A 576,716-nucleotide genomic window follows, 5' to 3' on the forward strand; every position below is an offset into this window, starting at 1 on the left:
TTTTCTATGTATAGTATGTCATCTGCCAATAATGACAGTTTAACTTCTTCTTTTCCAATTTGGATTCCTTTTATTTTATTTCTTTTTCTTCTTTGGTTGCCACGGCTAGGACTTCCAAAACTATGTTGAATAGAAGTGGCGAGAGTAGACATCTTTGTCTTGTTCCTGATCTTAGAGGAAATGCTTTCAGCTTTTCACCATTGAGTATGATGTTAGCTGTGTGTTTGTCATAATGGCTTTTATTATGTTGAGGTATGTTCCCTCTATGCCCATTTTCTGGAGTTTTTTTTTTTATCATAAATGGATGTTGAATTTTTTCAAAAGCTTTTTCTGCATCTATTGAGATGATCATATGGTTTTTATTCTTCAATTTGTTAATGTGGTGTATCACTCTGATTGATTTGCAGATACTGAAAAATCCTTGCATCCCTGGGATAAATCCCACTTGATCATGGTGTATGATCCTTTTAATATGTTGTTGGATTCAGTTTGCTAGTACTTTGTTGAGGATTTCTTCATGTATGTTCATCAGTGATATTGGCCTGTAATTTTCTTTTGTTGTGGTATCTTTGTCTGGTTTTGGTATCAGGGTGATGGTGGCCTTGTAGAATGAGTTTGGAAGTGTTCCTTCCTCTGCAATTTTATGGAATAGTTTCAGAATAGGTATTAATTCTTCTCTAAATGTTTGATAGAATTCACCTGTGAAGCCATCTGGTCCTGGACTTTTGTTTGTTGGGAGTTTTTAAATCACAGATTCAAATTTCAGTACTTGTAATTGGTCTGTTCACATTTTCTATTTCTTCCTGGTTCAGTCTTGGGAGATTGTAACTTTCTAAGAATTTGCCCATTTCTTCTAGGTTGTCCATTTTATTGGCATATAGTTGCTTGTAGTAATCTCTCATGATCCTATGTATTTCTGTGGTGTTGGTTGTAAATTTTTCATTTCTAATTTTATTGATTTGGGCCTTCTCCCCCTTTTTTAAAATAAATTTATTTATTTTATTTATTTATTTTTGGCTGCATTGGGTCTTCACTGCTGTACATGGGCTTTCTCTACTTGTGGCGAGTGGGGGCTACTCTTTGCTGTGATGCGCAGGCTTCTTATTGTGGTGGCTTCTCTTGTTGCAGAGCACAGGCTCTAGGCACACAGGCTTCAGTAGTTGTGGCACGTGGGCTCAGTAGTTGTGGCTCACAGGCTCTAGAGCGCAGGCTCAGTAGTTGTGGAGCACGGGCTTAGTTGCTCCATGGCATGTGGGATCTTCCCAGACCAGGGCTTGAACCCGTGTCCCCTGCATTGGCAGGCAGATTCTTAACCACTGTGCCACCAGGGCAGTCCCCCCTCTCCCTTTTTTACGTGATGAGTCTGGCTAAAAGTTTATCACTTTTGTTTTTCTTTTCAAAGAACCAGCTTTAATTTCATTGATCTTTTCTATTGTTTTATTAGTCTCTATTTCATTTATTTCTGCTCTGACCTTTATGATTTCTTTCCTTCTACTAACTTTGGGTTTTGTTTGTTCTTTCTCTAGTTGCTTTATTTGTAAGGTTAGGTTGTTTGTTTGAGGTTTTTCTTGTTTCCTGAGGTTAGCTTGTATCACTCTAAACTTCCCTCTTTTATAAAAATTATTTATTTATTTATTTGGCTGCACCAGGGTCTTAGTTGCAGTATGCGGGATCTTTTAGTTGCAGGATCTTTTAGTTGTGGCATGTGGACTCTTAGTTGTGGCATGCGGGATCTAGTTCCCTGACCAGGGATCAAACCCGGGCCCCCTGCATTGGGAGCATGGAGTCTTAACCCTGGATCACCAGGGATGTCCCAAACTTCCCTCTTAGAACTGCTTTTGCTGTGTCCCATAGGTTTTAGATCATTGTGTTTTCATTTGTCTCTAGGTATTTTTTGATTTCCTCTTTGATTTCTTCAGTGATCCATTGGTTGTTTAGTAGCATATTGTTTAGCCTCCATGTGTTTGTGTTTTTTGCAGTTTTTTCCTTGTAGTTGATTTCTAATCTCATAGCATTGTGGTCAGAAAAAATGCTTTATATGATTTCAATTTTCTTAAATTTACCGAGGCTTGCTTTATGGCCCAGCATATTATCTGTCCTGGAGAATGTTCCATGTGCACTTGAAAAGAATGTGTATTCTGCTACTTTTGGATGGAATGCTCTATAAATATCAATTAAGTTGATCTGATCTAATATGTCATTTAAGGCCTGTGTTTCCTTATTGATTTTCTGTCTGGATGATCTGTCGATTGATGTAAGTGTGGTGTTAAATGAGGTATCACCTCACACTGGTCAGAATGGCTATCATCAAAAAGTCTACAAATAATAAATACTGGAGAGGGTGTGGAGAAAAGGGAAGCCTTCTACACTTCTGGTGGTAATGTAAATTGGTACAACCACTATGGAGAACAGTATTGAGGTTCCTTAAACTAAAAATAGAGCTACCATATGATCCTGCAATCACACTCCTGGGCACATATCTGGAGAAAACCATAATTCGAAAAGATACATGCACCCAAGTGTTCATTGCAGCACTATTTACAATAGCCAAGGCATGGAAGCAACCTAAATAGTCATCAACAGATGAATGGATAAAGAAGATGTGGTATGTTTAAACAGTGGAGTATTACTCAGCCATAAAAAAATAAACTAATGCCATTTGCAGCAACATGGACAGACCTAGAGATTATCATACTAAGTAAGCCAGACAGAGAAAGACAAATATCATACGCTATTGCTTATAAGTAGAATCTAAAAGAAAATGATACAAATGAACTTATATACAAAACAGAAATAGACCCACAGCCATAGAAAACAAACTTATGGTTACCAAAGGGGAAAGGGGGGGAGGGATTAATTAGGAGTTTGGGATTAACATATACACACTACTGTATATAAAATAGGACCTGCTGTATAGCATAGGGAACTATACTCAATATTTTGTAATAACCTCTAAGGGAAAAGAATCTGAAAAAAATAGATATATATGTATGTATAACTGAATCACTTTGCTGTACACCTGAAACTAACACATTGTAAATCAATTATACTTCAATTTAAAAAAAAAGAAAAGGAAAAAAAAGAGAATGTACTTCAAAAAAAAAAAAGCAGAAATGTGGATACTTCTATTGCCTTTTCAGTCCTAGTAGGGAAAGCTCTTATCCACCCTGTAATGCTGTCTGTGAATATCAATAGGTATTTCCATCCCCTATATGGGGGCATATGGGTGAAGTCCATTTGCCAGTCTTCCCCTGGATATGTTCCCCAGTGTTGCATGGGCTGAGTTAAGGGTGGAGGTATGGGGTGTCTTCCTGGGTCATTGCAGCCACAAAGCTCACAAACCTTGGTGACATTTTTAAACAGTTTTGGACAGTCCTTTACCCAGGAACACCTGCGTAACCAGTCTGAATAGAGAGTTCCGCCCCAAGTAGGAGAATTCGTGGAATTGCTTAATTCTTTTCCATTGCTTGGCCCCAGGAATGAGAAGCTTGTTATCTTCGCTCAGCCACCCTGAGAGGTCTCTTTCCAGTCCCCTATATTTAGCCCACTCAGTTTCTTCAGGTGTGTAAGATGGCAGCTTGTAGGACCGGCTGTTCTTTGGCTGCAGTCTTAGTCACCTTGTCGGTCAGGGCCTTTCCCCTTATAAGGGAAGTGTTGCCCCTTTGGTGACCCCTGCAATGACAGTAACCTCCTTTGGAAGCTGAACTGTTCTAGGAGTTCTAGAATTTCTGCCCGGTGTTTCATAGGGGACCCTTTGGCTGTTAGTAGTCCCCTTTCTTTCTACAAGGTGGCGTGGGCATGTAGCGCTAGGAATCCATACTTGGAAGAAGTATATGTATTGATTCTTAATCTCTTTCCTAGCTGGAGTGCTCTGATTAAGGCAATCGACTCGGCCTTTAGGGTGGAAGTGTGAGAGGGTAGAGTTCTAGACTCAACAGTTATCTGCAGGCTGACTATGACATAGCTGGCATTTCTTACCCCTTCATGTGTGAAACTGCTTCCCTCAGTAAACCATTCCACACCAGGATTGGTCAGGGGCTCATCCTTGAGGTCAGGTCTACTGGAGTAAACTTGTTCAATAGCCTCCACACAGGAGTGAACGAGGGACCCTTGAGGTGGCAGTCCAGCATCAGAGTAGCTGGGTTCAGGACTTGGCAAACCTTAAGAGTTACGTCTGGCGTGTCAAGTAGGAGGGCTTGGTACTTAAGTCATCATCCACCCATCAGACATTGGTGTCCCTTTGCTTCTAGGACTCCTTGTACCTGGGGAGGAGCTAGGGCTTCCAGTGATTGTCCCAGGGTGAACTTCTTGGCCTCTTCTACTAGCAGAGCAGTGGCAGCCACTGCCCTAAGCCATCCTGGCCATCCAGTGGCCACCTGATCAAGTTGTTTTGAGAAATAAGCTCTTGGTCCAGGGAGGTCCCCGAGTTTTTGGGTGAGGACACCCAGGGCTACCCCTTGTCTCTCAACCGCATAGAGGGTAAAGGGTTTTTCTAAGTTAGGGAGACCTAATGCAGGGCTGGTCCCTCATTTTTGTTTTAGAGCTAGGAATGCCTGCTGGCAATCTTCATCCCTGTTGAGGGGTTTGTGGTCACCTCCTTTTAGGGCCTCATAGAGAGGCTTTGATATGAATCCGAATCCAGGTATCCAGATCCTGCAAAATGCTGCCATCCCCAGAAAGGCCCTCAGTTGCCTCTTAGTCTGGAGGAGTTGAAGGGTTATAATGGCTTCTTTTAGGTTCTGAGCTAGAGTCCTCGTCCCATGGGTGAGTACATATCCCAGATGCTTAACCTGTCGGGTGGAAATCTGGGCCTTCTGAGGAGAGACTTGATATCCTCGTTCCCCTAGGAAGTTGAGGAGCTGAATGGTGTTTTTATCTGAGTCCTCCCTACTGGGACTGGAAATTAGGAGGTTGTCCACGTACTGTAAGAGAGACCCATTAACCAACTGTAATTCTCTGAATTCCTTTGCTAATGTGTTCCCAAACAGGTAGGGGCTATCCCCGGAGCCTTGGGGCAGCACCATCCAGGTTAGCTGGGAAGTGTTATGAGTGTCTGGATCTGTCCACTCAAAGGCAAAGAGATATTAAGAGCCTGAGTGCAGGGGAATGCAAAAGAAGGCATCCTTTAGGTCTAGCACTGTGAACCAGTTCGAATTTTCTGGAACTTGTGTCAGTATGTTGTATGGATTAGGGACTATAGGGTGAACTGGGACCACTGCCTCATTAACTGACCTCAGGTCTTGAACAAACTTGTATTCTCCACTTTGCTTTTTTTTATGGGCAGAATGGGATTATTACATGGAGATTGGCAGGTTCGTAACAGCCCATATTTTAAGAACTTTGTTATTAAAGGCTGGATACCTCGTTGGGCCTTGGACCTCAAGGGATACTGTTTATTCCACAGGTAATCAGCATTGGGTTTTAATGAAATCTGAACTGAGGGCACATTAGTAGCTCTGCCAGGAACCTCAGTGTCCCAGAAAGAGGGGCTTACTTGAGAAACAATATGGGGTGGAAGGGAGATCTCCTCTGATGTGTGACTGAGGCAAGCTCCCGTGGCCAAGAGCAGTCGTTTCTCCTGGTGGGTGCCTTCTCTGAGGGGATCTCCGAATTGAACTAATGTCTGGAATTTAGTGAGCAAATCCCTTCCCAACAACGGGACTGGGCACTCAGGCATGAGTAGGAACTGGTGTGCAAAGGTAAAACTTCCTAGTAAGCAACTGGGGGTGGTAGTGAATCATTTGGCTTTGGGCCATCCATCGATCCCCGTTATTATACAGGATTGGGAGAACAAGGGTCCAGGGAAATCAGTCAGCACAGAGTAGGTGGCCCCCGTATCTAATAAAAAAATAACTTTCCTACCTGCCTCATCAAGGGTTACCTGAGGTTCCTCCAGGGAAATGACCAGGTGTCCTTTGGGAGCCAAGGAGTGTCCTGGGTCCCATCCGTCCTCTCGGCCACCATCGGTCTGGGAGCCCCAAGTCCCCTTCGGGACTGGGGGCAGTCCCTTTTCCACTGGCCCTCTTGTTTGTATATCGGGCAGGGTCCTGGTGGACTTTTCCCATACAGGGAGCATTTGTCCTCCTGGCTGCATTTAAAACAGGTCCCTTCTCGGTAGGGCAGATCCTGCCTTTGTTACGGGCTTTCCCAAGGGAGGGTAACCCTGAGATGGTGCAGGGGCTAGGGCTGCCGCCAATGGTTGTGCCTTTCCTTGTTGTCCCTGAATCCTTTTTGCTTCCTCAACCCTATTTCTATTGTTAAATACTCCAAAGGCCAAGCCCATTACCTGACTCAGGAGGGTTTGGGGTCCCATAGCTGCCTTCTATAATTTTCTCCTAATGTCTGGGGCAGATAGAGTGATAAAATGGGTATTTACTAGGACTTGCCCTTTGGGGATGTTCGGATTAATATTGGTATACTTTCTAAAGGCTTCCACCAGGCAGCCCTGGAAGAGGGCCCGATTCTCATCTTTTCCCTGTGTTACTTCTCTGACTTTGTCATAACTAACAGGATTAACAACACATGTTTTCATCCCTTCTATGAGGCAAGTTGTCATGTGGTTCTTGTGTTCAAGCGCTCTACCTCCCTGTTGGTAGTCCCAGTGGGGATCTTGGTGGGGGATTGCATCCCCTCCAGTAAGGTAGATTATTTGTCCTTGATTTCAGGCTGCCAGTTCATCAGCATATGCCTGGGCTACACCAAGATTCAGCTTTTATCTTCAAAGGTGCAGCAGGTAGAAAGGAGGGCTTTAGGTTGCCCCAAGTAAGTTCATAGCACATTGTCAGCTTGGTGAATTCCTCTATGAACCGAATAGAGTCCTTGGAAAAATGTCCACATTTCTCTTTGCAAGTAGCTAGGTCAGCCATAGGAGAAGGGATGTGGACTCTGATTGTTCCTCTGTCACCAGCCAGCACTTTCCTTAAGAGACAGAGTTTGGTATTGGGAGGTTGGTAGGGAGCCCTGCTTTGTGTAGTATTGGCAGGACTTGCCTCTGGTAACGAAGGATACAGGACAGGGCTGGAGGAATAAGGTGGTGGGATTTCCAGCGGCCTAAGTGGGATGCTAGGGGTGGATGGTCCCTGTCCTCCCTCAGAATTGGGGAAGGGGGTAGGAGTTCCTGGTTGTGGACCTCAAGGAGGTGGACTCATAAGGGGATTATCAAAAACATCGGGCTCCTGTGGGGGAAGAAGGCATTTTGAAGGGGTGTGAGCCAGGCACACGCAGCAGGAGTTTATTTTTATTTATTTATTTATTTATTTGGTTGTGTTGGGTCTTAGTTGCGGCAGGAGGGCTCCTCAGTTGTGGCACATGGGCTCCTTAGTTGTGGCATGTGGGCTCCTTAGTTGCAGCAGGTGGGCTCCTTAGTTGCAGCTTGAGAGCTCCCTAGTTGTGGCTTACCGGCTCCTTAGTTGTGGCATGTGAACTCCTAGCTGTGGCATGCATGTGGGATCTAGTTCCTGGACCAGGTATTGAACCCAGGCCCCTGCTTTGGGAGCGTGGGGTCTCAACCACTGCACCACCAGGGAAGTCCCCAGCAGTTTTTTAGATCTGGATCTTGGAATAGGGTCATGAACATTTGGACATATGGGACTTCCCCCCATTTACCTTCCCTTTTACAAAATAGGTCCAGGTGCAAGATGGTATTGTAATTCAATGACCCATTTTCTGGCCAGATCTCTTGGTCCCCTGGTTTGTATTGGGGTCATGCAGTATTGGAAAAGAAAATTAATTTCTTTTTTCTTAAGCCATACTGTCTAAATTTACCCCAATTAGTTAATATGCATCCTGATGGGGAGTTCTTCGGGGTGTTTGTAGTTGCCCCCATTTTTGGTTAGGATGTTATGACAAGACAGGGATCTGATGAATCCTGGCCAAATGGTAGTTATCTGTCCTGGTGCTTTCCCAGTGTCCCTGATATCCCAAAAATGTAAGAAGGAAGTGCACAGCTAAGGACTTCAGTGGATGGACCCTCTCAAGTGGGTGTTGTAGAATCAAGTTCTGATGGCAGATAAAGAGGTAGTATAATTGGCCTGATCCATGATGGCCCCTGACTCCAGGGTAAGGAATTTAGCAGAAATAGTGTTTAATTAAGCAGGGAGAACTGGGCTGGTGGCCATCCAGCCTTAAGAAAGAGCTTGTTTGGCAAAGGCAGTAGTGAGATCCCTGTGAGCACCCAAAGTCTGCCTGTTCAGTGAGCCTGAGGAGGCCCCCCAGCTTAGTTAAGGAGAGGAATAAGAGCCAGCAGGAGGAAAAGCAACCTGAGTGCTAAGGCCTAAACCCTTCAGAGAGGGAGGGAGACCTAGGCCCTGAATCTGTTAAATGAATAATCTTTATCATCCTGTGAAAGAAGAAAAGAAGCATACTTTTATTTTTAATTTTATTTAAATTTTTTGGCCACATAGCTTGTGGGATCTTAGTTCCCCAAACAGGGATCGAAACCGGGTCCATGGCAGTGAAAGCCCAAGTCTTAACCACTGGACCACCAGGGAATTCCCTAGAAGAAAAGAAGCAGATAGAGTTGAAGGGTAGGGCTGGAGCACCACAAGGTGATATGATGATAGTAATACAAGGAAAAAGTTCTCTTCAGGATGTGACCCTTATGATGACTAGCATAACAATGTGGGATCAAACATCCAACAGGCGAAAATCAGCTGGGGACTCAGGGTAATAGTAGGTCTTGACCTGAGGGGAGGCTAAAGAGGGATACCTCTGTACTCCCATGGAACAGAGGCAACACCTGAGCTGTTGGCAAAATCATCAAGGGTGCTCAAGGACCAGTAGACAGTCTAAGAAGTTAGGAGGGGTTGAGAGGAGTAGGAGGAGGGGAAAATCCAGGGTGACAGATTTTGCAAATGCAAACCAGGCTAGGGAATATAAGTCTGCAACTCCCACGTGAAAAGTGCCTGCCAATGACTTCTGCTCAGGGGCGCAATGAGGCCGTGAGCCCCAAGAAGCACTCAGGGAGGGCCAAGCCACAAAGGTAGCAGAGGATTCTTATAGTACTCCTATTTGGGCCCCTGATGTAGTTCCAGGTCCCAGAATTGGACTGAGACTGGGAATGAGTAGGGAGGGGGAATTGGGCTCAAGGAGCCATGGAGGGGGAAACTCACCCAGTCAAGTCACCAATTATTTGCTGTGGTCTTAATTTGGAAGTCCGGGTGGTTTTCTTGTGGATCTTCTCAGGTCCAAAGAGATATAACCAGAAGGTGGGAAAGGAGGAGAGACAGCTAGCAGAAAAAAGCCTCAAGCTCAGTGGGCTCCTTCATGGCCAGAGAGCTAGTCTCTGCCAGATCCTGTGGGTAGTGTCAGCCACCACCTAAGGAGCTACTTGGTCTTCATGGCTCAGGATGAGCCCCAGCCACATTCAGTGGAGGAAGGGAGCTGTAGCCTGATAGGCAGATCAAGATTATGCCCAAGTGAGGGTCCTGGGCTTCGTGCAGGAAAGAATTCAAGAGCAAGCCAAAGAAAAAGTGAAAGTGAGTTTATTTAGAGAAATACATACTCCACAGGAAGAATGATGAATGTAGATGCAAAAATACATACTCCACAGGAAGAATGATGAATGTAGATGCAAAAATTCTTAACAAAATATTAGCAAGCTGAACACAACAACACATAAAAAAGATCATACACCATGATCAAGTTGTATTCATCCCAGGGTCACAAGGATGTTCAACATATGCAAATCAATCAATGTGATACACCATATCAACAAAAGGAAAGACAAAAGCCATGTGATCATTTCAATAGATGCAGAAAAAACATTTAATAAAATTCAACATCCATTCATGATAAAAACCCTTACAAAAGTGGGTATAGAGGGAACATATCTCAACATAATAAAAGCTATTTATGACAAACCCACAGCCAACATAATACTCAATGGTGAAAAGCTGAGAGCCTTCCCACTAAAATCTGGAACAAGACAAGGATGCCCACTATCACCACTTCTATTCAACATAGTATTGGAAGTCCTAGACATAGCAATCAGACAAGAAAAAGAAATAAAAGGTATCCAAATTGGAAGGGAAGAGGTAAAATTGTCATTATATGCAGATGACATGATACTATATATAGAAAACCCTAAAGACTCTACACACAAACTACTAGAACTGATAAATTCATCAAGGTAGCAGGATACAAGATTAACATACAGAAATTTGTTGCATTTCTATACACTAAAAATGAAATCTCAGAAAGGGAAAGTAAAAAAAAATCATTTAAAAATTGCATCAAAAAATAAAATATTTAGGAATAAACCTGACCAAAGAGGTGAAAGACTTATACACTGAGAAGTATAAAACATTGATAAAGGAAACTGAAGATGATTCAAAGAAATAGAAAGATATCCCATGCTCTTGGATTGGAAGAATTAATATTGTTAAAATGGCCATACTACCCAAAGCAATCTACAGATTTAATGTGATCTGTATCAAATTACCCATGACATTTTTCACAGAACTAGAACAAATAATCCTAAAATTTATATGGAACCATAAAAGACCCAGAATTGCCAAAGCAATCTTGAGGAAAAAGAAAAAGCTGGAGGCATAACCCTTCCAGACTTCAGACAATAGTACAAAGCTACAGTAATCAAAACAGTGTGGTATATGGCTCAATGGAACAGAATAGAGAGCCCAGAAATAAACCCACACACCTATGGTCAATTAATCTTAGACAAAGGTGGCAAGAATATACAATGGAGAAAAGACAGTCTCTTCAGCAAGTGGTGCTGGGAAAGCTGGACAGCTACATGTAACTCAATGAAGTTAGAACACTCCCTCACACCGTATACAAAAATAAACTCAAAATGGCTTAAAGACTTAAATATAAGACATGATACCATAAAACTCCTAGAAGAGAACATAAGCAAAACATTCTCTGCCATAAATCATACCAATGTTTTCTTAGGTCAGTTTCCCAAGGCAATAGAAATGAAAGCAAAAACAAACAAATGGGACCTAATCAAACTTATAAGCTTTTGCATAGCAAAGGAAACCATCAACAAAATGAAAAGACAACCTACGGAATGGGAGAAAATATTTGCAAACAAGGCAACCGACAAGGGCTTAATTTCCAAAATATGCAAACAGCTCATACAACCCAATAACAAAAAAACAACCCAATCAAAAAACGGGCAGAAGACCTAAATAGACATTTCTCCAAAGAAGACATACAGGTGGCCAACAGGCACATGAAAAGATGCTCAACATCGCTAATTATTAGAGAAATGCAAATCAAAACTACAATGAGGTATCACCTCACATCAGTCAGAATGGCCATCATCAAAAAGTCTACAAATAATAAACACTGGAGAGGATGTGGAGAAAAGGGAACCCTCCTATACTGTTAGTGGGAATGTAAATTGGTACAGCTGCTATGGAAAACAATATGGAGGTTCCTTAAAATACTAAAAATAGAGTTGCCATATGATTCAGCAATCCCACTCCTGGGTATATATCCAGACAAAACTGTAATTCAAAAAGATACATGCACCCCAACGTTCATAGCAGCACTATTTACAATAGCCAAGACATGGAAGCAACCTAAATGTCCATTGACAGATGAATGGATAAAGAAGATGTGGAATATATAATATATACAAAGGAATATTACTCAGCCATAAAAAAAGAATGGAATAATGCCATTGACAGAAGCATGGATGGACCTAGAGATTATCATACTAAGTGAAGTAAGTCAAAGAGAAAGACAAATATATGATATCACTTATATGTGGAATCTAAAATATGACACAAATGAACTTATTTACAAAACAGAAGCAGTCGTAGAAAACAAACTTATGGTGACCAAAGGGGAGAGGGTGGGAAGGGCTAAATTAGGAGTTTGGGATTAGCAGATACAAACTAGATAAACAACAAAAAGTCCTACCGTATAACACAGAGAACTATATTCAATGTCCTATAATAAACCATAATGGAAAAGAATATGAAAAAGAATATATAAATATATATATATGTATAACTAATCACTTTGCTGTACACCTGAGACTAACACAACATTGTATACCAACTGTACTTCAATAATAAAAATAAAAAAATAAGAAAGTCAGAGTGGCCCCAGGGCATGGGGCTGTTGGTTTTTATGGGCTGAGTAATTTCACATGCTAACAAGTGGAAGGAATATTCTTGCTATTTTGAGGAAGAGTGGGGACTTCCCAGGACTTGGGCCACTGCCCACGTTTTGGCCTTGTATGGCCCACCTTGGAACTGTCATGACGTGAGGGGAGTGATTTTGAGTATTACAATGAAGGTATAATGAGCTAAAGGTCAATGACCGGACTCTTCTCAAAGCCACCCTGGTTTCAGCTGGTTCCAGCAGGTCGTTATCACATCCTAACAGCTGCGCCCCTTCTTCATTTATCTAGTGGTTGTGTCCTGCCCCTTTCCCTCCTATCTCAAAACCGTTGATGTCTCTGTTGCTGACTTTGGGCTCTTGCTTCGGTCTCAAGGATGGGCAAGTACAGGGATTGTAGATCTGTGGGGTGCAGCCCAACAACTATTTAGAAAGAGTTTTAGTGAAAGAACCTTGGCAAACTCTGGCTGGGTTTTGGGCTGTGCTGACTCCATCCAGCCAGGTCCCAGGCCCTAAGGGGCTTGCCTGGGCTGGACAAGAGTGGGTCCAAGGCAAAGGGTTAGGGTCTTTGCCCACCCTTCAGTCTCTCTGCCCCCTGCCCTGAGGTGGTGCCTCCTGCTGCCTGCCTGCTTTCAGCCTGCCCCGCTCCCCCAGTCTCTGCAGGGAAGGACTGCTCTCTTGGCCACAACTTCTCCCATTCCTCCCGCCCCCTCCAGTCCCATCTAGAGGCCACCAAGCAGTTTCTGCAAACACACAGGGGATGGGAGTTGGCCTTTCTTCTCTCTAGAATTCGGTGGCTCAACATCTGGATGAAGGATCCACATATGAGAAATCAAGTGACCTTGAAAAAAACTACTTAATCTCTTCAGGCCTCAGTTTCTGCATCTATAAAGTGGGCATAATGATACCTCCCTCCAGGGTGGTTTTGTGGACTACACGTCAAAACCAGGCCTGGCACACATTAGGTGCTGCACAACAAATGTGGCTTTCCCTCCTGCCTGCTCCTGTCACCACCCACATGTGGCACAAAAGCTGGGCAAGTTTTCTTAAGGCCGACCTGGCAAATTTCTATAATGACAGGAGGGCTCTTCAGTGGGGTCACAGGTCATAGCTGATTCTCCCTTTGCCCAAGGGAACGTGCAAAAAAGACCTAATAAGACTGATCCTTATAAAATATCAGTTGTGAAAGGGTGAGGGGCTGTTTCAGATTAAAGGGGTCTGAGGAATATCTGATGCTGGATTGGCAAGAGCCTTGCTATATGAGACAGTATTGGGGCATGTGGTGAAATTTGAAAATGGACTATGGATAAGAGGGTCGTGTTAAGTTAAATTTTCTGAATTTGATCATCGCGTGGAGGTTATGTCCTTGTTCTTAGGACACATATGCAGAGGTGTTTAGGAGTGAAATATCAGGATGTGGGTAGTTTATTACCAACTGGTTCAGCAAAAACAAATCACACTGAGAATAATAGTGCATATGTTTTATATCTATCTATCTATATATATCTATATATATGTGTGTGTACATAGAGAAAGTATGGCAAAATGTTACAAGTAAGTGAATCTAGGAGAAGGGTTTCTATAAGACTTATTGTAATATTCTCATAATTTTCTTGTGGGTTTGAAATTTTTTCAAAATAAACTTAATTTAAAAAAAAGAAAGAAACTAAACAACAGAACATTCTTAAAGGCTTGACGTCCCCTGGGGTAGTTCACACCTGTGTGAACACATTCCAGTAGGTGGTTTGCAATGTTTCAGCATTTCAGGCCAGTCCCAAACATCGGTTTATATCCAGGCAACTGTTACCTTGGACATCGAGAGGGTGCCTGGCCTGGGCTGAGGTGTTGAGGGCAGCAGGAGCACGTGGCAGCAGTAGGCAAGGGGCTGGGGAGGGGAGGGCAAACCTGGCCCAGGGTCCCCCCAAGGGAGGGCAGGAGAGCCTACAGCTGGGGCCAGAAGTGAAGGTCAGAGAGGTCTGGGGGAGCAGGAGGCCTGGGGGTGTTGCCTCAGGGCCTTGGGATGGCCCTGTCCTCAACCTCTTTGAAACATTTCCAAATTCTAGTTCAGAAATTAGCTGCCCACTGTACAGTGCTTTTCAAAGGAAAGGTCAAGCTCAAAGCCATGGCCAAATCCAGGGCCGTGGAGGGAAGGAAATGGCTCCTGTCAATGTCAGATACCTTCGTTCACTCTTCAACCAGTTCCCATTTACGAAGTGCTTATTCTGTGCTGAGCACTGAGCTAGGTTGCTGCTGAGGGTGAAAAGTAAGGCACAGTGGCCTAGTATAGGAGGTGGATGTGTACACCAAGCGTGGCAGTTCAGGGAGACTGACTTCATGAATTCATGAAAGCATGAATTCAGCACAGGGCAGATGTCGGAGAAGGCTGTACAGAGGAAATGGTTCTTGAGCTAGGTTCTGAAGTGAGCAGGGGTCCCCAGCTGGAGAAGGGGAAGGGCATTCCCAGCTGAGGGAACAGCACCAGCAAAGCCACAGAAACTTGGAAGAACATGGCCCAGTGCAGGCAATGGCAAAATGGCTGGGGCTACTGGTGTGTGGTGGGGGAATGATGGGAAATAAGGCTGGGGAGGAGGCAAAAGAAGATTGGAAACATTTAGCAAGCACCTACTATGCCCATGGTACTGTGCTAAGTACTTTATGGACATTGGTTGAATTTTTGCAACCATGTGGTGAGGTAGGTGTAGATATTATATTATCCCCATTTTACAGATGAGTAAACTGAGACTCAGAGAGTTTAGGCATATTGACAAAGACACACAAGGACTCAGTAGGGCTGAGATTTGAATTAAATCTGTTTGATCCCAGGGCCTATTCTCTCAAACAATAAGACTTTTTCCTGGCAGTGTTAGAGGATGCCCCAGAAGCTTGCTCTTATCTACCTGTCTGTCTATCTATCTATCTATCTATCTATGGCTTCAATGAGATATAACTCATATGACATACAATTCTTCCATTTAACCATTCAGTGGTTTTTTAGTATATTCACAGGGTTGTATAACCATCACCATGATCAATTTAGAACATTTTTATCACCTCCAAAAGAAACCCTATATCCATTAGCAGTCACTCCCCATTTCCCCCTGGCCCTTGGAAACCACTAATCTATTTTTCTGTCTCTATAGATTTGCCTGTTCTGGATGTGGGCTTTTCTGTCTGGCTTCTTTCACTTAGCATAATGCTTTCAAGGTTCATGCATGTTGTAGCAGGTGTCAGAACTTTGTTCCTTTTTATGGTTGAATCATATACCATTGTATGGATCAACCCTATTTTCTTTATCAATTCATCAGTTGATGGCACTTACAGGCTTACAGGCTTTTAAGCCAAAGAGAAGCAGGGAGTGTTGTGATTTAGAAACATTATTTTGATGAGTCAGGAAGTGAGATGAGATGAGGCTAGAGGCAGGGAAACAGGGTGCCATTTCTTTTCTTTTTTTTTTTCCCTTTAAGATTTATTATTTATTTATTTATTTAATTTATTTTTGGCTGCGTTGGGTCTTAGTTGTGGCATGTGGGATCTTCGCTGAGGCATGTGGGATCTTTCGTTGTGGTGCGCGGTCTTCTCTCTAGTTGTGGTGTGCGGGTTTTCTCTTCTCTAGTTGTGGCACGCAGGCTCCAGGGCACGTGGGCTCTGTAGTTGTGGTGCACAGGTTCTAGAGTGCGTGGGCTCTGTAGTTTGTGGCACATGGGCTCTGTAGTTTGCAGCACGTGGGCTCTAGTTGAGGCGCGCAAGCTCAGTAGTTGTGGTGCGCGGGCTTAGTTGCCCCATGGCATGTGGGATCTTAGTTCCCTGACCAGGGATCGAACCCACGTCCCCTGCATTGTAAGGCGGATTCTTTACCACTGGACCACCAGGGAAGTTCCCAGGGTGCCATTTCAGTGGGCTCTGTAAGAAAGGATGAAGGCGTCCCAAGTGAGAATCAGGGTTTGGCCTCTCCCCCATCTTGGAATGCCCCCACATAGGAAGGGGAGTAAGACAATACTAAATGACCACTGTAGTGCAGTTAAGAAACACATTGTTCTCCATTCAAAAGAATCCCCTGAAGATCAGAGGACCAAAGACTGGCAGTGGAGATGAGGAGGCACATTGGAGAGAGGCTTAGAAGGTGAAAGTATGATAAACTTCTACTGAAGGAAACTAGAAGCTTCATACAGGATTTCTACTAGACATCCACAGCAAATGTCATGCTAATAGTGAAACATTAAGAATATTTGTCATTAGGACTTCGCTGGTGGCACAGTGGTTAAGAATTCGCCTGCCAGTGCAGGGGACATGGGTCCGATCCCTGCTCCGGGAAGATCCCACATGCCGTGGAGCAACTAAGCTCATGCACCACAACTACTGAGCCTGCACTCTAGAGCCCACGAGCCACAACTACTGAGCCCGCACACCAAAACTACTGAAGCCTGCGTGCCCTAGAGCCCACGTGCTGCAATTACTGAGCCCACACGCCACAACTACTGAAGCCCACATGCTCTAGGGCCCACATGCTGCAACTACTGAAGCCCGTGTGCCTAGAGCCCATGCTCTGCAACAAGAGAAGCCACTGCAATGAGAAGCCCGTGCACTGCAACAAAGAGTAGCCCCCGCTTGCCATAACTAGAGAAAGCCCACACGTGCCAACAAAGACCCAATGCAGCCAAAAATAAATAAAATTAAAAAAAAAAAGAGGGACTTCCCTGGTAGTCCAGTGGTTAAGACTTCTCCTTCCAATGCAGGGGGTGTGGATGTGATCCCTGGTTGGGGAGCTGAGATCCCACACGCCTTGCAGCCAAAAAACCAAAACATAAAACAGAAGCAATATTGTAACAAATTCAATAAAGACTTTAAAAAATGGACCACATCAAAAAAAAATCTTTAAAAAAAAGTATTTCTCATTAAAGTCAGGAAAAGGTAAGAGTGACTACTGTCATTGGTGATAAATATTAGGCTGGTGGTCCTTTGCCAATACAACAAGACAAGAAAAATAAATGAGACATATTAAATCTTGGAAAGGATGAGGAAAATTTGTTATTATTTGAAGACAATACAGAAAAATTTGAGCAAATAAGCTGATAAATTACTGAAAGTAATAAGAAAGTTCAGCAAGGTGGGCAGATAAAAAAATCAACTTACAGAAATCAGTAACATTCTTTTTTTTTTAAATAAATTTATTGATTTTATTTATTTATTTTTGGCTGCGTTGGGTCTTCGTTGCTGCATTTGGGCTTTCTCTAGTTGCGGCGAGCGGGGGCTACTCTTCGTTGCAGTGCGTGGGCTTCTCATTGCGGTGGCTTCTCTTGTTGCAGAGCACGAGCTCTAGATGTGTGGGCTTCAGTAGTTGTGGCATGCAGGCTCAGTAGTTGTGGCTCAGGGGCTCTAGAGCGCAGGCTCAGTAGTTGTGGCACACGGGCTTAGTTGCTCCGCGGCATGTGGGATCTTCCCGGACCAGGGATTGAACCCGTGTCTCCTGCATTGGCAGGTGGATTCTCAACCACTGCGCCACCAGGGAAGCCCTGAAATCAGTAACATTCTTATTCATCATCTGTTTTTATTATCTGTTGCTTCATGATAAACCATTCCAAAAGTCACTGGCTTAAACAACCATCATCTTATTACCACTCATGTTTCTGTAAGTTGACTGGACTCATATTGAGAGTTGTGCTCCATGTGATGTTGGCTTTGCACTGATTCTGAGGTTTAAATTTTTTTCATTTTTTTAGTTGAAGTATAGTTGATATACAATATGATGCCAGTTGATGGTGTACAGCATAGTTATTCACAATTTTTAAAGGTTATATTCCATTTATAGTTACTGCAAAATACTGGCTATATTCCCTGTTTTGTACAATACATCCTTGTAGCTTTTTTTGTACATAGTAGTTTGTACCTCTTAGTTCCCTACCCCTATCTTGTCCCTCCACCCTTCCCTCTCCCAACTGGTAACCACTAGTTTGTTCTCTATATCTGTGAGTCTGTTTCTTTTTTTTCAGTAGTTTGTTGTATTTTTTAGATTCCACATATAACTGATATCATAGAGTATTTGTCTTTCTCTGTCTGTCTTATTTCACTTAGCATAATGCCCTCCAAGTCCATCCATGTTGTTGCAAATGGCAAAATTTCATTCTTTGTTATAGCTGAGTAGTATTCCATTCCCACCCACCCCCCACCTCATTCTCTCCATATCTTTATCCATTCTTCTGTTGATGGACACTTAGGTTGCTTCCATATCTTGGCAATTGTAAATAATGCTATGAACATTGATGTGCATGTATCTTTCTGAATTAGTGGGGGGTTTTGTTGTTGTTGTTGGTGGTGGTGTTTTTTTTTTTTTTTGGACATATACCCAGGAGTGGAGTTGCTGGGTCATACGGTAGCTTTATTTTTAGTTTTTTAAGGAACCTCCATACTGTTTTCGCAGTGGCTGCACCAATGTACATTCCCACAAACGGTGTAGGAGGGTGCCCTTTTTTCCACATCCTTGCCACCATTTGTTATTTGTGGTCTTTTTGATGATAGCCATTCTGACAGGTGTGAGGTGATATCTCGTTGTGGTTTTTTTTTTTTTTTTAAAAGCATTTATTTATTTATTTATGGCTGTGTTGGGTCTTCGTTTCTGTGCGAGGGCTTTCTCTAGTTGTGGCAAGCGGGGGCCACTCTTCATCACGGTGCGCAGGCCTCTCACTATCGCGGCCTCTCTTGCTGCGGAGCACAGGCTCCAGACGCGCAGGCTCAGTAATTGTGGCTCACGGGCCCAGTTGCTCCGCGGCATGTGGGATCCTCCCAGACCAGGGCTCGAACCCGTGTCCCCTGCATTGGCAGGCAGATTCTCAACCACTGCGCCACCAGGGAAGCCCTCTCATTGTGGTTTTAATTTGCATTTCTCTGATGATTAACAATGTTGAGCATCTTTTCATGTGTCTGTTGGCCATCTGAATGTCCTCTTTGGAAAAATGTCTCTTCAGGTCTTCTGCCCATTTTTTAATCAGGTTGTTTGTTTTTTGATGTTGAGTTGTATGAGTTTGTTTATTTGTTTGTTTTGTTTGTTTGTTTATTTATTTGGCTGCACTGGGTCTTAGTTGCTGCACGTGGGATCTTTGTTGCCATGTGCAAGGTCTTTGTTGCAGCATGCGGAATCTTCAGTCACGGCATGTGGGCTCTTAGTTGCGGCATGCAGGATCTAGTTCCCTGACTAGGGATTGTACCCAGGCCCCCTGCATTGGGAGCATGGAGTCTTAACCACTGGACCACCAGGGAAGTCCCTGATTATATATTTTGAATATAAAGCCCTTATCGGTCATGTCATTTGCAAATATTTTCTCCCATTCAGTAGGCTGTCTTTTCGTTTTGTTGATGGTTTCCTTTGCTGTGCAAAATCTTTACAATTTTTTGTAAGTTAAAGTATGACAGGGACTTCCTTGGTGGTGCAGTGGTTAAGAATCTGCCTGCCAATGCAGGGGGCATGGGTTTGATCCCTGGTCTGGGAAGATCCCACATGCCACGGAGCAGCTAAGCCCGTGCGCCACAACTACTGAGCCAGCGCTCTAGAGCCCACGAGCCACAACTACTGAGCCTGCCATAACTACTGAAGCCCACGCGCCTAGAGCCTGTGCTCTGCAACAAGAGAAGCCACTGCAATGAGAAGCCCGCGCACCGCAATGAAGAGTAGCCCCTGGTTGCCGCAACTAGAGAAAGCCCGCGCAGCAACAAAAACCCAAAGCGGCCAAAAATAAATAAATAAATAAATTTATTAAAAAGAAAAGTATGACACACATTCAGAAGAGGGCACAAATCCTAAGTGTACAGCTCACTGAAATTTTACAAAGTGAACCTATCTGTGTATTTTGTATCCAGATCAAGAAACAGAATGGGGGACTTCCCTGGTGATCCAGTGGTTAAGACTGCACTTCCATTGCAGGGGGCATGAGTTTGATGCCTGGTCGGGGAACTAAGATCCCGCATGCTGCACAGCGTGGCAAAAAGAAAAAAAAAAAAAAAGAATGGGACCAGCACTCCCCAAAGTCCTCCTTCAGGCTACTACTCCCCAGAAGGGTAGCTATTGTCTTGAATTCTAACACTATAGATTAGTTTCCTTTGTTCTGTGCATTAAATAAATTGAGTCATACCATGAGTTTTCAATTTTTTCTCCTACGTTTAATTCCCTGGAGCTATCCTTAACTTGTTAAGTATTTGGAGTAATAGTGGCACAACTCTGTGCTGGTGTTTGGGACAGAAACCGGTGCTTGGCCCTTTTTTTCCAACCTGACTTAACTACTGAGGCCACAAGCAAAATACTTTTGCAAACTCACTGAGGCTAAGAGTGGGTAAGTGACTTATTGAAGTATAGTTGATTTACAGTGTTTCAGGTGTACAGCAAAGTGATTCAGTTACACACATGCACACATATATATATTCTTTTTCAGATTCTTTTCCATTATAGTTTATTACAGGATATTGAATATAGTTCCCTGTGCTATACAGTAGGACCTTGTTGTTTATCTATTTTATATATAGTAGTGTGTGTCTGCTAATCCCAAACTCCTAATTTATCCACCCCACCGCCCTGACCTTCCCGTTTGGTATCCATAAGTTTGTTTTCCATGTCTGTGAGTCTGTTTCTTTTTAACTTTTTATTTTATATTGGAGTATAGCCGCTTAACAATATTATGATAGTTTCAGGTGCACAGCAAAGCGACTCAGCCATACATATACATGTATCCATTCTCCCCCAAACTCCCCTCCCATCCAGGCTGCCACATAACATTGAGCAGAGTTCCCTGTGCTGTACAGTAGGTCCTTGTTGGTTATCCATTTTAAATATAGCAGTGTGTACATGTTGATCCCAAACTCCCTAACTATCCCTTCTCCCTACCCTTCCCCCTGGGTAACCATAAGTTCGTTCTCTAAGTCTGTGAGTCTGTTTCTGTTTTGTAAGTAAGTTCATTTGTATCGTTTCTTTTTAGATTCCACACATAAGGGATATCACATGATATTTCTCTTTCTCTGTCTGACTTACTTCACTCAGTATGACAATCTCTGGGTCCATCCATGTTGCTGCAAATGGCATTATTTCATTCTTTTTAATGCCTGAGTAATATTCCTTTGTATATATGTATCACATCTTCATTATCCATTCATCTGTCTGCGGACATTTAGGTTGCTTCCATGTCTTGGCTATTGTAAACAGTGCTGCAATGAACATTATGGTGCATGTATCCTTTCGGACCATGTTTTTCTCTGGATATATGCCCAGGAGTGGGATTGCAGGGTCATATGGTAGCTCTATTTTTAGTTTTTTAAGGAACCTCCATACTGTTCTCCATAGTGGCTGCACCAATTTACATTTCCAACAGTGTAGGAGGGTTCCCTTCTCTCCACACCCTATCCAGCATTTATTGTTTGTGGATTTTTTGATGATAGCCATTTTGACTGATGTGAGGTGATACCTCATTGTAGTTTTGATTTTCATTTTTCTAATAATTAGTGATGTTGAACATCTTTTCATGTGCCTCTTGGCCATCTGTATATCTTCTTTGAAGAAATGTCTATTTAGGTCTTATGCCCATTCTTTGATTGGGTCGTTTGTTTTGATGATATTAAGCCTCATGAGCTGTTTGTAAATTTTGGAGACTAATCCCTTGTTGGTCACATCATTTGCAAATATTTTCTCCCAATCTGTAGGTTGTCTTTTCGTTTTGTTTATGTTTTCCTTTTTTTTTTCTTTTTTAACTTGGAATCTTTATTCTTGATGATTTTGTAATAGGCTTATCCTTAGTTCGGTTAAGCAAACTCTCATTTGGCTATGAGAACTCATTCAAATTTGCTAAAGGAACTATGATGATAAAATTATACAGCAAGTTGGGAAAAATACCCATGAAATAACACAACTTTTTATAAAATTGTCAGGTTTCAGTTCCAGTAACCCATAAGACAGGGCCTAAAGCCTATTCATAATCACATCATTCCAGAATGAGGAGCTATTGCCAGAAACTTTTTATGGGGTAGGAAAAGGAATAAAAGATGGTCAGTGCCGATAAATACAGGTTTAATGATACAGTGCTCTTCACAGATGGCTCCAGAGACCGTAAACTATTATCCAGAAACATACAAACATACAACACAGGCCACTTAGCCAGATCTAAAATAAACTGGCTTCTTGTAACTACCCTGTAAACACTACAGCCCTTCTTCCATCCAAAAATGACCCTAATCTCACATGAAAACAGTTATTGTAGGGGAATCAGAAACCCAGCTTTGTGGCCAAAAGTAAAAACCAAAGGAAAAGTAGCAATTCAGTGGTTAGCTGGTGAAAGCGGGAAATCTGGTGCCCTTCACTGCCCTGCTTTGCTCTTCTTACTCTGGCTCTTTTTGTCCCTCTTCTTCAGCCCGTCCATGTTAGCTCTCAATAGGTTTGAATAAGCCATCTGAAACTTACTTCTTTGGAGCTCACCACAGTGCTGATCTTCTTTTTCCCATCAGTAGCTCTTAACAGACACTTGTTATCTGAGGGCTCAAAGCCCTCCGCAGAACCCTTCCTTGGAATGGGTTTAGTTCGACCATCATACTTTTTCAGGGTGATGAACACGCTGCCCGACAACCAGCACTTCTGGAGGAGCCTGGTCAGCTCTGCCAGGAACTGCTCACTCTCCAGCAGCACCATCCTGGTGCTGCTGGCTCCGCTCCATCAGCATAAGCCCTTATAGTTTCCTTTGCTGTGCAAAAACTTTTGAGTTTAATTAGGTCCCATTTGTTTATTTTTGTTTTCATTTCCATTATTCTGGGAGGTGGATTGAAAAAGATATTGCTGTGTTTTATGTCAGAGAGTGTTCTGCCTATGTTTTCCTCTAGGAGTTTTATAGTGTCCGGTCTCACATTTAGGTCTTTAATCCATTTTGAGCTTATTTTTATATATGGTGTTAAAGAATGATCTAATTTCATTTTTTTACATGTAGCTGTCCAGTTTTCCCAGCACCATTTGTTGAAGAGCCTCTTTCCTCCATTCTGTAGTCTTGCCTCCTTTGTCATAGATTAATTGACCATAGGTGCATGGGTTTATTTCTGGGCTTTCTATCCTATTCCATTGATCTATATTTCTATTTTTGTGCCAGTACCATACTGTTTTGATGACTGTAGCTTTGTAGTATAGTCTGAAGTCAGGGACCCTGATTCCTCTAGCTCCATTTTTCTTTCTCAAGATTGCTTTGGTTATTCAGGGTCTTTTGTGTCTCCATACAAATTTTAAGACTTTTTGTACCAGTTCTGTGAAAAATGCCATTGGTAGTTTGATAGGGCTTGCATTGAAGCTGTAGATTGCCTTGGGTAGTATAGTCATTTTGACAGTATTGATTCTTCCAATCCACGAACATGGTATATCTTTCCATTTGTTTGTGTCTTCTTTGATTTCTTTCATCAGTGTCTTATAGTTTTTTAAAGTACAGGTTTTGTCTCCTTAGATAGGTTTATTCCTAGGCATTTTATTCTTTTTGTTGCAATGGTAAATGGGATTGTTTCCTTAATTTCTCCTTCTGATCTTTCGTTGTTAGTGTATAGAAATGCAACAGATTTCTTTGTATTAATTTTGTAACCTGCAACTTTACCAAATTCATTGATGAGCTCTAGTAGTTTTCTGGTAGCGTCTGTAGGATTTTCTATGTATAGTATCATATCATCTGCAAACAGTGACAGTTTAACTTCTTCTTTTCCAATTTGGATTCCTTTTATTTCTTTTTCTTCTCTGATTGCTGTAGCTAGGACTTCCAGAACTATGTTGAAAGTGGCGAGAGTGGGTGGACATCCTTGACTTGTTCCTGATCTTAGAGGAAATGTTTTCAGTTTTCACCATTGAGTATGATGTTAGCTGTAGGTTTGTTGTATATGGCCTTTATTATGTTGAGGTATGTTTCCTCTATGCCCACTTTCTGGAGAGTTTTTATCATAAATGGGTGCTGACAAGAGCTTTTTCTGCATCTATTGAGATGATCATATGGTTTTTTTCCTTCAGTTTGTTGATGTGGTGTATCACACTGATTGACTTGCCAATATTGAAAAATCATTGCATCCCTGGGATAAATCCCACTTGATTATGGTGTATGATCCTTTTAATGTACTGTTGGATTTGGATTGCTAGTATTTTGTTGAGGATTTTTGCATCTATGTTCATCAGTGATATTGGCCTGTAGTTTTCTTTTTTTGTGGTATTTTTGTCTGGGTTTGGTATCAGGGTTATGGTAGCCTCATAGAATGGGTTTGGGAGTTTTCCTTCCTCTGCAATTTTTTGGAACAGTTTCAGAAGGATAGGTGTTAGCTCTTCTCTAAATGTTTGATAGAATTTGCCTATGAAACCATCAGGTCCTGGGCTTTTGTTTGTTGGAAGATTTTTTTTTTTAAAGAAGGATATTTATTTTACTTTTTTTTTTAAAAGGAATTCCTTTATTTTTATTATTTATTTATTTATTTATTTTTGGCTGTGTTGGGTCTTCGTTTCTGTGCAAGGGCTTTCTCTAGTTGCGGCAAGCGGGGGCCACTCTTCATCGCGGTGCGCGGGCCTCTCACTATCGCGGCCTCTCTTGTTGCAGAGCACAGGCTCCAGATGCGCAGGCTCAGTAGTTGTGGCTCACGGGCCTAGTTGCTCCGCGGCATGTGGGATCTTCCCAGACCAGGGCTCGAACCCGTGTCCCCTGCATTGGCAGGCAGATTCTCAACCACTGCGCCACCAGGGAAGCCCTGTTGGAAGATTTTTAATCACAGTTTCAACTTCAGTGCTTGTGATTGGTCTGTTCATATATTCTATTTCTTCCTGGTTCAGTCTTTGGAGACTGTACCTTTCTAAGAATTTGTCCTTTTCTTCCAAGTTGTCCATTTTATTGGCATATAGTTGCTTGTAGTAGTCTCTTATGATCTTTTGTATTTCTGTGGTGTCAGTTGCAACTTCTCCTTTTTCATTTCTAATTTTATTGATTTGAGTCCTCTCCCTTTCTTGATGAGTATGGCTAAAGGTTTTTTTTTTGGCTGCATTGGGTCTTCATTGCTGTGTGCGGGCTTTCTCTAGTTGTGGCGAGCGGGGGCTACTCTTCGTTGCAGTGCGCGGGCTTCTCATTGTGGTGGCTTCTCTTGTTGCAGAGCATGGGCTCTTAGGCTCATGGCTTCAGTAGTTGTGGCATGTGGGCTCAGTAGTTGTGGCTCGTGGGCTCTAGAGTGCAGTCTCAGTAGTTGTGGCACATGGGCTTAGTTGCTCCACGGCAACTGGGATCTTCCCGGACCAGAGCTCGAACCTGTGTCCCCTGCATTGGCAGGCGGATTCTTAATCACTGTGCCACCAGGGAAGTCCATGGCTTAAGGTTTATCAGTTTTGTTTATCTTTTCAAAGAACCAGCTTTTAGTTTCATTGATCTTTGTTATTGTTTTCTTTGTCTCTATTTATTTCTGCTCTGATCTTTATGATTTCTTTCCTTCTACTAACTTTGAGTTTTGTTTGTTCTTCTTTCTCTAGTTGCTTTAGGTGTAAGGTTAGGTTGTTTATTTGAGACTTTTCTTGTTTCCTGAGGTAAGATTTTATTGCTATAAACTTGCCTCTTAGAACTGCTTTTGCTGCATCCCATAGGTTTTGGATCATTGTGCTTTCGTTTTCATTTGTCTCTAGGTATTTTTTTGATTTCCTCTTTGATTTCTTCAGTGATCCATTGGTTGTTTAATAGCATATTGTTTATCCTACACGTGTTCATTTTTTTTATAGTTTTTTCTTGTAGTTTATTTCTTTTTTAAAAAAATTGTATTTATTATTTATTTATTTTTGGCCACATTGGGTCTTTGTTGCTGCGCACAGGCTTTCTCTAGTTGTGGCAAGTGGGGTCTGCTCTTCATTGTGGTGTGCGGTCTTCTCACTGTGGTGGCTTCTCTTGTTGTGGAGCATGGGCTCTAGGCATGCGGGCTTTAGTAGTTGTGGCTCATGGGCTCTAGAGCACAGGCTCAGTAGTTGTGGCCATGGGCTTAGTTGCTCCACAGCATGTGAGATCTTCCCAGACCAGGGGTTGAACCCGTGTCCCCTGCATTGGCAGGCAAATTCTTAACCAGTGCACCACCAGGGAAGTCCCTTGTGTAGTTTATTTCTAATTTCATAGTGTTGTGAACGGAAAAGATGCTTGATATGATTTCAGTTTTCTTAAATTTACTGAGGCTCACCTTGTGGCACAGGATGTGGTCAATCCTGGAGAATGTTCCCTGTGCACTTGAGAAGAATGTGTATTCTGCTACTTTTGGATGGAATGCTCTATAAATATCAATTAAGTTCATCTGGTCTATTGTGTCATTTCAGACATGTGTTACCTTATTGATTTTCTGTCTGGATGATCTGTCCATTGATGAAAGTGGGGTGTTAAAGTCCCCCACTATTATTATGTTACTGTCGATTTTTCCCTTTATGGCTGTTAGTATTTGCCTTATATATTGAGGTGCTCCTATGTTGGGTGCACCCATATATCTTCTTCTTGGATTGATCCCTTGATCATTATGTAGTGTCCTTCATTGTCTCTTATAACAGTCTTTATTTTAAAGTCTATTTTGTCTGATATGAGTATTGCTACTCCAGCTTTCTTTTGATTTCCATTTGTGTGGAATACCTTCTTCCATCCCCTCACTTTCAGTCCGTATGTGTCCCTAGGTCTGAGTTGGATCTCTTGTAGACAGCATATATACAGTCTTGTTTTTGTATCTACTCAGCCATTCTGTGTCTTTTGGTTGGCACATTTAATCTATTTACATTTAAGGTGATTATCGATATTCCTATTGCCATTTTCTTAATTGTTTTGGGTTTGTTTTTGTAGGTCTTTTTTCTTCCCTTCCTCTTTTATTCTCTTCTCTTGTGGTTTGATGACCATCTTTAGTGTTGTGTTTGGGTTGCTTTTTCTTTTGTGTGTGTGTATCTATTGTAGGTTTTGGTTTTGCTGTTCCCATTTTTTTTTTTTAAGTTGCTAGTCTCTTTCACACCTAGAGGAGTCCCTTTAGCATTGGCTGCAAAGCTGGTCTGGTGGTGCTGAATTCTCTTAGCTTTTGCTTTTCTGTAAAGCTTTTGATTTCTCCATCAAATCTGAATGAGGGCCTTGCTGGGTAGAGTATTTTTGGTTGTAGGTTCTTCCCTTTCATCACTTTAAATATATCATGCCACTTCCTTCTGACTTGCAGAGTTTCTGCTGAGAAATCAGCTGATAACCTTATGGGAGTTCCCTTGTATGTTATTTGTCTTTTTTCCCTTGTTGCTTTTAATATTTTTTCTTTGTCTTTAATTTTTGTCAATCTGATTACTGTGTGTCTCGGCATGTTCCTCCTTTGGTTTATCCTGCCTGGGACTCTCTGTGCTTCCTGGACTTGGTTGACTGTTTCCTTTCCCATGTTAGGGAAGTTTTCAGCTATTATGTCTTCAAATATTTTCTCAGGTCCTTTCTCTCTCTCTTCTCCTTTTGGGACCCCTATAATGTGAATGTTGGTGTGTTTCATGTTGTCCCAGAAGTCTCTTAGTCTGTCTTCATTTTTTTTCTTTTTTTTTTCTTTGTTCTGTTCTGTGGCAGTGATTTCCACCATTCTGTCTTCCAGGTCACTTATCCGTTCTTCTGCCTCAGTTATTCTACTATTGATTCCTTCTAGTGTATTTTTCATTTTAGTTATTGTATTGTTCATCTCTGTTTGTTCTTTAGTTCTTCTAGGTCTTTGTTAAACATTTCTTGCATCTTCTCAATCTTTGCCTCCATTCTTTTCCCGAGATCCTGGATCATCTTCACTATCATTATTCTGAATTCTTTTTCTGGAAGGTTATCTATCTCTACTTCATTTGGTTGTTTTTCTGGGGTTTTGTTCCTTCATCTGGGACATAATCCTTTGCCTTTTCATTTTGTCTAAGTTTCTGTGAATGTGGTTTTTGTTCCACAGGCTGCAGGATTGTAGTTCTTCTTGCTTCTGCTGTCTGCCCTCTGGTAGATGAGGCTATCTAAGAGGCTTGTGCAAGTTTCCTGATGGGAGGGACTGGTGGTGGGTAGAGCTTAGTCTTGCTCTGGTGGGCAGGGTCAGTGCTCAGTAAACTTTAATCTGCTTGTCTGCTGATGGGTGGGGCTGTGTTCCCTCCCTGTTAGTTTTTTGGCCTGAGGCGACCCAGCACTGGAGCCTACAGGCTGTATGGTGGGGCTGCTGGTGGCCTCCAGGAGAGCTCATGCTGATGAGTACTTCCCAGAACTGCTGCTGCCAGTGCCCTTGTCCCTGTGGTGTGCCACAGCCACCCCCTACCCCGCCTCTGCAGGAGACCCTTCAACACTAGGAGTTAGGTTTGGTTCAGTCTCCTATGGGGTCACTGCTCCTTTCCCCTGGGTCCTGGTGCACACAAGACTTTTTGTGTGCCCTCCACGAATGGAGTCTCTGTTTCCCCCAGTCCTGTGGAAGTCCTGCAATCAGATCCCTCTGGCGTTCAAAGTCAGATTCTCTGGAGATTCCTACTCCCATTGCTGGACCCCAGGCTGGGAAGCCTGACGGGGGGCTCAGTACCTTCAATCAAATGGGAGAACTTCTGTGGTATAATTGTTTTCCAGTTTGTGGGTCGCCCACTGGCCGGTTATGGGATTCGATTTTATCATGATTGCACCCTTCCTACCATCTCATTGTGACTTCCCCTTTGTCTTTGGATCTGGGTTATCTTTTTTGGTGGGTTCCAGTGTCTTCCTGTCAATGGTTGTTCAGCAATTAGTTGTGATTTCGATGCTCTTGCAAGAAGAGGTGAGTGCACGTCTTTCTACGACATCATCTTGAACCAGTCTGTTTCTGTTTTGTAAATAAGTTCACATGTATCATTTGTTTTTAGATTCCACATATAAGTGATATCATATGATATTTGTCTTTCGCTGTCTGACTTCACTTAGTGTTATAATCTGTAGGTCCATCCACATTGCTGCAAATGGCATTATTTCATTCTTTTTTATGGGTGGCTAATATTCCATTGTATATATGTGCCACATCTTCTTTATCCATTCATCTGTTGATGGACATTTAGGTTGCTTCCATGTCTTGGCTATTGTAAATAGTGCTCCTTTGAATGTTGGGGTGGATGTATCTTTTTGAATTAGAGTTTTCTCTGGATATATGTCCATGAGTGGGATTACTGGAGCATATGGTAACTCTATTTTTATGTTTTAAGGAACCTCCCTACTGTTCTCCATAGTGGCTGTACCAATTTACCTTCCCACCAACAGTGTAGGAGGGTTCACTTTTCTCCACACCCTCTCTAGCATTTATTATTTGTGGACATTTTGATGAAGGCCATTCTGACTGGTGTGATGTGATACCTCATTGTAGTTTTGATTGGCATTCCTCTAATAATTAGTGATGTTGAGCATCTTTTCATGTGCTTATTGGCCATCTGATGCCTTTGGATTAACATCTGTTTAGGTCTTCTGCCCATTTTTTGATTCGGTTTGTTTTTTTGATATTGAGCTGTATGAGCGGTTTGTATATTTGGAAATTAATCCGTTGTTGGCCACAGCATTTGCTGGGAGAAAAATATTTTCTCCCATTGTGTAGGCTGTCTTTTCGTTTTGTTTATGGTTGGGCCTTGGTGAGTTTAAGATGCCTATTCGACATCCAAGTGGAGGGATGAAGTAGGCAGGTGGATGGATTAACTGATGTAACTGAGGGAGCTGGTGCACTTTAGAGTAACATCATCTCCTGACTTAAGAGGGGAACTGGGCCATAACTCGTCCACTAGGCTGTCTTTTTTTGTTTGGTTTTTTAAATTTAACTATAGTGATTTACAATGTTGTGTTAGTTTCAGGTGTACAGCACAATGATTCAGTTATATATATGTTCTTTTTCAGATTCTTTTCCCTTATAGGTTATTACAAAATACTACAAAATAGAGTTCCCTGTGCTCTACAGTAAATCCTTGTTGGTTATCTATTGTATATATAGGAGTGTGTATATGTTAATCTCAAATTCCTAATTTATCCCACCCCCACCCCCTTTCCCCTTTCCCCTTTCCCCTTTTGTAACCGTAAGTTTGTTTTCTATATCTGTGGGTCTATTTCTGTTTTGTAAATAAGCTTATTTGTATTTTTTTTAAATTTAGATTCTACATATAAGTGATATCATATGATATTTGTCTTTCTCTGTCTTACTTCACTTAGTATGATAATGTCTAGGTCTATCCATGTTGTTGCAAATGGCAATATTTCATTCTTTTTTATGGCTGAGTAATATTCCGTTATGTATATATACCCCATCTTCTTCATCCATTCACCCATCAATGGACATTTAGGTTGCCTGCACATCTTGGCTATTGTAAATAGTGCTGCTAGTTCTAAACGTTGGGGTGCATGTACCTTTTCTTTTCTTTTTTTAAAATTAATTAATTTATTTTTTAAATTTTTATTTATTTTTGGCTGCGTTGGATCTTTGTTGCTGAGTGCGGGCTTTCTCTAGTTGCGGTGAGCGGGGGCTACTCTTTGTTGCGGTGCGTGGGCTTCTCATTGCGGTGGCTTCTCTTGTTGTGGAGCATGGGCTCTAGGCGTGTGGGCTTCAGTAGTTGTGGCTCGTGGGCTCTAGAGCACAGACTCAGTAGTTGTGGTGCACGGGCTTAGTTGCTACGCAGCATGTGGGATCTTCCTGGACCAGGGCTCGAACCTGTGTCCCCTACATTGGCAGGCGGATTCTTAACCACTGTGCCACCAGGGAAGCCCGCATGTACCTTTTCAAATTAGAGTTTTTGTCTTTTCTGGATATATGCCCAGGAGTGGGATTGCTGGGTCATATGGTAGTTCTTTTTTTAGTTTTTTTAAGGAAACGCCATACTGTTCTCCATAGTGGCTGTACCAATTTACATTCCCACCAACAGTGTAGGAGGGTTCCCTTTTCTCCACACCCTCTCCAGCATTTATTATTTGTAGACTTTTTGATGATGGCCATTTTGACTGGTATGAGGTGATATCTCATTATAGTTTTGATTTGCATTTCTCTAATAATTAGCGATGTTGAGCATCTTTTCATGTGCCTGTTGGCCATCTGTATAGCAAGTATCTTTCAACACTACAATTTTGCTTGTTTTCAACGTTTATGTAAATGGAATCATACTCTATGTATTCCTTTGTGTGTAGCTTCTTTTTATTTGACATTATATTTGTGAGTTTTATCCATGTTGTTTTGTGTGGCTATTGTTTGCCCATCTTCCTTGCTATGTAGTATCTCATTGCATGACTATACTACAATTTATATACTTATTTATTTATTCTACTGCTGCTGGATATCTGGATTATTTCCACTTTGGGGTTCTTAAGAATAATGCTACTATTAATATTCTTGTACATATTAATATTCTGTACAAGTATGTGCATTTCCATTGTATATATACTAAGGAGTGGAATAACTGGGTCATGGGTTATTCATATCTTCAACTTTAGTTGATAACACCAAACTATTTGCTGATTTACATTCCCTTCCATGGTGTATGAAGTCCCCATTCCTTGACATCATTACCAGTACTTGCTACTGTTTGACACCACCAGTGTGTTGAGTGTATAGTGATATCTTGATGTTTTACTGTACACTCCCCTGATTACTACTGATGTTGAGAATATATTTATTGGTTAGTTGGATATCCACTCTTGTGAGGTACATGTTGAAGTCTCATACATTTTTCCACTGGGTTGTCTGTCTTATTTGTAGGAAATCACCCGTTGCCATATATATTTTGTAATATTTTTCTCCCATTCTATGGCTTGCCTTTTCAGCTTCTTAATCCTGTCTTTTGATAAATAGTCTTAATTCATTCTTAAGATCCTAAATTTAATAGTCTAATTAATCAGTCTCTTTCTTTATGGTTTATGCTTTTTGTGTCCTGTTTAAATCATCTTTTCCTATCCTACATTATAAGGATATTCTAGAATACTACTTTGTAGAAGCTTTATTGTTTTGCCTTTCACATTTAGATCTGTATTCTGTCCAGAGTTGATTTGTATGTCTGATGTAAAGTAGGGATCAAGAATTATTTTTTTTCACATGTTTATCCAATCGTCCTCACATTATTTATTGAAAAGACTGTCCTTCCCTCACTGCCCACCGCTCTGCCAATGTCCAAATATGCTGGGACTCTTTCTGAGCTATTCAATTCCATTGGTTTATATATCTGTCCTTGTGCTAATATCACACTTGTTTACTTACTATAGCTTTATGGTAAATCTTAAAAGTCTTCAGAGTCACAGACATAGAAAACAAACTTATGGCTACCAAAGGGAAGAGGGAGGCAGGGAGGGACAAATTATGAGTATGGGATTAACAGATACAAATTACTACACATAAAATAAAGAAGCAACAAGTGTTTACTGTATAGCATAGGGAATTATACCCAATATCTTGTAATAACCTATAATGGAACATAATTTGCCAAAAAACCCCAAAAAAACCTGAATCACTATACTGTACACCTGAAACTAACTCAATATTATAAATCAACTATATTTCAGTGAAAAAAGAGTCTTTAGAGGAAGTTCTCATACCTTGTTCTTCTCCTTCAATATTGCTTTGACTATTCTAGATCCTTGGAATTTTCATGCAAATTTTATGATCAGTTTGTCAAGTTCCACAAATAAAACAACCAAAAAAACCCCAAAAACACAGCCCTCGAAATTTTAAATTTGATTGTGTTGAATCTGTAGACCATTTTGAGGAAAATTAACATCTTTATGATGTTGCATATTCCCAGCCATGACTATTGTGTATTTCTCCCTTTATTTAGGTCCTCTTTCAAGTTTTCCAATAACATTTTATAAACTATAACCTACATAAGGAGTCTTGCACGTCTTTTGTTAGACTTATTCCTAGGTGTTTGATGTTGTTCAAATCTTTTTTTTTTTTTTTGGCCGCGCCATGCAGCACGTGGGATCATAGTTCCCTGACCGAGGATGGAACCCATGCCCCCTGCATTGGAAGCATGGAGTCTTAACCACTGGACTGCCAGGGAAGTCCCTGTTGTTCAAATCTTCTATATCCCTACTAATTTTTTGTCTGCTTGCATATCATTACCGAGAGAGGTATGTTAAAATAGCCCACTATTACACTGATTTGTCTATTACTCCTTGAAGTTCTGTCACTTTTTCCCTTTACTTTGAGGCTGGGTTATTAGGTGATTACCAGTATAGAACTGTTATATTTTCCTAGTGGATTGAACTTTTTTATCATGATGAAATGATCTCTAGTAATGCTTTTTGCCTTAAAAGTCTATTTTCTTTAAAATTAATATAGCTACACCGGCTTCTTTTGGCTAGTGTTTTAACAATATATCTTTTCTGTCCTTTTTATTGTAAACCTTTACCTAATGCTTAAGATGTGTCTCGTAAGTCTAGAGACTAAAATTTTTAAAAGTACAGTCTGACCATCTTTTTCTTTTAATTAGAGCATTTAGTGTATTTCCATTTAATGAAGACTTTAAAATATATTCGGGTTTACATTTACTTCCTTACTAAGGGCCTTCAATTTGTCCCTTCTATACTATTATTATTGTTTCTCTTCTTTCTTGCCTTCTTTTGGATTGATCATTTTTTATTTTTGTACATTTGATCACCTTGGAAGTTACACACTCATTCGTTCATTCATTCATTCATTCATTCATTTATTTATGGCTGCTTCGGGTCTTAGTTGCAGCATGCAGGATCTTCGTTGAGGCATGCGGGATCTTTTGGTGTGGCATGCGGTCTTCTCTAGTTGTGGTGCGTGGGTTTTCTCTTCTCTAGTTGTGGCACAGAGGCTCTAGGGCACATGGGCTCTGTAGTTGTGGTGCGCAGGCTCCAGAGCGCGTGGGCTTTGTAGTTATTTGTAGTTTGCAGCACATGGGCTCTCTTGTTGAGGCATGTGGGCTCAGTAGTTGTGGTGTACAGGCTTAGTTGCCCCACGGCATGTGGGATCTTAGATCCCCGACCAGGGATCAAACCTGCATCCCCTGAATTGGAAGGCAGATTCTTTACCACTGGACCACCAGGGAGGTCCCTCTTTTATTTTTCTTTTAGTGGTTACTGTAAACTTGCATCCCTGACTCACAAAAATTTAACATTAATTAATGCTCATACCCTCTCCCTTGACAATGTAAAGCCCTTAAGACATATTGAATTTTTTTCCTCCTTCCCAACTTATATGTCAGAGTTAGCATGTATTTTAATTCTGTGTATATTTAAAATCCAACCAAACATTAGTGTTATTTATTTATACAGATGTATCCATCTATTTGCCTATTTTCTCCTCATGTTGTTCGTCAGACATTGTATCTGCTAAATATTTGTGGAAAATAATTGAGGCCTAGGATGATGATCTCTTCCTCCGGAGAGGAATGACATTTTCTTCTGTGAGGCACCTGGCACAAGCAATCTGGGATTACTTCCACTGAATGTCAGGGCTTGAGAAGGTTTGAAGCTGAGCAGTCACTGTGAGGGTCTGTCTACTGATGGGTCACCATTACTCCTAGGAGGCAGACTTTCAGGGTACCCACTGAAAGTGAGGGAAGTTCACTAGTCCCTCCTCAATCCCCCCCTGCCCCAATATGCCCTGGCTCTCATCCCTTCCCCCCACCCCTGGGAAGCTGTCCCAAGTGCTACTGGGTCTATTAGCCGCCTCCTCTGGAGTGGGCAAATATCCCCAGAGGAAAGTGGCCCTAAATGCTCACTCCCTCCCTTGGGCATCAGTTTCCTCCTAATCCTGACCCTGTAATTCTTCACTATCTTGTTAGTTTACTAACGTCTCTAAGCAGATGTTTTAAATATTTCAATCAACTGTTTCAGTTGTCTTAAGTATGAGGGTTGGTCCAAATCACATAGTCTGCTGTTAGTGGAATGTGAAATCCGTTATTAAGACTTTAATTTCTAATTTTCCTGATTATTTGTGAGTTTCAAGAAAGGCCATTTAGATTTTATCTTCTGTGAGTTGCCTGTTTATATATTTGCTCATTTTTTTCTTTTTTTTTTAAAATTAATTTATTTTTATTTTATTTTTGGTTGCGTTGGGTCTTCACTGCTGCATGCAGGCTTTCTCTAGTTGCGGTGAGCGGGAGCTACTCTTCGTTGCGGTGCGCGGGCTTCTCATTGTGGTGGCTTCTCTTGTTGTGGAGCACGGGCTCTAGGCTCATGGGCTTCAGTAGTTGCAGCATGTGGTCTCAGTAGTTGTGGCACGCAGGCTCTAGAGCACAGGCTCAGTAGTTGTGGTGCACGGGCTTAGTTGCTCCGCAGCATGTGGGATCTTCCTGGACCAGGGCTCGAACCCGTGCCCCCTGCATTGGCAGGCAGATTCTTAACCACTGCGCCACCAGGGAAGTCCATTTTTTTCTCTTTAAAAGTGATTTTTTTGGGCTTCCCTGGTGGCACAGTGCTTAAGAATCCGCCTGCCAATGCAGGGGACACGGGTTCAATCCCTGGTCTGGGAAGATCCCACATGCCATGGAGCAACTAAGCCCGTGCGCCACAACTACTGAGCCTGTGCTCTAGAGCCCGTGAGCCACAACTACTGAAGCCCGCACGCCTAGAGCCCGTGCTCCACAACAAGAGAAGCCACCGCAATGAGAAGCCCGCTCACCACAATGAAGAGTAGCCCCTGCTCGCTGCAACTAGAGAAAGCCCGTGTGCAGCAACGAAGACTCCATGCAGCCAAAAATAAAATAAATAATTTTTTTTTAAAAAGTGATTTTTTGAAGTTCTTTACAAATTACTGATGATAATTCTTTGTCATTTAGATGTGCCACTAGCATCATCTCCAGGTTTGTGGCTTATCTTTTTGGTTTGTTTATGGTGTCTTCTGTAAACAGAACTTTTTAGTTTTTAATTTAATTCAACTTTATCGATCCTTTTCTTTCATGGTTTATACATTTTATTGTCTGTTAAATGTTCCTGTCCTTAGTTCATATATTGGGATGTTAGTATTTTTACCCAGTTTATATATAATAAGTTCATTGTATAATAAATATAGCAACTCTTTGTATATCATATTTGCTGCAAAATGTCTTTCCAAGTTTGTGGTCTATAACATTTTCATGTAAAAGTTTATATTTTTAAGGGATCAGATCTTTCAGTCGCTTTGTGACTTCTTCTGCATAAACTTAAAAAGTTACTGTCTTCCAGAGTTTTACTGACTAGTTAATTCTGTATTCTTTTCATTTTCTATCATTTCATCAAAGAGTTCTTTGTCTAAAACTACTTTTGGTGTATGGTGTCTTAATTGTCTTAGCTTTGGAACAGATTAAAATCTGGAAGAGCTACTCATCCCTCCTTGACTCTTTTCCCTAGTATTTCCTTTAATTAAAATTAAAATTAGAAAAAAACCCCCACTGTTTATTCTTCTAGATGAATAGTCATTTTGTAAAGGTCCAACATTTTTGTTTGGATTTTGATTTGGTGCTGTATTAAACTTCCACATTAATTTGGAAAAAATTGATGCCATTAAAATACTTAGTTTTTTCACCCAGAAACATTTCTCTCTGTTTATCCAAGTCTTTTCCATTCTCAGTGCATCTTTGAGGTCTTTTCATATAAATCCCATGGATTTTGTTGGTTTTTAAAAACTTTTTGCAATGGAGAATGGCATCTACTTTTACCATTAAAATTTTCTAACTTTATTGCTAATATATAAGAATAGCATTGAGTGATTTTGTACCTGCTCCTTATTAACTTGAATGGATCGCCAGTTGTTCTCATTGGTACTTCAAGATATAGGACGATATTATTAGCAAATATGCACAATTTTGTCTCATCTTTTCCAACGTTGATACTTCTTTGCTCTGTTTCTGGGTGGTGCTTTAAAAGCAATATTAAATAATCATGGCAGGAAGAGAATATTTTAGTATGTGTGGTTAGTATGTGTTTCGTATGCCCCCCCCAACTGCATTAAAAATACAGATATATAGAGGTATATTTCCCTGGAAAAATACTAGCCTGGCAGAGATACACAGAAGTGTTTATAGCAGTTATCTCCAAGTGGCAGAATCTGCTTGAATGTCTCCTTTTTGTTGTATCCATATTTTCTAATCATTCTATGAAGATCATGTGTTATTTAGATAATTTAAAAGATAATGGCAATTGTAATGCCTTTGTTGTGTCACCTTTAGGTGGATTATGTTGGCTGTGGGTTGAAATTGCTATGTATCTGCTGAGGATATTTTCTATCTTATTTGTAAGAGTTTTTGTTTGTTTTTAAACTAGAAGTGGGGGCTGAATTTTGTGAAATGTTTTTTTGGTAGCTGTGAAGACGATCATATGATTTTTCTCTTTTCTTTTTTGTAACTGAGGTATATTTTACATACAGTAGAATGCACAGATCTTAGGTTCGATGTGTCTGGCACATACCCATGTAACCACCACCCCAAGTAAGAAATAGAACATTTCCACCACCCTAGAAAGTTCTAGGGGAAATGCTATGGTAAGCTGTTGATTTGTGTGGGACCAGCCCACAAATGGGCTGTGAGTGGGCTCGATTTCCCCATCTCCAGCCTCAGTTTAACATCTCGAGGGCCTGGAGCTTTGTCTCCCCCTCTCCTGAGACGTGAAGAGGGAACAGCAGACGCTTGAAGCGTTTAATGATCTAGCCTAAGAATGAGTCTCTGGCCAAACCGTTTCTGGGCACCACTCACTGAAATGTGAGGATGGGGGAGGAGCGTGGAGAGCAGGCCAGCGGGTGCAGGATGCTCGACACCGCCTTGACCATGGGGTTTCACAGCAGGCCCTGTGGCCTGGGTGTTCAGTCCTGGAGAAAGTCAGACGCTACCTTGGGTTACTAGCTGCACTATTGCATTGTCCTTTAAGGGGGCTTGGTACTCTCAGGGTACTCAAGGTCACTACTCTCGGTGACCTTGAACTCATGGTCACTGTCTACTACCCTGTACCAATATCGCTGCGTTCTTGTTGCAGATTCCCAGGCTCTGCTGCAGCAGGTCACGGAATGATACCCAGTGTTATTATTCAGCTTATCATATTACTGTAAACTGGGCAAAATATAGAAATACATGTTTCTAGTCATTTCCAATGACACGTTGAATGTGTCTTCAATGCCCTCAAGTGCAGAAAATAAGCTTAATGGTAGCATTATGCTTTCGGTTGTCTGTACATCTAGGGTAAGAAGTCTGCAGAAAGATGACTTGGGATTGCCTGAATCAGAAGGCCAGAGGCTCAATTTCTTGTGTCTGAATGTGACCTAGACTCTTCTATGTATTTTTGATAGGGTGAGGTTTACTTGACTAAAGTAAATAATCGCTCCTGTTTATGTTTCCTTAATATGCGTCTTCTTAAAGTGAGCAGTTAGAGAAAAAAAAATGGGGTGAGCCGTGCGAGTACATTCAGGCCGGGGTATTTCTGGGGGTGTCGGCACTGGACACATGCAACTGTGGGTTTCTGAAGCCACCATGGTTCTGTACTTGGGCAGAGCACGGGCCCAGGGCCGGGAAGGAAGTGTGTAAACTAGGTCACTGAGGCACGCGAGGGGCGACGTCTCAGACCAAACACCAGAGGCCAAAGCCAACCACCCAACACTAAGGGCAGCAGACTTCCTCCTGAGGCTTTCTATGCAAATGTCAAGCAAGGGACAGCCTTTCCATGCTGGGTGCCTACACCACTCAAACCAATTTGGACGTCTCTTCCCAGGAGCTGTCAAACTTGGATTTTTTTTTTAAACTGAAGCTATTTAAAATCTGCATCCAAATGCGAGTAGTTGAGCTTGAACCGCTTTCAGAATGCAATCTGGACAGCCAGGCTGACGACCCAGGCTGCCAGGGTGGACACTGGAGCCGGGAAGTGATCCTTCGGTGGTTTGTCCCCAAGCTGTTTGGCCTGCAATCTGAGGAGACAACTACCTTTTCGTGTTTTATACATTTTATTCATACATTTCTCCAACTTTGAAATGACAAAAGCCCAATTCTATGGTTTCCCATTACACAGCATCCTACAGGTATGTATATTCTACAAAGAATACTATGGAGTTTCTCTTCCTCCCCTGGCACACGAGAGATAACTGATTAGGGTTCTGTCGACTTGTCCTGTACTGGCAGTGCACCAGAGTTCTGGTTGTTCTGGCGACAGGGCAAAGGGATCAGGGTGGGAGGGCGTGTGCTAAGGCATGTAAATATACACACAGAGAGAAAGAAAAGCGGGGCATTTACAAAGAATCCGAAACTTTCCGATCCCCTCACCTCCTGGGTGTCAGAGGACACCTCCTGCACAAACGCTCTTGCACGCTAAGGCTTCGCTGTACCCTTCAAATACTTACAATTGGATACGGTGAAATATACAACAACCGTTAACATCGCTCTCTTTTTATCACTGAGACAATACTTCAAAACCTTTTATAAAAAGGCAATTATACATACAGAAAAAAAAAACAAACAAAAACACATTGGCAAAACTTTATGCAAAACAACCCCAGAACTGAGCTTGAACGGCGACGCATCTGCCTGGCAATTAAACATGATGCTGTGGCCTCCGCACATGAGGATCGTGTGGCCTTCGCATCAGCCCCCGGGCCTGCTGCCCCCATAGCCTCCCACCGCCTGCACAGGCGCCATCCAGGGACACAGCAGAGACCGGAAATCGATTCCTCCAATTCTTGGTCTCTTGAAAATGAAAATAATAGCTGGGGCCACGCACTGTGGAGGAACACCTATTTCTACCCCCAAGCAGAACTCCTTTGAAGAGACTGCATGGCCTCTGGGTCCCAAGATGGTCACCCCCAGGGCTCTGTTGGTGAGACCACTGGCACTTTCCTTTGGTCACATGCGGGAGAGAAGGGAAGGAACACAGAAATGGCAGTGAAGCTCCAAGTTTCTGCGCATACATAAGATAGCAAGTTGTGCTTGGGGCCAGAAACGAAATCTCCTGTGCCAGACACCTCTTCCCAGTTTCTTTTGCTCGGTCCATTTGCACAGGGTCAAGAGAGTTGATGGTTAGTGAGGGGTGGTGGGAGCTCTGGATTTTCTATCCTCCCCCATGAAGAGATAAGACTTGGCAATGCCTGGCCTAGAGATGGTGTGGCCCTCCTCCTTCTGTGGGCCAGGTCTGCCCACCTTCTGCAGCCCAAGAGTAGCAGAGAAAAGACCAGATAAAGGGATGTGGACTGGTGAACATACTCTTTTTCTCCCTTTCTCCCACTTCCTGGATGCATGTCACACCTAAACTTCACTCACTAAGCTGGAAGACCTGAGACTCCCAATAGCTCCAAGTTTAAGGCAAACTGATAACTGGGTGTGGGCAAAGCCAATCAAGCCTTGAGCCTTACAGGCAATGTCCTGTAACTGAAGACACCAAATGGAGAGGAAGACCTTACTTCTAAAGGGGTAAAAACTGGAAAATTTCTACCAAATGAAACGATTCATGAGTAAAGCTTGTAGCCCCTCTGCAAGCTGTAGTGAGAAGCAAAAGAGCTTTCTAAGAGGAGAATTAATCAGAGGCGCAGAACAAGAGAAAGAATGCTCGGGGACCTTGGTACCATAACCCCTTGTAAAGAGGATGGAATTAGGAGGCTGTGTCCAGTTCTGGAAAAACAAGCCCTTCCCCCCCAACACACAGACACGCACGCACGCACACACACATGCACGCACGCACGCACACACACACCAGTTTGATGATAGGAAATAAGCAGGAGGGATGAGGATGAGAAGGGGCTTGTTTGGAATGCTGATTGCAAGTTGCCTTCTCCCCTTTCCAAGGAGACAGCGTGGGAGGTGTTAAAATTAAGAATTTATTAATCAAGAAATGTTCTTGCTAGCTTTAGTGGCATGTTCTCTTTGCCCCAAGAGATTGACCTGAAATGAAGAAAAGCGTATCAGTGGGAGACAAGAGCGTTTGTTTTGGGCTGCCTGTCCTTAAGGGGCAGTGTCCACGCCGGGCATCTCCACCTCTGTTTCCCCAAGGGTGGCTCAACTGACTACACTTTTTCAAGGAATGAACTCAAAGCCTTAATGAACAGATTAACTACAAGTGATTTAAAAACAAACCAAAAAACCTCGTCTGCAATAATGAGATCAAAGGTTTTTAAAAAATAACTGTAGCATGGAGTCCAGGCCCGGCGGGCTGGCCCCAGCGGTGGGAGATGGAATGGGCCCCGGGGAAAGGAGCATGTGCTGACCCTTTGTGCGGTGAGGGCTTTGCAGCATCTTCTGACATCCCACCACCAATGGGACGGGCTCAGAAGATGCCTTCTGAATGCAAATTGCAAGAAGTAGGTCACCCATTTCTTCTCTCTGAGCAAATATTTTAAACCATCTCACTTGACAGGAGTTACACTTAATTGCATTTAAAAAAGCTACCATATTATCTTGACACTGGGAAGCTTCCTGAATTAAACTGACATTTTCCTTTTTAGTGTTAGAATGGAACATGCTGCGTGTGCAAAGTAATTACTGTTTTATGATTAGAAAATCAGGACATTCTTTTTAACAGATAATTTGACATATAAAAAACACCCCATTTCTTGCTGTGGGCAATGGGGTTGGAAAGAGAGCCCTCAGAATATGGCTCAGTTGATCAGTGCTAAGATTTAATAATCTAATCATTCGCTCTGTTCTTTTAAAGGAAAAAAAATGATTTTGTTGATGGAATGGAAACAGTAAAGCAGCTTTTTAGCAATTTTCTGATTGCTTAGTGGACAACTGTAATGGAGGTGCAGCAGCAATGTACTGAAATTACTCTGGATTCAGAAATTTAAGTATTTTCTGCTAGGTCAAAAAGACACTGCTTGAGAGAAGACGTGTATTAGTGGAAGGGAACAGACGACCTCTGAGAAGTTAGACAGAATGAGTTCTGGGTGCAGGAATTTTGCCACCCGCGCAATGGTGAGAATGCCGCCTGCCTGTGTGCTTCTCTGAGGACGCATAAAGCGGTGGAGGAGAGAGGATGAGCGCTACAGTGCTTCTCAATCCTGGGGCCAGACATTTACACTGGCATTGCTTTTCTCTTCCTCTGCATGACCCACCTTTATCAGCATGGTGGGTGGCTTAAGATAGGCATCGTCGAGCATCTCTGGAGATTTGGTCTTAGAGGACAAGTGGGGTTTCTACCAGAGGGAGGGAGCTTCTGTTCTCAGGTGTTAGTTGTATTCTTCTTTGTGCTTCATTGGAAAAGAGGTAGAGCGGGCAGTTTCACACTGAGAAGAGCCCGGATTGTGACCAGTACCATCATGGGAATGACTGCCTGGCCTTGGCATCAGGTAGATTTAAATCAGTCCTAACACAGCCCTAATCAGCTCTTGGGGTTTCTCCCTCCATCCACGGTGTCTCTGGTTTGGTGGTTTGGTCACCCTGCTGTGGGTCCCAACAGAAGCAGTTTACTCAGCACTTTGTAAGTTGTATACTCATCTGGTTACCCACAAAGGACAACAGCAGAGGAAAAATCAGCATTGTTTAATAAGAGTAGGTGGGAGGGGAGGGTGACACCCTAAAAAGAGTATCCAAATGCCTTCTCGGTGTGGTCCTTCACAGAGGAGCTGTTCCGCTCAGAACACATCCTGCACATCCTGCCAGGGCACAAAGCAATGAGGCCATCTAACTGAAAAGAAGCAAACTCGATGGTATTTTTTCAAGGATCTCAGGTTAATAGAACCACTTCACACCCTGACAGACACTCTAATGAAAAACCTTCCACTGACCTCTGGCAAAGAGTCAGAAGACCCACCCCCCCCAGCCTGAATCTCCTGTATTGGAAGAATGTGACCTTGCGGAAGGGTGATGAGATGGTTAATGTCTCTAAAGCAACAAGGACATGATTCTCCTGTGCCAAGGGATATAGCAAGAGGAAGGAGAAAGCACAGGTGCACATTAGTGGCCCTTGGGTGCAGAGTATTTTGTTGTCCTGCTAACTGATAGTCGTCATTCCTGGGCCTTTGATGTTTCAGTGAGCATCTAATGGATTATAAAATCTAAAAGATCATCACCTTGTAAACCTGAACAAATCTATAATGAAATGAAGGACCCAAAGGCATTTAATTATTGAACACATAAAAGGAAGTATATTTTTAAAAAAATTGGTCAAACTGTCCTGTTAGTTATCATTTTAAAGGAATTTACAGGGCTGTTATAGATTATTCTTTTGGAATAATTCAGTTTATAGCAAATGCCTAAACTGGTTTCTTCATTGCACAGTATATTCTCTTAAAATGGGTGCTTTAAAACAATTACATACATATTAAAAATCCTCATTTCTTTGCTTAATTAAAACGTTAATACTCTCAGACAACACAGATCTGAAATGGTGAAACCAGCAATTCCCCCTCCCACCTTACAACAAATTAAATTGAGACAAAATTACAAACACATTTCACTACATGATTGATTATTATTAATAAAAATCAGTTTCTTTTTGTTTGTTTTTTATAAAGTTGCCCGAAATGCAAGGGATGTGCATAGGTTTACAACTTAGTCATAATAGCATTTTATTCTTATTCCCCTGGGTGTGCCCCGTGAACGGAATGTACTTTGCTGTAGATTACAGATTGTTTTGTCCAACACAGACACACCGACAGCATAAACGCTCGCGACTGTCCACATGCATTAAGAGTCAAGACCCAACTTCAAATCTCTAAAAGGTTTACAGGGTGCTTCAAAGAGACAGTATCACATTATCTGGATGTTACATAAAGGACTTAAAAAAAATACTGTTCTAAAAAAAAAAAAGAGGAAAAAAAAGGCCTTTAAAAATTTATGAGTTTTGTAATCACTAGACTGATTATTTCAAATAAATAAAGGAAAGAAAGATATTCCAATCCATAAAATCAGACTCTAAAAAGAATGTAGTGTTCCAACCCCAGTCAAGGTAACAGAATCATTGTTTATTATTATTAAAATAGATTATAGAAAGCAGCATCTATTTTGTGCAGTTTTTAGGGGCCTTGGAAATAAAAAGCTATGATTTCCAAAAATATAACATTCCAAAGGATTGAATAATACATACATTTAAAGATACATTTTATTAAAGTTTAGGAGAACTGATTAAAAAAGATACTGTCTCTTTAAATTAGTGTGTAATTGTTTTTCTCCTCCTATCTATTCGGACATGACAATAATATAAATGTAGGTCACACTACAACTAGGTAGTCTCTAGGGACCACGACCTGCTGACACAAGGCTGATAACAGAGGCTTTTCCATGTATGAGGTGGCTCCCAGTTATGCGGCAGATATCTGGGGAGAGGCCTAATAGACCCAGGAGACTGGGACCCACTGCGGGGCTGTGCACACGAGCTCCACGGCTTCCTCCAGATGTCTGATTGTCTCATCGATTTCATTGTTGATAATTGTGAGATCGAAGTAGTGTGCATATGTTCTCTGTAAGATGTCAGACTCCTTCTGCAGACGCTGAAGAGATTCATCCTAAATGGTGATGGGATGGAGGTAGGGATGGGTGTGGGAGGAGGGAAGAGCAAAGAGAAAAGTCAGCCGGATTTTTTTCTCGTGTCACATTTCTGTCCGTCCCAATGTCAGAAACAGTCAAGGCCAGACCTTGATGTGCCACATCTGGGCGTGACAGAGGAGATGACGGTCCCCGGGATGGCAGGGTCACAGAACTACGGCTTGCAACCATGACTGCTCACCATGCAACAGGGGGCTCCACGCCAAACCGGACGGACCAGAGGAAACAGACACTCTTCAGCAAACACATCACCCCACCCCAGCCAAGCAGTGTCTGCCCCGGGGTCAGTGGGGACTGACTATCAGAGTCGAACCACTCTGCCCTCATTCCTCTGACCCAGGCCCGCCTCATCTCAAGCCACTCTCCCGTTTGGTGGGGGGACTTCAGGGGACAGACGAGGTCAGAGCCCTGCATCCCCTTCCCTTGGTCCTCTGCACTTGCTTGCACCAGGCCCCAGAGCCCAGCTGTGTTTGCGCCAAGAAGCCCCTGCCTCTGGACAACAAGTTAAGTTGTATTTTTCTCTATTCTACTTAGAGGTTCAATATGTTCCAGGAATTCAGTTACATATAATGGCCCTCACTCAACAGCAGTGGATGCCAGAGGCAAAGCTTTTTGGATGTTACAAATAATGGATGAAATAAGGCCATTTCCCAGATACAGCGGCAGCTGGCATCTGATGAATCCCCTCACACTGGTCTGCATTGGAAATGGCCAAATATCACTGTTCATAAGTACTTACATCTCTTATGGAAACAACTCTGAAGGAAAAGCAGCTACTGAACTCTTCGCGGCAGTAAAGGCTTTCCCTCAACTCCTGCAGCGCACTACAAAGAGCCTCAGGATGGCAGTTCTTTCAAGATGGGGATCTCTTAAGGGCCACCAGAAAGTCTGCCTCTGCATCTTCACGGGTCAGATCTTGTTATGCTGAACTTTTAATGGGCAAGTTCAAATTTGAAACCAGGAAACTTTGTAAGTCAAAGTAACCGACTAGATAGCTGAGCTGTTGGGTGGAGTCTGAAATATATATAGATACAATTAAATACCTGTTTATTTGATTAGTATCTCTCTCCCCAACTAGAGCTCAAACTTGCCTTGCTGTGCCCAGCACTTGGCATTGTGCCTTATACATAGTAAGTGCTTAATAAATGTTACCGAAAGAACAAGCACTTGGCTGACTAATACTGGCCATTATACGATTTGATGAGTGTTAAATCTATAGTCAAGAGACAGAGAAAGTCTACTAGGAAATGGGGGCCCATGATGACAGAGACATATCTCCAGACAAACTAAAAGGTGCGGTGCCTTCAGGGACTTGGGAGCTGTTGGCACCCACTGCTGGCTTAGGAGCCCTCCTCTTCTCTGAGGCCCATCTGTTTGTAAGAGACTCTTCCTGATGAACCTCGGCCTGTGGGTGCAGCCCTCTGGCAAGGGGATTCGAGGTGAAATAATAACACTCGATTCCATCACAGCACCACAGTGGGGATGACAGACACCAGAAAAGTTGGGGACTCAATCTTTTCTATCAGGACACTCTGAAATGAGAGTGTCCTAACCTGCTTTGTCATCTACCGGAATTTCAAAGCAGGACGTGACATGCTTTGGATGTTAGGTGTTAACTACTTCAGTGTAGATAAGACCTCAGTTAATCATCACCTTCTAAGGTCATATCAACACACTTTCTGCTTGCACTTAAAAAGCATAGTATTTTCACTGTGGCTTTACAATAAACACAAAGCAAAAGCCCCATTTTAGGAAACATGCATTCACCCAAAGACAGGAGTGCTTCCTACCAGTACGAGAAGGAGCAATTCCTACCACGTCACTCTCCGGGCTAGGGGATTCTATTGGAATATACAGTCCTGGGTGGGCTTCAAGAACCACTAGCAGAGCTTATAATTTGCTCAGAAAGCTGGGCTGATGAAAACATTCAAGAAAATTTATGGCTGAGAGCATCAAATTTTTAATGCAGTTCTCGTCACACAAAAAAAATAAAGCTCCCTCTTAAGGATCTTATAAGATGAAGCCATGTTTGTCAATTTCTTCCTCTACAACAGCTTGTCTGCAGGCTTGACTTACACGTGAGCAGGGTTTAACTCAGTGAAAACAAAATGCCTTTATTCTAACAGCAAAAGCAAGGATTTGTGGGAACAAAATGTCTACATTCTAAATCTATGAAAGGAGACGAGGCTGTATTTCATCACCTCCTAGCTGGTACTTACAGGCAATTTTCTGCACCATTTTGGCAGCTATGGAAAATTAGTAAAAGGGCAGGAAAATAGGCAAAAACAAAAACAAAGCAAAGATGATAATTCAAGAAAAATACATGGTAACCAAAGGATAAGAGCTAACCACAATGTGGAGTTTCAAACATGTTTGTGTATTAGATAAGATGGAAAAGTAGAATTTACCAAGGACTACATCTTTTGCAAATGAAATGACAAAAAATGACTGAAAAATATGAGTGACATAGAAATCTAGTTCTTTAATCTTCCTTAAATCTAGATATTTAATTTTCCTTAAAGTGAAAATCTCCAAGCCTTGATTTTACTGTCATAAGCTTGGGTGAGTCTAGGCCACTGTTAACTGGACAGTGCCAAGAGCGTCCTGGTGATTTCTAGACTCTGCAGAAGTGATGGCCTTCAGGAAAACTTTGTGTAGAGTTTCCTCTTAAGAATGACCCTACAGCAGATAAGCAGCAATATACTCACCAGACACTCCATAACTACCTTCTTATCTGCCCAGCAATAGAAGGCTGTGTAAGCCAGCCTGGTTCTAGATGGTGCTGCCGACCCTCGCGGGCACCATCTCCGTGGCGGCTGCTGACTTGAGTAGGCCTGAGAGGGGACAGAGCTCATTTCCAGGTTTGGTAGTCTCCAGGGCCCTGGGTAGAGATTCTGCACGGGTTCCACTCCGGAGGCTGCCTAGGGGTGTCCGGGCAGCCCAGCCAAGGAGGTGGATGCCTTATAGTTCTCCCCAGGCAAGGCAATTCTTGGCCCAGAGCTCTCAGCGCAGTCGCTATCAGGAGAGGAGGGGTTGGCAGCCCCTCAGGGCGGGAGCAGACCCATGGATAAGGCCCCAGGCGGACTGCACTGGAGACTAAAGCTTGCATTTGCCTAATGATTCTGATCTCAGAAGAACCACACCTCTCTGTGGTGTGTAATTCCTACTCCTGAAAGAGGACCTCAAGCTCTGGAAATCTTACTGGCCAGCATGGAAAACAAAGCAGAGCTTCATTTAGTTGTCTTAATGAGATGGGGCTTTGCTCTGGAATGCACAACACAAATGCATCCTTACTCGGGGGAGTGCTGATTAGAGGAAAAACTGATTAATTCTTACCTCATTCAAACCTGGAGTGATAGTTGGTGCGGCAATAAAAACAACAAAAGGAGCAAACTCTGCAGTTCTCAGGACCTTCAGTGCCTGTGTAAAAAAAAAAGAAAAGAAAACTGAGACTTAAAAGGAGAAATAACTAATGCAAACATTCAGATGAGTTCATAGAAAATTATACAACTGGAAAAGCCCTTGATTCAAATTTTTGGCAAGATATTATTAAATTTACCAACTTTATAAATAACTTATATTACTTCTTTTCATCCAAAGGATGGACAATAGCCATTGGCAAATAAAAGCTGACAAACTGGACGTTTTTCTTATGAATCTCATGAATCAATCCGACTTATTTTTCTTCAGAAAAGTGAACACTGATTATGTTGGTTAATGTTCATTTAAACCTGGTTATTAATTGTAGCCTGAATTTTAATTCCTAGGAAATGCATTTTGGGGTAGACTCGGACCAGCAGGGTGGCTTCAGCACTCATCCAGAGCGCACTACACCACATTTCAGATTGCTCATGAGGAGAGCAAATCACGGCCACTGTGACCATGAGGGCTGTGTTCGCACTGACATAGGCCTTCTGAGTTGTCCTGAGGAAAGCCCTCTCCTCTGTGGGACTCATAGGGAAGGGACACCCTGTCCAGGGATGGAGCCGTATGTCTGTGGGCAATTTGTAGGCCCATGAGAAGATGCCACATTCAAGGGAGAGGGACCTCTGAGGCCCCTTTCGGTTCCATTCCAAGGTATCAGAAACCACTAACTGCAAGCTACTAGTTTGCACAGACATACTGCAAAGCCAGCATCTGATGCTGTGGGAGTTGATTCTGGTAAGGGGTTGCTGCTTCTGCTGCTGCCCTAGGACAGGACACCCCCCAACCCCACAACAAAACCCAACATAGGCACACAGTTCACAAGTCACTGACATGTAATTAATGCATATGCGTCAGGGGTAAATATCTTGCTGTCCTTTATGTAAGAATTTAACATGTCTATTCTGTTAGCCACATAGTTTGCTTTGTAAATAGCCTTGCAATTGTTTGCTTTGCCCTATTCCTATTCCTCCCTCTTGTGTCTGGTTTGCTGTAGTAGCAATTTGGGTGCCCTGCCTCCAGTTTTGCTGCTTTCCAATCCTACTAAACCCTGCCACTAGAACAATCTTTCGGAAATGCAAATCCCATTCCATCACTCCTCCACTCCAAGCCCTTCAAGAGCTCCTTCTTGGCCTTGGGGTAAAATGTACCCTCCTGAGCATAAATGTCAGATCCCTGCCTCATGAGCTGGCCCATGCTTACCTTTCTGTCCCTTCCCTTCCATGGACTGGCCTTGCTGAACTACTTTCAGTTCCAGAAAGGGCCAGCCTTTCTCTTCCTACTCCCTCCGCCTGGACATTCCATCCCCTCGTCCCCCTCCCCACTTTCCCTATTGCTTGGCTGAGTGTTCTTTCTTCTGGGAAGTCCTTTATGAGCTCTGAGCTGAGTCAGGCGCCCCGCCGGTATGCTCCTGACACACCCACACTTAGGCACCTGTAGTGCCTGCCACCCTGGAAATGCAAGTGCCTGGATGCTGGCGGCTAAGCTTCCTGAGGGCAGGGGCTGCGTCTCGTTCAGTTGTCCTCCTCATGCCCCAGATGGCACCTGGCAGAAATAGTCTTTTGATCAAACAAAAATGTAAAAGCAGTACATATAATTCACAAAGTCTATTTTGCCTTTTGAGGCAGGTTTGACTAGAGGGCATTGTGCTTTCATGGCTGAAGAGAATCTCTTGGCCTCTATGAATATAAAGGCATGTAAGAGGCAAGTTGGTTGGTAAAGGTTTTGACTTTCCTGTTTAGTGCAAGGTTCACTTTTCCTAGGATTATGTTTCTGAATTTTATTTTTTTACTTATTTATTTTTATTGGACTATAATTGCTTTACAATGTTGTGTCAGTTTCTGCCACACAGCGAAGTGAATCAGCTCTGTGTATACACACATCCCCTCCCCCTTCCCACATCCCACCCAACTAGGCCATCACAGAGCACCGAGCTGAGATCCCTGTGCTATACAGCAGGTTCCCACTAGCTACCTATTCTACACATGGTAGTGTATTTATGTCAAACCTAATCGCCCAGTTCATCCCACCCTCACCACCCCCACCGTGTCCACACGTCTGTTCTCTACGTCTGCCTTTCTATTCCTGCCCTGCAAATAGGTTCATCTGTACCATTTTTCTAGATTCCACATATATGCATTAATATACGATATTTGTTTTTCTCTTTCTGACTTACTTCACTCTGTGTGACAGACTCTAGGTCCCTCCACATCTCTACGAATGACCCAATTTCGTTTCTTTTTATGGCTGAGTAATATTCCATTGTATATATGTGCCACATCTTCTTTATCCATTCCTCTGTCGATGGACACTTAGGTTGCTTCCATGTCCTGGCTATTGTAAATAGAGCTGCAATGAACATTGTGCTACATGACTCTTTTTTTTTTTTTTTTTAGAAATTCACGTTCTTTTATTTATTTATTTATGACTGTGTTGAGTGTTCGTTTCTGTGCGAGGGCTTTCTCTAGTTGCAGCAAGTGGGGACCACTCTTCATCACGGTGCGCGGACCTCTCACCATCGTGGCCTCTCTTGTTGCGGAGCACAGGCTCCAGACGCGCAGGCTCAGTAATTGTGGCTCACGGGCCCAGTTGCTCCGTGCCATGTGGGATCTTCCCAGACCAGGGCTCGAACCCGTGTCCCCTGCATTAGCAGGCAGACTCTCAACCACTGCGCCACCAGGGAAGCCCCATGACTCTTTTGAATTATGGTTTTCTCTGGGTATATGCCCAGTAGTGGGATTGCTGGGTCATATGGTAGTTCTATTTTTAGTTTTTTAAGGAACCTCCATACTGTTCTCCATAGTGGCTGTATCCATTTACATTCCCACCAACAGTGCAAGAGGGTTCCCTCTTCTCCACACCCTCTCCAGCATTTGTTTGTAGATTTTTTGATGATGGCCATTCTGACTGGTGTGAGATGATACCTCATTGTAGTTTTGATTTGCATTTCTCTAATGATTAGTGATGTTGAGCATCCTTTCATGTGTTTGTTGGCAATCCATATGTCTTCTTTGGAGAAATGTCTGTTTAGGTCTTCTGCCCATTTTTGGATTGGGTTGTTTGATTTTTTGATATTGAGCTGCATGAGCTGCTTGTAAATTTTGGAGATTAATCCTTTGTCAGTTGCTTCGTTTGCAAATATTTTCTCCCATTCTGAGGGTTGTCTTTTTTTTTTTCTTTTCTTTTTTTTTTTTTAAGTTTATTTATTATTTATGGCTGTGTTGGGTCTCCGTTTCTGTGCGAGGGCTTTCTCCAGCTGCGGCAAGTGGGGGCCACTCTTCAACGCGGTGCGCGGGCCTCTCACTATCGCGACCTCTCTTGCTGCGGAGCACAGGCTCCAGACGCGCAGGCTCAGCAATTGTGGCTCATGGGCCTAGTTGCTCCACGGCATATGGGATCTTCCCAGACCAGGGCTCGAACCCGTGTCCCCTGCATTGGCAGGCAGACTCTCAACCACTGCGCCACCAGGGAAGCCCTGAGGGTTGTCTTTTCTTCTTTAGTTACAGTTTCTCCTTGTGGGGTAAGGGAGCCTGGCACATTGTTTTACTTGCCCTCAAACTGCTTTAATTGTGAAAGTCACAGGCTCAGATTCCCCATGGGAGAAAGCTCTTCAAGCTTCTATATGTTCATTTTTGAAAGAGGTAATTGGCATTTCCTTGCAAATCCTTTTGTGACTGAAGATTTTAGCAAGGAACAACCATCATGAAAAAGTCTGTATATAGCTCAATCGAGCTTAACAGTGATTATCACTTAGAACTGTCCTTTTTGTGAATATTATTTTGGGACTTTTTCTATCCTTCCTGTGCTCATAAATCAGGTGACTCCAGGGTCAGTTGAGACATAAGGTTTCCTCATCATCCCACATCCACCCAGAGCCACCTTCTGGGCAACTCAGATGGGGAAAAAAAATCCTAAGGCACAGTCCCTACCCTTGCTTCCATCCCTGAAGCTACTCTGAGTGCCAGATGGAAGTCCACACAGCCACAACCCACGGATGAAGTCGAGAATGCCACCCCAGGCGTGAAATGGCCTTTTCTCCACTCAATGACTGCAGCCTGTTGGCCACCCAATTGTCTGAGTATTTTCAGTTCTAGCCTGCTATTCTATTCTGCACCAGAAAACGCACGACTCGGCAACCGTTAGCTCCCTGCGGATTACCCTCCTCTGCACGGCATTCACGCCCTTAGCTTTTATCCACGAAGACATGAAGGTCATTCTGCACCTACTGCATGAGACTGTCCGGGAAGACTGTACTCACCACACCACCAAATGCCTCTTATGTCTAACAATCAGGTTATATTCTTTTAGTAATTAACTCCAAGGAAATAACTGACATACTTCTATTAGATGAGAATTATGTGATCCGTGACATTCTCCTTTTTGTCCTGGTTGCCAGGAAGTTCAGAGCCAAATTTCATGTTTATCACAGTAACTACAGTAGTCTCTGTGGTTAGTACTGAATATATTTGCTTCCTCCTCCTCTTCACGGCTTTGAGCTTCTCTCCTATATTATTGTACTTTCAAAGATTATAAGATGCCTAGAATCCTGACTGAGATTTTCTTGCCTAGTCTCCCTCTTATCTTCAGCAGAGTCACCACACATGTCCTCATTTTTTCTCGAAGGCCTCTGTCCCCATACTCTGCTCTACTTATGGGTCTCAAGTGGGGGCCAGTTTTTTTTGTGTGTGTGTGTGCAGACTCAGCTTGCCTGAAGTTCAGGAACAGGAAATGGAATTGCTTCACAAGAATTCCCCTCCCTCAGGCCACTAATAGGTGGCTTTAAGATGATCTCTAAAACCTCTTCCTTTTTGACTTTTAAGATGAGACACAAATTTGTTAATATTTACAGGCAAATATCTCTTTCTGAATCCCAGAGAGGGGAGAGAGAGTCTAGAAAGATCACTGAAAATACACTGGCTTCAAACAGCCAAAGAAGCATTAATTTAGCATTTAAAGTTCTCTTTTGGAGATAAATTGATTTAATGGCTCATCTATGGCCAATAATTGTCAGGTTACTACCCTCAAGGAATAAAAACTCATTTGACCAAGTATCTAAGAAGCAGACATCTTTAAGACTTAACTGTTTTTTTGCAAAATTAAAAAGGGCAAGCATCTGAGTCATTTTGCACAAAGATCTAAGGGTTTAAGGAAGAACACAGTGACCCCAGAAACAATCTTAAGAGGGCCAACTGAATTCACAAAACAGCCTCTAGTTCAAAACATGGCTGTTGTTTCCAAGCACAGATTCCTAACAAGACTGTACCTACCCCTTGATGACAACCTTTCCCTGGGGGCAGAAGCAAAGCCACAAATATTCTGCTACTGTCAACTCTTTAATGCTGCAAATGGACAAATCAGAATAAAATTAAAATCTAAAATTGTTTTGATTACACACTGGAGCTATTATAGTTCCAGCTTTAGGGACATAGATTATTTTCTGAGCCATGGCTTTATGAGAAGTCAGCTCTATAGCTTTCCTCAGGTTTGACCGCCTTACAGATTTTTCTAAATGTTAAAATAAAGATTTAAATTGTACTACCACATACATACAAGGTGCACCAGCTTAAGGATTAAACAGGGTTAACTCTTCTAGGATGGTACAGTGAAAGGAGTCTAAGATTTACTGTAAAAACAAAACAAAACAAAAAAACCCCCCAAATCCAAACCAAGACTGTTCAAGTGAAAATTACATTAAGGCTTGGTTTCTTCATCCTCAAAAGTAGATACTGATGTCTCTATCTTGGTGTTACAAGAATTAGGTAAGGAGTACTAATGCTTGGCAAAATATAGAGGAACACAATCTATTCTCATTATTTTAAAAGAAGCCAGGTTACTCATTTTCTTCTGGTTTAAAGTCTTTTGGATAGTCTCTTAGGTTTAAAGTTGAACCACAACATCTTATATAGTATCATTAGACATGTGTTTGGTTTGGCCTCAACTATCTAAAATTAATTAAGATGGCACAGACTAAATGAGCTGGCCCTGCCCGGCGCCGCCCGCCCCACGCCTATCCCCAGCCTGAGGCTCGGCCCCCTTTGCTCATGTCCATCACTCTGTGCAGAAACGCCGCCAGCATGTCAGACAAGCTGCCTTACAAAGTGGCTGACATCAGCCTGGCTGCCTGGGGACGCAAGGCCCTGGATCTTGCAGAGAATGAGATGCCGGGCCTGATGCACATGTGGGAGATGTACTCAGCCTCCAAACCACTGAAGGGCGACCTCACTGCCGGCTGCCTGCACATGACCGTGGAGACAGCTGTCCTCATTGAGACCCTCGTTGCCCTGGGTGCTGAGGTGCGGTGGTCCAGCTGCAATATCTTCTCCACCCAGGACCATGCAGCAGCTGCCATTGCCAAGGCTGGCGTTCCAGTGTACGCCTGGAAGGGTGAAACGGACGAGGAGTATCTGTGGTGCACTGAGCAGACACTGTACTTCAAGGACGGGCCCCTCAACATGATTCTGGACGATGGTGGTGACCTCACCAACCTCATCCACACCAAGTACCCACAGCTCCTGTCAGGCATCCGAGGCATCTCCGAAGAGATCACAACGGGGGTCCACAATCTGTATAAGATGATGGTCAATGGGATCCTGAAGGTGCCTGCCATCAATGTCAACGACTCTGTCACCAAGAGCAAGTTGGCTGCAAGTTGGCTCCTCTACGGCTGCCGGGAGTCCCTCATAGATGGCATCAAGCAGGCCACAGACGTGATGATTGCAGGCAAGGTGGCGGTGGTAGCGGGCTATGGCGATGTGGGCAAGGGCTGTGCCCAGGCCCTGAGGGGCTTCGGGGCCCATGTCATCATCATGGAGATCGACCCCATCAACGCGCTTCAGGCTGCCATGGAGGGCTATGAGGTGACCATCATGGATGAGGCCTGTCAGGAGGGCAACATCTTTGTCACCACCATGGGCTGTGTCAACATCCTCCTCGGCCGGCACTTTGAACAGATGAAAGATGACGTCATTGTGTGGAACATCGGACACTTTGACGTGGAGATTGACGTCAAGTGGCTGAATGAGAACGCTGTGGAGAAGGTGAACATCAAGCCCCAGGTGGACCGCTACTTGTTGAAGAACGGGCGCCGCATCATCCTTCTGGCCAAGGGCCGGCTGGTCAACCTGGGCTGTGCCATGGGCCACCCCAGCTTCGTGATGAGCAACTCCTTCACCAACCAGGTGCTGGCGCAGATTGAGCTGTGGACCCACCCAGACAAGTACCCTGTTGGGGTCCACTTCCTGCCCAAGAAGCTGGATGAAGCAGCGGCTGAAGCCCACCTGGGCAAGCTGAATGTGAAGCTGACCAAGCTGATTGAGAAGCAGGCCCAGTACTTGGGCATGTACTGTGACGGCCCCTTCAAACCTGATCACCACCGCTACTGAGAACCAGGCCTGCCCTTTGCCTTCCAGCTGCTGTCCTTGCCTGGGTCCCGCCTCTCCTCCCCAAGAGCACATGGCACCACCTTTGAGACTGGTTTGATAATGGTCCCCATCAACTCCCTGGGACTAGTCACTCAGTCTTTGGCCTCTGCTGCATCCCTCATACTGTTGCAAGTGTGGCAGGGGGAATTGAGAAGTCCCTCCTCAAGCCCTGGTCACGATGGAGGTACACAGGAGTTACCCACAGGGAGCCATGAGCTCAGGGGTTTTGGAACTGCTCACTTAGTCAGTCCTTCCTTAGGCTGGAAGTTGGCGGTGGTGATCACAAAGCCCATGCACTTTACCATCCAGGCCCTCACTTGGCCCATGGACTTTATGCCCATGTTCTTGGTTTACAGGTTCATTGGTTCCTTAGTCCATGACAGATGAGAAGGAGCTATGTCAAAGGGTGTAGAGGAACTGTTGGCGTTTGAATGCTCCTGAGAGCCCAGCTTAGTGCCTGGCATTCTCTTAAACCTCAGAACAATGAGGTTGGTACTTTTAGTCCCTATTTTACAGGGGTTGGAATATATTGTTAAGGGATAGCCAAGAAAGGACAAGAGAAGTGATAGCCAGAGGTTGAGAGAGGCCAAAGAAACATAAAAGCGCATTGTAACTTGATGGTTCCCATCACAACTCTGGGTCAAAAAGAGATTAATTTGGTTTATAATGTTAAAAGAGAGCAAGAAGGTGGGTTAATAAAAATTTTGGTGCCTAAAAAAAAAAAAGAGCTGAACCCCAGTGTTAGGTGGGGCTTTCTGTGGTCCACACAGAGTGGGAGTGGTGTCAGCAGTTAGAGGGTTTTTAAAAATGCCACATGGCACTTCTGTTATAGACAGTTTTTGATGAACACTGAGGAAGGAATTTCACCCTTACCAGCTTGCCTTATTTGTATTCTTAGCTCATGCCACAATGCTTAGAATATAGCAAGTACTTAATACATGCTGGTTGAGTCGAACTGTCCGTGAGGTACAGTACAGCAGGTAATCAAATGGGCCGGGGTGGGAAAAGGGCATGGAGACAAGGTCCTAAGGAGAGAGGCTCCCTGAAGCAACGAGGATCTGCCTGACAGCAAGTCGGTCATGGCCACGGGCATCCTGAAGGCAGGGCGCGGGCCTTGTCCAGCCTGGGGAGAGAGTGGGCTGAAGGCAGAGAAGCCCAAGGGGGAAGCCCAGGTGGTGCAGAGTCTGTGGGCACCTGCAGCTGGACCGCTGGACGCAGTGGTCGGTGTGAGAGCAGGACTAGGCCTGGGAGCACTGGGCAGGAGAGCCTGGGACCAGAGTGGTCAAGCAGACCAACCAGAGGAGCAGGATCTGGGTGATACCGGACCCCAGGGCCACGGGCCCTAAGAGGCTCAGGCAGAGAACAGGATCCCTATCTCTCCCAAGAGATCACGGTTCTGAGGAGGGGACAAAGGAAGCAGGAGAGAAGAATGCAGTGAGCCCCTCCAGCAGACAGGGAGCAGGGAAAATGCCCAGGCCGGGCCGAGGGGTGTTCTGGTGCCCAGTGCCACACGTGAAAGTGACTGCTGTGGGCAGCCTGATAAGGCCGAGAGAAGTATCTCCCGCTCAGCAGTGCAGAGCAATGCATGGCTGGGCTGGGCTGGGCAAGGGCATGGGGAGAGCTGGACGCCAGGGGTGGGGCAGCAGCAGCAATAGCGGCAGTGGTGGCGGCGGCAGCAGGTGAGGCAGAAAGCCCTGGAAAGTGGACTGAGGTAATGCAGAGGTGGTCTGAGGAGCCCTGCAGCCAGCATACTGCTAGAGACATTACTACCAGCAGAAAACGACGTTCAGGTGAAGACCAGTGTGGAACCCAAGGAGAGGATGTCGAAGACCAGGACCAGGATTGAGACTTTTCCTCTAGCCACCCCTGGCCAGAAGATTTTTCCAATCCCTAGTAAGGAGGGATTAGTAGTTAAACAAAAATCAATCTGCATTACACATCATATATTTAGTTCTATAAAGATCCAAGTTCATTGTTAAGTAAACTGTATAGTGTTCACCCTAATGTTGCTTTCCTCCCCAGCCCCTTAACCAGATTCCAAGTTCAAGAACCCCATCAGGTGCTGTGACATGGAAATGGGTGAAGCCACTGGCCCTGATGTTAAGATCTTGGAGCCAAGTAACTGAGCCATCAGGCCCCAAGTCACACAGACCCTGGCTAAGCCGGTTCCATCCTCCCTTTGGGGATGGCTAGGGGACCAAGTTTCATACAGTGGCCCTTGAACAGGGATCTTCCCTGCCTGGGGTAGCCACGTAAGCCCCCTGATGAAACGGAGCCTGCTTGAGGGGAGCTGGTCTACCATTTCAACAGGTGTTGTACTGATTCTATTTGTAAGTGATAAGGGATTTTTGGTACAGGTTGGTCTTAGAAACGGCAGGCCTGGGAGTCACACAGGCATCCACAAGCCTCTCCGGTAACCTGCCCTGATGTCTACAACTCCCAAATCCTTCCTACTGGGCTTTGAGTCCCACTTCTTCTTAGTTTGTCCTCAGAGATGAAAAATAGCTTGTTAGCATTTTTGATGTAAGGCCTTTGGCTTTCTCCTTTTCAAGTTTAAAAATTTCTATTGCTTCTAGTGTAGGACGTATCTGCAGATCATCTAATCGTCTCTGCGTCTAGCTCTGAGTCCTCTCCAAGTTCTCCATATGCCTCCTAGTTTTAGCTCAGGGTCAGGCATCGTCCCTCAGTAAAGAGATGGCAGAGGCTAAGAACCACCACGGGTCTCTACCCCTGCTCTGCCTGACATCCCCTGGGGCTCGCTCATGCTTGCATTCATAAAGCTGGTGCTGTATTTCGGACCCAGGCCCCAGGATCGGAATTTCTTGCTGGCGATTAACATAAGATGCTGGCAGAGACTCTGATGGTCTAGTGTGAGCTGTACCAAGAGAGGAAAGGTGGCTGCTGTGTTAAAGTGCCAGAGTTTCATCCTGAGTCAGATTACTGTAGGATTTCTGGCGGGCACAGACCCGATTGGGCACTTTATTGAGCTTCTGAGTATAACGAATCTCTTAAGAGAACAGTCTCTACTTCTTAAATACACTGTGCGTGCCCTGAGTGCAACGATTAGTCAGCTTGCATTCTAGACGGTTAACTCATGGTGCCTTCATTGCCGATACTTTCCCGTAGCTTACTATTAAATTATTATGTGACCTGTGATGTTCTGATGCCATTTTTTATTTCAGAACCTGAGCTTAGCATGCAGGCAGGACGACAGGGTGCCAGGGTTGGCTAGGCATTACCTGAGGCTCCACGTCCAGTATTGCGATCAGCCCTTGCTCATGGATCTTCCGGATGGTCTCCAGTTTCGTCCCGTACATTGCATCCTCGTGGCTGCCATACTCCAGGTACTCGTTATTAGAGATGTCTTGCATCATTTGGTCATGAGATACAAAGTAATAATTCTTTCCATTTTCTTCATCTTTCTTTGGAGGTCTGGTGGTGTCTGCAAAGTTACATGTCAAGAGAGGTTTAAAAGGCTGAGCTTATGAGCTGATGCTCCCAATGGACCTATCCAAACTCAATCTCCTCTTAAAAGCTATGGATTCTGTAGTATGTCTCATGCCCTGTTCCCACCCCCAGTAGCTTTGTAGAACTAAATTCTAGAAGTCATATTTGTTTATGTGACATCAGACCACAGTAGTTGGTTAGTTGTTTGGTTTGGTGAATCTTTCTGTGTTTAGATGAGATCTATTTCATCCCTTCATGGGTCACCACAGGGGAAAGACACTAAATGACCCAGGATTAACATAACTCACTCTATGCCTTAATGCAGTTAGGTCTTAAGAGAAGGAAACAAGAAGAATTAAAAAAAATGGAAAACCACATATGGCTATTTAAATTTAAGTAAATTAAAATTAAATAAATTAAAAAATTCAGTTCCTCAGTCTCACTAGCCACATTTCAGGGGTTCAATACCCACATGTGGCTAATGGCTACTGTACTGGACAGTGCAGATATCTAATGCTGTCATTATGAGAGAACGTTCTATTGAACAGTGCTGGTATACAGCACCATGCAAAAGGAGAATGTCAGGATACAGCAAAAGGGATACCATATTGAAAACATAATGACCGTAGCCAGATATGGCCATAATAGTTAGGAAAGACCTAAAGCAGGAATTGGCAAACTAGGGCCTGTAGGCCAAATACGGCCCACTGTCTGTTCTTGTAAATAAAGTTTTATTGGAAAAGAGCCATGCTCATTTGTTTACATATTGTCTGTGGCTGCTTTCACAATGGCAGAGTTGAGCAGTTGTGTCAGAGACCATATGGCCTTCAAAGCCTCAAATATTTGCTGTTTAGTCCTTTACAGAAAAGGTTTGCTGACCCCTGACCTAAGCGAGTATATACTAAAATATCTGCCAATAAGTCCTAGTTCTGTGGGATACTAATAGGACCAGGATTCTGCAAAACACACTTTAGGAAATGTTTTTCTAGACAAGCCAGGAACAGCAGTTTTAGTTTTCTTTCTCCCTTTGCTTCTTTCCTTTTTTGAGCAAGAACAAATTCGTGCTATTCTTTGTTGTACATGAGTCCAAACCCTGGGGGAATTTCCCCTCTCCTGCCCCAACTAGACTGTAGAACTGCCAAGTGCTCATGGACATCAAAATGTGGATGTTTTAAAGAAGAACCCTTTCTCCAGGCACATGAAAAGCTGAAGAAACAGCATACTGTGTTGATGCTGTCCTATCTTCAGTCATTTCGGTAGGTAAACATATGCTATGTATACACCCAGGGTCAAATATTACAGCGAGTAGACATGATTGGGGTCAGCAATGACACACTTTAAAACCAAGCTAGTTAATTGGCCGTTTAATAACATGGAAGTTCAATTGCTTATGTGATCAAGAAGCTTGCTGTACTCATGATCTAGACATAAGGAGAATTAAAAGAACATTTTAAAGCGTTTTACTAGAAAACTCCAGTGGTACCAACTGAAAGAATATTTGATGAATTTCTTTTTTTGAGTAAATCAGACAGGGTTCTGGGATGAGACTGGTCTTATGAACCCTCACAGCTCTCTGGGATGTAGAGAAAACAGTAAATGGTGCTGACATGGCATTGGAAGGCCCTACAGGATGGAGCCAATCTTCCCATTTTTTCCTATTGCTCTTTTTTCCGACCAGGGATTGAACCCGGGCCCTCGGCAGTTGAAAGTGCAGAGTCCTAACCACTGGACCGCCAGGGAATTCACTCTCCTGTTGCTCTTAAAAATCATTCTCCTTTAGCTCTTCCCACCCCGAACAAAGCTCTAACTGCTAAAAAGCTTTTGGGATTCAAATTTTAAACTTTGGAATAATAATAATAATAATAATAAATAAAATAAAATGATGGTAGCAAGATGGCTATTATCTATCCGGTATCTGCTAAGTGTTCATATGATCTCAAATCCTCTATATTTTCCTGGAATTACTTCATTTTGTACTTGAGGAAACAAAGAGGACAAGAGGTTAAGGATAAGATATAGAAAATAAGGGGAATAAAAATATTACAGATTTAAAATTCTTTACAGTAAACAATGGATAGCACATTGGGTTTTAAAAGTGATAAAAGTCAACAATTTAGGTACAGATTAAGGAAAATATTGTTATATCAAAGAAAATTATACTATCATTAAAACCTATTTTTCTGAAGAATAATTCATCTGGGTAACATTGATGGCATATTGTTGGAAAAATTAGATTACAAATAGACTGAACGAGCCCAGTCTTGTTAAACAACAATGATAACAACACACACACGCACACACAGACACAGACACACACACACACACACAGACACACACACGACGTGTTTGCACCAAGAGAAGCCTGGAAGGGTATACAATAAAATATTGAGAGTGGGGTTGGGATTAACTGTTAACTCATTTTCTTCTTTGTTCTTTTCTGGACTTTCCAAATTTCCTATAATGAACAGTTATTACTTATGTAATCAGAAAAAATATGTAAATTACAAGATTAGAAAAGTACAAGGAAAAATACACTTAAAGGAGAGTGAAACATTGCTTACGTGGAATAGGGTACGCAAACCGGTCTGGGTGCTTTGTGATTAGGGTGTTTTTTATGTGTCTTCTCCCGACACCATGTGCACCTATGGCATTTTTTAAAAAGGAAGTTAAAAATTGATAATTGTTAATAATATTCATAAGATGTCTTGAAGATGAAAATAAGAAAGCCACTTACTGCAGTTAAACTTACCTAATAAGACTAGTGTTTTCCTTTTGAATGCTGTCAGTTTTACTACTTCTTCATATGTAACAAGATCTAATTGATCAAACACTAAAATGCAAAGATTTAGAAAGAATATAAATTTACAGAAGGAATATTTCATGTATGTAAATTATAATTTTACTGGCAAAACCAAAATTATAGTAAAGCCATGTCTTAAAAAATATGAATCCAACTTATGATATATAGCTTACATGTAATTTAAGTCATATAACCTTTTGGGAGAAAATTTCATTTTTAAGCCCATGAAAATGCACTTTAGAACCAGGGTCATCCAAAGATATGTTGAGCACATGCATAAAAGTCCAGTTGTAAAAGATACTGCATATCTTTTCATGCAGTATCCAACAAATCATATGAATTCATTCAAAACAACATGCTGTTCATATTTTTGCAATTCTAAGAAATCAGCAATACTAAAAAGAAAAAGTCTGCAGACAGTGACCAACATGAATGCAACTAAAGTTAACCAAGAAAGAGGCCAGCTAGATTATTTCTAGGGGTGGATGAGAGATGCATGGACAGCTGGTCTTCAACTTGATGGTTCTTTCTTTCAACAGAGTTGCTGAAGGTAGCATGCTAGATTTCCTTCAAAGTCAAGTTTTGCAACTATGATTTCACACGCTTTGGAAATGAGCATCTCACAAGTTTTATTGTAACCCAGCTATCCATTCAGTGGAAAGTCTTGGGTATGTAAGTAGGGGAACATGCTTCCCTGGGCCCCAAACTTTGTCAGCCTGTGTGTGGTAAGTAAGTTAGGACGGACAGAATGGGAAGAAGCATGAAGCAGAGTCTGAGCTTGGAAACTTTTGCAAAAGGGGAGTTCTCTGATCATTACAGACTGAGAAGAAACGCTTTAAAAAATATTTTTTGGAAACCTGCCTCTTCACAAAACTATTGCAAAAACTTTCCCAAGAGGATGACCGTTCCTGTTGAAGTTTAAGGTAGTCCAATTCTCACAACACATTTGAAAATTCTCACAAGAAGGCTAAAATCACGTCTATGTTTCCCATAATATTTTTCTGTGTGGTACTACCCATATGTTGTCAGGCACACACTGAAATTTCTTTTTTTTAAAGAATATTGAATAAGCTCTGGATTTTAGAGGGGTTGAAATAAATTCCATGAAATTGATTCCATGGTGTAATAGAGGAATCTAAGATGCTTCAGTCAATCATTAAGAGAAGCTTCTACTCCCTGAAACAATATGGCCAAATGCTTTTGAATATCAGCTCAGTCCTTAACATTTGTGTTCTTCCCAGTAGCAAAGAACCTTAAAATGCAAAATAGGATACTCTGGAATGCAACAGATCAGAAACAAACAAACGAACAAAAGTATCATTCCCAAAATACTAAAAAAAAAAGAAATACAATATGTTAAAATAAGGGTTAGTGCATGTTAATGGGTATTTGTGCATTTCTTTTGGATAACTTGATTGCATAAAGGTTGACTAAAAGACTTAAAAGCATATTCTCTAGCAACAGCTAAAAACCACAAAATGCTTTCTGTGTTTAGAATGGCAGATTCACAAAATCAAAATGAACATGAGGTTGTCTGCGTGGCGGAGCTAGCTAGTCATGCTGCAGTGGTAATGGAGCGACGAAGAGTTGCAAAAATAAAAGCAGGAGAGCTTACAGCATTGCTTTTTATACCTATTGCCCTCTGAGTGATATTTTCATCAAGAAAAGTATGCTTATGAAAGAGGTCCATCAACAAGCTGATATATTTTATTATATAGAAATAATCAAGCATCTCACAAAAGAGCAAGATGATGACACAAGTTTTCTGAATGGTATACACATCTCTTTCCCTCTACAGAGCCCTGACTCCAATCCTACTGAATTAAGTCATTTTTTCAAACACATAAGAATGAGTTAGATATCAACAATCAACATGACAAATGAACAGATATGTTACACATCAGTATCTTAACCATATACAAGTAGCATGAAGAGGGGACTCCGGTCTAAATGAAATCATCACGTAGTCATAGGGTGGAGAAACAATAAAAAAGGATATTTTAAAATACGACATACAAAGAATATAAGGAGAACACTTAGAGACTGAACTTTTAAAGGTTCTAAGTTGTTTGCTGATTTAAAAAAAGGGACTTAATGAAAGGAAACCGTCAAAAACAAAGAGGCACAGTCACTCAACAGGTTACTTACATGCACAGAGGCCATTGGGAGTAAGACAGCATGAAAAATGTACAGGGGTCATTGAAATATGGCTTTTAATATATTAGTAAAATAAAAGTATAATATGCACAAAAGAAACTTTACCATGCAATATTCTAAACATGAGGCAAATAAATCACATTAAGAAACAAACTCATTTTAATAAAAATTCAACAATATCCTTATATAAAAGCCAGGGGGTTTTATATACTAGCATATGCATACAAATTTTGTCTGGGAATAGTTACAAGAAACCTTCTTCAGGGAGTGTAGGTGTGGAAGCCTTTTGCTTTTCCTTCTGTATCTTTTCTAATCACGTGTGCCTATTACTTATACTATTAAAAAATGTCAACAGGGCAGTGAGATTATGGGCCACTTTTTGTCGTCTTTAGAGTTCTCTGTATTAAAGAAAACAAAAATAATAGCTTTTTAACGTCAACAGTACTAATTTGTGGTATTAAACATAATTTAAACACACCTATGAATGGTATTGTAGAAATCCTCTATGTTTGTATGTATGTATGTAAATGGGGTTTCTCAGGATATTTAAATACCACTTCTCAGGCCTCTAACATTAAAAAAAAATGAATTAATGAAGAGTTTTAAAAAAAGTTTACATTAATAACTTGATCTTAAATTGATTTTGGAAGTCCTAGGGTGGAGGAATCTCAGCGCCTCAAAGAGTATAGTTCTTCTAGAAGCATGACAATGCTTTTTGCATCAAGTTTATGTGGCTAAAAGTCTTTCATGCGTTGCAGAAAATGTATTTGCTGTAAACGCTATACATACCATAATCAAATCTATTCCCAAGGCTTCAGAAATACTGTCTGGCATATTGTCCTGACTTCCTGGTAAGCTACTCAATGTTCATGACACTTGAGTATTTAGGTACCTGTTCTTCAGTAGAATCTTTGCCATAAATAAACCTTTAACATTGATTCCATATCTCAGTTGGAAAAGCTATCTTCAAAGCAGCTTTGAAGTATACTAGTATCTTCAAATACTGTACAAACCTCCACTTAGATAAGCCATTGTACACTGGTAACACTGGGCCGAGTAAAGTGGGCCTAATGTTACCACACCCTCTGTTCTTTCAAGGAAAGGCAGAAACCCAGATTTTATGTTAAATATTTGATTTTCAAAGGTGATAACTAATTAAGATTAAACACTGTGTGTATATGGGGAAAATAAAATTTATTTATGGGTCACATTCAGCTAATAGACTGCCACTGTATATTGTGAGAGGTAGGCAACAGTTTGAACAGAATTCTGCTTTAATCAGACATGTAGAATTTCCTGGTGACATAAATGGAAATAATTAATTCTAGTATTTTATCATTTCCATCAGTTCTAGATATTGATGAAGTTCTCATCCTTTATTTTTACTACAAATGTAAACAACTTCAGAATTTAATGATAAGGTTTGGATCTTGCCAACAACAGCTGCTGAATTCTCAAAGATTTGAAGCAAGAAACAAAACGTATGCCCTTATTTTATTTTTTAAAAATTACTTATTTTTCAATGTATAAAAATCAGTTGCATTTTTAAAAAATTGAAGTACAGTTGATTTACAATGTTGTGTTAGTTTCAGGTAGGTGTACAGCAAAGTGATTCAGTTATATATATATTCTTTTTCAGATTCTTTTCCCTTATAGGTTATTACAAAATATTGAGTGTAGTTCCCTGCGCTCCACAGTAGGTCCTTGTTGGTTATCTGTTTTATATATAGTAGTGTGTATATGTTAATCCCAATGGCCCTTATTTTAATTTATTGAGGACTACGGGAAGATTCCCCCACTGTATTTTACAATCGACTTTTGAATAAGTCAGAAAACACCTTTCAGAAATATAGTTGGATTTGTGGCCTATGAACCCATTTGGCTAGTTCTTGGTATTAAAGAATATGATATTTCAAAGTTCTCAAAGCATTTGCCTTCCCAGTGGAGGTCAACAGTATGTGTTTCTCTCTTTTAGAGCAATTCTTTATGTAGGCAATGCCACATATTAGGATAAACTTTCATCATAGCTAAAAGCAGAACAGCTGATAAAATACTTGACTTTCCTTCCTGACAATTTCATCTCTTGTAAAGGCAAGGTAATCAGTAAGTAAATGGTTCTTCTGGTCTTTATAATTAACAAAATGTAAGAGTTGGTTGGTGATGGAGAAGAATGCTGAAGAGATGGTGGCAGAAAGGACATGCCAGGCAGCATATTCTAGAAAGTCCAGGGAAAAAGCCAGGCATCTTCTCCAGACCAGAAAAACTAATAGGAGAGCTCATGAGTGATGATTTTGTGCGGGTGGGAATCCTAACGATGACATTCTGACTAGACAATCACAAATGAGCCTAAACACAAGTTCTGTACAGAAACTTGAGTGGCCCTGCAAGGACCTTATAAAAAGCTCAGATTTTCTATCAAGGGAGGCTCTCAGGCAGTGACAAATACTGACATGTAGAAGGAACTGTGAGCATGAGGAAGGCTCCGAGGCCTGGAAGACGACTGCTTAGGCAGATGCTGTGGAGAACAAAAAAGTGGTGGGGCTCCTCTACTCCTCTTAGTTTTAAGTTTACAAGAACTTAGATAGATCCATGATTTTGGATAGGAGGTGTTGTGTTTAAAGACGACAGAGAAAAAGCAATTCTATTCCATTTCTACGAGGTTCCTGCCTTCTCTAGCAAGGGTGATATAGCCTTCAAACATAATGGGCAGTGTTTACCAGAGCTAAAGCTTAAGATAAGGGACAGCAAATGAGTACTTGGCTTCATTAAATGATATCCATTTATCAGGCCCAGTGATGAAATAACCTGAGATCCACTGAATTTTAGAATTAGAAAAGATATCCTTTATTGACTAACCCAATTCCCTCGTTTTGAGGCCCACAGGAGCCAAGTGATTTGCCAAAGGTGCATGGATACACAGGTGTGCTAATTTCCGGTCCTAGCTTGGGCTGGCTATTAAGCTTACAGGTGCGTTTGCAGGACTACCAAGCACCACTTGTGATGAATCAGAGAGAACAGGAATAATGGAAGATCAGTGGTGCCCCAGTGGTCAAAGAATGGAAAAAGTTAACTGTGGAAAACACTGGCCACCAGATAGGATGCTGATTCTCTGGCAAAATTCTTAAGTGAACGATTCAACGGACTATTTGTCAGAATTTAGAGAGTCTAGTTTTTCAATTAACTGGCTTCTTATTTTTCCTCAGAGCTAAATTAAAGAGTGTTGGCAAATTGAATACTCATGTCTACATGCCTTCCATCAGTAGAATATAAAAAGCTAAGGATGAATTGACAGCCTTATCGGCCATTTCTTTGCTTTTCTAGGTTTAAATTAATTTTAATGCCATCTATGTATCATTTAAAATTATTGTAAAAATTACAAGGTTATACATATATATGTAATGTCAACAGACCTTTTGAGCCTGTTAGAAGCTGATGGAAATAAAGGTGATTATGGAGACTTGGCAATAACCACTGACATTTTATGTTAAACAACATTCTGCTGCTACTACAGTGAATTTCTTCAAATAGTACTACTGGAGCATTTACAATTAGTTTTAACTAATTATATTTAACTAATCTACTTTGAATATTTCTTCCCTTTATAAAACAAAAAAAGCCATTATCAGACTAGTGCTCTGTAGTGGTATATAACCAGAAATGATACCTTTTATTGGAAATAAAAATGTGGCACACTGTAGCTATCATGATGGGAAAGATTTCCTTATTTAACTGAACCATTTAAAATTAAGCCATGTGGTCACTCACATTCATTCCACATTATACAGTACTTCAAAATGTTTACTTTTACTCTCTGATCAAGAAATGAATCATTCAGAGTTTCAAAATAATTTTTCCTAGTGAATGCTAATAAAATATAACATTCTACAGAGGGAAATGCATTTCCTATTTGTCAGAAATATTATACTGTCAAACTGGGTATGCATGATTGCATTCACTTGATTTTCTTTGCCATATGTTTGAAGTTTGGAGTTATTTCTGAAACCTTGGGAACTAATCTAATGCCAATGTTGGGGCTTGCACCTCCTCAGAAAAGTTCCTTATAAAAGGAGTCATATTAAGAAGTTACTGAAAATAAGTAAATCCCACTCTACATCATCATGCCTTTTCGTTAACTTAAGTTACATCCTGTGAGTCTTCTGGGAATTCTACTGCAATGACAGAGCATGCTTTTTTGGTATTCATTTCAGTTCTTAGCAAATGAGTGAATATTTTGACTTAAGTTGAATGCAAGCTTCCATATAGACAAACATACCATGAAGGGTAGGCCAAGATAATGTTCTTGGTCTTTTATGGGCTAAGAAATACCATGAAGGAAGAAGACTAGTGACAGGAACTGACCAAATTAAGTTAGTATCTATCTAATGTCATTTGTACTCTTTCAAATCAATCACTGAACCATTTGCAGCACAGCTCTCTGTTAAGAGTGCACCTTTGCCCTTAGAAATGTGGCACAGGGCCATGTCCAAGGGCCAGAGAGGAGTCAGGAGTGAGGGTATTTGCTCAAGACCAATCTCAGCAAGGAGGCAAGAATTCTGGCAATTCAGCAAACTCTCAATCTCTCATTTCTCAGGGGAGGACTTAATGTACTGGGTTCTTTGAGTTCCAGAGAGTACTGTTTCCAAATAGCATTTTCTTCCTATAAAGTATAGCTCTGTAAAATATTTGGCAAATAACCAACATAATAATTGAAGGTAAGGGATTCTTAAAGTTTTTGCAAGCTGATGATCTCATATGGTGAAATTTTTTTGATAGAGAACTCTGAAGACGGAATTGAGATGTTACATCTACTTCAGTCTCTTTGAGATGTTTAACCGGTCTCAGTAAGTCGTACTTTTCCCTACCTGCATTGTGCTTTGCCAAATATTTATCTTTGTACTGCTTCTTTTTCTTGCCAAACCAAGTACAGCTGGCTTGCTGCTCCTGTTTGGTCTTCTCCATGGCAATGCAAGCAACTCGCCTAGCACACAAAGAAAAGAAAAAAACTAATGTATAGTTTTATGCTGATAAAAGAGGAAAACCAGTCATTTGAAGAGTTTACACGAACCTGCATGAACAAACTCCTCACAAACTTTTCAAATCATTCAGATAAAGGTTGCTCCTTGACAATTTCCTAGAAAGGTTTTAAAAATGCAGACTTATACGAAAATAACATTGTATCACTTGAACATATACTAACTGATAACACAGATGAAAAGTCTAAACATACAGTCATGAAATACAGTGGAGTGAGTGTGGGATTTTGAGTTGAGACAGGTCTGATTTGAATCCTGGCTCTATCACTTATTAGCTTTTATCAATTTAGTGTTAGGTGCTTTTCTAGGAAATTTACATATATTAACTCATTTAATCTTTCTAACAACACGTGAAATCGTGTCACTGTTTTACAGATGAGGGGATCAAAGGACTGACAGGTTAATTAATTTGTCCCAATCACACAGCTAATAAAGTGGGAGAGTGAGGACAGTCTGGCACCAGAGCCCATGCTCTTAGGCGGTACATTCTATTGGCAAGTTCCTTAATCTCTTGAAGCCTCTTGGATGGGTGTTGTAAAGAATTATAACAAAAAATGTAAATAATATCCCTAGCACAGTGGCAGGCACAGTAGATGCCTAATAAATGGTACTACTACTACTTGAAGATTCTAGATAGGAAAAAAAAACTATGATTAAATCCATAGTTAGCATTACATTCAGAAAAATCATAATTTTGTTCTACATAATTACAGTATTCAGCATTAGTAACATATACATAAATGTTGTTAAAAAGTTGCTCTCTTAGGACTTCCCTGGTGGCGCAGTGGTTAAGAATCTGCCTGCCAATGCAGGGGACATGGGTTTGAGCCCTGGTCCAGGAAGATCCCACATGCCGCGGAGCAACTAAGCCCATGCACCACAACTACTGAGCCTGCGTTCTAGAGCCCGCGAGCCACAACTACTGAGCCCACGTGCCACAACTACTGAAGCCCACACGCCTAGAACCCACACTCCACAACAAGAGAAGCCACCGCAATGAGAAGCCCGTGTACCACAACGAAGGGTAGCCCCCGCTCGCCACAACTAGAGAAAGCCCGTGCGCAGCAACGAAGACCCAACGCAGCCAAAAATAAAAAAAAATAATAATTAAAAAAAAAGTTGCTCTCTTAGGTTTAGGCTAAGCAAGTACTTGCCTTTCAAGATATTACCACAGAAGGTTTTGCTTACTTAATGACTTTGCTTGTGGGCCAATGTGGGGTGCCTGAGTGAGCCACATATAAGGAGAATCCAAAATCACTATCAGAATGCCATACAATGCTATTGAAAATGACGAGTTGTTTTCCAATGAGATTGTACTGATTTGCATTCCCACCAGCAGTATAGAGTTCCTACTGTTCCACTTCCACGTTAACACTTGTTATTATCAGTCTATAATTTTAGCCATCATGGTGGACGAGTAATGAAGTAACACTGTGTTTTGAGTTTGCATTTCACTGATTATTAATGAGATTAAGCACCTTTTCATATGCTTATTGGCTATTGGATTTCCTCTTTTGTAAAGTGCCTGTTCAAATCTTTTGACCACTTTCCTATCCAGTTGTCTTTTTCTCATTGATTTGTAGGAATTCTTTATATGGTCTGAATATTACACTTTTGTTAGTTATATATGTTGGAGGTATCTTCTTCCACTCTGTGGCTTGCCTTTTTAATCTTTTCATGGTATTTGATGAATGTAACTTATTAGTTTTAATTTAGTCAAATCTAGCAATGTTTTCTTTTATGGGAAATATTTTTGATATCTTTTTTAGGAAATCCTTCCTTGTCCCTAAAGATATTCTCCAATATTATCTTCTCAAGGGTTTATAGTTTTGTCTTTCATGTTTTGGTTTTTAATACACTGGAACTGATTTTTGTATGTGGTGTGAAGTTAGGGGTCCAGTTTCTCTCATTTTTTTCCCTAATGGATAACCAATTGTCCCAGCACAACTTATGGAAAAGTCTATTTATTCCTCACTAGTGACTATTTATGTATGAGAGTGTTCAGGGGTTCTCTTCAATTGGTCTATTTGAGCATCTCTAAGCCCATACTTTATTGTCTTAATTACTACAGCTTTATAATAAATCTTGGCATCAGTGGGGCAAGGCCTCCCTCCTTATTCTTCTAGAAGAGCATCTTGACTATTCCTGATTCTGTGCATTTCCTTGAAAACTTTAAAATTAGCTTGTCAATTTCAAAATGGTTGGGATTGAATTGAATCTATGAATCAATCTGGGAGGAATAGACATCTTTACAATATTTACAATATTGAGTCTTCTAGTCCCTGAATACAGTATGTCTTTCCATTTATCTAGGTCTTCTTTAATGTCTCAATAAGTTTTATAATTTATCCTCTAAATGTCTTGAACAACTTTATTAGATTTGTTGCTAGGTTGTTGATTAAAAAACTTATAAATGGTATTTTAAGAAATTTGTAATATTGAAAAATTCAAACATATACAAGAGTAGAGAATAGTGTAATGAACCCCAAATATCTACAACCCAGCTTCAACATTTATTAACTCATGGCTTATTTTGTTTTATTTACAACCTACCCACCCTAAGATTACTTTGAAAAAAATCCAAGTTTGTATCATTTCTTCCTTAAATATTCTTAAATTCCCTTTAAACCTATAGGTTCCCCCTCCTTCCCTCTCTCCCTTTTCTTCTTGCAAATTATTTGTTGCAGAAACTGGTTGTTTGTCCTACAGTTTCTGATCTCACCCCTGTGGTGTCTTCAGTAAGTCCCTTTGTCTTTTGCATTTCCTGCAAATAGCTAATTAGATCTAGAAGCCTAATCAAACTTAAGTTCTATTTTTTTTTTGCAAGAGTACTTTATAGTATTATGATGTTGCAGGTGGTATTATGTAGGGTATTTAAAAAATTATTTTCCATTTTTTACTGTAAATAGAAATATAATTGATTTTTGTACACTGATTTTACATCAGCCATCTTGCTAAACTCTCATATTAATTCTAATTGTTTATCTATAGATGATTCCTTTGAATTTTTACACAGAATCATATCACCTGTTATATATTTTTTCCCTTCCAATAATGTTTGCTGTAGGTTTATTGTAGATACTCTCAATCAGGTTTAAGGAAGTTCCCTTCAATTCACAGTTTGTGAGAGTTTTAATCATGAATGGATGTTGAATTTTAAAATCCACACCTATTGCTATGACCATGTGGATTTTTCTTCTTTAGTCTGTTAATATGGTGAATCAGGTTGATTGGTTTTCCAATGTTGAACCAGCTGTGCATTCCCAGTACAAACTCTACTGGGTCAAGATGTATATCCTTTTTATATATTGCTAGATTCAATTTGCTAATATTTTGCTACGGATTTTTACATCTGTGCTCATGAGGGATATGGGTCTGTAGTTTTCTTTTGCCTTTACTGAACTTTGGTATCAGGGTAATGCTGGCATCATGAAATGAGTCGGGAAGTGTTCTCTTCTACTTTCTTAGAGTCTTTCCTCCATGTCTCTTTCTCTCTCTTGCTCTTTGAGGGCTTTATTTATATTTATTTCTTTATTTTTGGTTAGGAGAAAGACATTTATTGGGAACTACTGTGAACTCTCAGCAACAGCACCAAAGTCAATCTCCATATATTACCTAAGTGGCATACAGAGGAGGCTGATGAAACCTTTGCTTTGGGAATTCTTCCAGTTCAAGCCAATATGTGCTGTCAGTCATAACTACAGCTTCTGTGAGGCACAGGATCTTTGGAAACATAAACAGAACTGAGGAATTTTTGACAGGTTAAAAGAGATGAAATCCTGACCTCGTGAAGCTTACGTTATAGTGTACAGAGTATCTTATAATAAATGTTTTTCAGCTTAAAAAATTTAAGAAAAAGTTCCCAGTAAAAATTTGTGGTGTGGCCATATGTGGTATAATGACAGAGGAATGATACTGATTTTTACTAGGCACTCAGGAAATGAATGTTATTTCTTTTAGCTCAGTATGTGCAAGGAAACTGTGTTAGAATTTAGGTCAACCTGGAAGGAAATTTCAAACACATGTTTAACATTTTATTGCTGACTTGGATGAGGATCTAGTAGGCAAGGGAAGGGATGACAGATTCAGGGACTCAAATCATATCAGAGGATTAGACTGATGGGCCTTGTCAAGCAAGATGAGATTTAGCAAGGATAAATAAGGTAAGGTATTTGGGTCCAAAAAATTTGATTTCTCAAGAGGATGTGAAAAATATGACTTGGTAGCAACACATCTGAACAAAGCTTCTGGGTCTGGCTGATAGTATTGTTTCAAATCTTTCTCATTAGTATTACATGTCCATCGACATTCTAGAGACCAATTCACTTTTCCAACAAGGGACTCTGCTTTTTCCCCTCAGCTGGGAATGCCTTCCTATACCTCCAGAGTCCTACTGTGGTCTCAAGGAACATACTGCCCAGTGGGCCTCTTCCTCTTCATCCTAGTTAGAACCCCTGTCTCCCTCTACGGTCACTGCAACTTTATTGAGTTCAGTTTTTCTGCAATAAACCGAATATAACATATAAAGTGTAAAATTTCATCAGTTTTGAAACATTATACATCCCATGAAACCATCACTACAATCAAGATAACAAACATTTTCATCACCCCAGGAATTTTCTTATGCCCCTCTGTAATCCCTCCCTCCCTCCTCCAGATCCCCAGGAAACCACTGTCACTGTAGATTAGTTTTGCATTTTCTGGAATTTTATATAATGGAATTATACAGTATGTTCTCTTTTTTGCCTGGAAACCCAGCCTAATGATTTTGAGTTTCACCCATATTGTTGTATGTTATCAATAGTTCATTTCTTTTTATTGCTTAAGAGCATCCTATTGTATGCATATGCCATCATTTGTTTATCCATTTACCTGCTGACGAAAACTTTAAAAATTTTTAGCCATTCTAATAGGCGTGTGGCCACTGAGTTTTAGTTAGTGCATTTTTTGTCCTTGGAAATTCATTTTGGTTCTTTTTCAAATCTGCTATGCCATTAAATTTTTTCCCCTCTTCTCTGAAGATATTTTTTAAGCTTTTACTGATTTTTAAAAGCCTGCTAATAAGCACAGTTGTTTAAAAACCTTTGTCTCCTAATTCCAATATATGAAGTAGGTTTGAGTTTGTTCCTGGCGTCTTTCATTTCTGTCAGGTCTCACTGGTTTCCATGTGTGCTTGCTCATTTTGACTTGCTGGTAACTGCCCTCAAGAAAGTTTATGTGGGAGGTCAGGAGGAGCTCTAGGATGAGGCCTAGGATAAAAGTGTTCTCCTTCAGAGACTTTCATTTGTTTATAACAGATATTTGGAACTATTTGTAAAGGGGAAACCACATCAAGCACATAGCTGGAGTTTCCCTGGCTGTCCCAGGCTATGTGTACCTGGGTGCAAATCCATTCAGGGTGGACCGGTGGCCACAATTTTTTCAGGGGAACTTTGCTTTCCTTTTGCTCTGCTCACCGACAAGGCAGCCTTCTCTACAGTCCCCTGGTGTGGAAGGGCAGTGAGGGGATGCTTATCTATCTATCTGTTTGCTCTTAACCTGGGGGTATAGCCTTTTGCAGATCCTGACAATGCGGGATGAGTCTCCTAACAGATTCTCCTACTTGTACAGGCCTTATTAGGTCTTAACCTTGGTCCTCTGGCAGAGAAGTTTTTAGTAATAGAAATGCCCTCCTGGCAAAATGGACCAATTTGGTACTCTAATTTTTACTGCTCTGATTAATGCCTTTCATATAAAAATTGGTCCCTGAGTTCCCCAATACCTTTTCAGCTACTCAGTGCTCTTAAGGTCATTTTCAAAAACATATTTTCTGTAGCACTTTTCGTTTTTTTTCTCCCAGTGGGAGGATTGATCCAAATAACCTAGTCTACCATTATAGGAAACAGGAAGCAAATCTGCTTTTCCCCCTGCCATTTCTCAGGCTTCCTCCAGAGGACTCAGAGTTCTAGGTATTGGTGAGACATGATTTATACAAATGAGCTGACCAGGGAGAAGAGGTCTGGATTCTACATAATTCTTTTCAACAAATGCTCATTAATATATGGCAACATTCAAGAACACATTTTGTAAAACATAAATATCAGTGATAACATAGTAACATCACCATCAAAATGACTTAGAAATCACTTTCCTCTCACTAATGCTTAAACTGTTTTCTGAAGATCAGACTGAAAGACAGCATCAGATGGAAGGCTGCTACTTCCTCTAACTAGGCCTATGTTTCCTCGTGTAAAATGATGGCATCTGAAGTTCTTACCAGCTCTGACATTCTAAATTTAAGAGTATAGCTGAAAGAAGTGATCAAGCAAAAGAGATTAGCTGAGGAGAAATCCCTTTAATTAGTGAAAAAAATGGATGAAAAGTTGTACGTGTCTATGAACTCTATGCCTTTGGTCTCTTTCAGCTAGGTTCAAGTATTTTGGACATGACGTTATCTTTTTTGCACTAGGTTTCTGATATATATTGCCAAAGTACTGACAAAGGTAAAACTATTGACATTTTTCAAAAAATAGCAAATTGTAACATTAGTAACAGAAATAGATTTTACCAAAACACACAGTAATCCGTGACTCCTCTCAGTTAAAAACATGTCTAAAAACTGTCTGACTTTAACCTGCTTTCAAAGCCTAAACTGTCTAACAGACACACATTTTTAAAGACCTGGCAAGGGGGACTTCCCTGGTGGCGCAGTGGTTATGAATCCGCCTGCCAATGCAGGGGACACGGGTTCGAACCCTGGTCCGGGAAGATCCCACATGACTCGGAGCAACTAAGCCCATGCGCCACAACTACTGAGCCTGTGCTCTAGAGCCCGCGAGCCACAACTACTGAGCCCATGTGCCACAACTACTGAAGCCCGCGCACCTAGAGCCTGTGCTCCACAACAAGAGAAGCCACCGCAATGAGAAGCCCGCGCACCACAACGAAGAGCAGCCCCCGCTTGCCACAACTAGAGAAAGCCCGCGCACAGCAACGAAGACCCAACGCAGCCAAAAATAAATAAATAAATACATTTATTTAAAAAAAAGACCTGGAAAGGTAAAGAACGAAGCTTCTGACCATCTTACCCTTCTAATAGTGAAACATTTTCTCTTTAAATACCTGGAATGACCGTGAATCCTGGCATTTGAATTTTTCGCTGGTGGTGGAGTGGAATGGGGGTGGTGAGAGCATGTGGAGGGGCAAGGAGAGGGTACATTTAAAAAAATGCAATTCTAAAAGGATGGAAACAGCATGTAGGAATAGAGGGCTCTGCTAAGAGACCACGATGTGACCATGACCTGAGGCTAGTCGCTCAGCCTCTCTACAGACCTTCCTCTCCTTATGTGTGAAACAAAGACCTGACTCTATACGCAGGAGCTTACTTGGTGCTGACAGTTTAGAATTCTTGGATGACTAATTTGAACTGTGTTTGGCTAATAGAGCAAGGAATATATTAAACAGGTTTTACCCTGTAAAAGAATAAAATGTAAAGTTGAAAAATGGATGGCCAGGCTTCATTTTTATTGTAAACTAAAAGAAAACAACAAAAACATACCATTCCTGAAGTTCTGGAGAAGGAATGAGACCCGCAGTTCCATTTTTGGAGTTTTCCAGTTTACCCTGCCACCAATTGTGATCATCCTTACTGATAATCTGGATAATGTCACCAACTCTGAATCGAATGCCAGCTTCTTTGCAGGGGATGAGGTCATCCTTGGCTGGATCATATTCAAATTGTGCTCTTACATAGATCTATAAAACAGGAGTTTGTAAGAAAAAATGCCATGGTGATGTGAAAGTAAACAGTCAGCTCTAACTTAATAACCACACACTAACACTTACTACAATACAAACAGGACATTAGATGGTGAAAGCAAATATGATGCATGGAAATACAACACAAAAAAACTGCTACCACTAGAAACAATGTACTACTTTTGGTGTGTACAGGTTCAAGTCTTTGCTCTTTTTATTTGGAGGGAACACTTAAGATACTTGCTTAGTAAAAATAGACTTAATTTCTGCTTTTACTATAATAGGATAGGCTTAAAATTATAGAGAAGTATGCTTACCATTTTAAAATCTGAATATATTTAGTTGCTATTATGCATAAGTTGTCATGATCACATGGCAGCCTTTAAACCATGACCACAAGCATTCAGGACAGGCTTTAACCCTAAAGCAGTACATGATACAAAACTAGCAAGAACTCCGTGTTGGTATCTTGCTGTAAAATGCCTACATGACAACTGGCAGTGTGTCTACACACTGCTGATAAGCTTAAATGTAATTCAAACAATTTTTTAAAGCATTTAAAAATAGTTTTATTTTTTAAACAGGATTTAGACTTTGTATTTTACTCTTTTTAGAGAAGAAGAATGAGTTTGAATCCTGGCTTTGCCAGTGTAACACTTGAAATCTGCACAGAGCTTCAAGATATGCATGGTTTAAGGCTCTGAGTTTTATGATATGTAAATATAACTAGTAAATATTATAAAAGGAAACGGGGTTATATGGCACCATTTTATGAATCACTGGATTTCTAAATGATTTAAAATAAGGTGCTAGATATTCAACGTTGCATCACTTATGGGTGAGTTCTATTAGGTGCTAGTTTATGCACATCTTAACTCACAATTTGATATTTTTTAATAGCACATTTCACAAAAAATACCATAAAAATTCTATCTCTTGAAATTAAATTTGAATATTAATGTTTAAGTCACTGTAAAACCAACCTGAAGGCCTTGGAACTATTGTGTGATTATTCTGTTTAAGTTCCTTTTCAGAAATCCAGCCTATAAAATAACAAGTCTCTGCATTTGCACCTAAAATTCATACTCAAAGTGCCAGCAAATTGAAAGTTACTTGCTTGTGTTTGTTAGGCAGCACTTAACTTTTCATGTTTGATTAGGCTGTAAAGCCAGGAATTTTCTATTCTTTTTTTTTTTTTTTCATTGTATATGGCTTTTAGAAATACACATGCAGATACAAATTAAGAAAAAGCCTTCGAACTTCAGATAATTATTGCTTAAAAATGTTCACTGGCATGTACGTTTTAGTTATTCTTAGAATTCTAAGAATTTTATAACCTTTAAAAATTTTTTTCCACCCCAGAGGCAGGCCCATAAGATCCCCAAAGGCTGAATTCTCAACCATCAACACAAAATGATCAGGTTGAAATTACAATAACCATCACAGCTACAAAGATGTTAGGAAAAAAATCTTTATAGAGAATTAGTCATGTGTAATGTGTTAAAATGAAATGGTACAAGCTCTCAATGCTCAAATGTTATGGTCCAAAATGCAGACATTATGGGATGAAAAGGGTTAATAAAGGATTGGCTATTAGCAGCTCAGTTTAGAGAAGTTTCTATAGAGGGTATCTATTCACCTGTCGTCCTTTTGGTTGGGTAGTTGATGGCAAGTCCTGTAGAATAAAGCCAACCCAGGAGAAAAATTTTCATTTACTTTTCAAAGAGTACAAGGTAATTTGTGTGTTCTGTTACAATATGGTTAAAAAATGAGCTAGATTTAAGTTGTAAAGAGATAATATACATTATTCCATTTCTCAGAAATGTTGAGTTATCAAAAAAAAAAAAAAATCAAACCCAGGCCATTTAGCAGCAAGCTGAAGAAAGCAGGTAAGTTTAAGCAGAGAGAAAATGTGTTCTTAAGAAACAACTCAGCATCTTCAACACAAAAGCCACTGCAAGTGAAATAGCCTATTTAAAAAACCCCCCAAAACTCAAAAGAGCTGTTGCCCTTTTCAACTTAGTCACTGCAACCATTTAGATTTCGAAAAATTCAATGGTTGTACGGATTTTCACCATCTTAAAGTTATTAAATGTTATAAATGAATTCCTTTGGTAGCCTGTTTTGAAGCTGCAAATAAAAGTCTTAGGAAATTTTCTTCCATAATTTCTCTTATATCATTCCATTTGAGGTGATCTCTAAATTATTTAAAAATTTATCTGATAAAAATGTTGATATATTTTTAAAGGGCAAGTTAATAGTCAGGAAAAAAGTGATACTGCTGTATTATTAGAACTCTCAATATTTTTAACAGCAATATCAGCAACTTAGAGATTTTGTTACCCCAAATATTGCACACCTGCACGTATAAGTGCTCCCATTTGTTTAAATTAAAAACAATTCTTTTTACTTTCCAAAATGGATAGTTCTGAAAAAAAAAGTAAAATTCCAAGTTCAAGTCAAAATATAAAGTACTTTGTGTTAAAGATGTGATAATAGCGTGGCTTAAGTGCAGTTTGAAGCCAGTTCCTTTTGCTGTTTATATCCAGGCAAGGCTTATAATTCACAAAAGTATGTGCACGTACCACAATAACAGAGGGCACACCAATTCGTAAACTTAGATAGCGGAAACTAAAACATGTTGCTGATATCACTCAGAATAGACAACTACAAAGCCCGAGAATACCCAAATGCCTACTCTGCAAAATCCTTACATTTCTTTATCTTTCTCAAATTAAAAAAAAAATGTTGAGAAATTTCAAGAAACTTCCATTTACATCCTTTGCATAACTTTGAGCAAAGTCATAAATAGTAGATGGGTGACATAGAAATACTTTGAGAATGACCAAAGCAGTCTTGAACTACATTTCTTCAAATTTAACTAATGAAAGGCATTTTTAATGAGAAGAAAATGTTGAAAAAGATTTTCCAGGAGTAAACTGCATTGTAGCTGTAGTAGCCTTGTATATCGGCAGAAGACAATATTTCCACTGAACACATGTAACTAGAACACTCATGGCAGGTGGCACCAACAAAATTGTCACACTTTGCTGTGTGGAGCTAGAGTTCTTACCGAAACAGAATTGTTAGTGCTGCTATGACCATTAGCTGGGGACTGTCTGGAAGTGGAGGGGGAATCTCTCTGAAATAAGACACAAGGTTCATTAACACAGAACACCAGCACAGAAACAGAGATATTCACATCAACAGTTACAACCACAGTCTGACAACCATTTCCTTTGAGGTTTTAGCTATAAAGGTGTCATACTGACTGACTTGCATGATTTCACAGAAGTATGAAAAAAATTTTTTACAGTTTGAAGATTCACATATTGTAAGTGATGACCGTGTCATTCATTAACCATTTATTTCCTGTCTTTAACATTCTATAACCTTTGCTTTCTTTAAATAAGACCCCGAAGGGTGACTTGATATTAAAATCCTATCAAGTACTGTAAAATGACAGATATTACTATACAATTATTGTGCTGAAGATCCCAACTGCCTAATTTTCATTGAAAATTAGGTTTGAAAAGTATTTAATAATCCTTAGGTACTTCGGTATCAAAAATTACTGAATGATGCAATTTGAAGTGAAGTGAATCTCAAAAAAAGACTTCTCATGTTGTAATCACCTTAGAATCTTTCTAGGATAGATATTACTAATAAGGGTAAAAGATAGATATACACCAGAGAAGAAACCTTTATTCTTTTAGATTATTTTAGCGGATTAATTAAAACAATAATCTTGAGCCTCTAAAGATTCTGGCAAAGATCCCAGCAGCCACAGCCACTATACTATGTGACATGCTCAAAATCCTTTCCAGGCTCCACTCCCTTATTGTCCAAATCAACTTTAATGTTAGAAAAAGGAGGGGATGAAATAAGTATTTAAAAATTTTTGGTTTAGTAGAGTTCTTTGAAACCTTTGAAATGTGCATGTCTGCTCAGAAGACATTTGCTTTTTCTAGAAGACTTAAAGAAAACCTCCGGAACCTGTTAGCCTTTAAATAACGGGATCCCTTAGATGAGTATTGTCAGATGTTAGTGAGCAGAATGATGTCTAGGCGCCACCCCCAGAGACTCATGTCAGTAGGGCCAGGGTGTGGGGCAGCGGTCCCCTCTTTTACCAACGGCCAGGGGGATGCTGATGAAGGTGGCCAGAGAGCTTTTCTTTGGGAAGTACTGCTGTAGCTGGGAAGAGTCCAACCACAGGCTTGAATTCTGCCAGAGCACAGGAGAGTCAAACAGATTGGGGGTAGGGCTAGGAGGGGAATACATTTTTTCCTATTCTTCAGAGGTAAAGAAGGTAAGAGAGGGCTCTTCTTACTCGAGAGCATAGCATTTATATGTGTAATACTGGTCCCACTGCAAAACTAGTTCAACCACTCAAAAACACAAGAGAAACTTCTTAATAACTAACATTATTTTCTGGTTAGTGAGCCAAAAAGACAAAAATCAATCGTGTTTACTAAATTTCTTCCAAGATGAGAAATGGTATGAGGACCACCTGTGATTTTTAGACTATCAAAATGCTTTACATAAAAATGCATGTGACAGTCTCTCTTTTCCAGTAAGGTCTGTGTACTAGGTAACAAATTTCAAAACTATAAATCCTGGAGCAGAAGTAGTTCCATATTTTGTTTTGAAATATAGTACTAATTGAAGTTCCATAAAAAGCCACCGAGAGGAGCTCAAGAACTGATATAACAGAAACCCCAATTGTCACGGCTCACTAAAAATATACTTGACAAAACTACAAATTCTTATACATATCTTCAATAGGTTTACAAAAAAACATGAAGCCTCTGATTTTTCTTGTGAAATTTACATCACTACTGGAGACTGGAAGAAACATTATAATTTCTCCTAAGTACAAATTCAATTTTCTAGGTGAAATAAGTTGTCTGCCAGTCTTAAATATTAACTGGAGGAAATGTGTACTTCATATTGATGTACACATACTTGGAAGATGCACAAGAAAGAACAAGCTTCAGAAAAAAATATTCAAACTGAATGTGCAATGACCAAAGGATGACACCATTTAGGCCGGCTCATATTTCCAAATATAAAAAGAATAGATTTTTGAATCTCACTTACTAACCAATAGCAAACTGAATAATATAGGTTGGGAAAGCTACAATTTCTAAAGGATAAGCCTAATGTAAGAAAGGAGCTTTGGGTTTGTATTACTCTAGAAAACTTACTTGTTTACAAATCAGATAACATTCCAATTTAAACAATTTCACAGAAGGTTGCAAAAGCCTATATTCCTCTAATAACGTCAGTTATCAATTTCTCATAGACTTAACATCCATCTAGAGACCTGTCACAATTATTTGAACTACTCTATCTTAACAGAAATAGACCACTTCTCACATCCTTGGAAAGAAGAACTATCTATGTGATTTCTTAACAAGGGAAGTGAATGTACTTCCTGGAAATATTATTGCAATTATGATCTTTTTTTTTCCCCAGAGACTCTATTTGTTCTTTATTAAGCCTTTGTCATTATTTGGAGCTTCTCTATATGTATTTTGTTTTGATTCCAGCCTGCAGAAAGTTAAAGTGCTGAGGACATCCCCATGGAAGCAGGGCTGAGTAGGTGGATGGGACCTACTCTGTTCCGTTATCTTTGTTGTAAAATTGGTGTGCAGTGATCAACAGCACAGGCAGAAACAATTTCCCAGAAAGCCAAAACATTCAGCCATCAGCAGACAGTTAGTTAAGAACCCAGAGGAGACGGGGTGTTTCGTTAGAGCTATTACCTCACAGGACGATGACTGAGTGCGGTAACTTGGCACGATCTTGAAGGTGATACTCCCCCGCATTTCCCGCTGGGGGGGAAAAAAAGGAGAGCTCTTTTAACAAACAAATGTTGCACACAAAAACGCGCAAGAAACCACTGAAAATGTGGGGGTGTATTTAATGCAAGTCAGCTGAGAGTGCACGGGCCTAAAATGAAACCGAGTTATAAAAGCAGGAACTGCTCACACTAACGGTGGAGGTTGTTCCTGGGAAAAGCCCTGCAAAGTCAAGGCTGACTGTCCTGGTCATACAGCAATGGTATAACAGACCTCTGATGGTTACCTTTTCATAGACACGAATACAACTCTAAGTGACATGTCTTTCAAGAGTGAATGTAAGTTGAACTGTACAATAGAACAAGTAATTAATTACGTAAGAATTAAATTTGGTAGGCTACATTATGATGGTGTACTCCATAAAAATCTGCTCTTTATTTCATAATTTTGACATTAGTTTTGACTGTAGTGAGTCTGTGGTGCTTATTTCACCTTTAATAGATATAAGTAACATGGGAGGCTGCTACATTGTGGTGGGAAGAAGGTCCAGGACAAGAGGTCCAAAACATCTCCCTCTGCTCGCCAGGGCCTGTCACTCTGCACCCCCCACCCCGCCCCAATCCAAAGCCTACTTTGAACACAGATTTTGAATATACACGGTAAAAAATGGCCTGGTCTACTATGACTTTCCTTTCCCCTGTGCTGTAGAGAAATCCAATACAGCTGGCTATGACTCAGCTACACAGGAAAGAGGCTTCTGATACTGCTGATGTCAGCAGAGTTGAGGTCAGTGAGAAACTAGTTCACAAGCATGCACAACTGCAAAGGTTTTCTTTAAACATCTGCTCTATAAGAACAGGAGACAAAGGATTGAAAGGAGAATGTTCAAGCCCATACTGCTAAAGATGGGCAAAATGTTTCTAAGCTCTGCTGCATGTGAACATTTTCCTAGCTCTCAGTTTTTATGAATGTTGTGTAAGTTCAAGTCCACACAAATGATGGTACCAGATATATTCTGATTATAAAAGAATACCCTTTATTTGTGCATTAATAAATAAGTTAATGAACTGAAAGCCAATCTTAGAAAAAGAGACTTTCATTTACTCACAAGCATTTTTTGCAGCTGTTCCACTGTTTGGTTAGCTACACTGATGCCATTGATTTCTCGAATTTCATCTCCGACATGAAGTGTACCTAAGAAATTACACAAAATTATAAACATGAAATGATATATACTTTTATAATAATAAAATCCAAAGGCAGCAACGTAAGTAATTAAAAAAAATTAAGCTAAATACAGAAGGCCAATATTTCAGAACCAGGTACAAGTTAGGCTCACATAGTAAACTCACCAAAACAGATACACATAACTTATGGAAGACACAGTTTTGAAAGATGGCTGTAGAAATCTGCTTATTTTTCTGAGAGAGGCAGTGTGTATATAGTGGTTTAAAACTACAACTTCTAGATGCAGCCTGTCTGGGTTCATATCTCTGCTTCATCACTTATACTAGCTTTAAGATCTTGGGTAACTTACTGAAACTTTCCATGTCTTGGTTTTCACATTTGTAAAATGGAGGTGAAAACAGTATCTATCTCATAGGATTGTTATGAGGATTAAATGAGTTTAATACATGTAGAGGGCTTAGAACTGTTCTTGGCACACAGTCAGTACCATTTAAGTGTTTGCTGTTATTATCATTATTATCTACCAAATATGATACAAAGGCTGTTGATTTTCAAAGAATTATGATATGATAATATCTGTGTAACAACAAATTTATATTAGACATACTGCAACCTTTTAATAATAACTTGGTAGGCATTTCAGGGTCCTGTGATACTTCAACTAGAAAAAGTGACCGAGAACCAATGGTTAAATAGTGTTATGTAAAATTTTGCTTTCTTATTTATGAATTGTGCACGGTTACTTATTGACCTGACTTCATCATGAAAAGCTCATTGTATCTTTAAGAGGTACACACTAAAATGCATATAAATAAAATAAGGCGCCTGGTATTTGCTTCAAAGTAATCCAGGGGGGTGGGCAGTAGGGCAAATACAGATGAAACCAGTGTGCCCATGAATTAACAATAATTCTACCTGGCTTATGGGTATGTGGGCGATCACTTCACTATTCTTTCCACTTTTCTCTACTTCAACTGACTGCACTGTTTTCTCTACTCATGTTTGAAAGTTAACATAATAAAACATAAAAATTTGGGGACTTTTGTTTCAAATATGGTTGATTAGGCACTCATAGACTTTCTTACAACTACATATCCCGTCTAGGGCACACCTCTTGAAGTGTTACTGGCCTCACAAAAGGAATGCAAGTTCCCAAGAACACTTCCCACTTTCATCCCCACTCTCCCCTCCACACAAAAGAACCCTGTGAGCTGCATCCAGAGTGGTGGCAAAGTAAGGATGGAATGAAATAGTGGGAGGGGTAAATGCCATTGCTGCAATGCCTGCTGGCCGGATTCTGAGCCTTGGGCCAATAGCAAGTTAGAGAAGCTGAGCCTAGGATTCTGTAGGGAGCCAAGACCCAGATCAGTGGTACTCCATGGCAGCTGGTAGAACAAGGAACAAACCCTTTCTGGAGGAAAGTGTTTCCATTTTAGGCCCCCAAGACTTCCACTGATTTGAACAAGCAATAGGCTTACAATCAAAGATCACCAAACATACAATAAGGCAAACTACTATGCGAGTCATCAGAAAGAGAAAAAACAGATTTAGATCCTCGAGGAGGACAGATATTGGAATGGTCAGATATAGAATACAAGAATACCTTGTTTTCTTGTGCCCTGCTTTACTGTGCCTCAAAGATACTGCATTTTTTATAAATTGAAGGTTTGTGGCAACCCTGTGTTAAGCAAGTCTATCTGTGCCATTTTTCCAACAGCATTTGCTCACTTCATGTCTCTGCATCATGTTTTGCTAATTCTCTCAATACTTCAAACTTTTTCATCATTATTATATTTGTTATGGTGATCTGTGATGAGTGATCTTTGCTGTTACTATTGTAATTGTTTTGGGGGTGTCATGAACTGTGCTCATATAAGATGGCAAACTTACCTGATTGTTGAAATGACAACAAAGGATTTAGAATATTACATAAAGTTAGTTGATAAAGCAGTGGCAGGGTTTGAGAGAACTGACTACAATTTTAAAACAGGTTCTACCATGGGTAAAATGCTATCAAACAGCACTGCATGCTACAGAGAAATCATTTGTGAAAGGAAGAGTCAATCAATGAGGCAAACTTCATTGTTGTCTTCTTTTAAGAAATTGCCAGAGCCACCTCAAGCTTCAGCAACCACCACCCTGATCGATCAGCAGCCATCAACATCTAGACAGTACCCTCCACCAGGAGCAAAGATTATGATTTGCTGAAGGCTTAGATGATGGTTAGCATTTTTTAGCAATAAAGTAATTTTTAATTAAAGTATGTATATTTTTTAGACATAATGCTATTGCACGCTTAATAGATGAAAGCATAGTGCAAACATAACTTTTATATGCACTGGGAAACAAAAAAATTCATGTGACTCACTTTATTGTGGTGGTCTGAAACCAAACCTGTAATATCTCCAAGGTATGCCTATGTAAAATAGCTATATGTTAAATATTAGGGGAAAGAAAGGGACCTATTTACAAGGATGAACATGCAACAAGAGATTATCAGCTGTGAACAGACAGATCCGAAAATAAAAAGAAGAACAAGTGACTAGTACCTCTAGAAAGGAAAAATATAATTGGTAGCATAAGCCAATGAACGGATGAGCTGAACAGGAGTTCATATATGGCTGAAGAGAGTTTCAGTGAACTGGAAGACATAACCAAATAAATTGTCTAGAATGCAGTTCAGAGAAATAAGGAGATAAGGAAAATAGGAAACAAGAAATAGAGAATGGAGAAGAGGCAATATTTGAAGAAACATGGTTGTAAATTTTCTTGAACTGATGAAAACATGATTACACAGCTCCAGGAAGAATAATGTATCCCAAGTAGGATAAATAAAAAGAAATCCATGCTGGGAGGTAGTAAAACTACAGAACATCAAAGACAAAGACCTTAAAAAGTCCAGGGAGAAAGGAGAGATCACCTACAAAGCAAGGACAGTTATAGTGACACCAGACTTCTTGATATCAAACAACAGATGCCAAAAGAAAACAGAATGGTAACCATTAATTTAAAACTGTGCTCTCAGCAAAAGTAATAAAGATTGAGGCTGACATAAAAGGGGAAATTGACAGTAACACAATAATAGTAGGGGACTTTAACATCCCACTTTCACCAATGGACAGATCATCCAAAATGAAAAAAGGAAACACAAGCTTTAAATGACACATTAAACAAGATGGGCTTAATTGATATTTATAGGACATTCCATCCAAAAACAACAGAATACACTTTCTTCTCAACTGCTCATGGAACATTCTCCAGAATAGATCATATCTTGGGTCACAAATCAAGCCTTGGTAAATTTAAGAAAACTGAAATGGTATCAAGTATCTTTTCCGACCACAGCGCTAAGAGACTAGATATCAATTACAGGAAAAAAACTGTAAAAAATACAAACACATGGAGGCTAAACAATATGCTTAAATAACCAAGAGATCACTGAAGAAATCAAAGAGAAAATCAAAAAATACCTAGAAACAAATGACAATGAAAACATGATGACCCAAAACCTATGGGATGCAGCAAAAGCAGTTCTAAGAGGGAAGCTTATAGCAATACAATCCTACCTCAAGAAACAAGAAACATCTCAAATAAACAACCTAACTTTACACCTAAAGCAATTAGAGAAAGAAGACAAAAAAACCCCCAAAGTTAGCAGAAGGAAAGAAATCATAAAGATCAGATCAGAAACAAATGAAAAAGAAATGAAGGAAACGATAGCAAAGATCAATAAAACTAAAAGCTGGTTCTTTGAGAAGATAAACAAGATTGATAAACCACTAGACAGACTCATAAAGATAAAAAGGGAGAAAACTCAAATCAACAGAATTAGAAATGAAAAAAGGAGAAGTAACAACTGACACTGCAGAAATAAAAGGATCATGAGGGATTACTACAAGTAACTATATGCCAATAAAATGGACAACCTGGAAGAAATGGACAAATTCTTAGAAAAGCACAACCTTCTGAGACTGAACCAGGAAGAAATAGAAAATATAAACAGATCAATCACAAACACTGAAATTGAGACTGTGATTAAAAATCTTCCAACAAACAAAAGTCCAGGACCAGATGGCCTCACAGGCGAATTCTATCAATCATTTAGAGAAGAGCTAACACCTATCCTTCTCAAACTCTTCCAAAATATTGCAGAGGGAGGAACACTCCCAAACTCATTCTACGAGGCCACCATCACCCTGATACCAAAACCAGACAAAGCTGTCACAAAAAAAGAAAACTACAGGCCAATATCACTGAACAGAGATGCAAAAATCCTCAACAAAATACTAGCAAACAGAATCCAACAGCACATTAAAAGGATCATACACCATGATCAAGTGGGGTTTATCCCAGGAATGCAAGGATTCTTCAATATATGCAAATCAATCAATGTGATACACCATATTAACAAATTGAAGGAGAAAAACCATATGATAATCTCAATAGATGCAGAAAAAGCTTTCGACAAAATTCAACACCCATTTATGATAAAAACTCTCCACAAAGTAGGCATAGAGGGAACTTACCTCAACATAATAAAGGTCATATATGACAAACCCACAGTAAACATTCTCAATGGTGAAAAACTGAAACCATTTCAGCTAAAATCAGGAACAAGATAAGGATGCCCACTCTCTCCACTATTATTCAACATAGTTCTGGAAGTTTTAGCCACAGTGATCAGAGAAGAAAAAGAAATAAAAGGAATCTAAATCAGAAAAGAAGTAAAGCTGTCACTCTTTGCAGATGACATGATACTATACATAGAGAATCCTAAAGATGCCACCAGAAAACTACTAGAGCTAATCAATGAATTTGGTAAAGTTGCAGGATACAAAATTAATGCACAGAAATCTCTTGCATTCCTATACACTAATGATGAAAACTCTGAAAGAGAAATTAAGGAAACACTCCCATTAACCACTGCAACAAAAAGAATAAAATACCTAGGAATAAACCTACCTAAGGAGACAAAAGACCTGTATGCAGAAAACTGTAAGACACTGATGAAAGAAATTAAAGATGATACCAACAGATGGAGAGATATACCATGTTCTTGGATTGGGAGAATCAACATTGTAAACATGATTCTACTACCCAAAGCAATCTACAGATTCAATGCAATCCCTATCAAATTACCAGTGGCATTTTTTACGGAACTAGAACAAAAAATCTTAAAATTTGTATGGAGACACAAAAGACCCCGAATAGCCAAAGCAGTCTTGAGGGAAAAAAACGGAGCTGGAGGAATCAGACTCCCTGACTTCAGACTATACTACAAAGCTACAGTAATCAAGACAGTATGGTACTGGCATTAAAACAGAAATATAGATCAATGGAACAGGATAGAGAGCCCAGAGATAAACCCACACACATATGGTCACCTTATCTTTGATAAAGGAGGCAAGAATATACAATGGAGAAAAGACAGCCTCTTCAATAAGTGGTGCTGGGAAAACTGGACAGCTACATGAAAAAGAATGAAATTAGAACACTGCCTAACACCATACACAAAAATAAACTCAAAATGGATTAAAGACCTAAGTGTAAGGTCAGACACTATAAAACTCTTAGAGGAAAACATAGGAAGAACACTCTTTGACATAAATCACAGCAATATCCTTTTAGACCCACCTCCTAGAGAAATGGAAATAAAAACAAAAATAAACAAATGGGACCTAATGAAACTTAAAAGCTTTTGCACAGCAAAGGAAAACATAAACAAGACAAAAAGACAACCCTCAGAATGGGAGAAAATATTTGCAAATGAAGCAACTGAGAAAGGATTCATCTCCAAAATATACAAGCAGCTCATGCAGCTCAATATCAAAAAAACAAACAACCCAATCCAAAAATGGGCAGAAGACCTAAACAGACATTTCTCCAAAGAAGATATACAGATTGCCAACAAACACATGAAAGGATGCTCAACATCACTAATCATTAGAGAAATGCAAATCAAAACTACAATGAGGTATCACCTCACACCAGTCAGAATGGCCATCATCAAAATATCTACAAACCGTAAATGCTGGAGAGGGTGTGGTGAAAAGGGGACTCTCTTGCACTGTTGGTGGGAATGTAAATTGATACAGCCACTATGGAGAACAGCATGGAGGTTCCTTAAAAAACTAAAAATAGAACTACCATATGACCCAGCAATCCCACTACTGAGCATATACCCTGAGAAAACCATAATTCAAAAAGAGTCATGTACCATAATGCTCACTGCAGCTGTATTTACAATAGCCAGGACATGGAAGCAACCTAAGTGTCCATCGACAGATGAATGGATAAAGAAGATGTGGCACATATATACAATGGAATATTACTCAGCCATAAAAGGAAACGAAATTGAGTTATTTGTAATGAAGTAGGTGGACATAGAGTCTGTCATACTGAGTAAAGTAAGTCAGAAAGAGAAAAATGAATACCGTATGCTAACATATATATGGAATCTAAAAAAAAAAACCAACAAAAAAGGTTCTGAAGAACCTAGGGGCAGGACAGGAATAAAGACACAGACGTAGAGAATGGACTTGCGGACATGGGGAGGGGGAAGGGTAAGCTGGGATGAAGTGAGAGAGTAGCATTGACATATATACACTACCAAATGTAAAAAAATAGCTAGTGGGAAGCAGCTGCATCATACCGCACGGGGAGATCAGCTTGGTGCTTTGTGACCACCTAGAGGGGTGGGATAGGGAAAGTGGAAGGGAGATGCAAGAGGGAGGGGATATGGGGATATATGTATACATATAGCTGATTCACTTTGTTATACAGCACAAACTAACACAACATTGTAAAGCAATTATACTCCTATAAAGATGTTCAAAAAAAAAAAAGATTGAGGCTGAAATGAAATATTTACAGATAAACACCACCTGAGGGAGTTTATCAACAAGAGACTATCACTAAAGGAACTTTAAAGGATGTAGTTTAGGAAGAAAGAAAAATGCTCCCCAAAGGATGGTCTGCAATGCAAAAAGGAATGATGAGCAAATAAAATTGTAAACATTTATGTAAATCCAAACAAAAATGGCCATGTATTTTAAGAGTAATTTCAAATTTGTGGATTTAAAACAGGACAGAACGAAAGTGCTGGGCAAGAATAATATGCAAGTCAAGACTGGGATCTAACTTGATGTTCCAGTGTCTTTGTATTCTTTGGGAGTGGGAATAACATACTGTTTCACTTTAGTATATGTCAAGTTAAATACGCATGACAAAATTTCAAGGTAACCATAAACAAGACCAAAAGACAACCCTCAGAATGGGAGAAAATATTTGCAAATGAAGCAACTGACAAAGGATTAATCTCCAAGATTTACAAGCAGCTCATGCAGCTCAATAACAAAAAAACGAACAACCCAATCCAAAAATGGGCAGAAGATCTAAATAGACATTTCTCCAAAGAAGATATACAGATGGCCTACAGACACATGAAAGAATGCTCAACATCATTAATCATTAGAGAAATGCAAATCAAAACTACAATGAGATATCATCTCACACCGGTCAGAATGGCCATCATCAAAAAATCTAGAAACAATAAATGCTGGAGAGGGTGTGGAGGAAAGGGAACACTCTTGCACTGCTGGTGGGAATGTAAATTGATACAGCCACTATGGAGAACAGTATGGAGGTTCCTTAAACAACTACAAATAGAACTACCATACGACCCAACAATCCCACTACTGGGCATATACCCTGAGAAAACCATAGGTCAAAAAGAGTCATGTACCAAAATGTTCATTGCAGCTCTATTTACAATAGCCAGGACATGGAAGCAACCTAAATGTCCATCGACAGATGAATGGATAAAGAAGATGTGACACATATATACAATGGAATATTACTCAGCCATAAAAAGAAATGAAATGGAGGTATTTGTAATGAGGTGGATGGAGTTAGAGTCTGTCATACAGAGTGAAGTAAGTCAGAAAGAGAAAAACAAATACAGTATGCTAACACATATATACGGAATCTAAGGGGAAAAAAAAAAAAGGCCATGAAGAACCTAGTGGCAAGACGGGAATAAAGACACAGACCTACTAGAGAATGGACTTGAGGATATGGGGAGGGGGTGGGGTGAGATTTGACAGGGTAAGAGAGTGTCATGGACATATATACACTACCAAATGTAAAATAGATAACTAGTGGGAAGCAGCCGCATAGCACAGGGAGATCAGCTCGGTGCTTTGTGACCACCTAGAGGGGTGGGATGGGGAGGGCGGGAGGGAGGGAGATGCAAGAGGGAAGAGAAATGGGAACATATTGTATATGTATAACTGATTCACTTTGTTATAAAGCAGAAGCTAACACACCATTGTAAGGCAATTATACTTCAATAAAGATGTTTAAAAAAAAAAATTTCAAGGTAACCACCTAAAAAATAGAAATAGAGTGCTGAAATTCTAATTTACCTGGGGGTGGGGGGATGGAACAAAAATGAAGGAAAAATATCAATTAAAATATGGAATAAATATTAAAAAAAGCAAGATGATAGAAATCATCAAAATAAATATTAATGGACGAACCTTGCCCATTAAAAGATAGCAATCATCAGAGTGCATTACAAAATGAAAAACCCAAATTTGGAAATGTTTGTAAGACACACTCTACAGCATACAGGCACAGAATGGTTAGAAATAAAAGGAGGGAAGAAGACATGCTAGGAAATACTAAAATTAAGCTGGAATAACTATATTAATATTAAATAGGTTTTAAGTAGAAAGTATATTAAGGATAGACATGGTTACCAGGCACTTCTATGCTCCTAATAAAACAGCTTTGAATATATAAAACCAAAAGTGAGAGATCTATAAGTAGAAATAGAGAAACTCTACCATGATAAATGGAATATTTCAACAATTATTGATAGGTCAAACAGATAAAAAATTAGTCAATATATAGAATATTTGAACAAAAAAATTAACCTCAAGCAATCATATAGAGAACTCTGCATGCAACAATTAAAGAATAGTCAAAAAAAAAGAATAGTCTTCTTAAGTACACATGGACCATTTACAAAAATGATTAAAGTGCTATGCCATAAAGCAAGTCTGAACAAACCTCAAAGAAATGGTGTCATACAGACCACATTCTCTGACCCCAATGCAATTAAGTTAGAAGTAAAACATAAAAAGATATACAGGAAATCCTCTTAAATGTGGTACATAAAAATATTTCTAAATAACTTGTGGTTCAATGAAAAATATAACACTAGAAATTCAAAAATACTTAGAACTGAATCACAATAAAAATGCTTCATATCGTAACTGGTGGGATACTGATAAAACAGTACTTAGACAGGTAGAGTTTAACCTTAAATGCATATATTAGAGATGAAGAAAGACTGGAATAAATGAACTAAGTGTTGAATTTTAAAAGTTAGATAAAACAAAGAGAAAGTAGAAGGAAGGAGAAAATAAAAATTCGGTCGTAAAACAATAAAATAGAAGATAAATATACAATGGAGAGAATTAACAGAACCCAAAGTGGGTTTTTGAACAAACCTCTGGTAAGTTGATCAAGAGAAAAAAGACAAGGCACAAATAAATATTAGGAATAAAGGCTACATAATTACAGAGACAGCAGAAAATAAAAAGGTAAGTGGACACTAAGAAGAAGCTTACTAGAATAATTTTAAAAACTTAAGATTTTTTCAGAAAAATGTAATTTACCAGAGCTCACTCAAGATATAGAAAGGCTGAATAGCCTTATGAATGTTAAAGAAATTGAAACAGTGGTAAAAAAAAAAAAAAACTTCCTTGAAAGAAACCAAACACAAAACACCAGCCCCTGATAGTTTTATAGGCAAGTTCTACTAAACTTACAGGCTACAAATCATTCCAATATTATACAATATTCAGAGAACTCATGAAGAGAGGTTCTCCAAGTCATTTTATGAGGCCAATGTAACTTTGAAACTAACATCAGACAGAGAAACACAGGAAAGGAAAATTAACTACAGGCCAGTCTCACTCCTAATTACAATCACAAAAATCTTAAACAAAATAGTAGCACATAGAATCAAGCAGTACATACCAAAAGATAATACACAATGACTAAGCTGGGTTTATCTGAAAAATGCCAGGAGCGGGGTGGTTATCATTAGGATGTCTTTAAAAAGTTATTCACCACATTAATAGGTAAAAAGAAGAAAAATCATCTCAGCAGATGCAGAAGAAGCATTTGATAAAATTCAAAACCCAATCATAATTAAAATGTCCAGCAACTAAGGATATAAGAGAACTTCTTCAGCTCTAATAAAAGGTATCTACTAAAAATCTATAGTAAATATTCTTCTTCATGGGGAAACTTTGGAAAGCTACCTTTTAGAAACAAGAATAGGACAAGGATGTTCACTATACCACTTCTATTAAAGACAGCAGGTTTTTGCCAGTGTGGTAATATAAGAAAAAGAGATTAAAGAAATAATGGTGTTGTGACTTTACTGAATTTATAGCAAGTTATTGAAAATAATAAACAAAAAATTCATACAGGAATTTAAAACCAAACATCCTCCTGTGTGAGTGCTATCCACTCACGAAACCTAGATTCCTCTGAAGGCAGCAGTAACGCCAGACACAGCAGTCATCTCTAAAGAGGACAAGAAGGCACTAAAAGGCTTATGGTGTTACCTCTTGCTCTCCAGGGTTAAGGAAAGAAGTGTTAAGTACAAAAATAACACGATCTCAAAGAAAGGAAGTCTAATTTTTGGACAGGAGAATCATTTTTGGATCAGGCTCTAAATACTAATGCATATAACTCAGTCCTTTCAAAGAGGAGCCTAAACCTACATGTCTAAATCCCGTCCACCTGAGGGTTAACAATAGTTCCTCTTTCTCAAAAAATCATTCTTTGTCTACTTCAGTCCTTAGTGTATTCCCTTCTCAGAATGACTGCACTTATTGTAGCAGGTATTAAGAACTTAATCACAGGTTTGATATCTCTTATTTTACCATTTAAATTTTATATTGTTATTTATCAAATTCTAATTTCCTAATTTACAAATAGTGTATCTCATTCCTGAATGAATGAGAGAGCAATTCTTCAACTGTCATTTAACTTTGCAAATATCTATCTATCTATCTTATATCCCAGTACAGATGTCTTCCACATATCCTGAGGCCTGATATGATAATGCTTTAGTTTGTCTCCCATGGCCTCTAATAAGTCAGGATCTAAAGAGTGACTCAGAGATGCTCCTGCAACAAAACTATAATATACCCTCCCTTGAGTATCTACAGATTGGAGCATGTGGAGATGAATAAAAGCGAATGGAGGCCAACAGTGATTAAAACCAAAGACAGATAACTTAAATAAATCATTTATATAAAACATAAATGAAACTGATCTTTTATATGGATCATAAAACACTAGGCTACAGGAAAAAAATTAAGGAAGGAAAGAAGGAATTATATATGGAACTTACCTTGCCTATGAATCATGCCCCCATGCATGATTCTTGCAACAATACAGTGATTTAGCTCATTCATTTTTAAAGTGATTCCCTGTAAAAAGTTAAACAAAAACAGAATTACTGTAAGAGGGCACTTCTTTTTATATTTGTGATTTTGCTGTAGATAACCTTAATTACAAAAGTTAGGAAAACATTAAAGAAAATATAGAAAATGGAGGAGAAAACTCCATTATGCCACAACAGAAATATTAATTTTGATATTTTGATTACTATAATAATAGTACACATACATTTTGTATAATGCTTTTTAATCCTATAATTATTTTCCATGTTGCTAATAATTTAAAACATTTTTATCGATGTAGAATTGACATATGCTTATGTAAAGTGTACAATTTGACAAGTTTGATATATGTATACATGTGTGAAACCATCACCACAATCAGGATAATGAATATATCCATCACTCCCAAAAGTTTCCTCATGCCCACTGGTAATCTACTCACATCCCTCCATGCCCTGCTCCTCCACCTCAACATCCCTAAGCAACCATTGATATGTTTTCACTGGCTATAGATTAGTTCGCACTTTCTATAAATGAACTCATACAGTATGAACTCTTTTATGTTGCTTTTTTTTCACTCACAACGTGAGATTCAACTACATCATTGCATCATGTATCAATAGTTCATACTTTGTTCTTGCTGAATATTCCACTGTATGGATATACCATTTTGTTTATCCATTCACCCACTGAATTGCTTCTAGCTTTTGTCTCTTATAAATAAAGCTGTATTAATGGATTAGTCTCCGCTTGGCCATGATGTATTTTTCCTTTTTTAAGATATGGATTTGTTTAGAATTTTTGCATCTATATTCATGAGGATTACTGGTCTGCAGTTTTCTTTTCTTGCAAACTGTCTGTTTTTGGTATCAGGGTAATGCTAGATGCCTCTTCCTCCTTCTCCTTCTCATCAAAAATAGTAAGTTGGGGGGCTTCCCTGGTGGCATAGTGGTTGAGGGTCTGCCTGCCAATGCAGGGGACATGGGTTCGAGCCCTGGTCTGGGAGGATCCCACATGCCGCGGAGCGGCTGGGCCCGTGAGCCACAATTGCTGAGCCTGCGCGTCTGGAGCCTGTGCTCCGCAACAAGAGAGGCCGCGATAGTGAGAGGCCCGCGCACCATGAGAAGAGTGGCTCCCACTCACCGCAACTGGAGAAAGCCCTCGCACAGAAACGAAGACCCAACACAGCCAAAAATAAATAAATAAATAAATAAATAAATAAGCTTTAAAAAAAATAGTAAGTTGGTAAGAATTCCTTCCTTTTCAATGTTTTGGGAAGAGTTTGTATACAATTGGTACTGTTTCTTTATTACATGTTTGGTAGAATTTACCAGTAAAGCCATCTTGGCCTGGAGTTTTCTTTGAGGGATGTTTTTTTTTTTTAACCTAAATTCAATTTTTAAATAGTATATTTAATATACTATAGGGCAATTCAGTTTTTTCCTTTTTAAGTAAACTTTGGTAGTTTCTGTCTCCCAGTGAATTTGTCTATTTCATTTAGGTTGTTGAATTGATTGACATAAAGTTGTTTACCATATTTCCTTATTATTCTTTTTATATCTGTAGAATCTGTAGTAATGTCACTTTTCTTATGAATGATACTGGTAATTAGTGTGTTTTTTTCCCTTGACTGATCCGATCTTGTCAAAGGAAAAGTTTTATTGATTTTTCTATTGTTTTTATTTTCTATTTCATTGATTTCCACTTTGATCTTTATTATTTCTTTTCTTTTACTCACTTTGGGTTTAATTTGCTCTTTTTGTTCTAGTTTCTTAAAGTAGAAGCTGAGGTCATTGTTTTAAGATATTTCTTCTTTTTAACATTGGTGTTTAGTGCTACACATTTCTCCCTAAGTACTGCTTTAGCAGTATCCCACAAGTTCTGGTATGTTGTGGTTTCATTTTCATTCACTTCAAAATACTTTAAAATTTCCCTTTTGATTTCTTCTTTCATCCATGGGTTATTTAGAATTGGATAATTTAGTTTTCAAGTGCTTGGGGATTTTCCCAGACATCTTTCTGTTATCCATTTCTAATTTAATTCCACTGTGGTCTGAGAATATAATTTGATATTAATAGAGTCACTCTGGCTTCCTATTGATTAATGTCATCATCAAAGTATATCTTTTTCCATCCTTTTCCTTTGAAAAGATTTGTCTTCATGTATAAAGCATTTCTTGCAGGCAATATATAATTTGGTTTTGCTTTCTCCCCACACCCTAACCTGACAACCTCTGCTTTTTAATTTGGGGAATTTAGACTATTTACATTTAATATGATTACTGATACAGTCAGGTATAAATATATCTTCTTGCTATTTGATTTCTATTTGTCCCATCTGTCATATGTTCCCTTTTTCCTCTTTTTCTGCCTTCCTTTGGATTTATTTTCAAACTATTTTCTCTCCTGTTTTCTTATTAGCTACAATTGTTTTGTTGTTTTAGTGGTTGCTTTAGGGTTTATAGCATACATCTTTAACTTATCAGTCTACCTTCAAGTGATATTATACCATGTCATGTACAATATAAGAACCTTATAACATTATACTTCCACTTCCTTCCTCCTGACCTTTGTGCTGTTATACATTTTACTTTTACATGTTAAAAAACCCCAAACAGGGCTTCCCTGGTGGCCCAGTGGTTGAGAATCCGCCTGCCAATGCAGGGGACACGGGTTCGAGCCCTGGTCTGGGAGGACCCCACATGCCGCGGAACAACTAAGCCCGTGAGCCACAGCTACTGAGCCTGCGTGTCTGGAGCCCGTGCTCCGCAACAGGAGAGGCCGTGACAGTGAGAGGCTCGCACACCGCGATGAAGAGTGGCCCCCGCTCGCTGCAACTGGAGAAAGCCCTCGCACAGAAACGAAGACCCAACACAGCCAAAAATAAATAAATAAATAATTAAAAAAAAAAAAAAGATTAGGAGACTGACCACCTGAGAGGAGATTAAGGGAGTGCAGCCCCCCCCTTCACACCCTGATCTTGTCAAAGACCCCACCCTTGAACCATTGTTAAAAAAAAAACCCAAACACATTGCTATTATTTTTGTTTAGACTTCCATTTATCTTTTAGAGAGATTTAAATGATAAGGATGTCCTTTAACATTTCTTATACTGTAAGTCTACTGAATTATTTCAGTTTTGGTATGTCTGAAAATGTTTTTATTTTACCTTTATTTTTGGATCGATACCTTTGCTGGGTTTAGAATTCTAACCTGAGAGGTTTTTTTTTTCCCCTTTCAGTACTTTAAAGTCATTGTTCTTCTTAATTGTACTGTTTCTCATAAGAAATCTGATATCATTCTTATCTTTGTTCCCCTGTATGCAACATTTCTTTTTTATCTCTGTTTTTAAGACCTATTTATTACAGGTTCTAAGCAGTTTGATTATGATGTACCTTGGTGTTGTTTTCCTCATGTTTCTTGTGCTTGGGGTTCATTGTGATTCTTGCATCTGTGGATTTATAGTTTTCATCAAGTTTGGAATGTTTTCAGTCATTATTTCTTCAAATATATTTCCTGTTTCTTCTTCACTGTCTTCTCCTTCATAGACTCCAATTAACCAAATATTAGGCTGCTTGAAGTTGTCCCACAGCTCAGTGATATTCTTTTCATTTTTAAAAATTCTTTTCCTTTCTGTGTTTTGTTTTGGATAGTTTCTATTGCTGTGTCCTTTGAGTTCACTAATCTAGTCTTCTGAAATGTCTAATCTGCCATTTATCCCATAGTGCAATTTTTCTGCTAATTCTAATATCTTTGTCAGTTGCATGTCAGTTTTGATTGATTATTCTCCACATTATAGGTCACATTTTTCTGCCTCTTTACATGCTTAGTAATGTTTGATTAGATTGAAGACATTGTGAATTTTATCTTATTGCATGCTAGATTTTTTTTTTATTCCTGTAAATATTCTTAAGCTTTGTCCTGGGATGTAGTTCAGTTACTTGGAAATAGTTTGATCCTTTGGGTCTTGCTTTCATGATTTGTTAAGGCAGGTCTGGGGCAATTCTCTATCTAGGGCTACTTATTCCTCATTACTGAGGCAAGACCTTCCTAAGCACTCTATACAATGCCCCTTGAATTGGTTTTTCTAGTCTGGGTGGTGGGAACAGGCAGTGAGTGTTGGGCACTGTTCCCTCTCATCCTTTTGGATGGTCTTTCCTTGGCTCCGGGTAGGTTCCTTTCATAAATGTGCTGATCATTATTCAGATGAATACCTGAGGGGGACCCTCTATAGATCTCTAGGGTTCTCTCTCTGTGCAGCGCTCTCCTCTTCAGTACTCTGTCCTATGAACTTTAGTTCTTTGGTCTTCCCAGGCCCTCAGCTGTGTCTCTTCAGGGAGTCTGCCTGCTCTGCCTCAGTTCCCCCTCACTGTACTCTGACTTGGAAACTCTCTCATGTCAGTAAGGTGGGGCAACCATAGTGCTCACCTTATTTGCTTCCTGTTTCTTAGGGATCACTGTCCTTTGCTGCCTGATGTCCAGTGTCTTGAAAACTGTTACTTCATTTTGTGTGTTTAAAATTTTTTTTGGTTGTTTCAGGTGAGAGGGTAAATCTGTTCCTGTTACTCCACCTTGGTTGGAAGTGGAAGCTCTATATACTTAATGCCAGAATACTATTCTATGGAATAGATTACTTTTACTTTCCAATTATTCACCATTATATGAGAAGCTTTCATAAACATATTTTTGTACTAGACTTGGTTGATTCTAAGAGTCACATGAGGACCTTTTTTTTTTTTTTTGGCTGTGTTGGGTCTTCATTTCTGTGCGAGGGCTCTCTCTAGTTGCGGCAAGCAGGGGCCACTCTTCATCGCAGTGCGCGGGCCTCTCACTATCGCGGCCTCTCTTGTTGCGGAGCACAGGCTCCAGATGCACAGGCTCAGTAGTTGTGGCTCACGGGCCCAGTTGCTCCGTGGCATGTGGGATCCTCCCAGACCAGGGCTCGAACCCGTGTCCCCTGCATTGGCAGGCAGATTCTCAACCACTGCGCCACCAGGGAAGCCTGGACCTTTTAAATAATATTAACTTTATTTATTTATTTTATATTTTATTTATTTATTTTTGGCTACATTGGGTCTTTGTTGTTGCACGTGGGCTTTCTCTAGTTGCTGCAAGCAGGGGCTACTCTTCGTTGTGGTGCACGTGCTTCTCATTGAGGTGGCTTCTCTTGTTGTGGAGCACGGGCTCTAGGCACGTGGGCTTCAGTAGTTGTGGCATGCGGGCTCAGTAGTTGTGGCTCACAGGCTCTAGAGCGCAGGCTCAGTAGTTGCAGTGCATGGGCTTAGTTGCTCCATGGCATGTGGGCTCTTCTCGGACCAGGGCTTGAATCCATGTCCCCTGCATTGGCAGGCAGATTCTTAACCACTGTGCCACAAGGGAAGTCCAATATTGAGTTTTAAACTCACTCTTTGGATTTAGATTCAGGAAGTGTGGAATAGAGCCCAGATCTGTATTTTTAACAAGCTCCCTTGGTGAAAACTGGTCTTAAATTTGAGATGATTAGGGGTAGGGGGACTCTGTCTTATCTTCTTCATTGGAAAATAACATTCTGTTAGAAAGTTCTGTGAAAATATTTGAGACGTTATAATCTAGACCCTGTCTGAATTTGTACAATTCTATAAAATATAACTTTGTATGGTTCCTATTTTGTGGTTCTTAGAAGTGGTAGGCAAGCAATTTAAAAAACTGGTTTATCAAATGTTTCTAGTCCCACATTCAACTGTATTGTTCAAGTATCATTTCCAACTTGTACATTCAATCAGCATCTATGGTTACCAAGAGAAGGTGTTCCTGGAAAAATGTTGTAAGTTAATGTGTAAGTCAAATCTAACTGCAGAAGGGAAATGATAGTATGATGGGGGTTCCATCCTTGAAATTCATAAATTAATGTATTCATTCAACCAATATTACTGTGAACCTGTTATATGGCAGACACTCTGCTAGACACAGTAGTGAACGTGATAGACAGGGTCTCTCATGGCTAGGGAAAGTTCACCTCAAACCAACTGGAGTTAATATTTATTACTTTGTCTACTTCAAACATTTCTCTGCAGAGAGGAATTGATTCATGTTTTCTCTGTTCATAAGTTCCCAAGTTCCAGGGAAAGGATTTGGCCCAGCTACCACTGAACCTACCCCAGCTTGGGGTAAACTCCTGGCCTTTCCTTGTTTACATAAGCCTCTCCCCTGTTGTCTAAGCTATTTTAAGTTTGGTCTTTAACACTTGCAACTATGGGAGTACCAATCAATAGAGAAATAATTATAGGTGAGATGTTAAAAATGGGAAAACAAGGGTGTAACAGGAGTACAACACCCTTGGGAGATGGACCCAGCATACATAGTTGGATACATTGTAGAAGGTCCAAAAAGCAAAAGAGATCATACAGGTATATCCTGCATGGTAATATAATGTTTTTAATAGGACAAATAAGCAAGCAAATGAAGCTGTATTAAATGTAATAGAAAACTATATTATTGAAAATATATTTCATATAAAAATAATTTGTTTTTATGGCAACCAATTAAAAGAAGAAATACACACCTTCACTAGGATCACAGAAGATGGAAGACAGGAGGGCTTCTTTAAGGAGACTTTTAGGGAAGATTCAAGGCCATTTTGTACTTTCTGAAAAATGTAACTCAGGGGTGCAGTTTTACGCTTTTACTCAGTCTATGTTTCTATGTAGTTAACTATACAGAAGATCAAGCAACTGTCATTGGGTTGCTTTAGAATATGACGATCACAAGACATTTCTGGGCCTCCTTCTTGTGGTCACTTCCACTTTCCTGTCTGCTCTGATTGGATGAACATCACCCCCTCTCCTGCTTCTCTGACGCAGCCTTCTCTCCGCTATAGCTCTGTCATAACTGTACCCGTTAAACAAACTGTGCTAAAGTGCATATTTACTTGTTTAATGTAGGTAGCCCTGGGACTTCCCTGGCGGTCCAATGGTTAAGACTCCACACCTCCAGTGCAGGGGGCACAGGTTCGATCGCTGGTCAGGGAACTAAGATCCCGCATGCCCTGCAGTGTGGCCCCCACTCCAAAAAAAAAAAGAAAAAAAGGAAAAAAAGTAGGTAGCCCTGTGGAAACTGAGTTCCATGAAGGGGCCATGTCTTATCTGCCACTACATCATTGGTGTACAGTGATCTGCACATAGTATAGGCACTTAAAAAATTTGCTAAATGAGTGAATGAATATATAAAATGAATGAGGGGAATATTAGACTTTCAGAGCTGGGTGGAATTTTGGGGATCGTGTAGTCAAGCACACTTTTGGTAATACTTGCTAAGCAAAGTATGAGCAAAATGAGGCCCACTGACATGAAGTGATTTGCCCGAGGTACCCAAAAGTTGCTACTGCCCGCACTCTTTTAAGTCAAAGAGTTGCCTGGAGAGCACCAGGTGGGTGAGGTGATTTGCATGTCCCCTGTCTGCTGTAAGTCCTGAGATAATATAGTGTAACTGGCAAAGAACAGTAAATGAGAATTACAACCCGAATATCTAGAGTTGAGGGCTTTCTGGAAATTGCAGTCATAGGATCACTGCTCTGTAACTCTTCCTATAACTTGGAAAGCAACTGGGCAACTTTCTTAAGTAATTTGTTTTCCTATATCCCAATATCCCTTTTCTGTGCTCTGAGGAAAACATATGAATGCATACGTTTGAATGTTTTCCTTTTCCCTAAAGAAATGATTTCTCCTAGAACTTGGGACTTTCCCAATACTCCCTGTCTCAGCGGGTAGCATCATTGTCCATCTGGCTGTGAAAAGCCTAAAGCTTAGGGTCATCCTCGATACTTGCTTCTCCCTCAGTCCCCAATGTCAATCCATTATCAAGGTCTTTTGTTAAATCTATTCACTTCTTTCCATTTGACATCCATCCCTCTAGTTCAGAGTTCCATCACCTCTCCCCTGTATTACTGCAATAACAGTCTCTTAACTGCTCTCCCTATATCCACTCTTGTCCCCCTCTAATCCATTCTCCAGAGTAATTATTTCTAAAATGAAAATCTGATCTTATCTCCCTGCTTAAAACTCTTTAATAGCCTCCCACTGTTTTTAAGATAAAAAACAGAATCAGTACTTGTGAGGTCCTGTTCCTGCCGTACACCTTGTTTTCTGCAGTCCAGCTGTGGTGCCTTCTTTCCATTTTAAAAACTATGCTAAGAGCCTTTTCACTAGCAGGTTTCTGCATATGCTACTTGGTTTGCCTGGATGGTCTCTACTCTCCCTGCCCCCTCTGTTCAGTTAACATCAAGGAGCCTTTCCTTGATCTTCCCAACCTATGAAAATTCTACGAGGATGAGGCAGGGTTCAGCATCATTCTATTCCAATGCTACACCTAAGTACTGAGAAAACGAATTCACATCAAATAGGTAGACATGAATGGAAGGAATTTTATTTTAGCAATGGCACTCAATTCTTTGAATGTCTTCCGAATTAGTCTTCCTCTAATTTTGTTGAAGGCAAAAGATCTGGAAACCACTAGACTTGTAAAAGGAATTTTAGACGTTCACTTTTTCAACACCAATTCCAATATTTCAAACTGTACCTTTCTTTGCTGCCCCAGAGGTTTTTACACTCTAGACTAATATATCAGGTCTGTCCTTTTTTGTTGTTGTTGAAGAGCAACTATGAAAGGAGAGGTGGGAAGGAAAGCCAACATACCTTAGGCATGGTGTCAGGCAGAACGATTTTAGGTGGGGGGGGGGTATGGTGGTGGCCTGTTTAGGATCTGGAAACTGATTTCTTTAAAACTATCCATGCCCTCCTTTCCTCCCCACCTCCTAGTAGTATAGGTGGAAGGTAGCTGCTCTAATTCATGCTGGGATTTTATGAGAATACAGAAAACTTTCTTTTCCTACTTACCATTGGTTCATCTGTGTTCTTTTGGAACTGGACCAGGCGAACTCTGGTCACGTTCTCCATATCCATGTCTCCATTTGCGCTTTCTGGAGAATCACCATTTAAATACGGAGAAGTGGGAGGAGGTGTAACCCTCAATGCTTCATCACTGTAAACTTCATGTGCCACTACATCGTGAGTCTGAAGTAAGGCCTGATATTTTACGAAGGAAATAAAATATTAATAATAGAACTATTACAGCAGAAGTCTATTATATAAACATATATAAAATTATTCTTTGCCTCTCAAAGGTATCTCTCATCTAAAGAGAACTCAAAGCACATTACACCTAGATATAGCCATGCCATAATTTCTTTGTGATAAATAATCATGATAGATGCATTTTGAAAAATGAAGGAACAAATGAAAGAATGAGTGAGGCAATCAATGAATGGATGTGTTTGTTGACTATCTGGGTAAGAGGTGTTGTCCGATGCTATGAAAAAGTGCCCAACTAACTTGTTCAATTAAAGGCTGACATAATGCAATTTCAAATAATTTAGCAGAAAGAATCATCTGTACGTAGAGCTGGCAAATTTGTGCTGGGGCTTAAAATGGAAACAAATTTAAAAAGAAACAGTGCAATAATTGGTGCATTGAGCAAATGTCTTTCATCAATGGTATTAACAATAACTCTGCTATATAACGCAAAGGGTAATTTATAACATACATCTTAGTAAAAGAAATAAAAACACACAAATGTACCTGAAGAAATGTAATTTCCCAAAATATCACATGATATGGAGCTCAAAATCTAAACCTATTTAATGTTTTTGTTCATTTCTACTTTTTGGAGCACTTGCATAAATAAAAAGTAAGTTGACAGTTATTATTATGACTTCTTTTTGCAGAGCCCATTAACAAAGAAAAAGTGATTTCTTTGTATCGATATCTCCATATGTCATCTTGGTGAAACTGGGTAATAAATATCCCTTGTTTCCCTAAAAAAGGCTATTCTTCCACTTACTGTACATTTTCTGCCATCATAAGAAAGTTTTTAATAAGCATGAATATTTGAACATTTCTACTTCAAAGAGAATTTTACAGCTGAGTATCAGTATGTTTGGTGCTTTATGCATTATATTTTCTTGTGTACTAACTATAAATTCAGTTTTATTTTAATCTGTGATCTGTCTGGTAATGAAATATCTAGAGATAATGAAACATAATTAAAATCACCTTAAAAGTATAGCTTGTAGCATCTCAAATTAAGTTATTTAATTAAAAGATTTACCAAAGTCATGACTTGGCTATTTTCGCTTTAAAGGTACGCATACGACGCAAAAATAAGGTAACAATGTGGTAAAATCATAAAGAAGATGATGTTGATTAGACATCAACAGAGCATATGCTTGGAGCAATATACCCTTTTTTTTAAAACATCTTTATTGGAGTATAATTGCTTTACAATGTTTTGAATTTGTAATGGAAATGCCGGATATTTCCAAGATCTCAGAGGGCTGGTCTAAACTGGGGTCTAGGTGAGGGGCACCGAGGGGCACTAAGCAGCGCAGCTTGAAATCAGGGCTCCACAATGGTCCTGGGGACCTTGGCTTCCTGACCAGTGCCCTGACTACACCCTGCACTAGTACCCCAGGCCAAAGTGGTGGTGGTTATGGTATGTGGGGAAATCCCTCTTTTTCCCGTTTAACTGTAGCCACTTAAGAGACTAAGATTTAGGGCAGAAAGTAAAAATCAATAATAGACAAACTGAAAAACTTCATCTGTTAAAATTAGGTTCATTGTATTAATTATACATGTGTCTTCTATAAACAGTGAATTTTAAAACAATTTTTAAAAAACATGCTTTGTATGACTGGAGGATATATACCCAGGTAAACAGAGAACCAAACTTCATTAGGATAATGCCAGTTACATGGGTTGGAGAAAGTGTTTGTACTGCTTTTTGCAAATGATTTCTATCCATCCTTTTAAATTATATAAGCAAACACTTGTATTTAATGTATTATTTATAAGGAAGGATAAGCCCACAGTCACAAAAATAATACCAAAATTGAACTTTAAGAGAAAAATCCTTAAATTATATCACCAAATGAGGTCATACTTGATATTAACCGCTATTTGCCACTGTAAAAGACTGCTACCACAAAATGAAACTTAATCCAACGCATATGCAAACCAAAAAAAAGGGGTCACTTACAGATTGTTAAAAAAAAAAGCCATTAAAAAAGAGTATGCCAAATAAAAAATAGGGAAATCAGAGTTTGAATATTTTTCTTCAAGTATGTCATGAGGTATGATTCAGCAATTGTTACTAAGCTGAAATAGCTATTATTTTTAATTACATAAGAAGAATCATGTAATAGGAAACACTTCCATATGTATGTAAAAAGGACGTGGACAAGACAACTAAGAACTTCAGACCAAAGTGGGAAAAATTCATTTAAAATTTATAGGAAAGGGACTTCCCTGGTGGCGTAGTGGTTGAGAATCCACCTGCCAATGTAGGGGACATGGGTTCGATTCCTGGTCCGGGAGGATCCCACATGCCGCGGAGCAACTAAGCCCGTGCACCACAACTACTGAGCCTGAGCTCTAGAGCCTGCACCCCACAACTACTGAGCCTGTGTGCTGCAACTACTGAAGCCCATGTGCCTAGAGCCCGTGCTCTGCAACAACAGAAGCCACCACAATGAGAAGCCCGCGCACCATGACGAAGAGTAGCCCCCGCTCGCTGCAACTAGAGAAAGTCCGCGCGCAGCAACGAAGACCCAATGCAGCCAAAAAACCAAAAACCAAAAAATAAAATTTATAGGAAAAAATATGGATTTTAGGTTTGAAAGTGGTTCCTCTGGCTTCTGAATTACAATTACAAATCATAAAATTAATCACTTAATAATGAAGCTTTCATATCAACCTAAGGTGATTTTTAACCATCTTGTTTTTTGAGAAAGTAGGATACAAATTTGCTTTTAAAAAATAGGATCTAGAAGAGAAAATTTTAAAGGAAAAAATTAAAGCACTGACATTCTATTCTGTTTATATTGTCTTTACCCTTAATGTTTTATATTTTACAATTGCAATAAGCAAAGGATCTGTTCTTTTTTAAAAAATAAGTCTTTCAAATGGAATAACTGAAAGATAGTGTAATAATATTTTTTATCATGACCTCTAGAGTACAGATTAAAAAAAAACATTTAAATCTATACTTTTTTACTCTTAATTACTGTAAATATTTATAAGTATCTGTATTTTTAAGTAAAAGGTAATCTAATATTAAATCCTCATTTTAATGATCAGAAAGCAAAGAAAAAGTCAGATAATTGAAGAAATAAGTATAAAATTATAAATACGCTAAGAATAACTCCCAAACCTTGGTATAATAAAAATTATAAGCATTAAAATATTTTCCTTTAGCTATTAATATTTCTTTAAAAATGCCAGATTTTGAAACCATGATCTTTCTTTTAAATTTTTTTTTTTGAAAAGTTCTGCATTTTTTTTTTAATGAAATCTGCAGGTTTTTTTAAAAATTTATTTATTTATTTATTTATGGCTGTGTTGGGTCTTCGTTTCTGTGCGAGGGCTTTCTCTAGTTGTGGCAAGCGGGGGCCACTCTTCATCGCAGTGCGCGGGCCTCTCACTATCGCGGCCTCTCTTGTTGCGGAGCACAGGCTCCAGATGCGCAGGCTCAGTAATTGTGGCTCACGGGCCCAGTTGCTCCGCGGCATGTGGGATCTTCCCAGACCAGGGCTCGAACCCGTGTCCCCTGCATTGGCAGGCAGATTCTCAACCACTGCGCCACCAGGGAAGCCCTAAACTTTTTTTTTTTTACTGGAGTATAATTGCTTTCCAATGTTGTGTTAGCTTCTGCTGTACAATGAAGTGAATCAGCTATATGTATACCTATATCCCCTCCCTCTTGGACCTCCTTCCCCACCAATCCCACCCATCTAGGTCGTCACAGAGCACGGAGCTGAACTTCCTGGGCTTTATAGCATGTTCCCACTAGCTATCTATTTTATGCATGGTAGTGTAGTGTATATATGTCAATCCTAATCTCCCAATTCATCTCACTCTCTCCTTCCCCCACTGTGTCCACATGATCTTAAAATGCTTATAAGATAGAAACCTCCAGCATTTAAAAGTTTAACACAGTATATATAGCTTGGAATTATATTTGCCATATAGGACATTATCCAAACATACGCTTATTTGGGAATGACCAATGAGTTCAAATTAAGTTTGTAGGAAAATCGATACTCATTACAAGTCAACCCACATTTAAGAGCACAGGCTTTGGAGCCAGCAAGATCTGGGTTTTCAACCTCAGTGAGGCCACTTACTAGGTGGGTGACCTAAAGCAAGCCTCTTTGCCTTTCTAGGGTGCGGTTTCCTCTCTGAACTGTAAAATGGAGTTAATCACATCACTTCACATCCCAGCCATCAGCAAGTCCTGTCATGTCCAACCATCTCTAAAGTAGAATCCCAATTTGCTCATTTTCCACCAGCCCCGTCCTTCTTCAAGCCACTACCACCTCACAACAGCCTCCTAATTGGTCTCCCTTTTTAAACTCTTAACCCCACTATAGTCCATTCTCTACACAACAGCCCCAGCAATCTCTAAAGCACAGGTCTAACAATATTTTCCTGCTTGCAATCACTCAGTGTCATCCTACTGCAATCAGGAGAAAATCCAGACTCCTTACCATGGCCTGGAAGGCCCTACGTGGTCTGGCCTCTGCCACCCTCTCCAGCTCTTCTTGTACCACCCTTTCCCTTGTTTACTATATCGAAGCCACAATGGCCTTACTTCTGTACTTTGACCCTACAAAACTCTTTCCTGCCTCTGGGCCTTTGCATTTGCTCTTCCCCATGCTTGGACATTCAGAAAGCTGGTTCTTTCATATAACAAGTCTCAGCCCACATGTTGGCTCCTCAGAGGGGCTTTCCCCTGACCATCTGAAGTAGCTTCCACTTTACTATCATCTCTGCCCCATTATCCTTTTTTTTTCATAGTTATTATCACTATATGAAGTTATATTGTTTGTTTACTTGCTCACTGTCTGTCTCTAGCTCACCTATCCACGTCTCACCTAGAATGGAAGTTTGTTTGTCCTATTCACCACTATCCTTAGTGCCCAGCACAGTGCCTGGCATATAGTAGGCATTTACATATTTGATGAGTAAATGAAAATGTCTTTTAAGTACTTAGCTGGGTGTTCAGAAATTACAAGAACTATTTATTATTTCTGAAAATGTTTACTAATAGCAGTGCACATATTAATTTCTCTCTGATGTCAGAAAAGCAAAATAAACCAAGGCTTCGAAGGTAGGTAAGTTGTGAGAGATGGGGCTGTCTGAGCTTTAATGGTTTTGAAAAAAACCTTAACTTTAAAAAAAGGATTTTATTTGGGTATATATTAATTTCTTTATTTAGCTTACTTCAAATCTGAAAGATCTATTGGTCTCAAATGGTCCTACATCATTCTTGGAATTGAGCTGAGGTTACTTATCAGTTTATAGACAGACATGTCTGTCCAAAACATACAGGCTTCTGTCTACGGAAAACACACTGCACAGAACAGTCAGTTGAGGCGGGGCTAACCTACCTGCAAACGGGCAAGTTCCTAATCTACTCAGTGTTTTACTGAGAACTTACTATGTGCCCTACACATGACAGATACTATGGAGTAACTAATAATATTCATTAGCTAACATTTATTAGGCATCAAGCATATATCAGGCACTGTGCTAAGCACAGTAGATGTATCATCTACTTAATTCTTATTCCAACTCCATGAGGCTGGCAAACAGCATCTTTACAACTATGACACAAAGTAAACAACAACAAAAAATTTTAGTATATCTGGTATTATCTGGTATTGTAATCTTAACTGTCTGATATTATACGGCTAAAAGCACATTTGATGAAGATAGCTGTATTTCATAAGGATTAGTAAAAACTTCTTTTGAAAGTGAGGTTTTATTTCTATGGAAGTTTAATTGTTACTTACCATGAAATGAGGTTGTGTTAAAATACGCTTTAGTTCCTTTGCATCGTTATTCTCAGGGTAACATGAAATTTCTTCCAATACCTAAAAAATAAGCAAGATATTTAATAGTATAATGAGGATGCTAGATTTAGAAAATATAGAATTCTTTTAAATTAAAAATTATGAATGGATTTTTATGGCAGGCAAAATAATTATTTTGGAAAAAATTCATCATTTTATTCAAAGGTTATTAATATATAAAAGAGCTACATTGGTGGTAATAAAAAATAAAACAAATTGCTGTAATAGTCTCTGCCTTCATTACCCAACTATAACTCAAAAGATTATTGAAAAATACAAAACAAAATGACAAGTCTGTAATACATATTTATTACAGGTATAAGTAACTTAATTAAACTTAATGGGAAAATATCTCTGCAAATCTTTTTCCAAACTCACCATCAAGATGAATCTGTAATAAAAGTTGGTAACAGCTTTCTTTTATATTAACTGTCAATTCCTTTCAGAAAGATTAAAATGACAAAGGCTCAAATAAAAACAATTTAAAGAAGAGAAAACACTTAAGTACTTTTCCTTGTAGTCTGAGAGAATCAATGTGATTCTCCACACTCATCTCCTCACATAGAGAAAGCCACTGCTCGGCAATGGTTCCTAGAATTAATTGCCAGGGAATCCAAGAGAATAATTTAAAAATAAGACACACAATCAAAAACTTTTCTCTTTTCACTCACATTTTCTTCACGAATTAGTTGTTAACATTTTCTCTGTATAGGTTTAAATGGTTGTTTTCAAATGAAATTGTTCCTCAAAAGTTATCCCTTACCACTAGGATGGAGTTTACCCATTTAAAATTTGATTATGTGACATGAGCCCAGGGGAAGGCCTCTGTTCCTTTTCAGAGTAAACATACTACTGCAGTTCCAAGTGTACATAGTTGGACTCAGAGTGGTTATACACATTGCACTCAATCCTAAAAGTTGAGCCAATCGAGGATTGCTTCAGCAGGATTGGATGTCAGGGGCACACAAGTCATGTCCCAAGTAGGAATCTCTTGACTCGCCTTTGAGAATCTTAATTCTGGAGCAGGAAGGAATGTTTTGAGGTCACTTAGCCTAAGGCTTAGATCTCAGCCAGTGCTACTCAACCACCTCCTCAGAGAAGAACAAACAAACAAACAAACAAAAACTATAAGGTTTCCTTCTTATCTAAATGTACTCTTGTAAAACAACTATACCCCAATTAGAAAAATGTACTCTTAACAAGTGCTGGTTATGCTGTTAATTCATATTGTTTAATGATGATAAGCCAATTCTCCTTTGGTGTATTTTCTGCTTTGAGTTTCTAAACCAGTGAAACAAAAGATGAAACAATATACTCTCTCTGGTCCCCTGCTACTCTCACAGCCTATGATTTTAAACACTGAGGTGTGGTCTCCTAATGCAGACAGAACCTCTCCTGACTGCTGCCCTGACCAGGTGGGCAGGCCTAGCGGCTTCCACAACCTTGGACTTGGTTCTCAGTGAATATATATTTTCCAGTACAGGTCTTGTGTTTAAAATCTGATAGGGAAGGAATTATGTCTTTCACATTCTTTCACTTAGTAATTTCACTTTATAAAATATTTTTCTGGGCTTTGCTGGTGGCTCAGTGGTTAAGAATCCGTCTGCTAATGCAGGGAACACAGGTTCGAGCCGTGGGCCGGGAAGATCCCACATGCCGTGGAGCAACTAAGCCCGTGCGCTACAACTACTGAGCCTGTACTCTAGAGCCTGCGAGCCACAACTACTGAAGCCCGCGAGCCACAACTACTGAAGCCTGTGAGCCACAACTACTGAAGCTCATCCGCCTAGAGCCCGTGGTCCGCAACAAGAGAAGCCACTGCAATGAGAAGCTCGCGCACTGCAACGAAGAGTAGCCCCTGCTCACTGCAACTAGAGAAAGCCCGCACAGCAACGAAGACCCAACACAGCCAAAAATAAATAAATGAATAAATAAATTTAAAAAATATTTTTTCAAAGGAAAATATTTATTTGTATAAAGACTTTTATGACATCAAAAAGTGAAAAAAAAACCCCAAAAGGTATCTAACAGTGGAGGCATTTATAATTCATTATAATTTAGTAACAGCAGAGAAAAATTATGCCATCATTAGAACTTATTTACGAAGACCTAGCAGAAACATGGAAAAATGCTTATTATATTATGTTAGGTTAAAAGAAAGATATATTTTGATTGTAACTACATAAAAATTTATATGCAAATGGATAGTGATTAGAAAAGGACATGCAGGGGGCTTCCCTGGTGGCACAGTGGTTGAGAATCTGCCTGCCAATGCAGGAGACACGGGTTCGAGCCCTGGTCTGGGAAGATCCCACATGCCGCGGAGGAACTGGGCCTGTGAGCCACAACTACTGAGCCTGCGCATCTGGAGCCTGTGCTCCGCAACAAGAGAGGCCGCGATAGTGAGAGGCTCGCGCACCGCAATGAAGAGTGGCCCCCGCTCGCCGCAACTAGAGAAAGCCCTCGCACAGAAACGAAGACCCAACACAGCTAAAAATAAATAAATAAATTTATTTTTTAAAAAAAAGGATATGCAAAAATGAAAATTACTGTGTTAGGGTGATGGGGTTATAGATGACTTTTTACTTTCCAAACTTTCTGTAGTGTGGTTTCTATAATAAAAAAAGTTAAAATTTTGTGAAAGATGTACACTAACCAGTAATTTATAAAAATGACTTCTCTCTGAACTTAGTTGTTATAAACATTCAATTAACTTTCAAAAATTACCACCTTAAAAAAGCAACTCAAACTTTCATAGCATGTCGATTTCCACCAAGAGCGGTAAAATAACTTTTTCTTTTTTTTAAAAAAGAGAAGTAAAATTGGTATGTTAACATGTTCAAGTTTACATACCAGAACTAGAAATCTAGGCAATGTTGCTGCCGAGATTTTTTTTTTCTTTTCTGTATGTAAATTCTCAGTGATAAACTTAGAAATACTAAATCTGAGTATAATGGTCTAACTGTGACTTCAAGGAAACTGCCTCTTACTGTGCAGCAGAAACGTTTTCATACCAAATATGACACCCAAATACATCTACAAAATATATATCACTTACCTCTTTGGCTCTCTGTACTGCATCACTCGGAGGATTCCTGATTTGCGGTGAAGATTTTGTGTTAATTTTGTCATATAGCTAAAAGCAAAGGAGAAAATCCAATCAACATTCATAATTCTTTGCTAAAATTCAGAGCTTCATATTTATTATTTCACTAAACAATATTTTCCCCTTAAAAAGGCAGGCTGATGATTTTAGTGGGATCTTCTTGTTAATGTCTTATTCATTCAAATGAAACTTGTTGGGATGAGTGCTACGCATATCTTTTTAAAAATCATCAATATTTCAGTAATCACAGCATTTTTTCCCTCTGATAGAAGCAACATTTAATAAGATGAATACAGAGTAAAATGAAAGAATGCTTTCTGGCCAAGACACGTCTGAAGGAGTTTTCACAGAAATCTAAATCTTGGGAAAGGGCAAACCCAACTCCTTCTAGGAAGGAATGCTCTCGCGAAAGGTTTATACTTGTTTTACTAGGGCTGTTCATTAACAGTATCAGTGCTGGCACCCTTCCGCAAGAAATCAAGGACATAAACCTTTTTCCTTTTTAATTTGTAAATTCACAGAGTATGGGAAGAAACCGAAAAGAATCTATACTTTAAAAACTCCGCAAATCTAAATGATCCAAAATTTAACTTTCTGAAGAAAATTCTTTAGAGAAGAATCCCTGTAGTGTAGAAGTGCAATTAAAATATTAATTTTTACTTCAGACGAAACGTCTCATTCAGCAGTCTGCTTTGAAAAGTGAAAAGTTTAAAATGGTCTTGGCTAGACGGCCACTTCTATTTCCTAACTTCTCTAAAATAAGTGGGGGGTTTTTGGGGTTGGTTTTGGTTCTGTTCTTTTTTCCTTCCCTACTATGCACAGCAGTGCTAGTGGAGAGGTCACATACCATAATATTCTTCAGATTACAGTTACACTTGTTTATACTGATGCAGGATAAAGCTTTATGACTTGTAAATGTTTGGGCCACACCATACACAAAGATTCCTAATGATTGATAGGCAGACAGACAGATAAATAAATAAAGCCTAATGATAGCAATGTGAAGATAGAGCAGTGACCATTTTAAAATGGCGGCATTAAGAAAGTACTACTAAATTAGAGGTTAAGTAAATAGTATAAGTAGGCTAGTAAAATATGCTCTATTTAAAATATTATATTAACATTTAGGGAACTAGTGATATGTGGCTTGTTTATAAAAGTTTGCTCAAATCCCTGTAGAATACACATGGGCAGTCTCCATCCTCTGAATGACTTCCATCTCTAAAGATTGTAAATTTTGAAACTTGGAACCACCGAATATATTTTTCCATAGAAATAATGGTATATGCAGTGTAGGTTCCCAGACTAGTCTATAGAGATAAATGAAACACTGTACATATGCAATAAAAAGTAGGAGGGGAAAAAAACCCAATCCCCCCAAAATAAGGAATCATAAGTTAAAAAAACACATTTAAAATACCTAACACTTAAAAAATAGATATAGCCATCACCTGACATGTCATAATATTAATAATCAAACAAAATAAAAAACCTACATGGATAATTAAAAAGATTTTTAAAACTCTTAAATGCTGTTTGGGAAAAAAAAAGCAAATTTAATTTAAGGCTTTACAAGTTTACGGCACTATCATTTATAATGTCTTTATAATGCCTAATTTCACCACAAAAAGTTTTGCCTTTTTCTTGAACAAGGACTATTACTAATGCTACTTTCAAAATTTTCAACCATGGTTAGGATTAGTTTCTATTTAAACATTTAATAAATGCACATTAGTTTTAACTCACAAAGCAACAAAAATTCCAAGCTCCCAGAATTGCTCTCACTCTATCACTGGAGACCTTTTATTTTTGGCTTGGTCTTATGATGCGAAGTACAGTTCCCTAGGTCTTATATCAGTGTGGTTTCTTGAGGACTTGTAGCAGAATCAGCTGGAGTAGTTACTTAAACGCACAGATTTCTGGGCCCCACTGCAGATCTACTGAATCAGAATTTGAAATGGGGATCCAGAAATCTGTGCTTTAATAAACTCCTTAGATATTTGTAAATCTTATGCCCAGTGCTAACTTTTGAGAATAGTTGTAGTAGTACAAATACTAACAACAATGATAATTGTTACTTTTATTGAGCACTTAGTAGATGCTAGTTACTAGTCAGAGTTCTTAATATATATTCCCTCATTTAACCTCAGACAACCTTGTAATGTTGATATCCCTACTACTCCCACTTTACAGATGAGGAGACTAAGGCAGAGAGTAGCAAAGTGAGAACCAATGTTCTAGCTTTACAACAACTTCACAGGTGGCATGCAGATAAGGCCCTGATCCAAGGAAAGTGCTCAGACCAAATTTCCCCCTCCTCCTTTGGTTTTGCCTGATCCAATTAATCACACATTCACCCAAAGTTCAGTGGAACTAGTGGTGGGATGAGGGGGAGGTGAGATGCTTAATATGAAAGGCAGATAAAGTAGGAAGGAATTAAATGATGGGACCTTCTGCTTGAGGTGGGGGCACTGGGCTCTGCCCCTCCAACTCCTAGGAAAGCACAGGACTGGAGCAGTCAAGGCAGGCATTGGATGGAGTGGGTGGTGTCCATGTGGTTAAGAATAGATGGTGAATTTCAACTGCCTGCTCATTAACCAAAAGAGTAATTAAGAACTGAGGCAGGAAGGGATAGGGAAGGGGCTTACTTTCACCATCAGTGGGAAGAAGTGACCCCTTGTTAATCCATCTATCCATCTAATATTTACTGAGGTCCTACCATGTACTAGGCAGTGGGTTCTATTCACTGGGGTTATGGAGAGGAAAAAGATGATAGTTGCTATGCTCACAGAAGTCACAAATTCCAAAGACATGTATAACCAAAGGCCCAGGAACAAATGCCAGCTTGATCCCCCTGAGGACCTGAGAGTACTTTGGTCCCCAGCAATATTAACTAGGAAATATCTCAGCGAGCAGTCCCAAGTTGGGGACTATCTGGATGTGTATGCATGACATGCCAACCTTCATTCCCCTGCCCCCTATTTCTGTGACTCTATCTTTGCCTTAGGGATTCAAAATATTTTAGGGATACCCATAACAAATACAAACTGTTTGAGAGATATGGCAAAGTACGTAAATAAAAAGTCATCAACAGAGAAAAGTTTGAATGCAATGTAACATTACATTGTTTTAAAACAGTCGTCAGGAGTATGCAGCTTTTCAACTTCTCATTCTTATGGGTCATCTTCATATTCTATGCTGCCTAGGAGATGCTATTCAGGACTCAAAGTTCAAATTCAGGTGGAGTTTTCCCAAGGTCTGGAGCCAAGTGAGAGGTGGTTGAGTTTTGAGAACAAAGGAAGGCTGCAGTTTCTCTTCCTTTATCACCCTTTATTGCCCGTCCCCCTTCTATCATATACAAAGAATTCTTAGAATGATGTGGCTTTGGGACTTGGCCTGCTGTCTTGGACTTTCAGCTAAGGCCAATAGGAAGTAAGTGGTCTGCTAGGAAGCTGCCAGACCATCCTTCCAGGGCTTGCTGAAAGGTAGCTAAAATGGTCCTTCCATGCTCATCCTAGCACCCTATTCTGCCTATAGTGACAGATGCTTGGAATCTGTGGAAGCTAAAGGACTGAGGCAAGGAAGCATTTGATTTTCCCTTCTCCTTCCTGTTGGGGAGGAAAGGAAAGGGAGTTGCTTCTTCCCTCATGCAAAGTGAAGGATGGTAGATGCTCCAAAAGACCCATGTACACAAACTAGAGGTGCCAGCAAGGAGAGCTCACTATCTCATGCTCTGCAGGGATGCTTCCTGAGTTGCAGCAATTTACAAGGTCCATCTTGGTGCACCCAGAAGAGCGCTGTGTGAGAGTCTTCAGAGTGGCTTGACATGTGGTGTTTGGGGTCTCAAGTGAAAAGAGCCTCTTTCCTGGTTGATGGCAGGGTGGGAGGCCAACAGCAGGGCAGCCCACACTTGGAGTGTATTTTATGGCAAGACTGTGTGTTTCCCATGAGTCAAGGAGCTGCCTCAGAATGTAATCTGGCTGGAGCCATCTTGGCAGAACCCTGACCAAGAGGGTTGTCTGCACAGAGCAAGGGGACCCAGGAGTGGCCGTGGGGTCACAGCTGAAGGCAGGAGCTGAGAGTGCTGCTGAGGCCAGCTGCAGAGTACATGATGATGCAGAAGCAACCCAGGACAGAGACAACATCTGGATACCTGCCACACCCCGGGCATTAACAGCCAAGAGGGCACTGGCTGCCTGAGGGACACGAGTACAGAACATGCTGTTTAAGTGGTTCTTTCTCTTTTCCATGATCAGACTCTTGAGTCCTTTGACATTCAGTAACAGCATGTAGCATGAGGCTGAGTACACAGTAGATGTTTAATAAATGTTTCTTAAAAAAATAAATGAGTATTTAACTGGTGCACAGGAACTGTAGATAATTTTTTAAAAAATCAGAGTAATATAAAAATAAACAGAGTAGGTACACTTATTTTACCTTGTTTCTTTAGGAACCAGGTATCACAGTATCTTCTGTCCTGCTTGCACAATTAAAAACTTTCCCTCAAAATTAAGAAATACAGGGGGCTTCCCTGGTGGCGCAGTGGTTGAGAGTCTGCCTGCCGATGCACAGGTCGCGGGTTCGAGCCCTGGTCCGGGAGGATCCCACATGCCGCGGAGCAATTGGGCCCGTGAGCCGCAACTACTGAGCCTGCGCGTCTGGAGCCTGTGCTCCGCAACAAGAGAGGCCGCGACAGTGAGAGGCCCGCGCACAGTGATGAAGAGTGGCCCCCGCTTGCCGCAACTGGAGAGAGCCCGCGCACAGAAATGAAGACCCAACATAGCCAAAAATAAATAAATAAATAAATTTAAGAAGTTGGCTTTTATAAAAAAAATTAAGAAATACAGTTTGACATTTAATTCTTTTTTTGCTATGTTTCAAGTCTGACTTCAAAAAATTTTCAAGGTAAAAGAGATCTTAGATATCAACATGATTCAATTCCTCCACTTTGAGAAGGAGAGAGCTGATGACCAGTGACATGAAGGGATGCACTCAGGGTCCTACAGCCAGAGTAGCAGGGACTAGACTGGCTTCCTGACGCGTGCTGTCCTTTCTCTCATACCAGAGTGCCTTGGCTTGTATTAGAATTCAGTAACATGGTCTCATGCCAGGGAGACACCTTCAGCAAATATTCTGGAAAAGAACTGTAGAAAATGCCATTTATAGGCTGTAGGGAAAAAAAGTAACTAAATGTGATTTTAAAAAAATTAATTAAGTAATTTATTTTTGGCTGCGTTGGGTCTTCATTGCTGTGTGTGGGCTTTTCTCTAGTTGTGGCGAGCGGGGGCTACTCCGTTGCGGTGTGCGGGCTTCTCACTGCAGTGGCTTCTCTTGTTGCGGAGCACGGGCTCTAGGCACGCAGTCTTCAGAAGTCATGGCACGCGGGCTATAGTAGTTGTGGTACGTGGGCTCAGTAATTGTGGCTCGCGGGCTCTAGAGCGCAGGCTCAGTAGTTGCAGCGCACGGGCTTAGTTGCTCCGCGGCATGTGGGATCTTCCCGGACCAGGGCTCGAACCCGTGTCCCCTGCATCCGCAGGCGGATTCTTAACCACTGCGCCACCAGGGAAGTCCCTAAATGTGATTTGAAAGACATGAGGCAATCAACTACAAGCCTTGCCCTATTAAAGAATGTTAGAATCCTAATCCTTGCCTGGCCAGATGATAAACATTTCAGGCTCTGTGGGCCATATGGACTCTGTCACGACCACTCAACCTTGCTATGTATGTGAAGGCAGCCATTAATAGTCCATAAATGAATGGGCATGGCTGGGTTCCAATAAAACTTTATTTACAAAAGCAAGCAGCTGGCTGGATTTGACCTGACAGCTGTAGTTGCCAACACTTGGTCTAGAAGCTCAAATTCAAGGCAAACTGAAATGACAAAATATATTTCCGTTTGTTGTTTGCTTTCCTGCCATCTGAAGATTTCAAGTGTATTTGTAAAGCTGAGGTGTAGAGGGTGAGGCAGAGGGAGGGAAGACTTAATAAATTATTCCTAGAGAGAAAACAAGAATGACTGTATTACTGTTTGTTTTCTCTTTCTAATGAAATTATAGTTACCCAAGTTCAGCACTTTTTATTAAAACACACACACACACACACACACACACACACACACAGCCCAAGGCAAAACGAGGAAATGTGAACAGCTGCAAGGGGAACAGACTCTTTCACGCTGTCTCACTCACAGACAGGCCTGCTCACTGCCAGTCTCTGGCACTGGGTCAGATATGACCCCACACGGCTACATGGACATGCTTCATCTTTCTGTCTTAAGGAGTAGAAAAGCACAGTTCTGTTAAAAGGCCACATTCTATATTTGGGATGGGTTGTTTTAAATAAAGCAGAATAAAGTTGGTGGTAATATTAAACTGAACTCTCCTGAGATTGTACTTTCAAGCATAAGTTAACAAGTTAATGTCATTTTTTATTTACATTCAAAACACTAAATCAAGTTTCTTTTTTTTTTTTTACCATACTCCATGGTACCTCACTTTCTTCTGATTTTTATCCTCAAATAGAAATCTTTGTTTTGCTCATAGTTTATCTGCAGCACTTAGCGATATCAACATTTAAAATGGAGTGGTTGGTGGAGAAACTATAAAATTACTATCACCGGGTTATGTGTCCCACTAACTTTCTAGCACAGAGAAAACCAAATCTAAGGACCAGAATGTACTTAGTTGAGAAAGATTATAACTTTTGCAACTAGGCTACAGACATGAGCCAAATAATGAATGGGTTTGTAGAGTTGCTGGGAACACAGAAGTATATTAGCAACCATCATCTTACCACCTGAATCAAAGATACCAAAGAAGCTCCCTGCTGGAAAAGAATTAAAGTTTTCAAATATTTAGCTGCAAAGTACGTAATGAAATGTGTCTGTGATCCTAGTAAAAGATAATAACAGTGTTCACAAGTTTATATTCCACAACAATAATGGGAATTGAAATGACTCGCTCTGGAAACAGACTATCATATTAAGAATTTCCTTACAGTTGCTCTGAAGAAGCTGGGTGATTAGGAACAAAGTTCCAGTGTCACATCTTTTCAGTGAACCCAGCAGATCAGCTATTGATATCCAATTGTAGTTTAAAAAATACATTTGAAATCTGGAAAAATGTTAGGGAAAGGTGATTTAATACTAAAATATACGGAACTGATATTCAACTACTGCACTGGAGCCAGTTTTCTGAAGCTAGAGATCAGAGAAAATCTTCTGAGATCTAAAAATCTATCTTTCCTGCTCAAGTTTATATATAAACTTACTGTCTTTAGGTTAAAAATATGGAAATGCCCTTTCAACAATCTTTAGTGTCATTAAACATGACATAGTCACAAAACGAAAAGACAACCTACTGAATGGGATAAAATATTTGCAAATGATATGACTGATAAGGGGCTAATATCCAACATTTATAAATAGCTCACACAATTCAACATCTAAAGCAAGCAAACAAAAACACAACTCAATTAAAAAATGGGCAGAAGAACTGAATAGACATTTCATTTTTCCAAAGAGGAAATGCAGATGACCAATGGGCACACAAAAAGATACTCAGAATCACTAATCATCAGGGAAATGCAAATAAAAACCACAATGAGGTATCACCTCACACCTGTCAGAATGGCTGTCATCAAAAAGATAAGAAATAACAAGTGTTGGCGAGGATGTGGAGAAAAGGGAACCCTCATATACCATTGGTGGGGATGTAAATTGGTGCAGCCACTGTGGAAAACAGTATGGAGGTTTCTCAAAAAACTAAAAATACAACTACCATATGATATGACCCAGCAATTCCATTCCTGGGTATATATCTAAAAAAAACAAAAACACTAATTGGAAAAGCTACATGCACCCCAATATTCATAGCAGCAACATGGATGGAATTGGAGGGCATTATGCTAAGTGAAATAAGTCAGAGAAAGACAAATACTGTATGATATCACTTATAGGTGGAATCTAAAAAATAAAACGGGCTTGCCAGGTGGCGCAGTGGTTAAGAATCCACCTGCAAATGCAAGAGACACGGGTTCGAGCCCTGGTCCGGGAAGATCCCACATGCTGAGAAGCAACTAAGCCCGTGCGCCACAACTACTGAGCCTGTGCTCTAGAGCCTGTGAGCCACAACTACTGAAGCCTGCGCGCCTAGAGCCCCTGCTCCACAACAAGAGAAGCCACCGCAATGAGAAGCCTGCGCACTGCAACAAAGAGTAGCCCACACTCGCCGCAACTAGAGAAAGCCCGCAGGCAGCAACAAAGACCCGATGCAGCCAAAAATAAATAAATAAATTTTAAAAAATAAAATAAAAAGTAAAACAAACTAGTGAATATAACAAAAAAGAAATAGACACACAGATACAGAGGACAAACTGGTGATTACCAGTGGGGAGAGGGAAGGCGGGGAGGGGCAATATAGGGGAAGATGATTAAGAGGTACAAATTATTAGGTTTAAAATAAGCTACAAGGATATATTGTACAACACAGGGAATATAGGCAGTACTTTATAATAACTATGGAGTATAACCTTTAAAAATTGTGAATCACTAATTGTATACCTATAACATATAATATTATATGGCAACTATACTTCAATTAAAAAGAATGACATACTCCAAACTTGGAAAAGAGCAGTATATTTAACAGTGGTTTAAAGATTGTGTGATGGGAAACATTAAGTGTGAAAGAAACACACTACAAAATTTAAAATGGCATTTTTAAATATTTAAGGAACTACAATTATACTTTGGGAAGAACTTATATAACCTGTCCATCTTACAAATCTAAGAATGATTATGCACCATTGGGATATTATGATTTAGAAAAAGAAATTAAATCACCTAGGGCATTATTCTCTTACAGGATAAAAAATGCCTATTCCATCAGTGCTAAAAATTGTTTTGCCTAAAAATTTATATTCTGTAAAATTTCTAAAAATCAATTCAATTAAAATAATTGAAGAAAGCACTCAAACATCAGTCATGCAGATGGCTCTCCATCTGAATGGAGATAATGTACTCCATTCATTTGAAGAGTGTACTTTCATTATTTGTACATTATCCTTCACAATTTGTACTATGTGCTAACTTTCCCTCTAAAAGTTCAGAAAACATGGAAGTAGCTAAATTTTATAAATCTTAAACTAAATTTGTTTCTCACCTAAAAAAGAAGTGTATCAAATCCACAAATCTAGTGATGGTAATAAAGTAGCAGGAGTCCCAACTTGGAATTTCAATTTTTCCTAGAGAAAAAGGTTCAGGGCTGCTACCAATACTATGGCCCAGTTCATACTGGGTAACGCGAGTTAGAAATGGATATCCGATGGACTGTATACTGTACTTAATGGCCAATAAGAATGTTGCTGGAAGCCGTTGGGTTAGATGTCCCAGGAAAGCTTTAACCTAAGAGTATAGCAGTGAAATGCTAGCTTAGATCAAGTTTTCGAAAATCATGATGGGGTATATATCCTTTCAAGTCTTAAGAAGGGGCTCAGCTGGCCTAGTAATATACTACTCTACCTAAATCCATTATGAAAGTTTTCTTCTGACAGCAAATAGGAAATTAAAAATCAGTATATCCGGGCCATTTTAAGATTTCCTGAAAGGGTTGCAAAATACGTTGGATCTTGACAGCAAAAGTAACCCTAAGGAGGCCTTTGTTTGGTTTAGGTTTTACTTCTCTGTGTACAGAGCTGCTTTTGTTTCAATCCCATTAGAACATAGCTCTTACAGGGATTTATTTTTGAATCCAAGAAATTAAGACCTGCTTGACCTCCTAGTTCAATCTAAAAAGACTGTCGGTGGCCTAACAACATAGGCCACTGTGGTGGATTTCTGCTCAGTTGGCAGCTCTTTCTGAGAAACTCAAACACTGGCCTCAGATGACCTGACTTGACTGTTCTCTAGGCCTTTTTCAGTTGGCAAATAACTCTAAAATGAAGCCTTGTAAGAAACAAATCATAATGCCTATTCTTGAGCAAGCAAAAGAAAGCATGAGGAAAAACAACCAGTTAGATGATACAGGCAAGCTTTATTTTGCTTTTAATTAAATCTTATGAAATAGGGCACATTTGAATACTAGATCTAAGAGTTTGCCCAAATGTGAGAAATCTCACTATGATATAAATTTCTTTTCCATTTAAAAAAACCACTAAAAATTTTAAAAAGTGTTAAAACCTCATTTCTTAAGGTGCTCTTCTGAAGCATCTACATTAATAGTTAAATAATATTTACAGTAAATGAATATCCTATTATTAATTTGCCGCTTTAAAAGAAAACATTTACATTAGGTGTGTCGTATGATATGCAATTACTGAGGCAATTCAATAAGTTTTGACTTAGGGTATGAATTATTTTGTATAAATAAACACCAAGCATTTGTACAAGTAGCTGTAGCAAAAATGAATTTCTGTTGTGGAAAGTTAAAAGAGAACAGAAAAGACAGTTTGGCAGAAGTGGTTTTATGAAATAATGTTTGAAGGACCACAAAGAGAAGAAGGCAACTATGTTCTTGGATGTGAATGCTGCAAGCCAACCCCATCGAACATTCTTCAACTGAGCATATCACATTCCTTTCTGGGGGGAGCCCCCCCTTTCCTTGAGAATAGCATGAAGAAGAATCAGAGCTTGCTGCACTTGGAAGGCTTTTTGAACATTCCTCTGCCTTCCGGTAAAGTTGACTATGGTGCTATAAAAAGAGAAGGGCACTCAGTGGGAAACACTGGTATTGGGGAGAAGCTGATTCTTGGTATTTTAGAGTAAACTCCAATCACTGTTTTAAGAAGTAATCCACCTGAACAAATAAGGGAATGAGAGGGAATGCTGAAGTTAATAATAGTTTCAGTGAAAACCACACATTCCTTTCACAAAGATGTTATACATCTTTGTGAAAGGAGACCAGATAGAGCAATTGCCTGGGGATGAAACTAAGGCTGAATTCCCTACTACTGGATAGTTTTATTTGGAGAATTTGGCTTTTCCTAGTATATAACTGTCTACCATAAAACACTGATATTGGATGAATGGATAAACAAAATGTGGTACATACATAAGATGGATTATTTTTCAGTTTTTAAAAGGAAGGAAATTCTGATACATACCACAACATGGATGAACCTTTGAGGACATTATGTTAGGTGAAATAAGCTAGTCACAAAAGAACAAATAAGGTATGATCCCACTTATATGAGGAACCTACAGTTGTCAAATTCCTTGAGACAGAAAGTAGAATGGTGGCTGCCAGGGGCTAAGGAGAGGAGGAAATGGTGAGTTGCTGTTTAGTGGGTGCAGTTTCAGTTGGGGAAGCTGAAAAAAGTTCTGGAGAGGGATGGTGGTAATGGTAGCACAACAACGTGAATGTACTTAATTCCACCAAACGGTACACTTAAAAATGCTTAAAGTGGTATATTTTATGTTATGTATATTTTACCACAGTAAAGAGACCAAAAAAGTGGAAATTATGTCACATAAAATCTGCCATGAAGGTGTGAATTTGGGGAAATGACTATGCATTTGAATACAGAAGAAATGAACTAAAAGAATAAACTAAAACATGTGGCTTTGCAAAGGTGCCCCCTCCCTTACTGAAAAATACGTACAATTATGTAACTCATAATGTTTTTAAACAAAAAAAAGACAATTTGGACTTCTTTCACAAGTCACAACCACACATTGGTTAATAAAACAGTTCTTGGGAGAGAAAAACAAATTTAGCATTTTAAAGTCAATGAACTTTAAAATGTTAAATTTTAGGGGCTTCCCTGGTGGCGCAGTGGTTGAGGGTCTGCCTGCCGATGCGGGGGACACGGGTTCGAGCCCTGGTCTGGGAGGATCCCACGTGCCGCGGAGCAGCTGGGCCCGTGAGCCACAACTACTGAGCCTGAGCGTCTGGAGCCTGTGCTCCGCAACAAGAGAGGCCGCGATAGTGAGAGGCCCGCGCACCGCGATGAAGAGTGGCCCCCCACTCGCCACAGCTGGAGAAAGCCCTCGCACAGAAACGAAGACCCAACACAGCCAAAAATAAAAATAATAAATAAATAATAAATAAAAAAAATTTTTTTAAAAAATGTTAAATTTTAAAGGTAAATTCTTAGCAATAAAGCTAAATGTTGAGATGGGGAAATCAGTGTAATGATGCTGTGAAATCTACTGGGATGATCCCTTCAGTGGGCTTTGGGCACTGCAGAGAGTAGGCAGCTTGGCTTTGCTAGATTGGTGTTAGGACACAGGGACAATGCTAGGAGACACTGGAAACTGCTGTCATAGTGTCATACAAATGATATTTTGGGATGATCCACAGTATACTATAACCCATAGCACATGGAAGGAACTTCCAACAGTGCTTTACCTTAAAATAATGCAAAAAGGGTAAAATAGATTTTTAAAAATAAAAATACTTCTCATTTTTTAACTTTTAAAAGCTTTACTATCATTTATAAACTGTACAGTCTGCACATTGTAAGTGTCCAGTTTGATGACTTTCAGTAAATTCATACAGCTGTACAACCATCATCTCAATCCAGTTTTAGAATATTTTCTTCACCCTCAAGCGTTCTCTTGTGTTGCATCTTAGAACGCTTTGCTTAACCCAAGGTAATGAAGATTTACTCCTTATATTTTCTTCTAAAAATTTTATAGTTTTAAGCTTACAATTTCCATCTTGTGGAAATCTTTGTGTAATGGTGTGAGGTAAGGGTCTAAGTTTATTTCTTTGCATATGGATAACCAATTGTTCCTGCACCACGTTTAAAAAAGGCACTATCCCCTCCCCACTGAATTGCCCTGGCACCTTTGTTGAAAATCAGTTGGCCATGAATGAGGGTTTATTTCTGAATGCTATGATCCTTATGTCTATCCTTACACCAATACCATACTATTTTCATTACTGTAGCTTTATAACAAGCTTTGAAGTCAGTTCTCTAGCTTTGTTCTTTTTACAAAATTGTTTATGGCATTTCCATATAAATTGTAGGATCAGATTGTCAACTTCTGTTAAAAAAAATTCTGCTGGGATGCTGATAAGGACTGCATTGAATCTATAGCTCAATATGAAGAAAACTTCCATCTTAACAATACTGAATCCTCCAATCCAACATTTTATCTCTCTCCATTTATTCAGATCTTCCTTACTTTCTTTCAGCAACAGCTGTAGTTTTCAATGTGAGTCCTATACTTCTTTTGTTTAATTAACTAAGTATTTTATCCTTTTCAATGGTATTGTGAATATTTTTAAAATTTTATTTTCACATTATTCGTTGCTTATATATAAAAGTACAGTTAATTTTTGTATGTTGATCTTGTATCCTGCAATCTTGCTAAACTTGCCTATTAGTTCTAGTAGATTTTTTTGCAGTTTCCTTAGGATTTTTTACATGCAAGACTATATCTCTGTGAGAATATGGTTTTACTTCTTCTTTTCCAATCTGCATGCCTTGAATTTCTTTTTCTTGCTTTACTGCACTGGCCAGAACCTCCATAACAATGTTGAATAGAAGTGGTAATAGTGGACAATCCTTGCTTTGTTTCTAGTTATATTAGTTTTCTATTGCTGAGTAACAAATGACCATATTCTTAGTAGCTTTTTTTTCCCTTTAAGTTTATTGATATTTACATTAAGAATGGAGAAAAACTACTTTGAAAATATTTAGGACATATAATATTTCTAGCTCTATTTCAGGAATTTTGTTTCATGTGATACTTTCCTATTGACACTAATACTTTGATACTCTGATGGAAACAGACATGGGAGTTTTGCCCATCCAGTTAGAAACAGTGGAATGAGAGACCCCCATATCCAAAGCAAGCTTCAGGGTACTTCAATCTCCAGCCCCAGGAGGCAGGTAGCACAAAGGCCACCACCACTGCCCTACTACCCAGATGGTTTCATATTTGCTGAAGTTCACTCTTTAAGACTACATGGTCAACAGATGCAGAGAAAGCTTTTGACAAAATTCAACACCCATTTATGATAAAAACCCTCCAGAAAGTAGGCACAGAGGGAACTTTCCTCAACATAATAAAGGCCATATATAACAAACCCACAGCCAATATCATCCTCAATGGTGAAAAACTGAAACCATTTCTACTAAGATCAGGAACAAGACAAGGTTGCCCACTCTCACCACTATTATTCAACATAGTTTTGGAAGTTTTAGCCACAGCAATCAGAGAAGAAAAAGAAATAAAAGGAAGCCAAATCGGAAAAGAAGAAGTAAAGCTGTCACTGTTTGCAGATGACATGATACTATACATAGAGAATCCTAAAGATGCTACCAGAAAACTGCTAGAGCTAATCAATGAATTTGGTAAAGTAGCAGGATACAAAATTAATGCACAGAAATCTCTTGCATTCCTATACACTAATGATGAAAAATCTGAAAGTGAAATTAAGAAAACACTCTCATTTACCACTGCAACAAAAAGAATAAAATATCTAGGAATAAACCTACCTAAGGAGACAAAAGATCTGTATGCAGAAAATTATACGAAACTGATGAAAGAAATTAAAGATGATACAAATAGATGGAGAGATATACCATGTTCTTGGATTGGAAGCATCAACATTGTGAAAATGACTCTACTACCCAAAGCAATCTACAGATTCAATGCAATCCCTACCAAACTACCACTGGCATTTTTCACAGAACTAGAACAAAAAATTTCACAATTTGTATGGAAACACAAAAGACCCCGAATAGCCAAAGCAATCTTGAGAAAGAAAAACAGAGCTGGAGGAATCAGGCTCCCTGACTTCAGACTATACTACAAAGCTACAGTAATCAAGACAGTATGGTACTGGCACAAAAACAGAAATACAGATCAATGGAACAGGATAGAAAGCCCAGAGATAAACCCATGCACATATGGTCACCTTAGTTTTGATCAAGGAGGCAAGAATATACAGTGGAGAAAAGACAGCCTCTTCAATAAGTGGTGCTGGGAAAACTGGACAGGTACATGTAAAAGTATGAAATTAGAACACTCCCTAACACCATACACAAAAATAAACTCAAAATGGATTAAAGACCTAAATGTAAGGCCAGACACTATCAAACTCTTAGAGGAAAACATAGGCAGAACACTCTATGACATAAATCACAGCAAGATCCTTTTTGACCCAGCTCCTAGAGAAATGGAAATAAAAACAAAAATAAACAAATGGGACCTAATGAAACTTCACAGCTTTTGCACAGCAAAGGAAACCATAAACAAGACCAAAAGACAACCCTCAGAATGGGAGAAAATATTTGCAAATGAAGCAACTGACAAAGGATTAATCTCCAAAATTTACAAGCAGCTCATGCAGCTCAATAACAAAAAAACAAACAACCCAATCCAAAAATGGGCAGAAGACCTAAATAGACATTTCTCCAAAGATGATATACAGATTGCCAACAAACACATGAAAGAATGCTCAACATCATTAATCGTTAGAGAAATGCAAATCAAAGCTACAATGAGATATCATCTCACACAGGTCAGAATGGCCATCATCAAAAAATCTACAAACAATAAATGCTGGAGAGGGTGTGGAGAAAAGGGAACCCTCTTGCACTGTTGGTGGGAATGTAAATGGATACAGCCACTATGGAGAACAGTATGGAGGTTCCTTAAAAAACTAAAAATAGAACTACCATACGACCTAGCAATCCCACTACTGGGCATATACCCTGAGGAAACCGTAATTCAAAAAGAGTCATGTACCAAAATGTTCATTGCAGCTCTATTTACAATAGGCAGGACATGGAAGAAACCTAAGTGTCCATCAACAGATGAATGGATAAAGAAGATGTGGCACATATATACAATGGAATATTACTCATCCATAAAAAGAGACGAAAGTGAGTTATTTGTAGTGAGGTGGATGGACCTAGAGTCTGTCATACAGAGTGAAGTAAGTCAGAAAGAGAAAAACAAATACCGTATGCTAACCCATATATATGGAATCTAAGAAAAAAAATGGTCATGAAGAACCTAGGGGCAAGACGGGAATAAAGACACAGACCTACTAGAGAATGGATTTGAGGATATGGGGAGGGGGAAGGGTAAGCTGTGATAAAGTGAGAGACTGGAATGGACATATATACACTACCAAACGTAAAATAGATAGCTAGTGGGAAGCAGCCACATAGCACAGGGAGATCAGCTCGGTGCTTTGTGACCACCTAGAGGGGTGGGATAGGGAGGGTGGGAGGGAGGGAGATGCAAGAGGGAAGAGATATGGGAACATATGTATATGTATAACTGATTCACTTTGTTATAAAGCAGAAACTAACACACCATTGTAAAGCAATTATACTCCAATAAAGATGTTAAAAAAAAAGAAAGTAATTGAGTTGAAGATATGACTTAATTTTCTTTCTCAAATCCTCAGATCTAAAATTTCTCTTCTGATGAAGTTCCAACGGATATGTTAGAATTTTTCTTCAGAGTTGTTTGTGGGGGGAGTTGTTCTTAGAATTTAATTTTATATTCACAGATCAAGTACCTACCCACTCCTAGCTATGCAAAGAAACACATATATTGCAAAGTTTCATTCTGCACATCTCTGAGAATGGCAGCATATTCCGTAAGGAGGTGAGGGGTGGGTCCCAGATGGAAGATAATGCCATGGATGGAAAACATGACACTTCATAAGCAAAAGTGGTAGGACTCAGCATATGATGTGAGGTTAGCCTTTTGAATGAACTTATTTTAAAAGTACAACTGAGGACTTCCCTGGTGGCCCAGTGGTTAAGAATCCGCCTGCCAATGCAGGGGACACGGGTTCAAGCCCTGGTCCGAGAAGATTCCACATGTCGTGGAGCAACTAAGCCTGTGCTCCACAACTACTGAGCCTGCGAGCCACAACTACTGAGCCCACGCACCTAGAGCCTTTGCTCCGTGGCAAGAGAAGCCACCGCAGTGAGAATCCCACGCACTGCAACAAAGTGTAGCCCCTGCTCGCCGTAACTAGAGGAAGCCTGTGCACAGCAATGAAGACCCAATGCAGCCAAAAATAAATAAATAAATAAATAAATTTTTTAAAAAAAAAAGTGCAACTGAAAGAAGTAGCACAAGGGAATTGTGGAAAGGGGGTGTAGGTGATAGATGTGTTTTCTATCTTGATTGGGGTAACAGTAACATGACTCTTATGCATTTGTAAACACTCATAGAACTGTACACCAGAGAGTGAACTGTACTGTATATAAATTTCAAAATGTAATCAGCACCATCCCCCATAAAAGTAACATACGCTCATTGTCAAATATTTGGAAAACAGAAATACAATGTTATATACCATTCAAGATACTGGATGTTAATGTACCAGAGTACAAAAGGCTTATTGATATGGTTTCAGATTCCACATTGGAAATAACCTTTAAGAAACTACCATGCTACAAGGTTTGGTGTAGTGACAAAAAAGAATACCCACTATTAATGGAAAAGGCTATTAAAATACTCCTATCTTTTCCAGCCTCAAAAAAAAAAAAAAGGACTACATGGGACCCTGAGAAGGTACCAGTAGCTCAGCCTCTGAAGGTCCTCAAATATGCCTTATTATTCCAGACATATAAGTGCAAATCGACCAGACTACAAATTCATGGGTAACTTAGCTTTGGCATTTCCTGACTGGTAACCTATTTAAACATCCAAACTTAACACTGTATCAGCTTACTTCTCAGACCCCAAATTGCTCAAAAACATCAAATTATTGCAGAAGTTTCATTTTTTCCCTTTTAGGAAGCTTCTGAGTTCTAAAAATAAGCTATTCCCAAATATGACTACTAATTTAATATCATCTTAAAAAAAGCAAAATAGTAAATCAAGAGTTGTAGTTTTCCAGTGTTAACTCCAAGTCAGATAGAAAAACTCTCTAACTCTCCCTAAAAAGCAGAAAAGTCATAATAAAGATGTCAATAATATAAAATATGGAGATTAAGGACATCAATTTATTTCTAATGCACTATTTTAAAATATTATTCTATTATAAAAATTGCTTATAAATTAACATAAAAACTGCTAAATTAAGTTGCTATTGCAGTTAGTTTTTGCTTTATTAATCTAATCACTGATTAGTTTTTAGGACTTGTCAGAAAAATGATCTTAATTAAGTGGGGCATCACATTTACCATGGAAACAGCAGTCTGTAACAAATGCTAACAGCTGCTCAGAGGTATGACAGATGGTGGGTGAATGTTTAAAACTTAGTTGTCAAAGTTTGGCAGAGAGAAATAAATGTGTAATTTAACAATGTTTTGTAACATTGTTGACTTACAAAATAAACATTAATTCTGTAATAAGAAAATTTCTACAAAAACTTAATAAGACTGAGAATCACCACCAAATAACATTTGCAAGATACTTTTTATCTGGAAAAAAACTCTTGATTTTTCAGCCCATCAAAAACACCTCTATCATCTCACCATCCAACGTTATCACACAGAAGTTCCAAAACTGATTCAAAATATTAGTAAAAGACATAATTACACTTTAACACCAATTCCCAAGAAAGCCTAATTAATGAACGACAGGGTAACATTTCATTATTTTAGATTTGATTTTTGTAATCTGCACTCATACTTGAAAAATCAATTCTGGGCAAAATTAGTTTTCCATGCTGTACTGGGCTGAATATTGTCCCCTCAAAATTCATGTCGATCCGGAATCTCGGAATGTGACCTTATTTGGAAATCAGGTCTTTGCAGATGTAATTAATTAAGAGGAGGTCATACTGGATTAGAGTGGGTCCTAAATCCAATGACTGAAGACATATTGAATAGAATCACACACATACAGAGGAGAACGCCATGTGAAGATGGAGTCAGAGACTGGAGTAATGAAGCCAAAGAACACCAAGGATTGCAGGCAACTACCAGAGCTGGAAGAGGCAAGGAAGGATTCTTCCCTGGAGACTTGGAGGGAGCATGGCTCTGCTGACACCTGATTTAAGACTTCTAGCCTCCAGAACTGTAAGAGAATAATTTGCTATCTTAAGCCACCCCGTTTGTGGCAGCTTCAGTAAACACACTCCAAATTGTATTTTATTAAAATTGAGCTATATATTTCATATACAGACCACCACTGTACCACTGCTTTTAATTTTTGAAACTAGACATATTGGAACAAGCTGGACCAAGCACACTTCTTCCTCAAGCCTCTTTATTTCTCCCCACAAAATGAGAAGCAGCATATGTGTGCCAGGTAGAACTGGTTGAATAGAAAATATTTAGACATTCTAGAACTATTTCTAACTACAGATTATACTAGATGTGTTTTACTAGAAAATTCAAATCAGAAAGCATTTCCTCCCTCAGTGGAACCACAGTATTTCTCCTTTTGTTTTAATGTAAATTCTTTCAATGTGACAGACGTTTTGTTTCCTCCAAACCAATTCTAATAACATTTCTTTGAATTCTGAGCTTGTTACTATTTTAAAGGCATGACTAGAAAAAATAAAGTACTACATAATCTTTTATCTTCCTCAGGAACTTAATCTTGTTTCTTTTTGTCAGCTGAAAAATGATGGCTGCAAACTTAACGATTTTTAGTGTTATTGAATTAATAGGAATTATTTAAATATAATAAAGATATTTCATGAAATGGCTCAGTGGGATTAAGTAGCAATCAAGCCACGGTCCACAAAACTAGGCCACTAGGTGTCACTACTTGGAATTCTTGAAAAGGAACCAACAATGATTCTGTAAAACAATACAATCCAAATCCAAGCATGGGATATGGAATACTAGAAGAAAGAAGAATGAATGGTCAAAGTTTGAAAAGCTTCTTCTCAAGTGTTGGTCATACCATGATCCTTTTTTTTTATGCATACCATAAGTACTGAAGTATTGAAACATTTTTTTTAAAGATTGATTGATTGATTGCTATGTTGGGTCTTCGTTTCTGTGCTAGGGCTTTCTCTAGTTGCGGCAAGCGGGGGCCACTCCTCATCGCGGTGCGCGGGCCTCTCACTATCGCGGCCTCTCTTGTTGTGGAGCACAGGCTCCAGACGCGCAGGCTCAGTAGTTGTGGCTCACGGGCCTAGTTGCTCCACGGCATGTGGGATCTTCCCAGACCAGGGCTCGAACCCGTGTCCCCTGCATTAGCAGGCAGATTCTCAACAACTGCGCCACCAGGGAAGCCCGAAACATTTTTTTAATAGTTAGGTTTCTCTACATGGCAGCCATTTGAACACTTCACTGATCACATTATTGAAATGTAGCCTGTTAACTCTGAAACAAGAGCTTACTGAGACATATTTAAGGGCTGTAGATCATGAGGGCATTATCTCATTCATGACGATTAAGCTTTCATTGAAGGATGGCTCAGTTTGGATCTTCAGAACCAAACGCATCCCAACACTGCCCAGGGTCGGCCTTATAGTCAGTCATTTCAGGAGAGTTCTGGGCTTCACATGTAGTGCTTGTCTGCAAAATTCTGTAAACACGGTGTCTTTTTATTGGGCACAACTCATTTTCAGCCCACCAACTCCTTTTCAAATCAAGATGCATTGGCAGGGCACATACTGATACTACAGACACTTCTTTAAGTGTAATTAATAAAAATTACAAAGGAATATAAATATAATTAATAAAAATCCAAAGGAACTTTAAACATGTTCTTCCTCACTAAAATCTATGAATCTCTTCTGAAGTTGTAACAATGTCTACCCAAGAATGCAGCAGTTATTCAAAATAATTATTTTCAGTGAGGTCTGGCAGCCTGGCTCAGTTCCAAAGTCCAGTCTGTGTCTGAATATCTGCCCCTCCTTGTAGAAACTAGCAATGTTCTTGCATTTCCCCTGCAGTCTCAAGCTTGGTATGCTCAGATACCTTGTTACATTAAGTAAGAAAAACACAACTTTGAAAACTAATTTGGGCTACTCTTAGCCTTTAAATGACAAAAAGTCCTTGATCTAAAGGCCAGTAAATCTTAGCAATGACAACCACTGACTGCACTGAAATAAACCAAATTTCCATGCTCTGCTGCAGCTTCTTTCAAATATCCCACTTACTAGTTCTAGTAAAGGCTGTGACTTCTGCAGAAAATTCACAATTGTCAAAACTTTCTGCATCTGGGACTTCCCTGGCAGTCCAGTGGTTAAGACTATGCACTTCCACTGCAGAGGGCGCAGGTTCGAACCCTGGTTGGGGAACTCCCGCATGCCGTGCTGTGGTGCGGCCAAACAAACAAACAAAAACAAAAAACAAAAAAAACCTTTCTGCATCATATGAAACAATGATAAAGAAGAGTAGATATTTAAATAGCCAATGAAAAGAGGTCAAACTCTAATTCAAATAACACATTAACAATAATAATGATGACAACGAAGGAGGAGAAAATGGAAGGCTAGGAGCTATCCACAAAACAGAACGAATTTCAAGGGCTTTTTGGTGTCCAAGGAAAGTAACAAGTTACTTGAAATAAGCTTAATCTGAAACGTCCTCAAATTACTTAGGATAAATTACACTAAAGAGAAAACCCATTTCCTTATCTTCCTGAGCACATTTTTTATCTTTACTGAAGTATAACTGACAAATACAATTGTAATATATTTAAAGTATACAACATGATGATTTGATAAATGTATACATTGTGAAAGGATTCTCACAATCAAGTTAATTAGCACATCCATAACTTCACATATTTATCTTTTTTTGATGAGAATGCTTAAGTTCTATTCTCTTGGCAAATTTCAATTATAAAATGCGATGTTAACTATAGTCACCACGCTATACATTAGATCCTCTGACCTTATTTATCTTATAACTGAAAGTCTGTACCCTTTTACCAACTTCTCCCCAATTTCCCCCACCTCCCAGCCTGGGCAACCATCATTCCACTTTGTTTCTATGAGTTTGACTTTTTTTTAAGATTACGCACATAACTGATATCATGCAGTATTTGTCTTTCTCTATCTGGCTTATTTCACTTAGTACATTTTAAAACTATTTCCCAGTTCTCTTGCATCTAGGTAAGCATGTAACTAGTACTTGTCAATGGAATATGGACAACTGTAATACAGGCCACTTCCAACCTTGACCCTGCAAAGTTCTCCATTTTTTCTCATCTGCTGGCTGGGTGCAAAGGATGCAGTGGAAGATTCCAAAACCTTGAGAGATGGCAGAATCACAAAGTGGAAGAAGCCTGGATCCCTGAATGCCTCTGTGGAAGAGACTCTTCCTGCTCCTCCCCTCCTCATCTACCTGCATTGGACTGTGATGTGAGAAAGAAATAAACTTCTATTCCGGTAAGCCACTCAAATTTTAGGATTGCATGCTGTAGCAGTTAGTCCTGAATTAATACATACACTATTTAAAAAGCCTAACTAATTAAAAAATAATAATTAATTTGATTTGACCAAATCTATGGATAGAAGCAACTGTTAGATACCTACGACTGCACTTAGTGTGAAGTTGAAACATACTGTGACACTCTTAGCTTAGCTTTTCCCAAACTGGTCCTTACCAATTCGACAGGATTGTGAATAAAAGTTCTCTGCCCAAATTAGTTTGAGAAATGCTATTAGAGTTAATCAGGTTTCTTTGCTATAGGACATCTTAGAGCTGCTATATACTAACACACATTGTGAATCCGTATAAAAGGAATAAAGAATGCAGCATTTTCCAAACTTATATAGTCAATAAATAATTTAACCAATAAACTTAAGATCTACTCCCTGCTCTCGAATGGCAAGACCCACCACTATCTCCCAGAGCAATGCTCTGTAGAATACATTCTGGGAAATTTTGCTTTAGTTTAATCCATGTCATATGGTTGATTAATCAGAGTGAGCACCAAAAAGTTCTAGACATCCCAAAGCAAAATAATTCTCTTATTAAGGGAAGATTTTTCTTGTAAAAAGACTTATATGTACTAGTAGACTAACATGTACACTAAGAAAGTTTTCACTGCTGAAGTTAAGCAAGTTCTATAAGAAAGGTATTTTACTTAAAATGTGACTGAAATGAAGGCAGATGTGAACTGTCAGCTCCTGACTTTTCCTTGTATCTGTCAGTGGAGCCTGCCATATTTAATGATGGAATATATTCTTATGTTTTAAGGAGAAGACACTGAGTTTATGAAAACCAGCAACGTTAAGTATGAAATGTGTATGTGAATACAGTCCATTGCACAATATCTTACTTTTCTTTCTCCTATATTCATGTTTGAGGTGCAATGTTTGAAAACAATGTTTAAAAGCAATAAAAGGTAATCACAGCTAAGATCAATGGATTCTTCTAATAGAAACACATATATAAAATATATAACTTTTTCCACTGTGACTTGTTAGGCTATACTGCATCTGTACCATATATAAGATACTATATTTCAGTTATGAATCTATGATGGATGACTTCCCACTTTTCTCACAGACTCAAGGCAACTGAAAAAGGACTGTTATGATGGACATTTGGATATTCATGTAAAGTAAAACGGTATGGTAAATATTCAATTTACCCAAAAAAATTAATAAAAAGAAAGACTTACATCTAGTAGTGTGTGAAGATGCTGATCCTGGAAAACACTGTGTAGGAAATCTAAGTCCTTTTCACTGCAGTCTGTAAGTGCATGAATTTCTTCCAGGCTGTCCAGCACCTGTGAGACTGCTCCTAAGGGGAACAAACAGAAACAGCCAGTAGAGAAAGTCAGTGTCAAACTAACCTTCATAAGCTAAATGTTACACCTCAGAACTGTGGGCTAACAGACAGAATTTCAAAGGCTCAGGTCTTTACTGAAAAACAGACTTAAATGCGTTTCATATCACTTAAGGATAGAGTATTTGCAGTGAGTTTATGTTCTTAACAATGTATTTGTGTGTTCCTCATTTCTCAAAGTAAATTGAATCTTGTCTTACTTGAATTAAGGAAATTCATCAACTATAACTGAGCTACTAGAAGATCTGGGTGCAGAACGTTTTATCAATACATCAGAAACAGAGTGTGGGTTCCAATGACCCCATGATGTTTTGAAATATTACAGAAGTAACATAGGTGGCCATTTCACACAGGTGCATTCCATCAAGAACGGAAGGCAAAGTCGGCTGTAGATCTGAGGGACAAACCTTCAACTGGGAGCTCCTGCTGTGTAAAATAGGCTTCTTAGGATTTTTAAGGCTCAAACTTAAGTTAAAAATCCCACTCCACTCTTTCTCCTTCCTTTACATACAAAGTCAAGGGAACCAAGTTGTTCTTAGTCTATTGGGCCCCTTTTTATTCAGAGGACAAAGACAAAGGGTAGGTATACTGACTGACACTTTCAAATACCATATTAGATACTAGGGGAAATCATTTTTGCAGGGCAGTGTGGTCACTTTCTTTAAATTTCCTCTAATAACCAGGAATCCAGAGAGGTAGCAGCAGGGAGAAATACACACAGAGTAGTAACAAAGTCACTTAGCCTTAAAGAAATGATTAGCCAATTTTACTTTGCAGACAACATGCACATACACACTTCAGAGAAAGAAAAGCACCCTGAGAGGCTACGCTTCAGAACGTTAGTGTACACAGTGTCAGGGACATTCTAACAATAACTGCCTCACTGCACATGTAACTCTTAGATTCATAGTTTTCAACCAGAAGCAATTTTGCCCCTCAGGGGGACATTTGGCAATGTCTGGAGACACTTTTGGTTGTCACAACTGTGGTGGTGGTCGGAGTGAGGAGATAGGTTGTGCTACTGTCATCTAGTGGGTAGAGGCCTGGGATGCTATTAAACATCCTCCAATGCCCAAGATGGCTCCCCAACAAGAATGAATTATGTAGCCCAAAATATCAATAGTGCTGAAGTAGAGAAACTCTGCTTTACATAAAGATAAAAATCTTGAATCTTTCTGTTCTGGAACTCTATGCTGTTTCTAGTTACTTTTGGTCTTGGACCTCATCCATTCACATGCACTTATTGGTGAGAATGTAAATTAGTACCACTTTTCCAGAAAGCAATCTGGTAATTTATATCAAAGAGCCTTAAAAATGCTCATGCACTTTGATTCAGTAATTCCATTTACAAAAACCTACATTAAGGAAAAAATAGGAAATGTAGAAAAAGCTTTATGTGTAAGGATATCTATCATATAAAATGGATAAATATCTAATAATTAGGGAATGATTACATAAATTATAGAACATCCATATAACGGAATATATAGCCACATGAAAATTGTTTTTGAAGAATTTTAAAGACAGAGAAATCTGCATGATAGATAATTCAAGAAAGCAGAATGCAAAACCTCATAAACTATATATCCCCAATTATAAGTGAAAAAAATATATTTACAAATTCAGAAAAAAACCCCAACAGAATGAAAAATACCAAAAAGGTAATAGTAGTTATGTTTATTTTCCTATTAATACTTCATTCTGTTTTTGTCCATATGTTCCAAGGTTTCTACAATGGACAAAAAAAAAGCTGCTATATAAGCAACTGCTTTTTGCAGTATTTAATTACGTTAAAAATCTGGGGCTTAAGACACACATCAAGTGGTTATCCACATGGAAATTACTGTAGCTAACTTTTTAAAAATTTGACTTTTTATTTTGAGATAATTTTAGATTAACATGCAGTTGTAAGAAATAGTACAGAAAGAGCTCATGTAACCTTCACCCAGGTTCCCCCAATGGTAACATCTTATAAAATTGTCATATATCATAACCAGGATATTGACATTGATATAGTCAAGCTACAGAATATTTCCATCACCACAAGGATCCTTCATGTTACCCTTTTATAACTGCAATAATTTCCCTCCTGCCCTTCCCCCTCCTAACCCCTGGCAACTACTAACCTGTTCTCCATTTCTATAAATTTGTCATTTCAAGGATGCTATATAAATGCAACAATACAGTATGTAACCTTTGGGGACTGGCTTTTTTGACTCAGCATAATTCTCTGGAGATTCATCCAGGTTGTTGCATATATCAATAGTTTAATCCTTTTTATTCTTGGGTAGTATTCCATGGCAGGGAGGTACCACAATTTCTTTTTCCCCCCACCATGGTCACCCACCCTTTGGAAAAGGGTATTTTATTTTATTTATTTTTTAAAGATCTTTATTGGAGTATAATTGCTTTACAATGGTGTGTTAGTTTCTGCTGTATAACAAAGTGAATCAGCAATACGTATACATATATCCCTATAACCCCTCCCTCTTGCGTCTCCCTCCCACCCTCCCTATCCCACCCCTCTAGGTGATCACAAAGCACCGAGCTGATCTCCTTGTGCTATGCGGCTGCTTCCCACTAGCTATCTATTTTACATTTGATAGTGTATATATGTCCATGCCACTCTCTCACTTCGTCCCAGCTTACCCTTGCCCCTCCCCATGTCCTCAAGTCCATTCTCTACATTTGCGTCTTTATTCCTGTCCTGCCCCTAGGTTCTTCAGAACCTTTTTTTTTTTCTGATTCCATATATATGTGTTAGCATACGGTATTTGTTTTTCTCTTTCTGACTTACTTCACTCTGTATAACAGACTCTAGGTCCATCCACCTCACTACAAGTAACTCAATTTCGTTTCTTTTTATGGCTGAGTAATATTCCATTGTATATATGTGCCACATCTTCTTTATCCATTCATCTGTCGATGGACACTTAGGTTGCTTCCATGTCCTGGCTATTGTAAATAGAGCTGCAATGAACATTGTGGGGATGTACCACAATTTGATCATTCATCTGTTGATGGGGCTGTGGATACTTTTAAATTTTGAATAATTACACATACCAGGCTATTGGTATTCTTTCATTGAAAATATTAAGTGGATACTAAGTGGAATAAAAAAGGTACAAGGCAGAAACCAGTCCTCATTTCCCCTGCTATTCCTGAAAATGTATTAACCTAATCCACTTCCTTCTACCTGCTCTTCTCAGGACTTTTACTTTGTTCTGAGTAGGAAAAAAAAATCTGGAAATTAGTTAAAAGTCAGCTCTCTTGTCCCTTATTAAAAGCCTTGGAAAGCAAGATATGATGTAAAGATATTAGTCCCAAATATCCCACTGAGCCCCTGACCCCAGCACATCATCAACAGGAGAATTAAATGATGCCAGGTTTATAAAGTTACTAAAGCTAGTTCTAAGCTTCTGGATTAACTGCAACAACAAAAATATTAATGAAATGTGGGGTTTTTTTGTATATTAAAAAAATTCAACAGATAGCACAGAAAGCTAATGATCATTTTCACTTAGTTACCTTAGTGGAATCTTATCTAGTTTTTATTGTCTCTATCCAGCACTGCTTATGCTGATATATAATCTAGGTAGTAGTTTATTAATACTATAAGATTAAAATAAAACAACCTTGTATCTAGCGAATACTAAGATGGAAAGTCTAACCACTGGGAAGCAATTTTGGCTGTACCCGATCAGGGACGTATCATTTGTTGGTCTGTGAATTCCCAAAGCTCTGCAATTCCTGTCCTACCAGCACTACCCTACGTTTGCATTTGCTCACTCTTCGTTTCTGTGCTGTGAGGTCCTCAAGGCAGGTGGATATTTGATCCATTTTATTACATCCACAAAGTATGCCTTGAATTAATTAAGTACCAAAGAAACAATAATAGCAGCTCCCAATTAGTAAGTGTTTGTTATGGGTCAGGCATATCCCCAGGACAACACAGTAAAGTAAATATAGTACCTGACCTTTCCAGATGATAGGGAACTGAGGTTCAGAGAGGTCAAGGAAGGCCACAGCTGAAGTGGTACAGCCAGGAATCAACCCCAGTGTGTCTGGATCCAAAGTGTATGCTCTTCTTGACTTACTACAGTAACTGGCCGTACTAGGAAACATAGGGGGGAACCTTCAACAAGAAGTGACGTGTGGTTTATGCATGGTTATGGAGGTTAGAAAAGAACTTGAACCCTACTGGGCCAGACAATAACCAAAACCTTTACCAAATGTTCCTGCTTTTTGCCAGGTGTGAGGCAGGGGCTTCAGGGAAAACAGGTATGATCCCTGGTCTCAAGGAAGGGGCTCTCAGGCTGGTGTGTGAAGTAGGCATACTATGCCCTGAAGCAAACAATAGAGGAGAGATAAAAAATAAAGTGGTACAGAAATAGGGCTGCCCAGGGAGGAGCTGGGACAGTCTCAGAGAAGAGGTGGATTAGCAGGAATTCAACACCTCCACCTAGGTTTCCAATCTGCTCTGGCAGACCCAGTGGATGCTTTGCTGGAAAGCACAAAGGCATCTATTGCCTGTGTCTCTAGTAGGCAAGACCCACCAGGTCAACAGGTCTATTTAATTTCCTTGGATCTGTCACCTTTTCTGAACTGATTTATAGTCTTATCTTGTACCCAAATGTGATTAACTTTGTAGGTTTTCAATCATGAAGGGAAGCATTTCCACAGGTGTACTCAAGTTGCCTATTTCAAGCTCTGAAAAGTGCCCCTAATTTAAAGTTTCTGGAATTAGCTAGGAAAATTACAGTTTTTATTCAATTTCTCCTTTGTCTTTTCATATTGAATAAACATATATATTTGGTCTAACCTCAAAATCTTTCTTTACCCTTGATCGTTTTAACACTTCCTACTGACACCTCTTCTAGGTTTCGTTATTTCCTTGAGTATGACCAGCAGAACCATATCTCACAGATGCGTACGATTGATATCCGCAGTTCAACACCAAGCCCATGTAAAAATCTCATAATTTTTCAATTCATTATAAAATATAAATGTACACAAAGACATTTCTGGGGCTTTTCCATTGCTATTGTTTTAAACACAGAGGCAGTAGTAATAATTAATACAACACAACACAACACACACAAGCTCTTAAGCTGTTACTAGTATTTATTTTGCTGATCAATACTGTCATATATGAAAGAGCTATTGACTTTCCTCAAAAACTGAAAAGGATGTTTTTCTCTATAAAACCGCTGAATAAACTTGTAACTGTCTTAAAAAAAAACCACAGTAGTACATAAGTTCACCTCAGAGGGCAATTTATCTAATGGCAGGACTGTAGGTATTCTATTCACTTTTGTATTCCAGGCTGCATTTTGCAGCATGCTTTGTACAAAAAGACACAATAAAATAGGTTCGATTAAAATGATTGATTGTTTTCTGAGCAAATTCTAAAGAATTGCAAATAAAATATTATAATGAGAAATATGTAACCACTGAAAACAGTTTATTTTACAGCAGTTTCCTCAAAGTCACAATGAAAATTATTTTAATACTTATATTTGTGTAACAGCTTATAATTTCCAAAGTGCTTTTCACACTTATTATCTTATGTGATTCCACAATAACCCTGTCCTGTAGACACGTGTATTTATATTTGAAACATCAGACGCTCATTGGGGTTAAATGACTGTGGAGCCACAGCAGTGAGTGCGAGAGTGAGTCTTAGAACCCAGGTCTCTAACACCGAGTCCTTCCACTACAGACTGGTCCCTCCTGAAACCATGTTTTACCCTCAGCAACACACCTGAATAATGTGCATTTGGTAATGAGATGATATCCAATTTCTATTTTCTTTTTGATCTGAATTTTGTTTACCATATAAGGTTTATTTTCTTAGGCTTTGGTCCAAACTTTCACAATGATAAAGTTATTAGAAAGTAATCAAGCCCTGTCTTCAGAATAGTATTTTGCTTTAACTTTTGCATAATTCATTTGGTAATCAAGTTTGTATCTAAAAATTAGGTGGATAATCATACATTTTAACTTTGAACATTTCTACTTTTTCCAAGAATCTCACTGATACTTTCTAAAAAGTTTTCTACTACTGTTATGAAGTAATAATCAAAAGAAGCATAAATACGTCACCTGTTTTAAAAATGTTTTCTGAGTCTATTTCTTTAAAGAGAAATATGCTTTAAAGGTCAATAAAACTTTGAGTCTAGAACAGTTTCATTACAAGAGTGGAAAAGTCTCATAAAAAAGTTGACTGAGTAAAAATAACCTGAAAGGAGGACAGAAAAATAAATAGTAGAATGTTTAAAACGTTCTCAGTGTCAAAGTAGGTTGAGTCTGTCTTAAAACTATTTCCCCCTAGCTTTACTATGAAAAGTTTCAAACATATGGAAAGTTGAGAGAACTGTACTCACCACCTAGATTCTACAATTAACAGTTTGTGATATTTGCTTTATCACATATCTATCCACACATCAATTCATCTTATTTTTCATTCATCTCAAAATAAGTGGCAGATGGTCAACATCAGTACACTTCACCTCTAAGTACATCAGCATAGATTTTAATACTTCTCTCCCTCTCTCTCTCACGTAAAATTTACATAGAGTGAAATGCACAAATCTTAAGTGTACCATTCAATGAGTTTTGATAAATGTATACACTGCATACATCTGATAAACCGCATATACACCCATGTATGCAGTTATTTCAGCAACAAAGATTTGTATGTGTATATTTAAAAAATTATATGTATAGCTATAAAACCTAATATTACTGAGCAAATTCAGCATCTCAATCTAGTCTAGTTTCTCCTGAAGAGTTATCAATAACCTCTCTTTCCTATTACATTAGCAGTCCTATTTATATAACACTGAATCAGTACACATACATTCATATCACCCACTCAATCAAAGCCCTTCCTTGCAAGCACAGTAGCATTAAAAAAAAATATGCTTACTAAGGTAGAATTAAGTTAAAATTCATCAATTTAGGTGTACATTTTCATCACTCCACAAAAGTTCCTTCTTGTCCCTTTACAGTCAATCTCTTCCCCCTACCCCTACCCCGGGACAACAGGTTTTATTCCCACTGTACAAAGCAAATCCTGGTTATCAGTCAAGTTATAAGCAATAGTGAATCCTGTAATGAAAATTGTATTTTGGACTTAAGCATCTGTGCTATATCCAATTCAAGTTATGAAAACTTACACATGGTGATAAATGCTTTAGATTCTTTATGTATAGATTATAGTGCAGATGCCTTAAAATTTATTAGTTAAAAGAAGTAAAAACTCTGCAAATGTATTCTGTCAGAGTACAGATACCATAATTCTAATGCCATTTTACTTGTTAAAACAATCTGTATTTCCAAATAGCAACATCGTTGGGCACAAATTTGTCAAAGTACTTTAAATAACATTCTGCTGGTTGTTAAGTGCCCATTCATATAAGGCCTTACAACTAAGGAAAAGCACTACTTGATACCTCCAAGATGCTTTCATTCCCAAATGACACAATAGGTCTGCTGATTGAAAAAAAAAAAAAAAGGAGAGGGGTACTAAATCTGGAGAAACAAAAACAGTTACAAATGGGAAGTGTCTTACATTCCAATGGTCATTAACTTGTACATAGTGGGCAGCCTCTGAGATGGCCCCCAAGATCCCTGACTCCTGATATTCACGCCCTTATATAATCAATTCTTTCCCTGGAGTGTAGGCTGGACTTATTAACTCACTTGTAACAAGCACAAGAGGGCAGAAGTGATAGGATGTCACTTCTGAGATCAGGTTATAAGGACTGTGGCTTCTGTCTTGGGTGCTCTCTCTTACTTTTGCCCTCTCTCTTTGATCATCTGTGCCAGGGTTAGCAAGCTTCTAGGTTGTGAGCAGCCTTATGGAGAGGCCCAACAGTCCGTGAGGAACTGAAGCCTGTCAACCCCCATGTGAGTGAGCATGGAAGAGGATTTCCCCTACAGTTGGGCCTTCAAATGAGATCACAGCTCTGGACGACATCTTGACTGCAGTGTCATGAGAGATCTTGAGCCAGAGGTACTCAGCTAAGCCATGCTCAGATTCCTGACCAATAGAAACTGTTAGATGATAAATGCTGTTTTGAGCTTATTCATTAGAGAGCAACAGATAACTAACATACTATGAGATTTTTATATTAAATTGGCTGCAATTTGAGGTACAAGTAATTAATGCAAGAAAGTGTGGCAATGAATTTAATTAGTAGCACCCAGATTTTCTATTTATCTTTGTCTCTTATATACTTTCCCCCCAGTAAGCACAATGTTGAGGTAAAGATTTATTCTGTTATTTTAATTGAAATTATTATTGCGATAATTGGAGATTTATATGCAGTTGTAAGAAATAATACAGAGATCCCTTGCATACTTTGCTCGGTTTCCTCACTGGTAACTTTTTACAAAACATAGTGTAATATCACAACCAGAATACTGACATTGATACAATCCACCCATCTCATTTAGATTGCCTTAGTTTTACTAATACTCATTAGTGTGTATGTAATTTCTTACATACTTTTTACTTTACTATTCTCACATACTCAAATTATATCCCTTTGTAATGAAAATCTAGCCATTACATTATTCTTTATAAATGTTCTTTCTGATGGTAGAAGTTGTTATGAGACATGAATCCAGGAGTTTATTTCACAGCTCCATGTCAATAAGCTAAAAATAGAGTCAGTAACAGAGTAAAAAAAACTGCTTATAGATTATATAACTGTTAAAGGAACGTTCACTTACCCTGAAAGTTTTCTTGAAAGCAAACTATAAAATAAATTGTTAGCCTTTCCCTGGAATTAATGTATTTGTGCTTGAAATTCAGATGTGAAATAATATTAAGTGCACTGAAAATTTTAACACTGCCTCTTTTTCCTCTTGTGAAAGAAGTAAGAAGTTAGTATTATTTGTGTAACAATGCTTCAGGAAATCAATATATCCAAGTTTTTATTGTACGGTCAAGCAGTGTTAAAATTCATAAATAAACATCTAAGCAGAAACAGCCAAGGAAAAAGTCAAGCTGATTATGAACCATGCAAAGCCAAACACTTTTGCATAAAAGATAAACCTTAGAGGAAAGCAAAGGGATACCTACTTTCTGCTGCTAGAAGTCCTAGGAGGAAGGCAGCATATGGACAAACAACAAACAGTATGATTTTAGAGCAAGCGGGTTATCAAGCCACAGTTGGGCCCAGTAGATGAGCCACAAGAAGCATGGTCTCTTAGCTGAGCCCAAAGTGAGCCCTTGTGTTCCATGAGAACATCCCCTGTGTTCTGATTCTGACTTCTTTGATTTGAAAGACAAGAACAGAATATTTCCACTTTGTTAAGTAACAAAGCAACAATACACTGTTTATCTTAAGATTAAACCTAACAAATTCTAGAGAATGTATAATGGACTAATTTCAATAATCAAAATAGGAAAAAAATCTCTTATATAAACATTATTTTACAATGTAAACAGCATACCTAAATATGTTAAACTCTTCTTTAGATGACAAACTGATTCATTTTAAATTATTTTTTCCACTGTTAATGAAAGGCTCTGTTAAATTATTTTTTAAAAATTAAAATTATGATTTTGAATAGAATTTGCGGGGAGGAAAATAGGATTGCCAGCTTTTAATTTTGTCAAGCAAGGTCATTAAGAAAAAAAATTTAACAAACTACCATTTACTATCATTTCACAGAAAGAATAGAAAAGGCATTATCTAAAGATGAAAAACAGTCCATCTCAAGAAAGGACAGTTGGTGACCTTATACTGTTCTCTCTCTAACTCCTCCTTCCCCACTCCCTCACCCCTGCCCTACAAGCACATGCTTTATGATCACTTCTTTCTTTTTGACATGGGCTTTCTGGAAGAACATTCAGGTAAAGATGAAAAGTGCTTTATGTTTTGTACTGTAAAACAAACCCATGCAAATTTGAACAGAAAGGCAGTGGAAAGGATAACATTGGGAACTTAAAATAAATGATGGAGGATTAAAGGGCTAGGATTAAACAGAGAAGAATTTAGGCTTAAAATTAATGAAAATATTAAAAATAAAAATGCATTGAAAAATGAAAATATAGATGTGTTAACTTATGTAAGTATAAAGCCCTTATATGAGTCTAGATAAAACATCATAGTCTTTCTGCAACTAACCATACAACCATTGCTGTTAGTTGCAGTAAAGGAAATTTGCAAAGACAGATATTTGATAAATAATGCTGACAATAATAGATAATGCCTCCCTTTAAATGGCCTAGTATTAAAAGTTAATTTTAGGAACATATGATAATTCCTGATAGCCATGTGAAGTTTAGGAAAACATTACAATTTTCTTCAAAAATTTCCTTTGTCTTTGACATCTGACTATATAAAAATTTCCTCTTCATTTAGGGTAGGTAATCAGACACTTACACCACATAACAATTTTATCTTTTATTGATAGCAGCTGGACAGTGCCCTCAAAAATATTTTAGAGACATTTAGCACATCGAATGAAGATACAGACTGCTTGCAGGATCGTTAAGATCCAGAAACTTAAAAAAAAAAAAAAAAAGGCATAGGGTGAGACTACAGGAAAGGGAAGCAATATATGCAAAATTGTGAACAACTCATTTGAGGGTTTGCAGGCTACCCACAAGACAGTGTGAGAAATTTCTTTTTTTAAAAAGCAAGTACTGTAATCAGAAACTATTTCAACCATATCGTTTAGAGATTGTACTAAAAAAAAACAGAAAAAAATTGGGCAATAAAAATGTATTTAGCAGAAAATAAGCATAACTATAGACAATTCCTTTTCCTAAAAGAAAAATCCAGCTCTTCACAGAAAGGAATACTTAAGAGCTCATTAAAGTCTTGCTAAGCAGAGGTAAATATTAAGGGGCAACATTAAAGATTAGGTCTATGAAGCTGTTGCAAGGCCCATCCTGCTCTCTTCCCATTTCTAAAGATGAAAATGGCATTAGAGATATTGACCCAAAATCTCTAAATATATTCCAAGCATGTGACTATATCATGTAGCCACAGTACAACATAAAACTGTTACTAGAGTCACTCCCCCTAGAAAGGGTTAACTGTAATCTGAGTGTGAGGAAGGAAGAAGGAGGTTTGAGCTAACAATAACAGAAAGCTACAAAATGGAGGGAACAAAATGGACCGGAAGAAAAAAAGACAGATGTGAAACAATAGGGAGCGGTGGGGAATATACCTATAACACAACTACGGCCTTGCCTTTCCTGTGGGAAGGACTCTGGATAATGACCAAGTCAGCACAAGAGGAAAAGAGCAAGTCCTCCTCAGAGTCTCTTCTCTAAGATTCCCATTTATGAATGCTTTTGGAAATCACCTTCACTCAAAAGAGGAAGATTCACATCCCAATTGGTAAAGGTCAAAATAAGGAACTATATAGCTGCTGGAATGGGAAATTTGATCCTGTTATTTTGCATAAGGTATAAGCACATACCAATTGGTAAGAAACTCTCTGTGTGTATATGCGTATGTGAGCAGGTATGTGCACATACGTGTATAACAGAGGAAGGAAGAAGCATAAATACTGACAAATGCTCATGGTTCCAACATGTAAGAAGCTTAGCACATCCATTCTTCCTATATGGCTACCGGTGAAGGACAAACAACTCATGCTTTAGGAAGGGCCCTGGGCCTTGATTCCAATGCTGATGCACGAATATTGAATGAGCCAGTCCGAGAGTACAAAAATCAAATCACTAGCGCAAAGTCAACCACATGACAAATACTGAGTAATTCTAATGAAAGAAAGAAAAGTTGAGGCCAGAGGACATATGATATAGGAGTTAAGTAAATAAATACGCAAATAAAAATTTAAAACTGTAACACATATACATGCATTTACATATACATATAAATGGGTCCTATGTATTTTTAGTAAATAATCCTTGAGAATACCTCACTGGTAAGATGGAAATCTGAGCATTTTATAAAATAATTTTGTGAACATTAGTGGGTTTTTTCAGTAGTACCTATATACATTTCATCAAAATAGGCAATTCTTCTTCTATGTTCCTCTCCCTTGAATGCTTGTGTAGACTTGCTATAGACTTTATAAAAAGAGATGAACCTGTAAATTGTTTCTAGAGATAATTCACAAGACAGCTTTACATTGAAAGATTCAATTAAAAGCAGCGTTGTTCCAAAGTCTGATCTGCTACAGTTGACATGGGGAAAATCTTACATCGGAAATTTTTGTTGAGGTAGAAGGTAATCACAAAGATTCAGAAAGACTGACTACAAATGTTGGATTGGATGAAGTGCAGTGTTGGGTCTGGAGGGGGGAAAGGGGAAGAAGTATTTCCGAGATTAAAAAAAAAAGTGAAATGTCGGTTTGGAGCAGTAGGGGAAAGCAATTTCAGTATTAAAATGAAAAGGAATCAGACACATGTGGATGGAATTTGGCTGCTGACAAACTTCCTTAGAATCCCATGGAGGATCTGACTAGATTCACAGAAAAAGTTTATTCATAATGGAAGAGAAAGGATGTAGACACTAAATGATTCACACTGGTGAATGAATGAATGATTCAATTACCTGAGGAGGTAGGGTCTTCGGAGAAATCTGGCAACTCTTCAGGGGGATCCCCATAGAATGAGTTGAATTTGTGACTTGACACAGCTGCTAGTACTGCACCCTAAAGCAAAGAGATGAAAAAATATATATATTTTTTTAAAAATTTTGTTTTTGTTTTTGTTTTTGGCCATGCTGCGCAGCTTGTGGGATCTTAGTTCCCTGACCAGGTATTGAACCCAGGCCCTTGTCAGTGAAAAGTGTGGAGTCCTAACCAATGGACTGCCAGGGAAGTCCTGAAAAATATATATTGATATTATTAAAAGAAATACAATAAACAACAAGGTCCTACTGTATAGCACAGAGAACTATATTCAATATCCTAAGATAAACCATAATGGAAAAGAATATAAAAAAAGAGAATGTATATATGTATAACTGAATCACTTTGCTGTACAGTAGAAATTAACACATTGTAAATCACCTATACTTCAATAAAAAATATTGATAAAAAAGAAATACATAAATACAAAAAAGTTAATTACCAAATATTTATTTAAGAATTATTCAGAAGGTCAAATATATAGGAGATGATAGCTAGAAAAGAGGTGGTTTTAAATAATTTTGGATTCCTTTAGATAAATCACACACGCACATACCAGACAAACACTGTTGGGGATTGTAAAAGTATATGAAACCATTTACATCTTGAACTTAAACATATACTAGACAATGAAATATTCTGCAGTCACTATAAAATGATGCTGCAGAAGAGTGTTTACTGAAATAATAAGGTGTCTGTGATGAATTACACAAAAAAAGGTTTTAAAAAATCTGTAGTAGTATGATCTTATTTTTGAAAAAAAAGTTAATAAAGATATAAAAGACCGAATATATACGAAAATGTTAATAGTATTAATTATCCCTGGGTAGTAGGAATGTGAGTCATTTTTCTTTTTTTAAATTTTTTTTCCTTTCTTTTTGATATTAATAATGACTATGTGTTACTCTTGTACAGTATTCTCACTCAGGCCACCCAGCAGAATCAACTACATGTTGACTCTTCTAAACCACATGCACAGCCTCCCTTGATTCCTAGTTGAGAAACACTGTCATGTTGAGTCCATGATATCCCTTAAGATTATTGGGTAGAAAAATGTTGGGAATTATTGTTTCAGTAACAATAAGAACGATAAAAGTTATTTTGTATGTGTTGAATCACGTGAGTGTTAGGTGTAGGTTAGAATCACGTGAGTGTTAGGTGTAGGTCAGAATATCCAGGTGTGTTCCTGGGCTCTGCCACTTTCCATCTGCATGACCTTACTTGATTTAATCATTTAACCTCTTAAGGTTTTCTCATTTGTAAAGTGAGGATATTAAAACTGACATAGCTTACCTTACGTGATTGTCAAAAGTCGTAATGTTTATGAAAGTGCTTTGCAAAGCATAAAGCATTTTGTAAGTGCAAATTATTACTAACCCTACTAATATGTAGCTAGAACCTGAGTAGAGCCTTTGCTGCTTTAGGGAGAATTGCTCACTTACGTAGTCTAAGTATCATATCACCCTAGTAGTCTAAGTGTAAAGAAGCTTAAGTCTAAATTTTAAATATTGAACTCTTAGATTTTTCTGAAAAGAAAGATCAATCTTTTGTGTATACAGGTATTTATTAAATTTCATTAATAATCACAATAATAATAAAATTATTAATAATTACTAATAATTCTAATAACATTATTAATGGAAACACATTTCTACAAGGTTCATTTTTTTGGGGGTGGTTATGTTAGGGTTTCTTTCTACAAATATAAACTGAAAAAGAGCAAATATAAACAGAAAGGGAAGAGCAAAAAGTCGAGAAGTGATCTTGATGATACCATTCCAGGCAACTTTTTTAGATTTCCAATAGTCCGGGGTTAATGCATGAGAGGTTCTTATGCAGAATTTTATGGTCAGCTACCATGATGAAAAAAATAGTACTGAATGTTGAGTTCTTCTTTCTGTAGTAGAAGCTTATTTCACTTTACATATTATACATGTTCCCTAAAAGCTGGATGAAAATGGAATTTTTATAGATCAAAGCACATGTTTCCCATACACTGAAACTAAAATTTTAGAGATGCTTTATTTTTATTTCCAAATGAAGTTCAGCTGAGTTTCTTAATATGTTAGTTTTATGTTTCAAGGCCTGTTCTAGTTACCACTATAGTCAAAGATCTAGAAATACTTATACTGGGAAAGCACTATTTAAAAGAGCCCTGAGAGGTAAATTCTTTTGAAACAATAGTAGCAAGTTCCTAATTTATCTGTCTTATGGTTAGCAGTTTTGTTTATTTAGCTCTCTAAACTCAGTGACTGCGTGTGGTTCAAAAATTCAATACAAAGCTATTATGTAAAACAGCAAAATGGTTTCAAAACAGTTTATGGATTTATAGAATTTTATTGGAGTTGGAGAGTCAACCTGCAAGATGATTCATTCTAGGAGACTCATTTTGCAGATGAAGAAACTGAGGTCTAGAGAGGCTTAGTAACCTATTAAGGTTGCTGCCAACTTAGAATCAAGAGTAGACAGAATGGAGGTCTTCTGACTACTCTCCCCAGTTCAAGGGTTTTTACTGTACTAGGGGTCAAAAATATTTTCCTGTAAAGGGCCAGAGAGTGAATATTTTAGGCTTGCAGGGCATATGGTCTCTGTTGTAACTATTCAACTCTGCCATTTAGCGTGAAAGCAGCTATAGACTATATGTACATGAATTTCCATCACTGTGTTCCAATAAAACTTTATATATAAAAATAGAAATATAGATGTATTAATTTGTGAAAGCGTAAAGCTCTTATGTGAGTGCTTTGGTCCCCAGATTGTAGTTTGCCAACCCCTCTACTACACTGTCGCTATTGAAGAGCCTGTGGATATAACAACATAAAACCAGATCTTATACAAGTAGTTCTTCAAACTTTCCAGTTTATTAAATCCTTCGTAAAGAAGTTTTCTATCTACTTTAGTTTAGAAGATATACTTCAGTATATCTTACTTATACTTCAGTAAGTTTTGAGAGTAAAACATAACGATTTTGAGTTAAGAAGACCATTCACGGGCTTCCCTGGTGGCGCAGTGGTTAAGAATCTGCCTGCCAATGCAGGGGACACAGGTTTGATCCCTGGCCTGGAAAGATCCCACTTGCCACGGAGCAGCTAAGCCCGTGCGCCACAACTACTGAGCCTGCACTCTAGAGCCTGTGCTCTGCAACAAGAGAAGCCATGACAATGAGAAGCCTGCGCATCGCAACGAAGAGTAGCCACTGCTTGCCTCAACTAGAGAAAGCCCATGTGCAGCACCAAAGAACCAGCACAGCCAAAGATAAAAACAAATAAATAAATAAATTTATTTTTTAAAAAAAGAAGACCATTCACAATCGGATTACTAATATTAATGATGCAATTTTCTACTAAGCAAATTAACCTAGAAAGGAGAAGGCAGATTTTAAATTCAAAGAAAAAGAGAACTACAAGTAATTAAGCTCAATCATAATTGTAGTTAATATGTCAAACATCAAAATGGAACACTCCCCACTAGATGATTCTGTGTCTCATTTAAGGAAGTGGAAAACAAACAAAGAAAATGGTTAGCTCAGACTTCTGCTAAGTTAAACTACTGTACATGCACTTAGGGAAACAACAAAGTTATTAAGTAAGGAACAGGAGAGTTGAACACAGATGAATTACTGACTTGAAGACACAGTCAAAAGCCAATACCCCCTTTCTGGTGCCCCCTAACTGAGCTCAGAAACAAGTACCATGAAGTCTGATAGGCACAAGGGCAGGGAGGTATATTTTTAAAAGTCTAAATACAAAACACACAAGTATGAGATATAGAATACTGGCTTTGCACCCAAGTGGCAAGGTCACACAATCATTCTGTGATATACTGAGGGGGCAAAACGCATCACAGGGACATACAAATTCAAGTGTGACTTAAGAATCTGAGAGAGGATCATCTTACTAAGATTCAGAACACAACTCAAAACCCTAAAAAGGGTGGAGAATTTGGAGTGGTTGAGGCTGACCAAAAGGCTAGAAAATCATTTCGAGGCAGAAATGTTAAAGGATTTATGTTGACTACATGTAAGAATTAGGTCCTAGATGATAATGAGGTAAGATCATTAATTAAATCAGAACTTCCCATCTCTCTCCATATAGTCACAACCAAAGTTATCATTCAGTTTAGTCAGCATGGCCTATATGTATTTGATACTTAAGCATAATCTAAACAAAAGTCTAAAAGCTAGAGTTTCAAAATTAAGTCAGGGCATATGATTAAAGGAGGCTGTGCTATCTTCTCTGAAGAAGATTAAAAATGAGACTTGTTAGTGTAGTAGATATGGCTATATTTCAGAGCAACTGCATGGAATAGATATCTTAGGAATCCTTTTGGGTCTGTGTAAAAGTATTTCATAAAGATGGTCTTTTAATGTATATAATAACTTTCAAAAGCTAGACTGTCTAACTTTGGGAGTAATAAACTTTGTATTTCAGAATCAGCAACTAATAGAATTGCTTTATAAAATATAAGGTCAAACTCACGTCAATTATTATTTATGTAACTGTTCATACCAGAATAACCGTTTTCAGGTTTAGAATCAAAGGTGCCTTCTGGATACCAGATTTACTGCTCTGAGGAGCTGGAGCCTGCAACCTCTCTGCTAATTTACTGTTCTCTCCTGTAATTAGAGGACTCTGGGTAAGTGCTGGTTTTCATTAGGGCACAAAGGTCCTCGATAAATCTTTAAGTTAGCTGTTGATGAATTGATAGAAGGGGGAAGACTGACAAAAGGCAGCTACTTAAAGCTTCCTGGTTGACCTCTCAAAAGGTGCTGCTTAGGTGTAGCATTACTCTTGCAGATAGCAGTGCTGTACAACAGAACTTTCCGTGATGACAGAAATGTTCTATACCTGTACTGCCCAATACTGTAGCGACTGGCCACATTGTGGTACTGAGCACTTGAAATGTGGCTAGTGCAACCGAGAAATCAAATTTTAAATTTTATTTAATATTAATTAAAATTAAAAATTAAGTAGCCACATATGCCTAGTGGCTATTGTATTGGATAGCGAGTACCGGAAAACGGCATTCCTAAACAAATTTTTTTCTAGTTCTACAAACTGCAGGAACCCAAGAGACCGACTGGTAAGTCAGAGAAGTAATGCAGGCTATATTTTTGCAATTTGCAAAATCAATAAAGGAAAATTATAGGAAGTTATCAGAAATCTCCCTCACTTTCTGTATATACAAGGAATAAATGGTTTTATCCTCTAAATTGAATTACACAGATTCAACTCACCCTTTCCTGAAGTGACTGCAATAAACTTACCCAAATACAGAATATTGCTTCTATTTGTACAGAATAACTTTGACATACTTCACTATAGGGAAATTTGCTTTCTAATTCATGAAGCAAAGGGAATGATTTCTAGAACAGATTTCCTGCTGAGCCTCTTCCCTAGATAGACAAGCTCAGACACCCACAGCCCCTTTCCCCACCTCGCCCCCTTGCACAGTAACTCCTTCATGTAAATGGCACCCAGAGTTAGAGTACAGGTATGCCTCCTTAAGAGACACATACCCATAGAGCACAGATTTTCCAGACAGTCTGGATCACACACTCTGTCCCATGCATCCTAATATTCAGTCTGAGAAAATACAATCCTCATATCTAGTCCTGTACTCAGGACTATGTAGTTTATATAAGAAGTATTATTTCTAGAGGATGTAAAAAAACTGAAGTATTAAAATTCTAGAGCTCGGTATGAAATAAAAGGAGGGGAAAAATTCAACATATGAAATGTCTGATAACCAAAATGGTGAAAAGAAATTTTCCATCATCATTCACAGGTGTAAAATAAAATAATGAAAGAAAGAAAGGAAAATAAAAAGAAATGTGTGATAATTCAAATCACATGTAGGGTTCTATAAACTTTTAAAACCTACAGTTCGAAAGATAGTCTGAAAATGATGTCAATGCTTTATACTTGTCCAAATAATTTTCTCATTAGGTATTTGTTGTGTCCTGTAGCTTGCTGAATAGGTTAAATGCCAAAATGAATGTATGAATATGGAAAGGAACAATTTCTGATTGCTGAGTACTGACACTATTATAACCAATAATGAGTAATAGTCTTGAAATTTCAGTAGAGTAAAATGAATAATGTTTTATATTCTGGCATAAAATAGTTTCACAAAACTTTCAGAATGGGAAAAAGGTTCAACTGCAAAAATAATAAACTCACTACCAAAAATACATTAAAATTTATAAACAGGTATAAGCCTTTTGGAAGGTAAGTTATTCATAGAGATCAAAAATCTTAAATACATGTATACACTCTGATGCCAACAAGTTCCAGTAGCAAAGAACTTACCCTAAGAATATAATCAGAGGTGTACAAAGATTAGTGAAAACAGAGTCAATGCAATAGTATTTATGGTTGTGGAAAACTGGAAGCAATGTCCATGTCCAACAGCTGGTTAATTAAATTATGATATGTACGTATGACGGAATTTTGTAGACCAATTACAAGTTTGTGCTTTAGAGTAATGACTCTCAATAAGGTAAACTTATCAGAATCACCCATGGGGCTTTTTCAATAAACGTATGCCCCTCCAACCTCCTGCATGCCTGGGGCTGAGGGGGGGAGGGATGGGTGATGTCTTGGCTGAGCTGACTGGTGTGGTGAGCTACTGTTACTATGTGAATGTGTCATGTCCTTCAAGTGTGCCAAAGTGAAAGCCAGTATTTAAGAAGACTATTTTGTCATATGGTATAAAAAAAAAGTAGGTTATGTGGAATTCACATAACATAAAACCAACCATTTTAAAGTGTACAATTCAGTGCTAATTAGTACATTCACAATGTTATGCGGCCACCACTTCTGTCTAGATCCAAAACATCCTCATCCCAACCCAGAAAGTCCCTATACCCATTAAGCAGTCACTACCCAGTGCCTGGCAATCACCAGTTTGCTTTTTGTCTCTATGGACTTACACACGTAAATACCTATTCGAGATATTGCAAATAAATGCAACCATCCGATACGTGGCCGTTTATGTCTTTTACTGCATGTCAATATCCAATTGTCCCAGCACCATTTGTTGAAAAGACTATTCCTTCCCCATTGAATTGCTTTGGCATTTTGGTTGAAAATCAACTGACCATAAATATAAGAGTTTATTCCTGAACTCTTGATTCTCTTCACCAATCTACACGTCTAACCCTATACCATACCAGTACCACAGATACTATAGCTTTATAGTAAGTGTTGGAAAATATAAGTCCTCCAACTTTGTTCTTTTTCAACAGATTGTTTTGACTATTCTTGGTCCTCTGCATTTCCATGTAAATTTAGGATCAGTTTGTCAATTTCTGCTAAAACTTTGATAGGGATTGTGTTCAACCTACAGACCAATTTGGGAAGAATTGCCATCTTAACAATATTGAGTCTTCCAATCCACGAATATTAAATACCTCTCCATTTATTTAGATCTTCTTTAATTTCTCTCAGCAATATTAGTTCACAAGTCTTAAAATTCTTTTGTTAAATTTATTCTTAAGTGTTTCATTCTTTTTGATGCTATTGTGAATGGAATTGTTTAATTTCATTTTAAGACTGTTCATTGCTCATATATAGAAATACAACTCAATTTTATATACTGATCTTGTATCTTGCAACCTTGCTGAACTTATTACTTCTAATAGATATTTGCAGATTCCTAAGGATTTTCTATATACAAGATCATGTCATCTGTAAACAAAGACAACTTTACTTTCTTTCCAATCTGGATGCCTTTTTTTTTTTTTTTGCCTGACTGTACTAGAGCCTGAGAATCTGTATTTTTAATAAGTTCCCAGGTGATGCTGATGCTGATGGTCTGGGGATCACACTTGGAGAGCCACTGCTCTAAAGAATGTATATCACAGGATGGATATGACACTAGAGGAAAGATACTAGAGTCACTAGAAGGGGAGTGACTATTACAATATATCACAGGTATAAGATCCTTTCTTTCTAGATACTGTGAAGGAAAATGATGATCAAAATGGTCAGAAAAGTCTAAGCATCATTACTTTGGAAGAAATACATAAATAGAGATTATTCAGCGACATTTTTGGTGTTCTGTAATTTTTTGAAAGCCTTTAAAAATCTCAAAATGTAAATGATGTTACTGGGGAAAAGCTAAAATGGTATGGAGCGTCCATTTAGGAATTACAGTTGTTATAATAATAAAACAATAACAATAAAATGTTAATAGAAAATAATATCTATGGAGCACGTATGACTGCTAGGTACTATTCTAACTGCTATATTAATTCCTTAAATCCTTATAACCCTATGAGTTAGCTATTATCATTATCCCCATTTTATAGACAAGGAAATTGAGGCACACAAAATTTAAATAACTCGTTCAAGGTTACACAGCTAGTGTCAGGGTCAGAATTCACCTAAGGCGATGTAGCTCTAGAGGTCACTCTTTCCCATAACACTGTACTCATTCACTTTCTTCTTGCCACTGACAATAAAAATTTCCTACCTCTGACTTAGTAATAAAATCAATTTTCTACTGCTTTGTGTGAACTTCAAAGGGAATCATAATAATTAGGGTGTTTCCCACCATTTGATGGGCTTAAAAACAGTGTCTAGGTAGAAGGATGGGTACCTAGCTGTTCATTTGTGAAAATAAATTGTGTGGTGAGCTCTGAAAGCCAGGGAAGTTGCAATCTCTGTTCTAGAAGCTCACAGAAATGGCAGAATGAGAATTAGTTTCTTGAGGAGAGTAGGTATAACAAGCTTTAACCAGGGTGGCTGAATACACAAAGGAATACAGCCTTACCAGAAGCTGAAAAAAAACTCAGTGATAACCCTGCTGATGCTCCTAATTCTAGGTTGTTTGGTGGGTCTTAAATTTTAAAGAGGCTTGCAAAGGGATGTGGTAAATTCACATGACCCCTCTCTGCTGTGACAGCTTGCTCCTGTCCAAATGAATCTTAGTCACCACTTTGGCTATTTTAGGCCCAAGTCTGATTCAGTGGCACTGGGAGAAATACAGCATGTGTTTCTTGTGAGGGGGCAAGCCTGAACCCTATAGTAAACGGCTTTTATTTGGGCAATGAAAGGTTCAATCCCAGACAGGGTAATGTCACACAGGCCAAAGCAACAATAGAGTTAAAAAGACTTTAGGGAAGAATTGAGAAAGAAGTATAATTAATAGCTTCTTTGGGAAAGAAATTAACTTCAAAAACGGCTAACCATTCACTTTGGATAAGATTTTCTTTTTCTTTTGTAGGCCATACTGGTTCAGGTGTATAGCAAAGCAAAAAACCAAAAGTCTCGGGAAACTCCTTTGGGCACCATCTCAATAATGGCATGTCATTAATAATTATTGTTTTGCTGAGGATTTTTAAATAGAGAAGAGCCAGTTTGTACCCCTGACTGCAAAAACAACTAGGAAAAAGGCTTAACTGGGAACAATCATCACCAACAGTGACATGTTAGAATTTCCCTTACTCTACAGTTGCACTCTCTAATAGAACTTTTTGCAGTGATGGAAATGTCCTATATCTGCTCTGTCCAATATGGCAGCCACTAGCCACATATGGTTGCTGAACACTTGGAATGTGCTAATGTGACTGAGGAACTGACCTTTTTTTTTTTTTTAACTTTATTTATTTATTTATTTAATTTTTTGGCTACGTTGGGTCTTTGTTGCTGTGTGCGGGCTTTCTCTAGTTGCTGTGAGCAGGGGCTACTCTTCGTTGCGGTGCGCAGGCTTCTCATTGAGGTGGCTTCTCGTTGCGGAGCACAGGCTCTAGGCACGTGGGCTCCAGTAGTTGTGGCATGCGGGCTCAGCAGCTGTGGCTCGTGGGCTCAGCAGTTGTGGCTCGCGGGCCCTAGAGTGCAGGCTCAGTAGTTGTGGTGCACAGGCTTAGTTGCTCCGCAGCATGTGGGATCGTCCTGGACCAGGGCTCGAACCTGTGTCCCCTGCGTTGGCAGGCAGATTCTCAACCACTGCACCACCAGGGAAGTCCCGGAACTGACCTTTTAATTTTATTTAATTTTAGTTAATTTAGATTTAAAACGCTACATGTGGCTAGTGGCTAATATGTTGGCCAGTTCAGCTCCATATGATAATACTGTAGCCTACATAGTTTCCTGAAAATTCATATAAATGTTCTTATAAATCTAGAGTTGAATACAATCATTCACATATTTCAGGAGTCAAATAACAATGAATTAATAATATTATTGCAACTTATGACATATCTGAAAATACTTATGAAGAGAAGTTTTATAGTTGGCAGGAGTCACATGGCTAAGGAGGACTCATCTAATCAACCACTTAGAGGATAGAGCTAAGTTTTTTAATAGTAATTAAAGTAAGTCAAATATAAGTTAACTTTAAGACCATAATATAATAGTTTCCTCTGTTGGGGGGAGGAGGGAAATGCTGTCCCATAAGATTTTTGCCCAGTGCTGAAAGATTCCATTATTTTATTCCGGGTCTTTTTCAAAAACCTCAAAAACCTTTTAAAGTCAAATGGGCCCTCCATATGAAGTAAATACTGTGTTTTGTTTGTTTATTTGTCTGTTTTTGGTGGGGTGGAGGATAGGGAGCATGGTAAACGGGAGAAAGGTACCCTAGGAAGAATAAAGAAAAAGTGAGAAAAGTGATTTGAAAATATTTTCTAGTAGACTAAGGTAGTGGGGATTTTTACTGCTTTGTGATGGCTGTTCAACCCTAGTTCCAATTCTAATTTGGTATTATTCCCATTGAACTAAACTCACATTTTCTGACAAAATATTTAAGTTTGAGAAAGCATGGCCTAGATTAAAATTCAACAATAATGGATAATAATAGCAAATTACTATTTTTAAAGTAATTATATCTCTGCTATGAATTTTAGAGATAACATAAATCTAAAATATGATTAATCTTCCATTTATTATAACTTATTGTTTGGATTTGTACTTAGATATTACCTTAAATGACTTAAAAAACCAAAATCTTATTGAAATAATGGTAACTTTTGGAAATAAGAATTTAGCTGTAAGAAAGCAACAGCCAATACCAGGATAATATTTATGGGTACTGAAACAGAATAAAAACATTATCATCAACTGCCTCTATCTGGCTTTTTGATGATTTCTTTAATTTACCTTTAGTTTCCTCCTTGCATTAAATTTCCTCAGTTGTTCTACTGTTTCTGGAAGATGAATCTTGTAGGCATAACGATCCCGCTCCTATAAAAGATGAAAGATAATGAACACACATAACTGTTTAAAAGAGTGAAGGAGCTTAATCTAAATAAACAGTAAGCCCAAATTGGATATGAAGGTCAAAACTGATAGTAAAATATTATTTCATTTTCAGCAATAACAAAGGGCTAAAATAATGGTCCATGTAATTTTCAGATATATGGCTATGTGGCTAAAACAATTAATCATAATTACTATGAAGGTATGAAGTTACCGTTGATACAATCTTGTTAGGTAAAATGAGCCTTTAAAAAATTAACTCCACAACTAACTCAGCATTCTAAGTTGTCAGGAATAACTGGATTTAAAAAAGAGTCACAGTATCTTCAAACTAGGACAAACTTTTCAAGGCCATCTAATTCAACCACTTCCCACGTGGGATCCCCTGCAATTCCTGATGGATGATCATTCTGTTTGACCTCATACAACAGATTACTTTATGGCAGCCCACTACAATTTTAAGAAAGTGAAAAAATTCTTACTCAGCCTGGTCCCACATCTGGCTTGTATGGACTAGCTCTTCTCCTTGGGGATCATAGAGCAAACATACTACCTCTTCCATATAATACCCCTTTAGTAGTTAAGAGGGGGATCATGCTTCCACTAAATCTATTCCTCTCTGTGATAACATCTCCAGTTGCCTCAACTTCTCATGTATATTTCAATCTGTGTTTCATTCTCCTTGTCTCCCTCTTTGATTCTAGTCTAATTTGTCAGTGTATCTGGAAGATTTTATGCTACAAGTATTTATTTTAGAAATATTTCTTGAGTGCCTACTATATGCCAGGCATTGTTCTATGCTCTTGGGATTAACAAGTAAACAAAACCAGCAAAGATTCTGGCCCTCATGTAGCTCATATTTCAGTGGGAGAAGATAAAATACAAAAAAAAGGTAAATTATAGAGTATGCTAAGAGTGCTATGGAATAAAGCAAAAAGTAAGGCAGGGTAAAGGTACATTGCAATTTAAAATAGGATGGTCAAAGTAGGCTCAACTGAGAAAGTAATATCCAAAAGAGGTGAGAGAGTGGGTCTAGGCAGATAGAACAACTAATGCAAAGGCCTTTCAAAGGAGAGAGTGTACCTGAAATTTTCAATAAATAGCAAGGAGACCCGTGTGTGGAGTAAATAGTAGATCAGATTAGAGAAGTGGCAAGGCTGGTGGAGGGCATAAAGGGCCTTTGGCTTTTATTCTGAGTGGGAGATGGAGCAACTGGGGGGTTTTTGAGCTGGAGTGATGTGATCTGACAAGTTTAGAGGAACACTCTGGTTGTTGTGTTGAGAATAGATTGGAAGGGGGCGAGGGTTTAAAAAAAAAGGCAGGGAGACCAGTTAGGAGGTTACTGTAGTAATCCAGGGGAGAGATGATGGTAGATGAAACCAGATGGAAACAGTAAAAAGGGTGACAGGGAGATAGACTCTGAATGTAATTTGTTTTGTTTTCCCGAAAAAGTTTTACTGAGGTATAATTAGCATACAATTAACTGCACATGTACGATGGGATAAGTTTTGACATATGTATATAAACATAAAACCATCACCACAATCATAATGAACATATCCATCATTCTCAAAAGCTTCCTTGTGTCTCTGTCATCCCCTTCCCCAACCCCAGGCAATCACTGATCTACTCTCCGTTACTTTAGATTAGTTTGCATTTTCTAGAATTTTATATAGATGGAATAATACAGTACATGTTAATTATTGTCCAACTTCATTCACTCAGCCTAAATATTTTAACTTCACCCATGTTGTTGCATGTACCAATAGTTCATTCCTTTTTATTGCTGAGGGGTATTCCATTGTATAGATGTACCATAAACTTGTTTATTCATTCACCTGTTGATGGACCCTGGGTTGTTTCCAATTTTTGCCTATTATGTATAAGGATGCTCTGAACATTAATGTACAAGTCTCTATATGGATATATGTTTCATTTCTCTTAGGTAAATACTTAGGAGTAGAATGGCTGGGTCATTTTATAAGAGTATGTTTAACATTTAAGAAACTGCCCAACAGTTTCCCAAAGTGGTTGTACCATTTTACATTCCCATAGCATTGTATAAGTTCCAGTTGTTCAACATCTGCACCAACACTTGGTGTGTTTTAGTCTTTTTGATTTTAGCCATTCTGATATATGTGTGTATAGGTATTTCGTTGTGGTGTTAATTTGTATTTCTCTAATGACTAATGATGTTGACCATCTTTGCATGTGTTTATTTGCCATCTGGATACCATATAATATTTTCAAATTAAGTCCAAGATCACATTATTATTATTTTGTAACTAAAATTTCTCTTTGTATGTGAACTACTTCTAAAATCAAATGTTTTGGTATCATGTACTTACAAAATTTACTTTTGAATTTAAGTAGGATTTTACAGTCAGTCCTGTCAACGCTTCACCTTATTATCAGTGAAAATTCCTAAGGAATGAATACAAACACTTGAAAATTTATTTTCTGTATTAATGACTAATAGTAACAAGAGTTCCCTGGAGAGCAAAATGATAATCTTGAGTACACATACAACACTCAAATGTCAAAATGACTCCAATTTTTATTTCTGCTAGATTCCATGTGCTAAACATCTTAGAAATAATTTCATTATCTTTAGGGGCTTAACATCCTTTTCCTGCACTGAGCCAAAATAGGTTCACCAATATAGAAGACATAAGAATTTATCAAATAATTAACTAGCAGAGAGAAGGATAAAATTACTATTTTAGGACAAGCAATGGAATCTTTTCATGGATTTCGGTTATTGCTTGTAGATTACAAATTTTAATTGTGTTAGGTCTGGTGATATTTAATTAATGTACACTGAAGAACAAACATCAAAATGGGTTTTACATTATTTTTTGAATAAAAATTATTTTGTATCATGATAGAATACAGGGGGAAAAAAAACCCCAGGGAAGGTTTTATAAACAACAAGAAGAAAACAAACAAACAAAAAGGTACCGCATGGTATAGTAGGAAGACAAGGGCCTTGGAGTTGAAAGACTTTTGTTCAAATTCTGGGTCATTTAGGTCTAGCTGTATGACCTTACATTCTCTCAGTATCAGTTGTGCCTTTCTGCAAACTAATCTTACAGGATTGTTATGAAGATTAAATGAGATGCTGTATAGGTACATGTTTGGTTTCCCTGAGTTTTAATAATCACTTTTATTAGTCAAGACATGGAAATCTCCGACATAAAAAAGTTTAGGAGCTTTTTAAAGTGTGTGTGTGAGAACAAATAGTTTACTAAATAATGGCTATTTTCTAACTGAAAACATGTTCCTATTACATAAGAAAAAAGGTAAAAATAGAACAGTGAGAATTACAGAGGAACAAATCTGTAACCCATTTTTAATTTTTAAAACTTACTCACTTTATTCATTTCCAAAAAAGGTGAACCTAGTTACAGCATATTTTTGAATAGAGAGTCTAAGGCTGCTATGTCCAGTACAGTAGCCACTAGGTAAGATATATTTTTATATTTATATAATTTAAATATAATAATATGATAAATATTTAAATATAATTAAATATTCAGTTGTACTAGCCATATTTCAAGCGCTAAACAGCCAACATGTGGCTAGTGTCTATCACATTGGACAGTGCAGATATAAACACTGCCCTCATGGCAGAAAATTCTTATTGGACAGAGCTAGTAGGGGGTCTTTCCTTATTACTACTACTGAACTGAGGCTAAAATCTAACTAAATTTCACTTAAAATGAAATTGTTCAACATTTTAGGCATATGTAACAGAAAAAATTTCCATTGCTTTTTAAGAAAAAGGGCGGTTTCATTCCCTTTCTCAAGCCCTTTGTAGTCTTTGCAGTTAGTAGAACTGAGATCAAGTCTCTGGCTGACGCCGTGTGTGTGTGTGTGTGTGTGTGTGTGTGTGTGTGTGTGTGAGAGAGAGAGAGAGAGAGAGAGAGAGAGAGAGAGAGAGAGAGAGAGAGAGGGGGGGGGGGTGGGGAGAGAGGGAGGGAGAGAGGGAGAGAGAGAGAAAGGGCCTGGGGAAAGCGGCTTGAAAGATACATGTCATGTCTGGATTCTAGAGCCAGAAACAGGCATTGGAGCTGATTTTTAAAGCACTCCCCAATCCACAGAATAAACTCTTCTTTTTCCAAAGTCTACTTTTTTTAGTTAAGAGTTCTTGATAACAAGGAAATTAATGACTCAAAAGTGAAAGCAGCTAACAGAAGATTGAAAGCTAGAGAAAAGAAGTCCGACAGTGGAGGGACCCTAGGACTCAGAGGTGTGATCCTGTGGTGATATATCTGGGGTGTTTTTTTGGCCTCCTAACATATCCTCACCTGGGTGTGAGAGCAGCCCACAACCTGGAAACTCCCAGGGGAGCGCAGACAAAATGACCCCCAAGAAAAGCCTCCTCTCTTTAGCCAAAGGACTGAGAAGAGGTTGGCTCTGCAGGACAGAACCCTTTTGACTTCACCCACTCCATTCCAGGGGATCACCATGAAAGAAGCCAAGTTCCTCCCCCTCAGAACACTTTCCACCAAACCAGCCCTGCCTGAAGCAAAGAAGAGCAAAGAGGTGGCACCCCACCCCTGGAGAACAGGGGCAGGATTACAAAGAGGAGGTAGCTGGGGAAGGAGGGGCTTTGGCACATCCCTAGTATACCCATGTGTAAAACCAATGACAACCAACAGAGCAAGAACTTTGAGACTAAACTATGGCTTATGAAGTACCTCCCAGGTTCCAAATGAGCCTCTGGGTAGCATACAAGTGGGACAGACTAGAGGAGTATTGCAAAGGCATTGAAAATGAAATTGGCATTTGAATCACAGCCCATAGAAGTGGACTAGGACATGTGTTCTGAATCTAATTGGGTTAACTGCCTACCAAAATAGAAGATTTAAATAAGAATCATAGTCTCATAACGTAATACTACTAAAAATGTGCAGCACAATATCCAGAAGTACTCTTCATACTAAGAACCAAGAAAATCTCAACTAAATTAAATTTAAATTTTGAAAGTTTAAAATAAATCACTTCCACTCTACATGTTTAACCCCTCTACAGGCTTCCTAATTCTGAATATCTTGAATCACTCAACTGAGCCTCATCAATTTTCCTTCCTTAATCACTCTTGGTCTGGGTATTTCTTTCCCGCTCCCAGTTTTACTCCCTGCTCCAGGCCCCTGTCGCTTCCTAACTGGACAGCCCAGCTTCTATAGGATCTCTTTGCCTCTACTGCTTGCATCCTGACAGGCAACCCGCCTGTGCACAGTGTCCACAGGAATTATATGAGCATACTGCTTGCCCTGTATCATTGCTCAAAAGCTTGCAGTAGCTTTTAACTCTCTATACCCTAATATCTAAAGTACTTAATTTGGCATTCTAGATATATTCTTCCCTCAAACCAAATTTTCAGGCTACTACTACCACAACCCTTCAAATAGCTGACTTTTGTATTATGCCAGTGTTCCCTGACCCCATCCCTGAATGCCCTGAACACTTATAATGTTTTGCCTGTGCTCCTCTGTACCTCCCACATGGGCCCCCTTCAGTCCTACTAACATGTTACGTGCAGCCCTCTCTGGAGCGCTGGCCTACAGTGACCTCTCATGCCCCCCATTAGTCTTCCTGGGCTCATACTTCTGTATTCTTGTGAGGTGCTTCTCACGTGTGACTTCTTTGAGGTTATCTTTCTGTTTCTTTATGTTATATTAACAGCATTTGAAAATTCATTTCACGGGCTGACTATGCCTTTCTCTCTCTAATAGGTTGGGAAGTTTAGTGCATAGCAGACTGTGAACTCTATTTCTAGTGAACACCTCTTCTGCTCACCGTTCACTAAGGTGAAGTGGAGAGAGAGAGAAGGACACAGTCAAAAAATTTTTTTTAATAAAATTATGCTTAAATTATGATTCCTGATATTTTCTAAGCAGATGAAATCACAAGATTAAAAAAAAAGTCTGTTAAGGTACCTCATACCAGAAAACAAGTAAATAATAACAACCTCAAAGCATTATAAAAATGAGACAAAAGAAAAAAAAATATTTTTCTGGATTAAACAGTCCTACCTGAAACTAATAGTAATGTGATATGAATTCAGAAAAATGTCTATAGCAACGTGTCTTGCACTTTAATGAAGTACTTGATTCACTGTCCCTTGTGCACACTACATGCTGAATATACATTTAATTGGTGTGTTGATTGATTTTTCCAAAATTCAAATTGATTAGCCTAATATAAATACCCTTTTCATCTTTATTATAGTCAATATACTTGAAGTCTATATATATTAAGGCTACAAAGGGTGTGAAAAGAGCTCAGTCGTTTATAAGAAAATTACAATCTTATTTGGTCTTACTTTTGTTGGAATGAATATTTACAGCAAACAGCACTAATTTAGATAAAAGTGTTAAATACGTATAATTTAACAACCACAAGACATTCACATATTAATTGGTCTATTTACTCAAATTCCCTTTTGAGATGGTATGACTGAACAGGACTTTTTTTTGTGGTTTGCCAAAGAAATAACTTTTTTGGACATAAAACAACGGTATCATGACTTTGAGTACTCTTCATTACAAGGATTTTCATCATTTTATTTCTCTACATTGCAGTTATTCAGGAGTTTTTCATATTTAAACCATAGCTTAAATTTTAGCCATTGCTAAATTACCACCACTTATATGCACAGAAATGATTTAGAAGTATACATGGAAAAGTACTGAAATATAAGCCTGTTCTCATCAGCTAGGTAATATTCTCATTGAATTCTTCCATCTTCAGATAACACACTGCAGTGAAGGTAAACTGTAGTTCAGACATGGCAGGTGACACTAAGCTCAAACAGCCTCCTGGAATTTTTTCATTTAAGTTACGGACACTTTTTATCTTTTGTCTTTCTGGTGCCAGAAATCTATTGTGTATTAAGCTCAGATTATTTGGAAAAAGAACTATAATCATTGCAGGGATAAGGGCTTCCAAAAATAAATGTTATTAGTCAAGATATGCAAGATAATGAAAGCCAAATTTTCTAAAGGATCTTAAAAATGACTAATATGGCTGCCATTTTCACTGTTATTTGGCATTTAAACTAGCTTCAAACAAACAAAAGATCCCCATTATGAGAAACTGAGGCAAAGGAAAAATAGGAGTCCCCCCCAAGTGGTTTATTTCTGGGAGAAAATAAGTACAAGAAAGTATCTCAGAACTGTTTACTCTTTTCAGGAATAGCTACAACTGGGGAAATTCAAGTCAAGAATAACTAGAACCAAGTATCAGAGGGTTGAATGCAGATGTGAGAAGTAATATTCTTAAGGAGAATCAAGATCCACTGGAATCTCAACATTGTTTGATAATATTATTATTCCTTGTCATCGCTGTTAAGATACATTATTAATCTATGTTTAAATATACATTATTATTTTGCATAATTTCTGGGGAGGTAGCATAGTATAGTAGTATGAACATTTATTCATTCATTCACTCATTAAATCATTAACTAATATTTATGAGCACCTACTACATGTCAGACACTTTCAAAGGTTCTATACAGAAGTGAAACAACAGCGAAAAATTCCCACTCTTATGCAGCTTATATTTTATGGGAGTAGACAGATAAACAAATAAGTAAAATATAAGTATGTCTCATGGTGACCAACACTATGGAAGAAACTAAGGCAGGGAAGGGGGATAGGGAATACTGGTGGCAGGGAACATTCCTTCTCTCAAATTTTAAATTGGGTGGTCAGGGAAGATCTTACTAAGAAGCTGATGTCTAAGCAAAGACCTGAAGATGGTGAGGGAATAAGTCATGAGGATACCTTGGGGAAGAGTATTCTAGGGAAAGGGCACGACTAACACAGAGGCACTGAGGCAAGTATGGGCCTGCTGAGGAACAGCAAGGAGGCCAACGTGAGGGAACAAAGTGAGAAGAGGAGAGTAGTAAGGGGTGAAATCAGAGAGGTATTGAGGAGCAAAACTGTAAACTAAATTAAGAATACCTCAGGGGACAAGGCCTAGCCTAAAGGTATAAATTCAGGGTGTACAGATAGCATTTAAAGCCATTAAAACTAGATGAGGTTTCCAAGGGTCTGAGTGTAGATAGAAGGAGGAGGGGCTGTGGCACCCCACTGTGAAGACCTGGTTGGGGGAGATGAGAAAGAATCAGCACCATCTGAAAAGGAGCAGCCAGAGAGGTAGAAGGGAAACCAGGAGAGCGAGGTGTCCTGAAGCCAAGGGAGGACAGTGTTTTGGAAGGATGGCTGTCAAATGTTGCTGATATGCCAAGAGGGAGAAACCTGATATTTGGCCACTAGACTCAGCAATGTGAAGGTCAGCAGTGACTTGACAAGAGCTATTTTAGTGGAGTTGGTAGGATTGCAAACCTGACTAGGGTGGGTTCAAGACAAAGAGATGGGAGAAACTGGAGAAAGTGAGTAGAGATAAATCTTTCTAGGAGTTTTGCTGTCAAGGAGAGCAGAGAATAGGAGTAGAAGCTGGAGGGGGTGGTTAGGTCAGGAGAAGATGTGTGTGTGTGTAATAAAAATAAACTGTAGCTTGTTAGATCCAACAGAGATAGGAAGTTGATGATGCAGGGAAGCGGACAAATGTGAGAGCGGTGACCTTGAGTAAGTGAACTGGATAGGATCTTGAGTACAAAGGAAGGGGGTGTGGCAGGCTGCATTAAAATCCTGGTTCCACCACTGACAACTTTTGTGACTTGGGGCAAGATTCTTAACCTCTCTGAGGCTTAGTTTTCTCACATGTAAAGTGAGAATTTCCTGGAACTGTTTAGCAGTGTAATGTCTTCATCAAATAGTACTGTCTCATTGAAGTCCCAAGTTATACCTTTAATACTTCATCAGCAGGATGGGATATAAAAAGAACTTTTAAAATCTGCCTTTTTCCTAAGACGATAAACCCAGATCTAGTATCTACTGAAATAAAAATAATGCTATGAAGTATACATTCACACCCAAAATAATGATAATCACTTTTTAATTATCACACAGTTGAGTGCTATTTCCGTTGTTCACGTTGCACATCTTTGGAACATGTGTTGGTAGAGAACAAATAGGCCTTCCTCCCTGATGGATTCTGCCTTAATCCGCTTTTGTACCCTCTTGTGATGAGAGCTGAATGTCACTCGAATGGTACATCCTCTTAGATGTTTACAGAGGATGTACAGAAACAGCAAATAAGATGAACAAAACTGTAACGAAAAAATGCTCAGGAAAAAAAAAAGGGTGGAAAGGGGCACCTTACAGAGCAATGCATTCCTGTCACTGGAACAAAGTATAGATGGCCACCTATGAGCTCATGTACCTTAAGCCATGGGTGATTCAGTGCTTCATAAACAGTGATCCTTTCAGCAGGATCCAGCATCAGCATGCGGCGTACTAGGTCTTTGGCACTTTCAGAGATATGGCTCCACTGCCTTGGATTCATCTGAAGAGGGGGAAAGGAAAATTACACAGTTATGTCCAGTGAGAAGTTAACATTCTCTGTTATTCAATATTCCTATGCTGTTTCAACGTGAATAAAATTCTTGGAGCAGGGTGGAGAAATCTGATTCTAAAGGCTTGCTTTCTAAGGAAGAAGAGGACAGATGCAATTCTTTTTCTGTTGTTGTTGTTCAATACATGAGAATTTGCAGCAGTAAATATTCGTTATACATGTTCTTGTTGTTATATATGTAATAATATTTTTAATAATTGAAGAATATAATGTTCATGATTCCAGGTTCTACCTCAGCTAAAATAAAGAGTCTAGAATGTAGACTCTAAAAAGGTTAGAACACTTTGATCCAGAAAGGACTAAAATAAAATTTAAAAATTTAAAATTTTGAAGAAATATTTTTAATATTTTGCTTTTAAAACTTGGAATTAGCAGTAATTGTAAAGCTACGCAAAGTAGCTTTTATTAATAGGAGACTTTGGTCACTGTATGTCATTTTCAGTATTTAGGAAAAAATATACCATTATTATAGGCCCTACAAAAAACCCAATTCACTTGTATATTGTTTTTAAAGAAGTTACTTTTCTTTCTCTTTTAGAGATGAGACAACTAAGCCACAAGGTAAATTAACTAAAGTCAAACAAAAAAATTATGAGTTGTTCCTAAGACACACGACTTGTGAGAAAGGCTGTGGATCTATGAGGAAAAGAGTTGGAAGGCTCCTGGGAAAAGGGGTACGTCTGAGACCAGGAACCAGGAAAAAATGGAAAGGAATGCTTAGGGCTTGGAGTTGGGAAGGTAAGTGGGGACAGGAGGGTAGAGATGGAGTAGGTGAGCTCATGGCTTTTAACTGGCAGAGACCTTTGTCACCTCCTAAGGGAGAAAGATGCAGAATAAAGTCCACAACGGGTTAAAGGCAAATGAAATCACAACTTGCATCACAGTACACATGAATCATTATGATCTCGCCAAGGGTTAGTATTAGACATTTCGCTCTGGCTAATGTGAGGCTTTGTTCTAGTAGACGTGGAATGGAAAATGTTCCATTTTCTTTTTCTAACAGGCAGAATTCCAAACGATAGTCACTTCTCTTGTCAGATCCCTTAATTAAAATGAATGTCGGGGGCTTCCCAGGTGGCGCAGTGGTTGAGAATCTGCCTGCTAATGCAGGGGACACGGGTTCGAGCCCTGGTCTGGGAGGATCCCACATGCCACAGAGCGGCTAGGCCCGTGAGCCACAGCTGCTGAGCCTGCACGTCTGGAGCCTGTGCTCTGCAACGAGAGAGGCCACGATGGTGAGAGGCCCGCGGTGCGCGGGCTAGAGAGAGCCCTCACAGAGGCGAACACCCAACACAGCCAAAAATAAATAAATTAATTAATTAAATAAATAAATGAATAAACAACTTAAAAAAAAGCACTAGGCTTCTACTTTCTTCTAAAAAAAAATGAATGCCATGAGACTGTTGAAATATTGTCATCCTACTGAAATTGTGATCAGTTGACGAGTTTGAAATAAGGAGGTAAGTGATTAGATGGGGCTTAGATAGTCTTGTTTCCTCTTCCCCATCTTGGGGCTGATGTTGTAGTTTTTAAAGTCTGAATGATCTGTCCTCAGGAAAGGGGTTGAGAAATCATCTGAAAGTGGTGGTAAGATTTCTGAAGTGAATAGAGGTTGAGAAGTATACTCCCCAGTCCTTTTTATGAGGAAGCCCAATCCAGGGTTTTTTCTTCCTTTGGCAGAGAAGACTAGTTGAAATTAATTTGGGAGGTTGAGTACATAAGGGGGAACAAAACAGGGCTATAAAACAGTCTCACTTATTTGAATACTAAAGCCAGGCAGCTAAGAACTCCTGCTGTGTAGATACCAATTGGCTATCCAGAAATAAGTGATATAAGATGACACTGTATCTTTTAGAGACTTTGTGAAATATATTTCTGTCCTTTATAAAAAAATTAATTGAAATTAAATGTTAGCACATATTTTAGCTAAATAGTATTCTCCCATATTGACCTTAAAAGATCAAGTAAGCTAGTAAACAAGAATAAAAAGTTAAATTAAAATCATTTAAGATCAGTAATAGTTTATAAACTATGACAATTTAAATGTACTACATTTAAAATATGTCATCAAAATTTTCCTGAAAATACTCATAGAGATCAAGGATTTTAATATTTTTTTTGCGAAGGACCACCAGGGTGATAAAATATTTTTGAGATCTGCTTCAAAATAATCTAGTAGCATGTGGAATATAGATAAAACAAGGTTGGCTGTACGTTGATAAGTGTTAAAGCTGGGGGTTCATTATACTATTATCTCTACTATTTTGTTTGTTAGAAATTTTCAGTAATAAAAAATGTAAAAATAAATGCTGACACAATCACAGCACAGTATTTTTTTAAAGGCCCAATAGGTTCATCACTGATGGTAGAGATGGATCTATACTTCAAGATGCTGAAAACCTGAGGCTTTTGTAAGGAAAGCCATGAATATAAGTGAGAGGTGAGGTTAGCCAAGTAATAGTAAATATGAATTAACCTCAAAGCTTCAAACCCCCAGGTAGAGAAATTATGGTATAGCTGCCACCATCCATCTGACTATATTATACTATAATGCTAAGAATAGGAAATTTTCAAACAAATTTTTGGACATATGTGAACAGTCCAAGTTTTTTTTTTTTAAACAAAGAAACAAAGATAACTATTCAATGCTTTAAAAATAGACAAAATCAAATACCAGAAGCTGTTGGAATGAAGCACATTGCCTTGGAAACCAGGAAGTTAGCAACTGAACAAACACAAAGGAAGAATTCTATTATTAGCGAATGCTTATAACTCAAAAAGGCAGGTGGGAGATTTTATTATATGGAACCTACGTCATAAGTCGCTGTGAGGATGAAAAGAGTTAATATAAGTAAAGTGCTTAGAATAGTTCCTGGAACATAGTAAGTGCTATGTATGAGTTAGCTATCATTATTGCTAGTATTATTATTATGCTGATGCATTACTGTGTTTATTTTCATATGCTAGTATCTGTGATTTCACTTGGCAAAATTCAACCAGAAAGCCATAACCGTGCATTCCTGATAGCCACTTACAATTTCAAGGGATTGGAGGGGGATGATTACTTACAAGCAGTTTCCTGAGACTTTTAGTTACCTTGAAAGGATTGATTTTATTCCCCAGTGGTCAACTGACTCTAAGAGAAGCAGAAAAACCTATACTTAAAACATCTTTCTCTGTTAACAGAGTTTTGGCATATATCTTAATCCAAATAAAATAAAAGACAAACCTGTATGCCTTTATAAGCTGATGGTACATAAAGCCCAAGGGAAAAAAAGTACAGACCATTCTCACCTTCTCACTTCCACAAGCTTCAGTTATGGCTTAAAGGATAAGGCTACAACTCTGAAACTACTTTACCTTTCATTTCTTTTTTTTTCTTTTTCTTTATTTGTTTCAAGTCCCATATAAAATTCTAACATAACTGAGGAATTGGGGAAAAAAAACAACTTTAGGGGCCTCACAGTTTTGGAGTGTAGTGTTATATAAACCTGTGTGTTTCGTTTTATGTTGCCAGGCATGGCTGAAAATGAAACAGTGATTCTGTTGAATAGAAAGTACATGTGTTAATAATAACGGGAGGGAAAAGAACTGCCTCAAAATAAGCTGCCCTGATTTGATATCCAGACACATACTCCTCTGTGCTTCCCATACAGAGCATCCTACTCCGTCAGCCATACAAGCTAGTACAGGGCAATAAAGTATAAGAGCTCGGGTGGTGAAACCAACCTTAAGCTTATTTCTAAGAATCCCCTAGGTCTTTTTGGTATAGCCACTCATGATGTCAGTAATGACTTCTTAAATTACTTAGTAATGAAAGTAATAATGTACTAATCAGAAGTCTGTGAATAGTACATGCAGTTTCCAATTCACAGTAGCCAAAGATGAATATAAATATTTAAATCACACCAAAATGGCTCTAAATTATATTATGAAATGCCGTTGTGATACTGGCATTTCAGTTTATCCTGGAAGGTAAACGGCAAATTTTTCAGCTGTGCTGGCTGACTACATAAAATGCAATAATAAAATAACATGTATGATAAAGCAAAATCAAATAAAGGCTAATAGACACTAAATCTAAAATTAAGATAAAGAATGACTAATTACCTGGATGAAATTTCCATTTTAACTTTACAAATCAAGCAAAAAGTAATAAAAATAAAGCCCTTTTCTCAAATTACACAAAGAAGGGCCAAAGAAGTTTATTTTCCAGCTTAGCCTGAATAAATGGGTTCGGTCACCAGACAGCTAATGGATACTATAAAATCTGGGCACAAGGGCTTCCCTGGTGGCGCAGTGGTTGAGAATCCGCCTGCCAATGCAGGGGACACGGGTTCGAGCCCTGGTCTGGGAAGATCCCACATGCCGCGGAGCGGCTGGGCCCGTGAGCCACAATTGCTGAGCCTGCGCGTCTGGAGCCTGTGCTCCGCAACAAGAGAGGCCGCGATAGCGAGAGGCCCGCGCACCGCGATGAAGAGTGGCCCCTGCTTGCCACAACTGGAGAAAGCCCTCGCACAGAAACGAAGACCCAACACAGCCATAAAAAAAAAAAAAAAAAAAAAAAAATCTGGGCACAGGTTTGTCACAAACACCTTACCCAGGGTAAAATAAAAGGTCAAATTTGCTCACAATAAATTCCAAGGAGCAGTCCAAATTCTTTCCCTGAGCTAGAATTTTATTTGAAATAAGTAGGGCACTAACCAATTACTTTGACTTAGCTAAAGAGGCAGTTTTGCTAGAATGTACTTGTGGTAAAAAAATTTGATTTGTAGTGTGGCTTTATGACTCTGAGAGCCCAGGACTCTTACACTGTTGATTAGCACATGGAGGAAAAGGGGAACATCCATCTGATCTCTGGTTTTTACACTGTATCAAAGACGAGTGGGGACCCTGTCTTCTGGACTGAACACAGAGTTGGAATCCAAATACATGGGATAGACTTTAGGGGCAGCACAGAGGGAATGAGAAGGGAGGGGTGAGGCAATGGTTGTTTTAAAGCCAGTCATCTGGATGACAGTTCGGCCGATAGGGTCAAATTTACTTGAGGCCTTTGTTGCCTAACAAGGCTGGTGGATCAATGATGCAAGCATCTCTGACTGGGTGACTTATGTGACAACCAGTAAGTAATCCAAAGACAGACAGCAACTTCAAAACACATTTTTCAGAATAATTTAATCTCAATGGAAAAATAAAACGTTCATAATATGTTACCTTATATTTTCCTTTAATAATGCCTTCAAACAATCTTTCCTTGGTTCCATAAAAAGGCAAACAACCGCTTAGCAGGATAAAAAGGATCACGCCACAACCCCAGACATCTACAGGTTTTCCATAAGGCTCTCTTTTGACAACTTCTGGGGCCATAAAATGAGGTGTTCCGACGCGTCCTACATTTAAAATGACAACATCAAGGAAAAATGTTTACATAAAATGGGCTTTTTGTTTCCCATTGGAAAACTGAAAATAATAGAACAATAACAGTGTGAATGACAAGGTTAACAATGCAAATATTCTCTTACCACCTCTCCCCTCCTCTATAAAATCAAGGAAAAAAGGCAGAAAGAAAAAAATTATTTATCTAATCATGTCTTGAAAATATTGAGCCCAGGAGAGGTACTTTGTCTTCTAACACTGTTACTTCCTATTGAATTCCATAGGCTGCATGGTAAGTATTTACCTAGTTGTTGCTTCATGAAGAAGTTGTTTAAATTTTCTAATTTTCACAAGTTTGAAAATTACTAAAAATATAGAGCAGAGGCAGGGGCAGGGAGAGGGGGGGCAAGTGAGAAAATATCTGTAGTTTTCAAAAGATTACTTTTGACTGCCAAATAGAAACTCTCAAATTAAACCTAATGCTGAGAACTTTTATTTGGAATATGAATCTGAAATCCTGTTCAGTTGATTTTAGGAATTAATTGCAGCAATTAACAATGGTTAGTAATATTTTGTTGTAAGATTTTTTAGCTTCCTCCAAATGTTAACATTTGAACAGAATGAGAGCAAATATATGACATAAACCAAAGTAAAATCATGAAGCTCCTCCCATTCAATCTTCTTTGACTTCTATCTTTTTTGAAGCGCTTTTTTCTTTTTTTCCTATCAAAGTTAGGTTTCAGGAAGGAATTGGAAAGCAGTTGTTTGTACACTAGTAACCATCTTTAACTTAGCATCCCAAAAGAAGTCTTTTCTTCTACTGGAGAACGAAAGGCTTGTACCCTGTAGGGAAATTATTGTGGGAGGGTAACTGCCCATCAGACTTGGCAGCTCTTCTAGCTCTATGCAGGCCCCTCCTCTCCTCCCTTTCCCTTACAGCCCCACCCTCATCATCACGAGTCCAATATAATTTTTATTTTGAAGCTTGCACAAAACTTTATGTAGAGCTCAGAACTGTGATCGGAGTTTAAAGACCTCAGAGATCTTCTAATCCAGCTAGAGAGAATATATCATAAAAGTCTTGTTGGTGACTGTCAAACCTGGTTGGGATGAGAAGGATAAAGCAGCTCTTAGCTTGTGTCCTGGGAATATTCCTTTGCTGCAGATCATAATGGTTCCTCTCCTTCCCCCATAATAGAAGAGATTAAGTTCAGGGCTCAGGGAGTGAAAATATTTTTATTTAAAATGTATAGTAGATCAGTGAAAACTCTACTGGTTGGAAGGAAAGATTTTTATTTCCATATTGCCCCATTTGGTTCCCTCAAGTAACAAAGAGAAGTAGAAATGATGAGAACTAAGCCTTCTACTTCATTAATAGCCTGGATAGGGCAGTGCCCTTGGAGAATTTGCCTTGTCTGATGGACAGGAGCTGGTAAAAGTAGGGAAAAGCAGGGTAAGAGATCAGAGTACTGGTACCAGGGCACCAGCCAGGTACCTGCCGACGGCTGGGATACTGCTTTGAAACTCAACTTGACTCCTACTATTTCCCTTACAAGACAGGACCAAGCATCTCAAAATGTAGGCCTCAATCTGGGACTAGTCAGAGCCACCACAGCCAGCCCCGGCCAGCCAGGGGAGGTTCTTTCCATTTATCCAGATTGAAGACTACCCTGGTTCTGGAGAATTAGGGTTCATCCTTGAGGAATATACATGTCTTTTGGTTCAAGAATTTGCTCATAGATGAAAGGGGAAAAGACCCTGGTAGAAAGAATACATAGGAATGAGTCTTTTATTTCATGAAGATCGGTAGGTGTGAAAGGACTGGAGTTAACCTTTAACATACACCAACCTCCCCAATTTCCTGGTTCGTGATCACTTGACTTTTCCTTCTTTGTGGTCACTTGATTTTTATGACTTTGACCACAGAATTCTAAGAACGGGAAGCCAATTACCAAGCCAAATTAAATGTCACTGTATATGAGACACTTCCGATGTACATTTACATATTTAAATGTTAGCTTTTTTGATAATATAATAAAAGATTATTACCTAGAACCTCAGGGTGGGGAGAGTTGTTCTGAATAGGTACATATTCAATACTTTAGGACCTGGATCTTTACGCACCCAAACCTTTTTACTTTAATAATTTTGGATGGCTCTCTTTCTACAATTTCCTGACTTCTCTTACACAAGATGCTGCACATAATTTAACTTCTTCTTGATGACTCAGAATTATCATTGTGGATACCAATGAAAGAACTCTGGTATGGAACCAAAATCGCCCTTGGGAACTTCAGAGGTATGCAAGGGTTGATTTCTTCAGTACCAAAAGGCTGCTGTGCTTTCCAACTTTTGGTGTCTGCTCAATGTATTTCTTTCTGTCAGGCTTTCATTTCTTTTCTTTCACTATGCTTACTCTAGCCTTGTCTTCTCCTAATTTTTGCATAAAATCTGCTATAAACTGTAATCTCATTAGAAACAAGATTCTTTCATTTAGAAAAATTTCCTAACTGCCTGCTAGGTCCCAGACACAATCTAGGACCACTGTGGGCGTACAAGAGATAAGCCATGGTCCCCCCTTGCCCTCACAAACCTCAGTCTTTGATATAATTACAAATCCCTGCATCAAATGCTACATGGAGGTATGTAGCCCAGATAGCTATGGTAATATGGGACAGAAGGAATAGGGTTACCTCACTTGGGACGGTGAAGATCAGCCTGCTTTTAAGAGATGATTGTTAGCTAGCCTTCAAGAATACTTAGTTAACTAGATACATAAAATGACAAAAGGCATTCTAACCAGAGGGAAGAGCAGGTGCAAGGTATGAAGGAACACGAATCCACAAAAGTTTCTGAAAAATGGAAGCATGTCAGCCTCAGAGTGTGTCTTTAGATGCTCACTTGAGAGAACCATGAACAGGTATTAAGGGCAGGAAATGTCTTGCTGCTATTATAATTATTTCCCAGGTTCCTAGATATATTCTGGATAAGTGAGTTTTCCAAACAGCTGAGTTTCAGATAGGGGAAATGTAAATATACGTAAATGGTTTTTACTATATGGAACATATAAAGGAGAGAATTCCTTTCTATTTGGAGGACTGAGTGATCAAAGATTCTAATCTGATGGGAAAATAGCTTTCTGTTAAATATTAGCAAATGAGCTGATAAATAGTAAAATTTTCAAAAGTATTGATACCTTAAACAACATGAAAGCTTTTTATAAGAGAAATCACTTATCCCTTATCTACATATGTAGACTGTATTTTAAAAGACATTGCAATGCTTGAAGTAGGTATTTCAAGACTGCAAGGAAAGGTATGTTTAAGAAATGACAATATTTTGACCATCACAAAGTATTTTAATTCTAGAAGAATTGAGAAAAATAAATTTTGCATAACTGACACACTGTGGGTTAAAAATCAGCTTTAAAAATATACAATTTAGGGGAAAGATTCATGGACTTTAGGAAAACAGATTAACATGTAAAAAATGTCTGGGTAAATCGAATGAATCCATTTTTCCCCTTCAGTTGAGATGCACAGTAAAATATGAAGCCCATACCATTTTTAATACTAACAGGATGAAGATCCAGATAAAGAGAAACAAAGACACTATAAATGGCCAGTATATAGCATATAAAAGGAATTTGTTTTATTTCATATCATCCCATCAACCTTGAGGATGTAATCGTCAGAAATTATGTGTTATTTAATTGTGTAGTCTTAACATGGGGGTGATTTGTACAAATACCGGATTTGAGAGAGTTAGTTTAACAGCAACGTTTGTTTAAAAACAACAATTTAGGATTTGTAGTTGATTGCAAGATTAATATGAGCCAGCAGTGTTATAGGGTTGTCCAAAAAGCTCATGCAATTTGGGGAGCCTGACAGAAATGTAAGATCCACGGCAAAAGAAGTGATAACCTCAAGCTTCTGTGTGCTTGGAAGTACCTGTAGTTGTGCTCAGTCTTGGCTCTGTACTTGGCGCACAGTCAGGAGACTCTGAACCAGTTTATGTGAGGAATGGCTAAATTAACCTAGGCAAGTTAACTTGGATAGGACTTAGGGGGACATGATAGCTGTTTTCAAGCATCTGAATGACTATCATATGGAAGGGTTAAAATTGTTTACTGTGGCTCCAAAAGTCAGAATTAGGACCACTGGGTGGAAGTTACAGGAAGACAGACTTCCGTTCAACGCAAGGATGAACGTTTCAATACTTAGGAGCTTTCCAAAAATGAATGAACTGTCCTGGGACATGGTGAATTCTTTGCCACGTGAGGAATTAAACTAGAGCTCAGCCCTTTGCTGGGAATTTTATGAGAGAATTCAATCATTAGTTACAAGACTGGAGAAGTTAAGGCCCCTTCGAATTCTGAGATTCAATGATTCTGTGATTAAACTGTTCTTTGTTACCTGACCCTATGGTCAGTCTTCTAATCACAGATGAAAAATTTCAAAACTTTTCATTAGTTTTGAATTCACTAGTTCATTAGAATTAGAAGGAAAAAAAATCAGTTTTCAAAACTATACTCAACTTGCAGTTTCTCATATTCTTGGAAATGATTAGCTAGAAGAAAATGCAAAACTAGAAGAAAATCTAAACACAATTTAATTTTAGAGGGCAATGTGGTAAAATAATGATTTAAAGAATACAACTATGACTCATGGCTCATTTTTCAGAAGATGGTCTATGTTAATACTGCTTTGATGTTTTAGTAATAGTGAATTAAATGAAATATCCTGTGTAAAAGATTATTATTTTGATATTTATCATTTGTTAGGTATTTGAATTTAATACTGTTGATATTTTTCCTCCTTGTGAAGGCTGGCAGTACTTCGAGATGGAAAATAGAAAGCAATGACTAGAAGATTGGTAGTCTGCAGAAGGAAGAACTAAGTAATTTGCAAAACTAAAGAACAAAACTAAAAACAGGGCAGCATTCTGCGCTGGAATCTACTGAAAGGAATAAATAAAACCAAATACTTGAATCTGTAATTAGCATCCACCTCTGTACACTGGTGAAGAAAGTTTCCGTTTGAACTTTTCTTCTTTTTTTTTCTGGCATGGGAATTTTCTAATTATCTTTGTTTTGGCTAATAATAAAATCAGTCTGTACTCACATCTGCTTGCTCTTCCCAAATACACAGATTGATGGCTTGAGTGGGACTCTTTCACAAATGGAAAGAGGAAAACAGTGTGAAATTAAGAATTAGCCATAGATGTAACCTGAAAGTAGTGAATCCACATATTTTAGATTTGACTTAGTTTGGCCAGTTCAACTTTAAAAGTCACTTTGCCTCAAATATCATCTTCTTCCAATACTGTTTTAATCTTTGTATGTTGGGTCTTTTCCCTGTTAAGTGTTGGTGATACAAAGAGTAAAAAGACAGAGTCTATTATCTTAAGGGACTAAAATTCTAATTATGACTACAGAATTATTAAATTCAAAACTACATTATGGCACTTTTGTGGGTGGGTTAGGGTGAGGTGGAATGCGGTATGAAACACTGAGGATGGACTAATATTTAGTTTGAAAGTTTTACACCAGCCTGAAAGTGACGAGGTTTTGAAGGAAATTTTAAAAATAGTGTTCTTACCTCCAGCTACAAGTCCAGACTCCCCTAATTGAATAGCTACCCCAAAGCCCCCAAGTTTAACAGGTGCCGAGTTTTCCTTTGAGGCAAGGAGAACACAGTGGGGCTGAAAAGAAAAACAAACAAACAAACCAAAGATAAGGATTAACTGAAGATGAACAATTCAATTTACACAAAACCGAATAACATGACCATATTGTAACACTTTAAAAACTCCTGGAATTACTTTGGATGCTTGAATTATTTCTCTATTCTCACTTCTGGCTGATTTCTCCAAAGACTTACCTGTTTTATCCAATATTTTTCAGGAATTATTTGTTTCCAAGACTAGGGTATGGTGCTAGGAATTACTTAGGAAGCATGGATGTTCAAGACAGACATGTTTTCTGCCTTTTCATGCAATATTTTCTTCCTTTGAGTGACACTCTACATTTGTTTAAGGAAAAATATATTTTATACCTGTGTTTCTTGTAACCTCTGACTTGACCTACAGAGCCACTGTATCTTGGCCCTTAGGGGATGTTGATGGCCCTTTCTTTGTCCACTCTCCCACCATCCTATTTCTTTATTCATTCCACCCCCAAGTAAGAAGAGTCAGATTTAATGCCTTTAACTGAGCCTGGCTCCTGGGGAATTCAATGCTCTTCCTGGGGTCTTTTCTCTGGACCTGCCCTTCCTCTCTGTGGGAATGGGAGGTGAGAAAGGAGAAGGGGGAAAGGAGACTACTTGGCTGGCCTCTAGTCCAGGGTAAAGACAAACTCCCCGAGGAGTAGCTGCTTGACCAGGGCTAAGAATCATATGCTTTGTGGTCACAATGAGAGTTTCTTTGTAGGAGCTTGTCCTCTGCATCTGCCTCTTTCTGGGACCTTGCTGGGGCTGATGTCATGGAAGCATTTAATTGTAGGGAACTTTGGTCTCTACTCAAACACTATGCTCTCCAACATGACTAACATTACATATGCTACGACCTGTTCTTAAAATGCCAGTTAGTGAAAAAGGCAAGCCTCTTCAGGCTTGGAAGATAAAACTATTTTTTATTCTGTCCTATACTTGCTCATACATAAAATGACACAGTTTTAGTTCAGGTTTAGCCTACATGAGAGTGGGCATGAAGAGACCTGTGCAATAAAACTCTGAGCTGGTACACCCGGAGAGATGTTTGATGATGGATACGCAAAAGTGGGAGGGATCCTTACTCTGCCCAATGAAAGCATCAGGGTTCCACTTTGGAAGTTACTTTTTGTCCAAGGCTGTTTAAAGACCTTTACGATACAGTCTAGCACAAAGAAAGATGAGCCCTTGAACATAAATGTATGTATGAGTGTGTATGAGTTAGAGAAAGAGAGGAGAGAAAAAGCAAGTGTACATGAATGGTGAGCAAACTGCAGGAAGACACAAAGTAGCCAGAAGGGTCTATGGAAGAACAAGCAAACCTCTATAGAAACCAACTGATAAAGAGTGCTCTCCCGCAATGGGAACTTTCAGCTGGTTCAAATAGAGATCAATGACAACAGACCTGAAGAAAAAAGCAATAGCCCTAGCATGATTCTAGTGTGGGGCACAGCAAATGAACCAGCCTAGAAAAGGATAGCCATGATGCAGAAGAAGAAAATACAAACTAGACCCAGAAAGGGTCTCCTGGCCAATGTCTTCATCACCTTCTTAGGAAGGAGTAGTAGAAGCTTAAATCAGAATCCCAGAGTACACACTTTATATAGTTTGTTGACTATATTTATGCTTAAGTTAATGTTACACTGAGATCTATGTATCCATCAGAGCGTGGATTCAGTCACTCTCAACAAACCCTTAAGTGAGATAAATCATAAAATTGGAACTTAAGATAGAGAATAAACAAAGAAACCAACATATGTAAATGAATACAAGACTAGGTAGTGTTAAGTGCTATGAGGTAAAATTAGGCTGGTAGGGAAGTAGGTGTGATAGGTTTGAAGACTAGGGAGCTGCTATTTAGTAAGGGAAGGGGTGTCAGAGAAGGCCTCTCTAATAGGGTAATATGTGAACACAGACCAGAATGAAGTCGCAGAGCAAGCCACATGGAAGCAAGATCTTGGTGTGGAGGATAATAAGTACAAAGGCCCAGAGGCACGAAGGGGGTTGGTATGTTTGGAGAAGAGTAAAGAAGCCAGTGTGTTGGGAAAGGAATGAACAAAGGGAAGAGTGGTGGGAAACGCGATTCAGATGATCAAAGACCCTATGGTCTAGGGTTTTGAAGTCAAGGCCAGAACTCTGGGTTTTAGGCTGAGCAAGATGGAAAACCACTGGAAAGTTTTGAGCAGGAGAGCATTAAGATGAGTTTTAGGTTTTGAAAGGATCACTTGAGCTGCTGCGTGGAGAAGAGATTGCAAGGGCACAAGAGTGGAAGAAAGGAGACCAGGTAGGAGGCTTCTGCGGTTGTCTATAATGATTTATAGACTTTTAATATTTTTGATGTGTTTTAATCAATTGCAGTCATTATTCATTTTGATGCTCGAATTGTCCTGTTTTTGGCCAGTGAGAGCCCCTACTTAAGTCAGCTTTTACGTCCTTTTGTAAGACTCTAGGAGTCTGATAACTTCCTTGCTTTCAGGCACAAGGTGTTCAAGGCTTGTCTTTTTCATTTCTTGCCCCAGAATTGGAACTGGCCATTTCTCCAAACAGCCCCATTTCTGTTTAGTGGGTAAAGGTATTTAAATCCACAATATGGATATTAGGTATAGTATTGCTATTAGGTTATCGCTGCTTCGACTCTTCAAGTGGACATAGCTAAAAATTACGTATTTTTTTAGAAGGAAAAAAAATAAATCACCAATTCATACTGATGCTTCTTCCTACTCAATTATAGTTTTTAATTTTACTTCTTCGATTTTGTCAGATAATGTTGGTACCTAATGACATTAACATAATCATTCATTTGCTTTTTCCTTTAATGTGTGTGTATAAAAGTTTCAAAATAACAACATTTCCATTACCAGTAACAACAAAACCACTGTATGCTGTTTAGGATTTCTTCGTGATTCTTTTTGTCAGAGATGTATCAAAATACTGTTTTACTATTCAACAAAGTAAGAATTCATGAGTCTATGCTGATGTAAATAAATAAGTAAATGAATGGGGAGAAGGAAAAGCTTTCCTTTAAGTAGAGAATCAATTCATAAATGTAGAAGAAATTCTGGCATTAGAAAATCACCATTTGGCAGTTATCATCGTAATAACTGAGTCAGATAAGAACCAGCAAAGGGTTCTAAACTAGTGGGTGAAAGCTTGAAGAGTGACAGGATGTTTGTATAATCTTAGAGTAGCTCCCCACAGGATACTTACTAACTACAAAAGGTAAAATGTTAACATATGGGGAATCTGAGCTAAAGGTGTCTGGAATTCCTTGTACTTTTCTTGTACAATAACTTTTCTGTAAATCTAAAATTATGTAAAATGAAAACAAAACAAAACAACCCACCTTATTTTAAAGTCACTTAAAAGAATTCTCCTTGTGGTTATACTTTCAATTTGTTACATAGTGAGGCCAATTTGTTTTAATTAGATTTTGACTTAATTTGGTTTTAATTATACAAAACATGTACACAAAGTTCCAAAGGCAAAACCATAAACAAATACTTTTCAGAGAGGCCTAGCTTTTGTCCCCTCTCCTCGTGCCCAATTTCTCTCACCTCATTGGCATTAGTTTTTGGTTTATCCTTCCATTGTTTGGTTTTGTTTTGAAAATGAGACAATACATACAAATACTCAAAATTTTCACATAACAACACGTGCATTAGATGACTCCATAGCATTACCTAGACATCTTCAGGGAGGTTTGTTTTTTTGTTTTGTTTTTTTAGAGAGACATTTGCGCGCTGATGGGAAAGATCCTGTAGAAAGGAAAAAACAACCCCAGAAGAGAAAGGGGATGGGATATAATATGCAAGTGGGAAGGGGGTTGGCCCTAGTGACAGCGAAGAAGGCAGGATACAGGGGCACCTGTAGATGCAGGCAGATGTGGATGTAAGAAGATGAGGAAGTTCTCTTCTGAGCACTTCTATTTTCCATTTACTTGAAATAAAAAGTGATCAGCAGGTGGGAGTGAGGAAGGAGAGGGGGTCGTTGGCAGAAGAGTGAAGGTGTGAAACGGGTTTTCAAAGAACATGAAAATGAACTAAGACAGTGGTTGGCAAACTTTAGTATCATAATCACACAGATCTGCTGGCCTACATCCCCAGAGTTTCTGACTTATAAGGTCTGGGGTGAGCTTAAGGATGTGCATCTCTAACAAGGTCCTGAGTGATGTTGATGCTACTGGTCTAGGAGCCATGCTTTGAGAACCGCCAGACTAAGGAAATATAGCAGGACTGTTGGCAGCATAGGGGCCCACTCGAGGTTTGTGGTCATGAGTTTGAAGCGAGACCAATCAGCACTATTCTGTGTTTGTACCCAGCAGTCCTCATTTTAGCTGGTGAGGTTCAGGCCTGGAGTGGGTGGTGAGCTGAATTTAACAAGGGTTGGGATCTAGATAAAGAGAGGCCGGTAATATCATAAATGGATGGCACCAAACAAGCATATCTGTTTATTTCTTCTTTTCTACTTCTATCTTTTGTATAAATAAAAAGCTAAGATATCAACAGAGTTCGAGGAAGGGGAAGGGTGAGCAGAAGAGGATGTATGGGAATAAGCTGAGAACACCAAAACAAAAAGCAGAAAGTTCAGAATGAACAGGAAAAAGCTCATATAAAGGAAGAACTAAGAAAAGCTTACATTCAAATCTGGTCACAGTAGGGTCATCAGGGAACTGAAGATTAAAACAGAATCAGTGTTTTGAAAAGGGATGGCTTAGGTGTGGAAAAGTAGCTAGCATGATAAAAATTTTATATTAGATTTTATGAAATAGAACATATAATAGATAAACACTATTTAGTCATTTAAATAAATCCGGCCAGGATCCCGAAAAGATATTTGCACACCCATGTTTATTGCAGCATTATTCACAATAGTCAAGAGGTGGAAGCAACCCAAATGCCCATTGACAGATGAATGGATAAAGAAAATATGTTATATACATACAATGGAATATTATGTAGCTTGAAAAAGCAGGAAATCCTGTCACATGGTACAACATGGGTGAACCTCAGGGATATTATGCTAAACGAAATAAGCCCGTCATAAAAGGACAAATACTGTACGATCTGACTCAAATGAATTACCTAGAGTAGTCAAAAATCATAGAAAGTAGAAAGGTAGTTGCCAAGGGTAGGGGAAGAGGGAGAGGGGGCTAATGTTTAGTGGACACAGAGTTTCAGTTTGGCAAGATGAAAAATTTCTATATATAAACACAACAATAAGTATATTTAACACTACTGAACAATATAAATATACTTTATAAAGTATAATATAACAATATAAGTATACTTGCACAATATAAATGTATTTAACACTACTGAACTGTACATTTTAAAATAGTTAAGATAGTTAATTTAATGTTATGTGTTTTTTTAACAACACACACACACACACACACACACACACACAAATTCCTCCTAGACCAATACAGTAATCATCTTCCTTCTCAGAAGTTCTAGAGTGAAGTAAGAGCTACAAAATATTTTTATTCTGGCAATTTAAAAATATTCTGTCCCATGTGTCATATTTATAACAAAGTAAAAGCTCTGGAGAATATGATGTTTAGAAGAGTGTATGTACCCAGAAATAATTAGAATGTTAGATAAAGCCCAATGAGTTAAATATTATTTAGTGTAAAGTAAACAAAGCTACAGGGTAACAATTATGGGGAGGATAATAACTAACTTTTCTTCATTTCAGATGACAACAAAAAAGAAGAAATGACATTAAACTGCAGGGTCAACAGTTACACAGATGGACAGGTAGTGGTTAAATATTGGACTAGGACCAAAAAAACCCCCTGCAGAATTGCTTCATTATTTTCTTTAAAATACAGGAGATATTTTAATTTACTTGGGAGAGTTCATCATGGTGCTAAAAAGGAGAGAATACTATCACAAATTTCATCTAATCCTAAAATTATAAGATTGTTTTAGAAAATAAATCCAAGGTCTTAAGGGAATACATGAAAACATACTAAAATAACACACAGATCAAATAAACCTTTTAAAAATTAAATAATAAAATAATTCATTACTCATGTTACTATAATGCAATACATGTGTCGACTTAGAAAAAAATGCACAGCGTTAGAGTTGCGAGTTAAGTTTTATTTGGGGCAAAATGAGGACTGCAGCCTGGGAGACAGCATCCCAGATAGCTCTGAGAAACTGCTCCAAAGAGACAGGGGGGAAGATCAGTATATACGTGATTTTGGTGAAGGGGGACTACGTGCAATCAAGCACATATTTTTTACAGAAGGTTTCTGCTAGTCTCGTGCAGGTTACTGCTAGTCACGAGGAGCAGACGTCACCATGAAGGATTTTAGTGCTTCTCTAGATATGAGGAGAGGCAAGAATTGGGCTCATAAAATCAGCTCCTGAAAATATCTAACTATCTGAAGACCTGTTCTGCCAGTTTTTCCCAGAGCACAGAGTGCCTCATTTCTGCTCTCCACCTGAACTCCTTTCAGGGCGTGTTCAAAGTCAGCAGCTGCAGCAGCACATGATTTAATCCTTGTAGGGGTAGATGGCAAGTGCCAATGGAAAATACCAATTTTTTGTTGACACAGGAATGCCATTTTATGTGACTGTTAGTTTCTAAAATGAATCCAGAAGGAAAGAGAAATTAAATGCTTGTGCTTTAAAAGTACATATAGTATATTATGTATCATTAGTTAGGAAAAACAAAAAAATGCAGATTTCTGTTTAGAATTTATAAACTTTATGCGGGGGGGAGGAGGGAAAACTTTTCACAATTGTCAAAGTGGAAGGTATTCATAGAAAAGATATAAATATTTTCTTAAAGTTAAGTGTTGATTAAGCTTAAAGATAAAGTTGTTGCATAGTGGTAGGGTTTTAAAAATATTTTCACAAGGAGTCTAAGGGTTGTCATATTGAAAAAAAGAAAGAAAAGAGAAAAAACACACCTACCACCACATGCAAATATAAAAAATAAAAAGACAACCCCAACCAATTGCACCACAACCGGATGGAGGAACCCAGCTGACACACCAAGACGAGTCTCTGTGTCTAGGGAATCTTGGGGTTCAGCTCCTTTTACTTCAAGAGAGCCTGAACTGTGAGTATGCCTTGATTTCAACTGCATAAATGATCTGTTTTTTAAGTTACATTCTGATTATCTGAGTAATATAAATGAAACCTGCTTCATGGTGACTAGCAACACTTTGCTTCTAGAAACCTGAGTAAACTGAATGACACCTCTGCCGTGACTTGACTTAAAATGAGGCTGTCTTCTTAGTTACTTGAAGTACTTTAGGACATGAGATATTTACGCTCATACTATCAATATTATCACATTGTTTATACTGTATTTTGTATACTGCCACAAAGACTTGCAGATCTACTTGAATCAATTAAAAGTTATTTTCATATGCAACAAATTTTATTTCCAGTGTATTATAAGTGATCTGTAACTTATTAACTTTATTAAGTTATGCTGACTCCCTATTTTCAATAATAGTATTTTCTTTATTATATGATTTCTATTTTATGGTAATTTACCAAATCTGTTAAATTTTAAGTTTCGCGTTTCAGAAGTTAATATGGTGAATATTAGAGAAAAGAAAAAGCAAAATACACTTTAGTGAATTCACCTAAAATTAAAAAATGTTTTAGCCACAGTTAAATTGAAAACAAAAGCTAATGTACTACTAATAATATTCTTTCCAAAGTAACATGCTCTCAATTTTCACTTTGTATGCAGAAATTAGTGCAATTTTTAAAGCATGGCCTGAATGATTCAGTGATTATCAAGTTAAACTACAAATGTAAACGGCTGCTACCACTGCCAACTAGGTATGTATTTTAACATAGCAATGTGATGTTTTCACAAACATACCCAAACTGCATTTAAAAAGCTTTTGCTCATTGGAGGCCACAGTGGAATCTGTCGGGTCCTGCCCTCTAATACAGAAGCTCCTGTAGGAGCCAGTTGAAAAATTACAGGCAAGGGGAGGGTGGTGCTGGTGGGTACAATGCAGCACTAATACAGGGTTGCGGAACTTCAGGATTTGTCAAGTAACAACATTAAAAACCATTAACAATCTACTATCAGAAAACCACTGTGACCACTTCACACCAGTCACAACTAATGTCCCCTGGGAAACTGGTCCCTATGTGAATGCAGTGGTTTGTTTCTTATCTTCACTGGCCATTCGTAACAAATCAAGTAAGTGGTTTTTAAAACATCAGTAAATGGCCTTAGGAACAGCGAGTGATTGACACATTGTAAAGGAGGCAGAAATCAGCCTTTAAGTTCCAAACAGAATCTAATCTGTTAATTTGTTAATAAATGACTGAACACTAGCCATTCAATACAGGGTTCTAAATGACAGCTACTACTACTGTTTAAACAAATACATTGTTCTCTTTGAGCTTGAAAATAAAGCAAAACCAGAAAGGTTTATTGGTGATCTTGTACAACTATTATTTATTTATTTTATTTGCAGATTAGAGCTGAGGCAAATGGTTTCAGGCTACGTGCTTTGCGCTAATGGCTTTCTAGAAACATCTTGATTATGACAATCAGGCCTAGAAATAAGTTTGAAAAGATATGCTCTGGGGGATATGCTGAACATTCTGATGAATGATTTGTGATTCTGTAAACTCTGGACTTACTTACTTACTATAATGGACGTAGCAAATAAAAAGGTTAGTACCTTTTCCAGAGAGGTAAAGCTAGATGACAATCTTTTCTTAAAATCGCTAATGTGGATAATGCTAAAGGAATCATGTCAAAATGCCGCTGACAGAACTCATCATTAATAAAGAAAATGCTGATCATATATGATTAGGAGGAGTGAGGTTTGGTGAAAAGGATCATGGGCTCTAAAAGCTAGACGGATCTGAGTCTCAACTTGGGTACAGACATTTAAGAGCTGTGTGGTCATGGGTAACGATCATAACATCTTTATCTTTCATTAATACCTACCTCACAAAGTTATTATAAGGATTATGTAAATGAAATAATATAAATGTGCTTAACACACTGTCTGGTACACAGCAAATGCTAAATAAATATTAGTTACTGGTTCAGTCATCTAGCTCAAGGGTTCAATTCTGACTGCACATTAGAATCCCCTGAGGAGCTTTTAAAGGAAACCATTGCCTGGAGCCCATTCCAGACCAATTAAATCAGAAGATCTGGGGATGGAGCCAGGCATTGGTATCTTTAAAAAACCCTCAAGAGGATTCTAATATGCAGCCAGGATTGAGAGCCACTGAGAGTCTCTTCTACAAAGTATCCAACGGTGGCAGTCTCAAAAAAATCTTCCGTGGTAAAACCTTATTGCCTCCCCAAATAGATTGTTTCATTCTAAAAAAGCATTTCCTTAAAAGCAGGCAACATCTGTCTCTGCATTTTTACTCACTGGTCCTTCTTCTGCTTTCGGAAGACATACATCAGGAGGTGAAATCCTTTTCTCCATGGCCTTGAAAGTGTTCACATCTCCAGGTGCCTGTTTCCTTCCACTTGCTCCTCTGACATGATTTGGGCTCTCCCCCCCCCCCCACTGGCTCTGTGGCCTTTTTTAAGTGTGCTGCTGAGGATGAAACACCGTATTCCAGGTGGAACCCTACCAGCTTAGGACAGTACCGATTAGTAGTGACAATCTTCATTTAAGACACTCCATAGGTATGAAGTCAACCAAAGACAGGTTAGTTTTTGCTGCAGCCACGTCACACTGCAGGCACAGCAACTGCAGTCAATCGCAATTGTGTTTCTGTTCATGTAGCTAAAGCCCTTCCTGTACTTGAATAGTTTATTTTAATATCCACATGTAGGACTTTACATACTTTTCTACTAAATTCCCTTTTTCATTCAACAGCATTTATTGTGCTAAACACTTGGGACACAGAGGCAAACAAAACAGACTTGTTTCCTAACCCTAGTGGAGTTTAAAATATAGCAATGGAGAAGAAAAAAAAAACAAAACAAAAACTCTATGACCTTTAAAGTCATTTCAGCTGTCTGAGCTCTCAAAATCGTGTCACCTGTCATGCCTCAGCTCACTTTCATCAATGGCTATGAGATGTTTCTACCTGAGCCTCAGCCAGTTCCCTATGTGACCACGCAACACAGGTCCCTCTACAGGGGCCCTTCTCCTCTTCCTGGTAATCTACATTGCATTATCAGCTCCATCTTTGGCAGCCTGCCATTCTTCCTGGATTGCCCTTTCCTTTTTAGAATTTCAGATCACCAGAAACATGCGTGCAAGTTTCTATAAGCTTTGTGAAATCTGTCTCCGTGCAGTTGAGACACACGACAGACTAGGCTCAGTCCTCTTGCCTCCCTCCCTCCGTTGTCCTCAGCTCTGGCGACAGGCTCTTACCAGGGATTACATAACTTCCTCTTCACCAGTCAGTTCCTCTACCAAGGATTCAAATTCCCCCCTTGACAAAATTTTAAACAAGAATTTCACACTCTACTAAAATGGTTTCTTCTTGATCAAATTATAGGTAGTTTTAAGAAAGGCTAAGTTCTTCCAAATGCTTTTCTCTGTGTATAATGTCAAATCAGAAAATTAATTAAGGTAATTCAAATCCACTGTACAGCATTCAAAGTTTAAATGCACACTCCTGAAAAAATATTTACCGAGAGCAGGGTCTCTGTCATTTTCACCTTCGTTTTCCAAGCAGTACTTAGCCAAGTGTGAGATATTCACTAAAACAAAATTAATCAAAAGGTGTTTTATTTTTTTTAAAGCTGTCATTGAACACTTGTTATGTTCCAGGGTAAACATAACACTTGTTATGTTCCAGTTTTGTTGTTTATAGAATGCATTTTTCCATTTCTACAAACAAAAAAACTAAGGCTTAGAAAAGATTAAGTTGTTGGCCGAAGGTCACAGAGTTAGTTAGGTCTGATTTTGATAACCTTGCCCTGAATGTCTTTATGACACCTGCCAAGAAGCTTCTGTAAAGAAATAGGGAAGTCACTCTAAGAAAGGAATGTGACAAGACCCCCTGGAATCCTCTCCTCACATCTTCTCTTTATGATGGCCTCTCAGACTGAGCTCTTCACAGCAGCCAATGCCCAGCAAACAGCCAGTAACAAATAGCACTGCTAACATTCTCTGCTGCCACAAACAAGTGGAATTCACACACTATTTTACAAACAGTTTCACATGACCTAGCCCACGGAATATTTCAGCTGCAGTTACTTCCTTCCAAAATCTTGGATTACACATCCTCTTTCCCATCTACATTATCACTCTATGTTCTATGCTTCTAGGTCAAGGAGACTCTCCAAGGTGCCTAACTGGCGGCTGTCACCACCTGACTTGGTTTTGTTTGGCTACTTTGCTCTCCTGTGCAGTGTTACGAGCCTGCCTAATGAGGCAAGTGCTGTGCTCTATTGGTCTGTTACGGTAATTGCATGCCCCCGTAGGCAAGTGATTTTAATACCCTCAACTTGGTGTTAGGTTGAAAAGGAAGAAATTTAGGACCATTTCCCCAATTCCCACCATGGAATGAGAGACTGCCACAGTTTATCTGTCACATACCATGTGGCAACACGTGTCAAAATGAATGAATGCCACCTATGAAGGAAAGAGTCAAGGCAGGAAGCTGGACAGGGGCCAGCAGTGGGCCCAGCTCACTCATGTCTGTAACTACCTTTAGGGAAACTGACACTCATCTTCGAAAAATATGAGCTGTCATTTCACCTCCATCTCTATTCCCATAAAAACTTCCCTAAGATGATTCCATAGTTCAGATATTTATTTTAATATAATAAATGAAACAAACCTTGAACATTTATCATAGCATAGAAAAGGTTAGATCAGGACATTCCACAAGATTCTACTATATGTGCTGCTTGTTTTGTGATACCATAATGCTGCTACATATATTGTGTAGATATCCAAATGGTCCAAAGTAAGATAAAAGGAAAGCTTCTCACAATGTCTGAAAATAAATCATTTACTATTTGTGCTTTGAGCTAAAGTAATTGTTATTAAAATAACAAGTGACTCACTCAATGTTTGGCATTCTGTTGTAGGAGAAATCTGAAGACATAAAAGTTACAGTCAAGGAACATGTCATTTAGCACCTTCACTTTTTGATCTCTACAGAAGACAACGAGAAGTCACATGGTAACAATGACGACAACTTCAGTCAGCAGCTGGCCTTGCTCCTCCCAGGGAGTGCACTTTATAACTAATCACAGCGTCCAATGGCCACACAACTTCTCAGGAGCATCAAATTTTACTGCCTGTTCCATGGATGAAAAATTACTCTCTAGTGTGTTAACAACATTCTACTCTGTTATTTTCATCGTGGGCCTCGTTGGAAACATAATTGCCCTCTATGTATTTCTGGGTATCCACCGCAAAAGAAATTCCATTCAGATTTACCTACTCAATGTAGCCATTGCAGACCTCTTACTTATCTTCTGCCTCCCTTTCCGAATAATGTATCACATTAACCAAAACAAGTGGACACTAGGTGTGATTCTTTGCAAGGTTGTGGGAACACTGTTTTATATGAACATGTACATTAGCATTATTTTGCTTGGATTCATCAGTTTGGATCGCTACATAAAAATTAATCGGTCTATACAACAACGGAAGGCGATAACAACCAAACAGAGTATTTATGTTTGCTGTATAGTATGGATAATTGCTCTTGCTGGATTTTTAACTATGATTATTTTAACCCTTAAGAAAGGAGGTCATAATTCCACAATGTGTTTCCATTATAGAGATAAGCATAATGCAAAAGGAGAAGCAATTTTTAACTACATTCTTGTCGTAATGTTCTGGCTAATTTTCCTACTAATAATCCTTTCATATATTAAGATTGGCAAGAATCTATTGAGGATTTCTAAAAGGAGGTCAAAATTTCCTAATTCTGGCAAATATGCCACTACAGCCCGGAATTCCTTTATTGTGCTTATCATTTTTACTGTATGTTTTGTTCCCTATCATGGCTTCCGATTTGTCTATATTTCTTCACAGCTAAATATGTCATCTTGCGATTGGAAGGAAATCGTTCACAAAACCAATGAGATCATGCTGGTTTTCTCATCTTTTAATAGCTGTTTAGATCCAGTCATGTATTTCCTGATGTCCAGTAACATTCGCAAAATAATGTGCCAACTTCTTTCCAGACGATTTCAAGGGGAAGCGAGCAGGAGTGAAAGCACTTCAGAATTTAAACCAGGATACTCCCTGCATGATACATTTGCTGCAGCTAAAATTCAGTCTACTTCTTAAAGCACTTACGGTAAACATATTAAAAAGAATGATAAAATACAGCCTAATTCCTTGAAGAACAAAAAATTATGAAACAAAGCTCTAGCATTTACAAAGCTTAGATCCTCCCAAAGTCCTTTGCTTATTTGTGATATTTCATTTGCTTAATTATAAAATATTTTAAGTGCAAGCTTACACTCATCACTAGATTTTAAATCTGTATATAAAATCTTTTAGGCTAACACTGTTAACATAGATTATAAAATTAAATGAAATTTATGGTTTTAACCACAGAATAATTAAAGAAAATGTTATAGTTTCTCAAGTCACTAAAGTAGCTATTCAAAATCAAGTACCTAATACTAATTTAAAGTGTGCTTAAAAGTTAACTGATTTGAGGACCAACTTAAAATGTCAGAAAATATATGTTCATTGTCATTTAAAAAGCTTGTATAATTTGCCACTGTATTCACTTATGTCTAAACCTCTATTAACAGATGAAATAATAAAATTCTAATAAAAACTGAAATCACCCACTATCTATCACTGCTTAGTACAATAGGTGAGCTAAAATTCAATAGCCTAGCGACAGTACTTAAGACTGCACCTTACTTAAAACAGATTTATAAACAATTCAGCCATCTTGGACCATACACTTTGATAAAGCAAAATTGAAGATGTGTACACCCTATGATCCAGCAAGTCCACTACTAGGTATACATCTTACAGAACCACTCGAACATGTATACAAGAAAACATGTGTAAAGATGCTCAGTGACCTACTGCTCACAATACTAAACAAATGTAAACAACCTAAGTATGAGTATGCATCAGCAAAGGAATGGAGAAAAAAACTTCATGTGCATGCATCAACGTGGAGAATTGGCAAAAATAATGTTGAATAAAAAACAAAAACTGCAAAAGGGTATGTACCCTATGAAATCACTTATGTAAAATACAAAACCACATAAAACAATACCGTATTCTTTACACATCTATACATATGCAATAAAAATATAAAACATACGTCATAATATACACAAACATATATACCCACTTAAGGTTAATGGTTACATCTGGAGAGATTTGAAGCAAACATGGCAAAATATTAATAATGTCTGTTAAACCTGTGTGGTAATACATGGGTATTTGTTATGTAATTTTTGGTATATATCTGAGTGTTTGAAATATTTCATAACAATAAAGAAAACCTGTAGGTTAGAATTAAAAGGAGCAAATTCTGAAATTTTCGTGTGTTCAAAAATAACTAGAGAGTAAGCTCTAAGAGAAAGGGCCCTTATTCGTATTCTTTATTTTTAATTTATCTTATTGAAGTATAGTTGATTTACAATGTTGTGTTAGTTTCTGCTGTACAGCAAAGTGATTCAGTTATACATATATACATACATATATATATATATATATATATATATTCTTTTTCATATTCTTTTCCATTATGGTTTATCACAGGATATTGAATGTAGTTCCCTGTGCTATACAGTAGGACCTTGTTGTTTATCTATTCTATATAAACTAGTTTGTATCTGCTAATCCCAAACTCCCAATCTAGCCCTCCCTCATCCCAAGGGCGACCCCCTTGGCAACTGCAAGTCTGTTCTCTATATCTGTCAGTCTGTTTCTGTATCGTAGATAAATTCATTTGTGTCATATTTTAGATCCCACATGCAAGTGATATTATATGGTATTTGTCTTTCCGTTTCTGACTTACTTCCCTTAGTATGATAGTATCTAGGTCCATCCATGTTGCTGCAAATGGCATTATTTTATTCTTTTTTTAATGGCTGAGTACTATTCCATTGTGTGTGTGTGTGTGTGTGTGTGTGTGTGTGTGTGTGTATACCGCATCTTCTTTATCCATTCATCTGTCGATGGACATTTAGGTTGTTTCCATGTCTTGGCTATTGTGAATAGTGCTGCTATGAACACAGGGGTGCATGTATCTTTTTGAATTATAGTTTTCTCTGGATATATGGCCAGGAGTGGGATTGCTGGATCATATGGCAACTCTATTTTTAGTTTTTTGAGGAACCTCCATACTGTTTTCCATAGTGGCTGCCCCAATTTACATTCCCACCAACAGTGTAAGAGGGTTTCAAAAGGGCCCTCATTCATCACTGACTACCCAGAGCATAGTTGCATTGCCTGGCACGAAGAAGATCAATACATATTTGTTGAATAACTGAATGAACGAGTGAATGAATGGATGGATGAACGAGAAGGGAAGGAGGGAGGGAAGGGGTGCTTAACAGAACTGAAAAAGTAGGTTATTTTGTTTTTTTCCTAGTCAATGTATCTAGATATAGCTGCAGAAAACGTCATACAATTGTAATCAGGAGATGTCATTAAGGCAACCATTCTCAAAAGTTTGGCCAGCATTGTTCTTTTTTTTGTAACATCTTTATTGGAGTATTATTGCTTTACAATGGTGTGTTAGTTTTTGCTTTATAACAGTTTTTTGATTACACACAGAATCAGAATGCTGTTGACTTAATATGTAAAAGCCTGTTATAACAAACTGCAAGGATCCATTCTTAAGTTTCTGTCACAGAGTATGAGAATTTTTTTTTTTTTATAGTCAGAATACTTCTTCAAACTTCAGGTAGGCCACTGACTGGGAAATCAATATTAAAGAGTATGAAGAATTTCGTTAGGGCTGAATTTATTTTAATGAGATTTGGACTGTATACAGTTAGTGTTCAGTTAGTTGTATTTCAATAAGTGTACACAAATGGTTGAACAAACAATAGGTCAAAGCAGAATTATATTTAAAAAACAAGAAACATTTGAGAATAAAGATAGAAATTTGCAGAAAAATCAGAGGCTCAGAAAAAAGTAATAAATTTTATATTAATTACTCTGCTCTGACAATTGTTAACAAATACCAAACTGAAATTCAGTATTTCTGTTTGTATAATTTAAAAATATGACAATACTGATTTTCTCTCATGTTCTCAAAATTAAAATCTTTTTTACATTATTGGTAAACATTTTATATCCCTACATGTGTCTATTGTAAACATACAGTTTGAATGGTTAAATTACATTATTATTATTACTAGTAGTAGTTTTATGGAACATTAAAAGAAACACATATACACTCATAATTCTAGAAGCTTTTTCATTATTTATATTAAATGAGATGATCCCTATAAAGCCCTGCACAATGGCATTGTTAAAAAAGTACACTGAGTCAATTCTTGCTATAATATTTGTGATAAAATAAATTTTGTTAAAAGTCAACCTATCCATAAGCTCCTAACAGATTTTCTTTACCGACAGAAGTTTCACTAATAACATACCTTAGAGTAACCTGAATCCTGAGAATGTTTTTAAATTGTTAGAAAAATTTGCTAAACTTACCAAATTTAAGGCTATTTATTACATATAATCTTTTATTTCTTATTGAGCATTGGTGTACACAAGTAGGAAACACTGTCCCTACCTCCCCCAAGCCAAGATTTAGTTCTAGAAGCATACAGAAAAGGGAAATTCAGAAGTATATACATAGCCTCACCTTGCAAAAGATCTTGAGAACAAGTTTCTAAATAACATCTCACATATGCAAAACCAAACAAAGGCATAATTAACTGCCTGGTTGCGAGAGTAAGACCTAAATGCTGAGTTTTGCTGTTAGTTTTGGAAAAGTATTCTGTGCAGAGCTGGGTTTGATGGCAGTTGAATTTCTAAGATCAGGTCAATAGAAAAAGAAAATTCTGTTCTAGTACAGAAGGTTTTGTTTTCAACTTCTTTTCAAACTGGATTCTTCAGTTCTGCTGATATGAAAGTAGAACTAATATAATTACAGCTCTGTGAAGCAAAGCCTTACTGAAAAGTTATCCATAAGAGAAAAACAGCATGAAATAGAGTTCTCTCAACAGGCAGCCTGGATTTTGCAGAAACATGTTAACAGGCTACTTATTTTTTAGCCTTTTGAAGTATGAATGGAAACTTATTTTTACCAGATATTAAAATATATTCTTATCCTTCATTAAGGATAACACTGTGGAGCACATGCAAGGATAAACTTATCAATGGAACAGAATGCACAGCTCTACGCAGACCCTCAACGATACATGAGAAGATTATATGACAAATTAATCACTCTCAACAGGGCAGGAGCAGGAACAAATCAGAGGGCAACCTAGGATTCTGTTAGTCAAGATGTGCTAGAAGCTTGCAAAGTGGGGTTCAGTGAATTTTTTTTTAAACATCTTTATTGGAGTATAATTGCTTTACAATGGTGTGTTAGTTTCTGCTGTTAAATGAATTTTTTAAAAGTTTTCTGAGTGACTCTGATACACTTTCCTCCTTCAAAGAGAATCACTGCAAATAAAGGAGACATCACAAAAAGCATCGGGGAAGGAAGAAATGAATTAATAAATAGTGCTGTGCTTATTTAAAATAAAAGCCAATTTATAGCCTCGCCTCATATCACACCAAAAAAAATTATAAGTGGATCAAAGAGTTAAATGTAAATAATGAATGCATTAAAAGACTTAAAAATATGTGACTAACTCATCTGTGGAAGGGAAAAGACTTCCTATTAATAAAATAGAAATAAGCACAGGGAAAGATGCATAGATTTGACTTTTAAAAGTAGACTATTTTTTTGTCAAAAACCATAAACAAAAATAAAAGCAAAAGCACAAAGTGAGAAAAATATTCACAACAGATATGACATTTACTGGAGAGTTTTCTATGTCAGGCACCAACGGACACCATAAGCTTCTAAAGAAACTTGTATTTTTGATCAGAAGAAAGTATTTGAATCTCAGAATATAATCTGAACTATGACAACTCGAATGAGATAGAAACTCTCACGATGGATGATGCAGTGTCCTTTTTCGTAGCTACATGGCCAAGTTGAGAACACATTCCTATAAGTGACTGCTATAGTGCCTCAGTTCAGTCTGGTTTTCAAATTAAGACGTGGAGGACTGCTTGCGTGGTGGTAACAATAGACTCAGAGCTAAAATGGAAGTGCTAGGTTTGTCCTAAACTTCTATTTTGCCTCTTATTTCCCCCCTTCAAGTTTACATGCAACGGAATGGGAAGCAAAGTAAAATATATTTATGTACCTTTTACTGTGCTGGGTGCTCGCAATGCATTATTATCATTTACTCCTCATTGCATCGTGACTGAAGTATTTTCTGTATTTTACATATGAGGGGATGCAAGTTGGTAGACTTTTATTCTACAGGCATTGTCTCTGCTAAGACACTGCTTTTCATTTTCATTTCATTCTGCCCAAGCACAATGGTAATTACTGTGATGTCTTTTGTTTTTTAAAAAAAAATCATAAATGGGTATTAATATGTATTTAGGGCAAAAAATTCTGCTTATTACTCATCAAAACTGTGTGATGTCAAAAGACCAAAATCTTAAAGAACTAGTTTTCTAGCTATCACACATTTGTACACTCTGTGAAAGCTCTGCCTGAAACATGGACAATAAAGCAGTACAAAAGCATACAGGTTGAATAGAAGGAGAAAAAAAAAAGAAATCAAATTAGAGCATCTCACCCTTATTAATTTTGCTTCTAGCCCAGGAAATGCATAAAGAACCATCATAAGATGAGCTTTGGAAAAGGTTTCTAATTGTGGTTTGGATACAGGTATTGATGCATAGAATCTCTTTTTGTGTTAGTAAGCCGTGCAAGTTATTCCAGGAGCAACAGTTAACTGTTACAGTCATACTCTGGTTTGCTAATTCCACATATAATCATTTTTTAGGTATAAAATATTTCAAACATACAAAAAAGTGAAAATACAACATAACAGGCAGCTAAGCACCCATCACCCAAATTGTGCAGATGTTAATGTTTTGGCCCTATTTGCTTAACTGTTCCCTTGTACCTATACATAATCCAAGAAGATATACTAAAGCTCATCCGGAGGTAGCCTCTTGCCTAAAGTTAGTGTATATCATTTTGATGTACATGTTTATACTATTATAACATTCGTAAGTGGCATGAATAACAATGTGCATTAGTTTTTGTTTTTAAAATTTAACAAATAGTATCTCACTAATACATCCTTTTGTAACTTTTTTCACTCAAATTATGTTTGTGTTGATAGATTCATTCATTTTAACAGATGCATAGTGTTTTACTGTGAGAATAAACAACAGTTCAATTCTCCATTTCTCCTAACAATGGGCCTTTAGGTGGTTTCCACTTTTTCACTATTAGAAACCACGCTCAAGAGAAGTCTCCTGTGGGCATGTGTGGAATTTTTCTATGGCTGACACTTAGAAGTAGAAATGCTTGGTTGTAAAGGGTATAAACATCTTCAGTTTACTTCAGTTGTGACAAACTGCTCTCCAAAGTGATTTTACCAATTTATACACCTATCTCACCACTAGTAAGATAAGAGTTCCTCTACCCACATCCTCACCAATACTTGGTTTTATCAGATTTACTAACTTTTGCCAATCTGGGAGGTGTGAAATGGCATCTCCCTGTGGTTTTAATTTGTGCCTCCCTGACTGCCAGTGAAATGGAGCAGCATCGCCTCATGTTTCTTTTTTGCCCATTCATGTTTCTTCTTGGGTGAATCATCCATTCATATCTACACCATTTCCCCTTTTCCCTTTAATGAGTTGCTTTTATTCTTTTTTTTCTTTCAAATTGTTGAAATAATTCTTTATATATTATGTATACTAATCTTTTGTCCTTTATATGGGTTGCAAATAACTTCTACCAGTATGGGACTTGTCTTTTACTTTGCTTATGGTTTCTTTTGCCAGACACCATAAGGAAAGGAAGACGTTTTCTAATCAATAAATCTAGATGAACCCTGGCCTTCTGAAATATATACACCCCTCAAGGACCAAGCTAAAGAATTTGCAGATGAAATTATCTTATAATTAGACAGCTTGGCATTTCAGTCAGAAATAGTGTAGTACATAGGAGTGCAAACGAGGTGTCCCCTGAGAACAAAAATGTTTTCTCAGACTTAACCTACAAAATTCAAACATCTAAGTATTACAGATATGCAAACGATTTTAAAGGGATAGAAAGTCTCCTAGACCAGGAGCTGACCTGTTAAGTGTATCAACATATTTAAAGAAAGAATTGGCCATTCACTAGCAGGTAAGTGAGGGAAACTTGTTAGAAAAAGGGGGGTGGAGACTAGGAAGATGTTGGTATTGCCCACCCAGACAGAGTCCAGGGGAACAGTCTTAACCAATGGACCAAGAGTATTACCATCCCACTGGTAAAGCCATGGGGAGGATTATGGTGGCGCTGCATCCAATAGGTCTTCTTAGCCTACTGACATTAAACATTAAATAATGAACTGAGAGGCAGCATAATGGACAGGTTAATAGGGCAGCTGCTGCAACCAGACTGCCTGAGTTCAATTTCTGGCTCCACCACTTACTATGTAACTTTGTACAAGCTCTCTTTCCTCTACTGAGAAAACAAAAATAATAGGAACACCTAACTCATAGTGTTATGGAGACTAAACAAGTGAATAAATGTTCTTGGCCATTAGGAAACATTCAATATATGTTACTGAAATACTCAAATGCGAAAGGAAAGACAGGGGAAATATATAAAATGGAATGGTCAGAAGCTGAAGGTATACACCAGAACTAGGAAGATACACAGTGGAAGCTGACCTGGACCAAATGAGGTGGGGAAAGCACTCATAAAGGGTAATTTAACTTTAGCTTTCACTAATAACAGCAACGTCCAGGACAGGAGCTACAGCAGACCCATGCTGTCAGAACCATACTCTGAAACTTGAGCAAGTAGAAGAGGAGAGGATGCCAGAAGAGGGACAGTTTGAAAGAATGGGATTACTTAGCCTTAAAGCAGAAGACTAAAAGAAAGGCATTAGAGCAAAAATATGTGCGTGCGTGTGCGTGTGTGTGTGTGTGTGTGTGTGTGTGTAGCCTCAGACAGCAAGCAGAAAGAGGACCAGTGAAGGATGGGAGTTGCAAGCAGCATGTTTCACCAGACTGTAGAAGAGGCTTTTCTAACAATTGCAGATCTCAAATGGAATAGAAAGCCAGTGAGTTATTTGCTAGTAGAACTATTTCAATATAGTATGGATCCTCAGCAGGCTGGAAAGGCAGCAAAGCATTTCGAGCATTTAATAAAGTTTGGATTAGATGTTCTTTAGATCCCTTTAACAGAAGTTTGGGGTTTTACAGAACATTCAATACCTTAATAATGAGTGGCAACCAGGGGCCACCTGTGATCTTGTTGCCCCATCATGTTGTGCCCATACAGTCGTGCCCTCAGAGCTATTCAGATGTGTGCCGCCGGGGGGCAGAGGAAGGAGGCTGCTTGCTGTATGGTCAATGGTCCCCAAGCAGTTTCCCAGAATCTTCTTTTGTAGCAGATTTGTCCCATGTCCCTTGCTCAGCACATCACAGGCATTCATTAATATTTACTGCTACAGAGACTGTTTAAACTCTATCTAAAATAAGTTGATGGATTCTGGGAGTTTTGTGACATTTGTTATGTTAGGTGCTCATTTCTTTGCTTTCTTACTGATCCTTGGTTTTGTTATGCATAATCAGAGTGGTCAAACAGGTTACTGCATTGCATCCTGAAGTGGGGTCAAGGCACCGTCATTGTAAAACTGGCTCAATAGTATAAACTCAGGTGGGAATGGTAATCCCTCTGATGTGTGATATTTTCAAATTTTATCCAATGGCAAACTTCTGGACTAAAAAATCTTAATGCCTTCCTTTAACACTGCTGGCAATACTGTTACAGGCCCTTTCCTGTTACACACATTTCCTTTCTATGTTTCCTGCCTCTTCTCATGTTCTATCACCTACCAAGATCTTCAATACTGCCCCCTCTATTTTTTTTCCTTTCCTGTACTCAGCAGCACCTCTTTCTCTTCCCCAGTTCAGTTTTATCTCTTTATTTTCTGACTTTCTCTTTTAATTGCCTTTCTTGCAATTTAGTGTCCTCTTATGTGTTCCCTGATTTGTCAGAAGCAGAAATGCTTCATTATTTGGGTGGAAATTTCATTTGTACTCAAAAGAAAAACACTGTTTCCGCTATATTAAAAACAACTTTCAGCTGGTTGCAAAGGGAACTGATGAGGTTTGCATGCATGTTCATATTCAGTTCCCCTTTGTGGCCAGTGAGACTTGAAAAACACTGGAACACACAGGGTCAGCTCTTGTGCGGACTGATTATAGAGTTCCAAATATATGTGGCAAGTAGTGAGAGGTGTCAGCTAAATAAGTAACTGATGGTCTCATGCTCTGATAGTTGGCATTTGTGATCCTGCAAATAACTAAACCTCCAGTAATAAGTACAACCTAGCACGGTGGGGGGAAAAGCTACTAAAGGGGCAAGCTAGACTAAGCATCCCTCTGTATCCTTTTAGGCTCTAGTATTAGAGATCTCAATTAATTATCCAGTTCTTAGGATCAGATAAGCAGAAACAGACTTTTCTTCTAGTTTTACTGAAAAGCTAGATTAGTTCTGGAAATAGAAAAGGGCTATTTACAGAGGATGAAAAGTACAAAGGAAACAGCATGGATTCCTGATACTTTCAGTACACCTTTTAATACAAGAAATAATCAAAAGAAAATGACAGCTCCATGACTGAACTGAGGCACAGCAGGTATCCCTTTGCAAAGTAAACTTAACTTTTCTTTTTGGATGTTATCCAAGAAGCAATGGACTCTGAGGTACACATACTATATTAATCCCAAAGGAAGAGCCAATGTACTGTACTTTGAGGAAAAAAATATAAAAATCTAGTTAGAACACTGCTGTTGCAAGCACAGTAAAGAAAATGTGGTAGATTAAAATTCTCTGCAGTGGGACTTCCCTGATGGCTCAGTGGTTAAGAATCCACCTGCCAATGCAGCGGACACGGGTTCGAGCCGTGGTCCGGGAAGATCCCACATGCCACGGAGCAACTAAGCCCGTGCGCCACAACTACTGAGCCTGCACTCTAGAGCCCGCGCGCCTAGAGACCGTGCTCCGCCAACAAGAGAGCAACGAGACGCCACCGGAATGGGAAGCCCGCGCACCGCAACGAAGAATAGCCCCCGCTAGCTGCAACTAGAGAAAGCCCACACGCAGCAAAGAAGACCCAACGCAGCCAAAAATAAATAAATTAAATGAATAAATTAAAAAAAAATAAATTCTCTGCAGCTCTTCCCATCCAGAAGTGGAGTCTTTGCCCACCTCTTGAATCTGAGCAGGTATCGTGACTTGCTTTGACCAATAAAACATGGTGGACATTGTATGGCATCTAAGCAAGGCCTTAAGAGGCCTTGCAGCTTCCAGTTTTGTGCTCCTGGAACCCCAAGACCATCACGGTGTAAATAAACCCAGGATGAAATATCACATGGAGATACTCAGCCCGCACAACCATCTCAGCTGAGGCTCCAGACATGAGAGAGACCATCATGGACCATCCAGCCTCAGCTGAGCTGCCAGATAACTAAGAAGCTGCATGAATGACTCCAGGAGAGACTGACAGTAGAACTGCCTGGCTGAGCCCAGAACAAATTGCAGGATTGAAAACGAACAAATGGTTGTTGTCATAAGCCACCAAGTCTGGCGGTGGTTTGGCATGCAGCAATAGGTAAATGATGCATATAAAATTAAATTAAAAATATGTGTACCATTAATTTCTAAAAAGGTGACAACAAATATAGTAAGTAATTTCATTAACAAAAAAGACAATGCCTCTGTTTTGCTTAAAAGCTGTGTGTGTGTGTGTCTGTGTGTGTATCTGGGTGTGAAAGAGAGGGAGAGATATTTATTTTCCAAACCACTGCAGAGTGGAGAGTGGCAGGGTTATTGAAGATTTAGTAACGAACCATGAGTTGTCAGAGATAACAAGCATATGCTGCATGATGAGGCAACTGGTTAGGTGGTATCTTAACAGGAGGGGATCTGTGTAGTTTAAGTTGACAGGAAGAAGTGACTACAGTGGAGGGTAAAGGTGATTTCTCCTATGCTTTCTTCATTAGGTAAAATACACTTTAAATTACACTTGTTGATAGACATGACATGTTTTCATTACAAGCCTTTTAGTATTATTTGACTATTAAAAACTATGTCCATGAATTGCTATGATTAAAAAAAAAAGTTAAGAAAAACTAAAGATATGAGAAAAACTTTCGCATACTAAAATGTCAGACTTTCTTTTTACTGCTAGGATAATTGTAGTTCTGAATGATTTTACAAAGGTGACTCTTGTGATAATCACTAGTACAAAACAAAACGAAATCTCCAAAGGACATAGCCTATTAAAGGCAGATGAGTGTCAATGGGTTTTCAGCTTAAGGACAGAAATCCATTGTCCATACAATTATTTTTATTCTATCACGTTTAAAGTGTTTTTCAGCTACTAAGATAAAGAATCATTTTGTTAGAGCTTAAAAAAACTAAACTTTTAAATTGTTCTAAGTTTCTAGCTGGAAAATAGTGCAAGGCGGGCAGCTTATGCTTCAGCCTTTAACAGCAAAAGAGGTTTAACTAGGGCTGGTAATAGATTGCCCTCTGCTGGTCAAAGCGTCGCCAAAGAAATGATTCTCTACAGACTTTCTGTGTTAAAATGTAACTGTGGTTTCTTCTTTCCAATTTTCTCTACCAGATACTTTTGGCAATATGGAACTCCAGAGAACTTATATTTCCTGGCTTCAATATTTTATTTGTAGGTTTATTAAAACAATAGATTTTAGGCTGGCTTTTTGATGGAGGAGGAAGAAGAGACCACATGGTAATATTAGAAACTATACCATATATAGTACAATTTGAGAAATATCTAATAAGACACCAACACTTGTTTAGAGTGATACCTTAAAATGACTACTTCAAGTCTAATATATCTCTGTCAAAACATTATAAAGACGCAACCACCAATATAAGCAATGATTCAGGCAAGGACCATCAATGAATGCTAAAATCCACTGGGTGAAAGCGGAAAAAATATATTCAGAGAGTCTCAAAATATGACCATCAGATTGCTGCCAACTCTCCATTGTACTAGTACTTTTCCCCTCTGTAACTGATAAGTAATTAATAAATTTCCAGATTGAAAACTGATACATTTTTGGTCACCAGGGACACTTGGTCACCTTTATCTAAAACAATAATCCAGATTCTGGTAGTAGCTAAGAATATGGGATCTGAAGTCACACTACCTGGGTTCAAATATAGGCCCTACAATACACCAGTTACATTACCATCAACAAGTTATTTATTCTCCATGGACCTAAATCTTCTGATCTAGAAAATGATAGTAATAATAGTATCCATCTGAGAGATATCTTAATTAAATATCTTAACAATTAAGTGAATATATATAAAAGCACTTCAGTGGTTGTCATTTATTATTATTATACATTTTCTAAAAGTGGTTCTCAGGAAAGCTTGTTACTTCAATACTTGGGGTTCTTAATAAAAGAAAATAAATATAAATACTAATAGGTACAGGATGTAATAAGACCTCAGATACCCAACTCTTCCTCATCTTCCTTTGACATCTCTTTTTTTTCCCCTTGAATAAAGATAGTGACAGGAGATTTAACCTCAAGACAATTTTATCTAGAAGTTCCAAAGAAGTGATTGGTAATAAAATGTCCAGGAAATGGTCTTGAGAAGAAAGGGGCAGTGGTGAGGTTTCTGGGCACTGATATATAATGTCTTTTTAACTCCCTAAATCTCATTGCAAGTCATAATCCAAGGTGTTATGTATGTGTTTTGTACCTGTGGCAATACAATGGCCTAAATTATTTTTAGAATTCTATAATCAAATGCTTCATTTTCAGAAATTTTAATCTACTTTTGGCTTTTCAAAGAACCTGAAAAAAAAAGGTAGGTTCTGAAGCATGATATGAACCAAACTTGACTGACTCAAAGATGTTGAAATTCAAAATTTGACTGTCCTCAAAAATATCTTTGCCTCATCTAATCCAATGCTAAAGTTTCCCTTTCCCTAAACCTGCTAATTTCCCATCTGTTTTCCAACTGCCACTTCTGAGGTCATTCCAATTCTAATGACTGTCACCATGTTTCTATGGTGTGCATTTCTAGAAGAAAATGTCTATCCAGTGCATTCAAGCCGATATGGAAAGACAAAAGCCAAAGGTGAAGTATAGTGAAACTCTGGCGGGTCCATTTAGTCATTAGACCTTTCTTACAAAGCTAATCACTTTTCTGTGCTATTATAAATTTACAAACTTTGGACTGTAATTTCTGCTGTTTTTTAATAGTTCTTGAGGAAAATACTCCCATGGTTTGCTGAGAAACCAGCTCGTAGCAGCAAGTAGAGGATCTTCACACCCTGATTAAGGGTGGGACAGCCATGATTATAGCTGCTCGTGGTAGACAGCGAGGGCCTGAGCACAGTGCAACTGGGGACAAAGACAGGGCTGTGGCCAGACACCACATCCTGAAGACAGCGGGGGGGACTCAGAGAACCTTGAACAAACCACAGCTTTGAGTAACAGGTCTCTGCTTCACTCCTCCTAAAGGTAACTACTGGCTCGGGTGTGCAATGAACTGGATAAAGGCTTCCACTGCACCCCAACCCCAACTCCCCCTTGAAGAAATAATTATCTTTTGAATGTGAAGTTCTAATGTGGACTACATAAGGCACGTCTTCTCTTCCTGCACACCAGCCTCCCAACGCTCTGAACTTCTGATGGGTCAAATAGAGTGCTTAAAAGGCCAACTGTCGCCATTTTAGAAGACACTAGCTTGGGTAGCCCAAAATAACTGTCTAGTTGAAGCACAATGGTTCAGGTATGACTGAGCTGTCCTGTGTCTTCTGGGTTCTGGCTCCGAGGCAAGTTGAAAAGGGACCCTATCCTAACCCCAGTAATCCGTCAGGAAAGCTCTCATGCACCCCTGCTGAATACAGCTCACCATGGATTGTCAAAGTAAATTATAGCATGCCCGCCCTTTGAACCTCAAACATCTAAAAAGCAGGAAACTTCGTACAAGGCAGGACTTACCCTCTGGGGAACTACTCTAACACCTCAAGGAGTAAATCATAAGGGTCAGAGCAGAACACTTAGGAAGCCAGTATTTGGCAATGATATAGGAAGTAATTAGAATGGTTAGGCAAGAGCATTTAGACTTGGAAACAGAAGCAGAACTGTGAAGAGGAGAAGCATGGGAAAGATGAATGAGAACCAAAGAAAACTGTAGGTGACCTAAATGAGAAAAGTCCAAGGGGCCACTTTTACACAGAACTTGCAATTCTTGAAATTTCTGCCTGACAAGTTGTATTTCTGTTAATCTTGTATCCTCTGACATTTACACCTTTTACCAATTGCAATAATATTTCCCAGTATGTTAGGAAAATATAAATAAAAATTTCCTTATATTTCAATTAGGGAACTCAAAATCACTTAAATCATAAAGAATTTATACTGACATCGATGGGATAAAAATTAGCTTACTGAAGTCCAAAGTTTTCAAAGAAAGAAAAAAATTGGGCTTGAGTTCTTCCAGTCAATTCTGCTACTTAGAGTCTAGAAACCCTGTCTGAATGAAATTAAAAGTATTCAAAACTTGATTCCAGTTTACTTACCATAAGGTACCCTTATTGACTCTAGAGAAAAACCAGTAATTTCTGCTAAGGTAGAGGGTGAGGTTGAAAAAAAACCAAACATGCGCCTTGAAGTTAATTTACTAGTTGTGTCACTTTGGGCATGCTACTTAACATCTTTGAGACTCAATTTCCTCATGTGTAAAACGGGGCTACCACCACCCATCGCTAGGGCTCTTACATGTAAAATGTTCTGCCTGGTACTGGCAGAGGATTGTTGCTCACCATGCATTCTCTTCTCTTTCCTTTCAGTTCCTTTGGACTGTAAGAACCACTCTGATTTAGTTTTCTCCCTTTCTAATTCATAGAGCACTTAAAGTCTGTACCACACATCACATATTAATCTGAATCTTGGCTTGCTTCTGGAACCGCTCTTGAATTTCCAGAGACCCTAAATTAGCTTGTGGTTGATATACTTCTGTGACCGCCACATGCCACTAGAAACACAATAGGAACTCCAATAAATATTTGTGAATTGCACTGTTTAAGAAAACTACAGAGCACTAAAAAAAAAAATCAAAATAGAGGAAGAAATGGTGAAAATTACACCTATCCAGGCATTCTTGCCCGATAAATTATCAGTCATCTGACCATCGTTTTGAGCAGTACTTCTGACTCTTCTTTGGTTCAATGGTTGATTGACATCTGTGGTAGCCAGCTTCCAAGATGGCTCCCAATGACCATCACCTCCTGATATTTATCCCTCCCACACTGAATAACTGCTGGCTTTGGGTGACCAACAGAATACTGCAGAAGTGACAGTGTTGACTTTAGAGGCTAGATCAAAAACAGGCATTGCAACTATGGCCTTGTTCTTTTTAATCACTTGCTCTGTGAGGACAGATGGCTGCATGACCTTGGGCAACTTATGCAACATTTCTGAGGTTCACTTTTCCTCACCTTTAAAATGAAGATATTTATTTCATAGTATTTATTTAACAGGGTATTGTGAAGATTGAATAAGACACGCATATAAAGCACATAACAGGATGCCTGGCACATAATAGGCTTTCATTAAATGTGGCTAATACTGGTGTGGTGGTGGTAGTGGTGGTGGTAGAAACTGCAGTAGCAGCAATTGATTGGCTGTGAAATGTGAAGGAAAGAGAGGAATCAAGGATGATTCCTAGGTTTTTGGCTTGAATAACTGAAGAAGTGATGGTGTCATCTACTGACTTTGGGGACAATAGAAGATAAGTTGTGGAGAGTAAGGACATTCTTTTTTCTTGGACCGAAGGTACTTAAGCCTCAAACAGGTAATACTAAAATTATCTTTCAATCACTTATAAACAAGATTCCTTTTCCATTCTTTCTTCTCTATATTATTTTGAAGTGTTTTTTTGTTCTAAATAATTCCTTCCTGGAACATGAAAAATTGTTGAAGTAAAAATGATAGGCATTCCAGAGGTCAAATTACTCTGCAATCAATGGCCATGTACCCCTGGGTGAGTCACTGTTCTTAATTAAATGATGGCAAGCACTGCAAATGCAAAGATGAATAACAGCAGAACAAAATCCAGACACTCAGGTAGTCCTCACTTTTGTTTTACAGAGAAGTATTAGCAAACATTAGGAAGGATTTATGCAATCAACAAGAAATAAGATAAGCATCAGGGGTTATGAGAACTGGCAAAGTACGTTGATTAATTTTAAATGAAGATTTACTGATAACTAAAGTGCTCGAGCTTGATGAAGTTAGATTTCTGTTCCCATTCTCAGACTCCCACTGGTTTAACTACCCAAGGAAGGGTAATGTGTGATGCAGGTCTGGCTCCTCAGCTGTACACACTTAGCTTTCATTTAGTTAATAGTTCATAGACTGATTAAACAATACTATACATAAAATTGGTTTCACAATTCTTTATACTGTAATATAACTATTGATTTTATTTGAGGCATATTTGGTCTTCGGATTCTGGCACTTTCCAGGACTCCCCAAATTCATTATGAAATGCTCCAAACAATGTACTACTTTGAAGCTGAATGGAGGCAGCACAGGACAATTTGAAGTAGAATAAGTTAGTTCATTAGTTAACCAAGATGAGACCCAAACCCCTGAATGTACTGCTCTGGGCCTCACTTCTTTATCCCCCAGCTCTATATTTGATTCCAGTAACCTGCTACAAGTAAGAAAACTTTGCATTTAGTTTCCCTTTATTCGTGATAAAGCTGAATTGCAAATAAGCCATCCACAAACGATTTTACAGACAAGTTTGTACCAATATTTTATTGGGTTACTATGGAGTGGTTCCCTCTACCACTGTATTGTACAAAACTAACTAGTCATGGGGATTAAACCTTTGAACTTAACTTCTGCCAAGCATGCTAATGAAGTTAAATGAGGTGTAACCGGTTCATGAAATAATCAAAAGGAAGCACAGTATATATACTGTCCACTAATTTCCTCCCACTATAGAAATAGAGAAATGAGTTTGGTTTTTTTTTTTTGAGAAGGTAGTTGCTACATTCACCGTAACTATTGAATTTCTTCAATACTCTGTTTAATTTCCTTTTCTTCCCACTGCAGTTCGTGTCATGCAAGAATCTATTCACGCTGACTAAAACTGAAAGATAATGGAAGAGTGATGATCAGAGAATTTAAAATCTGGAATTTAGCATCATCACCCTGAACAACAGAGCCTTGGTTGGCATAAACTACTCATACAGGTAAGACTGATCACTTTTAACTTAAAAGTTAACTCTATAAAAACTCTAACAGGACTAAAATGTTTAAGTTTTGAAAACTGATCATTAAGAAAGGTCAGCATGTTAATTATATAGATAACTGTTAGTAACTGAAGTTAGAATTGTAGACTTCTTTCATTTGTCAAATTAGCAGAGGCACAATGTGTTACAGGAGTGATTCAAGACAAGACATTCTGCTGAGGGGAATGCAGACTTGTACACATTTTCTAGAGAGCAATTCTGTATATATAACATGATTGTTATTTGATTTCTTAAGCTTTAGAGTATTTTCTAAATTTTAGAAAATAATTATCTAGCAGTTTTATAATCAAACTTTACTTTTAAAGGAGAGGTACACAGTAGATACAAATTTGATGTTTGGGAAGCTAAAGATGGTCAACTAGTTGTCGTTTGTTATAGTGAAGGTTCCTATAGAGTTTCGATGTCATCTGTCTGATAAAGCTAGCCTCTGTGAAAGTCTTTTTACCCCTCTTCTGTTCTGAAGCATTTGCTAGTAGAAAAGCAAGGCAATGGTAATGAATAATATGAGATAACAGATGCTCTATGTGGTGGTCTCGTTTAAAAAAAAAAAAAGGAATACTATCCATTAATACAGAAGCACCACCTTTATAAATTTTAGTACATAATGCATTATCTACACAAGGCAGGGGCTAGTGTTTTTCTTTAACATCATCATAAAAGGAAGCTCCATTCCTTATGTAATATAAAAATTTACTTTGATCAGATAATTTTTTCTTAAGAAATAAACTGGCTAATTTCACTCTCTGACTGATTTTTTTTTAAACATCTTTATTGGAGTATAATTGCTTTACATTGCTGTGTTAGTTTCTGCTGTATAACAAAGTGAATCAGCTATATGTACACATATATCCCCATACCTCCTCCCTCTTGCATCTCCCTCCCACCCTCCCTATCCCCCCAACTAGGTGGACACAAAGGACCGAGCTGATCTCCCTGTGCTATGCGGCTGCTTCCCACTATCTATCTATTTTACATTTGGTAGTGTATATATGTCCATGCCACTCTCTCACTGCGTCCCTGATTGCTCTTTTCATGGGCAAGGTTAGTCCATTAATATTTATTTTGATGATTTCTATAATCTTGCTTTTTAAAAATATTTATTCCATATTTTAATTGATTTTTTTTCATTTTTGTTCCATCTCCCCACCCCCCAGTAAATTAGAATTTCAGCACTGTATTCCTATTTTTTAGGTGGTTACCTTGAAATTTTGTCATGCATATTTAACTCGACATATACTAAAGTGAAACAGTATGTTAATCCCACTCCCAAAGAATACAAAGACACTGGAACATCAAGTTAGATCCCAGTCTTGACTTGCATATTATTCTTGTCCAGCACTTTCGTTCTATCCTGTTTTAAATCCACAAATTTGAAATTACTCTTAAAATACGTGACCATTTTTGTTTGGATTTACATAAATGTTTACGATTTTATTTGCTCATCATTCCTTTTTGCATTGCAGACCATCCTTTGGGGAGCATTTTCTTTCTTCCTAAACTACATCCTTTAAAGTTCCTTTAGTGATAGTCTCTTGTTGATAAACTCCCTCAGGTGGTGTTTATCTGTAAATATTTCATTTCAGCCTCAATCTTTTTTTTTTTCCGAACATCTTTATAGGAGTATAATTGCTTTACAATGTTGTGTTAGTTTCTGCTGTATAACAAAGTGAATCAGCTATATGTATACATATATCCCCATATCCCCTCCCTCTTGCGTCTCCCTCCCACCCCCCTATCCCAAGCCTCTAGGTGGTCCCAAAGCACCGAGCTGATCTCCCTGTGCTATGTGGCTGCTTCCCACTAGCTATCTATTTTACATTTGGTAGTGTATATATGTCAATGCTACTCTCTCACTTCGTCCCAGATTAACCCTCCCCCTCCCCGTGTCCTCAAGTCCATTATCTACCTCTGTGTCTTTATTCCTGTCCTGCCCCTAGGTTCTTCAGAACCTTTTTTTTTTAATCTGACTGATTTTTAAATCAATTCCAATTTGCCAGGCTGTACTGGATTCAGATACAAACTCACTCTGAAGCATATCGACCGTTTTCTAAATAAAAATTGCAAAGCAACAAAATAAAATGATAAAGACACTGGTAGACATTAAGGGTCTTAGTACTTGAACCTAGAGATACTCAAGCTTTCAAGCCTTTGGGTGAAGATTGGTTTAAAAAGTTATTTCAAAATTATAATGGTATATTTTGGGAAAAATCCCTATTTCTATAATCTAAGATGCAGAAAATATAATCATGATTCTGAAGAGGGGTAGAGAGTAAAATATTCCTGAGGGGCTGGGGGCATACAAGAATCTCAGAAGGCGGTGGGTAGTAAAAAGTTTTGTGTTTATCAAAAGAGAGAATGAGAAGAAAAAGATCGAGAATCCCTATTCTAGATTATAAAAGAGTGGAGAATGTGGTACTTAGAAAGGTATGGTGAAAAATACAGAGAAAGAGAAATGAAGCACATTCTGAATAGAGCTCATGATTTTTATTTGACCAGAATCCAAAAAGTTTTCTTACTTCTACCTGAAAGAAGTAAAGGCATGAGAAAAATAATGAAAAGGAGTTTGTATGTATACCTTTTGAAGCAAGAAATATTTAAAAATAAGACATTAAAAAAGCAAAATCACACCTGCATTTATACAGTGATTAAAATATCTTCTAAAAAAAAACTTCTCTGAAAAACCAAGATAGTAAATTACACACAAAGACACATGAGGGTGCTCTAACCAACAAGCAGTAGCAACTATAGTTTTGACACAGAATCTTAAACTAGATTTTTATTGAAGTATGATAGATTAGCATTAAATATTTGAAACAAGAAATTACTGATGCCATTTGGTAAGGACCCTGGGATTCTGGTGTCTATCCTTGGTCACTACACTTTCCTTCTGTTCAATTCAGGATCTTGCCTGAGTGTTTATGTAGAATTAAGTTTACTTCTGAAATATGAAAAATGACTTTTCTAATAGTATTAGATTATAGAGAAGTTCTTTAGCCATGAAAAGACACCATTTTGAAAAGTATTTATGTACAATTAATGTGGTAATTAAAAATCGGTCTTCTATTAACATGGCCACAAAATACTTTTGCAACACTTTCCTTTGGCTAGTATGTGCCTTAAAATTTTTAAAATTACCTTTCTAGGCTAAAAATCAATTGTCATTTACAAATTGCCTTAAAATCTAATATAAGAATTATAAATTTCTCTAGTATAAAATAATAAATCTCAGGCATTTAATTATTTCTATCAAATTTTGTTTTTTAGACAAAGGCACCATCCACAATAATCAACTTTCTTTTATTTCAACTGGACAATCGTGATTAGAAAAGGTGAGAAGGCATCTATACTTTCCCCTTTCATCCAATATATTTGTTACTATTTTATCCAATGCTTTATAAAAAAAACTATTTAGCTGAAATACCATCTATAATTTTAATACTAAATATCTGCAATTCTGTTCTAGTTCCTGTGGCAAAATTCAAGGAAATCTGATATAAATGAGTAACAACTCAACATGTATTCAACCATCCATGATCTCTTCCATGGCTTTACCGATCATTTATACCTTCCTTTGTATCATTGGTCTCTTTGGAAATTCTCTCTCTCAGTGGGTATTTTTAACAAAAATAGCTAAGAAAACATCAACGCACATCTACCTAGCACATCTTGTGACTGCAAACTTGCTTGTGTGCAGTGCCATGCCTTTCATGGGTATCTATTTCCTGAAAGGTTTTCAATGGGAATATCAATCTGTGCAATGCAGGGTGGTCAATTTTTTGGGAACTCTATCCATGCATGTAAGTATGTTTGTCAGCCTCTTAATTTTAAGTTGGATTGCCATAAGCCGCTATGCTACCTTAATGAAAAAGGATTCCACGCAAGAGACCACTTCATGCTACGAGAAAATATTTTATGGCCAGTTACTGAAAAAATTTCGCCAGCCCAACTTTGCTAGAAAACTATGTGTTTACATATGGGTAGTTGTTCTAGGCATAATTATTCCAATTATCATATACTACTCAGTTGTGGAGGCCACAGAAGGAGAAGAGACCCTGTGCTACAATCAGCAGATGGAACTAGGAGCCATGATCTCTCAGACTGCAGGCCTCATTGGAACCACATTTATTGGATTTTCATTTTTAGTCGTACTAACATCATATTACTCTTTTGTCAACCATCTGAGAAAAATAAGGACCTGTACATCCATTACAGAGAAAGATTTGACTTATAGCTCTGTGAAAAGGCACCTTTTGGTCATCCAGATTCTACTAATAGTTTGCTTCCTTCCATACGGCATTTTTAAACCCATTTTTTTTGTTCTACACCAAGAAGCGGACTGTCAGCAATTGAATTATTTAATTGAGATAAAAAACATCCTCACCTGTCTTGCATCAGCCAGAAGTAGCACAGACCCCATTATATTTCTTTTTTTAGATAAAACATTCAAGAAGACACTATATGATCTCTTTACAAAATCTGAGTCACCACATATACAACTCTCTGGTTGATTTCTGAATGGAAAACAACACCAAACAGTAAAGTGTTCATGTGACTCTATTAGGGACCCTAAACTACATGATTAACAGGTCATAGTTTGGTTGATAATAGGCACCAAGAAAATCTCTTTGGCTTTTAAAAATAAACAAACAAACAAGCAAACATAAAACTCACTTTACGGTTCTACTTATAGTGAAAGTTGAGATGGCAGAGAGTTAACAGAGGCAAAAGTCAAGCATATTGAAAGGATCCCACTGCATATGAAACCAACAGACCATTTTTTGTTTAAACTCAACCATGGATGCTTCTATTCAAAACAAAATACGTCACAACTATAGGATAAAGAAGCAAATGGTTTATGACTTTTCTACTTTTTAGTAGTTAGAATACAAGGGTCCATCTATGGGTAATGTCTTGTTGGTAGCTTTAAAAATGAGTAAAAGAAAAAAGTGAATAAGAAATTTCCTCATTTAAGTCCTATCTAAATGTATGAATAATGTACTGTAAAAATCCAAGGTTTTATTTTATAAACACATTATTTATTTGGTGTTATCTGGTTCATGATCCTGGGAGAAGCAATATTCATTGATTCCAGTATTTATTAAGTAGATGTTATTTATAAATATGCTTAAATATTTGGATTAGGATTTGTCAAAATAAAAATGAATATAATGTCATTACATGCTGATCTTCATCACATTTTGTATATTTTCCTCTGTATTCAATATAAATAATGTTATTAATGACAAACAGTACCTAGCATGTAAATATGTTTAATTAATTTCTGTGAAATAAATGAATGAATGATAGGCAGTATAACAGTATCATCGTTGCAAGACTGGTCTCTGGAGTTAGAGTCCCTAGATTCAGTACTAGTTCCACCTCTTATTTAGCTGTACAATCTTAGGCAAATCACCCTCTTTAAGTGTTAAGTTCTTCATTTGTAGAATGAAAAAATACTATGTAATTCATAAGTACTATGATTAAACCAGATGATGTTACTATTATGAGTAGCTATCCTTTACTAAGTACTTGCTGTTGTGCCAGGCACTCTGCTTACATGCTTCACATGCATTATTTTAATCATCACAACCCTAACGTATGCCAATTTACTGATGAAAAAACTGAAGTGCATAGTTAAATAAGTCACCCAAATTTTCTCCAATATCTAAGTAAATATTTAAAGGGTAAGCCTTTCTGAATGGTCATTTCTTTCTTCCATGCAACCTTGTCACAGTAAGACAAATGATGATGGCTGTATTCTGTATTATATATATTATAATTTAAAATAAAAAAGAATGTGTGTTTTATCTTCCTAAAGAGATCATAAGCACCTTTGGAACTTTAGTCTCTTTTCTATTTCTACTCCTATGGTACTTGCATTCTCTGCTCAGATAAGAAGCAAACACAAACAGCTGAATAAAACTGAAGTTGAATAAACCTTAACTGTAAGCTGTTACTTCGTTAGAGACTGCTTAAAGACTCATTTATTCTCTACATGGTAATTTCTTCAGTGCTCAAAAAGTTTAACGTTCACATGGCACTTCTCAGCCTTTAATCTCATAGCATGTTTCGTTCTAGAATTTAAAAAATAGAAACAATACAGATTCCTCAAGAGTCATGTGTTCAAAATCACTAGAGGTTTTTCCAACACATCTGTGCAATTTTCATTAAAAAAGAATAGAAAACAGTAAATATTTTTTCTCCTTTTTTACTTCAATGTTTAACTGAGAAAAGAAAATGTTCAGAGAAACATCAGAAAAAAGCACATGCTGGCTTCAAATATTTACAGTATACAACTATTCTTTTATAGTAGCAATCTTATTTCTGTCTGATTATTTTTAATTTGCAGAGACGAAGGAAGACCTGGGAACTCCAGGTGACTCCCTAAGTGCTGGCTGTAAACAGGGGTGTCCAATCTAGTAATTTCATAGACATGAGAATCACATAATAACTCAAAGTCGACCAGGAGACTTCCCAAGACATCCAGCTTTCTCCACAGTTACAGCAATACTTTTATTCTTACATAAGTTTTAAAACCAGAACTCATTAGACTAAGAGGAATTGAGAAGATGATCAACAGCTTTCATTTAACATAAGCAGTACTGTATCAAATCTCACTGCACTTAGGAGTTCTAAAGATATATGTAACTTGTAAAAATCAATATTAAAAAAATCACTTTATATCACCACTATTTAAATAAAAGATAAAAGATATTACACCAAAGTAGAGTTTCCTACTTAAAAAGTTTCCTATTTAAAAAAGGCAGGAAAAGAGATATGCAATTTCTCAAGTTACTCATTCTGATAGACAACGTCTGTTTTAATTCTCTGTACTGAGCTTATTAATCACCATGTTTATCTTTACACCATAGATGCTTTCGTGAATAGGTGATTGTAAATTATGTTGAACTTTTTGTGTAATTGAAGTACTGCCTATTTAAGGTCATGGCAAATATTTTATATAAGGTATCCCTTTCTAAATTTACCCTAACTTTAAAGTGTGAATTTCAGAAAAACAATGTTTTTAATGTGTCCATGAGTTATAGTCAAACACAATTTCAGAAACCTCAAATTTTGACTTAAAGATCAACAAGATTATATCTTAACAGGCATGATAAATGTTTATTTCCCCCTTTACCCTTTCATACATACACTCCCATCAAGGCAACTTGCAAACTATTAATCAGGAATACGTACCATTAAGACTAGACCAGCAAAATTAAGGATGTACTACTCAACCTGAAAGTGAGTTTCTATTCTGTGAGTAGAAAAGGAAGATGTTGAAGAAGGAAAAAATTTTCCTCTACCCCTGTAGGTTCTCCTGGCTGGTCTAAGAGTTAAATTAACATGAGACAGATTAACAGGAGAAAAAACACATTAAATTATGTACCTATGGAGGTTCCATAGGAATATGAAGCTCAAGGACAAGCTGGGCAATTGGAACTTATATGCCATCTGAGAGAAGGAGAAGGAGGTAGGGGTTTGGGACTTCAAAGGGGAGGAAGGCAACTCACACGGAGATAGAAAAACAAATGTTTGGTAAACAAGTGCTTGCTACTCCATGCAAAGACAATGGAACACAGAGAGGACTTTGGTGTCCCCAGCCTGCTCAGCTCCCCCACCATACCAGCCCATATTCTTTGCAGACATCTCTGGTGATAGTACTCTTCCTAGACCAGGCCCTTTAAATCCTTTCAGGCGCTTAAGGAGGAGGTAAAAAGAAAGACTTCCTGAATCTTGTTTCTTAAAAACAACCAGCCCCAAATAATCTTCAAGCCAAAGAGATACATTTTGGGGGTGGCAAGTTTTGTTCCCCTACAATGTCAACCCTGTTCTGATTTGGTAAGGACGACTGCAGCCCACCCCTGGCTTTGCAGTCTGCAGGGTGGAAGTTGTTATGAACAAATGTGTGAAGACAGGTTGAAAGGAAATCTTGCTTGGCAAACCACAAAGGGAGCACAGAGGGACACTGGTAATTTGCTAATAAGCATTTCAATCCTACAGCCCAATGCCATGAACCTTCTCTGACCGCCCCCAAATTCAAAGTGAGTTGATATCAGTGGCAAGAGTTACTACAGCTAGAAAGGCTTTATACCTGACAGCACAAATGCTCTGGCTGTATCATACATGCTTGCTACCGTTGGCTAAAAAGGAAAGGAGCAGTGAAAGGATTCACATCTGTTAAGCAAAAGAAACAGTCATTCTTTTCTTCTCAAATCAAGGAGTTGATTTTTTTTGAAGGGGGGTGGGTGGAAAAAGAGAAGCAAAATCATCTTAAATTTATCTTGTATTTCTAAGTATTAAAACCCCACTTTCAAGCTGAATATGTACATTATGCTCACAACAACCTTACGAAAGTAACGCAGAAGGTAAGCCTGTGTGCTTATTATAATAAAGAATAGAATAAGTTTTCATTTTAAGGAGAATTTCAATATTTTATATAAACATGAGGGACTTTTGGGAGTTGTGGTAAGAGATGTAAAAGAAATGTCAAGAGCAATAGAGGAAGAAATACCGTAAGAAATCCACAATGCTATGGCAACTAGCGTGATCTGATGAACACCCATTTATAGTGAAGTCTGGCCTTAAGCTGGTGAAAGGAGAACTGATACCATAAGGGGACCAGAGAGCAGCCAGGCGTGTTCACGGGTTAGCGAGGAAAACCATTTAAAGGAAGCACACACAGAAATGCTTGGGCGGAGGCTCCTGGCTGAGCGGCTGTGAGACTGGGGTTTTGCAGTTCTGAGAACTAAAAACGGAGCCCCCAGACCTCCTGGGCACAGGCCCTATTCAGAATAGAAAGTGATTGTGTGTACAGCAGTTTGCTCTCAAAGAAGCTGCTTAACTTCAACTTCGTTTATTAAAACAGTACATCAGTAGGTCAGAGCCACAGAAAGGTCTACGGCTTGCTTGTCTCTCCACGCCCAGGTGATGCTTTGTGAGGCTGTCTCTGGGAGTCAGGAGACACAAGAAAATTTCAACTTTCACTGCTTAACAGAGCAAATGAAGGCAGGCAAGGAGCCAGGAGTTGCATTTACCTTGAAAACTGTTCTATTTCTTTCTAAAGTACTTTTAATTTAGGGGTGAGAGGAAGAAAACACTGAAACATAATGAAAGTTACCACATCCTTTCATAAGAAAAAAAGGAATAAAATACATGCCTTAATTAATGCCTGTAGGGAGTCAAAACATGAGAAATATGCCATTATGACAGTGGGTCTCAACTGGGGGTGACTTTTGTGCCCCAGGGGACATTTGGCAATGTCTGGAGACATTTTTGAGTGTCACAACTGGGGAGAAATGCTACTGGCATGTAGTGGGTAGAGGCTGGGTAGAGGCAACAACACACAGGACAGCCTCCCACAACAAAGTGCCTGGCCCCAAATGTGCATGGCTGTTGGGAGATGCTGTACTACGATGACACGCCTTCCCAAATTTCAAAGGATTATGTAGTTATTTTTTACACAATTTCATGTGAAACTGCTTCTCGAAAGCGAGCAGTTTCCACTACAGGTCACATGGAACCATATACTCAAATCTAACCTGATATAACCAAACATTTTTAGACTCAGGTATTATGATTTCAAAAAGAAATGTGTACCAAGTAAAGAAAAAAGTATTATTAATATAATGTTAGGACCTTTGGGAAACCCAATGCTTTTGGATCAATATCAAGAACTTGGGGTGGGGGGGGGGAGGTGAAGGAGGGAGGGAAGGAGAGAGAGAGAGAACCAGAACCAGGGAGAAAATGAGAATATTCTTGGCTAGCTGAAACAGATGATTAAATAATCTAAATATTTCTCAAAGGAATGGAATGCTGCAATGGTCTTCTATTTTCTTTACTAAGTGTAAGGGAAGAAAATTTTGACAAAAACTACAGAAACCAAAATCTACATACAGAAGAAATCTATTCAGACAAGTCACTGAATATACAATATCTGAATGTGAAGAAAAGCTACTAGGCTGAAAAATTAGTTGTTATTAGCAAAAACAGTAACAACACATCAAGTGAAATTTTAAATTATTAGCCATGTGAAATGTATCGTTATTAAAGATCACTACATTGGAAAACCCCTAAAATAAGGCCTTGAACGAAACTACTTTGGGTTACCTAAATTACTGAAATTGTATTAGCAAATCCTGTTGACACAACCTTCAAATATATCTGGAAATCTACTTTTTTACCACCTCCTTGCTACCACTCTGGCCCTGCCAGGCAGGACCATCTCCTGTTTCCCAAGTTCCACCCTTGAGCCCCTATTCAATGTATCACCAACAAAGCAACGTAGTCCTGTTACCGTGGAAAGTCAGATCATAGTTCATCTTCGTTCAGAACTCTCTGGTGAATCCTCATTTCTGTCAGAGTAAAAGTCAAAGTCCCTTCCCTCCTTTCCTCTCTAACCTCATCTACTATCCACTCTCCCCTTTGCTCACTGCGCCTCAGCCATACTGGCCTCCTTGCTCTTGCTCAAAAGGGCACTTATGCTCCTGCCTTAGTGCCTTTACACTGGCTGTTCTTTTACCCAGAACCCTCCTCCTTCGATGTCAGTTAGTGCACTCTCTCTCTCTCCTTTGAGTCCTTGCCAGAGGTCAGGTTCTCAATGTGGCCTGCTTGATCACCCTATTTAGAATTGCAACCCCTTCTCCAGCAGTCCCTACCTACCCCCTTGGCTGCTCTCTTTTTTTCTGTAGTCCTTTTCACCTTCTAACCTACTATACAGTTGACTGACTTATGCTCAGTGATCAGTGTCTGTCTCCCTGAACTAGAAAGTCAGCTCCACAGGGGCAGTGATTTTGTCTGTTTTGTTCATTGATGTAGCTCCGGTTCCTAGAATAGTGCCTGACACATAGTAGGCTCTCGATACATATTTTTGGATGCATGTCTTAAGAAAAATACACCCAAGTTCAAATTTACCAATTAGCTAAATGTGAGTATTACATTTACCCATGCGAAATGTATAGATTTCAGGTACTGAAATATAAAGACTATCAACAATAATGTGTGCTCTGTGTTGAGAGTCTGCTTCCCAACTCAACAATGGTGCCTTTTCTGGTGGTTTCTTCTTATTAACTTGCAGTTTCAGAATCACTTCTCTCTTCCCTTCCTTAGAATGTTTCTGGATGCTTCCTCAAAATTATTTGGCATGTGCCTTAGACACAGTAAACAAATTTATTAAAATCCAATACAAAACTAACTTTGAGCCTTTGCACACACTATCCTGTTGCTTGAAACATCCTCTCATCCCTGTGTAACTCCCCCATGACTCAAGACTAGGCTCAAATGTAACTTCCTCCATGAAGTTTCTCTGACTCTGTCTTTTAATTATATTTCCCATCCCGTACCTTGGACGATAATTATTTGTTTTGTCTATCTGTGAAGATGGCCACAAACAAGTTCTCCTATTCTTGTGCACATAGGTTGCTCCTCCAACTAAAAGGTGCAACCTATTTTTCCTCCTCTTGAATCCAGGCTACTCTTGTGACATTTTGACTAACAGAACGCAGAGGACAGGACACAGTGCCAATTCCAGGTCAAGGCTTCAAGAGGCCTGGTAACTTCCATTTTTGCTCCTTTGGCGCCATGAGACACTGTCCTGCTAGAAAAGTGGGCCATGAAAGGGGGAGAAAGACAAAGAAAGAGAGAAATGTTCTGAATGAGAGACTATGAAGAGGGCCTAGCCAGCTTCCAGCTGTTCTATTCACTTCTGCTGAGATGCCAGAAAAGTGAGTGAAGCCTTTGTGGATACTAACCATGCCGCCTTAGCCAACAGCCTGTGAAACAGAATCAGGCAGTCCCCATCAAGCTCTGCTCAACTGCAGAACTGAGAGCAAATAAATGGCGATTGTCGTTGCAAGTCACTGTGTGTTATTCTGTAGAAGCTGGTAACAGATACACTATCTCATCTCTCTACTGAGACCATAATAATGCCTTTAGGGCTCCAAGTACAGTATACTGCATGAAGCAGGCACTCGGATATTTGTTGAATAAATCAATCAGAATGTAAGTTAGAAGGTGAAGCACAGCATTCAAACATAACTACTTTGGGATTTTATTTGGTTTTGGATTGTCATTATATCAAATACCATGGCTAATCAAAAAGCTAACTATATTACTGAAAGTATTACAGTACTGTTGTCAATCATTTATCATATGATATTGATATAATTACCTTTCAAGAACAGAATTCAAACTAAAATTGCTTCTTACAACTTAATAACAAAAAACCCAAACAATCTGATTAAAAAATGGGCAGAGGATCTGAATAGACATTTTTCCAAAGACAGACAGATGGTACATGTACATGAAAAGATGTTCAACATCACTAATTATCAGGGAAATGCAAATCAAAACCACAATGAGATATCACCTCGTACCTGTTAGAATTGCTATCATCAAAAGGTAAGAAATAACAAGTGTTGGTGAGGATGTAGGGAAAAAGGGAACCCTCATATACCGTTGGTGGAAATGTAAATTGGTGTGGCCACTCTGGAAAACAGTATGGAGGTTCCTCAAAAAAACTAAAAACAGAACTACCATATGATCGAGCAGTTCTACTTCTGAGTATTTATCTGAAGAAAACAAAAACACTAATTTGAAAACGCTAAAAGAAAAAACACTATGTGCACCCCCCACATCACTGCAGCATTATTTACAATAGCCAAGATATGGAAACAACCTAAGTGTCCGCTGATGGATGAATGAACAAAGAAGATGTAGTGTGTATACACACACACACACACACACACACACACACACACACACACACACACACACAGTGGAATACTACTCAGTCATAAAAAAGAACAAACTCTTGCCATTGTGACAATGTGGATGGACCTTGAGGGTATTATGTTAAGTGAATAAGTCAGATACAGACAGACAAATACCCTATGATTTCACTTACACGCTGAATCTAAAAATCAGAACAAATGAACAAACAAAACAAAACTCACAGACAGAGAGACCAGAATGGTGGTTGCCAGAGGGGAAGGGGGTTGGGTGGACAAAATGGGTGAAGCGGGTAAGACGTACAGACTTCCAGCCATAAAATAAATAAGTCAGGGGGATGTAATGTACAGCCTGGTGACTAGTCAATAATATTATATTGCACATTTTGTAACTTTGTATGGTGACAGAGAGTAACTAGACTTACTGTGGTGATCATTTCACAGTGTACACATATATCAAGTCATTATGCTATATACCTGAAACTAATATAATGTTAAACGTTAATTATATCTCAATTTAAAAAAATTGCCTCTTGAGCAAAAGTGTTTTTAACACAATGCTACTCTATGAACTAAGAATCTGTTTTACACATTTTAAGTTTTCAAATTGTCTTTTTTTTTTTGGCCATGCCGGACGACACGTGGGATCCCAGTTTCCCAACCAGGGATCAAACCCGCGCCCTCTGCAGTGGAAGCATGGAGTCTCAAACACTGGACCACGAGGGAAGTCCCTCAAATTGTCATTTTTGTCACTATATATAAGGAGATATACTTCACTCTGTATACATGCATTTTCTTACATTAATTAAATGCAAAAGAATGACACAGCACGTTGCAATCATTGACCATTCCCTCCCCCCTTTATCTTTCTACACTTCTTACTCTCTTTGTTTGCATAACTGAAGAATACTTCCTTATAAAAGTGCTATGTATCCACTGGGTTGTTTAATGTTGAGTGGCGATAATAATATCATTTTCCTATCACCACATTTGAAAAGAATAAGACATTTTACAACTAATTTACACTAATGTGTATTCTGTGCATTTCTCCAATTATTTTTCATTGCTATTATAACATTCCACCAGATTGATCTGGAATTGCTCATGCTTTCCCTCAGCTTTTAACCACAAGAATTTCAGTTAAAATTTCCCAAACGTTATAGAAAATTTAACTAAATTCTACTTAATTTTCTTAACCATTAAAATACATTAAAGAAGCCAGGCCTTTGATAATACATCCTGAGGGAAGGAGAGTGCCATATCTGTGGATGCCGCGGGTTAGAGAGAGGCCAGTGACAAAACAGGAGCACGTGAAAGTAGACAACAGGGCCAGAGAGACCACAGGGGCTCTTAGTGACTCGAGGCCTTGAAAGGGGGTAGGCATCAGGAGGAAGGCCCATGATTTCTTTTCTTGCATGCCTCCATGTCCTGCCTGACACCTTATAAGCCAGGGACTGACAGTTCTCATAAACTTCATACTGGGATTAAACAGGCACAAAGATTGAATAATGGTAATATTCATATTCCTAAGGGTACAAACTATATTGCATTTATAATTACGATTTCAGACTATTTTAAAAAACTCTCTGCAAAGAAAATAAAATGCTGACCATTCTACATTGCAACATTAAGAAAATGTAAGTGTGTGATGAACTTTTACTATATAAACCAAACTCTAATTTCCCCCCAATTAACTTAGTATAGGATATTGTTTGGTTCTTTCTATTTGTTGGATTTTCACACTTCTCTCTTACACACATAATGGCAAAGGAGGAATAACAGAATTTTAGAATGCGTGTACATTTTAATAAAAATAAGGAAATTGAAATGATAAAAAGTGCTCCTATTAAGAACTAGTACAACTCTCCAAATATAAACCAGTTAAACAAATTTTTATTTGTAAGTAAAATTAACTTTAAGATACTCTTTATAAGACATTAAAGAAAAATTTCTGATTCTTATCATTGCTATAAGTTTCTATTCACAAATATTAAAGTTAGTGATAAAAATGACTTACCTTCACATCCCTGTGAATTATGTTGTTATCATGACAATAGCGTAGAGCTTCCAGTATCTGTCTCATGTAATGACTGTAGAAAAACAAAAGAAATCTAAAACTGTAAAAAAAAAAACCCTTATATTTTTAAAACTTAATGTACAGTGTCCCTAGTTTGTAACTCCCACCTTCATACTCACTGCCCACGGACACTTTTCATTTGAGTAGACAAGATTGGTGGAATGTGCAGCTTAGTAATGAAAAAGTTGTTAGATGCATAAGTTTATGAGCTTTATGAAGAATTAATGTGTTCTGTATTTTCTGAGATATCTAAGTCAAAGGAATTTCACACAGTTCATAAGTAAAATAGCTCTGCAAACTAAAAAATCAAGCTTAAAACATGAAAAAAAAAGTCTTCTGACACTCAGTTAATTCTACTTAGTTACACTGGATTGCTATTAAGTGACCAGTGCTCAGAGGTACACCAAGGATTCTGACTAAAGGGGTGGGAACCTTTTATCTGCCAGCAGAGGCTGGCTCTCTGTCTTATTTCCATTTAGCTCTAAGGACAAACAAGAAAGAAGAACCCTCTTATGCCTCTACAATTTCTTTTTGCAACATAATCAAGTTTTAGTTGGGGCATCCTTGAACAAAGCAGAGTTCCTTCTGGGCCTAAGTCCTAGGAAGTCAAACTCCTCACAAGGTCAGCAGGGTCCACAGAGGCTCTGCACTGGGTCCAGGTGAAGAACAGAGGAGGAGCGAGCATTTTAAAGAACAGTCCTTAAAAATGGTAACAGGGTCAACTAGCCACAGGGTGTGACAAGAGCAGTTCATTCAGTATTACTTCAGAACTTACTTCGATTTCCTTCCCCCTCCATTCTGAAGTTCTTCTGTAATCCCACTGTTTCTTCTTTGAGGGTCTTTTTCATCTTCTCTTCCTCTGAATTTTATTCCCTTCATATCTGTCATTTTTCCCCTACTATCCCTCTTCCTTTCTCACTTTCCCCTTTTCCTTCCCAACTAGCCATGACACAGAAATGCAATATACTTAACATTAATTATTGTTTAGTATTTATTGCATTTTGGTTTTTTCTATCCAGATCTTTTATTCCCCACACTTTAAAATAAAAACTAAATAATTTAATGGTACTTACAAATGACCTTGTGTGTGTGCTTGTGACTCAAGACCAAAAAAAATTTTCTCCACTCCTGCTTTAAAATTAAAAGACATTTCCATTGAGTTCCCTCTTTGGTATGCTACTATCTAGGCAAACTCACATCAATATCCCTCTAATTAGCATATGCATTATTTCATGTATTAGAATTGATCAGAAGGTTCTAGTTTAAAAATGAAAGGCAGGGGGAAAAAAAACCCAGGCTTTGTTCCTGTACTTATCATTGTCTCCTCACAACTGGGCTCTAAGCAGAAGGAGCCAGGCTCCTGCAGTTGTGATGTTCAATTTTTCTTACTTTGCAAATGCACACATGGCGGGTCATGGTCACATACTCTTTTCCTGGGCCAGTGCAGTTGAAATTAAGTTTCTGTTTAAGTTAGGGGTTCTTAACTTGGTGTTGTTGCCCTTTCCTGGTTCAAATCATGCTTTGGAGGATCTGTGACCCCCCGAAATGGCAGAGATAACAAGTGTGAAAAACTCTAGTTTCTAAAAACTCTAAAGCATGCTACAAAGGTTAAGTCTATTATTATCAAATTTAGTCAAGATTTAGGAACAGCCTATTTGTGCATCTAGGTGTGAACATTGGAATAGTAGGTAAGTTTAAGTTAGGTAATATGGACCTAGCTTATACCTAACAGCATGACTACTTTGGATACTTAGCACTAGGACAGCCACTTCTATCCTTAGCCTGAAGAAAATTCTAAAAAAAAAAATTCTTATCTCAAAGTTTTATTTAAAAAGAAAAAACCTCAATGAATGAGCATTTTTAAATCCGAATACTCAATTATTTAACCCAAATATACATACATATTAGAATCTCTGCGGGGGCACGGTAGAATTTTTTTCCCCCAAATATAACATATTTAAACTGATCTTTCTCCACCCTCCCAGTCATGACCCTTGGGAGGCTGTGCATGTGAATAGTGTGCAAGCAGACTACAGAACCAAAATCCACCCATATACATTCTAGAGAGTTGCTGACTAAACTTTAATCAAAAAGCGTCATTTCATGAAGCATCATGGTGGCCTATACTTTCAGAGAACTCATCAATATCTATGTTTGTCTCCATCCCTAAGGATCAGGAATGATGATAACTCCGTGGAAAGAAAAGAGCTGGCCAGCAATCCTCTCACTTCCTTTGGAAGGAGGTATTTTGGGGGTGGAAGAAAAGAAGGGAGGTGACTCAGTCTACTCTCTTTGGCAACTCTGGGTAAAAAGACTACACTTAAAAAAGCTCTTTGCTAGGCTGAAGAAAGCTTATCTCTGGAATTCCCTTAACAGAATGTTCTTGGCTAAGGACTACCTATGATAAACAGAACCCAGGATCTCTGAGGCATGAATGGCTTCCTGGAAGATGTCATGTAAGCTATACAACTCTCCAAGATACACAATGGAGATGTTTCATAATTTAAATGCTCCCCTCTGTGTGTGGAATCTCACAAACCTCATGTAGAGACCTCATCTATTCTGGGCCAGAGGTGCATTTCTGATGCAGGAAGGAATGAAGTGAGGAGCTGCCCTTAAAAGGCCCAGATCTCTGTCTGCTTCAGCTGAGCCTTTTGATTGCTTGTATCCTTATAATTGTTTAGTAAAGCCTGGTGCTAGGGAAGAATAGCTCTCTGATTTGTGAGAGTTTGATTTGATAATCTGATCCTATATGTTAGCCTGCTCCGCAACTCACCACCTCTGAAAGAACAGAGGTAATCACTAATTGGGTTGTAAGGACTGAACGCAGTTTTCTTTCATGTCATGCTTTGCTGCTCCTCTTGACGCTCAGCCAGTTGGAGAAAAACAACATTATCAATATGATTACTTGGTGTCTCAGAGTCTTCTTGCAATTGGTCTCACTAGACTAACTAATGCAAGCTGAATCTTCCAACAACAAATCACAGAATCAGAGAGGAGGAAGGTAGAAGTCATCTGGTTGAACGCTCTAAACCAAAGGAAGGATTTACGTGCCCTTGTTACATGGTCATTGGTACTCTGCAATAGGGGACATACATAATCATACTTTCTGAGGCCACTCCCTTTTGTCATTCTTAGGAAGGGTTTTTAATAAATTGTGCCAAACCCCTCTCTATGCAGTGTCACTTACTGATCCCAATACTACTCTTTTCTGGTCCATTCTGGAAAGTTCCTTTCATAAAATCACCATTTTAATAGCAATATAGGTAGATCTTAAAATCAACAGGCTTGATTGATATACAATCATCTTGATATATATAAACATCTAACTTTTCTATAAATCTCAAGATTGGGAGAGAACTCAAGTCATTTCACTGTATGACATCACCTCTACAACACTACTATTCCCCCTATCCTAACACATAGTCCAGTGGCAGAGACAGGCTCAAAGTTAAGGAAAAGTGATAGGGATGAGTAGGGAACAGAGTAAAAGTGGTACTGGTTTAACACCAACTCTGACAGCCTATATGCCAGGTACCCCAGTGTTTTTGTGGTTCCAAAAGGAAAAGGTCATATTCCTCCATCAAGCTTCACTGTTTTATAAAATCAACATCTAGAATTTTTAGTTTTCCCTATTTGATGCTGCTGTTGAAAGATATCAATATGGGAAAATACAAAACTCAAATTCTTAAAGAAATAAATATGGACAATGATATGCAAAAGTCTGAGAGTTTCATTTAGTAGGAGAAAGTGGTTTACCACTGTGCCATAAGAAAAATCAAGACAGCATTGACTACCTTTGGTATTAAAGAATGCTTTTTAATTCTGAAACAATACAAAGTAAAAATTTTTAACTGTGATAAGAATTCAAAACAAGAGTAAAATGGGATTAAAAAAAAAAGAAAACCCTAGAATATGCTTTAGTGAACACGGCACAAAAGAAAAAAGGATATTTAGCCTCAGTTCTACCATGAATACATCGGGAGTTAAAAGAAGGAATTAAAGTTAGTATATATAAACTCTCATTTGCTTCTTCTCCCTAGCTCCAGGAGTACAAAACAGCAGCTACCTAAAATTGAGTATATTCTTTATCTTGTGTTATAGCTATGGCTGCTCCATCTCCTGAGACTGGGGACCTTGCTCCTCAGTCAGGAGAAGGCAGGGCAAAGAATTTGAAGAAAGTCAAGCCATTCTAAGCTTGAAGTCACATGAGGTAGTCTCTAAGCTGTTTTCAGCCATATCTGTCCATTGTGCCATAATTATAAAAAGAATGATAGGAGGGAGAAAGTTATAATCATTTAATGGTAACTATTTCTCAAATGGTAGAAAGTTTTAATAAATCCTAATGGGTTTGTGGGTTTGAACCCTTCAACATACTATGGTTAGTGACTGAGGAGAGATGCTGTACCCCAGGTATTAAAAAGGCAACTCATTGGAGTGGGTATTTATGATATGATCGTCACCAAAGCAGAAAGCTGTACTGCTTCAAATCTACAAGCAAGTGGCCCAGTGCATGGCTCTTGTGATTTTTCATATTAAATCCTTATTTTGAGTCATCAGTTCTTTACAAGAACTCCTACACTTGGAACAATGGTGGCTACTTGATTGGGAGATCAAACACTGGCCTGAAGCAAATATATTCAGCAGAAAAACTGTGCTTTTATTTCTGTTCCTTCTACTGTTCTATGCTTTTTCTCAGATTAACTGGTCACCTAACAATTTACTATCACTAAAAGGCAAACTGAAGAACTAATGAGGCACATCTGCTAAAAAGCAAAAATCAAACACACAAAAAAACCCAAGTTTAATTCTACACGGTTCCTGAGCTATCAAATTCCTCCTTGTATAAAAGTCATCAGAAATGGAAAAGATAGCAGTAGTGATGTTCAACTGTAAATCCATATAAAGAGATCAATTCATTGTTCAATATTTTGCATTTCCAGTCACTGTTTGGTTCCACTAATGCACATTAAAAGAGAGATGCTCCCTGTAAGAAAGAGTGGCAATATGCTCGTCACCAGTTCAAAGAGCAGGCCACTTCATGTGATTTCCTTGTCATTTCCTTCTTTTACTTCTACCTTTACTTCTGGGAAGTTCATACAAATTACATACCTGGCCACAGCTTCACTGTATACAAAACCAGCGTCAGCTCGTTTTACGATTTCAAAACACAGATCCGCTCCATCCATACTGTAGAGAAATGTGAAAAAGAATATAAGGAAAGAGAAAATTTCAGGAAGAAAACATTGAAAGTGAATACATTGTAACTAAGTTTTTAGTTGACTTACAGCTAAAGATTATAATAAATTATTTAAATCTCCTTTCTTTTGATGAAAAATAGACATAAATTATAAAGGACATTATAACCATCTTAACATTGAAAATCTACAGGGGAAAAAAACAGGAAGAAAAAGCAAATGGTAGCATCAAATAACATAAAGTGCGGGAAATTGCCTATAAATTTTCTTTAGGTTATCACAAGAAAAAGTCTCAGAAAAGGGCAATGTTGGGGGTTGTGGCATATTTTTGAATCAAGTTCCGAAATTGTATCTAGTCACACCATGTAATATTTTAAGAATACAACAACGATTCTAAAACATTTAGCTATAGCTATCACCACTAAAAGGGAATTCAAGCTGTATACTGTGAAAGGAAAAAAATAATTAGCTAATCCATAATTTATTTTTGTTTATACTTCCATTACCAAAGTTAACTGCTACAAACATACTCTTAACACACTGATGTGCTGGTGACGCAGGGTTACTATCTTGCCTCCAAACTTAAAATGGTTCTCTATTTCTCAACAGATCCTTAAGGCTTCTTGTTGTCTCAGCCATACCTTGCTTCTTCTACCTACCCTGTCTAATGACTTTTCAAGAATAACTCTCTACGCAGATTAGTCTTACACTACTCCCTGAATATACCATTTTTTAAAATTTTTCTGCCACACACTTCTGCATATATTGTTTCTCACATTCAAAACCTACCTTAATTCAAGGTTCCATTCCAATCTCACCTTCCCCAGGAAGGCCCCTCAATGATTACCAGCCACATTAAGGCCTTCTTTGGCTTAAATTCTATAACAACTCTATATAGCCCATATTATAACATTTAGCACTTACATAGAAGCATATTTATGTGTATACACGAAACTTTTGCCAGATCATTACATATATTAATGAATAGTTAGCTAACATTTTCATAATGCTTTAAGGCTCATAAAGTGTTTTCAAATCCAGTACCTCATTCATTCATTTATTTAGTAGCTCAGGCACCAAAATACCTGTTGCAGGTTTTATACTGAGGAAATAGAGACTTCCAGAAGGGAAAGCAAAGGAACTAACTATTCATTACTATTACCTATAATTAATAACTAATCCATTAATAATAATTAATAAACATTACTAATATTACTATTCATCAAGTATCATGGAAAGCATTCCTTGTTATATCTCCCTTCATTCTTACCATCATTCCATGAGGTCAGCATCCTTCTCGTTCTCAAACAAGTTGTCTAAGTGAGTAGACAAGTATGTTACAGGGACAGAATTCAAATCCCTATCTATATTTAATGTTCTTTCCATTATCTACAGCTATACCTACTAGGTGTGCAAGGAACAAATGTACACATTCAAGCTCAACAGTTCAAAAATAGGGTGAAGTCCTAAAGAACAAGTTTATTTTATATTTTCAACATACTCCCACCCAAAACCTGGCAGAATACTATGCACACAGTAAATATTTAATGAATAGTTTATTTAAATCTTGGTGTGGTTTTACGTAAATGAAAATACTTTCACATTTATACAAGGCTTTACAAATTTTACCTAGTTTTCATTTCACAGCCAACAAACATTTTCCAACGTCAAATAGGATTCTTCTCCAAAATAATTTTTATGATGGCTCAGTCTACTCTGAAGTATGGCAGTGCCCATTTTGCACAATCAGAAATAAAGCCCAGATGAACACGATCATGTATCTTTGTGACCAGCCCATATCATCTGCTGTAGTATAAGTCCTACAAGCAGAGTTCCTAGGTCAAGGGGCACAGACAATAATACTTTTGATACATACACTACTGGAAAAATTTTAACAATTTATACTGCCACTACTGGGTGTGAAAGTATTCTTTCCTCTACCTTGCCTCTACTAGGATGACTATTCTTTTTAATCTTTGTCAGTCAGATAGGAGGAAAAAAAGTCACTCACGATTGCTTTCATTTACATTTCCTTGACTACTAGAGAGGCTGAATATTTCTCATTTCTTTGTGTTGTGGGGAGAAAAAAAGCACTATTTTTAAAGCTGGTTGCAGTTTAAGCTGGTTGGTTGATCTGTGAAGACTAAAAACACATAGTGAGGGAATTACAGTTTTGTTTAGGCATTTTCCTTTTTAATTGCGAAATGTGAGGATAAGCACTATTCACCTTAGAAGAGTTAGGCAAAGGAGAGAGCTAAATTGATTGCATCATAAAGCAATAAGAATCCTTAGAGCTAGAGGAAGGCTTTTTTGGAGGGATCTGGAAGGGGGAAAAAAATCTTAAGGGTAGGAGAAGGTACTAAGGTGGTGAGAGGCCAACACTTAAGGAGGGAACCAGTCAGTGGGAAATAACTGGAAATTGCTTACTGCCCTGTTCTACAATCACCAGCATGAATCGACTCATTTTTCGTGGACATATCTGAAACACTAGTACTTGAAATGACAATTTCTACATTTACATATACACACACCAAGGTATTTTTAGGTTTCTACTCTTTTCCACTATTTTTGTATCTAGTCCCATACCATTTTTAATTCTGCAATAGTATATTTTAATATTTGGCAAAATAAGTCTCATTTCATTATTATTCTTTGTAAACATCTTCTTATGAGTTTTTTCTCCCAGCTGAACTTTAAAATCAGTTTCTCAAATGCTAAAAAATTTTTATATTTTGGCTGAAATAATATTATATTTATAGATTAACCAGTAGAAATTCACATTTTCCTAATATTCTCATCCTTGAACATGATATGCCTCGCCATTTCCTTTCATGTCTCTAAGTTATAGTTTTAAGGTTTTCTTCACATTAGTTCCAAATATTGATTATTGGGTTCCCCACCCCCCCCCAAGGCATTTTATATTTTTAGTTGCTATTATAAATGGGATCTTTTGGCTATTATACATTTTTTTAATACAATGGTTCATAACCAGGGGTACCAAAAAAAACACCAAACAAATAAAAACAAAAACAAAAACAAACAAAAAAAAACACCTACGGAACTTCTAAAACATGCCGGCATGCTCTATGAGGGTTTAATCTGAAAGTAAGTCATTACTGTGAAAGTAATTTTCTATTATTAAAGCTATTTGATTAGTTAATTGCAACATTAATTGATATTAAAGTAAAAGAGGCAATCCATTAATTTTAAATTTTATGAGATACAGAAATAACTAAAAATACTGTTATTCATGCAAATTTTATTCATCACAGAAACTTAAAATATACATATTCATAATGCATACAATCCTAATACAATAACCTTGAACAAAAAGTTCAATGTCTTAATTCTTTGATAAACTTTATCTGATAATATGATTTTAAAAACAATTATGGGACTTCCCTGGTGGCGCAGTGGTTAAGAATCCGCCTGCCAATGCAGGGGACAGGGGTTCAAGCCCTGGTCCGGGAAGATCCCACATGCGGTAGAGCAACTAAGCCTGTGCGCCACAGCTACTGAATCCATGTGCCACAACTACTGAAGCCTGCATGCCTAGAGCCCGTGCTCCACAGCAAGAGAAGCCACCGCAATGAGAAGACTGCGCACCACAATGAAGAGCAGCCCTCACTCGCTGCAACTAGAGAAAGCCCGCGCACAGCAAAGAAGACTCAACACAGCCAAAATAAATAATGAATAAATAAATAAACTTAAAAAACACCAATTATAAGGCTTCTTCTATTGTTTTTTGCTTTGGCTTCCCATCTTAGTGTGTTTCTGGAGCTGCCAAGAAGCTTCAAGAAGCATGTTCTGAATTTCCCCAGTTGGTTCCATTCTGAGGGAGTAAATGAGACAGAGAAGAAGAAACCCTGCTAAGGAAGAGTATGGGGAACGCTTCTATACTATACACAGAGAAAAACTATGGGAGGTTTACTCTGAATTGTGAAAAGTGATGGGATTATGAATGATCTTAACCTCCCCCCTTCATCTACCTGAATTTTTAAAATTTTGTAATAAACATGCATTACTTATAAAATTTTTAAAAACTGTCCATAAACAAATGCTCCAAACAAAACAGATTACAGGTCTAGAGGCACAAGGTATGGCTGGCTGTATGTTGAAGGGAATCAGAATATGCCACCCAAAATATGCCACTTTAGCACAGGATTATTTTGAACTGAAGGCAATCGAAAATCAGCAGATACAGGAAGAATGTTGTACTCTCCTCCATTCTGCCTAAAAACAGGACATAAATGTCCCTTTGTAAAGGTGACAGAAATTTCCTTTTGTAAAGGTGTTCCCCTCTCATGTACCAGGAAGAAGAAAACTACTCTTACCTGTGTAATAAACCTTACTAAATAACTCTTATTTACCATATATTTTCTGATCACCTTCCCACAATTCACCCCCAACCCCAGATGCCCAAATTCCCCCCTTCCCTTGTCTAGTCTCTTTACTTTCACTGTTAAAATGGTATATAAGCCTCTGGGTCTCTGTGGCTTTCACTTTTTTCTGTGAGCATGTCCCCCACCCCCCATGTGCGAATGAAAATCTTTTCTCCTGCTAATCTGTCATTTGCCAGTTTAATTTGCAGGCCTCAGTCATTAACCTAAAAGTATAGAGGAAAGGTTTTTTTCCCTCCTCTACAATGTATTCTGCAAAAGCAGAGAAAGAGGAGGCTGTAGGAGACTTGTACCTGATTGTATGAAGAAGTGCTTCTCAAATTAACTGTGGTGAAGGACTAACTTTATCCCCCCTCAGGTATATTAAGAACTAATACTTTTTACAACATACAAAATCATGTGCTACGATTTCACAGCAATGCCAAATTACTCTAACAGTTTCTAGACGTTTAGTCTCAATTTCTGTTCTCATCTCATTATAGAGGGGTAAATGGCTGGTAGATTGGAATGTGCCTGCAAACTATTCTTTGAGAAACACTGTAAAGGACAGATCAAATCTGGATTTCTCTGACCAGCATTTCCCCTGAAGGTGACAGAAACAACTAAAAAGACTGGATGAAATAAAAAAAATTTTTTTAAGCATTAAAGAATCACCAGCACTACCTAGTGAGAACAGAGAAAGGATTAGAGCTCAAAGAGGTGAGCAAGAGCTGCTTCTGCCCTGGGGATAGGGAGGGGCTATGGAAAGAAGGCAGATGTGGAGGCAGGAGGCTTCACTTTTAGGGAGCTCTAGAGAAGTGGAAGGGGGCAGTCAGATGGAGATTTACAGGGTCCAACTTCTTTTGCAGCAGGGTGATCCAAGAGGAGAGACAGAGCTATTCCTTTGGCACACCTCAGAAGAGCCCACCAAAGGCTAAGGCTCTGATAAAATACCTTATACCCCAGGCTGGAATCATAAAGACCTGTGTTTTGAAAACTAGGGTATAGAATATATTCTGGTATGTCTTACTGGTATCATAGGAAAACCCCAATGCTTACCATGGAGATAAAAGCTGAATTTAAAAACTTCAGTAAGAAACAAGAAATCATCTAAAGTGACACTACAGATTTGAAAAAGTAGCAAGAAGAAATTTCAGAATGGAAAAACATAAAATCAAAATTAAGAATTTGAGCAGATTAGATAGTCAAAGAGAAAATTAGTGAACCAGAAGACAATCAGATTGAAGCAAGGAGAGATAAAACATGGAAAATATAAGTGAGGATAAGAAACATAAAAGATTACAGTGAGAAGGTCACCATGTATTTTATTGAAGTTTAATTTAAACAGTGAAAAGAAAATGAAGCAGAAGCAATACTGAAAATATAATGGCTGATAATTACCCAGAAATGATTAAAGATACCAATCCACTGATTTGAAAAGTCCACTAAACATCAAGCAAGATATCTATAGTTAGATACATATCCGTGAAAACTGCAGGAAACCAAACGAAAAAAGAAAATCTCACAAAGAGTGAAAACAATGGACTCTTAGACTGAAAGCTGATTTTTAGTAGCAACAGTGGAAGCCAGAATACAGTGGAAAGGTATCTTAAATCAAAATAACTGCCAATCTAAACTTCTCTTCTGGGGGAGGAACCAAGATGGCGGAGTAGAAGGACATGCTCTCACTCCCTCTTGTGAGAACACAAGAATCACAACTAGCTGCTGGACAATCATTGACAGGAAGACACTGGAACTCACCAAAAAAGATACCCCACATCCAAAGACAAAGGAGAAGCCACAATGAGACGGTAGGAGGGGCGCTATCACAGTAAAATCAAATCCCATAACTGCTGGGTATACGACTCACAGACTGAAGAACACTTATACCACAGAAGTCCACCCACTGGAGTGAAGGTTCTGAGCCCCACGTCAGGGTTCCCAACCTGGTGGTCTGGCAACGGGAGGAGGAATTCCTAGAGAATCAGACTTTGAAGCCTAGTGGGATTTGACTGCAGGACTTCAACAGGACTGTGGGAAACAGAGACTCCACTCTTGGAGGGCAAACACAAAATGTGTACATTGGGACCCAGGGGAAGGAGCAGTGACTCCAAGGGAGACTGAACCAGACCTACCTGCTAGTGTTGGAAGGTCTCCTGCAGAGGTGGGGGGTGGCTGTGGCCCACCCTGGGGACAAGGACACTGGCAGCAGAAGTTCTGGGAAGTACTGCTTGGTGTGAGCCCTCCCAAAGTCTGTCATTAGCCCCACCAAACAGCCCAGGTAGGCTCCAGTGTTGGGTTGCCTCAGGCAAAACAACCAACAGGGAGGGAACCCAGCCCCACCCATCAGCAATCAAGCGGATTAAAGTTTTACTGAGCCCTGCCCACCAGAGCAACAGTCAGCTCTACCCACCACCAGTCCCTCCCATCAGGACACTTACACAAGCCTCTCAGATAGCCTCATCCACCAGAGGGCAGACAGCAGAAGCAAGAAGAACTACAATCCTGCAGCCTGTGGAACAAAAACCACATTCACAGAAAGATAGACAAGATGAAAAGGCAGAGGGCTATGTACCAGATGAAGGAACAAGATAAAACCCCAGGAAAACAACTAAATGAAGTGGAGATAGGCAACCTTCCAGAAAAAGAATTCAGAATAATGATTGTGAAGATGATCCAGGACCTCAGAAAAAGAATGGAGGCAAAGATCGAGAAGATGCAAAAAATGTTTAACAAAGACCTAGAAGAACTGAAGAACAAACAAACAGAGATGAACAATACAATAACTGAAATGAAAAATACACTAGAAAGAATCAATAGCAGAATAACAGGTATAAGAATGGATAAGTGACTTGGAAGACAGAATGGTGGAATTCACTGCTGCGGAACAGACTAAAGAAAAAAGAATGAAAAGAAATGAAGACAGCCTAAGAGACCTCTGGGACAACATCAAACACAACAACATTCGCATTATAGGGGTCCCAGAAGGAGAAGAGAGAGAGAAAGTACCTGAGAAAATATTTCAAGAGATTATAGTCGAAAACTTCCCTAACATGGGAAAGGAAACAGCCACCCAAGTCCAGAAAGCGCAGAGAGTCCCATACAGAATAAACCCAAGGAGAAACACGCCGAGACACATAGTAATCAAAGTGGCAAAAATTAAAGACAAAGAAAAATTACTGAAAGCAGCAAGGGAAAAATGACAAATAACATACAAGGGAACTCCCATAAGGTTAACAGATGATTTCTCAGCAGAAACTCTACAAGCCAGAAGGGAGTGGCATGATATACTTAAAGTGATGAAAGGGAAGAAACTACAACCAAGATTACTCTCCCCAGAAAGGATCTGATTCAGATTCGATGGAGAAATCAAAAGCTTTACAGACAAGCAAAAGCTAAGAGAATTCAGCACCACCAAACCAGCTCTACAACAAATGCTAAAGGAACTTCTCTAAGTGGGAAACACAAGAGAAGAAAAGGACCTACAAAAACAAACCCAAAACAATTAAGAAAATGGTCATAGGAACATACATATCGATAATTACCTTAAACGTGAATGGATTAAATGGTCCAACCAAAAGACACAGGCTTGCTGAATGGATACAAAAACAAGACCCATATATATGCTATCTACAAGAGACCCACTTCAGACCTAGGGACACATACAGACTGAAAGTGAGGGGATGGAAAAAGATATTCCATGCAAATGGAAATCAAAAGAAAGCTGGAGTAGCAATACTCATATCAGATAAAATAGACTTTAAAATAAAGAATGTTACAAGACACAAGGAAGGACACTACAGAATGATCAAGGGATCAATCCAAGAAGAAGATATAACAATTATAAATATATATGCACCCAACATAGGAGCACCTCAAAACATAAGGCAACTGCTAACAGCTATAAAACAGGAAATTGACAGTAACACAACAGTGGGGGACTTTAACACCTCACTTACACCAATGGACAGATCATCCAAAATGAAAATAAATAAGGAAACAGAAGCTTTAAATGACACAATAGACCAGATAGATTTAACTGATATTTATAGGACATTCTATCCAAAAACAGCAGAATACACTTTCTTCTCAAGTGCGCACAGAACATTCTCCAGGATAGATCACATCTTGGGTCACAAATCAAGCCTCAGTAAATTTAAGAAAACTGAAATCATATCAAGCATCTTTTCTGACCACAACGCTATGAGAATAGAAATGAATTACAGGGAAAAAAACTGTAAAAACCACAAACACATGGAGGCTAAACAATACGTTACTAAGTAACCATGAGATCACTGAAGAAATCAAAGAGGAAATCAAAAAATACCTAGAGACAAATGACAATGGAAACATGACGATCCAAAACCTATGGGATGCAGCAAAAGCAGTTCTAAGAGGGAAATTTATAGCTATACAAGCCTATCTCAAGAAACAAGAAAAATCTCAAATAAACAATCTAACCTTACACCTAAAGGAACTAGAGAAAGAAGAACAAACAAAACCCAAAGTGAGCAGAAGGAAAGAAATCATAAAGATCAGAGCAGAAATAAATGAAATAGAAACAAAGAAAACAAGAGCAAACATCAATAAAACTAAAAGCTGGTTCTTTGAGAAGATAAACAAAATGGATAAACCTTTAGCCAGGCACATCAAGAAAAAGAGGGAGAGGACTCAAATCAATAAAATTAGAAATGAAAAAGGAGAAGTTACAACAGACACCGCAGAAATACAAAGCATCCTAAGAGACTACTACAAGCAACTCTATGCCAATAAAATGGACAACCTAGAAAAAATGGACAAAGTCTTAGAAAGGTATAACCTTCCAAGACTGAACCAGGAAGAAATAGAAAATATGAACACACCAATCACTAGTAATGAAATTGAAACTGTGATTTAAAATCTTCCAACAAACAAAAGGCCAGGACCAGATGGCTTCACAGGGGAATTCTACCAAACATTTAGAGAAGAGCTAACACCCATCCTTCTCAAACTCTTCCAAAAAATTGCACAGGAAGGAACACTCCAAAACTCATTCCATGAGGTCACCATCACCCTGATACCAAAACCAGACAAAGATACTACAAAAAAAGAAAATTACAGACCAATATCACTGATGAATATAGATGCAAAAAATCCTCAAAAAAATACTAGCAAACAGAATCCAACAACACATTAAAAGGATAATACACTATGATCAAGTGGGATTTATCCCAGGGATGCAAGGATTCTTCAATATACGCAAATCAATCAATGTGATACACCATGTTAACAAACTGAAGAATAAAAACCATATGATCATCTCAATAGATGCAGAAAAAGCTTTTGACAAAATTCAACACCGATTTATGATAAAAACTCTCCAGAAAGTGGGCATAGAGAGAACCTACCTCAACATAATAAGGGCCATATACAACAAACCCACAGCAAACATCATTCTCAATGGTGAAAAACTGAAAGCATTTCCTCTAAGATCAGGAACAAGACAAGGATGTCCACTCTCACCACTATTATTCAACATAGTTTTGGAAGTCCTAGCCACGGTAATCAGAGAAGAAAAAGAAATAAAAGGAATACAAATTGGAAAAGAAGAAGTAAAACTGTCACTGTTTGCAGATGACATGATACTACACATAGAGAATCCTAAAGATGCCACCAGAAAACTACTAGAGCTAATCAATGAATCTGGTAAAGTTGCAGGATACAAAATTAATGCACAGAAATCTCTTGCATTCTTATACACTAATGATGAAAAATCTGAAAAAGAAATTAAGGAAACACTCCCATTTACCACTGCAACAAAAAGAATAAAATACCTAGGAATAAACTGACCTAGGGAGACAAAAGACCTGTATGCAGAAAACTATAAGACACTGATGAAAGAAATGAAAGATGATACCAACAGATGGAGAGATATACCATGTTTTTGGATTGGAAGAATCAATACTGTGAAAATAACTATACTACCCAAAGAAATCTACAGATTCAATGCAATCCCTATCAAATTATCAATGGCATTTTTTACGGAACTAGAACAAAAAATCTTAAAATTTGTATGGAGACACAAAAGACCCCGAATAGCCAAAGTAGCCTTGAGGGAAAAAAACGGAGGGGGAGGAATCAGACTCCCTGACTTCAGACTATACTACAAAGCTACAGTAATCAAGACAATATGGTACTGGCACAGAAACAGAAACTTAGATCAATGGAACAGGATAGAAAGCCCAGAGATAAACCCACACACCTATGGTCAACTAATCTATGACAAAGGAGGCAAGGATATACAATGGAGAAAAGATAGTCTCTTCAGTAAGTGGTGCTGGGAAAACTGGACAGCTACATGTAAAAGAATGAAATTAGAACACTCCCTAACACCATACACAAAAATAAACTCAAAATGGATTAGAGACCTAAATGTAAGACTGGACACTATAAAACTCTTAGAGGAAAACATAGGAAGAACACTCTGACATAAATCACAGCAAGATCTTTTTTGATCCACCTCCTAGAGGAATGGAAATAAAAACAAAAATAAACAAACGGGACCTAATGAAACTTCAAAGCTTTTGCAAAGCAAAGGAAACCATAAACAAGACGAAAAGACAACCCTCAAAATGGGAGAAAATATTTGCAAACGAATCAACGGACAAAGGATTAATCTGCAAAATATATAAACAGCTCATGCAGCTCAATATTAAAAAAACAAACAACCCAATCCAAAAATGGGCAGAAGACCTAAATAGACATTTCTCCAAAGAAGACATACAGATGGCCAAGAAGCACATGAAAAGCTGCTCAACATCACTAATTATTAGAGAAATGCAAATCAAAACTACCATGAGGTATCACCTCACACCAGTTAGAATGGGCATCATCAGAAAATCTACAAGCAACAAATGCTGGAGAGGGTGTGGAGAAAAGGGAACCCTCTTGCACTGTTGGTGGGAATGTAAATGGATACAGCCACTATGGAGAACAGTATGGAGGTTCCTTAAAAAACTAAAAATAGAATTACCATATGATCCAGCAATCCCACTACTGGGCATATACCCAGAGAAAACCATAATTCAAAAAGACACATGCACCCCAATGTTCACTGCAGCATTATTTACAATAGCCAGGTCAGGGAAGCAACCTAAATGCCCATCGACAGATGAATGGATCAAGAAGATGTGGTACATATATAAAATGGAATATTACTCAGCCATAAAAAGGAACGAAATTGGGTCATTTGTTGAGACGTGGATGGATCTAGAGACTGTCATACAGAGTGAAGTAAGTCAGAAAGAGAAAAACAAATTTTGTATATTAACACACGTATGTGGAACCTAGAAAAATGGTACAGACGAACCAGTTTGCAGGGCAGAAGTTGAGACACAGATGTAGAGAACAAACGTATGGACACCAAGCAGGGAAAGCCACAGGGGGGTGGGGATGGTGGTGTGATGAATTGGGCTATTGGGATCGACATGTATAGGCTGATGTGTATAAAATTGATGACTAATAAGAACCTGCTGTATAAAAAATAAATAAACTTCTCTTGTCACTAAATAAATCTAGAGAATGAAGGTGAAAAGAAAATTCTTTCAGATAAGCAAAATACCAACACAATTTGCTACCAGCATACCTATCCCTGAAGGAAATACAAAAGAATATTCTTCAGGTAGACAAAAAATGAAGTCAAATGAAAATTCAGAGATTCAGCAAGGCACGGAAAACATAAAATGTAGTAAATATGTAGGGGAATCTAAATGAACAATGACTGTATAAAACAACTATTTTCTCAGTCTCACTCTGGAGAGAGAGACCATATAAAACTGTTACTATTCAGAGACAGAGAGAGAGGTAGGTATGGGATGGGAGGGGACGGGGTTTGTGGGGGAAACGGGAGAGGATTGATTGATTTCTAAATACAAATACTTGACAACAATAACTTCTAAGTCGGGAGGCATAGTGTAATTTCTAGGGCAACCACTAAGTTATCTAACTTTTTGATGTCAGGGCCATTTTCTACTCCTAAAGATTATTGAGAACCCCAAAGGGATTGTATTTGTGGGGATTTTATCTATCAGTATTTGCTATATTAAAAATTAAAATCCAGAAATGTGGGCTTCCCTGGTGGCACAGTGGTTAAGAATCCGCCTGCCAATGTAGGGGACATGGGTTCAAGCCCTAGTCTGGGAATATCCCACATGCTGTGGAGCAACTAAGCCTGTGCGCCACAACTACTGAACCTGCACTCTAGAGCCCGTGAGCCACAACTACTGAGCCTGCACTCTAGAGCCCGCGAGCCACAACTACTGAAGCCCGTGTACCTAGAGCCTGTGCTCCACAACAAGAGGAGCCACCACAATGAGTAGCCCTCGCACTGCAACAAAGGGTAACCCCCGTTCGCCACAACTTGAGAAAGCCCGTGTGCAGCAATGAAGACCCAATGCAGCCAAAAATAAATAAATAAAATAATTTAAAAAAAATAAAATAAAATCCAGAAATGTAAAAAACATTTATTTTAAAATAATAATAATTAACCCATTACATGTTAACCAAAATAATATTTTTCATGAAAAATAACTATGTATTCTAAAACAAAATAAATTTAGTGAGAAGAGTGGTACTGTTTTACATTTTGCAAATCTCTTTCATTTCTGGTTTAATAGAAGATAGCTAGATTCTCACATCTGCTTCTACATTCAGTCTGTTACAGTGTTATTTGGTTGAAGTAAATGAAGAAGATAGGGCCTTACACAGATACATAATTGGAAGAAAAAGGCATGCTTTAGTAGCCCTTGTAGATATTTGTGAATATTCTTCTTTGATACCACACCAAGACTCAAGAATGGGTAGTTTCTTAAAGGAAATTGCAATGTAGAATCTGAAATAGTATCAATGAACTACTTGTACTCTGTTATAATATAATCCATTGTTCTCTCTTGTTCTTTGAATAGACCTTTTACCTGTGCATGACTTTGTAACATTCCACATTAGTCATTTGAAAAACACTGGTCCACTGAGTTACGCAGTTTCGAAATACTGACACATTTTGATTACATGATATCAAAAATCACATTTATTAATATCACTGCTGATTACATTAGAAACATTCTTTAAATCCTGGGAAGCTGTTAAGCTCATGGTGGCAGATACAAGTTTTCCAAGATTCTAAGTTTCATTTGAAAATTTGAATTTCATTCACTAGTGACAACTACTGTGAGTTATTTCCCTGGAAGCAGCAGGCTCACTTCGTTCATTTTTTATTGAACGTCTGCTGCATACTCAAGTTTGAGTAACTGTGGTTTAGTCTGTTAGTCTGTTTAGTCCTTCTATTAGTCATTCTTTCAAGTAAAAATGATGTTACACACACACTCATGCAAAATACTATTTCAGCTTACAACTCAAGATATTGCACAAGTGGATTTCTGAGACCCAACAAAATTTAAAGAACTGTAAGCACTCAGAGTATCTTTCTTAATCACAGTAAAGTTAGAAATAAACAAAATAACTAGAAAATCCCCAAATACCTGGAGATTGAGAAATACATGCTAAATAATCTATGAATCAGAGGAGAAATCACATTGAAAATTAGAAAGTATTTCTAACAATGATAATAAAAACAGTACATATCAAAAGTTGTGCAGGACTGAGGCATTACATTTCAAGATTTGGGTGTTGCCATTATTAGACCCAGAAATACAGAAATGGCTGAAAGAAGCATTTGGGGCATAGGTCCAACCTTCCAGTAGGAGAAGCTAGCTAGCTCCCGCCCCCAACACACACTCCTCAGTGTTGGAGAAACTTTTCTTGCATCAGGTAATCCACTGTTGATGAAAAGAATACATCAATACAACCTTTCCAATGGACAATTTTATAATGCTTGACAAAGGTCTTAAAAATGTACATGCCCTTTGACCCAATAATTTCATTCTAAGGGAAATAATCAGAGATATTTGCCGAGTTTTAATGGCAAGGGTTTATCATGGCTATTTATAATAGGGAAAAGTTGGAAACAACCTAAATGCCCAACAATAGAAGAATGGTCAAATAAATTGTGGCAACTCCACAGAGTAGAATATTATGCTGCCATTAAAATGATGCTATAGAAGTATATTTATTGATATAGAAAGACGTTCACAATATATTAAGATATATAAACGTATATATGCATATCTATGCACTGAGAAATTTTTGGATATTACAACAGGGTGTTAAAGAGTAAGTGGGTAGGACTGTGTTTAGATTTTTTGTTTTCTTTTTACTTTTAAAAAATGAACAGGCACTACCATTTTTGTCATACTAAAAACAGTTCTAAATGTTAAAAAAATAAAATGCAAAAATACTCCTTCAGAATGCAGCTAAAACAGTATTTATAAGGCAGTTTTAATACTTTAAAAATTATTTAAATTTAACATAAATATTACAATTACTGATGTAAAATATTAGAAAATAAGAAAAGCTGAAGTCAGTGACGTTCCATCAGGAGAAATTTTTTAAGAGAACAGCAAATTAAATCCAATGAAGGTAGAAGGAAATGATAATGAGCAGAAATTAATGAAGAAAAAACAAATAAACAAATGAGCAAAAAGCAAAGCAAAAAAATAGGTTCTTCAAAAAGATTAATAAAACTGAACTAGAAAATCCCCAATGTTTGAGAATTGAACAATATAGTTTTATTACACAGATCTCATTAGAAAATAAGGAAATATTTAAAACTGAATAATAACAAAAATAAACACATCAAAACTTGTAAAATATAGGTAAAGTAGTACTTAGAGGGAAATTTACTGCTGTAAATGCATTTATTAGAAAAGAAGGCTCAAAATTTATGATAAGCAATCATCTCCATAAGTTATATAAAATCATCAAATTAAACTCAAACAAATTAGAAGTAAAGAAGGACAGAAATTAATGAAATGGAAAACAAAAAGATATTGGAGGGATTAACAAAGCTAAAAGTTGTTCCCTGCAAAATGATAAACTTTTGGCAAGGTTGATTAAAAAAAAAAAGAGAAGACATATACAGCAGCCAATATTAAGAATGAAAAAGGAGATATCATTTCATATCCTGCAGATATTAAAAAGATGATATCAAAACTTTATGCCACAAATTTGAAAATTTATAAAAATGGACAAATTCCCAGAAAAATAAAACTCATCAAAACACAAAAAGAATTAGAAAACCTGAATAATTCTTTACTGATTAAAGGAATTGAATCAGTAATTTAAAACCTTCTGGCATAGAAAATTCTAGGCCTAGATGGCATTTCTGACAAGTTCTACTGAAGAGATGTTCTACTGAGGAGAAATAAAATGAATACAAAGCAGGAACAGTTTCCAATTCATTTTATGAAGCTAGCTTAACTTAGATACTAAAACCTGTTAAGGACAGCATGAGAAAATTAAAGGGCAATCTCACTAATGAACATAGATGCAAATAAGCCAAATAAAACCATACCGAGCAATATTTAAGAATTACATCAGGGTCTTCCCTGATGGCGCAGTGGTTAAGAATCCACCTGCCAAGGCAGGGGACACAGGTTCGAGTCCTGGTCTGGGAAGATCCCACATGCCGCAGAGCAACTAAGCCTGTGGGCCACAACTACTGAGCCTGCGCTCTAGAGCCTGCGAGCCACAGCTACTGAGCCTGCATGCCACAACTACTGAAGCCTGCTCACCTAGAGCCCGTGCTCCACAACGAGAAGCCACCACAATGAGAAGCCCACACGCCGCAACGAAGAGTAGACCCCGCTTGCCCCAACTAAAGAAAGCCCACGTGCAGCAACAAAGACCCAACACAGCCAAAAATTAAATAAATAAATAAATATTTTTTTTAAAAAAAATAAAAATTACATCAGGACCAAGCTGCGTTTACCAAAGGGATGCAAAACTGTTTTAACATTTGGAATTCAATTACTAGGATTCTGAACATTGAGATAGATTAAAGAAGAAAAAATTATGATCATCTCAAAAATGCCAAAAACATTTAATAAAACTATGTACTTAAACCTTAAGAAATTCTTAAAGAAGAAGACAAAAATGTCCACTCCAACAATTTATATTCAACAATATTGTGGAGGCTCTAGGCAGTGCAGTAAGGGCAACATAAAGAAATGAAATGTATAAGAACTGAAAAGGAAGAAACAAACTGTCATTATTTATATATGGTATAACTATATACAGAACATTCAAAATAATCTAAGGTAAAATTAAAATTAATCAGAATTTAGCAAAATCATTATCATAAACCAAATGAAAATTTTAAAGAATTTTTTTTTTAAAGAGCGTAGAAACAAATCTAATAAAAAGATGTACAGGACCTCTAGGGAGGAAAGAAAATATGATATTTTTTAGGAGAAATTAAACAACTAAAATAAATGGAGAGAAAATTATCCTGTTCACAGACTGGAAGACTCAGTATTGTAAATGGCCCATCTTTCCCAAATTAAAGCATAAATTCAATGGAATTCCAATCAAAATCCCAACAGATACTATAGAAACTGCTGAGCAGAATCTAAAATGTATATGGAATTGCAAAAGGAAAAGAAGATCTAAGATATTTTGGGAGAATAATAAGGTGGGAAGATTTGCTCTACTTGACTTCAAAATTTTGTAATATAAAGCTTAGTAATTAAAGCTGTATGCTATTGACACTAGGACAGACAAACAGGACAGTAGAACATAACAGCAAACCTAGACACAGATCCATATATAAATATGGATGCTTGATTTATGACAAAAAGGTAACTGCAGAGTACTGGGCGAAGACAGTCTCTTCAAATAAATGTGTGCTTATGTGGACCAGGAGATGTGGACCTGAATGTCCACAGCAGCATTGTTCACAATAATCACTAGGTGTCAACAACCCAAATGTCCATTGGTAGTAGAATAGATAAAATACTGGTATATTCACAAAATAGACTACTAAACAGCAATCAAAAGAAATTAACTATGCATACACAAAGGAATTTGGCTAAATCCTAAAGATAAAATACTGAGTAAAAGAAGCAGACACAGCACAACACAGTATGATTTATATATAGTTCAAAAACAGAAATAATCTTACTTTGTAATAAATAAAGCTAGCATTTATTGAGTGCTAACTATGTGAGAGGTATTTTCTAAGTGCTTTACATGCTTTAATTCATTTAATAGTTATAAGAAGTCTATGAGGTAGGTATTGTTACCACCCCTATTTTACTTATAAGAAAACTGAGAAACAGCAAACGTTAAGTAACTTGCCCAAGACATCACATAGCTAGTAAATGGCAGAGCCAGGATTCAAACTCAGGCAGTCTGACTTTAGAGTCTATGAATCATTGCCCCCCCGCCAACCAAACGTTCAGTTCACAAAGAGGGAAACTTCTAACTTCTGTTCAAGGCTCTGAGTCACTTAATGCAAGCTAAGAGATTACAGCTAAGAAGGTAAAATCATAGTATAAGGGAGGGCTCTGTATAACAAATGCATTTTCATGGTGTTATGGGGGCCCCATGCTCCAGAACCACCTAGGGGGAATCTTCGAAATGCAGCGCCTCCATCCCCATCTTCCCAGATGATACACGTAAATACTGTACTGTTGATATCGTTTAAATGAATTCTCTATACTTAATAAGTTTGCTGATAAATGCTTTAATCCTTGCATATACAAATCAATCTCTATTGATTAGAAAAAACCACAACTTTAATTCTGCTTTATTGTCTTCTAATTCAGGGCTTTGCTTGTGGTACTGTCTTGATGCTTCACAAATGTCCCATCATCTTTTCCCAATACTTTTACTCTCTTTATGGCCCTGCTCAGAATGTCCTCTCTCCACTTTTCCACCTCTCTCCTACACTTACTTTGATGCTCTTCATCAACTTTATACAAGCCAGCCTGCCTGTTCCAGCTCCCAAATGTTTCCTCCACGGATCTCTTAGGGCCCTAAGAATCTGTGCCTCTCTATGGTCATTTAAACCTACACTACCAGTTATTATTATTTATTTCATGGATACAGACCTGTATCATGGATACAGTCAGGTACAGACCTGACTGGTCTGTACAATTTGACTATAAATAACGTGAGGGCATAAACAGGCCTTTTATCTCAGCATAATATCCCACATATTGATGAATATTTAAATATACTTGGTGGTGAATTCACTTCTGAAAGAGAGAGAGAGAAGTCATGGACACAAGACCTTTTTTTTTTAACCCTTCCCCCATCTAAACTACGCCATTTTGCGGAGGAGTTAGAACAGTGCATATTAGAGTTCTGATGGAAGGAAAGGGCATATCTTGGAGGGATTCAGACAGTCTTCATGGAGTAAGCAGCCTCTGAGATGGGTCTTGAAGAAAAGTAGAGGGGAAAGGGAGAAGAGGAGCCGTGAGAATAAGAGAAAGCGAGAGAATAGGGGCGTGGTGGAAACTACAAGGTAGTTTAGAGGAGAGCAGCACCTCAAGGCATTTCTTCTGACAAGCAAACAGTAAGGCCTGGAGCACTAGGAAATGAATCAACATGTTAGGTGGGTTTGGGGTAGATTGTGGAAATATTCAAGGGGTCATAATTTCAGCTAAGCTCTCCTCTCCCACATATTTTGAAAATGAGGTACAGTCATATTCTGTCAGTATGAACAGAAAAGGACCAGAGAAGGTATTTACACAGGCTTGTTAACTGTAATATGGAAGCAGACAGAAACCTTCACCTTTTTCAATAGAGAAGGGGGATGTGCACTGCAACGGGAATTGCTTAATAAAGCAATTTTGATTTGTTGTCAAATACATTAAAATGACTGAGAATATCCCCGTATGCCTATGTACCAGTTGTATTTCTTTTGGTGGGAACTGTCTATTCTTGTCCTTGCCCATTTGTAAATGAAGCTTAATACCTTCCCTTCCATTGGCATGAACTCTCTTTATCACTGTTCAGTAACCCATATAAAATGTAACCCTTTTATATGTCAATATTGAAGCAAATTAATTTTCTAGCTTTTTTCAATTTTAGTTAAATCTATTGATGTTTTGTGAATCTCAGTCCTTTGAAGTTATAAAAGCTCTCCAAAGATCTGTTAAATAATTTTTTTTGCTAGCTTTCCTATGATTTGACTTGTTTATATAAACTCTATTCTGTCTGTGGTTTTCTGTTTTGGGGGGACTGGTTAGATATACATTGACTTCTGAATTGCTAATTAGTTTTCTCAACACTACTTAAAAATCCTTCTTTTCCCTATTATATTTACTGTACTTTATCGTATGTCCTGCTGAAAGGACTCCTTTGAAGAGGAATGCCTGGCACTGCCTGGCTGGCAAGCAGTATTTCTTGTCCTGTATCCTTCTAAGTGGATCGGATGCCAAGGGTGTCCTGTGGTATTTTGTGGGTCTGAATGTTTAGTAGTGTCTAAAAAGAAGACTACCACTGGTGGGTGCTGCAGATTAGGTAACATCTGAAGGGGATTTCTCATAGCTGCTTGAAGGAATGAATGTACCAAGAAGGTCTTCAACTGAGGATGAGTAGACACAAGGAGACAGAGCACCAAAGGAAGGGAAAGGTCATGGTCATCAAGAGGGAAGACAGAGCACATCACACAAATTGTTCTACCTCACAACTCTGCCTGGGACCAGCAGGGTACAGATTCAAAGTTGTTTTGGCTCACATGCTACCAGTGACCTCTCTTAGTTTAGGCCCACCTGGAGCATTTGTAGGGCCTGAGACAAGTGTACCAATGGAAGCCCATGGTACCATATGTCTAAATATTTAAAAGTTATACATCAAAATTACAAATTGCTAAATATGTTCTAATCTTTGATTCATAAGGACCTAGAAGGTTAGGTTCTATTAAGAATTCTTGGGTTCCTCAGATTTCCTTACCAGAACATGGCATCTTGGGATATCCGGCCCTTGGCAGGCCCTCCATTTTTACCCCACCCCCAGCTCCATGCGTAATCTTACAGCCTTCCTATGCCATGACTGATATCCCAAGGTACAAGAGGTACCGGTCCAACCACAGATTTTACAACTATGTAACAAGACCATTGACTTCCCTTCTTAGAATGGTGTCTTCTGCCACCCCCTCCTCTACTCATTCTTATTCTTTAATGCTGGTCAATTAAGGTTCTTAGTTACAAGAAACAGAAACCAACTCTGGCTGATTTAAGCAGACAAGGAGTTTATTAATAGGACACTGGATTGCTCACAGAGTGGTAGGGAGGCCTATAAAACCAAGACTGGTGCTATGCAGTCAGAAACAAAACCATGAACTGATCTGACAAGGGCACCACTGCAGCTGTTCTACAACAGCTGCAGCAGCTTCCACCACTGTCTCTGTTAATGCTAGACGTTGGAAACCATCCAGAGTGCTACTACAACTATCCCAGTAATTGTACCTGCTATTACCTGAGAGTTCCACATGGTCCTTGTTTTTTGTCACTAGCTATTACATCATGAGTGGATGTGTCTGACTCATGAAACCCATGTCATATTCCCATATCCTAACTGCCAAGGAGAGCAAATACCTGGCATTTTTAGCTTCTATAGTAGAAGGTGGGCTTTGTCCTCCCTCAAGACTCTTAAGATGGGAGATTCTTCAAATACCGGAAGAGGTTTCAGACATTGGACAGCCAAAACCAATGAGAAGTGACCCCTACATACGGGTTATGTTCTCAAGTCTACCTTTAACTGCCTGTGGGACCTAGCTCATGCAACTTAACCGGTCTGGGTTGACAATGAGTCCTCAGTAAAATGATGGGATTTAATTTAGTAATTTCTAAAGTCTCTTAATACCCCCACGGAATTCTGATTCTTTGAAAAAGGACTGGCTTGAAAGAATTTGACACTTCTAAAACTGAAATGTAGTATAAGATATTGTTGATCAAGTTTTAAAAACTGAGTATTGTTCTAATGCCTGTCTAGTTATCAAAGGTTGATTTGTCACCATTTTCTTGACTCCTTATCAATGCTGTTTGACAATGGTGCCTCCTAGTGGATGAGGAAACTCCAGCTACAACTGATAGCAAATGATCCTAAGACAGGAGCAGCATGCCCCTCTGTGTGGTTTTCTGAAATTCCCAGAAAAGAAAGGAAGGCAGTTGTGAGCAACAAACTCTGTTCTGTTTACTAGGTAAGAACTTTACTGTTAGCCCTCAGTGTTCTCACTAATCCTCACTACTAAATACCTACCCCCCCCAACCTCCAACATTCACATACACACACACTTTCTTCCTCTTTCAGTTAAAGCTCTGAAGGAAAAACCAAAAGAGGGGGAGGGGCCTCCAGCCAGAAATCATGATGAGTCATATCACAGAATTTTACAACTGGAAGTTTAATTGAAAGACTTGCTTTAGGTCAGTAGCTAATTCATGGCAGTTGGGACTAGAACCTCAGCTTGACTCTCAGCCCCCTGTATAACCCCATCCTTCCTGCTCACCTTTTTGAAGGAGGAGATTATACTTTTCCCTTGCTCTAAACATAGACTTTTGTGGTTTGTTGAAAGGATAGTGATATTCTACTTCTTTAAGAGGCTTTTAAAAAATTACTGCAAATCCTCACAAGTGAAGAGAATCTCATCTGTGCTTTCTTTCCCGTATGACCAGGAGACAGCCAGGGTTTCATGGTGCTAGGGAGGAACTAAGTTTCCAAAGTACCCTTGTTTCTGCTCCCAGCATGAGGTCTACAGAGTTCATCTAAGACACTGGTTACTATATGGCCCCCGTTATGTTTGCACAGGGCAAAGTATCCAAAGACCCAGGTACTCGAACTTCTCTCTTTTCTATCCTGCCTACTCTCCCCAGATCTTTTTTTAAATTTATTTATTTTTGGCTGCGTTGGGTCTTCGTTGCTGTGTGCGGGCTTTCTTTAGTTACAGCGAGCGGGGGCCACTCTTCATTGTGGTGCGCGGGCTTCAGCAGTTGTGGCTCGCGGGCTCTAGAGCGCAGGCTCAGTAGCTGTGGTGCAGAGGCTCAGTTGCTCCACGGCATGTGGGATCTTCCCAGACCAGGGCTCGAACCTGCGTCCCCTGCCTTGGCAGGCGGATTCCCAACCACTGCACCACCAGGGAAGCCCTCCCCAGATCTTTTAACTTCATTAATTCTAAAAAAAAAAAAATTAGACCTCTGATCTAGTCCTACTTACTTTCACAGGTGAGAGTCAAGATAGAACCTCTGCCACTCAAAACCAAATCAATCATAATCATTGCATCAGTTTACTTTCTATCCTGCATAAGTTCCTATAACTCTGGTATGGGGGAATATATTTATGATTCTTTGTAAGTCTCTCTAGCTCTTCTTTCCACCTCTTCTCTCTAGAAATACAGTTCTCCCTCTTGCTCCTTAAAGCCTTCTCTTCATTGGGAGGCAGGTTCCTCAATGCAGTCCCTGCAACCAATAGCAGTAAAGCTCCTGGCCTATAGGAGGGAGCACACCTTCAAATGATGTAGATATGAAAACCGCAACATGTTCCTTCTAGCCATTTGTGGAATGCAAGGATTCGGGGTCATTCTTTGACAGTTCTACTTCTGGCATGTCCTCTGTTTATCTGTCTCACAGAACATTTAAAGAACTGTAAATAATCGTGCCACACTCTGATGTGGTTTTGCAGATGAGGAAGGTGGGCTAATTTGGAAAATGATCCCATCTTGAGCAAACACACCAGGGATTAAAAAATCACACAGTTAATTATTGATTTTGTTTTCATTTTACCACCATTTGTACTCTGAAATCAAACTGGCTGGTATAATTCTTACTTCTAGGCAAGTTCCTAGCTAACATGAAAATGTTAATGTTGATACTTATAAAACTAGAGATATAAACAAAAACAGAGGCATAATCATAGGTGTCTGCCCAAGATTAAATTGTTCTAATTTAGCAAGAAAAATGGAACAATTACTATGACCTCACGAGAAGATTCCATATGCCCATGAATTATTTCCAAGTTTCAAACACGACAAAGAAAGAAAATGGAATTCTTGACTGTTCAAATAACATCACGGCCAATTTGCAACAGCAACAAAACTCTGTATGTGGACAAATAAAAGTCAGCAGTTAACTAGAAAGATCCTTTGAGTATTACAGGAAGACACAGATACCTAAATTTATTATCCTCATAAACTATGATTTTCACATCTGTCACTCCTCTGGGATAAGATACTGAAGGTTCCTGTTAAATGCAGATATGTTAATAGCTAACAACAAAGATTTACTGAGCATTTAACTACACGCCAAGTACCATTTTAAGAGCTTTACATGTAATAACTTATTTAACCCTCATAACAACACAAAGAGACAGGTACAGATGAGGAAACTGAGGCTTAAGACAGATGTTATTATATAACTTGTCCAAGGTCGCACGGTTAGAAAGTAGCAGAGTCGGGATTTGAACCTAAGCAATCTGGCTCCAGAATCCTGGCTCTTAACCTCTAATCCTGAGGCTCTGTAATAAACAGAATTTATGACAATGACAATGAAGGTCATGGTAAGACTATCTAGTGTTTTGATTATCAGAATACTCCCACATTTCATTTCATTCTCACAAGTTGGTAGGGTAGAAACTGAGGTGCCAAGAGGTGAAATGGGCCCTGTTCTAATGGTTATGACTCCTCAACTTCACCTCAAGCCCAGATTCTTCTCCTGGGGGCCAGATTCATATGGGCAGCTGTGTACCATACATGACCAGGTAGGTGTCCCACAGTCACCACAGACTCGGATGATCCAAAAGTAAATTAGTAATTTTCTTCCCCAAACCTTATTTCTCTCTAAAGGGGATAGTCTTTCTTCAATTTGGGAAAGCTTTGGACTATTACGTCTTTTGACTTGGCCGTATTGATTCCAAACACAGACATACAGTGCACACACACACATGCACATGCTCTCTGAAGGATTTTTCAACATTTACCAAATAGAACAGCCTCTTGTTCTATGAATGTTACCTGTTCTCTTTATCTTTTTGAGGACTTTGAAGTCCCTTTCAGATTTTCCTATTATTTCCATTTCCTTTAGACCAAATTTCCTACGTTGAGTTTGTTTCAGGATGTTAGTTTTTCCTTGTGTGCTTTGAAAATTTCATTTGAACACTAATCTTAAGTGGGGATTTCTTGTTTTTGTTTTTCTTTTTTGGTCCCCCTGAGCTATCTCTTTATATATGATGGCTAGAGCTTTTCTTAGCCACTGTTTAAGGCTGAGCGTCTCTGTCTCATCCCTGGATTTAATGTGGTGAGCTAGACTCCAGTTTCCTTCCCCTTAGGGGCTTCTCAGTCTCTGTTACAATGAAGAAGTTGAACTCCAAAATCCCATCTTGGCTGGAATTCTTTACTGACTTTAATTTTGACCCTCTACTACATTTTTCATATGGAGTCTAAGGGTCTCTCTATAGTGTACAAATCCGATTATATTATTACCTTGGTAAAATTATTTCTATGTGCTCTACCACCTACGGAATAAACTTTAAAGTCTGATCAAATGTCACCTCCTCAGGAAGGGCTTCTGTGAACACCCTATCTGAAGTAGCATCCTCATCACTCTCTATCCCTTACGTGGCCCCTGTTCTTCATAGCACTTATCATTACTGGCTATTATTACCACACATTTACTGTTAGTTTGTCTCTTCCACTAGAATATAAGTTTCATGTCGGCACAGACTTTGAATTACTCACTGTTAAATCCTCAGCACCTAGAACAGTGCCTGGCACATTGTAGGCATTCAATAAACACTTGTGAATGGATGTATTAAAATCCTTAACATGGCAGCAAAAGCCCTAGACATATCAGAGCAATTAAGAGTGAGGGCTCTAGAGTCAAACTGCCTAGGTTGGAATCCTGGCTGCAAGACATCAACTTTGTGACCTTGAGCAAGCCACAACCTCCTAAGCTGCAGTTTTCTCATCTGTAAAATGGGTTTAGTAATTAACCTTAGTGGGTTGTTGAGAGGAATTAACAGACAATAAACAAGTATAAAGTGTAGCAGTGCAGTTACACACATCACCAGAGGTTTTTATTATTATGTGTCCAAGCTCATCTCCAGTCATTCTCTCATCTTGTACCTTGTTCCAAAGTAACAGCCCACTATTATTAACAGTTTCCCAACCATATAAGCCGACTCACATTTCTGGCCATTCCACATACTCTTTGCCTTGCCTATAATGCTTACCTCCTTTCCCACTCATACAGTCAATTTGCCTCCCATACACTATTAAACTCTTCCACTGAGAACCCTAGCCCAAGCATGGAAACAGAAGAGGGCTTTTATTTGCCCTGGCTGGACATGGAACAGATCCCAGATTCAAAAGGAGGTTATCCATAGGGGGTCAGGTCAATACCTTAGTATACTCAGGGTTTTAGAAGAGAAGGAGGAAACTGAGATAATCAGATAAATTCATTCACTCGTTCATTCATATGCTCTTATTCTCTCTGTCTGGAATGTCAAGTAAGAGAAGCAGAAGGAAATACTTGGCCTTTCAGGTCATGCAGACTTGGGGACTGGGGCGCCTGTTTGGGGCTATGTGCAAGTCCTTGAGTAAACAGGGCAAGCTGGTCTTTCCAGAGCAAAGTAGATGCAAAACCCCAAGGGATGAAGGGAGTAGTGACCCATTTCCTGAGGTTTTTCTTTCTCGTTCTTATGAGGCCTGACTTCATTCTGTTTCCTTTCTTTACATTTCATGAGATTCCTATATCTTTACAACTTTTGTCTAGTTTTGTCCCTGCCATTACCACTTGGCAAACTCCTGGTCATCCTTCAAACCTCAGTATTGCCTCCTCTATGAGGGGTCTTTCTCTTCGTCCCTCTCATTATAATTGTTTCCATGTCCATCCATCTCTGTCCTGAGCTTCTAGCTATATCTCTTAAAAGGCATTAAGAAACAAAAATTACTAAATGGATACAGTTGGTGACAGAGTTAGGACAATAGTACAGGCCTCTCCATTTGTCCTCTAATATTTCACTCTCTTTCTCTCTCACTAAGGAAATGAGCCACCAGATAGGGATACCAAATGGGAGCAAAGACATACCAAGAGAGCATATAGGGAGCATATCTCAGAACTGATCTCATGCATCACATGGATATTGGTTGAGGATTAAGGGAGTTTAGTGAAGGATGGAACCAAGAAGTGCCAAAAAGCTTCATTTCTCCACAATACTGTTCTCAATATACTGTCTTTACCTGGCTTCTGTGACATCCTGTTGTCATGATTTTCTTTCCAGCTCTTGAGCTATTCCTTTGCTATCTCATTTGCTAGCTATTCCTCCTGTTCTACACCAAACCCTTTCAAATTTGGAAGACCCTCAGTCCTCAAGCCTTCTTCTCCTCTCCCTCTATATACTCTTCTAAACCATCTAAATAGCAACCATCCCCAAATCTCTGTATCTATCAAAGATCTCTCTCTGTGCTCCTAATCCACATATTCAGCTTCATCTTTAGCAACTTCACTCAGATGTCTCACAGAAACTTCAAACTCAACATGTCCAAAACATATTTCACCATCTATTTCCAGGTACCATCATCTTATTAGGTGCTCGAGCCAGAGACCAGAGAGTCAACTTTGACTCCTGCTTCCTTACTTCCTTCATCCAATCATCAAATCCTGTCCATTCTAATTCCTAAATATCTTCAGGTTCTACTCACTTCCTTTCATCTCACTGACACTGATCTATCCTAGCTGTCAACATTCATACTAAATCACTGTAATGGCCTCCTAATTCTCCCCACATCCAAATCCAACCCTATAGCAATACTGTAGCCAAAGAATGCTTTAAAAATGGAAGTCTGATCATATAATTTTGCTTATGATGGCATCCGCATCTTTAAGATAAAATCCAAAATCCCTGCCATGTCTTAAAAAGCTCATCAAGATTTTGCCCCTATTTCTTGTGAACCGCTTGAGCCCTCTATGGTGTGCATGAGAATTATGAAGAGTATTTTTAAGACAAACAATACTTTCTAGAGTCTGGCAAAAAGACAGAATATATTTTTCATATCCTCATACTAATATTCAAAGACACTGCTATTGACTCAAGACAACAACCAGTAAAGGGACAAATGACCTTATCTCTACTTTGAGTCCTCTAATATTTCACTCTCTATCTCTCTCACTAAGGAAATGAGCTACCAGGCAGGGATACCAAATGGGAGCAAAGAGATACCAAGAGATAGCATATAGGGAGCATATCTCAGAACTGAGCTCATGCATAGCATGAGCACTGGATATTGATTGAGGAATAAGGGAGTTTAGTAAAGGATGGAACCAAGAAGTGCCAAAAAATTCTCTTGGGGCCAGTAACCTCACAATGATATGAAATCCACTCTACTTAACAGCATTCTGGTCAAGTCCACAGATATGGACTAAGGCCATAAAAATAAAACAGGATTGGGCTTCCCTGGTGGCGCAGTGGTTGAGAATCTGCCTGCTAATGCAGGGGACACGGGTTCGAGCCCTGGTCTGGGAAGATCCCACATGCCGCGGAGCAGCTGGGCCCGTGAGCCACAATTGCTGAGCCTGCGCGTCTGGAGCCTGTGCCCCGCGACGGGAGGGGCCGCGATAGAGAAAGGCCCGCGCACCGCGATGAAGAGCGGTCCCCGCACCGCGATGAAGAGTGGCCCCCGCTTGCCGCAACTGGAGAAAGCCCTCGCACGAACCGAAGACCCAACACAGCCAAAAATAATAAATAAATAAATAAATAAATAAATAAATAAATAAGAAAATCCTTTAAAAAAATAAAATAAAATAAAACAGGATTTATCTACAACTCTGTGTAGATTTATACATGTAAGGTCAGTTTTAGAATGAAATAAGATATTTACTAATTAATATGACTGAGAGATTAGTTCAGTTCTTTGGATTACAATTTAAAGTCTACAATTCTCATACAATGCTGGTAGGAATGCAAAGTGGTACAACATTTATGGAAGGAATTTGGCATAAACAACAGTATGAAATGATGTATGCATAAGGTTATTAATGTAAAAGAAGAAGACTGGAAATGATCCAAATGTCCATCAATAGGGAACTGGCTTAATAAACAATTCTATATCCATAATGGAGTACTAAGCAGGTATAAATAGGAATGAAGGAGATGTCTACATATTGCTATGGAGAGATTGCTGGCATTTTCATATTGTTAAATTAAAAATTATTAAAGTTTAGAAGAGAGTATATAAGACTGTGTAAGAAGGGGGTGGTACAAAAACATAAATATATACATATTTTCTTATATTTTCAAACAGAAATAGTGAAAAATAAAATTAAAACTAATTTTACAAAATAATTTCCTCTAAGGTGGGAAGTGAATGGGGACAGGGATGCAAGCCAGACCTTTCTGAATGAACCCTATTCATAAGTTTGAATTTCCAATCATGTATATGTTTTTCATAATCTAAAAACAAAATTAAGTCAAGAAGAAATAAGAGGCAATCCCTAAAATTAAATTGATGCAGATATCTGAGTAAGATCAGGAGAGTATATCAGTGCAATACCCTGGTTGTGATATCATACTAGTTTTGCAAAATGTTAATGTTGGGAGAAACTGGGCAACATCTATCCAATACAAGGATCTCTAAACCTAACTCTATGTCAAGCTTGTGGCATAACCACAAAGAGAACAGTTATTTAAGTGACTTGAAAATCCAGTGTTTTGATTGTGCATCCCTACTGGGATACACTCTAAGGATGAAAAGAAGGGCTAAGAAATCCTAATCTGTATTCAGTAGTCTTACTTTTATTATATATTTAAACTAGTAGGAGGAAGCAAGTATGTTAATGTGGCAAGAAACCCCGATTTTCAGTGAAAAGATGTACAAATATAAAATTTTAAAAATTAAGTAAAATTTTACAAAATTATGCTAAATATTATGGTATTATGTTAAGTGAAATAAGTCAGAGAAAGACATGATGTGACTTATATGTGGAATCTAAAAAATAAAACAAAGGAGTGAATATAACAAAAAAGAAACAGACTCACAGATATAAATAGAGAAACAAACTTGCGGTTACCAGTGGGGAGGGGTGGGGGCAAGGGGTAGGGGATTAAGAGGTACAAACTATTATGTTATAAAATAAATAAGCTACAAGGATATATCATACAACACAGGGAATACAGGCAATGTTTTATAATAATTACAAATGGAGTACAACCTTTAAAAGTTCTGAATCGCTATACTGTATACCTGTAACTTACATATTATTTTATATCAACTATACCTCAATTTAAAAAATAATTTAAAAATTAAAAAAACTAAGGAAAAACTGTGTAATTTCCTTCTTGCTTTTGAAAAACTTTATATTATGGAAAATTTCAAAAGTAGAAAGTGCAGAGTAATGAAGGCTCATATATCCATTACCCTGCTCCAACAATTAACAACTCACTGGCTAATCCTATTTTACCTATACTTCAACCCAGTACCCACTGCTCACCCCTCACCTGATTCTGAAGCAAATCCCAGGCTTTATGCATAAATATTTCAGTACTTATCTCCAAAATGTAGAAACTCTTTTTGTAAAATAACTAAAATTATAAAATCATACACTAAAGACTTTAACAATTCCTTATTATCTAATAAATGTCTCACTAAATAAAAATCCGTAATTGTTACTTTATACTGGAAATAATGGTGTAAACTCATAGTTTCATGTTTGTTTGCTTGTTTAATTATGATCGAAGAAAACTTTTTAGTTTCTAATAACTTTAGATTTACATAAAAATTGCAAAGATGGTACAGAGAGTTCCTGTATACGCCTCACTCAACTTCCCCTAATGTTAACATCTTAGGCAACTACAGTAAACGTGTCAAAACTAAGAGAGTAATACTGGTACATTACTATTAACTCAACTCCAGATTGTATTTGGACTTCACGGTTTGTTGACTAATGTACTTTCTTTGTTCTGAAGTTTTTTTCATTTTTAGATGACTGTTGTGGGTTTTGGGGGAAGGCTACCACAGAGGTGAAGTGCCCTTCTCAGAACACCACCTCAGGGGGCACGTGATATCCACATGACTTATCATCAGTGATGTTAACTTGATTCTTCGGTTAAGAGGGGTCAGCCAGGTTTCTCCACTGTAAGCTTACTATGTTCCCCTTTCTATGCTCTGTTTTTCAAAAGCGGGGTCACTAAGTCCAGTCTACCCTTAAGGTGGGAGGGGATTATCTACATATATTATTTGGAATTCTTCCGTAAGGAAGGTTTGTCTCTTCTTTCCCATTTATTTATTTGTTCAATAATTTCTTTACATTGGTATGGGCTCATATATACTTAATTTATACCTTGGGTTATAGTCTAGTACTATGCTATTTATTTTGTTGCCCAAATTGTTCCAGTTTTGGCCACTGGGAGCTCTTTCAGGTTGGTTCCTGTGATCTTTCACATGTCCCCATCTTTTTGTTTTTTGAGCACTTCCTTACTTCCAGGCACTATAAAATGCTCCAGGCTTACTTGTATTTTCTCTGCCCCAGTCCTAGAATAATAATTTCTCTAAAGAGCCTCAGTTCCTTCTATTAGAGAATGTAGAAATGAATATGTGGGTGTGGGCTTGCTCATTACTACTGCAGTGTAGCTGCTTCTAAGGCCCTCTCAGTGGCAGAAACGTATGTATGTGTACTAACCCATTCACATGTAGCTATATTTATTTCTGTATCTATCTACCTATATGTACATATGTATATATAAGTACATATGTATATATACATGCAAACACATATCTATACATATGTGTGCATGTACGCATATTAAACTAAATATGTTGTCATTCCACCACCTCCAACTCTAATCCAGCACCACAGGGTTCATTCTAGCCTTCATTCTTGCTTATTTGTAACTTCTTTCTCTGACAGAATTTTAAACTTCTGCATATTTAAAAAAGTCAATATACAAAAAAGTCCAATAATGTAAACAAAATTAAACAGGCAAATTTCGGCAAAATATTTGCAAATACATGAAAAAGGTAAATATCCTTAGTAAATAAAGAATTCATACAAAATGACAAAAAACTGAAGAAAGTGAACAGATGAAAAAGAAATGGGTAAACATACATTTAAAATATTTGACCACACTAGCAACAAAATAAATGCAAATTAAACCAAAATGTCATTCTGACCTATCAAAACATAAACATGAATGCTCTCATCTACCACTGGTTTGAATATAAATTGGTACAATCTTTATGAAGAATAACATGACACTATGTAAAAGGAGTTTTAACTCTATTGGCTAGACTTCTGATTGGTGATGTGTCTCAGTGAAGACAACAGAAAGGTTGGATAAAAAAACTTCCTGAAAGCCAGGAATATTGGCTAAAGAATGGGAACTCAGAGAGGTAAAGCCAAGGATCAGAGTCCTTCTTGTCCTGGGGACATTTGCTTATACAGCAGATCTCTAAGGGGAAAAAAGTCAGAATTCAGGGTAATATCATAAACTACTCTCCAACGTTGAGCTAGGACCCTAAAGAGCTAGCGGTGAACCGGAAGTGATCAGCCCCTTCACATACTTGCAATCTGGCTTTCTCTCTGAATGGCCCTGAAAATCTAAGCCTTGAACCTTGATTAAGATAGTCCCAGACTGCTACTGCTTAAAGGTGCCTAGTAAAAGCAAATTAAAGTTCTCTCTAGAGGAAGAAAGCATCGTTCAATGCCAATAATTTTCAAAATAATTTCTAGCACACAGTCAAAATGAATCAGGCACATAAAGGGGTAAGATATTTTGACCAAGAACCAGCAAAAATGACAGACAATAAAGACAAACAGGGATTTCATATACTGAGATTATCCAACATAGATTATTAAATAATGAAGTTTACTGTGTCCCAGAACATAAAAGCTGAGCTTGAACTTTTTTTGCAAAAAAAGAGAAAAAATATAGATTTTAAAAAGGAAAAACACAAAATTCAGAAAGGAAGGTAGAAAATATAGAGAATACCATAAGGTATGCCTATATCTATACTTAATTGGGTCACAAAGGTGATGAGAGAAAGCAAAGGCAGAGGCAATATCTGAAGAGATAATGGCTGAGAATATTCCCTAACCATAAATAATATCAATACACTGATTCAAGAGACCTAAAAACCTAAGGCAGGATTAAAACACACACACACCCCACATCACAAAGAAAACTACAGAAAACAAAAGATGAATAAAACATTTTTTCAATAACCTGAAAAATAAAGACAGACTACCCTCAGAGAAAAGTGACAGACTGCTAGCTGAATTCTTAATATCAATGGAAGCCAGAAGACAGTAGAATGATATCTAATGTAAAGAAAATGCCAGCCTAGAATTCTCTACTCAGTGAATATCCCTCAACACTAAAGGGAATCTAAGGAAATTCTGAAACAAATGGAGTTTGCACCCAGCAGACTGACACAAGGAAAATGAATCCAGATAAAGCCTTAGAGATGCTGAAAGAATAAATAATAACAGAGGAAGGATGTGTGTAGGTAAATCTAAATGAATAAAAATAATAATATAACTTGGAGTGATGTAAATACATGTAACATGCATTTATACACACAAATATAATTTAAATACATGAAAACAATAGCCTATAAGTCAAGGTTGCATTATATGGAATTAATGTGTTCTACAATGCTTGTACTGTTCAGGAAGACAGTAACGGTATAATATTAGGATTTGATGAATTAGGGAGGCATACTGTAATTTCTGGGGTACACACTCAGCAAAGGGTGCTAAAACTTCCAAATTAATAGAAGAAAAATGAAATGATTAAAAAATATTCAACTGATCCAAATAAATCAGGGAAGGTGAAGAAACATGTAATAGGTGGTATAAATAGAAAGCACATAAGACCACAATGTCAATCAAAATATTCTAAAATAAAATTAAATGTAAATGGAATGCTCCAATTAAAAGACAAAGATTGAGAGTCTAGAATAAAAAAACAACTATATGCCTTTAACAAGAGAGGCATCTAAAATCCAAGGATATGAGAAAGTTGAAATTTAAAAAGGAAATAAATCCTAGAAAATTAAACCCAAAGTAGAAGGATGGAAATAACAACAAACAGAAATTACTGAAATAGAAAATAAACACACAGTAAAAAGGATTTACAAAGCTAAAAGTCATTGTTTAAAAGACTGATAAAACTGGTAAATATCTGGCAAGGCTGAGACAGAAAAATAAAGGCATAAATTGCTAGCACCAAGAAGGAAAAAGATCCTGCAGAGATAGTATGAACCCCTTTATGACAAAATTGTTTAAAGTTTAGATAAAATGCACTCATTCCTAGAAAAATACAATTCACCAAAAGTGACCGAGTAATAACTGGAAAACCTGAATATTCCTATAAATATTTAAGAAACTGAATCAGAAATGAAAACACTTCTTATAAGAAAGTCTGGCCTGGATGGGTTTATAAGTGAGCTCTACCAATCACATAAGAAAAACAACAAACAGAGAATACTCCTCAATTCATTTTATGAGTCTAGCATAATCTAGATATAAAAACCTGATACGGATAGTACAAGAAAATTATAGTATAATCTTCCCACAAATATGGATGTAAAAAGTCTAAACAAAATATAAGCAAACCAAATCTAGCAATATATAAAAAGGATTATAAGGATTATACATCATGACCAAGTGTGGTTAACCAAAGAATCAATGAAATTCATTGCATTAACAGAGTAAAGAAGAAAATCATATGATCATTTCAATATACACAGAAAAAAAGCATTTGATAAAATTCACCATCCATTTATGCTTAGCAAATTCTAAGATCAGAAATAAACAAAGATTTGCTATCACCATTATTCTGGATATTTTATCCACTGCAGTAAAGGCTAGAGAAAGAAATAAAATGTAAAAGAATTAGAAAGGAATAAACAAAATCCTCTTCATACACAGATGATATGATCAGGTATGCAGAAAATCCAAACAGTTCTACAGATAAATTACTGGAATTGATGAAGCTTGATGAATAGAAGGAGTATATGTCAATACAAGGAAGGAGGGAAAGAGAGAAAGAGAGAGACTGGTCTACCTTTTTTTTTTTTTGGCTGTGCCATGCAGCATACGGGATCTTAAGTTTCCCGACCAGGGATCAAAACCATGCCCCCTGCATTGGGAGCGTGGAGTCTTAATCACTGGACGGCCAGGGAAGCCCCAGACTGATCTACTTTTAAAAGCAAATACCTAAGAATCTAACAAAAAATGTACACAACTTCTATGGAGAAAAGTATAAAACTTTATTGAAAGACATCAAAGACCTAAATAAATGGGAAGACAGACACCGTGTTCCTAAAGTGGAAGACTCAATAATAAGTCTGTCAATTATTCTCAAGTTGCTATAAAGATTTGATATAATAATTCAAGGCAAAATCCCAACAGTTTTTTAAGTGTGTGTGTAAATTGACAACTTGATTCTAAAATGTATATGGAAAATGCAAAGACAAGTACAGCTCTCAAGACATGTCTGAAGAAGAACAAAGTGGAAGGCCCTGCTCTACCAGTTACCAGGACTTATTGTAAAGCCACAGTAAATAAGACAACGGAACAATGCCGGGCAAACAGGCCAAGGGACCAGAATAGAGCCCAGAACAATCACACCTATACAGATGCCTGATTTATGGCAAAAGTGGTACTGCAGAGCAGTGTTTTCAGTAATTGTGCTGAGACTATTGAATATCCATATGGAAAGAAATGAAACTAGACTGTTACCTCACAGTGTACCCCAAATCAATTCCAGATGGATGATAAAACATAGGAGAATATCTTCATAATCTCAGGGGAGTAAATATTTCTTAAACAAGATACAAAAACACTGGCCATAAAATTAAAAAATGATAAATGAGACTATATTAAAATCACAAACTTCTGTTAATCAAAATATACCATTACAAGAATGAAGAGATAGGTCACTAAATGGCAATTAGGGAAGAATAATCGGGAAAAACTACAAGGAGATTCTACTACACACCAACTGGCAAAAATTCTAACAATGCCAAGTATTAGCAAGGGTGTGTAGCATAGGTAGTAATTAATCATGAGAATAAGAGGAAGGCACTGTGAATAAGGACAAACAACAGTATTTTAAACAGGGGCAGTGACAGGAAAACTAGGACTTGGATCACCTTAGAGAGGCATATACCATTGGTAAAGGGTCAGTTTATACGTCTACTTTAGAAAATAGCTTGGTATTATCTAGGAAAACTGAAGCTGTACATATTCTGAAACCTATTAATTCCACTCCTAGGCCTACACCCTATATGAACGTTTACTTAGGTGCACCAGGATACAGGTACAAGATTGTTTACAACAGTATTGTTCAAATGGCCAAATCTGAAAACAACCCAAATACATATTAACATTTACATGGATAAATAACTTGTGAATGTTTGTTCACTAACACTATATAGCAACAAAGTGAAGGAGATCAAACTAACCTGGATATTCTCACAGACCAAAAAACGTGTATACTCTATGATTCCATGTAAGTAAAGATTAAAAAGATAGAAAACACTGAATTACACTATTCAGGGATACATATTTAGATGGTATAGATATAAAAACATGGAAGTGAAGTCTAGATTAAAGTTAATTCTGAGAGAGCCAGGGGGTTATGATCAGAAAGGGGAATTCGAGGGCTGTTGAGGTGCTGGCAGTTTTTAAATTTCTTGACCTGGGTTGTACGTGGCTGTTTACAATAATTCTTTATATTTGTATAGTTCTGTGTATGCATTTTTCTAAATGTAATATATTCTATTAAAAAAAGTTAAATCTATGTGTGATGTAGGTGTTTGTATGCATTCATACACTAATTCTAATATCCAGTAATTCTATTCCTAAAAACTTATCTTGAGAAAATAGGCAATCAGGGGGTGAGCACAAGTAACTATGTACAAGAATATTATTAATCATAACATTATTTCTAATACAGAAAACAGAAAACAGTGTAAATGTCCAACTTTAGGGAAAATATTAAATATGGCACATGCATATAGTTCAGACATCTTAATGCAGCCATTAAAATGCTGTATCTAAAAAGTATTTAATGGTATAATAAAATGCTTAAAATTATTAAGTTAAACGAATCAGGATACAAAATTGCATATATAAAATGATCTCAATTTAGTGCAACTGTGATCATGAGTATACACAGAAGGAAATATTCTGAAATGCTCGCTGTGATTACCTTTTGCAAATGGTATTATTTTTGTCATTATAATTTTCCATAATTTCTAAATTTGTACAAAGAATGTATACTACACTAAAGACAACTTATAATTTTCATTTTAAATGAACTACTTCTTTTAAATAACAGAAAGTTAACTGAATTTTCTTCCTATTTTATATGTACATAAATTTATTCAAAATTATTTTAGTGGTTGAAGATGAGCTTTCATATACAAAAAAATTATGAGACTGACAACTTCAAATACATTTCTAAGATAGTAGGAGTCAGAATGCAGTTTGTTTCCTAAAGTATTCAAAGCTTAAAATCTATTCTACACTGTAACATCTCAATCTAGGATTTGTTTTATACAAAAATTGGGACACCTACATTTTTTTCCCAATAGATATCAAAATGATACAGTAATTACAGTTAAAAGTTTTTTAAAAACCCCAAACTCTGCAATTATCTTTATAGGTAAGTATATTTTGTTTGCAGATCCAGGAGTTTATTAACTCAAACCCTTCTCCTGTTGATCTCTATTTTAGTTTGTGCAGAAAAGAGTTAACTATTTAACTATTTAACCAGGTCTAACTATTATCTCTCAAAAGGCTTGCAAGGCCTGCCTACAAGGTTGGCTCTTGATTGGCATCTGGGAACTTGGAGGGGTTCCTCCCCTCCTAACTGAAAAGAGTGGCTCACTGTGTCTAAACTGCTTGTGCAAACAATATGATTTATCCTGAACACCCGCTTTCTTTCTGGGAGTCTGGAATTTGGTATGCACCAGGCAGAGGGTGCTTACATGACAAGCCCCCGACAAAAACCCTGAGCGCTGAGTCTCTAACGAGCTTCCCTGATAGACAACATCTCACATGTGTTGTCACAAATGCTTGCTCGCAGAAGACCCTTGGAAGCTTGTGCCTCGTTGCCCCTGGACTTCAATTCATGCACGTTCTCCTTTTGCTGATTTTGCTTTATACCCTTTAGCTATTAATAAATCATAGCTGTGAATATGCCTATATGCTGAGTCCTGTGAGTCCTCGTAATGAATCACCAGACCTGGGAATGGTCTTGGGTATCCCTGACACATAGTTGTTAAAACTAAAATGCAACTAAACATTTAGTATAGTGGTAAACCTAAGTCAAGAGAAATGTTTAATTTTAAAAAGTTAATGACACAGAAGTTGTTTTCTTTCAACTAGCATTTATCAAAGGCCTACACAGTCACTCAGCTAGGTCCTTTCTTGTATCTTAGCTTACTGAATTACCATATCAAGTTTCTAATGTTTACGAGGACCAAACAGTATTTCCCAACCATTTCCTATTACCCAGCACTTAAGTAGGCATTCAATAAATATGTGCTGAATGAATGAATAGCAATTTCTATCATTATACATAAAAATAAAAAATCAAAATAGATAAAACTAGCTATAAAAATATGTACAAATGTTCATATAAATTAAAATGCTATAGTCCAGATTTTTCTTGCTTGATATGAAACAAATATATTTTCTCTTAAGTGGCAAATCTGCTGGTAAGTAGTAATCAGTTCTACTCTATCAGTATAAATGAATTTCACAAACATTCCCTTCCCTGAGCATAAACACCAGACTAAAAATAAAATTTAAATAAATAAAGAGCTTTCAGTCTATCTCCTTAGTGAGCTTCAAAAATACAAACTGTTAATGTTATTTTAAAAGATACAAACTATTGTTTTCATGTCAGAAATGTTTTAAGACCATATTTAATTACTGTATAGTCTCCCTGTGGTATATGTAATCATTCTATAATAAGGTAATTAAAATTCTTGGCCAGCCAATTTAGGATTTACAGCTTAATTCAAGTATCAGACACTACTAAACATAAGCCTTGATGTGTGACTTAGAAATAAACATTTAATTTTTGGTGGGGTGCGGGTGTGTGTGTGTGTGTGTGTGTGTGTGTGTGTGTGTGTGACATGACACAGCCCTGTCTTTAAAATTGAACCTACATTTTAAATGTTTATTTTTAAAAATAACAGCAAAGTGCTACAGACAAGTCCTAATTTAAGTATAATCCCAAAGCAATAGATAGAGTATAAACACATGCAGATTTGTAACAAACTACTGAGTGTGTTGGGAAAAATGACAACATAGTCTCGAAATAGTATTACCCCTACTTTAAAGGTCAATCATCTCTTGACCTCTCACTTCAGGACCCACATTTGTTGAAACTGAATATCTAGGGGGTGGGGCCTGGGTACATGCTGGTTTAACGAGCTCTACTCAGGATTTTCCAATGCTAAATTTTGAAATCTACTGCTCTAATCTTTTCCAGTGCTAAAATTTTGGTTCTGTCTCTGTATTTGAGTATGCTTTAAACTTATAAATCATTTGTATCAACTAGTTCTAAGGATTTGCTAACATGATAAGCAACAAGATTGAGCCATATAATTTCATGACTTCAGTTTAAGGAAGAAAAGGGAGAGTTGGTTATAGATAGTCTGTGGCAAAGAAAGATATGGATACCATAATAAGAAACTCACTGATAACCCAAATATATTGTTTGGTCTAGCCTTTTCTCCATCAAAATTATCAGAGCTATTTCCAAGCAGCCAACAAATAGCAAAGTCAACTGACCTTATCTCGTTTGCTTTCCATTTCCTGTCTACTCTGTATTGGTGTCATGTCAGAAAACTGTGGAAAGGATCCAGATAACCCATAACCTGAGCAATGAGACCCTGAATACCAGGGGTCATTAGATCTATTGCCAGAAAAATTCTGGTGTAGCCTTGTCTACATTGCAGCTATGTAAGCAATCTCTTACCTAGCCAGTAGGTGGAGACATGCACAAACTTACTGCTTTGCTCTTTGATCTACAGGACTTTAAATCTTAGAGTAATGTATGGTTTGGGTTTGTTCATTTGTTTTAAACTGAGGAAATCAAAGGGAATGCAAAAAACAGGGCAAGGACAACTGTCAAGGTAAATTTACAAAAAAGGATGATACAAAATAACAATTTTATATTTCTATATTGTTTCTAGCCCTTTTGAGAAATAACTATTTTAACTGTGAATTTATAATCTACTTCCAGATTCCTAGAGCTAATAAAACAATTCTAAATTGAGAAATAGGTCCTTTAAAAATTCATGTTCGGGCTTCCCTGGTGGCGCAGTGGTTGAGAATCTGCCTGCTAATGCAGGGGACACGGGTTCAAGCCCTGGTCTGGGAAGATCCCACATGCCGCGGAGCAACTAGGCCCGTAAGCCACAACTACTGAGCCTGCGCGTCTGGAGCCTGTGCTCCGCAACAAGAGAGGCCACGATAGTGAGAGGCCCGCGCACCGCGATGAAGAGTGGCCCCCGCTTGCCACAACTAGAGAAAGCCCTCGCACAGAAACGAAGACCCAACAGAGCCAAAAATAAATTAATTTAAAAAAAATTCATGTTCAATCAGGGAAGGCAACATTAACTGACTATGACATGACACTAAGGAGTTATTGTTGATTTTGCTAGATATGACAATAGTATTTTATACACACACACACACACACACAGTCCTTATAAATACAAACAGGAGTATTTATAGGTGAAATATTGCTTTAGAAATTGCCAAGAAAAAAAAAACACAACAGTAAAGGATAGATAGAACAAGAATGGCAAAGTATTGATAACTATTGAAGCTCAGTGACAGGTACACTTAAGTTCATTATACTATTTTCTTTTATTTGAAAATTTCCAAAATAAAAGGTTAAAAACTAGGAAGCCATGTTCTAGTGATTTGGGTTAACAGTGAGATTAGGGGGCTGGTAAATATGCAACTTTAATGAGGTCTTATTCTCAATATATAGCCATCAATGAATTATTCCAATCACAACTGAATCATACAAAATTAGCTATATAAAAAATCCCATATAATTCAACATTGAGAAACTAAAACTAAGCTGTTAAATCCACTGGAAACAATACCTTATCATTGTAGAGCAAGTCACCACCTTATAAGGTGAATTCACACAGTTCTCTCATCTAGTTTTCATAATCTTATGAAGATTTTAAAGTTAAGAGATTATGGCCAAAGTCACATAATTAGTAAAAGTGACAGAGGTGGGTTACTAATCCAAGTTTTATGACACCAAGGATCATCCTCTCTCTACTATACTGTCACTTAGACCCCTTTGAAACAGACAGCAAATGTGAAATTTAGGTAAATTTTTAAATTTGGCTTTCTGTGCTCATTACTTTATAGTATATGGCAAAATCTGGTTTTTAGTTTTCTCAGTGAATAAAAATATGGACAGAAACAGATTTCCTGAATAAAGAATAAAATGAGGGACTTCCCTGGTGGCGCAGTGGTTAAGAATCTGCCTGCCAATGCAGGGGATGCGGGTTCGAGCCCTGGTCTGGGAAGATCCCACATGCCGCTGCCCGTGCGCCACAACTACTGAGCCTGCGCTCTAGAGCCCGCGAGCCACAACTACTGAAGCCCACGTGCCACAACTACTGAAGCCCGCGCACCTAGAGACAGTGCTCCACAACAAGAGAAACCACTGCAATGAGAAGCCCGTGCACCACAACGAAGAGTAGCCCCCGCTCGCCACAACTAGAGAAAGCCCACGTGCAGCAACAAAGACCCAATGCAGCCATAAATAAATAAATATATAATTTAAAAAAAAAAAGAATAAAATGAAAATAATTATAATATCGTAAAATTGGAAGGGACGTTAGAGGCTCTCTCTAGTCCAAAATTAAAACCTTTTCTCCAGGACCTTTGGATGGATCCAGCTTTAGCTTGAGCATTTCTAGTGAGGAACGGCAGACTCTGTGAGACAGCCGCTACATTCGTGGACAGCCACTTCATTCATACCTGCCACCTGTTGATTCTAGTTACAGCTCCTCACCCTACACTGAATAAACACATAATCCTCTTACACTTGACGATATTTCAAAGAACTAAAGACATCCATTATGATCTGCCATGGGCTTCTGATCTGGGGACTCTTATAGCAGTAAAAGAAAACCAATAGATTCTTGGGTAACTAAAGTCTCCCCATCTTTTCAATAGCTCTTCCATGCCAAGTGGTCTTCAAAGTGGGACTTGGGTATCTCTGGGAGTACTCAAAGCCCTTCCAGGGGATACGTGTATTAGGATATTTTTAAGGCATTTACGCCATATCTACATTTGCCATAATTTGGTCTGTCTGAAAACAAGTCTGTGGTCTGCTGAGTTCTCTTCTGTATCTCCACTTGAAGGAACCCATCTCAAAAGACAAACCGCTCACCCATCCTGAAAAGCCTGCCTAGTTTCAAAAAGACAAAGGGGGAATGCAAAGCTACTGAGGGAGGGAGCCATCTGTGAGAGCAAAACAGCTTTGGAAAGGAAGGGAAGAGCCACCTTATTTCATGCAGACAATATATTCACGGCAAAACCTTATCTAGTTTAGAATTAGAAATCAATAGTAAGATGATTGTCACAGTGATGTCTATTAACACTTTAATTTTATTTGAAAAATGAAGTCAGATTTTTTTCTGACAGAAAGCAAGTCTGATTTGGCTGACTAGTTTGACAATGATGACTAGCTTTGCAATTTAGGTCACATAGCAGACATTTTCCATAAATTGAATGAGATAAAGGTACAGCTCGAGATTTTTGAAGAAAATATATTTTTAAAAATATACAAAACACTAAAAATTACATCCTTACAATAAAAGTTTGTATATATCAACTGAAAGATATTTGTAGAGGTACACAGTTTTCAAACATCTTTTAGCAGCATTGCTGACAAAGATTTTGAAGGCTGTGACTCTATGACAGAATTTCTAGGCTCTTTCCCACTCTGGCTATCCCCTTCTGGAAGCATGCCAGTGTCCTGCTTATTAGGAACACTCCAGGGAGAATGAGCAATACACAACACACTGGGCCTATGGCTTGGTTCTGAATACCATACACTTCTAATTAAGGTATCTGAAGGTTCCATTCAAGGCTTTTAAAGCTGTTGCAACAACTAACTAAATTGTTTACATCTTCTTCACATAAGCAGTTACAATTAAGTTCATAGTGATCTTGCACTTATATATGTGAATGAATGAGTTTACATTAACTGGTCTTAAATTTCACCTTCTTTGTTTCAGCTCCTTTGCTACAACTTGTAAAATATTTTAAAATTTGGTCTAGATATTCAATGTATTAAGCTAGCCCTCTGTAGGGGGCAGCTTCTAACAAGGCTCCCAGTGATCACCACCTCCAGGTCTTCACATCCTTGTGTAATCCCTTCCCCTTGTGTGTGGACTGGATCTAGTGACTTATTTCTAACTAACAGAATATGGCAGAAGTGATGGTGTGTGATTTCAGAGATTAGGTTACAAGACTGACTTCTGTCTTGTTCCTACTCTTGTGCTCTTGCTTGCTGGCCCTGATGAAGCCAGCTGCCATGGAGCTGCTCTACAGAGAAGCCCAGTGACAAGGAACCTAGGGAGGTCTTGGGCCAACAGCACATGAGGAACTAAGGCCCTCAGTCTGATAGTGTGCTTCCAACAACCATGTGAGTGAGCTTGGAAGCAGATCCATCCCCAGCAGAGCCTTAAAATGACTTCAGCCCTGGCCAACGCCTTGATTACCACCTTGTGAGAGACCCTAATCAAAGTCACTGATTACAATTTTGAACAGAATAGTATGCCATCCCATAAGGCTTTATACAATCTCTTTGGACACAATCATCCAACCAGCTATGAAACTACCCAATTATACTATCCTTAGCTCACATTCCTCCACCTTATTGACAAAAATTTTGTGAGAAACATGTCGAGTGGCTTACTAAAATCAAGATATATGGTTGTCTACAGAATTTCCTTCATATGCCAATATGGTGATTCTATCAAAAGAGGAAGTTAAGTCTGTTATTACTTGTTTTTAGTTGCTAGAGAGGCTGGCTACATGGAGGCCTCTACTCCCATCCCAATCCTTTTCACTAAGACTCCTGTAGTCAGAATTTTATATTTTGGGACCTCCTATTCCTCTGAACTCTATTTCCTCTTCTCTGAAGTAGACCAAAACTGTGAGGGTAACTGAATATGCCCAACTTTTGCTTCCTTAGCCATTGGGAACCTTAAGATGAGATATTCCTTTTATTCTTTTTACTTTAGGTCTTTCTAAACAGATGAGTTCACAAGTATTTTTAAATTTTAAGAGAAAAGCGTCAGCATTATCTAAGATCAACACTGCTTAAAACTTTAACCCTGGGCTTCCCTGGTGGCGCAGTGGTTGAGAATCCACCTGCCAATGCAGGGGACATGGGTTCGAGCCCTGGTCTGGGATGATCCCACATGCCGTGGAGCGGCTAGGCCCGTGAGCCACAACTACTGAGCCTGCGCGTCTGGAGCCTGTGCTCTGCAACAGGAGAGGCCGCGAGAGTGAGAGGCCCGCGCACTGCGATGAAGAGTGGCCCCCACTTGCCGCAACTAGAGAAAGCCCTCGCACAGAAACGAAGACCCAACACAGCCAAAAATAAATAAATTAATTAATTAAATTAAAAAAAAAATAGTGAGATGCGGAATCGACTCTAGCATCATTTAAAAAAAAAAACAAAAAAAAAACTTTAACCCTAAAACAAACAAACAAAAAAACACTTCAGCCCCTTCGGAAAAGAGAATGTACACTCACAATTCAAAAACCATGTAAAGCATTCCATCTGAGCTATATGTCTCCAATAACTCTACAATGTGGGGATGTTTCAGCATATGACAGATACTGGCTTCCCGCTTTAGATCTGCAAAACAAACACATAACATTTTGTTAGGTAGGATCAAAAGACAATCAGAGTGAATGATGAATGAATGGATGTGATCTATGGTAACATGAAGACTTCTCTAACTATAGAGATGAAATCCCCCATTCAAGCTAAGCTTAACTTTTTGCCATTTAAAATCTTTGACAATATAACTTGTTCGTATCTCTTGCCAGCTTAAATCTATATACATTACAGAGTCAGCTCTTATTAATAAGAAATGTAAATAGCACAAATACTTTCCTCAAACTCTTGTAAACAGGTTTCAAAATTTATAACTCTTTCTTGATCAGCTATTAAGTAACTCAATTTGCTGTCTTGAATTTTACTTCTTTTTCTTAATTTTCCCTAAATTGCCTAAGAATATGATGTTTATTCTTTAGCCTAAAATCTAGCATTTATAGACACACATCAGGGAAGTTACATGGAATAGGGGGCAAAAAAATAGTATGGTTAAACAGAAAAGGCACTACTCCCAACGTCAAAGTCAGAATTTTTTTTACATCATCTATAAAATGTGCTGGATAATTCAGGACACTACCCACAGTGTTATTTTCAAGAACAAATTCAGATAATGTAGGTAAGACTACTGTGTAGGTTACACAATACTATTTGGAAAATAAAAGTGTTAATATCCTCATTGTCATGCTCATCACCATTATCATCATCATCATCACCACCATCACACAAAAATAGTTTAGGCATAGGTATCACTTGCCATGTCTACATGGAACGAGATAATTAAAGCCTTCCTGTGTTAACAGTGCTGGAGTTTTACCTGCTCGACAATGAATAAAATCCAATGAGACATTTTTATATTTGGAAGTAGAAGGGAGACAGGTAAAGAAGGAAGGTTAAGGATATATTGCACAAAGCAGAAGAGATAACATTATCTCCTCTCTGATTTGCTAATCCAACTTAGTCTTGTCAACAAGAGCAATGGCTGCAGAAGGAACCTTAGAAAATTTACACAAGGTATAGGTGAGGAAAAGAAGTCAGTAAATATGACAAAAGAGAAGCCACCAGAAAAGGAAGAATCAATAATACAATATTAAGAAAGTCAAGGAAATAAGGAGAATTAAGGCGTAAGTAGTTGGAGAAGGCTGAGAAAAGGCTGTAAGATTCAACCAGAAAAGACCATAAATGTTCTAAGATCAAATTCTGTGGAGAGGTCAGGTTCAAAGTCAGGATGCAGACAACAATTATATAATAAATTTAGATTTATTGTATCTCTCACTGGTCTAAGTACTTAATATGGTCATTGTCATTTAATGTCCCAACAAGCCTGTGAGGTAGGTATTTTACAGATGAGGAAACTGAGACTTTGAAACTTGTTCAAGATCACATAGCTATTACAAGGGGTAGGTTTTGAGCCCTGGCCTGTCTAACTCCAAAGTCAGTCCTTCCACGATGCCATGGTGTGTTTAGACATGATCCTGGTAATAAGAAAGGAATAGCAGGGTCAAAGAAGGTTTGATTTGTTTGTCTGTTTTTGCAGTTGTTTCAAAGAGAACACTGTGTGTTTGTAAGTGGCAGTGATGAAAATCCCATAGGATCTGGAGTCGGAAAACTTGGTGCCAGTCCAGCCCCTGTCACTACTACTTGCCAGCTGACTGCTAACCTCTACAAAATGCCTTCCTTATGGCAAATGAAATGGGGGACGTGATAGGTCATGCAGGACCTACACAGTCTACAACTTCAGAGGGCAGCGGCAAGATTCAAATGAGAGAATGGATGTGAAAGGACTGTGTTGAGTGCAGCACTGTGGGGCTGAGTGGGTTAAGGTGGCTCAGTGTTCATTGTGAAGGAAGAAATGAGAGACACATGAAACATGGTCTCCACCTCCAGGAGAGGAGAGGTGTGAATAGGTGTGGCTTTTGCGCTGGGAAGTCATAACTATGGGGAAGGCTTTTGACAAGTGCACTGGAGGACCAGGCTGAAAAGCCAGATGACATAACTCAGATGCCTGCACAGTTTTTTCTCTCCCTTTAAGATTGTTCTGCCTTCTGATTCTATGAAAAGCTTAGGAGTTTTAGTACTCATTTTAATGTTTATCTCCAGCTTCTCGTTTTACTGGAAGTCACCCTTTTCATATCTTCTGTTTTCACCTTAGTTTCTCTCTTTCCATTCCTTCCTATTCTGCTAAATGTCTGATTTTAATTCAGTGCTCTGACACTGGAGTCAAGAAGTAAATAGAGATTTAGTGTTTGCCACAACGAAAACTGGTCTTTTCTTCTCTTTTCAGTTTATTTTAAATTTTGCCCCTTTCATGTAGCTACAGTGTGTTTCAACCCCCATATTCACCATTTGTCATGTGCCACATTTGTCATACTGAAAAATCATAAGTAGAAACGGATGCTCTAAAGACCCCTCTCTTTGACACGCACATGTCTGCTTGGTATATAGCTGAACATGCTCCTGGTCTAGTCTCTTATCATTTTACCCACGCTCAAAATGAAGGAAGGATTGCTGGGGACCCTGCCTTCAAAGATTAAAACAATTTAAATATCACCAGATCTGACATTTCAGGGACTAAAATCTGAACACTGGTTGAATAGCACAAAACTAACAATATAAAAATGTATTTGAACTTATAAGGGCAATGATGCAAAAGATGGCCTACATCTAGGATAGCTGTGGCACCGTTTTCCATAATTCAAGTATCAATTATATGGGTGTATTAAATAGCACAAATAGAAAATCACAGTTTACAAAACATGAATGCACCATATATGCATTCAAACTATAGATTCCAAGAATGTTAAGCTCAAAATGTTTGTTTTAGATGTGAATGTGAATTAAAGATGTATGTATTAACTGCTATTAACTTCTTGCTGATAAAGCAAACTAAAAACGTATTTTCCTACAAATCATCTCATGAAGCAGACTAGGAAGGAATTCGAAAGTAGGTGATAATATAATAATATGATTTGAAATTGTGATTATCTGGCTGCTTATAGATACTAGCTCAGAACATTCCTATGAGTCACCTGACCCACAGTTACCATGGCTGTTTTGAAGTTCTACTTTATCTATAGTGACTGGTAACTCCTCCACTCTTCCTTGTACTTTTTCATTTTGTAATTTTGCAGGGAAATTTTTAAAGATTTACAAAATAATCTACTTCTATGTTTAGTGCCCCTATATTTAACTATGTGCCTATATTTCATCAATTTATTTTCTTTTAAAAGGGGCACTAGTAATATGGAAAGTAATATTTGATCTTCTGATCAAAATTGGAGAAACACACTTCAGTTGAATCAACACACTATATGGCATGAGAACTACTACTCCTACCAGTTTCCTAAGAAGTTCGAGCTGTCCAACAACAGTAGAACAACTATGTCCTCCAGGGTCTACCTTTCAGTCTGCCCCTCAAATGAGGGAGAGTTAGGAAAGCTGTTGCAGACGGTCTGTTTTAAAAAGAATTTTCCTGAAAAGTATTTATTATTCATTTTACTATTAGTTGTTCTTGGAATAGGAGAATTTTTCATGCTACCTTTTAAAAGTCAGATGCCACTTTCAGAGTGCCACGATTCTGTAGCAAGCTAATTTGACCATGGGGTCAAAAATAAGTTGGGTATTTACAAATGTGACTGAGGAAAGGAATGCTTTCTGACATTCTTAGCATTGGAGCAACATCCTTAATATCTGAGCTTTAAAGGTCAAATTTAAGAGTCAGCTTTCACAGAATCATTCAGTAAGGATTTAGTTCAGCATCATCCAACAGAAATATAATGCAAACCACATATACAATTAAAATTTTTTCAGTAGCCACATTAAAAAGTAAAAAGAAACAGGTGAAATTTATTTTAACATATTTTATGCAATCCAATATATCCAAAGTATTATTATTTCAACATATGGTCACATTAAAAAGCATTAATGAAATATGTTACATTCTCTTTTTGTACTAAGTCTTTGAGCTCCAGTGTGTTTTATACTTATAGCACATCTCAGTTGGGAGCAGTTGTATTTCAAGTGCTCAGTAGCCACATGTGGCTACTGGCTACCAAATTAGAATGGTGCAGCTCTGGATAAATTGACTTGCTTTAATTATTATCCTCTTAATTGTGAGTTCTTCTGTGTTTCTTATACAACTATCTGTAAAGTCATTCAGTCATTCCAAAAAGAATCTAAACAGATTTTTTAAACCATTTTTTTAAAAAGTGAACTATAGTTAATTTACAGTGTTGTGTTAGTCTCAGGTGTACAGCAAAAGTGATTCAGTTATAAATATATACATATATATATTCTCTTTCAGATTCTTTTCCATTATAGGTTATTAGAAGATATTGAATATAGTTCCCTGTGCTAAACAGTAGGTCCTTGTTATTTATCTATTTTATATATAGTAGTGTGTACATGTTAATCCCAAACTCCTAATTTATCTCTTCCCCCCGTACCCGCTGTTACCCCCTCTGGTAACCATAAGTTTGTTTTCTATGTCTGTAAGTCTATTTCCAAACAGATGTGTTTTTAAAAAGCACTTCCATAGAAGTAAACTCTACAGCTTTTAATAACCCAAATCCATCACTTAATAACTAAATCTGGAATTTCTTCACTATTGTTAATCTAAATCCTTTACTTGTTTGGTAGTTTTTAATCGTTTTATCTTGCTTAATCTACCAAACACAAAAAGGGTAGTCAACATCCACTGTATAGCAGCCCTTTGGACCCTTCAAAATTTATTGAATGACCTTAGACTATGCAGCACAATATCTGGGATTTTAAGTGTCCCTCTGTAAGTCCTCATTTAATAATTATAATAACCCTGTAAGTATATCTAGTTTCACTTTACAAAGGAAGAAACTGAGGCCCTGGGTTCAGTGAGATACATAAGCGGTTGAGATCACACAAGTAGTAAGTAGAGGAAGCAGAGCTAATAACTGAAGTCCAGTGCTCTCTACATGATACCACAATGGCTCCTGGGGCTATAGTTTTTATATGTACCCTTAAGATCCAATCATATAACAGTGTTAATGTGGTAACACTGACTTGGGTGACAAGCTATCAAGACTGCTACAGAACCAACATATTTCAGCTGCACCATCACCAGTGATAATCAGAAATTAGACACTGATTTTTTTTACTAATAAACATATAGGTATTCTCACTTGTTTCCAAAGAACTTCCACTTTCTGTTAGAACCTTCAATAGTTAAAATGCACTAAGAGCTGACCCAGGCTCCAAAGGCACATAAAGAATGTTCCAATCTAGTCATAAAATAATTAGGACAAGTATTAATGTGTTCATCTGAATCAATATTAATAACAAAATAGCTAAATGAAAGTCATTATTGATTCAACATTTTTTCCTTGGTGTGCTGAAATTAATGACCATGTGATATTTTAAGAAAGGGATCCAAGCAGAACCTTGGAAGGATTATAGCAGCCAAGTCAAATTCTGCTGCTGAGCTCAACCTTTATCTAACAACCAATTTGAAGACTAAAGATCCCAGCTGCCTTTGGCAATAATACAGGTCAGGTTGGCTTTAATGAGGCCATCTTTCTATAAATCAAGAAAGTTGACCTTCTCAACTAGTGGATGACCAGAGGCCCAGACAGGGCACCACACCAATCTGGGTTAATGGGAAAGTCATTATTTCTTTGATCTTTTACACATTTTACTAGCACATTTTATTATCTTTTTTCACATACAAACAGAAATCCAAGCAGCTTCTAATTTCTTTGAATTCTTGTCCATTTAATACAATCTTATGGCCTAAAATCTCATCTGTCAGGTGGATAAAGAAAAGAAGGAGCATACCATTAATTGAGGATGTTTGACTGATGTAAATTGTTCTTAAATAGGCAAATATATTAGTTACAAATCAATCTTGACTACATTAAGCATTTACAAATTAATGGGGTTTTGGTAATATATTTCCCAAAGAATTTACAGTTCTCATAAGTGTAATTAATTTATTAAAGCAGCCTGCCCAGTTGAATACCAAATTTAAACTAAATTCAACACTATACTTGACGTACTGTCAACAACTATCAGCAGGAAATTATAATAAAGCCAACTGCTGTAAGGACTACTTGTCTTCCTTCTCACTCTTCATTAGGATGAGTTTGGTAAATAATTATCTAAAGTGTCATTTATTTCCTAGGGACTTACATTTAAAACAACTCCAGGTCATTCTTAATCAATATTGAAGTACTATAATACATTTAGCTTATTAATTAGATATTAATAAAGATTACAGGTGACCAATTCAATGATCTTTATAATATTTATCTTCTGAGGTGTTAAAATGTCCTGAAATAAGAACATGTGCTTCAAAACTATCTTACATAAGAGCCAACATTAGGTTAAAATAAAACCAGATTATTTGTCTCTTACAAGATATAACTCTGAGTCATCTATTCAAGGAGTTACTCAACCATGAATTTGGTGAGAATCTGTTCTGAACTCAACTAATAAAAATAGAAAGATGTTAATTACATGGATAAAGGAAAAAGGCAGAGATGACTGAAATCCAAACCACATAAAGTTCCAGCATTAGAGTTTTTCTCAAATATATGAAGGACCATTATTAACATCATATTTTGCACATGATAAAAGTAGAAATACAATGTTCTAAACACCTCTAGAAGGTACAATTCCTAGGTTGCTGTTCATTTTGGGAAATGTAAACCAAAAGAGTTTTACAAAAAGGGAGAAAGATGGGGGCATTTTACTCTTATAAAACCCAGACAACTATTTCAAAATGGTACTCCTAACTTTATAAAAGAAAATTGGAGATATATCAGTTTATACCTCAATAACTTTTCAATATTAAAGTCTTAAAAAAAAAGTATATGTTCGGAGCTGAAGGAACTTTGTGGGATGATAGAATGTATATATTTAAACTCACTGTGGCACATTCACAGAAAGAGAGACAAGATGAAAAGGCAGAGGGCTTTGTACCAGATGAAGGAACAAGATAACCCCCCCAAAAAAAACAACTAAATGAAATGGAGATAGGCAACCTTCCAGAAAAACAATTCAGAATAATGATAGTGAAGATGATCCAGGACCTCAGAAAAAGAATGGAGGCAAAGATTGAGAAGATGCAAGAAATGTTTAGCAAAGACCTAGAAGAATTAAAGAACAAACAGAGATGAACAATACAATAACTGAAATGAAAAATACACTAGAAGGAATCAATAGCAGAATAACTGAGGCAGAAGAACCGATAAGTAACCTGAAGACAGAATGGTGGAATTCACTGCTGCGGAACACAATAAAGAAAAAAGAATGAAAAGAAATGAAGACAGCCTAAGAGACCTCTGGGACAACATTAAACACAACAACATTTGCATTATAGGGGTCCTAGAAGGAGAAGAGAGAGAGAAAGGACCCGAAAAAATATTTCAAGAGATTATAGTCGAAAACTTCCCTAACATGGGAAAGGAAACAGCCACCCAAGTCCAGGAAGCGCAGAGAGTCCCAGGCAGGGTAAACCCAAGGAAAAACACGCCGAGACACATAGTAATCAAACTGACAAAAATTAAAGACATAGAAAAATTATTGAAAGCAACAAGGGAAAAACAACAAATAACATACAAGGGAACTCCCATAAGGTCAACAGCTGATTTCTCAGCAGAAACTCTACAAACCAGAAGGGAGTGGCATGACATATTTAAAGTGATAAAAGGGAAGAACCTACAACCAAGATTACTCTACCCAGCAAGGATCTCATTCAGATTCGATGGAGAAATCAAAAGCTTTACAGACAAGCAAAAGCTAAGAGAATTCAGCACCATAAAACCAGCTCTACAACAAATGCTAAAGGAACTTCTCTAAGTGGGAAACACAAGAGAAGAAAAGGACCTACAAAATTAAACCCATTACAATAAAGAAAATGGTCATAGGAATGTACATATCGATAATTACCTTAAACGTGAATGAATTAAATGCTCCAACCAAAAGACAAAGGCTCACTGAATGGATACAAAAACAAGACCCATATATATGCTGTCTACAAGAGACCCACTTCAGACCTAGGGACACATACAGACTGAAAGTGATGGGATGGAAAAAGATATTCCATGCAAATGGAAATCAAAAGAAAGCTAGAATAGCAATACTCATATCAGATAAAATAGACTTTAAAATAAAGAATGTTACAAGACACAAGGAAGGACACTACAGAATGATCAAGGGATCAATCCAAGAAGAAGATATAACAATTATAAATATATACGCACCCAACATAGGAGCACCTCAATACATAAGGCAACTGCTAACAGCTATAAAAGAGGAAAACGACAGTAACACAGTAATAGTGGGGGACTTTAACACCTCACTTACACCAACGGACAGATCATCCAAACAGAAAATTAATAAGGAAACACAAAGCTTAAATGACACAATAGACCAGAGAGATTTAACTGATATTTATAGGACATTCTATCCAAAAACAGCAGATTACACTTTCTTCTCAAGTGCGCAGGGAATATTCTCCAGGACAGATCACACCATGGGTCACAAATGAAGCCTCAGTAAATTTAAGAAAATTGAAATTGTATCAAGCATCTTTTCTGACCACAATACTATGAAATTAGAAATGAATTACAGGGAAAAAACCGTAAAAAACAGAAACACATGGAGGCTACACAATATGTTACTAAATAACCAAGAGATCACTGAAGAAATCAAAGGGGAAATCAAAAAATACCTAGAGACAAATGACAATGGAAACATGATGATCCAAAACCTATGGGATGCAGCAAAAGCAGTTCTAAGAGGGAAGTTTATAGCCATACAAGCCTACCTCAGGAAACAAGAAAAATCTCAAATAAACAATCTAACCTTACACCTAAAGGAACTGGAGAAAGAAGAACAAACAAAACCCAAAGCAGAAGGAGAGAAATCATAAAGATCAGAGCAGAAATAAATGAAATAGAAACAAAGAAAACAAGAGCAAACATCAATAAAACTAAAAGCTGGTTCTTTGAGAAGATAAACAAAATAGATAAACCTTTAGCCAGACTCATCTAGAAAAAGAGTGAGAGGAGTCAAATCAGTAAAATTAGAAATGAAAAAGGAGAAGTTACAACAGACACCGCAGAAATACAAAGCATCCTAAGAGACTACTACAAGCAAATCTATGCCAATAAAATGGACAACCTGGAAGAAATGGACAAAGTCTTGAAAGGTATAAACTTCCAAGACTGAACCAGGAAGAAAGAGAAAATATGAACACACCAATCACAAGTAATGAAATTGAAACTGTGATTTAAAATCTTCCAACAAACAAAAGGCCAGGACCAGATGGCTTCACAGGTGAATTCTATTATTTAGAGAAGAGCTAACACCCGTCCTTCTCAAACTCTTCCAAAAAACTGTAGAGGAAGGAACACTCCCAAACTCATTCTGTGAGGCCACCATCACCCTGATACCAAAACCAGACAAAGATACTACAAAAAAAGAAAATTACAGAGCAATATGACTGATGAATACAGATGCAAAAATCCTCAACAAAATACTAGCAAACAGGGCTTCCCTGGTGGCGCAGTGGTTGAGAATCTGCCTGCCAATGCAGGGGACACGGGTTCGAGCCCTGGTCTGGGAAAATCCCACATGCCGCGGAGCGACTAGGCCCATGAGCCACAGTTGCTGAGCCTGCACGTCTGGAACCAGTGCTCTGCAACAAGAGAGGCTGCGATAGTGAGAGGCCCGGGCACCGCGATGAAGAGTGGCCCCCACTTGCCGCAACTAGAGAAAGCCCTCACACAGAAACGAAGACCCAACACAGCCATAAATAAATAAATAAAATTTAAAAAAAATACTAGCAAACAAAATCCAACAACACATTAAAAGGATCATACACCATTATCAAGTGGGAGTTATCCCAGGGATGCAAGGATTCTTCAATATACGCAAATCAATCAATGTGATACACCATATTAACAAACTGAAGAATAAAAACCAAATGATCATCTCAATAGATGCAGAAAAAGCTTTCAACAAAATTCAACACCCATTTATGATAAAAACTCTTCATAAAGTGGGCACAGAGGGAACCTACCTCAACATAATAAAGGCCATATACGGCAAACCCACAGCAAACATCATTCTCAATGGTGAAAAACTGAAAGCATTTCCTCTAAGATCAGGAACAAGACAAGGATGTCCACTGTGACCACTATTATTCAGCATAGCTTTGGAAGTCCCAGCCACGGCAATCAGAGAAGAAAAAGAAATAAAAGGAATACAAATTGGAAGAGAAGAAGTAAAACTGTCACTGTTTGCAGATGACATGATACTATACATAGAGAATCCTAAAGATGCCATCAGAAAACTACTAGAGCTCATCAATGAATTTGGTAGAGTTAGTTGCAGGATACAAAATTAATGCACAGAAATCTCTTGCATTCTTATACACTAATGATGAAAAATCTGAAAGAGAGATTAAGGAAACACTCTCATTAACCACTGCAACAAACAGAATAAAATACCTAGGAATAAGCCTACCTAGGGAGACAAAAGACCTGTATGCAGAAAACTATAAGACACTGATGAAAGAAATCAAAGATGACACAAACAGACGGAGAGATATACCATGTTCTTGGATTGGAAGAATCAATATCGTGAAAATGACTATACTACCCAAAGCAATCTACAGATTCAATGCAATCCCTATCAAATTATCAATGGCATTTTTTACAGAACTAGAACAAAAAAATCTTAAAATTTATATGGAGACAAAAAAGACCCCGAATAGCCAAAGCAGCCTTGAGGGAAAAAAACGGAGCTGGAGGAATCAGACTCCCTGACTTCAGAATATACTACAAAGCTACAGTCATCAAGACAGTATGGTACTGGCACAAAAACAGAAATATAGATCAATGGAACAGGACAGAAAGCCCAGAGATAAACCCACGCACCTATGGTCAACTAATCTATGACAAAGGAGGCAAGGATATACAATGGAGAAAAGATAGTCTCTTCAGTACGTGGTGCTGAGAAAACTGGACAGCTACATGTAAAAGAATGAAATTAGAACACTCCCTAACACCATACACAAAAATAAACTCAAAATGGATTAGAGGCCTAATTGTAAGACTGGACACTGTAAAACTCTTAGAGGAACACATAGGAAAAACACTCTTTGACATAAACCACAGCAAGATCTTTTTTGATCCACGTCCTAGAGTAACGGAAATAAAAACAAAAATAAACAAATGGGACCTAATGAAACTTAACAGCTTTTGCACAGCAAAGGAAACTACAAACAAGACGAAAAGACAACCCTCAGAATGGGAGGGAATATTTGCAAATGAATCAACAAAGGATTAATCTCCAAAATATATAAACAGCTCATGCAGCTCAATATTAAAAAAACAAACAACCCAATCCAAAAATGGGCAGAAGACCTAAACAGACATTTCTCCAAAGAAGACATACAGATGGCCAAGAAGCACATGAAAAGCTGCTCAACATCACTAATTATTAGAGAAATGCAAATCAAAACTACAATGAGATATCACCTCACACTAGTTAGAATGGGCATCATCAGAAAATCTACAAACAACAAATGCTGGAGAGGGTGTGGAGAAAAGGGAACCCTCTTGCACTGTTGGTGGGAATGTAAATGGATACAGCCACTATGGAGAACAGTATGGAGGTTCCTTAAAAAACTAAAAATAGAATTACCATATGACCCAGCAATCCCACTACTGGGCATATACCCAGAGAAAACCATAATTCAAAAAGACATATGCACCCCAATGTTCATTGCAGCACTATTTACAATAGCCAGGTCATGGAAGCAACCTGAATGCCCATCGACAGACGAATGGATAAAGAAGATGTGGTACATATATACAATGGAATATTACTCAGCCATAAAATGGAACGAAATTGGGTAATTTTTGAGACGTGGATGGATCTAGAGACTGTCATACAGAGTGAAGTAAGTCAGAAAGAGAAAAACAAATATCGCATTTTAATGCATATATGTAGCACCTAGAAAAATGGTACAGATGAACCGGTTTACAGGGCAGAAATTGAGACACAGATGTAGAGAACAAACGTATGGACACCAAGGGGGGTAAGCGGCGGGGGAGGGGTGGTGGTGGTGGGATGAATTGGGAGATTGGGATTGACATATAAACACTAATATGTATAAAATGGATAACTAATAAGAACCTGCTGTATAAAAAAATTATATTTTAATTAAAAAAACCTCATTGTATATATATTAAAAGTCTTTGGACTGTACACTTAAATAAATTTTTATTCAATAAAGTTTAAAAAAGAAAAAAGTTATTGCAGTAAGATAGGAATTCAACTAATATGTCTAACTAAAAAAATGTTATTCACATATCTTGTATTTTACACTTTCCTAAATATGTTATCTACACAGGTTTCCCCCACTACCCGAAAGTAGAGTGTTTCTATGAAACCTTCTATATGCCAAAATTACATGAAGTGAAGAAGCAATTATCTTTTTTCATAAAAGGAAAAATTCTCTTCAGATTTTTTTTCAGTAGTGCAACCAGGTACTAATGTAGGTCTTTTGTAAAAGCAAAGTGGTGTGACGTGAACTTTCAACAAAGCAGGGGATACCTGTATTTACCTTCTATTTTTATTTATTTCCAACTGAGGAGTTCAACAAGGATATGTGGTAGGACAGGCTTCCTTACTACCCACTTCCTCCCACACTTCCTTTCTGCAGAATGGGGCCTGCCGAGGAAATACTGCCAGCAGGACCAAAATTCTCCCCAGAAAGCAATTTATAGTGTTTAATATATAAATAAAAGAATGACTGAGGCCAAAATTCTCTATGGCATAGTGAAATAAGTATCTTAAAAAAATTTTGTTTAATAATATGAGTTTCCTGCATCCAGCAGTAGAATCCTTCTGTAAACAAATCTCATGATAGGAAAAAAACCAGATTTATAGTAAAAACTAAGTACAAATGTATGACACTTATTTTGAAAAGGATCAATAAAAACAACTAGCTAATAGTTTTGATAAATAAGAACTTGAAATTCGGGATAATGCATAACCCTGGAGACTCATGACCTCAACTGCCAAAATTATTTCTATATTTTATTTTGTTGGTCTACTGCCCAAATCCAGATTTATATGGATAGCTGCAAATGGCTAAGGGGTATGTGTACCTTTAAATCGTTTCCTTGTAATCTTAATTTAAAAAAACTAATCAAGCAGCTTCAAAGAATAGTAGTAGAATCACTGATAGTAGTTTAAAGTGGCAAAGAGGAAAGGATGCTTTCTGTACACAGTGAAACTCTGGACTAAGGAAACATGGGGAATTCTGAAAAGGCCATATTTCTCCTTGTTTTAATAAAATTTTAAGTAAATAATACACTGCTTTACCCTTAGAATAAACTACCTTCATTTAATCTTTTCTACAAAACCAGGAAGTAGCATACTTAAGTATCTGAAAAAGTGGAAGCTCTCTAGATCAGCAATTTTTAACTTATTTGGCCAGAAACCATTTTCTAAATCTGTTACAGTGACAGAGATAAAGATTTTGTGGTAAAATTTAAGGGAAGGAAAAGCCCAAGGGATTGATCTAGAAACTGATGTCTAAGGATCAAGATCATGACAGGTAATCATCTAACCCATCTCATGGAGGCCACAAGAGCACTGTTGAGACTGGAAAGCCATAGAAGCTAGTGCCTCCTTGTACACCCGTATAATGGGCACAATTTGAGGATAACCATTACTTAGATAAAAAAGTAAGTAAATCCCTCATATTATTTTAGCTTCTTCCCCAAACCTAGCTCTGTGAAACGCATGAAACTATCACAAAGTGTGCTTTTCTTCTTTTTTTGAAAAATTACAGAACATCCTCTTGGGGACATTCCATGTGGCCCAATTTCCTGTTTCCCATCTTGATATCAAAACAGTATAAATTGTTTACTTATTGGAGTATAATGTTTACACACATAAAATAAATATACTTTATATTTATGCTAAGGGGTTTCCCTATTTGTTGTAGGTTGAATGCCAGAATATGTATTTCCTTACTCTTTAAAGAATGTACATTTACAATCAATCTACCTTTTTCTTGATGTTTTTCTCAATAGCTCTTTTGCCATTTCATCAGACTTGGAATGGGTAAAACAAACGTTTCCTTAAAAATTGAGATAGCAACAGAGGCCTCTAGCATCTGATCCACATACAGTTTAGTGCAATCCCAGCAAGGCAAAGCCGGTGAAAACAAGAGAAGGAAGTCAGGTAGGGCCTTAATCCCTCTTCACTTAATCATTTGTCACCTAGTAACAAAAGGCCTAATTCATGTCTCAGTATTTTGGGAAACAAATACAAACAATTCCTTATTCAGGTCATTCTAGATAATGGTTTATTTCATGTAAGTGACTTTTCCAGAAAGAGTACCAACACATCCTAGTTTGCCCAGGACTTTCCAGTTGTAGCACTGAAAGTTCTGTGTCCCAAGAACCTGCCCTCAGTCCCAGGCAAACCGGGATGGTTGGTCACCTATTTCCACAGATCTAGCACTTATCCTTTCAAATTCTAACACTCTTCTGTCCGGAGGCAGTTATGATATAACAGAGCAACAGATCTGTAGTCAAAAGGCCTCTCTTTAAATCTTATCTCCATCACTTAGTAGCTGTTATAACTCTAAACATCAGTTTCCTCATCTATAAAATGGAAAAAGTAAGAGAATAGCTCCCATACTGGTTGTAGTTAGCCCTGGATGATTAATAAAGTATGTGAAAGTGCTTGCCATGGTGCATGACACAGAGCATGTGCACAGTAAGTTTTGTTTCCTTTCCCTTTGACCATTTTTGGTGGAAATAATTCTTTCCTACCTTTACCAAATGGCAATCAAACCAAGTTTGATGCCAAGAAGTTGGCAACGTTAGCATCCAATTACTAAACCACACTACTGCATAGTTCTAAACCTACTTTTACTTTGAAATTTTTCATCTACAGTTTTTTTGGAAACCATGTAATATAGCTCATAAGGAACTGAATCTGAAGTTGACCAAAGAATTATTTGGGGGGAAAAAAGTAAAAAGTAGGTATAGTTGAAGTGTCTAATAATGACACTGGTTAAAACAAAAGTAAAACAGAACCCACATAGCTGCATGTGTGTGACCTACTGACTACTAGCATCATTATTCTTCTAGACAACTCCTGGAGTCATCCTCACACCAGCTACTACTTCTCCCCCACTTCCTATATGCAGCTGCCCAAACCTGCCCATTCTATTTCTGCAACAACTGTCAAAACAATTTGCCCCTTCCTGCACTTAGCCTAGCTTCAGCCCTCATGGATTCTTGTCTGGATCACAGCAAAGATCTTCTAATGGGTTTCTTTACCTCCAGTTCTTTCTTTTCATTCTACTCATTAAACTGTCATCATAGTTTTATTCTAAAACAGTTATTATCAGACTTCCCTAGTGGCACAGTAGTTAAGAATCCGCCTGCCAATGCAGGGGACACAGGTTCGAGCCCTGGTCCAGGAAGATCCCACGTGCCGCGGAGCAACTAAGTCCATGCGCCACAACTACTGAGCCTGAGCTCTAGAGCCCGTGAGCCACAACTACTGAGCCTGCGTGCCATAACTACTGAAGCCCGTGTGCCTAGAGCCCCTGTTCCGCAACAAGAGAAGCCACTGCAATGAGAAGCCTGCTCATCGCAACGAAGAGTAGATAGTCCCCGCTTGCTGCAACTAGAGAAAGCCTGTGCGCAGCAACAAAGACCCAACACAGCCAAAAATAATAAATTTTAAAAATAAATTTATTAAAAAATAAAATAAAATAAAACAGGTATTACCATATTACTCCAAAAACTTCATTGCTCTCCATTCTATATACCAAGATGTTATAATCCCTCAGCTCCACTTGGAAAGCCTTCTAAAAATGATTTTAAGTCAAACAACTTAACTGGGGTCCACAGAGCTATTTAGCAACATAATTGAGAAAGGAACCTAGTTCTCCTGCTTCTTAGTCAAGTAATTTAGGTTTACTTTTTTCTTTTCCTTTTTTGGGGGGAGGCTGTCACACATATTACATTCCTTTCTAACTTCTCCCATAATCCTCCCTGACCCCCATCCTGAACTACCTGCAGCTACCGCAACACCCACTCCACCCGCCCCCTCACCCATGCTCTCTGTGCTCTTGAAAATGCTACTCCCTCTGTTTGATACTCTGTATGCTTCCTTCTCTGCTGAAAAATACCAACTCATTCATCAAAATTCTGTTCACACTTTGCCTCAAAGTTCTCCTCAACAGTCTCCCCAGCTGAGGTAGGCATACCCTGCTGTCATCTTACAACAGCTCCTATACACACCTCAGTATTTCAGCATTTCCCAAACTGTACTACTGCTGGTGATTTATATTCTTGCCAACCCTGATGGAAGGCAGCACCAAGCACACAGAACTCACTCAGCCAACGTCTATTACGTCTTCTGTCTCATATATATATATATATATATATATATATATATATATATATATATATACACACACACACACACACACACACATATATATATCACTGAATCAGAGAGTGTTAAGAAATGGGACAGTAAAGGAGCCGTCACATGCTCCTCTACAAAATTTGAGACACTCTACTCCAGGTAGCATATACATACTGACTAAAGCATTTTCAGAGAATGACCAAAAAATGCCATCTATGTGCAGATAACTGGGTGCTAACGTTATTCTGTATATTGTATTACCACAACTTAAAATGAAAAACTTCAAGGTACTCCCACTACTGAGTACACTGGCTTAAAATAAAAGTAATGTATGTCTAACATTTCTATGTCACTGTAGAGTATATGTACTATATTATTTAATATTATAAATTACATGGCCGAAAAAGTCTTCTCTTGAAAGAATACTTAAGATTTAAAGTTCCATGTAAATTTTAACAATTTCTTAAGTCCATTTTTATGCATGGATCTTGCCTTTGGTTATTTATTTAGGAGTAATTTTACTAGGTTAAATGATCACATAATTCCAAAAGAAGTAGGTTTATGAAAAGAGCACATCTAATTTTCTTCCACTAGAGGACACTAAAGATCATATTATAGCTAGTTAGACAAATAATATCATCAAGATCTCTGGCTATAGAAAATAATATTATTAGTCTTCATAATATAATACACAGATGAGAAGATTATTTGCCTTTGACATGTCTAACAACAGCAATAACCATCACCTAACATTTTCTGAGTCAGACTCTATGTATTTTAGATGTGTGGACTCATTTAACCCTAACAACAACCCTAAGAGGTAGATGATACTCATTTTACACATGTGGGAATCTGAGGCAGAGAGCAGTTAAGTAACTCATTCACAGAACTAATGAACTGCAGAGCAAGGATTTGAACCCAGGCAGTCTGGTCCCAGTACCTATGCTCTAAACACTCTGCTATACTGCTTCTTAGGTCTACAAGTACTCAATTCTGAAGATGAAATTTATAGCTAAGCTATTTGTATTATTTCTAAAAGCTGAAATATAAAGTCTCGATTAAGGTTCAATCAGAGCAAATTTCAGTAATAAAATCCTAATACCTTTCAAAAAATTCTCAGTTTAGTCCTTTCAATTCAAGTCACCTGATTATATCTTTGAAAAACTAGTTTGCTGTAAGGTGCAGAATCATTAAAAATACAATGACTAGGCAGGGCTTCCAGAACGGCTGTGTGAGTGCAGGGAAACCTCCCCCGTGGAGAGACATATATTAAGCTGGTCAAAACTAACAATCATTCAAAGTCTCTGGAGATTGATCAAAAGGCTTACAACAAATTGAGAAGCACTTATTCAATAAAATCTACAGAAACTCCATAAGAACAATGGGAGGCTGTGGCATTCAGGATAGGGACTGCACCTGTGGCCCCATAGCTCTGCCTGAGGAGGAACTGTTCGAAGCGGCTCAGCAGCTGTGTATAGATCAGCTCCTTGAGATAGAAGAGCTATTTGGGGTGGATTTCACAACTGGTAAACATTGGCAAATCCCATTTTCCACAGTTCCATGCTGTGGAAGGCCTATATTGAGTGGGTGGTAGAAGCTGGATGGCAACACCTATTTCCCACTCCCAACTCCAGCTAAATACAGATTATCCAGGTGGGGCAGCTGGTAAAGAGTATAGTCAGTCCCCCTTTCCTGCACTGCTCTGTGCTGCAGGAGAGCCATAGAGGTGGGCTCGGCAGCCCAGTGGTAGCTCCCATCTCCTTCAACTTCCTAGGCTGAAGAACTAGTCCAAGTACACTTAGCATCTGGTGAACAATGGCTTTGATGTGGAAGATCCATATTGAGTGGTAGTAGCAGCCAGGAGGGAGCACCAGTTCACACCCCCTCCTCCAAAAAAAAAAAATCCTGTACAGCCTTGCTCCATAGGGAGGATCTGGGTAGAGCAGACAGTGAGGAGGAGTTCCCCTTTCCACCCAGCTCTTGCTCCATAGCAGAGATTCTGCTCAGGGGAGTGTATGGCAAGCCTCACAGACTAGCAAACCCTTCCCCTGACAAGGGTCTCAACTTTAACGGATCGGAATATGGAGCAAGTTATACCACAAGGCATTGTCAAAAACAATAGAGCAATCACTAGCGATTAGTACAGTGTGATGCCAAAAGAGGTAGATCATCTTAATGGGAGATCAGGGGAAGAGAGTGTCAAAGAGAGCCCAATTAAAGCCATAGTCATTCCTAACGGTCAGGAAGGTTGTGCACATTCTCAAGGCTGCTCCCTCTGAAGAGAGACATCAGACGTTGCACTGAACTGGCAAGTCACTAAACAAATAAACAACCAAACAAGAACAACAAGCCCTGGAGTGTGGGAGGGGTGTTAGTATCCAGAGCTGCTGTAACAAAAAGTTGAGATGTACAAAAGACAGGAAAGTGTGACCCTTGTACATGTTTTAAAAAAAAAAAGTAGAAAATAGAAACTGCCTTTGAGGGGGCCCAGATGTTGGACTTATCAAAAAAGTTCAAAGGAGCTATTATAAATATATTCATAGAAGTAAATGAAATTCATGTTTAAAGAATTAAAGAAAGATGTTACGACAATGTCTTATTAAATAGAGAATATCAGTAAAGAGAAATTACAAAAAAAGGACAAAATTTATATTCTACAGTTAAAAGTACAATAACCAAAATGAAATATTTATAGAGGGGCTCAAAAGTAGATTTTGAGCTGGAAGAAGAATCAGCAAACTTGAAGATAGATTGATAGAGATTATACAATCTGAAGAATACAGACTAAAAAAGAATGAAGAAAAAATGAACAGAGTCTCAGAGAAATATGAGACACCATTAACACACTAACATATGTATAATGGGAATACCATAAGGAGAGGAGAGAGAAAAAAGAGCTGAAAAAATATACTGATAAAAAGATTGAATAAATAAATAAATTAATTTATTAATTAATGGGGAAAACAGACAAACCTCCCACATAGAAGATATTCAAATATTAACCAGGTTATCTGATTCTATTATTTAAGACTTTATGAATATGTTTCTCTATGTTCATCCCAATTGCCACTTGGAAGTCAACTGAGGCCATCATTTATCCTGTCCAGGTTATTGCAAAAGCCCTCAAATCTCATCCTCAAATTATGGTCAAAGTTTCTTCTAAAACTAAAATTCAGTCATATCTGACTATAGGTCTCCTACCCTACACTCAAACTCTATTCCCCTTAGATGTGGCTTATTGGTCCATTTGGAGCTTTTCAGAATCACTACAGTACTTATTTTTAAGAAGAGGTCCCTGGCCCATACCCCATACCTACTAGATTGGACCCACTGCAGAAAGAGGCCAAAGACCAAGTAGTGCTTTTAACAAGCACCACCCTCACTCTCCTCCCCCACAATTCTTCTGTACAATAAAGAATGAGAACCACAATGAACAGGCCCCTGCTTATGTCTTTATCCTTAGCTCCTGTTGCTCCCATAAAGTTTCAAATGGTGATCATGATGTGACCACAGTGGGCTATATTGTAGGAGAGGATAACCAGAGATTCATACAATATAATAAACAAATGCTTATAATGATTTAGGGAATCATAATTCAACTGTGTGAATAAACCATTAATTCCATTTAAACACGGTGGTCTAAATGCATGCATTTCTCTTCTACCTCTTGAAGCCAAACTAATATTTCAATAAACGTATTAAAAAGACATGGACACACAAAGATAAAAAGAATGAGAGGGCTTCCCTGGTGGCGCAGTGGTTAAGAATCTGCCTGCCAATGCAGGGGACACGGGTTCAAACCCTGGTCCGGGAAGATCCCACATGCCGTGGAGCAACTAAGCCCGTGTGCCACAACTACTGAACCTGTGCTCTAAAGGCGGCGTGCCTAGAGCCCGTGCTCCACAACAAGAGAAGCCACCACAATGAGAAGCCCGCGCACCGCAACAAAGAGTAGCCCCCACTCGCCGCAACTGACTTCCAAGTGGCAATTGGGATGAACATAGAGAAACATATTCATGAAGTCTTAAAGAGAAAGCTGAAGCACAGCAACGAATACTCAATGCAGCCAAAAATAAATAAATAAAATGAATAAATTTAAATTAAGAATGAGAGAGGAGGCAACAGCACACTAGGTAAATAAACAAAATCTCAGATGGTAGAAAGTAAATGGACAAAGTTAGCAGATCAGAGAAAGCTGAAATCCAAATGTGACAGCTATTAAGATGTGACCCTCAATCTCTTATTCCAGGGATTGTGACTGACTGACAATCCCAGGTGCAGGACTATGAATCCATCACTGTGTTTCCATCAACACCATGCTTCCCACAGGCTACTCTCAGCCATGACTAAAAGTAGCAGGACTATTAAGGCAGGCTCATCTTTATGAGATATGGGACTCTGAAGGCCCATATTGGCTCAAGGACTCCCAATAGGCCTCACCAAATCTTTCTTGGAAGAGTACCTTAATCTAAGATTTTTCCTACCCTTTCTCCTCCAAAGGAGTTAGACCTGAATAACCTGTGATGGCTCTCCCAGCCTCCTTTGGCTTCCTCTCCTTTCATTTTTGCTTACAGGTAGTTTCCCAGTAAATTTCTTGCATATCCAATCCTTTCCTGTCATATAATTTTTGTAGAACCTGAAGTAACACACCAAGCTTGCACAAGGCAAGGCAGTAAGAAGCAAGCTGATAAGTCTACCAAAATGCTCCCAAAAAGATTCAGGAAATGGAAGCAACATGTATCTTCAAAACCAGGGGTATACAGTGGAGCAGACAACAGGAGGATTGGCTGAACCTTTACAGGAGCAGTTTGACCCTCGATATCCTTGACCAAGCAAATTATCCCTCTCTTACTCTTTGGAGACTTTAGACACCAGACTCATAGCTCACATCAAAATGAAGTGCTGTACTTAAACAGGAGGATTAACTGTAAAGTTCATGTGTTAAATAAATAAGCATGTTAAAATAAAGACCCTTACCTCCTTCCCCGACTTGGCTCCTGGAACTACTGCAATCAGGCTTAGACATGAATACCCGCCCCCCCTCCCCCCCCATACACACACCCCTAGCCCAAGGTATAAGATTGAAAGATTGTTCTCTGTCAAACTGATCTGCTTAAGAACAAAACACCTACAGATACTGACATCCATGGGGCTCTTGAAAAATGGTCCAGTCCTTGTTAGATCACCTGTAATTAAATTACTCATGTACAGAGTTTCCAGGCAACTGTTTAAGACTTCCTTCTTAAATATAAAAGAACAGCCAAGGATCACCAGACATTTGCGGAAAGCCTCTAAAAGGAAAGGGACTAAAACAAACAAATAGAAAAAAACATTTCCGAGGAAACCATTTCCAGTATAAGCAAAGCAAATAAAATTTCAAAAAATATACTATTTTGAGATAGGTAAGAATGATATGAAACCTATGAAACAAGAATAGGAAACTATATAATACTAATAATTTAAAAGAGAAACATTCAGGGGTACAAAATAAGCCCTTAAAAATAGAAAATGAGAGCCAAAACAGGAGACTCAAATAGAAGGGTTAGAAGATCAAGTTGCATAAATATCTCAAAGTAGAACAAAAACACAAAGAGATGGAAATAGAGAAGAAAAGGTTAGACATAAAGATCAATCCTGTGAGCCCTGACCCTGATATTAATTTGAATAACAGCAACTCCAGAAAGGAAGAACAGAGAAACTGGAGAGAAGGAACTTGTCTAAGAAATAATACAAAAAAATTTCTCCAAAGAACAACCTTCCAGATTTAAAAAGATTTCTAAGAACCCAGCACGACTCTTAAAAAGGCCCACACTAAAGCACAGCATTGTGAAATTTTGGTATACTAGGGTAAAGAGAATATCAGTAAAGTTTTCAGAGAAAGAGAAAAAGGGCCAGGCACTGTTCTAAGTGCTTTATTTTTGTTAATTATTCTTCTCAATAACTCTAGAGGTAGGTAAGATTATTATGCCCATTTTTAGATGAGGAAACAGGCACAAAGAGGTTATGTGACATTCCCAAGCCACACAGCTGGTAAGTAAGACATGAACCCAAGCTATCTGATTGTATAGTATAAGCTTTTATCCATATGATATACTTCCTCAAAATTCTAAGAGCAAGCTACTTCCAATCTAGAATTCTACACCCAGCCAAACTATCAGATTGTTGAGTAGCATAAAGACATTTTCAGATATCTCAAAAAATATACCTTTCCTCCAGAAGATACTGAAGGACATACTCTACCAAAATGAAGATGAAAACTGAAAAACATAGGAAATCCAGGAAACAAGGAATCCAGAACAGATAAAGGGCAAAGATAATTCTCATGATGATAGTCCGAAAGGCCAAGACTGCAACCAATTTAGAATGAAACAGATGAAGGGCTCAGGGAGGGAGCTCTTTGTTGCCAAGAAAAAAAATGTGATAAATTATCTGATGGGGTTAAATGTACTGAGAGAAGTTATATATAGTTCGGTGGGGGTACTCTGGGGATGAATTAGCTATAATACATAGTAATGAAGCAATGAAAGAAATAAGTTAACTGTTTACCTCAGGTATAACAAATTGCACAAGAAATATAATCACATTATATTAATGCCTCAAATATGAATAATGTTTTAAAAATGGGGGAAGGCAAGTGAGGAGGGACAGAAGGTAACAGCATAAGAGAGCTACATCTTTCATAATAGTAAGTCAATACTGATAATATCGAAAACTATAAAATCAAGGAAAAGAAATATAAGCATATAGTGTTACTAAAGAAATAGCAAAAATTGCTTACAGTGGTTGCCTTAGATAATAAACTGGTGGTGTTGGAATGAATTAGGACAGAAATTGCCTTTTGTTGTTATTAAAAGTAGTATGATTTCACTTCTAAAACCTATATGCTTATATTACTTAGATAAAAGTAAAACTCAAATACATAAAAAACCAGAATAGACCTTTATATTTAATCCATCAGAACTCATACATTTATGATTATTGAAGAAAGAGGAGACATTAAGTAGAGATAAGATTGGTGAGATTTTGAATATTTACAAATTAAAAAACTAAACAAAACAAAAACTACTACAAGGAAAAAGTAAATGCTGTTTGCTATAACAGTCACTAGGAAAAAATATACAAATCTGTTAAAGATGGGGAATAAATATATAGTTATCCATTTTTAGAATTTTCATTTATAAAGTATATACCAACAAGGACCTACTGTATAGTACAGGGAACTCTGCTCAATGTTATGCGGCAGCCTGGATGGGCGGGGAGTTTGGGGGAGAATGGATACATGTATATGTATGGCTGAGTCCCTTTGCTGTACACCTGAAACTATCACAACATTGTTAATCGGCTATACTCCAATATAACATAAAAAGTTAAAAATAAATAAATAATATAGTGTACTTTTTTCATTGTTCCCTAACCCACTTCTTGGGCTTCAAGGTGCATTTCAATTTATAGGGAATATATTATCCATATCTCAAGAAAAAAGTGTAACAATGAGTTTCAAGTGATTTGGGAAAAAATATGCAATTGGTTGCATTCTCCCACCAATTCCCTATGACATACTGAACTTTAGAACTGTTGGGGCTGGGTGCAAACATTTTCTTACACAGTTGTCAATCCACCATTCACTGAATATTTATCTATATATACACACACAGATATCCACACATTTAAAATACAACAGAACAGGGACTTCCTTGGTGGCACAGTGGTTAAGAATCTGCCTGCCAATGCAGGGGACACGGGTTCAAGCCCTGGTCCAGGAAGATCCCACATGCCGCAGAGCAACTAAGCCCGTGAGCCATAGCTACTGAGCCTGCGTGCCACAACTACTGAAGCTCGTGTGCCTAGAGCCCATGCTCCACAACAAGAGAAGCCACCCCAATGAGAAGCCCGCGCACTGCAACAAAGAGCAGCCCCCGCTCACCGCAACTAGAGAAAGCCCGTGTGCAGCAACAAAGACCCAACACAGCCAAAAATAAATAAATAAAAATAAATAAATTTTTTAAATTAAAGTAAAATAAAATACAACAGAACAAAATACTTAAGACATATAAGACAGAAAAGAGAGAGAGTACAACTGTGAACTAGGGTCCTTAGAAAGTCCATTTTTCTAACTGAGGCTACTAAGGTGATACCAGGGATCTCTAATAAGCTTGCTTTGTAAAAAGCTGAACACCAGTCAAGGCTCTCCTCTTTTTGGGGAATTGTTATTTTATATTTACAAATTATAAAGCTCCTTGAACAGGATAACAAAGCTGATGTGATGTGCTGAAGCTGCAAAAGCATATCACCACCAACAAAAGGAAGCAATTTCAAGCTGTTTTGTCTTTTGTTTAAACTTCATTTATTAGGCAATTTAGTGTTTGTTCTCCTCTATAATATTAAAAGAAAAAAATCTTTTGGTAAAACAATAGAAATTTTAAAAAGCATTACCTAAACCGTGGTAAGACTCATTCAGGTCTTGGATACTGTGAACTAAATATAAGGCTTTTTTTTTGTCTGTAGACTGATGGCTCTCTCACTTTAACATAAGCATTCATTTTATACTCTCCCAACTTATATGTCATTTGATCCACTGGTAATGGAGTACTAAAAACCACAGTTAAAATTGGTTTTTTTCTGTTTTATTTCTTGGTTAATTACAAGGTTCAAACAGACCACTAGAAATAACTTCCTTTTAAAATTCTCAGTTTTGCCCATTTTTATTCTCTCTTTTAAAAAAAATATGGCATGGGTCTCATGAATGTCATTAGTTGTGATGCCTGCTGAGAGAAAATGCTGATTTTGTGAGCATGGAATCAACTTTCTGAATTAAAAAGGTTTTTGTGAGGGTACTTCTTACATAGTATTTATTTTCTCAGAAGCTTTCACTGTAGGAAATGCTTTAATTAATGTGATAGGTGCCAGATTACCAAATCCACATTTATGTAATGAAATCATATGAAATTTCTTGAAACACGTCCCTTCACTGTTCTCAGCTATTTAACCTTGCTGCAATCTCAAACTCACTAGGAAGCATAAAAGGACTTTAAGAAGCTTCTTTCCCCAGGAAGACTACACAGACATTTCCTAGCTTCATATTTGTGGATTTCGGGACAAAGGTTACTCTTGAGTGAAGCAATATCTAGTGAGTGAAAAGAGATTAGGAAACAGAGAGGGCAGGTGAGGAAAGGGGAGGGAGAAGGGGGAAAGGGCATCATATGCCGAGTTTAGGAGCCGCTAGGTCAAGGACAGAAGGTGCCAAACAATACTATGATACCATGGGGCCACTACTGAAGCATAGGCAAAAAAAAAAAAAAAGTAAGGGTGGGGCAAGGAGGGGAAACCCAAGGTGTAACCAAGATTACTCTGAGGAAACACACCAGATTCAAAGACACAAAGTCCAACTCAGGATCCTGAGATAAAGTCAGTTCCCCTAGGAGCCAACACAGAGGTAAAAATGGTACTGCCTAACACAGATACGGCCACTGCTGTGACAAACTACCACAGGTGAGTACCCACACGGCACTGCATAAGTCTTCAAAGGAAATCATTACGACGTGGGGCTATTAAAGAAATAAGGAATATTGGAGAAGAGTGCAGAGAAGTGAGGTGTAGAATAGGAACCTGGTATTAAAAAAATGGTTAGAGTACTGTAGAATAAAAGGGGGATGTTGGGCTTTTAAAAGGACAGTATAATTACAGTAATCCAGACTATATGGTACACTGTGACTTTACAGGCACTGAAATTAATGGGGAATATTTAGAAATAGCATGCATTCAGAGATGCATACTCCTCTGCCACACACCTTATGATCAGATATCTAAGTATTTTAAATGTTGGGATGCATTCACTAGGATGCTAACAAACACTACTGAAATAACATTAAATGAAGAAACAGTAGATACCAAAAAACTTTCTACTCAGTGTTTTCTAAAAAGTAGATGGGTAAAAATTAAAAGTATTACTGGACCAGCTACTGTATATCAGGGTGAGGTATATATATTTTTAAAGTATTTTAAAATTCGATGTTTCTTGAGGGTGAAGACTATATATTGCATATTTCTGTTTATTGCAAAATGTCATGCACTACCCTTGGTAGATGATATATATAGCAGACAATAAATATTCACAAAATAAGATTTTGAAAGAATGTGAACCCAATGGAATACATATAAAAAAAAACAAGGACAATCTGTATATCGTTATGGAGTGAACTCCAGAATATACTTCAGTAAAAAAAAAAAAAAGATGCAGAATAGAGTGTAGAATATGCCACCTTATATGTAAGAAGGAGGGAAGTATACAAACATGCACATGTGTATGTGTTTACAAACACACATACATTTATAATTTTTAAGAAAAGACAATCAAAAATAAACCAAAGCAAATGAAAATGATTACTTATAGAGGAGGGAGGTAACAGGGATTGAAAATACACTTCTTTTTTTTTTTTATTATAGTTTGTCTTTGGAACCATGTAGATTGTTTTGCATAATTATAAAACAAAATGAAATTTTAAAAAGTACCTAGAAATAAAACTCAAAATGATACAAATAACCCATTAATATAGCAAGTTGGTAAGCTAAACCACAAAGAAGATTTTAAGTAATTTAAAAAATTTTTAATCATTTTATTTTGAAATAATTTCAGACAGAAAATTACTGAATGCTTTGCTTCTATAAACCTAGCCACCACTTTTCCAGTCATCTCTGCTCTCATGGTGCTTTATCATTCTTAAAAAATGGTTTTAATGCAATTACAATAAAAATGATGGCCAATGATGAGGTTTCCAACCACCCAGCCTCTCCTTAGATTTCCAGTCATGTGCAGACAAAAGGAAGATGCCATCAGACCTGTCCAGAAGTGTTGCTTAAAAGATGCCTGACTTGACCTTTTGAAACAAAAAGCAGTGAAAGTGTGACCCAAGAAAGACTGCTATACAAAACCTGGAAATGGGCCCCAAAAGTATTGCATCCCAGACTCCCAATTCTGAAGCTGACCCCATAATAGTCACAGCTGCCATCCACTTGTTTTGAAGGCAACATGGAATGGTGATGATGAACAACAGGGCCTTGGGAGTTTCACAGAACTGAGTCTGAATGTGGGCTCCGCCATTTACTTGATTGATATGTGAATTTAAACAAGTCACTTAACCTCATTTAAGCTTCAATTCCTTCATCTGTAAAATGGGCATAATACAGTACCTGTATCACATTGTAATGAGGAACTATTGAGACATTTCTTCACAAGGCACCTTGCACTACTAAAATGCTACATAAATGTTAGCCACTGTGGGCGTATTATTGTATAATTATTTTTTGTCATTGTAAAACTCTATTCTATTTCAAACTCACAAACTTCTATTCTTAACCATATTGGAAATACAGCAATAGTCTTCCAACTAGAGCATCAGTGGAAACAAGCTAAGTTCTACCCATTATATTTGACAAAATTCTATAATATTGTCTCTTTCTGAAAGCAAACTCATTAGAACTAAGATTCTTTACAGTTATGTTAAAAACCATGATAATGACTTCTGCTTCAAACCATGAAAATTTAATTGGAACAGAACTCTTTTCCCACTCAATTAGAAAACTGAACAAAGATTTTCAGTCATTGGGACAACAGACAGTAAAGGACTATGATTCCTATGGAAAGGGAAATGAAGGGAGTGCATGCCTAATGACAGGCTTGGCTATCATTTTCTACTTCTCAGAACAAGGAGGAAAACAAAGTTGAGTGTGGCAGTGTCACTGAGTTGAGGACACAGAGAACACAGTTCAGGGAGGATGAGGGAGACAGAATGTTCAGGGCAGAGTATCAGAGAGAAGGGAGCTAAGGTATAGAAAGAGCTCCAAAAATCTGTACAAAGAACTCCATAGGTCTTTATCTTAATAATAATTTGTGCATGTATAGGTTGAAACTATGAGGCTGGGCAAAGAGATCAGGGAGACATTGGAGTTCTAACTAGTCACTGCAGAGAGACCTTGCTGAACACTAAAGACAATCAGTAGAGACCTCAGAAAGGTTACATCTAAGTAATGGAGCTAAATTAAGCCCTAGAATAAAGGCTACTTTAGATCTGGACTAATGAAGGAAGAGGCAAATTGTAAAAATGAAAAGGAAAGCTAATCAATACAAACAGACCTATAAATGACAGCTATGAAGGCATTGCAAGGCAGGAAATCCAAAAATTTTTAGGAATTTAAAGGATTCAAGGATTCAAGGATTTAAAAGAAAGATTGAACATAATGAGGTAAGAAATAGAAGAAATAAGAACAAAAAGGAGCTTCTAGAGTTGAAAAAATACATTATCTTAAATGAGAAGCTCACTGGATGAACTAAACAGAAGATGAGACAATGTATGAAAAAAAATCAATGAACTTGAAGACACAGCAACAGGAATTTCCCAAATGTAGAGCACATTTCTCAAGACATAAAAAAGACTTAAATTAAAATATTGAAGCTCAGTGACATGTAGGACAATATTAAGGGGTCTAACGTGCATGTAATTGGAGTCCCCAAAGGAGAGATGGGAGAGGTGGAGACAGAAAACAATCCTGAAGAAATAATGTCCAAAATTTCCCCCAGTGTTATATAAACTATAAAGCCACAGATAAAAGAAGCTCAAAGAGTATCAAGGAGATTAAAATGCAAAAAAAGAAAGTCACCAAAGCACACCATAAACAAACTGCGTAAAACCAGGGATAAAAACAAAATTTTAAAAGCAGTCAGAGGAAAAACACTGCATAAAGGAAAAACAAAGATAAAACATCAGTTCATAATAATAATATGGTCAATTCATCAAGAAGGCATAACAATCCTAAATGTATATGACCTAATAACAGAACTTCAAAATACATGAAAGAGGGGGAGGGGCAAGATAGGGATAGGGGATTAAGAGGCACAACCTACTATCTATAAAATAAATAAGCCACAAGGATATATTATACAGCACAGGGAATATAGCCAATATTTTATTTTAAAAATATGTGAAAGACAAAAATGATAGAAATGCATGAAGTAATAGACAAATCCACAATTATAATTGATAAGTAAGCAGAAAATCAATGAAGATACAGAAGAGTTGAGCAATACTATTAGCAAGCTTGAAATAATTAATATTCATAGAACACTACACACAAGGGCAGATTATGCCTTCTACTTAATTGTACATGGAACATTTGCCAAAACAGGCCATATTCTGGGCCATTAAAAGAAAAGTCTCAAATTTAAAAGGATTCATGGCATACAAAGTATGTTCTCTGATCATAATTAATTTAGAACTCAATATTTGAGTTTAAATATTACGAAATTAAATAAAACACTTCTAAATAACCCATGGGCAACCAAAAAGGGAAAAGAGAAAATTTTCTGAACTAATAAAAACATGGAATGTCACTACAGCAGCACTAAGGGGGACATTTATAGCAATAAACACATGCATTAGAAGAGAAGAAAGGTCTCCATTCAATGATGTTAGCTTCCAACTTCAGAAACTAGAAAAAAGATGAGCAAATTAAACCAAAATAAGGCCATAAAAGGAAAGAATAGAGCCCAAAGGGAAAATAATGAAATGGAAAAAAAACAAGAAAAACAACAGAAAAAAATAAACAGAACACTGGTTCTTGAAATAGGTCAATGAAAGTGATAAACCTCTGGTCAGACTGATCAAGATAAAAAAGAGAGAGAGAGACAAAAGAGATGAGTTAATACTAAGGACAAAGAGAGATGATATCACTGAAGATTTTAGATACAACAAGAATAATAAATGTTATAAACAACTTCATACCAATAAATTTCACCAAATTAGATTAAATGGACAATTTCTAGGAAAGATATAAACTATCAAACTTGCTTAAAAAAAACTTGCTTAAGAAGACATAAACGGAATAGTCCTATACTATACTAAAGATAGAATTTTTAGTTAAAAACCATCCCTCAAAGAAAACTTCGACCCAAATGGCTTCACTGATGAATTCTACCAAACAAATAATCAACAAATAGTATCAATTCTACACAAACCACTCTCAAAAACTGAAAAGTGCACTTCCCAACTCATTCCATGAGGTCAGCATTCCCTCAATACTAAAACCAGATAAAGACATTACAAGAAAAGAAAACTATAGATAAACATCCAATTTCCAGGAATAAAGGTTGGTGTAGCATGATAAAATCAATCTGTAAATATAATTCACCATGTTAATAAACTGAAAATAAAAAATACATGATCATCTCAATAAATGCACCAAAAGAATTTGACAAAACCCAACATCCATTCTTGATAAAAACTCTCAGCAAACTCAGAATAGAGGCGAACTTCTTCAATCTGAAAAAGGTCATCCACAAAAAACGTTATCTCTAACATCATACTTAACAGTAAAAGATCAAATGTTTTCCAAGATCAGGAATAAGACAATATCTGCTCTTACAATTTGTATTCAACATTATACTGGAGGGTCTAGCCAGTGCAAAAAGGCAAGAAAACCAAACAAGAGGAATCTAGATTGGAAAGGAAGAAAAAATGCTGATTGTATTAAAGATGACATAATTGACATAACAGTTCATATAGAAAAAGATGGAACTAAAAAAAACCCTAGAACTACAGAGTTCAGCAAGACTGTAGAATACAAGACTGATATATAAAAATCAATTGTATATATACATCCTAAGAGAAAAAAAAGAAATTAAAACTTAAAAAATACCATTTATAATAACATCATATATATGAAATACATAGAGATAAATATCACAAAATATGTGGAAAACATTTACATTAAAAACCACAAAATGGGGCTTCCCTGGTGGCGCAGTGGTTGAGAATCTGCCTGCTAATGCAGGAGACACGGGTTCGAGCCCTGGTCTGGGAAGATCCCACATGCCACGGAGCGGCTGGGCCCGTGAGCCACAGCTGCTGAGCCTGCGCGTCTGGAGCCTGTGCCCCGCAGCGGGAGGGGCCGCGATGGTGAAAGGCCCGCGCACCGCGATGAAGAGCGGTCCCCGCACCGCGATGAAGAGTGGCCCCCACTTGCCGCAACTAGAGAAAGCCCTCACACGAACCGAAGACCCAGCACAGCCAAAAATAAATAAATAAAATAAATAAATTTAAAAAAAAAAACCACAAAATGTGGGAATTCCCTGGCAGTCCAGTGGTTAGGACTCAGTGTTTTCACTGTGGAGGGCCTGGGTTCAATACCTGGTAGAGGAACTAAGATCCCACAAGCCATGAGGAGCAGCCAAAAACAGACAAACAAACAAACAAAAAACCCTACATAATACTGCTGAGAGATATTTTTTAAAACGCAAATAAAATAGAGATATTGGGTTATGGGTTGGAAGACTCAATATTGTTAATATGTCAGTGTCTTAGTCTGTTCAGGCTGCTATAACAAAATACCACATACTGGGTAGTTTATAAACAACAGAAATTTATTTCTCACAGTTTTGGAGGCTAAGACATTCAGTATCATGGAAACAGCATAGTCACACTCTGGTGAGAGCCCATTACCTTGTTCATAGCCAGTGCCTTCTAGCTGTGTCCTCACATGGTGGAAGGAGGCTGGGGAGCAATATGTTGTCTCTTTTATAAGAACATTGATCCCATTCATGAGGGCTCCAACCTCATGACCTAATCACCTCCCAAAGGTCTCACCTCCTAATACCATCACATGGGGCATTAGGATTTTAACATATGAATTTGGAGGGGGGAACATAAACATTTGGACCATAGCAGTCAGTTCTCCCCAAATTATTCTATACACAGGCTGTACTTACTTTGCACAGTACTGTGTTAACTGAAAAATGTGCATATTAGAACCAAGCAAGGTGAGGCCTTGGTTCCAATATGCGCATGTTTCAGTTAACACTGTACCATGCAAAGGTAAGGACCACCTATATTCAACATAATCCCAATCAAAATCCAAGGAGACTTTTTTTTTGTAGAAATTAACAAACTAATTTTAAAATTCATATGGAAATACAAAGAACCTAGAAAAGCATAAACAGTTTTGATAAAGTAGAACAAAGTTGGGGTACTGATACTGATCTCAAGACTTATTATAAAACTACAGTATTCAAGACGGTGTGGTATTGCCCTAAAGACAGACCAATAGGTCCATGGAACAGAATAAAGAGTTTTGAAATAGACCCTCACTTACATGTACAACCAACTTTTAACAAAGTTACAAGGGGAATTCAATGGAGAAAGGACAGTCTTTCCAATAAACAGTGCTGCAACAATTGTATATCTGTATGCAAAAAGAAAAAGAACTTGTATCTATACTTGGTATCAGATACAAGTATTTACTCAAAATGGATCACAGACCTAAATGTAAAACCCAAAATTATTAACTTCTACAAAAAACAAAAACAAAAAAAAACAGGGGAAAACCTTTCTGACTGATGTTGGTTTAGGCAAAGATTTCTTAGAAACAGCACCAAAAGTATGATCCGTAAAAGAATAAATTGACAAATTGGACTTCATCATAATTAATGACTTTTCATCTTCAAAAGACACTGTTAAGAAAAAGAAAAGTTGCTGCCTGGCTAAAAATATTTGCAAATCATAAATCTTATAAAGGACTTACATCCAGAATATATAAAGAATTCTCACAACTCAACAACAGGAAAACTACTCAACATAAAAAGGGCAAAATGTTTGAACAGACAACTCAACAAAGAAGATATATGGATGTCAAATTAGCCCATGAAACAATGTTCAACATTATTAGTCATTAAGGAAATACGAATAGTAACAAAAGGGGACACCAATACATACTTAGTAGATTGGCTAAAATTAAAAAGACTGATCATACCAAGTGTTGTCAAGGATGTAGAGGAACTAGAACTCTCATACAGTGCTGGTGGAAATATAAAATGATACAGTCACTTTGGAAAACAGTTAAGACAGTTTCTTAAAAAGTTAAACATACATCTATCATATGATTCAGCCATTACACTCTTAGTCATTTACCCAAGGGAAATAAAAGGATATACAAATAATTGAATTTCAGAGCAAGTTTAGTTGCAGTAACCCCAAATTAGAAACAACCCACATGTCTACCAAGAGCTCAATTAATGAACAAACTGGTATATTCATACAATGAAATATTACTCAGCAATAAACAAGAACTATTGATATACACTACAGCAGCCTAACCAAAGTATACGATTCCATTTATATAAAACTCTACAGAAAATGTAAACTAATTTATAGTGACAGAAAGCAAATCAGTGGTTGCCTGGAAAATGGTTGGGGTTGGAGGGGATGCAGGGAAAGGCAGGAAGATGGGATTACAAATGGCCATGATGAAACTTTTGGTCCTAACAGATATTTTCATTATCTTAATTGCAGTGATGGTTTAACAGGTTTATACATATGTCAAAGCTTATCAAATTGTACACTTCAAATGTGTGCAGATTTTTGGAAATCAATAATATTGAAATAAAACTGTCAAAGAAAGACAACTGACTCTTTAAGGTAAAAATAATAACAATATACCTAGGATTGATAACATATAAAGAAGCAAAAGATCCAAAAAGAATAGTGCAAAGGATAGGGGGAGGCCATATGGATACAGAGTGTTGTAAGGAGCTTATATTGTATGTGCAGTGGTAAAATGTTACTTGAATGCAAACCACAATAAATTAAACATGTACATTTTAAATCCTAGAGCAACCACATTTTAAAAAAAAGAGGTACAGCTAAGAAGCAAAGAGTGAAAATAAACTCACACATTAAAAAATACTCAACAAATTTAAAGGTGGCAGGAAACAAGAGGAAAAAGAACAAAAAACAGATGGGAGGAATAGAAAATAAATAAAATCATGACACAATCAAACCCAGACACACCAATAATTACATTATATTGGTTTGGCCAAAAAGTTCATTTGGGTTTTTCCGTAACATCTTATGTTACGGAAAATATGTTAAGTGGTCTAAATACTTCAATTAAAAGATAATTTCTGGGCTTCCTTGGTGGCGCAGTGGTTGAGAATCTGCCTGCTAATGCAGGGGACACGGGTTCGGGCCCTGGTCTGGGAAGAGCCCACATGCCGCGGAGCAACTAGGCCCGTGAGCCACAACTACTGAGCCTGCGCGTCTGGAGCCTGTGCTCCGCAACGAGAGAGGCCGCGACGGTGAGAGGCCCGCGCACCGCGATGAAGAGTGGCCCCCGCTTGCCGCAACTAGAGAAAGCCCTTGCACAGAAACGAAGACCCAACACAGTCAAAAATAAAAAAATAAATAAATAATAAATAATTTAAAACTTAAAAAAAAAGAGATAATTTCTGTCTCAATAAATTTAGAAAGACTGAAATTATACACAGTACAATTTCTGACCACAGTGGAACTGAAATAGACAGTAAAAATAAAAAGATATCTAGAAGAGCAACAATTATTTGGAAATACAAAAACACTGTAAAATAACCCACAGGGCAAAGACGGTATTAAAGGGAAATTAGAAAATATTTTGATCTTAATATAAAAAAAAGTTGTGAGATGCAATTAAAACAATTTTTAAAACAGAAGCTTATACCTTTAAATGTTTACATGACAACAGATTTAAAAGCCTGAAATCAATTTCCATTCTAAGAAGACAGAAAAACAGCAAATTAAATACAAAGTAAATAGGGGGAAAAAAGCAGTTAGTGACCTGGAAAATGAATAAAAAATAAAGTCAACAATATAAAAGCTTGTTCTTTGTAAAGATCAATAAAAATAATAAGCCCCTAGCTATACTGACCAAGGAAAAAGAGAAAAAACACAAATTATCAACACTGAGAAGGAAAGAGGAGACATCACTACAGAAATGTGAGACAGAAAATTATAAGAAATACTATAATCAAGATATATCAATAAATCCAATAAATAAAATGAAATTGACAAATTCCTGAAAATACTCAAATTACCAAAATTGACACAAGAAATAGAAAAATCTGAATAGCTTTGTATCTATTACAGAAATTGAATATATAAGTTAAAATCTCCCCATAAAAGAAAATCCCAGGCTCAGATGGCTTCATTGGTAAATTCCACCATACATTAAGAAAAAGTAAAACCAATTCAACACAAACTGTTCAAGAAAACAGAGAAAGGAGCTCATTACATGAGACCAGTATAACTTGATTCTACTGATAACAAAGCCAGTAAAAACTTTAAAGAGAAAACTGGAAAGCAATATCCTTCATAAGCATTGATACAAAAATCCTTTAAAAATGGCAATCTTCGAGTCGGTTCACGGGACCGCCCCAGACATCGCGGGCAAGGACATGGCCAACCCCACGGCCCTCCTGCTCAGTGCCGTGATGATGCTGCGCCACATGGGGCTTTTTGACCATGCTGCAAAGATTGAGACAGCATGTTTTGCTACAATTAAGGATGGGAAGAGCTTAACAAAAGATTTGGGAGGCAATGCAAAATGCTCAGACTTCACAGAAGAAATCTGTCGCCGAGTAAAAGATTTAGATTAAGGCTTCTACAAATGGTTTTGCCTCAGTCACTCCTAACGGACTCCATGTCAGCCTGTATTAGAATACCTCCCATTATGTATGCATTTATGCATTTGTTGCTTGTTTCTTGACAGAGTACATTTTTAGACCTGGCCTTTTCTTAACAAAATCTGTGCAGAGGATGCAGGTGATGTCCCTGCATCCCTTATAAAAATGTAAGTATATTGACTCTATATATAAAAAGTCTAATACACCATGACCAAATGGGGTTTATCCTAGGGATAAAATATTGTTTTAATATTCAAAAATCAATGTAACTAATAGAATAAAGAAGGACCATATAAAAACCTCAATATACAAATAAAGCATTTTAAGAAATTCAATGCTTCTCCATGATAAAAATTTCTACAAATTATGAAGAGAAAAATCCCTGAACCTAATAAAGGGCACTTATGAAAAACCTACAGCTAATATCATACTTAATGATGAAAGACTGAATGCTTTCCTCCCAAGATCATATAACTGGATGTTCTAGCCAGGGCATTAAGCTAAGAAAAAGAAACAAAAGGCATACAGAATGGAAAGAAATAAAAAGTGTCTTTATTTGCAGATGACACACTATGCAAATAGAAAATCCTAAGGAATCTTTAAAAAGCTACTAGAACTAATAAGTAAATTTAGCAAGACACTGAATATGAGGTCAATGTACAAGAATCAATTGTATTTCTATATGCTATCAACAATTCTAACTAAAAAATTTTTAAATAATACCATTTACTATAGCATCAAAAACATGAGGTCCTAAAAATAAATGTAATGAAATATACGTAAGATCTCCATTCTTAAAACTACAAAAATATTGCTGAGAGAAAGTAAGTAAGACCTACATAAATGGTAAAACATACTATGTTCATGGATTAGGAGACTTAATACTGTTAAGATTTCCATTCTCCCCAAATTAATATATAGATTCAAAGTAATGCCAATCCAAATTCCATGCTTTTTTTCCTGCAAAAATTGACATATTCATTTTTTATGGAAATGTAGAAGACCTAGAATAGCCTCAACACTTTTGAAAATAATTGTGGGATTTAGGCCACTGGATTTTAAGACTTAATGAAGGCTAATCTAGACAGTGTGGGTCTGATATAAAGATAAACATATAGATTAGAACAGAAAGTACAGAGATAGCCAACACATTATTTTTGATAAAGGTGCCAATAGGGAAAGGGAAGGGTAGTTTTTTCAACAAATGGTGCTGGCATAACTGGCTATCCATGAATCTCAGCCCTTACCTCACATGATACATAAATCTTATGTCAAAATGGATCATAAGTCTAGAGTAATAGCTAAAACTAGAAGAAAATACAGAGGAAAATCTTCACAAATTTGATGTAGGTGAAATTTCAAGACACAAAAACTATGAACCATTAAAGAAAAAACTGGTAAATTGGATGTCATCAAAATTAAACCCTTCTGCTCTTTAAAAGATTCCAGTTAAGTATATAAAATGGAAAGCCACAAGTTGGGAGAAAATATTTGCAATACATATATTTGACAAAGGAAGTCTATCCAGAATATATAAAGAACTCCTACAGCCAATAAAAAGATAACACTCTTCAATAAACACACACACAAACACACACAAAGATTTGAAAAGATATTTCAACAAAGAAGATATATGATGGCCAATAAGTACATCTTTAGTTATCAGATAAATGCAAATTAAAGCCATAAGAAATACCATGACATACTTACTGGAATGGCTCAAATTTAAAAAGATGACAATACCAAATATTGGTGAGGATGCAGAGCAACTAGAACTCTCATACATTATTGGTAGTAATGTAAAATAGAAAATCACTGTGAAAAATAGCTTGGCAATTCTAAATAACCCAGCAACTGCACTCCTAGGCATTTATGCAAGAAAAATGAAAATATATGTCCACTCAAAGATTTGTACATAACCATTCAAAGCCCCAAACTGGAAATAATCCATATTTCTATCAACAGGAAAATGGATTTTTAAAACTGTGGTATATTCATGCAATGGAGGGGAATTGCATGGCAGTCCAATGGTTAAGACTCTGTGCTTTCACTGCTGAGGGCCTGGGCTCAATCCCTGGTTGGGGAACTAAGATCCCACAAGCCATGTGGTGTGGCCAAAAAAACAAAACAAAACATATACCTAGGTAATCCATGTAATGGAATATTACTCAGCAATGAAAAAAGAACTACTGGTATAACAGACATGGGTATGAATCTCAAAACCATTACGTTAAACAAAAGAAGTCATACAAAACATATAATTTCATTTATGTGAAATTCCAGAACACAAAACTAATGAGTATAACAGAAAGTATCAATAGATCAGTTTGGGGCAGGGATAGGGGAGAATGACCACAAAGGAGCACAGTGGAACTGTTTGGGATAACCAAAATGTTCTTTAATTATAGTGCTGTTACACAGAAGTATATATTGGATAAAACTCATTAAACTGTAAACTTAGAATAGGTGCATTATATTGTATGTTGAATTACACCTCAGTGAAATTAATTTTAAAATGTACATATCTAATTTTGAAATAATGTTTGACAGATTGTATTTTCTAAAAATAGCCAACAGCAATATTTCTGATAGCACATGCTCTTCTAGAACCATGCCATTCTCCATCAAGACACGGTGTATTTCCTGTTCTCCTGAGTCTAGGTCCTTAAAGATGATAGGACTTCAACTTAGTTCTCTGTATGTCTGTTGCTTTCAACATTTACCCTTGGAACTCAGCTGCCATGCTGTGAGAAAGCCTCTCAACATGGAGAGGCCATGTGAAGTGTGGCCAAGAGTCCCAACTAAGGTCTCTAAGTCAACAGCCAGCATCAACGGCTAGACATACGAGTGAGTGAGCCTGCAGATGACTCCAGCCCCTAGTCCTTGAGTCTTCCAAGATCATGCCCCAGACACTGTGGAACATATAAACTCTATTCCTGCTGTGCCCTGTCCAAATTGATGACTCGCAGAATCTGTGAGCATAGTAAATGTTGTTTTATCCCACTAGATTTTGGGATAATTTGTTATGCAGCCATAGTACCTAGAACACCATTGAGGTCAAGCAAAATGTTCTGATCAGAACTGTCTATTAGTTCTAAATGAAAATGCATTCTTGATTTTGTTTCTTTGTGCTCGAGTGGCATCACTAATGATGTGTCATACTGTACATTCCATTTCTTGACGTATTACTTTATTTGTAAACATTTGTTGAGCATTTACTATGTATAAAAATTCAACCTTGCTTAAAAGTCAAGTAACTTTCATAAGGTCAAATTTGAACCTGTCTCCCTTGTTCTTCCTCATGGCACTATAGTTCCTATTACAGCAGTCACCAGAGCTATTGTGACTGGTAACCAGACTGACCCACTAGAATATTTTTGTTATACCTCTGAAATCTTTCTTCCTCATCCAGCTCTATGGTCTTTTTTCTTGCCATTACTTTCAGCTCTCTTGGTTCCTTCATCCATCATGTTTGCTGTGTGTAATACCTCCCACTCTGGCGCAATCCACCCACACAGTTCTCATCTCCTAAATTGTACGCTAAATAGTGCTGTTGAGGGACTACCAGCATGTTGATAAGTGCTGCTACAAACTCCTTGCATCCAGCCCCAGCTGGGCCCCTGAGGCAGCCTAGCAATTTCTCCTCATATCTCCTTTCCATTCCTCTGAAGTACAGTTACAAACTCTCTTATCTCTCTACTCTCTAATACCACTGCTACTCTCAGCGGGTGGCTCTGCTTCCTATTTCACCAAAAAAATCACGCTATCAGCTGAGGGACTTAACGTCCTCTGCTTTCTCCTCCTGCCTAAAGACCCAGCTCTGTCTGTGCCTAGTCTTCTTTCTGTCTCAGTGGAAGAGGGGCCCAACTCCCATCTATGCTTTAGACCCATCGTCTACCTGCTGCCTATCAAAGACCTCACTCCATCAGTATATCCTTTTCCTTTCTATTAGCTCATTCTGCCCAGCATAAAATGATGCTGAAATCCCTTCTTAAACTCTACTCCTATTCCACATGCCCCTCCACCTACCACTATCTCTCTTCTTCCCAGTCTAGTCTCTTGAAAATTATTCTATATTTACTTTCCCCACATCCTCACTACCCATTCCTTCCTCAGTCTACTACAATCTGGCTTCTATCCCCACCACAACACTGAAACTGCTTTGGTCAAGGTTCCCACTGATTTCCATGTTGCCAAATTCCATGGGCATTGCAGTGATTCTCTCATTTAGTCTCTTTACAGCATTTGAAACCACAGAAAATCTCTCTCAGCTTCTGTGACCTCATTTTCTGTGACAGATGATAATTTTCCTACTTCTCTATCCCCTTCCTGGTTCCTCTTTCTTGACCTATCCTTTCTTTAAAGGTAAGTGTTCTTCAGGATCCTGACCTTGACTGTGTTTTATTTTCACTGTGGTCCTTCAATATCTTGTCTTTAAGCAATCATATGTATTTCCAGGATTTCATCTGCTACCTACATGATGATGCTCAAATTTTTTCTCTTTTGCTCTGACATTGGTCCTAAGTTTTAGAGTAAAATATCTAACTGCCTACTGATCATCAACATTTATATTTCAAAAGTTCCTCAGACTCAACATGTTCAAAACTCATTTATTCTCCCTGACCCACCTGCCACTTGATAGTGTCTCTGTTTTTATAAAATAAGTAGCACTGCTATCCAACTGGTCACATGAACCAAAAATGTGGGTACTTCCTAGAATTTTCTTTGAACTTAAACCCAATACCAAGTTCTATTGATTGAATCTCCTTAATATTCTTCTATTTAGCCCCTCTTCTCCATCCAGGACTACTGCCAAACTTTTAATTCAAGCACCTATCTTTTGTGTGGACCACTGCAACTTCCTAGCAGGTTCTCCCTACTTATCCAGCCTCCTCCACTATGCTACTTTACTGGTCTTCCTAAAATACAAAGCTGACTGTGTGACTCTCCTACTTAAAACCTACCAATGGCACCCCACTGTCTAGAGAACACAGTTCAAACTTCTCAGCACTGCTCACAAGGCATTCATAACCTAACTGGTGTATCTCTCACCCTCTCCTCCCCTTCAATTCCAACAAAACCAAACTACTTGTACTTTCCTAAACATGCCTTGCTAATAATTCACTGCTCCACATCTTTGCACATACTTTTCCCTTACTTTCAGTGGCCTACCCCCACCAAGTCCATTTGTGAATTCCTCATCTTATCACAACAGAATGTCATTTCCCCTCTGTACGACAACAGGGAATGCTTCTATTTTTATATTTATTCCACTGTTATTAGTTTCCTATTGTGGCTGTAAGAAATTACTTTGAACCTTGTGGCTTAAAACAACACAAAGTTGTTCTCTCACAGTTTTGGATGTCAGAAGTCTGCAATGAGTCTTACAGGGCCAATATCAAGGTGTTAGCAGGGCTGGTTCCTTCTGGAGGCTTAAGGGGAAAATCAGGTCCTTGCCTCTGACAGCTTCTAGAGGCTGCTGACATTTCTTGGCTTGTGACCACATCACCCTAATCTCTGGTTCTTTTGTCACACTGCCTTTTCCTATAGCCAAATTTCCGTCTTCCTCCCTCTTATAAACACCCTTGGGATTACACTGAGCCCACCTGTATAATCCAGGATAATCTCCTCATCCTAAAATCCTTAATTTAATCACATCTGCAAGATCCCTTTTTGAATGTAAGGTAACATATTCACAAGTTCTAGATTAGGATATGGACATCTTTTGGCCATGGGGGAGCATTACTCTGCCTTCCACACACCGTAACGATAATCATTTTTATATGCATGCCTCCCTGCCTGCACTGTGACTTCCTTTAGGGTAGGTTTGTTTTTGTCTTCTCAGTATCTGACACATAGTAAGAAATTAATAAAGGTCTGTTAAATAAATCTATCAAAGGATTCATGTTGGGAAGTAAGGGTTGAAATAAGACTGGCCTGGTCATGTGGGTCTAGATACCAAACATCAGAATTTTAATTCAATCCTAAAACAATAGGACAACAGGGAGAACCATTAATAATTATATGTTCCCAAGATTGGGAAAAATGATGAAAGTAGTAATTAAGGAAGATAAAAATGGCAGTAGTTAGCAGAATAAATTAGATGGGGTTGGACTGGAGAGTACCCAATAAGAAGATTCTTGCAGTAGTTGGGCAATGAGACGATTAGGCCCTGATTGAGGCATTGGTAAGTAGGAATGGAAAAGAGAGAAAGGTATAAGATTTATGTTATTAAAAATGATAAGATAAATTAGCCTTAATAATGAGACAATTGGTGTCACTACTCCACAATATGTCTGTTCGCATTTATATAATGCACAGTACTGAAGAGATTCATCTGATCACACCTCCTTCCTCATACTGTACTTTAAACTTTATTTTCAGAGAAACATTCTGGCTTTTACTTTAACATACAGAGTAATAATGCTTTCACCAAAACTCACTTGGAAATCCAATATTATTCTACAGAATCTATTTAGGTAACATATGTGAAACCCTAATATCACAGGAACAAATACTCAACATGGACTAATCCAGTACTCTACATCAAGCCATGGGTCTATTCTATTTAAATGGATGATTTTTCAGGTACAATTTGACTTTTAAAATTTAATTTTGTTGAAGTGATGAAAATCAATACTAAAAATTATACTTGGAAATAACTCATAATTTTTAATTACTAATCATTTCAGGGGAATAAGGAATAGGAGAAAAAGAAAAGAAAAATAAAGCATTGCCAAGTATTACAGATAGGGTTGCTCGATACGATAGCGCATCACTGTCATACACACTATCCCCATGCCAGTTATCAATCTACTGTCTCTCAGCTCCAAATCCACCCTTCATTGCCTGCCCTGCACTACTGCAGCTGGACTCTAAATATCTTTCCAGCCGGCACAAAATTAAATTTTGTCAGTAAGGGGTACTGGAGGGACACTGGAGGAGAAAGAGGTTTGCCCTCCTGGTTCCAGTGTGTTTTTCTGGTCAGGCTCCTGCAGTGTGTACAGTTTATCTGCAGTGCCCAGTGGCCAGCAGCATGCAGCACCTTTCTATGAGCAGGTAGTTTTGCAGCAGAGCTTCCTCCAGCACACCCTCTGTCAGCTTGCTGAAAGTTCAAAGGTGAGGCATGTCCTCAACTAAGGATGACTTCCCCTGGACTTTGGAGAGCAGATTTCGAAGTCCCACTACCATGGTGTCTCAGTGAACTTCTTTGTATCAGCTGAGCCATGGCCACGCCCTCTCCTACAAGGTTTGGATCTCAGCCATGCCGGGAGGGAGGCCAGCCATCTTGGAGTGTTCTATTTCAGCTCTTGGGTCTGTGGCTGTTCCCTGTCTGCTATTCCTGTATTATTCAGAGTTCTCTAATTCTGACTAGCCAATTCCCCACTATTCCAGTTTAATTTTTTCATATTAAACTTTGCCTATTCAAATTACTGTTTTGTTTCTGTCTCCTGACTGGACTTTGACCAATACACCACCTCCACCCGGGAAGGAAAAAAAAAAACAACATTCTGACTGGCTCTAAGAGGCCTTTGATATGACCAGATTATCTAAAGTGATAAAATATTCCCTGTAGATACCCAAAAAATTCATTGTCTGGAACAAATGATTGTCTGGAATTACAGAAATTAAACTGGTCACATACAGAATCAAAGGAAAGAGAGACATTAGTTTTAGAATTCTTTGTTTTAGAATCGAACATTTATAAAAATGTATTATAAAACCAACAACAGAAAGTATGCTTCATTTCATGATTTTTTTTTACTTAATCTATACCTGCCTATTCTGATGAAATCAAACTAGCTCTGCACTCACCACTAAGATGTCCCTACATGAGAATTTTATGACGTGTTCAGGACTCTTGAGCCTTCTGGTGGGCACTCCACCACTGGTTGACAGATGATCTGTTCCTCCAAATTATTTTACAGACCTAAAACTCTTACTAAAATTTACAGTTTAAAAGGTAATCACTACCTATTTCCTTATATTATTTTTCTGAGAAGACTGCCAAAATCATATAAAAACCAGCCTGCCTAAAACAATTTCCCTATCTTTTGATTACCAAAAATATTAAAATTCAGTTTTAATAAACAGTGTCAGACTAGATTTTTAAATAGTCTCTTTCTAATTGTAGAACCAATATGTCCTTATTTTGGTCTCCTATTCACAGTGACAAATTATTCACTACTGTCATATGTATCCTGAATTGGTACTTGATGAGGACATCTGATCCTACGGTAGAATTTTAGTACTGCTTTAGAATGGAGTAGCACCAGCTACTACAACCTCACTCAAACATTAACTAAGTTTAAAAATTACTTGGTGTGGCAGATTAAAGATGGCCGGAAATTTTTCGTCATCTCCCCCATTCAGAGGTGGGATCTATGTCTCCTCCCTTTCAATCTCTAGGTGTGCTCCATAACTTCTCTGACCAGTAAAATACAGCGGAAAGGAAACTGTGCCAGTTTCCCTGTGAGCCTGATGGAGCATTTTCCTTAATATATTACCCAGGTCCATGTCACCACACCACTCTGGCCTTTGGTTGAGATTAGTTTTAAAATATTAGATTTTGTGGATGGCTAGCCTAATAGTTGTCAAATTTTATTTAAAAGAGGACATAAATATCACTTTACTGTAATTTTATCCTTTTAATTATTCTTGGCTTAATTGAATAATTATTAATTACTTAATAGGATCTCCTGATAAATTTCCAATTTTTTCATGTACATTCGAAAAACTGTTATTAATTCCTCTTTGCTGAAGCATTAACAGCACATTAAGGCAAAGAAAAGTTTTAAAAGATACTAGTAATGCATTTGCTTTAATTACCTTAAGAGAAAACTCCAACAGAAAGTAGCCACCATGTAAAATCTAAATGGGAAAGGGAAACTTACTTTTTTTATTTTAAAAAATTTGGGGGAATTTTTTTGTCTAACAGTATTAAAAGAAAAAAAATTTCATGTCTTGTCAGAGCCTAGAAAAACTAACTTTACTATAGCTTTATTTTTTAAAAAGAGACAAAGATGAAATAATTAAAATAAACAAATGGAAATGGTAGAGATAAATAAGACTGAGGTGGGCAAGATGAAGATAACTCCAGAATGAATCTAGGGTGAATTGCAGTGGAAGATAGGGAAATCATGGCCCACCTACTATGTGCTAAGCAAGAGATGAGGTGCTTCACAGTTTTCACCATCCTTACTCTTTGAACCAGCTCTCTGAGGACAGTATTACTACCCTCACTTGACACCTAAGAAAGCTGAGGTTTATGGAACTTAAGGTCACATCACACAGGACAGATTTGGAATGTCTGACTCCAACTCTTCCCATGCTTTTCCTAAAATGGATCTGTAAGAAAAACTTTAAAACCTTTAGCTATAACCCACTTAGTATTTAACAACCTCAAACTTTCCTTGGATTTAATAAGAACTCAGCAGGATAGTATTGTTCTTAGTCTTGTGCAAGACACTGATGTTTTCTTTTTTTAAAATATTTATTTATTTATTATTTAGCTTTGGCTGCGTTGGATCTTAGTTGCAGCGTGCGGGCTCTTCGTTATGGCATGCGGGCTTCTCTCTAGTTGTGGCGTGTGGGCTCCAGAGCGCACGGGCTCAGTAGTTGCGGCACGGGGGCTCTCTAGTTGTGGCGCGTGGCCTCAGTAGTTGCGGTGCACAGGCTTAGTTGCCCTGCGGCATGTGGAATCTTAGTTCCGCGACCAGGGATTGAACCTGCGTCCCCTGCGCAGGAAGGCGGATTCTTAACCACTGGACCACCAGGGAAGTCCCCAACAAAGACGTTTTCAAATAACATGAGGGGAGGTGATAAAATTAAAAAGGTAAAGGTTAGTTTCCAAAGGTCAGTAAAAATAAATAGATAAATAAACACTGGATAAACAAATAATTAAGGTCAGGATGCAAGAAAAACTTGATAACATTTTCATTCATATATTAGAAGTGCTAAAAAAAATGTACACATTATAGAGACAAATTGGCAAAGCTTTTCAGAAAACCTGTATTGCTTATCGACCTTGTACTAAAAAATGAGTAATTTGGAAATCATTCCCAAACAGTAGTCTTAAAATTCTCTGGCAGAGCATAGCACAGGGAGATCAGCTCGGTGCTTTGTGACCACCTAGAGGGGTGGGATAGGGAGGGTGGGAGGGAGGGAGACGCAAGAGGGAAGAGATATGGGGACATATGTATATATATAACTGATTCACTTTGTTATAAAGCAGAAACTAACACACCATTGCAAAGCAATTATACTCCAATAAAGATGTTGAAAAAAAATTCTCTGGCAGATATTTCTGAAGAGTAAACAAAATAGATAAGCTCTACCCTGTTAATGGGGAGGAAATACAAGGAAGCCAAAACAAAGGTAAATACCATAGACAATACAAGGCCAATTCAAACAGACTAGTGGAATTCTTTCCAAAGCATTTCAGAAATGGCACTTCTTATGTTGAAACTTTAGGTTCATTTTGAACGAAATGCCTTTTGGCATTACTTCCTAAGCATCCAGTAAAGAAAACAAAACAAGATTCATCTGTGTCCTGAGTTGCTCTCCCTCCTTATTTACTATCAAGGATGAGGATCTTCTGTCTGGATTACCAGATTTAAAGGTGTCCATGTTTTATTCCTATCTATACCTACCCTGGGACTTAGCATTCTGCATAGAATAGGTATCTAATGAGCCTTTCCCCCACTAAGACTGATGAATGCTTCTGTGAACTAACAAACAAGACTCCCACTAAGCAAAATGCAAATATCTAAACAGTGTAGACAGATCTTTATCTCTGACCTCATAAGCTGACAAAATAAAATGGCTCTACTCTCTTTCCCTTAGGACAATGTTCCCTGTACATAAGTCCTAAGTGTACAGCTTGATGAATTTTCAGTGAACTCACCCATGTAACCAGTACCCAAATCAAGAAATAGAACATGACCAGCAAGCATGTCAGAAGGCCCTATTATGCAGCCTCCCAGTCACTACCACCCCCAAGAATTACCTACTATTTTGATTTCAAATGTCATAGATTAGTTATGCTGTTTTTGTACTTTAAATAAATGGAATCACAGGGTAGGTAGTCTTTCATACCTGGCCTCCTTCACTCATCATTTTGCTTATGAGATTCATCTATGTTTTATGTGTAACAAAGGTACATCTATCCTCTTTACTTTGTAGTACTCCATTGTATGAATACACTATAATTTATGACATTCTACTGCTGTTGGACATTTGAGTTGTTTCTAATTTAGGGCTACTATAATTCTGCTAAAAGCATTCTTGTACATGTTTCTTGGTGGACATATGTTAAGGAATTTCTGATGGGTATATACCTAGGAGTGGAAATGCTATGTTATAAGGTATCTACATGTCAGCTTTGGTATATATCCCTAAACAGTTTACCAGAGTGGTTGAACTAATTTACACTCCTATTAGCAGAAAGAGTTTTGGTGGTTTTATGTCTTCATCAACATTTACAATTGTCTGTCATTTTCATTTTTTAGTCATGTTGTTGGGAAGACAGTGGTACCACCCTGTGGTTTTAATTTGCATGTCTCTGATGACTAATGAAGTTGTGTACCATTTACTGATCATTTGGATAAATTTTCTTCTCTGAAATATCTTCCAAGTCTTTTGTCCATTCCTGAGACTTCCTGATCTGTCTCTGGGCTTTCTACAGAATTTACTTTGAGGATACCTAGACTTGAATTTCTCATAGGAGATGGGCACCACCTACTACCATAACTAATTATATGACCTCATTATAGCAAGCTGCCAAGCAAGCTTACACAGCAAAGTAGTCTGGATATGCTAGAGTGCTAAGTCAGGTAAGAAGGGATAGATAAACACAGTATTAGAATCATATGATAATCACAGTATTAGAATTAGGACTCCAACTCTGGAGTGCTAACCATCAAAGTGTAACACAGCCTATTTACCTTTTACAGGTGTAATCTTTGCAAAAAGGCAGAAACTTTCTTTTGTTCATCAACTATCACACTGTTCCTTTATGGTATCATCCCTAGAATCCCCAATAAATAGACAAAACTTATGTAACATTCCTTCATTCACTCAATAAATATTTATTGAATACCTACTTTGCGTCAGACACAGTTCTAGATGCTCAGCGTAAAGCTGTGAAGAAAACAAAAAAATAATCTCTGCCTCCAATTCACACACACACACACACACACTTTTTTGTTTGCGGAAGAGGGGGCATATAAAGCCAAGGGTAGCTGGGCTCTAGGATATAAAGCCTGAGGACTAACAGTCTGACATGTGTGGAAAATATGGGCTTTAGAGTCCAAAAGACAGATCAACGTGGGTTCAACTGGCTCTATCATTTCTGTTTATCAATCGAAAAGTTCTTTAACTTCTCTAATCCTCAATATTCTCAAACACAAAATGTAGGTATCATATATTCTGCAGGATTTCTTGGAAGAGTAAATGAGATGACATATATAAACAACACCTAAAAACAGGCCTGGCATTTTAAATAGTGAATGATGGGCACATGGCAGCAATGAAAAAGAGGAATATGCCTATTCATTTGGTTACAGATGAAATCTTCACCTCAAACAGAAACAAAACTGCTTCTGTTTATAAATACTGCTCTTTTTGATGTACTATTACTAAAATCATTTAATTATATAGTCAATTATTCATGCTACTGGAGAGGTGAACAGTTAAGATATTGCAAAGCAACAGTTCATATAACAAATAAAAACCTTTTTTTTACCACTTGGCAAGAACTTAGGGGCACACAATGAGTAGCAAGTGGCTAAATTTACTATCAAACTAAGTAAATATCTGATCCTAGCCATTCATCTTCTGCAAATCAAATTTAGGCTTTAGTCAGATTACAAATTATTTCTTATCAAGATCTTTCAAGACTCAGAAATGGATACCATGCTTGTCAATGAAAGGTTCCACTGTAAAAAATTTTTTGTACTTATATAGTCCTTGGGTATATATCCTCTTTCTAACTCCAAGTGCCTATCATTTTGTACATGAGAACAAAAATAAATGTGGTCTCAAATTAAGTGTGCAGTATGATCCAAAAGCTGTCCTAAGAAATAATTTCTATCAGGTTGTTTTGTAAGTGACGGAACTGGTTTCTAAAAAGAGGATAACCTAATAATAGGAACCAGCAATTCCAGAGTCTCCACTGATGAGGACTGACCTAGATTTGAAGGCCCTGATCACAGATCACCATAACAAATATAATAATGAAAAAGTTTGAAATATTGGGAGAATTACCAAAATGTGACACAGAGACATGAAGTGGGAAAATGCTGTTGGAAAAATGGTGCTGATAGACTTGCTCAATGCAGGGTTGGCACAAATCTTCAATTTGTAAAAAATGCAATATCTGCAAAGCTCAAAGCGAAGGGCAATAAAACAAGACATGTCTCTATATATTGTTGATTCGTTAATATTGAACTCAGGGCCAAGAGTCCTATAACTCAGCGGTCCCCAACCTTTTTGGCACCAGGGACCGGTTTCATGGAAGACAATTTTTCCATGGACGGGGGATGGCGGGGGGGGGGGGGGTGGCGGGGGATGGTTCAGGCGGTAATGGGAGCGATGGAGAGTGATGGGGAATGGCAGATGAAGCTTCCCTCGCTTGCCTGCCGCTTACCTCCTGCTGTGCGGCCCGGTTCCCAACAGGCCGCGGACTGGTACAGGTCCGCAGCCCGGGGGGTTGGGGACCCCTGCTATAACTCATGCCTGGATAAGCTTATCTAACACATGTATTTTCTCTGTAGGGCACAATGCAAACTTCTTGTGCTTAGGAACACGAGACAATACTTCAACAGTATTCTTGGGGATGACTTGAAGCAGCAAATTCACAAGCAAAAAGCACAGAAATACAAAAAAATGTAACACTAAACAGATTGCAAAAAGAGCCCTTGTTTATATCATGAGTACCAGAACAAGAAGGCAGAGTGTGGCTTGTTCGACCACAGCTGGGAATGTGTGCATTGAGTGATTCAAATTTTTTGCTGCTCTGCACATGTCTGTGAATGACTGTGAAAGTGCCACACATATTCGTTTTGAGGTTACAAATAAATTTTAGAAAGTAGGCAAATTTGCAAATACAGAATCTGTGAATGGAGATAGACTATGCATGAATGTTCATAGCAGCATTATACATAATGGCTAAAAAGTTGATACAACCCAAATGTCATCAACTAATAAATAAATATATAAAATGTGGTATATCCACACAAGGGAATGTTATTCAGCCATAAAAAGGAATGAAGCACTGATATATGCTGTAACATGGATGAACCCTGAAGACATGTTAAGTGAAAGAAGCCAGACAGAAAGGTCACATATTGTACGATTCCATTTTAATGAAATGTCCAGAACAGGCAAATCCAAAGAGACAGAAAGTAGATAAGTGGTTTCCAAAGGTTAGGGAGGGGTTACATAGTGTATGCCTACTAATGGGTATGGGGTTTCTTTCAGGGGTGATGAAAATGGTCTGGAAATAGACAGTGGTGATGACTACACAACTCTGTGAATATACTAAAAGCAACTGAATTGTACAATTTAAAGGGGTGAATTTTATGGGGTGTGAATTATATATCCATAAAGTTATTATTAAAATAGACCCCACTCCTTATATGCTCAAATTTTTGTGGGTGAGCATAGATTATGAGAAAAGTTTTAAAAATATTTATTTTAAAATAATTGTACTTAACAGAAAGTACAAAGATAGTACAGAAAGATTCTGTGTATGCTTAACTGAGTCTCTCCTTATGTAACTAACTGTAGTACAATATCAAAACTGGGAAATTGACATTGGTACAAACAACAGACCTTATTCAGATTTCACCAGTTTTATATGCACTGGTGTGTATGTGTAGAGCTAGTCAATTTTATCACCATGTGTAAATTCACACAGCCACCACAACAGAAATATGGAATTATTCCACAAAGGTCCCCCACAATGATCCTAACGTACTATCCCTTCCTTTATATTCACACCTAACCCCCTTTTCATGCTGTTCACACAAGCTTTGTGGTCCCCAGCACCCGTCAATCACTAATCTGCTTTCCAGTTCTATAATTTTATCACTTTGAAACCTATATAAAGAAAATAATACGGTATATGAACTTTAGAAATATTTTTTTTAAATACAGAATAATTCCCAAGTACTGGTATGCATCAATAGGTTTTTCATCTTTTTTTTTCTGCTGAGTAGTATTCCATGGTATGGATGTATCACAATTTGTTTAATCATTAACCCATTGTTGGACATTTCAGGTCTTTCTAAGTTTTACCTGTTTCAGATAGAACTGCTATGAAAACCTGATTACAGGTGTTAGTGTGAAAATAGGTTTTTCTTTGTCTGGGATGTACATTTCCATGGAGTACAATTCCTAGATGTATGGCAAACTATTTTTCCATAGTGACTATACCATTTTAAATTACCAACAGCAACATACGAAAGATCCAGTTTCTCCATACCCTTGCCAGATATGGTACTATCATTATTTCTTTTAATGGTACCTGTTCTAATAGTTGTGTAGGGATATCTCATTGTGGTTTAAATTTGTATTTCTCTAATAGATAATGATGTTGAACATATTTTCATGTGCTTGGGAGGAACCTGTATAATCCTTTTTGGGAAAATGTTTCTTTTACCCACCACCTAATTGGATGATTTCTCTCCCTCTCTCCCTCGGTCCCCACTCCCTCCTGGACACACACCTATGCAGGCTCTTTATCTCTCTCCCTTTATTACTGTTGAGATTTTTTTTTCCATCTATAGACTGTGCATCTGGTATCATGTCTAAAACCTCCATCTCCTAGGTCCCAGTGATTTTCCGGTATGTGTTCTTTTAAAAGTTCTGTAGTTTTATGTTTTACATGTAAATCTATAATCGTTTGAATTAATTAAGATGTGAGGTTTAAGTTGAGGTTCAATTTTTGGCCTATGGATATCTAATTGCTCTACCACCATTTGTTAAAAAAACACTATCCTTTCTTCATTGAATCGGGTTTGAACCTTTGTCAAAAATCAGTTGGCTGGGGTGGGAGGGAGACGCAAGAGGGAGGAGATATGGGGATATATGTATATGTATAGCTGATTCACTTTGTTATAAAGCAGAAACTAACACACCATTGTAAAGCAATTATACTCCAATAAAGATGTTAAAAAAATAAATAAAAATAAAAATAAAGGGATGTGAAAGTAGAAAAAAAAACAGGCATGATGCAAATGTATGTCAATATAGTTTAAGTAAAACATATTTTAAAATATAAAAAAATCAGTTGGCTGTACTTGTGTGAGGCTACTTCTGGGCAATCTAATCTGTTGCACTGAACTCTGTGTCTATCCCTCTGCCAGTACCACACTGTACTAATTCCTATAGCTATATAAGTCTTAAAATGGGGTGAATGATTATTCCCACTTTATAATCATTTTTCAAAATTTCTTATTCTTTTGCCTTTTCATATATATTTTAGGATAAGCTTTCTACATCCACAACAAATCTTCCTGGGGATTTAACTGGAAATGGAGCAAGTCTATACAGTAATTTGGGGAGAAATGACATCTTTACTATATTGAGTCTTCCAATCCATGAACAGAGTACATTTCTCCATTTATTTAGATCTTTGATTTCTTTCATCAGAGTTCTGTAGTTTTTAATATACAAGGCTTCTACATGTTTAGCAGGATTTATACCTAAGAATTTCATTTTGCTTTGGGCAACTGCAAATAGTATTTTGTTTTTAACTGTGGTTTCCAGGTGTTCTTTGCTAGTATATAGAATACAGATATATAATTTTGCTATGTTCATCTCATATTGTTGATGAACTCACTTATTAGTTATGGGAGGTTTGTCTGTTTGCTTGTTGGTGGATCTTTGGGATTTTGTACATAGACTTTCATGTCATCTGCAAATACGAGCAATTTCATTTCTTCCTTTCCAGTCTATATGCTTATATTTCCTTTGTCTGTCTAATTGAGATGTCTTCCAGCACTAGGTTGAAAAAGAATGGTCAGAGTAGACATCACTGCTTTGTTCCCATTCTGAGGGGAAAAACATTTTGAGTAAATTTTTCTGAAAGATGTAGGGTCTATGTCTAGATTCTTTTTCTTGGCATGTGAATGTCTAGCTGTTCCAGCTCCATTTGTTGCAAAGACTATCCTTTCTCCATTGGATTGCCTTAGCTACTTTGTTAAAGATCAGCTGACTCTATATGGATCTATTTCTGGGCTCTATTTTCTTTTCTATTGATCTATTTGCTGATTCTTTCACAAATACCACATTGTCTTGATTATTGTAGCTTTAAAGTAAGCACTGAAATTGAGTAGTGTCAGTCCACCAACTTTGTTCTTCTTGGTTATTCTGGGTCTTTTGCCTTTCCATATGAACTTTAGAATCACTATGTCAATATCCATTAAGCAACTTGCTAGGATTTTGATTGGGATTGTGTTGACTCTGTAGGTGAAGTTGGGAAGAACGGACTCTTAAAAAATTTGAGACTTCCTATCCATGGACATGGAATATCTTTCATTTATTTTTCATCTTCTCTGATTTCTTTCATGAGTTTTATTGTATGTTTTATTAAATTTACACATAACTATTTCAATATTTTAAGTGTTAATATAATGGTATTGTATTTTAAATTTCAAATTCCAATTGTACATTGCTGGTATATAGGAAAACAATTGACTTTTGTATATCAACCTTGGGACCTGAAACCTTGCTATAATCACTTATTAGTTCCAGGAGTTTCTTATTGTTGATTCCTTGAGATTTTCTACATGGACAGAGAATCATATCTGACAACAAAGTTTTACTTCTTCTTTCCCAATCTACACAGATTTAATTTCCTTATCCTGTCTTATTGCATTAGCTAGAACTTCCACATAGGAAGTTGAATAGGAGTGGAAAGCAGGGACATCCTTGCTTTGTTCCCAATTTTAGAGGGAAAGCATGTAGTTTCTTACCAATACGTATGATGTTAGCTATGGGACTTTTTTGGTAGAGTTTCTTTATTAAGTTGCAGAAGTTCCCCTCTATTCCTAGGCTGCCAAAAGTTTTTATTCATCAATAGGTGTTGGATTTTGTCAAATACTTTTTCTGCATCTATTTTCTTCTTCAGCCTGTTGACATGATGGCTTACAGTAATTGATTTTTGGATGATGAACCAGCCTAGTGTACCATTCATTTCTTTTTATACTGTAATACTATTCCATTGTAAGCAATGTTCCATTTTGTTTACCCACTCATCAGTTGATGATTTGGTTTGTTTCCACATTTAGGCTACAGTGAATGAAAACTGCTGCTATAAACATTTGTGTTCCAGTTTTTGCATGAACATATATTTTCAATACTCGGGTATATACCTTGGAGTGGAATTCCTAGGTCATAGGATAACTCTATGTTTAACTTTTGAGGAACTGCCAAAATGTTTTCCACAGTAGCTGCACCATTTTATATACCTGCCAGTAATGTATGAGGGTTCCAATTTTTCCACATCCTTGCCAACATAGGTTACAGTCTTTTTCAGTATAGCCATCCTAGTTGGTGTAAAGCAGAATCTCATTATGGTTTGGAATTCCATTTCCCTAATGACCAATGATGCTGAGCATGTTTTGACATGTTTATTGACAATCTGTACATCTTCTATGAAGAAATGTCTGTTCAAAACCATTATTGATTTTAATTGAGCTGTCTCTTTACTGTTGACTTTTCAGAATTCTTTTTATATTTGGGATATTATATCCTTATTAGATATATGATTTGCAAATATTTTCTCCCATGTGTGTCTCATCTTCTGACTTTAATAGTGTCCTTTGAAGCACAAAAGCTTTTCATCTTGCTGAAGTCCAAGTTATCTATTTTTTTTGGTTGCTTGTGCTGCAGGTTTCATATCTATAAAACCATTACTTAATTCAAGGTTATAATTTATGCCCATGTTTTCTCCTAAATGTTTTATAATTCTAACTCTTACATTTAGGTCTCTTATCTATTTTGAGTTAACTTTTGTATATAGTATGTGGTAGGGGTCCAGCTTCATGCTTTTGTCCACCTGCCCTAGTACCACTGTTTTGGAGAGATTATTCTTTCTCCATTGAATCATCTTGGCACTATTGTTGAAAATCATTTAACTGTAAATGTATGGTTTATTATTAGGTTCCCAATTCACTTCCATTAATCTATATGTCAATCCTTATGTCAGTACCACACTATGTGTATTAAAGAAGCTTTGCAGAAAATGTTAAAGTAGGGAAATGTGAGTCCTCCAATGTCATCCTTTTCCCCCAAGATTATTATGGCTATTTGGGGGGGTCCCTTGGTTTTCTGTGTGAATTTTATAATCAGCTTTGCAATTTCTACAAAAATTATGGCCCATATTTTGATAGGGACTGCATCAAATCTGTAGATCAATTTAGGAGTACTTTCATCTAATAACATTAAGTCTTTTGAATGATGAACATGGGATGTCTTTCCACTTACTTAGAATGTCCTTAGTTTTTTTTCAGTAATATTTTGTACTTTTCAGTTTACAAGTATTACACTTCCTTGGTTAAATATGCTCCTAAGGCTTGAGGACACAGGGAAGGGGAAGGGCAAACTCGGGCGAAGTGAGAAAATGGCATTGACATATATACACTACCAAATGTAAAATAGCTAGCTAGTGGGAAGCAGTCACATAGCACAGGGAGATCAGCTCTGTGCTTTGTGACCACCTAGAGGGGTGGGATAGGGAGGGTGGGAGGCAGATGAAAGAGGGAGGGGATACGGGGATATATTTGTACATATAGCTCATTCACTTTGTTATACAGCAGAAACTAACACAACATTATAAAGCAACTATACTCCAATAAAGATGTTAAAACACAAATATGCTCCTAACTATTTTATTCTCTTCAGTGCTATATTAAGTAGATTTCTTAAATTCATTTTCATATTCTTCACTGCTACTATATAGAAATACAACAGACTTCTGTATATAGATCCTGTATCCTTCAACTTTCCTAAACACATTTATTATATCAAATATACATTTTTTTGGGTGGATTCCTTAAAGTGTCCTACATACATGATCAAGTCCTCTGGAAACAGAGGAAGTTTTATTTCTTCCTTTCCAATCTGGATGCCTTTTATTTCTTTTTCTTGCATAATTTCCCTGACTAAAATTTCCAGTACAATGTTGAATTAACAGTAACCAGCACTGACATTCTTGATTTATTCATAATCTTGGGGGAAAGCATTCAGTCATACATTATCAAATATGAAGTTAACCATTATTTTTCTTGGAAGCTTTTCATCGTGTTGAAAAGTTTCCTTCTATTCCTACTTTGTTGAGTGGTTTTATCATGAAAGGATGTTGGATTTTGTTAAGTGCTTTTCTATATCTATTGAGATAATCATGTGGCTTTTGTCCATTATATTAATAAGGTATATTGCACATTGATTATTTAAAATGCTCAACCAAGCTTGCATTTCTAGGATAAATCCCACTTATTCATGGTATACAATGCTTTAAAAAATAGCTTTATTGAGATGTAATTGACATATATTTTACCAACAAAATATATAATTTAATAAATTTTAGCATATTCACAGTCACGTAATCATCACCACATTCAATTTTTAATTATTTAATTACCTCAGAAACAAATCCCATACCTATTAAAAGATACTCTCTATTCCCACCATTCTCCAGATCCTGGCAGCCAGTAATCTACTTTCTTCTGTCACTATATGTTTGCCTTTTCTACACATTTTATATCAAGAGAATATATAACATGTCGTCTCTTGTGATTAACTTCTTTCATGTAGCATGATGTATTCAAGGTTCATCCACATTGTAGCTTATGTCAGTACGTCTTTCCTTTTAATGGCTGAATAATATTCCACTGGATGTATATACAACATTTTGTCTAAGCATTCATCAGTTGACAGACATTTAGGTTCCACCTTTTTGCTATTATGAATAAGGCTGCTTTAATATTCTCATACGAGGTTTTATGTGGAAATGTGTTTTATTTCTTTTGGGTATATGCCTAAGAGTGAAATTGCTGGGGTATATGATAACTCTGTTTTTGCCTTTTTGAAGAACTATAAAACAATTTATGTGCCGCTGGATCTTATCTGCTAGTATTTTTTAGAGGATAGCTGTGCATACATATTGTTAAGTGATAACTGTTTTGCAGTTTTCTTTTCTTGTGGTGTCTTTGTATAGTTTTATTATTGGGGTAATGCAGGCCTCACAGAATAAGTTGAGAAGTGTTCCTTCCTCTAACTTTTTAGAAGAATCTGTGAAGGAATGGTATTAATTCTTTTAATGTATAGTAAAGTTCACCAGTGAAGTCACCTAGGTCTGAACTTTATATGGGAAATTTTTTATTACATTTTCAATCTCTTTTCTTGTTAAAGGGCCATTCAGATACTCTATTTCCTCTTGAGTCAGTTTTGGTAGATTGCCTCTTTCTAGGAATTAGTCCATTTCATCTAGGTTATCTAATTTGTTGGCATACACTTGTTCATAGAACTCTCTTATAATGCTTCCTACTTTTGTAATGTCATTCCTGATTTTATTAGTTTGAATCATCTCTCCTTTTTTATTGGCCAGTCTAGATAAAGGCTACTCAATCTAGGGGGAACATTTTGAAGAACTTTCATTTGCATTGATTTTTCTATATTATTTTTCTGTTCTCTTTTATTTATTTCTCCACAAATCTTTATTATTTCTTTCTTTTTGCCTGCTTTGGGTTTAGATTTCTCTTCTACTTTCTTGAAGCAGAAGGTTAGGTTATTGATCTTTTCAACATAGGCATTCACAATAAAAATTTCCCATAAATTTTGGTATGTTGTGTTTCTGTTTTCATTCACCTCAAAGTATTTTCTAATTTCCCTTAAAATTTCTTCTTTGACTCATTGGCTATTCAGCAGTGTGTGGTTTAATTTCCACATATTTTTGATTTCCCCAAATTTCTTTCTGTTACTGATTTCTAGTTTCATTCCTTTGTGGTCAGGTAATATACCTTGCATGATTTCAATCCTATAAAATTTATTTAAATGTATTTGATGTACTAACATACAGCTTATGCTATATAATTTTCTATGTGTACTTTACGATGAATGTGTATTCTCCTGTAGTTGGATAGAGTGTTCTATAGGTGTCTATTAGCTCTAGTTGATTTACACTGTTGTTCAAGTCTTCTCTTTGTCGATCTTCTGTCTAGTTGTTGTATCCATAACTGAAAGTGGGTCACTGAAGTCTACAAATATTATTTTTGAACTGTCTATTTCTCCCTTCAATTATGCCTCATTTTGTTCCATGTATCTGTTGTTAGGTGTATATGTATTTATAATTATTATATCTTCTAGCTGAATGAACCATTTTATCATTATAAAATGTCCTTTATCTCTAGTAACAATTTCTGATTTAAAGTCTATTTTCTTTGATTATTACTAAAGCCACGACAGCTCTCTTTTGGTTACTACTTGCATGGTATATCTTTTTCTATCCATTTACTCTCAACCTACGTGTGTCTTCGTATCTAAAGTGTGTCTCTTTTTGCACAGCAAAGAAAACCATAAAAAAAATGAAAATACAGCCTACAGACTAGGAGAAAATATCTGCAAACACTGCGACAGACAAGGGCTTAATTTCCAAAATATAAAACCAGCTCATACAATTCAATAACAAAAAAACAAACAACCAAATCAAAAAATGGGCAGAAGACTTAAATAGACATTTCTCCAAATAAGACAAACAGATGGCCAATAGACACATGAAAAGATGCAAATCATTGCTAATTATTAGAGAAATGCAAATCAAAACTACAAGGAGGTACCACCTCACACCAGCCACAATGGCCATTATTGAAAATTCTACAAATAATAAATTCTGGAGAGGGTGTGGAGAAAAGGGAACACTCTCACACTGTTGGTGAGAATGTAAAGGGGTGTAGCCACTATGGAAAACAACATGGAGGTTCCTCAAGAAAACTAGAGTCGCCATATGATCCAGCAATCCCACTCCTGGGCATATATATAGACAAAACTATAATTCAAAAATATACATGCACCCTTATGTTCATAGCAGCACTATTTACAATAGCCAAAACATGGAAGCCACTTAAATGTCAATCGACAGATGAATGGATGAAGAAGATATAGTAAATATATACAATGGAATATTAATCAGCCATAAAAAGAATGAAATAATGCCATTTGCAGCAACATGAATGGACCTAGAGATTATCATACTAAGTGAAGTAAGTCAGAAAGAGAAAGAAAAATACCATATGATATCACTTAGATGTGGAATCTAAATTATGACACAAATGAACATATCTACAAAACAGAAACAGCCTCACAGACATACAGAACAGACTTGTCGTTGCCAAGGGGGGAGGGGGTGTGGAGGAGGGAAGGACTGGGAGTTTGGGATTAGCAGGCACAAACTATTATATATAGGATGTAAACAAGGTCCTACTGTATAACACAGGGAACAATATTCACAATCCTGTGTTAAACCATAATGGAAAAGAATATGAAAAGCAATATATACATGTATGACTGAATCACTTTCCAGTACAGCAGAAATTAACACAACATTGTAAATCAACTATACTTCAAGAAAATTTAAAAAAATAAATAAACTGTGTCTCTTATGGACCACATATAGTTGGGTCATGTTTTTCACCAATTATGCTAATCTTTGCCTTCTGAGCGTTTAATTCATTTACATTTAAGGTAATTACTAATTACTAATGAGGTACAAGTAAATCCACTACATACGAACCTTCAAGCTGCAAACTTACAGACTAGTTCAAGATGGCAGAGTAGAAGGACGTGCGCTCACCTCCTCTTGAGAGAGCACTGAAATCACAACTAACTGCTGAACAACCATCAACAAGAAGACGCTGGAATGCACCAAAAGGCACCCCACATCCAAAGACAAAGGGGAAGCTGCAATGAGACAGTAGGAGGTGGGCAATCACAATAAAAGCAAATCCCATGACCGCAGGATGGGTGACCCACAAACCGGAGAACAATTATACCACAGAATTTCTCCCACTGGAGTGAAAGTTCTGAGTCTCACGTCAGGCTTCCCAGCCTGGAGGTCTGGCAACAGGAGTAGGAATCCCCAGAGAATCTGACTTTGAGGACCAAAGGGATTTGATTGCAGGACTTCCACAAGAATGGGGGAAAGAGAGACTCCACTCGTGGAGGGCAAACACAAAGTCTTGTTCACACCAGTACCCAGGGGAAAGGACCAGTGACCCCAGAGGAAACTGAACCAAACCTACCTCCTAGTGTTGGAGGGACTCCTGCAGAGGCAGGGGGCGGCTATGGATCACCACAGGGACAAGGGCACTGGCAGCAGCAGTTCTGGGAAGTAATCACTAGCAAAAGCCCTCCCATGTGCTGCCATTACCCCTACCATACAGCCCGTAGGCTCCAGTGCTGGGTCGCATCAGGCCAAACAACTAACTGGAAGAGAACACAGACCCACCCACCAGCACACAAGCAGACAGAAGTCTTACTGAGCCCTGCTGATCAAAGTAACACCCAGTTTTACCCACTACCAGTCCCTCCCATCAGGAAGCTTGTACCAAACCTCTTAGATAGCCTCATCTACCAGACAGCAGAAGCAAGAAATACAATGCTACAGCCTACAGAACAAAAACCACAACCACAGAAAGTTAGAAAAAATTAAAGGGCAAAGGATTATGTCCCAGATGAAGGAACAAGATAAAACCCCAGAAAAACAACTAAATGAAGTGGAGACAGACAACCTTCCAGAAAAAGAATTCAGAATAATGATAGGGAAGATGAAACAGGATCTTGGAAAAAGAAGGGAGGCAAAGATTGAGAAGATGCAAGAAATGTTTAACAAAGTCCTAGAAGAACTAAGGAACAAACAGAGATGAACAATATAATAAATGAAATGAAAACTACACTAGAAGGAATCAATTATCAGGATAACTGAGGCAGAAGAATGGATAAGTGACCTGGAAGACAAAATGATGGAAATCACTGCCATAGAACAGAATAAAGAAAAAAGAATGAAAAGAAATGAAGACAGCCTAAGAGAACTCTGGGACAACATGAAATACACCAACATTAGCATTATAGGGGTCCCAAAAGAAGAAAAGAGAGAAAAAGGACCCAAGAAAATATTTGAAGAGATAAGAGTTGAAACTTCCCTAATATGGGAAAGGAAACAGTCAACCAAGTCGAGGAAGCGTGGAGAGTCCCATGTAGGAGGCCAAGACACATAGTAATCAAATTGAAAAAAATAAAGAAAAAGAGAAAATATTAAAAGAAACAAGGGGAAAATGACAAATTAAAATACAAGGGGGGCTTCCCTGCTGGCACAGTGGTTGAGAATCTGCTTGCCAACTCAGGGGACACGGGTTCAAGCCCTGGTCTGGGAAGATCCCACATGCCACAGAGCAACTGCGCCCATGAGCCACAACTACTGAGCCTGTGCGTCTGGAGCCTGTGCTCCTCAACAAGAGAGGTCGCGACAGTGAAAGGCCCGCGCACCGCAATGAAGAGTGGCCCCCGCTCGCCGCAACTAGAGAAAGTCCCAGCACAGAAACGAAGACCCAACACAGCTAAAAATAAATAAACAAATAAATAAATAAATTTTTTTAAAAAGGGATCACTTCTTTATAAAAAAACATACAAGGGAACTCCCATTAGGTTATCAACTGATATCTGAGCAGAAACTCTGCAAGTCAGAAGGGACTGGCAAGATTTATTTAAAGTGATGAAAGGGAGGAAACTATAACCAAGAACACCCAGCAAGGCTCCCATTCAGATTTAATGGAGAAATCAAAAGCTTTACAGACAAGCAAAAGCTAAGAGAATTCAGTACCACCAGACCAGCTTTGCAAAAAATGCTAAAGGAACTCCTCTAGGAAGTAAAGAGACTAGCAGCTTAAAAAAAAAAAAAACTTTGTACATATACTGACTGCCATATCAAAACCTCATGGGAAAAGCCAACCCAAAAGCTACAATATACACACACACACAAAAGATAAAGCAACCCAAACACAACATTAAAATGGTCATCAAACCACAAGAGAACAAAAGAAGAAAAAACACATACAAAATCAAACCCAAAACAATTAAAAAAAGAGCAATAGGAATACACATATCGAATATTACCTTAAATGTAAATGGATTAAATGCGCCAACCAAAAGACACAGACTGGCTAAGTGGATACAAAAAACAAGACCCATATATATGCTGTCTACAAGAGACCCACCTCAGTCTAGGGACACACACAAACTGAAAGTGAGGGGATGGAAGAACATATTCCATGCAAATGGAAATCGAAAGAAAGGTGGAGAAGCAATACTAATATCAGACAAAATAGACTTTAAAATAAACACTGTTGGGACTTCCTGGTGGTCCAGTGGTTAAGACTCAGTGCTTCCAATGCAGGGGGTGTGAATTTGGACCTGGTCGGGGAATTAAGGTCCCACATGCCGCGAGGTGTGGCCAAAAGTAAATGAATAAATAAATAAAATAAATTAAAGACTGTTATAAGTGACAACGAAGAACACTACATAATGATCACGGGATCAAGCCAAAAAGAAGATATAACACTTGTAAATATATATGCACCCAACATAGGAGCACCCCAACATACAAGGCAAATACTAACAGCCATAAAGGGAGAAATCGACAGTAACACAATAATGGTGGGGGACTTTAATTCCCCACTTTCATCAATGGACAGATCATCAGAAAGAAGATCAATAAGGAAACACAGACCTTAAATGAAACAGCAGACAGGTGGACTTAATTGATATTTATAGAGCATTCCATCAAAAGCAGCAGAATACACATTCTTCTCAAGTGCACACGGAACGTTCCCCAGGACTAACCACATGCTAGGCCACAAGGCGAGCACCAGAGATGGGTGTGAAACGCTAAGGCTGCTGCTGCAGCCACCAAGAAGCCTGTGTGCAAGCAGAGGTCCCTATCCACACCTCCCCTCCCGGGAGCCTGTGCAGCCCACCACTGCCAGGGTCCCATGATCCAGGGACAACTTTCCCGGGAGAACATACAGCGCTACTCAGGCTGGTGCAACGTCACACCGGCCTCTGCGGCAGCAGGCTCACCCTGCATTCCGTACCCCTCCCTCCCCCAGCCTGAGTGAGCAAGAGCCCCCTAATCAGCTGCTCCTTTACTCTGTCCTGTCTGACCGAAGAATAGACGTCCTCAGGCAACCTACATGCAGAGGCGGGGCCAAATCCAAAGGTGAATCCAAGAAGCTGTGCGAACAAAGAAGAGAAAGGGAAATCTCTCCCAGCAGCCTCAGAAGCAGCGGACTAAATCTCCACACCCAACTTGATGTACCCTGCATCTGTGGAATACGTGAATAGACAACGAATCATCCCAAATTGAGAATGTGGACTTCGGGAGCAAGGATATATATATTTTTTTCCTTTTTCTCTTTTTGTGAGTGTGTATGCGTATGCTTCTGTGTGTGATTTTGTCTGTATAGCTTTGCTTTTACCATATGTGCTAGGATTCTGTCTATCCATTTTTTTGTTTGTTTATTTGTTTTTTTATTATAGTTTTCAGCGCTTCTTATCATTGGTGGATTTGTTTTTTGGTTCGGTTGTTCTTTCTTTTTAATTAATTAAAAAAATTTTTTTAATAATAATATTTTTTATTTTAATAACTTTTTAATTTAATTTAATTTTATCCTTCTCTTTCTTTCTTTTCTCTTTTTTCTGGCTTTTATTCTGAGCAGTGTGGAGGACAGGCTCTTGGTGCTGCAGCCAGGTGTCAGGGCTGTGCCTCTGAGGTGGGAGAGCCAAGTTCAGGACATTGGTCCACCAGAGACCTCCCAGATCCACGTAATATCAAATGGCAAAAATTTCCCATAGATCTCCATCTCAACACCAAGATCCAGCTCCACTCAACGACCAGCAAGCTACAGTGCTGGACACCCTATGCCAAACAACTAGCAAGACAGGAACACAACCCCACCCATTAGCAGAGAGGCTGCCTAAAATCATAATAAGGTCACAGACACCCCAAAACACACCACCAGACGTGGACTTGCCAACGAGAAAGACAAGATCCAGCCTCATCCACCAGAACACAGGAACTAGTGTCCTCCACCAGGAAGGAAACACAACTCACTGAAATAACCTTAGCCACTGGGGGCAGACACCAAAAACAACGGGAACTACGAACCTGCAGCCTGCAAAAACGAGACCCCAAACAAAGTAAGTTAAGCAAAATGAGAAGACAGAGAAACACACAGCAGATGAAGGAGCAAGGAAAAAACCCACCACCAGACCTAACAAATGAAGAGGAAATAGGCAGTCTACCTGAAAAAGAATTCACAATAATTATAGTAAAGATGATACAAAATATTGGAAACAGAATGGAGAAAATACAAGAAATGTTTAACAAGGACCTACAAGAACTAAAGAGCGAACAAACAATCATGGACAACACAATAAAAGACATTAAAAATTCTCTAGAAGGGATCAATAGCAAAATAACTGAGGCAGAAGAACGGATAAGTGTCCTGGAAGATAAAATATTGGAAATAACTACGGCAAAACAGAATAAAGAAAAAAGAATGAAAAGAATTGAGGACAGCCTCAGAGACCTCTGGGACAATATTAAACGTGCCAACAGTCAAATTATAGGGGTCCCAGAAGAAGAAGAGAAAAAGAAACGGACTGAGAAAATATTTGAAGAGATTATAGTTGCAAACTTCCCTAATATGGGAAAGGAAATAGTTAATCAAGTCCAGGAAACAGAGAGTCCCATACAGAATAAATCCAAGGAAAAACATGCTGAGACACATATTAATGAAACTATCAAAAATTAAATACAAAGAAAAAATATTAAAAGCAGCAAGAGAAAAACAACAAATAACATACAAGGGAATCCCCATAAGGTTAGCAGCTGATGTTTCAGCAGAAACTCGGCAAGCCAGAAGGGAGTGGCAGGACATATTTAAAGCGATGAAAGGGAAAAACCTACAACCAAGATTACTCTAACCAGCAAGGATCTCATTCAGATTTCACGGAGAAATTAAAATCTTTACAGACAAGCAAAAGCTAAGAGAATTCAGCACAGCCAAACCAGCTTTACAACAAATGCTAAAGGAACTTCTCTAGGCAGGAAACACAAGAGAAGGAAAAGATCTGCAATAACAAACAAAAAACAATTAAGAAAATGGTAATAGGAACATACATATCGAGAACAACATGGAGGTTACTTAAAAAACTAAAAATAGAATTAACATATGACCCAGCAATCCCACTATTGGGCATATACCCAGAGAAAACCATAATTCAAAAAGACATATGCACCGCAATGTTCATTGCAGCACTATTTACAATAGCCAGGTCATGGAAGCAACCTAAATGCCCATCAACAGATGAATGGATAAAGAAGATGTGGTACATATATACAATGGAATATTACTCAGCCATAAAAAGGAACGAAATTGAGTCATTTGTTGAGACGTGGATGGATCTAGAGACTGTCATACAGAGTGAAGTAAGTCAGAAAGAGAAAAACAAATATCGTATATTAACGCATGTATGTGGAACCTAGAAAAATGGTACAGATGAGCCAGTTTGCAGGGCAGAAGTTGAGACACAGATGTAGAGAACAGACATATGGACACCAAGGGGGGAAAACTGTGGTGGGGTGGGGATGGTGGTGTGCTGAATTGGGTGATTGGGATTGACATGTATACACTGATGTGTATAAAATTGATGACTAATAAGAACCTGCAGTTTGGAGAAACAAACAAAACAACTAATACTAAACTTTCATTGGGTTATTTGTATGGAAATATGTTAATATAAATGTTTCAGACATTACATGAAATTTCTAAAAATCTTATATGTTCTGGTATAATGTTATAAGTCATAATCCTAGTTATTACTTTAAAATGTATATCTCAGAAATAACTAATTTTCTTGTCAACTGCATTATTATGAACTTTCATCAAATCTTCAACCGTGGTCAGTTTTAAGTCTTTTGTCATTTACAGACAGTTCTGGGTGTACTCTGATGCTTCTGCAAATATGTTCCTATAAAAGGGTTTCATCTTCAAGAAATTCATGGAAAAGACTCTGACAAGTACAGGTTTCTGGTAACTGACTGTACTGCTGAACTGAATGAATAAGCCTTTTCAGAACTCTAATGAAAAACTCATGAACTCATAAAAGGGCTAACAAAAGATCAAGATGAAAAAAAAATTAATTACATGGGACTGAGTGAACTGATGAGGATGAGTATAATTTTTGTGACTTTCTGTTTGAATTTTAAAAAAAATCCCACAAGGACTCAGAGGCAAAGAATATACAAATCAATTTTCACTGCAAAGTAAAGGAGCTGTTACAGTGGAGGATTACTGGACTGAATGTCAATATTATGACATAGTATGAGTGTGTTTCATGTTTGGTAATTGCAATCATTGTTGCTTTTGTTGTGGTCGAAAAAATAAATAAATAAATTTTAAAAATAAAAAAATTAAAAAAAAGAAATGAAGGAAACGATAGCAAAGATCAATAAAACTAAAAGCTGGTTCTTTGAGAAGATAAACAAAATTGATAAACCATTAGCCAGACTCATCAAGAAAAAAAGGGAGAAGACTCAAATGAATAGAATTAGAAATGAAAAAGGAGAAATAACAACTGACACTGCAGAAATACAAAGGATCATGAGAGATTACTACAAGCAACTATATGCCAATAAAATGGACAACCTGGAGGAAATGGACAAATTCTTAGAAATGCACAACCTTCTGAGACTGAACCAGGAAGAAATCGAAAATATGAACAGACCAATCACTGCACTGAAATTGAAACTGTGATTAAAAATCTTCCAACAAACAAAAGCCCAGGACCAGATGGCTTCACAGGTGCATTCAATCAAACATTTAGAGAAGAGCTAACACCCATCCTTCTCAAACTCTTCCAAAATATAGCAGAGGGAGGAACACTCCCAAACTCATTCTACGAGGCCACCATCACCCTGATATCAAAACGAGACACAGATGTCACAAAGAAAGAAAACTACAGGCCAATAACTCTGATGAACATAGATGCAAAAATCCTCAACAAAATACTGGCAAACAGAATCCAACAGCACATTACAAGGATCATACACCATGATCAAGTGGGGTTTATCCCAGGAATGCAAGGATTCTTCAACATACTCAAATCAAACAATGTGATACACCATATTAACATATTGCAGGAGAAAAACCATATGATCATCTCAATAGATGCAGAGAAAGCTTTTGACATAATTCAACACCCATTTATGATAAAAACCCTCCAGAAAGTAGGCATAGAGGGAACTTACCTCAACATAATAACAGCCATATATGACAAACCAACAGCCAACATCGTCCTCAATGGTGAAAAACTGAAACCATTTCCACTAAGATCAGTAACAAGACAACGTTGCCCACTCTCACCACTATTATTCAACATAGTTTTGGACGTTTTAGCCACAGCAATCAGAGAAGGAAAAGAAATAAAAGGAATCCAAATCAGAAAAGAAGAAGTAAAGCTGTCACTGTTTGCAAATGACATGATACTATACATAGAGAATCCTAAAGATGCTACCAGAAAACTACTAGAGCTAATCAATGAATTTGGTAAAGTAGCAGGATACAAAATTAATGCACAGAAATCTCTTGCATTCCTATACACTAATGATGAAAAATCTGGAAGTGAAATTAAGAAAACACTGCCATTTACCACTACAACAAAAAGCATAAAATACATAGGAATAAACCTACCTAAGGAGACAAAAGACCTATAAGCAGAAAATTATAAGACACTGATGAAAGAAATTAAAGATGATACAAACAGATGAAGAGATATACCATGTTCTTGGACTGTAAAAATGACTATACTACCCAAAGCAATCTACAGATTCAATGCAATCCCTATCAAACTACCACTGGCATTTTTCACAGAACTAGAACAAAAAAATTTCACAATTTGTATGGAAACACACAAGACCCCGAATAGCCAAAGCAATCTTGAGAAAGAAAAACGGAGCTGGAGGAATAAGTCTCCCTGACTTCAGACGATACTACAAAGCTACAGTCATCAAGACAGTATGGTACTGGCACAAAAACGGAAATATACATCAATGGAACAGGATAGAAAGCCCAGAGATAAACCCACGCACATTTGGTCACCTTATCTTTGATAAAGGAGGCAAGAATATACAGTGGAGAAAAGACCGCCTCTTCAATAAGTGGTGCTGGGAAAACTGGGCAGCCACATGTAAAAGAATGAAATTAGAACACTCCCTAACACCATACACAAAAATAAACTCAAAATGGATTAGAGACCTAAATGTAAGACTGGACACTATAAAACTCTTACAGGAAAACATAGGAAGAACACTCTTTGACATAAATCACAGCAAGATCTTTTTTGATCCACCTCCTAGAGGAATGGAAATAAAAACAAAAATAAACAAATGGGACCTAATGAAACTTCACAGCTTTTGCAAAGCAAAGGAAACCATAAACAAGACGAAAAGACAACCCTCAGAATGGGAGAGAATATTTGCAAATGAATCAACGGTCAAAGGATTAATCTCCAAAATATAAACAGCTCATACAGCTCAATATTAAAGAAAGAAACAACCCAATCAAAAAATGGGCAGAAGACCTAAACAGACATTTCTCCAAAGAAGACATACAGATGGCCAAGAAGCACATGAAAAGCTGCTCAACATCACCAATTATTAGAGAAATGCAAATCAAAACTACAATGAGATATCACCTCACACCAGTTAGAATGGGCATCATCAGAAAAGCTACAAACAACAAATGCTGGAGAGGGTGTGGAGAAAAGGGAACCCTCTTGCACTGTTGGTGGGAGTGTAAACTGATACAGCCACTATGGAGAACAGTATGGAGGTTCCTTAAAAAACTAAAAATAGAATTACCATATGATCCAGCAATCCCACTACTGGGCATATACCCTGAGAATACCATAATTCAAAAAGAGTCATGTACCACAATGTTCATTGCGGCACTATTTACAATAGCCAGGACATGGAAGCAACGTAAATGTCCATCAACAGATGAATGGATAAAGAAGATGTGACACATAGATACAATGGAATATTACTCAGCCATAAAAAGGAAGGAAATTGAGTTATTTGTAATGAGGTGGATGGACATAGAGTCTGTCATACAGAGTGAAGTAAGTCAGAAAGAGAAAAACAAATACCGTATGCTAACACATATATATGGAATCTGAAAGAAAAAAAAAAAAGGTCATGAAGAACCTAGGGGCAAGACGGGAATAAAGACACAGACCTACTAGAGAATGGACTTGAGGACACGGGGAAGGGGAAGGGTAAGCTGGGACAACGTGTGAGAGTGGTAGTGTATATATGGACATATATACACTACCAAATGTAAAATAGATAGCTAGTGGGATGCAGTCGCATAGAACAGGGAGATCAGCTTGGTGCTTTGTGACCAGCTAGAAGGGTGGGATAGAGAGCGTGGGAGGGAGGGAGACGCAAGAGGGAAGAGATATCGGGACATATGTATATGTATAACTGATTCACTTTGTTATAAAGCAGAAACCAACACACAATTGTAAAGCAACTATATTCCAATATAAATGTTAAAAAAAAAAACAAAAGAAAACCCCATATAATCATCTCAATACATGTAGAAAAAGCTTTTGACAAAATTCACCACCCATTTACAATAAAAACTCTCCAGAAAGTGGGCAGAGAAGGAACATACCTCAACATAGTAAAGACCATATATGACAAACCTACCGCTAACATCATACTCAATGGTGAAAAGCTGAAGGCATTTCCTCTAAGACCAGGAAGAAGACAAGATTGTCCACTCTTGCCACTTGTATTCAACATAGTTTTGGAAGTCCTAGCTACGGCAATCAGAGTAGAAAAAGAAATAAAAAGGAATCCGCATTGGGAAAGAAGAAGTAAAACTGTCACTGTTTAAAGATGACATGATACTACACATAGAAAATCCTAAAGATGCTACCAGAAAACTACTAGAGTTCATCAATGAATTTAGTAAACTTGCAGGTTACAGAATTAATACACAGAAATCTGTTGCATTCCTATACACTAGCAACGGAAGATCAGAAAGAGAAATTCAAGAAACAATCCCATTTACTATTGCATCAAGAAGAATAAAATACCTAGGATTAAACCTACCTAAGGAGACAAAAGACCTGTACTCCAAAAACTATAAGATGCTGATGAAATCGAAAAGACCCAAACAGATGGAAAGATATACCATGTTCGTGGATTGAAAGAATCAATATTGTCAGAATGACTATACTATCCAAGGCAATCTACAGATTCACTGCAATTTCTATCAAATTACCAATGGCATTTTTCACAGAACTAAAACAAAAAATCTCAAAATTTGTATGGAGACACAAGAGACCCCGAAATGCCAAAGTAATCTTGAGAAAGAAAAACGGAGCTGGAAGAATCAGGCTCCCTGACTTCAGACTATACTACAAAGCTACAGTCATCGAAACAGTGTGGTACTGGCACAGAAATATAAATATAGATCAATGGAGCAGGATAGAAAGCACAAAAATAAATCCACACACCTATGGTCAAATAACCTATGACAAAGGAGACAAGACTACACAATGGTGGAAAGACAGTCTCTTCAAAAAATGGTGCTGGGAAAACTGGAGAGCTACATGTAAAAAAAATAAAATTAGATCATTCTTTAACACCATACACAAAAATAAGCTCAAAATGGATTAAAGACCTAATGTGAGACTGGGCCTTATAAAACTCCTAGAGGAACACTTTCTGACATAAATCGCAGCAGTATCTTTTTTGATCAGTCTCCCAGAATAACGGAAGTAAAAACAAAAATAAACAAATGGGACCTAATTAAACTCAAAAGCTTTTGCACAGCAAAAGAAACCATAAACAAAAAGAAAAGACAACCCACAGACTAGGAGAAAATATTTGCAAATGATGTGACTGACAAGGGATTAGTCTCCAAAATTTACAAACAGCTCATGAGGCTTAATATCATCAAAACAAACAACCCAATCAAAGAATGGGCATAAGACCTAAATAGACATTTCTCCAAAGAACACATACTGATGACCAACAAATACATGAAAAGATGTTCAACATCGTTAATCATTAGAGAAATGCAAAACAAAACTATAATGAGATATCACCTCACACCAGTCAAAATGGTTATCATCAAAAAATCCATAAACAATAAATGCTGGAGAGAGTGTGGAGAGAAGGAAACCCTCCTACACTGTTGGTAGGAATGTAAGTTGGTATACCCACTATGGAGAACAGTATGGAGGTGACTTAAAAAACTAAAAACAGAGCTACCATATGACACTGCAATCCCACTCTTGAGCATATATCCAGAAAAACACCATGGTTCGAAAAGGTACATGCACCCCAATGTTCACTGCAGCACTGTTTACAATAGCCAAGACATGGAAGCAACCTAAATGTCCATCAACAGAGGAATGGATAAAGAAGATGTACATATATACAATGTAATAATCCTCAGCCATTAAAAAGAATGAAATAATGCCATTTACAGCAACATGGATGGACCTAGAGATTGTCATACTGAGCGAAGTAAGACAGAGAAAGAGAAATATCGTATGATAACCCTTTATGCGGAATCTAAAAAGAAATGATACAAATGAACTTATTTACAAAACAGAAACAGACTCACAGACTTAGAGAACGAACTTATGGGTACCACAGGGGACTATGGGGGGAAGGGATAGTTAGGGAGTTTGGGATCAACATGTACGCACTGCTATATTTAAAATGGATAACCAAGGACCTACTGTATAGCACAGGGAACTCTGCTTAATGTTATGTGGCAGCGTGGATGGGAGGGGAGTTTGGGGGAGAATGGATACATGTATATGTATGGCTGAGTAACTTTGCTGTACACCTGAAACTATCACAACATTTTAAATTGGCTATACTCCAATATAAAAAAAAAAGCTTAAAGAAATGACAAAAAGAACTCAGATTTTACATTAAATAATCGATTTATTTGACAAATAAACAAAATAACTAATAAACAAGGTAGGCATTCACAAAAAATATTCATCTTATTTTCACCAAATTTAAAGTGTGAAAAGCTAATACTGTGCCATGTACACATTCTCTATATTTAAACTCATTATTTAAAATTTAAATCTTAGAAAAATAATTTTTTTCTATTTCTGTAAGTTTGTATCTATATTAGATGATGGATGTTCACTAAACTTACTGTGATAACCATTTCATGATGTATGTAAATCAAATCATCATGCTATGTACCTTAAATGTGTACAGTGCTGTACATCAATTATATCTCAATAAAATTGTAAGAAAAAAGATAAATAAAATGAAATTTAAATCCTAAAAATGAAAAAAAGAAAAAAAAGTTGTGAGCTTTCAAAGATGCGAACACATGTATGTAATGTCTAATCACATAACTTACTACACTACTATATAGTCGATTGTGTTAGTTGGGTACCTAGGCTAACTTTGTTGGACTTACGAACAAATTGGACTTAAGAACGTGCTCTCGGAATGGAACTCGGTCGTATGTATGGGACTTACTGTAAATTTTTGTATGTTTGTATGTTTACAATTTTGCTATTTGTTTTCTTTTTTTTTTAATTTTTTAAATTTTTTTTAAATTAATTAATTTATTTATTTTTGGCTGTGTTGGATCTTCGTTTCTGTGCGAGGGCTTTCTCTAGTTGCGGCAAGCAGGGGCCACTCTTCATCGCGGTGCACGGGCCTCTCACTATCATGGCCTCTCTTGTTGCGGAGCACAGGCTCCAGACGCGCAGGCTCCAGACGCGCAGGCTCCAGACGCGCAGGCTCAGCAATTGTGGCTCACGGGCCCAGTCGCTCCGCGGCATGTGGGATCCTCCCAGACCAGGGCTCGAACCCGTGTCCCCTGCATCTGCAGGCAGACTCTCAACCACTGCGCCACCAGGGAAGCCCTTGCTATTTGTTTTCTATATGTCTTTTTTGTTTTTGTATTCCTCCATTATTGACTTTTTGCATTAAATAGATATTTTCTAGTGTACCCCTTTAATTCCTTTGTAACTTTTAAACTATATTTTGGGGGTTATTTTCTTATTTCCTGACTTGAGTATAAAAATTAAGATCTTAACTTGTAACAATATGGCTCAGATTAATATAAACTTAATTTCAATAGTATACAGACACTTTCATCCTATACAGTTCCAGTCCCTCCTTTGTGCTCTTATTTTCATTCCAATTACACCTTTATTCATTTATGTCCATCAACATAGATTTATAATTATTACTTCATGTGGTTCTCGATTAAATCAGGAGGGAAAAAGTTATAATCAAAAAATATTTATACTGCCTTTTATATTTACATATGTAGTTACCTTTACTGTGCTCTTTTACTTCTTCTCATGGTTTTAGTTACTATCTAGTGTTTTCTTTTGAGCCTTAAGAACTACATTTACTATTTCTTGTAGGGCAGGTTTGCTAGTGATGAATTTTCTCAGTTTTGTTTATCTGGAAATGTCTTAATGTATCCTTCATTTTTGAGGTATAGTTTTGCTAGATATAGAATTCTTGGTAGACAATCTTTTTCTTTCATCATTTTGAATATGGTATTTCATGTTTCCTGGACATGATGGTTTCTGATGAGAAATCACTGTTAATCTTATTGAGGATACCTTGTACATGATGAATTGCTTCTCTCTTGCTCTTTTCAAGATACTCTCACTGTTGCTTTTGACAGTTAGATTATGATGTATCTTTGAGTTTATTGTACTTAGAATTTGTTGAGCGTCTTGGATGTGCTGGTTTATGTTTTTCATAAGATTCGGGAAATGTGGGGCCATTATATCTTCAAATATTCTTTCTGTCCCTTTCTCTTCTCTCTTTCTGAGACTTCATTTATGTATATCTTGATAGGCTTGCTTTTTCACCTGTTAATGAGCCATAATTTGTTTCTTTGCATTACTCATAATTTTTTGTTGAAAACTAGATGTTTTAAGTAATGTGCCAACTCCAGAAATAAGAATCTCCCCTCCTCCAGGGTTTGTTGTTACCATTGCTGCGTTTCTCTTGTTGTTCTTGTTCTTGTTCTTATTCTTGTTATCATTGTTCCTGTTTATTTGTTTACTGACTTTTCGGGACTAATTCTGGAAAGTCTGTATCCTTTGTTGTATGTGGCCACTATCTCTGCTTGGTTAGCTTAGTCCTTGCTCAGAAGCTCTGTGTATGTGTTGTTCCAGAGTTTTGAAAAAGCTGATTTTGACAACTTTTGCCAGTTTCCCCTTTGTTTTTATAGAGATGAGCATTATCAAAGGCCCTTAGTCCTCCAATTTTGCTAACATCTGCTATCTGGGATTTTTTGAATGAGATATTCTTGGAGACTATGCAAACTGGAACCCAATCTATATTCTTTCTAGAAGACAACTTAATATTCTAAAATAAAAACCACCACTTTTGAACTTTTTAAATTAAGCCATAAAGAATTGAGTCCTTTCAAGATATCAGAACTCCCGTCAATTTAGTTTCCAATTCTGTACATCTTACATTCCTTAAATTTCCCTATTAACAATTTGCTTGAATTAATTTTGATACTTATTTTTAAAACAAAAAAGTCAACTTTAAATTAATGGCTCAGTAGAGTAAGAGATAAAATATCCATTAATTAAAGGTTTTAAGATAATAATCAAGGAATTTCATTAATGGAGGCTGTGTATTTAAGGATGAAAATATCCTCCAATCCTAAAAGAAATTCACCTAGCTTTCATTTAATAGAAACTTCTTATTCATCTCACGTTCATAAGAGTCAACTTCACTTTTTCATATATGTGAAAGAATAAATTCTTAACCATTTAGGAATAATATGCCTTTTTAGGAATCTAATAAAAACTGTAGACTCTTTTTCTAGAAAATGAACATATATACATAATTCTGCTTACAATTTAAGGGTTTCTTGGATACTCTACAGCCTATAAGTTAAGAACCACTATTGAACAAAAAAAAATGATTTTAATGAGAAAACAGAGAACAGATATTCAAATAATTACAACACCTGACCTTCAATAGAGCAATAACAATGTAAAATATTAAAACATATATAAGTGGTCTTTAATTACTATACATTTTTCATTTCAAAAGCTAATTTGTAAATTATATATTTAGAATTTATTACATATTTTTTCTTATAAAAATAATATTAGAAACAATGGTTGGGGCTATTAAACTGCAAGTTTCTTGAGAATAGGTGCTCTTAAAATAGATAACTAATAAGGACCTACTGTATAGCACAGGGAACTCTTCTCAATACTCTGTAATGGCCTATATGGGAAAAGAATCTAAAATATGTATAGGTATAAGTGATACACTTCGCTTTTTGCAGAAACTAATGCAACAATGTAAATCACCTATATTCTAATAAAAATTTTTTTAAAATAGGTGCTCTTTTTACTTCTCTTTGTATCATAATGACCTATCCAAATAAATAGCTTACTTTAGTTTCCCAGATGACACTTTACGAAACCTATTTTATTCAATAATGTATTTGAATACAAATGTACTAACAAGAAAAAAAATACTAACGCAATGAAAAACATTAAATAAACCAAAAAGACAAAAATAAAATAAAAAAGAAAACACAAAGAATAAAATAGATTTTAAATTATCCGTTGCTTGAGAGACAGGCTTAATTAGAAGAGAATATAGGGCATTCCCTGGTGGTGCAGTGATTAAAACTCTGTGCTCCCAATGCAGGGGGCCCAGGTTCGATTTCTGGTCAGGGAACTAGATCCCACACGCATGCCACAACTAAGGAGCCCCCATGCTGCAACTAAGGGGCCCGTGTACCACAACTAAGGAGCCCATGTGCTGCAACTAAGGAGACAGTGAGCTGCAACTAAGGAGCCGTCGAGCCACAACTAAGGAGACCACCTGCCGCAACTAAGACCCAGCGCAACTAAATAAATTAATTTTAAAAAAAGAAGAGAATATAATGGTAAATATAGATATTTCTAGGTACTTTTGTTTAAACTTATAGATTCCTTTTTATTGTACTTCAAATTTCACTTCAAAATATGTTTCTTCTTAATACAACATCTCGTACCCTTAGCCATGAATAAGGTCATTTTTGGACACTAACAATTTGTAAATGGACTGGAAGGGCAAATTTATTTGGGAAAAATGTTGAGGGAGAAGATGGCGGAAGAGTAAGAAGTGGAGATCACCTTCCTCCCCACAGATACATCAGAAATACATCTACAGGTGGAACTGCTCCTATAGAACACACACTGAACGCTGGCAGAAGACCTCAGACCTCCCAAAAGGCAAGAAACTCTCCACGTACCTGGGTAGGGCAAAAGAAAAAAGAAAAAACAGAGACAAAAGGATAGGGAAAGGACCTGCACCAGTGGGAGTGAGCTGTGAAGGAGGAAAGGTTTCCACACACAGGGAAGCCCCTTCGCGGGCGGAGACTGCAGGTTGTGGAGGGGGGAAGCTTCGGAGCCACGGAGGAGAGCACAGCAACAGGGGTGCGGAGGGCAAAGAGGAGAGATTCCCGCACAGAGGATCCATGCCGACCAGCACTCACCAGCCCGAGAGGCTTGTCTGCTCACCCGCCGGGGTGGGCGGGGGCTGGGAGCTGAGGCTCGAGATTCCGTGGGATCGCAGGGAGAGGACTGGGGTTGGCGGCGTGAACACAGCCTGAAGGGGTTAGTGCACCACAGCTAGCCGGGAGGGAGTCCAGGAAAAGGTCTGGACCTGCCTAAGAGGCAAGAGACATTTTCTTCCCTCTTTGTTTCCTGGTACATGAGGAGAGGGGATTAAGAATGCTGCTTAAAGGAGCTCCAGAGACGGGCATGAGCCGCGGCTATCAGCATGGACCCCAGAAACGGGCATGAGACGCTAAGGCTGCTGCTGCAACCACCAAGAAGCCTGTGTGCAAGCACAGGTCACTCTCCACACCTCCCCTCCCAGGAGCCTGTGCAGCCCGCCACTGCCAGGGTCCCGTGATCCAGGGACAACTTCCCCGGGAGAATGCACGGCGCGCATCAGGCTGGTGCAATGTCATGCTGGCCTCTGCCGCCGCAGGCTCGCCCCGCATCCAAATCCCTCCCTCCCCCCGGCCTGAGCGAGCCAGAGCCCCCGAAGCAGCTGCTCCTTTAACCCCGTCCTGTCTGAGTGAAGAACAGACGCCCTCAGGCGACCTACGTGCAGAGGTGGGGCCAAATCCAAAGCAGAACCCCGGGAGCTGTGCGAACAAAGAAGAGAAAGGGAAATTTCTCCCAGCAGCCTCAGAAGCAGCAGATTAAAGCTGCGCATTCAACTTGATGTACCTGCATCTGTGGAATACCTGAATAGACAACGAATTATCCCAAATTGAGGAGGTGGACTTTGGGAGGAAGATATATTATTTTTTCCACTTTTCCTCTTTTTGTGAGTGTGTATGTGTATGCTTCTGTGTGAGATTTTGTCTGTATAGCTTTACTTTCCCCATTTGTCCTAGGGTTCTGTCCGTCCGTTTTTTGTTTTTTTTTTACTTAAAAAAATTTTTTTTCTTAATAACTATTTTTTATTTTAATAACTTTATCTTATTTTATCTTACTTTATTTTATTTTATCCTCTTTCTTTCTTCCTTTCTATTTTTTCTCCCTTTAAATCCGAGCCGTGTGGAAGAAAGGCTCTTGGTGCTCCAGCCAGGCATCAGGGCTGTGCCTCTGAGATGGGAGAGCCAACTTCAGGACACTGGTCCACAAGAGACCTCCCAGCTCCACGTAATACCAAACAGTGAAAATCTCCCAGAGATCTCCATCTCAACACCAAGACCCAGCTTCACTCAACAACCAGCAAGCTACAGTGCTGGACACCCTATGCCAAACAACTAGCAAGACAGGAACACAACCCCACCCATTAGCAGAGAGACTGCCTAAAATCATAATAAGTTCACAGACACCCCAAAACACACCACCAGACATGGACCTGCCCACCAGAAAGACAAGATCCAGCCTCATCCACCAAAACACAGGCACGGGTCCCCTCCACCAGGAAGCCTACACAACCCACTGAACCAACCTTAGCCACTGGGGGCAGACACCAAAAACAACAGGAACTACGAACCTGCAGCCTGCAAAAAGGAGACCCCAAACACATAAGATAAGCAAAATGAGAAGACAGAAAAACACACAGCAGATGAAGGAGCAAGGTAAAAACACACCAGACCTAACAAATGAAGAGGAAATAGGCAGTCTACCTGAAAAAGAATTCAGAATAATGATAGTAAAGATGATCCAAAATCTTGGAAATAGAATAGACAAAATGCAAGAAACATTTAACAAGGATCTAGAGGAACTAAAGAGGGAACAAGCAACGATGAACAAAACAAAAAATGAAATTAAAAACTCTCTAGAAGGGATCAATAGCAGAATAACTGAGGCAGGAGAACGGATAAGTGACCTGGAAGATAAAATAGTGGAAATAACTACTGCAGAGCAGAATAAAGAAAAAAGAATGAAAAGAAATAAGGACAGTCTCAGAGACCTCTGGGACAACATAAAATGCACCAACACTCGAATTATAGGGGTCGCAGAAGAAGAAGAGACAAAGAAAGGGACTGAGAAAATATTTGAAGAGATTATAGTTGAAAACTTTCCTAATATAGGAAAGGAAATAGTTAATCAAGTCCTGGAAGCACAGAGAGTCCCATACAGGATAAATCCAATGAGAAACACACCAAGACACATATTAATCAAACTATCAAAAACTAAATACAAAGAAAACATATTAAAAGCAGCAAGAGAAAAACAACAAATAACACACAAGGGAATCCCCATAAGGTTAACAGCTGATCTTTCAGCAGAAACTCTGCAAGCCAGAAGGGAATGGCAGGACATATTTAAAGTGATGAAGGAGAAAAACCTACAACCAAGATTACTCTACCCAGCAAGGATCTCATTCAGATTTGATGGAGAAATTAAAACATTTACAGACAAGCAAAAGCTGAGAGAGTTCAGCACCACCAAACCAGCTTTACAACAAATGCTAAAGGAAATTCTCTAGGCAAGAAACACAAGAGAAGGAAAACACCTACAATAACAAACCCAAAACAATTAAGAAAATGTGAATAGGAACATACATATCGATAAGTACCTTTAATGTAAATGGATTAAATGCTCCCACCAAAAGACACAGACTGGCTGAATGGATACAAAAACAAGACCCGTATATATGCTGTCTACAAGAGACCCACTTCAGACCTAGGGCACATACAGACTGAAAGTGAGGGGATGGAAAAAGATATTCCATGCAAATGGAAATCAAAAGAAAGCTGGAGTAGCAATTCTCATATCAGACAAAATAGACTTTAAAATAAAGACTATTACAAGAGACAAAGAAGGACACTACATAATGATCAAGGGATCAATCCAAGAAGAAGATATAACAATTGTAAATATTTATGTGCCCAACATAGGAGCACCTCAATACATAAGGCAAATACTAACAGCCATAAAAGGGGAAATCGACAGTAACACAATCATACTAGGGGACTTTAACACCCCACTTTCACCAATGGACAGATCATCCAAAATGAAAATAAATAAGGAAACACAGGCTTTAAATGATATATTAAACAAGATGGACTTGATATTTATACAACATTCCACCCAAAAACAACACAATACACATTTTTCTCAAGTGCTCATGGAACATTCTCCAGGATAGATCATATCTTGAGTCACAAATCAAGCCTTGGTAAATTTAAGAAAATTGAAATCGTATCAAGTATCTTTTCTGACCACAATGCTATGAGACTAGATATCAATTACAGGAAAAGATCTGTAAAAAAATACAAACACATGGAGGCTAAACAATACACTACTTAATAATGAAGTGATCACTGAAGAAACCAAAGGGGAAATCAAAAAATACCTAGAAACAAATGACAATGGAGACACGATGACCCAAAACCTATGGGATGCAGCAAAAGCAGTTCTAAGAGGAAAGCTTATAGCAATGCAATCCTACCTTAAGAAACAGGAAACATCTCAAATAAACAACCTAACCTTGTACCTAAAGCAACTAGAGAAAGAAGAACAAAAAACCCCCAAAGTTAGCAGAAGGAAAGAAATCATAAAGATCAAATCAGAAATAAATGAAAAAGAAATGAAGGAAACAATAGCAAAGATCAATAAAACTAAAAGCTGGTTCTTTGAGAAGATAAACAAAATTGATAAACCATTAGCCAGACTCATCAAGAAAAACAGGGAAAAGACTCAAATCAATAAAATTAGAAATGAAAAAGGAGAAATAACAACTGACACTGCAGAAATACAAAGGATCATGAGAGATTTCTACAAGCAACTATATGCCAATAAAATGGACAACCTGGAAGAAATGGACAAATTCTTAGAAATGCACAACCTGCCGAGACTAAACCAGGAAGAAATAGAAAATATGAACAGACCAATCACAAGCACTGAAATTGAAACTGTGATTAAAAATCTTCCAACAAACAAAAGCCCAGGACCAGATGGCTTCACAGGTGCATTCTATCAAACGTTGAGAGAAGAGCTAACACCTATCCTTCTCAAACTCTTCCAAAATATAGCAGAGGGAGGAACACTCTCCAACTCATTCTACGAGGCCACCATCACCCTGATACCAAAACCAGACAAAGATGTCACAAAGAAAGAAAACTACAGGCCAATATCACTGATGAACATAGATGCAAAAATCCTCAACAAAATACTGGCAAACAGAATCCAACAGCACATTAAAAGGATCATACATCATGATCAAGTGGGGTTTATCCCAGGAATGGAAGGATTCTTCAATATACGCAAATCAATCAACATGATACACCATATTAACACATTGAAGGAGAAAAACCATATGATCATCTCAATAGATGCAGAGAAAGCATTTGACAAAATTTAGCACCCACTGATGATAAAAGCCCTGCAGAAAGTAGGCATAGAGGGAACTTTCCTCAACATAATAAAGGCCATATATGACAAATCCACAGCCAACATCGTCCTCAATGGTGAAAAACTGAAACCATTTCCACTAAGATCAGGAACAAGACAAGGTTGCCCACTCTCACCACTATTATTCAACATAGTTTTGGAAGTTTTAGCCACAGCAATCAGAGAAGAAAAAGAAATAAAAGGAAGCCAAATCGGAAAAGAAGAAGTAAAGCTGTCACTGTTTGCAGATGACATGATACTATACATAGAGAATCCTAAAGATGCTACCAGAAAACTCCTAGAGCTAATCAATGAATTTGGTAGAGTAGCAGGATACAAAATTAATGCAGAGAAATCTCTTGCATTCCTATACACTAATGACGAAAAATCTGAAAGTGAAATTAAGAAAACACTCCCATTTACCATTGCAAAAAAAAGAATATCTAGGAATAAACCTACCTAAGGAGGCAAAAGACCTGTATGCAGAAAATTATAAGACACTGATGAAAGAAATTAAAGATGATACAAATAGATGGAGAGATATACCATGTTCTTGACTTGGAAGAATCAACATTGTGAAAATGACTCTACTACCCAAAGCAATCTACAGATTCAATGCAATCCCTATCAAACTACCACTGGCATTTTTCACAGAACTAGAACAAAAAATTTCACAATTTGTATGGAAACACAAAAGACCCCGAATAGCCAAAGCAATCTTGAGAACGAAAAATGGAGCTGAAGGAATCAGGCTCCCTGACTTCAGACTACACTACAAAGCTACTTTAATCAAGACAGTATGGTACTGGCACAAAAACAGAAATATAGATCAATGGAACAGGATAGAAAGCCCAGAGATAAACCCACACACATATGGTCATCTTATCTTTGATAAAGGAGGCAAGCATATACAGTGGAGAAAAGACAGCCTATTCAATAAGTGGTGCTGGGAAAACTGGACAGGTACATATAGAAGTATGAAATTAGAACACTCCCTATCACCATATAGAAAAATAAACTCAAAATGGATTAGAGACCTAAATGTAAGGCCAGACACTATCAAACTCTTAGAGGAAAACATAGGAAGAACACTCTATGACATAAATCACAGCAAGATCCTTTTCGACCCAGCTCCTAGAGAAATGGAAATAAAAACAAAAATAAACAAATGGGACCTAATGAAACTTAAAAGCTTTTGCACAGCAAAGGAAACCATAAACAAGACCAAAAGACAACCCTCAGAATGGGAGAAAATATTTGCAAATGAAGCAACTGACAAAGGATTAATCTCCAAAATTTACAAGCAGCTCATGCAGGTCAATAATAAAAAGAAAAACAACCCAATCCAAAAATGGGAAGAAGACCTAAATAGACATTTCTCCAAAGAAGATATGCAGATTGCCAACAAACACATGAAAGAATGCTCAACATCATTAATCATTAGAGAAATGCAAATCAAAACTACAGTGAGATATCATCTCACACAGGTCAGAATGGCCATCATCAAAAAATCTAGAAACAATAAATGCTGGAGAGGGTGTGGAGAAAAGAGAACCCTCTTGCACTGTTGGTGGGAATGTAAATTGATACAGCCACTATGGAGAACAGTATGGAGGTTCCTTAGAAAACTAAAAATAGAACTACCATACAACCCAGCAATCCCACTACTGGGCATATACCCTGAGAAAACCATAATTCAAAAAGAGTCATGTACCAAAATGTTCATTGCAGCTCTATTTACAATAGCCAGGACATGGAAGCAACCTAAGTGTCCATCATCGGATGAATGGATAAAGAAGATGTGGCACATATATACAATGGAATATTACTCAGCCATAAAAAGAAACGAAATTGAGTTATTTGTAGTGAGGTGGATGGAGTTAGAGTCTGTCATACAGAGTGAAGTAAGTCAGAAAGAGAAAAACAAATACAGTATGCTAACACATATATATGGAATCTAAGCAAAAAAAAAAAAAGGTCATGAAGAACCTAGTGGCAAGACAGGAATAAAGACACAGACCTACTAGAGAATGGACTTGAGGATATGGGGAGGGGGAAGGGTAAGCTGTGATAAAGTGAGAGAGTGGCATGGACATATATACACTACCAAACGTAAAATTGATAGCTAATGGGAAGCTACCACATAGCACAGGGAGATCAGCTCGGTGCTTTGTGACCACCTAGAGGGGTGGGATAGGGAGGGTGGGAGGGAGGGAGATGCAAGAGGGAAGAGATATGGGAACATATGTATACGTATAACTGATTCACTTTGTAATAAAGCAGAAACTAACACACTATTGTAAAGCAATTATACTCCAATAAAGATGTTAAAAAAAAAGAAAAATGTTGAAAGAAGTTGGGGGTGGAGGATACTGTTCAATGAGGTTTTATAATATAAAATAAATAACTTATTATTTATTATATATCTTATAATAAAATGTGTGCAAGTTAAAATAAAATAAGCTAGTGTGAAAATAAGCAATAGTGTGTATAGGAACTCCACTGCAAATTTTTTTTCAAAAGGAAAAATAGTTGGTGTGGGGTGGAGTTGAAATTTTTATTCTGTTTCTTAATCATTGCGAGTGTCATTGTGCTAAAGAAGAAGGGAAAACTACATTTTGGTGCCATAAATATAAGGGAACAATTGCACATTTTCATTTGAATAACATCAAACCCTTATCAAAACCAGATAAAGTCATGAGTAATATGCAGAATTCAATTGGATATCATTTAATATCTATAGGTTGTGACCCTACCATATAAGATCAATGAAATGCCCTAGCCTTGTCTTCAGAAAAGGACTTGAAGACATTTATATACTCAAAGCAATGCCAAAGTGACAAATGAGTGAACTTCATAAGACTTAACCTCAGAGACATGCATGATACGCCAACCCCATCTTTTTAAGTTTGGTGTTTGACTCCCTGGCTACGTGACAACAAAAGAGATTCAGGCTGGCAGTCTGGGTCTATAGCTAGAGAGATTCCTTGCTGAAGAAATCTGTCAATAAAGAACCTCAGCCAAGGGCTTCCCTGGTGGCGCAATGGTTAAGAATCCTCCTGCCAATGCAGGGGACACGGGCTCGAGCCCTGGTCCGGGAAGATCCCACATGCCGCAGAGCAACTACACCTGTGCGCCACAACTACTGAAGCCTGCACGCCTAGAATCCGTGCTCCACAACAAGAGGAGCCACCGCAGTGAGAAGCCCGCGCACCGCAATGAAGAGTAGCCCCCACTCACCACAACTAGAGAAAGCCCGCGCGCAGGAACAAAGACCCAACTCAGCCATAAATAAATAAATAAATACATAAATTTATTTTTTTTAAAAAAAGAAAGAACCTCAGACAACTGAGAAAGTAATTAACTGTCTCCATAAAAAACGTCTTTAGTCTGTAGATTCAGAATTAGGTATACTGATAAACAAAATCAACATAATATAGGTATACTGAGTAATTGATTTAGACTTGTGATTTTAAACTGGAATCTTACTAAATTCATCAACAGTATTAAAACATTTAAGAGAAATAAAGATTCAACACATCTGTATGTTTAATGAACTAGGTTTATACAAAATTACCTAAGTACTCAGAAAGTTTTTTGTTAAAATTAGTTGACAACTGAGGTACAGAAAATCAAATACAGTATATTAAACTTAAATGCAGTTCAAAAGTTTTAGGAAACATAATATAGTGGTAAAACCTGATTAGAAGTGAAGTTTAAATTCTGTTAAATTTATAAAATAATTTGTATTCAAAAGTAATAATAGCCAATTCCAAAATATGAAACTGTAAGATATAAAATCCCTAAATCTTACCTTAAGAATTGAAAGATTAAAGCACTAAAAAAAAAAATCAGTTATTGATTCTTTGTAACAACTTCTACGAATCTTCTACATTCAGTATATGGATAATAATAATTTAGAAGGTTTCAAAAAAGTATTTAAAAGTAATGATCCTGAAAAAGGATCTGCAGGAATAGATTAACTTGGAGCTCACAGTATCTGGGCTTCTACTTCTTAAAGTAAGATAACTGGATAAAATATAAATAGGCTACTCTGCCTTAGCTTTTCCAATTTAAACTATTAACTGCATTGCTCTTGGGATTAAGAAGGAAAGGATTTAAGAAGGATACGTCTTTTACTGGACTGCGAAAAAGTCTAAAGACAGAAGACAGGCTAATTAGAAACGTTAAAATAATAATTGTGCCATCTGAAGTGCGACCATATGTGAATCATGGCTACATGAAACTATGGCTTAAAACAGCAAAAAACAAACAAACAAAAAAAGCTTTTGAAATGCTTCTGTACTGTTTATAAATATTTATACATAAATATGATTAGCCATATCAATGTCTTGAAACAAAATTTTGAGTCCTGCAAGTCCTAGCAGTACTGTTCTTTCAAATTTACACATATACACCATAAGTGACTTAAGCAATATGTGATATATTAGTCTTTTAGTTCTATTAGATCACAATCCTAAGGGTAATAAGTTATGGACTTGAAGGGAACTCATCTTAGTTTCTTTTGAATCTGCAATGACTATATTTGTGCCATTATTTCCCTTCTCACCCTTCCCATCCCACGTTCTATACTATAGAACTACAAGTTAGATCCTAAAAAATATATTTTCAGATTTTACTTCCTTTCTATTCAAAAAACATAGGCCAATAGCAATCCTAGATGACTTCATAACACTGTTAATCAAATCTAGCTATCTTTCAAATACTATGTTCTAGAAATCTGACAAACTAGAATGGAATTTAAACTGTCTCCACCCACTTCCCACTACATTACACCCTCTGCTTCCCCACCCCCAGATGAAGGTTAAGTTGATAGATGGATTGGAAATGAAATAAAGCCAGACATCAAATAACTTACTTGAAATCCATCTCTTACCTTCTGTACTTAACCCTGGACTTGATGTGAACTTGGCTACATCAACAATTTTTACAGCAAATTGTTGCCCAGTTTCTCTGTTGATGCATCGTCGTACAACACTGAAGGGACCCCTAAAAAAAAAAAAAATCCAAGTTTAATTTGTTGATTTTCTTAAGTTTCTATTTCCTTCAACAGTTTATTCATATTTCATTGTCTACTATAGCCATAGCTTTCAAAATAGAATTTAATATAGTTTTGAACACATTTTTCTATAATTCATGAGGTAATTATTTATTTGAAGTTGATAAACCAGAAAAATAAGAAACAAATTTACTTTCAAAATCACTTTTAAAAATTTGAGATAGTGTTCTTATATTCAAGGCAAATAATCTCTGTAATTTTCTCTATATATTATCAGCATCTTAAACAAAATAATAGTTCACAGTGGTAGTGTATACAACTTTTACCTTTTGAACCAGAAACTTAAATCATTCTCTCATCTTAGCCATCACTTATCTAATCTTCACTAACAAGTCCTACTGAGTTTATCTCAAATATCTCTTAACCCTGTCCACTCCTCTGTATGACTCATACTGTAGTCTAAACCACTACCAATTTCTACTAGGACCACTGAAAACTTGTTTCTCCCATTCATTCTTGCAGTGATGTTTTAAAAATGAAAATCTGATATTATGTTTCTGCTTAAAATCCCAGAGAGAAGGTATTTGCAACACATGTATTTAGTCAAAAACCAAAATACATAAATAATTCTTAAATAAGAAAATATACTACAAGGAAATCTGGGCAGAAGACTTAAATAGGCACTTGACAAAGAGAAAGCCCTACATGATTTAGTTTCCAACAACCTCTACAGTCTCACGTGAAGTCACAGAGAAATCCTTCATCCTCCTCAAACTTCAAATTAGCATTATTCTCAACTGCCATAGGAAAGGAAGTAATTTCTACTAGCAAAACCAGTGGTCCAGTCACTTTCTTACCCAGTCCTCGCCTCAACTGAAATTGGTGGCTCTCAATATTAACCATACAGTTGAATCAACTGTGATGACTGATAAAATACCAATGCCCGGTCCCAGGCATTAAAAACACAAATACACACTCGGTTCCTTGTGATTAATAGTTATCAAATAAGTATCTGAACTAAAGATAATCCAACATGCTTGAATCAACTATTGATTAATGTAGAATGCAATCGCAATATACTGTAGTATTTTATTTGAAGGCTAGTATGGTTTAAGTTATTAAATACACACACATGTACATGTATACATGTATGTATTTCCCCCCTCCTCAGGAAACAAAACACTCTCATTGGTTTTTACAGGTAGAAACAGTACACCTGGATGCATGTGGTCAATCAGAAGACAGAGAAAAGTTCTTCATTTACAGTAGGACACTTATGATACTTTTGCCTTAAAGTGTAAGTTTGTCTTTATTCTTTCAGAGGACAGGCAAACGAATATAATCTAACCTAGACTTAAACATTTCTCTGAGATCATATGAATCAGTTGATTTCATCCCACCATCAATCATCAGGACATCAGTTACACTACAGTTTCAAATCTCTCTCTTCAAGCAACCTAACAAAGCTAAACTGGAAGGAAAAGAAATGGTAATAGCGTACATAGGAAAAGGACCTTTTTGATAATCACTCAAAACTGTTCAAAGACTTTTCTCTGTGAGAAGACAATATAACAATGTGAGTCAGGACTCCCACAAATGTTTTCATTCTCAATCTGGATGTCTTACTTGTGATTACTTATCCTGACAATAGCAAGCAATTTCAGGAAATGTTTAGAGTAATTGGTTTTTGTACACACATTAAACCCTTGGGACTCTATTTATATATACATTTGTGTAGTATGCTTCAATTCACTACACCTTTTGGATACTTTCCAAGATCTGTATGTGGGATCATTTTTGGTCAATAGAGTCAATTCTTTACTTTTTCCTGTTTGAACAAAGGTGAGGAAGAAAACATAGCTTCTCCCCCAACCCTTTTAGTAATAGTAGAATGAAGAAAGCTAGGAAGAATCAAGAAAAAAAGGGAATACTGATACAAAAAAAACCACCAAAAACGTGTTCAAGTCTGTGAATGAAAAAAAGGAACCAAATCCTTGGTTCTTTAGGCTACTTTTATAATGTGAGGCAAAGAAAATGAGTTTATCTCTGAACTATTGATGACCTGAAGACAGGTCACCAGTAAAGAGTTTCAAAGATGTGTCTCTCAGTGACATCCAGGGGGTTAGAAAAGGTGAACCAAATTTAGTACACTAAAAAGACACTGAAAAATCTTTTAACTTCTTTTGGGATTTAATCCATCAACTGGAAACTCAGTGGAAACTGATAAAAATTTAAATGACTATATAGTGTCTATAATTTTAGCAGGACTTCATTATATTTATTTCATCAAAATGCTAAAAAGACACAGGATATAAGAAAATCTGGCTTGTTTTCCCATCTTAAAATGGGGAGGAGAGTGTAATAAAATGTATGTAAAAACTTTTGTATTACACTTATTAATTATACTTGAATGACAGTTTAAGGAACAGCAAAAATTCAGGAGGCCTAGGTTTCAGTCTGGCCTAAACTCTTTTTTTGAATCTTGAAATTTCATCCTTATATTTTTAGTCTATAGTACAGTCGATTCTTGAATAATTATGGGGGGGAAAAATACTGACAGAGGTAGTTGTAAGCCATCATTATAAACTACTATCTTTCTCATATTTCCACTAATTCTGGCCAGGGTATTAATCAAACTGGAATGATAAGATAATTGATGGCATTTCAAATTTGATAAAATCTATATTCTTTATCCAATTCTTTAAGAATACTGAATATTGATTGGGATTGTGGCACAAGGTTCTACTCAAGGCAGTTGGCTGCTTTCAGAATACTAAGTTTTAAAGTAAAAGGTCAATTAAACTAGAATATGTTACAATTGAATATTTGCTATTACTTCCCTAAGGTTTGGAAAAGAATGTAGCTGTGTCTCTATGCAGACACAGAATAATCTCCTCTAGCTTTCATTAATGTGAAGAAAGGTCATGTCTAGGAATTGAACAATTATGATACCAAAAGTAAATACAGTTGGCCCTCTGTATCTGCAGGTTCCACATCTGTGTATTCAGCCAACCATGGATTGAAAATATATGAAAAAAAATTCTAGAAAGTTCCAAAAAGCAAAACTTGAATTTGCACTGGCAACTATTTACACAGCATTTACATTGTATTAGGTATTGTAAGTAATCTAGAGCTGATTTGAAGTATATGGGGCATATGTGTGGGTTATATGCAAATAATATGCTATTTTATATAAGGAACTTGAGCATAGGAACTTGAGTTCCTATTTTATATAAGGAACTTGGCGGGGATCCTATAACCAATCCCCTGCAAATACTGAGGGACAATTGCACATCAAAAGGTGACTAGAATTAAGCAAAATTATGCTAGAATATAGAATAATATATTGGTCTCCAGGATAATAGGATAGATTTAGCAAATGCATCTAAATTAACTTTTCTCCCCGAACCCATTAAAATGAGAGAAAAGGGGCTAAAGAAAATGTCTTAAAGGACTGGGAGAATGAGAGAATACAATAGTAATTAATAATCAAATTTTGAAAGCAAGAAAGCAGATGGAGTAATGGTAACTGGCTTAGCATTCATAGGAAAGCCAAATTGCAAGGAGAAAATAAGAATAGTTCAGAACCAAACTCATTTACACTACAGAATTCTCAGGAAGCACCTGAACTGGCAGCACCAGATAACTCTGAGAAAGAGAGGGTGGGGCTAAACTAACAAGGTTTGAGTGAAATCTATTAGAGAAGCAGTTAAGAGTCTTAGATCCTCCTCTACTCAATCCACTGGGTAACTACCCTGCCTCATCCTCACAGAGGTCCATTTTCTGGAGAGGGTAAAACACAGGGTCTTAGAACTGGGGACAGAAGGCAGTTGAGGAAGTGGATACTATATGAAAAGCAAGGGGTTTATGTGATCACACACAAACTGAATGTAGACAGCCCATCCCCATTTCCCATTAACAGGGGGGAATGTTAGAAGCTAGATCTTTACCCTTCAGGCAGGAAAGGAAAGATTTTCTATTGAATATGTGACCAGCCCAGAGGGAAAGACCTAAAAATAATGACGTTATATTGTTCAAACCACTCAACCACATCACCTTCCTTGAAATCCAAAGTCAACAAGTTCTGCCACAAGTTCAGAGTTTTCAATCAGCTTTCCAACCTCGGCATTGTTGGCATTTTGGGCTGAATAGTCCTTTGTTGTGCAAGGATGTCCTGTGCATTGTAGGGTGCCTAACAGCATCTCCAGCCTCTACCTGGAGATGACAGTAGCACCCCCTCGGCCAGTTTTGCCAAGCAAAAATGTCTCTAAACGTTGTCAAATGTCCCTCAAGAACCACTGCTCTATTCCTAATCATAAGTAGATAACCAACCTCCCAAAACATCTGGAGAAGAGTCTAATTTGGAAGACAGAGATCAAAACAGAAAGAGCAACTTAGAGGAAACAGACTAAACAAGAAAAAAACTTCCAACTACCATTAATGTCCTTGGAAAGATACTATAACTATGAAACAAAAACAGAACTTTCAGAAGACAAAATGAGGGCTCTTGACAACTAAATATATGAAGAAATTTAAAACTCAATAGAAGGGGTGGCAGATAAAGTTGAGGAAATTTCCCAGAAAGTAGAACCAAAAGAACAAAGAAAATGGAAGGGAGGAACTCAATCCAAGAACATTTCCCAGACCTTAAATCCTGAGTTGTCCAAATTAAAAGGAGCCAGAAGGGGGAAAAGCAAAAAATAACATACAAGAGAACTCCCATAAGGTCATCACCTGATTTCTCAGCATAAACTCTGCAAGCCAGAAGTGAGCGACAAAATATATTTAAAATGATAAAAGGAAAGAACTTACAACCAAGAATACTTCACCCAGCAAGGCTCTCACTCAGATTTTTTTTAACATCTTTATTGGAGTATAATTGCTTTACAATGTTGTGTTAGTTTCTGCTGTATAACAAAGTGAATCAGCTATATGTATACATCAAAAACTTTACAGACAAGCAAAAGCTAAGAGAATTCAGCACCACCAAACCAGCTTTGGAAAAAATGCTAAAGGAACTTCTCTAAGCAGAAAAGAAAAGGCCACTACTAGAACCAAGAAAATTACAAATGAAAAAGTTCCCCAGTAAAGGCAAACATAAAGAAAAGGTAGAAAATCATCTACATACAAATATGATATAAAACCCAGCAATTGTAAGAAGAGGAGAACACAAGTGCAGGATATTGGAAATGCATTTGAAATTAAAAGACCAGCAACTTAAAACAACCTTGCATATATATAGACTGCTATGTCAAAACTCATGGTAACTGCAAACCAAAAATCTACAATAGACACACACAAAAAAGAAAAAGGAATCCAAACACAAAACTAATGTTAGTCATCAAATCACAAGACAAGAGAACAAATGAGGAAGGGAAGAAAAAAGATCTACAAAAACAAATCCAAAACAATTAAGAAAATGACAATAGGAACATACATATCAATAAGTACCTTAAATGTAAACGGATTAAATGCTCCAACCAAAAGACACAGACTAGCTGAATGGATACAAAAACAAGACCCATATATATGCTGTCTACAATAGACCTACTTCAGATCTAGGAACACATACAGACTGAAAGTAAGGGGATGGAAAAAGGTATTCCATACAAATAGAAATCACAAGAAAGCTGGAGTAACACTACTCATATCAGACAAAATCGACTTTAAAATAAAGACTATTACAAGAGACAAACAAGGACACTACATAATGATCAAGGAATCAATCCAAGAAGATATAACAATTGTAAATATATATGCAGCCAACATAGGAGCACCCCAATATACAAAGCAAATACTAACAGCCATAAAGGGAGAAATTGACAGCAACACAATAATAGTGGGGGACTTTAACACCCCACTTTCATCAATGGACAGATCACCCAGACAGAAGATCAATAAGGAAACACAGACCTTAAATGAAACAGTAGACCAGATGAACTTAATTGATATTTATAGAGCATTCCATCCAAAAGCAGCAGAATACACATTCTTCTCAAGTGCACACAGAACACTCCCCAGGACTGACCACATGCTTGGCCACAAGGCAAGCCCCGGTAAATTTAAGAAAATTGAAACCATATGAAGCATCTTTTCTGATCACAACACTATGAGATTAGAAAAAAACTACAAGAAAAAAAACTATAAAAATCACAAACAAGTGGAGGCTAAACAATATGCTACTAAACAACCAATGGATCACTGAACAAATCAAAGAGGAAATTAAAAAATACCTAGAGACAAATGACAATGAAAACACAATGATCCAAAACCTATGGGATGCAGCAAAAGCAGTTCTAAGAGGGAAGTTTATAGCAATACAATCTTACCTCAGGAAACAAGAAAAGTCTCAAATAAACAACCTAACCTTACACCTAAAGCAACTAGAGAAAGAAGAACAAGTAAAACCTAAAGTTAGTAGAAGGAAAGAAATCATAAAGATCAGAGCAGAAATAAATGAAATAGAGACAAAGAAAACAACAGCAAAGATCAATGAAACTAAAAGCTGGTTCCTTGAAAAGGTAAACAAAATTGATAAACCTTTAGCCAGACTCATCAAAAAAAAAAAAAGAAAAAAGGAGAGGACTCAAATCAATAAAATTAGAAATGAAAAAGGAGAAGTTACAACTGACGCCACAGAAATACAAAAGATCATGAGAATACTACAAGCAACTGTATGCCAATAAAATGGACAACCTGTAAGAAATGGACAAATTCTTAGAGAGGTACAGTCTCACAAGACTGAACCAGGAAGAAATAGAAAATATGAACAGACCAATCCCCAGTAGTGAAGTTGAAACCATGATTTAAAAACTCCTAACAAACAAAAGTCTGGGACCAGATGAATTCACAGGCGAATTCTATCAAACATTTGATAGAGGGATAGAGTTAACACCTATCCCTCTGAAACTATTCCAAAAAATTGCAGAGGAAGGAATACTCCCAAACTCATTCTATGAGGTCACCATCACCCTGATACCAAAACCCGACAAAAATACCACAAAAAAAGAAAATTACAGGCCAATATCACTGATGAATATAGATGCAAAAATCCTCAACAAAACATTAGCAGTCCGAATCCAACAATACATTAAAAGGATCATACACCATGATCAAGTGGGATTTATCCAAGGGATACAAGAATTTTTCAATATCCACAAATCAAACGGTGGGATACACCACATCAACAAATTGAAGAATAAAAACCACATTATCATCTCAACAGATGCAGAAAAAGCATTTGACAAAATTTAGCACCCATTTACAATAAAAACGCTCCAGAAAGTGGGCATAGAGGGAACATACCTCAACATAATAAAGACCATATATGACTAACCTACAGCTAACATCATACTCAACGATGAAAAGCTGAAAGCATTTCCTCTAAGACCAGGAACAAGACAAGGATGTCCACTCTTGCCACTTTTATTCAACACAGTTTTGGAAGTCCTAGCTACGGCACTCAGAGAAGACAATGAAATAAAAGGAATCCAAATTGGAAAAGAAGAAGTAAAATTGTCACTGTTTGCAGATGACATGACACTATACATAGAAAATCCTAAAGATGCTACCAGGAAACTACTAGAGCGCATCAATGAATCTGGTAAACTTGCAGGATACAAAATTAATACACAGAAATCCCTTGCATTCGTATACACTAACAATGAAAGATCAGAAAGAGAAATTAAGGAAACAATCCCATTTACCATCGCATCAAAAAGAATAAAATACTTAGGAATAAACCTACCTAAGGAGACAAAAGACCTGTACTCTGAAAACTATAAGACAGTGATGAAAGAAATCAAAGATGACACAAACAGATGGAGAGATATACCACATTCGTGGATTGGAAGAATCAATATTGTCAAAATGACTATACTATCCAAGGCAATGTACAGATTCAATGCAATTCCTATCAGTGCATTGATAGGAAAACCAGACAAAAAGCAGAGCTGGAGGAATCAGGCTCCCTGACTTCACACAATACTACAAAGCTACAGTCATCAAAACAGTATGGTACTGGCACAAAAACAGAAATATAGATTAATGGAACAGGATAGAAAGCCCAGAAATAAATCCACATACATATGGTCAATTAATCTACAACAAAGGAAGCAAGACTATACAATGGAGGAAAGACAGTTTCTTCAATAAATGGTGCTGGGAAAACTGGACAGCCACATGTAAAAAAATGAAATTAGATCATTCTTTAACACCATACACAAAAGTAAACTCAAAATGGATTAAAGGCCTAAATGTAAGACCAGATGCTATAAAACTCTTAGAGGAAAACAGAGGCAGAACACTCTGACATAAATGGCAGCAACATCTTTTCTGAGAAGTCTCCTAGAGTAATGGAAATAAAAACAAAAATAAACAAATGGGACCTAATTAAACTCAAAAGCTTTTGCACAGCAAAGGAAACCATAAACAAAACGAAAAGACAGCCCACAGAATGGGAGAAAATATTTGCAAACAATGCAACCAACAAAGGATTAGTCTCCAAAATTTACAAACAGCTACTGTGGCTCAATATTAAAAAAACAAACAACCTAATCAAAACATGGGCAAAGACCTAAATAGGCATTTCTCCAAAGAAGACATACAGATGGCCAAGAGGCACATGAAAAGATGCTCAACATTGCTAATTATTAGAGAAATGCAAATCAAAACTACAATGAGGTATCACCTCACACCAGGCAGAATGGCCATCATTAAAAAATCTACAAACAATAAATTCTGGAGAGGGTGTGGAGAAAAGGGAACCCTCCCACACTGTTGGTGGGAATCTAAACTGGTACAGCCACTATGGAGAAGAGTATGGAGGTTCCTTAAGAAACTAAAATTAGAGCTACCATATGATCCAGCAATCCCACTCCCGGGCATACACTCAGAGAAAACCATGGTTCGAAAGGATACATGCACCCCAGTGTTCACTGCAGCACTGTTTACAATAGCCAAGACATGGAAGCAACCTAAATATCCATCAACAGATGAATGGATACAGAAGATGTGGTACATTTATATGATGGAATACTACTCAGCCATAAAAAAGAATGAAATAATGCCATTTGCAGCAACATGGATGGACCTGGAGATTATCATACTAAGTGAAGTAAGTCAGACAAAGACAAATATAATATGATATTGCTTATATGTGGAATCTAAAAAAAAAGTATACAAATGAACTTATTTATAAAACAGAAATGGACTCACAGACATAGAGAACGAACTTATGGCTACCAGGGGGGAAGGGGGGGTAGGGATAGATTGGGAGTTTGGGATTTACATGTAAACAGTGCTAAGTTTAAAATAGGTAACCAACAAGGACCTACTCTATAGCACAGGGAACTCTGCTCAATATTCTGTAACAACCTACATGGGAAAAGAATTTGAAAAAGAATAGATACATGCATATGTATAACTGAATCACTTTGCTGTACACCTGAAACTAACACAACATTGTTAATCAACTATACCCCCATATAAAATAAAAATTTTAAAGAAAAGCACCCATGAAGTACTCAGCAAAATAGATAAGACACATGTCCACACATGCCACTGTGAAATTTAAGAACCCTAAGGGCTACAAAACGTTCAGATTTCCAGCAGTAGGGGTAAGGGTGCTCAAGGAGGGGAGGATGATATAGTTCACACACAATGGATCAGGCACTGCAATGGCTTCTGATCTCTCAATGGCAACACTAGAAGCAATGAGACATTAGAGCGACACCTTCAGAATCATGAAGGAAAAATATTTCTAACCTTTAAAGTCTACATTGAGTCAGAAAAATCAATAATAAAAAAATTTTCAGATATGAAAAAGCTCAATACATTACTTGCCATGCATACTTCCTGAAGAAATTATTGTAGGATGTGCTTGCTAGAACAAGAGAGTAGACCAGTAAAAAAGGACGCCAAGGGACAGCAAACAGGAGATTCAACTCAGGAATACAAGAGAGATCTCAGGCTGCCAGTTAAGCATTGAGTAGAGGTTAACTAGAGAGCCATCAATGATTCCCAATGCCACTGATCACTTCTTTAACTTGAAAACAGAAGAACCACGTAATCTGGGGCCAGGTTCCTCTGTTTTGCTTTTTCTGACCAGGGGCTGATGAGATTCCTGCTCCTCTCTGCTGCCTCGATCAGCAGAGGACTCTCATTTCAGCCCACAGCAGTGCTCTCAGGAATAGCTGAGCGGGAGGCAGCCTCAGCGAGCTGAAAAGCAGGAAATGCAGAGCAGAGCATGCCCCCTGACCGCATTCCTGCTGGATGTTCAGTACCCAGCGCTGCACTATAGCACGGATGTCCTGCCTGTGAAGAGCCCCATGTTCTGGGATTTACTCGGGATTTTGCCAACGGACTTGCCAGCACGGGCTCCTATATGCTCTCAGGTATCTGAAGCCAGACTGTGAACAAAAGGTTCTGTTCAGCTTCTCTTCATCTGAGTCTTCACACAATAGTGGTATTATTGCCCTTTCCTTACACAGCTAAGTTTGTGCTTGCTACTCAGTTTTTAATGAATAAACAATATACTGTTTAGGGATATATACATACATGGTAAAGCTATAAAGAAAACCAAAAGGAATCATTAGTATAAAAGCCAGGATAGTGGTTACGGGGAGAAGGAGATTGTGACTGGGAAGGGGCACACAGTGGCTTTTAAAGGTACTAGTAATATTCTATTCTTAACTTGGATGATGGATTCATGGGTTTTCATTTCATTAGTATTCTTTAAAATACACACACTTGCGTGCACACACATAAACTTTATGCACTCCTCCACAAATATATTTCCCAGGTAAAAATAACATTTTAAACAGCTGAGGGTACATCCCTAAGATCTCGCTAATCAAAAGAGGTCTTAATTTTTAAAATATCTGTACAATACAAATTATTTTAAGTGACTTGATATATATAAATGAAGAAAAACTATGTTTACATTCTCAAACATAAAGTCAGTATTGATTATGTTCATTGTAATTCTACATCTAATTGAACTAAATTTAATATACATTAAGTTGTTACATGTAAATTTTGGAGTGACATCTATAATGTAAAGTTCTCACCCTGTGAGAGGTTTACAGACAAAAACTTACATCGTATATGAGGAAACCTTCAATAAATGAGGTGAACTTCCTGTCCATATCACAGGCCTAGAAGCTTCATCACATTTATAATGAATTGTGCAATGTACTACAATAGATGTAGGAAAACCATGAAGAACAACAACCAATTAACCAAAGGGAAGATAAGGGTGGCGGAAATGAAGACCAGAAACAAATTCATACACACACACACACACACACACACACATACACACAAACATACATACATACAACATAGTTGACATATAGTCAGTCCTCGTTATTTGCAGATTAAGTATTTGTTAAGTCACTTACTAAAATTTATTTGTAACCCAAAATCAATATTCACAGCACTTTCACAGTCATTCACGGACACATGCATAGCAGTGAAAATTTTGAGTCACCTGACACGTTACCAGCTGAGGTTGAACAAGGTGATGCTCTGCCTTCTTGTTTCAGCTCTCACTGTAAGCAAGTGTCCTTTTTGCCATTTAATTAATGCATTTTGTGTTTTTTGTTGGTGATTTCACTGTTTATAATGGCCCCCAAGTGTACTGCCTAAGTACTCTCTTGTATTTCTAAGTGCAAGAAGGCTGTGGCATGTCTTATGGAGAAAATACACTTTGGGTAAGCTTCATTCAGGCATAAATTATAGGGCTATTGGTCATGAGTTCAATGTTAATGAATCAAGTATACATATGAAATAAGGTGTCTTTAAACAGGTTATGTATTGATTAGTTAAAGAAAACATGACCGAAGGCTCACAGGAACCTAACCCTGCATTTCACCTAGGAGCAGTGATTCAGTATTTACTCATTCAGTGTTCATGGCAACTTTTTAGAACATAACTACCACAAAAATAATGAGCATCGACTGTGTGTGTGCATAATACACACATATGTATGTGCATTTAATTTATGTAATATATATGCAATATTATGTTACATGTATTGGCTGGCCAAAAAGTTCGTTCAGGTTTTTCCATAACCCAAACGAACTTTTTGGCCAACCCAATATTTATATTAGAAGATAAACTCAATGAGTGTCCGGTATATATTAGGCCCTCATGAAATATCTGGTGAATGATATCAAAAACAAACTAGGAATGAACAAACCACTGAAAAACTTATATCACAGAATTTTACATAAACATATACAATTTTGAGAAATCATGGTACTTCTAGTAGGTATTTTTCCACTCATTTACTAAATCTGCATCTTGCTACTACTGTCTATACAGTTCTGATGTTAGGAACTGAGGGAAACAGATGGTGGGTGGGCAAAAAGAAAACAAAGCAAAAATATAATAGTAATGATGACAATATTAGCAGTAAGAACATAATACTGAAAATGATACTCTATAGACACATAAATGTATATAAGAATGATACCTAATAGAGATAACAATGGTCTTTTTCCTCTTATTTCAACACTGTTGGTTTAGTCATTACCACTAAAGAAGAGCTTATCATTCCATCTATAAATCCTTTCCTTGTCTTCCGGTTTCTTTGTGGTAGTGAAAGGGGAACAGAAATGTTGTTCTGAAACGTTTTTTCTCTTTAATACTTCTGGTACCCACTCTCACCACCAACATATACACTTTCATAAACACACCAAACTGAGTTACTTTAGGTATAGTGACTAAACCTAAACCAAAGGAAAAAAGTCTGCCTAATCATAGCTACTGCTAAAGAAACACACATAGAGTGGGAAATTATTAAAATCAAAGTCTGAGGAACTGTTGCCTAAATGTTAACAATTAAAGACCTGACAAAGGAATTAAGCTCAGTACAGTTCAGATCATTCCTTGAAAATAGAAAGGGCAGGCTTATTTGAAAAAAGTTGGCAATGGATCTCCAAAATGCTAACAGAACAAATTTGGCTCAACTGTCAAAGATGAGCAATTCATAGTGTTAAGACTAGCATTTACTAACTTGGAACCTGTATTGGCATAATTAGTACTTCTGTCAAACCTTGACAGTTCAGTGAAAAATTTAGTAGGCCTTGCTTTAGATTTTATATAGCACATCATCCTCTGGTCTGAGTCTACGTATGCTACATTCACCATTTACTACTTTTATGCAAGGACTTCAGGGCATACATAGCAGTCTCTGCGGATCCAGAAGTTCTGGGAAATCTGATTGGTATATGTGCGTGTGTGGGTGTGTTTGAAGGGCTGGGGTTAGTTAGAGCCAAGGTAGAGGGATATGGACTCTAGGTCTTTGTTAGCTCGTGTATGATGGAGCATGTATCAAGGAGAGTTGCTGAGAGAGGAGAAAAAAATATTTTTGTAACAAATAAGAAACAGGGAAAAAGGGACATAGACATAAGAGGAAAGAAATGAAAAAGAAAACACATAAAGGACTGTAAGATAAACATATCCCAAAGTAAGAACTCTGACTTGGTTGTACATGTTTCGGCCTTTTTAGTTCAGTATGTAAAGAACTTTCACAAATAGATATTGAAGCAGTAACATTAAAAAAATTCTATTGATATTTGCACATTTTATCTTATTCATTTACCTCATTTTCCCTAATGGAAATAAGACCAAAAAAATACAAAGAACAAACAAAAAACGATTAATAAAGCAATTCTTACCCTCAGGACACTCCCAATCTAATAGATTGCTATAGGTATATGTACATAATTTCAGTATGTTATAGAACAAAGTATTGAAACAGTATAATACAAAGAATTTATTATCTGTGGATAGGAAGGTGGTCAGAGAAGCCCTCTATGAGACAGGGACACTTAGGAGGGCTTAGAATGGTGAATAAGAGTTTTATTCAGGCCAACAAGGGAAAAGGGAAAATTCTAGAAATAAGTAGTAGCATGTGCAACAGCCTGGAGCCAAGTCAAAGCATGGCGTGTGATGGATACTAAAAGCTGTTTGGTATTGCTGGCATGAAAAACTGGAGGGTGAGAAGTGGCTGGAAAAGGAGAAGGGCGTCAGAGATCACTGTGATAGAAGAATGGAAGATAGGATGAGGAGTGAGTGGGGGCCAGTCAGGAAGTTATTACATTAGCCTAAGCATAACATGATAAAGACCTAAACCAATGCCTCAGTAGAGGCAACTGAGAGAGACTTAAAATAAATTGACAGGACAACGTACTGAATGATTAGCTAGGGGATGGTTGGGGGTTGGTTGAAAGAATGACGTACAGATTTCTGGCAAAAGTTACAGGGTAAATAATGATACCACCAAATGAGAGAGCGACTACTATAGGAGAAAGAATTGGTAGAAGAAAGAAGCTGAGAAAGAAAGGAGACACATGACTGTGTTTTGAAAATACCAATTTCAGAAATAGTGATTTCCATGGACCAAGGCAGAGATTTAGAGAGCACAATTAGATAGGAGTATAAAGTTCAAGGAAGGGGTCAACATATAGATGATGAAGGTAACATCAACTACCATTTGCAATATACCATGTGCCAAGCATGCTGCTGAGAACTTTATATAGATTCTCTCATTTATTAAAATTTATTTATCATTATTTATCATAATAGCGAATATACTGTTAGCCCCCATTTTATAGATTAGGAAACTGAGGCTAAGCCAGGTTGTCTATGGCCAAACAGTTAGTGAATGGTAAAGTCAGGACTGAAGCCTAGACATACCAAACTCTAAAATCTAAGTTCTCATCTCTATACTCCCTAGGAAGCATGAGTGAACAGGAGCCATTGATGTAAATGAGAATACAGACCAAAAAGGACAGAAGACTAAACCCCAGAAAACATGGACATATCCTCCAATTCCTCCCCAAGGAATTGCTGGAAACACCCCCACAGAAAGACTACAAGAAGCCCAGAAAGAAAAAAGAAGTGCAAGTTCTTAGAACATATTATCTTGCAGAAGTACAGCCATGAAGACCAAATGCTTAGAAGGGTCTGCCCTAGACATGAACACAGTTCTCCCCATTCTTCTCAAGGCTGGCACAAGAAAAGTGTAATTTTCACTTTTAAATTAAGAGCTACACATTCACATTTTGCTATTTTCTAAATGTGGGACTATATATCAAAAAATGGCCAAATGAAAATATTTAATAGAGAAACAACTTTTTGGAAACATGCGCCTGACCTTTTCTCCTAGTGTTCATGAACTTAATTACTTAGAATTAGTACAGGTGGTCATTTTTATCCACAGGTTCTGCATCTGTAGAGCCAAGCAACTGCAGATCAAAAATATCTGGCGAAAAAAAAAACCTCCAGAAAGTTCCAAAAAGCAAAACTTAAATTTGCTGCGCACCAGCAACTATTTACATAGCATTTACATTGTATTAGGTATTTTAAGTAATCTAGAGATGATTTAAAGTATATGAGAGGATGTGCGTAGGTTATACACAAATATTATGCCATTTTATAAGCATCAGAGGATTTTGGTATCCACAGGGGTCCTGGAAGCAATCCTCCACGGATATGGAAATGACTGTACTAATATTATTAGAACTGTCAAATTCTGTGTGCATAATCCAGTCTTATAAGCTGAAACTAATAATTATGGACGTCTGACACTATGAAATTACATTGTAAATCCTATTTATAAAAGGAATGTGTTCTGTTAATATGTTACTAACATAGGTTGTTTCCAAATACTACATTAGCCTATAATAGTATTTTTGCCTGCCATTAATTACAACTCTGCATCTAAGAGGGGGAGGGGGAATTAACATTTGAACTCAGAAGTTGCTATCTTCATTAACAGATTTTTTTCCAGTGACACTTCTGTGGAGTACTGTTAATCTCTTCCCCTTCAGAACCATGTTTTATGGATCTCCATAACAAGTTAGATCCACTTCTGAGTTAATAAAATTTAATTTATTTATTTTTATTAAATAAAATTTAAATTAAATAAGTTAGTAAAAGAAATTGCAAAGCCAGCAATACTCCTTTCTCTATTATTCGTTTTAGTTGCATCAGGATTACGCAAAATTTATATAGTAGCATAGAAACAAAAACGTAACTAACACTCTAAATTGGGGTTTCCCAAATGGGAGTGTTGTGAAATCCTTAAAGAATATAAGTTTCTCTGTCAAGTAAGTTTGGTAAACACCATATGCAATACCTACCCTCCACCCCCACCCCATTCACATTACATATTAGCAGCCAAGTCTTGCAGTTAGGAAACAAGCATCTCTCTCCTCTACCATACTCTAACCATATCATCCATGTAGCACCTATTAATCATTAGTGTTCCCTGAACAACACTTTAGATATGATGATCTAAATTTTAATATTTATAATAACAAACAATACAAATTATGATGTAAATATGAATCACTCAGATTTTAAACAACTTTTTTTCGGAAATAAATATTCTTTTCCTCAAACATGGCATATAAGTTGTTTAAATTCTTACAAAGAGGAGGGTAATTCAATTGTTTGCTTAGTAAAGGATGGAAAACATTTAACTATGCAATTTAAATGTCTATTCATTAATACTCCCAAAAGTAATTTACTTTTTACAAATGTTAATATAAGCATATTCAGCTGGCAATAATGCAACCTCTGGTCTTTTAACCAAAAAACAGTTAACAAAAAGGCAAAGCATACAAAGGAAATAAGCATTTACACCCAATTACTTGGCTCAGTGCAGGGCAGCAGAAAATAGGTTTTGAATCATAACTGTAGTAATCAGTTTCTAGGTCTAAAGAAGTAAAGTAGATGATCTGGAAAGCAACTGCTTTAGGGGAAAGAAATAAGAGTATAAAATAAGTGGATATAACTGTTTGTGTAAGAAAGTAAAATTAAATATCCAAACAGTTAAGGAATTTTTCAAGTTAGGTAAGGAACCGAAGTCCCTGCATGTTACAAAGAGTACGCAAGTTAGTAAGGCTCGATGTTAATCAGTTTCCCAAGGATGGATCAACATTTCAGAGCTCATAAAAGGACTTCCTTTTCACCAGTAAGGCACACAATATATTGGGCATGGAGGATAAGAAGAGAAAGGGCCATCGTATCCTGAAACATGTTTGAAACTGAACTCCTGATCTCCCCTCTTGCTATCACATTTGAAGGCCAACTCCATATTTCCTTCCAGTTGCTTGGCCAAAAATTATGGTGCCAATCTTGATCCCTTTACTTCTTTCACATTCCAAATCCAACTCATTAGGAAATGCTCCTGGTTCTACTTTGCTGAGATCTTCTGTCTTTCCATTTGTTTCAAGAAAATATGTAACCAATTCCTAGAGCAATTTTATGATAGCTGAATTAAAACCATCATGAGATAATTCCAATATCTGATTCAACTCACTATTGGCCTCAGTAGAATGTCTTCTCTCATTCAAATTGTGTTTTTTCTGGTACTTAGGTATGACAAGTGGTTTTCAACTGTATCCTGGATATTCTGGTCATTGTTAGGAGACCCTTGATCACAGATCTTCTATTTTAACAGGCAGTTGCCCTGTTTAGGTTTAGTGTATACGTCCTAGACTAATTTTGTGGGCTTTAGTTCCAATGACAGTTTAGTTTTCTGAGCCCTTACAATGCTACTTTGATCTGCTTCATTCTTCTGGTGCTGTTGGGGGCTCCCAGTCAATCCCTGCTGATGCCATCTGCAGGAAAAAAAAGGTGCTTCCCAGGGCCAGTTGCTACCCCAGGGCAACCTTGAGGGAGAGGGGTTCAGAAGCTACCGGGCCTGGGCAAACTGCCCACTAGGGCCAGTTGTGGAGAAGAGGCTGGTATAGCCTGGCCTTTGCTCTTGCTGCTGTTGTCAGCAGGCCAGATGACAGGACTGGATCGTGGCATGGGGGCTGAAATGGCCATGTCTGCTGCTGCTGGCAGATCAGACTATCTGCCAAGGCCCCGTCTATGGAGCAAGGGGTAGGATCGCTAGGGTCTTTGCTGCTCCTGCTGGGGCTGTGGGCAGATCAGATTGCCCACCAGGCCCCAGATGTGGACCCAACTCTGTTGGGCTTCCCCTTTCCAAGTCCTTTGGTCAGTGAAAGCAGGCTTTTGTTTTTGTTTTTTATGCCCTTTGGTGGTTCTGGGTAGTAGGTCTCTCTAACAGCCAGCCCAGGGGTAAATGGAAAGTAAAAAGAAAACCTCGTGAACTCTCCATATTGTCATTTCTCAAGTGCTGAGGTTCCTAGCTAGTCTGCCTTCTTCTTTCCAAGTTTCAGAGTTCTTTTACTGCTGTCAGTCGAATAACTGCTAGGGCATTTAATTGTACTTAATGGGGGAAGGGGTAGTTAAAAGTGAGTCTTAAAAAAAAAAGAGTCTTATACCACCCTGTCCTAGAAATGGAAGTCTGTGCATTTTCAACCTTTTCCATTGGCTAGCCTTAGGAAGCTGTTCCATTCAAAACTATGAGAGAAGTGACAGTTCTTTTATGTCCAATGTATCAAGTTAAAAATAGTAGCCATTAAACTCATCAGGTCCATAATATACTTTTCCATGACACCTGGCTCAGAATTTTAGGGTCTCAAATAAGTAATTGTAACTTAGCAGGAACCTATGGGGCATTCCCGGGTCATGCCCTTCCCCCATATCCGCTGCTTTAGCTCCTCTCTGAAGTATTCAGATAATAGTATCTCATGCATATTTCCTGAGTTTTTTCAGATGCTAAAAACCTCCACCAAATGGAAGAAATTAACTACTTGATGATCATGAGCACGTAACCCCAGACCTACTGGCGCCTAAGGGTTGATAAAGTTAACCGCCCTTTTACCTCAACATCAACCAATGAACTGATCACATACCCTACGGCCCCCTTCCCTCACCTGGCCTTTAAAAATGCTTTGCTGAAACCCTTCGGGGAGTTCAGGGTTTGGGGGGCAGGAGCCACCCGTCTCCTTGCTTGGCCCTACAATAAACCTTTCTCTGCTCCAAACTCCTATGTTTCGGTATTGTCTCACCTCACCGTGCATTTGGGCACACAAACTTGCATTTGGTAACATAGTTGGTATTCTTCAAACCCCAAAAGGTTGAGAAACATCAAACCAGCCAAAGTATACTAGAATAGGGGTGCCTTTCCGTTGTCTCCGCACATCATGTATGCACACATGCACATGTATACACACACTCACTTACTCCGCCTCACAGCCTTCCTGAGTCTAAAAGGAGAGCTAAGACACCAAAGTCTATTTAGCGTATTTCAGTCATGGCACATTGGCTGGGAAATGGTGTTTTTAATAACAATCTCATTATTTGGTCTTACACATTATAGAAAGTGAGGAAAGTTAGGGGTTATAATAATCTAAATAAATAACATTATACATAACTGAAGGTAAGCTTTTAAAAAAAGACCTACTGGTTGACTATACTAGTTCTTTGAGGGCAAAGATTTTCTCTTATCCGACACTGTATCTCTAGCATGTAGAATAGTGAAGACTCAGTAAGTGCTTTCTGGATAGACAAATGGACAGATAAAGCCATTTTAGAATGCATAAACATAGGTGTCATCTTTAAGACACTTGCATTATATTTCAGTTAATCTCAACTTACAGCTCTTTAATAGCTTTTATACCTCTTTCATCTCTTGGGGGAGATTTTCACTTATCTAGTAGAAATAAAAATTTTTATTTGTCAATGTCAATTACTAAAAGGTAGGTAAAAGCTGTAAAATCATATAACATGTTAATTTTTAAATATTTCTTTAAAAATGATTTTTTTTACTAGAGATGTTGATTGCCAATTCAAAATCCTTCTAATATTATCATAATTAAAACTCAAAAAAGCAGTCTTGGGCTTCCCTGGTGGCGCAGTGGTTGAGAATCTGCCTGCTAATGCAGGGGACACAGGTTCGAGCCCTGGTCTGGGAAGATCCCACATGCCGCGGAGCAACTGGGCCCGTGAGCCACAACTACTGAGCCTGCGCGTCTGGAGCCTGTGCTCCGCAACAAGAGAGGCCGCGACAGTGAGAGGCCCGCGCACCGCGATGAAGAGTGGCCCCCGCTCGCCGCAACTAGAGAAAGCCCTCGCACAGAAACGAAGACCCAACACAGCCAAAAATAAATATAAAAAAATAAATAAATAAAATATTAAAAAAAAAAAAGCAGTCTTTTTTACTTTTAACATGTACTAACATCTGTTCTTAAATACTTTGTTTTAATGCTTTAAAATAGGCCTTGTAAACTTGAGGCATTTTACAAAAATAGTATTCTGTAATGGCAGAGAACCAAACATAGCTCCTAAAATTCAGAAAGCTTTTCAATCTAAAAGTTTATAAAATTAGCTGTGACAATGATTAGCTCAAAATTAATTCAATCTTTTGTTTGTTTCTTTAAACAGTTTACTTAAAACAAATTTCAGTTTGTATAGTCTGACAAGATTAAATATAAGCCTCAATCACTATAATAGTTTACCACTACAAGATATAACTAAATGGAAATAAATTACTTATTTTAGCCACATGATCACCTTTATTGGTGAAATTACAAGCAAATAAACTCAATTAAGACTTAGAAGACAAAGAAACTTCTCGGTTCCTAATTAATGGTGAATTGAAGACTGACAATTTTAAGCACAAGCTTAAATCAGTAAATAGACATGAGATCATAAAATTAGAAACATTTTAACCAAAGACTATTAATCAATTCATTAAAAATCAATACATATGCAATTACTATTTCCTGTACTTTAATCAAATCCTTTATCTTATAGCAACCAATATGAAAAAATAAGAAATGAAGCATGAAGAATATCTAGCATAGATACAAAACAGATGGGTTGAGATCATATAAAAGAACAAGATGTTTTTAACCATGAATTTTTTAGGCAGCTCCACTGAGCGACCATTGAAATTTTTAAAGGAAAAAAAATTTATTCTACCAGCCAAGAATCCTTGCACAGTAATATTTCATAATGGGGACTTCCCTGGTGGCACAGTGGTTAAGAATCCGCCTGCCAATGCAGGGGACACAGGTTTCATCCCTGGTCTGGGAAGATCCCACATGCCGCGGAGCAACTAAGCCCGTGTGCCACAACTACTGAGCCTGTGCTCTAGAGCCCGTGAACCACAACTACTGAGCCCAAGTGCCACAACTACTGAAGCCCGCGTGCCTAGACCCAGTGCTCCGCAACAAGAGAAGCCACTGCAATGAGAAGTCTGCACACTGCAGCGAAAAGTAGCCCCCACTCGCCGCAACTAGAGAAAAGCCCGCACGCAGCAACGAAGACCCAACGCAGCCATAAATAAATAAATAAATTTTTTAAAAAATTTCATAATGAACTTACAACTTCTTTTGGTGTGCCCAAGCAACATGGAAGTACAAACACTCCAGCTGCAAACATCGCTTAGTATGAAAAAGTCCCTTTAAGATAAGGCACTTTAACCCTTGATAGACTAACTTTTTCCTCTTTGAATCAAAGCCAACACAGCATAAACAGAGCATGGGCTTGAGCGTTCAAAAGACTTGGGGCTGAATCCTGGATCTGCCCATTACTAACTCTGATGACATTTGGGCAGTTATTCAGTCTCTCTGGCCCCACTTTATTTAAACTGTGAAATGGAGATAAAAGCTACTTCAAAGGGTTCTGAAGAGAAAACAGAAGGTATAAAGGGCTGTGCCTAGCACATATGCACAGAGGGGACTTCAGGGTTGATCTGTTATTAGATAAGTACCTCTTCACTACTTCTCCCCTAAAAAATATAAAATGTCTCCCATACTACAAGGGTACAATTTCACTATCAAAACCAAGAATCAGGAAAGAACCAGAGAATTCTGTTTTCAGTAACAGTGAAATAAGTAACCTGGACTAACCTTCCTACAGAGAAACAAAATAAAACCTGGACACACACACACACACACACACACACACACACACACAATCTTCTTGAAAGTATAAATATCTTATAAGGTACTTCAATTTTGCCAGTTAAAGATCTAGGAGAACAAGGGAAGCCACAGCAGTAAGCTCAGCCATATACAGCTACTTTTGCCTTTAGGAAGCAGCTGCCTCACAGGACTCAAAGGGCCTCATAGGAATGGATGAGTGAAGAGAAGACTTGCCATCTACCTGATAGACCAATCCCCACTTTGTTCTGGTTTCTTCTGAAAAGAAACCTAGGATGGAGGTGAACCAAAAACAAACCTAGCCTTGCATGGACTTGAAGCCTGGCTCCCTCTCATCTGGTAGTCTCAAATCTTAAAGTTGGATTAAGGCAGTCCTGGCCATAAGCTCTCCCCTAAAAACCTGGCACAGAGGCAAATGCTCTCTTGAGAAAGATACTGTCATCTTAGTGTGAACAAGAATCAGAATAAGAGACAAAAGAAAAATACCAAGGCATGAAATATCGAAAACAAAAAGATATAACAGCCCAAATTTTAAACTCAATGGATAGATTTCAGAGCAGCTGAGAGCTGAAGAAAGAATTAGTTAAAAGGAATATAGGTCAGAAGAAAAAAAAAAAAAAAAAAAGGAATATAGGTCAGAAGAAATTATCCAGAATACATCATGGAGAAAAACAAAAAGAAAACATAGAAGATACTATAAGAGACTTGGATGAAATGATGAGAAGATTTAATGTATGTTAATTGGGGTCCCAGCAGAAGAGAAGAGAGAGAATGAGGTAGAGGCAATATTTGAGGAAATGGCTGAGAATTTTTCATAGAATGATTTCACAGAATTTTCATCAGACTTGTCTATCCACAAATTCAAGATTCCCAGTGAATCACAAGATAAAAATAAATCTATATACCAAGACAAATCATAGAAAACAAAGAGAAAAATCTTAAAATAACTAGAAGTTTTAAAAAAGATTATCTTCAAAGAAGTGACAGTTTGACAGCTGACAACAGAAACCAGAAGACAATGAAATGATGCATTCAATGATATGAAATGAAGTGCCATCCAAACAGCTCTATACCCAGGGATTTCAATAATGAAAGCAAACTAAAGACAAACACAGGGGGGCTTCCCTGGTGGCGCAGTGGTTGAGAATCTGCCTGCTAATGCAGGGGACACGGGTTCGAGCCCTGGTCTGGGAAGATCCCACATGCTGCGGAGCAACTAGGCCCGTGAGCCACAACTGCTGAGCCTGCGCGTCTGGAGCCTGTGCTCCGCAACAAGAGAGGCCGCGATAGTGAGAGGCCCGCGCAACGCGATGAAGAGTGGCCCCCGCTTGCCACAACTAGAGAAAGCCCTCGCACAGAAACGAAGACCCAACACAGCCAAAAATAAATATAAAAATAAATTAATTTAAAAAAAAAAAAAAAAAGACAAACACAAACTGAAAGAGTATGTCATAGCAGACCCACACTAAAAGGGTTTCTAAAGGGTACTTTCAGGCAGGAGGAAAATTACCCCAGATAGGAAGTCAGAGATGCAGCAAAGAATGAAGAACAAAATAAGACATAAATATGTCGGTAAATATAAATAAATACTGACTGTATGAAACAACAACAAATAATATCTTCTGGGTTTACAAATATAGAGAATTAAAATATTTGACAAATATTAACATATAAATCAAGAAGGGGTAAAGTAAAAATGTCCTAAGATCCTTGCATTGGCTGAGATAAGGGTAATAAGACTTATCAATATTACATCTTGTAAGTGCATAATACATGTTGTTATTTTAAGGATAACTCCTAAAATAATTGAAGCACAGTGCCTAAGTTCCAAACTAAATGGGGATAGGGAATGGAGTGATAAAAAAAAAACAATCACATAAGAGAGAAAAAAATGAAACAGAACAGACAGGATAGGCAAAGTACAAAATAAAAAATTTACACTCATATTACTAGTGTGTTCTGGGAGTATGGAAAAATATAATAAACATAATAAACAATAAACATAGTAAATTATAAAATATATTAAAAGGGGATAAGTCTATAGGAAAAAAATAATGTTGAGAAACTGGATATATAAACTAAAGTAGATGTAGGACAGGTTTCAGTATTAAATACAGTAGTCAAGGTAGGCCTCGTTAAGAAGGTAGCCTCTGAGCAAAGACTCCTTCCCTCTCCATAGCTAACCTAAAGGCAGATACCTCCACTCCAGCCACAGCTCTGGGGCTACCACTATGGGGACCATTATTTTCAATGTATTGTATTCCTCCCACATTTGTCATCCCTCTGTTTCCCTAAGGGCTTCTGAAAGAGCTCTTTCTTCCTGGACTTGCCCTGATGATGACAATAACAGCAGTGCTACTATTTATTGAATACCTATTGTTTGTCAAGCATTCTACTAGGTGCTTTGCAAAAGGTCTCATGCAATTTTCTCAATAGCTCTAGAAGAAACGCACTATTATTCCCATTTTACAGACAAGAACATTAATTTAATTTTATTTATTTATTGGCTGCGTTGGGTCTTCGTTGCTGCACACGGGCTTTCTCTAGTTGCAGCGAGTGGGGGCTACTCTTCGTTGTGGTGTGTGGGCTTCTCACTGCAGTGGCTTCTCTTGTTGCGGAGCACGGGCTCTAGGCACGCAGGCTCAGTAGTTGTGGCTCGCGGGCAGTAGAGCGCAGGCTCGGTAGTTGTGGCGCATGGGCTTAGTTGCTCCGCGGCATGTGGGATCTTCCTGGACCAGGGCTCGAACCCGTGTCCCCTGCACTGGCAGGCAGATTCTCAACCACTGTGCCACCAGGGAAGCCCAAGAACATTAATTTTAAAATCTTACCCAGGGTTCCACAGTTAATACAATGCAGAGCTAGGATTTTAATGTAAATTCTGCCTGGCTATAAGGTCTGAGGGCTTTCCGCTATCCACGCTATATCTTGTGCCATTATTGCCAAGAACAACGAAAAGTGAATTTAGAAGGATAAAGCCTCAGCAAATGGTCAGTAGGTGCCATTAGACACATTGAAGACACTCAACAAGTACTCGACTGAGGATTCACAGAGGAGGTTTTATGGTCAAGGACCAGCTACAGAAAAATGCTCCGAGAACTGGGTTTACAGGCCAGAATGGGAAGCCAGTTTAAATCATTTTCAACAGCTATTCCTCCTGTCACCTATCTGGTCTTCCTCTTGCCTTGCTTTGGTTTGTTATCGTTCTTTTCTTCTTATCAGCCTGAGCATGTCCAAGAAATCTTAGTTTTTCTTAATCTGTAGGCAATATTCTGTGTTTTCCAAATTCATTTCCTTTCTCTAAGTTGTAATGTCTTGATTTTGCTTCTTGTATTTTATGCTGGGTGATTTTCCCCAAACAACAAAAATTTAAAGTCTAAGAAACAGGAAAGTTGAACTTTTCCAGGCATAGTGTTTTTTTGTTTGTTTGTTTGTTTGTTTGTTTTTCAGGCATAGTGTTTTTGAGAAATTCTTTTTTTGAATTGAAGTATAGTTGATTTACAATGTTGTGTTAGTTTCTAGTGTACAGCAAAGTTATTCAGTTATAAGAATTATACACACATTCTTTTTCATATTCTTTTCCATTATGGTTTATTATAGGATATTGAATATAGTTCCCTGTGCTGTACAATAAACCTTGTTGTTTATCTACTTTATGTATAGTAGCTTTTATCTGCTAATCCTGAGCTCTTAATTTATCCTCCCCCACCCCCCTTCCCCTTCCCCTAAGTTTGTTTTCTACATCTGTGAGTCTGTTTCTGTTTTGTAAATAAGTTCATTTGTGTCATATTTTAAATTGCACATATAAGTGATACCATATATTTGTCTTTCTCTGACTCACTTCACTTAGTATGATAATCTTTAGGTCCATCCATGTTGCTGCAAATGGCATTATTTCATTTTTTTTATGGCTGAGTATTATTCCATCATGAGCACATGTGCGTGCGTGCGTGCGCGTGTGTGTGTGTACACATACCGCATTTTCTTTATCCATTCATCTGTCAATGGACATTTAGGCTGCTTCCATGTCTTTGTTATTGTAATAGTGTTGCTATGAATTTAGGGGTGCATGTATCTTTTCGAATTATAGTTTTGTCCAGATATATGCCCAGGAGTGGGATTGCTGGATCATATGGCAACTCTATTTTTAGTTCTATAAGGAACCTCCAAACTGTTTTCCATAGTTGCTGCACCAATTTACACTCCCACCAACAGTGTAGGAGGGCTCCCTTTTTTGAGAAATTCTTATGCAATGCCTCATTCTGTCAAGCCAGCCATGCTAAACTCAGAGAAAAGAGATCTCCCAGTCATCAGGAGTACCCTGAAAACCTACAGTCAGACTACTAATGAAATGAGTCTTTTTTTTTAGGTGGAGAAGTGGTGTTGGGGAATGGGGACATGCTCTCTAATAGTCTGAAGAGAAATAAGAATGAAGCCTATAGGCTGTACTGGGTTTTTTTTATTGTTGCACAACAAATTAGCAGACATTTAACAGCTTAAAACAGCCCCCTTCATGATCTCAGTTTCTGTAGGTCAGGGGTCCAGCCGGCTCAGCTAGGTTCTCTGCTTAGGGTCTCACAGGCTCAAATCCAGGTGTCAGCCAGGCTGTGCTCTTATCTAGAGGCTCTGGAGAAGAATCCACTTCCAAGCTCACTCAGGGTGTTGGCAGACTTCAGTTCTTCGCAGCTGTAATTGACTAAAGAAAGGTCCATTTCCTTGCTGGCTGTTAGCCAGCCTCAGAGCTCCTAGAGCCCACCTGTATTCCTTGCCAGCCCCTTCCATCTTCAAGCCAGCAATGGAGAATCTCTCTCGCATCAAAGCCCTTTCACACGTCTTTCTCTAGGAAAACTCCTTTAAATCGATCCTCTTTACTCAAATTTATGTTTTAGAAACCATACCACTTCCACTAACAGAAAAAAGTTATCACTTGCCATAAATAGAAGGTGACCTTAAAAATAAATAGAACTAAAACAATAGCACTAAAATTCTAGGTAGGTACTGTTGCCTTCCTTCCAAATGCTGTAAGCTTAAGGACTACTATCACTTGGGGGAAAAAAAAAGGCTATGTTGGTTGTTAATGTTATATTAACACTGGACTTTCTCAAAAGTATTAGAGTAATCAGAAAGACTGAAAGAAGACTATAGAGAATTCCTTCTGTTTATTACTGTTTACTTAATGATTTATTGGGGTAGTATTTGAAATCATACAGACTACCACAGTACCTGTCACACACTTTAGGAAATATTACTTTAAGCCCTGGTTAGAAATTTGGACTGAAAGAAAAGTGGTATAGGGTTTCCCTAAAGGACTTTGAATTCTGTATCATAATAAAATCAGTTAAAAACAAATAAAAAGACCATAATCAGACTAAACCTAAAAAGAGCATGGTTAATGAAATGCCCTGAATTCCAATACATATATACATACCTTGGAGCTTCCAAAGGCACAATGACCCATGGACATCTATACGTATATTGCTGCCATTTCTACTCTCCTTGAAAAGAGATGTAAAGCAAGATTATTCTAACTTGCTCAGACTGTATTCCTTTATGAATCTTAAGGGAGAAATTATGGTGCACCTAACAGAGATGGGCAACAAGATCACTTAGATTAGAGGTCAGCAAACTACAGGCCATGGGCCAAATCCAGACTGCCACCTATCTAAGTAAATACAGTCTTACTGGAATATAGCCATGTGCACTTCTTTACTTACTGTCTATGACTGCTTTTTTGCTACAACAGCAAAGTTGAGTGGTTGTGAGAGAAAATGTCTGGCCTGCAAAAACTAAAATATTTACTCTCTGGCACTTTACAGAAATAGGTTGCCCAATCCTCACATAGATGTCCCCCAAAAGTGTTGATCTCAATCACATGACATGTTCAGTGTGGAGGTTTCAGTTTATGCTAAATGACTGTGTTTCTTACCCCTTCAATTCTTTTATGGGTAAATCAGTGTGTCAGTTCTACTTAGAATAAGTAATTGTACTTGTCAAAGAAATGATACTACATAACCAGGATTATCAGCATCTAGATCTCAAGGAACATCTCAACCCATGCTCCTCTAGCCTCCCTTAAATATTTTATTCATCTCATCAACAAGAGATCATCTAAATAGAGTCAGATCACATCTTATGATACCGTTCTTTTTTTTAATAAACTTTATTTTTTAGAATAGCTTTGGACTTTCAGAAAAATTACAAAGATAATATATAGACTTCCCATATACCCTGTACCAAATTCCCCATTATTAACATTTTTCATTAGAATGGTACATTTGTTACAATTAATGAACCAATACTGATACATCAGCATTAACAAAAGTCTATTCTTTATTCAGGTTTCCTCAGTTTTTAGCCTAAATGTCCTTTGTCTGTTCCAGGATCCATCCAGGATACCACATGATATTCAGTCATGTCTCCTTAGGCTCCTCTTGGCTGTGTCAATTTCTCAGACTTATCTTGTTTTTGATGACCTTGACAGTTTTGAAGAGTACTATTCCAGTAATTTGTAGAATTTCCCTCGACTGGGATTTTTCTGATATTTCCTCATGATTAGACTGGAGTTATGTTTTGGGAAGGAAGACCACAGAAGTAAAGTGCCATTCTTATCATATCAAAGGTACATACAGTCAATACGACTTATCAGTGTTGATGTTGACCTTGATCACCTGGTTGAGGTAGTGTTTGTCAGGTTTCTCCACTGTAAAATCATTCTTTTCTTTTCCCTTTCCATACTGTAGTCTTTGGAAGCAAGTCACTACATTCATGCATATATAGTGTTCATTTCTTATTTATTAAAGTCACTTCAATCCCTATTCATGTAAAAGTAAAAATAAGTATTTAATAGCTAAAATTTTCTACCTGCCACACAAACTGCCTTTACATGTTTGGACTAAATTAACACTATGAGAGTCTCTCTCTCTCTCTTTTTTTTTTTTTTCATTCGCAGTACTCTGGCAATTCTTACAAAGATTCATTGTTTCTGAAGGCATGTCACAGTGTGGAAAAATCTTATAATTTCCAAATTAAATAAGTCAAAATCTCCACAAGTAAGTATTCCTTAAGCGAAAAGTCTAACAAAATGTGACTGATTCTGGACTACTTTTCCTGCCTACCACTTTTATCCCATTTTGTACAAGTAGATGAGCCATCAACCATCTCATAACCTAATAGAGCCTTCCCTCTCCCTGAAATGCATAATGAATTCAGATAAGATTCTGTGAAGAAAACAACTAAGATTTCTTGGTTGAGTTATGTTGGACTTGGTTGGCACCCTTCCTCAGGGTGATGATAATCAGGCCAGAACACAATGACATCAAGGTCACTGATGGGCCTGGCTGCTAAAGCACCATCATTACCAAAGTGAACTTAGTAAGTGGAACAGCCTTTTGCTAATCCTTTTCAAGTCAGAGCCTGAGCTGGTCCTAGGCTGAAATGAGGCACTGGAGAAAGCTGGCATTTGGCACTGACTCTCTTCCCATTCCAGATCCCCTCTCTTCACTTAGTGCTGGCCAATGACTTATGCTGGCTGCCAGTTATCACTGACAACACAAGCAGCCTTCAAGGGTGGCTGTCCTTTAAAGAGACTTCAGAAGGAAAGCTGTTAGTGGCAGCTGCTCTAGGAGAAGCTCATAGAGGACTCTGCTGGCCAGTTACCTCCCCACCGTCAAGAAAAGACAGGCACTCACGGGCCCAATCAGACTGGAGATCAGAATCCATAGGACTCAGGGTGAGGGCAGATACGCTGATGATGACAAATGTTACCCAAGAGCTGAGAAAGTTCAAATCCACTTCATGGAACTCATCTAGAACTAATCCTGTATAAGACGTCTAACACATTTGCTGAGGTCATGGGCTCACTCTTTTATTTCTTCCTGTATCCTCATATGATCAAATAGTTTGTGGTTGAAGAATAAAATAAGTGAAAAGCTTACAGAAAAGTGCTTTTGTCAGAAGTAATGACAAACAAAAAGATTGCAATGATGCCATTTGAATATTATCTAAAATATAAACTTTCATAAAAGCTCTTTACCCCAAATATTTAGTCATTCTACAAATTTTAGCAAAAAGAAGAAAGAAATCAATATTTCTGACCTTGACCCAACTCTGACCCACTTAAGAGACAGTCTAAGAAGAAAATGCAAAGTTGATGCTGACCTTGCTTTCTTGGTTGCGAAGAAATGAGAACCCAATTATGTTGCCTAGAAAGTCACATTTATTCCACTTAACATCGAGTGGTTCAAACAAAAGGCTAAAAACTGAAGTAAAAGGTGAAAAATGCATACCAAACCAAGACTTTAAAACAGTTCACCTGGTGTGCAATTCACCATAGGGCTGTAGGCAATTAGGGTTTCCTCAAACATCTTTCACAGATCCAGCTTATTTTAACAGAGGAGAAGAAATTAGTTCCACTACACAGTACTATTTTATTTTGGCTGTACCACTATTAGTAAATAATACTGAAAGTACTGAATAACAAAGAATTTATTATGAGTTGAAAAAATGATGAGCCACAATTCTTTCCAGGGAGCACACCAAAAAAGCCATTACCATGCCATTTGTGGACAAATTCTGGTACTTCCATAGTACACGAATGCAGAGTTACTGTCCTTTAATGAGATTGCAGTTTGTTACTTCCATATAACAGACTGGATTTTTGAGCTTTTTTATACCTCTGATTTACCACAAACACTTAGCTGATCCATAACACAAACAATCCAAAGTATTACATATCTGCTGCTTTTGTTTCTTGGATAAAATGGATCTCAATACCAGCTAAGGAAATCATATTAGGCTGAAAATCTCATCTACCGGTAATACACTATTGATCAAGGCTAATAATTCTTTTTGAAAGAGATCACTCATCTTAAACCTTAACTCTAGTAGGTAAAATACATCATAGTGATCAGAAAATAAACATGGTTGTGGTTCAGTGGAATTATCAAAGGCTACTATTTCAATCACTGCTCAGGACACTCTCAGCCTTGCCATAATGCTGCTTTTCACAAAACAGAGACAAGCATGAATAGTAACAGATGCCTACTGGTTTGGATTAGTACTTGTTCAAATATACCATGCTTAATGCCTTTCAATCTTAATAAAACATTAAATAAATTAAACTATCAACCACAGTACATAATGCTAAAGCCATTAGAGCAAATCTGTTTTTAGTGCTTTATCTGAAATCTTGGAGAGATTCCTACCCTAAACCAGGAAGTCACTGCTAAGCAAGAGAACAGTTTCAATAATATGTTCTTTAAAAAGTAAAATTCTCTATTTATATATTTGCCTAGAGTAGAACTGATCAGAAACAACAATATTTGAAAACCATCATAATAATCCTTTTTGGTTCTTCCTTGATTCCAGTGAGTCTTCTTTATGGCCTGACTGAACATTATGGCCTTCTTGTCCTGTTGAAATTCCCTCTCTTCAGGAACTCAGATTCTTTAGAGCATTTGCAAAACTATTTTAGAGCCTTCTTCCTTTCCCCAGCTTTAACTCCCCAAACACAACATCTTGGTTTTCTCCAAGCCAAAGCCATCAGAAACATCACTATGGGGACACCTTCACTCCTAGTCACTTAATGAGTCACAATAACCTCTGCTTATGCCCTCTGACTCTAGCGTTATGGAGATATTTTGAAGAAAGTAGTGTTACCAACAATATCAAGGTGAGGGGAACTTGGGGGGAGAACTGCCAGGGAAACAAGAATGCACATTAAATGAAGCATAATAATCAAGAAGACATAATAATGCTTCCTTTAAAAAAAACTATATCGGTTAGTATATTAGTGTATAACGATTAAAAAAATAATGTAGTATGATTCCAGTACAAAAGAAAACTTACAATAGTGGAAGCTATAATAGATAAAATTTGATATTTAAAAAAGCCTGATTTTAGGATTTATACAGAAAAAAATTAATCCCAATGAAAATACAATACTTTCAGGAAAATAAATATGAAAATAGAAAAAATTATAAATGGTTTAACTGTATGATACAGAAAACTGATCAAGGAATTAAGTTGGCTTAGTGGGACCATCTGGGCTGAGAAATACTTTCTCAACAAAAAATTCATTAATATTGGTTTAATTCTGATTAAAATATTTATATTTACATCCAACTAGTCAAAAGCTTCCACAGGTCAAAAGTCTTGCACTTATCAAAGACGCATAAAAGGATTACCCACTCACATGTCACATTTACCATAGTTTTCCAAAGACAGCAACAATAAGAATGACAAAATTATTAGTAACAGGTATTGTATTAGTATTATTAGTATATATTAGAAATAGTATTAGTATTGATATATTATTAGTATTATGGCTATTTAGTATTCACTACATGCCAGTCACTTTTCTAAGACGTGCTGGTATTATTAACTCATTTAATCCTCGTAACTACTCTGTAAAATAGACAGTGTCTTTATTCCTATTTTAGAGAAGAGGAAACTGAGGTACAGAGAACTTAAATAACTTGACCATAGCCCCAGTGCTAGTACTAACTGGTTCAATCAGAATTCATATCCAAAGATTCCAGATCCAGAGCCCACGACTTTAACCACTATGTTATCCCTTCCTCACACCTGTATCAGAATTATGCCCAAGGTCCCCTGCTGAAGTTATTCAATCTTTACCCCCTTTACAGAAGCAAAAACCCATCTGTTGTATTTATCAGGAAATTTTGCAGACTTCAGTTGCCTTATGTGCTTTATTTATGTTCTATAGTACTTTGCATTTTCTTTTTAACGACTATTTAGTAAGTATTCATTTATATAATATGAGAAAAATACTGTATTTTGTAGAAAGCATCCCTCCTCATATTCAAAGTTTAGTTTAAAAGCAATTTTCAAACTTACAAAAATGAAGTCAATGCTGTATAATGACTTAAGTTTCCTTTCTGATGAATGATTACACTGTTAAGTGTCACTAAGAACATCACGTTCTTAGTTGGTTAGAAGGTATTACAGAATTAGTATATCAAAAATATTTCTTCTGGAGTAATTCTATAAATACATGACAGAGACAATTCTACCAAGTATTTTGTAGGCAAATAAACTACCAGAGGCAAACATGGGGTCACAGTACCATATATCTGGCACTGGATCAAGAGTCAAGATAATACGAGTGTCCAGTTCTGGCTTTGCAAGTGATGGGTTTTTGAGTCACAGTCGCTCTGTGACTGCTTCCTCACTTAATAGAGTATGTTAGAGACAGATAAATGCTTCCATTCTGCCAAGCTCTAAATTCTGACTTCAGAAAACAACATAAGGCACTGGAGGTTTCCTCAGAGGTTTTTCTATTGACTCCACCCCTCTCTGTTTCATCAACTACCACAGGACAATCTTCTCTGATTGTAGACTGGAACATGTGTGTTCTACTTCACAATTCATCACTAACTATTCGTTCCAACTCTTTGTAGCTTCCCTCAAATAGGGGAATTAGACTGGTCCCCGATCTCTCTTGGTAGGGACAAGTCACTTTATTTTCCCAAAGACTGAAGAGTAACAATCAGGAGTAAGAAGGAGAATACTCATGAGGCACAGCATTTCCAGAGTGGAAGAAAGGTTTGTTCCTCATAGAAGTTACCAGAGTCCAGCCCCACTGCCAAATAGATATTATGTACAAGGGCAAAACCTATAGTAGTAACCTGAGACCACCAGAAAGACCAAAGCCCAGAGGAAGAGGGTATGCCAATAAACATTAGACATATCTCCACACTTCTTTTGCTTGATATACTCATTATCTTAGAAAGATGTTGTGGCAGTAGAATACCTGTGCCTAACAAAAGCAGCTATTCAGTAAGGTACTTGCCAATTTCAGCTCTCACCAATCAGATCAAACTACAGCATCTACCAAAGGATTTAGTCAATCCAGATCTAGAACACCAGGGTCTTAAGAAATCATTTACCATTCTATACCACGAGTTTCTCTCCCTTCCCACAATATCTAGGAAGGGTAATGATACTTTTTTGTAATTTAGCAGAAAGGTATCCTGGTTTAAAGTGCTGTAAAATATAGTTGACCCTTGAACAACATGGGGGCTGGGGGTGCTGACCCTCTGTGCAGTGGACCCAAGCTGTTCAAAAGTCAACTGTACCACCAACTTAAGTCACAACAAAGCCTCACTTACCAAAAAGGTTACAATACATCTTAGACATGGTTGCACAACACTGTGAAGGCAATTAAAGCCACTAAATTGTACCCTTAAAAAGCGTGAAAGTGGCAAATTCCATGTTATATACATTTTACAATTTTTAAAAAATTTTTAAATGGGAAGGAACAAAAAATACATTCTAGAATACATTTTATTTTCATGAGGCATGAGTATATGTTTTAAAAAATTAACTAATACATATTTTAAGTGAAATAAGTACGTTATAATGCTTGAGTTTTAAAGGACCAACTTTTTCACTACTAGCACTAATCAACATCAATCACATAATGTCAAAAAAAAACACCTAAGAATCAAAAAATAAATTCCTACAGATACAGGTGGATTTAACTTTACACATGTTATACTTCTGAAAACTTAGTTACATGTGAGCTACATACAAATGAGTTTGAGGGGAAAACTGATAAAACTCAGCTTAAAAGGTGATTTCTCTAGAGTGAAGGACATTTTTTTGCAAAGAAAGCAAGTGTCCAATAAATCACCTAAAATTCTGGTTTCTATACATTGTTTTGGTAGTGAGGCTCATCTAGAATTCAAAATGTCAAATGTAGAGATGACTCCAGGTGTCACTTGATCTAGTCCCTCATTTTATAGATGAAGACTCTAGGTCTGCAAAAGGCAAGAGACAAGCACCATCTCCAACACATCTCAAAACACATGGACGCAAGAGGTGCTGGTGACAGAGCTAGGACCTGAATCTTGGAACTTAAAAGTACAACAGTCTTCATTCACTTCATATTGTTCTCTATTTCTTTTCCTTCCAAACAATCATAATGGCTGGAGAATGCCAAATACATTCTAAAATTCATATGAAACCTTGGTTACTCGTATTTTTAATCATCTTTATATCCCTTATCACATTTCCCAAGGTCTGTTCTGAGGCTCACTATTCCTACAAAGTGCTCTACTACTCAAAAGTTCCATAAGAGTAAAGTAAATTTAGGAAACATTCTATAATATCTGTATCTTAAAAAAAATCAATAAATATAAGCAAATTTAAGGCCCTGAAAGGTCCAATGAAAAATTGTTAAATCTCATTAAAACTAGCTTTTCCTAAACTTCTGAGCACACAATCTTTAAAAAAAAAGAACCAATATTCTTTGAAGCATATTTTGGGAGATGCTATCTGATAGCCTCATTCAAGACCTGGAGAATTCATGTATTTGTGGAATTGACTTCAACTCAGAACACATCAAGTGGGACTTCCCTGGTGGTCCAGTGGTAAAGAATCTGCCTTACAATGCAGGGGACGCGGGTTCGATCCCTGGTCAGGGAACTAAGATCCCACATGCCACAGGGCAACTAAGCCCACGTGCCACAGCTACTGAGCTCGTGTGCCACAAACTACAGAGCTCAAACGCCCTGGAGCCCGCGCACCACAACTAGAGAAGATAAAACCCGCATGCCACAACTAGACAGAAGCCCATGCACCACAACGAAGATCCCGCATGCCGCAACTAAGACCCGATGCAGCCAAAAATAAATAATAAAATAACATCAGCTTCATTTAAAAAAAAAAAGAACACATCAAGTAAAATGTTGATAAAAGACACAGCTATCAACAAACTATACATTCAATTCCCGGGGGTGGCGGGGGGGTGGACTGTATTATAATGTATAAAGATAACACACCCTTCATAGTAAAAGAGTAAATTGTGTAAAATTTTTTTTTTAAATTTTGAATTTTGTTTTATTTATTTTTTATACAGCAGGTTCTTATTAGTTATCTATTTTATACATATTAGTGTATATATGTCAATCCCAATCTCCCAATTCATCCCACCACCACCACCCGCTCCCGCCACTTTCCCCCCTTGGTGTCCATACATTGAAAATTATTTTTATTCAAAATTTGACACAGTTTAAGGTCATTTAAATATAAAAGGCAAAACACAGGTTCTGATATGGAACATGTTCATTACCTGGACTCAAAGAAGTTTCAAATAAGATTGTGTCATACTATAGGTAGACTAGACACATGCTACTCCTACTCCAAAGAACAAATACTCTTTAGACTGACATTCTCCCTATAGTTTTTGGGAAGCCTTTCTGTTGAAGTGATTATATAAATTTGGTGGCAACCTGAAATGATTATATAGGTTTTCTGCTAAACTGAAGGCTGCAGGGTTTGGTGAGCCTACAGTAAACGATCAGGAGAGCATTTTGTTAACTCTTCTACCAAGCATGGAATTTTGGGAATGATATAAAATGTAATTACATACACGTTATGTAATTTGAAATGTTCTATCTACCGATACTAACTACAGTGGCAAACTATGGGATATCAGTTACAAATGTTTTCAAACTTCTATCAGTTGTTCATTAGATGGCAGAAACAATTAAAATTTTAAAACCCTACCTATCCTACTGAGTAGATTTGTCTTAATAATATGCCTCTGTTGCCTGAGAAAGATATGCTCTAATGCTATATGGGAAAGTCCTTGTTCCAATGAGGAGGGGTTTACCTTTACTCAAGGGGCCATGTGATCGCTGGTAGCCTTTTAATGCTGCCTAAACACCTACAAGAAATTTAAGTAGTTGAGAAGGATTATGATAGTTTCTTTTCCTGGATGTGGTTTAATTTAAATTACCTTATGCTGTATTCACATTTAAGATACCCAATGTAATTACAAACCTAGATTCTACCTTCTTACTTTCTCCATGGTATGAAAAAAAAAAACACAACACTCTCACTCTTAAACACACCTACCTACATACCTCTTCCAGAGTATCTATTGATGCTAATTAAACTTTGCCCAAAGATGTAGAAGCAGCAGGCTTTCTGAAGGAACTGAGAGTCACATGACAAATGAAGGAAACCAGTATCCTGAAGCATGCACTGCGGGCAGCATTATCACAGGTGCTTGTCCAATTCGGCCTTCCTCCACTCTGGCTCAGACTGAACTTGAGACCCCGAGCTGGCCATCCCAGATGGAACAGACTGAAATCGCTGACTACAAGGGGCCAAATGGGAAGAATTCAAATTTCAAATAATATTTGGGTCTAATTTTTCTGCCAATTTTGGGGTTTTTTTTCAAATTCTATTATAAAATCTGGAAATCCTAGGCAACACTCAAATGTTTATTATAAATATAGCTGCTCTATTTGTTTATTCTTTAGAACTATACTGCCCATGTTAAGGACTTCCCAAGTAAATCACCAAATAATTGAAAGATTACTAAACTTCTGAGCTCAGCAAAGATATTTAAATATCAAAAAGAAAAATATGCAAATAAAATGCTCTTACCTTACAGAAATTAAAAATCACAGTTTACTGTCTTTCATTTATAGGTAAATTTCAGAACAGACCTTAAGGAGATCCCATAAGATGCTGTACAGGGAGATGATGGAGAATTTGGAAGCAATAGAAAAATGCATGAATTACTGTGACTAGGGCTAGTGTCATTTGTTAGAAATGGCAAGCACCAGTCTGTTATCACACTAAATAAATTTGAAATTTTTTTCCAGGAAGTGCTACAAGAGTATGTGATTTCATTTACGATTACTCAGCAAGAAATCAATTACTCAGTTAAGAGTATTGAGAACATGAAGGAGGATTTCCAGTCCTAAAAGCATTCATTAACACTCAGATTAATGTAAAGAAATTCAACATCAGACCTTTGGAAACCTAAACAGAAATATTTGGTGAATTCAAGGCTTGTAGGTATTTTCAATATGTGACTTGCTTTTATTGCAGGGAAATAAATGTTTACCAATCCTTGAACATTCTCAAATAGTGAGAGTAGTTTCACATCTGTTGAACACGTAAAAATAAGCAAGTTGCTTTACTGAATCCCAAGAATGACACCTTGTAGGAACTAACATAGTAAGGCATCACATAGAAGTACACATCTTTACAATTAAGACAACTGCTTTGTCCTTTGCTTTGTGGTTTTCAGACTTATTTCTTTATTCACCCCCAATTTAATAGCTTTATTAATAATACTATAAGTAAGCTCTATGATCTATACAACTTTGGAAACCTGTCCTACTTCCTTGGGTCTAACTCATAATGCAAGAGCCAACTCATTTCACTTGCACAACACTATCTAAGAGAGATCAAGGCACTTTTTAAATTTGTCATTTCCCAACACCCCTGAAAAATGAAGAAGACAGTATTACCCCCACTTTAAAGATAAAAATGGAAGTGCAGGAAGCGCAAAGAGGGCTTCCAGAAATGTCCTAGTTTCTTGACTTGGGTGCTGGTGTGTTCAGTTTGCAAAAGCTCATCAAGCTACATACACTTATGATTTATATATTCCTATGTATGTTATGGTACACTTCAGTAAAAAGCTCAAAAAAGTAAAAAACTGGAGATTGAGATTCCAAAACATCCAGTGACTCGCCTAAGGTCAGTCAGTGGTAGAGGCTGGTTCACATGCAAGCCATGTGACTCCTAGGCAGTCCTCAGTGTTCTACATCAAACTGCCCATGTTAATCATTTCCTTCCACTCAATCTCTTATTTTTCCTTTGATCATTAACAAAGTATTCTGCCTCATCATTGGAATATGCCTGGAACACCACACTTAAAAAAAACTTTTTCTTTATGTCAACTTAATCTTACACACATGCAGTAATATATATATTCCTACAACACCCAAGCCTCATCCTGGCCAGGAGATCCAAATCCACTTGATTAATCAACAAACATGCTTTGGTAGTCTGACTGCAACCCTTATAAATAATTACTGCATTGTGTACAATTATGTTTTTAACTATAAAATATCTCATTATCTGAACTGTTTAAGTCAATCTTTATACTCTCCTTAAAACTGCTAACAACTAAAATGTGGGGGAGAAAAGAAAATCCTACTCTATTCCCCACATCTCTTAGATTCTCTAGAATGATAGGGAAAGGTCAGTAGAACAACTCTACAGAAACCAGATTTGGTTACATAAATATTTCACATCTATTTATCTTTCCAATCTCATCTCCTAACACCATCTAGACACACACTACATCCACCTATACAAACCACAATTATCTTTAAAAGATTAGGTTCTCATCCGCCCCCAATGTCTTTGTACAACCTGTTTCCTCTGCTTAGAATACCCTTCCCCTTGTCTAACCCTGCTCTACCAATCCTTCAAGACTTACCTCAAGTATCTAAGAATTGTTTTTAACTCCCCTCAGATCAAGTTAAGCTCTCTCCCTCCCCTTACATCACAAGACTGTTGCATACTAGTAGAAAGAAGAATGACTAGAAAGTCGCAAGACTTACTGATAAAATATTAAAGTATGTTGTGAAGTTTAAAAGATATCCCTACTCAGAAGCTGGGTCACTCCCCCAATTCTCACCTTTGAAGTACGTTGGGTTCCCTTTCTATATTCTGTCATAGCACCCCTTTGGCTTTCCTTCATAGCACTCACAATTGAATTTTCAACAATTACTTGTAGAATCATTTAACATCTCTCTCTCTGTTGATCACAAGTTCCATGACAGAAAGGGCACCTTCTATGTTATTCACAGCTTTATCCCCCCAGGACTCAGAAGAAACTGGAACATAGTAACTGCTCAATACACTTTGTTGAATGAATGTTTCCAAGAAGCTTCATACCATTTTGGTTCACTTGATAGAAAATTTTGGTATACTGCTTCAAAAATGATATTCTGACTTAGCATGCTAAAACTGCTTCACATATGCAACTTATGGTTTATAGACATTATGAAACAATCACAACTATGACCAAACTAAGAAAGTGAAGTAATTCAATCTATTATTTACATCTTTACTTCCCCTATTAAACAAGTTCCCAAATGATAGGGACTGTGTACAATTATAGCAAGGTGGCTGAACAGTTCAGATGATAGAGTCAAATTCCCTTAGGCTCCCAGCTTTACTACTCAAGAGCTTGGTAACCCTGGACAAGCAACTTAAAACCTCTCTGAGCCTCCATTTACATATATCTATAAAGTGAGGATAATACCACCCACCTCCTGGGATTGTTGTATTGATTTCCCAGCTTTATTGAGGTATAACTGATAAATAAAAATTGCATACAGGGACTTCCCTGGTGGTTCAGCGGTTAAGACTACGTGCTTCCCCTGCAGAGGCGCGGGTTCGATCCTTGGTCCAGGAAGTTCCGCGTGCCGTGCAGTGTAACCAAAAATAAATAAATAAAATAGCTTAAACAAATTGCAAACATTTAATGTGTACAATGTGATGGTTTGATATACATATACATTGTGAAACAATTACCACAAATTACCAAGTTAATTAACACTTCCATCAACTCACATAGTTACCATTTTCTTTATATGGTGAGAGTATTTATGATCTACTCTCTTACCAAATTTCAAGTACACAATACAGTGTTATTAACTATAGCCACCATGCTGTACATTAGATCTCCAGAACTTACTCATTCTGCACAACTGAAACTTTATACCCTTTGAGCAACATCACTCCATTTCCCCCACCCTCCATCCCCTGACAACTACCATTATACTCTCTGCTTCTATGAGTTTGACCATTTTAGATTCCACATTTAAGTGAGATCATTCAGTATCTGTCCTTCTGTGTCTAGCTTACTTCACGTAGCATAACGTCCTCCAGGTTCATCCATATTGTCACAAGTGGCAGAATGTCCTTTTTTCTTTAAAGGCTGAACAATATTACACTGTGTGTATGTATATGTGTGTACACACACACACATTTTCTTTATCCACTCATCCACTGATGGACACTTAGATTGTTTCCATATCTTGACTATAATGAATATTGTTGCAATGAACATGGGAGTACAGATATCTCTTCAAAATATTGATTTCATTTCCTTTGGATATATACCCAGAAGTGGAATTGCTGGATTATATGGGAGTTCCAGTTTTAGTTTTTTGAGGAACCTGCATACTGTTTTCCAAAATGGTTGTACCAATTTACATTCTCCCCAAAAATATACCAGGATTCCCTTTTCTCCACATCCTTGCCAACACTTGGGGTATTCTTGATAATAGCCATATTAACAGGTGTTAGGTGGTATCTCATTGTGGGTTTGATTTGCATTTCCCTGATGATTAGTTATGCCGAGTGATGCTATGAACTTCCCTCTTAGAGCCACTTCTGCTGCATCGCATAAGTTTTAGTATGCTGTGTTTCCATTTTCATTTGTCTCAAGACATTTTCTGATTTCCCTTTTGATTCCTTCTTTGACCCACTGATTGTTTAGGAGTGTGTAAACTTCCACATTCGGGAATTTTCCAAATTTCCTCGTTACTGATTTCTAGTTTTATACCATTGTGGTTGGAAAAGATAATGATTTCAAACTTCTTAAATTTGTTAAGACTTGTTTTGCAGCCTAGCATAAAATCTACCCTGGAGAATGTCCCAAGTGTACTTGAGAAGAACATGTATTTTACTGCGGTTGGATGGAATGTTCTGTATGTGCCTGTTAGGTCCATTTGGTCTACAGGGTTATTCAAGTCCTATATTTCCTTATTGATCTTCTGTCTGAATGTTCTGTTATTGAAAGTGGGGTACTGAAGTATCCTGCCATTATTGTGTTGCTGTCTGTTTCTCCCTTCAGTTCTGTCAATGTTTGCTTTATATTTCTTTATACATTTAGGTGCTTTGATGTTGAGTGTACATATATTTATAATTATTATATCTTCCTGGTGGATTAAACCTTCCATCATTATATTGGGTTGGCCAAAAAGTTCATTTGGGTTTTTCCATAAGGTGTTATGGAAAAATCCAAACAAACTTTTTGGCCAACCCGATACAATGTCTACCTTTGTCTTTTGTGATAATTTTTGACTTAAAGTCTATTTTGTTTCATGTAAGTAGAGCCACCCCTACCCTCTTTAGTTTATCATTTGCATGGAATATATTTTCCCACTCCTTCACTTTCACCTTGTGTGTGCCCTTAAATCTAAAGTGAGTTTCTCATAGACAGCATACAGTTGGGGTTTTGCTTTTTAATTCATTACATTTAAATTATTATTGATAGGTAAAGACTTACAATAGTAAGCCATTTTGTTCATTGTTTTCTGACTGTGTTTGTAGGTTTTTTTCTTTTCTTCCTCTCTTGCTGTCTTCTTTTGTGATTTGATGATTTTTTGTAGTGGTATTCTTTGATGCCTTTCTCTTTATCGTCTGTGCACCTATTACATGTTTGTTCTTTGTGACTACCATGAGGCTTACATAAGACATCTTAGTTATAACAGTCTACTTTAACTTGATAACTTTGAACACATATAAAAACTCTATACTTTTACTCCCCTCTCACATTTTATGTTACTAGTGTCACAACTTACATCTTTTTATATTGTGTATCTATTAACAAATTATTGTAGCTATAGTTATTTTTAATACTCTTGTCTTTTAACTTTTATATTAGAGTTAAAGGTGGTTTATGCACCACTGTTACAGTATTAGAGTATGAGAGTATATATTTACCTTTACCAGTAAGTTTTATACTTTCATATTTTCCTGTTGTTAATTAGTACCTTTTCATTTCAACTTGAAAAATTCCTCTCACATTTCTTGTAAGACAGGTGATGAACTTGCTCAGCTTTTGTTTGGCTGGGAAAGCCTATCCCTCCTTCATTTTTGAAGGACAGCTTTGCTAGATATGGTGTTCTTGGTTGGCAGTTTTTTTCCTTTCAGCACTTGGAATATATCATTCCACTTTCTCCTGGGCTATACGGTTGCTGGTGAGAAATCTGACAGCCTAAGGGAGTGGGGGGGGCTGGGAGAAATAGAGGTGGAGGAGGGGGAGGTGCCAGTGGCAGCACAAGTGGCTTTTCTCCTGCTGCTTTCAAAATCCTGTCTTTGACTTTTGACAATTTGATTATAACGTGCCTTGGTGAAGACCTCTTGATGTTTGGCCTACTAGAAGTACTTGGAATATTATGGATCATTTCTTTCCTATGATTTGGGAAGTTTTCTATCATTCTTTCTTTAAGTAAGCTTTCTGCCCCTTTCTCATTTTCTGCTCTTTCTGGGACTCCCACCCAAAAGGTTCTAACATTGGAGAACTTATAAACGACTAGTTGTATGTTCACTTTCTACTTAACCATGATACACCTCTCTCCCGCTATGAACAGGAACCAAGACCCTGGGTAAATTGCATCATCTGGTGGCTGAAATAAGAAAATGGCTGGCATAACATCTGTTCTGCTTTAATAAGATTAAAGAGAACACACTGACCATTTACCCATCACTGATTAAGTCCTTTCTTGGCAATTATGTCCATTTATTTCTTCTCTCATTTTTTCCTTGTCTTTTTCCAAATGTTCCTGTCCTTAGGAAAAAGCACTCCCCAGAACTAATTTCTCCCAATTTGTGTGTCTAAAAAGTGAATGCACCCCAAGCTGCCATCAGTGCTTGGAATATACCTGTATCAAGGAAAAGGAAAGACTTTACAGAAAATTAGTCATAAGAACTAATGTCATCAGTCTCTAACCAATTCAAAGTTAGTGACTCTTAAAGCTGGTTACTCGTTAGGTGGTGGTGAAATATTTGATAACACCATATGCCAAATGAGGCTATAGTTCATGGAAATATAGGAAAACTTCAGGATATGGGTGTATGATGGCTTTTTCTTACAGCTTTTGAGCCCAGTCCTACAAGAGACCCAATCAAACTAGAGCTAGCCATTCTCTGCCTGCAGCCTTCAATCTAGATTGACTGAGAGTCACATAATTTGAAGCTCTGCAGGGCTGTAAACATCAACAGCCTCTGCACCTCAAATTGAGGTGATTGGGGGCTTCCCTGGTGGCGCAGTGGTTGGGAATCCGCCTGCCAATGCAGGGGACACGGGTTCAAGCCCTGCTCCGGGAATATCCCACATGCCACAGAGCAACTAAGCCCGTGCACCACAACTACTGAGCCTGCGCTCTAGAGCCCGTGAGCCATGTCTACTGAGGCTGCGAGCCACATCTACTGAGCCCGCGTGCCACAACTACTGAAGCCCGCGCACCTAGAGCCTGTGCTCCGCAACGAGAAGCCACCTCAATGAGAAGCCCGCGCACCCCGTAACGAAGAGTAGCCCCCGCTTACCACAACTAGAGAAAGCCTGCATGCAGCAAGGAAGACACAATGCAGCCAAAAATAAATAAATTTATTTTTTAAAAAATTGAAGTGATTATAAGCAGTAACTCAGAGAAGTAGTTGTCTTAGCAGGAGATAAGATAACAGCCCCAAGCTGTTTTAAGAGTTCTATTCAGGACAAGGAAGAAAACCAGCCAGCAAAAATCAGATTAAGAATGCTGCCTACCTCAAGGCAGCTGGCTATTAATTTAAAAGCTAAAGGAAAAGGGCTGAGCACAGAGGCCAGTAAGCAGAAGAATTTTCAAGCTTAGAAACTATGTCTAGATGTAGCTTCCCCCACCATGGAGCCTACTAAAAGCAAAAATAGCAGAAATCTTTTAAGTTTTTGAGGGAATAACATTATCATAGAAACCCCAAGACTGCTCTGCAGCAGCCAGCAAGTATTAAATCTCTAAAGTAATTTGTGGCCCCCAACCCTCACCCACAGAACATTAGCTGTGAAAGCTGTGCATTCCCCAAGAAAAGTACATTCCCCAGTGGGTACTTCAGATGGGGCCATGAAGAATGCACAATAAACAATCTCTAGGGGCTTCCCTGGTGGCGCAGTGGTTGAGAATCTGCCTGCTAATGCAGGGGACACGGGTTCGAGCCCTGGTCTGGGAGGATCCCACATGCTGCGGAGCAACTAGGCCCGTGAGCCACAACTACTGAGCCTGCGCGTCTGGAGCCTGTGCTCCCAACAAGAGAGGCCACGATAGTGAGAGGCCCGTGCACCGCAATGAAGAGTGGCCCCCGCTTGCCGCAACTAGAGAAAGCCCTTGCACAGAAACGAAGACCCAACACAGCCAAAAATAAATAAATAAAATAAATAAATAAAAATTTAAAAAAAAAAAAGAATCTCTAGAGATCAGTCAGGGGCCTGTTCTGGGGCGACAGAAATCCCCCTGTATTATTCAGACTATTTCAATTGCTGCTTTGATTCTGCTGTCAATTTAGATAACCACACCTACCTTGCCTCTGGTGACTTGAGTGCCACTTGGCCTCTGCCACCCAAGGATCCTAATTACCTCCACTGTATTTAGGTTTGCTAATTCAGTGGCAGCAGTTCTCACTGCTATTTCTGACCTATAGAGAAGAGCAATCACAGAAGTCTTCAAGGATCTTGGGACTCCCCTCACAAATTTATTTCCCAGGCAAAGGAAATCCCCCTAGCAAGCAGAACCAGGGGCTGCCAGATAGGCCATCAAAGGAACTTCACTGCCAGGGCAGGGAGTTTTTGTTCTTCCTGCCCAGTAGTATTTGATCACTGCTATCTTTTCCATTCTTCCTCTTTCTAAGAGAACTTTTACTGGAGTTATCCTATTCTTTTTCTACCTATATAACAATGAAGGAGGGAGGCAGTTTGTGGGACACCAGACCACAGGAAGCCATACCTAGACCTACTGGGAAGGACTGCACATCACCAAGAAATTGAGGACTTAGAAACTGGATACAATAACTAGATAAGACTTTGGAGGTGTTTCCATTGAGGAGGGGCTGAGCATGCTCTTTGTATGGAAAGAAGATTGAATGAGGATTGGATAGCTAAAGGAGTATACTGCAGCAAAGATTGTTCATCATCTATCTAATATCCATTCTCCCTCCTTTCTTGCTATCAGAAGCTCCAAGTTACTGGGCTCCAATGTGCTCAAGTAAAAATACATGTCCCAGCTTTGTGGTGGATGAGGTGGCCATGTAATATAGTTTGGCCAATGATATGAAAGCAGACTTCACTGGATATGGTTTACAAGAAAGTTCTTTAAAGAGGTCTTACCTGGCAGTCACCATTTTATTCCTCCCCATCTTCCAGCCTGCCTAGAACACAGATGGGATGACTCAGGAGCTACCTTGTCATCATAAGCATACACTAAGGATGCCTGGGAAGAAGGGTAGAAGGTGCCTAAGTCCCTAATGGTATCTTGGACACACCCTACCAGCCCTGGAATGCTAAACTTTCACTCATTTAGTGAGTGAAAAATAAACTCAGGTTTGTTTAGGCCACTATTTGGGGGGTTTTCTGTTCTACATAGTGAAATTCAACTCCTTCACGGATACACACAGAATCCTATAACTCACTGAGGAATTAACCAAATTTATTCTAAATTTATGTCAAAACAGAATCTGTAAAAAACTATATCAAGTACCTTAGGTTTACTTAGCCTGACTGCCGCATATCTGCCATCCATAAGTTACTCCCATGTCCATTTCAAGCACAGTTAATCAATCAGGGCCACTTTATCCCAGTAAGTTGGAAGTACATCTACAAAACTGTTTCAGCTCCAAGTCTCAAGAGCTGCAACTGATCTATCAGCCTGGCACACAATATAGAACCTATTTTCCATTTGTAGCAACTTCAGTTTCTCCCAGTTCTAGAATTCTAAGACAAAATCATAGATGTTACAATGGAGAAAATGTATCAAGATTTATATACCTATCAAGTAACTCAGATCAAATCATATAATCTAATTCTACAACTCTGGACCAGTCACATTTTCTCAAAAAAAAACAAAAAACAAAAAAACCTTATTCCTTCACTTGTGAGATGGAAGAAATAGGAAAACCTACTTAAACCTCATAGGGTTGATATGAAAATCATATACAAAATGAGTGTGAAAAAATTTTGAACTTTAAATTACTATAAACATATAAATTAGTAATAAATCTATAATATGTAATTTATTCTTAACAACTAGCATAATTTGCTACCTATTAAAAATACTCAACATCTAAAATTAAATTCACTTGAAGAACATGGTTATATTGTCTTGTGTAGCAGTACAGAGAACTCAACTAAGAGTTCATTCTTCTGATTTTACACCAAAGAAATAATGGACTAGGGTGGGGGAAGCACATACGATTGAGAGTATATTCCAATCATTTTCACAGCTTTAATTCCACCAGGCAGAAATAACACTAGCATCCACGGAAGAATTCAGTTTTACCCTATTGGATAACCTTCTTAGAAGAAAAAAGAAAAACTAGTTTCATTATGGGAGAGGGGAAGTTTATCACACATATATGTATTGTTTTTTTAACTCAAAGGAGAGAAATGTCTTCAGCTCTATAGACTAAAATTTATAATAAGGTAAAAATAACTAGGCAAGTTTAATTAAATCAGCAAATATTTGATTGCCTACCAAATAAAATGACTTGTTGCTATTATCACAGTGAATAACGTAGGACCCCAACCTCAATAAGAGCAGTGAAGTATCCCCTGAGATCCAAGTCTTAGTACCCAGGATAAATGTAATTGAAGTTTCAATGTTTAGAGAAGCTTTAGTAATATAAAAAATGTACTCATTAACATCCCACTATCAGTGATCTTTAAAACAGGTGCTACATATTCCCAGGTGAAATTCATTACAGTTTTCCAAAATCTATTTCCTTTGAAGTTTTGAAACCACTTAAAACCACATGGAAAGTCTAGAAATGTAACTTGTAGAAGCTTGGAAACTGAGCAGACTTTATAAAGGAAACAGTAACAATGTGGAACAAGTTACAAAGACATCTTTAAGGTCAAGTTTATTCAGGTCACCTTTGGAATACCTTACATACTGAATATATAAATATAACACAGATCTTAACTACAGAAAATAAAGGGTATATACGTGGATAGCACAAGTGATTGTTCCACAAGTGCTATAAATTAATGTGTCTGAATGCTAAAGGACCTTAGTTTTAAAATGAACAAAAAAATACATGCAAGCAGAGTTAGAAAATTTCAAGTTATAAACCAAAACCTTCTGGCTAGATGAGAAGATAAAAGCTTCTTTCAAAAACACAGCTACCTGCCAAAGATAAAAGCACTAGATATATCCTGTTGTCTAATCCATCCTCCTACTTGGCTAATGTGGATGGAAAAGCATCAGTAACTTTCTAAAAGCCACTCTACACAAGGGGTAAGCCATAGCATACCTTTGACACTGGGCATATACATCCTCAACCAGGAGACATATGCTAGAAGCTGTGATATTAACAGCTTTCTCCCTTGCTATTACTGTACACAATGGGCACCATCTGTGATGATTTAGAGAATCATACAAGCAAAAACAGAATATGTAAAATACATTACATATTCTCTTGTACAAAGTTATCTGTGTACCGCTACCTAATACACTCTACTAGGTTATTCCAAAATGGAAGTATAATTTTCTGAGGAAAATGTTGAAGAAATAAAACTTGTAGCACAACATAAAAATGAAATTTTGCATGATCTTCAAGATCAGCTACATGGAAATCAGAATGCTATAGACTGAATGTTTGCATTCCCCTAAAATTCATATGTTGAAACCTAATCCCCAATGTGATGATACTTGGAGGTAGAGCTTTTGGGAGATGATTAGGTCATGACGGTGGAACCCTCATGAATGGGATTAGTGCCCTTATAAAGGAAACCCCAGAGAGCTCCCTCTCCCCTTCTGTCTTGTGAGTACATAGCGAGAAGATGGCCACAGGAAGCAGGCCCTCGCTAGACACGGAATCTGCCAGCACCTTGATCTTGGATTTCCCAGCCTCCAGAACTATGAGAAATAAATGTTTGTTGCTTAAACCACCTAGTTTATGGTATTTTGTTATAGCAGCCTGAACGGACTATGGCAGAGGGCAAATTTTTCATCATAAGTATATACCAAACCAGGTTCTCATAAATCCCACCCTCAACCCAGCCCCGGCTTCTGCCCAGGAGGCCTTCATCTTTTTCTGGGCTAGCTGAGTCCATATGTTGTGTGTGTGTGTGTGTGTGTGTGTGTGTGTGTGTGTGTAAATATCAAATTCCTAACCAAATACTCAAATATTTAATATTTCTGAAGTCTTAGTGCTACCTAAGCAAACAAAACTGGGTATGATACATCTGTACATTTTCAAGATAAATGCATTTAAATAGTCTACACATGTCCTAAACAGACATAGAGCGAAACATCAAAACAATGTACCAAGTTGAGGAATCACCTTGGATTCAAAAGGGGCAGTAAGCAATACAGGGTGTGTGGATACAAGGGAGTTGTTGAGATCAGGGCCATTTCACCCTTTTCAGTAAATCATAAGATATTTATTTTCATGTATCAGGCACAGCAGGCTCAGCAAATACTGAATTAAAAGCTTAACAACAGTCTTTTTGAGACTTACACAAAGCAGTGATATCTTTCTAATTAGTATAAGCCATGTCTCTGAAGGCATCGAAAACAAAATCACATCTACTGAAATCATCAATCCATTACAAATACCACTTTTCCTCAGCTAATTCTAGGTGAAGAAATGTAACTTGAAAGATAGAAACCCAAAGCAGTAACAACATCAATCTCTAGTAATATTCTTCTATCTGAGAAATGTCAATACTTCTCAAATTCACATAAAATATCACAACCTTCAATGTCTTATTTCCCATTTCACTTTTCTCTTCTATCCTGGAACGAAAAATATGATAAAACTCTGACACAAGGATTCCAATTTAGCCATCTGTCAATAGATCACAAAGCCGTCTGAAGTTTTAGACTACACAGCAGCCACAGGTAACTCCAGATGGTCTGAAAAACTTGGGGACACTTGCTGCATGTGCTCTGCTATGCTTTCTAGTGAAAACTCCCAATAACCTAAAACTGGGAGAGGGGAAAAAAGCCTGCAGTTGGTACTTCCCGGGGCAAGGGAAGAAAACAGCTTTAAGAGAGTAAGGCTCCAGCTGAAACAAATCTCCCCTGTTGGGTGGTTGTTGGTTGGTTGTTTGCTTTAATACAACGCTGATGAGTCACTTTGAAGTGACTTATAATACAAATAAATGTTGGGAAGATTAAACAGAGCCTATCAAACCAAACAATAATATTTTGAAAGTAAAATTCATATAGTGGTCCTTTAAAGAGAAAACATTTTAAAATGTAAAACCAGCATAAATACCACTGTATAATAAAACTTACCATTAGTAACATTTGCTACATAGCAGTTTAATATTAATCTCATATTTTCCATATAACACTTGGAAGCTGTTCACAGCCTCAAACAGTATTAGACTCAGTATTTCACTAACTGACCTAATGCTATGGCCCAGGAAAAAGCAATAATTGCACTAAGAGAGGTCAACTTATTCCAGAGAAAGGCTTACACGAAACAACCATAATTCAAAGGACTGAGGAATTATCATAAAGAATTTCCCAGCAGAAACTGGTAAAATAGATGTGGGCAAATCACACTTTCGAGTTTGACAGTACCTGTAGAACTTTGCTTAATTCCTTCCTTGTTGGTATACCTTTTATTAATAAACTAGTTATTAACTGTTTATGTTTATTAAGCTGCTTAATAAACTACTTTCACCCACTATTATCCAAATACAGAGACCAGCTGCCCCTTCAAATCACCATTTGGGGCAGGGCCAGGGTTCTAAAAGGGGTTTCTTGACAAATACCCACTTCTTGCTAACTCTGTTCTTACCCAATTTCCCAGTTCTCTTTTTCTCTTTCTGTGTGCGTGTGTGTAATATCCCACTCTATTCACTACCTGCCCTGCCCCAACCCAAGGATGATACTGACCTTCCACTCCCAAGACTAGACTAATTGTTGAGAGCTAGAAATGGCACTTCTGATCAGTCACTTTTAAGAAAACACTTGTTATACTAGAAAAACTGGCACATTATTTGAGGATTAAAAAAAGTCTATTTAGATCTTAACTTCATACTAAAAAACAAAATAAATTTCAGATAAATCAAAGAGTTAAATGTAAGAAATCAAAACAAAGAGACAAATGCAGGTGAATTTCCACATGACTCCCAGGAAGAGAAGGACTTTCTAAGCATCAAAACAATTACAGAAATAACAAAGGAAAGTACTGACAGAGTTTGACTATGGTAGAAGCTCTCCTAATCAACCTCTACTTAACCAATTTCACAGACTGACCCATTCCCCAGCCGCTGTGTAGAAACCTAATGAATGCCCACAGCACGGTGATTGCTCAAGGCTAACAGGCTACTGTGTGGTACACCTGCCTATGAGCTCTACAAATTAAGTTGCCTACTTACCAAGAGTTATTTATGTGGTCCTCTTTATGCTAGTTGTGTACCTGTTACTATAATTCTTAATTATATGTCACATCCATTGGAGGTGAGTGCAAAAAGAGAGGAACTGGCTATAAAGACCAGATAAAGGTGATGCTGAATTAAATGTGGGTGACAAACCTGCAAAAGACTTGGCTGGGGGCGGGGGGAATCTGTAAAATACCTGAAAGGATTCTGCATCGATTACAGCTCATTAAGGTATCACTCCACTTTAAAGAATCTAAAACTAGAAATCACTGATGATGAATTTTGGATGAGATGTAAAAAAGAAATATATAGCAGATTTTTAATCAATTAGACTCATATTCAAAGAAAAGCAGCCCAAGATAAAAGAATTAGCTACTTAATGTGTATTCTGAAGCTTTAACGTTGAAGACACAAACTTTTTTAGGATACCCCTTCCTATTAAGCAGACCAGCTATGAGATCTAATCACACCAAATAAAGAGGCTTCTTGTGTATGACTGTCAGTTTCCACACATCCAAACTCATCAGAAACAGAATGAAAAACTAAACTTGAAAAATATTTGAAAGACAATGGACATATATACACTATCAAATGTAAAATAGATAGCTAGTGGGAAGCAGCCACATAGCACAGGGAGATCAGCTCAGTGCTTTGTGACCACCTAGAGGGGTGGGATAGGGAGGGTGGGAGGGAGGGAGATGTAAGAGGGAAGAGATATGGGAACATATGTATATGTATAACTGATTCACTTTGTTATAAAGCAGAAACTAACACACCATTGTAAAGCAATTATACTCCAATAAAGATGTTAAAAAAAAGGAAAGAAAATAATATAGGTTAATATGTTTGATATATAAAGTTTAGATAAATTAGCAAGAAAAACACTAGGCAACTAATAGGAAAAGGGGGGAAAAACCCAAATGGCCAATTTATAGAAGGAATACAAAAAATTAAACGTGAGGAAAATGAATGCTTTCATTGGTTATCAAAAAGACAAAATAGTTCAATGAGATAACATTTTTGCCCAACAGGTCAATAAAACTTAAGCAATTAGCATGTTCATTGTTGCCAAATGCACAATGCAACAGTCAGGGATACCATTTGCTGCTAAAAGAAGACATTCTGGTAGAACCTTTCCAGAAATCAATCAGGCAACCTATGTCAAGAGGCTTAAAAAATGTCTCTATCCTTTGACCAGGCAATTATATTTCTAGATGCCATTCTTAGAAAATAATCTGAAATCTGAATAAAGCTTTAGCAATAAGATACTCTTCAAAGTGTTATTTATTATAATATTTTAAAATTTGAGAAAAAATCTTTCAACAAAAATTACTGTGTCAGGCACTAAAGATGAACTGGAAAAAAAAAAAAACAGTCCCAGCCCTCTTTGAGTTTAGAGCCTTTTGGCAAAGGGAAACAAATTAAACAAGTAATTATCTGAAGTCCAACAACAGGGGAATTATCAAGTAAATTATGAGACATCCAAATGATGAGATGATACACAGCCATCAGAAATTATTTATAATGAATTATCAAGGACATGAAGAAGTACTTATACTAAAGGAAAAGCTATCAAATTATAAATGGGTATAAAAAATATATTGAAAATCTAAGAAGGGGAGCAGGACTTCTGATGGCAGGTACTAGCAATCCTAGGTACAAGCGGGGTCTGTGGCATTTTAACTTGGGGCTGCTTCCATTACCCCCACTACAACCTGTGGCATTGTAGTTCTGGGGACACTGACACTGCCATTAAAGGGAGCTGACCTGATTTGGAGCTCCAAGGGAAAGCCCCAAGCCTGCAGCATTGTCAAAAACAATAGGGATCATTAGCAAACAAACATCACAGCTGCCTAAGCCTAGAATACTGGTTGGGGCAAATAAGACCTCAACCAAATACGTAAAAGGGAGCTCTGGAGAATGAGACAACCATAGGGGGCTTAAAGCTCTGACATATTCTTGGGGTTCTGGAAGGTTGGATGCATGTGAGGCCTTGCATTAGATGCACTGTGGACAAGGAATAAGCAAAGATCAAGGAAAGAGGAGAGCTTCCCAGCTTATCTACCAGAAGGATTTCACTGTTTAGTTTGAATTTCTGTACAAGAAGAAAGTAAAAGCCAAGGCAAACTGGTAAACTGCCTGAACTTTGAAGGCGTGGACTGGGGCACACATTCAAAGTCCATGCATCTAATAACCCTACTATACTCCAGACATTATATAAGTGCTAGAGATATAGAGTCCCTGGTTCCTGCCTTTGAGAAGCTCATATTCTAATCATGGAACCAGGTGTCCAAGAAGTAATTAGAAATCTAAGAAAAAGAGAGGGTTTCAAGGGACGGAGGGGCTTTTGATTAAACACAGCTAACTGAATATAAGCATCTGTCTACCTCCCTTCAGAAGCCATGAGAGTGAAGAATTAGGAAAGATATAAACCAACAAGATCGAGAAAGTGGGAGAGAATCTGACAGTAAAAGAGAGAAGTCCACAAAATTTTAGAGGAAAAGCCTTTGAAAAAGAGGTAACTGACTTGGTTGTATCTTTCTTCTTTCTCCCAAGTACCTCCAGTGGGGCCATCTAAACTGAAGCAAGTAATAAGCTAGTCCATTCCTGAGGGCCTTAGAAAAGCAGAAGGTAAAAGTTCAAGAATTGACGCTTCCATGGACATCTGAAGGAAACAGGAATTTAATTTTTCAAAAAAAGGGAGGGGGGGAATCCTCTAAAAGAGCAGTAAGACTCTCAGATTCTTTCACCTCAACCAGAGCGTCAGGCAACTGCTTTTTCTCCACACAACAGAAGACTTTCTGGAGAGGCTGAACCAGAGTCCCCAAACTCAGGAACACCGGCCATAGCTGAGAACAGAAATGGGATACTTTACTGAAAACAAGAAGTAAAAATCTGCACAGCCAATGGTGAAAGATCCAGCCCTTTCCAGACTGGGCTTCTGAATACTAGATTCGAGCTTATTACACCCAAATACCCTCCCACAAGAGATTCAAGGAGTCCTAAGTAGAAAAACTGACTGGCTTAAGGAAAAAAAAAACTTCACAGTTAGTTCCTCATAAATACCCAGGTTTCCCCCAGTCACACCACAGGGAAGCCCATCAGTCAACAAGCCCCACTCATGTACACTGAGTTTCCAATCAACTATTCCATAACAGAAACAACCTCCCCAACTAGCTTGAGGGATACCTCTAACATGAAAGATACCAAGACTAAGAAATGGGAAAAGAAACTCAGTAAAAAACAGACAAGATGAGGAAGATATAATTCACATATCATAAAGTTCACCCTTTTAAAGTATACAATTCAGTGTTTTTTAGTATATTCACAAAGATGTGTCTCAATCAGTAAGCACTATCTAATTACAGAACATTTTAATAATCTCAGAAAGAAACTCCACACCCATTAGCAGTCACTCCCCATCCTCTCCCTCCCCCTCAGCCCCTGGCAACCACTAATCCAGTTTCTGTCTCCACAGATTTGCCCATTCTGGACATTTCATATAAATGAAATCATACAATATGTGGTCTTTTCCATCTGGCTTCTTTCACTTAGCATAATGTTTTCAAGGTTCATCCTTATGGTAGCACGTATCAGCACTTCATTTCTTAATTCTTTTATGGCCGAATAATATTCCACTGTGTACAACTACCACATTTTGTTTATCCATTCATCAGTCGATGAACATCTGGGTTGTTTCCACCTTTTGGCTATTATGAATAATGCTGCTATGCACATTGATGTACAAGTTTTTGTGTGAATATATGTTTTCAATTTTCCTTGGTATATATCTAAGAGTGGAATTCTGGGTTGTAGAACCTATATTTAACTTTCTGAGGAACTGCAAGAGTGTTTTCCACAGTGGCTGCACCATTTTACATTTCCATCAGCAATGTATGAGAGATCCAATTTCTCCACATCCTCATCAACATTTGTTATTGTCTGTCCTTCTGATTCTAGCCATCCTAGTGCATGTTTAGTCTCACTGTGGTTTAAGGTAAGTCTCATTAAGTCAAGTCTTATTGTGTTAAGTCTCACTGTGGTTTTGATTTGCACTTCCCTAATGACTAATGATGTTGAGCACCTTTTCATGTTTATGGGCCATTTGTAAATCTTCTTTGGAGAAATGTCTAGTCAATGAATTTTAAATTTTATTTAACTTTAAATAGCCACATCTGGCCAGTGGCTAGAGTATTAGGCAGATGGCAGGATTTAGCATCTGGGCCCTTACCTTTGCTCAAGGTCAGGTGGGACTGCCTAGGTGACTGAAGGTCAATCCCGGCTTCATACCTCAACCTGGATGCCCCAGATGGAACTAGGAGTGAGGCAGCAAGGAGGGAGGAAAGGGAAATTGGTGCAATACCTGGAAGGAGGACGTACTTGGCACAGAGCCTGGCTCTCAAAACTTACTGTTGATAATGAAAGCAACTCATATTTATTGAGCACATGCAAGGCACCAGGAACTGTGCTTTATACCCACTGTCTCATTTAGTCGTTAAAACAATCCTATCAGGTAGATTCTACTGTATCCATTTTACAAATGAGGAAGCAGTTTTAGACAGATCAGCTAAGCAAGTATTAGTAATTTTACTCACCATAAAATTCTCCATTCCATTTCAACCTTAGAAATGTATTTTCTTCATCTAGTTTAATTATAACAACGATCTGACAGTTCTCAATAGGGAAGCTAAGTGTTATTCAGGATTCCATCATTATGTTCAGCATATACTGTACAATTCTATATCTGCTAACCTATCCCAAAGGGACATTATGAGAATTAGATGGTTTTTGAAGCAGCAAAGTATTAGCACTAAATGAAAATCTGAACTCCTGACTTTGTGCATTATGGGTCAGATTTTATCTTTTCTAATGTGTTCGGCTACGTCCTCCCCTTCTTTGAATTGGTTCAACAACTATATAATGAACATTGACTATGTGCCAGATGCTGTCCTAGGTGTAGAGATACAGCAGTGGCTATGACAGCCATGAATCCTGACCTAATGAAGCTTAAAAGATATATTAAAGAAATATATGGTTTTAAAAGTATACAAGCTTCAATAAGTTTATGTCACATGGAGGCGTTGTTGCAGTGTCTATTTCATAATGAACCTTATCCCTGCAGCATAAGTACCCTTAAATGACACTCTCTGCCTACTAAGAAATTCTGAGTCTGAACATTATAGCCTTTAAAATGGCTTAAAATCCACACATTTGGCAGAACTACGGCAGTTGCTTCTAGGGAAGTAGCACCCAGCTCCCAAGCACGGCCAGCTGCCAAGGAACAAAAGGAATTATTAAAGCTTACCTTCAGCTCCGCAGGGCTGTCCGAGACTCTTATGCACACCAAGGGAGAACAACACAGCCAGAGTCAGCAGAGCACTTCTCCTGCCTAAAGCGCGGCGTGATTTCCCAAGCTCTCCTCACCACCCACCCCTGGCCCCTACTTCAGGTAGATAAAACAGAAATGATGAGGCTGTTCAGATGATTCGTGTGGATGGCTACTGTGCTGACTGGGACGACAAGGCTGCAGAACGCTGCTCCCGTTTAAAGAGCTCACATTGTATTCATCGCTATAAATAACAATTTAGGTTTTAAAACACTGCATTTCCATACTACATTGTACAAAACAGTAAAGCTCAAGTTCTCCTGTACATGGGTTGCTCTTGACAAGAGACCTAAGTAGCCACACTCTGAGGGCTGGCCGTTGCCTGACCCTCTCTCCTTGTACATCGCCTCTGGGATGAGTAAGCAGGGCAAAAGGTATGAATTAACTTGAATGGGAAAGCCCAAATGAAAGGTCTAACTCAATCATTTCCAGTCTCAAGCTCACTATTTCCTATGTCTTACCCAGCATCCCCTACCAAAGTAGTCAACCCAAGTTGACTGAAAGAAATCACGGACCCAAGAAACTCACCAATAACATAGCTCAGAATCATTCAGCCAACTCATGTTTCCTGACTTAAAACATCAGTCATGTACAACCAGGGAGTCACAGCTGCAAAAACAACACTTTTGCCTGATCTTACTAAAAGAACTAATGGAGACTGGGAGAAGGCCCCTCCCCCTTTTTTTCACTTCCTTCAGTGGTGTGGGTAGCGAGAAAGATTCCAAGTGCATCAATAAGAACAACACTGGGCTTCCCTGGTGGCGCAGTGGTTGAGAGTCTGCCTGCCAATGCGGGGGACACGGGTTCGAGCCCTGGTCCGGGAGGATCCCACATGCCGCGGAGCAGCTGGGCCCGTGAGCCACAACTGCTGAGCCTGCGCGTCTGGAGACTGTGCTCCACAACAAGAGAGGCCGCAATAGTGAGAGGCCCGCACACCGTGATGAAGAATGGCCCCCACTTGCCACAACTGGAGAAAGCCCTCGCACAGAAACGAAGACCCAACACAGCCATAAATAAATAAATTTTTAAAAAAAAGTTACTCTTTAAAAAAAAAAAAAAAGGAACAACACTGAAATTCAGTTCTTGTATTTTATATGACACTGACCACCAATTACCTTAAAGCCTGAGAGTAAGTACAAAAGAATACTGAGGGTGCATTATGATAGTCCAACTAAGGATAGAAATAGCCATCATTGGTTATGGGAAGACTAATGAAAACTCACCCAGTAAACATCCTAAGATTACCCACAATATTCATTATCTATATGCTCATAAACATCCTTGTGAGGTACAAGTGACTAAAGCACTCCAGGCCAAGGATAAAACTTTTCCAGATGGGATGGTGCTATTTCAGTGGCTTAGAGTACACCAAACAGCTCCCATGAATTCCTAAATTTAGCAGTCACAAAGTGGGTTTTCTCTTGGGGAAGTAAAAAGGCAGCAAGAATTAGGAGAAATGAAGACTATAGTAGATAATTAAGTTAGGTTACACTAGAGTACAGCAAAACCAAGGACATACCAGTGCAAAATCAGTGAGGAAATGTCACAGAATTGTTAAACAGGCTACCACTATTACCAAACATAGAAGGAAAGGGCACAGTAGTATATTATTTTCACAAGTCTCTAGTCACTGAGTAATAATTTGATATCAGAGAGCAATGGGTTTATAGAAATAATAGGGTCAGGTGTAAAGGCAAAAAAAATAGCTGTTTGCCTATTGGTTTCAGATATTTGTAGTTCAGTGTTATGGGCAAGAAAACAGTACTACTAAGGCTTCAACTTGGGCAGGGATCAGCAAACTTTTTGTGTTAAAGGCCAGAAAGTAAATATTTTAGGCTTTGCAGACCATATGGTCTCTGCTACAACTACTCAACTCTGCCCTTGTAGTGTGAAAGCAGCCACAGACATTATTTAAATGAATGAGTGTGGCTGTATTCCGGAAAAACTTTATTTACAAAAGCAGACAGTGGGCCGATTTGGCCCATGGGCCATAGTTTACTGAGCTCTAATCTAGAGTTCTAAATCAATGGTTCTCTAACTTTAGTGGGCCTCAGAATCCCTTGGAGAACTGTTAAAATGGAGATTGCTGGGCCCCACCCCCAGAGCTTCTGATCTATACGGCTAGGGCCCGAGAATCTGCACTTCTAACAAATTCCCACGTGATACTGCTTTTGCTGGTCAGGGTGAGGTCCACACTTTGAGAACCACTGCTGTAGACCTCACTACTAAACAGGGAGTTCAACATTTTAAGTAGCTGCTGAAGTTCACACCAGATTGGCCACAAAAATTTGTCACTTGTAGTAAGTTCCAAATTTCAAAGCTCAAATAAAATTAAGTAATTTAAAGAAAAGCAAGGGGAAACACACTAGTCGGGATTTTTTTCTTCACTTTGACTTCAGTGTAAACATTACCCCATCCGTAAAATACACACAATTCTTCCTCAAATCTCTTTATTCAACATTTTTCACCCAACATGTTCTAAGTCCTATAAAGATTTGAGAAGTATTAAGCTCTAGAAATCAAACAAGAAAATAAAATCAGTTTTAAAGACAACGGTAAATGACTCTTGCAAAATCAAAAAATATTTGACAAAGCCCATTTCTAATTAGAAGTGCCTCATTTCAAAATAATACATGTAAGGTAGTTTAAGACTTTTGAAGAATTGTGTCATTTTATGTTCATAAGGATCAAATGAGGTAGATAATATAGCCTTTACTAACCTTCTTTTACAAGATGAAGAAACTGAGGAAAACAAACCAAATGCTGATTTGTCACAATTAAAATTTTTTCCTTAAAATACTATTTTTCCCAGTAAGTTTTAAACTGCACTAATCAAATCCAACTTGTACATGTCTTTCCAGGACTATGTCTATGAATGTGTCTTCATGGGGAAAAATATCATTCTAATAAGATCTTCAAGTCCATATTCATATTCATGGGGCTAATGCTGAAGCCATCCAGGCAAGTCTAACCAAGAAGCCTGAACTTTAATCAGATGGCAATTTAAAGCACGCTCTACCTTTAGTGCAAGTGGGTCACAGATTATGGAAGTGTAGTGATCCCTTCCCAGCAGTACAATAGAAACACTCAGAAATGGGAGAAATACTATTAATGGAGATAATCCAAAAAGTAGAGCAGCAAGCCTAGAATCTCCCTCTCCAGGTTCCCAGGCTCTTTCTGCAACAGTGATAATGTATTCATTTGAATAGATATTTACACAAATCATTTTTACATCCATTTTAAGAGGGAAATGTTTTTTAAAAAGAAAGAAAAAAGGAAAGAAATATAATCTACAATACGTATGGTCAGTAGACGTTTTTTCCATTCTTATTAGCATTCTTCTAAAAGTTTTACATATGTTGATTATAATGTGAGATAATTACATTCTCACTTTAACCTGTAATCTGAATACTCCCGTAACAATTTTTTAAAATTTACATGAAATATAATTAAAGAAAGTCCTTAGTGAAAACGCCTTCTTATTTGTTTTACAAGTATCTATTTTACAAGTGACTAAAGAAAAAATTATTAAAGATAATCTCAAATTCAATGCCAGATATTACTGCTGGGACAAAAATCCAGTTAAGACAATATTAAGCCTAAGAAGACCAGTAAAGATTCTAAATAAATAAAAGTTCACCATTCTGCTTCTGAACTAATGGCTCAGATGGAATTCAGCAAAAACTTCTAACCTAAATAACGTAATATAAGTAATACTGTCCACAGATTATCATAGGAAGAGATGCCTTTTACTGTCCTCTGAAGCCAACCTAAGAAGTATTTTCATCAAAGTAAGTGGTCTAAATAGATTCCAACATGATCATTCTTCCACTTGACAATGTAACATGATCTAGTAGATGAAATGCTGTTCTGTAAATGTAGGTAATTTAGATTCAGTGCCCAATCGTATCGGAGACTGCAACTTTAGAATCTTTCCACCTCATTTTGCTTGTGTTTAAGAGGTGGACACTGCTGCCTTAATAAAATTTGGGGAAGTTACATAAAAGAACACTATAATATCCATAAATCTTATATATGGCTGTTTCCTAAATATATATTCTGGGATTCTCCTTGTCTCAGTTTTGAAATTTCACATTATGAACAGTTAATTCACCTTTCATATATCCAAATGCAAAGACAAAAGCTGATACAAAATTCCTCCTTTTAACATAATCTTTGGAGCTTTTCTCAACACTGCAAAATTAGAACAGTCTTGCAAACAAATTATGTAAATCTATAAGCTCAAAGAATGCTATCTTTCCTATGTACATAAGAGGCAATGACAGTTTTTTTAAGCCACAAAGCACTCTAAATAGTGTATGTTTACTACCACAAAATGTATCAAGTGAAATGAATTCCAGACACGAAATAGAATTTGAAGTTTTATTTACACTACACACCCTAATCCCAAATAATGACTCTAGCAAGGGCTCTTGGTGAAGTCATAAAATATACGTAGATGGCACATCACAACTTTCCAATTAGGGATGGAGATTTAGCTAGCGATGTTTCCCCTAACTTTATTAAAGCTAATATTTTAAAAAATATTCCATCTCTGACAATTTCTAGTATGTTCTCCACTCTGCTTTCATCCATTCTACAGGCAATAAGCAAGAATGAAGGAAACAGTTTTTTTCAGGCACTCCACATTTACACTGCCTCCAGTCAGACAATCTTAGAAGAATTTTAATGGGTTTCTTCCCCTTTAACCAAGGATCAAAAAGAGAATCCAAAAGCAGTAAAAACAAACAAAACAAACAAACAAAAAAACCCTAAATGTACAGTACTTCCCCATTTAACAGTGACAACAGTTCAGTGGACTAGTCTTAATATCTTTATATTTTGGTAGAAACAATCTACCTACTATGGGGCTACTGAGACCACTGAAAGAACAACCCAACCTTGAGGGTAAACAAAAATGGGAACTGGACAGTCAGCTCCAGTTTCATTTTTAATATACAACAGGATCAGCAAACTACAGCCCAAGGGCCAAATCTAGCCCACCACCTATTTTTGTAAATAAAGTTTTATTGGAACACAGCCACACATTTGTTTTCGCATGGTTGTCTTCACACTACAACGGCAGACTTGAGTAGCTGTGACAGATGTGTGGCTCGTCAAGCCTAAAATATTTACTATCTGGTAGTTTACAGATAATTTGCCAACCCTTGTACTACAACATCTAAAATTGTTGAAAATCAGTATAAATATGTCCGTGAGATAAAAGGTTGACCAACAACCCATAAAATTTGCTTTATGTCACAGTGTGTAGAACAGACTCTTAGGCAAGCTGTGATAGTACTCCCCTGATTAAAAAGCATCTAACCGGGCTTCCCTGGTGGTGCAGTGGTTAAGAATCCGCCTGCCAATGCAGGGGACACGGGTTCGAGCCCTGGTCCGGGAGGATCCCACGTGCTGCAGAGCAGCTAGGCCCGTGCACCACAACTGCTGAGCCTGCGCTCTAGAGCCCGCGAGCCACAACTACTGAAGCCCTCGCACCTAGAGCCCGTGCTCCGCAACAAGAGAAGCCACCGCAATGGGAAGCCCGCGCACCACAACAAAGAGTAGCCCCCACTCGCCACAACTGGAGAAAGCCCGCGTGCAGCAACGAAGACCCAATACAGCCAAAAATAAAAACAAATAAATTAATTAATTTTAAAAAAAAGCATTCTAACCCTCATAGACTGCTGGTGGGAATGTAAAATGGTACAGACACTTTGGAAAACAGTTTGGCATTCCTCAAAAAGTCAAAGAGAGTTACCATTTGACCCAGCAATTCCACTCCTAAGTATAAACCCAAGAGAAATAAAAACAAAACTTGTTTTTGAATGTCCATAGCAGGATTAATTATAATAGCCAAAAGGTGTAAACCACCCAAATGGCCCATCAATTGACAAATGGATCAACAAATGTGGTCTAGCCACACAATAGGATATTATTGGGCCTTAAAAAAGGAATGAAGCGCTGATACATCTACAACCTGGATGAACCTTGAAAATATTATGCTTAGAAAAAGAAGCCAGTCACAAAAGACATGTTGTACGATTCCATTTGCAGGAAATGTCCAGAATAGGTACATCTGCAGAGACAGAAAGTAGATTAGTCATTACCTGGGGTAGGGAAGGACGGGGAGTAAGAGTTAAAGTATACAGGGTAGGCTTCCCTGGTGGCGCAGTGGTTGAGAATCTGCCTGCCAATGCAGGGGACATGGGTTCGAGCCCTGGTCTGGGAAGACCCAACATGCCGCGGAGCAACTGGGCCCGTGAGCCACGATTACTGAGCCTGCACGTCTGGAGCCTGTGCGTCTGGAGCCTGTGCTCCGCAACAAGAGAGGCCGCGATAGTGAGAGGCCCGCGCACTGCGATGAAAAGTGGCCCCTGCTTGCCACAACTAGAGAAAGCCCTCGCACAGAAATGAAGACCCAACACAGCCAAAAATAAATAAATAAATAAGTAAAGCCAGAAAACATCTTTAAAAAAAAAAAGTATACAGGGTTTCTTTCGGGGGTGATGAGAATGTTCAAAAATTTATTATGGTCAAAGCTTACCCTTCCCCCTCCCCATATCCTCAAGTCCATTCTCTAGTAGGTCTGTGTCTTTGACAAAGTGAGAGAGTGGCATGGACATATATACACTACCAAACATAAAATAGATAGCTAGTGGGAAGCAACCGCATAGCACAGGGAGATCAGCTCGGTGCTTTGTGACCACCTAGAGGGGTGGGATAGGGAGGGTGGGAGGGAGGGAGATGCAAGAGGGAAGAGATATGGTAACATATGTATATGTATAACTGATTCACTTTGTTATAAAGCAGAAACTAACACACCATTGTAAAGCAATTATACTCCAATAAAAATGTTAAAAAAAAATTTATTATGGTCACCATGCACAACCCTGTGACTATACTAAAAACCACTGAATTGTACACTTTAAACGGGTGAACTGTATGGTATGTGAATTATATCTCAAAAAGGTGTTACCCAAAATAAGGCATTCTATTACTCTGCTAAAACATCTAAAATCAGAGTATTAGAGTGTTATATGTAGGAATACCTCTTAAAAGACAACCAGTCTCTGCTTATACTAAATGACAAGCAGTGTAACACTACTGAAGAGCAGGCACTTAGACCACGTATACTCAGGTGCAAATCCCCACATTGCCACTATTATTGCCACTTTGCCCAGGGCAAGTTACTAATCTCCTTATTCCTCAGCTTTCTCATCTGTAAAATGGGGAGGAGGGTGATTGCCTCAAAAGGAAGATCTGTGGCCAAAGTTAAATTAGAAAAATATAAAGAATTTAACACCATGTCCAGCACATAATGAGCTCTCAAACCACAGGATCTGAGAACAACAATAAATTCCTAAAGTTGTCCCTGAAAACTTCAGCTTTATACTTGTTTGAATTTTTTATATGTTACCTGTGTCACTAAAACTAAAATAGGAGCTGTGAACCTAAAACTGCTCTAAAGTATAAGGATTATTAATTTAAAAAATAAAACAGGGTGAACATTTTCAAAAACTTTAAGATTTCTTTTATTTTCCCTACCTGTATTCCTCTACTCCTTTTTCTAAATGAGATAGGCCTAAAAAGATTAAATAAGTTACCTAGGAAGCTTGACATCATTCAAGCCCCACCTCCTCTGTAAAGATTTCCCCAACTTCCTTCTCCTACTAGGTGGTCACAGTCTCTGGATTGCTCACTTAACACACTCTCCTTCAACTCCTGACTGAGTACTTACTATGTGTCAGTTGCCCAGTTATGCTGAGGATACTAGATGAACAAGTCAGATGCGACCCTGACCTTAACAGGACTTAAGTCTAGTTAGATTAGGTTTTAACTGTTTGTCAAATTCTCTCGTGGACCGAGAGGTCCTTGAAGCCAGAGAACTAGAGTATTTGGTGAATAATAATGATAACGGCAATTTAAATAACAACCTTTAGACATTTTACGTATACCATGTTATTCAATCCGCACAACACCCCTGCAAGGTATATGCTATCACAACCATTTTACATATAAAGAAACTGAGGCTCAGAGAGGTTAACTAACTTGCCCAGGCCCACACAGCTAGAAGTGAATGCATAAATGAAAAAATGAATGAATGTTAATTAGCACCACTAACAGTTTTACACACATGGTAGAAAAGAATGTTCATTTCACCATATTATTTATGTAATAGAGCCTGTGTTTAGCACTGAGAAAGTGCACATTTGGAAATTGTTGAAACTTATCTACATAGCTGCCAAAAGTAATTTGAGTATCTCAGAAACATTCTAGAAATAAAAAATACTTATGCTGCACTTCACAATCACTAACCCATGCAAATGGCTCATGAAGCAGCCATCTTCATTCCTTCTATAAATAAGGAGAAAATGGTGACAATGTACCCAAAGGTTACCAGATCAGATCTTAGGGGGCTGCCTTACAAGCTACAAAGCACTGTGGATCCATATGTTTGGGGGAAAGTAGGTACCAAGCCGAATACAGATTCAACATAGTATATTTTGGATATTATTAAGCTACAGAGAGAGAGAGAGAAAGAGAGAGAAAGAGAGAGAGAGAGAGAGAGAACACAATCATCATTGCTAACTGTAAATGATTCAAATATTCAAAACAAAGATAACAAAGTTAAAAAAAGTATATCAAAAGAGATAAAAAAGAGAATGTGTAACAGAATACAAGAAGTTGAAATGAAATAATATGCACTTAGATACAAAGAAACTGGCTTAAGTGAGACAAAATAACAGTTTCTTATTGTGAGTGGATGTGGACAACTAAAAAAAGCCAATGAACAAATTTAGCTGCGGGGGGCGGGGGTGGAGGGAAGAGGGATGTGAAAGGGGAGGAGAGTACTACAATTATCCAACTGGGACCAGAAACCTTGAGGCAAGGAAGAATTCAGTTCCCTATAGGTGAAGGATTTAATAAAAGAACAATGGTTTGACAAATATCAAGAACTTAAAAGTATCTAAAATTTACTTTGTCATTTCATTAAAGGTATCCATTTAATTGAAAGTTATGCACCAAGCTTGGGAATCAAAAAGACCTAATTTTAGGAAAGCCAAATGGTTTTACCTAAAAGCCAGGCATCAGAATCTGCAAAACACAATTCTAGTGAAAAAAAATGTACTCCTTTTTTTTTTAACCCTAAATATGTTGGTGTTGAGATAGATTCACAGAGAGACAGTATAGTATTACCAACATCCACAGAAATGAAGCCAGAATCTCGCTTTTTAGTCACACCATGACAGAATATTAAACATTATATTCATTTTGATAGATGCTTTAAATTGCCTCTGCTATAGATAAGCCTTTTCTTGGTCCTCAATCAGTGTGCTGGCATTTTACATTATTGATCTGCCCAACCTTGAGACTTCTGTGATGTTCAGCTATCCCGATTCTTCTAACTCTGTGAGTTATACTCCAAACCACAACACCTCCCGCCCCGAGCTCCATCAACCCCCAAGAACTCATTCATTCATAGTTTAACTTCCACACAGTTGATTCCCAAATATTCACTATCATTCCAGACCTCTCCCCCAAACTCCACCCGTATATTTCCAGCAATGATCACTTAGAAATGGTCTGCACTCAATTCAAAGACAAAAGTACCAATCCATATCATGGAATACTGGGCAGCAGGCTAAGGGGAGACAGAGTTAGACAGATATATAGATGGATATGGAAAGGCCATCAGATACACTATTTTCAATGTAAAATGAATATTTCAGTTTTTTTTAACAAAAAACTTCCAGAAAGGTTGTACAAAAACTGGACAATGGTTACCTCTGGAGAACAGAGCTATGGATGGTGGGAGAAAGGAGAGAGATTCACTATTTACCCTTGCATCATCTATATTTTAAAATTCATTTTATAATTTTATAAAAACTAGTTAATTAATTTTAAAAAGTAATGGAATATTATTAAATCTCAAAATTGGAAACATATATGAACTTTAAGTCAAAACTAGCTTCAGAAGCGAAATCTTCCCAGTATAGAAAGTCAAAGAGAGACTCTCCTATGCTGACTTGGGCTCTGTAACCAATCACAGCATAACACAGTCGGCCCTCTGCCGGGTTCTGTATTCGCATATTCAACCAACTGTGGATTGAAAATATTCGAAAAAAAATTCCAGAAAGTTCCAAAAAGCAAAACCTGAATTTGCCTCTCGGCATCTACTTACATAGAATTTACATTGTATTAGGTATTATACGTAATCCAGAGATGACTTAAAGTAAAAGAGAGGATGTGCGTTAGTTACATGCAAATACTATGCCATCATATATAAGGGACTTGAGCATCCACGAATTTTGGTATTAGTGTGTGGCGGGGAGAGGGATCCTAAAACCAATCCCCTCACAGATACCAAGGGACTGGCCATCAGGGTAATTACATTTTACTCAGTTGAAAGATGGGATACCAAGATAAATGGGTGACTGGGAGAGAAAGGAGAGCAGGTCCTTTAGCACCTTGAACCCTGCAGTATAAATCCAATGCCATATTTGGTGGTTTAGAACCTGCACTCTCAGATGCAACTAAAAAATAAAAACAAAAATGTGAGAGCTGTACACCCCATCAGCTTGTGGCTGTGGTTAGGTACCTGCTCTGCAGCAGTAACTCAGTCACTTGATTACTTAGGTGTGCAGTGTTGGCAGACAGCTGAGATGCTCACCACTCAGCAGCTGTGGTTCAGTACACAGTTTTCAGAGTCAGAGAAAACAATTTCAGTATTTTTATCACAGGATATAGGAATAACTACCCTGTGGAAACAACCCTACCCCACTCCCAACAAACACCTATCTCTGAAACCTCATTACTTCTGGTTTGGCAAGTTAGGAGTAATCAATCAACTATTCTGTCTGTTGGGGCAGGGGAATTGGAAGGAAAAAGCTGGAGAGTAAAAGGGGTGGAGAAAGTTCCAAAACAAATTATATTTTGGATGGATGGTCAAGATTCTACATTTCGGGGCTTCCCTGGTGGTGCAGTGGTTGAGAATCTGCCTGCCAATGCAGGGGACACGGGTTCGAGCCCTGGTCTGGGAAGATCCCACATGCCGCGGAGCAACTGGGCCCGTGAGCCACAACTACTGAGCCTGCGCGTCTGGAGCCTGTGCTCCGCAACAAGAGAGGCCGCGACAGTGAGAGGCCCGCGCACTGCGATGAAGAGTGGCCCCCGCTCGCCACAACTAGAGAAAGCCCTCGCACAGAAACGAAGACCCAACACAGCCAAAAATAAATAAATAAATAAATAAATAAATTTATTTAAAAAAAAAAGATTCTACATTTCCATGCATAAACTTATCAGTTTGGTGGCAAACACTGGTTATTTCATTAGAGAGAAAGACAAAAAGAACACAATAGATGAGACAACGAACCGTAGTATGGAACCTCTACTGAAGAGGTAAGAAATTTAACCAGAAAGTCGAACAATTAAAATTTGCAGTAAATAGGGAATTCCTCGGCAGTCCAGTGGTTAGGACTCCACGCTTCCACTGCAGGGTGCCCGAGTTCAATTGCTGGTCAGGGAACTAAGATCCTGCAAGCCGCCTGGCACGGCCAAGAAAAAAAATGTTGCAGTAAATAAACTCTGAAAATGAAGACATATGCCTTATTTTAAGGAAACTCACTGCAGCATTTTCACAACTGGAATCAACAGCAGAATGCAGCATGAAATGAACGGACTTTAGAACTGGTAGGATTCCCATGTGATCTTGGGCAAGTTACTCACCCCCCTCTGAACCTCAGTGTTTTCTGTAAAATGGGAACAATGAAAGGAGATAACATATGTAAAATGCCTAATATTAGAAGGCATAAATGGCAACTCCCCTTACGAAGTAGGCATGTTAAGTTATAAAAGCTTTTTTTTTACTTGTGGACAATCTATGTCAAAGTTCGTTTAAACTGCTTCTGCCACATTTAAAATGTGAAAACATTTACAAAAATGCAATAATTCAAGAACAATCTCAAAAAGTGAGGTACACTTGCTTCTTTAGTTTATTGAGTAGAGCTGTAACTGGAGATGTTTGAAAGAATTTTCAATTTAAAGGAAATATCCAGAAACACAAGGGACATTAGAAAGATGTAGTTTGGCAGGTGAAACTGTTGCAGATACAAGGGGAAAATGGAAAGGGGTGAACTGCATGTGTCAAGGCCATAGAACATGTCAGTCATGGAAGGTAAGGGAATCACAGGAAGCATTATGAAGACAACGTGCAAACCACACTTCAGGAACTCCAAGTCCTAACGCAGTCTGTAAAAAGCGGACGTGAAGACACTCTGAGAAGGTTGTGCACAGGCAGAAAAGCAACTGAGTGGCTCAGTTCCCTCCAAAGTGGTCCCAGAATCAAACTCCATCATCAGGAATCAACACTGCTTACCTCCTCCCAGTAAGGCCTGCCCCACAGCTTGGATCTTCCTGGGGCACCAGCACTTTAGCTGGTGATTGTGCTTCTTTTCCCCTGTTACATGACTGTCACTCTGATCAAGCACTTCTTTCGTGGAACATATACTCATTTCTGGAAAAATCTTGGTTCCTTCAGGCTCACGCTTGACCCTTTCCTAACATTAAAAACTCGTTTACCTACCATGTCTAGCTAAAATTCCCAGGGAAGGTGTTCCAACATGACGTAACACTCCCCCCTGTGGTACTAGAAACCCAAATCACTGGGCAAATCAATATACGTGAAAGCCATAGTAATTAGGACAAATTAGCAAAGCTGAATTTTTCTCTATGCTAAATTATATATTTTACATATTATTAATCTGGTATTTACATAAAGGCTGCATTTAACTCAATTCTCTGGCAAACAGCATTATTGGAATTGCAAGTATGAGATTTAAAGTGTATAAGCAACTTAACTATACCCTTTTAATAGAGTGTATGTCCAAACACAATCCATACTAAACTGACAGATTTCTTAATATTAAATTAAGTCATTATAGTAGACAGCCATCATCAACTGTTATTGAAGCAATCCTTGTTCTGATTGTCATCAATCACCATATTAGCATTAGATGAGTGTCATAAATCAATGTGAATCTTAAAAGACCCAAAAAAATCAAAGCCAAACACAGGCTGAAACCAAATTTTTATACAATAAGGCTCAGGAACACAATGTAGAGAAAAAAAAATCCACGTCTTGGTCTTTTGGCTTCAATACTTCCCCCAAAACATTTATTCTAGTTTTTAAAAACCGTAAGCCTCTGAAAAGCCAGTCCCAAAATATTACATGCATAACCTAAGTTTTAAACCAATGACTCTCAATCATAGCTGCACATTAGAATCACTTAGAGAGCGTTAAAAAAAAAAAATACCAATGACCAGGACCCACTTCCAGAGATTCTGATTTCATTGCTCTGACACAAGGCCCTTGAATTGATCTTTTTAAAAGCTCCCCTGGTGATTCTAATATGCAGCCAGGTGGAGAACCACTACTTTAATACAGCCTTTTGGGACAATAATTGCTCTGAGGTTGATAAACATGCTTTTTGCCTTTTAATGAGATTTTATTAAGACTACTCAATTCATTCCATAGCTAATGAGCAACTGTTACATTGTAGGCACTGTGTTAAGAGAAAGATGTGTAAGATATATTCCCTGCCCTCAAGAAGCTCCCTGGGGGCTTCCCTGGTGGCGCAGTGGTTGAGAGTCTGCCTGCTAATGCAGGGGACACGGGTTCGAGCCCTGGTCTGGGAAGATCCCACATGCCACGGAGCAGCTGGGCCCGTGAGCCACAATTGCTGAGCCTGCGCGTCTGGAGCCTGTGCCCCGCGACGGGAGGGGCCGCGATAGAGAAAGGCCCGCGCACCGCGATGAAGAGCGGTCCCCGCACCGCGATGAAGAGTGGCCCCCGCTTGCCGCAACTGGAGAAAGCCCTCGCACGAACCGAAGACCCAACACAGCCAAAAATAAATAAATAAATAAATAAATAAATAAGAAAATCCTTTAAAAAAAAAAAAAAAAAAAAGAAGCTCCCTGTTAGCTAGGTAGAGAGACCCATAAATAAGTAACTGTAATTAAATATGATAAGTGCTCTTGAGGTGTAAGCAAATACAGCATGCCTCACAAACTTGCATGTCATCCTTGAGCAGGGGTCATGCTGCATCATTCCAATTTTAGTTTATGTCCTACCAAAGCAGGAAAGTCAGAAGTTACAGGTTACTAAATACTGAGGCAAATATTCAGCCTACACAAGGCGAAAAGTGTACATTTTGCTACTCTCCTTCACAGAAACTGCTGTACCATGAAGGTAGGCATTTCTATGTTTTAATTTGGATGAATCATTTTAAAATTTCCTTCATGTAACATTACTGATTATGCACTTGCCTATAAAACCATCAATTTGCAAAAGATACAGTAAATGCTTACGAACATAAAAATTAGCCGATTACCTGTATTTGCATAATACCTTTCCTTTCCAGTAATTGCTACATTTGCTAAGACAAGAAGTTTTGGGACAATGACAGCATTGGAGATTTGTTTCAGTCTCTTGAAAGATGTTACATGGGAAAATGTCATGGAAACAATAGGCATTCAAGGACCATTTGTAAGACTTTCAAAAATAAAAAGCACAGGGGAAAAGAGTTTAAATTTTTTAAAAAAGATATGGCATTCTCCCAATATTCATAATGGATCAGGCACCTGATTCCCTGTAAGTTAATGGATGAGTGAGTGAGTAGATAAGTAGTGAGGCAGGAGAGTGAGTGCGTGGTCAACTGATGGTAAAAAGGTGAAATCCATTTTAAAGCACTTCAGTGAAAATTTAAACCTGTTAAGCCCTAGGGGTCAAAAACAACTTGTGATACTAATTTGTTATAAAAGAAAAATCACAATTCCAGAGAACTTGGATAGAAATCAACAAGGTTTTTGGTACAAGTGAGGGCTTCCTGTTTAAATCCAGAGTTGAACAAATTCTGAGTTAAAATGCATGCTGTCAGAGACGCTGCAAGAAAATCTCAAGTGAATTTCAATTTCCAGATCAATATATGCTGAGACAATTTACCGGAGAAAACCTTCAACCTTTACACAGGGTGAGGAACACTATCATTACATTCTCTGCCACAAAGGCTACCTTGAATTCATTATTTCACAGAATGACATATTATAAGCAGCACTGGCCAAGTCAGATTTTGTAGGATATGAATGAGAGTTCACGTTCACAGTAGTTAAGGTAGCCATAGAGGAACTATCACCTCAAAATTAGCTTGTTCCCCATCCTTATGCAGCTCTGAAGCAACAGAGGAGATGAATCTAGTTCTACCAGAGGCGTTTCCTGAAAATATTCTATCAATTATAAGTCAGCAGAATACTGATTGTGCTAATGTGATGCTGTGATGCTGACCATTTCTTCTCGATATCCAAAGAGTCACATCATCACTCTTTCAGACCTCAAGGAATCAGAACTAGTTACTAACGTTGATTCAATGATGCCTATTTTCCGTTATCACAACAGAATTAACATTTTAATCTCACATTTTCCGATTATGACTTTGCTGGCTCATTTAAATCAAATATAACTAAGACACAACAAACATCATTCCCCCCACGCACACACACACACACACATAATTATTTGGGGGCTTTGGGGAAACACCTAAGTTACCTGCACTGGGTGCCAAGAATGAAGAAACCAAGGAGATTTTTTTTTTGACATATTTGTCTCTCTAGAACTGTGCTATTCACATATGGCTATTGAGCACTTGAAATGTGGCTAATCCAAATGAGGAACTGAATTTTGAATTTTATTTAATTTTAACTTAGAAAGAGATACTTGATTCAGTTATTAGAAAACTTTTAGGTATGTTTGGAACAACTTGGGTATGTGAATCTACTTTTGCAAATGCAAATTTTATGAAACTTAAATACAGAACAAGTATTTACAATGAAAATTTAGCTTAGTGTCAGAATTGAGATGTGTGGTTAGTGTAAAAAACACATTGGATTTTGAAGAGTGAGTATGAAAGAAAGGATGTAAAATAGCTCACTAATGATTTCTATACTGACTACATGTTGAAGTGATAATAGTCTGGATCTATTGGGTAAAAGAAAATATTTTATTAAAATTAATTGCACCCACTTGCTTTTAATCTTTTTAATGTGGCTATTAGAAATTTTACATATATAAAGTTACATATGGGGCTCACATTATATATTTTCTGGACCACTCTGCTTTAGAGCACTTCCACAACCACTTTACCAGGGCGCATTTGGATATCCTTCTTCCAGTAGACAGGCTGGTCATGTAACAATAGGGGCAAGGAGTAACACGTCCTTGTATCAACTGGGTCTGAGAAGTGTGTAGCAAGCGCTACCCACAATTTCACCATGTGAGGCGACACTGTAATACCTCAGCATGAAAGGAAAATAATAAGTTATCAGCACTTAAACAAATTGAAATCCAGTACTGCAGACAACTTAAAAGAGATAGAGCCAACTGCTCTAAGGTCTTGCTATCATTTCCCAACTGCGGACCTTAAAATAGACGATAAAGCACCGCTTCCAAAAAGAGGCAAAATATTTCAATGGTAGCTATCTAGTAATCCTTAATAACTAAGCAAAAATTTCTCTTAAATCTTATCTCCTCAACTTCTAAAGCCACAGAATACACGCTGAACTAGGAAATCAACTTCAGATCGCCAGCATTTCCCTCACAAGCAAATTAGCAGGATTGTGCACTTGGAATACTGTTTGACAAGAATGAAATGGAAACTATTCAAAACAGATTTAAGGAATGGACAATTAGATGAGGAACTGCAGATTTAATTCTCAATCAGCACTGTGATTAATCTGATTCCCTGCTTTTCCCTAGTGTAATTATACAACACAGATGAAAGGATGAGCATTTGGACTGTCAGTTCTATATTCTGGACCAGCCCGGTGACTCAAAGCAGACGGCGCTACCACGCTAAGCACCATCCCAACAACAGTCGAGGGAAGCCTCGAACACTGATTTAACAGTCATTGCATAACGAGGCATTAAAAATTCGGAAACCCCCAACTCTTTCCACGTTGGTCTACACCAGGTGAAAAATTTGCTGAAACTGAATGCACCCCGTCTTAAATGACCCCCTCCAATCCGGGAATGGGATGAACACAAAGGCATCTATCTAATACCCTGCACAATAGACACACACCCCACAATTTAAAATCCTGGACGTTCTTTCTCTATCTCTCCACGGAAGCAAAGGAAATGCAAGCTGCTCTTTTCGTTAATGGTCTGTGGTACACGCAAGGTAACAATAAGCTCAACTGTTCCCAGGAAGCAACTATAAAATCGGTTCTGCCACGTCCCTGTGCAACCGTCAGATAAAATGCAGACAGCAGATTTCAGCCGGCCCCACGCCTCATGGGGTGGCCAACCTCGGCTCGTCGGCCTCCACGGATCGCCGAGAAGCCCCCAGACACCCACCCCGCGGGGGGTCCAGGTACACGTCTATAAATACTCCCGGGTGAGGAGGACGAGGGAGGAGGGGGGGAGGGCAGGGGGCAGGCCCCGGGCGGGTGCGGGTGCGGGAGGACCCAGGTATCACTGAAATGCATTTTCCCACACTCCCGCTCCCTCGCGTGGAAACTCACTTGCCGATCACCTCGCACAGCTCGTACACATCCTCGAACAGCACGTCGTCGTCGGCCATGGTCCGGAGGGGACAGTGGCCGCAGCGTGGAGGGCTCCGAAAACGGGGGTGGGGGCGCCAAAGAGCTCAGTGCCCGGCCCCTGGCTCGCCTCCTCCCCTCAGGACCCGCGAGCCCTCGGTGCCGAGGACACTCGAGCGGGGCGGCGAGGCCCGGAGACTGCGGCGCCTTCCTCTGCGGGCGACCGCCCCGGCGCGGGCGGCGGGGCCGGGGCGCTGGAGCGAGGGCGGCCCGGGCCCGGCGCCGCCCGCCCGCCCGCTGCTCCTCGCGCTGCTCGGGCCGCGCTGCCCGGCGTGCGGATCCTCGGGGACCGCGCGGCGCCTCGCTCTCCTCTCGTCAGCCCGCGTGGGCCGCGAGGCCGCGACCGCTCCCTCGGTCGAGGCAGGCTCCGGCGCGGCGCGGGGCAGCTCGGGCTACAGGGGGGGCCGCAGCAGGACCATGGAGGGAAGATCGCCGCGGAGGGAGGTGGCGGCAGCAGATCGGCGCTGGGGACCAGGAGGCGGCGGCAGAGACGCTCCCTCCTCCTTCTCCTCCTCCTGCCGCCGCCGCCCGCCCGCCTGGGAGTGGGAGGGGGTTTCGCGGGACTGGCTCTCCGTGCGGGCGGGAGCCGAGGCCGCCGCCTTCAGCTCCTCCTCCTCCGCCTCGGCCGCCGACCAGCTCGCTAGCCCCGAGCACCCTCCTCGCGCACACAAGACCTCCTCCCACTCCGGCCGCACGGCTTCCAGAACCACAGGCCCCGCCCACTCCAGCCCGTCGGGAGGCGGTGGCCCAGGGAAAGAGCCCGGGCAGAGCGGCGCATGCGCGCGCCGCGGGCCACGTCACGGCAAACCGGCGGGCGCCGGGAATCTAGAAGGGGCGGGGGGCTGAGGCACGCGGGCGGCATCTGCTTAGGCGGGGGCGGGGCGGGGTCGTTACCCCCGCGACCAAGCCGCGGAAGGGGTCGGGGACAAAAGGCCTGCGACCGAACGCACTTCCTTGGCTCTCTGAGGCGACAGGCTCGGAAGCCCGGCCGCTCCCTCCTTTTGTAACCACGAGAAGCCTTTCCCAGTTTCTGCTGGGGGAGGAGGCTGGGAAAGGGTCCTAATGAATGGGAAAGCAAGAACAGAGGCGGCGAGGTTGTCACTCCAGATCTTGCTAGGCGGCTGATGCTTTTAGTGCCACTGTCACTCTTTAATGAAAACGAGGGCTGTGGATGAAGTGTTGTCCACCTACAAGAAAAGGACCAAACAAAAACTGTCCAGGAAGATGTGCAACAACAAATGGCAATTTACAGAGACAGCTTCTCCCGCATTCTGCCCCAAACTCAAATATCTATCCAGCGCCTACACCCACTAGAGACAGCCTAGAGAGAGGTCAGGAAAGCAGGGTCATACAGAGACTTTAAACCCCTTTGTATATTGCCCCCTCCCAAATTCCCACTACCTACTCTGCTCCTTTTACTCCCTACGAATGTTAGGCATGTCAGGATAAAAATGCAACTAGAGGGAGTGGATGGTACAGGGTCAGCCAGGGAGTGAGGTTATGGGTGTTGCCGTTGTGTTAGGTTGTATTCAATATGAAGATTTCTGTTCAACTGAGCATGTGCGGAATGAGCCAACGCCATCAGACAGGTATATGCCTCAGTTGAGGACCAATAAAAAGAAAAAAAAAAGTCTTTGTTCCTCTGCACAGCAGAAGTGCCCGATTAGTTCATAAATCAGCTTCTAGAAATCATCTGGTAAAATTCTCAGTACGGTAATTAAAACAAAAAAAGAAGAAGAGAAAGAAAGAAAGAAAAAAGATAGTATTTACCAGAGTGTGAGGGGGTGGAGACAGCCTATTTTCTCTTCAGAAACGTTTTCTGCAAACCCTTGACCACTCCGTTAAGAGGCTGAGAGATTTGCCAGTGTTAAAGATTTGAGTACTAGACCTTTTTTAAACAATGCAAATCAGAGGAAAAATGTAATTGTGTGAGAAGGTTTTCCTCATTTTCCAAAGAGCTTGTGCATTCTCTAGAGAAGGGAGCTTTAGAGCCCGGGAAACATTGCCTCCATTGAGAGTCCCACAGCTCCAAGTCACTCACTCCAAATTGGCATGTCCACCTGGTACCTAGTGAATAAGGTGTTACTCCATTCTGCCTTGAAGTGTACAGCGACCCTCACCTTGTCAGCTTCATTTCCTTTCCCCAGTCTAAGTCGGAGCTATGCCAAGTCTTGTCGACTTCATTTTGGGGTTTGTTATCTTCCACAGGGACCTATGCTCAGAGGTAGAAAAGGACAATGACAAAATAAAACAAAAGAAGTGAAGTTGAATAAAAAAGACGACTACAGAGATAGGTTTGCATTCTGCTCATGGAATCACAGCGGGTTTCGATTTGGAAAGAGCCTCAGAGGTCGGCCAGTCCCACTCTGTCATTTACAGATGTGGGGTATGCCACCATGATTGGCCTAATTTGACATTCCCTGGTCTCTGGCCTTGAATGGTGCAAGGTCTTCCAGTCAGCTCAAAGCTCAGGACTTTCCCCTCACTATGGATGTGAAACACTCTGTTTCTCCCCACCCCATCCCCCAACCATCACACTGGCCTTGAATAAAGAGTATGCACCCTCATTTGCTGCCAGCAGGCATCTTGTGTCCATGAGGGTAGTCAGACCTAAGATGAAGGTGGAACTGAGGGGAAGCAGCGTGGAGATGTCCTCAATGACGTTATCAATCTCTTGTTTAGCCAACTCTCTACACTTTCCCATCATATAAGGCAATGAATTTCCTTACTGTTTAAGCCATTTTGAGTTGGGTTTTCTGTTACTTTCAAAGGAAGCATCCGACTAATGGTACAACAGATGAGAAAAAAAAGTTCAGAGACAAATATATGTCCATGGTCACGCATTTAGCTCAGCATCTAATCTGAACCTAGATCTCCCAGCTCCCAGTGTGGTATTTAGTGATACTGAAGTCCTCTGTAATACAAATCCCTCAGAACTTGTACCATGCTTTGTGGCTAGAAGTAGCCCCTCTGTTTTCTACAATTAAAATGACCAAGGCTTTTAAATGAAGATAATTCTTCTCTGGGTTTCTTCCAAAAACTCAATACTCTTCAAACAAATACGCACACGTATAAATGATCAGGTGTCTATAATTTAGTTCTGTTTTAGTTTCCATGAAGAAAATGTTAAAGTAACTAGGTGCATCAGTTAGATTGTGTTCAGATGTTAATAATTGAATACTCAATAACAGTGGTATAAGTAAATGGGGGGACTTATCTTTCTCATATAGCAAGGAGTCTGGAGGTGGGTGGTTACTAACATTGTATCAGCTACTCAACAGTGTCATCAGTGACCTAGGTTCTTTCTTTCCACTCTGCCATCCTTGACATGTTAGCTTCTCATTCTCAGGCATGTTGCTTCATCATTACAAGATGACTGCCACAATTTCCAACATCAAAGTGCATTCAAAGGCAGGAATCAGGAAGGCGGCAAGGGTAGGCAAGGCCGTTTTGCTCCCTCTCCCATCTCTTGTTAGGGAAAGAAAATATCCTTTCCCCATCTCACTGGCCAGAACAGTCACATGGCAACTTTCGCCTGCAAGAGAAGCTGGGGATGCGGGGATCTGCCTTTTCCTGCCTATTCTTTGAAGGTGGGCCAGGGAGAAGTAGGTGGGGAATTGGCTCTGGCAGCCAATCAGCAGTATTTCCCATACTATGAAAATCATCAATGAATTAATTCTCTATCTTCATTATAATGTAGATATACTCTGAGTATACAACTGGTAAGTCTTTTTAAAAATTCAGAAACATTAAAAGACCCACGAGGATGGGGTTGCTGTTAAACCAATTTGATTCTCAGATGTCAGTGAAAATCTTCAGTGACCTTGAGGTATTGGACTTCACAGTTGTGTTAGACATTCTCAGGTTGTTAGGCTCCCACATAATTTCAACATGACACCAATAGACAAGGGGAAAAAACACTCTACAGAAATATTAGCATGAGTACAACACAGAGGTTGGCATGGCACGGGATTAATTTAGGCAATTCAGGGTGCAGCCTCATTCTGTAGCTATGATTGTTTAAGCATATAAATTACTACTGAATTAATGAATAAAATTAAGAATGGCATGATCTTAAACTGGAATAAAGTTATTTCCTGGTGGTGTAAGCATGATGCTCTAAGCTCAAATGAAAGCCACCATCAGTCTCTCCAGAAAAAGCTGCATACACTAAACTTATACTCCGATATCATGTGGCAAATCATTTATTTTATATTCATTCAATGAATGTCTGTGGTAACCACTGAGGCTAGAGCTACAAATGAGGCAGACATGGTCTCTGCCCACTCCAACTTTTGTTCTAGAAGAAAACAAGTAACAGACAGGTAATTACAATTAAGAGTGATGGTCGTTAGGGTGTGGAACGTATGGGGAGCAACTAGCCGAGGGACCTATGGGTCACTGAAGGCCCAACTGAAGAAATGTTTAAACGAAGACTGAAGAAAGAATAGAAACTCACCAGATGAAAGGAGTGGGGGCCAGTTGATTCTAGGTAGAGAGGACAGCATTTGTGAAGTCCTGGAGATGAGCAAGAATATGCTATTTTGGAAGAAGAACATGATCTTTTGGAGAAGTAGGTCGTGGCTGGATCACAGAGTGTAGAAAGAAAGCGGTCGGGGTGGGGGTGGGGTTAGAGAAATAAGCAGCGGCCAGAGAGCAGAATGCATCAAATGCCATTTTTAAGAGTTGACCCATTAAAAGACTGCATATTTCAGTGGCACTAGAGTCTTATGTGTAAACTGAGACCCTCAAAGCCTCATGCACAAACAGAAAACTGTAGTACTTTTAAGTAACTCTTCCTTTCCCACTTGCTGCACCCTGTCCTCTTGCTTAGTTACTTTTAAAATGGAGATGCTCCCCGTATAAATATAAAATTCCTTAAATTGTTGGAGCCGACACTGTAGGTGCACCACTCAAATCCTCACTGATCGCTTTAACCATTCCTGGGTGCCCCTCCCCCAGCATCAGCATGTTTTTGCTTCCAAAGCCCACACCTGTGACTTCAGAGGACTTCCCCCGTGGAAGTGCCTGGGAGTTTAGGTCTCCCCCATCTGGCTGTTAGTGCAGGCATGTAGAGTCCAGCTACCTTCACAGGGGTCGGGGGTGGGGGGACAACTCTGAGACGTTACTTATGGCCTGAGCTCCCCTGTGGGGTTAAGCTGCAGCTACTGTCCACAAGACTTTGCCTGCTTCCCACCCCTTCCCTTTCCTACTCCTCCCATTCCCTAACAGGTTTCTCCTGGGAGTACTTTCTTAATAAATCATTTGCTCATAAATGCCCTTATCAGGATCTGCTTTGAGGAAAACCCAACCTAAAGCAACAGTGTTTTTCCTAGTGACAACTGCATCTGAATCATCTGGGAGCTTATGAAAAATGTTAAAAATCTTGATTCCTGGGCCCTACCCAAGGCCTCCTGAATCTCAATCTCCTGGAGCATGTCACAGGGATCGGTATTTTTATAAGTTCCCCAAGTGAGTCTTGAATATCTAAAAATTAAGAACCATTGCCCTAACACTGGCCGCTGAATATGCTCTCTGAAAAAACAAAAACAGAAACAAAAAAGGACCTAGGGCTGACTTCATCACTAGGGTGGAGAAACCGTAAGATGCAAAACACTTCAGGGAGTAGAAGAGGATCTGAACACAAATGTGTTTCCTTCTGTAAACCACTGTCTAAAGATTCATTTTACCCTTCTTTAATATCAATGAACGAGACACTGGAACCTTTTGTTTTTCAGTGGAAACAAGATTGCCTTTGGATACAGCATAGTGTTGGTATACACTGAACATGTTGTAACTCAAAAGTTAACCAAAAGATATCCCTTCATTGAGCCACTTGAGATCACAAGTACTCGCTGGCCTCCTGGGGACACAACTGTGCTACATGCTAATGGGGATTGCAATAGTCAGGATTCTTTTGGTTGCAAGTGACAGAACACTCAAACCAGCTTAAACAATACAGAGAATCTATTGGTTCACATAACTGAGAAGTCAAGATGTATGCTAGCTTCATGTGAGGTATGATCCAGGACTCAAATGATGTCACTGAAGATCCACTTTCTCCCAGTCATATCATTTTGCATTCTGTGGTACTGGCTTCATCCTTAGGGTCCACAAGGTGGCCCCCAGAGCTCCAGGCTCTCCCCTTGAAGTGGCAAGACAGCTGCCACTGTTTCACACTTTACCTCCGTATATATCAGCATCCAGGACAAGAGAGGAGGAATCTTATCCAGTAGGTCCTGCCCTGTTCTAGGATTCACTCCCTCATTGGCCTGGTATAAGGCACATGACTATCCCTGAACCAATCACTGTAGCCAGGGAATGAGAGTCACTGAATAATTTAACCAGCCAGGGCTCACCCTTGAGCTGAGTGTGGAATCAATCTCCTGGCCGAGAGTGGAAGGACAAGAAAGGGCCCCAAAGGAGCACCAGGACACTTTTTGTAGGAGAAGGGCAGAATGAATGGCGGGAGTCTCCCTGTTCTAGTCACCCAAACACTGGCAACTGGCTTTGTCTTAGCACTCTACTTCTCTCTCCATGTTCAGATAGTCACCGGACCCTGTCAATTTTTCTTTCAAAATTCCTTTTAGATTCTCCCTTTCTCTTCCATTTCTTCAGTCTTCACCACAATGCATTCCCCCATCAACCCATACTTAATGTTGCTTCACTTTACTCACTGGGCTCCTGATTCCAACTGCTTGTCCCATCCTGCTCACCACAGGGAGGCCCAATTCAGGTCTATGAAAGAGAATTCTCAGCATCTATAACAGTGCCTGGTGTGCAGTAGGCATTCAAAAGGTATTTGTTGAATGATGAATGAATGAGTGAATGGCCTCATAGCCCTTATTACTTTCTGGAATTCTCTTTTGTTTTGTTTATAGCCTTTCTCCTTCAACCCTTGAACCTAGAAAGTGTCTGGAACATAGTAAATACTCCATATATGTTTATTAAATAAATGGCTATTTGTTTCTTGAATTGGGTTAGAGAATCACTCATAATTAGGAAGAGATTGAGGAGCCAACAGAAACAAAGTGGTTGGATTCTTGGGAAGAATATGCATAACAGAAGATTTTCATAGAGGAGGGGACAGTCAACAGTATCAAAGCTGAAGAAGTATCAAAGAGAGCAGGGACAGAGAAAAAGTCATTGGATTTACTTCCACTAATTCTACTAGCTATCTTTTGTGTAGGAAAACAAATGAAAACTTCACACAGCATTTGGATTTTTCCTTCTGTCTTAGCTATGAGAGATTTCAATGGTAAAGTGGGAAATTAAGCTGCTATCTCCTCCTTAATTTCCTTTTCTGTATTTCCTGGTACTGTCTTTCCGGCTGCCACTAAACTGCCACTGTACAAGGTAAAAACACACAATCAGCTGCAATGTGTCTAATGGGTGACTTATATTGAGTCTAGCCCTGGCTAACTTGCAAAGAATCAAGTAAGTCACCCTCAACAGAAAGGAGTATGATTTACTATGTTAAGTGCACTGTGGAAAAGGTCAAGTGATTAATAGGTCACCAATATGAAATACAAGCCTATAAACACTGGTAGGTTTAATCATTTACCCTCCCTGGGCACGGATGGAACAGATCCTATCTGGGGGTCTTTTCTGGCAGTATGAGTCTGCAAAATTCTCAAGGAGATATTTCCTTCTTCCCATACCTTCTCATAAGTGATACTTAAAAAAAAAATGGAGACCCTTTTCCTGAAAAATCTTTATTCTCATAGAGATAAACTATAATGTCAGGATCTGTACTAATAAGATGTTTTCCATTTTGGCCAAGAGAAAAAAATAACTATTGGGTTTTCCACAGGCTGTTTGTGGTAATTCCCAGATCTGATAGGAACTCTTCAATGATATTTTGCCTTAAGTATTCTAATCAAATATTTCCCATTCAAGCTTATTTACCTTTGTTATCTATTTTAAATTGTCTTGTAAATGGAGACAATAGCTAAAGATGTAGCCTTTTAAAAGACAATAGCAAGATCAAACTAAGGGGAAAAGATAGAGATTCTAATGGTCTGTAAAGAAATAATGGAAGGACCATTCATTGAGGGCTTATTATAAATGCCAGATACTATGCAAAGACGTTACACATATTTCATTTAATACACATAACAACTTTATGAGGTAGATATTTTTGCCCTCATTTTACAGATGAGGAAACTGAGATTTGGAGAGACTTGGAGAGAGGTTGAGTAATGTGCCAAGGATTACACAGCTAGAAGCAGAAGGACCAATGTTTGAACCAAGTCTGCCAGATCCCAAAACCTGGATCATTGTGCACCTGACATTGGCTTTCTTGTGTTTCTCTGAAGCAGTAAGTTTTATTTTCTTTTTTTTTTTTCGGATTAAGCAAAGTATGCCTCAGGCAAAGGGAACAATGGGTTGAATAAAAAACAGCAATAGTAATAATAGTTCCTGCTTACTGAAATTGTATTTAGTGCTGGGCAATGTGCTAAATGTTTTTTAAGCATTTATTTCCTTATTCAATAAAACTTTACTCACCCTTTATTACATAGTAGGCACTGAGAGTATAATAGTGAGCAAAATCAACATGATTCTTGTTCTCTTGGAGCTTATAAGTTAGTGAGAGAGGTAGGTATAAATCAAATAACCACAAAGACAAATGTATAATTATTTCCACAAGGGTGCCAAGACTATTCACTGGGGAAAGGACAGTCTTTTCAACAAATGGTGCTGGGAAAACTGGATATCCACATGCAAAAGAATGAAGCTGGAACCTTACCATATACCATATAAAAAATTAACTCAAAATGGATCAAAGACCTAAGACCTAAAACTATAAAACTCTTAAAAGAAAACATAGAGGAAAAGCTACATGACATTGGATTTGGCAATACTTTTTTTGGGTATGACACCAAAAGCAGAGGCAATAAAAGTAAAAATAGATGAATTGGATAATATCAAAATTTAAAAATTTTGTGCATCAAAGGACACAATCAAAAGCACCCTATGTAATGGGAGAAAATATTTGCAAATCATATATCTGGTAAGGGGTTAATATCCAGAATATATGAAGAACTCCTACAACTCAACAATAAAAAACCCAAATAACCCAATTTAAAAATGGGCAAAGGACTTGAATGGACTTATCTCCAGAGAAGATACACAAATGGCCAAAAAGGATATGAAAAGGTGCACAATCTCATTAATCACTAGGGAAACACAAATCAAAACCACAATGAGATGCATCTCACACTCACTGGGATAGCTGCTACAGTATAGGAAAAAAAAACGACACAGAAAATAACCAGTGTTACTGAGGAAGTGGAGAAATTAGAACCCTTGTGCACTGTTCGTGCAAATTTAAAATTATGTAGCTGCTGTGGAAAACAGTATGGCAGTTCCTCAAAATATTAAAAATATCAATAGAACTACCATATGATTCAGCAATTCCACTTCTGGGTATATATATAAAAAAATTGAAACCAGAGTCTCGGAGAGATTCATACACCCATGATTATAGCAGCAATATTCACGATAGCCAAAATGTCCATCCATGAATGAACAGATAAACAAAATGTGGTCTATCCATTCAATGAAATGTTATTCAGCTTTAAAAAGGAAGGAGATTGTGCTACATGCTACACCATGGGTGAACCCTGAGAACATCATACTAAGTGAAATAAGCTAGTCAAAAAAGACAAATAGGGACTTCCCTGGCAGTCCAGTGGTTGGGACTCTGAGCTTCCACTGCAGGGAGCACGGGTTCAATCCCTGGTTGGGGAACTAGGATCCTGCAGGCCTCACAGTGCGGCCAAAAAAAAAAAAAAACAAAAAAAAACCAAATACTGTATGATTTCACAAATGTGAGTTATAAAGTGTAGTTAAACTCATAGAAACAGAAAGTAAAATGGTGGTTGCCAGGGGCTGGGGGGGAAGAGGGAATGGGAAGCTATTGTTTAATGGGTATAAAGTTCCAGTTTTGCAAGATGAAAAAGTTCTGGAGGTGGATTGCACAACAATGTGAATATGCTTAACACTGTACACTTAAAAATGATTAAGATGATAAATTTCGTGCTATATGTATTTTATCACAATTACAAATTTAAAAATCATTCGAGTGTATAATTAAAATATTTATCTCAAATCTTTTTAACAACTCTATGAGAGAGCTTTCTGTGGTGCTCATTTTATAAAACAAACCCAGTTTTAAGAGAGGCCAAGTCACTTGCCCAAGGTGACACAATTAGTCATAGGTAGAGATGGAATTTGAACCCACTTCCTGAGCCTAAAGTTCATGCTCTAAACTGTCACCCGACTAAGCTAGCCAGGTCTTCAAACGAATCAACCAAATACCTCTCGCTGGGTTTGGTCACTGAGGTTGGAGAAATCCCAGAGCACCCAACAGAGAGTGGAGTGTGGGTAGCAGTGGGTGTCAAGGGCGCTGATGAAAGAAGGCTAGTCTCTCATTGTTATGCCAGTCCCTCTCCCCTCCCAGCCAATGAGAACTGCATCTAGTGTGGAATCTTGATAGCAGTCTGGTTTCCTTTATTTCTATTCCATAAACTTTCTACGTGTTTCCTTCTACACCAAAGATAATACCTACAACCCAAGTGGAGATAGAGGCTAGAAATTTTTACTGGAGTAGCTGCCTTCAAAGCCTGTTGGCAGGGCAGAATGGCGAACGGGGTCTGGGTGTCTAAGATAAAGCCCTTGGTTACATCCCGGAGTACCAGTTAAATCACAGACTGCTTTAGCCTAAAAAAGGTAACTGGTGGATGTGCGCCAGAGACCACTTTTTGAAGGGAAAGGAAAAAAAAAGGTGACAGATGCCCTGGCCGGATGATCCTGGGGGCCGAGGCTCGGGGTGATTACGGCCTGTTGGTCCTACTGTAACATGAAAGAAAATGCTCCAGCTGATATCTTGAGCAGACCAAGACTGATAGCGTTGTGAAGACTGTGGTCTAGGCCAAAGGAGAAATACAGTCAGCAGGTAGCAAGAATGGACTTGGGGGTAGGCCGAGTGCTACCTGCTTAAGTGGGAACAAACTGGGACAGAACTTTGGTCAAGTGAAGGAATGTAGCCCTGTCATAAGTTCAAAAATACCCAGGTAACGTGGAGGGGGTGGACATAGTTCACAGTTGCACAAGCAAATCATAGCTTCATTCCCAAAAGGTTTAAAAGTCTCTAGAAATTCTTTTGGACCATGAACTTTAGAATATAAAACTGGCTGGAAAAGGATTCTGGGCATTTTGATAATGCAGCTTTTCTACCCAACGTGATGCTTTTCAATAAGAAGAAAAACGTGGGCAAACTGTCTCTCCCCTTAGCCTGTGAGCTACTTTCCTTACAATTACTTTCTCTGAAAGCAGTATAACAAATGTTAAAAAGAACACTAGAGGGCTTCCCTGGTGGTGCAGTGGTTGAGAATCTGCCTGCCAATGCAGGGGACACGGGTTCGAGCCCTGGTCTGGGAAGATCCCGCATGCCGCGGAGCAACTGCGCCCGTGAGCCACAACTACTGAGCCTGCGCGTCTGGAGCCTGTGCTCCGCAACAAGAGAGGCCGCGATAGTGAAAGGCCCGCGCCCCGCGATGAAGAGTGGCCCCCACTTGCCGCAACTAGAGGAAGCCCTCGCACAGAAACGAAGACCCAACACAGCCAAAAATAAATAATAAATAATAAATAAATAAATTTATAAAAAAAAAAAAAAAAAAAAAAGAACACTAGAGTCCAGGATGGTCTGGAATGAATGTTTTATGGAGACAAGGAATATCATTTGAGTGCAGTTATGCCATAAAAGACCACATAGGCCACTTAGAAGAGTAAGTTGAGGCTCTCAGGCTGCACTGGGAGATGCCCATTCCCTTACAAATAGTTCAATTAAGGCAACCAAATTATCAGTGGGATTGTGGGAAAACCCACTAAACTTGTACACTTAGAATTCAGAGAATTCTAGGACATAGGGGGTCATTTTTTTAACCTGGGGTTGTTTAAAGACATGAAACCCACCATTAAAAGTCATTACAGGCTTCCCTGATGGCACAGTGGTTAAGAATCTGCCTGCCAATGCAGGAGACATGGGTTTGAGCCCTGGTCCGGGAAGATCCCACATGCTGCAGAGCAACTAAGCCTGTGCACCACAACTACAGAGCGGCTGCTCTAGAGCCTTCGAGCCACGGCTACTGAAGCCCGTGCACCTAGAGCCTGTGCTCTGCAACAAGAGAAGCCACCACAATAAGAAGCCCGCGCACAGCAATGAAGACCCAATGCAGCCATAAGTAAATAAATAAATAAATAAATAAATAAATTTATTTTTTTAAAAAAGTCATTACGTCCCTGGGGTAAATCCCAGTTGATCATGGTGTATGATCCTTTTAAGGTGTTGTTGGATTCTGTTTGCTAGTATTTTCTTGAGGATTTCTGCATCTATATTCATCAGTGATATTGGTCTGTAATTTTCTTTTTTTGTAGTATCTTTGTCTGGTTTTGGTATCAGGGTGATGGTGGCCTCATAGAATGAGTTTGGGAGCGTTCCTTCCTCTGCAAGTTTTTGGAAGAGTTTGAGAAGGATGGTGTTAGCTCTTCTCTAAATGTTTGATAGAATTCCCCTGTGAAGCCATCTGGTCCTGGCCTTTTGTTTGTTGGAAGATTTTTAATCACAGTTTCAATTTCATTACTTGTGATTGGTCTGTTCATATTTTCTGTTTCTTCCTGGTTCAGTCTTGGAAGGTTATACCTTTCTAAGAATTTGTCTATTTCTTCCAGGTTGTCCATTTTATTGGCATAGAGTTGCTTGTAGTAGCCTCTTAGGATGTTTTGTATTTCTGTGCTGTCTGTTGTAACTTCTTCCTTTTCATTTCTAATTTTATTGATTTGAGTCCTCTCCCTCTTTTTCTTGATGAGTCTGGCTAATGGTTTATCAATTTTGTTTATCTTCTCAAAGAACCAGCCTTTAGTTTTATTGATCTTTGCTATTGTTTTCTTTGTTTCTATCTCATTTATTTCTGCTCTGATCTTTATGATTTCTTTCCTCTACTAACTTCGGGTTTTGTTTGTTCTTCTTTCTCTAGTTCTTTAGGTGTAAGGTTAGATTGTTTATTTGAGATTTTTCTTGTTTCTTGTGGTAGGACTGTACGCTACAAACTTCCCTCTTAGAACTGCTTTTGCTGCATCCCATACGTTTTGGATCATCGTGTTTTTGTTGTCATTTGTCTCTAGGTATTTTCTTCTTTCCTCTTTGATTTCTTCAGTGATCTCTTGGTTATTTAGTAACGTATTGTTTAGCCTCCATGTGTTTGTGTTTTTTACGGTTTTTTTCCCTGTAATTGATGTCTAATCTCATAGCATTGTGGTCAGAAAAGATGCTTGATATGATTTCAATTTTCTTAAATTTACTGGGGCTTGATTTGTGAGCCAAGATGTGATCTATCCTGGAGAATGTTCCATGTGCACTTGAGAAGAAAGTGTAAATCAACTGATATACACAAATCAATCAATGTGATACAACATATTAACAGATGGAAGAATAAAAACCATATGATCATCTCAATAGATGCAGAAGAAGCTTTTGACAAAATTCAACACCCATTTATGATAAAAACTCTCCAGAAAGTGGGCATAGGGGGAAACTACCTCAACATAATAAAGGCCATATACGACAAACCCACAGCAAACATCATTCCCAATGGTGAAAAACTGAAAGCATTTCCTCTAAGATCAGGAACAAGACAAGGATGTCCACTCTCACCACTCTTATTCAACACGGTTCTGGAAGTCCTAGCCATGGCAATCAGAGAAGTAAAAGAAATAAAAGGAATACAAATTGGAAAAGAAGTAAAACTGTCACTGTTTGCAGATGACATGATACTATACATAGAGAATCCTAAAGATGCTACCAGAAAACTACTAGAGCTAATCAATGAATTTGGTAAAGTTGCAGGATACAAAATTAATGCACAGAAACCTCTTGCATTCCTATACACCTACAACAAAAGATCAGAAAGAGAAATTAAGGAAACAGTCCCATTCACCATTGCAACAAAAAGAATAAAATACCTAGGAATAAACCTACCTAAGGAGGTAAAGGACCTGTACTAAGAAAACTATAAGACACTGATAAAAGGAATCAAAGATGACACAAACAGATGGAGAGATATACCATGCTCTTGGATTGGAAGAATCAATATTGTGAAAATGACGATACTACCCAAAGCAGTCTACAGATTCAATGCAATCCCTATCAAATTACCAATGGCATTTTTTACAGAACTAGAACAAAAGATCTTAAAATTTGTATGGAGACACAGAAGACCCCGAATAGCCAAAGCAATCTTGAGGGAAAAGAACGGAGCTGGAGGAATCAGACTCCCTGACTTCAGACCATACTACAAAGCTACAGTCATCAAGACAATATGGTACTGGCACAGAAACAGAAACATAGATCAATGGAACAGGATAGAATGTGCAGAGATAAACCCACACACCTATGGTCACCTTATCTTTGATAAAGGAGGCAAGAATATACAATGGAGAAAAGACAGCCTCTTCAATAAGTGGTGCTGGGAAAACTGGACAGCCACATGTAAAAGAATGAAATTAGAACACTCCCTAACACCATACACAAAAATAAACTCAAAATGGATTAGAGACCTAAATGTAAGGCCAGACACTATAAAACTCTTAGAGGAAAACATAGGAAGAATACTCTTTGACATAAATCACAGCAAGATCTTTTTTGATCCACCTCCTAGAGTAATGGAAATAAAACCAAAAAGAAACAAATGGGACCTAATGAAATTTAAAAGCTTTTGCACAGCAAAGGAAGTTATAAACAAGACGAAAAGACAACCCTCAGAATGGGACAGAATATTTGCAAACAAATCAACAGACAAAGGATTAATCTTCAAAATATATAAACAGCTCATGCAGCTCAATATTAAAAAAACAAACAACCCAATCAAAAAATGTGCAGAAGACCTAGATAGACATCTCTCCAAAGAAGACATACAGATGGCCAAGAGGCACATGAAAAGCTGCTCAACATCACTAATTATTAGAGAAATGCAAACCAAAACTACAATGAGGTATGACCTCACACCGGTTAGAATGGTTATCATCAGAAAAATCTACAAAACAACAAATGCTGGAGAGGGTATGGAGAAAAGGGAACCCTCTTGCACTGTTGGTGGGAATATAAATGGATACAGCCACTATGGAGAACAGTATGGAGGTTCCTTAAAAAACTAAAAATAGAGTCACCATAAGACCCAGCAATCCCACTACTGGGCATATACCCAAGAAAACCATAATTCAAAAAGACGCACCCCAATGTTCATTGCAGCACTATTTACAATAGCCAGGTCATGGAAGCAACCTAAATGCCCATCGACAGATGAATAAAGAAGATGTGGCACATATGTACAATGGAATATTGCTCAGCCATAAAAAGGAACGACACTGGGTCATTTGTATAGACGTGGATGGATCTAGAGACTGTCATACAGAGTAAGTCAGAAAGAGAAAAACAAACATCGTATGTTAACACATATATGTGGAATCTAGAAAAATGGCACAGATGAACCAGTTTGCAAGGCAGAAATAGAGACACAGATGTAGAGAACAAACGTATGGACACCAATTGGGGAAAGCGGGGGTGAGGGTGGAGGTGGTGGGATGAATTGGGAGGTTGGGATTGACATATATACACTAATATGTATAAAATAGATAACTAATAAGAACCTGCTGTATAAAAAATAAATTAATTAAATTTTTTAAAAATGTACTAGGGATGTAATGTACACATTATGATGATAATTTATACTGCTGTATAATATATAGGAAAATTGTTAAGAGAGCAGGTCCCAGAAGTTCTCATCCTAAGGAAAAAAAAAAGTCATTACATATAAATGTACACCCAAATAATTATACACTACGATCCTTTCTACCGACATTTGACTGAGAGGAATAAACATTGCAGCTAGTCTCTAAGCTGAAATTTCCTGAGTCATGAATCTTTATCCTTTGTGACCAGGGAGGTAGGGCAAACGCTGAGGAAGGAGGCCGGGAGAGGCTTCCAGTTAAGTCATCATTTGTGTCTGGAACACTGAGGCAGTTTTATTGTACCTTACCAGGCACTTGTGGGAAGCATTGCCTCCTCTTGGAGACCGAGCGCTGAGGCTGCGCTGGAGAAAACGGTTACAGGAGAATGATGGAAGGTGTCATAGCTCTCAGAAATGAAGGGACAGGGGCTTCCCTGGTGGCGCAGTGGTTGAGAATCTGCCTGCCAATGCAGGGGATACAGGTTCGATCCCTGGTCTGGGAAGATCCCACATGCAGCGGAGCGACTGGGTCCGTGAGCCACAACTACTGAGCCTGCGTGTCTGGAGCCTGTGCTCCGCAACAAGAGAGGCCACGACAGTGCGAGGCCTGCGCACCGCAATGAAGAGTGGCCCCCGCTTGCCACAACTAGAGAAAGCCCTCGCACAGAAACGAAGACCCAACATAGCCATAAATAAATAAATAAATAATTTAAAAAAAAAGAAGAAGAAATGAAGGGACAGAACACATTATGGCAAGGAAGAGCTTTCTTCAGCAAGATCCTATATAATTGTGTGTTAAAATTAATTATTTTCTTTCCAATATCCACTTTTGCTTCTGCTTGAATGCAAGGAAATAAACTCAATTGTAATTTGTTAACATTAGTCATCCATTCTTTCTTTCTTTTGGCGCCTACTAGGTGCCTGGCATTGTTCTCAGCATGGGAGGCACCAGGGGGAGCAAAACAGAAGACAATAGCTTCATCAAAGGATCCTACAAAATGGATAGAGAATTGTAAAAGAACATAACTGCTCTCAGGGAATTCACCAATGTGTATAAAGTGGGAACTTAACCTAGACTGGGGGTCTGGTGGAGGGGTGCAGATAGGGTTTCCCCAGCAGAGTCATGGTCTAGGCCAAGGGTTGGGTTGGGTTGGTGGTGGAGAAGTCCAGGCGGAAGAAATAGTTTGTTCAAAGGCCTTGTGGCTTATTTTAGGAACTGAAAGACCTATGTGACAGGAACAAAGGGATTGAGGGTACGAGAGACCCAAGATGCGGTTGGGAGCAGAGTAAAGATTTTTATCCCCTTTGGAAGTAATTGATAGGTTTTAAACAGAGATTTGCCATAATAAGATTTGCATACTGAAAAAAAAATCACTTCTACTGCAGTTTGGAGAATATATTGGAAGGGGAGCAAGAGTGGATGGTGTGAAACTCTTCAGGCTTTAGTTTAGTAGAGAGATGATGATGGATTATATGAAGGTGGTGTGCTGGATGTTCTCTATTTGCCCTTCCAAGTTTACTCTTCACCTTTTCCATCCTGCTTTATGTCCTGAGAAGCTGAATTCTAGGGACTACATAAACAGGATCTCATGTCCTCTGGCTTCTGGTTGGGTTTGGTCAATGGGGAGCCCCTAGAGGAGACAGGAAATTTGGAGGAGAAGGAGGTCAGGGCACTTATTTTCCCAATTCTCTCCTTCCTGGGTTGCCTCTGGCTGGCTCTGTCCCTTAACGGAAGATCACACTCCTCTCAAATTTACCTTGTGTACATGACTCTCTGTTTCCAGATAATTGCTTCTTCCTCTGGTCCCTTCAGGCCTAGGGGTTGTGGAGCTTTGCTTTTATTGGCAAGGGTTTCTCTGTTTTCTATTCCATGTAGTTTCTTTGCACTCACCTCTTTGTAAATAATCCCACCTTCAACTATCCCAATTCAAGTATGTCATAGGTTTTCTGTTGGTACCCCCATTGACATAGGTGGTGGCAGACTGTGTACAGAAATGAACAGATTAGAGATGTATTTAGGAGGTTAAATTAGCAGGGTTAGTGATTGTAAAAAGCATTACCTATAGACATAAAAATATTACAGCAACAGTACTTTTATTTTTACCACTAACAAAATAGATGCCATGGTCTACTAGCTGAAAATTACTTTTGTATTCATTGTCATTTACAGGAATTGTGATTTTAAAAGCAGCAAGATTCCAATAGTGAAAGGAAGACAACAGTGATGGAAAAGTAATATTTGGTAATTCCACTTTTACCCGTCCTTTCTCTTCTTCTGAATTTGCCTGTTTTCCCCTTCCCTAAATCTGTTGTTGAATACCTTAACAGGACAGCTACTCACACAGCTCTGGATCCAAACTCTAGGCAAAAACTTTCTCCAATTATCCTACCTGTTTTGTTTTGTTTTGAACACATTCCCTGGTAGTGTCCCTTGGGCTTCACTCCTACACCCTTTTTAATCATAGTGAAATACAAGCAAATCTATTAACAGGTTGCTTATGACCTGTGCAACTCATGAATCTCTAGTATTGGCCCGGCTTTTAGTGGAATTGCACCTAAACCATAACAGTAAATAAAACTTCTCCAGTGTTTAAATGCCTCTTGAAGAGATGCCACAATCTTCTCTGATGAATGAAAATGCCTAATCATGTTATAGTCTATGCCCCTTCCTGATTTCTGTGAGGATTAAGGCTAGCTCACCATTATACTATGAATAAAAGATGTTCATTTACTTGGAAACTTGATCTTTCCAGAATTATCTGCCCTGTTTCCCCAAGTTAACCTTTTCCTTCTGTAATAGTTTCCTATTGCTGCAAAAACAAATTACCACAAACTTAGTGGCTCAAAACAACATAAATTTTCTCCTTATATTTCTGGAAGTCAGAAGTCCTAAAATAAATTGTCAAGGTTTTATTCTTTCTGGAGGCTTTAAAAGAGAATCTGTTTCCTTGCCTTTCTAACTTCTAGAGGCCACTTACCTTTGGCTCGTGGCCCCATCATTCATCTTCAAAGCCAGCATCGTAGCACCTCTTCTCTCTTCTCTTCTCTTCTTTCTCTTCCTTTCTCCTCCTCCTCCTCCTTCTTCTCTCTCTCTGTCTCTCCCTCTGATCTTCCACCATGATCTTCTGTGTCTGTGACCCTCCTACCTTCCTCTCTTAAGGAGGCTTGTGATTACGTTGGGCCCACCAGGATAATCTCCTCATCTTAAGATCCTTAACTTAATCACATCTGCAAAGTCCCCTTTGTCGTGTGAGGTAACATATTCACAGGTTCCTGGGATTAGGACATGGTCATCTTGTGGGGGTGTGGGGGAGGGGCACTATTAAGCTTACCACAGCTTCATTCCTATTGGTGTATTCTGAACACACCTTATCTTTCCCAATGTCACCCTATTTGGTCCTGTTGCTTAAATGTTCTGCTATTACCTCTTCATACATAAAAATCTTCCTCCAATTCAATGGCAAATGAAAAAATATTTTCAGAGTATCATGCTAGACTTGGAGATACAGTGGTGAACAGCACACTGCTAATATGTCCGTTCCCTCTGAAACCTCCGAACTATGCTTACCTTTGGGAGAAGGGAGCCCCAAGGAGCGGAGTTGAACTCTGCATTTTTACTAACTGCTTGGAGCTATGTTGAAAACACACATCTCATCTTCAAGTTCTCATTGCCTTAATCACTTCTCGCCATTTATTTCAAAAAACATTTTCAGCATTCTTGTGGGTCTCCTCTGTATCCTTTCCACATCCCTAGTTTGGGAATCTGGTGCAAAACATACTTAAATGTTTTAAATGTTATAGGAAATAAAGAGAAATTAATCAGACATTCTTAATTATATCTTTGCAATCACAGGGGGGCATGAGGAAGGAATGTTTCTGGGTGATTTTCTTTATAGTTCATGTATTTACTAAATGTTCTAAAATGAACACACAGTTTTCTTTTTTTTTGTTTGTTTTTTTAAATTAATTTATTTATTTATGGCTGTGTTGGGTCTTCGTTTGTGTGCGAGGGCTTTCTCTAGTTGCGGCAAGTGGGGGGCCCTCTTCATCGCGGTGCGCGGGCCTCTTACTATCGCGGCCTCTCTTGTTGCGGAGCACAGGCTCCAGACGCGCAGGCTCAGTAGTTGTGGCTCACGGGCCCAGTTGCCCCGTGGCATGTGGGATCTTCCCAGACCAGGGCTCGAACCCGTGTCCCCTGCATTGGCAGGCAGACTCTCAACCACTGCGCCACCAGGGAAGCCCCACACACAGTTTTCTAATTAAATAAAAATACAAGATAGAAAGGCAGTTTCCAGGTCTTAAAATCCAAACTTCATAATAACAATTAACACTAGATTTTGCATAGACCCAGAAAACAAACCTGCTCCTTAATTTAAGCAATTGCTTGTAATCAGGACTGACTACATAATTTGTGGAACCCAGTGTAAAATCAAAACATAGATCCCTTGTTCTAAAATTTCTAAGGATTCTATAAACCTACGTAAGGAGGTAAAAGACCTACACTCAGAAAACTATAAGACACTGATGAAAGAAATCAAAGATGACACAAACAGATGGAGAGATATACCATGCTCTTGGATTGGAAGAATCAATATTGTGAAATTGACTATACTACCCAAAGCAGTCTACAGATTCAATGCAATCCCTATCAAATTACCAATGGCATTTTTTACAGAACTAGAACAAAAGATCTTAAAATTTGTATGGAGACACAGAAGACCCCGAATAGCCAAAGCAATCTTGAGGGAAAAGAACGGAGCTGGAGGAATCAGACTCCCTGACTTCAGACCATACTACAAAGCTACAGTCATCAAGACAATATGGTACTGGCACAGAAACAGAAATATAGATCAATGGAACAGGATAGAATGTGCAGAGATAAACCCACACACCTATGGTCACCTTATCTTTGATAAAGGAGGCAAGAATATACAATGGAGAAAAGACAGCCTCTTCAATAAGTGGTGCTGGGAAAACTGGACAGCCACATGTAAAAGAATGAAATTAGAACACTCCCTAACACCATACACAAAAATAAACTCAAAATGGATTAGAGACCTAAATGTAAGACCGGACACTATAAAACTCTTAGAGGAAAACATAGGAAGAGCACTCTTTGACATAAATCACAGCAAGATCTTTTTTGATCCACCTCCTAGAGTAATGGAAATAAAAACAAAAATAAACAAATGGGACCTAATGAAATTTAAAAGCTTTTGCACAGCAAAGGAAGTTATAAACAAGACGAAAAGACAACCCTCAGAATGGGACAGAATATTTGCAAACGAATCAACAAAGGATTAATCTTCAAAATATATAAACAGCTCATGCAGCTCAATATTAAAAAAACAAACAACCCAATCAAAAAATGTGCAGAAGACCTAGATAGACATCTCTCCAAAGAAGACATACAGATGGCCAAGAGGCACATGAAAAGCTGCTCAACATCACTAATTATTAGAGAAATGCAAACCAAAACTACAATGAGGTATGACCTCACACCAGTTAGAATGGTCATCATCAGAAAATCTACAAAACAACAAATGCTGGAGAGGGTATGGAGAAAAGGGAACCCTCTTGCACTGTTGGTGGGAATGTAAATGGATACAGCCACTATGGAGAACAGTATGGAGGTTCCTTAAAAAACTAAAAATAGAGTCACCATAAGACCCAGCAATCCCACTACTGGGCATATACCCAAGAAAACCATAATTCAAAAAGACACATGCACCCCAATGTTCATTGCAGCACTATTTACAATAGCCAGGTCATGGAAGCAACCTAAATGCCCATCAACAGATGAACAGATAAAGAAGATGTGGCACATATGTACAATGGAATATTGCTCAGCCATAAAAAAGAACGAAACTGGGTCATTTGTATAGACGTGGATGGACCTAGAGACTGTCATACAGAGTAAGTCAGAAAGAGAAAAACAAACATCGTATGTTAACACATATATGTGGAATCTAAAAAAATGGTACAGGTGAACCAGTTTGCAAGGCAGAAATAGAGACACAGATGTAGAGAACAAACGTATGGACACCAATTGGGGAAAGCGGGGATGACGGTGGAGGTGGTGGGATGAATTGGGAGGTTGGGATTGACATATATACACTAATATGTATAAAATAGATAACTAATAAGAATCTGCTATATAAAAATAAATAAATTAAATTAAATTAAAAAAATAAAATTACTAAGGATTCCAAGACAGTGATAAGAGCAGAGCATTAAATGAAGTGTTGGGACCCTTCTAATCGCAGCCCTGCTTGTCCTTATTGTCACACATAGATACAATGGTCTTTTCGTCACATTAGGCAAAGTCTGAGAACTGGAACTAGCTTCTACAAATTTCGGTGATGAGAAACAGGCTTTATGTGTGGTAATAACCACCTTTGCCACTTTTTGGTGTTTTCTTCCTTGTACAGTTTTGATAGTAATTATTAATTTGTGTCTGATACCAAAATTCATTTTAAAAAAGTGAAAAATTGAGTGAGTTACCTAGCTGTTTCCTCAAGTCTACATATCACACATTACACAACAAACATATTGAAGCATAACCTCTGATGACTAGACTCAACCTCAGCGTGAGGCCTCCAGAATCCTTCATCCTATGAAGCCTGTCCTCAGCAGATTGGACTATTTTACTGAACTGACAAACCATTTGTGTCTGGCTTTTGAGTTAGTGGTTAAAATACAGGCCTCCCAAACTACTGAAGTTTCTTCCTGGCTTTGTGTTTAAATTACCTCGAATAGCTTATTTCATCCTGCTGTGAAAGGGAAATAATTAAATTCTTCCAAGTCCCAATCTAGAGAGGTACCAAATGAAGTAAGTACTTGGAGAGTCTCACATAAAATATGCTCTGAAAATGCAAATCTTCCCCCACTTCTTCAGCCCCTATCTCCCATTTAGCTGAGTTACCTCTTTCTAGAGGCCTTTTTTGACACCCTCCCTGGCCCAGTCTGTGCTCTGTGCTTCCATAGCAACCTGGACACACATCTATCATAGCTTTTCCCACATTGTGATAAATTATATTTGGGTATGTTCTTCCCACCACACCATATCCCCCTTCAAGGAGGGACTTGCTTCCAGGCTTCAGGAAGTGTGGTCAGCCCCTTCAGGGTCTGCTTCCACCACAGACAGCCTCCTGGCCAGCCCACGATCAATGACTGCTCAAGCTGGGGATTTCAAGTCCCAGCCAGTTCAGCCAGATTCAGGACACCTCTGATGGACAAGTTTTGCTCCAGAGCTCCCTGCCGGGTTCAGGGAGACTCTGTGGGACTTGCATTGCAGTTCAGTTTCTCGCTCTGCCCAATCCTGCTCCCCGGACATTCCCTTCACAGGTGCTGATCCCTAATAACCATCATGTAGCCCAAACTCCATCTCACTGTTTGCTTTTGGAGAATCCAACCTACAACACAGACTATGCTTTAGTATTTGTGAATCTTAGCACGTTGTCACAATATATACCCAGTTTGTGTTGGTTGACCCGAACAATTTACTATGGACTTAAAAAATACAGTCTTATTCTTAATTTTCTTTCTCCCTTTCCCAGAGAACCATATGATAAAAATCGTTGCGAAGCTTTTTAACATTGTCAAACATATTACCAGTAAAGAAAAATGTAATAAAGTGGTGCTAAAATATCTTTAAACAAATTATTCAGCCAATATAATCTTTATGTGTTATCTGTATAATTTTTTAACGTAGTAACATTAGCGTTTTAATATAGTATCAGACTTTGCCAGTCTCTTTATAGACTGTTAAAGTGATGCCTTTGTTTAAGCCTTGGGAAAATGTTTATTTGTTGGTAGAAATGAAGATGATCCCCAAAGTGCTTTTTAATATGAAAAATGCAGTGTGGATTCTTAGTTATGGGTTTTCCTTATAAAACATCTTTGTTTGTCTTTGAACAAGGTGCTTTAGAAGAGACATCAGGTTGGGGGAACTGAAGGAAGGAATGAAGAGAAGAAATAAACAAGTTGCTAGCAATGTCAAGAGGCTGTGAGTGACGTTACAGTTGCTAAATCAGTTCCCACTGCAATTAGGATAGGGAATAAAATTGGAAGAAAAATCTAAAGAAAAAAAAAAGTGCCAAACAACATCCCCTCCCCCCAGTACCACCCTCTTGAAGAAGCCCCCACCCAAGCCACAAAAAATTACCTGTCCAATAATCTAACATCATGCCAAGTATAGCAGCTTTGATTTCCAATTAACAGGCACTAAATTAACCTAAATGCAATGGGTTTTGCAGCTCAAAAGATGCCAGAACTCAAGGGAGAGGGGCATTCAAGTGCAGAAGGATGAGAGGAGGCAAATTGGGGTAAGAAAATTTGTGAGACCACAAGAGGACTTGATATAAAAGTTGTCTATTCAAGGGCTTCCCTGGTGGCGCAGTGGTTAAGAATCCGCCTGCCAATGCAGGGGACATGGGTTCAAGCCCTGGTCTGGGAAGATCCCACATGCCGCAGAGCAACTAAGCCCGTGTGCCTCAACTACTGAGCCTGCACTCTAGAGCCCATGAGCCACAACTACTGAAGCCCGCGCGCCTAGAGCCCATGCTCCGCAAGAAGAGAAGCCACTGCGATGAGAAGCCCACGCACCGCAACAAATAGTAGCCCCTGCTCGCCGCAACTAGAGAAAGCCTGCGCACAGCAACGGAAGACCCAACGCAGCCAAAAATAAATAAAATTTTAAAAAAGTTGTCTCTTCAAAAAAGCAAGTTGATCAGTTTGTAAACTAGTATCCATGCTGTCCCCTGAAAATGATGGAAATTTTAAACTAAATATTATAATTTTCAAATCCTTTGCAACTGTTTATTCAAAAGACTTGCAGTCAAAACCATAGAGGCAGTAAAAAGATCGGTGGTTGCGGGGAGGATGGAAGGAAAGAATGAAGAGATGGAGCACAGGGGATGTTTAGGGCAGTGAAATCGTTCCCTATGACACTGTAATGGTGGATACATGACATTATGCGTTTGGCAAAACCCATAGAACTGTACAACACAAAGACTGAACCGTAATGTAAACCATGGACATTAGTAAATAATAACGTACCAGTATTGGTATGTCAATTGTAACAAATGTACCACACTATTGCCAGATGTTAATAATTGGGGAAACTGGGGGTGGGAGGGTGGGGGAGGAAGTATATAGAAACTCTCTGTACTTTCTGCTCAACTTTCCTTTAAACCCAAAACTGCCCTGAAAATGAAAATCTATTAATTAACAACCCCCCATTTCTGTTTAATGGATAGAAAAATCATTCGTTGATTAATTCAACCAATATGTTTTAGGAGCTACCATATGATAGCATTCCAGGGGCTGAAGGTTAGAGGTCAGCAATGACATGGATAAGGATTTATAAAGACAGTTCTAGTCACTGCTTCAGCGGAAACCAGCATATGAGAGAGGGTAGCAGTTGCTAATGGAGCCCCGCCCAAATTCCTTCACTCTTGCCACTTCTGAGCACGCGGGCCTGAAGGTTTTCTCTGGCCTCCAGAGCCCGCTTTGCCATCCATGCAGCAGGCCAGAAGGGCCGAGAAATTAATGCTCCCTTGAGAGTATCGCTCAGCCAACAAATGACAGGAGTTGGTGTACAAATACTCCAGCACCCTGGCCCCTTGTGTGAAATAACTCTGAGGTGTATGTGCTCCACTGGCTCCCAGAGTTCCTCAGTGGACCTGGGTTCAAGTCATAGAGACAACTTGATTATATCCCAATTTTATATATGTTTCAGATTAAGTTCAGGGACATGCCCAAGTGATACTTAATCCTAACCTTTATCTTCAGACTCCAATCCATGCTCTACCAGAAGTGAGAGGCTCTCCAATTTCCCCTGTAATTTTAACAATCTAAAATTCTTACATCCAGGCATGTTGAATTCTGATTAATCAAGGTTCTACTTACTTCGGCTCTATTTTATCATCTTTCTGAATATGTGCTAATATGTCCATCAGTATGAGTGATATAATTATGTTAAAATTTGTTGTAATTTAGGTTCCTAGAAATCAAGAACTTTCTACTTTACTTGCTTAGAAAATAGCTTAAGTATGAATAATTGATATTTTTTGAGTACTTACTATGAGCCAGGCACTGTTCCAGCTACTTTACGCATATTAACTCATTTAAGTCTCCAAACAACTCTATGAAGTAGATAACATGATGATGCCCATCTTTCAGATGATGAAAATGGAGGCACAAAGAGGTTTCACATCTTAACCAAGGTTCCAGGGTGTGTTAGATTACATTATTTGCTTACAATTTTTCCTTCTTGTCTTGTCCCCTCCCCATGGAAGAAGTATACTTCCCTGTTCCAATGACATAGGCTTTGGCCAATCAAATGTTAGTCTGCATGACACAAGTAGAGGTTTTAGATGTGCCTGCATGGTTTGACTTTCTTTCTTGCACTTCCACCATGAGGGAACATACCCTGAGGATCTTTTCCAGATTGAAGAGGGATGTGAAACAGACCAGAACCCAACCTACAGCCTGGAAACAAGCCAAGCTGACCTCAGTTGAACCCAACAGAGCCGTAGTCAATCCACTGGCTTGCAAGTGAGAAAAATAAGGGAGATCTGATAGTTATTTATTACACAGCTTTATGTCAGCAAAATCATGACTAATACACACAGCTAAAAGGATGAGCAACCAGAATTCAAACTGCATAACCTACATTTGATTTGAACTGCTTCAAATCAATTTGAACCATTGCTCTAAAAGCACTCAGTTCACAGGTATTTGACCTGGAATGCAGGCTACCTGTGCTCCAAGTATTGAATCTTGAAAGCATGTCTAAGATATAAAGAGGATGATACTGCTACTATAAAGAGTAACTCAAGGCAGACAGCCTTACACTTATTTAGACTTGCTCTAACTCCACTAAAAATAACTCATGGATTTTGCTCTTGGGGGCCACAGAGCCCAATTCAATATATTCTGTAAACTGACTCAGACAAAGAGATGTGTAGTCAATATCTTCCCTTAGATTTACTAATAGCTTTATTTTTCTTTTGTAATGGAATCATAAACTTGGGCAAGATATCCTGTTTTTATGATGCTGCACAAAGGACATATGAAATCTCGTAATGGTTCTTCCAAGCTATTTCTTCCTCCACTAGCACCTGAAACAATGCGATGAATTGTGTTTGATTCCACGTGGCAACCATAAAGGTCAGCACTTCTCTCGGCCTGCTAGTCTGACATGGCTCACCTGCGTAGGGCCAAGTCGGATGGTGCCTTTACTCCTAGATGGCATTCCTGCCATGCTTATACGCCTGGCTCAACATTCCATAAGTCTTAGGTAATCAGGAATGTAAATCTATTCATTCACTCAGTAAATATTTATTGAGCATTTGCAGAATGAGGCACTGTGCTACGCAGGCACTGAAATGCAATTTGCTGTTTCTTCTATACCATAAACAGGTGACAAAAGAGAATGCAAAATTGAGATGTGGGCAGAGTGAGCCTGTAAAGTTTTCCTGTCTCTTTCTTTCCCTCTTATGAGTCTTGGTGTTGTTTCCCCTAACCCCCTTTCCTAGCCCTGTCCAACCTCTGGCTACCCCATTTCACTTCCACTCTACACACTTATGCCCTTTCTACAGGTAGGGGGTCTTTTACATACCCCCTTGAGTAATATCATTTCCCCCTTTATGTGTGAATCAAACTGCCTTGACTCCAGTTCAGGAATCTGACATTTAGGGACAGCTGATATTTCTGGCATATGTAGATAGGGCATTGCCATTGGTGGGAACGAAGCTGCTGTTGACAATGTTCCAGGGTATAGAGGCGTAGAGCACGGTGTGGCTTTGGTATGCTCCGGCTGCCTTAACCTCTATGAGCCTCAGTCCCCTCACTTGTAAAATGAACACACACACATGCACGCACACACACACACATACAACCACCTGAATGTTCCCCAACAAAAGACAAGTTAAAGAAAATATGGAATATACATACTCTGGGGTTCTATGTAGCCATTTTTAAAATGAGGTAGATTTATATGAAGTCACATGGAGAGAGAACTGTAAGTTATTATTGAGAATGAAAAGCAAGTCAACATATGCACAATCCCATTTATAACACAAAACATATATATTATTAGGGCTTACTACAGTCAAGACCAGTGCTGAGCACTCCTCATGTGTGGTCATAATTAATTTTCATAATAATTCTGCATGTTAGATACTATTATTTTACCCCCACGCCCACCCCCCCCCACACACATATTTCAGGTGATGAAATGGGAGTCTTATCTATTTACTAGATAAGACTAGTAAATGTTGGGAAAAGGATTTGAACTCCAGACCCTCTGTGTCCCTTGAGGTAGAATTCTCCTGCAGAGAAAATGGAGGAAAAAAGAGTGAAGCACCATTCCTAGCCTTCTTCCTACTTATAGACTTTTAGTCCCTCCAGAACAGTGTTTTCTTATTGTGTAGAACTTTTACTACTTTACTACTGTAGGAGAGAGAATTTCAGGGATGGCTTTGGCTGGCCTCATGCCCACTATCTGATAACATTAAGCCAAGTAGTGAGAGCATTATTCCCTGTTGAATTTTTTTAATCCTCTGATTACATCACTACCAAATTTGCAACACAGGGCTGGTCTTTAACACCCTCTAACACTTACTGATATCTTTTTTTTTTTTTTTTTTTTACAGAAAGCTAACCTCAAGCTCCGAGCAGGCAAGTGTTATCTAGTTAGACTTTAGTAAAATTGTTCTGTTTTCATTGTATTTATATCTATGGTTATCTTCTATTTAAGGCAAGTGATACAGAGTACTTATTGTAATCATAAAGTGTTTTCTCTTTTAGGGAAATGTACTTAAGACTTTTCTTCATTTAAGTGTGTTAATTTAAAGAAAAATATTAACTAGTAGGATAAGTGGTATACAAATATAACAAAAGTCAGTACTTATGTAACTAAAATATTAAATACTTCACTGTGCTAAATAATAAAGCAAATTGCCCAAATAACCATGAAACTGACCTTACCTGTCTACACACACCAACCATTTATCAACCAATGGAGGCCAATAAGATAACACAAATAATATTTATTTTTGTAGAAACAGAAATTGAACAATAAAATGTAACTTTAGTTTATACTGCTACTCAGTAAGGAACTTTAAGAAAAATGTAGTTAAGAACATAATAACTCATGCTTATTTATCACCTAATACAAGCCAGGCACTATTCTAAGTATTTTACATATATTAAGTATCAACAACACTGGGTACCATTATCTCCATTCCACCAATGAGGAAACCGAGATACATAGAAGTTCAATAACATGTCCAAGGTCACATAGATTATAAGTCTTACTCCAAAGTCTATGCTCCTAATCATTATTCTATACTACTTCTTTTTTTAAATTTATTTATTTATTTATTTATTTTTGGCTGTATTGAGTCTTCTCTGCTGCACGCAGGCTTTCTCTAGTTGTGGCGAGCCAGGGCTACCCTTCGTTGCGGTGCCCGGGCTTCTCATTGCGATGGCTTCTCTTGTTGCGGAGCACGGGCTCTAGGCACGTGGGCTTCAGTAGTTGTGGCATTCAGGCTCAGTAGTTGTGGCTCACGGGCTCTAGAGCGCAGGCTCAGTAGCTGTGTCTCACAGGCTTAGTTGCTCTGCAGCATGTGGGATCTTCCCGGACCAGGGCTTGAACCTGTGTCCCCTGCATTGGCAGGCGGATTCTTAACCACTGCACCACCAGGGAAGTCCCATACTACTTCTTGATAATAAAATTATTCTAAGTATTTATGCAAATTCTTTTACGTCTTTCTAAATGCTCACTGGGACTCCAGAAACTGAATCCCAACTTTCAGCTGACATATCAATCATTATCTTGCCACCCATATTTTCTTCTTAGAAAACCTGCTTCATCTTCCACCATAGAAGTGTCATGGCAACCTCGTCCTAGTCACAGGTTTTTGGACCAGGGGTTTGCACCTGACTTTCTCCTCGGAATTCAGAATTGGAACACTATGAAACTTAATTCAGAAATTGGGACACTGAGAGCCTGAATCTTAGAAATAAAATCAAATAGAGACAGGGCAGGAGTCAGTGCCATGACAAGCCAACACCACATGTGAACTGAAGTTCTGGAGGTGTGAAAAAGCCACAAAAGATAGGATCAAGCAACCCCGTCAAGAGAAGAAATTGTGCTGCGGCTCCACAAGAGTGGGCAAGCCCTCTACGGTGCATGACGTCCCAGTTCCCATTCCTGTGGGGCCTGGCTATAATCCAGTTCTTATCCTCCAGTGCCCATGGGATTGTAGCATTTAATGTTACAATAAATCCTGCTTCACTTCAAGCTAGTGTGATTAGATTTCTATCTCTTGCTATCAAACATGCCTAAACGGGAATAAAGTTGCATGCAATTGATCTTGAGAGAAAATGTGGAGGGATGGTAGGATCACTCCCCAGTGATAATAAGGTGCCCCCAGTCCCAAGATGGAAAAATGGTAGTCCACGCAGTGGTGGCAAAGCAACCCCTTAAGTTATAGGCAGCTGGGGACTTCCCTGGAAGTCCAGTGGTTCAGACTCCAAGCTCCCAATAGGGGGACACGGGTTTGATCGCTGGTCGGGGAATTAAGATCCCACATGCCACATGGCACAGCCAAAAAAAGAAAGTTATAGACAGCTGTCTCAAGGGTCTCTGAGTGGGCGGCCATCAAGGAGGAGGATTTGCAGGACTTGGTAGCCAAATATAAGGATGTCTGAGTGAGTTGGTTATTACATCTGGTGGCTTAAGTAAAGAATATCAAGAAAGAGACAAATTCTTTCCAGGATGCCCAGCTGAAGGAAGATAAGGAAAAGCAAGGCCCTTAAGAAATTTTCATGGGCTGCTCTACCTGTCTGTAATAGTTTGTCCCAGAGTAGTACTGGAAACTCCCTAAGTTTAAAATGGTTTCAGTAGGAAACTATATCAGAGAGTGATGCTTTGGAAAATTGTTAGTAGGTCTGACACTCATAAATAAATCATCTTGCAGAGATTATTTAAATTATACATCATTGCTAATGATTATTCAGGTGTAATGAGTTTAATTGATTACAAGAGTGTTTTTTTTAAGATGATGTAATAACTGCCAGTGTTAGTTTGTTGTTTGAAGTGCTCACTAGTGGGAATGATTTAAAATTTTAAAGCATCTGATTTGCATAAGTTGTGAGAGATATTTTAAAATATGTAAACAGGATTGGTGCTCTCCCGTAACCCTGAATCACTCTGTCTGTCACTGTAAGACAAGGCCTTGGTTAATGCTCAAAAGCTCCTATTTTGAGGCAGTTACCTCAGGCAAATTCATAAAGGTCAGTTAGTTATTGGTTCTTTTCTCCCCCCAACAAAAGGGGAAATAAAAGAAGAAGAAATAAAAGAAAAGAAATCTTGCCACCAAGCAGTCCTCAGCCAATTGAGGTCAAGCTGACATCCCCCAGATGCAGTGAACCATTACATAAGTCTGGCTTCCACGTTTCTACCTCCCCAATCCACCATGGACCAACTTGGAGAGGCAGGGGTAGTCAAAACAACATTTATGTGCGGTAGTCAGGGAGGTGTGCTGCTCAGAGCTCCCTTCAAGAAAGAACTTGCCATTCAGTGCCAAGGAGCTCAATCAGCTGACAGCCTTCAGCTATAATGTCTTCAGGATCCACCTCAGCTTTGGAGCTGAGGGCAAGCTCTTCTCAGGCAGCCCCAGCCAGTGACTCAGCACAAAAGAGGTCCAGGGACTGGCCATTTCTGCCCAACGCGAGACTCTTCTAATGGCAGTCTTTGCTCCAGAGCAAAGACTCTGCATTTCAATCTGCAAAGTGTCCCTGCCCAATCCTGTTTCAGCCCCCTTTTTATCCTTCATAAGCTTTACCCTGAATAAACCTATTACACTCCTAATTCCATTTCCATGTTGACTTCGAAGAAGACCTTTGATGATTTCACTTTTGGCTGCTGCCACCCCTGAACCAAGACCAACACAATTTTCATGAGGAGTTGTTAGACTGAAAAGGAACTTGGCTAAAAAAGTTCATAAAGACTTCCACTACTGATCTGAAGCCATAACCGATGCAACATGCTGGCCATCTGAGTCTACTGGGACCCAAATGAGGAGACAGTTGTGAGCCTAGCTGGATGCAGTTGTGAGACAAGCAGAACAGCACTATCTGCTTCTATGCCGTGCTGGGTTCCTTGGGTTAAAATTAATGCCCTAATTGGAAAAGACTCAAATCTTGGTCATAGGAATGGGAATGTTATGGAGGAGCCAAAGGAATTGAAGAAGTCTGAACCTGGGACTCCTCTAAAAGCCGGAGTCCTCCAAGCTAGACAAGTGTGATGACCCCTCCGAACATAAGGCCAAACCTGAGATGCAGCTGGGCTGGTTACAAGCAAAGACCAATGAAGCCCCACCCATATGTCAAGTCCCAAGCCAGGCAGAGAAAACATAACAAGGAAGAAAAAAACCCCTGCCCTCATGGAGTGTGCATTCTGGTGAAGGTGGGGAGAGACAGATAATAAAAGGTGAAGTATATGTTAAGTGGTTATAAATGCTGTGGAAAAAAATTAAGCAGAAAAGGGGGATAGACTGTAGGAACAGGACTGCAATTTAAAATAGAGTGTCAACGAGATAGCTTCAAGATGGCAGAGGAGTAAGACATGGAGATCACCTTCCTCCCCACAAATACATCAGAAATACATCTACATGTGGAACAGCTCATACAGAACACCTACTGAACGCTGGCAGAAGACCTCAGACTTCCCAAAAGGCAAGAAACTCCCCACATACCTGAGTAGGGCAAAAGAAGAAAGAAAAAAACAGAGACAAAAGAATAGGGATGGGACTTGCACCTCTGGGAGGGAGCTGTGAAGGAGGAAAGGTTTCCACACACTAGGAAGCCCCTTCGCTGGCGGAGACAGGGGGTGGCAGGAGGGAAGCTTCGGAGCCATGGAGGAGGCGCAGCAACAGGGGTGCAGAGGGCAAAGCGGAGAGATTCCCGCACAGAGGAGCGGGCCGACCAGCACTCACCAGCCCGAGAGGCTTGTCTGCTCACCTGCCGGGGCAGGCGGGGGCTGGGAGCTGAGGCTCGGGCTTCGGTCGGATCGCAGGGAGAGGACTGGGGTTGGCTGGGTGAACACAGCCTGAAGGGGGGCTAGTGCGCCACGGCTAGCCGGGAGGGAGTCCAGGAAAAAGTCTGGACCTGCCTAAGAGGAAAGAGACCATTGTTTCGGGGTGCACGAGGAGAGGGGATTCAGAGCACCACCTAAACGAGCTCCAGAGATGGGCGTGAACCGCGGCTACCAGCGCGGACACCAGAGATGGGTGTGAAACGCTAAGGCTGCTGATGCAGCCACCAAGAAGCCTGTGTGCACGCACAGGTCACCGTCCACACCTCCCCTCCCGGAAGCCTGTGCAGCCCGCCACTGCCAGGCTCCCGTGATCCAGGGACAACTTACCCAGGAGAACATACAGTGCTCCTCAGGCTGCTGCAACGTCACACTGGCCTCTGCTGCCGCAGGCTCACCCCACATTCCATACCCCTCCCTCCCCAGGCCTGAGTGAGCCAGAACCCCCTAATCAGCTGCTCCTTTAACCCCGTCCTGTCTGGGCAGGGAACAGCTGCCCTCAGGCAACCTAAATGCAGAGGCGGGGCCAAATCCAAAGCTGAATCCCAGGAGCTGTGCGAACAAAGAAGAGAAAGGGAAATCTCTCCCAGCAGCCTCAGGAGCAGCAGATGAAACCTCCACAATCAACTTGATGTACCTGCATCTGTGGAATACCTGAATAGACAACAAATCATCCCAAAATTGAGGTGGTGGACTTTGGGAACAACTGTAGACTTGGGGTTTGCTTTCTGCATCTAATTTGTTTCTGGTTTTATCTTATTTAGAGCTTATTATCATTTGTAGATATGGTTATTGATTTGGTTGCTCTCTTCCTTTTTTTTAAATATAAATATATTTTTCCTTTTTCTCCTTTTGTGACTGTGTATGTGTATGCTTCTTTGTGTGATTTTGTCTCTATAGCTTTGCATTTACCATTTGTCCTGTTTTTTTGTTTGTTTGTTTTTTAGTATAGTTTTTAGCGCTTGTTATCATTGGTGGATTTTGTTTTTGGTTTGGTTGCTCTCTTCTTTCTTTCTTTCTTTCTTCTTTTTACTACTTTAAAATTTTTTTATTCTTAATATTTTTTTTTATTTTAATAACTTCCTTCCTTCTTTCCTTCCTTCCTTCCTTCCTTCCTTTCTTTCTGAGGGGATGGAAAAAGATATTCCATGCAAATGGAAATCAAAAGAAAGCTGGAGTAGCATTCTCACATCAGACAAAATAGACTTTAAAATAAAAACTATCACAAGAGACATACATAATGATCAAGGGATCAATCCAAGAAGAAGATATAACAACTGTAAATATTTATGCACCCAACATAGGAGCACCTCAATGCATAATGCAAATGCTAACAGTCATAAAATGAGAAATTGACAGTAACACAATCACAGTAGGGGACTTTAACACCCCACTTTAACCAATAGACAGATCATCCAAAATGAAAATAAATAAGGAAACACAAGCTTTAAAGGACACATTAAACAAGGTGGACTTAATTGATATTTAAGAACATTCCATCCAAAACAACAGAATACACTTTCTTCTCCAGTGCTCATGGAACATTCTTCAGGATAGATCATATCTTAGGTCACAAATCAAGCCTCAGTAAATTTAAGAAAATTGAAATCGTATCAAGTATCTTTTCCGACCACAACGCTATGAGACTAGATATCAGTTATAGGAAAAGATCTGTAAAAAATACAAGCACATGGAGGCTAAACAATACACTACTAAATAAACAAGAGATCACTGAGGAAATCAAAAAATACCTAGAAACAAATGACAATGAAAACACGATGACCCAAACCTATGGGATGCAGCAAAAGCAGTTCTAAGAGGGAAGTTTATAGCAATACAATCCTACCTCAAGAAAAAGAAACATCTCAAATAAACAACCTAACCTTACAACTAAAGCAATTAGAGAAAGAAGAACAAAAAACCCCCAAAGTTATCAGAAGGAAAGAAATCATAAAGATCAGATCAGAAATAAATGAAAAAGAAATGAAGGAAACAATAGCTAAGATCAATACAACTAAAAGCTGGTTCCTTGACAAGATAAACAAAATTGATAAACCACTAGCCAGACTCATCAAGAAAAAAAGGAAGAAGACTCAAATCAATAGAATTAGAAATGAAAAGGGGGAAGTAACAACTGACACTGAGAAATACAAAGGATCATGAGAGATTACAAGCAATTACATGACGATAACATGGACAACCTGGAAGAAATGGACAAATTCTTAGAAAAGCACAACCTCCTGAGACTGAACCAGGAAGAAATAGATAATATAAACAGACCAATCACAAGCACTGAAATTGAAACTGTGATTAAAAATCTTCCAAGAAACAAAAGCCCGGGACCAGATGGATTCACAGGCGAACTCTATCAAACATTCAGAGAAGAGCTAACACCTATCCTTCTCAAACTCTTCCAAAATATAGCAGAGGGAGGAACACTCCCAAACTCATTCTACAAGGCCACCGTCACCCTGATACCAAAACCAGACAGAGATGTCACAAAAAAGAAAACTACAGACCAATATCACTGATGAACATAGATGCTAAAATCCTCAACAAAATACTAGCAAACAGTATCCAATAGCACATTAAAAGGATCATACACCATGATCAAGTGGGGTTTATCCCAGGAATGCAAGGATTCTTCAATATATGCACATCAATGTGATACACCATATTAACAAATTGAAGGAGAAAAACCATATGATCATCTCAAAAGATGCAGAAAAAGCTTTTGACAAATTCAACACCCATTTATGATAAAAACTCTCCAGAAAGTAGGCATAGAGGGAACTTTCCTCAACATAATAAAGGCCATATATATGACAAACCCACAGCCAAAATCGTTCTCAATGGTGAAAAACTGAAACCATTTCCACTAAGATCAGGAACAAGACAAGGTTGCCCACTCTCACCACTATTATTCAACATAGTTTTGAAAGTTTCAGCCACAGCAATCAGAGAAGAAAAAGAAATAAAAGGAATCCAAATTGGAAAAGAAGAAGTAAAGTTGTCACTGTTTGCAGATGACATGATACTATACATAGAGACTCCTAAAGATGCTACCAGAAAACTACTAGAGCTAATCAATGAATTTGGTAAAGTAGCAGGATATAAAATTAATGCACAGAAATCTCTTGCATTCCTATACACTAATGATGAAAAATCTGAAAGAGAAATTAAGGAAACACTCCCATTTACCATTGCAACAAAAAGAATAAAATACCTAGGAATAAACCTACCTAAGGAGACAAAAGACCTGTATGCAGAAAACGATAAGACACTGATGAAAGAAATTAAAGATGATACAAACAGAGGGAGAGATATACCATGTTTTTGGATTGGAGGAATCAATATTGTGAAAATGACTATATTACCCAAAGCAATCTACAGATTCAATGCAATCCCTATCAAACTACCAATGGCATTTTTCACAGAACTAGAACAAAAAAGTTCACAATTTGTATGGAAACACAAAAGACCCCGAATAGCCAAAGCAATCTTGAGAAAGAAAAACGGAACTGGAGGAATCAGGCTCCCTGACTTCAGACGATACTACAAAGCTACAGTCATCAAGACAGTATGGTACTGGCACAAAAAATAGAAATATAGATCAGTGGAACAGGATAGAAAGCCCAGAGGTAAGCCCATGCACATATGGTCACATTATCGTGGATAAGGGAGTTAAGAATATACAATGGAGAAAAGACAGCCTCTTCAATAAGTGGTGCTGGGAAAACTGGACAGCTACATGTAAAAGTATGAAATTAGAACACTCCCTAACACCATACACAAAAATAAACTGAAAATGGATTAAAGACCTAAATATAAGGCCAGACACTATAAAACGCTTAGAGGAAAACATAGGCAGAACACTCTATTACATACATCACAGCAGGATCCTTTTTGACCCACCTCCTTGAGAAATGGAAATAAAAACAAAAATAAACAAATGGGACCTAAAGAAATTTTAAAACTTTTGCACAGCAAAGGAAACCATAAACAAGACAAAAAGACAACCCTCAGAATGGGAGAAAATATTTGCAAATGAAGCAACTGACAAAGGATTCATCTCCAAAATATACAGGCAGCTCATGCAGCTCAATATCAAAAAAACAAACAACCCAATCCAAAAATGGGAAGAAGACCTAACTAGACATTTCTCCAAAGAGAATATACAGATTGCCAACAAACACATGAAAGGATGCTCAACATCACTAATCATTAGAGAAATGAAAACCAAAACTACAATGAGGTATCACCTCACACCGGTCAGAATGGCCATCATCAAAAAATCTAGAAATAATAAATGCTGGAGAGGGTGTGGAGAAAAGGGAACCCTCTTGCACTGTTGGTGGAAATGTAAATTGATAGAGCCACTATGGAGAACAGTATAGAGGTTCCTTAAAAAACTCAAAATAGAACTACCATACGACCCAGCAATCCCACTACTGGGCATATACCCTGAGAAAACCATAATTCAAAAAGAGTCATGTACCCCAATGTTCATTGCAGCACTATTTACAATAGCCAGGACATGGAAGCAACCTATGTGTCCATCGACAGATGAATGGATAAAGAAGATGTGGCACATGTATACAATGGACTATTACTCAGCCATAAAAAGAAACGAAATTGAGTTATTTCTAGTGAGGTGGATGGACCTAGAGTCTGTCATACAGAGTGAAGTAAGTCAGAAAGAGAAAAACAAATACCATATGCTAACACATATATATGGAATCTAAAAAAAAAAAAATGGTCATGAAGAACCTAGGGGCAAGACAGGAATAAAGAACCAGACCTACTAGAGAATGGACTTGAGGACACGGGGAGGGGCAAGGGTAAGCTGGGACACAGTGAGAGAGTGGCATGGACATATATACACTACCAAATGTAAAATAGATAGCTAGTGGGAAGCAGCCGCCTAGCACAGGGAGATCAGCGTGGTGCTTTGTGTCCACCTAGAGGGGTGGGATAGGGAGGGTGGGAGGGAGACGCAAGGGGGAGGAGATATGGGGATACATATTTATGTATAGCTGACTCACTTTGTTATAAAGCAGAAACTAACACACCAATGTAAAGCAATTATACTCCAATAAAGATGTTTAAAAAATTAGGAGATAAAATTGAATGTATTGCACTGTGCCTGCTACTTAGTAAATAGATAAATATTTGTTGAATAAAAAAATTAAAAAGTAAAATAGAGTGTCAGGGAAGGCCTCACTGATAAGGTGTCATTTGAATAGGTGGTAATGGAAGTAAGCCCTGCACATGTAAAAACGAAAAGCATTCCAGGCAGAAAGAAGAGAATTTGCAAAGACCCTGAGATGGAAACATGCTTAGCATATCTGGCAAACATCCAGAGGCCAGTATTGCTGGGGAAAAATGTCAAAGGGGGAGAGTGATAGGACATAAGGGCAGAGAAGTAGCTAAATCAGGTCATGTAGGGCCTTGTAGGCCACTATGGGGAGTTTGCCAAGAGAGAGGAGCCATTGAAGGATTATTATCAGAGGAGTGACATGATATGGCTTATTTTAATACGTTCACTCTGACTGCTATGTGGATGATAGACCATAGAGGAGCTTGAGTAGAAGCAGGGAGGCCAGTGAGAGGCTACTGCACCAATCCAGGAGTGAAATGATAAAAAGGTAATGGCTTGGAACACATGGGGTAGCAGTAGAGGTGAAAAGCTATGGTTGGATTCTGGATACATTTTGATGTAGGAATCTGACTTGGAAACTGGGCTGCTCCAGTGGTCAAACTGGTCAAAGTGGGTCTGGCTTAAACTGGACTAGGTCCATTGTGAGGCCTCAGATGAATTAAAATTTGTTTTAAGGCTGAACAAGAGGTTAAATTTACCACAGATAATGTTTGCATTAAAAAAACCCTGTTTTTGAAGTGTAGTTGATTTATGATGTGTTCATTTCTGGTGTACAGTACAGTGATTCAGTTGTACATATATATACATTCTTCTTCACATTCTTTTCCATTATGGCTTATCACAGGATAATGAATATAGTTCCCTGTGCTATACAGTAGGACCTTGGTTTTTATCCATCCTATATATATAATAGCTTACATCTGTTAACCGCAAACTCCCAATCCATCCCTCCCACCCCCACCACAAGTCTGTTCTTTCTGTACCACAGATAATCTTGAATTACAGTGGCTGCAGTGGAGAAATTTGAACCATTTTAGTTTTAATTTATTCTTATTCTTGATACAGCTTCACAGAAACACCACATACCTTCTTATAAAACAAATTATGGGCTGCCCAAGCTGCAAGCGGCCGGCGTACCCGGCACGCACGGTGCATACACGGCTCGCACGGCGCGTAAACGGCACGCACGGCTTGTAAACGGCATGCACGGCGCGTAAACGGCACGCACAGTGCGTAGCGCGCAGGACGCGCCTTTCCGCGCGCTGGCTCCGGAAGAGCTAGCTTCTGCTCTGAGGAGCGTCTTTCGCGTCTCGGTTAGCTGCCAGGCACTGACGTGGAGACACCGAGAGCTGGGCACCACACAAACAACGAATTCCTTGTCAGAGACGGATACTGGAGTTGGCCGAAAGGCAAGCTGTGTAAGCTCTGGGAGGCAGAAGAGAAGCAGCGGTCATGATATTCTGAAGGTTATGGTTGCACCCTGCGGGCGGCTGGGTGCCACTTTGCTCTGGCTCTTTCCTCCTTTCTGATGCTGGCCTTGACCATGAAAAACGACCTCAGGCCTCCATCAGACACTTTGCTGACAGCTCAGAGGTGGCCGCCATGAAGAGCCAACAACCTTCCAGAGACTTCGTCGTCCCATTCCAGCAGCAGGACATGCTGACTTCCTGTGAGTTCTGACACGTTTGTGACTTTTTTCTGCTCCTTCAACTACATGTTTTGGACGTTTATCTTCCCAGCTCTTCCCACAATTGTTTTTTTTTTAAATTAGTTAATTAATTTATTTTTGGCTGTGTTGGTTTTTTGTTGCTGCACGTGGGCTTTCTCTAGTTGCGGCGAGCGGGTGCTTTTTTTTTAACATCTTTATTGGAGTATAATTGCTTTACAGAGGTGTGTGTGTTTCTGCTTTATAACAAAGTGAATGAGCTATACATGTACATATATCCCCATATCTCCTCCCTCTTGCGTCTCCCTCCCACCCTCCCTATCCCACCCCTCTAGGTGGTCACAAAGCACTGAGCTGATCTCCCTGTGCTATGTGGCTGCTTCCCACTAGCTATCTGTTTTACGTTTGGTAGTGTATATATGTCCATGCCACTCTCTCACTTCGTCCCAGCTTACCCTTCCCCCTCCCTGTGTCCTCAAGTCCATTCTCTACGTCTACATCTTTATTCCTGTCCTGCCACTAGGTTCTTCAGAACCATTTTTTTTTAGATTCTATACATATGTGTCAGCATACAGTATTTGTCTCTTTCTGACTTACTTCACTCTGTATGACAGTCCCTAGGCCCATCCACCTCACTACAAGTAACTCAATTTCGTTTCTTTTTATGGCTGAGTAATATTCCATTGTATATATGTGCCACATCTTTGTCCATTCATCTGTCGATGCACACTTAGGTTGCTTCCATGTCCTGGCTATTGTAAATAGAGCTGCAGTGAACATTGTGGTACATAGGGGCTACTGTTTGTTGCGGTGTGTGGGTTTCTCATTGCAGTGGCTTTTCTTGTTGCAGAACATGGGCTCTAGGCGCGCAGGCTTCAGTAGTTGTGGCATGTGGGCTCAGTAGTTGTGGTTCGTGGGCTTCAGTAGTTGTGGACGTGGGCTCAGTAGTTGTGGCTCATGGGCTGTAGAGTGCAGGCTCAATAGTTGTGGCACACGGGCTTAGTTGCTCTGAGGCATGTGGGATTTTCCCGGACCAGGGCTTGAACCCGTGTCCCCTGCATTGGCAGGCGGATTCTTAACCACTGCACCACCAGGGAAGCCCCCCACAATTGTTTTAAAACTGTTGTTGTGGTGGGAGAGAGCCAACATGGCAGAAAAGGACCTTGACCTCACCTCCTCTCACTGACACACCAAAATCACAACTAACTGCTGAACAACAATTTCCCAGACTAGCAGAGGTAAGTTTGATGGGTCCCTAGAGCAAGGAGATCTGTGCCCAGCTTCTCAGCAGTGCCCTTGGGGAAGGAGCAAGAACCAAGAGAGGAATGGGTGCCATTTGGTCAGGACCAGTGTGGCTGTCAGTGTAGACCAATCACAGAGGACCAGATGGACACCCACACACATGCACACAAACAGTACCTTGACCCTGGGTAAGATCGCAGACATGGATGACAGCCCTAGGGAAGGGAAACCCCAAAACGACTCAAGTGACATTTTAGAAAAATGTAAAGGTCATTTTTAAAAAATTGGAGTATAGTTGATCTACAATGTTGTGTTAGTTTCAGGTGTACAGCAAACTGATTCAGTTATACATGTGTATATTCTTTTTTATATTCCTTTCCATTATGGTTTAATCACAGGATATTGAATATAGTTTTTTTTTTAATTGAAGTATAATTGATTTACAATGTTAGTTTCTGGTGTACAGCAAAGTGATTCAGATATATATACATATATATATATACATATATCTATATATCTATATCTATATCTATATCTATATCTATATCTATATATATTCTTTTTCAGATTCTCTTCCCTTATAGGTTATTACAAACTATTGAGTATAGTTACCTGTGCTATATAGTAGGTTATTGTTGGTTATCTATTTTATGTATAGTAGTGTGTATATGTTAATGCCAAACTCTTAATTTATCTCCCCTCCTTCCGCTTTAGCAACCATAAGTTTGTTTTCTATGTCTGTGAGTCCGTTTCTGTTTCGTAAATAAGATTGTGTCATATTTTAGATTACACTGTAAGCGATATCATATCATATTTGTCTTTCTCTGACTTACTTCACTTAGTATGATAATCTCTAGGTCCCTTCATGTTGCTGCAAATGGCATTATTTCATTCTTTTTTATGGCTGAGTAGTATTCCATTGTATCAGTACACCACATCTTCTTTATCCATTCATCTATCAATGGACATTACATTGCTTCCATGTCTTGGCTATTGTGAATAGTGCTGCTATGAACATTGGGGTGCATGTATGTAAAGGTCATTCCTTGCACCCATGGGTTTGTGGAATGAGATTTATTAATGCCACATCCTTGCTTTATCAAAGATGCATTTATATACAGCTTAGCTTTCATGTCATATGCAGTTGATTCTAACCTAATAATTTAAAACTGGACCCCCATATATGGTGGTGACAAAAGTTTATACTTTATGATTACATATATTCCTGTAATAACCCTGTGAGATAAAAAGAATATGTATTACTCCCACCACCATCCCATTTTATAGGTGAAGAAACTAATTCAGAGAGGTCAAATGAATGAACAAAAGTCACACAGCTATGTTAGAGGCAGAGTTGATCTTCTGACACATAATCGCATAAAATCTTTATGTAATACCATGCTACCTCTATTAATCAAAATGTTGATTTTTAAGAACATTCCAGGGGCTTCCCTTGTAGCACAGTGGTTAAGAATCTGCCTCCCAATGCAGGGGACACGGGTTCGAGCCCTGGTCTGGGAAGATCCCACATGCCGCAGAGCAACTAAGCCCGTGTGCCACAACTATTGAGCCTACATGCCACAATTATTGAAGCCAGTGCATTTAGAGCCTGTGCTCTGCAACAAGAGAAGCCAGCGCAATGAGAAGCCCGCGCACTGCAACGAAGAGTAGCCCCCACTCGCCGCAACTAGAGAAAGCCTGAGCACAGCAACGATGACCCAACGCAGCCAATAAATAAATTAATTAATTAAAAAAAAAAGAACATTCCATTTCCTGACCACGTTAAACAACTACAAGTTTTCTGTGTTTTGGATCAATTTTTCCCAGCAAAGTTAATTTGCATTTTTCAAAATTCAGTTACAATTTTCAAATATCCTTTATAGAATTGATGCCACATTATTTGCTAATTGTTGCCTAATTGTTGAATTTTCTTGTCTGTTGGTACAACTAAACTTTTCTTTTTCTTTTGGATGAGACACATTCTGCTAAAATTACCTGCTGTTGTTTGTGATTCTGGTGGTGATGCTGCCAGCTGGAGAAAAGGGGTGGCAGCTTGAGTGAAATTCTCATGTTTGATATCTTCAAAGAGGAGCCTGCAATTACTTCCCTCCGTTTTAAATTTTATAACACAGTGGGGCTCCTCAGATTGTACAGTGTGGTCCTGAGGTTTTTGATGTTTCCCCAAATTCTGAGACTTGTTTTATAATCATGACTGCATAAAAACTCTCAGTGGCTTAGCAGAGCTACATGGTTACAAAGGAAGCTCACTTCCATAAAATACTCATGTAATAAAAAAATCTTTTCTTTGGTATTCAGCTATGTTAATGCCAATGAGAAGATGACCCCATGTTAGTCCTTCACCATAAAGTTGTATATTGTTATTATGACAGAATTCCAAAAGTGTTTGTCAAAAATAAAAATAGACCACTTCATTTCTTTCTTTTTTTTTCACTTCATTTCTTTCTAACATCTTCACATAGAGGGACAAAAGGGGACCAAATTACTAGATAGAAATGATTTTGTAAATACCAACATTGATCAGTGACTATTTGAACAATATGAAAAGAAGCCAGTATAATAAAAGACCTGTTGTGTCTATTTCTCCGTTTTGATCCCAAAAGCAAGCATGTGGTTTACAATGAAAACCAGCTTCACTGGGAGTATGACTGTAAAAGATAGAAGCGTGATGGTCTGGAGCAGAGAATTCTGGGCCAAGAGGGCAGCCGTGAGGGCTGCTGGCCCAGTTTTGTTGCTGGCTTGTCAGCAAATCATTAACCTCTTTATGTGTAAGAGTCTTATTTGTGAAATGAAGATCCCTCCACCTGTTCTTAATCAAGTGTTAATGGATGTTAGGAGGATTAATTGTTCAATCCCTTGAGTTCCAAAGGGGAAAATGAGGTGTGGAGGCAGCAGCTGTAGTCTCTTATCTAGATGCTGTCTTATAGAGCACTATAGGAGCAGGCTGCCTGTGCTTTGACACTTTAGTTCCCTTATTTAGGAAAGTCAAGCTATCAAAAATGAATTTTTAAACAATCAGTAGTTTTAGAATAAAAGTAATAAGCATAAGCACCTTTTTATCACTGTATTAGAAGTTCCTAATCAATTAATCCATCAAGTTAACAACTAAGAGTAGAAGCACCATCTAGAAATTTGCTCACCCCGTTGAACCCTATATGGGAGATAGATATTATCCATGGACACATGTACACCAAATTATTTTTTAAGTCATGCAAATATCTCAGTGCCTAAGATCCCATGTTAGCAGGTAGAATCAGAATGCAGAATTGTAAATATAAAATTTCAGATAAATATTATGTCCTAAACATCGTCAATTTAAAAAATTAGACAGGCTGTATCTGACTACTATATTGTTCTTATTAAATACATTTTTAATGAATAATAATTGTTTTAATTTTCAGGGATAAAAAAACTGGACTAATGCAATAATATAAAAAGTTCAGAAGTCTTAGCCAGCATACTTAAAACATTTATAAGATCTATCAGTTTTATCTCTCAGATAATTGTTACCATATAATAGCTAGTCTTACACCCCTCATAAACTTTCAAATTAAGCTTCTACTTGCTCTCCTGATTCATAATTTTGTTCTCGTGGACAGCACTGATATCAGTTAAAGTCAAGTCACCTAATGACTTTCTCTTTAGGAAAGTCACTGCTAGCTGCTCATCTTACTTAGAATGAACAATTATCTTTATAAGATACTGAAAATGCACTAAACGCATACAAGGAGAGTGGATAATCAAGAACAATAACCAAATCAGTACATGGCATACCCAGTCTAATCTATGACTGAGAGAGGCTTCTACCATTTCTGAATTATAAAATGAAATAACTAAAACTCACATCAGTGCTTTTAAGGTCAGATTTTGTCATTTAAGTTACAAATGAATCAAAAATTGTTTTAAGAAAAAGGGAAAAGAAAGATTTTCTTAGAAGCAAGCAATGGGCATTTAGTGAATGCAAGGCCCTAAAAACATGAAAGAAATATTAAGTTGCAATGTACATGCTTCTGCTTGGGGCAGGTGGCTCCTAGAAGCAAGATAAGCATTGAATCAACTAGAATACAAGTTAAATGATGCTAGTGTAGTATTGAAAGGGAGGAAATACTAGTGTTTGTTTTCCATGACCTTTCTATAATCTCATCACTGGTTTATCTCACCAGACATAGAATTCATATAGTGTATTAGTTTTCTATTGCTGCATAACAACTTACCACAAACTTAGTGGCCTACAACAACACATTTATTATCTCACAATTCTGTAGGTTAGAGTCTGGGCATAGTGTACCTGGGTTTTCTGCTCAGAGTCTCATTGAGCTGATATCAACGTGTCAGTCAGGGCTGTGGTTCTCATCTGGGGCTTGAAGTGCTCTTCCAGGCTCACTGGTTGTTGGCAGAATTCAGTTCCTTGGGGTTGTAGGACTTAGAGCCCCGTTTTTCCTGTTTGCTTTTGACTGGGGACTGCTCTCAGCTTTTGGAGGCTGCACCTAGTTCCTGGCCATGCGGCTGCCATAGGCAGTTCACATGGATGTGTGCTCTGTTCTAGGCCAGCCAGTGAGTGTCACTCTGCCTTTCTTCTCTGTGACTAGCTAGAGAAAACTGTTTGCCTCTAAACAGCTCACTGGATTTGGTCAGCTCCACTGAGTTGACTTAAAGTCAATTGTGCCATGTACCATAAAATAATCATATTATATCATATTTATAATCCCTCCCACATTCAAAAGGAAGAGATTATATAGGGGTGTAAGGCATTGGGGGTCACCTTTAGAATTCTGTCTACCACATTTAGTTTACAAGACATTTCCACATAGTTTATAATTCTACACTCTCTGAAACTTTATGCTCCTTTTTTAAAAATAAGGAAACCAAAATGGGACTAAGACATAGAAGGGAAGGAACCATCAATTACAGGATTCCTACTATGTGCCAGGACAATACTGGGTGCTTTTTATGCAGTGCCTCTTTTCATTTTCACAAAACATTTGCAATGGTAGCCTTATCCCACTTTTTATATGAGAAAAACTAGGCTCAGAGTAGATGAATAATTTGCCCAATGTCACAAGACACGTAAGTATAGCCAAGACTTACATCCAAGTCTTTTGATTCCAGTTTCCTTTTTTCTTTTTCTTTTTAGGTTATTCAGAATAAGAACAAAATACTTCATGCGCTGTGTGCTTGACAAAAAGAAGACGAGAGTTAGAGGGTTCCTGGGTACGGGCAGGTGAGTAGAATGCAGACAAACGTGCCAATGTGATTCAAACACAGTGGGGTGCTCAGAAGAGAATATAAGACCAGCACATTGGACTAACTTTGTGGAGGACAATTAGGCCACTCCTATCAAAATTACAAAAGCACATGACCTTTAATTTAGCAATTCCACTTCTAAGACTATATCCTACCAATATATTTGCTCACGGGAAAAATGAAATGTGTACCAAGTTATGCTTTTCAGCACTGTTTGTAATAGAAAAGAATGGAAACATCCCCATTGTGCATCCATATGGGGCTGGTTCTATAAATCATGACACATCCATGCAATTGAATGCTATGCAGCCATAAAAAAAAGAATGAGAAGGCTCTTTATGCATGAAGATGGGGATTATTTCACTATTTTGTTAAGCGAAAAAAAGCAAGATGCAGAACTGTGTGCACGTTATCACTGTTTTTGTAAAAAGGGGGAAGGAAATACAGATATATCTATATATATAATGATTGTGGGGTGTGTGTGTGTGTGTGTGTAACTTGTATATTCATAGAATAGCTCTGGAAATATACACACACATGAAAGCTGGCAACGTGGTCCACCTCCAGGCAGTGGAACTGGGTGGCTGAGAATAAAAATTGAATAGAAATTTTCACCGTATAGACTCATATACCTATTTGACTTTTAAACTATGTGAAATATGAATATATGTTATACAAGTTGGTGGTCTACTGCTTATGATAAAAGTATCCAAAGGGAAGGGGAAGAAGAGGCTCAAGAGACATGGAAAATATTTGCATGTAGAAATCTGTTTATTTGGCAAGGGACATGGAGTTATTTCTGAAATTTTTGTTTGAGAAGCCAGCATTTAAATTTATGTCGCTGCTTATTAAGTCCAAAAATAATAGCAAAGAAAAATTAATAGTGATTAGTGGGATGAATTGGGAGATTGGGATTGATATATGTACACTATTGATACTATGTATAAAACAGATAACTAGTGGGAACCTACTGTATACCATGGGGAACTCTACTCAATGCTCTATGGTGCCCTTAATGGGAAGGAAATCTAAAAAAAGAGGGGATATATGTATACGTATAGCTGATTCACTTTGCTGTACAGTAGAAACTAACACAACATTGTAAAGCAACTATACTCCAATAAAAATTACAAAAACAAAAAAAAAGAAAAATGAATAGTGAGTAGAAGCCACGAAGAGAAGTATCAGGCATGAACATTTAGAATTTAAATAAATAAACAATGAAGTGGTGTAAAAAGTCTGATGGAGCCAGGAATGAAATATGAGGAAATCACTTAAATGAAAGAAGTTACTACTTTTGGTTCATGCCAACAGGTAGAGAGGATTCAGTTTACTATCCTGAAACTTATCATTCTCTATAAAACTGATACCTTTATAATTTTAACTAGAACATTGGAAATAACCATCCTCTGTTTTCCTAAAGCAACTACAATCCTTGGGAGCTGAATCAGATGTGGGGGCCATCACTGACTTGGTGGCAGAACATGAGCCAGGGAAGGAATTTAGATGTCAGTCATCATGCCTCACATTGGATCTGTCTAGTGCCAAGAAAACTAAGTTTATCCTCAAACCTTCAAAATAAAGGTTTTCAAAGCTTGGAGCTTCCGATCACATCTGCATTAAAGGCTTCCAAGATTTACACACAGAAACTTCTCTAGGCGGCAGTCTCTTTGAACCCCTCTCCTCTGAGGCTGCCTGGTGGTATTTAGTGTTGGGGCGGGGGGGTGGGGGTGAGGAGCAGAAAGATCGGAGAGAAACTGTAAGTGTAGAAAAAGGAGCAGACCCAGAGGATCAGATAGGATGTTTCCTTTTTTCCTGTTCGCTCTGTCCTTAAAGGCATCATTGCCTTCTTTCAGAACCAAGAAACTGAGAATTAACTACAGTCGGATTATGTCTTGTGCGTCTAGGCTGACACCAGCGAGTGTCCAACAAGTAAAGTTACTTGTTCTGTTGTGCCTGTGCTGTCCTCATAACCCTGCCTTTCCATTTTTGCAATGGAACTTATCAGCCAGTAAACCCTCATGGACCATTGGTAGTTTTAAGCCTTATTGGGTGGATAGTCTGCTTCAAAGTATACTCCTCCAGCATTTCCCTGAAAAGTTCTCTCTTTTTAATTTATTTTTCATTTGCAAATAAAAAATTCCCCTGTAGGTGCTATGACAGAAATGGTTCAGGTCTCTGTTTGCTCCTGAAATTGTATACATCCTTTCCACCTACACTGTTTCTAAAGAACTCAATTTTTTAAATGTGCCCTTTATTTTTGTCCCTTCCTCTCCCTCACAACCCTCAGGGGGTAGAAATTTAAGTAAGTAAAATCTGAAAGAAAAACTCTAATTTGCATTCCAGTTTTAAGATGAAATTATTTTTGCTGCAGAAAGTGCCACTGCACTATATCTAGAAGTCATGACATATAATGGGACCTGCAAAGTCTTGTTGAAACAAATGAACTCAATGTATTGTAGCCTCACAGTTCACAGGACAGTAGTAGCTTTATGGAATTCCATGTTTAATCAATACACTGAGGACAAAGAAATCCTTTCAGTTTGGTCACTGACTGCTTATTTGATGGGTTTAAGTTTGGAGAATCCAAATTAACCCTAAATATTTGCACTCATGTTCCTTGGGCAAAATTAGGCCAAAGAAAAGAGACCACTAGGTCTTTTAAACATAGCAGTCAGGTAAGGCCATAGAGGGATGTAAAGATTTGAAACTGAAGGCCATGTGGGCCAATTGTTGCATAGTTTAAAATCCCAGGGGACAAAGGGTGCATGCATCTGTCACATCTAGGATGCTAGAGGGAGAAAACCCACAACATTCAAAGGAGAACAATGACCTTCATGCTTTAGAGGAAGATGATTTGGAGCTATGGAAGAATAAGTAGCATTGTGAGTATTTCTAAAAGTTTCCCTTAATCATTTGAGATTCGACTCTCCACTGCTTATTATGAACTCTCTGAATTTGAGAGATATTGAAAGTAAACTCTTAGGACTCTACTCAACTCTGCTGACCCTTGTTTCTTGGACTGTAAATTACCAAGATTATGAAAGCTACATAGAAGAGTAAGAATTACCAGAGAATTCATCAAAGTAAAATGTAGGTCAGGTGGAGGCCTTAATTTGGACTTCCCCAGAAGCAGACCTGACACAAAGACTGGAGTGTAAGTAGTTTACTTGGAAGGTGAATGAAACACCCAGTAGCAGGGTGAAGAACTGAGGCGGAGAAGTCAGATAATATACAAGTATTGCATTGAAAAATGTAAAGCACTACACAAACAGAAATGTTCTTAATCTAGTCTCTTTCATTTTACAGAAGGCAGAATTGAGGAGTAAGGAAAGACCTAAGATGCACAAGTTCATCTAACTCATTGTAGCAGAGCCAAGACTAGAGTACTGTCCACTAATTCAAGGTGTATTCAGTTACAGTTAAACGGACTTCTTTTAGCATTACCCTCTTTGCGAAAAAGACAAAAGACAAAATAAGTTTATACCAAAGATATAATAAAAATTTAAAAATTACCTTTCAGTGTATGCCCTTGGGTCAGTGAATTTTTAATCCAATTTACTCAATTTTTTTTCTATAATGCTACACTGAGAATCTATAGTGCTACTTAGAATAATAACCTTCAGATAAAGGAAAATCCTGAATTGTCTAAGGGAGCCCTATTACTATTCTTATAAAAGCAGGAAAGTTAGCTAATATATTTTTAAAGGATGTTAAGAATCAAGGTTGAAACAAAATGTTCTAGTTAACCTCCAAATTACATGTACCCTGATATGCATTCTGTAGTTGCTCATTCATTAGGTTTTAATAGATTTATAAAATGTGAGAGTTTTGGTGTTGAGAAATTTTTGTGTTAGAAAATGTGAGTTACTATCTGAAGTGAGACCGTGAGAGGTAGCTGGATTCAGTAGAGAGAGTGTAAGTGTTGAGATCAGAGAATTAAGTTTCAAAATCCAGCTTTGCCACTTAACAGCTGTGTGGTTTGGGGCAGTTTACTTAACTTCTCTGTACCCTGCTGAATCATGTCAAGGATTGTGAGAGAACATAAGCTCCTTTCAGGCAGGAACTTTGTTTTGTTCACTGCTGTATCCCCAGTGCCTGGAACAATGATTAGCAGAATAAGCATTAGAGATAACCTGTCAAGTATCCAGTACAACTTCTAGCACACAGTAGGTGTCAACATAAGGTAGCCACTTTTATTACCATGAAGAGAATAATGTTTTTAGGAAAAGTATATGATCTCTTTCTAGCCAAGCAGGGGGCACAGGGCTCAAACCCAGGGTAGACTGTCAGGAATTGATGAAAGATAGGCATGTAGTCAAAGGCATTCAAAACACTACAACCAGGGGCAGAGCTGGAGTAGACAACCAAAGAGCCTGAATGAAATATTACTCCAAAGAAATTGGGCAGAGAATGGAAAATTCCAGCATGAAATTCAGTGCCTGGCATTAATTTAACAAGGATTTAACAAGTGTTTGTTGAATGAATGAATGAATGAATGAGTGAATGAATTGATCAGTCTTTAACTTGAGGCCACAAGTGCAACCTGTGACTTTGGGTTCCAGGCAGGTCCTGGAAAGGTTTTTTTGAGCTAGTTCTGACAGTCTGTAACAAAGGAGGGTGAGATGGCTTTCTAAAAGGCCATTGAAAGAGGATAGGAAGACAATTAATAGACTGTGTCAATAGGACATTCTATGCCAGAGGAGAATGTATAGCACAGTGAAGAATTACATGATAGTATGATAGGACATGGGGAGAAACCAAATGGATTAAGCACTGGTTACTGAGAAAAATAGCCGTGACTGTAGAGGAACCACTGTGATGTTCTGAGGATAGGATTAATATGGTTAAATGAGTATAAAGAGTGAAAAATTAAAGAAACAAAGAGTAGTGATTATCCTATGAAAGTTACGCAAGAAATAGAGAAGTGATCAACTCATTTTCGACAAGCGTACCAATACCATTCAATGGGGGAAAGAACAGTCTCTTCAACAAATGGTACTTTAACAACTGGATATCCACATGCAAAAGACTGAAGCTGGACTTTATCTGACATCATATACAAAAATTAATTCAAAGTGGATCAAAGACCTAAATGTAATGAGCTAAAACTATAAAACTCTTAGAAGAAAACAGGGGAAGTTCTGTATAACCTTGGGTTTGGCAATAGTTTCTTAAATATGATACCAAAAGCACAGATGACAAAAGAAAAAATAGATAAGTTGGACTTCATCAAAATTAAAAACTTTTATGCATCAAAGGACACCATTAAGAGAATGAAAAGGCAACCCACAGAATGGGAGAAAATACTTGAAAATCATGTATCTGATAAGCATTTAATATCTAGAATACATAAAGAACTCCTACAACTCACCAACAAAAAGACAAACAACCCAAGTTTAAAAATGGGCAAAGAACCTGAATAGATGTTTCTCCAAAGAAGACATACAAATGGTCAGTAAGTACATGAAAATGTGCTGAAAATATTAATCATTAGGGAAATTCAAATGAAAACCATCAGATACCACTTCACACCTATAAGATTTTTTTTTAAAGGGGAAAATAAGCAATGTATGAGGGAAAAATTAGAACCCTCATACATTGCTGGTTGAAATGGTGCAGTTGCTGTGTAAAACAGTTTGGCCTTTTCTCAGAAAGTTAAACATAGAATTATCATAAGACCCTGCAATTACACACCTAGGTATTTACTCAAAATAATTGAAATCAGGGACTCAAACAGATACTTGTACATCAATGTCCATAGCAGCATTATTCACGGTAGCCCAAAGGTGGAAACAACTCTAGTGCTAATCAACAAATGAATAGATAAACAAAATGTGGTGCTTACACACACTAGGATATTATTCAGCCATAAAAACGAATGAAGTTCTCATACATGCTACAACGTGGATGAACCCTTGAAAACCTTATGCTAAGTGAAATAACACAGACACAAAAGGACAGATATTATATGGTTCCACTTTTATGGCATATCAAGAATAAGCAAATTCATAGAGACAAAAAGTAAATTAGCAGTTACCTGGGGGATGAGGAAGCGGGTAGTTATTGCTTAATGGTTACAGAGTTTTGTTTGAGATGATGAAAGGGTTTTGGAAATGGACAGTGGTGATAGTTGTATAACATTGTGAATGTAATCAATGCCACTGAATTATACACTTAAAAATGGCACATTTTTTGTTTTATGTATATATATATCACAATAAGAAAAATAGAGAAAGATAAAAATAGATAAAAAAAATAGAGAAATGATGTTCTCACTGAGGGTCAGTATGGTAAGACTGAATACCACTTCCCCCGCCTCAGATAGCCACACTCTAATCCCTGGTTTTATGCCTTTACATGTTATATTATCTGGCAAAAGGGACTTTGCCATCACCCTCTGATGATTAAGGTTACAGCTTGTAAAATAAGGAAACTATTGTGGATTATCTGGGTGAGCCCAATGTAGTCATTATGGGACCTTAAAAGTAGAAGAGGAAGGCAGAAGAGGCAGTCAGAGAGATGCTATGGAAGAAGAGGCAGGTGAAGTTCAAAGTTTGAGAGGCCCCTGAATCTTCCACCATTGCTGGCTTTAAAGATAGGGGAAGGGGGCTGTGAACCGAGGAATTCTGGAGACCTCTGGAACCTGGGAACAGCCCTCAGCTGACATCCAGCAAGGAAATGGGACCTCAGTCCTACAAAACTACAAGGAATTGAATTCTTCCAGCAACCTGAGTAAACAAAGAAACGAATTCGCCTTCAGAGCCTGCAGAAGAGAACACAGCCCTGTAGACACCTTGACTTTAGCCTGGTAAGACCTGTGTTGGACTTACAGAACTGTAAAATAATAAATATGTGTTTTAAAAAAAGAAACAGAGAAACTATTGTGGAGGTGGCTATTACTCTGTGATTGGAAGAAAGCTAAGGCCTAGATGAGGGGTTTTGCTGAGTAATCAGGAGACAGAGAGCAAAAATGACCATCAAAAGCGTTGTAGCAGATTGTTTCTTCCAAAGATGGTTACAACAATATCTCCCATCCTGTGCTCTTCTGCAGTGAGAACTTGCCACTCCCCTATCAAGAAGCCTCTCCCCTTGCATCTGGGCTGGCCTTTGTGACTTGCTTATAACCAGTGGAATGTAACAAAAGTAATCCTGCATGATATCTGAGGCTGTGTCAAAAGAGACCATGCAGCTTCTGCCTGGCTCCCTTAAAATACTTGTTCTCCATGTGCTACTTCTCAGGACATTGCCTCTTGGAACACAGGCTCCATGCTGTGAGGAAGTACAGGTCACACAGAGGGGTCATGTTGAGGTGCTCCAGTCGACATTCCCAACTGAGCCCAGCCTTGGAGTCATCCCCACCCAGGTGCCAGATGGGTGAAGTCTCCACATAATTCCAACCTACAGTTTGAGTCACCTTCAGCTGAATCTGAATCTGTATCTATACACCTCCAAATTGCAGTACGTAGTAGACAAGCCATCCCTGCTGGACCCACAGAATCTGTGAGCATTAAATAGTTGTTGTTTATGCCACTGAGTTTGGGGTGTTACAGAGCAATAGATAACCAGAATAAGTGAAAAAAAGAAGAAACAATTTAATAATGCCCACAGGGAGGCAAGGGAGTGAAGAGGCATATAGATCATTCTGTGTCTCTTGCTTGAGGGCTAGGGGGATGATGGTCCTCATTACTCATGTAATGCAGATTTCCAGGGATGGAGAAGAATCAAGTAAAGAGATCATCCTTCTATGGAACAGCATGAATGAGGGATACCTTCTGTTTTGATGAGAGGCTTGTGATTGGGCTCCCTATAGCCACTCTCAGCACTATGAGGAACACCACTGTAATTCTCAAAAGTATTGAAGTTTCAATTTATTGCAGCCAGGCTGATCTTCAGTAAGGGCTGACCAGCCCACAAGAATTATTGTCAGTTGCCTAAAGTAGAGTACAGATCTACATATTGACATGCCAATGAAGAATGCATTCCAACATATTGAATTCTTGTGAAAAACTGTTAAATAATGAAAACTACCACGGATGCTTGCTGCAGGTCTTTTCAGATGACCTAAATTATGATGGTTCAATAAATACAAAACTGAAAAAATTGTGAGATTAAAGAATTATGTCCAGAATCAAGCCATCCTCAGAGGATCCAGCAAAAAATGCTCTCAAATAAAGCAGCCTTAGCATTCTACAAACATAACTGTACCAAGAAAACAAGCAGTGATGCAGACTAAAATCGCAGAACCTCTAGATGAGCCAGTGATTCATTACAATTGGTACCCATTATCTTGGCTATCAGGAAAACTAAGGGGAAAAGTGAACTATAGTTAACAGTGAGGTTTGACAAAAGATTTCTTAAAAGGAACCTCACAAAAAGCAGTTTTGTTTTGTGTTTGTGTTTTTAATTAGTAAAGATCCCAACAGGTGGCCACACCTATGTTCTTTAGAATCCTCTGGACCCTCACCATTCATTAGAACTACGCTTTCAAGAGCACCATAAGACCATTGGCCAAAGGCAGTGTACTAATTCAACCTGCATTCTTAACTACTTGGCTGTGCTACACTAAATAAATACATCAAATAATTGGCTTCTAAGCCCCAACCTGTGGTTTCTGCTCTTTTCAGTCTGGACTTCATACCTTCAGGGAGCTTATCCACATACACAAAGTTAAGTTACTCCTTCTTTAAGAACTACTACTGATTCTTACATCTGTATCTCCCAGTTCTTTCTCTTCAACCACTCTTCAGTTGCACCCCTCCACTTAGATATTTTACCCAGCTTTTTTAAAAAAATGAGAACCCATTACCTAAAGTGATGGGAGGGCTTCCCTGGTGGCACAGTGGTTAAGAATCCGCCTGCCAATGCAGGGGACACGGGTTCGAGCCCTGGTCTGGGAAGATCCCACATACCGTGGAGCAACTAAGCCCATGTGCTACAACTCCTGAGCCTGCGCTCTAGAGCCTGAGAGCCACAACTACTGAGCCCATGGGCCACAACTACTGAAGCCCACGCACCTAGAGCCCGTGCTCTGCAACAAGAGACGCCACTGCAATGAGAAGCCTGCACACCGCAACAAAGAGTAGCCCCCGCTCGCCAAAACTACAGAAAGCCCGCGCGCGGCAACGAAGACCCAAAATGCAGCCAAAAATAAATAAGTAAATAATTAAGTAAATAAAAATAAAGTGATGGGAATGGATTTTAAGTGGCAATGGTCATCATACCTTTTTATTTTAATCGAATTAATTTGCTTTGTGAATCCCGTTTTCAGTAGTAGCACTCAAGTAAACGCCCAGTCAACCACTCTGAATTAGTGTGATCCAAATTATGGGGATTTTTAAAAGAAAGCTAGCATCAGTATTAGGAAACATGGATATTATCTTGCAGACTTTACGGGAGAAAAATCAAAATTCTCTCTCCATTAACATGAGAAAGTTGGAGTAGATCACTGCTTTTAAAATTGGACAGTATGAGCTCGAGGGAGTCTGTGACCTCACTTCAGGGGTGCCAGTGAGATGAGAGGGCACCCAACAAGTAAAACTTCCTCAACCCTTGCCTCTCACAAGTGTAAACCAGAGTGACTCCATTTTCATTTGCTTTTCATATTGTAAGATTTTGTTTGTATAAAGGTTTCTGAATCTAATTTTTTTTTAAAACTTGCACTCTAGCTGATCTGTTAAGACCTCCTCTGGTTCTTATCTTCAATGGTTCTGTCAAGTCATTAAACAGAGGCTACAGGATCAGGACTGTAAACAAAAGAGTTTAAATATATCTTCATAATCTACCGTCATGCATTAGATGAGCTCAGACAGCAAGAGTGCAAAGGGAACTTTATTGTATTGTGTTGTGCAGCTCGGCTGATGCTCTTGATTTGCAAGAGCAGTAGTGCTCCTGCTTCCCTGCAATTCTTTAGCAAAATACACGGTGCCCACATTTCATCATCTTCTGTGCCTCTTAAGGCATCTTTGGGCTTTGAATAGCTAGGCCTTGAAGACTTAACAATCAGTGTAGAAGATGCCGTTGGTGCCCACATTTATTCTTGCCCTCACCATTCCCATATATGCCCACAGCTTCTTCCTGTAAGCACCTGCAACTGCCTGAGTGCTTTCTTTGGCCACAGGAACATACTTGGTCTATGTACAAGGAAAGCTGGAGGTGCTGAGTGTTGATGTTTCCAGGACTAGCCCTCAAGTAATGAAGGACAGGAGTTGGTGGATAAATACTCCAGCGGCATCCCCCCTTGGGTGGGACAGTTCTGAGGCACATTCTACAGTGTCACCCAGAGGTCCCCGGTAGGGTTAAGCCTTAATTGCCCACAGCAGAAACTTCATTAACCCACCCTGCGTTGCTTTCCTTCCTTCCCCTGTCACTCTTGCTGGTTCTTCTTGGTATTGCCTCCAAAGTAAACTGGTCCCAAATAAACTACATGCATTATATCCTTTTTGCAGGATCTGCTTCTAGGAGAAACCCAAGTGTATCAGTCAGGGTCCAGTCAGGAGACAGAAAGCTCACCAGTTATTTTAACAGTAGAATTTAATGTAAAAAATGTCAGCTAGGTATAAAATTGTTGACTTCCTATCTGTATTAGTTTCCCAAGGCTACCATAACGAAAGGACCACAAACTGGGTGGCTTAAACAACAGAACTTTATTGTCTCACAGTTCTGGAGGCCAGAAGTCTGATATCAAGATGTTGGTAGGGAGATTCCTTCTGAGGGCTGTGAGGGAGAATCTATTTCATGCCTCTCTCCTAGCTTCTGGTACCCTCAGGTTTTCCCTGGCTTGTGGATGGTATTCTCCCTGTGTATTCACATCGTCTTCCATCTACATGTTTGTCTCTGTCCTGATTTCCTCTTTTGATAAGTACACTAATCATATTGAATTAAGGCTCATCTTCATGACCGCATCTTAACTTGATCATTGGCAAAGACCTTATTTCCGAGTAAGGTCACATACACAGATACTAGGAGTTAGAACTTCAGCATCTTTTGAGGGGACATAATTCTACCCATAACGGTGCCTGAAGAGGAAAAAAGAGATCTCTAAAGTATCATAGAGGTAGCAACTTCAGGAAACAGCTACCACCCCTAGTACTGAGGGAACAAAGAGAAGATGTCAAAATTATTAAAGCTTAGAGATCTGGAGGAAGGCCACATGAGGCTGAGACACAGATGCTTGAGGAAGGGACACCAGTTGACTGAGGCTGGTGTGTTTGTGCTGAAAGAAGAGGCCTCATGTGGCCTGGACCCAGACCCCTAAAGGGAGGGGATGCCAGTGTCCCTGGGGACATGATGAGACTCTCTCTGCAAGTGTTGGAAAAACTGCAAACTGGATTCAGCTGCTGGTACAAGAAGAGACTGCCACTTCTGGGATTAAGAAGTGAGGTTGGGGTGACTTTCCTAGGAGCAGGAAGCTAATCCGAAACTCCAAGAAGCAAATAGGAAGTAAACAGGAAGGAGCATGTCCCTTCTTCCTCCTCCAGCCTTGCATCTCTCTCTAGCACTTTGTATGAGGAAAGCCTAAAAGGGAACAGCTGGCAAGCAGAAATGTGGTTTGTAAGATCCCAGTCCCAGCACCATAAAGCAAAGTAGGCTTTGCAAAGAAGGCTGGGTTTCGAGCTGAGTGAGAATAGCTTAATAACTAGCACATCAACCTAAGACAATCAGGCAACTGAGAAAAGTAAGATTTTTATCCCAAGGAAAGTAAAGATTAGGTTTAAGAACATCAACATGGGTGCTTGATTAATGGCAGTTAATAAAGCAGCATCTGAGTGAGAAAGAAGCACCTCTACAGAGGTGTGGCTATAAAGTAACATGATTGAATTTTTAACAACATAGTAGAACTTCAGCATGCAAATGAGAACCGTTCTCTTCAAAGTAGTTTCATGGGAATTTTTTCAACTCATTCTTTCAATATGGCCAGGGCTCAAAGAATCTTTGGGACTCCTCTTTGGGAGCCCATGGCCTGCATTTTGAGTCAATCCATGTTGCCAATACTTTGTCTTTTGAGGATGAATTAACTTTTTGGAAACAATTTAATGTCATTCCAAACTAAACTTGGTGAATAAAGGTCACATGACCAGGCTTGATTCTGCTTTTTTTGGGCAGGTTGGGGAGAGGGGTTTTGGGGGTTAGTGTGTCAAAATCAAAGTATATTTTTTGTCTTAAGGTGATACCTGGCTGGTGGTCTGATGCTAACATTCTCAACTTGATAGTAAAGTGATGATAAACAGAAAAGATGAAAGCTCACAATAACAAAGAAAATCAAGACTAACATTTTATCATTTCCCAACTCTGTTTAGAGTGTCACCTAATTATAAGGGTGACAAACTTATTTGAAAAATACAATTTGTGATATACAGGTACTTTGCTGTCAGTTACAGAAAAAAAGTTTGCCAAAGTGATAAAGGGAGGCATCACGCTTCTTTAATGAAGTATAGGGTTTGGGTGGCTCAAAAGCATCAGGTCTGGGCCTACAAGAAAACATGATAGCCATCCTCTTACTAGTGGGGAGCTATTATGAGACAGCCAGAACACTCTTTCTTGCTTATCTCCTTTTCTGTTAGTATATCTCTTCTTTTTAGTAGAGACTGGAAATCTTCCAGAAGACTACTTGCAAGGAAGTAAAGAGGGAATTGATAATACCTCATTGCAGTTAAGGAGACCAAAAGAATCTTTACCATAGTGCATGCTGGTGATTATAGTTTTCCATGTTATTTATTGATTTAGTGTACCATAAAACCAACCTATAGGGGTGGGAGAAAGTTCCAACTTAGTACATCAGAATTGCTCAAAATGAATATCTTCTGGGCACTGAAAATTGGATTGAGAGCAATGCACATCAACACAGTCGAGCTCTCAGAAGGTGATGTGAGCAATGCCAAGGGGAAAAGCAGGATAACCAAAATCTGTCTTTTGGCAAGAACTGGGTCAGACGAGATCTCTCCTCATTTTGGGGATGAGTAAATAGGAACAACTTACATAGAGGTCTGTTAAAAACATATGGCAGAACAAGAGAAACACCACCCTGAAGACTCAGGAGAAGAATGCCAACTGTGAAATGATTTACTATTGAAACCAGTAGAAAATTATATCTGTAAGGTTACAAGAGGACATAACTTCTATGAAATAGGAGCAGAAGCCTTAGGGAAAGTAGTAGCAGAAATGAAGTCAACTGTAGGAGAATAACAGGAAAATGTTTGAAATAAAGAAAAAAATTTAAAAGAAACTGTAAGACAACTAGAAATGCAATAGCAGAATCAAAAATCCTTTCTGGGAACAGAAAAGAACAGAAATGAAATGAAAATATTGAATCGGTAATGCAGAAAACGAACATAAAAAATTTTTCCCAGAACGTAGGGGACAAGTAGAAAAAAAATGAAAAGACATGGGTAAATAGAAAAATTATCAAGCCTAAAAATTACAGATACACCAGAGAAAGAGATTAGTATGACTGGAATCAAGCAATAATCAGACATGATTGAAGAAAATGTTCATGAGTCAATAAAAGATCTGATTGTGCAGGCTAAAAGTCCAGAATCTTGCAGACACAAAAAATACAAAGAAATTCTCATGTAGATATATTTTTGAATTATAAGAATTTAAACATATCCTATAAATAGTCATTTAATTAGTTTACTTATAATGGAAGGAAAAATCAGGGTAATCCCAGTGTTTTTAACTAAGGTAAATGCTGAAAGACTACAGGACAATGTCTAAAATATTTGGAGAGAAAAAGATTTGGTTCAAATAGTCAATATTTATTTATGAATGAAGGCAACAGAAAGGCATGAGTATTATGGACTTGGGAAATATGGCATCCATGTTATTTTTTGAAAAAAGTAACTTGAAGATCTCTATCTGTGTAAACATTTACTATATAGATTGCAAAAGTTTACAGTGCCTAAATAGGATAAACACAAACAATGCATAGAATGTATGTGTCTTTAAAGGAAAAACAAGAACACCAAAAATGGCATAAAACAATGAAACATCAATTATAACAGTAAACAAAAATTGTTATAACTTCTTATTAAAATAGAAATACTCTCTAGGTTATAATATAACATATGTCTACATATTGCTTATAAGAGACAAAAAGACATTGAATCTTAAAAATTAAAATGGACAAAAACTTGTTTTTGAAAATGCGAATAAAAGGAAAACAATATTAATTTCAGGCAAAGCAGAATTCAAGGCAAAAAGCATTATACAGAGCAAAGATATAACAACTAAGAAATATGTATGCCAAATAAACTTAGTGTTGATATTTATAAAGCAGAAACTGTCAGAAACTCATTGACAGACTGATATTAATTTAATAGCTTTTTAGAGATGTTAAGACAACTCTATCAGATAAAACATATAAAAATAAGAGGATGTGTCTAATTTGAATAATATAATTAATAAAGTTAATTTAATAAAAATATATTGAACTTTATACCATACAGAGAATGTGTTTTCTTTCTAATTAGCCACACCATAATTAAAAAATTTATTTTTACTAGGCCTTAAAGCAAACTCTAATGTATTTTTAAACAGCAGAAATCATGCAGGCTATGCACTTAGGCACAATGCAATAAAACTAGAAAATAATTACAATAGTTTAAGCAACCCCCAAACTGAGTTTCACACCCTCCTGTATAAAGGGGTTGCAAGAGGGAAAGTGTCAGATGGCATTGGTAAGCTTTTGACTTGTTCTATTTCCTACCTATAGGGGCTGCGTGTGCTTCTGATGTTCAGTAGAGGAATCTATTTGGAAGAATTAGATTAAACACACCTGGGGATAGAAGGTCCACTGATACATAATATCCAAACTTCAGAGATGATCCAATTCCTTTAGGATTTTGCAGCAGTTTGGGTTTCACAGACAGAAACTGCTGAGTCACAGTCCAAATGACCAAGGCTATCTTGCTGTAAAAAAAAAAAAAATATATATATATATATATATATTTATATATATTTTTTTTTTCTGAAAAAATAAGTGGATGGGAGCTTACCAGTGTACACAGAGTAGGAGTGAGTCACAATCAGTTAAAAACCTTTTCTTCTCCTTGGGCCACACCCGCCTAATATTCAGGCTGATGTAGACATGAGCATATTACTCCAAGCGAAATGTCTGGACAGCCCCCTCTTTCCCTTCCTGATTGCCCATCTTCCTTATAACAGTCAGAAAGCCACTTCCTTCCTCTTCTCCCTTTCTCTCCCATCTCCCATTTCTTCTAGCTCTTTGCTTTACTGGAGAGCATTAGAGTTGGAGTTGGCAGTTGAAACAATAGAGACAAGTTGTTGGATAAAAGAAATAAAATCTCAAGACAGTTTTCTGGATTGATGATATTACTAGGAACAAATATCATGTGCCCCACCCCTATTGCTAAGGGCCTTATTCAGTAATACATCATCCCTACCAGGAAAAGAACAGTTGTAATACTAATGAAAGGCGGGTGGGTGGAGAGAACCTATGTTGTCTTTCAGTCAATACCTGAGAAGGTCAAGGACTTTACAGATCAAAGTTCTTTGCACAAATTAAATTCAGTAGAAAATGAACATTGGTAAAGATGTTATTCAAAGCATTATTTCCTAGAATAGTGAACTCTAATCATAAGCAGTAGCCATGAAATGACTCAGCACAAAAAAAAGAACGCAGCATGAATATATCAGAATTTTGCATCTAAGGAATGGCTTCCACCAAATAAAGATGAAGACTTAGTGAGATAATTGCTCTAGGTTAAAAATTCTACAGTGACTCCTAGAACTTTGCGCTAAGGCTATGCACTTAATGTCTCTCTCAAACTCAGATTTCAGGGCTAAGTCTTGTGGCTAAATACTATCTAAATAAATAATAACCCAAGTTAAGTATGTAATGCCCTAGTGAGCCAGCTGACAAAAAAAAGGTGGCTCACAGTCTGGTTACAACAACATAAGGCAAAATATGTGCCAGACTCAACTGCACTTCTGTGCCATTCCAATCTCTGATTCGGCATATGGTCAACACAGGAAGAGAGCTCTGTTTTGTCAGGAACATGGAAGTAGAAAGAAAGGAAGCATGGGCATGCATCCATTCAGTTGTTCTTTCATCTAACATCTACATGTCCTATTGGGAGGCAGACATTGCATTAGGCTGTGGGAATAGATTCAAAGCCTTGAAGGCTTTTCAGTCCGGCCAGGAGAGACAGACACATAATCAAATATAATATACATGATAAATGCTGGGCCAGTGCTTCTCAAACTTTAATATGCATAAGAATCACCTGGAGAGCTTGATTAAAAACACATCCCAACATGGAAGCACATGCAGGGCACGGTGGGTACACGAAGAGGGAGTTGTCTATTTTATCTGAAGGTGATGACTGAGCTGAGTTTCAAAAAATAGGTAGTTATTTATTCACCAGGGAAAAAAGGGGAAGTGCATAGAATTCAGAAACAGTTTGCTGGGGCCCAATGTGTGACAGATAAGGATGTAGAGAAGAGCATGGGCCACATCATGAAGGGTCATAAGTGCCACATTGAGGAGTTGATATTTTATCCTGTAGGCAGTGGAGAGTCACTGAGAATTTTAAGCAATGGAATAAGCCATGCAGGTATTTGGCAAAGAACATTCCAGTGAGAGGAAACAGCAAGGGTAAAGACCTTGAAGTTGGAGTGTCCTTGGTGTCTTCATGGACAAGCAAGGAAGCCAGTGTGGCCGGAATATGAGGGGTACAGTACCACGTGATGAGGTCAGAGAAGTAGGCAGGGGACAGATGGTGCCTTAGTAAGAACACTGGATTTTATTTTAAGCCCTTTGAGCATAGGTATGACATGATATAACTTAGGTTTCAAAGTGTCACTCTGGCTACCATGTTGTAAAGGGACAGGAGTGGAGGCAAGAAAGTAGTTAGGAGACTATTGTAGGAGTCCAGGGGAGAGTTGATGGTGGCTTGGACCAGGGGGCTATTGACAAATTCATATATTCATATATGTATCCACCACCACAGTCACAATATGGAACATTTCCATTATTCTAAAAATTGCTTCATGCTGCCTTTTTGTAGTCATACCATTCCCGTAAGCCCCAACTGCTGGCAACCACTAAACTTATTTCTGTCCCTGTAGTTTTGTCTTTATCACAATTTCACATAAATGGAATCATACAGTATGTAGCCTTTTGGATCTGACCTCTTTCATTAAGCAAAATGCATTTGACATTCACCCTTGATGTTATGTGAATCAATAGTTCATCCCTTTTTATTGCTGAGTAGAATTCCATTTTATGGATGTATCACAGTTTGTTTATTCATTTACCAACTGAACCAAATGAAGGACATTTGGGTTGTTTCCAGCTTTTGGTGATTATGAATAAGTTGTATAAATATTTGTATATAGGTTTTTGTATGAACATAAGTTTTCATTTCTTTTGGGTAAATATCTGAGAGTGTGATTGGTATATATGGTAAGTGTACGTTTAACTTTAAGGAACTGCCAAACTGTTTTCCATTGAGAGTATACCATCTTGCATTCTTGCCAGCAGTACATGAGAGTTCCAGTCACTTTGCAAGTTTGTCAGACTTTGGTATTGTCAGTGTTTTTTATTTTAGCCATTCTAGTGGATGTGGAGTGGTATCTCATTGTGGTTTTAATTTGCAGTCTGTTAACGATTAATGTTGTTGTGCAAAGTAGAGTTGGAAGGATTTACTAGTGGAATGGATGTGGGATGTGAAAGAGTGAGGAGTCAAGTGTGATTTCAAGGTCTTTGGCTTGATCAACATGACAGTGAAAGAGGTGGAGAATTCAGAATCAGAGTTAATGTGACATTTCAGTGGATCAGGAAAAGTTCAGCAATAGTCATTAGGAAAGAGAAAATGGTTATTCTTATTGGGCAAAGGAAAAGTGATAGCACACTCATATTCCCATCAGGAACTACGAATGAGATTTATTAAGAACAAATAGAACTGAAGATGATTAAAGAACTTTCTTTTATGGGTCGTGTGTGGGTGGAAAATGAAAGGTGTCACCCTCAAGGAAAGACATGTCAGTCTGGGAAAAGCAGGCTCCTGTTAACATCTCAGGGATGTGATTCACTGTGAAAACCTGAAACCTGTTTTATAGCCTGGGTGGGTGGTGGCTGGGGCAGAGTTGTTTTTACTACACAAAGAACAGAGAGAAGTTGATGGATTGGATAATGGAAACTGGTACCTGGGCATAATGGACCATGATGTCATCTTGAATAAGCAAATCTAAGGAAAGAATCATACTGGTCCACACAAAGTAGAACCATAAGAAAGCTGACAAAGCAGAGGGGCCTACCAGAAATGCTATGTCCTGTGTTCTCCACCTGGCTTCTCAGAGGGACCCAAGATAATTATCCATGTGTAGATTATCAATCATCTCTGGTTCAGATATAGTTGAGGATGATTTAAGGTACAATAAAGAAGAGGTTATCAGGGACCCTCCTGACTCGGCCGCCATGGTGACAGGGTTTTAATCAAAGACAGAGATCTTCCTATCATATTTCTGGAATGCTTCATGGCTTGATTTCTAGTTCTACTTTGGCTTCTTTATGAATTCCCTCTTTAAAACTTTCTTTTTACTTATTGTGAAAAATTCAAACAATTTAGAAAAATGTACTAAAGAAAGTAAAAGTTTTCTGAAATCTTACCATCCCAGATCCTTAGCATTATGTTTTGGGAGGCCATCCTTTTATGTTTATGCATGCATACTCACAGCTGTACTTTTGCTTAAATGATTTAATAGTATACATGCTTGTTTCTTTAATTCATGGAAACTTTTGAAAACCATGACTTACTTAATTTTTTATTGACACCCCGCCACCTCCCACTGACACCCCCAGTAACCAATGTAAATAACTTCGTGTTTTTTCTTCCAGAACTTTCTCCATAATCATATAATTTTATGCACGTACACACACATACACACACACACTGTTAATTGTTTAACAAAAACAGGATCTTTGTAATTTACTCTTCTGGATCTTTCTTTTTTCACTGTACTTGCATCATTCTTTTCTATGACTGCCTAATAGTCTGTGCTTCAATTGATTGACATTAATTTTGCTTCCCTTCTTTTTGCCACTACAAACATTGCTACAGTAAATATCTCTGTATATATTCCTTACATACTGGAGATTTGTTTTCATACTGGCGTTTTTATTTCTGTGTGATAGAATCCAAGAAATAGGATTTCTGAGTTGAAAAGTATGTATAATTATAGTTGTTTTTTTAAAATTTTTGGCTGCGTTGGGTCTTCGTTGCTGCGCGGGCTTTCTCTAGTTGCGGTGAGTGGGGGTTACTCTTCGTTGCAGTGTGAGGGCTTCTCATTGCGGTGGCTTCTCTTGGTGCGGAGCACGGGCTCTAGGTGCGTGGGCTTCAGTAGTTGTGGCACACGGGCACAGTAGTTGTGACACGTGGGCTCTAGAGCACAGGCTCAGTAGTTGTGGCGCACAGGCTTAGTTGCTCTGCGGCATGTGGGATCTTCCCGGACCAGGGCTTGAACCCGTGTCCCCTGCATTGGCAGGTGGATTCTTAACCACTGTGCCACCAGGGAAGCCCTATATAATTAGAGTTTTAATAAATATTGCCAAATTACCTTCCAGAAAGATTGTTCATGATATCCTCATTATATTTTTCCATCATTATTAAGGTATAATTGACAAAAATTGTATATATTTAAGGTTTATGATAATATTTTGATTTATGTATACATTATGAAATAATCACTACAATGAAGCTAATTAATATAACTATCACCTCATATATTAATAGTTACCATTTTTTTGTAGTGAGAATGCTTAAGGTCTATCTTCTTGGCAAATTTCAACTGTACTATACAATACTCTTGATTATATTCACATTGCTTTACGGTAGATTCCCAGAACTTAGTCATCTTGCATAACTGAAACTTTGTACTCTTTGACCAACATCTCCCTATTTTCCCCTCCCTCAAGCTGCTGACTACTACCATTCTACTCTCTGCCTCTATGCGTTTGACTATTTTGGATTCCACATATAAGTGAGATCATGCAGTATTTGTCTTTCTATTTTTAGCTTTTTTAATTTAGCATAATGTCCTTCGGGTTCAGCCATGTTGTTACAAATGCCAAGTTCTCCTTCTTTTTTAAAGCTGAATACTATTTCATTGTATATGTATACAAGACATCTTCTTTATCCATTCGTCTGTCAACAGACATTTAGGTTGTTTCCATATCTTGGCTATTGTGAATAATGCTACAGTGAACACTGGAGTGCAGATATCTCTTCAAGATGCTGATTTCCTTTCCTTTGAATATATACTCAGAAGTGGGATTGCTTGGATCATAATGTAGATCTCTTTTTAATTTGGGGGGGGGGAACTTCCATACTGTTTTCTATAATGGCTGTACCAATTTACATTCCCACCAATAGTGTACAAGCATTCTGTTTTCTCCACAACCTCTCCAACATTTGTTCTCTTTTTGATAATAGCCATTCTAACAAGTGTGAGGTGATATCTCATTGTGGTTTTGATTTGTATTTCCATGATGATTAGCGATGTTGAACACCTTTTCATTTACCTTTGGTCATTCGTGTGTCTGTTGAGAAATGTCTATTTAGGAGCTTTGCCCATATTTTAATTGGGTTGTTTTGTTTGCTTTGTTTTTGCTATTGAGTTGTATGAGTTCCTTATATATTTTGGATATTAGCCCCTTATCAGGTATGGCTTATAAATATTTTCTCCCATTCTGTAGATTGCCTTTTCACTCTGTTGATTGTTTCCTTTGCTGTGCAGAAGCTTTTTAGTCTGATGCAGTCCCACTTGTTGATTTTTGCTTTCTTGCCTGTGCTTCTGGTGTCATATCTGAAAAATCATAGCCCAGACTGTTGTCAAGAAGATTTCCCCCTATGTTTTCTTCTCTACATTTATGGTTTCAAGTCTTATGTTTAAGTCTTTAAGCCATTTTGGGTTGATTTTTGTATATGGTATGAGATAAGTGTATAATTTTATTCTTCTGCATGTGGATATTTAGTTTTCCTAACACCATTTGTTGAAGAGACTATCCTCTCCCCCATTGTATGTTCTTGGCACCCTTGTTGAATATCAGTTGACCATAGATGCATGGATTTATTTCTGGGCTGACTGTTCTTTTCCATTGGTCTATATGTCTGTTTTTATGCCAGTACCATACTATTTTGATTACTGTAGCTATTTAATATACTTTGAAATCAAAAAGTGTGATGCCTCTTTGTTCTTTTTCCTCATGATTGCTTTGGCTATTGGAGGTCTTTTGTGCTTCCATACAAATTTTAGCGTTTTAAAATATTTCTGTAAAGAATACCATCAGGATTTTTATAGGGATTGCATTGAACCTGTAGATCACTTTGAATAGTATGGACATATTAACAATGTTAATTCTTCCAATCCATGAACACAGGATTTCTTTCCATTTATCTATATCTTTTAAAGTTTCCTTCATTCTTTTAAAAAATAATTTTCACTCTACAAGTCTTTCACCTCTTTGGCTAAATTTATTCCTAATAATTTTATTCTTTCTGCTGCTATTGTGAATGGGATCGTTTCTGGTAGTGCTGTTGGTGTATAGAAACACAAGTTATTTTTTGAATATTGATTTTGTATCTTGTAACTTTACTGAATTTGTTTATTAATTCTAACAGTTTTTTGGTGGAGTCTTTAGGGTTTTCTCTATAATATCATGCCATCTGCAAATAGAGACAATTTTACTTCTTCCTTTCCAATTTGGATACATTTATTTCATTTTCTTGCCTAATTGCTTTGGGTAGAACTTCCAGTACTATGTCGAACAGACGTGGCAAGTGTGGGCATACTTGCCTTTTACCAGATCTTAGAGGGAAAGCTTTTATTTTTAACCCATTGATTATGATGTTAACTGTGGAATTTTCATATAAGGCCTTCATTGTGTTGAGGTAAGTTCCTTTTATACCTATTTTTTTGAGAGTTTTAATCATGAGTGGATGTTGAACTTTGTCAAATGGTTTTTCTGCATCTATTGAGATGATCATGTATTTTTCCTTTAATTTTATTAATGTGGTGTATCATATTGATTGATTTGCATATGTTGAACCATCTTTGCATCTCAGGGATATATCCCAGTTGATCATGGTGTATGGTTTTTTTAAGTGTTGTTGTTGAATTTGATTTGCTAGTATTTCATTGCAGATTTTTACATTTATGTTCATTCAAGGATATTGGCCTATAATTTTCTTTTCTTGTTTCTTTCTCTGGTTTTGGTATTATGGTAATGCTGGCCTCATAAAATGAGTTTGGAAGTGTTCTCTCTTCTTCTATTTTTTTAGAAGAGTTTAAGAAGGATTGGTATTAATTCTTTTTTGAATGTTTGGTAGAATTTACCAGGGAACTCATCTGATCCTGGGCTTTTCTTTGTTCAGAGATTTTTGTTTGTTTGTTTGTTTGTTTTTTAAATTACTGATTCTATCTCCTTATTGGTCTATTCAGGCTTTCTATTTCTTCTGAAGTCAGCTTTGGTAAGTTGTATATTTCTAGGAATTTATCTATTTTTTTTCTGGGTTATCCAGTTGTTCGTAATAGTTTCTTATGATCCTTTTTATTTCTGAGGCATCCATAGTAATGGATTTATTTTATTTCTGATTTTATTTAATTTCTGATTTTATTTGAGTCTTTTATTTCTGACTATATTTATTTGAGTCTTCTCTCTCTTCTTATCTAGCTAAGGGATTGTCACTTTGATATCTTTTCAAAAAACCAACTCTTAGTTTTGTTGAGTTTTTTCTACTTTCTGTTCTCTATCTGATTTATTCCTGCTCTAATCTTTATTATTTCTTTCCTTCTGCTAACTTTGTGCTTAGTTGGTTGTTCTTTTTTCTAGTTTCTTGAGGTAGAAAGTTTGGTTATTTGAGATCATACTTCTTTTTTAACCTATGTATTCATGACTCTAAACTTCCCTCTTAGTACTGCTTTTGCTGCATCTCGCTTTTGCTGCATGACTCTAAACTTCCCTCTTAGTACTGCTTTTGCTGCATCTTGCTTTTGCTGCATGATTATAAACTTCCCTCTTAGTACCACTTCTGCTGCATCTTGTTTGTATAGTATGTTCTCAAAATACTTTTAAAATTATCTTTTGTTTTCTTCTTAACCAGTGCTTGTTCAAGAGTGTGGTGTTTAGTTTCTACATATTTATGAATTTTCTTATTTTCTTGCTGTCATTGATTTCTAGTTTTATTCCATTGTGGTGGAAAAGATACTTGGCGTGACTTAGATCTTCTTACATTTGTTAAGTCTTGATTTGTAATCAAGACTCACATGTACTCTATCTATGAGAATATTTCATGTATGCTTGAGAAGAATATGTATTCTTCTGCTGTTGGGTGGAAAGTTCTGTATGTCTGTTAGGTCCATTTGGTCTAAAGTATGTTTCAAGTTAGCTGTTTCTTGAATGATTTTCTGTCTGGATGTTCTGTCCATTATTGTCAGTGGAATATTAAAGTCCCCTACCATTATTGTGTTGCTGTAAAATTCTGCCTTCATGTCTGTCAATGTTTGCTTTATGTATTTAGGTGCTTTGATGTTAGGCTGGTATATACTTACAATTGTTATATCTTCCTGATGATTTGACCTTTTAATAATTATATAATGACCTTCTTTCTCTCCAGAGACATTTTTGATTTAGTGTCTATTTTGTCTGATATAAGTATAGCCACCCCTGCTCTATTTTGGTTATCATTTGTATGGAATATCTTTTTCCATCTCCTCACTTTTAGCTTACATGCATCTTTAAATCTAAAGCAAGTCTCTTGTAGACAGCATATCACTGGATCTTGTTCTTTATTCACTCAGCTACTCTATGCATTTTGATTGGGAACTTTAATCCATTTATATTTAAAGTAATTATTGATCGAGGAGGACTTACTAGTGCCATTTTGCTAATTGTTTTCTGTCTATTTTGCAGTTGATTTGTCCCTCTCTTCCTCTTTGGTGTCTTCCTTTGTTATTTGATAATTTTTGTAGTAATTTGCTTTCATTCTTTTTATGTTTTGTGAACCTTTTACAGATTTTTTTCTTTGTCATTAGAGTGAGGTTTGCAGGAAATATCTTACAGTTGTTAGTATCTATTTTGTTGTTAACAATTTGAATTTAATCACATACAAAAACTCTACACTTTTGCTCCTCCCTCTGACACTTTATATTCTTTTAGTCAGAATTTGCTTCTTTTTATATTATGCATCCATTGACAAATTTTAATTAAAAATTTTTTATATTAGCCTTAAAAATAATTTATATACCATCATTACAATGTTACTTTGTTCTATATTTGTCTATATATCTACCTTTAACAGTGAGATTCGTACTTTCATATGCTTTCACATTGCTGTTTAGCATGCTTTTGCTTCAACTTGAAGAACTCCCTGAAGCGTTTTTTGTAAGGCAGGTCAGGTGGTGATGAACTCTCTAAGTTTTGGTTTGTCTGGGAAAGACTTTATGTCTCCTTCACTTTATCCACTTTTGGTGGTTATAGTATTCTTGGTTGGCAGGGTTTTTTTTCTTTCAGAAATTTGAATATATTATTCCACTCTTTCCTGGCTTGCAAGGTTTCTGCTGAGAAATCCACTAATATCTTATGGGGAATTTCCTTATATATGACAAGTTGCTTTTCTCTTGCTGCTGTCAAAATTTTCTTTTTGTCTTTGTCATTTGACAAGTGGATTATAATGTGTCTTGGTGTAGTCTTCTTTGGGTTGATCCTGTTTAGAATCCTTTGGGCTTCATGAATCTGGATGACCATTTCCCTCCCTGATTTACAAAGTTTTCAGCCATTATTTCATTAAAAAAGTTCTCTCTCTCTCTCTCTCTCTCTCCCCCTCTCTCTAAGCACTGAATCCCATAAGCTTTTGATATGTTATATCTTCATTATCATATATTTTCTAACTTTCCTTATAATTTCTTTTACCCATGGATTACTGAGTAGTTACAAAACATTTGGGGGATTTTATTTCCAGTTTAGTCTACTATGTTTAGAGAATTAAACTTAGATATGATTTTATTGATTTGAAATTCTTGGTCCCACTTATGCTTTATTTTGGCAAAATTTCCACGTCCACTTGGAAAGAATGTTTATTCTTTAGTTATTGATTGCAGTGTTCTATATATGCCCATTAGGACAAGCATATTAATCCTGTTGTTCAAAACTATTACATGTTTAATGATACTGTTATTATAAGATACTGAAAGAGGTATATTAAAATCTCCAAATATTACTTTGCATTTCTCTATTTTTCCTTTAAGTTCTGCTAATTTTTGATATATAGATATGAAATTGTGTTACTAGGTACCTACAAATTTAGGATTTCTATACATTTCTGTTGAGTTGACCATTTTATCATTATGAAATATCATATTCTTTATCTCAAATAATATTTCTTGCCTTAAAGAATATGCTATCTAATATTATTATAGTTAAACCAGTTTTCCTTTGGTTAGTATTTTTCCTTCCTTTTACTTTCTAACTGTCTGTGTGGTTATGTATAAGGCATGTCTCTTGTGAGCAATATATAGTTGATTTAAAAAAAATCAATCTGATAATTTTGTCTTTTATTTGGAATATTTAGTTCATTTATATATATATTTAGTATAAATTTATTTATTTATTTTTGGCTGTGTTGGGTCTTCGTTGCTGCGTGCGGGCTTTCTCTAGTTGTGGTGAGCGGGGGCTACTCTTCATTGTGGTGCACAGGCTTCTCATTGCGGTGGCTTCTCTTGTTGTGGAGCATGGGCCCTAGGCATGCGGGCTTCAGTAGTTGTGACACGCAGGCTTTAGTAGTTGTGGCCCATGGGATCTAGAGTGCAGGCTCAGTAGTTGTGGTGCACAGGCTTAGTTGCTCTGTGGCATGTGGGATCTTCCCAGACCAGGGCTTGAACCCGTGTCCCCTGCATTGGCAGGTGGATTCTTAACCACTGCGCCACCAGGGAAGCCCTAGTTCATTTACATTTAATGTAATCAATGATATAGTTGATTTTTAAATCTATCATTGTACTATATATGATACATTTGTCGAATCTGTTTTTTGTTTTTTTTCCTACTTTGTTGCCTTTTTTTATATTATTCAAGTATTTCTTATTTCATCTTTTCCTTCTGTTAGCTTGTTAGTTATACAGTTTATTTTAGTAGTTTCCCTTCCAGTATGACAGTATGATGAGCTCATGAATCATATCCCAGTAAAACTAGTGAAAATTATAAAACTAATCCAACCATTTAGAGTCTGAGGAAATGGTCCTGTGGGCACACAGCAAATGAAGAAACATGTATTCAAAGCAGTCTTCTAAAACTTGGTAAGAATTGCAAAAGTGTATGGAACTTGAACCAAGACCTGTGCCATCCTTCCCCCTTAACCACCTTAGCAAGTTGGAAACTCCACTCCAGACTGGTAAGCCAAGAACACAAGGCTCCCTCTCCCCTCAGCTCCCAGTTAGAGGGCTACCTTCCAAGGAAGGGCAGGATATCAACATTTCTCATTCTGCTCTTAGCTACCTGTTGCTGAGGCTAAGTTCTTCATGAATGGGGCTGAGAGGTGGGGCTCCCATCTTCTGATTAACCCCACTAGTGGGATGGAGACTTTACTTGGGGCATGGTGCTGCTTAGAATACTGGGGCCCAGATTCCCCTTACTCTGGATTGTGGGGCAAGGGTTCCATGCTGAGAGATGCAAGCTGATGCTGCCCTCTCCCATTCATTAAGTGCTCAGCTCCTAAAGCACTGGTGTCACTGAGAAAGAAGAATGTTCTCTCTGCGCCAGCACCAGACCCTTGGTTCAGAATTTTGGGTAGGGGAGAGAAGCAGACTGCAGGACAGAGAGCTTCAAATCTTCACCCAAAGGAGCTTACTTTATTTGCAACAGATGTGCAGAAATTAAAGCCTAATAGGCTCACAAAAATAGTGGGAGCTGTGGTAAAACTCAATTGCGACAAGACTGATATATTCATTGGAGATATAGGCTAAACTGTAAACCAGCTAGTTTTCCAGAGAGAAACAGGGAAAGAGACAGCTGTCTATCCTATAGATTATAACATGCATAATTGACATATTACAGTTTACTTTAAACAAATGCTTTATCATTTTCTGAACATTGTAAGAACTTTCTAACTTTAAAAAAAAATTATTTAGTTTATTTATTTTTGGCTGCATTGGGTCTTCGTTGCTGTGCGCAGGCTTTCTCTAGTTGCAGTGAGTGGGGGCTACTCTTTGTTGTGGTGCATGGGCTTCTCATTGTGGTGGCTTCTCTTGTTGCAGAGTACAGGCTCTAGGTGTGCAGGCTTCAGTAGTTGTAGCACGTGGGCTCTAGAGCGCAGGCTCAGTAGTTGTGGCGCACAGGCTTAGTTGCTCTGTGGCATGTGGGATCTTCCTGGACCAGGGCTCGAACCTGTGTCCCCTGCATTGGCAGGCGGATTCTTAACCACTGCACCACCAGGGAAGCCCCCTAACTTTTTTTAAAATTTATTTATTTTTATTTATTTATTACTTTTGGCTGCGTTGGGTCTTTGTTGCTGTGCGCGGGCTTTCTCCAGTTGTGGCGAGTGGGGGCTACTCTTCATTGCGGTGTGCGGGCTTCTCATTGCGGTGGCTTCTCTTGTTGTGGAGCATGGGCTCTAGGTGTGTGGGCTTCAGTAGTTGTGGCACATGGGCTCAGTAGTTGTGGTGCACGGGCTTAGTTGCTCTGTGGCATGTGGGAACTTCCCAGACCAGGGCATGAACCTGTGTCCCCTGCATTGGCAGGCGGATTCTTAACCACTGCGCCAACCGGGAAGTCCTCCCCTAACTTTTTAATGTCTTTGTTCTCCATCTTTTTATGTTACTGATGTCAATATTTAATTCTTCATATATTTTAAATCTAAAAGTATCATTTCAAATACTAAAGAAATTATATTCATTTAGATTTAGTCATATTTATCTTTCCCAGTACTCTTCATTTCTTCTTGCATTATTCTACTTTCATCTGGCATCATTCTCCTTTCATCTGAAGAACTTTTAGTATTTATTTTAGTGAAGTTTTGCTGGAATCATCTCATTCTTGTCAGAAAATTTATTTTGCTTTATTTTTTGAAATAGTTTCACCAAGTGTGGAAATTTGTGTTGGTACTTTAATCTTTAACCATTTTATAGATGTTATTCCATTGTCTTCTGGCTTCCATGATTTCTTTTGAAAAGACAGATGTTGGTGTTATTGCTATTTTGTTGGCAATATGTCTTTTTTTCCCCTCTGGAAGCTTTTAATGTCTTCCCTCTGTGTTGGGCTTTTAGAAACTTATTAAAGAGTTCCTTTGTATTTATCCTGCTAGGAGTCCATAGTGATTCCTGAATTGATATTTTCATGTCTTTTTTTAGTTTTGGAAAATCTGGCCAGTATTTCTTCAATCACTGTTTTTGTTTTCTCTTTTTTCCTGAGACTCCAATTTATACACCTTAGATCCTTTAATATTATCCTGTATATTTATTTTTTGCATTGTTCCATCTTTTAATTTTCTCTCAGTTACTGATACTTTATATTGACCTATATTCCAGTTTACCAGTTCTCTCTTCTGCTATTAAATCTATTGAATTCTTAATTTCAGTGAATGTATTTTTCAGCTATAGAATTCCATTTGACCCTTAAATTTTATATATATATGTGTGTGTGTGTGTGTATGTATACATATGTGTGTGTATATATATATTTTAAATTTTCTGGTCAAGTTCTTTATCCTTTCCTCTGCTTTCTTAAATGTATTATTCATAGTTATTTTAAGTTCCTTATCTGATAAGGCCAGTATTTGAATTACCTGTTTATTTTTATTATCTGTTCTTTCTCTTGATTTTTAGGCATTTATTCATGTCAAGAAACTCTTTTTAATTGGATGCAGGACATTGTGTATGAAAAATTGTAGATGCTTCAGCTGATCTGAAATTTCTCCTAGCAGGCAGACATAGCACTGGAAGATCACCTTGATCCAGTTGATGGCAGGTGTTAGCCTTTGTCATGGCTGGTCTATTTCTCATTCTTACTGGTAGAGTACCACCCTTAGTCTTAGGGCTTTTCTCTTTTGGAGTCTCAGTTTAAAGCCTTGTATGTTTAAAAGGGCTATCTACTTACTTGAGCCTGAACTCCGTTCTTTGATTTCCTAGCACTATTAGAATTCTGATGTCTTTTATTAGCTCTTCAGCAGCCCTAGATGTTGCTTTCTTTTTCCTTTTCTGGGACTGTCATCTTGAGCATGCACACAACTTAGGAATCAGTAAATATCTGATGGTGAGATTGATTCTAGAATTTTTTTTGTTCACTTCTCTCCTCCTATTTGAGTTCTGGTCTCCTTGGCAACATAACGCTTTGACTTTTTTCTCTGCAACCCTGAGAGATTGCCACAAGCCCTGACTACTGCTTTCTGCTAGGCCTCTATTCCCAACGCAGTGAACTACCAAATGTACTACAGGGGCTCACCTCAACGTACCTCCGAACTCTCTGAAATTTTGACCCCTGGAGTCTTGCCTATCTTGTTAATCTCCAGTGACTTCACACAGATAATTTGTGCGTTTGCACCAGCTTTTATCCAAGACACGTTGCTCCTTTGTGGCTAGAAGTTGAAGTCCGTTGCTTTGTTTTGTAATATTTTTTCCTTGATCTTTCAGACCATTAATATGGCTCTCAAAAGTGACCATCTTCTCTTTCATTTCATCCACTGATTTTTAAAAAGTGAAAAAAAATCATGTGGCTTGGTCTTAAAAAGTCTTATTTTGAACTGTGGTTGACCATCACTATGTGTTCCTTTATTTTCCCCATGTTGTTACCTGTGTTCTTTAGTAATTCTGTTTCAGTATTGTAGTTCCATTCTGGCATGTGATCTGCCCTATATAGAGGCACCAGGATGAAGCTGCCCTGCTCACTCTCTTTTCAGATTGAAAGACCAGATTCTCGCAGCCTCTTTGGCAGGGAGGACTCATCTCCAGATTCAGCTCCACTACAGGTCCTCCCTGGACCATTCCCTATGGCTTGTACTACCCTTCCTCTGAGGTGGGATACATACCAAGATTTTTAGGGAGCAGACTTATTTCTAGGAACTGAGAAGCTCTGGTTCTCACCTCTAGACTTTTTGCCACAGGAATTTCTTAGACTTTAGCTAGGTCTGGAGGGAAGCAAAGTTCTGTGCCAGCTCCTCCTTCAGGATGCAAAGGTGTCTAACCAGGCCTTCCTCACTGTCTTCAATCCCCACCTAACCACTGGGCCCTGTGGATGCTCCTGTTGAGGAGAGGTAAGAGGCATTTGAATTGGTGCTGTGAGGTGTTGGGGAGCAGGGATGCATGTTTCTGCTGACATCTTCCCAGAATCCCTTCTAACTTTCTTTCCACCTCTGAATGTAGGTGGTGCCCATAGAAAACCAGGCCAAGGCCATTGGTGCATAGAAAACAAGGTGAGCTGAGAGTCTGAACAGCACTAAACATTGCTTAGGTTTAAAACTCAATAGCTCAGACAAGTGGGGATGAGCTATTTATTTATCAGTTGTCATGGGCTTCCCTGGTGGCGCAGTGGTTAAGAATCCGCCTGCCAATGCAGGGGACGCGGGTTCGAGCCCTGGTCCAGGAAGATCCCACATGCCGTGGAGCAACTAAGCCCGTGCATCACGACTACTGAGCCTGCAAGCCACAACTACTGAGCCCGCGTGCTGCAACTACTGAAGCCCACGTGCCTAGAGCCCATGCTCTGCAACAAGAGAAGCCACTGCAATGAGAAGCCCGCGCACCACAACGAAGAGTAGCCCCCCGCTCGCCGCAACTAGAGAAAGTCTGCACGCAGCAATGAAGACCCAACACAGCCAAAGATAAAAAAAAAAAATCAGTTGTCATTATTTAGCAAAGAAGCTAAAATATATTTAAGGAAAATGAAAATTTGGCTTAAAACTCTGAATATTATGATACCGGCAAACATACTTCTGTTGGCTCTGGGTCCCCATGAAAGAAGAGTAAGTAAAATTTCATAAAAGTTAGGAACGTGTCAGTATCATTTCCAGCACTTTACAAATTAGCTTTAACTGGAAGGTTAATAAGGGTGTCATATAGGTTTGTTTAATTCTTAAACAAAGTTAAATAGGTTTCTGTTTTGCTGCTGGACTTTTCAGTGCCATTCTTATCCTGATGTGTATTGTAAATATCCATGAAAGAGAAATCAATGATCACAGATAGCCTATCGCTGTTTGGGGAAATATTGCTCTTTTTCAGCGACCTGTGAAACAACAGTTCATTCCGTCAGTCATCAGTAACATCCCCATTTGTCTGAGCTATTGTGTTTTAATTTGGATTCCTCCAGAAGCATGTCTTATGAGTAGGTCTGAGTGGAGAATTTTATTTGGGAGGTAATGTCAGGAAGCACTACTAGGGACATGGGGAAAGGAGACAGGGAAGGGAAAATAGCTAATAGAGTGTGTTGATGTGGGTAATTGGGGATCCGTTTTGCTGAGAACCTCTAGGACAGGGTATAGAACATCATACTTGAGAAGTGAAGAAGCAGAGGAACTTATCAACCAACTCCCATGCCTCTGTGTCTGAGGGTAGTGTGTAGAGAACAGTGAGTTCCAAGGGGATATGGGTTGGATGCCAATAGTGTCTTGTATATGTTGTAAATAGTATTGCAAAAGGTCATGCACATCACATTTACATTGTATATTTCCTGTTTTTGCTTATTTGTCCCTCATATTGCTGCTTCTTAACATTCTAGCCAACCTTTAAATTCTCTGTCAAATACTACTCCTCCGAGAAATTCTTCCTTAATTTTTCCAGCTATAACTGACACCACTCATTCTGTTTACCATGATAACATTAGTTTTAAACTCTTACTTGAATAATTTTGCTCTTCTCTTGTGCAATTTACTGCTATTGCATTATAGCTATTCATAATAAAATTCTATGTTTCTTACCAAGACACTTCACCCTTGAAGGGAAGGACATATCTTATTCATCTTTCTATACTTGCAGTACTTAGCACAGTGGCTTGTGCAAGACAGGATCCCAATCAATGTTTGTTGAATGACTGAAAGTCTTTATATTCTAGAACAGAAACTGCATTAGCATAGTATGATTTAATGCATGAAGAATTCGTCTGTTACTTCTACAAGTAAGAGGATGGTTTGAATTACTTATTTTTGGAACAGTCATTCTCATTTGTTAGATGAAGTTTGTATCTGGAGGCCAAACATTTAAATAAATGCCAGGAGGGGCTGGGTAATTTCATCATTCCATCTGGACTGCAAGATACGCATATGGGTGGGTCTCTTCTGAAGGCATGCTTAGAAGTAGTTAAGTATGTCCTTGGGAATTTTCTGACTTTATTCAAACAGATGTTTTCTATAACTTGTATTGGCCTTTGTTTAGATAAATAAAATCAAGATAGTTCCATTTTGCTTTTTTAATAGAAAAAGCTGTGTTTCTTCTGCATTCATACCGAATGTTTACAGTCATTTTTATATATTAAATGCTATTAATCAAGAGAAGTAATCTGAGTTAAAAGCTATTGCCCTAAATGAGTAAAAAATGGAGGTATAATTGGAAATGGCTTCCCCTCTCTTATATTTGTACTGTTCTTCTTAATATTTGGCAGATGGAGTAGGAATAGCAATGCTTAAGTTGGAATGCTTTATGGGGTTTTAAACTGTTGTTAATTAGTCGTGAAATTATTTTAATTACTTAAAAATTCCATTATGATAGTGCTTCAAATATGTGTCACTTATTGGCAAACTATTACAGACCAATGTTTTGTAAATCATTTTACTTAAGCTTATATTGATGGGAAGAAAAATAAGGTAAAAATATTTAATATATTTATAGAGAAGAGATTTGACAGGGTAAAGAAAAACTTTACCTCAAACTAGGCTATAAAAATCCTGAAGCCTTTAGGTTTTTATCTGTGGTTCAAAGCAATTAGTTTTAAAAAATGGAAAAAGTGGTGTGAAGGAAAGAGGAAGATCAATTGAGTCTAAGTCCCTTCTCCCAAACTCCTCTTTTTACTATTTCCATTTTTTATTTTGGATATTTGCATTTTTGTTCCTAGCCCAGAAGAAGGAGGTGACAGTTATGACTATATAAAAAAAATAGCCTTTAATAGCTCTGGAAAGGTTTGCTGAGGAAGAATGACGTTATATATAAGGTGGTGGGGAGTAACGGGAGATTCATTCCTTTGTTCATTTAATCATTCAAATATTTGTTGAATGAATAAATGAAAAGTTAGGAAGACATAGTTCTCAACTTCAAGAGATTTAAAATTTAGTAGGAGACAGAACACATGTAGTCAAATGACTGTTATATAATATAGACTATGGAAGTACCTAAAGATAGGTTGGAAAATATTTTAAAAATACAGTATAAAAGAGGGAGAATCACTTCAAGTTTGCGGGGGTGGGGGGTGGAGTCTGGAAAGACTTATTTAAAGAGGTAGCATTTGAGTCTTATCCTGAAGAATGGGTAAAATTTTAACAGGCAGGTAGGAGAATATTCACAAGAGCTACATTATCCTTTTCCCTTTCGTCTAACTATACCCTCTACTGTACAGCCTAAGTATGTTGGGGAGAGCTGTCCCCATTTCAAGCTCCAGGGGTGGCCTTGCTTGACCTAAGCAGATCAGCATCTGCTGTTCCCCAGGCCAAGGCAGAAAAGGTCCAGGTATATCAATGGGTCAGAAACACAGGCAAGGTTTCTTCATCAGAGACCTGGATTGGAGGAAGATCAAGATGCCAGAAGTTGAAGTGACTGGGTAGTGGAGCTGTTAGAGTACTGGGGACTTGGATTGAACAGCAAATGTCCTGGATCCATTGCTTAGGTCAGGAAAATTATTTCAATTCAGAATGGTATCAGATTTTAATAAAAGAAGGAAATTATTTCCATGGCATGTCCAGAATCCATTGACTTTTAACACACTGGCCCTGGTTCACCTGATCATTCAGCCTGGTTTTAACATAGCATCCTACACTCCCCCGCACCCCTGGCAACACACACACACACACACACACACACACACACACACACAGAGTGATTAATTCTTCAATTGTATCTTCATAAATTTCTCAGATCTCTTCTCTTCTTTCTGTCCCCAATGCTGCTATCCCAGTTTTCTACTCACCACTTCTCATCCATATGACTGCTATCCCCTCCTAACTGATCTCCCTGGCACCAGTTTGGCCACTTCCCATTCCAGAATGACCTTTCCAAAACAAAAATCTGACAGTGATATTCCCAAGCCTTCTCTTTTACCACTCCCCACCATCCATCTATGCCTCACTCATACTGAACATGCAACGGCTTCCTAAATATAACAGTGCCCTTTACCTTTACATATGATGGTTCTTTGCTTATAACCATTGTGTCTCCTTCCCTCTGTCCCCAGCTTATACACCAGGCCTTCCTCAGAATATGAGTATCTGGGACCCCCTTTTCTTAATTCTCAACCTACTGAGACTCTAAGGGAGGGTGTTGATGTGTTAGTCTCCTGCTGTGACTATGGAGGTGAAAACTAGGCAGCAGAGTGTCAGCTTCAATGAGATATTGTAGGAAATGTAGTGTCAGACTGAAGACTCTATTCTGTCTCCTGCTGCAACTCTCGCGAAGCTAACAGTGAGTGAGGGCAGGGCATTGGAGAACAGACTGGCCATTAACTAGGGTCAAGACAGCTAGAAGTCAGGATCTAGAGGGACATGGACTGTAGAGAGGTCAATGGCTTTGAAGCAAGACTGGGAGGGCAAAGAGTTGAAGACTCTGGACTCTAATGATTCTTCTATTCTCTGGTTTTGTCTTGCCCAGCTTTTCTGTACCACCCCCAACTCCCAAAGGTGGCTGATGTAAAATTATCTTGATGTTTAAGGGGACTGTTTTGCATTATTTTTGAATCTCCTTGTGAAATTTAATAACAAAGGCTTCTAGTTTTGAAAAAGTTTATATTTTGAAAAACTTTCCCAGCAATATTCATTTCTAAATTAATTTTGTTCTATAGGTAGAGAAGGCTAATTAATTAATTCATAAGAATGAGCTTTTAGAATAATTCCTCTCTTGCCTCATGCTGTGTAGAATTTTAACTAAGTACCAGATAAATTAGTTCTGCCTTTGTGGCGTTTTCCATAGCTAATGTTTTACAACTGTTCAAAACATAGTCATTGTAGGACAGCAGTTTTCACAGCTGCATTACAAACAAAGTTGCATGGTCTGGATTTGTTGTCTTCGCCAATCTTAATGTTGTTGCTGTTAAACTCTTATTAATAAAGATTAAAGGGCTTCCCTGGTGGCACAGTGGTTAAGAATCTGCCTGCCAATGCAGGGGACGTGGGTTCGGGCCCTGGTCTGGGAGGATCCCACATGCTGTGGAGCACCTAAGCCCACAAGCCACAACTGTTGAGCCTGTGTGCCACAACAGCTGAAGCCCTCACACCTAGAGCCCGTGCTCCACAACAAGACAAGCCACTGCAGTGAGAAGCCCGCGCACTGCAACAAAGAGTAGCCCCCGTGTGCTGCAACTAGAGAAAGCCCACGTGCAACTATGAAGGCCCAACACAGGCAAAAATAAATAAATAAATTTAAAAAAAGATTAAATAAACTTATTTATTCAACTACTGTTTATTGAGCATTTAGTATAAACAATACGTTGTGCTAGGCACTGGCAGGGGTATAAGGGTATAAAAGACCCGTTGCACTTCTCAGGGAGAGAATCTGGTAGGAAATATGAGATACGTAGAGGAAAAAGTATAGAAGGAAAAGAAGATAGAAGGAAAGAGGTAATACATATCATTAAAGACGTATACAGTGAGGTAGTTATTCCACTGGAGTGATTGAGGAAGAATTCTTTGAGTGTATATAGGAAGCAGAGGTGAGAAGGGAGGAAAGGGATGTCTAGACAGAGATAATAATTCTGTGACCAAAAGCTCAATGGTAAGAAAATATAGAACTTATTCAGAGGAGTGATGAGGGAGTATTTGGTATTTTGGGAATGTTGACTCGGGCAGATTAGCCAGGGATTTAAAACATGCTAGTGTGAATGCTTATTTATGTATTTATTTACCTATTTATTTATTTATTTTTGGTCAGTATTTCTTAAAATGAGATTTACAGACCTACAAGATCCATGTCTTTTCTTTTAGGCTATTTTTACAACAACAAAGGATTATTTCTCACTCACATTTATATCTACATTATGGGTCTGCTGTGGCTCTGCTTCACTCTAGGACCGAAGCTATTGCTACAGCATCTGTCTGGAACATCTTTCTGGTTGGCAGAGCAGAAGAAAAGAAGAATATGCAAAGCTATGCCATGTCATTTAAAGCTTTTGTTCAGAAGTGATGCATTTCATTGGCCAGATAAGGCCTATGAGAACTGAAAAAGTTTTGTTTTTATTTAGATGATAATCTAAAATAATTTTTGATGTATTTTAGATGACCTGAACATTCACCTTTAAACTGAGGACAACCATAAGGAGTTGTGTTGGCTTCAGTGATTAGATAGTGTCAAATAGTATCAGTGGGTTGTTCTATTAGCATTCCCTAGCCAATCAGAGGCAGGTGGAGAAAGTAAATGATCCTGATGTTTTTTCCCCAGTTGAAGCCAAATGACATCACCAACATACAATGGCGATGTCCTAGGGCTTTGAATAGAGAAGTGGGAGGATTTAGTCATCACAGGTACATTGCAGTATAGGTGTGCCAAAAAGCAACAGCAGCAACAACAAACAAACAAATCTGTGCCATAGCATTCAGTGCCGTACTTATGTTTGAGATGATAATTTAGTTTAAGCCAGTTATTATCTGTCATGTTAAATTAGTGTTGTTAATTTGACTTTTATTGGTTTGGTAGTTTTGTTTTAACTTAATTTGTAAAGTTATTTTAGTTTATGGTTATATAAGAGATCTAAACATAAAACGTTTATGACACTTTTATATTTTCTGAAAATTAAATGCTGATAAAATTAATTTAACATTTTTTCCCTTTAAAGGGATATCCATGCATTACTAATATTTGAGAAATACTGAGGTAGGTAATGAGAACCCAATGAAGAATTTTGTGGATATGAGTGACATGGTTAGGGCTGTGCCTAAGGAAACTGGTCTGGCAACAATATGGAGTGTTTACTAGAAAAAGAAAAGACAGGGATAGTAGGGAGAATACACTTCAAGAATCCAGGTGTGTGGCAGTAAGAGTTTATGGAAATGGAAAAGAAGGGACAGATGGAAGAGATGTTGATAGAGAAGCATTAATGGGAAGTTTTCAGGGACTATTTTGATGTATGGAGGTAAGGAGAGGAAGGAGTCAGCTCTCTTGAGGTTTTATTCTCTGTAAAGGAAAGAATAGGAGTACCATGAGCAGAAACTGGAGAAATGGAGACGGAATCAGCTTAGCAAAGACAGAGTTTGACTTTAGACATGATTTTCATTCTGTTAATAATAGGTTTCAAACAGCTAATAATGCTTTTTGAATGAAGGGGTTAATAGAGTAGTTTACCTACAAATAGTTTTATTTTTATATCTTCAGCACCTAGAACATTGGGTGGCACATAGTATGCAGCAAATGTTAGGTGAACTGAATGTGTTGATATGAATTAAATACATAGTTAAAAAGATTAATCACTGGATTTCCACTTCTGGCATTACGGCTAAATACAAACTTTGAAGAACCCTGCTGCTTCAGAACAACTATATTCTGCATAGAACACACTTTTTGAGACATTACCAGAGGAAGGGAATATATTCAGGCAGCACTCCCATCATACTATGAACTGGACCTCGAGTGCCAGGGAACTGGGACCAGAGAAGTGGGCTATAATGAGAGGTAGATTTCCTCTGAAGGTATATGGCAATAGAGGCTTTGCTGCTGGAATACTGAGCCTTGGGACAATGAGGAGGTAGGGAAGATGATCCAGGGACTCTTGCACTCAGCCAAACACTTCAGGCTGAAGTAAATGCTTGGCTCTTGGAAGAAGCAAAAGCAAACACTCTCTAGAGGAGAGCTTTTCCAAATTTTGCCCACAAGACTCCCACTAATTAAATTGAAACAATGACCTCACAATCAAAGATGATGAAACCCATGGTAAGGAATTCACAATGAGTGAAGATCATCAGAAACAACAAACAATAGATTTGGACCCTTCAAGGATGCAGATATTAAAATGATCAGGTATTGAACATTGAACAGTTGGGTATGAAGTGTTTAAGGAAATAAAGGCACAACAATAAATCTAAATATACAACAAGATACTACCAGGAATGACTAGACAGAATTGAAAAAAAAATTAAATCCTAGAAATGAAAAATATAACTGTTGAAATAAAAACTCAATGACAGATTAAATAGCATATTAGACAAAGCTTAAGAGAAAATCAGTGAATGTGGTTTAGGAAGACAGAAGATGGAAAACAGTAAAGAGAAATAGAAAATAGAATGAGAAGGTGGTCAAATATGCATCTAATCTGAGTGCCAGAAGGAGAGAATAAAAAGGATGGAAAAAGGCAATAAAAAAACAAACAACCCAATCCAAAAATGGGAAGAAGACCTAAATAGACATTTCTCCAAAGAAGATATACAGATTGCCAACAAACACATGAAAGAATGCTCAACATCATTAATCATTAGAGAAATGCAAATCAAAACTACAATGAGATATCATCTCACACCGGTCAGAATGGCCATCATCAAAAAATCTAGAAACAATAAATGCTGGAGACGGTGTGGAGAAAAGGGAACACTCTTGCACTGTTGGTGGGAATGTAAATTGATACAGCCACTATGGAGAACAGTATGGAGGTTCCTTAAAAAACTAAAAATAGAACTACCATACGACCCAGCAATCCCACTACTGGGCATATACCCTGAGAAAACCATAATTCAAAACGAGTCATGTACCACAATGTTCATTGTAGCACTATTTACAATAGCCAGGACATGGAAGCAACCTAAGTGTCCATCAACAGATGAATGGATAAAGAAGATGTGGCACATATATACAATGGAATATTACTCAGCCATAAAAAGAAACGAAATTGAGTTATTTGTAGTGAGGTGGATGGACCTAGAGTCTGTCCTACAGAGTGAAGTAAGTCAGAAAGAGAAAAACAAATACCATATGCTAACACATATATATGGAATCTAAGAAGAAAAAAAAATGTCATGAAGAAACTAGGGGCAAGATGGGAATAAAGACACAGACCTACTAGAGAATGGACTTGAGGATATGGGGAGGGGGAAGGGTAAGCTGGGACAAAGTGAGAGAGTGGCATGGACATATATACACTACCAAACATAAAATAGATAGCTAGTGGGAAGCAGCCACATAGCACAGGGAGATCAGCTCCGTGCTTTGTGACCACCTAGAGGGGTGGGATAGGGAGGGTGGGAGGGAGGGAGATGCAAGATTGAAGAGATATTGGGATATATGGGGATATATGTATATGTATAGGTGATACACTTTTTTATAAAGCAGAAACTAACACACCATTGTTAAACAATTATACTCCAATAAAGATGTTAAAAAAAAACTCAAAAAAAATAAAAGGATAATGGATGTGAATTTTCCAGACCTGATGAAAAATATGAATTCATAAACCCAAGAAGCACAACATACTCCAAACAGTATAAATAAAATACAATTAGAATGACATCAGACTTTCCACAGCAACCATGGAAACAAGCCAAAAAAAAAAAAAAAAGCAGTGGAATAGTATCTTCAAAGTGTTCAAAGAAATTAATTGTCAAATGTGTTACCAGAAGACTACCTTTCAAAATTGAGAGTAAAATATATTTTCAGTAAACAAAACCTAAGAAAGTTCACCTCCAAGATACCTGCACTAAAAGAAATTCTGAATAATTTTCTTTATAAATTAGGAATTATCCCATAAGGACAGTGTAAGATACAAGAAGGAATGGTGAACAAATAAAATCATATATATATGTAAATCTAAGCAAATATTGTGTTATAAACAGTAATTATAGCCTTACTAAATGTGTGGACAACAGCATATGTCAGAAAAGGGGTAATCAACAAAGTGTTCAAGAGGTAGGTTAAGATATTATTTATCATTACATTTTGCAGTTTAAACAGTAATGCTTAAAAATTCAAGGGCAACTACTAAAAGTAAAAAATTGAATATATAAATTCCACATCAGTAGAAAGATAAAATGGAATAAAAAATCAACTGTATGGACTGAATCAATACTGAAAAGTATTAAAGGAGAAAAGAGAAGTAAAAGCAAGTCACATAAAAATAAAAATACAAGACATAGAAACACGTTCATTTATACTAATGATCACAATAAACAAGTACATCAACACAAAATCATAAAAGGCTCAATTGACCAGGGAGATATAAAAATCCTAAATTTGTATGCATCTAATAAAATAGCCTCAAAATACATAATGTAAAAATTGATAGAATACAAAAATTGATGCAACATCATAGTTAAATATTTCAGCATACATTTCTCAATATATAAGAAAAGAGTAAATATGTAGAAATTTTGAACATAACTAAAAATCTTGATCTAATGGACAAATATTGAACTCCACACTCAGTTATTAAAGAATATACATATTTCTCAATGTCATGTGGAACATTTATAAAAACTGATCATATACTGATCCATAAAGCAAGTTTTAAAACATTTCAAATAACTAATATCATATAGACCACATTCTCTTACCATATGCAGTTGATTTAGAAGTCAATAACAAAAAATTTTCAAATATTTGGAAACTACCCAAAACTCTTGTGAATAAATTGAACAAGGAATAATAATGGACGTTTAAAAAATACTTAGAACTGAATGATGACAATACTACATATCATATTTTGGGGATGTAGAGAAATCGGTATTATCGGTATTAAGATAAAACTGTACAATCTTAAAATGTTTATATTATAAAAGAAAAAAGATTTTAAATTAATGAGCAAAAACTAAGAAATTAGAAAAACAACAGCATATCAAAGAAAGTAGGAGAATGGATACAGATACAATAGAGGAGATTAACAAAGCGTAACTTGGCTATTAGAAAATGTTAATAAAAAAGATAAACCTCTACCAGATTGATCAAAAAAAAGAAAGAGAAGGCATAAATAAACAATATTAGGAATAAAAAAGATATAATTGTAGACATAGAAGAGATTTAAAATGTAATAAAATATTATGAAAATATTATGAACAACTATCTCCAATCAATTAAATACAGATATAATTGAAAAATTTCCTGAAAAATATAACATACCAAAACTATCTCAAAAAGAATGTTTTAATAGTCTTATTACTATTTCAGAAATTGAATTAATTTAATATTTTCCCACAAACATCAGCTCTACATGGTTGTACAAGTGAGTTTATTAAAACTGTAATAATCAGATTATTCCAATTTTATACAGTCTTATACAAAGTCTCCTAGAAAACTTAAGAACTGGTATATCCTATAAGTTTAATACCAAAACTAGACAAGGATATTATAACAACAAAAAGTTACATACCAATCTCATTACTGAATATATGCAAAAATCCTTAATAGATTGTTGTTGAACCCCTCTATTGAATTTTTCAGTTCAGTTACTGTATTCTTTACCTCTGTAATTTCTCTGTTTGGTACTTTTTGGTATTTTCTATCTCTTGTTGAAATTCTCACTTTTTTCATGCATTGCTCTCTTGACTTTGGTGAGCACCTTTATAACCATTATTTTGAACTCAATGTGTTACTGAGTCCAAGCTTGCTCTGTTCGCTGCACGACAGGCCAATGAATTGGAGGTATTGAGGCAAGGAAGACGACTTTATTCGGAAAGCCTGCAGACCGAGAAGATGGCAGACTAGTGTCTCTGAAAAACCATCTTATCTGGGTTTGGATGCCAGTTTCTTTTATAGCACAGAGAGAGGGAGGAGATGAGGAAGTAAATTTTAGGCCGTAAGTTTTGCACATATCCCCTGGAATGGCCAGCCTCCATGAGAGGATGTGTTAATTTCTTCTTTCTTGCAGCTATCCACAGGTGGGTGGGGTCAGATTGTCTCCCTGTGAGCTGAACAGAGGCACTTTAACATTCAGGCAGAGGGGCAGCGTTCCCTGAGGCAGGCCATTATGTGTGATTATAATAACAAAAGCAAGGAAAAGCAAAGGTTAAAGTCAAAGAAACAGATCGAACATGGAGTCCGATTTAGCTCTTCCCTGTTACAAATGAGGTAAGTCACTTAACTTTGGTTTACTAAGATCTGTTTCTGGAATTTTATCTTGTTCTTTTGTTTGGAACATATTCCTCTGTTTCTTCATTTTCCTTGACTCTCTGTGTTGGTTTCTACACATTAAATAAAACAACCACCTCTCCCAATTTTGACAGAATGGTCTTATGTAGGAGATGAACTTCATTGATCAGCCCGGTCTGTGCTCTTGGTTGTCTTTCAGACTTTTGTGATTGTCCAAGCTACCTTCTTTGTTCTCAGCACTTCCCCATAGTTGAGGGTATGCCAAGGCCCATCTGTGACCCAAAGGGGAGGATTGCAGTCAGTACCTAGATGTAGATTTATTGGAAACCAGACCCTCAGACAGAAGCTAGGAAAGTATACAGTTAGGCCCTTTCCAGGGAGTAACTGAGAGGCGGGCATTCTTGTCTGCTCCCTCTGTGCTGGGTTTGAGTGTGTAGCCATGGCGGGGTGCGGGTGGGAAGTGAGCTCCTGCATCTGTTAAAAAATTGTGGGTTTTCTTTTGTTTTGTTTGCTGCAGTCCTGTGGGACTCGTGAATGCCAGTCAGGTTGGCTGTTAGAGCCAGGTGATTCAGTGGCCCATCCCTTGGGTGGCTGCTACAAAAAGTGGGGACCTGAGGTGTGTTCACAAGCTCTTTCCAGGGAAATACTGATGACTTGGTCTTATTGGAGTCAGCTGGAGGGAGAAGGCATGAGAGGTATCTGCTGTTTTCCCTGGTATCTGGGGAATATTGCAGCCAGCACTTATACACTTGCTAAATTAGAAGCTGACCTTCAGGCAGCAGCTTTTAAAGTATGCAGATGTACCTCATTCAAAAGAAGATAGGAGATAAGTGATTTTGCCTATTCCCTATGTGCTGAGCCCTGAGCTGATAGCCAGTTAAGAATTGTGTCTTTGTTTGCTACAGTCTTGTGGGGCTTATGAATGGAAGCCCCACTGGCTATCAGAGCCAGACAATCTGGAGACCTGCCTTTCAGGCAGCAGCCCTAAAAGATGGGCTGCAGACTTGTGTACTAGCTCCTTTCAGAGAGGTATTGGTGATCTGGAGCAGGTGGGAAGGAGGAGGTGGAGGAGTGTCCTCTGGCTTCCCCAGTCTCTGGGGAGGATTGTATCCAGCCCCTAGTGCGTGCTAAATTAGAAGCCTGGCCCTGAAGCAGCAGCTTTTAAAGTATGCAGCTAAACCTCTTTTAGGGAAAGACTGGGAGATGGGTGATTTTGCCTGCTCTGTTTGTGATAAGCCCTGGGGGATGGGAGTGTTGTGTGCCCATTAAGAATTGCTTTTTTGTTTGCTATAGTCTTGTGGGTCTCATGGACACAAGCCTGGTTGGCTTTCAGAGCTAGGTGTTTTGGGAATCTGTCCCTCTTGTGGAATTCTTAAAAGTTGGGGTTAAAATTCTTCACTGTTCAGGGAGAAGCCAGGAGTTGGTGATTCCCTGTCAATTTTCTGGTGCTGTGCTCGGGGTGGGGTTTACGGTGAGAGTGTCTTAGCCTTTCCTATACATTTTAATGTGGGCATTTTCTCATTCATTTAATGTATAGGAATCACTCAACTAGTTTCTGGATCTCTTTCGGAGGGAATTGTTCCATGTGTAGCTGTACATTTGATGCACCTGTGGCAGGTGGGGAGCTCAGGAGCCTCCTATATCACCATCTCAGTTGACTCTAGAAATCTATTTCCAAGAGACTCCTTAGATAAGTGATTATTACTGTGATGTATGTGTGTATGTATACATATATATATGTATACATACACACACATATGTAGAAAAAAATGAAATTTGATCCCTTCCCCACACCATACACAGAATTCAATTCCAGATGGATTAAAAGGGAAATGTAAAAAAGCAAAAATTAAAAGAATTTCATAGAAAATATGGGAGAATATATTTCATGCTTAAGGATATGGAAGGATTTCTTAAACAAGATAAGAAGTTCCAACTGTAAAAACAATATTGTTAAATTTTTCTGCATTAAAACTAAGAACTTATGTTTATCAAATGACAGCTTAAAAGCAAATGAAAAATAAGCGACAGGTTAGTAAAAGATATCTGCAAATATAAAACTGACAAAGATTTAGTACCCAAAATAGATGAAGAACTCCTAAACCAGTAAGAATAGACAACAACCTATTAGGAAAATGGGCAAAAGACATTTTATAGAGAAAAAGAAACACAGTGGACAAATGGTCACTGTCTTAGTTTACATTCTCCAGGAGCCTGAGATAGGGATTTTTCAGCAAGAAAGTACTCTAAGGAGAAACCTATAAGAAAGTGAGAGAAGCAGGATAGAGCAGGGGAAGAAGCTAAACAGAGTTGTGGTTTCAGCCTGATCCCATGGGGAACTCTGGAGCATGGATGGCACCACAAATTTGTCTCACTTGAAGACAAGGAACTGGGCCTTTGTATTTCTTTATCAACCAGTCTTTGGCTGTGGTCTGCCCAGGCTTTTTCAGGTGAGGTGACTCCCATTGGCCAAGTGTATTTATCCAGAGAAGAGCGAAGATGTGAGCCATCAGCAGCCAATCTAGCAGCATCTAGGGGAAAATTGCACTGGCCCAATAAGGGGGACCTGGTGGAGTACAAATAATGTCTATCACAATCACTCTTATTAGTAATCAGGGAAATGGAAATAGTGACTAAAATGAAATATGATTTAGAGCATGTTGTAGTGCATACAGAAGTCAAAATATAACGTTGTACACATGAAACTTATATAATGTTATAAACCAGTGTTACCTCGACTTAAAAAAACAGCAAAAATCATTTTATTTTATTTTTTTAGCTTACTGAGGTATGTTATGGACTGAATTGTGTCCCTTGAAATTCATAAGTTGAAGACCTAACACCATCCCCCCCCCCCGCCATGTGACTGTACTGAGATAGGGTCTTTAAGGAAATAATTAAGGTAAAATGAGGCCATAAGAGTAGGGCCCCAATCTGATAAGACTGATGTCCTTTAAGAAGAAGAGGAGATACCAGAGTGTTCTCTCTCTGTCTCTCCTCACACATACAGAGGGAAGGCCATGTAAGGACACAGTGAGAAGACAGCCCTCCTCTACATGCCAGGAAGACAGGTTTTACCAGAAACCAACCCTGACGGCAGCATGAACTTAGACTTGTAGTCTCCAGAACTGTGAGAAAATAAATTTCTGTTGTTTGAGCCACCCAGTCTGTGGTATTTTGTTATGGCAGCCTGAGCACACTAATACAAGATAGACTTTACATACAATAGAATTCACTTATTTTAAGTGCACAATCTGATGAATTGTGTTCATTCATGTAACATCCACCACAACCAAGATGTAGAGCATTTCTATCACCCTAAAAAGTTTCTTCATGCCCTTTTTTTGCAGTTGATACCCTCCCCTGTCCCCAAGCAACCACTGATCTGTTTCCTGTCACTATAGTTTTGAAACTTCTGGAGTTTCATACAAATGGAGTCATACAGTATTTAGTCTTTTGCATTTGACTTCTTTCACTTACCATGTTTTTGAGATTCACCCATGTTATTTTGTCTATTAATATAAAATATGACTTTATACCCACTATTTTTGTAAAAATAATGCAATTTGACAGTATCAAGTGCTGGAGAGGATTGGATTAATGTGAACTCATGTATTGTTGGTGGATTGTAAATTGTTGCAACCATTCTTGAAAAAAATTTTGTCATTTATATTGTAAAATTAAACAATCGCTTACCCTATGAGCTAGGAATTCTTTTTATGTAAATACCCTAAATAAAATCTTTCCTATGTGTTCCAGGATATATATACACATGAAAAAAAAACCCCCAAACCTCCAAATGTTTATTCACAGAAGAATAGGTTAAAGTTTGTTATATGTTTAAAATGTAATATTATTCAGCGATTAAATGCATGAACTATATCTCCCAGCAACAATATGGCTTATTCTTGGAAGCATAATCTTAGGTTAAAAAAAAATCAAGTTCCAAGAGATTATATGCAGGTATACATAGCTTTTTAGTACTCAAACCAAGGAAACTCAATAACATAGTGTTTAGGTACACATATATAATTGATACAATTATAAAAAAGGAATAGAATGATGAACACAAAATTTAGGGTAGTAAATATTTCTGATAGGGAGGTAGGAAGATTGATGAGGGAAGAATATGTAAGTAGATGCAAGTTATTTACGATGGATAATTTATAGTCCTTAGGTAGTGATTCCATTGATTTTTATTATATTCCTCTGATTTATAATTTATTTAAATGTTTTATGTACTCTTTCTCACCTATAAAATATATACAAATATAAAGGAAAACAATGTATTTAAAATTAACCATTTATAAATTGGAAGTCATTTTTCCCAAGTGAGCCGTTTGATTTGATCTTAGACTTTTATCTAGATTCCTTGAGTAATCCACCATTTCTTCAAGTTCTTTATTCATAGTAATTCCTATGTTATATTCATTTTTTTCTGGAAAAAATCCCAAAGGAAACTTTTGATCTTTTTTGCTTAGCAGTTTCTCCTCAAAAAAATGTTAGTCACATGAAACTGCCAAAAGATTTAAACAGTCCTCAAAAAGAATTTTTCACCCAAATAAGCTCTTTTATTTTATTTTATTTTATTTTATTTTATTTTTTTTTAATTTTATAGCTACTTTATTTATTTATTTATTTATCCTTGGCTGTGTTGGGTCCTCAGTTCGCGCGAGGGCTTTCTCCGGCTACGGCAAGCGGGGGCCACTCCTCATCGCGGTACGGGGACGGCTCTTCATCGCGGTGCGCGGGCCTCCCACCACCGCGGCCCCTCCCGCTGCGGGGCACAGGCTCCAGACGCGCAGGCTCAGCAGCCGTGGCTCACGGGCCCAGCCGCTCCGCGGCATGCGGGCTCCTCCCAGACCAGGGCCCGAACCCGCGTCCCCCGCACTAGCAGGCAGACCCTCAACCACCGCGCCACCAGGGAAGCCCAATAAGCTCTTTTAGACTAAGTCATCCTGATATAATAGTTCATTTTAAAAATACAGCTTCATTTTATTTCCATGGGTCTGTCATGTTCTGTGAGGTATTGGTTCATGTTGCCTGGGAAGATTAAAAAATCTGATAAAGGAAACTCTGAATTAAAAGATGACCCATATAGACAGTGATGATGGCTTGGGAAGAAAAACCTTGTATGTCCTCCTTTTTCCCCTTTTGGCTATAACTGTCTTTTTCTCTCCAATTTGGATATTCTGGGAAATAATTTTCCAAGAAGTACCTTCTCTTATGAAAATCTATTGAGATGTTTTTGGGTTTTCCACTTTGACACCCAAGCTGCTAATCTCTGCTGAAGTAAGAGATACAACCTTGGGGACAGTGTCAAAGATAATAATGGCCTCTACCTGGAGCTGGCCTACACTGCCCATGCCCATTCATCTACTCTAGCTCCTTCCCTCTACTTTCAACAGATGAAAGGAACCTACAAAACAGATACATACTAGGCATAAAGTCCCTCATGTTTACACTTTATCCTCTAAATTTAGGACTTTCCATTTCTTATCTTACTTTAGCTCTCTGTAGCATTTAATACTACTGACCATGCTGGACAGGCAACTTAAATAAATGCAGTGAAAAAGTATAAGTTTATAGGGAAGGTGGAGACTGCACGAACTGAAGAGCTGATTTTTGCTGTGTAATAATGTGAACTGAGATCTTCTGGGCTTTCAAAAGAAACTGTAGCTACAGATGTGAACTCGCTACAGAAACCCAGAAGCACCTATCCCTTGCAACTTTCCCTAGCACGGGAAATTTCATCTCTTTCTTCCATGTTGAATTTTGGTATCTTAAGGAATCTGTTGCTGCTTCAGCCAAACTGGACTACAATGTCTCCCCCTCTTTACCTGCTATTCTCTTTGCTGCAATGGTGGGAGCAGTTTTCTAAGTTGGAGACCATATGCATTTCTTGTAGAAATGATGATGGTGCTCAGTTACAGTTGAAATAGGACTCTGAGTGCGGTGCAATTCTTCAGATACATTAGGGGTTAAATAGACAGCTCTGCTTTTGCTTGGGAATCTAAACAATGCTTTATGACGTTGCTTCTAAGGGAAAAGGCACTCTGAGTTCCAAATAATTGACTTATAAACAAACACATCCAGTGCCTGTGTTGGGAACTGCCTGTTCTTGAAGCTAAGAATTTCGTTGTTTTTAAAAAGTGGCTTTTCCCCTTCTTTCCTTAGGTCAGCCATACTTTTCTGATTCTTGTGTCACGTGTTTTACTACATTAATTAAAATAATTTTCTCTAAAATATACCAGAACATCTGTCCATCCGTCCATCCATCTATCAATATGTCCATCCACTTCTTTGAATAATATGCTCATTTAAAATGTGCTACTGATATTGTATTTTTAAAGCATCTCTATTTTTGAACTGTCCTCCTACTTGCTAAGGACTTTTTGTCTGCATTGATTGTATATAGGTTTAATATATGAAAGCTAAATGGAAAGTTCCACTGGTCTGTAAACTTCTCTACTGGATGGTACGGTCTTCCGGGGCAGGACTAAGTCTAGACATCTTTGTACCCTGTTTGCTTACCATAGGTCCTGGATGGTAAGTGCTGAAGAACTCTTTCTTGCACTGAACTGAAATACTGTAGTTCTGATCCATCTTGAAATATGCTAGCATAGTGCTTGGCAATGAGAAACTTACCTCGTTACAACTGTCTTTCTTAGCTACTGAGATTAATAAGGTTAAAATCTAGATTATGTCATTAATATTTTCAGGAATAAGGAAATTATTTTATTTCTTTGTGGTAGAGATTGGCCTTGCTCATAAAACCCACTTCATCTTCTTGGGCTCACAGCTAGAGTGCATTTCCCAAGATCTTTTGGAGTGAGAGGTGGCCCAAGTTCCAGGCAATGAAAGGTTAATGGAAGTGAGTGGGCCACTTCCAGGGCTGGTCCAGAAACACTTCCCATGTATAATCCCCGTGCTCTTCCCCTATTTGTTGGATGAGTGTGGAGTACTCTTGAGGCTGAGGAGGAAGTGGAGACCCAAGATGGAAGTAGCCTGGGTCCCTGAGTGACTACGTGGAAGGCCACTCAATCAGGAACACCCATTTTGGACTTCATATGAGCAAGAAATAAACTACTGAGTTCAGCCACTGAGATTATGGGCTTTATCTCTTTGAGCAGCTAGCATCATGTTAACTAATACAATTCTCCTTAAACATATTTGAGAACTGTTTTGTCTTTTGTATATGTACGTGATGGTTGTATTCCCACAGCAATTCTCTGACACCAACTGGGGGTTCTACAGTTCAATTTTGTTTTTTAAATTGAAGTATGGTTGATTTATAATGTTTCAGGTATACAGCAAAGTGATTCAGTTTGGTATATCTATAATATTCTTTTTCAGATTCTTTTCCATTATAGGTTATTACAAGATATTGAATATAGTTCCCTGTGCTATACCTATTGTTTAGCAGATATATCTACTATATATAAAATGTATATTTTATATATAGTAGTGTGTATCTGTTCATCCTGAATTCCTAATTTATCCCTCCCCCCTCTTTCCCTTTTGGTAACCATAAGTTTGTTTTCTGTGTCTGTGAGACTCTTTCTGTTTTGTAAATAAGTCTATTTGTATCATTTTTTTTTAGGTTCCACATATAAGTGATATATGATATTTGTCTTTCTCTGTCTAACTTACTTCCCTTAGTATGATAATCTTAAGTCCATCCATTCAATTCAATTCTGACATTAGCTCGTAGAGTTAGCCCTGATCCTACAGGTTAAGGGGCTCCGTCCTACAAGGCTTTTCCTACTTCAGCTGCCAGCCACAGATCCTGGATCTTACCAAGCCACCTGCACTTCTGCCTGGCCAGCTACACATTTGGGGCTTCCTAAGACCACTCCTCCCTTCAGTTTCAATAATTCACTAGAATGACTCACAGAGCTCACTGAAAGTGCTATACTTATGATAACAGTTTTATTATAGAGGATACAGTTCAGGAACAGCCAAATGGAAGATATGAATTGGACAAGGTCTGGGAGGCAGGTAACATAGAGCTTTTATGCCCTCTCCTTGTGGAATCAGGGCACACCACCTTCCAAGAACATGGACAAACACCAACTTGGAAGCTCTACTGTGCCTCAGGGTTGTTATCGAGATTTCACTATGTAGCATGATGAATTAAATCATTGACCACATGATTGAACCCAACCTCTAGGCCCCCTCCTCTCCCTAGAGATGGGGTGGGGCAGGCTGAAAGTTCCAACCCTCTAATCATATGCTTGGTCTTTCTGGTGACCAGTCCCATCCTGAAGCTACTTAGGGGGACCCACCATCAGTCACTTCATTAGCATAAACTGAGGTATGAATGAAAGGGCCTCCTTAAGTATAACAAAAGACACTCCTATCAGGAAGCTCCAAGGATTTTTGAAGCTCTGTGCCAGGAATGGGGGACAAAGACCAAAATATATTCTTTATTATATCACAGAGGTAAATGCCAAAGGTCAAAATTCTGAGTTTAAAAAATTTATTGTTTGAGCTTATTGACCGGAAGAAGTCTTTGGACTGGGGCTTGCCCATTAGACCTTTCCTCCCCAAGCTCTAAAATTTTCTCCTCTATCCTGCATCTTCCTAGTTCCTCACCCCTATTATAGCTCTAACATGCATATGCTTTCAAGTTAAGTTAGAATGAAAGTTCACACTCATGTTTGACTGACCAATAGCCTGTTTAACTATTTTAACTTCACTATTGTTCTGTATCATTTTGTGTTTAGAATTCTACTATGTTGATAATTTATTTTTTGAAATAACATTTATTGTTATTTCTGGTTATAAAATGTAGATGCACTAATAAAAACATTATACTGAGAGATAACTACCATTAACATTATAGTATATTTGTGTACAGTCTTTTTTTAAAAAATAGATTTAGTTAATTAATTAATTAATTTATTTATTGGCTGTGTTGGGTCTTCGTTGCTGCATGCGGGCTTTCTCTAGTTGCAGCGAGCGGGGGCTACTCTTCATTGCGATGCACGGGCTTCTCATTGCGGTGGCTTCTCTTGTTGCGGAGCACAGGCTCTAGGCACGCGGGCTCAGTAGTTGTGGCACACGGGCTTAGTTGCTCCATGGCATGTGGGATCTTCCTGGACCAGGGCTCTAACCTGTGTCCCCTGCATTGGCAGGCGGATTCTTAACCACTGCACCACCAGAGAAGCCCTGTGTACAGTCTTTATATGCAGATATTTGCAGATAACTTCTTCTTTACACAATTTGAATTATATTGCATATTGGGGTTGGTAATGTGTTTTTCATTTGCCTTTATATCATAAGCATTTCTTATGTCAGTCAATATTCTTTGAAAACATCACTTTTATGGCAATAAAAAGTATATATGGCCACATGATATATCTGTAGATAGATCATAATTTATTTAGACATTCCCCAGTGATTTGAATATTTCGGTTTTTATGTTTTTAGTGTTATGAATAGTATTATGATGACCATCTTGTTACATAAATCATTATGTGTACTTTATTTCTTTAGGATAGATTTTTAGATGCCTCCATTCCTTTTAAATGCAAAAATTTAATATATTTTGGGTTATTTTCATTTTCAGCAAGATGTGCATCTTTATGAAGAACAATTTGGCAACAAATAATAAGAATGAAAACACTGTTTATGTTTTTTAACCTGGTTATCCCCCAATTGGGTAGAAATCCCAGTGAAATTTAAAAAAAATTTTGTCCAAAGATGTTTGTAGCACTGTTTATTAATAGTAATGAACGTAGAAAACTATACAGGTATTTCAAACTGGACATATGAGCACATGAGCATGATACATAGATGGAAGAAATGATAGGAGTAGGTTGCTACTTGGAAATATGTGTACAAAACAATGTTAAGTGAAAAAAGGACAAAGAATAGGCTGTATATACTGGTTACAACTAAATAAAAAATATATTCTTGTATACTGATAAAAATTGGGAGGGAATTTAGAGCAACATCAGTGTTGGTGATTTAAGCTTATGGGAGCCTTTTCTGTAAGCTTGTTTATATGTTGTGTCAGTTTGACTTTTACACTCAGGTTACCTCAGGAAAAGGGGAATTTATTGTTTGGATGCACACATACTAGAAATAAAGAGTAGAAAGACATCAGCGATTGATGTGCTTCTAGGAATGAGCCTCTCTTTCTCTCTCAGTTCTTTCCTCTCTGTGTATAATCTTTGCTTCCCACAAAGACCTGCCCTGACTTGGCTGTGACCTGCTCTTGCTCTCCTTTTGACTTCTGCTTCCCATGACCCTGTCAGGCCTTCAGGGCTCTCCAAGTCACTCTATAGAGTGAGGCACTCTGATTTTCTCTGGGAATTTTGGCTTAAAGACTGGGGGTCTTGAGTGAACTGACTCATCGGGGCCCTCTGCCTGGTCCTGCCCAACTCACTATACCGATAAATGGTATTGTACATGGCCACTTTGGCTCAGTCTTCTGTGGAGCTGCAGGCTATGTGGTTTTCCCAGAAGTTAGGGTAGACACACTGAAAGTTAGCCTATGAAAATGTGTGTGTGTGTGTGTGTGTGTGTGTGTGTGTTTTCAGTAAATGAATCTCTAGGTGCTTGAACTTCAGATAATGTAAGGAATGTATTTAGGGTGAGACTTTCCCATGGGCCATCGAATTGTTTAATTGATTCCGTATTCTACCATAAATGAGTACAAAATCAATTCTCTAAATTCTATAAGGGTTTTAATGACTGAGGCACGCTACCTCATCAGGTCGTTTTTGGGATAAGATGCTAAGGTGGGAGATGGTAAGAAATATCTGGGACCGAAAAAAATAGGAATGTCAAGAGCATAGCTTCCAGTTTTTCTCTGTACAGAGAAACTAGCTTCCCTGCAATTGATTTATGGCTTATGAGCCTCATGTTGTAACTAAAGTTAAGTAGCCCTAAACAGATTCCTACACCTTTAAAAATTCTTGACAGTGTGGAAGAGGTCTGTGCTTCCATTTTATGGCTTTACCATCTGGTGGTTTCAAATTTGCTCTGATGTCAAGGGGCTGGCAGATAGTGGAAAAAGAAAGCATGGAGGATCATGCACACTTAATCACTTTAATCTGGAAGTGATGAGCATCAGTTCTGCTTACATTTCATTGGCAAGAATCAGTCATATGGTCCCAACTAGATGCTGGGTGCAGGGATGTTGGTTAATATAGTCCATCTGGATGGCCACTCTCCAGCATCAACTCTACACCATAAAAGACATGGATAGATTTTTATTGGTCAGAGAGCTGTCTCTATTATGCTTTCCCAACTTGTTTTCTGGTCTCTTTTATCTCCTTAATTAAAGTTAGCCCATGCTTTAATAATTAACTAAGCAGCTCTAATCATATTAGTTAATTGCTCAAAAAATAAAACCAAAAAACATCTATGGCTTCCCACTGTCTGTCAAATTAAGTACAGCTCCTCACCTTGATACTCAAGCCCCCAAAGATCACAATCCCATCCTACTTTTTTGGCCTCATCTTCCAATACTTCCCTACCTTTTTTTCAAACATTTCAGGGAGAATGGTCCACTTACTGTTCTTAAAACACAGAGTCTTTGTTTCATCCTATGTTCCCATCTGGCATTCCATCTACCTCACCATTCTGCCTATCATGGGTCATATACATTTTAAATAAATTCAGCATATTTTTCTTATTTTGTGCCTTTCTGAGTCCACTAGTGAGGGCAGCCACTGACTTCTAAACTGTCAGTGTCAAAAATTATATCCCTGTTGAACATTACAGCACTTGGCTGCAGCAGGAGACTGAGCCTGCCAGCCTGAGGAACCAGGTCTTTCATTAACATGTTAAAATTAACACCCATGGAGATAGCAGCTTACGCACATTTCACTGTGCCTAACTACTAGTTTGAGTGTCGCCATGAAGTCATTTCCTAGAGTATAGTGCCTACCAGATAAAAGTCAGAATTTCACCGACTTTATAAAGCAGGATGTAGGGCATTTCCTGATGTATACAAAGATTCATGAGAATAAGAGGACAAAGAAACAAACCAATTTGAATCAAAAGGCCATATGCAGAATGCAAATGACAATGAGTGAAATAAAGCAACAGAGCATTAGATGAGGACACCTGAAAAGATGTTTCTAAACTTCTTTTTTTTTTTTTTAGAAATTCACGTTCTTTTATTTATTTATTTATTTATTTATGACTGTGTTGAGTCTTCCTTTCTGTGCGAGGGCTTTCTCTAGTTGCGGCAAGTGGGGACCACTCTTCATCGCGGTGCGCGGGCCTCTCACCATCGCGGCCTCTCTTGTTGCAGAGCACAGGCTCCAGACGCGCAGGCTCAGTAATTGTGGCTCACGGGCCCAGTTGGTCCGTGGCATGTGGGATCTTCCCAGACCAGGGCTCGAACCCGTGTCCCCTGCATTGGCAGGCAGATTCTCAACTACTGCGCCACCAGGGAAGCCCGTTTCTAAACTTCTTAACCTAAGATTGCCGGTGCTGGAAATGTAATCTAGCTGCGGACACTTTGCTATCTTCACGCATATTAACCCAATTTGCCAGGTTTTCCCTGAGGTTTTTGGTTTTGAGTATTCTATAGCATTTCCTCCAGACATACGACCAAACTCATCAGTCTATGCACACCAATTTTTGCCGTAGTCACCATTTCCTTCCACTGGAATGACCTCTCTGCTCCTCTCTGAGAATCTGTCTTTTTCCTACTGAAGACATAGATGTTACCTCTGTTAGCTGTCTTTTCAGTGCTCACGCTGAATCCATTCTGACTTGGCAGGCTCTCAGGACCAATTCATTTTCATAACAGGTAAGATCCCTAGACCCCTGCCTAATATTCAGTTATTAGGTTGAAATGAATGTTAGAAAAGAACATATAAAAATTATATTCTCAGCCTTCAAGACATGAAGAACCAGAATTGACATCCAGCCTCTCTAAACTGTTAAGTGAAAAAAATTCTTTGAGAGTCCCTCCCCGATACATTCAATTATTCATCCATCCATTCATCCATCTAATATTTATTGTGTGCTTACTCTGTATAACCATTGTACTAGATGCTTCTGCTAAAGTCCTTCAATAAAAGAAACAGGAAGTTTCCCACTCAGCATTTACTCAAACCATGTCCTTTTCCAAACTCCTGGATATTTTTTGAGCTGTTCTGTTTTGCTTTTAGGTTTGATGGGTAGTCTGCAGCTTATATTAATGGATACCCTAGAGGGGAAAGAATAGGAGGGTTAGAGAGAAATTGCTAGCCAAAAGGCTGGAATAAAAGCGAAGAATTCAGTTCCTACAAGTGTATTCCAAAATTGTTTGTAGAGTTCCTACCACGAGTAAAACAATATGGTAGACTTTTTGAGTGATATGATGAATGAATTTTTATACTTACTGAAGATTTTTATACTTATTGAGGTTATTTTCTATAAGATAGTAAAAGATGGACATAAGTAATTAACTCAAGGTAGCCTTTAATGAACACAGAAGGAGCAGTACAAAGGGTTTGGTATTTACAGGTAAGAATGAGCACCCCTGATTGGAGCTAATCAGGAAAGTATCCTTGGAGGAAGAATCTTTTGAGCTTAGGATTTGGAGGATAGATAGGACTTCAACAGAGAAAGAGAAAATTTCCCAGGCAGAGGGACTAGCAAGAACCAATGTATGGAAGCAGGGAAATAAAAAAGCATATTAGGGAATATTTAAAGGCAAATTTTGGAAAACTGTTGTGTTGGCTTTTTCTCTATATTATTCTCAGTTTTATCCCTATTTTGTTTTTTGCTCTTTCTTTCCTCCTCTGTGCCTAGGGAGACTGAACATGAAACTTCTCTCCAGAGCTCCAGTGGGAGGCACAAGCAGGAGACTGGCAGGAGGGAATAGAGCTCAGGGCATTTCTCCCCACTCTTTTCTTGCTTTGGTGTGATATCTGCACACCTCCTCAATCTCAGCTCCCACCAGGCAGCTATTCTTCGGTGGCTCCAGCTCTCAGTAGGCTTTGGTGATACTATACCTTCCCTTTGTCCCTTCAGCCTTAGGGGTGCTAATAACTTCCCATTGTTGCTATCTCTCCTTCAAATCCGTTGTTAGTTCCCTTGACATTAACCACACATCTACAGATGTGTCCCTTTCATTAAGCCTCTTCATTTGAATAATCTGGATGAATTCTGTTTCCTGCTGAGACTTTGATATAACCATAAACACCAAGCTAAGATTTGATACATCACCCTATCCACAGCATCTTAAATCCTGAGTACATCCTGATGATATTAATGGAGTTTCCACTCTCAAAGTCAACGTGGAATCATACTAGACTCTCCTTTTCCATCATCTTTTACCTCAAATGATTTGTTGGGTCTTGCAGATTCACCTTCATGATGCCTCTTGCATTTTTTTTCTTTTCATTTCCACAGCCACTGCCTTAGTTCAGGTCTTCCTTCATTGCCCCTGATCTGTGACAATGCAAAAGCTTCCTAACTTCTTTGTTTCCAGTTTCTTCTCTGCACACCTCCCATGCACCATCATTTAGACCAACAGCTTTGCTTGTGTTGCTTCCATGATCAAAAATCTTCAATATCCTTAAAAACAAGCAAAATGCTTCAAATCTATTAGACAATGTAGAGGAAATGAAGTATAAACTTCTCAGTTTGACATTCAAAGCCCCTTTTTAAATGGGCCCTCCCAACTTTTCCCAGCTCATCTTTCAGTACTTTCCTTCTTCTATCTAATTGTCCTAACTGGAATCTTTGCAATTACTTAAAATGTACCCTCCCCTCAACATGCTGCCACCCCAGGATCTTCCCTAATGTGGCCCCCTTTCCCTTAATGACCTTTTACTCAACTCCACCTGTCAAAATCCTATTCATTGTCAAAGATCTTATACAAATGATGGATGTCTCAGTCCATTTAGGCTACTACATCAAAAATATCATAGACTGGGTGGTTTATAAACAAGAATTTATTTCTTACAGTTCTGGAGGCTGATAACAGATTTTCTAATTTGCTGGGGGCCCACTTTCTGGTTCATAGATGGCCATTTTTCCACCATAAACTCACATGGCAGAAGGGGCAAGGGATGTCCCTGGGGTTTCTTTTATAAGGGCACTAATCTCATTCATGAAGTCTCCACCCTCATGACCTAATCACCTCCTAAAGTCCCCACCTCCCACTACCATCACCTTGGGGGTTAGGATTTCAACATATGAATTCTGGGGGGAAAGAAACATTCAGTCCATAGAAATGGAGTTCTTCAACTTTGTTTTTAAGATTTACACCAAATCCATTTATCCGTGTCTTTGAACACTGATAATGTTTTGTATGTATGTGTTGTAATGTTATGCATGATTAGGTTTGCAATAAATGTTTGTTGGCTTGAATAGGCAATGTTTAGTAATTTAAGGTCTGTGAGGAGGGAAGCATGTAGCCAGGGAATAAGGGAGAAATGATAAAGGCTAACTAGGCAGCTATTATTATAACCAAGAGAGAAAAAAACATTTGAGTCTCAACCGGGGTGATGGCAGGGAGAGTGAAAAGGATAGGATGGGTATAAACATCCATGCAAAGCATGAATTATAGGAGAAGGAGGTGAAAGGAATAGAAATAACACCAAGGACTGGGGCCTGGCCGACTGGGGGAATGGTGTTATTATGAATAAAAAGAAAGAACTCAGAGGATGGAGTGGTCTGTGCAAAGGGGTAGGGTCAGGTAGGAGATAATGAGTTCAGTGTTTTCGGTGCTGAGCAGAGGTGTGAGTGGAACCAGGTGGAGAGGCACAACAGGTGGTGGAAATGTGGCATGGCAGCCTTGGAGGGCCACCAGCTTATAGCTGGTGGTTGAAACTGAAAGAATGAAAGAGATTTCCCAAAAAGACACCTTGTAGAGCCGAAGAAGAGGGCTGGGAAATAGACCCTATGAACGCCCACATGCACAGAACATTGTCACACAGAGCTCTGTTTTTGTGACAAGATTTACTGGCATAGATCACATCTAGCACTTAGCTGTCTGTTTCACTGTAGCTGCTTTGAGTTGTCTCTCCTTCACCTAGACCTTAAACTAGAGGACAGGAAACTACTTCCAAAGCCTTCTGAGCTTGCCTTTCAGAAAGCACCAGATAAAGTAGTTACTTTTTAACCAGAGAGCAAGACAAAATGTACAAATACTAGAGATAATGAACTGAATTCTTCTACATGTCAGAGCTAAGTGTACTTTGAACGTGGAGTGGAGAACAAGGAGAAATACATAATTGGGATGAGAAATACATAACTTGGATAAGAAATGAAATGGGAAAAATAGTCCTTGGGAATTGCTTGTTTAGATGGAGCCAACTCAGAAACTCTCAGCCTTTTTTGAGAAACTTGAGAAAGCCTCCTAAACGGACTCAAGAAACACTTATTAAGCATCTATTATGCTCCAGGCTCTGTGATCAGTTTTTTCACAATTAATTACCCCCCAAACCCTGTGAAATAGGTATTCTCTTCATCTTCAGAAGAGTGTATCCTGGTCAGTTTTTAGAGCATGAACCCTGACTTACCTCTGTTGGCACCATTGCCAGGACCACTGGATACTGCTCTCACTGTTTCCACCAAATGGTAGGTTCCACTACACCAGAGTCCTCAATTTCTTGCTCAGTCCTAGGAGGGACATCTGACTGACTGAGCCTGGACATGTGCCTGTGACCTAGCTGCTAAAGCTGGGCTTTGTGGCTTTTGTAGTTGCTTCCTCCAAGGTTCACACAGTGGGACCCCTTGGCCCCTGCCAAATGTAAAAGGGGATCAGATGCTGAGAAGCCTCTAAACCATCAATAAAAATCTACTACAATGAGGAAAGTAGAGTTTATATGTCCAAGGACACTGGTAAGCACTGGAGTTAAACTCACACCCAGGTCTTGTGAGTCTGATTAATCTTTGTATTGTACTATAGCTGTTTTGCTGCAACTATTTGAAAGGGTCAGAATTAGTTTCCCTCCCTTTTCCCAAACTCCTTACAATTAACAGAATTTTTTTTCTAGGTGCTTTTTATATACCAGACACTCTGCTAGGTACTTTGTATACATTGGTTTTTTAAAAAAATTAATTTTATTTATTTTTTTATACAGCAGGTTCTTATTAGTTATCTATTTTATACATATTAGTGTATACATGTCAATCCCAATCTCCCAATTCATCCCACCACCACCATCCCCGCCCCCACCGCTTTCCCCCCTTGGTGTCCATACATTTGTTCTCTACATCTGTGTCTCTATTTCTGCCTTGCAAACTGGTTCATCTGTACCATTTTTCTAGATTCCACATATATGTGTTAATATCTGATACTTGTTTTTCTCTTTCTGACTTCACTCTGTATGACAGTCTCTAGGTCCATCCACGTCTCTACAGATGACCCAGTTTCATTCCTTTTTATGGCTAATATTCCATTGCACATATGTACCACATTTTCTTTACCCATTCGTCTGTCGATGGGCATTTAGGTTGCTTCCATGAACTGGCTATTGTAAATATTGCTGCAATGAACATTGCGGTGTATGTGTCTTTTTGAATTATGGTTTTCTCAGGGTATGTGCCCAGTACTGGGATTGTTGGGTCGTATGGTAGTTCTATTTTTAGTTTTTTAAGGAACCTCCATACTGTTCTCCATAGTGGCTGTATCCATTTACATTCCCACCAACAGTGCAAGAGGGTTCCCTTTTCTCTGCACCCTCTCCAGCATTTGTTGTTTGTAGATTTTCTGATGATGCCCATTCTAACCGGTGTGAGGTGGTACCTCATTGTAGTTTTGGTTTGCATTTCTCTAACAATTAGTGATGTTGAGCAGCTTTTCATGTGCCTCTTGGCCATCTGTATGTCTTCTTTGGAGAGATGTCTATTTAGGTCTTCTGCCCATTTTTTGATTGGGTTGTTTGTTTTTTTAATATTGAGCTGCATGAGCTGTTTATATATTTTGGAGATTAATCCTTTGTCTGTTGATTCGTTTGCAGATATTTTCTCCCATTCTGAGGGTTGTCTTTTCGTCTTGTTTATAGTTTCCTTTGCTGTGCAAAAGCTTTTAAGTTTCATTAGGTCCCGTTTGTTTATTTTTGTTTTTATTTCCATTACTCTAGGAGGTAGGTCAAAAAAAGATCTTGCTATGATATATGTCAAAGAGTGTTCTTCCTATGTTTTCCTCTAAGAGTTTTATAGTGTCTGGTCTTACATTTAGGTCTTTAATCCATTTTGAGTTTATTTTTGTGTATGGTGTTAGGGAGTGTTCTAATTTCATTCTTTTACATGTAGCTGTCCAGTTTTCCCAGAACCACTTATTGAAGAGACTGTCTTTTCTCCATTGTATATCCTTGCCTCCTTTGGCATAGATTAGTTGACCATAGGTGCATGGGTTTATCTCTGGGCTTTCTATCCTCTTAAAGAACCAGCTTTTAGTTTTATTCATCTTTGGTCTTGTTTTCTTTGTTTCTATTTCATTTATTTCTGCTCTGATCTTTATGATTTCTTTCCTTCTACTAACTTTAGGTTTTGTTTGTTCTTCTTTGTCTAATTCCTTTAGGTGTAATGTTAGATTGTTCATTTAAGATTTTTCTTGTTTCTTAAGATAGGATTGTATTGCTATAAACTTCCCTCTTAGAACTGCTTTTGCTGCATCCCATAGGTTTTGGATCGTTGTGTTTTCGTTGTCATTTGTCTCTAGGTATTTTTTGATTTCCTTTTTGATTTCTTCAGTGATCTCTTGGTAATTTAGTAATGTATTGTTTAACCTCCATGTGTTTTTGTTTTTTACGTTTTCGTCCCTGTAACTTATTTTTAATCTTATAGCATTGTGGTTGGAAAACATGCTTGATATGATTTCAATTTTCTTAACTTTACTGAGGCTTGATTTGTGAGCCAAGATGTGATCTATCCTCGAGAATGTTCCATGTGCACTCGAGAAGAATGTGTAATCTGCTGTTTTCAGATGGAATGTCCTGTAAATATCAATTAAATCTATCTGTTCCGTTGTGTCATTTAAAGCTTGTGTTTCCTTATTAATTTTCTTTTTGGATGATCTGTCCATTGGTGTAAGTGAGGTGTTAAAGTTCCCCACTATTATTGTGTTACTGTTGATTTCCTCTTTTATAGCTGTTAGCATTTGCCTTATGTATTGAGGTGCTCCTATGTTGGGTGCATATATATATTTATAATTGTTATTTCTTCTTCTTGGATTGATCCCTTGCTCATTATGTATTGTCCTTCCTTGTCTCTTGTAACATTCTTTATTTTAAAGTCTATTTTATCTGATATGAGTGTTGGTACTCCAGCTTTCTTTTGATTTCCATTTGCATGGAATATCTTTTTCCATCCCTTCACTTTCAGTCTGTATGTGTCCCTAGGTCTGAAGTGGGTCTCTTGTAGACAGCATATATATGGGTCTTGTTTTTGTATCCATTCAGCAAGCCTGTGTCTTTTGGTTGGAGCATTCAGTCCATTCACGTTTAAGGTAATTGTCGATATGTATGTTCCTATTACCATTTTTTAAATTGCTTTGGGTTTGTTTTTGTAGGTCCTTTTCTTCTCTTGTGTTTCCCACTTAGAGAAATTCCTTTAGCATTTGCTGTAGAGCTGGTTTTGTGGTGCTGAATTCTCTTAGCTTTTGCTTTTTGTAAAGCTTTTGATTTCTCCATCGAATCTGAATGAGATCCTTGCTGGGTAGGGTAATCTTGGTTGTAGGTTCTTCCCTTTCATCACTTTAAGTATATCATGCCACTCCCTTCTGGCTTGTAGAGTGTCTGCTGCGAAATCAGCTGTTAGCCTTATGGGAGTTCCCTTGTGTGTTATTTGTTGTTTTTCCCTTGTTGCTTTTAATAATTTTTCTTTGTCTTTAATTTTTGTCATTTTGATCACTATGTGTCTTGGCATGTTTCTCCTTGGGTTTATCCTGCCTGGGACTCTCTGTGCTTCCTGGACTTGGGTGGCTATTTCCTTTTACATGTTAGGGAAGTTTTCAACAATAATCTCTTCAGATATTTTCTTGGGTCCTTTCTCTTTCTCTTCTCCTTCTGGGACCCCTATAATGCAAATGTTGTTGCGTTTAATGTTGTCCCAGAGGTCTCTTAGGCTGTCTTCATTTCTTTTCATCCTTTTTTCTTTATTCTGTTCCACGGCCGTGAATTCCACCATTCTGCCTTCCAGGTCACTTATCCATTCTTCTGCCTCAGTTATTCTGCTATTGATTCCTTCTAGTGTATTTTTCATTTCAGTTATTGTATTGTTCATCTCTGTTTGTTCTTTAATTCTTCTAGGTGTTTGTTCTTTATTTCTTGTAGGTCTTTGTTAAACATTTCTTGCATCTTCTCGATCTTTGCTTCCATTCTCTTTTCCAAGGTCCTGGATCGTCTTCATTATCATTATTCTGAATTCTTTTTCTCGGTGGTTGCCTATCTCCACTTCATTTAGTTGTTTTTCTGGGATTTTATCTTGTTCCTTCATCTGGTACACAGTCCTCTTCCTTTTCATTTTGTCTGTCTTTCTGTGAATGTGGTTTTCGTTCCACAGGTTGCAGGATTGTAGTTCTTCTTGTTTCTGCTGTCTGCCCTCTGGTGGATGAGGCTATCTGAGAGACTTGTACAAGCTTCCTGTTGGGAGGGACTGGTGGTGGGTAATGCTGGGTGTTGCTCTGTTGGGCAGAGTTCAGTAAAACTTTCATCTACTTGTCCGCTAATGGGTGGGTCTGAGTTCCCTCCCTGTTGGTTTTTTGGCCTGCGGAGACCCAGCACCGGAGGCTACAGGCTCTTTGGTGGAGCTAATGGTGGACTCCAGGAGGGCTCTTGTCAAGGAGTACTTCCCAGAACTTCTGCTGCCAGTGTCCTTGTCCCCGTGGTGAGCCATAGCCGCCCCCAGCCTCTGCAGGAGACCCTCCAACACTAGCAGGAAGGTCTGGTTCAGTCTCCTATGGGGTCACTGCTCCTTCCCCTGGGTCCCGATGCACACACTACTTTGTGTGTGCCCTCCAAGAGTGGAGTCTCTGTTTCCTCCAGTCCTGTTGTAGTCCCACAATCAAATCCCGCTAGCCTTCAAAGTCTGATTCTCTGGGAATTCCTCCTCTCGTTGCCAGACCTCCATGTTGGGATGCCTGATGTGGGGCTTAGAACCTTCACTCCAGTGGGTGGACTTCTGTGGTATAATTGTTCTCCAGTTTGTGAGTCACCCACCCAGTGGTTATGGGGTTTGATTTTATTGTGATTGCGCCTCTCCTACCATCTCATTGCAGCTTCTCCTTTGTCTTTGGATGTGGGGTATCTTTTTTGGTGAGTTCCAGTGTATTCCTCTGTATACATTGTTTAATCTTTTTAAAATCCTTTGGAGATAGATAGTATTGGGTTTAATTGGTATCCCTATTTTACCAATTAAGAAAACTGAAGTTTAGAGAGGTTATGTGAATTCGTCAAAGATTGTAAATAAGGGGTTTTGTCTATCAGATTACAAAGTTAATTACAAATTTAATACCATTTTGTCATCAGAGGCTGGGGCTGGCTAAGGATTTGAGTTTTATTTATCTTTGATTTTTCTCTTACTTCCAGCTCCTTAATTCAGTGGCTGGCACACAGCAAGCTCTCCATCAATGTCTATTGAATGAATGAACAGGTATGGCAGAGCTAAGTGGAGGGGGTAGGGAAGAACACTTTAAAGAGTGATAGAGGATTAACAGGGATGACTTTGGGGCTTGAGGTGAGAAGAAATCTTGCAAGAAATTAGAATTGTCTCTCACTAAATTAAAAAAAGAAGACAAACAAGTAAATAGATAAGGCACATTTATCTCTTCAAGATCCTGATTTCAATTCCTTTGGATAGTAGAAGCAAGTGGGATTACCCGATAATATAATAGTTCTATTTTCAGTTTTTCGAGGAGGAACTTTTGGAGGTGTTAGATAGGTTGATGGCATAGATTGTGGTGATGGTTTCATGGATGTATACTTATCTCCACATTCATGAAGTTGTATGCATTAATTAGGTACAACTTTTCATGTGTCAAAAAATTAAATAAAAAGTAAAGAAAAAAACAGTTAAGTTACATTTAGAAAGCTTACACTGTGGGGGTTCCACTCAGGAGTATCAAAGCCCAGTTCCCTTGTGGTAGATGTGGACATCTCTGAGGTGTAACTCACACTCCGAAGTTCTCCTGCAGGGTCAGAATGCAGCTACTCTCTGAGGGACTTGACTAAAATCAACCCCACATCAGGCATCCCAACGTGGAGGTCTGGCAACAGGAGGAGGAATTCCCAGAGAATCAGACTTTGAAGGCTAGTGGGATTTGATTGCAGGACTTCAACAGGACTGGGGGAAACAGAGACTCCACTCTTGGAGGGCACACACAAAGTAGTGTGCGCATCAGGACCCAGGGGGAAGGAGCAGTGACCCCATAGGAGACTGAACCAGACCTTCCTGCTAGTGTTGGAGGGTCTCCTGCAGAGGCTGGGGGCAGCTATGGCTCACCGCGGGGACAAGGACACTGGCAGCAGAAGTTCTGGGAAGTACTCCTTGACGAGAGCCCTCCTGGAGTCCACCATTAGCTCCACCAAAGAGCCTGTAGCCTCCGGTGCTGGGTCTCCTCAGGCCAAAAAACCAACAGGGAGGGAAGTCAGACCCACCCATCAGCAGACAAGCAGATGAAAGTTTTACTGAGCTCTGCCCAACAGAGCAACACCCAGCATTACCCACCACCAGTTCCTACCAACAGGAAGCAACCCCCTTGCTTGGCTTCCTCCCCATCTCTGTCTTGCTTCCCCCACTCCCTTCCTGGCTTTGCTGGAGAGCAAGTTCTTATTAAATCAGTTGTCCACAAATCATCAACTCAGGGATCTGCTTCTGGGTAACTCAACCTAAGCCTGGGGGCTATTTTAGAACAGTATGCTTGGGCACTGATGGACACTCAATAAACACATATTAAATGAATGAATGAATGAATGAACAAAAGAATGAATTCTAGAGCTGTCCTCCCTCATGCCAGATAGCCATAGGATTATAAAGTCTTAAAGGTTCTCCCTTCCTTATATCCTTCCCTCTTTCCTCAGATTAGGCCTGCCTTACTCCCCACCTCCTTTTAGTGGTTTTCTAGTCCCCTCTAGTCTACCCCTTCCATTGCTACCACAAATTCTGCACTAAGTCTGAAGTTCAGAGCATCTGTCACTCATTGTCTTAAACTCCTTCTGTAATTTTCTGTAACTTGCAAGGTCAAGGAAAAATTTCGTGCTAATTTGGCACTCACTTGACCCTCTATGTCACCTCTCCCTACTCCCTTACTCTAGACATGCCCTTTCCTCCAGGCACCCTGAGCTACTTGTAGTTTCTGGAGCATGCCACTCTTAGTCTTAGACTGTTGCATTTATAGTTGCCCATACATTGTTTCTTTATTTTTTGAGATGCCCTCCTTTGGGTTCCTACTTTGATGGCTCCTTTGAAAGGATATTTCCTAAGGTCAGTATTTTAGATTTGTCCTGACACCAGGAGAGCTCTTCTAAGCTGTCTCTTTCCGCATTTCTCTCCAAACTAGCTGGCCTACAATTTAGCCTGTATCTCCAATGAGTCTACCAATCTCCTCCCAGCTGTCTTTCAGCACAGCTTCTACTACTTTTGAGAATGCCCTTAGGCTTGAACTTCTCTACTCTCTGTTCCAAATGAAGTCAGTTCCTTCAGCAGGATTTGGAACTCTCTGTACTATGGCCTGCTTCCCCTGAGGCAAAATCTCTTAGTCAGGGCTCTGGTGCTGTTGTTAGAGTTAATGGCTTACTTGTCTCTGAGTGATACCCTTGGCTTTGGGAACTGAATGCTTGCTGGATGGAGGGGTGAAAGCAGCCCCAGTCTGCTAGGCTTGTCTCTCTTGGTATGAAAACCCTGCAACATGATCTGGTTTAAGGACAGTTGGAAACCCACTATTCTCAGTGGCAGTGAGCCCCAGGTCATGCTTCTGTCCCATGAGTGGGGGCTGGGAAGAAGAAGGGAGCCCCCACCTCTGCCTCACTTACCTAGAAACTAGTCTCAGCAGTAGGAATTCTTTGGTCTTGACTGCACCTGTCTGGAGCAATTTCTGTCTTATTTAATTGGGAGGTAGAAGGGAGGGCACATATTTTTCATATACTACAGACTCTTATAGTTCTTACTGAGTTTTAGTGAAGTTTCTTGAATAAGTGTTTCTTCATTTGCTGTATGATCATAGGGCCGTTTCCAGAGATAGTAAATGGTTGTTTTAAAAATAATTTTCACCAGTTTAGCTGGGGAGTGGGTCCGTGGAGTTACTTGTGCTGTCATGTCAGAGGTTGAATTACTCCAATAATTTCATTCCTGAACATAGATTATTATTTTTTACACAATCAGATTCTGGCTGTATGAATTTCTACCTTAATGTTGTCCTCTAATTAGCACTTACAGAAAATTGTTAACTCAAACTCCTCTATTGATTAGGACTATCTGTAACTTTAAAAAATGAAAAAAAGGTCAAAATGTGTTTTAAAGCACATTTCAAGACTATGAGTAATTTTAGAATTTTTAATTGAAAATATAATATAGTATAATGGACTTTCTGATAATTTATAAAGCCAGACTAAAATCTGCATTTGCTCTCTCCCTTCCAACTCTGAGCCCATGTTTGGAATTCCCCTTTTCCTCCTCTGTCACAATGGTGATGGTCCAGATTCTTATTGGAACTTTGTTGCTGTGAGCATCATGGCTATGAGCATCTGCTGCTGAGATATTTGCTCTGTTATCCATAGGTCAGTGCAACCTGTGGTCACACATTGCCCTGTGTGATCTGACCTAAACAGAATTGGATTTTGCTCTGAACCTTTGCCAGTCATGGGGTAGCAGAAAGACTGCTTTCACTGTCCAAGGACTAAGTCCTGTTCACTTACTCCAGAATTTCTAACATTGCCTTCAGGAGTTTAGTTTCAGGGGAGCTATTTCATGGGTGACTGCTTTAGCTGTCATACGCATGAGTGCCTCCACATAGGCAAAGTCTCTGTTATTTGGCAGCAATAAACCTCTCCACAAATAAAGAACAATCGTATTCATGTCAGTTCCTAATTCTGTACTAATTTAGCCTACGAAAAACACTGCAGAAATGAAATTCACATACAACCCTCCAAATTTTAATTATTAACTCCCCCTTGCCCCTTCATTAAATCTTACTTGAGCCCACAGACTTGGGTGAACAAGAGACATTATTTTGCATTCTTTAATTTTTCCAAAATCAGTTGAAATCTGACCCTTACTCTCCATCCTGCCTGGGCTATGGGAAATACTATTTCAGGTATGACCAGGTCCTTGTCTCTCCCTCCCTTGGGCTGTGTTGAAGCCTGGCTTTTATATCACATGATTAATTCTGCCTCGTGTTTAAGCCTAGGCTGCTTCCAGGTCAGTCAGCCACTGGGGTCTTCGCTGGGGCTTCTGGTGCTGCGGTGTATCTGTGTGTGGTTCCCCAGCCTCCTAGAGGCTCCCCAGCTTCTGCTCATTGAGGTCCTCCCCAGTTCAGGGGTCAGGGTTCCATCCAAGACTCAGAGATGTGTTTTCCTTCTCTGATTTAGCTGCTTCCACTCTTGGAACCCCAACCCCAACACAAGGGGAGGGGCTTTTCCCTTTCTCCTCCTTTTGAGGGCCTAATTTAATTGCCTCAATTATCTCAAGGCTTTGAAAACAAAAGCCAAAAATTGTACCTAACTCCTACCCTGCTTTCTGCCATGTAACAGCACCTCCCCCTCTTGCCTGCACAATCTCCCCATCTCCTGGGCAAAAGAATACAAAGGCTTTTCTCCTTTCTTTAGGGAAGGGAAAAATTCATTGAAAACAATCATATTAGTGTATCCATAAATATTCCTTCCATGGTTGCTAATAGACTATATGGACTGCTTTCTCCTCTGTGCTTGCCTACTCTCTAGGGGAGTTTCTTAGTGAGATGGTTAAAGGAAGAGAGAAGGAAGTAAAGAAGAAGTTTCGAGAACTAAGATAATTTAATGCTAGATGAATGATGGGTTTCTGAATTAGTAATCGATAGCAAGCTGTATGTGCAATGATATGAGGTGTGAACAACATTTGGTAATACTTCAGATGTCTTTTCCTCCCTCTCCTCACAACTCTGGGGGCCACACTGACCCCCTGTGTCCCTTCAAGTGTTTGGTTTTTGCCATAAAATACCTGATGTACTTTCCTGGTGGTTTCCCAGAGACCCTGTGGCTCTTTAAAAGTCTTCCTCATCAGCTGACTGATTCCTGCAATTCCACCATTAGAGCTATATGTCTTTTAAGTGGAAATAGCCTAAGAAGGTTGTATCAGTTTCGTAGAGCTGCTGTATTAAAGTACCACAAATTCAACAACAGAAATTTATTCTCTCACAGTTCTGGAGGCTGGAATTCTGAAATCAAAGTGTCTGCAGGGCCATGCTCCCTCTGATGGTTCTGCAGGAAACTCTCCACTCCTTTCTCCTAGCTTCAGGTGGTTGCTTGCCGTTCTTGGCATCCCTTGGCTTGTAGCTGCATCACTCTAATCTCTGTCTCTTTCTTCCCTGTCTCTCTCCAAATCACTTTCTCCTTATGAAGATACCAGTCATTGGATTTAGGGTCTGCTCTAGTCCCGTATGACCACATCTTAACTTAATTACCTATGCAAAGACCTTATTTTCAAATAAGGTCATATTCACAGATACTGAGTGTTAGGACTTGGACATATCTTTCGGGGGGATGCAGTTGAACCCACAACAAGGGTTTGCATTAAATTATTTGTAGGTACTTATAGATTATGTCGACTGAAAAATATGCACAACCTAAAAGTTGAGAATTCTGTTTCATTTGGTGGACTTCCTGAGGACTCAAGCCTGGGAGGCAGCCTCTCAGATAGCTCTGATGGACGGCTTTGAAGAGGTAAGGGCAGAGCCAGGATATATAGGAGTTTTTGCAACAAAAACCAGATATTCAGAACATCAAAAGATTACTGTTAATTAAAGAAAACCAGCCATCTCAAGTTAATGAATTTAGCACGTTTCTATGTAGGGGAAGATGCAAGGGTCTGGGCTGATTGAAATCATTCCTTTGATATGCACCTCAGCTATCTAGGGCCAGTATCCTGTTCTTTCCCATTTTGAATCCCCTTAGGCTGCACCGTTGGGGGGCAGATGCAGTGACTGGTGGCTTGATGGCTTGGCATCCTTTGCTGATATGGAGGCAGCATTTTTCACTCACAGTTTGAAGGAAACGTTTTTAGCAGGCTTTCTTTGAGAAGGAATTTTCATCATCTCTGGGACTTGATGGTGGCGGGTGGGGCAGGGAGAAGAGCCTGGGGGTGTGCTGCCTACTGCACTTCAGTGCTGAGGGTTGGGTCTGCTCTGGTCCTGTGATTTCTCTGACACTTTGATCATGACAAGCAAGAGGAGTCTGAGAAGACAAAGGAGCTGTAACTGGACAAAGAAGCAGGAATTAAGTGATTTTGTTGGAATTCTAGATGCGTCCAAAGGCAAGTAAGTCTTGGTATAACGATCCATGATTTGAGTAAAATGCCTCTCTCCAATTTGAATCGTTTTGAGAGGTGATTGAAATCTCACATTCATAAGTTTTAAAATTTTGCCTTATCTTTTCTTCATCTTTGGTTGTTTCATAATTGAACTATGAAACATTTGGTTTTTGGTTTCCTTTAATGGGATTTGTTTTATAACCCTAAGGAACCATTGGGTTGTTACTCCCTTTCAAATGTATCCATCTTAATTATTTGAAGATTAGAAAAACTGTCAAAGTGTCAAAGACAAAACTAAGGCACAATTAACAAAGGCTGTTTATTCATGAACTTTCAGCAAGAGAAGCCTTCTGTAGGTTACTTTGGTTTCAGCAGGGGTTCAAAGTTTAGAGAGGAGAGTTAGTTTATAGTGGAAAGTTAGGAAATACCGAGACAGTTTCTAATTGGCAAGCATTCTACTGAAGTGGGATTTTTGGAAGCAGGGGAGACTTTCTAATTGTCTTTAAATACACCTAGCAGTCCCTGGTTGGCTACCAGGGGGCAAACTAGCAATTTGGGGACATTTCAAAAGAAGAAGGATTGTTTAGTATTGGGGCAGAGGGTTTTATGTGGCTGGCTAGTTCCTGGAACAAGTGGAGGCCGATAGGGTGCTTTTTGCAGTCAAATTGCCATTGTGGCCCTTATTGGGGGAGGGGGATCTGCCATGGCAGACAGTTTCCCAAAAGTCATGAGAGCTATATATATTAAGTGATAGCTTTAGATAATACTACATTCCATAGTAATGGGATGTAAAGAATAAGATAGACTACTAACCGGCAGTTTGAAACAAAACTGAATTTATTTGCTTGCCTGGCAACACTCAAATACTAGCTCAGCAAGACTCTCTTAGCAGAAGTAAAGGTCTAGATATAGATATGAAAAAGAAGAAAGTGAAGCCAAATCTGGCCTCTGTACCCCAACACCGAATTAATTCTCGGAGACAGAGTTTTGGGTGAAGTAGAAAAGAATAGCTTTACTGCTTGGCCAGGCAAAGGTGGTCACAGTGGGCTAATGCCCTCAAAACTGTGTGTCCTGACCTCGAGGGGGTAGTGAGAAGTTTTATAGTAATGGTTCAAAGAGGGCTTGATCAGCTGGTGGACATTCTTCTGATTGGTTGGTGGTGAGGTAGGTGGCAGTCAGCATCATCAACCTTCTGGTTCCAACCCATCTGGGGTCTCCGTGCTTGTGGACAGCAGACAGTTAACTTCTCCCACCTGGTGGGGGTTTCAGTATCTGCAAAATAGCTCAAGGATATTGTTATGTGTGTCCCTTGAGGGGGAACCAGGACACTGCCCCAAGGCTGCACTATTGAGTCTTTTGACTGTTCCTCCCTTGTCTCTGCATCCCCTCCCTTCCCTAATTAGTAACTGTTTGAACCTGCCCCATTGGAACTGAGGGGTGAAGCCTATTTCCTGTAATAAAGAAATGGGGGACACAGAAAGGCTTTTGTGCCCAGGAGCCCCACAGGGTCCTGCTTGGTATCAAAAGTACATCAAATATACAACTGAAGCAAGCTTCTGAGTTCAAGTTTCTGGTTGGCTCATAAAGAAGGTTGTAAACTCTTCTATGCAAGTGGCCACAATTACGTTTTTCATTACCAAGGGTCAGAAAACCTAGTTTCCAAAAATCCAAGATAGGATGTATTAAATTCCAGGGGGTTTAGATGCATTCAATGGAATGCTCATATGCACATGCAGGAAGCTCAACAAATTTTTCTTTAACAAGGAAAACTTATATCAACATTAAAGAAAATTGAAGCCAAGGAAACATCAGTAACCTTACAACCCTACCCTCTCATACAATGTTTTATTTTGGGGTATGGCTTTTAAGTTTTTGTCCAGTAAGCACACATTTAATAGTTGTAAACATACTCTACGTACTGTTTTGTATTTTGCTTTCTGACTTGACAATATCCTAAAATAGTTTTCCATGTTACTATGTGGTCTTTATTATTAGGATTTCAATGGCTATATAACCTCCCAAATGGATATAATATCAGTATTTATTCACATCTCCCATTTTTGAATATTTAGTTGTTTCTGATTACCTGTGTTTATGTTTATAGGGCAACAGTGAACATCTTTTTGATTCAAGAATTTTTTTCTTCTCTTGAATTATTTCCTTAAGATTACTTCCTCCAAAGTGAGCATTTGCGTCAAAGGGAAGGAACATCTTCTGTCTCTTAATGTGAGGGGCCACATTTCCTCCAATTTCCGGTGGATGTTCCCTTTACCCCCACCCCACCCTAGAGCAGTAGATGGGTGCCAGTTTTACCCCAACTTTGCCAGCATACGTTGTTCTTGCCATCAAAAAAAATCCTGCTGATTTAATAGCGTAAAATGATACCTCAAAATTACTTTAAATTGTCTTTCTTTATTTGGGAGGATGAGCATTTTCTCATATCTTTATTTCCTAATGTTAATTACCTCTTTATGTCCTTTGTTCATTTGAACAAAGATAACGCATGGCCCTCTTCTCAACCTATTCCAATCAAGACTTAATGAAAAGGAATGCTCTTCTGTTCTTTACCTTCTGCATGGGGTGGTTGCTTACAGCAAAAGCAGTCTTTATTTTAAAAACCTTCCTTTTGCACTTCAGTCCCTGTAATATAAATAAGAGTTCTTTGGCATACTTGTCCTTGATGAAAAGACAGATTTCTGTTATCAAAAGAACCTTCCAAGAATAATACAAATGTCTTTAGCTTCTGATTTTTTTCTCAGCCAAATTAAATGGCAGATTTTAACATCTATGATCTATTTAGTCAAGATGTGTGCCTTCTAGGAATGACTTATACAAAAGTGTTCCTCCTAAATTTTCTTTGATTTGCTACCAGTTGCAATCAGTTGATCCCTTTGTATCATGGTCCTTTGTACATCTCTACCCAGCACCCCTTCCCTACCCTGATGTTGCAACCATCGACTTATTTTCTATATTAGAAGGAATATATTAGTTATTAATCACAAGCGCTTTTAAGTGTTTTCACTTTTCCATTGACTCTTTGTTTTAGTGGAGATTGATTATCCAATATTTCCACTGTAGGAGGAATGAATGTGAGCAGAGTCTTGTACATTTAGCCCTACTTTGCGATTTCATATAAATACCATTATCTACCATTCATAGGGCTTGCCCCAAAGTCAATACATAATTTTACCATCAGGCAAATTTTTCTGTAAAGGGCCAGATAGTAAATATTTTTGGCTCTGCTGGCCACATAAAATCTCTCCTTCTTCATTGTCACCATTATCGTTGTCATCATCATCATCATCTACAATCCTTTAAGAATGTAAAAAACATTCTTAGGTCTGGGCCTTACAAAAACTGGATGTAGTTGGAATTTGGATTTGGCATGTGATCTGTAGTTGGCCATCCCTGATCTAGAAGAATTCAGAAAAAAATTAAGATTATTATTTTTTTTCTTTGTGAGTGAAGTGATACATGAATAGGATTAGTTAGCTAGTTTTTTTTTTCTTTTTAAGCAATAACAAAAAAGCACATTCATGGCAGTGAGGATGGGCCTCATCTGAATGGTTAATATTTATCTTAACATAGCTGTTTTTGAGTAGTTGGTGGTATTTTCTTAAAAAAAGAAGAAACGGCCAGATAATATTTGGAGCTTGGGTTTATTTTCTGTACTTCTTCAGGGAAGTCTTGCAATAAGTAGCAAAATGAGTATGCTTCCTGATGGTGCTTTCAGAAACCTAGGGATGATCATTGTATTTAGAACTGAATTAAAACATGGGCACCAAAAGGGCTTCATAACAATGTATTTTTCCCTTCTTAGATTTGTACCCCCAGAGTGCTAATCAGTTATGCTTTACATTGGCCAAAGGACTTACTGCACAAGTATGTAGGTGAAGATCAGTTGTGGCACTGGAATTTTACCTTATAATACATTTCCCAATAGATCACATAATGGAGCATCTCCGTGAATTTTTCTTGTATAATACTTTATTTGAATTTTTTTAACATCTTTATTGGAGTATAATTGCTTTACAATGGTGTGTTAGTTTCTGCTTTATAACAAAGTTATTTGAATTTTTTAAAGTAACTTCTTACTTATCCTGCAATTCCACTCTGAATAACACAGGTAGGATCCTGGAAACTGGCCAAAAAAAAAAAAATTCAGTCTATTAGTCTGCTCAGGCTGCCATAACAGAATACCACAGATTGGGTGGCTTAAACAAGAGAAATTTATCTTTTTACAGTTTTGGAGACTGGAAGTTCAAGATCAAAGTGGTTTCTGGTGAGGTCTCTCTTCCTGGCTTACAGATGGCCATCTTCTTCCTGTGTCTTTACATAGCTTTTTCTCTTTGTAGGTAGAGAGAGGGAGGTCAGATGTCTCTTTCTCTTATAAGGTCACAGTCCTTTTGGATTAGGGCTCTACCTTATGACCTCACCTAACCTTTATTACCTCTTTATAGGCCCCATCTCCAAATGCAGTCACATTGGGGATTAGGGCTTCAACATATGTATTAGGGGGAGGGGACACTAATTCAGTCCACAATACAGTCAAAACAGATATTACAGAGTTCATCTGTTTACTTCATTCTGTAATCAATTCTAAGAAATTTTAATTTTATTTCTGATGCTGAAAACTTGGCCTCTGTGCACCGGTGCTGAATCGAATCTCAGTGACAGAGTTTTGGGTGAAGTAGAAAAGAAGCTTTATTGCTTTGCCAGGTAAAGGGGGACACAGTGGGCTCGTGCCCTGAAAAACTGTGTGTCTCAACCTGGGGAGATTTGGTGAGGAGTTTTATAGCAATGGTTCAAGGGTGGGGTTGCTGATAAGGATCATGGTGTGGGCAGGGCCTGCACTCCTTTAATCTGGTCTCAGGTGGTCTCCTGATGAGCTTCTGGAGGTTATCAAACTTTGATCTTCTCTGGAATGAAGAATGCTAACATCTTCCATTTGTTGGGGGTTTTAGTTCTGTAAAGAGCTCAAAGATATTATGTGTATCCCTTTAGGGGGAACCAGGACCCTGCCCCAAGGCTGCACTATTGTTTCTTGGCTGCTCCTCCCTTGTCTCTGCATCCCCTCCCTTCCCTGATTAGCAACTATTCAAATCTGCCCTTTGGAACTTGGGGAAGGTCATGGAGGCTGGAGTCTATTCCCTACAAACATGAAACAGGGGACACGGAATTACATTTAGAATGGATAAACAACAAAGTCCTAATGTATAGCAAAGGGAACTATATTCAATATCCTGTGATAAACCATAATGGAAAAGAATATAGAAAAATAATGTATATATGTGTATAACTGAGTCACTCTGCTGTACAGCAGAGATTGGCACACTGTAAATCAACTATATTTCAACAAAAAAATGTAAAAAAAAAAAAAAGAAATGGGGGACACGGAAAGGCTTCTGTTCCCAGGAGCCTCAAAGGGTCCTGCTCAGTTTCATTTCTAAGCCCATAGAAAGTTTGTAAAAACACACTGGAATAAAGAAGAGGAGCTGCTATAGGTAGACATAATGGCTGACTGCAGATAGGAAGGGACATTGGACAAGAGACTGCCTGGGATCAGGGGACTAGAGAAAAAATATGAAAAGAAGATTCAAACATCAATTAGCACAATAGTCTGTGGTCATGGAATGCAGAGGTAAGTGGCCCTACAGATTTTGCAAAAACCTGAGGGCATCACTCAGTAGAGCTGCAGGGCAATGAATGCAAATGACTAAGTCAATACGAAAAGTTTCCTGTTTAAGGAGGAAAGATTGTAACACATTATAGGCAGGATAGTTTGGGACAAGCAAGTGTGATTGTTTAGAACCACAAACCCATAACTCCTTGGAGAGGTCTTAGGCCATCTTTACTGTCTTTTCTTACTGGGGAGCAGGGTTCAGGAGCCACATTGCCAGCAAGGTTCAAGACCCATACTACTGTTACTGAATGCAAGTTTGTATGCCCTGTGCACAGTGAGGCTAAACAAACTGAAACGTCGGAGTTTGGAGCAGAGAAGGGTTTATGGTAGGGCCAAGCAAGGATAATTGGTGGCTTGTGTTCAAGAACCCCAACCGACCTCCCTGATGGTTTTTGGGGAGAAGTTTTTATAAGCAAAATTTGGGATGAGAGCTGCAGGGTGTGTGACTTTCTTCTGACTGGGGTGGGGTGAGTCAACAGGGCGGTGCTCCAGGAATCTCGTGCTCAGCCTGAAGTTACCATCCTCCACCTGGGTGGGGGCCTTAGTTCCTGCAGAAGAACTCAAATATATTGTTATGTATATTCCTTGAGGAGGAACCAGGACCCTGCTTTAATCGCTGCACTATTGTTTCTTGATTTCTCCTCCTTTGTTTCTGCATTCCCTTATTTCCCTGATTAGCAACTGTTTGAATCTGCCCTTTGGAACTCAGGGAAGGTCTGGAGGCTGAATGAAGCCTATTTCCTACAAGCAAGAAATGGCGGACACAGAAAGGATTTGTACCTGGGAGGGCCCCACAGAGTCTTGCTCAGTTTCACTACCAGATTGTCTGGTGTATCTGTTCTTCCCCTCTTCACTCCTTACCTCTGCCCAGAGGAATCTTGCTCTAGTCTGGGTCCTCAAATCTTTCTTCCTTTATTTTTTTCCTCAAACTTTTGTTCTGTATTCTGGAGGCTCTCTGTTCTTCTAGGTCCTAGGGGATTACTCTTTTGGAAACCGAAGATCTTTTAGGAAACTTGTAGACAATTTTGCCTTTTAGTCCCTCTCCCTACCCCTCTTGCAGCCAAGGAACTTAAAGCTAATTCTGAGCTTGAATGGGATGGGGGGAGGGGAAAACTAAGAACACACACATTGTTTCCCAGACTCTTCATAACAGTTCTTTGAGGTAGATACTGTTACCATCCTCATTTTCCGGAGGAGGAAACTGAGGCTCAGAGAGGTTAAGTTGCTCAAGGTCAAATAGCTAGTAAGTGATGAGGTGGTAGAGCCAGGATTCAAACTCAGTTTTGTCCGCTCCTATGCCTATAGTCCCTTCCACATATCCTCAGAAGAAAGAGAGGAGTTTCCTATCTGATGTGATAAACATTGTAGAAATGAACTCTGCATTAATTTCTCTACTTAACAAGTAATAGGCACTTCTGCAATCCTACTTTATGAGATCTCGTTATTTTCCACCAGCAAACCTTTGCCGTGAAAACAACTTCCCTGAGAAATGGGGCTTGGCAACTGGAGCCAGTCACAGGAAAAACCAACATCAAAACATGCAGACCATGTGTCCCAAATGGTTGGGCCTTGTTGGGAATTAAATAACAAGATAGGTAGACCAAGGATACCTCTTAATTGTACAAGTCCAGGAGCAGTATTTAATTTCATTTTCTAAAAGAAAATGATAAGCAGTCTGTGTAATTAGAAATTAACTGCCATACTCTGAATTATGCAAACAGCAGAACAGGAGGAAAACATTAAGCAAAAACGTAAAAAAACAAAAAAACCCAGAAAAACCCTCTTGTCAGCATTATTTTTACTTAAACTGAGTCTTCATGGTTGACTTTTGCACAGAGACCTTTTTCTTTTCTTCCTATGTCAGTGGTGTTCTCCATGTGGGAGCTGATGGTCTGGATCCCAGATTCAAGAGCTGGAAGCTTCACCCTGCTGAAAAGTTTAGGCTGGCTTCAGTCAGCAGGCTGAGGCTTCATCAGTGGCAACACCTCTTAGCCATATGTCAATAGATAAACACTATAATAGGAAACAAATGCAGAAAGTGAGTCATCAGCTTTCTGTGTCCTCCTTAGGAAAGTTGCATTAGTCATACAATGAAGGAATATTCACCCCTTTCTCTTTACCTTTGTATAAAACCTTCTCACCCTGGGTTTCCAAGGCTACTTGCAAGCTCCTTTGGAAGCAACAAGTGACTTGGATGACAGGTTCCCACTGCAAGAGGACGTGACCACCACAGACAAGAACAACATGAAACAGCAAATAAACTGCCACACAACTGGTTGGTAGATTCAGAGGCCACCCTTTCTCAGAGTTTGGATTTTGGAATGCTTCATAGGGTGAAGTAATCATATAAACAACCAGCTGTGGAAACTAAATAAGCCTTTTCAGAGTTTCCACTTTTGCAGCTGTGGAAAAACATGCAAAATTAAGGTGAGTTTTGTATGGGGGCCTATTGTTAGTGTCAACTGAAAAGAAAAATGCACAACCTAAAAGTTGAGAGCTCTGTTTTATTTGGTGGACTTTCTGAGGACTCAGGCCTGGGAGGCAGCCTCTCAGACAGCTCTGAGGGATGGCTCTGAAGAGGTAGGGGAGGAGCCAGGATTTGTAGGAGTTTTTGCAACAAAAACCAGGTAGTCGGACCATCAAAAGATTACTGTTAATTAAAGAAAACCAGACATCTCAAGATAATTAATCTAGCACTTTTCTATGTATTCGAAGGTGCAAGAGTCTAGGCTCAGGGAAATCATTCCTTTGATATGCAGGTCAGCTATCTAGGGCCAGTTTTCTGTTCTTTCCCATCCTGAGTCCCCTCAGGGTTCACCCTCGGGGCATTGGTAGTGGCTGGTAGCTTGATGGCCTTGGCATCCTTTGTTTGCTGATATGGCAGATAACACTTTTCATTCACATTAGTTATAGAAGGGCCTTCAAGGATTGAAACCCACTGTATTTTAGAGAAGAGTTGATTATCCCCACTACGTCTCCATTTAGCAGACTGTTTTGGCCTATTCTTAAACTTGGAAAGAATGGACGGCACTTCTCAGTGGATTATTGCCACCATAATTTCATGGTCCTATTGCAAGAAGGGGGACCCCTTCCAGGGCCTGAGAGTGGGCTCTTGTCTAACACTCAGAAAAGAATTGTCTGAGGAGACACATGTGCTGGCAAAGCAAGAGACTTTATTGGGAAGGGGCGCCTGGGCGGAGAGCAGGAGGATAAGGGAACCCAGGAGAACTGCTCTGCCATGTGGCTCACAGTCTTGGGTTTTATGGTAATGGGGTTAGTTTCCGGGTTGTCTCAGGCCAATCATTCTGACTCAGGGTCCTTCCTGGTGGTGCGCCCATCAGTCAGCCAAGATGGATTCCAGCGAGAAGGATTCTGGGAGGTTGGTAGGACATATGGACTGACGTCTCCTCTCTCCTTTTGACCTTTCCCGAATTCTTCAGGTTGGTGGTAGCTTGTTAGTTCCACGTTCCTTACCAGGACCTCCTGTTCTAAGATAACTCATGCAAGTGGCTATTATCTTGCCTGGCCAGGGCTGGCGGTTTCAGTCTGTGTTTCCCCTAACAGTCCCATCCATTGAGGCCCTCATACCAAATATTATTTAAATTACTTATTCCATCCAATCAGCAACTGGTAAGTACTTTGTGATCCTAGATTTGGCTAATATGTTTTGTTCAGGGTCTAACTGAAGGTCTCTTAGCCATAGTTTGCCTTCACCTCTGAAGGGACTCAATTTAGTTTTACCAGGCTGCCCATGGGGTATCTCAACAGCGCTGTAGTCTCACACAGTTTTACAGGCAAGATCTTAAGCACATCTAACTTTCTCTAGGAGTACAAGTATGACATCAAACTGACGCCATCTTCCTCCTCTGAGACTCATTTGGCACACTTATTCAGGACATACAAACACAAAAAAGATATGGGCCATTGCCCTACACATAGTACAGCACCCTGAAACTTCAGTTAAAGTTTTGAAATTGTCAAGAAACAGTGGTTAACTCTCTCAGCACCCATGACATTAAAATCGACCCAGCATCTTTTTGGCTTTTGGTTCTGGAGGCAATGTATTCCTCATTTACAAATTTTACTTAAGCCCATTTATGCTGTACTTATAAACTGGTCCACTTTAAATGGGGTTACCTACCACAAAAGGCTCTGGAATCTGTCCAAACTGTAATAAAACAGGTGCTCCTGTTAATGCCCCCAGAGACTCCATCACTGTAGAGAATGTAGTGACCTCGCCTCATGCCTCCTGGAGTCTCTGAACTACCCACAATGGTCATAAATTGCCAATGCCTTCTGGTACAAGAAACTGCCCTCCTTGCCCACATGCTATACACCATCAGAGGAAAAAGTACTGCTCGGATGCTGGGCCCTTCTGAAGATGGAGGCTCTCAGACCCCAAGCATGTGACCCTCTGTACTCAGCTGACCATTATGCCTTGGATCATGAAAGCAGCACTCTGCAAGCTTGGCATGCCCCCAAGGTTACGTTGCTACCAGATAGAGCCAAATCTGGGGTCTTCTGGTGCATTCCACCTGCAGGAGTGGGGAGCCTCTCCTTTCCTCAGTTCTTTGCCAGATGCCATGGAACTGGAGGAGGTCATCTCTCTCTAAGACCCTATGGGCTACCTGGGAAGCCCCTTGGAATCAACTGATTGAACAACAATGGGAGTTCATATACTTTATGTATGGCAGTGCCACTATCACATACAATAGAGCTTGCTGGAGAGTTGCTGTTTTCATCCCGTAGCTAGATCTTACCTGATCAAGGGTAGGACCTCAGCACAATTGGCTGAATTTTAGGCAGTCATGTTAGCAATGGATGCCCTGGCCAGAAGTTGGCCCCGTTTGCACATTTTACACATTCATGGGTCATTGCTAATTGTCTAGCTGTCTGGCTCAGCCAATGGTAGCAATTCTTTGTCCAAGGATGCCTTCTTTGGGGTGAAAGACTCCGGAAAGCTCTTGCCTCACACATTATAAATGAATGTCACACGTCTCCACACATACTAAAGCCACAACACAAGGCCTCACCAAGACATCTTTATCCCCTTCAGTGTTCCAGACCTTACTGAGTAACTGAGGCACTCATTTTATTTCTCAAAATATGCTGGGCTCTTGGACAAGTCATTATTTCTCAAAATATGCTGGGCTCTTGGACAAGTCATTCAATAGAACATCTACTTCTCTTACTGGCTTTAGGCTACAGGCCTCATAGAAGGCTATAATGGCCTACTTACACAAGTTCGTCCAATTAAATGAAACATGGCACATTTCAGTCATCAAACATCAAGGGTAAATGTAATAAAGCGTCTGCCTCAATTTTTGACGTGTGACTCCTGACAGCTTTCAAGCCCACCACTTCCCTTCCCTTTCTACTGCACATTGGGACAAGCCAATAAGAAAGCCCGGGCATTTATTCCCTTGGTGCTGGTGGGAAGATCAAACTACAAAAGCCCTGGTCCATGTGTGGGAACCCGCACCCCAGCCCTGCCCCCTAATCACGGTTAAACTCCAAGCTAGTTGACCCTTCCTGCTCTCTCAAGCCATTTTTGGACCTCCTTGGGGCCCTGTCCTGCTCCCCCCAGAAAACCTCATTGTATGAATAATCTTTCCAGATGTTCACTGTGTATTGTGGCATCATCCGTGTCGACATCCAAACTGACTTTTGGGTGGAAGTCCATTCTGTTTCTGTGAGATGACCACAACTTATATAATGGCCCCAATATAATAGAAGTTTATTTCTTGCTTGAATAATGTTCCAATTGGGTATTTCTCATCCACAGTTGGTTTTCCTCCATATGCTGATCCAGGGACTCAGGTTCCTTCCATCATCTTGTAGCTCCACTATTCCCAAGGACATTATCTTTAATCTGCATCTCACCATTGAAGGGGAAAGAAAGCATGGAAAAGGTATTCCTGTTTCTTAAAAGTCTTGGCCCAGAATAACATACTTTACTTCTGTTTGCATTCCATTAGGAACAACTAGTCATATGGCCACACCTTGATAATAGGGGATGCAGGGGAAGTGCCGTTCTGTGTGTCTTCATAACAAGTCTATACTATGAGGGGGAGCAAGAATTTTAGTGGATGGCTAACGATTTTTTGCCACAGGGACATCATCCATATTTATTGATGTCTGAGAACCTGAAAGCAGTGTGGCATGGGAGAGAACATGCATGTGACAGCTTGGTCTCCAACTACAGAACAACCATGTTTAGGGTGGAATTGTTGAGAATAGGTATTTCAGGTATTTTGGTAGCTTAATATTTGCTTTCTCTTGAGCCCTCCCTTCTTGCTGCTTCTTTCTTTCCCCTTTTCTCTTTTTCTACTACATGAATAAAGGCCCAGGTGGCAGGGGATGATGGGGTAGAGAGAGAGTGGCGTGGATCAATCTTGCTTGGCTGTATTAACAGGGGAGGGGAGGGCCCATCCATTCTCCCCTCTCTGTATTGCAGGCCCTAAGCCAAATTCCAGTGAGGCCTATATGTGAAAGCTTTGGCTTCTATTCATGAGGCCTTGAGCTTCTCAGCTACTTTAATTCCAAACAACTCATTTTGAAATTAATTTGGGGACAAATATGTGCTCTACTGAGAAAAGAACCCCCTCAATATTTATTTCTATTTGGCTCCCCTGTATTGACTCCCCAGCTCCTACACTCCCCCATTCTCCCATTTCTCTATTTTATTTCCCTAGTGTTTAAAAAAATATTATGGTGGTCTAAGAGACTTGATGCCACCCAGATGATCCTTACATTAGGGTATTTCTTGGTTGTTCATATAATCACTTCCACTGTGTTCATGCTTATGTACTGAATTTTAACACTGAATGTTATCACTGCTCCATGAATCAAAACATCAATTACAAGCTAATAAAATAATATTGAGCTGGGGTTGAATGAGGGGAATCAGTGAGCCACAGGTCTTTCATGCTCTCCCTTGGCATATAGATTTAACATCACATCTGATCTAAACACATATAGTAGCTAAGCCCACCATGTGCTGCTTTTATCAAAAAAAAAAAAGCCTCTTCAGAAACATCTTTCCAGGTCTCTTTTTCTCTTTAATACCCTTTAAATGATGGAAAATCAAATTTTCCCACTGACTATGGCTTTTGTCCCAAATGATAAATGATGGCTTCTGTCTCTTCCCCTCTCTGTCTGGTTCTGAACGATGTTCAGAATAAGCCAGCTCTTTGGGCTGCGTTTTTGCTGCTGTCAGGGCATTTATGTAGGATGTGAGCTGAGCTATGGCAACTGCAGTGATTGGATAACAGCTCCTTCAGAGCTGCGTGCATAGCACAAACCATGATGGGGCTTTTTTTGGTTCTTCCTCAAATAGCTGCAGTTCTTGTTTGGGGCTTTAAAACATTCATGTATTTCTGAGTAAGAGAAGGAATGAAAAAAAATGGGGCAATTTATGATTTAGAGAATGAGCCTTACTTCATTACACTGGATGTGTGACTTTGGGCAACACTTTTAACCTTTCTGAGCCTCAATTTATTTATCTGTAAAATGAGGAGATTGATGTGCATGAATTTTAAGGTCCCTTCCATGTATGAAATTCCATGTTCTATATCTGGGGCCTTAAAGTGCTTGACTCAAATTGTCTTTAATAGCTTTTTCCTTTTTCTTCAAGTAGGGAATCCAAGAGAGGAATTGTATTCTTTTTACTTCATGTTCAAAAAGTGAGTGAATAGCATTCCCCCATGCTTGATATGTCCAGTGCTGAACTCACTGTGTTCTCTCCAAAACCCCTTCCTCCCCAGCATTCCCCACGTTGGGTAACAGCACCACATCCACCCAGTTTCCCAATCTAGAAACTTCTGAGTCATCCCCACTCCTCCCTGTCAGCTCCTTCCCCCATCCCCTGACCTTGCCTTTTGCAGCTCTCAGACACTGCATTTGTAGAATGGGTTCCTTGGAGGTTTGGCCCACCCTGCCGTCTAGGCTGGTCACAGAAGGCAGAAATTCTTAGTGGAAAACTGCTTGCATCTGATCAGTCAGCCTGGGCTCCCATCCCAGCTTCACCCGTTACTACTGGCAGTGTGACTTGGCCTAGGCTGGATGGGAGAGCTTGGCTTCTAGAAAGTATGACAGGCTCTGATCCATGTATGAGTTATGGCATCACAACTTGCTAGCCTTATAACCTTTCGAAGCCATAGTATTTTTTTCTGAGAAATGCTTATAATAATAGTACCCAGCTCTCAGGTATTTAATGTATGTGAAGTGCTTAGCCTAGTGTCTTAATGCATCATACGTGCTCAATTAATGTGAATAAATGTTAGTAGTTATCATTACTATTATTACGATAGGAGACTTGTTAGCAGCCTCAGCCCCTGTGTGTAGTGTGGTGTAGAATAAAACATTGCTGCCAAAAACCATCTCTTGGTTGAGCCAGGTATTCACTCTAGATGCCTTTGTCACCATGAAACCTTAGCTTACCTCTGCCACCTTTCACTGCTTGCTGTGGTTCTGCTGACTTAATAAGCTTTGATTCCTCTACCTTAAAACTCCTCTCACTTGACTGGGTGGCTCAGTGGAGAATGGGTGAATTGCTTTGACCTGATGCCACCTCCCACCGACTTTGGAAATCACCCGCCAGGCCCTGTATACAGGATCTGCACCCATGAGCTATTAAGGACTGTCTCCCCCCACCTTCAATGACAGCTGTAGTTCTGCTAGTTGGGCCTTGTCTATTGAAAGTCCATTTTTATCAGGTCCTCTTCTGCCTGGCCCTAGATTCCTCCCCTCTTTCCTCTCAATGTTGTTGAGTGTGGCAGTTGGTTTTTACCTAAGACCGCTACAACAAAAGCTCCCATTTCATAGGCTCTTTTACAGTGGGACCTGCCACTCCCCCATTAGGAAGTGGAGCCAAATTACCCTCTTCTGGAATGTGGGTTGGCCTTAGTGACTTGTTTAATAATTAATATAAAGAGTCTTACTCATTAATTTTCTTATTATTATTTGGTTGTCCCTCTCATCATTCAGGGGATTAGCCTAGGCTTTCTTACATGGTGGTAGGAGCATTCCAACAGGGCAAAGGTGGAAGCTGCAAGACCCTTGATGTCAAGGCTCTGTCTCTCACAGAGTATCATTTCCACCACATTTTATTGGCCAAATTTATCATTTATCTATCTGTCTATAATATTTATTAAGGTTGTAGTTAATAAAATGTGGCAGATGTGACGCCATATGACTTCTGAGCTAGATCAGAAAGGACCGTGTAGCTCCTAACTTGGTATCTTGGAGTTATAGCCCCCAGTTACTCCTCTCAGGGCACTCCCTCTCAGAACCCAGTCTTCATGATGTGAGAAATACAATATGGAAAGACCACATATAGATGATCCAGTCAGCAGTCTCAGCTCAGCCTGTCCTTCAGCTGTCCCGACCAGGCAATAGCCACATGAGTGAGGAAATCATTTGGAAGAGGATCCCCCAACCACAGCCATTTGAGTCACCTTCAGCTGTTCAAGTCATCATCCCAGACATTGTGGAGCAGAGATGTCCCCACCGTGCCCTGTCTGAATACCTGACTCGCAGTATTCATGTGCATAATAAAATGGGGGTTCTTTCATGCCACCTCACCTGCTCTCATCTGAAGCTGTCGAATTCATGGGTGTCAACCCTGGAAACCTCAGCAGGATCCATTTCTTTTCATCTGTACTGACTCTGCCTTCATTCAGGTCTTCATTCTCTTGCACTGGAATCTGTGTCACAGTCTCACAACCACTCTTCCTGTTACCAGCTTCACACCCTTCAATTCAGTCTCCTTACCGCCATCATTTTTTTCTAGAAAACGAACCAAGTCATATTAGTTTGAAAGTGCTGTATATAACCTTTCTGTTCCCCATAGTCCCTAACTTGGCAAACAAAGTCTTTCATCTGGTTTCACGCAAACTCTCGAGCCTCATCTACCTGCCGCTTTCTTACTGGAATCTCATATTCTTGCCACCCAGAGTTCTTATCATTCCCTAAACACACTGTGTTCTTGAACACTCTGCAGCATTGCACTTGTTCTTTCCTCTGTTTGGAACAGCCTTTTCCCCATTTTTTTCTTTTCTCTTTTTTCCTTTTTCTCTTTCCTCCCTCCCTCCTTTTCTTGTTCCTTCTCTCCCTCCTCTCTCCTTTTCTTTCCTTTTTGCCCCAGTTAATGCTTAAGTCTTAGTTTTCTATTGTCGTGTAACAAACCACTCCAAAGATGATTGGCTGAAAACAACAACAATTTATTATTTCTCACACCCCGTAGGTTAACTGGGTGGTCTCATCTGGACTCACTCAAGCCGTTAGCTGGCAGCTCAGCTGGGGCTGGAAGGTCTAAGATGGCTTTGCTCACATATCTGGGGTTTGGGCACTGCCTCTGGATGCCGGGTCGCTCATCATTTGGTGGTCTAGCCTAGCTTCCTTACATGGTGGCAGGAGCACTCAGAGAAATCAAAGGTAGAAGCTAGCTGCAGGGCCCCTTGAGGTCTAGGCTTTAGAACTCACAGAGTATCACTTCCACTACATTCCATTGGTCAAAGTAAGATACAAGCCAATCAGGATTAAAGGGGTGAGGAAATAGACTCCACCTTTTAATGGAAGGAGCTGCAAAATCTTGTGGCTATATTTATCACAGCCTACATATCCTTCAAGGTCAAGTTCATGTGCAAGCATTCCATATTCTATTAATTACTTCATCCTTTAATTCAGCCATCCATTCTTTCATTTACTAAGAAAATATGTTAGGTACCTTGTATAGGTCAGGAACTGGGCACTGAGAACACAGAGGCAAACTGCTTATGGTCCCACCACCTTTTGTCTCTACTTCTTTATAATATTTATCTCATTGTGTTTTAATTGCTTGTTTACACGTTTAATTTTCCTAGTAGACTGTGAGGTCCTGGAGGGGAGAAACGGTGTCTCATCCACTTTTGGTAGGAATGACAAAGTGTTGTTTTAAAGCTAATAATGTATTTTTGTGATTGTTTCCTGTTTTTCCTGGAGGAGGTAGCACATTCATCTGTGGAGGACTGCTTTTCTTTTTTTTTTAGGGAAGAGTCCTCATCAGCTAGATGAGCCTTTTGTCTATGGAAATCCTGAACTCTCACACATTTCATAGAAAAGTTAAGTGGAAAGCAGAAGTGCCAATGTGAACATGCCTCTCTGCCTAACAACTTCTCAGTTAGTGCTTGCCACACCAGGAATGAAATGAAAACCCCTGAGTTAAGCCTTGGGGGAAGAATAGGCAGATTTGTCCACAGGAAAACAGCATTCAAGGCTCTTTATTCTTTGGATGTCATAACCATATTTCCTTAAGTGAAATGTTAAATCAGATGACCCAACAATTGGACTTCATAGCAACTGTTTCTTTCATTGCCTGGGAAAATATGGAGGAATGATTTTATTAGTTCTGTAGTTTACACAACCAGGCAGGTACTTAGTTTGAGTGGTTAAATGGGTTGTTTGTTTAATATAAATGAGAAGAAACAAGGTACTCTTATGTTTAAGGATATAAAATCAAAGATTTTGTTCTGCATTTTGCCTTTTAGTTTGATTTCTCTTTTTCATGCCATTTTTTTTCTGCTTGTAAAAAAACGCACGACCCATTTTTGCCTAATTCACAAATGTGTATGCACACAGGTGTATCTATATACTCATTAACACATGTACATATATTATAACCTGGATCAAATAGTTTAAAGATTTATAGTTTTTTCTTTTTAACACATTTTGGATTCTCATTTATTTAGTGTAAAAAGCTAATGTACATATATCTTCACTTAACATTATCACGAGTACTTTCCCATCTCATTAAATGTTCTTTGAGGAAAGAATTTTCAGTAATGTGGCATAATTTATTTAAACATTTTCCCACTGTTGAATAGTTTTTAGCTACTACAAGTAATGTTCCAAAGTATTTTCATGTACATAAATTTTTGTGTTTATCATCATTTCTTTGGGATACGTTTCCTTACGGCTCAATATTGGGTCAAAGAACATGAACATGTACAAGCTTCTTCCTCTGTATCACCACATTGCCCTTTAGAAAGGTTGTAACAACATACCATCTTTCAAATAGTGTAGGAGAGTCAATTTCTCTGCACTTTCTTTTCCTGTATTGGTAATTGCATTAAAAATCGCTTTGCTAGACTGATAGTGAAAATGGCATGCTGTTGTTTTTAATTTGCCCTTTTTTTGTATATTGATGTAGCTTCTCTTTCAATTAGATTGTGGGCTTCATCTTTAGATCCTTACAACCAGAGAGGCACAGTACATCTGTCTCCTTAGAGTTTATGTTACCATTTCCTGAGCTATAACTTGACTTTTTTTCATTGAAAGTGAAGTCCAAGTACCAGATATCTCCACAGTAACCTCTCTGAGCTCCCCCAGGGGAATCTACTCACACTAAGTAAACAGGGTTCAATTCACTGAAGATTTTGCAGGGGAGACAGAGGAGCGAGATGATATTGCACATCTCATTGCAAATGACTTGAAATCTTCTTGAGATGTTTTGCTTGCCACCAAGCTCCTCTCTTTCCTCTCTCTGATGTCCCAATGTCTCCTTTTAGTTCTTCCTACATGTTGCACTTCATCTCACTAAGTTCTCCCCAGTCTTTGAACGTCCCTTTATTATCTCAGCCAATTAGTGACCCTAATTTGTTAACCAGACATGCCCCTTGAGGCTCTTACCCCCACCTGCACCCCCTCAAAGGACTTACCAACTTATTTTCCCATTAGTAGGGAGTTATTCTTATGTAGCGGCTGTTAAGATAAAATTTTCTCCACATTGTTTCAGGAGCATCATATAAAATTTTTGGTAAAATTAAAACTGATATTTTTCTTAGGTCAGGTTCCCAACTTTTTCTTAGGGTGGGGAGGTGCCCTCAAGATCAGCATTTGCAAGGGAGTGAGGGAAGCAGGATTGGGCAGAGGGAGGAGTTGAGCTGTGATGTAGTCATAACAGAGGCCTCAGCTGACCTTGCGGGGAGCTCTGAAACTGACCTGGTTCTTCAGAGTTGCCCCCAAATGAGGTAAAGGGGCTGGACATTTGTATCCCATAGCCATGGACCAGTCCTTGGATGTGGCTGCCCTTGAAGAATGGGGATAACTTTGGGCAGTTCCTGTCTACCAAGGGCAAATCCTGGTAAGGACTCAGCTGGGAATCTTGAGCAACCAATACTCTGGGCAAACCGGAGATTAAATGGCTTGGCTCAAAAGGGCAATATGCAGGGACTTTATTATTTTTTAGATATGCTTACATTGAAAATCTTTTTGACTCGAAGGTACGCTTAAGAATTATGCTGGGGGTGTGTTTGAGGTGTAAGAGCAGAGTGAAGTCTTCAGAATTGGCCAGAGATTAGGGCAGAACGCTGGTTCAGTCCATTTTATCTGTATAGTATCATCTTATGCAAGTCACACACTCTGAGCCTTTGTTTTTCCATCTGTAAAATGGTATAAATAACACCTTTCCCCTTAAGGGGTACATAAGAGAATTTAAGATGACTAACATTAGATGTTTAGCACTGTGTCTCTTGGCACTTTGTAGATGCTCAGTATGTATTACTTTCCTTTTTCTTCATCCTTCCTCATCCTCTAGCATTTGTCTCAAGAAGTTTTCTTCCTTTTGACAATGTAGAGCCTATGTACACTTAATATTCTTTTTTTTAAAATATTTTATTTATTTATTTATTTATTTATTTATTTATTTATGGCTGTGTTGGGTCTTCGTTTCTGTGTGAGGGCTTTCTCCAGTTGCGGCAAGTGGGGGCCATTCTTCATCGCGGTGCGCGGGCCTCTCACTATCGTGGCCTCTCTTGTTGCGGAGCACAGGCTCCAGACGCGCAGGCTCAGTAATTGTGGCTCACGGGCCCAGTCGCTCCACAGCATGTGGGATCTTCCCAGACCAGGGCTCGAACCCGTGTCCCCTGCATTAGCAGGCAGATTCTCAACCACTGTGCCACCAGGGAAGCCCACACTTAATATTCTTGAATAGTTCTTCAAGAACATAGAAGCCTGGGTTGTAAAGTTGGGAGCTTGGACCATTTGATCTTTAAGTTTAGTTCCAAAGTTTTAAAGTTCTGTTCTGACATTCTGTGATTCAATGTATTAGAGCACACCACACAATTAATTCTTATCTCATTAGTATTCTCACTACCATCACCTTGGGTTTTGTTTTTTTAATAAATATGTTTATTATTTTTGGCCACGTTGGGTCTTTGTTGCTGCATGCGGGCTTTTTCTAGTTGCAGTGAGCGGGGGCTACTCTTCATTGTGTTGCGCAGGCTTATCATTGCAGTGGCTTCTCTTGTTGCGGAGCACAGGCTCTAGGCGTGCGGGCTTCAGTAGTTGTGGCACGTGGGCTCAGTAGTTGTGGCTCACAGGCTCTAGAGCGCAGGCTCAGTAGTTGTGGTGTATGGGCTTAGTTGCTCTGCAGCATGTGGGATCTTCCCGGACCAGGGATCGAACCCGTGTCCCCTGCATTGGCAGGCAGATTCTTAACCACTGTGCCACCAGGGAAGTCCCCATCACCTTGGTTTTAATGAGCTACATTGGCTATCCTGGCAGGACCAGTGGCACCAAATGATATTCCTTTGTTGCCAGCTTCTTGTGAAGGAAGCACTGATCCTGTATCTCTAAAAGGAGAATGCCTATTGCATGAATAACACAATTGAGAATAATTAAGTATTTTACACACATTAGTTTTCTCACCCTAACTAGATGGTGAGCATTTAGTTGTTAGGAATGGTCTCTCCTTTTTTTAAAAAAATTTTTATTGGAGTATATTTGATTTACAATGTTGTGTTAGTCTCTCCTAATTCTTGCAGGGCCAAGTTCTTATTGATTGATTAGGCCTAAAACCCCTGTGACTGATCATCACCATTAGAATCACATGCACAGATATAATGGCACACGCATTTTGATCACTCAGCATCATAGCAGCTGAGTCAATTTGCTGCTATTATATTCATTGACCCTAAAGATGATCTGGGAATCTCTTTGTATACTGTGGATTTCCAAAATATACTGTGTTAGTCAGCTTGGGATGCCACAACGAGAAACCATACACAGGGTGGTTTAAACAATGGAAATTAATTTTCTCACAATTCTGGAGGCTAGAAGTCCACGATCAAGGTGCTGACAGGATCTGTTTCTGGTGAGGACCCTCTTCCTGCCTTATAGATGGTCTTTCCTCTGTGTACATGCTCAGGGAGAAAGAGAACTCTGGTATCTCTTCCTCTTTTTATGAGTACACCAGTCCTACTGGATTAGGGCCCCACCCTTATGACCTCATTTAACCTTGATTACCTCCTTATAGACACTATCTCTAGATAAAGTCACATTGGGGGTTAAGGCTTCAACATATGAACTTTGGGGGGGGACAACAATTTAGTCTCTAATAATCTAACCTCTAAATTCGATTTTGGCTCTTGGGTAATTATCCAAGTACCAGGTAATTGATTAGGCAAATTACTCACTGCTGTAGTTCATTAGCTATTTAAGAGTTAACTATACATAACTCTATATATAGAAAGTAATTTGACTTGTTCTTGACTTTGTGAAGTCTGTAGACTGAGGACCTATTAAATTTGGTTATTCTCAGTTGGAGATTTCTTTTTTTAAAATTTATTTGTTTATTTATTTTTGGCTGTGTTAGGTCTTCATTGATGCACATGGGCTTTCTTTAGTTGTGGTGAGCAGGGGCTACTCTTTGTTGAGGTGCGCAGGCTTCTCACTGCAGTGGCTTCTCTTGTTGTGGAGCATGGGCTCTAGGTGCGTGGGCTTCAGTAGTTGTGGCACCTGGGTTCAGTAGTTGTGGCATGTGGGCTTAGTTGCTCCACGGCATGTGGGATCTTCCGGGACCAGGGTTCGAACCCTTGTTCCCTGCATTGGCAGGTGGATTTTTAACCACTGCGCCAGGGAAGGCCGAGATTTCTTTTAATGGTTACTTGTAGGGCTTTTAAATCTTCATCTTTTAGTTTCTATTTTCTGTTCAAGTTTCCTTCGTATTTTGAACTTCTTTTTCTGAGTACTGATTTGCTTTGTTATGACTGGTTTTCAGAGATGAAACTTTTCTGTTTCATTTAGGTTGAAAAGTTGCTGTTTGAAGCTGTTTTATGTGAATTTTGCCTCCTCTTTCAGAGCAAATAAGTTTTGTTTATTTATTTTCAAGGGAACTGTTTCTCAGAAAAATGACTCCTTACAGGTTTGTGATGGTTTTTTTTTTTAAACTTTTAAATTTTATTTATTTATCTATTTATTTATTTATTTTTGGCTGAGTTGGGTCTTTTGTTGCTGCGTGCTGGCTTTCTCTAGTTGCGGCGAGTGGGGGCTACTCTTCGTTGTGTTGCGTGGGCTTCTCATTGCGGTGGCTTCTCTTGTTGTGGAGCACGGGCTCTAGGCGCATGGGCTTCAGTAGTTGTGGCACGTGGGCTCAGTAGTTGTGGCTCGCGGGCTCTACAGCTCAGGCTCAGTAGTTGTGGTGCATGGGCTTAGTTGCTCTGCGGCATGTGGGATCTTCCCAGAGCAGGGCTCGAACCCGTGTCCCCTGCATTAGCAGGCGGATTCTTAACCACTGTGCCACCAGGGAAGCCCGTGATGGTTTTAATACATCTATAAACAAGGCTATTTCCCTAGAACTGCCATTGTTACTTAAGAGAATTCTTTTATTTGTCTCCATTCAAACCTGTATTTGAAAATAATTGATTTTTGTTTTACCTATTCAAATCTCACTTTAAGCTCTGTTTATCCATTTCTAAGCCCCTTGGAAAATTTGATGGTAGGTATCCATAGCTGAAACTACCTGTTCTGAGCTTTCTTTGGTGTTTTCAATTTCTGTTTGCATGGAGCCAGGTGGCAGAGAAACGTAGGAAAGATGTCTGTACTTGATTTCCTAATCTTCCCTAATATAAGAGCCTCTCTAAAGCCTTAGTTTGGTTCCACCCTGAACAAAGGATTTTTAAGAATCCATGACTGGGCTTCCCTGGTGGCGCAGTGGTTAAGAATCCGCCTGCCAATGCAAGGGACACGGGTTCGAGCCCTGGTCCGGGAAGGTCCCACATGCCAAGGAACAACTAAGCCCGTGTGCCACAACTACTGAGCCTGTGCTCTAGAGCCTGCGAGCCACAGCTACTGAAGCCCCTGCCCCTAGAGCCCATGCTCCACAACAAGAGAAGCCACCGCAATGAGAAGCCCATGCACTGCAACAGAGTAGTGCCTGCTGCCACAACTAGAGAAAGCCCGTGCACAGCAACGAAGACCCAACACAGCCAAAAATAATAAATAAATAAAAATAAATAAATTTATTAAAAAAAAAAGAATTCATGACTATCATCTCTTCTGTTTTGTTACTGATGCCTGCTATCTGGAGCAGAATGGAGGTTTCTAATCCACAGCTTCTCAAAGTATGGTTCATTCTATGTGGTTGTCAGACTATTCACTGCTGGTCCATGGTGACATAAGTTAAAAACTGAGAGTAAGCATTTAAAAACTTTCATAGTAATTTGACGTTACAAAGATACCTAAATGCATATTCACTGAGCTCACCTCCTTGAATAAGCTATAGACCTGCACTATTCAGTGTGATAGGTAGCCACTAGCTGCATATGGCTAATTAGCACTTGAAATGTGGCTAGTCTGAATTGAGATGTCTGTAAATGTAAACTACACACTAGATTTCAAAGGCATATTATGATAAAAAGAATATAAAATATCTCATTAATAATTTTCGTATGTTGCAATAATATTTTGCATATATTGGGTTAAATAAAATATATTATAAAATTAAGATCACTTGTTTCTTTTTAATTTTAAATATACTTTTTTAGAGCAATTTTAGGTCCACAGCAAAATCAAGCAGAAAACCCATTAAGTTCCCATATATTCCCTGCCCCCACACATGCACAGCCTCCCTCACTGTCAACATCCCCCACCAGAGTGGTGCATTTGTTACAGCTGATGAGCCTACATTGACACATCATTATCACCCAAAGTCCATAGTTTACACTACAATTCACTCTTGGTGTTGTATTTTATATGCGTTTGGACAAATGTATAGTGACATGTATCTACTATTATAGTATCATACATAATAGTTTCATTGCCCCCAAATCCTCTGTGCTTCACCTGTTCATTCCTCCCTCCCTCCTAACCACAGCAACCATTGATATTTTTACTGTCTCCATAGTTTCACTTTCTCCAGAATTTCATATGGTTGGGATCATATACTATGTAGCTTTTTCTGATTGGCTTGTTTCACTTCGTGATATGCATTTAAGTTTGTTCCATGTCTTTTCATGGCTTGATAGCTCATTTCTTTTTAGTGCTGAATAATATTCCATTGTCTGGATGTACCAGAGTTTATTTATCCATTCACCTACTGAAGGACATCTTGTTTCCTTCCAAGTTTGGGCAATTATGAATTAGCTGCTGTAAACATCCATGTTCAGGTTTTTGTATGGACCTAAGTTTTCACTTCCTTTGGGTAAATTCCAAGGAGTATGATTGCTGGATTGTATGGTAAGAGTATGTTTTGTAAGAAACCACCAAATTGTCTTCCAAAGTGGCTGTACCATTTTGCATTCCCACCAGCAACGAATGAAGGTTCCTGTTGCTCTACATCCTTGTCAGCATTTAGTGTTGTCAGTCTTCTGGATTTCAGCCATTCTCATAGGTGTGCAGTGGTATCTCATTATTATTATTATTTTTTAATTTATTTATTTTGGCTGCGTTGGGTCTTCGTTGCTGCGTGTGGGCTTACTCTAGTTGCAGCGAGCAGGGGCTACTCTTCATTGCGGTGTGTGAGCTTCTCATTGTGGTGGCTTCTCTTGTTGTGGAGCACGGGATCTAGGTGCGCAGGTTTCAGTAGTTGTGGCACACAGGCTCAGTAGTTGTGGCTCGCAGGCTCTAGAGCGCAAGCTCAGTAGTTGTGGCACATGGGCTTAACTGCTCTGTGGCATGTGGGATCTTCCTGGAGCAGGGCTCGAACCTGTGTCCCCTGCATTGGCAGGCAGATTCTTTAACCACTGCACCATCAGGGAAGCCCCGTTATTGTTTTAATTTGCATTTCCCTGATGACATATAATGTGGAGCATCTTTTCATATGTTTATTTGCCACCTTTATATCTTCTTTGGTAAGGTATCTGTTCAGATCTTTGGCCCATTTTTAATTGGGTTGTTTGTTTTCTTACTGTTGAGTTTTGAGTTCTTTGTGTACTTTGGATAACAGTCCTTTATCAGATGTGTCTTTTGAAAATATTTTCTCCCAGTCTGTGGCTTGGCTTCTCATTCTCTTGACTGTATCTTTCAGAGAGCAGAGGTTTGTAATTTTAATGAAGTCTAGCTTATAGATTATTTCTTTCATAAATTGTGCATTTGTTGTTGTATCTAAGATGTCATTGCTATACCCATGGTCA

At 38.4% G+C, this 576,716-nt stretch overlaps 4 protein-coding genes, 1 long non-coding RNA gene and 2 pseudogenes across 13 annotated transcripts; 4 read left to right on the forward strand and 3 right to left on the reverse strand.

Moving 5' to 3' along the window:
- Window positions 1–22,418: 22,418 nt before the first annotated feature.
- On the reverse strand, window positions 22,419–22,747 carry LOC130706215 (signal recognition particle 14 kDa protein-like; annotated as a pseudogene).
- Window positions 22,748–42,450: 19,703 nt separating this feature from the next.
- Window positions 42,451–436,361, reverse strand: CASK (calcium/calmodulin dependent serine protein kinase). Of its 8 annotated transcripts, none has more exons than XM_057537969.1 (26): window positions 435,730–436,361; window positions 361,596–361,726; window positions 275,661–275,766; window positions 231,498–231,575; window positions 226,326–226,398; window positions 180,957–181,059; window positions 175,195–175,370; window positions 169,789–169,911; window positions 160,390–160,473; window positions 149,209–149,308; window positions 136,491–136,612; window positions 112,973–113,050; window positions 109,855–109,935; window positions 103,841–104,029; window positions 94,921–94,999; window positions 83,401–83,486; window positions 82,257–82,325; window positions 79,562–79,630; window positions 78,128–78,163; window positions 76,289–76,485; window positions 68,581–68,696; window positions 61,511–61,591; window positions 61,323–61,403; window positions 58,554–58,756; window positions 47,807–47,890; window positions 42,451–44,430 (listed from the first exon to the last, which is right to left on the reverse strand). In XM_057537969.1, the coding sequence occupies exons 1-26, from the start codon at window positions 435,786–435,788 to the stop codon at window positions 44,254–44,256; spliced, it is 2,781 nt and encodes a 926-aa protein (XP_057393952.1). In that variant the 5' UTR covers window positions 435,789–436,361; the 3' UTR covers window positions 42,451–44,253. The 8 variants fall into 8 exon arrangements, with proteins under 8 accessions (XP_057393952.1, XP_057393953.1, XP_057393954.1 ...); XM_057537970.1 differs by having other exon boundaries at window positions 361,614–361,726; window positions 435,730–436,358; XM_057537971.1 differs by lacking the exon at window positions 78,128–78,163.
- Window positions 53,968–55,356, forward strand: LOC103010604 (adenosylhomocysteinase-like). The gene has a single exon (XM_057537977.1). The coding sequence runs from the start codon at window positions 53,968–53,970 to the stop codon at window positions 55,273–55,275; it is 1,308 nt and encodes a 435-aa protein (XP_057393960.1). The 3' UTR covers window positions 55,276–55,356.
- On the forward strand, window positions 168,842–180,347 carry LOC114238362 (uncharacterized). Of its 2 annotated transcripts, XR_003623753.1 has the most exons (4): window positions 168,842–168,895; window positions 170,519–170,541; window positions 177,587–177,655; window positions 180,183–180,347. It is a non-coding gene; the product is annotated as an uncharacterized LOC114238362 (long non-coding RNA). The 2 variants fall into 2 exon arrangements; XR_003623754.1 differs by lacking the exon at window positions 177,587–177,655 and having other exon boundaries at window positions 168,848–168,895.
- On the forward strand, window positions 193,096–195,450 carry GPR34 (G protein-coupled receptor 34). The gene has a single exon (XM_007186172.3). The coding sequence runs from the start codon at window positions 193,174–193,176 to the stop codon at window positions 194,296–194,298; it is 1,125 nt and encodes a 374-aa protein (XP_007186234.2). The 5' UTR covers window positions 193,096–193,173; the 3' UTR covers window positions 194,299–195,450.
- GPR82 (G protein-coupled receptor 82) lies at window positions 215,078–216,088 on the forward strand. The gene has a single exon (XM_007186173.1). It carries the CDS (start codon window positions 215,078–215,080, stop codon window positions 216,086–216,088), a length of 1,011 nt encoding a protein of 336 aa, XP_007186235.1.
- Window positions 432,201–432,295, reverse strand: LOC114235843 (U6 spliceosomal RNA; annotated as a pseudogene).
- Window positions 436,362–576,716: the final 140,355 nt, after the last annotated feature.

The sequence above is a fragment of the Balaenoptera acutorostrata genome, chromosome X (assembly GCF_949987535.1).
Source record: "Balaenoptera acutorostrata chromosome X, mBalAcu1.1, whole genome shotgun sequence".
NCBI lineage: Eukaryota > Metazoa > Chordata > Mammalia > Artiodactyla > Balaenopteridae > Balaenoptera > Balaenoptera acutorostrata.

Bases quoted from the DNA above. Each gene is read 5' to 3' on its own strand.
- LOC103010604 (XM_057537977.1), top strand. From the start codon at position 53,968: ATGTCAGACAAGCTGCCTTACAAAGTGGCTGACATCAGCCTGGCTGCC.
- GPR82 (XM_007186173.1), top strand. From the start codon at position 215,078: ATGAGTAACAACTCAACATGTATTCAACCATCCATGATCTCTTCCATG.
- GPR34 (XM_007186172.3), top strand. From the start codon at position 193,174: ATGGTAACAATGACGACAACTTCAGTCAGCAGCTGGCCTTGCTCCTCC.
- CASK (XM_057537969.1), bottom strand. From the start codon at position 435,788: ATGGCCGACGACGACGTGCTGTTCGAGGATGTGTACGAGCTGTGCGAG. The intron at 160,474-169,788 runs GTACATGAGCTC...CATCTTTTATAG, and splicing joins TGAATCACCCATGGCTTAAG to GAGCGGGATCGTTATGCCTA. The intron at 76,486-78,127 runs GTGAATAGATAC...CCTGTTTTATAG, and splicing joins CCCAACCAAAAGGACGACAG to ATCTATGTAAGAGCACAATT.